The sequence below is a fragment of the Struthio camelus genome, chromosome 6 (assembly GCF_040807025.1).
Source record: "Struthio camelus isolate bStrCam1 chromosome 6, bStrCam1.hap1, whole genome shotgun sequence".
Lineage (NCBI taxonomy): Eukaryota > Metazoa > Chordata > Aves > Struthioniformes > Struthionidae > Struthio > Struthio camelus.
In genome coordinates, this window is record NC_090947.1 from 1,753,542 (window position 1) to 2,324,998 (window position 571,457).

Genomic DNA, 571,457 nt, shown 5'->3' on the forward strand with positions numbered 1-571,457 from the left:
CTCTTAAGGTGGTTGATATTCTTCTTTGGATGGAGCTGACCAAACAAACTGGGCTGTTGGGTTTGGTAGCAAGGGACTGGTTTCAAAGCTCCTTGCTTCCTGGATCCTTTCTGCCTCAGAGAATTTGCAGTCCTTGAGAGGCACAGTTCACTGGACTGCAGAGACAGGAGGGAGAGCTGGCTCTTGCTGTGTGACACAGAATGTATCTGCGGGACCTCGTGGGCCAGAAGGATACGTGCTCTGCAACAGCCAGGCTGGTTTACGTGAATGGGAGGACACAGTGCAGGGATAAGCAGTACTTTTGTTGCCTTGCAGCCAAGTGTTCTTGTATTTTCTTAAAATGAGTAAGAAAGTAATCGGAGATAGAAGCTTTGACAGGAAGTGCTGAGGAGAGTGGTTTACCTGGAATGAGAATCGGGTCTGTTTGCTGTGACTTAGGAAGGACTATCACAAATACTGCCGTGCTAGCTTGTTAGTTTGACCACTCTGGAATATTTTAACTGGAGGGGAAATAAAAAAAAAAATGCTTTGATACTTAAAAAGGGTAAGACTTTAGGAGACAAACTGTATTGACTTCAAAATATTTGTGTATAAACTGAAGAAATGGCTGTGGTTTGTTATGATTACATACACTCAAAAGAGGTCATGTCTGTTATTTAAAGAGGAAATATGTCTCAAAAGTTCTCTTCATTAACTCACAAACTGATAGAAGCAAGGTGCCCACTCATTCAGTAAAGTGAAAAGTCAGTAGCAGTGCCCGCTCCAGGAGAAAGCTGCAGGAGCAGAATGCTGTGCTCACAGCTGTTTCTTTGTCAGCTTGTCAGGATAACCACGAAGAGAGGGATAAATGAACTCCTGTCTTGCAGGTTACCTGTTGTAAGAAGAGGCTGTGTGGACACTGAGCTTCTGCTTTTTGGGAGGTGAGGTACCTTTAGGTGTATTTTCTCTGTGCTTTGGGGCTGCTGGTGCAGAGGGCTGCATTGCATTCGGATGAGTCAGAGAGAGTTTAACCACTGCTATGTCCCCTGTGAAGGGCGATTTATGCCCTTATGGGACACGAGAGGGGGCTGTGCTAACCATTCACTGAACATAGTGATCTACCAGCTCTGTTCTATCTGCTCTTCCCCCAGAAAGCCTCTAAATATGTAGTAAGCTATTTCCTTCCCCTCTCTCACACTGATGCTCTCTAACCCGCTAAGAAGTTTTTCTATGTAGATGTTTTTTCTATATGCATGCTGGGATTGCAAAAATGACCACCTCAAACTGAAACTAAATCATAGCAGGTGCTTGAAAACATTGCTGCCTGCAGCAGACAGGAGGTTGATTGAAGACAGATGAGATCAGCAGAAAAAGAAACATGCAGCCTTCTTTGCAGATATGGCTAGATGATAGGTTTGCACTGGCAATTACAGCCACAGGATACAATTACTAAATTTCCTGATAGCTGCTTTCCTTTGTGCTCAGTCAATATCTCAAGCAAGCCTTCAGGGAGCAGAGAGCTATAGCTACAAAGAGCTATTTAGCACTGAGGCAGTGATTCTGAGCACCCCTGTGCCCACGCACAAAATAGACAGTTCCCATCCTGAAGTCTCCATCTGGGGCCCCTTCGGGCAGCTCATTTGTGTTCCTTAGTCTGTTTTCTGAATTTTGCTACCCCCTTCTTCTCCTCAATGTCTTGACCGGGCCAGACTGTCTCACCTGTTTGACTACAGTCTTTTGCTTGATTCATGAATCACTGCAAGGAGCAGTGGACGACAGGTCATCTGATGAACACACCTCTGATCTGGTAGTGCCTGTGTCCACAGGGATTTGGGACAGAGCTTCCTTCCTCAAGTGTGTACCAAGCTGGACCTCATCTGACTCCCTGCTAAGATAGACTCTCGCTGTAGCGTACTGGGCTTTGCTTGAAGGTGGAATCACGTCTTCAGCTATGTTGTTTCCTTACCATCTATTGTGAGGAATCAAGGAGGGACTTAGCAAGCAGAGCCTTTCAAAGGTCAGGCTGTGTGTTGACAGTCAGGGAAGGAAGGACACTGTTCAGTCACTTTCTTATTTCTTTGCAAGATGCTTGCTTGTTACATGCAGCTGTTACATCAATGTTCTCCTCTCTTTGATTCTGGATAACAAAACTTCCCCCACAGCCTATGCATGGTATGAGTATAAACCAGAGCTAGCTGTGAGAAAAGCTGGCTCTGAGTGGCCAGAGCTTCCCTTCTTTGCTTGAGGACATCTTGTCTGCATTGTAATCCTGAGTTTCTGTACTGAAGTACTTGGAAATAGCCTAGTTGGTGGTAGTCATGACGTTTCTTACAACATCTTGAGAATGCTGCAGTGCATCTAACATTCAGCCTCTTTATGCATTTGTTCTCTTTTCTTCTGCAACATTGCACCCAGAAAGCCGAATGTTTACTGTGTTATGCTTCAAAAAATGTAGTTTCAACTGAAGCCGAAAGCAGATGAGAGTTAAGACATGGGCTCTGGGATGCAGGAGGTGGCTTTGTCACAGACAGCCTGTGGCCTAGCCAGGATGTGAACAGAAGGCACTGGGGTGATACCTTCCCATCAGGACCTTCTGGAGGATAAACACAGGTGCTCCGCAGTGGAAGTGAGGATGTAGGAGTCCAAAACTTTGCTAAGGACTACTCAGTTGTCCCTTTATCTGGCTTGTGAAGTATAACTTGGCTTACAAAAGCCTACTGAAGACGTAGATATGAGCATCCATTATGTTAGGTTTAATCTCTGTGCGCCTCAGATCCTCTATGGGAGCAGAATATGTTGGTTATAGTTTGACACCTATTAGCCTGGCTTCATTACTGTGATACAGTATACAAGAAATACTGTATTCAGCTTCTGGCTCAAGCATGTCATGCATGTTTAGAAAATGAATTGTGATTTACGTTGAGGCCTGCACAGCCCAGCATGTTTGCACCTTTTGGCTGGCTGTGTTCGTACTTATCTCCTATGGTTTCTTTAACTTCTCAATGTTTTATTTCACACTTCACATTTCCCTGCTGAGTCTATCAACCTGGAAATTAGACTTGGAGGGGACTAAGCCAACTGGAGTCGATTGATGCCATACACCACCCATTTCAAACAGTCCTTTGGGTTACCACAGGCTTTCACTACAGCCCTCAAAGTATGTCAGGACTTGCAGCAGCCTTCAAGGAAGGGATACCTTGACTGTTATATGGAGGACACTTAACTCTGAGCCTGAGGAAGGGGAATGAGCTCATCTCTGCACATCTGTCCAGGCTGTGACAGCAAAGCCTATAAGGCTCCACTGCCACTCACAGCTCTATTTTGCCAGCACAGGGCAGTTCAGAGCCCAGCTCTCTGGCAGCTCCTTCAGGCTCTTATACCTCTGCCTCCCTCTGTGATGGGTTATGGTTCTGGCGGGCTTGCTGTCTTATGAGCATTTCAGGCAGGATAAGCCAACTTTTTCTCTCTAAAGGGAAACCAAAATCTGGGTCACTTCTTATTGGCTGAAGTAGCACTTGTTAACTTTATTAAGGTTGCTCTCTATAATGATAAAACGTCTTGGTGTGATGTAGAAAGTGCCTTTGAAGCCTCAGGAGATTCTGGAGGCGGGGGAAATCTAATCCTAAACTTAATTGGCATTAAGAACTTGCCTTTTGAGTATTAAAATTCTGTGCCAGCTTGGTAGCTGCGCTGATTATTGCAGGAATGAGCAAGAATTCCTGTGTGTTCTGTTTGCCATCAGCCAAGGATGCTTGTGTCAGTTCTCTCTAATTATACAGATCAGTAGTTTTCCATAGGGATTGATCTTTTTTTCAACACAGATGTGCACTAAGTGCATTTATGACAATTTGTCCATACTCTGAGATGGCTTCCTTTTGCAGTGAAATTACCCTCGATTGAACTAAATTTCTGCATATCTTTGGGTCTAAGTAGCCCCTCCCAGGAGACAGCCACAGTTCCCTGAGGGCATGGATGCAGTTTTGTTCCAAGGAAAAGCTGACTATTACCTTTCATGGGAAGAGAGGTGGGAGGTTTTCTGAAAATGCAGCTGGTGTCAGGTGCTTTGGAGGTCTTGGTCCTGGATGGATCAGGGCCTTGCTTCCGCACCTCCATGCAGATCAGTGCATAGCGGCTTTTTTAGGACGCAGCGCTGTGCATGGCATCTGCACTTGAGAAATGAGCTAAGAGCTTACTTCATCACTGATAGCTAGTCTTCCAGCCCAACTGGATGCTCCATTTCTAGATTCGTACCCTGGACAAATGTGCTTTTGTGTAGGACCTAAATCCTTTCAGTCTGTAAAATATTTTCTGTATGCAGACTCTTACATGTAGCCTCTTGTTTCCAGCTGCCAGTCCGTCCCTACATTAAATCCTGCAGGATATCCTAGTAATGTCAGCACCCCTCTTACAGATCTGTAGTTCTGTTGGCCCCTGTTTTACAGATCTCTTCAGAGTGTTGTGACAACAACTGTAAGTTGATGGATGCTTACAGCCTGTCACAGCTGCCTTCAGACAGCAAAAGCTAACACAGAGCTATTCAGATATGGAGTGGCATAGATGAGCCTTAAGTTTCCTCAAGTTGCATAGACTTTTGTCAGTTCTGTAGAATGTCCAGCATTATTTCAATTCTCTTTCATGATGCATTCAACTACCTTCCAGAGCACAGTCTATTTACTTTGACTACTAGAGTACTACAGTGAATATCCTGAAGCTGCTGACTAAGCTAAGAAGTCTTCCCATCCTCTAGAAAGCTGTCCCATTTTTGATTCTGTGCAAGTCCTTGCAAGTCTAGCGTGCTAAATGTACCTCTTCGGGAATTTCAGGCAATGCTTTATAGTGAATTATGAGTTAGCAGTGTATCCATATGACTTCCACTGGAGTTCATAAAATGTTTGCAATTCCCTAACAGTCACTGGAATCAATACTAACGCAAAATCCTAAACTAAAGGCCAGGTTTTAAAAGCTTGCCTGTGCAAGAAATTGTACTCATCTTTGATCATCATATCCACCATCTGACAGCTGAATTGTTTCTCCAGCGGGGGGGAAAAAGCTATCATTTTTATAGCCAGCTATAGCAAATATGAACTCTGGCTATAGAGAGGGCAGTCTTAAGGCACCACTAGTTTTATTTCTGTGTTGTAAGTCAAGGTGAATTATGGAGATGAATGGGTTTTAGGACTCTGCAGTGTGGAAGCAGAATGCATGGAGGCAGAAGAAAAACTACAGCTCTCATTGATCTAGCATTCCCAGATGAAGCTATCACTTCCTTTACTTGTTCACTAGGATTTTCTTGCACGTTGCAAGACCTACTACTGCAAGATCTACTATTGCCACTATTTTCTTGGCACTCACTGTGACGTTCCCTGCTCCTGGAAAGCTTCAGAAATAAATTCACTATGGTTTGTTTTTCTTACTTTCAGGAGGGTGCAGGGAGTCAGGATGTCCTATCTAATGTGATTGTAATAAAAAAAAAACACAGTACAGTATCTTTTCTGGAATATCATTTTTGAATTGTGATCTTCATCTTTCTACAAGCCTAGTTATTTGTACACATTCACTGTAGGTTTGGATTCTACGTATGCCTTAATATTTTCTTAAGGTCAAAGAAACATATCACAATAGGGAGAATTGAGTTAGGCTTAGATTTGAATCCTGACATCTGAAAGATGAGGCAGTATGTCTGGGTTTCTTCCTTAGAGAAAAGGTAGATGGATTCTCGGAGAATAGCTCATGTGGAAGATTGTGAGGAAGAAGCAAAGTGCTGTGTGAGCAACTCCTACCACTGCCGGTGGAAGAGAGAGCTGGGCACAGAATCTGCTGCCCAGGGAGGACCTACCCCAGCATCCCTTGCTGCCACCCTGACTTGGTCAAGCAAGGACTTAGGGTTGCAGCTCTTGTGTATGTTTTGGCTTACCCTCATTTCTTCCCAAGCCTCACCTGGCCACAAAACTGCATATGTTAGGCTCAAAGGAGAGGTTAGGGACAGTCAGTTTGCTAGATCTTTCTCTGCCCTGTTTCCAGGAGCTTCCGTCTCCTTGTGCAGCACAGCATGTCTTTGAGGACTAAAGTGGTGTTTTGAGACCATGTTAAGACTTTTGGCTTCACAGCCCACTGAGATCTGAAAACATCACTGTCTTCTCCTGTGCATGTAGATAGTGATGATTCTGGCAAGAGGCCCTTGTGCTGCTCTGTCACGTGGCAGCACCTTTTCAACTTTACCAGCCTTTCCTGAGTAGGGCACTCTACAAATACTTATGTATGAAGCTCTGCAGCTTAGGGCTTCAGGGGGTTTTCCCATGCCATATACAACAGCCATGTATCGAAGTAATGAAGGCACCCCTCAACTGTCTTGAGCTCTGTTCTAAACCTGGTGCTGTATTTTCTGCATGTTCCTGTGCTGCAGGACAATATGCTTTGGAGCTGTGCAAGTCTACTTAATCAGCTATTTTTGCCTTCCCTCTGCTATAGAGTCCAGCTTTCAACACCCTCAGCTCACTTTCTGTGCATAAGGAGTACAGCTTCAGTGACTGGGCTTTCTCCAAGTCTTGTTCATTTAGGTACGCCTCTAGTGAGGGATACTATTGGTTTTACAGTATATTTTATCATGAAACACTGCAGGGTACGTGCATTAAGCAGCACTCTAAAATGAAGTCTCTGACAGTACAGAAAGATGTACACATTGTAATTGAACATCTGTCCTAGAAGGAGCTGAAAAAGCAGCTGTTTGTCAGTAGCTCTCCTATGCTGTCAGTAAGCACAGCATTGGATTCGCATGTTGGACCTTGCGCTATTTATGTGACCTAGCTGCATCGTGTCCTATGAATGCAGAGGGCCGTTAGCATTACCTGTGCACTGCACCCAATATAACAGACCATAGTGCTTTGTGCCAGCTTTAAGTCTGCTGGACCCAAATCTTAGAGCTTGTTGCAATGCTCTGGGGTCCCACAGATACCACTGCTCTGCATTTCTTCCTATCCCTCACTGTAAAGTGCCCCCTTCATGCACCTCCCTGGGCCTGTCTCCATCACAGCTGACTAACTGCCCACAGGAGTAAAACAGGCTGATTGTGCCTCCTGGGTATCCCTTGGCCAAGCATAAATCCCTCTTCAGTTCTGCTCTCAAAGCACACAACAGCAAGGGCCTCTCTATCATCTTGCTGCTGTCTACTCCAGTATTACTGCCTAGCGTGAAACACTGGGGGACTTCTATGGCTCCTGCTCCAGTGGGCTCAAACAAAAAGAGCTCTGTGTTTGCATCTTGTGTCTTAATTTTAATGAAGGCATGTTTTTGCCTGTTTTGCAGTCAGGAGACTAGCAAGGAGCAAGCACAATAAGAGCTAGTGGGCCAGGTCCTCCACCCCAGATAGTATTTAAGTGCAATAAATAAATAGAGGCTGTTAAATGCTTAACACACCAGAGAGTGTCTTGCCAGCTTGGCTCTAGAGGAGGCCTTCCCTCCTGCAGGTCTTGGGAGTCAGCTGAGGGAGTGGGAAAGTTTCACAGCAGTTTTAGCATTCAAGGCTTGCAAACAGCGGTGTCACTGCTGTGCTTAAATGTGGCTCTTGCTAATGAGATGGTGCCTCTATCCTCCAGACAGGTCTTTTTTTTTTAATGTGCCACATTATAATCCATTATGCTCTTTCAGATTAATGGCAAGGTCTGATCCTGGGGACTCATATTCCCACTGATAGACAATTCATGGTCTAATCAAGCCTATTCCTACTGAGAGTGATGTTGGTCAGCAAATTCCTACTAGAACATCTGCAAGTGCTTCTAAGAAGTTGGAGCAAAACCTGAACAGACTCCAGCTTTTCATGACTTCCGAGTCACTTGAAGCATACTGAGGCAGCAAAATCCCCAGACAAAAAAGTAGCAGGGTCATATTTTTCACTAAAAGACATGTTTGCTTTTGCAACAATCTTCTAACGAGCTTAAAATCCATTCATTAGGCTGATTTTAAAAACTGGCAGAGTTTAGTACAGACTGCTTTTTGGAATGCTTTCTGGAAGGCCAGCCTTTTTTGCATAGAACTGCTTTCATAACACCTGAAAATAGCCTAGGTCAGAACAAGGAAAAGGCTAAAACATGCGTTCACATAACTTGGTACTAGAGGTCAAAGTTTTGATCTCCTATTGGTGCTTCAATAGGATTAGCTGGTGTCCTACCAGGTATTTGCCGGTTAAGATTTCTCAATTTAGATGAAATTTAAGATGTGACTTGCCCTGATGGTGCAGCAGATCACTTAAAATTCCCATCAAGGACTGAGCTGTGAAGAAGCACTGCTTTCTGGTATTCATATATTCATGAGCTCCTTCATGAATGAGAGGGGTTGTAAATTTGGGCCAACAGAGGGGAAAAAGATCAGAAGAGGGGGAGAATGTAAATAGACTAAAATTAGAAAATGGCTGTCAGCCTCATGTAGTGCCCACAGAAAGAGGGGAAAGATTTCTGTGGGCTTCAGCAGGATCAGCAATGGGCAAGTAACCTTGAAAAAAGTTCTGCATGTGAAATACTTTGACTTGGAGATTTGAGTTTTACTGGAGACATGGCCTGGCTGGAAGCTTTCTATCAACACCCGCAGAACTGAGGGTTTTGACTGAACTAAACTTCCTCTGAGAGGAACAGAGTAATACTTGGGGGGGGGGGGGTGCCTCAAAGCACTGTTTCTCGCCCAGAGGGGATGATGTGCTTGAGAAGAACACTGGTCCAGCCCAAAACGGGTGCTGTGGAGGGGCTGGTGGGCACAAAGAGCAGTTTCCAGGTTTGTTTCCAGCCAAAACAGGCAGCTTTGAAAAAGTGTCATTGCGAGGGAACAGTAAAACTGTATAAACACTCTTCCTTAATAAGATTGTTGTTCTGACTAGCCTGAGTGGCCACCACTTCTTCAAGCAGGAGAAAATAAAGGGTAGCTAAATGCTTAGCTAGCCCTGCCGTCCTGCTGAAAGGTGAAGAGTGCTTTATAATGAACATTAAAGCCCCGCAGTCCTGTACTTTGACTTGGCATCTGTCAGTGCCGCCTTTGTGCTGCCAATGGCTTAATTAATGTCTCTTTCTTTTTCCTGTGCCATACAACACAGCCTGTTGAGTAATTGCATAGCTGTTGTGTTCCTTTCAGATGGATGGACACCTGCCAGTGATGGTGTTGAGGAAGGATTAAACACCAAGCAGATTGTCCTAGGAGGCCTCCCCCCTTAGCACTAGGGAGTTGCTGACTGAAGAGGAGGAACGTGGCTCCTGCTTAGAAAAGTGGAAATTGCATTTGCATCCTGAAGGTATTACTGGAGCCTGAAAGGGCTGTCTAGAGATGTGGTAGGGCTACCTGACCTGCTGGAGATCTGTTCCATCTTGGGGACACAGCCTGAAATCCTGCTGGCTCTGTGAAATGGCATCTGAACACCTCCTCTTCCACATGCTCCTGCTTGGGAATCCAGGGACTCATGTCTGGGAATCCAGGGACTGAGGGAACAAAAGCACTTGTTGACACGGGACCCCCTCTGCTCTGGCACTTTCTAGTACCCCCCCAGGAACCAGTCTTGCATTATGGATAGGATGTACTGATGAAAACTGGAAGAAGTGACTGGAAGTCACTTCTCATCCTTTGGAAAACAAGGATGCCCTAAGAGCTGCTTCTGCATTGAGCTGGGTATTTGTATTGGTGGCTCATGTTCAACAGCATCTGGGAACCTGCCTATAGTTTTGGGTTGTGGAGAAGAATGACAGAGATTTTCTGCATTTGTTTTTTGTAAAGCTTTCTGGGCAGCTCTCTTTTCCTCAGGCACCTGCAGCTGTAAGGTGGGTGCTCCTACACGTGTGGTTAATTACATTAGGTATGCATTTTAGCTGGTCCAAGAAGAGCTCAGACCTAGGCATTTCTTCTTGAAAGAGCAAGGGAGCCACTAGTCTCAAAGGCTGGAACAGTAGCTTGGAAACAACATCTCAGGGATGCACTAAAGTCAAAAAAATCGATATCAGATAAAAGACTGGGCCATGTTAGGTGCAGGCTTTTTAAATAAAACCACTTCAAATGTACTCATATTTTTTTTTGGTATTAAAAAAGGAAAGGCAGATTAGCACCTCCTTACCAGTTTGAAATTACGGACTTCAGGCTGGGGACCAGACTGCCAGACCAGCACGTTCTATTTATCGCCAGTAGCAATTTCCTTGGCTTTTCAGAAGCAAGAAGTGTAGACTAAATGTTGTGATTACTCTAGAGGTTACTGAGGCACTTCCTGCACCCCACTGCAAACTGTTAACGATGTGTGTGCAGTAACCAAAGCTTCTTGTAAAACCCAGGTCAAATAATGCTTTTTAGGAGCAACAGCATGTCCTCTATGCTTCTGCTTGAAGGTCAATGGTGAATTTTGCACGTCAAAGAGACCCAGACCACAGTTAAAATCACAGGCAGCTCCGTATCTTTTTTTCTGCCTGCCTTCCAGTCATTTATTCCTGAAGGCTGTTAGGCAGCTACTGTTCCTGTGTGTGATACAAGTATGGCAGAATACTCATGCCACAGACATGTAAAGAGCAATTAGAGCTATAATTTGTTCCTCACTCAACTATGCTATCCTGCATTTACCATTCACACCAGGCTGGATAAGGGAGCGTTTCTCTCTCTACTTGTCATTGAAGAATCTGCCCCCGTCTCATGCAGCATTGTAGGAGTTTTTCCTTGCTATCATTACTGATTTTCTTGCCTGTTGAAGGCTACAGACTCGATGGAAGATCAAGGCAGGAGTGGAGGAAAAGGGCCACAAAGAAAGTCTGCCAGCTCCCACATTCTCTGTAAGCACTTGAGACAGCAGGCAAAGCATGGTGGATGCATGTTCCGCTACTCACCGCAAGCCTTGGAGGTAAGGTTATATGTCCTTGTTTGCACCACTTGCCAGCCTTGCCCAAGTCCTTCATCTAAGCTGCTTGGCTGTGTGGAGACAAACCTCGCTTTCACGCAAGCAGGATAATCCTCCTTGCCGATTGATGTCTGTTATCACCTATGTGCTGAGCCCATCGTGCTGGGTAATGCACGAGCATAGACCATCCGTCCTCCGGATACAGGAGACACAGCTTGGTGGTGTGACTGTGCTTTGAAGAATCCCAGTGTGTGTATGGCCTTGACTGCATGGACTAATCTAATTTGTTTAGCTGGCACTAATCAAATAAGAGGCAGCAAGATCTTCCCCTATTAATTTTCCAGTAATCCTTCGTATTCCTCCTCGTATTCAGCTCCTCCACAGTCCTCCAGAAATCTGGAGATGTACATTCAGCGGATGTTTACTGTACTTGTTGGCCACTGTGCTTGATGCCTTCTGAACTTTAAAATGGTGGGGTTTTTGCCCAGTTTTCCGTGGGAGTTGGAAAGTGCCCACAATAATTCCTTCAGAGCTAGAAATCTGTGGGGCTGACTATCTTAGTACATGAAAAATCACAGAAGCTGTCCTGTAAATAAGAAGCCAGCAGGGCCTGGGATTAAGCCCAGGTAGGTTAACTGGCTGGAGCTGTTAGCATGGTCAGCAGCAGATACCAGCTGTATCCCCAGATAACCAAGGTCAGAGACTGAGTTGCAAACGGTATAGCATATATTACAGAGCACTCGTCTGACCTCTCCTAATAAATAGGAGATAATAACTTGGTGAAACTGAATCCCTTATCAAGAGTGGGAGCATTGCACTGGTTCTGAAATACAGCCACAAACTCATCTCAGCATTAGCAGCCTGCTCCAAGTTCCAGGCAAATGTGCTGAACATGTTTTCTCAGTAAAAAGAAGTTTTTCCAGAGCTATGCAGTGAGGACTAGGGAGCTGGGTCATCCTAAGGCAGCCCCAAGATACCTGAAGTCTTTCTTTCATAGACACTCTGCTCCATTCCTTCTCCTCCCATCCCCTCATCCCACATACCTCCCTAGGAGTTCATTCTCTTCATCTATTTTCCCAGCCCCCTTGAAGACAATGGGTGCAACTCCTCAAGAGAACTGCCAGCTCTGAGCTGCCAGTGTTGCTGGCTTTGCAGGAGCTGCCGTAGGGGAGCATGTTAATCTGAACTTTGGGAACTCATTGCTGTTTTTACTTTTGTAGTATAATGTTCCTGCTGACTTGCAGCATCCTTTCAGGGCTCCCTGTCAGCAGCAAGAACCTGCAGCCTGTATCAGGGTAAGGGAGCAGGTGTTGATGGAGCACAGCACTTCCTCAGGTCCACAGGGCTCCTTGGCAGAAGGAGAGGCAGAGTTGAAATTAGAGGAATCTCAGGGCTATCTGGGGCTCAGCAGGTGCCTGAGTGTCAAAGTACAGAGAAGACAAAGGTGGCTGGCTGCCAGCTTTACTTCAGCACCCTTTTGGTGTTGACTATATGCATGAAACAGCAGACACCTTCGTTCCCTGACGGGAAAGTCACTGTTCCATCTGTGCGCATGTGGTGCCCAGCTGTCCACGTGCAAGCTGCAGACAGAGAATGGAGCCTCTTCCTTCTCTGTGCTTTTGCTGAGGTAGGAACGTGTGCTCTTCCCTTCTGAGATCCCACATGGTCAAAATCAGATGCGGTCTGGGCCTTGAGTTTGCATTTGCTCTGATGCCTGAATCTCGAGACTCTTTCTGCTCTAACAACAGCTTCTGCCCCCTGAATGTCTCTTCTTGCCTCCGCTTGGTGCTGCAAAAAGCTTTGCCCCCTTTTTTTTAAATGGCAAGAATATATTCCACTCTAGTTTTTGTGGTTTAAACCCCAGGCAGAGGGGAAAAGGTTGGTTCAGTAGAGGTCCCTGAGTCGTCATGGGTTGTATTTCTCTTCAGCTGAACTGCGTGCAGTATGGGAACACAGGGGAAGGGTGACATTTGGTATAACAACCTTTGCTACTGTCTCTGCTTTTCTTATACTCTGTCCTAGTGACAGCCATTCTCTTGGGGTTGCTTTACTGACCGCAGATTTTTCCACTCCAGCTCAAAGACCAGCACTGAAGTTCAGTGAGGCCAGCCACCAGGAGAGCTGCAACAGCATTGTGGTCAGAGTGGTGCACATCTGCGTGCTGAGGTGGAGATGTCCAGGCTGGAGGTGACCACAGTTGGATTTGGTGCCAGAGGTCAAATCTGCTACTAGGTAGGCTGGCAGCAGATTTGGCAGTCTAAGTGTTACAGGAGAATGGTGTACCACAACCCACTGATGTGCAAACCAGAGTGGATCAGTTATGAGAAATAGTTCTGTACAACCAAGTTCTGCTTCTTCTGAATTGAGCCTCCAGGCGTATGCTCTAACAGCTAGGCTGAGTAGCTGGGAGACAGGGTAACAGGCCGCACTCAAGTGGTGTTACGGGTAATAGGATCATGATGTAGTTCTTCACGAGAAGAGGTTAAGAAAACAGCCTCATGCATGTTCAGTTCAGTTTGTTCACTTCTGCTCATTCATGCCTACAGGCTTCTATATCTGAAGTCCAGGCAGATTAACACTACGAGAAAATTAGCTGAATCTTCTCCCTGTAGAAAAAGCCTTTTTTGAGCAAAGTTGACACTTTGAACAGTTGTGGTTTTTTTTGTTTTTTTTTTTTTTTCATTGACTTATACCCCCTTACAGATACTGGAATGGTGTGTTGGTCGTGAGGAGAGAGGAATATCCCTTCTTGCAAAATGTACATAGTCCTCTCCCTTTTCCCTCCCCTGTTTCCAGCATCAGAGTTGGAGATTGGTTTTCCACACCAAAATGGTTATTTTCAAAGAAAATTCATTCTAGATTTATTTTTTTCTCTGGGGTTTTAAGGAATTTTAGGAATTGTTTTCTTCCATGTGATGTGACTCCTTGCAAAGACCCTTTGAGCTCCAGCACCCTGTCCCGCCATCCATGGCAGAAGAAAAGAACAGCTTGACATGAAACACAGTGTAGCTCCTGTAATGGTCTCCACTATGGCCTGCCATGTGGTCGGTGCTTTCCTCTCTTTCCAGTAGTTCATGAGGAGGAACAGACTTTGGCTTAGCGTGGAAGCAAGCAGTAAAAGCATTTCAGCCTCCAGCAGGGGTTTAGAGAAGCAATAGTGGGGATGCTATGCTGATTGACCAGGATTACACATTCTGTTCTCTCTAGGCAATTTTGTGTGCATAGACATCTGTAGCAAGCAATGCACTTGGGAAAATACTGAATGCTCTGGCTAGTAGCTCTGAGCCTGAGAAGGAACTGAGTAGCAGAGGTGGAGATTTGGGAGTGTGGCTGTGTATGCACTGCCCTCAAAACCCAAATTTACATCCCCAGGCCACTGGGGAACCTTGAAGGACAGGCCCGCAGTGAAGGCGGAGGTGGAGCGGTGGCTGCTTAAATACAGCTCCAGCTCTGCTTGTATATCGATGGGAGAAGCCTGAAAGACACAGAGTGTTTAAGGGGATGTGTGCTGGGTCCAGCTCTCATCATCCATGGTGATAAGGTGCCTTCATCCCCAAACAAAAGCAGCTCACTTCCCTTCCTGTTATCAATAACTTCCTGATGCTAGCTGCAGAACATGCAGGGCACATTTGCTCCGCTTCCTGGGGCGGGTGCATCAAAGGGCCTCTGCACTGGGTGTGCATGTGAGATGAATGAGTGGTGAGAGGGTGAGAATGTGTATGTAATTAAACGCTTGGCAGTTCCTATAGTGAAGTGTTCAGCTTTCTCCCTGCTGCGTAGGGACAACTCTCTCTGCCTTGGTGTTGCTCTGCGTGGAGCTGCCATGGATGGGGTGAGGAAAGCTTCTCATTCGTGGAGGGTTACCCTGCCCTCACTACCACAGAGAAGCAGCTTCTGAGACCTGTTTTATGTAGGCATTCAACCCGTTAGGAAAAGAACAAAGCTAATCTACAGGGGAATGCTGTGGGGGGAGACCATATCTCATTAAAAGTCATCTGGAGAAAATTACCCAGATTTAGACACAGATTTTGCAGATCAGCTAATGGTGTCATTAAGCCTGATGCAAGCCAAAGGGCAGGCAAATATATCTCTCAGCCATGGAGTGGGTGGGAGTGATGCTATAAAATACTCAGAGCTGGGGACCAGACATCTGTGAACACCTCCAGCAGCGGGCAGCGCTGCTTGGAGGCAATATCAGCTCTGCCTTGCCTGGCACTTGATTCTCACTAGAAAGCTATTTGTCCTGTAATGTGCAGTGATGATGGCAGTGAGGGCAGGAGTCAGCATGAAGCCTGATTTAATAGCTTCTCTGAGAAAGCTGGAGCAGAGAAGACTCATACTCCTCACACGTGGCACGCAGTATCACATTACAGCAGAGCGATGGCGTGAGTCAGCGTGCCAAAGCTTCAGACAGCAGCTTTAACGCAAAGGCAGCAGATGAGGCAGCAGAGGCTTCAAACAGAGAAGGGATTTATTTCGTTTCAAAACCCTCTCTCCTGCCTCCCCACTGGGGATGTAAGCACGTAGCAGCATGGGAGATCTAATAGGGCTCTTCAGTGACACTTGCTGCCAGGAAATCTTGAGCACTGCTTCCCTCTGCCTTTCCTGAGATCACTTTAGTTCATAGACCCTCAGCTTTCATCACAGGCCACAGCTGTGCCCGGGCTCCAGCAATAGGGGTTCAGAGCAGAGGTTACACCTTGCAAATGGCTCGTACTGTGCTGCCTGTCACAAATGTGAGATGGGCCTCCCAGCCTCAGGTACTCTGCTGACACGTTACCAAGCACTGCATCACTTTGTCTGTGTCTGGGAGAGGTTAGCTATCAGTAGGGGAAATCAGGTTTACTGCAACAATTTATTTTTCAACTATATATATGTATATATATATATATTTTTTTTTTTTTAAGAATAGAGCAAGCCAGAAGGAGGGGAGAAAGACACAAACCCCAAGTCACATTTCTAAAGCACAGAGGGACATCACAGCTCTGAACTGAATGTGAGTAACTTGCTCATAGTCTCATAGGAGGTTGGTGTGAGACATGCCTCTGGTGCTTACTACTCTGATGGTTTCTGTGCTAGCCAGTGACCTCTAGGTGTGGTGTTCCCATACCCAGGGAGATAGCAGCTTTCTTGTCCACTCAAGCCCTTGAGCGTGTAAGGTTAGAAAAAGCATCCTCCGTCACTGGGTTGGAAGAAAAATGAGTTTGATGTCTAGATGAGACATCTCCTAGCTAAGCCTTGGGCTACCATGCCAAAAATCAGCAAGCCGAAGCAGATTAGAATTGTTAGGGTATTAAACCATTGCCTCTGAAAAATGATAAATAATTGCCGGGACATTTCCTTCCTCCTGTCTTTACGTATCCCATGACCCTCTCAGAGGCTTTAGATGAAAGCTGCCCCAGCCTAAGCACAGAAGTTTTAAGAGCAGCCAATCCTGGGAAGAAGAACGCAGGTGGTTTTCATGTCCTTACACAGGACTTGGGATGGGGGGTCTGCTATCAGGCTCCTTGCTCTTGTTATGCTGCTGCTGTGCCACACTTTTCTGTCTGGTTTCTCTTCTAGGGCACTTTGAGATTTTTGGGGGCAAAAAGTATGTTTCTGTTTTTCATTTCTTGAAAACGTGAAGCCGTGGGCAGGGGCTAAACCTGTGTTTATACACAGCACTTTCATTCAGAGCCAGAGGAAGAGTCATCTGCTCTGCAGACCAGATTCAAAGGGTTCTCCTGCATTCCATCCATTCTTGGCTGAGCCAACTAAAGTAGTGCAGGAGACCCCCACCACCACCTGCAAAACACCCCTCAGCTGCCAGCCTCAGACACAGGAGAAAGGTGCCGTAATAAGCCCTTGACTAGGGGACTGACAACTCCTTCTCCGTGATTAAAAAAACCTGTCTTTTAACAATACCTGCCACTTGATCTTCCAGCTATGCAAAGAAAGAGAAACTACATTAAAAAGTAAAGTCAGTAAAGCATGACATTTACAGTAAGATAGATAAAGAAAGTGACTCACACATGGGAGCCTAAGGGCAAATTGAGTAGCTCCTGCCTCTTAGCCATCTCTGCTGATTCAATCTGAAAGATTCTTCTTAAACTCCCATTTGCTTTTTCAGTGTAGTATTTCTCCTATGCTGATTGACTCTTTCCCAGAAAATCTCTGAGCAAATACAGCCTTCCTGGTGCTGTGTATCCAGGACAACCATTGTGATGAAAATATTTTTTCCTTACATTTGGTGGGATGTTGGTCAGGTGGGATGGATTCTTCTTCATCATCAGCCTTGACCATAGCTAAAATGATTAGTAAAGGTGCTGACCCTCAAATCTGTCTGTGTAGTTCCAAGGAGAAATAGGTTTTATTTGTGGTTCTCATTTCAGGTTTTGATTTTGCTTTGTTATTAATGGTCTCTCTAAAAATCTGAGGTTTGCTCCAGAAAGTGGGATAGATATGGGATTCCCTCAGGCCTCTGGCCTTGTTCTTGATCCCCAGAATGAGTTGTGTTGATGCCTCAGGGACAGAATGGCTTTGGGTGAAGAGCAAGAATGATTCCCACCATTTTGAAAGGCTACTGACACTTCAGTATTTGGTAGGTCGAGACCTTCTAGGTAGTATTCTTCCTAATGGGATTGGATGGCCTAGTTTTACCCTAGATGCAAGGAAGCACATTTAGTTCCATGCGAAGAAGGGACTAGGGGCAAGCTCATACTCTCTTAAGATAACTTGAGCCCATATAGCCATGAAACTCTTGTTTTATTTATCCATTCAAGTCTTATATTTGGAGCTCGTTTGCTTGATGGCCAGGCCTGCAGGAAATATGCTAATAGCAGGTGTCTACAGAGGGGTAGAAAAAAACCAAGATTCTTATATTGGAAGGTCTCAGCTGCATCTGCATTTGGTGGTAGACTCACACTTGGGGGAAAAGAAAGGCTGCTTAGGATCTTTTCCATCGTGCATAGTAGATGAGAGCTGCTTGACCTCGTGGGAAAGGGAGCCCTGTGGAAACTCAAGAAGGAGCAATCTGAAAAACAAATGTGTGGGGGCTGTTTGTTTGTTTGTTTTTTTAATGTTGAAAAATGCACTCCTAGGAGGAGTAATTCTGTTTAACAATGTATGTGGGATTATGTAGACAAACAGGCAGGGCTGAACTGGGAGTTCGGACTAATATATCACATCTGGCTGCTGCCCCCATTGATGGTTACTTCCTTGCAGAACACAGCGATTTTCTTTCTTGTACCTTCCTGGTTATAGACTCACAAGAAGCAAAACAGAGCTTCATCATAGTATATGAAGGCTCATAGCAAAAAGCAATTGGTTTCTGATGCAGAGAATAATGCAATATGTTTGGGTTTGAGATACAGATGATCCACTGTGGTACAAAATTGCATTTTTAGCTGTCACAGTAGCCACATGGTGATGAAATACCTCTAGTTCAGAGATGCCCTTATCTCAGCTGGTGTAAATCAGCGTCAATTCCTCAGAGGCTGCACTGACTGATATCAGCTTAAGACCTAGCTCACAGTTTGTGTGCTCCTTGCATGCGTACCGCAAAAAATGAGTAGCATCTTGGAAAACAGGTTTGGCTACAGCTGAGCAGGTGCCGAGATGTCTTAGTCGTCTGTGTACTCAAGAGCCATCTAAATCCTGTTATCTATGACAAGACCAGGACAGTGTTTTGAGCTCAACAGAGAATCCATCTGAACCCCTTGAAAAAGCATGCATGCGTTAACAAACTGTGAGCGTAGCTAATGAGATATGAAGCCTTCCAGATCTAAGCTGTTCAAATCTACAGCAGGAAGATGGAAGCAGTTTTCAGGAGTGTGCCCCACACTCCTTGGTAGTCTCTTTGAGAGTGGTTGCCTTGCATACCATACAAATGTGCAGAAACCCCTCTGCCATGGCTGAGTAGGCCAGTGAAGGTGTACGACTGGCACCAGTGTTGAATTGTTACAGACAGCTTTGGGATGATACCAGGAGCAAGAGCTTAGATGTCTTCTAGCACAATGCAGGAGTTTGCATCAGCCAGCTGCAGGTAACACAGATGAAGTGATCCTGGGTGCAAAGCTCACTTCATACCATGGGGTACGTGTTGTTGAGCTGTAGCAGAGCAGCACAAGAAGCTGTTTCTGCTTCATTACCACCTTCTAGTGGGTAACAGTATGGCTTGGCTTTCAAACAAAAGGATTTCTTCCCCCCTCGCCCAATATGTTCATCTTTTTCATCACTACTAAACTCTTTGTTGTCACTGTTGTTGAAGGAATCCATTATTAATGGAAATCAAATGGGCCTGAACAGTGCCTGTTCAGAGCTAGCATGACTTAGAGGAGCAAAGCTCAGGAGGTCTAGCCAGAGACTGCCAAGGTAATGCTCTTGCACTGCTGAACAAAACCAGGCGAAGTGTATTTCTTGGGCTCATATTGGTTTGATGTAGTCTCCGTACAAACTCCTTGACCAGATGTCTTTTGGCTGTAGGAAAGGGCCTGGGTAGGAGATGTCACAGTGGCTTAATACCATTAGGATAACAGTGATCTAATGTTACCAGCTGCAAAAATGTAATTTAGAGTGGTGGAAGTAACAGAGGTGTTTGAATCCTGCTGTGGGATGGTCGTTGCTGAGGAGCATGCTGAGGCAGAAATGTCCCTTTGGGGATGTACAAAGGCCTCGTGACATCTGGTGAGGTGGGAGCCTGTGCTCCCTCTGGGAGCCCTACAGGCACTAACCTGGGAAGTGCATTTCCCATGTGAGCTTTCTCCTTTAGAGAGTGAGGGATGGATTTGCACCCCACACCGCCCTTCTCACATGCTCTGCTCCCACGCTGTCAGCCCCTACCCAGAGGGCTGACTGCCTCTCTACGGTTCAGCTTGGTGTCTGCTAGCATTAAATTTTGGGCATTCACCCTCCTCTGAGCTGGAGGCTAGAGAAGTCCAGTCAAGCTGGGTAATTTTTGGGGCAGTGCTGAGCAAATGTGAACTGAAGGCCAGGAGGAAGTGGCACATCTCTACACCAAAAGCCTTTATTCTGGTGTCTACTTCTAGAAAATCTAAACCTCCCAGGCCGTGCTCTGCTGTCAGGCCTTTCCTTCTCCCCATCCCTGCCCTCTTCTCCCTCCCTCTGCTGAGGTGAAGTGACTACACAGTAAATCTATTAAAATATTAATGCAGAAGACTGCAGCCCTCCACTAAAAAGCGTGGCCCGGAGAGAGGTCATTCGTCTGCAGATAGTTAAATCAATATGTTGCTGAATCACTCTGCAAATTGAATTGGTTGCTGGGGAGAGGGAGACCTGTGCAACGTTAGCTGTTAGGCTCTCTCAAGCTTTGCTGATGCTAATGGCTCAGAGCAGGCAGAGCTGATCTACAGCTGGCCACTGCTCTGGGGTGTATCATGTAAGCAGAAGAGGCTGGGAGACCCAGGAGCCTGTGGGCCCACATGTATCTGTCCCAGAGCTTACCAGTTGTCAAGTAGATGCCCTGTTCCTTTCCAGTGACTGCCAAATGCCAGCTCCTAGCTGTCCCATGGGAAAAGCATGGCTGTGACTGTTCCCTAGACTGTCCCTATCTTGGCCATATTGCTTTGCACCTTTGATCATGCACTTTCCTTTGAGCGCTGCTGCAGTATGTCATGTGTTCAGTCCTCAAAGGCGCTGAGCCTGGTACAGGCGCTGCCAGGTACAGGGCATATTTCATTATCTCCAGGCTCTTAGGTGTGACAGACCCCAGTTTAACCTTTGGGCAGTCCCACAATGATAGGTCATCAGATTTTTAGCCCACAGGTATTTCCAGGCTCTTATCTTCTTTAATCATAAGTTGGCTGAGCAAGCCTTATTGAACTCTGTGAATCCCTGCACATAAATCAATTCCTCCAGATCCCAGTTGTTTGCTGTTAATCATCTCTGAGCTTGCTCTGGCTTGTCAGACTTTCTGGGAATGGCCTGCCACAAGCTCAATGCAATCCAGATGAAATTACCAGAGTCCTACAGAGACAAAGGATTACTTCCCCACTCCATGGGCTGGGGTCTGTCCCTGCACAACTGCATTGGCCTTTGTTTTTCTGCCATATTGCCTTGCTGTGCGACAGATCCAGGCTAATCCATCAATGAGTCATACTTCATATGGAGCAGAAGTAATGTTAAGAGACGGTTCAAAGGGAAGGAACTCTCTGCCTGGTACAGCTGAGCAGCAGAAAGCAGGCATCAGGGTCAGCCCTAGTTAACATTGCTGCTTGCAGGTTCCTGTGTGCAACATTTGGGGCTGAATTTCCTCAGGTGGTTTGTGGGGCTGCTGGGTAGAGATCATATGAAGGCTAAACTTACTTTTAGAGAAGTGCATTGGATATATATGCTTTTGGGTGAGCTGCAAGATCTTGGACCAGTGACTTCTGTGATATACATGATCTTGCGAGCCAATGGCTGACATGTCAGAATTGGACTCGGGCCTTAGCCTGTCTGTAGGGACCAGCCATGAATGCTGTTAGACAAACACAACCTCCTTATCAAGGGATAGGTATAGGAATATACTTATATATTGCATGCATTTCTTTGTCTAATTATATTCACCTTCCAAAGATGCTCTACACCCAACAATGGCATGAACAGGGCGTGTTGCTGATCCTTCCGATGGCACGTAAGCACTGCTGTGCATGCCCAGGAGAGCCACCCTGGAGAATATGTTCTCAGCTCCGTCCATTCTCTCGTGGCTCCCCCATGCACTGAAGCAGAGCCGTTTCTGCATGCGGGACTGACTGCCTGATCCATGGCTGCCTGCTCCAGGGGGACCTCCTGGCAGAGCTTGCTCGAGGTTCAATCTGGGGAGCCACTGGAGGAGTGAGTGATCCTCTCTTTCTAGGTGGGACTAGGGGGAAAGAAACACAGAGCATGCTGCCTGCTGAGACTCTCTCCAGGCAAACGGACCCCTTCATCCCACAGCGTTCGCGACAGTTGGGACCATACACGATGAGTACCTCGGGAGAGGAATGGACAATGACGAAGTCTCTCTCTCCTTGGACAGAATATCTAGGTAAATAAATACCTTCGAGGGAGACCAAAGTGATCTGATAAATGAGGGACCTTGTTGAGAGAAGGATGATACATGCCTGGTGTCAGCCAACAAGGACAGATGAATGAAAGCGGTGGATTGAGAACTGGCTGGACGGTAGAGCTCAGGGTTGTGGTCAGTGGTGCAGAGCCTCGTCGGAGGCCTGTGGCTAGCGGTGTCCCCCAGGTATCAGTACTGGATCCAGTCTTGTTCAACACGTTCATCAATGATCTGGATGAAGGGACAGAGTGCACTCTCAGCCAATGTGCTGATGATGCAAAACTGGGAGGAGTGGCTGGTACACCAGAAGGCTGTGCTGCCATTCAGAGGGACCTGGACAGGCTCGAGAGATGGGCAGACAGGAACCTCCTGAAGTTCAACAAAGGCAAGTGCAGGGTCCTGCCCCTAGGGAGCAATGATCCCATGCACCAACACAGGCTGGAGGCTGACCTGCTGGAAAGCAGCTCTGCAGAGAAGGACCTGGGAGTCCTGGTGAACAGCCAGTTAAGCATGAGGCAGCAATGTGCCCCTGTGGCCAGGAGGGCCAATGGGATCCTGGGGTGCATTAGGCAGAGTGTTGCCAGCAGGTGGAGGGAGGTGATCCTGCCCCTCTCCTCAGCCCTGGGGAGGCCACCTCTGGAGTACTGTGTCCACATCAGGGCTCCCCAGGACAAGAGAGACATGGAGCTTCTGTGAGTCCAGCGGAGGGCTCCTAAGATGACGAGGGGACTGGAACATCTCTGCTGTGAAGAAAGGTTGAGGGAGCTGGGCCTGTTCAGCCTGGAGTAGAGAAGACTGAGGAGGGGATCTCATCAATGTGTGTAAGTATCTGAAGGGAGGGTGTCAAGAAGGTGGGGCCAGAGTGTTTTCATTGGTGCCTAGTGTCAAGACAAGAGGCAACGGGCACAAACGGAACCACAGGAAGTTCCATCTGAACAGGAGGAAAAACTTGTTTCCTGTGAAACTGGAACAGGTTGCCCAGAGAGGTGGTGGAGTCTCCTTCGCTGGAGATAGTCAAAAGCCGCCTGGACGTGATCTTGGCCAACGTGCTCTAGATGGCCCTGCTGGAGGAGGGGGATTGGACTGGATGATCTCCAGAGGTCCCTTCCAGCCTTGGCCGTTCTGTGATTCTGTGAAAGGAGAGAGTTTAACGGAAACAAAGGTTGGTTAGGTGGCTTCTGAGGCAGAAATGGGGAAATGGCTGAGTCACTTCCAGAGTTACGGACTGGAGTTGTCTGTCCACAAGCAGTGTGATCTGTTCTTGAAAACCAGCAGGCACGCTGGGTCCTTAGTAAGCTTTGATTTTTTTTTTTGTTTTGTTTTTTGTTTTAACCAAAGACAATGCTTCTACTATGTCCTGTGTATAGCCAAGCCCAACAACCTCCTCGCATGTGGTCTGCTGAGGGTACCCACCCAGGAGAAGAGCAAGTCTGCTGGAAACACAGCAGGCAGTCTAGAACCTCCACATCAGCAGAAATTGCTCATAACAAAGAAAGAAAAAATCAGGTCCCGCAGCTATCGTGATTATGAAGGAATGAGGTTAACAACAAAATAAAACAGACGAGGTCAAAAGTCCTAAGAAATAACTACTTTGAGTGGTTGGTAAAGCTTGTTGATCATCATGGGCTCTGTGACTTTGTTACTGCTTACCCATGGAGACAGCGCTGATTGAGCTTTAGTAGAGTACTATGCATGTTAACTAAGGATGAAAGGGTTAGCATGTAGAATGTGATTCTCCGGATGGATTTAACACATGCTATGTGGGATGGAGAATGCTTGAAAAGGGAAGCAGAGCTCTAGGGTTTGTCAACATGTGTGGGCAGATGTAACGTGTGCCTTCAGCTCAGCTAAACTGGACTGTGGTAACAAAGCCACTGGAGTCCCCAGATGGGGTCCCAACAGGGAGCCACATTGTCCATCTCCAGTTTCTAACAGTGACTAGGACCATGCGCTTTGAGGGATGGTCAAAGAAGTCATCAGGCAGGTTGAAGGATCTTTGTCTCACACCCCTTCTGTAATCTCCTCCTGTACTGTTGACTCCAGACACTTTCATGAGTGATTGTGTCCCCTAATCCTCCCTCCCTTGCAAGCTTACCCAGTACCTCCATTGCCCAAGGTGGCTTTTCAGCATAACACCTTTAAAGAGTGAAGTGCTCAGGCCGTGAGGAAATTAGGTCTCCTCTTTAGCCAAAGTGTCTCTTTGCTGTCCTCCTGGTCGTTTAGATCAAGATAGCTGTTTCCTATCTGAACTGACATGGCTGCCTGTTGTTTTACATCTTCCACCTGTACTGCACCTTCTTTAGTCTAACTGCCTTGCTAGAAGAAGTGTTTTTTGCTGCAGACTGGTGGGCAGCTTTTCCATTTGACTGGCTTTCACAGCTGGCATGGGGATAAAATCTTAGCCAGGCAACGGGGAGAAGGAGGAAGGGGAGGCATGCTGGAGCAGGTTTTTCACATACTAGTGAGTGAGCAGGCAAAACTGGCATTTTTTTTTCTTCAAGTGAGGGGTTAAGCTTTGCAGAGCATGGGGAGCTTTTGTTCCGTGTGTTATGTCTGTCTTTAAACTCGTCACGCTGCTTGACAAGGTAGGATCTGCAGAGATGCACAGGCAGATGCTTTTCCTCTCCCTCTCTTGGAGGAAAGCAATGTAACTAAAGCTTCCTAGTGTATAATTAATTTTCATTGACTTCTCATGAACAATTATCAGTGGTGCAGAGGACCGTTAACTTAATCTCTGATCCAAGACTTGTCAAAGTGAATACGAGCCTTTTCATTCACTTCAGCAGGCTTTGGCTCTGTCTATCAAGAACTGAGCATGTTTTTAGCATCCAGGCCCACGGATGTTCTCATCACATTTTTGTAAATATTACCATTCACGTCTCCCTGCCATGTCTCACCCAACTAGTTATACTCCAGCTGTCTAAACTCCATTCCTCTTTCCTGAGGTGTTTTAAAAGGGGTAGAGCACCTCTATTGTTCTGTTGCATCAGGAGTTTAATTTCTCTCACCGGTGAGTCTGCTTTCATCTGCGTCTTGTAACCAGACCCGCTGCGGATCTAAAATCCCTCTCTCCTTTCCCTGCACTAAAACCTTCCCTGCAGCCAGACTGCATTTACTTGACAGCTTAGTTCAGGCAGCAAGCCAAAAACCTCAGTGAATTGTTTTTCAGAGAAAGTTCAGCAGTTTCACTGTCCGGCTCTTGGAAATTCAAGTAAATCCTGTTTCTGATGAAGGTGGGCTTGCACACAGTACCAGGGAATTGTCTTGCACGCTCCTGCTCATGTGCATGCACCAGAGGTGAGTGAAGGACAGGGATTGAGGGACAGTTTGCAGTGCAGAGCTGGTCCAGGGTGAGGAACCTGCAGCAATATGCCAGTTCCCTCCCACGCCATGGCTTCTTGACTATATACTCTGTATTAGGATTTCTTCTCCTCTCTCTACAAAACTGAATTGGAAATTTTGGAGAAAAGCCTTTTGCCAGACTGTTAATCGTTCCTGACAGGCTAAGAGTTCTGAACCTCCTTGCACATCCTGGTTCCAGGTCTATCAAGAGCCTAGAAGACCAAAGCCAGGTGAACTTCTTTGAAGGCTAATTTGTGCATGGATTAAAGACCTGGAGCTCTGTGAATTCCTGAGCTGCCCTTCCCATCTCTAATCAGGGCTGCTGGGGTGGGAGACACAGGGGATCTGAGGCCCCGCTGATAACCATAATCTGTGCACTTTATACAGTCTGTTTATCTGGACACAAAAGCACGCGTGTGTGGACATGATGTGAGGGGGGAATATTGTTTTTTTTAAAAAGAGTAACTTACATCACTGTGTATTTCTAATGACAAGATAAACCTTTTCCAGCTATGCTGATCTTAAGAAGTACCTAGCCTTACTTCTGTGCTTTCAAATGAACTTGAGACCTTTCCTAACAGCTTTTTATTTCTCTTTCTTGCCGTATGTAGTAATTCTGTTTAAATCCAGTCGTATAGGACATCACAGTTTGGACCTTTAGTGGGTTTGGGATGTCCTCATCCTAACCCAGGTTTAGCTCTTTCTCCGGGGAAAGGATTTATCCTGGTGGGATAATGGGCAGGAGAGCGATGCGGGTGAGACTAGTGTCAGAGCTGCTAGTGGTGTCAGGACAGCCTCAGGAAGCGGAGCTGAGCATGCAGTGTTTTAAAGAGCCAGGAAGGCTTTGGAGGCAACAGGCCAAGGTGCAGGAGCTGACTCTCGGAGCCCAAGGAATAGCAGTGCAAGGCAAGATTTTTACAATGGGTGACAAGGCCAGGGAAGGAATCACCAGTGTCAACAGGCTGGGACTAGGGCAGAACCAGGCACTTTTAGGACAGGCTGTGAGCACTTGGGTAAAAGGAGGTCAATACTCACGCGTGGTGTGCCATAGGGTATGGTTGCAGCTTCTGTCGTGACACAGAGTGAACTTAGGAACAGCTCTTGAGGGCTGCAGCACATCCGATGCTGTAGATAAGCTGAGTTCAGGCTGTGCTGACTAGATGAGATTAGCTCAGCGAGGAAGTAATGTGCCTGCTGCAATGCTGCTGCCCTCCTTGCCACATGGGGCCACATCTGGGAAAGCGGTATGGGCCAAGCACAAGCCAGCTGCCTCAGCTGCCTTTTCACCTTTCTCCGTAACAAATGCCTTTCTGGAGCTCAGAAATGTTCTGCCACTGGATTGCCCCACTGCCCTGCTTGCAGCACGTGAGTGAGTGAAAGAGACAGGAGCTACAGCTGTGAGCGAGGAGACACTTCCCTTCCAGGCACAGTCAAGCTCTCAGGAGGATGCTTGTCAGCGTGAGTCTCCTTGCTGTCTTCACTGATTACACTGTAAAGACAGGACTGGATGAGGAGAAAGAAGCTGGCCTGAGGGAGCAGCAGATAATGTGGCGCGCACAGGAGAGATTATCTGAGCTTTTATCTGCAGCTTGTGCAGAGCCCGGAATGCACAGTGCTACCTGCTTTCAGGGCTGGAGTGGCACCAATCCTCAACCACCGCAACAAAAGCCATGGTGTTATTAAGAGTCCTCAAGGGCATTTAAAACTCCCAGCTACCTGGCTCACGTATTCTGTTAGTGCAATACAAGGCACTGAGGAACTGATATTGTATCCCACGGTCTGCCAGGGCAATGCAGTGGGAAACACAACCAGTTATCTTGCCAGGAGCTTCTGGATGGCTAGGCGTGGTGTGGAGAGGAAGCAATGCCTACTGGATAGGCCACAGCACTCAGCTGGTCTCCCTCTTTCATCCCCAGAAGGAGCTGCTTTGCTCTCTGACTCACGCTCTGCTGCAGAGCAAGGAACGGAGCCTGTGTCCTCTCACTGCCGCAGGCTCCAACTCCCTGGAGAGCAGGAGCTGGGCGACGAGGGCTCTGGCAACCTTCAGGTGCGTTTCACGCTACCTGTGCTGCCAAGGGAGATCCGCTGTGAGGTTGCCCCTGCGGGCATCAAGGCCAGACTTTCCACTCTGCTTTCTCCCTCCCCTCTGTAAATATGTTTCCTCTTCTTTGATCTCTGAGCCATTAGTTTGAGAGCCACGTGGAGCAGGGTCTCTCCTGAGCTCTGTGTATTTTGCAACCCTATCTGATCCAGATCTCGCTAACCTAAGCCCTCACCTAAGCTTCTGTGAACAAGCAAAGCCATCCCTACCATGGGGTGCCAAGGCAGTGTGTGGGGTTATAGTTCTCTCGCATGGACTTGCTGCCTGGTCAACTTTGTGGAGTTTAAGGGAAGAGGCAGCTGGTATAAACAGGGGGAAAAGTCCTTTGCCAGGAACTCAGGCCTAACCTGTTACCCTAATAGAGCCTATGTTCAGGAAACCATAAGCCCACCCTTTCCTCTGGTAGTGATGGTCAGTGCAGTCGCTTTCCTGAATTCATTTTTTGTTTTTCCCTTCCTGAGCTGTAAGACATGCAAGAAGGGACCCCATACCAAGATCCCTGGAGATAGGCAAACTATTGTCCTGAAAACAAAGGAACTTTTCCTTAAATGTATCAGTAATTATTTGAAGTGCCCAAGAGCCTTTAATTCATACTGGACTAAGCTTCTTTTCCAGAGTATTCGTCTAGTCTGACAGCTCCGCAATGTAACGCTCCTAACCTGCTGATTCCATCCCCCCGCCCCAACATGGATCCAAGTGGATAACTGAGGAAACCCTAAGGACTAGAAAACATTTAGCCAGAAATGGCAAGGTATACATCCCCCTGTCCCTAGTCCTCAAAAAAAGCAGTGCTGCTGTGCTCCTGAGACCTCAGGACCAGGGTGGAGAAGGCAACCAGAGCTGGTGCAGTGTATTTGCTCCTTTCAACAAACAAAAAACAGTAACATCCAGGGCACACAATGAACAGCACATATCCAGCTGGAAATGAGGTATCTGCTCACATACTCCATGATATAGGAACAGAAACAACAGATAGATTATGGAGAAATATTCCAGGACATCCCCATACTTTCATCAGCATCTTCAGAGGGGCATGTATTTAAATTTTCATTTTGTTTGGAGAAGGGGAGAAGGAAAGGAATGCCTGAAGTCAGCAAGCAGGTTACAACCCCTACAGAACAGTTTTCATACACTGCCACCTACTAATTTCCAGCACAGATACAAACTATCAGTCCCCCCCGGTACCTCAGACTAGCCCATGGGAAAATGGAGATGCTCAGACACAACATGCAGTTAAGAATGTGATTCCATGTGTTGTATCCAAGTTTCACTGTCACGGATACCTCCTTCACAGGGAAGTACAAAGAGCTGAACCTGAGAGTTGTTCAAAACCTCCTGGGATTGTCCAAAGTTGGAACTGGAAATGTGGATGCCTGCTTACCTTTTCCCAACAATCCCACACTGAAGAGAGCTTTTATTCTAGGAAGTACTGGCCCTTCTCCAAGCACAGGAGGACCAGATGGAGCAGTAACACAGCTAGAATTTGAGGGGGGAGAGTCTGTTAAGAAGCTGGCTTGCGAATAGGATCATGTAAAGCAGCTGTTGCTTCAAGAAACATTTGCATTGCTAATTCCAGAAATGAACAGTATGGGGGCTAATGTAGAAATCAGGCCTGAAGACCAGATGTGTTTAGACTGCATTTTGAAAGGTTAACAGGTCAAACCTGGAGACACCAAGAGCAAATGGGAGGGAGGGTCTGCCTGTTAAACAGCAAAATGTTTGCTGCCTGGCTTCCTTATGGACGCTGCTTTGGGCCGGTTTGTGGCAGCTCAGAGAGGCAGCATGTGTGCCTCTTCAGTCTTCAGAATTGAGTATTCAGGATTTTTCTTGACGCATCTTCCTCAACGTGTTACCAGAGCTGACTCTTCTTTATATGAGTTCCTTGTGATGCAGATATGGGAAGACACATCAGTAAGTAACCATTTATGTAAGTGACCTGACATGGGTTCACCTTTCGTTGAGTTTTCACGGCTGTGAAAGCCCTCACGGACCTGTGGCCATTGACCCAGATATCTACTACATTGCCCCAGCCTAGCTGAGCAGCCAGCAGTACATGCTGGCTTGTACAGACCATATCACTGCCCCACTGAAATGAGTCGAAGCTCTGCATCTGATTTCTCAGTATTTGCATCTGTGGATTGCTATGGCGATGGCGAAGCCAGTGCGATAGGCATCGTACAAACAAAGTGAGACAGTCTGTGTCCTGAGGGACTCAGTATAAACACCGGGTGAAGGCTTTGACAGAGGTTCCAAGCACAGATTTCCCATTAACACCATCAAATGGTGCTGCTGTTTAGTGCTTTGAAAACTGGTCTCACTCTTAGGAGTAGTGTTGAGAGGGAGGAGAAAACTCTAGCAGGAGAGCAGGATCAGTGTGTGAAGAGAGCCATTGCCATTCATCAAGGACGAGAACTCAAGTCCTCTCTATGGCCTGGTTATAGCGGTACTTTATGATTGTTGTGGCTCAGCTACCAAAAACCCTGTTGCAGAAGTATACTAACATTTATTTTCCTTTGATAGTGTGTTGATGTGTTTTAAGCAGGACTAAGTGCTTTTTAACCAATTATGCAAAACATGCTGCAGGAAACTTAGGATTCAAGGCAAGTCCAAAGCACAATACTAGGAGGAACTTGGTCTTTTAGACTATTAGTTAGTGCAAACATGAAGGAGACTGTTTACCCTTTTTGTTGACTTAACAGCCTGGCAGCCTCACACATACAGTGAGCAAAACTGTAACTCACAGCACAATATATAGTTTACGTAATTATGCTGTGACAGCCATTGGCAGAGAGGCATGGATTTATGTTCCGGCAAACGTCTAAAAAAGTGACTGTAGGAATTCAGTCTCCTTGGTAACAAAAGCAACAAACGGAAAACGTACAAAAAAAGAAGCTGAAACCTTCTATGGACCTTGATTTTATTTTCAGGGTTGAGGACAGTAAATTAGCTTGTCTCTTGGAAGTCCTGCTTTCCTATCCACAGAAATGGCTGGATAGCAGAAGATACCTGATTGATTCTTTGGTTGTTCACAGTGGACAGGTATCCTTAAGAAAAGGGACTCCAGCTCTCCCAAGATATATATGAGCAAGAAATCTAGGCCTGAAGGACTAGTGACAAGATAATCCTTCACCTCTTGGTCACCTGGTTTGTATCTGACAGATGCGCAGAAGGACAATCATTATTCGTGGGAAGCTGCTTGATGCCCTAAGTGAAATGAGTTGCCTTTTTTTCTTTCAAACAGATCGGTTTCTTTGGAGACTGTGCTATTAGTTGACGTTAGGAAACCCTTGGGGGTTGTTACAATAGGGGGAAGTGAATGGCAGACTGAGTGGAAGGATTGCCTCCTGTTCCATGGCAACGACCCCTTCCAGTTGGAGATTAGAAACATAGGATTGTCTGGAACAGCTCCTTGCAATTCCCCAAAGTTTCACCACTATTACGAGGGCAGGATATGAGGAGGCCCAGTGCAGCTCCTTCCTTCTCTTGTTTTTGTGTCTTCTGTGTATAAGCAACCCAGGTCATTCTGAAACACATCACAGGAACATCCCTAGAGAGGGGAATTAAAGTGGGATTAGATCACTAGATAGCTGTAAGTAATGGTAAACCTTCCCATGGGGGAAAAAGATGCCAACACAGCCACCATGTGAGCAACAAAAACAAACTGAAAAATGTTCTGCAGACTCAGCTCCTCTTCACAGCTTTGTGAAGCTCGCTGAGTGACCTTGGGCGCCTTCCATACCTTATAGTCTCCATCTCTAAACTGAGGATAAAGACACAGAGATTTGCTCTAAAGTGTCTTTTAGCCCTGTGTGCAGAATAAAACTTTGGCATTAATCTGAGAATTTATCGATGTGACAAGAATATAAACTGCCCACGGTGGTGCACCAGGCAGAGGAAAACAGCTACCGCTTTTGTAGGAGTGTTCCTCATCAGAGCTAAGTGAGCCATTGCAGCCCATGCTGACCAGCAGAGAAGAGTGAGCTGCCCCCCTATAAAGACTTGTAGGCCTTTCAGAGAAGAGACAAGTCTTAAGATAGCAAAAGTCTCCACAGCTGTTTATTGCATTAGCCCTCTGTCAAGCTGATCTCTGGGGGAATTTCATGCTCCTTTCATATACCTAGTGCAGGCCTTTCCGTTTTCTGTTAAAGTGCTCAGTAGTGCCAGGCAGTAGAAGACTGTGGAGCAGAGGAGTTCGGGGCAAGGTGAGAGCCTTCCCAGCATGGTGCAGCTATCTAGGGTAAACCCAGACTTGGCTTTAGACCATTGCAGTAGAGGATGGATGGCAAAGCTGGGCAGGCGAAGCTCAACAAAACTGCAGCCTTATGCAAGAAAGAAAGCAAGTGCCCAGGTGTTTGAGCAGCAGTTGTTCTGAGGCCTGACCCATCTCGGTCCCAGCAGCTCTGCTGGCCTGGCTCCACTGTTGCCCAGAGGAGAAGCCATGCTGCCTCAGTTGTCCACATGTGAACGGAGTAGGGAGATGTCTGGAGGCTAGCTTCATGCACCACCCCCCCCCACCACCACTTCCCTGCTATGTTCTCTTTGCAGGACCAGGCAAAAAAGCTCCAGCTAGAACAGGGTATGGCTGTCGTTAATGCATCTCTGTCACTAGAGGTATCCAAGGAAAGGTGAGATATTGGCCAGGGATAGCATAAGGAAATTTGATCTACCTTGGGCACGGGTGATGGACTACACAGAATTCTTGATCCCATCCAGCCCTGTATCCTCTAGGACACTCTGGCTCTATACCTGGTGCTGGGGCGGTGGGAAGACAGCATTTTGCTGAATGATGGTGGCCTCCCTAACCTGCATAGACTTCCATGAATGACAGTGAGAGGGCTCTGACATCTGCACACTGGTTGGGAACATCTCGTGATGGGTGTTTATCTAATGGCACTGCTCATTGGAGGTATAGGGTTTGACAGCAAGGGAAAGCTCTTACTACCTGTCAGGAGCAAAGCACTTCAACAATGGGTTAGCACTTCAGACATGGGTTTTGCTTGGATTCACTGCTCTTGGTTTATAGACCACGAGGGCAGTTCTAACCTCTGTTTGATGCTTGCTGGAGGTGGCTGTATTTTTGGGTCACAGCTGGGCTGAGAGCCACCTGCATACACAGAATGCAGCACAGCCTCCTTAGTGAGCTCTCCTGTGAAACAAATGCCCTGACAACCCCAAATCAAAACATTTTTGCTTCAGCTCAACAGGCTGGAAAAAAAGATTAGGTTTCCCAGGTGGAAAATTTCCCACAGAAAATATTGGAACCCTGTTTTCTTTCCGATAATGAATGTTGTGACCCTCTCTCCCCAAGTTATTCTAGTAATGCCCCAGGATCCTAATTAAGACTGAGCCCAGCGGCTCTCAGCATTGTGCAAACACATGGGAAGACTCCAGCCTTCTCCAGAAAGCTTCTCATCTAGTTTAGTTTAGGCAAATGCATCCATTGAAACTTTTTTTACTTTCTCAACAATAGTACAATGGAGGCTTTCATCTCTACCTCTTGTATGTATTCCAGTGTCATGCCCTCTGCTTTCAAAGGCTTAGGTTTGCCTTTAATTGTGCTGAGAGCCTTTGTCTCTAAGCCTTTAATAATGGATTTTTCTTCGCTGTTAAAGGAAGAATTTTGTTTCTTTGCTGGCTTTTCTTCTAAAGCTAAAGTGACAGTTCCTTCTTCTCAGTGAGATTTACAAAGCTTATCTTTTAATTTTCAAGAGCCAAACAGCAAAGGGAGGGAGGGGGAGTGAAACATCAAGAAGGCCTTTTAAACACGGTCGCTAGGAGAAGGCTTAATGATCTAGAAATACATAAACTGCAAACTCTCAGGGTTGCTTGAAATTAGTTACACTAAACTGCTGCTCTGGGTGGAGATGTGCCAAAGGCTGGGGTGGAGGGGGGGGCGGTTAAAGTCACCACTTTGTTGCAAGCCTAACCATGCTGAAGCCCCTGTTTTGCCTTTTGAAGGGGCACATGGATGCCTGAGCAGGCAGTTCCTGCCCACTACCCCACGGTGGAGCCTTGGCCCTGCGTACCGGGGCATAGCCCTGGCTGCTATGCCGTGCTGACACGGTCTCTCCTGTCCACGCTCTGGATGGGGCCTGGCAGAGCACAAAGTAGTGTATTGTCATTTTTGGAAGGAGGGGATCTGGAAGAGCTTGGTGCCAACTGTACATCTCAGTTCAGTGCTGTCTGCAATCCCATTAGACACAGTGCGATTTCATAGTGGAGACTTTTATCTCAGGTGTCTGGACCTGCACTGGAGGTCCTATTTGTGGAGGTTAACAGAATAAAAACCTTCGAGAGGTCAGGGCTTCTGTGCTTGAGGAGCTGCTCCATGCATTTTGTAGAAGGGATAGCTAGTGGCAGAAAACTGAGGCAAGGAATTATCAGGTCCTTTGCTTTCACTGTAGAAAATAACCTCTGGTCAGTGTGAGGGACAATTGTGCCACGTGACTTGAGGCTATCTACAAGTATTAGAAAGCAGAAAGCAAAGATAGACCCCCTGTTTCTTCTGCTTTAAACTCAACATTGTTGCGACAGATCTTGTGGGGGGTGTGGGGAGTCCTGAGAGTCTATTGAACAGTGCAGACTTACCTGGCTCAGGAGCAAGTCCTGGAGTAGGTCTTCCTCTTGTGCTGGCCAATAGTAGAATTTGCTTGATGAGTTTCTTTCAAAGAGTGAAAATGCAAAGTAGAAGGAGTTGCTCTGCATCTAGTTCTCAGCTATTGCAATGGGACAGGTTATCTTGCAATGTTGGACACTAGAGAATACGAAGTACAGCCGAGAGAGCTGAAAAAGGATGTTTTTCAGGTTATAGGAAACAATGTTGTTCTGAAACTTGGATTTGGTCCTGTCTTGGACATAAGAAAAATTTGTGATGATCAGGAAGTTCCTCAGCTGTAGACTGAAATGGATGTTCATAGCATAGGGCTCCTAAAGACCTGGCATGATGTTTTTCCCTGCCTCAGCAAAAGTCTATCAGACCTGAGTCACCATGAATGAAATGCTTCAGGCTTAACCATCCAGCATTTCCTAATGAAACTGTTTAATCTGAAATGGCGACTGTCTCTGGGGCATGCTGTGGGACTATGCAAGCGCTGTGCACATCTTCATGTAGAGCACAGCAAGTGCCATGTTTAACAAGAATCCACCCGGTGCTGCCAATACGACGTGCAGGGAAATGACAAGGGAGGCCAAATATTCAACATTGCAGTGTTTCTGGTCCCCTTCTCTGATTCTAATTTGAAAGAGGCACATGGGACTCTTTTTTCTTAAGCTTTCCTCTGCAGCAATGATGACAGCAGTCAGACGTTTCACTGCAGGAGGCATGGGTCGTGCTTTATTCCTCCAGATGGCTGGTCCTTAGCTGAGACTGTGAAAGAGCAGGTGGAGTGGAGAGCCCAAACTAGCTTTTGGGGGTACTAACTGAGGAAGGGAGCCCTGGGCTGAATGCAGGATCCACGGAAGCTTCATGCCATGCCCTGCTGAGAGTAGCAGAAGGGAAATGGCTGCCATCGGTGCATCTTACGTTAACATCATGTGTAGATGGCAAATGTATGGCTCATTGCCTTCAGCAAGACCTTCCATCGACTCCAGACTCCATCCATGCTGTAATACTGCAGTGAACAGCATGGCATAAATCTCTAGGAAAATGGCTGAGTATTGTAACCTTATTTGGTAAATGAGAAAAACAGGCTTCCCAGAAGATGCCTTTCACTTTAATTATTAAATGAAGAGGAAAACAGCCTTCTGTCTATCTGCTGCCAGCTTATGAAGAGATCCAAACTAAGCCAACCTGATCAGCTAGCTGCCAAAGCTGTCAGGTTTCCAACCTGTCTGTTGGCTCCTTCTTTGGAGCACCCTCGTGTATGTCTGGGAGCTGTGCTCTGTGTGGGGCCAGGGGTGCGCAGAGCAGTGACTTAGTAACGGGAGAGATAGGCCCTCCGACTCAACACTGCCATTGTAGGCCCTACCTGTCATTGCTCTGTGAACTTCTAGCAGGCAGCTAGAGGAGCTATCTGCTCTGACAGAGTGATTGAGAATCAACTCCTGCTTTGGACAGGAAAAATATGGACCTGATTCCCCCTGTGGGGACAGTTGCCATCAGTCAGGAGTTTGGGCTTCTCGTTCTTCGGGAGACCACTGCAGGCACAAGTCACTTCAACTTAAACAGAGATCATAAGAAACGCACAAAAGACTCACCTCTGCATTCTCCAGCAAGAGGCACTTCATGTCAGGAGCAGACACAAGGAGACCTATCTGCAGGGCAGAGGAGGCCAGGGCTGGGAAGTTGTTCTACGCACAAGCTGTTGCCTTGGCAGGAGCTAGCATGACCCCGAGACTTAGCTTTGGTCGGAAGGGGAGACAATGATTACATACCAGATGAGGGTGCTAGCAAGCCACAGGATGTCTGATACTCCTGCCAAATCCTTAATAGCTTTATTTGGGTGAGTTCAACTCATTTTCCCATTTCTTCCCTTTCAGGGTTGGAAGTGTGGAAGAACTAACTACCAAATCCTGTATGGTCTCTCTAGCTCTGTGCACTCTGTAGTTGCAAGGATGTTCTTGCTAAGGTTGGTGTGTACATTGCTATTGCGATACCAAACTGTGCTGTGCTTCCAGGGGAGTACAAGCGAGAAACAGGGTCCCTTACCTCCCAGCCAGTGCCATGCACAGTACAAAGTCTCCTTTCTTCCTGCCCTGAAGAGGTTTCAGCTTTTAATCCAAAAACAGACACTTCAGCAAAATTCCATTTTTGAAAACATCTGAAAGATACTACTTTCATTTCAGAGGGATGAAACTCATTTTGAAATCTCAAGAGCTGCCGTGAAATTCAATAGTTGTCTGCCAAGCAGCTCTGATGCCTACATGCCTTACAGTAATCATGACGAATTCTCATCCCAGCCTGGCATTTCAGTTACAAAGTGTCATTTGTGAATATTGGGATGTTAGTTGAAATCCTCATTTAGAGGTGCAGGCTGGATTTGCAACTCTAAGATCACTCCATTGCAGTCTTAGTGCTGAGGCTTGTTACTCTAAAATCATACAGTAATGTTTAGGAAATAACGCAAACTCCCATCAACTTGTATTTGAGGCTTGGGTTATTTTTCTTATCTTGCTACACACAAGCACTTTTTCTTCCTGTCTTCACTTTTCTTTTCCCCGCACCCTGTCTCATTTTGCATTTTACTTCCCTTCCTATGCACAAAAACACCAGTATGAGACTGGCCAAACCTTCGGTCTCCTCCAGCATTGCTAGGGTGATTCTAGACCCAGTCATTAAAGCTATCTAAGCTAATCAGTAAAGATTGTTCCTCTCCGCAATCATTTCTTCATAGTTGTGGTGGGCTCCAGTAAGCCTGAAGCAGCCCCTTTCCACTTGCCTGCTCTCCAGACCCCTTTCTAGGTCAATGAGAAGAACAGCTGCTTGAACCCAGCTCTTTTTTCAGCAGGTCAGGGAGGAGGACATTTGGTGTGGTGCTGGGATGGACAAGCAGTACAGTGGCTCGCACTGCAGTCTTCTCAAAGGCAGCACCATATTTCCTCATGCCAAGCAGCTAACCGGACAAAATGTTGCATCTGAGCCAAGCAGCTTGTACTAGTCCAGACTTCCAGCTTTTGAAACTACAAATATCTTGCAGAGAATGAAAGGATCGGAAACCTACAGCTGCTGTAATTCATATGCTCTTTGATACACTCGATTTCCCAATGTCCTTGCTCTCTGGACTCCCAGAGGAGCCTGCAGAGACCAAAGCAGCCTGAGTTGCTCTGAAAGCAGGTCGGTTCCCAGGTAGGGAACTAGATTATTTCAGGGTTCTGAGGTGACTGAAGGCCATTGAGCTTTTCCCTTTTGCCCTTTTCTGATTGCTTGTGGTAAGCAGGAGAAGAGAGCTTAGAGGAAGATCATAGCTGTGATGCTGCCGCTGTAACCCACAAAAAAAAGGTCTGATATCATTGCAGAACAGACAGCAGGTGTCCACAGCTAGATGGGTAGTTTCTGGCAAAGGAATCAGGGAGAGGGAGAGGCACTGTGCACTCTTCAAACAGTTTGGAGGCAAAAATCAGCTTTAAACACTCCCAGTGTGGATAACGGCATGGTTGGGCTCTCTCCCTCCTCACAGCCGGTGGCAGAAGAAGGCAACAGCCAGGACACAGCGTCCCAGAGCTTCATGCTCCCGGGGGCACAGGGGTGTCTTCCAGCTCATGCTGTTGATGAGAAATACGGGTTTGTGCAACCAGGCAGAGAAACCCCTCCATCCTCCCCCAGTGAAGCAGCTGGAGGTGATGCCATGCGGATTTGAGCTTTTGGCCTTCTCTTCAGAGTCTCCGTTTTAGGGTATCTTGTTCTGGTCTCCCATCATACAGCAGTGGGGATGGATCTCACCCTCTGGTTTTGGTAACAGTCCTGGTGGATGTTTTCTTCCTCACTGCTTGGAGAATATCCCATGGGTTATGCGTGAAGAGCTAATGCGATTCAGTCTCCAGATACAGAGTGTGCTTATTTTTACAGGAGGGCACAGACTGGAATCGTAGCACAAGGAGTTAGATAACACTTTTTGGAGTTGGCATCCTGAAATGCCAGTCTTGCAGGAGGTGAAGGTGCTGCTGCTAACCTGTTCAGCATCCCCTCTCTCAGGGAGCAGCACAGACTGTTTAGAGAGGGAGGCATGCGACTGCTAGAAAATGCTTGTCATGCTGGGAATTGACATAAAGCCACAGATTTAATGAAGCAGCATCAGTTAGTAAAAGGCAAAAGCAAATGGAAGGCAATTAAGGAGGATTTGTTTGCTTTTTTTTGGAGGAGGAGGAGAAGAATTATTTTGGTGTTTTAATAGCTATTGGCAGTCAGCTTAGGTAGAAAGGCAACATCTTAGCAATGGGCTATAAGTTATTCTGCCAAGTTGGACTCTCTTCTGCTCTCGCCCTGCAAACTGCATTTACTCCTAGCCCTGATGTGTTGTCACCAGAGGTGCTGCGGATGTGGGCAAGGACACAGCAACATAATCAACTGGCTGAATCCTGCACAGAGCATCAGCTAGCCATCGTTCGGTGATGAACAGTGTGGTGTTCCCTGTTTCTTGAGCGTCAAGGCAGACCCTCCTCTACCAGTGTCCCTGTAGGCTTTTCAATATCACAGTGCAAGGCAGGTAACAACTTCCTCAGAAGGGACTGAGAAATCTGAAGCTGGGATCCGCAATCTTGTTTGAATGTCAGTCTGTATCACACCAAGACAGATCAGACAGCATCAGGCTGGCTTACGAGGCCAGCACTCCCCTTCGGCATAATCCATACCCCTAGCTCTGCATACGAATTAGAAGAGGAAATGTTATTTCTATGGTGACACATCCTTGAGAGTGCCTAATCTGGATTTATTGAGGTCGTAAAACTGACTTAGCACTGCGGTACCTAGACTGTAGGATAAATAGAAGCCTTCTATTTATAATGCTGCCAATCTAGCACCACTCACAAGCACTAAAAATAAAACTTTTTGCAAAGTTGAATTGATGGGTGCTTTTTTTTGCATTATCTGCTAGCTGCTGATCTTGTGGCGTGCTGCGCACTATCAGCATTTGGCAGAAATTCTGCACAACATTGCTGAAGTGTCTGCTATTTTGAGAGCTGTGTGGTAAAGGTCCTTGCTCCCCTGGTACTCCGCTTGCCAGCTGAAAGGCCTGATCTGCCATTCTGGCTCAGGTGAGGAGTCCTGTCAGCTTCAGCAGTGACACTGATGATCCCTTTTGGGGTCAACCATCTCTTAACCATCTCTGAACCATCTCTGTTACTGCAATCAACAGTAGTAGCTCCTGCTTGCTCCTTCAGGTGGTCCAACCCTGTGCCCACTTGTGACACCTCTGCAACTCTGGGGCAGAAATTATTAGCCCTGATCACTTAGGTAAGCAAGCGAAGCCCAGCAAAAGGGGAGCTTGCTGCACTGGGGCTGCCTAAACACATGCTTCTGGTTTGCCTGCATGGAGCTAGATCATTTCAAGTCAGCGCAAGTCACTTCCTCCTCTCTTGGCTAACCAAGCTTGAGCTTGCAGCTGGAGATTTTGCTGGATGCTTGCTGCTGGAGGCAACATATTAGCAGCTGAGCTGGAATTCAGGCAGCTGTTTCCCCAGTGCCTTGCTAGTACTGCTTTCTTCTCCCCTCCTTCCTTCGCTTAAAACAGCGGTGAAGTCCAGCTGGAGTCTACACTAACATGGCTGCACATCACAGCAAAACAACCCCAGTCTCTTCAGGCTCTCACAGTCCACCATGTGTTAATCAAGGGCTTGTCTACATGGACTCACCTAGGAGACTTGATCTGGATTAACTTTTAAGTAAGTAAGTGATCTGTGTAACCTGTAGATAAACCCAACATGGATCTTCTTTCCCAGAACTGAAGTGAGCTGTATCTTCCGTTTATACTCAGTTTAATACCAAACACAACATTCTATATGAAACCTTAGGACTATTTAACTAACCCATGTAAAAACTGTATTTCTACGGATATAGTCTAGCTTTTGCATGCCAGCCCACCCAGCACAGTAGAGGGCTCCCAGACCTTGTTTCCCACCCCGGGTTATAATGTTGAACAGCATCCAAGGTTTCTTTTCTTTGGTAGGAAAGCAGAGACCTTCTTGGTTTTATCATTAACATTGACATGGACAAGTCATAAGGCAGACACTTGTTGCATTTTTAGCACCATTCTACCTTACCCTGCAATGTTTTCCGGTACTGTTTGTGTTTATTTTCAGAATAGATGAGGCTCCTCCTTCCTGCGGTGTCCAGCTATCAAAGAATGATAGAATCACAAAATGGTTGAAGTTGGAATAGATCTCTGGAGATCACCTAGTTCAAGCCTCATGCTCCAGCAGATTCACTTAGAACAGGCTGCCTAGAACCATCTCTGCATGCCTTGGGAATCTGTCCAAGGATGGAGACTCCACAACTTCTCTGGGTAGCCTGTTCCAGTGCTCTGTCACCCTCACAGGAAAGAAGTTTTTCCTCAGGTTCAGACGGACCTTCCTGTGTTTCAGTTTCTGCCCGTTGCCTCTCGTCCCATCTCTGGGCACCTCTGAAAAGAGGCTAGCCCCATCCTCTTCACACCCTCCCTTCAAATACTTATACACAGTGTTCAGATCCCCTCCTCAGTCTTCTCTACTCCAGGCTGAACAGGCCCAGCTCCCTCAGCCTTTCTTCACAGCAGAGATGTTCCAGTCCCTTCGTCATCTTAGGAGCCCTCCGCTGGACTCACTCCAGTAGTGCCATGTCTCTCTTGTCCTGGGGAGCCCTGATGTGGACACAGTACTCCAGAGGTGGCCTCCCCAGGGCTGAGGAGAGGGGCAGGATCACCTCCCTCCACCTGCTGGCAACACTCTGCCTAATGCACCCCAGGATCCCATTGGCCCTCCTGGCCACAGGGGCACATTGCTGCCTCATGCTTAACTGGCTGTTCACCAGGACTCCCAGGTCCTTCTCTGCAGAGCTGCTTTCCAGCAGGTCAGCCTCCAGCCTGTGTTGGTGCATGGGATCATTGCTCCCTAGGGGCAGGACCCTGCACTTGGCCTTTGCTGAACTTCAGGAGGTTCCTGTCTGCCCATCTCTCGAGCCTGTCCAGGTCCCTCTGAATGGCAGCACAGCCTTCTGGTGTACCAGCCACTCCTCCCAGTTTTGCATTATCAGCAAACTTGCTGAGGGTGTGCTCTGTCCCTTCATCCAAAGACTCGCCTTATTTGATCTAGCCAGACTTCAGATAGCTCAATGGGGGAAGCCTAAAGGGGGAATGTATGCTGGATCTACTTCTCCAACAGCTCTCCATTCGACATATGTGGTTTTAAGAAGTGACCTAAAACAGCAGCAGTTTCTCACTGACCAGCTGCTAACCAGGGCTGGCTGCCCACTGACTGCTGGAAAACCTGTGGTCACTTTGATGTCCTCCCAGTGCAGATGAGAGAGCTGAATTCAGCCCACACCAAAGCACTGTGCTGCTAATCGGGTTGGCAAGGTTGTGTGGGAATCTTCCTATCGTGCTGGGAAAGGAAGGGGAGCACTCGGTGGGGTTCTCTGTCTGAACCACAGCACACAGGACAAGCCCCAAGCACTAATGCCTCACATTTAGTGCTTGCTTGTGTTTAAAGGACAGGCTGAGTGTCTTGGGTTGAAAGAGCAGGTGTGCACGCTCTACGTGGCGGAAGGGGCTTGGAAGCAGGCAGGACTCTGCTGTGGTTCACTGCTTGCAGCCTGCACTGCTCCCCAGGAGATATCTGACCCATGGCAATTCCTGAACGGAGTGGGGACAGGAAGAGGTGTCAGTCCCAGCACTTGTTTGTGTAAGTCTGCCACTAGAGGTGTGGTTTGTACATAATAAACAGATAGTTTCAGTGGCAATAACAAACCACAGCTCCCAAAGTCCTTTATTCCTGTGAATTTCCATTGTTTTGGGAGTCCCACAGGTGAAGCTATTTCATAGAGGCCTACTTAGCACTAGGACTAGATCTCATATGTTTCAAATCCCATAGTCTTTTCTCACTGGGTCACAGCCGTGTTACCCTTGTACTGCCACCCTCCAAATTTTCAGAAGTTGCCCACCTTCAGAATGGCTCTAAGAAGGGGCATTTTCTGAAGTCATGATTTCTACCCCACAGGAAACGTTGATGGTAGAGCTGGCACAATTTGAACTAGGGTGTGGACATCAGGCCTGATACAACAAGATGTGGAAGTAACAGATGTCAGCGGTCTCCCATTCCCCTAAACTCACTATCAGGTTTGTCAGCTTTTCATTTTGTCTTTTCTACACATAACTTCACTTAGTTTGCAGAGAGCATTTGCCAGTTAGGCATAGGGGAAAAGATCTTTACTTAGCATGCACTGATCCTGTCCTGAATGTTGCAGGCACGGGTTCTCATGCAAGCCAGGCTATCATCACTCACAGGCCCTCCCAGTGAAATACCTAACCTGAAATGATTACCTCTGACTCATCCTTGCTCATAGCTAAAAGCCCGGGGGCCTGCATGCAACAGGGCTCATCCAGGATTCAGGATCAGGCCCAGCAATGTGGATCCCAGCCAGCATCAGGAGAGCACAGTGGCAATGCTGGCGTCCAGATAGGAGGTTAGTCCTCCTGTGTCTTTTGGCCCTGTGATTTAGGTATCTCAGCAGGGTCTTGTGACGCTGACGGAAAGAACCTTTTGGGGCAGAGTTCAGATATCTCCTTTCTGACTTTTTTTTTTCCCCAAGTACTCTTCCAGTTGAAATTGAAGGGTGCTCTAACTGAAGGGTAGGAGCCACCCTCTCACTAGTCTCTGCTTGTTTCAGTATTTCAGTGGTTTTTGTTTCAGGTATGACTCCCATGAACTCCCTGTGAAGGGTCTTTGAGACCCTTCACCCCTTCCTACACACATATACCCAGGTGCTTGAGCAAGCAGCTACATATTTGCTTCGTTGCTTGTCTGAAACCTAGCCTGTGCTTGGAAGCCCTGCTGTGCAAAGCAGGGGGACGTAGGGGAGGGAAGGCAGCTGGACATGGTGTGAGGTGGGAAGTGGCTGTAAAGCCTCAAAGCTGAGCTGTGCGTGGGGGATATGGTGTGAGGGAGCATCCCAGGCTGCTGAATGCCCTAACACCACAACAGCCTCCTTAAACACGATAGGCCTGAGAAGGACCAGAAGCAGCTGGCCCAAAATGCTACTTTATGGAATAGCTTACTGGGGAAACTGGGGGCTTGGAGGGTGCCCGCAGCAACGCACCCAGCTGCCTGATAACCCTGTAAATGGTCATGTAAAGCCAGGCCATCCTAAATCCCAGACATAGTAGGCCGAAGTGGAACTGTATCCCTATAAAAAGCTCCTAAGCTTTCCAGTGATCGTCACTACCTGCCTGTAGCACCACACAGGTTCTGCCCTGGGAGCTTCCCTTGCCTGGATCCCTCAGTCTGGCCACTAGCTACTGAGCCCTCACTCACCCCGAGCAGGCCTTCGCTGCACACATGTGGGAAGTGCCACCGGCAGAGCTGCCCTAATTGCCTTCCCCAGAGTATGTGCCTTCAGATTTTAATAAAGCAATCAGAAAACATGTGTCGTTGAACTTCCAAGGTACACAGCAGGCACAGCGTGCCCCAGCCTCATCCAGCAAGTATACGCTGCAGTCCTCGGCATGCAGGAGAAGGGGATTTTGAGAGTTTTCTCAGTGTGCCATGGCCGAATTTCTGTTTAAATTTGATTCTAGGACACCAGATGAGTCTAAGCGTTGATGGGGTTCAGTGCAAACACTGGTCAAATCAGCAGCAGGTTGAATTTGAAGCAAGTTAAAGACAGTATTCTCATGCTGCAGTTAAACGGAAATGGAGCTGCTTGCAAAGGCTTGAAGCATAGCTAATGGAGCAGTGCTTATCAGGCAGGCAGGTGGCTGCTTTGCGGTAATTGCACAGTTGGGCAGTCTTGGAGAAGAAAGCCGGAAGGCCAAGTAATTCCAGCACTCAGTAAGTGCAGTTAAGCACTGCCATATGGCTTCTTTTACACAGGAAGACGTACATAGGGACTGAGCCATCTCCAGAGCTCTTCCTTTAAACTGAACTTTCTAACTTTTCTCCCGAGAGTACTGGAAAGACTCAATGAACGTGCCACTGGATTTGACAAGGTAAGCGCAGACAGCCTTGGGAAAAGGAGCCACAGGGAATGTGAGAATTCCTCACAGCTATTATCTCCATGGTCTTTTATTCTGTCTCAATTATATCTGGGAGGAGGCAGGTGGAAAGAGGGCAAGGCATTTCTGAAATCAGCTGTAACAGTGCAGAACCTGGGACAGATAAAAGAAGAAGGAGATAAAACTTTATCAAGGATGGGTGATAAAACCCTGCAATGTCAGATGTGGAGATGGCAAGAAATGACATCTGCTGGCCAGGTAGTGTTTTGACCTTTTAGAAAGTATTGTCATCAAATGAAATAATTTGAAAATTTTTATTTCCTACAAGGCTTTTGAAGTTGAGAGGGAAGAGGCAGTTATCCTCGAAATTTTTTTCCCCAAAAAACCTCAAGCTATTTCCATTACATGTCACTCCGTCTACTATAACTTCCTTAAATTGCAAGTCTTCCATCAGCTCTCTAGAGAAGGCCTCTTTGCAGATTCCAGGCTAAAAGATTTGCTCAACTTCTGACCAAGTCTTGGTCTAAGGCTTGTCCATACTTCCTGAAATGAAAACCATCCACCTCATAGGGAGCTCTTAACCACAGATCTCGGACAATATTGCAAATATACATTCTCCTCAACTTAAACATGAGGCAAAGGTACATAAAGTGTCTGCATATCGTCACCCAGAAGGACAGTGGCAGCACCAGGACAGGAAATACTAGGATTCTCTGCTTCATTTAACAGAGCCATTGCTTTTGTCCCCAGCGTTCCCATTAGCTAGCCAGACTTAGCCCTTGCGTCTCCATTAACGTACCTGACATGGTGGCCCCAGTACAGGCAGAAATCTAACTTGCTGATAAAGTTTTGCTTGGGTCTATCTTTTGCTGCACGTGGAGAATGAAAGGGAACCTGCTCAGGGACTAAGATACAGGACAAGATATCATTCAAGAGCCTGGAGAACAAGAAGTCAGGGAAACAGCAGGGTTTGTAAGTGATCTCGGCAATCATTTCTCAGCAGAGAGGAGGAGAATGTGTTAGGGAGGCTTTTTTGCATGACGTGCAAAAGTGGGCTCTCAGGAAAGGATGGGAGATGTACCAGAGAGACAGCCGGCAGGTGGGAGGAGGAAAGATACAGAGATGCACCGCAGAGCAGGGCAACCAAGTAACTGGTATGTTTGCAGGCTGAGAATTTTCAGGGCTGAATGATGGAATTTGCTTATTTTTAGCAACTGGGATTTCACTGGCAGAGGAAGATTTCTTCTCCCCCGTACCAGGCCTCTTCCAGAGCTGAAAGGCAGCATTGCTAACGGTTCACTGCAATAGTTCATTGTTTGTTTGTTTTTTCCTAAAACCTCAGCTCTGAAACCATGTAATTGTATCTGAATATCTGCTTTAGGCTTTTCAAAAAAGTCTCTTTCAAAAAAGTTTGTGACCAACCCCACTGGTAGACAGCACAGCTTCAAAGCCATGGAGGCCCAGAAGACAGTAGGAAAAAACAACTGTGACCAATTAAAAACCCCTCCAACAACCCTTCATCTTTTGGGGATATTCATGATACTTGAATGCATGTGGCTGGCAGGATTGCAAATCCAAACCACAGCTGTTAGTGTGGTTGAAATAAATGTTGCCGTCTCCATCACTGCACACAAACTGTGATAGTTAAAAGTTTGCCTTGGGTACGCTTCCCTCTTCTCGCTCTGAAATCGTCCTTTTGTGGTGAAACTACTTTCCTGCCTATAAAAAGTGTCTTGTTTTATGTGATCATCGGAAGATGGCAATAGGCGCAGCCTACCTTGACAGCGTGTGTGCTGAGGGACAGCTCTGCTGCCAACAGCGTGGTGAAGGCCACCAGCAGCTCCTACGCAGGCTGGACAAGCCAGTCTCTGTGCAGTCTCTGTGCTTCTTCCTCTAGCTTGATTCAATTGGAGCTGGAGCTCTCATTTCTCCTTCCCTCCTCTTGTAGAGGGATACATTAATTACCCACCTTATAAAAGCCCTGCTGATGTCCTTTTCTCCCTCAGGGCTTTGCTCTTTTCCTGGCCAAATGTAGCACCTGTGGCAGGGTTTCACTGCAGCACGTTGCTACTTGGTTGGTTGTGCCTGCCCTGCTCCATGGCTCTTCACCCATGCTGTGTACAGGAGTTATACAAATGCCCATCTATTTGGCTTCCTATCCCCAGACTGCAGTCTCATCAATGCATTTCAATGCTCTCAGCCTTCAGGCCCCCTGGGTATGTACCTTTTCCTCTGCTCTGAAGCCGTGAGGGAAGACGACCTGCCGGACTCTGAATCCAAATTCCTGGATGACAGCATGATGACAGGAGTCATCGGGGGGGAGGAAAAGGGGAAAGCCTGTCCTGAGATTGACAGTGGCATCACCATAATATCATCACATTACTGCCAGTAACTGAGAGCAGTCTAATGGGGCTCGCCAGTGAAAAACAACCTATCCTATGGGCACATGCAGCAAACTTCGAAGTGAGTTTCTAAACCTATTTCTTGACCCCTCACATGATCTTTCACTAGTACCAAATCTCTAGTAAAAAGTCAGTAAATGTCCCTTGTTGTTCTAGCTTCTCTTGGTCCTTCCAAAGCCGTATCTACAGTGTCAGATGCTTTTCCCATCAGTAGTTTCAGCTCTCCCACATGCTTTTCCCAGACTGGCCAGGGCCTCATGCCTCAACATTAACACTTCCCAGCATCTCTGCTGTATGCACTGTGCTCCCAGCGCTGTTCTCATAAACTCAGGCTGGCGGTACACCCCTGCCAATTGCATTTTGAATGCTGTGGCTCTCAAGGCAGGATTGGCACCTGCACAGATTTTCTCGTGTAGCCATCTCCATGTCAAGCTATTCCATGGCAATGCTTGGTATTACGCTTGCGTGCAGTTTTAAGAACATCGAACAAGCAAATCAATCCTCTGCCACTGAGTCTATTTGCTCCTTCGATGGCTTTGCACCTATAATATAGATATTTCTGAACACTTTTAAGATAGGGCAGTCTCTCTTGCAGCATGGGCAGGCAAACAGGAGTGCACTTTGTGAATGAGCTGAGGCACATGAACAGGGGAAAGCACAGCCTCTCACCACTGGTTATGAGCAAAAAGGCAAAGATTGCAGCCAGGCAGATAATGGGGGGCCCAAGCTGAGAATGACAAGAAGGATGATTAATATGTGGGCAAAGGCTGCCTGATATCTCTGCTCCAGGCGCAGAAGAAAGAATTGTAAGAAAGAGGCAACTTACCAGATACTGTGATGGATGGCAAAAAAATCTAGCAGGTTTCAAAACAATATTTGTTCTGCTAATTGCTTTAAAATCCCACAGCATAATGAACATGTGCATTTCCCTCACCCAGCACCACGCTGAGGATCACTTAGACAAACACGTGCACGCACTGGTTGAATACAAACAGCGTCACTGGCCTGTGTAGCGATCCGTGCAAAATCCTGCGTGGTGCTGCCTGCAGGACCACCGTTTGACGTGACTGCGTGGTCTGCCTTGCAGTCCACATGTGATTCCCAGCCTGTCTCTCTCAGGTGCTCAGCAACGCCTCCTGGCATTGGCAGCTGTTTTTTGTTATCTACTGAACACATTTGCCCCAGCACGGGAATGCGCGACTGTCACTGGGGTTTCTGCTGTGCTTGGCTGCAGCTGAGTTCAGCCATGCCTTGGCCTTCCTGCTCAAGCTATAGATATGGCATTGCTCAGCCCTGTCTGAGCGAGCGTTTTATTGTAGGCTATTTCCATTAGAAATACATGCTCTGCTCCTTAAAACCTAGTGTCTGGCCTCCACAGCCGCTGTTGTAGTTCAGTAGTGCCTTAGGCTTTCTGAGAATAGTTCTTAAATGTTGCTGACTACTTGAACCAATTTCTCCTTTCATGAGCAGCCCCAGCCTCTTCATGCCCCAGGCTTTCCTTGGCCTGTTGTCTGGGTCTCCTGTCTCCTAAGTGTATTCTTTTAGTGCACCCACCATATTCCTTCAACATAAGTGAACCCTTCCGTTCTAAGCACTCTGGCTCATAAATCAAGCTGAACTGGTGCAGAGACTTTCTGAAACTGTATCCTGGGAACATGGACTCTTAAGGTCCTGCCAAACTACTTAATGGCTTTCTGTGCTGCTGACTTAGCCATTAGCGGCTATAATAATTAGCGGGGAGCACAAAGTCTGCTTCTGAACTTCAGGGGAGTCCTGAATCTAAATGGGAGTAACTGAATCTAAACCTGAGGGACCGAGCAAGTTTCTTTCCCTTTTAAATCTGCCTAATGGGGTTTGGTAAAAGCAGAGGGAGAGCTGCAAGGAACGGTTTGGTAGCTAGAACAAGAGAAGAGATATCACAATGGCTCTGTGTTTGTACCCCTCTCTGCTATGGACTAACTGCCTTTCATAGGACTCTTCCAGTGCAAAGGGCAGACCCCAGTAACTGTAAATTGTATTGTGGTGGGGCAGTGCAGATCTTCTGCTGGTGTAAATCAGGCCTTACCGACTCCTAAGGCTGCAAAGAGACATTGCAGAGCGAGAAGGGTGGTCCCACACTGCAATCCCTTCTCTCTATGTAGCCTGTTTCCAAAGGCCCTGGTGGGTATAACTGTGGCAGGGGGCAAACCTGGGGAAGAAGAGCTGACTCAGAACGAAAGTACCGCTGCAAAACACTCAATGGGCCTTCTGTGGTAATGCTTTTCTTTTCCCATAGAAGTTACTGAAAAGTAAACATATCTTTATCTAAGAACAGTAGCACCCTTTTATCTGCCCTTTACACTTTCATTGGGCTCCTTCATTAATAGGGTCCTGCAAATACCTGCAACTTGATTAAAATGTGTTAAATATGTGAAATGTTAAACATCATCTATTTGAGCCAAGGACTTTCAGCAGCTGAGGCACCTTGCAGATTAGGGAGGTGCAAGCAGCCCTTGTCTCTGAAGTGTGAAAAGCCACAGCCCCAAGTCTTTCAGACACCTCTTTTCCTTGTGCTTCTCACTTTGGGTGGCTTTCACATTTGTTGCCAACTCTGTCCTCTCTTGTTATATATATGGAAGAGCCTTTATGGATTCCTGACTGAATTTGCAGCCCAGCATTGCTGCAGTGTAATCTATCCTCAGCTAGATATTTGCCCTCAGATCACTAAGTGAGACCACAAACATTCTTCATGAACAGAGCTAGGTGTCTGGCACTTCTAATGGTCAAAGACGAAGTATCACAGTCCGTGTCCCAGTTTGGGAAGAGATTCAGTCATCCCAAATGCTTAAAACCGGGAGGAGTTCCTCTCCTCCTCCTTTTCTCCCTGTAGTTAGACCAAGCCTTCCAGGGTTTCCTCTGCAGCTGTGAGTGGCTAGAAGTCCTCACTTCTTAACCTGAAAGCAAAGACCTTCAATGATACTGTGCACTCAATAACTGAAGTTTTCGGGAGCACCATCCCGTATGTCACTGTCTACCCTGACTGCCATGTTGTGCCTATTTAGTGCCAGTCTGTGTGTTGCAGATGCAAAGAAGCCCAAAGCAAGGTGAAGAGGAGATGGGGAGTGAAGGAATACTGTGCCGGCAGGTGCATTTTAGCCTCTGTGACAAGGAGAGGAACTTGCTTCCGAGGGACCACTCTTTCTGCATCTCCAGGGAAGCCAGTGGCCCCTGTGCCTGCCTTGCACTCTGACCATCCTTCTCAAAATCCAAGGTAGAACATGTTGGGTTTCTCCTTGTTTTTCAGCTCAGGACCAGACTATGGATAAACCTGGTAGCTGAGACCTAGAAGGGAAGAGCATCCCTCCCCATACAACTGCAGAAGAGAGTGAGAACCTTCTTTTGTTGGCAAATAATGGAAAAAGGAGCAGATGATAGAAGGGAAACATGGGTATCCTGGAAACATGTCTAACTTGCATTTTGTTGGCCTGTTCATTTCTGCTTGGACTGCAGCACAGCGCTGTTAAGCTAAGCCAGAGAGTAGCCGGGTGGCTAACGGCATCAGAGCAGGAGTGGCTTGTGGGGTGCGTGAGTGGTAGCACGCTCACCTGAAGTGTGGGAGAGATGTTGCAACCCTGCAGGCCTGGTGCTGGAGCACTGGGTCCTGGCAGTCCCAAACTGGGACATTGGGGTGATTGCTGTTGAAGGGGGTGGCCAGCTGGCCTAGAAGTTGCCTCAACAGGAGATCAGCTGGAAGGGGTAGAAATAGTTCTGGCTGGACTTTGAGAAGGGGGAATTCAGTCCCGTGTGTTGTCCTGTTTATTTCTTTTCCCCTGTCAGTAACGAACTGTTTGTTGAGTCCTTTGGCTCCTTTGCAAGAAGGGGAAGTTCATTCATTGAGCATGAAGCAGCTCAGTTTAACTTTCCCAGGTTTTTATTGATTTTAAGGTTTTTATTGGTGACCTTTCAAAGCAACCCAGCCCTCAATGCTGCCAGTGAAGGCAGAAAGGTTATGTTTGGCTTTGACACAGTAATTTGATGGGTGTCAGGGGCTGTTTCTTTTGCCTCACCCCTGGCTCCACACGATTTTAATGCATAGCAACTATGTCATCTGCTGAACAAACAGAAGGGAGAAGGAAGGAGTCTCAAACCAGTCCGGCGTATAGCGAGGTAGGGCTTAGCAGTACTAGTGCCAAGCAGCCGGGGCAAAGACTTGTTCTGCCCAGAAGTCAAGTCTTGGGGACAGGAAGAACAGGGATGTTCTCAGCTTAGTCCTATCCCTGTTCAGATCCTTGTGAAATATGCATGCAAATGCAGGTTCTGGGATCACAGTCCAAGAGGGTCATCAAAGACTCTCCCAAGTAACATCTGAGGCAATATTTTCCTCGCAAAGGAAGAGTCTCATAAATGCAGTATTTCTCTGAACTACAAGTAGGGCCCCAGCCCTTGAATACACAGCACTGGGGGTACAGTACCTTTCTTAACTCCCTGCCTTCATATGCAGTACGCATTACATAGAGCTGAGTCCTTCAGTAACTTGTTTTTCCTAGCAGTTTCTGTGCTTTACCCGGGGGAAGAAGGGAGAGCTTTGCTGTCGTCTCCGTCTTGCAAAGACAATGGAGTGAATTTTGTTTTTCAGGAGACAAGATCAGGTTGCAATCAGTGCAAATAAAACCCCTTGTGCTAAGTCACTGGAGGGAACTAGGGCTCTTCCAAAGCTTGCTGGGATACTGTAGTTGGCAAGCTCCTTATTAGAGCTGTGAGTCCAAAGTAGGGAGGGGGCCCACCCTGAGAGTGCTCCCTCCTGCCCCTTGCACTTGCCATTACCATCTGTCATTAAGAACCTGTAATGCCATTCCTACACAGCTCCTTTGGATAGAAACAGATGATGCAAAGCCAAAGGCTGTGCAGCCAATTTCACTCCAGTTTGTAATAAGGGCATGCTGATGCCTGTGCTTTGCAGGCATGTTATTAATATTAGTAACCTTCAAAAAATTGCTACTCTGTTCCAGCTGCTCTTTGCTGGTAAGAGTTGTCTGAAATCCACATTACCTTTCTTTTCAGCCTCTAGCCACACGTCTTCTGTGAATTGAAACCTCCCCTTCTTAAGGCAAAAAGCTAGCAAAACCTCCTTGAAAACACGCACTGCAACCCCACTGCAATGGTTTTGGTTTCTGTAGTGCTGGGTAAGGCGTTGTAGGGACTTTTCCTAAAATCTCCCTCCTAGACCAGGTCAAGTTGGCTGGGGGTTGACCTGTTGGAAAGTAGCTCTGCCGAGAAGGACCTGGGAGTGCTGGTGGACAACAAGTTAAACATGAGCCAGCAGTGTGCCCTTGTGGCCAAGAAGGCCAGTGGTATCCTGGGCTGCCTTAGGCAGAGTGTTGCCAGCAGGTGGAGGGAGGTGATCCTGGCCCTCTCCTCAGCCCTGGGGAGGCCTCACCTGGAGTACTGTGTCCAGTTCTGGGCTCCCCAGTCCAAGAGAGACATGGCACTCCTGGAGAGAGTCCAGCGGAGGGCTACCAAGATGATTAGAGGGCTGGAGCATCTATCCTAGGAAGAAAGACTGCAAGAGCTGGGCCTGTTCAGCCTGGAGAAGAGAAGATTGAGAGGGGATCTCATCAACGTGTACAAGTATCTGAAGGGGGAGTGTCAAGAGGATGAGGCCAGCCTCTTCTCCGTGGTGCCCAGCAACAGGACAAGAGGCAACGGGCAGAAACTGAACCACAGGAAGTTCCATCTGAACCTGAGAAAAAACTTCTTCACTGTGAGGGTGACAGAGCATTGGAACAGGCTACCCAGAGAGGTGGTGGAGTCTCCTTGGCTGGAGATATTCAAAACCCGTCTGGATGTGATCCTGGGCAATATGCTCTAGGTGACCCTGCTTGAACAGGGAGGTTGGACTAGATGATCTCCAGAGGTCCCTTCCAACCTAAACGATTCTGTGATTCTGTGATTCTGTGATTCTGTGATTCTGTGAAGTTAGCCAAAACAATGTTCTTCCCCTTTTACTAGGACATTTCAAAGTGCATGTTCCATGCGTGCTGCTTTCATTTTGCAGATGAGAAGGTGGAAACTGAGGCCGAGGTAGGGACAGGGAGCAGGTGACTTCTACAGGTCACAGGCCAAGCAATAGCGGAGTCTCAGTTCGTAAGGCTCCATCTCTCGGCAGACAGCACGCCAGACTTGGGAGTGCTCCCTTCTCTGAGAATGACCAGGCATCCAAACACATGCTTGACTGGTTTCCTTTGAGTAACTGTGTAATGAAATGTGCAATCATAAGAATAGATCTCACAGATAATCTTCCATGGTGGAAATATACTACTTATTTTTATCCTTATTTCCTGTCTGTTAGCCAGCTAATTATCCCTCCGAGGACTTTCTCTAAGACTCTTTTGGGAAAGCAACTTGGCGAATGCTGTCTGAACGTCCTTATCCATTTAAATTGAGAACAGAGGATTCAATTTTAGTATTTTCTGGAAAAAGTCTTTTTTGTGAGATTGTTGGGTTGTTTTTTTCCCTTAACTGTGAAAAGCTGCCAGTAACAGAGCTTTCCTCTCTGGATCTTCCCTGAGCCGTGATACATGTGCAAATAGCCGTCTCTGCAGAAAGACCATTAAAAAGGAGGTACTTATATTCCAGCAAGTCCTTGCATAAAATGCCTGGAAACCTGAGCTTGCTGCAGAGCTGCTCGTCCCTTGCTGAAGCCATTGTCCCTGCCCTATGTCAGCAGCATGCTGTGTAGCATCCCTCTGTTCTCCCAGATCATCAGCCTCTTTAATGAATGTCCTTGAGGAAGCATTTAGAAATGCAAACCATTTTCGTTGCCATAGCAATGACTCTTCTGGAAATGGGAATAACCTGCGCAGCCTCAGCAGGTCAGAGCCACATTGTGTGTTGCTATGGATTTACAATGGGTGCCGGTAACAGGAGCGCAAGTCTCGGCTGGATTCCTCACATTCCTAGCTGTGCTGTTGCTGTCGAGCTGTGCAGGGATTCCCACAGGGTCTCCAGTGCCTCCTGAGGGGAGGCAGCTCTGGCTTAATTCACAGATATTTCCGAGGGAGTTATGGCTGCTGCATGCAGGGAGTGCGACTGTAGTTGCTGAACTCTTGGAGCAGTAAAACAGGAAATGAGGGAGAAACAATTCCAGTGGTGCCTGTGCAGACACAGCTGGTACTTGCCCGGGTGAGCCTGCATCAGGCTGCATGTCTCAGGGTCTCAGGGAACGTGTCTTCATGGGGTTTGCACTTCCCTGCATGCCTTGCCAGGATTTGTGGTGGTGGGGCATAGCCCTTGGTTTCCTGCAAGCCCGAGCTATGGTTTCACGTAAGCTGAAGCTTCTGCCAAAGGAGATAGTCCTGTGCTCCCCTGCCTTTTCCTGCTACACATCGCCTTGACATTGTGGCCCTCACCCCATTGCAATGGTGTGGTAAATCAGGCTATCCTGCTGGTCTGATCACATATTTTTAATCTGAAATATTGTGTATCTGTGTATATCGTCTTCAGATGGAGGAGCAAACTGACCTGACTCCTCCTGAAGGCTTATGCTCACTAGTGTTCACACAGGGGAAGGAAGAGAGCTGCCTGACCCTGGAAGATGAGGCTGCCCTTTTAATCACAGTGAAATTTTATTCATGGGCCTGCTCCTTGAGCTACTCCAACACTAAAACGGGAATATTTGTATCCTACCAGTCCAATGCCAAATGTGGGGTGTAAGGACCAGCTGTCTGCACAGGATGGGAGAAGAACTAGATGTAACTTCATCATCTTTGCATCTGACTGGACTAAGCTAACAAGGAGGCTCATCTGCTGGCATGGGGAAATCTCCAGAGCAGCCCTAGGTGGCAGAGTTGATGCAGGTGGGTCTCATGCTCTAGGAGTCACTACAGCCTTACACAGGACTATTTCTCTGGCTGCTGCAGTTAGTTTAGAAGTAGACATCATGAATAGGACCTCCTGCCTATCTCTTCCTGGTGCTCCTTGTAGGTCTGTCCTTACAAAGTCTCTGTGTGTCCTACCCATATGCCAGGCTTGGCAGATCTTATTCCCCAGCAAGACGCTAATAATGTCAGGAACAGCAGCTGAAGGGGACAGTAGTTTCCTACACACATAACCAAGCTGCTCTGTAGGAAAAGCTGCTATAAAAGCTTGTAGTCCAGGGCAAGAATGGGGCACAGGGATTGCCCCCACCCAGAATGTTTTGAATAGGAGTCCACAGATCTCCAGATCTGAGGAAACAAAGGAAGCCTTCTTGCTCCTTCTCCTCCTCTTCCTCTATACCCTTCTTCCACTCCTCTGCTACTCTGAGCTCTCCAAAGGAGCAAATAAGACTTTGGAGTCTCCTGACAGGCTCACTGCGAGCCCAGGGTCGCCATGTGAAAATGCTGAGTGCTGTGGCTGCATCCTCACCACAGAACTGGGTGTGCACCACCCTCCCTGCTGGCCCGTTCCTTGCCTTCACTTTGCCATAGACTTCCAGGGACCTGGCTCCACTGTCTCCAATTCTCCACTTGCAAATTGACCCCGTTAAGTAAGACAAGGTGATGCATGTGCTACTTCCCACACTGTGCTTGGGATCTGACATACCAAATTGCTTGTTTAGCATTCAGGTCATGGTAGGGAAACCTGTCTAACCTCTTGAGGCTGAAGTTTCAAGTGGGAACAGAGGAAAACGCTGGCAACAGAGTCACTGCAACCCTCACCTGCTTCCAAAACCACAGCTGGCAGATGGTAGAGATCAGCTGGATTAATCTCAACCAGCTTGCGGATACTGGCTTTGTGCAAATACATAGAAAAAGTTGGGTTATCCTTTTAGGTTGCTGGCACCACAATAGGAAGCTGTGCTGCTGGAGTTGAAGAAGAGGGCACTTCCAGACCATGGTCACTCACTGGTCCCCAAAAGGCATGGTCTGGAGCTGCCAGACTTGCTGCCATGCTTTGCATGAGTTCATATATGTGCTGCAAGAGTGCACTCACTCACAGCTCCCTCAATGGGACCAGGACTTTGGCAGCCAAAAACAGAGAGCCTGTAGATTTCCTTCCATGCTGGAATTGCATGTGAGAAGGGGATGGGGAAGGAGCGCACGTTTTGACAGTTATGAAGGTCTATGCCAGAAAAGATGGCTGCGTTTATAAGGCACAACCTCCTCAGTCTCCATATCGTGAACTCAAATGGCCTCTTCAGGTGAGGGCCTAGGGGAAAGCTGCCGAGGCTAGCAGTATGTTACTGGAATTGCCCTCCTGTATCGTATTACTCCACTTATAAAGTACGCTGAGGAGCAGAGAAAAAAATCTCCTACTTTGGGCATTGCTTAAGTGTTTGGGTGGTCTCTGTTCAGCTTCAAAACTCTTGTACAAAGCAGAGGAAGTTGCTCTATCTCTGGTGCAGCTTAAATAGTGACTTTTGGGGTTCTGGCCTCCCTCCCGACTCTTCTGTATTCCTTCCTGAAAAGAGATGGTCTTTTTCTAGTGAGTTTATAGTCTGTGCGCCTAGCCCAGGGGAACTGCTGGACTGCAGTCTGAGCACAGGGTTGTAGGCAAGCAGCAGCTCTTCAGCTGGACCCCAGGCTATGATTTTGCATGCACTAGGGACTTAGGGTGCGTGTGCTTTCTGGGCCTGTGGTACATCAGCACCCACTGTGCAGCTTGGTCGAACTTTGCGAAAAGCTAAGAAGGGCATCAACCCTTGTCTTATTCCAATTGCTTTAGCTTCTGACTCTCATGTGACTTCACCAGGCATTTAATGCACCGAAATTTGGCTTGGGTAACTCCTTCCTTATACCTCCAGCATTATTTCTGGTGTTGCCTAACACCTAGCCACAGTTAAGCAGATCCTAGAAGACAGACTGGTTATTGCAGCTTCACAGGTTACTGAGTGTTAGCTGAATTACAGCAGCAGGATGCATGTGTGTGCTGTTAGGCTATGGGATGTGGGAGGCAGAAAGGGCTCATTTGACCCACTTTCATAAAACTCATTTTACCCTATATTTCAAAGGGGTATGGACAAAAGCATAGCTAGCTCTTTCAGAAGACCTGATATTTTATCGCCACTTGATCCTTTACCTGTGCTGTCAGGTCAGCCTTGGGTGGAGCACACCAGTCATATATGTCCTAGAGAACTCATGCAAAACGGTGTGGGAAAGAAAAGTAGGCGTCGCTAAAAAAATCATCATACGTCTTTAACCTTTGATATGTTGGATCAGCACCTCTCTATCTGGTAAAAGTCCTTTCTGAGAGCGATGTGTCATCACTAAAGACGAGTAAATAATGCCTGCGGAAGATCCAACAGTGACCCTTTTGGGGTATATAAGCACTGTTGAGGTGACAGTGGTGTGACAGAATCCTTTTCCCGTGGTATATTCTGGGGAGCTGATCCCTTAACAAGCGTGCAGAAGGTCTTATGTTTGCCTATTCTTGTGTGAAACCTCTAGTCCTGCAACATTCAGTTATGCTTTTCTCCCTCCCCCCTGTCCACGGGATGTCTATGATATCCGCATATGCTTATATGATCAGTGGGGAGGACTGCCTTGTTGTATTGCACCGTTCTAGAAAGCAAACAATTCTAGCAGCTCTACACTACAGATGAGAGGCTGGCCTGGACTCTCAACCTGAACAACTTAGCAGTGTTCTCCATTATGTAGTTGCTTGTGGTTTCTACTCTTATGTGATTAAATATGCTTCTAATAATAGATATTACTATTTCAGTCTTGGTGGGGAAAGGGTGAGGGGGCTTTACAATCACATTTCCAAGTGTTCTTTTTGCAGTTTGGTTACAACAAAGCTATCAAACCAAACACTGTGCTCTGGATGCAGATGTCTGAACTGAGCCTTTCACAAGCACTGAGAACTTGGTGTTCACATAGGAGCCGTCTGGAAACTTTTTACTCCTTGGAGGGAGAAATTCTCATTCTGTTGAAATTCATGGTGCTGCTGACTTTCAGACAGTCGAGATGCTGCTTCTTTGCTCCCTGACCCACACGACTCTCTTGTCCTTGCAAGACAGGGTTAATTTTCTTGAAAACAGTAATCCGCATTATTGGTCCTTACTGGAATCCCTAGCCTGAGCCAGATTCAGTTTAGTTTTCACTTCAGATTTTAAGCTGCGTTTTGGACCTGTTCTAATTTGGACTAAGTCACATTGTCTATGCCTCATGCAGAGATGTTCTTCGCACAAAAATGCGTCACTGGGCATTTGTGCCAAAGGAATGGGACCCATTAATTTCCTTTCCATTTATAGATCCAGCTGCATGTTCATCTATTAAAAGCAAAGAGCTTATTAGTATAGAATTTTCTTCCCGAAATTCAAAGTATCACTGACTGCTATACACAGTGTACACAGAAGTGCTTTCACTCGCTTCCACAATCTAAGCCTATAGACAGTTGCCCCATTCTAGACCTAATCTCTTGTTTCTAACTTCTCTGACCAACTGACAAGGTTGCTTATGTGGAAGGACCTATTCCAGTCAAAACAAGCTGAGATAATGTTTTGAGTGAGCACTCACATGAACAGCTGAGCTGAACATCTAAGCAAGCAATACTGCTATTGAAGAATGCTGATGGACAGATGTGGCAGAGACAGGATAGGTTCATCGCCCCAGCTACTTGCAAGGTGTGTTACTGCCCTCTTTGGATCCATTATTACCCTCCTCTAAGCACCCAGTGAGTTCAGCACCTTTCCTATAACTTCTTTCTGAAGCTATCTGTTATTGAGGGATTTCTGAAATCTACGGGAGGACTCCCAAATCTCCTGTAAAAACAAAGAGACTAAAGAGAGAAGTGAATGGCGTTGTGAGGAGGAGAGGATGAAGGTCTCCAAGACAGAGGAAGGATCTACCTAAGTGAGGACTCCAAGACCAAGAAATATTTTCCCTTTGTTTTCAGTAAAGATGATTTTCATGGCTGCAGCCAGTTGACTAGCCCCTTACTTGATATGAAGCTCCCAGAACTGGACGCAGAAAATTAGTGAATGTGACATGAGAAAGTGGAGGATCGAACAAGTAGCAAAGTGAGAACCTAACAGAAGTTACAGATAGTGCTGTGAGGAATGGCTGGATTTCGCAGGTGGTGAAGGGGGGTAATGGGACAAACAGCCAAATAATGCTAAAAAAATGCACAGACAATTAAGGGACGCACTGGGGACCTTTTGAGGAGTAGAGCCTTGCACAGCCAGCAGTGCCTAGGGAACCATACCCATGAAGCCATATGGAAGCTCTTGTGGGAACTGAGTGTGACCTGGTATGGGCATTGTGGGAGCCTGATTATACCACTCAAAAATACTGCAAGACTTGCCACATAAAATCACATTTTTGGTAAGAAGGGCCAGCACAATGCATTCATTTGATCCTGTGTGAATGGAGCAATATAGCACCCAGCCAGGAAAAGGTTTCATGGAAAGGAGACTGGGACAGCTATTGTTTCTGAGTCTGATCCTTCTGATAGAGCTTAAGTAGATGAAGCCAAAATAACCTTTTATTGATAAGTGATTTTTCTTGAAGAACTTTGTACTTTGTTCAATGGGAAATATGTTAGCTAACCTGAGTATTACTAGAAACAGTTCAAATGGGTAGGAAATAGGAAAAAATGAGGACAACAGGTTATGTTCAGAAGTGAACAGCACTGGTCAGGGATTCATTTTGGAGCCTGTCTTCATTAATATCTTCCTTAATGAGCTGGGCAAACAATGGAAAAATGCGTGGATCACTTTTGAAGATGAGATAGCTGAGAGCATTGTCAATATGGTAGAGGATCTGAATGTCAAACAGGAAGGATGGAACAACCTTGGGGACAGTTATAGAAATGATATCAGATACAGTACTATGTATTTGGGTCTAATAATGTGGAAAAGGGGACAGACCACTTGGGAGGAATATAGGGACATTGTCAGAGTGTGCAGGGATGTGACGAGGAAGGCTAAGGCCCATTTGGAATTAAATCTGGCAAGAGATGTCAAGGACAACCAGAAGGGCTTCTTCAAATACATCAGTAGCAAAAGGAAGACTAGAAAAAATGTGGGCCTGCTGCTGAATGGGGTGGGTGCCCTGATGACAAAGGGTAAAGAGAAGGCAGAGATATCGAATGCCTTCTTTGCTTCAGTCTTTACTGCTAAGGCCAATCCTCAGGAATTCCTGACCCTGGAGATAAGAGAGGAAGTCTGGAGAAAGGAAGACTCTCCCTTGGTTGAGGAGGATCAGGTTAGAGATCATTTGTGCAAACGTGACACCCGTAAATCCATGGGCCCTGACGGGATGCATCTGCGAGTGCTGAGAGAGCTGGCGGATGTCATTGCTAGGCCACTCTGCATCATCTTTGAAAGGTCCTGGAGATTGGGAGAGGTGCCTGAGGACTGGAAGAAAGCCAATGTTGCTGTAGTCTTCAAAAAGGGCAAGAAGGAGGACCCAGGAAACTGGGTCCATCACTGAGGAAAGGTGATGGAACAGCTCATCCCCCAAGGTCCTCACTAAGCATGTGGAGGACAAGGAGGTGATCAGGAGTAGTCAGCATGGATTCACCAAAGGGAAATCATGCTTGACCAATCTGCTAGCCTTCTCTGATGGAACGACTGGCTGGGTAGATGAGGGGAGAGCAGTGGATGTTGTGTCCCTGGACTTCAGCAAGGCTTTTGGCACTCTCTCCCATCATATCCTCATAGGTAAACTCAGGAAGTGTGGGTTGGATGAGTCGAGAGTGAGGTGCATTGAGACCTGGCTGAATGGCAGAGCTCAGAGGGTTGTGGTCAGTGGCACAGTGTAGTTGGGGGCCTGTAGCTAGCAGTGTCACCCAGGGGTCAGTCCTGGGTCCAATATTGTTCAACATGTTCATCGATGACCTGGATGAAGGCATAGAATGCACTCTCAGTGAGTGTGCTGATGATACAAAACTGGGGGGAGTGGCTGGTACACCAGAAGGCTGTGCTGCCATTCAGAGGGACCTGGACAGGCTCGAGAGATGGGCAGACAGGAACCTCCTGAAGTTCAACAAAGGCAAGTGCAGGGTCCTGCCCCTAGGGAGCAATGATCCCATGCACCAACACAGGCTGGAGGCTGACCTGCTGGAAAGCAGCTCTGCAGAGAAGGACCTGGGAGTCCTGGTGAACAGCCAGTTAAGCATGAGGCAGCAATGTGCCCCTGTGGCCAGGAGGGCCAATGGGATCCTGGGGTGCATTAGGCAGAGTGTTGCCAGCAGGTGGAGGGAGGTGATCCTGCCCCTCTCCTCAGCCCTGGGGAGGCCACCTCTGGAGTACTGTGTCCAATTCTGGGCTCCCCAGGACAAGAGAGACATGGCACTACTGGAGTGAGTCCAGCGGAGGGCTCCTAAGATGACGAAGGGACTGGAACATCTCTGCTGTGAAGAAAGGCTGAGGGAGCTGGGCCTGTTCAGCCTGGAGTAGAGAAGACTGAGGAGGGGATCTCATCAATGTGTGTAAGTATCTGAAGGGAGGGTGTCAAGAAGGTGGGGCCAGAGTGTTTTCATTGGTGCCTAGTGTCAAGACAAGAGGCAACGGGCACAAACGGAACCACAGGAAGTTCCATCTGAACAGGAGGAACTTCACAGGTTTCCTGTGAAACTGGAACAGGTTGCCCAGAGAGGTGGTGGAGTCTCCTTCGCTGGAGATAGTCAAAAGCCGCCTGGACGTGATCTTGGCCAACGTGCTCTAGATGGCCCTGCTGGAGGAGGGGGATTGGACTAGATGATCTCCAGAGGTCCCTTCCAACCTTGGCCGTTCTGTGGTTCTATGATTAATAAAAACTTGTGCCATTAGCTAGAAGCTCATCTTTGTGTACTTCCAGAGGAAGAGGAAGTGGGGTAGTAACTAACTGCAGGATGACTGCCAATGAAAATGGTGTGGAGGAGCAGGAAGTGAACAGCCTGTCCTACAAGAGGATGCGAAACAGTGGGCTAGTAAAACTATCAACTTTGATGTGAGGTACAGTTCTGCCCCTCATCTGCCCCCTACGTGGGAGATTGGATTCCTGTGGGTACATCAAGGAGGAGGAAAGCTGCTTATGCTAAAGGATACTGTGCCACAAGCCAGATAAAGATGGGCAGGATATGGAGCAGGCATGGGCTGGTAAATTCCGAGCCGGTTCTGAGCCATAAAGAGGGTTCCTGGACCACCATCCAGATTGCAGGAGTCACATCCCAAGATAGAATGCGGGAAGTTTATGAAAAGGGAACGACATGATAGCAGGTTAGCATGCTATCACTCCATGATAGCAAGCGCCCGGATAACCCTGATGTCTCTTTCACCCAGATGTTGTCAAGGGACCAGCAACAAGAGCAACCTTTAGCAAATTGCTTTGATGTTCAGTCACTGACCACAGAGCTCTACCTGGAACTGAAATGGAAGAGCAAGTGGCAAGCTCCCTTCCCATTTCAAGGGCTACAATAGAGCCCCCTGTAATATTGTGTCTTCCTCCTCCACAGGTGCCTATTGTTTAATCACTGCTGAAGATGGGAGCTGTAGCATCTGCTGTACATTATGTCTACATCCAGAAAAGAGGAAAGAAAGCAACGTCACAGGTTTGTCTCCTTTGGCAGTGTTTTGTTGGCAGTCTGTCTGGAGGAGGTAGACCTATAAAGAGAGTGACAGACACATACTGCCCACCATACCTTGTCTTATTTATCATGCGTCCCACTATTTATGGGACTATTTATACTTAGAGTGGATATAGTCCCTTTTCTGCCCTCCTGGGGAGGACATTCATGTTGCCATGAAAGTGTTATACTGTGTACAGCTATTCTCCCCCAGAAAAGCTACTGTTCTAGTGTAAATGCATGCACTAGGGCCTGAGGCAAACTAAAAATTGTCAAGAAAGAGAAAATTCCATCCTGATGGTTTCATTTTACCAGCACATCCGTGCTTGCAAGTTTGTGCTTGTACGTGTGCATGTGCGTATGCATCTCCTCTAACAATCCTGGCTGGCTCCATTTCTACCCTTTCTAAGCCTGTAAACTCTCTGTTAGCTGCCTTCCCAGCTTGCCACACAGGAACATCATTAAGGCTATCTAGGTAAGGAAATGATCCCACGTGGCTTTTGTGGAATAATTTAATATTGGAGTAACTAACATACGTAACCTTTCATGTGAGCGCTCTCAGTGTCAGAAGCAAGTGCATTAGTGGTCTAATGTTCCACTGTTGCTGCACCAGTCAAATTGCTTTCCATAGGAGGTTTAGTCTTGGGGCTGCTCAGCTATAGTACTCCTTATCTTTGAGAGAAGGTGAAAAGAAATGGGGCGAGAGTGCGCTCTCAGCAGGCTGCCTGCTTGGGAACTGTGTACTTCCAGCTTTGCGAGTCCCTCTGCCCTGTGGGACTTCCTGAACCCAGCCCAGAACGTGCCCAGGCATAGGACTCTTTCCGGAAGCCAAATTCTGAGTACAGATGACTTTCTGTAGCAAAGCAATGAGCTCTTCTGGCCTAGCAGAATATACAAGAGAAATCTTGGCTTTCCAGGGAGTCTGATCTACCCTGGAACAAGACATCCTAACTGGCATTACTCTTTGGCACATCTTCAGAGTTCTTTGTGTTCAGCCTCCATACCCTCACCTGCAGCAACCAGGGTGATAAAGGCAAGCAGAGACACCCTTGCTGTTTTTGTGAAACCCCAATGGGTAAGCATTAGCTAATGAGTCTATAAAGGAAGACTTTTCTCAGTAAAACTAAAGAAATCCCTACTAAAGACCCACAAAGAGCAATTGTGGCTCCTGTTGTTTTTGAGCGATTGGAAGGAGGATCTAGTTTTTGCAACATGCAGGCACCAGATACTGTATTCAGTACAAAAGCTGTAACGTAAATCTCTTTTTCCACTGGGACTGTTAACATAATCAAATATTCATTTACAGCACACATTGGCAAATAAAGGCTTAACATAAAGTAATTCAGCCCTGGTGTGTTCCGTTTAATGTGATTATTCTTCCGAATAATCAAGCCTCCTTTACCCAAATTGAACTTCCGATGTGAGCCCACGTTCACCTACAGTAGTTATTGATTTACCAGGGAACTGCATCTCTGAGGGAACACACAAAGTGGGGAACACGGCTGGCTAAGCCCTGCTGTAAATCTTCATCGCATGACTCTGCCAGCCCTGCTCACTGACTTGCACCCACTGAGCATCCAGCTCAGAAAATCTACATCTCTACTGTGTTTGTCCTAGGGGCAGAGCAGATTTTAAAGATGCTGGAACCAGGGCAGGTTTTAGGAACAGGCTAGGTAGACAGCTGTCTTGGGTGGCTGAGAGATGGTGGGAACATAATAGCTTCAAGAGGAAAACTGAGGTATCTGGCTGGCTGTGTGGGCCATATGCCTGAGCAGTATGGGGGGCAGCTCCCCCCAGCCCCACCTGGTCTGCACCTCTCAACCCTAACTCACAAGCAGTGTTAGCAAACTGGTGCAGTTGGGTCTGTGCGGCCAAGAAGCACATCCAAGTAGGGTAGATAATTTAGTGGTGAACTCCTGGTGGCCTCCAGGCACTAGGAGCGCTAACACAACTGGATGCTATTTCACAAAAAGCCCGTGGGATTCAGCTGGCACTGACAACAAATATTCTGCACGAGCCTGAATGAGAAGTGATTCCTGCACAGGTAATAGCAGCAGGCAGAGCTGGGAGCTTTTCACTCTTACTGCTCTAGGACATTTAGCAAAAGGAGAAACTTTGTAGGTTAGACTCTGGCTCCTGTTCTGATGCAAATTTTGGAAACAAGTTTATTAGCACCTTATTTTCAAAGCGAGTGAGTGATCTCTGTCCTACAGGACATGTGGCTAAATGAAACACTGACCTAAGCCTTATATTGATTGCTTTGCTCCTTCGTCAAGGAGCTATGCTTCCAAAACACAAAGAGAAAACAGGGTTGTAGTATGCCCTGGATGGATAGAGGGGTAGTACAGTGAGCGGATCATGAGTTTTGAGAAATCTGGCGTTTATTCTTTAAGGTCTCAGCATTCAGAGATGTGGGACTGGAAAGAAAGCCTCTGGCAATGAAGCGTCTGGATTTGATGCCTAGGAGGAAACAGCTATACAGATGTGGTCGGATTTTACCTAAAGGCTCAGGCATTAGGTGAAAGCTGAGTTTTGCTGAGGTGTTCTTTGAGTGTTCTTGTTTTTAATGCCACCTCCCAGCTGTGGGTGCCTCTCTCCTTGCTGCACTGTGTCTTCTCCTCCGCACAACTGTGTCCTTGAGTCCAGGCTCACAAACCAGCTTTGATAGCTTTTGTAGGCAATTTCAGATTGAGTGTGTGGACCCTGGTTCTGTTCCAGCTGCATCTGCAGAATAAAAGTGTTGTTTTCCTTCAACAGCTCTGCTCTGGATGACTGTAACTCAGAAATAAAATGAGTTTTGTTGTAAAGTGACATCCCTTGCAGGGATACTTCCCATGCATAGAAGCTGACTGGTGTCTGTACAGCCCTGCCTGAGCTGAGCAGGTCTTTTTCTGTGCTCTGTCCCTAAAGGGTACACCTTTTCCTAGTTTCTGCCTGTGTTGTGATCCGAGAGAGGCTGCAGCCTATACAGGACTGTCCGTTCTAGCTCTGTTGTTGCTAGTTTTAGCAGCAAAGCCAGGCATGCATAGAATGCCCTCCGGCTTTATGGGCCTTTCAGTCAGTTAGTCAGCGCTGAGGCCTGTGCTGCTGAGATCTGGGGAAAGTTCCTACCCACGGGCACTACCTTAGGGTTTTTTGGACACATCTGGCTGATCTGCACTCAAACCTTCTGCTGCAAGGTTAATGTATCATCAGGGGAAGGGTAGGCCATCATGCCAATCTGCCCTGTCAGCAAGGCTTGCTCAGGCATGCTTGCCAGCTAGGGAGAAAGCAGAGTGGTCAGAGGTAAGACACCTAAGCAGGAGCACTCCATGGGCCTGTCTCTGACTGTTGGGCAGGAAGAAGTGCTGCCAGAGCATCCAGAAAACAAGGCTAGTAATCAGGGGGACTGTCCGAGCCCGGGGTGCATCCGTGCACCCTTGTGTTTAATAGCCAACAGGTCACGACTTCCAGGGAATGAACCTGACCCTCTTTGTCCCACGGGTATTTCCTGTCTCCGCGAATTTCTGTGGCTGCAACATCCACAGCTTTGTGTTCTGCCAAAAAGTGGCTCCCTGAGTTTTCAGATCCGCTGCCTGCCTGATCCTTTCACGGGAGGACTCCTCGTCCTGGCAACATGAGCAAGAGCAAGCAAGTATTCCCTTTTTCTGTGTACTGAGTTCCCTAACCCCCGATAAAGCAGGAAAGTGACTGCTATGCCCTCTGTTAGTAAGACCCATGGGCCCAGGATGTAGCAGAGCTGTTGACAGGACCAAGCCCTGTCTGCATTGTCATTAAGGATGAGCTTGCAAGGTCATGGGGAAATAAAGTTGCTGTTTCCAGACAGGCATCTCTCTCCCCATCTGTGACCAGGGTTTACTTCGCCCTTTGTTTTGTGCTGCATTACCACCACTTCTCTTCTCTCCATCATTTCCTCACTGTACAAGATGTGCCTCAGTGCAAGGGTGGCAGCTGAAAAAAAGCAAGCTTGTGACTGTGAAACATCTCTTAGTCAGCCATAATCATCTCAGTTTCAAAATGGCCAGAGCAATCAGATCATGCATCTAAATATTTATTGGGGAGGCAGGAAATGAGTAGGGATCTAGCTAAATGGAAAAGCTGAAGCTGACTATGCTACTAGGCAGGGGTTTATAAGTTTGTGGGGAGATTTTAGACACGGGGCTGGGGTGCTGAGGGGTGTTGAGAGCCAGACAGCGTCTGTGGGAAGGCAGGGATTAGGACACAAAGGCCTCATGCCACGCTGAGCATGGGCTGCTCACCGCATTTCCTCTGCACAGTGGTGACTAATGTGTTACAAAGGACCCAATTACACTCCTGGCCCCTGCTCACACTCCTCCGTGGCCTTCCAGGTCTGTGGACACAGCAAAGCACGGAGGGGTGAGCAACACCCTTGAAGTCTCAGGGACTTGGAAATTAGATTTGGAGTCTTGGTTTCTTGGTCTCCTTAGTGAACACGCTGGAGAATATCACTACCAGACATACACCAGCAGCTGCAGGATCAATCTGATACGCATTTCTGTGGCCTGGTATTTTATAGCTTGCTTCTGGCTTCCTGCAGTGCAGAAATCCTCTGGCAGGCAGCACTCTTCAGTGACACAGTCCCAAGTCAAATGGCCGTGGCAGATGTTGGAGCTGTTTAGCAAAGCTGCAAGGGGAATATCAACAGAGCAAAGCAGGGTACCTGATTTAACTAGCAGTATTTCTGCCTTATCTTGGAAGGACAAATCTCACTGGCCGTATAATGAGCATGGATGAAGCACTGTATTTAGTGTTGTTTCTTACCAGGATGAGAGATATGTTCTCCATCCCTTTGGTGCTCTTATCCTCATTGACAATCTGAGCTGTCTGCAATTCAGAGATTCTGGCCAACACTGAGATATTGTTGAAATTGTGCACGCACTTAGGAGACAGGGCTGTTGACTATCACCCCAGGGTGCTGATCTTCTGCTGTCAGAGCATGGAGCCTGGGCCTTTGTTGATTTGCAGAGTTAGGAAGCCTGCCTCTCTGCACCAGCTCTGCAAGCAGTCAAGCTGCTAAATTAGCTGCTCTGAGTTCACCAATGTGAATATCCCCCTCTGGTGAGAGAAGGCCCCTTCTCCAGAGTGCTTATGAATCCAATAGGCAAATCAAAGGATTTAAAAGAAAAATGAACCACAGGAGTTATCCAGAGCTAACTAGCAGCAGAGGCACCCCATCAGCTCTTGTCTCTTGATCTCCTAGCCCACGGTTACAACCTCTGGATCATATTTCTTTCTTCAATGCAGCAATCTTAGCCTTTAAAAATCTCCCATAGGCAAGCATGGTGCTTTGCAATCTCTAACATTTTGTTTCCCTTCTGCCTTGGCACAGAGGTGCCCTGCTGATCACAGCGCTCCAGCCTTTCCGAATGTGGCACTGGGCTCTGCTGTCTCTCTGCACACTGTTCTTTCCTCCTCCTAACCCTCTTCTCCGTTTCCACTGCAATAATGGACTGAGCTGTCTTCGCCAAGGCCTTCCTGTCTTTCTGTGTTGATTTTGAACTTGTTGGCCTATCAAACCAATATAAGCTGTTCCTTCTCCAATTCGTTATTTGGGCCTTCCCCATATTCCTTTTCAATTGCCTTCCAGACGAAGGCCAATTGTTGAGATTGTTTCCCCATTAACTAACAGTGACCTAGAACAGCTCTTCTTTGGGAAACTTCCAGGAGAAGATCAAATTCCATGATTTCTTTCCTCTAACCTTTCCCTAGTCATCAGAAACAGTAGTCTAGTTATTTCTCCTCAAAAGCACTGTGAAGCACAGTGAAGAACTGCTCAGATACTGGCCAAAACCAGAGGAACCATGTCAGGAACTGAGAGGCCAGCAAAGTACCATGGGAAAAATCCAACTGCTCAGCTCACCCAAGTACACTTCCCTATTGTTCCTGGCTATCTGATTTCACACAAGCCTTCTCCTTGAACTGTTTACTGACCTCAGAGGATGGTGATCAGCCATGTAAAGTCCAGCTGGAAGCCTATAGCTAGTTGTGTCTCCCAGGGGTCAGTAGTGGGACTAGTCTTGTTGAATAGCTTCATCAATGACCTGGATGTAGGGACAGCGTGCACCCTCAGCAAGTTTGCTGATGATACTAAACTGGGAGGAGTGGCTGGTACATCAGAAGGCTGTGCTGCCATTCAGAGGGACCTGGACAGGCTCGAGAGATGGGCAGACAGGAACCTCCTGAAGTTCAGCAAAGGCCAAGTGCAGGGTCCTGCCCCTAGGGAGCAATGATCCCATGCACCAACACAGGCTGGAGGCTGACCTGCTGGAAAGCAGCTCTGCAGAGAAGGACCTGGGAGTCCTGGTGAACAGCCAGTTAAGCATGAGGCAGCAATGTGCCCCTGTGGCCAGGAGGGCCAATGGGATCCTGGGGTGCATTAGGCAGAGTGTTGCCAGCAGGTGGAGGGAGGTGATCCTGCCCCTCTCCTCAGCCCTGGTGAGGCCACCTCTGGAGTACTGTGTCCACATCAGGGCTCCCCAGGACAAGAGAGACATGGCACTACTGGAGTGAGTCCAGCGGAGGGCTCCTAAGATGACGAAGGGACTGGAACATCTCTGCTGTGAAGAAAGGCTGAGGGAGCTGGGCCTGTTCAGCCTGGAGTAGAGAAGACTGAGGAGGAGATCTGAACACTGTGTATAAGTATTTGAAGGGAGGGTGTGAAGAGGATGGGGCTAGCCTCTTTTCAGAGGTGCCCAGAGATGGGACGAGAGGCAACGGGCAGAAACTGAAACACAGGAAGGTCCGTCTGAACCTGAGGAAAAACTTCTTTCCTGTGAGGGTGACAGAGCACTGGAACAGGCTACCCAGAGAAGTTGTGGAGTCTCCATCCTTGGAGATATTCAAAACCCGCCTGGACGCGATCCTGGGCAGCCTGTTCTAGGTGGCCCTGCTGGAGCAGGGGGGTTGGACTAGATGCTCTCCAAGGTCTAGTCCAACCTCAACCATTCTGTGATTCTGTGATTCTGTGAAATGTGCCAAAAATCCTGTCAGTTTACATGTATGATTTGTCCTGTGCTAGTGGCTTTGCAGGGTAGCAATACTTCCACCCGAGACTTAGCCTGGCTATCCATGTGAGCATGTTTCCCGTTCTTATTTTACAAGACATGCAGTGGGCAAGTCACTATCTGATGTGAGGAGGGAATGATCTCTGTGCTTGCACGCTGTGGATCCCGTCTGCTATCCTAAACAACTTATCTTTAACCTTACTGAAATATGGGAAGCAATTCAGGTATCCTTTTTTAAATACTCCAGAAGAGCAAGCAGTGAAGCCAAACTGTTCCACTGAATTTTTAAAACATGTAAATCAGATGTACTACTCTTCCAGCTTCTGTTTAAGGGCTTGCCTGTATGAGAACATTGACCTGCATAAATATGGAGAAATAGTACCTGCAAATCGACCCCTATTTCTAAGGACTTTCAATTGAAAACTCCTCCTCCTTTCTTCAAAGACAGCCCAAGGACCAAAGGAGCGGTGTGATGGTTCCTTGGAAATGGCTTGACAGAGAACGTGGGAATGCAGCTGGGAAGACCCACATATTCTCACCTGAAACGCTGAATGGAAATTATAGAGAAGCAAACTTTTACTGACGCAAGCAGGGAACTATCCATTGCTTTGGGCAGGCCTGTTACTCTCATTCTGTGTGTGATTCACTCTGGTAAAGGCAGTTCATTTGCACCTTTTTAGAGAATGGTAACAGATCCACTCTGAGCTGCTACAGAAATTCAGCAGAAGAGCAACTAGACTGAATATTCATGATCTTAGCAGGAGGGTGGGGGTTGCATGAGTCAGCTGTGCTTTTCCTCTTTTTACTCCACTTCTCTCCTAGGGCTTGCAGCACTGACCACTCAATTCTCTCTCATAATTATTTTCTTCTAGAGGGATCTCAGGCTGTTTGAAGCTGCCTCAGCCTTATCTTGATCTTTTGAGAGTAAGGAGTGAGAAGAGGCAGTAGCTGATTTCAAGCCAATCCATCAGCTTGCACTGTCCCAGGTCTCTGACATGCTTGTATCTCCTGCCCAAGAGAATGCACAGAAGGCTTGTAGGAAACTGAGCCTCGGAAGAGGAGCATGCAAGGTCCTCTTGAGTTTGTGCATTGTAGCATGGGAGAGGTTGGTGTATCCCTTGTAGAAATATGAGATCACAGGACTGTAACGGAGAGGACTCAACCGACCTCTGTGAACAAGGTTGACTGCAACCTCAGATAACATTGAAAACCATCTTTGACTTCTAAAGGAGGGCCACAAGCCTTGCAATATGCCCCAGTACATGCATTTAAACAAGTGCAACAGCCTTGCTGGATGGGAACATCTTTCTCCCCCTCTCATTACCCATGACATTCTTTCCTGCTATGCATAGCAACCAGGAGCTACCTGGTTCTGCCTTGGAGGGTGGATGTTGCCTGGGGTGAGGAAGTAAAGATCACCCATGTCCCAGCAAGGGTGAATTTTTCAGTCCCTCACCTTCTAGTGCCCACATACCTCCAGCTCCCCTGCAGCTGCTGTACGGCTCCTGGGGAGAATTGCTCTGAAACACAAGAACATGGCCAACACCACGTCAGTGCCTTGCTTATTGGAAGATGTTCATCCTTCAATCCCAGCCTAGCTGATAAGTAGGAAAAGTCTGTGCCAGGCACTTATAGCTCTCCTTCGCTCTAGCCCTTGGACTTGCTGTCTACTGGGTTTTCATTTCCAGTGCAGCTTGGATTTTCTCCTGAGCAGACCTTATGTCTCTGCCTTGAGTTTATCCAGCTGTTATCAACATATGCGCTTCCCTGGTGATTCATGTCCTGTTCCCTAACCACATTCCCTTCTCTCTTATGCCCCCACCTACCACTACTGAGTCATGTGGCCTCCTGTTATAAGCCAGAAGCCTCCTTCCGTCATGCCTGTAGGCACTTTTAGCTGAGTCCTACGTAAGCTCCTCCTGACTTCCTCTTTTGAAGCATGGTATACACTGTGATCTTGCTGGCTGATAACAGGCTGGTCCTGACCTGCCTACATTCAGTGTACACTACCTGAGCTAGATCTACCCTGGCTCTTTTGCTCCCTGTGCTGGCAAGGAGAATGCTTTAAGGCAGTGTTGTCCTCTCTGCTTCTCTCTGCTTCCCCAGAGGTACCAATCCAGGCTTAGCAGAAGTGGTAAGCAGGTGTCACTCAAAAGCCATGGGCAGCTCTCTCCAGCCTTTGCTGGCTTATCGGAAGTAAAAAGTGGTTCAGTGCAGGTAGAAGTTGAAAAAAGCCAGTGCTCTCAGGTCAGTGGCCTGTAATGTCTCTCTGCATTTTAGATCCAAAAGCTCTCACCATTTTCTGACTCTCCAGTAACTCACGGAAAGTGATTTTATGATGGTAGCCAAGGTCTTGATAGCTGAAGAGCAGCTCAGACTAATTGCTGCTGAAACCAATCTTTTACAAGCTTCACTTCCCAAGTGTGTTTATGCACAGTGTAAAATGCAGCCATTGCTAACTTGCTTTGAAGGTTTGTCACACAGCCAGAAGGGTTCGGGTCTGCGGTAAACAAATCAGACCAAGCTGGTATTCAAGATGGGTGTATATTGGTAGCTATTTTCCTTAATGCTTCCTGGTTTTGGTCAGTGGTTCCATCAATCATACTGGCCTTTTACTAGATGTTTTTTTCATTTAGGGACAGTATTTTATTTACCATCTTCCCGTGTGCCAAGTTTGTTCCTTTCTAACTTGAAGTAACTCACTGGGGACAGTGATTTTTTTATGAAGTGCAAATTGAGTGGGGGAGGAGCGGAATTCTCTCAATTCTCTTTGAAGATCTGAAATGTTACCTGGCCTCTTTCCCAGTGTCAGCATCATTGATTAAAGAGCATTTTCAGCTGCTCGTGGAGGACACTTTATCACAAGGAGAACATTGAAAATCAGGAAGCCTATTTCCTTGTGTCTGTTGATGAGAGAGCTGCTGTTGGGTACCTTAATTTAGGGCTGCCTCTATCCCTCTCTACCATGTTAGATAAGGTAAGATCTTCATGTAGTGTTTCATTTTCACGGTATCTTTGTGAAGCAACACAGTGTAACTTCCCTGCTGGTGTGAGGGATATAGTGAAACCAAAACCATAATCATAGGAACCATAAGAAGGTTGTAATGGTGTAAAATAGGGTGAATTTCTACATGGGTATCACTACAGTGACAGTATTCCTAGGTCACTGCTCCTGGTTTGTGGTAAGAAGTACTGGCAAAACCCAAAGCCCAGATCCTTTCTTTTGAGAAGGAATGTAGTATGGGTGCATTTCTGGGCTGGGGAAAGGCATATCAAACCCTGGGCCATGTGGTTTAGTCGTCTTGAGTGAGCAACTGCCTATTCTGAGGTCATAAGTGGTGGAAGGGGAAGGTGGACATCTGGTTGGCTGTGCTACTGAAGAATAAAGTGTAATAATATCCTCTCGATGCCAGCCAAAGTTTTTCACACAAGTCTTCAAACCTTTGGATGTTTCTTGTAAAAACAGGATTGTTCTGCTTGGCACCAGACAAGGTGGGCTGGCTCATTGTGTTTGTCTCCTTCCTTAAGCAGTTTAAGGTTTTCGGACAAGCCGTTTCTCTTGCAGCAGAAGAAAAGCCATGCAGAGTGTCCGCTTGTACAGTTGGACCTCGGGTGGCCTCCCCTGACATACACCCTGCATTGGCAGCGGCTTGGGTGCAGGTGTGCACCCCAAAGAACTAAAGCTAGGAGCTGGCACACCAAAAATGTGCCAGGCTTGTGCTAGGCTAAGGTGGGGCTTAGCCAAGGTCCTGTGGGATATCTGTGGCAGGTGGATTCGAGTTGTCCACATGCTCTCCTGAGTAGCCCATCTTTGTCCCTGTGTGCTGGAAAGCCAGGCTAGCAGCACTGCCCCTAGACACAGGGCCTATATGAACACTTTGTCCTGTCCCTGATTTATGCTAGAAGAAAATCCTCCTGATGTAAACATCTTTCCACATGGAGAGCTAGGCTAATAACCATGTCACTACCTGATTTACTTGTCTTCTGACACATTCCCTTTGCTGACTCCTTTTTTCTCCTGCAGCATTCATGTTTTGCGAGGCCATCCATAGCGCACTTATTCCTCTCCCTTCCCATTGCACTCCTCCTTTGATCTCTCATTTTCTCTCTTTTACATTCCTCTGGTGCATACCATAGGTCTGTGATTTCCCTTCCTGGCAGTCATCTCTGCCAACCTGCATGTCTGGCTTCTCCCTCGGATTGGGAGTACTTTCCAGATCTGTGCACAAGTTGATGTAAATACCTCCTTATCACTATCAGAAACTGCTAGAGTGTCCCTCTAGCAGTTCCCTCTGTGCAGAAAAGGAAGGAAGAAATCCTATGTTTCAGTTTCCTGCTGGAGGAAGATAGCATTGTATACCTCCCAAAAGCAGTTGTTTAGCTCCAGAAGCAGAAGATGACAACGGAGTGGGACGTTCCTAAATTTTTGGACACTAGCTAGAAATATGGTTGCGGGAAACCAATTATTGCTTAGAAATGTCTTTTGTTTTTCTGGTGATTTTCTTTCCTCTTTCTCCTCAGCTTCCCTTATAATTATATGATGCAGCCTCAAAATGCATGGCTTGATTACAATGATAGTTTTCCCCAGGCACGGGTGCTGAACGATTGCGAGTTCACGCCTGTATCTTGCTAGCCACGGGCTATTGGAGTGATTGCTGACCTTCAGGAACGAACCTAACTGCCCACCCTGGCAAGTGGGGAGAGCTGCTAAATCCCTGTCACTACCAGAGGACAATACTCAGAGGTGAACCTCAAGATCTACAGGCGAATGTAGGTGCCCAACTCACCTTAGCCTCTTATGCTGTTTAGAAACCCACCGCCCCTCGGTCTCACAAGGATTGAGTCACTCATGATTCACTCAAAGCCTGACGTAGAGCAGAGGAATAAACATCAGTTTCTTGAGTTCCCAGCTGGTGCCATAACCTCTTCTGCAGTCCTCCTGCCTCACTTTGTAGCATATCGTGTCTGTGGAAAGCAGAAGAAGATATGGGGAGGAATGTGTCAGGCGAAGATGAGTCACTATGACAAGCATCACACTTGGTCCTTCTTCCCTCTTCTCAAAAAGGGAGCTGTTCAGTGTCCCTTTTGCCCACTCCCCAGAAGAGGACCCATGCAGTGGAAAACCTGACCCACATCACTTTTGGTACTGGCAGGACGTGGCACAAAAAATGTACTGGCAAAAGGTACTGGCAGGACATGGTACAAACAGTCCAGCTGCAGCCTCTAGGACAGCCACAAATCTAACACCTTTAGCACTGATAACTCAAAGCGTCTCAGCACAGCAGGCACACTGAGAGTATGTGAAGATGGGACCTTGAATGTAAGGCATTTGGCTTGGTGATAGCTAGAAATCCTGAGCCACTTGCTTCTGCTGCTTGCTTTGTGACAGGAAAAAGGATGCGGAGAGTTTCCCCTGGCTTTCCGTCAGTTAGTTAGAATTGACACCACCTCCCATCATGTCATCTCCACTTCTACTGTTGTCTCACTTTCACTATGGAGCCAAGGTCAATCTTGAGGCTGGCTAGGATGTGCTGAGAACTCTTGGGTACAAAGGAAGGAGAAAGGAAGTCCATTTGTGTCAGGTGGGAGCTGGGAGTAGTCAAGTTTACAGCTCAAGGCAGCCAGTAATTAACAACGCCTGGAATATATAGCAGTGGTAGAGGGATTCATAGATGGGTTTGGGGAAAGCGGGTCTGCTAGGAAAGACAGAAATGCTGCAGTGACTGCAACCATAGGAGGAAGCAGAGAGAAATTGTTATTTGTAGGAACAAAACTTGCTTTCAGGGCAAATGTGGGGATTTCCTGTCATTCTTCTGTTTCTGCTGGGTTTAACCACAACCTATGCAAGTTCTCTGTAAATAAGAAAACTGGTGGGAAGAATCCTGCCTGATACTTTACAGACGCAACTCAGCAAAGCCTGGGTTTGGCATTAGCAACTGACTATTGTTAGGTTCTCTTCTTACCCTTGGGTACTGGTGGTGGGAGCGTTCAGCCTTTGCCTAAATATTTTGAAAGGAGAAAAAGTGGCCCTTTGGTGATAGCAGGTGTGCTATAAACGATAGTGGTACTTCAGAAGGGGCCAGCAAAGTAGGGAGATGGCAGGACAGTATCTCACAAGTTAGCACTCCCAGCTGGGCTGTGAGTTGCAGGGAGATGCAGCGTGCTTATGGCTGGATAGTCCCGGCCCTGACTTGCACACTGCCTGGATCCTGGCCTGGAGGCCCTGCCTTTGGGGCCAGCGACTGTCGCAGCTCTGCAGCAATAAAACGCCATGAGGTCTAGGCTGAGGATTTGAAGGAGAGTGTTTTGGCCTGTGAGCCTCGTCTGAGTGCAGCTTTGTCCTGGCGTAGAAAAGGCTGGCCACGCCTGGTGCTGATTTTCTCCTGTCTTGGCCTGTGGGGACAGTGAGCATACGAAGGCAGGCTGTGGCAAGGCTGGACTGCCCGTGAGGCGAGTGGGAGGGAGGATGGTGCAGGTGCAACCAAAGAGCGTCACCACAATTGAGACAAATGAGTGCTGTTTCTGCAGCCAGGAGAGTGGCAATGGGTAAAGCTCGCTCAGGCTTTGTGAACCTTTATTCTTGTTCCTGTTTGCAAATCAAAAGCTGCTCTTAAAGTTTTCTCAGCCCCTCAGACCTTCAGCATCTGTTCATCCCCGTTGCCTCCCTCCTCGGAAGACAACAAATACTGGAGCCGCTTTGATCCCTCCCCCAGTTGCAGGTCTGTTTGTGAGCAAAACTGTGGGCTCCCTAGCAGGGAATTCCCCAGCTGGTGGGCTGTTTAACCACAGGCAAGCAGTGCTCAGGCCTGGTGAACATGCATGTGGGATCCCCCAGGGAGGCGCAAAGAAATGCTGCCCCCAGGCTGGGCCCCAGCTGCTCCTATCAGGCAACTTGTTAATGGGGTCAAACATACAGGCTCAGCAAAAAGTTTAGAGATCAGTGAGAAAATACAAGGTTTTTGGTCTTGCTGGAGCTTTCCAGCAGCCCTAAACCCACCTAAAGAGGCAGGAAATGCTCCAGCACTGGGAGATTTCCTTCAGCTGAAGGTGCTATAGGAAACTGCCTGCAGAGGACCTTCTTCAGAGCCAGAGTGATGACCAGTTGGAGGCAGCACAGGGACCACCAGCCGCAGGGCTATGGAGCCATGGTTTGGGACAATGTTCTATCACTGAGCATTCAAGGAGGCTCTTTCTTTGTTAGGGTAGCAAGATGATTCGTTGCATCTATATTTTTTGCAGCTAGGAGTCCCTTTTCCCAGTTTGACATATATCCCTCAGTGACATTCTCATGGGATGTGTGCTGCGTAAATACCCAACAGCGGGAGCTCTCCAGGGCCAGGCCACAAAGTGGGATGCCAGAATTGCTTTATGCCCCTTCTGCCTTGGGGCTGTGAGTTCTCACCGAGGTCGTGAGTGGAGCAGGACAGGATCCCCCCAGCCCTGCCTTTCTCCCCACGTCAGGACTATGTGCAGAAGCAAATGCTTGTCAGCTTGCTTGCTGCATCCCAGGCTTGCCCGGACTCCTGTACAAAGCTTTCTTTCACCTTGGAGCATCCAGAAAACATAATAGGGCAGCAATTACTGGGATGGGTGCAAGCTTGGGCCTGGGAGATATGTGGCGGGGAGCCAATCACTGTTAATTAAGCATGTTGCTGTTGGCTAGCCTGGGCTCTTGCTTCTGTGCAGGAGTTTGCGTGCACCAGGGGAGCTTTGTGGCTGCCTGAGACCTGGCGGCTACTCAGAGCCATAGGCGCAGGCGTGCTTGGATCGGGGTCAAGCCAGAAAGGCTCAGACCGAACCCTCGTGCTGGGCCAATCCCACTCAGATTTCAGGCCAGGCTTGGCTTTCCCCAAAACGGAGCTGAGGTGTTACGCCAGGCTTCCCTCTTCTTCAGAGGGATGGGGTTGTGCCCCCCTTCCCTTCCAGGTGGTCCCATGATGTTTGCACAGGACCTCAGGCCAGCCGTTTGTGTTATCTGTCCCTCGTCCCCGGTTTTCTTTGCTCTATTGCAGACATGCACAAGCCACAAACAGGACACTGATCTCCACTGTGGCTCCTCAGCATGTCAGTGAGCAAAGTGGCTGGCAGCAGAGAGTCCTGCAGCCCTGCAAAGGTAGAAAAGCTGCTCGAAGCCACCATCTACCACAGCTGCAGGTCGCGTCTCCCATTTGTGGACATGTGCCGAGACCCTCCTGAAAACTACCTTTTGCAACTGTTTTGTACTGTGTTTGGATTGAACTGGATTGAACTGTGCCCCTGAAATACATGCAGTAAAGGGATAGGTGCTTTTATCGAAAAAGCACCATTTGGCCTTTTCTGGGCCTCAGATAGAGGCTTTGCAAAGGGAGTGGAGACCTGCTCCTGCCCTGGCCAAAGGAAGCTGGAAAGAGGTGCACAGAGACCGTCTCTTTGTTCTCCCCAGCAGTGCCAAGGAGCCTTGTGGCACTTCTGGCCACCAACAGCCTCTAGCAACAACATTGTGGCCAGCTAGGAGAAGGAATGGCTATGCTTGGACACGATGTCCATGCCATGCTGTCTCGGCTTGTCTGACACCCTGCAATGTCAATGGGAGTGTATATGGAGAGGGGAGGCTCCATTTCATAATTTGGAGGGCTGTTTAATGCTCCACCAATCCCCACATAGCTGGGGATATCCTGAAGACCTACGGCAAGATCCCTGCTCTTAGTATGATGTGAGAATAAGGTGCCAGGATCCCTTTGTCGGTGCAGGATTGGACCTGAATGCCCACAGTGCCCTCCTCCTGCAGATCTCCATCTTAGTTAAAATTTTTGCTCAATTTCAGTTCCCCCATGTGGAAGAAAACCTGGAGCTTGGGTTTTTACTGGCACCTCCTGGGCAGGATAAAACCACAGCTCTTGCCCATCCCCTCCTCACTAGAGTTTGCTGGCTAGGCCTTTGCTCCTAGGAGGAGACTTAGCCCTTGCTAGTTTAGCTAATTGTGATGTTGGGGTTGATAGTAAAATCCAAGTGGAGGAAATTTTTCCTCCAAAGAAGATGACAAAGCAGGGCGGGGGTAAAAACACCATATTGCCTTTCTGTGGCAGACAAGGAGCGAGAGGCTCCAGGATGCCTGCCTGGAGAGAGCAGCCAAACAGCCAGCAGTGCAGCCTGCTCAGGAAATGGCCTTTGCGTTAGGCAGTTCTACGCAGCTCTAATTAAATTATGGGATTAGAGCCATCTCATTCCTCACTCATCTGGTGCCAAGCGCTTGTTCCAAGGGAGTGCCCTCCATTAAAGGGAAAACTGCCCGCATAGCGCTCTGTACCATCTCATCAAGAGTTCAGGCTGCCACAAAGTCACTTTTTTATTGTACTGCATTGCAGATAGGCTGCTTGGAGCAGTGTGACCATGTTTCACAGACTGGCAGTCACTTAGGCCCTGAAGTTCTCTGCTTCATTGGTTCAGGGTCCCCCCAGTACTTCTTGCTGGATTTTCTGAGCAGAGCTCTCTTCAGTTCTTGCAGTAAGGCAGTGCCTGGTGAGAACAAGAGGGCTCACTGATCTCCTAAAGCGAATTTGTATGTGGCCTCCGTCTTCCTCTCCACAACCAGGTCCTCATCCATGCACTTTCGGAGAGCTTTTGGGGTGGATAATCCTTTGTTGCCGCTCGTAGCTATGTGCTAGTCTGCTCAAGGTCCTGAGCACTGCACAGGTGTCTAATTTGTGCATAGCAGCAAAACTCCTGCATGCTTTGCAGTGTGGTTTCCTCAAGGGTCTGAGTAGGACCAGGGCCTTGCTGGGCAAGATTATGTATAACTATAGTAAAGTCAGCAACTGTTAGGAAGGGAGGAGAAGAGTGCACAGGTATGGGAAGTATCTGGCCTACCAGTGGAGCTGGAAGCAAGACTTTACCCTTTAGGAAGCACAGTCAATCTTAAAAAAGAGATCACAGCAGCCAGCAAAAGAAGAAGCCGCAAGATGCAAAACAGAGTTCTCTTGCTTTTGCTTTTGTTTTGTGTAGTTCTTGTTTGATAGATTATATAAATTTCCTGTCCCACGGCAGAGCTCTTGCTGGGCTCTGCCTCGTGATTAGAGACTTGAGTAGTTTCTCAACTTACAGGTTTGTTTTTCTTCTGTTGCTTCACAGGGACGTTGCCAAGGAGATAAGGGCGCTGGAGGGAAAGGCTCTTCTCCTTCCACAACACTGCTTGCGGAAAGGCCCCAAGAAGCACAAATTACCACCATGCTCTGGGGAGCCATTTGAATTGTAGCTGGTTGAAGCAAGTTCCTTTTGAAGTGGCCCACGTACAGAAAACCAGGGACTCTCCTACACATTGGTGTCCCCGTGCTCTCCTAGTTATTAAGCATAAATACAGCAATAATTAAAGCTTATTCCTTTTGCCAGGAGGAGCTCTGTAGGTGATCAAATCGTAAAAGCCTGTCTACTGTGATGATAGAAGCAGACAGTGAACATCGCATGGATAGGATGAATGGCTGGAGTTTGCAGGGAGTATAAGTGGTAGAATTACTCATGTTGCTTCAGTGGAAACAGTGATTTCTACAGAATTTGCTGGAAAATTGTGAGTTTTACGTATATGTATAGAATGTATCAATTTTGTTTTGGAGGGGAAGGGTTCGTTTATGGCCAGGTTAATCCCAAATGAGCTCTTTTGTGGTTTTCCTTCCCAAGTTCTCCTGCACTTGCCAGGTTCACTGGCTGGATACTGCCTCCTGTAATGCCCTGCACGCTCACCTCAGCTTGAACCCAGTGCACGAGCCACAGGCACAGAGAGGAACAAGGGAGCCGGAGTTTTTGCTGGGATGCAAAAGGGGCACAGGGCACCCGAATGACAAGCTCCAGAGGCAGCAGAGCAGCTCAGGTGCCACAGACAAACACCAGACACCATCCAAAACCCACAGAAATTGGCAAGCTGAGAAATTCCTCTCCAGTTACGATTTAGAGGCAAGTAAAAACAGGACAGGGAATCTGTCTGGTATTCTAGGCAAACTGCATAGTGCCCCAACACAAGCAGGGTACTGTTATCTTTGCCTACACCACCAAAAGAAAACAGGCTACTTTTGGCATGACAGAAAGGGGCCTAGATCAGCCTTCTGTGCTGTAAAGCATCTTCCTGGTGAGGACTAATCGGAGGAATACATCTCTTTGAAAGATTCCTGCTATGTTATTTGCTAATTCCTGCTTCCCACTGGGCTGCTTGTGGCAGGCTGCAATTGGAAGGCCCGTTTCTGCTGCATTGCGCCACACTACCCAGCTGGGGGGAAGCAAGAGGCAAGGACTGCAGGCTTTTTCCAGCTTCATTAACTGTCTGTTTATCTGCAAGGCAGGTGCCCAATTTCTCTTGCCGTTCGCAATGTGGCATTTTCCCCAACTCCTGACCGAATAGCAGTATGAGGTCATTTTGGCTGGGTTTTTGGAATAGATGAAACCCAAGTTTCCCTTTCTCAGTGTTCAGTGTGAACCCCACAAAAGGTCTTCTGGATGGTGCTGTTGCCAGAGGACCCATGGAGTGCGATTAACCCGGACCTCAGCTCTCTCCCTCATTCAGTCATTGAGCTGCCTAATTACTTTTGGAGGTTCTTTCCCATCTTCTGCCCTTTCTTGGCTGGAGGAGTAACATGTCTTAGCTTTAATATACTGGCTTTTCTCCTAGATACGCTCTCAGTGTCTTCTGTTTTTGTAGAGTTAAGTAGAACCGAAAGAATCCTTCCTGAAATGAAGCATCTTCCCACAAACTGGGTTCATCTGAATCAGTTTTCCACAGGTTTAAACTGGTCCAGCTCACCACAGAGATGAGTTGTATCTTCCCAAAGAAGAGGGCTTCTGGAAGTCAGGAGTCAGGAGATACCTCAAATCTCTGCCTTTCAGCCATTGCCGTCTCTCATCCCCTTGGGGAGAGGGGGTGGGAAGGAGGTGGCGAGGGTGAGCATATGAGGCCCGGGCCCAGGGCAGGCCTCTGAAGCACCTCACAGTCTGGCTGGTCGGTCTGGTTCCCCTCCAACCTCCTGCTCCCCTGCTTGGTCTTCAACACCTGAATTGGGGGATAGGACAGATGGAGCCAGACCCTTCTCAAGGGTATAGAGGGTTAGAATGAGAGGTAAAAGACTAGTTGCAACATCAAAAATTCCTGTTATATACTACGAAAAAGTTTTAACACTGAGGGAGGTCAAACACTGGACCAGGTGCTCAGAGAGCTTATGGGGTATCCATCCCTGGAGATACTGAGACCTCAGCTGGATACAGGCCTCAGCCACCTGATTTGGCCTAGGGACTGCCAGAAGTCCTTTCAAACTCAATTATTCTGCAATTCTGTGATTCTTCTCTCCTGCAGAGCCATGGTGCTCCCCTTTCCCCTTCCTTCCTCCCTCTTCTGTTGGTCCTCAGCAACGGCCCTGTTTATGGGAGAACCCACTCATGCCAGCCACCCCATCTGTGGGCGACTGCACCCCCCTGATGCTGCCACGATCCTGACCATGGCTGCCAGCGCTGGATCGGCTCACATAGAACAGAAGGGGAGCCTTCAAAGGTTCAGAGCCCGGACCACATATTTACCCGGTGCACAGTATGTCACGGGCAATTAAGGTAGCTGAGCCGAAGGCAGAGTGGTGAGAGAAGCTGTTTGCGTTTCAAACTGGACTGGCAAGTGCATATTAAATTACCTGCATGCCAGGTAATATTTAGCCATAAATCTTATTAACAGTGCTCAGTGGTAATGCAGATGGGAAGGGAGATAAATAAAAGGAAATAAAATGAGGAGGGGATGAGTTTAGAATGATAAAGAAGAAATGAGGTGAACACTGGCTGCTGATAGCTCAGGAAGTGGTTTGCAGCCGAAGGTTTTTTAGGAAGGACTTCAGCGCTGCGAGGAACTCAACTGGAACAGCTCTTGCAGGATAGCTCTCCAAGTGAGAGCTCTTGTTACAGAATACCAGTGATTTGAATCCAAAATAAAGTGGCTAGAAGTAGCTATTTCAGGAGCTTTCCCCGCACTAGGGCAGGAGTGGGGAGGTGGAGGGACCGGAATATAAAATAACACTTGCCTTCTAGAAGAGGAGTGATCTCAAAGATTTGAAGCCAGATATTCATGCTAGATTGCCTCCGTGTCAGAATAGCTGGGATTTGGTTTTCATTTGTTGCTTTATTTTCTTTTTTGCCCTTCCTCTGATGTGAGCATAGATTGCTGTAAGTGTAAAATAACCTTAGAGTCAGGGGGATGGGTATTTTGCTACCTCGCGAAGCTGTGAGAATGAGTCCAGACTGACTGACCCATTTGGAAAGTTCACGCAGGAAGGCTCCAGGAAGGGCTGAGGGCAATGAGAAAGAGAAAGCCTCTGTTTGCAGAGACTGCCTGTTTTGCAAGCTGTCCGTGCCTGAGCTGGGGCTCTCCCAGGAGTGGCCTTGTGCCGATGCTTTATGCTATTACTGCTGGTAGCCAGAAGCAATTAACTAGTAAATGGAGTGAGGACAAAAGGCTAGCACGAAAATAGCTTCGCAGGAGGATGCCCTCAGCCCTTCCGTTCCCCAGCCTGAAGGATCTGGCTCTGGATTTATCTGGTACCTGGGCCAGACATCAGCTCCCACTGCTGCGCTTTAGCATTTCGATCTGATACGTTCGTGAGTTGCGCAGCACCAGCACCCGGTCCTGTGGGCAGGAGACGATATGAGACAATACTAGAACAGCCGGCCGGCAGCCACCAGACATGCCCTGGGTTGCTATAGCCCCATTTGCCAGCAGGCTCCAGCCTTTCTTGCTAAACTTGGCCATAAATTCACCTGACTCACTTGGGAGGAGCCACACTGGAAGGTTTTGCTGCACAGAGATGGGCACTGTTCCATGCACCAACCGTCTTGCTGCCAGGAGCAGCAGGTCCTGGCAGGGCCTGGGACAGGGCCGCTTGCTGAACGAGTCGCTTCCCAGCAGCCAGACACCATGGCAGCCTCCAGTAATCTCTATTCCAAAAAGTCAGCTTCCTTATGTGCCTCTTTCCTCCCCAGGAGCAGGCTGACAATGTGAGAAATCATGCCTCGGGCAGGCTGTTTTCCTAGGTGTGTGGGAGCAGATCCTGCAGAAAGCAAGGCAGCGCCCTGAGACATGTTTCCAGCTCCCCATGAATTGCTTCCCAGTGATGCAGATCCCTCAGGCTTGAGCAGAGCCATTGCCCACAGCAGCCCAAAAGTTTCCCTTCCCGTGCCTCTCTCCACTCCCCAGCTTGGTTGGGACCAAGTGCATTCACTGCTAAGGGGCCACAAATTCAAGCCATGACGTCACCTTTCCTCTCTGCTCACCTAAACGTGGAAATAAGGGCCACACAAATCTGCTGTCTCATATGACTGTTTAGCTGGATGTAAGCGTGATGAAGAGGTTATCATCACGTTATCACCACCTTTCTCCTCATCCCACCTTCTAGCAGCCATGTTTTGAAAGCTTGTTAGAAGAGTGTAGGCCCTGTGCTGTTTGCACTCAGCCAGTATTTCCTGTTTCAAATGGTTCCAGGTAGAGAGATTGGGTCTTTCCCATCCATGCAACGCAAAGATTTCAACAGCTTGTTCCGAGCTTCAGCGCAGACTTTGCAGGAGAACTGTCAGGATGCATCCGTTCATGCCAGAAGCGTGCTTGGGTATAGCAGCCAGGAGTGCTTTAAACAAACCTACATGGTGTCCAAATCCACGCTGGCCATCTGTTTCCTGCAGAACAGAGTATCAGTCCAGGACGCTGGAAAATAGTGCTATATCAGTCCCTTTGATTCTGCTTATCAGCCAGTGACAAGGTTTTGGGCAGGAGGAAAGCCTGAATTTAAAAGCTATGATCAGAACGCTGCTCTGCTGTTTGGGTCTGGGTCGTGTATGAGGCCAGACGGAGCTTATTTTCAGATTCTGGCTTAGGAGTGGCTGAAATTTGATTAATTTATACCTAGTAGAGCTGCAGGTTATGGCAGTCACAGCTCCTCTTTTGGAAGAATTAGGGGGAGGCAGGAGAAGAGAGAAGAGAGTCAATTTTGCTCTTGACTTTTATTTCCAGATGGACTGAAATTTCACTGAAAGATCAGCCTTTCTTTATTAGGGAGTGCTACAAAATATTTCAAAAGCCCTTCCTTATCAGTGTGCTGTTCCTTTCCAAATGCTGGATCTGTGTCAGCTAGGTGTGCATGTTGCCCGTAATGAAACAAATCCACAATGAGGTCTCCAAAACCTCCCAAAATAAACTGCAATGGCCACAGTCAGTGACTGTTCTGTGCGCAGAAGCTGCCACAGTGGCTGCCGTGGAAGTAAATGTGCTAAATGCGAGCAGCCAGCCGCCAGCCAGGCTGTATTGCTGTTCCCGACTAACAAACAGCCTTTGGGACCGGCAGTGTCCGACGTCATTTCTGTCCTCTGCCATGCAACTCCATAAGCAGGCTGGAGAAAGACATTGGCTTAGAAAAATGAGTGCGGCAACACACAAAAACTGCTCCTTGCTTGTGCAGAGGGCGAACATGATCCCCTTTCTTTGACTGATGCTGGCCCACTGATGCTGGCCTGTTGACTGGCTCATCCCTGCTAACCTGGTGAGATGATTCCTGCGCTGCTCGTACCTGCTACATATCTGCCTTGTGACGGCTTTCTGTACAGCTTGCATATTGCTGGGGGAAGCGGGTGGCCCAAGTGGATGGAGAGAGATGTCTCTTTGCAGCACGCTGTGGGAGCCTGCTATTAAATCCTGCTGTAACAGCACACGCTGGTCACAGCACATTCAGTGGCAAGGTCACCTGGGCACCTCCTGCCCCGCGGGACCCTGCCGGAGCACAGCCATCATGCTGGTGTACGCCTAGCAGCTCTTTATTAGCTCAGCATCAGCACACAGATAAATCTCCATTGCGTCTCTCCTCTCTGAGCTCTGGGATGGAAGCAGCTGCGGGTGACGGGACTGAGGGCCTTGCTCCACTGCCTGTTCGGCAAGGACCATGCTGCCTCACTCCCCAGTGAGAAGCCACAGGGGACCCTTGGCTGGGAACGTGCCATCGGCACACATAGGGATGCCCTTCCCTCCTCTTCGTGCAGCTCGTTTCTCCCTCTCTCCTCTCCGGCTACCAGGCATTTCTTCCCTGGTTAAGATTTTCCAGCCTTGAGGGCTTGGAAGTTGTACTGCACTGAAAGCCAGTGGGCTAGGGTAGAGAGCAAGTTAGGAAAAAATCCTTTAAAGTGTTTTGTTGACATGTTTACCCTACTTTTGTCAAGCCTCAGGGCTGATATGCAAATGAAAACAGTTTCAGTCGCTTTTAAGCTCCAAGGGCTGCTCTAGGAAGGCGTCTTCAGGAAAGCTGATCTGACCTGACTTCCAAATTAGAGTAATTAAACCAAATGAGGTCTTTGCAGGGAAGCGCCCGGGATGGATGGTGCACTCAGCTCAGGGTAATTGTCCAAGATGAGATCATTTGCCACTGTCCCCCCAAACTTCTCCCTCCTTTCCATTTGCCTCGAGGTAATAGCATGCCTCTGGGAATTCCTGTGTCATAGTGACACGTTTTAAGTTTACACTCTTGTTTGTGATTTGTTCCTGTGCTTATGTGGTCTCGTTTGGAATTACTGGTGCCGATTTGGTCTAGCTCACCTCATTTTGAATCACAGCAAGTGTTAATCCTTCATAAGCGTATCTGCACTGAGGTTTAATGCAGCTTACCTAGGAAGCTGCGCATTCAACATAGGCTAATGTTTCTGAGGCTCCCTGAGTGGGATGCCTCTCTCTCTGGTGGACACATCCAGCAACCCCATTTATACAGCACATATCTGTATGGGTTGAAATTCTGGTCTGGAGCTGAAGCTTGCCTAACTCTTGCTGCCGTATCCCTTGTGGTCCTCAAAAAAGATGGTGGGACACACTGTATACCAGAACAGTCCTCTCTGAGGGACTCTGCCATTGTTCATGGAGCATGCTTCAGGAGCATTTGTGGGCTCACATCCCAGGGAACTGGAAAAGACAATGATGAAATAGTTAAGCTGAAATCCTATAGCCAGGTCGCTTCAGAAGTGGTGTACGTCTCCTGCACAAAACTTCTTATGGCTCCAAAGTCAGAAAAAAAGCGGGCTTCCAGGGATGAAGTGTTTAACAAGGCATTTTCAGGCACTACCTGGCTTTATGCCTGCTGCAACCAGCCTTTTGTCCCTCCCAGTGTCTGCAATATGTGAGGAAGCTCTTGCATCCTCGAGATCAGAGCTTGCAAGGTGTTCAGCAGATTGCTTTGCTGTCAGAAATAGGATTGCTCAACATTTAAATGGGAAGCTTCTGAAATCACACCAGACAGGTATTGATGTCCGTTAATTTTAGTTTGACCTCTGTAGCTACAGTCAGTGCTGGTCTTTTTGACTGAATGCATGGGCATGTGTTGCACTGCATTTTTGCTTGCAAGGTATTGGGGAGATTCATCATTCCTCTGCATCCCACAGGCGAGGGATGTGTGGATTGGGAGCGAGGTGGGATTTGGAGTCTTTCTGACACTGGAAATTTTAAGGCGTTGGTTTCTTTACTTGTCAAAGACAAAAGCCAGTTTTGCAGTCTCAGGGTTTTATGCAGGAGAGAGCTGCAAGATGAGCCAGGAAAGGGCAAGGAGAAGAAAATAGTGAATGGGACAAGAATTGCCAATTTCACAATGATTAGGGAGAAATGCTGAAATGAAATATTCCCTAGGAACAGGAAAAAGAACAAACCAGAGGAGTTGTCCCCACTTTGTGATCTGAAACTCAGCAGTTTCATCTGTCCTTGTGGCTTCTTCTGTTCCTCTGAACAGTTTCTGACCTTTCTTGAAGAGCTCTCCAACCTCAGATGAGAGTGAATGTGGCCCTCTCATGCTTCATCCCTTCCTCTTACCTTTGCCACTGTTACTTTCCCGCGCAAATTGCCACTGTCATCATATATTGCAGAGGCCTTTACTTTTGCTTCAGTGCCATATATTGGCATCTCATCCCAGCAGGAGCTATGATGCACTGAGCCTTATCTGTCCTCTGCACACTTCATGTTCTGGCCAAATTGGCCAGAGCAATGCCTTTGGGAGGGACCATACGTAGCAGCTGAAAGCTCGCTGCCTGCTGGGAGTTGGCCATCAAAGTGGGCTCCTGCTCCTAGATAAGCCCTTGCGGTCTTGTAAGGCTTGGAACTGATATCGTTTAACAAAAGCAACTGTTGCAGAGAGGGGCTGTTGGCAGCAGCAGGCCAGATCCCAAACTGTTGCGTTGCTTTCCAGCTGCTGCAACCTGGATTCTCAGGCCTCATGAGGGCATATTAGCAAATGGCCCCAAACCCTGTGATTCTGCTGCAAATAATCCATCTTGAGAAGTCAGGAGCAAGGCTGGTGGGCAGCCCAGCTGTAATGACGGAGTTCAAGGAGGGTGTTTCTCCCCAGTGCACAAAGACCAAGCCAAGTTCAAAAGTCCTGGGGCTCTTGAAGAGCCTTCAAGCATCTGAGAGGGAACAACTCTGAGTGGAGGGTGAGGGGCAATGAAAGCAATGCCTCATTCCTGCATGGGAGTCATGTGTATCCTGGCATCTCAAGATCCTTTTAGAGCCGCCATTGCTCTAAAGGAGGGCTTTCAACATGCTTACAGGGGAGGGCATAGAGGAGCAGGAGGAATAGTCTGGCCCTTGGCTGCATTGGCTTTGAAGCCCCTGGGTGTGCTGGAGGACTCTCAGTAGACCTCGTGGGGAGGCATTGCAGAACAGAGAATGGATGCGGGTTAGAGAGTCTTCACAAAGCTTTCTTCTTTCTTCCCCAGCTCTCTATTTTTAAACAGTCTCTGAGGCCCTTTTCTGAGTACTCAATTTTCCATTTTCTTGGTTTTTGCTGTGATACTTTCACTGCTGCTATTTTGGGGAGGAAACTTGATAAAGGAAAGAGGAAGGAAAGGTTTCATTTTCTTTTCCTTCTTATAGCCAGAAAAAAAAGAGAATGAAAAATGTAAAAGAACAGGAACATGTCCCAGTTCTTTCACAATTACTTCTGGGAAAGACATACCAGTTTCCACTCTCAAACACAGATGTTGTGCTTCAGCTAAAAGGTAAACTATATAGCTCCTTTAGAAATGCAAGGGCATTTTGGTTTGTCCACTGTGGCTTGGGTACTGACCTAGAGACGTAGGGAGACTTTCCCTTGACTTCACTGGGCTTTGAAAAAGACCCATTGTCCCTAAACACTGTTCCTTTATGCTGACATTCACATTTTGTGTGCATCTGTCAACAGGGGAGGGGGAAGTTATTGAAATGGATAATAAAGGAGATGAAAACAATCCCTGCTAGTCTCTGGATAATAACCTGCTGACATTAAGTCTAGGCCCAGCTGATAACAGTTAATAATAAATGGACACTAATTAAAGCTAAATTACAGGCGAAGGCGAAGGCTTGGTCCTCAATCCAATTAGAGCTCTGTAATTCATAATGGAGAGAATCTGTCCAGCCTATGAATAAATGATCAAAGGGTAGCAAAGTCAATAGCAGGGCTGTGTAATAGTTTAGATGATGCTTTGATAGGAAAGAGGCCAGAGAAGGATTATCCAGCAACCACAGCCAGACATTTCATTTGGTTTACGATGCAGCGTGCCAGCAAGATACATGGAGGCTTGCATGTGCGTACGTATGCATGCCCAGCTCCGAACCACAGTTTGGTTGCAGCAGGCTTTGGGACAGGCCCAAAGGGAGGATATGGACCTGATGGAAGGAAGATAACTCACTGTGACTCTTTCACAGTGCTAGCTTGAGGGGAAAGGCCCCAGGCAGCTCAACAGGTCTCTGGAAGGTGAGCAGGAGGGGCTTTAGATAACCATGGATGACATGCCGTTAAAAGACAACAAAGAGCAAAAAAGCTACTGATAGCTGTGGTCAAAAGCCTCCACCTGCATCTCTGGAGTAGCGTCATGCTCATGTGTGCCTAGGCCTGAGTGACATTTGCTTTGGCGTCTAGGAAAAGATTCGGTTGTCCCTGGGGCTGTCTTCCACCCAGACTTGCCATTCATTTCCCAAGCCATGAGCAGTTCTAGCTGAAGCAGCTCCACAAAGGGAATCCAGCACAAAGCCAGGAGGAGCAGCCAAGCCTGCAAGTTTCCAGGGCCTGGTAACTGTGGTTGTAGAAATGTGGCTTTACCAGGGCAGAAGGAAAGAGGTTACAGTCTTCCCCTCTTCCCCCATCGTACCTGGGGCCCAGCTGGTTCCCGGCTTTTCTTGCAGCACAAGCCCCCATAGGGAGATTTGCACCGTGGTTTTGTGAAGGACCCCGTGTTGTGCATGAAGTGGAGGGCGATGATAGCTGCTTGCTTTGCTGCCAAAATTGAAGCCATACAAGTTCAAACCTGATTCTGATGCGCCCTGTGTGTGAGGCGAGAGAGTCAGAGGGAGGCACTGATGCTTTCAGAGTTGATGAGACTGTTGATGAGGGAGCAGTTACTCACCAGGAGCTCAGAACATGATGCAAGGAGAGGCTGCAGGCAGAGCAGCGCATGCCACCATTTCCGGCAACTGGCACCACTGGCAAACCAAGGAGAACAGGCCATATCGTGGCTGCTGGTCCTCTGGACAATGAACACTGGAAGTACTAGGGAGAAGAAGATGACATGCAGAGGCACCCAGTTAGCTGCAGAGGATGTGAAGCCAGATAGATAACTTTCATTATATTTCTGCCCTCTGCTAGGAGTTTGGGAACCAAAATCCCTGCTCTGACCTGGTGTTATAGGTGGTAGCCCTCTCTGCTCCCACAAGTGGGAACTGGGGAACCTTATCTACCTGCAGTTTGCTCTCAGATAGCACTGGAAGTGTTCCCACCTCGTATCACTGTGATGGAGTCAGAGAGTAGCAGACGCTCCATCTAAACCATCAGCCCCGGGATGTTTGACTTCAGCACAGTACCAGTTAGATTTGGATTTTTGAGACAAAAGACTCATTATTAAAACCTCATGGTGGTATAGAGAAACTTTAGAACATGCCACCTTCCAAAGGCTCCAGCATTACCAACTATAAGAAAGAATGCAACATTTCCAAAGCCTAGGGTGTTTCAGGCACACCCAGACCTTCAGATGTGTCCCACGAAATACCTTCCAATAACAGGTAGTATCGGTAGTGCTCTGGAAACACTGTATCCTTGTGCAAAGAAACTACACCTATGTTTTCTGCACAGCGACTGATCCAGATGCAACACTCTGGATTAAAGTAGATGCTCTCATTCAAGAATAAATGCTTTTTTTTTTCCTTAATGTTATGAGGGGAATACCTTTTTTTCATTTTGGCTCAATCCAGTTTCATACTACAAGTATCCACAGATCAGAAGCAATTCAGAAGGATGCTCCAGTTTAGACTTGCACCCTGTGTAATTAACCACCAGGTGCAGGCTGATCCCTTTGGCACCCATGTGAAATATAATCTGCAGGACGGCTAACAAGCTGAGGCGTCAAGGCTTGGTGAACGACCAGATGAGTGCCAGCTTGTGCCAGTGCTGGGTGTAGGGTGGTAGGAGCCAGGGAAAAGTTGCTGGCAAAGATTAGTCTCCTTTGCACAGCTTTGTCAGAAGCAGGCAGTTACTGACTTGGAGTACTATTTCCTAAACTGCATGGCCCATGCTTTTCAGGCCAGTATCTGCAAGTGCCTGCATGCAGAACAGGCATGGAGAAATGAAGCTCCAGGCCTGCAATGCCTACCATCCTAGTGGGCAAGACTGGATTTGATACAGCACGGATGTGTTGTCTTTGAGACTAAGCAGGAGGGGACCTGATTCCCCAACCAGCCAGAGACTAATGCAGTCGTGAAGAATGAGCTGAGTCTGGAAATATTTTGATTGTCTTTTTCCAAACAAATCCAGATTTGCAGTCTTGATCTTCCCACAATTCTAGCCCCCAGACCTGGGCATATTGACAGCAAAAGCAGTTCTTTTGGGTCTTCACTTGAGACACAGTAGTGCTGGGAAACAGAAACCTGCCCATCCAACAGTAGTGTGATGGGAAGATCTTCCCCACAAGTCCCACAATGGACTGGCACCTTTGGCACCCAGACCTGATGTGCAAGTCTGATGTGAGCACTGTCTAAAGAGTATGTCTCTGATTCCCAATATTAAAGACCCCAGCACCATAATAGGGTGCTGTTGTGTAGGAGATTGCCTTCAGTCCACCTAGCTGTATCTGAGATGATTACTTTGCCTCCCTTAGCTCCAGCGGTTGTTCTAGAAAGCCAGTTCTCATGGGGTTACGGCAGGAGGAATAAAACTAGCCAAACATATCTAGCAGGTCTATCTGGCAGTGCAAATCCTTCCAAGTGCTTAAAGTGCAAAGAAAATGAAGCCTGTAGCAGGAAAGAGAGGGAATCCCTATACAAAAGAAGGAAAAATGGGAAGAGTGACTAATTTAGCAGAGGCAACTAGGAGTTGTGGCCCGTTGTTAGTGAAGCAAGTGTCTCTTAACTGGTGCCTTTGAGAGCAGCAAGTACAATGGGCATGTTGTGCAGAGCGCCAGGGCACAACCCCCGGTTACAACAGATCCTTCCTGGTAGAGCAGGGATGCTAAAATCTCCCAAGGCCTCTCGAGAAAGAGGCTCTGAGGACTGTACCATCTGAGTACTCTGTCTTCCGAAGGATGATAAGGGATGAAATTTGAAAATGCCTCTCAAGTGCCTGCCTGGGACCTCCTAACGACTGAACGTCATCAGGGTGATTGAGAAAGTAAGTTCACTTTAAGCTTCCAGAGCTGGAAGCTATTGCTTTTGAGCAGAATGATGACTGAGTCAGAGCTAGCTGGCCTAGGCCCCTGAACCCTTCTGTGGGTCTCTGATGTGTGATGCGATCCCCTTGTTGACAGAAATGCCACTCAAAGACAACAGAGAACACACACAAAGAAAATATGCTTCTGAGCCACTGCTCTCTTCCATCCATCTCCCCTTTGCTCTATTGTGTTAGCTGAGCTGCCCTCCTTCCCCAGAGCTCCCTTCCCTCAGGGGAGATGCGGGGCTCCTGCTTTGGCTTTCACTGTTAGCCTCTAAGATTATGCTGGGGTGCAACTTGGCCTGTTGATAAATGAGGGCTCATACTTTAGAGATGATGTGGCTATAGCAGTCACGGGGCTTTGGAGAAGTGAGAGCACAGATAAGAAAATGAGGAGAAGCTGAAAATCAGATATGACTCAGGAAAACCCTCTATTGCTTCTATCTAGTGCAAAAGACCTGGCATTCCTGCTTGAGGCACGTACAGGGAGAGATTTGAAAACAAGTCTCTAAGCTTCCTCTGACCTTCATGCTTGTCTTGCAAAGAAGTGAGCTCTTCACGTGGAACAAATTCGTCAAGACCCTGCTTCACAGCCCATGCCTGACCTCACAGCTTTCAGAGCGTTGAGTCCCACAGGCTCCATGTGCGTCCAGCTCTTGGTTCCAGACACTGGAGGAGCTGCCGTGGCATAGGCACTTCCCTGTTGCCTCACACAGCACTGGTGATCCACTGCTGCTGTTGTCAGTTTTTTCAGTGCCAGTGATTCCTGCAGTACCCTTGCCCATGTACTACACTGATCTGAATCCATTTCACTCCCCCCGACCCCCCCCGCCCCAACAAGCTTGCAGTCACTGCCTTCAGGTTGAACTTGGTTGCTTCAGCAAAGCCCTCCAGCACAAGCCACAGCCAAGAGTCTCGACCCCAGCCCCTCCCATACGCTGTCCTATGGCAAACTGAAAGACCTCAACTGTGCATTGAGCAGCCCTGGAGCATGGAAATCTGAAATAAATATTGTCAAAGCCAGGTATGTGAAGGACTTGAGGCAGAGCCTAGCAGGCTCCATAGCTCAAGTTCAGTGATGGATAGATATGCCATAGCCCAGACTAGGGGTTATTTAGGTTATTCTAGGTAGCTAGGTTATGTAGGCATTTTTGTCCTCCATGATCCCAGATAGCGGAGAATTGGCAGATAGTTTCCTCTGTACGGCCTTGGAACTTTAACTTTTAACCTCCCCCTTTCTCCTGTCTATCACATACAAATTTGTCACCTGCACACTTCCCTTGCTTTCACTGTATTCGCTGAAAAGTGGTGTAACAGGTTAGTTTGGCCTGCTGAGTAATTGCTCATACATAGCGCAGTGTATCAGGTCTTTCATTTAACTGCCTAAAAAATGTGGAGGCAGCCTAGTCCATGGGAGTGGGGCTTGAACTGGGAGCCCAGAGCACTGCGCTCCGTCTCCAGCCCTGCAGCAGAGTTGCAGTTGTCCTTGCAGCCACTGGCTGGGCTGGGACTTTAATTTATTATCCTTACCCACATGTCTCAGCCCTTGGCTTGCTAGAATCCATCCAGGAGTAAAAAGAAGAGACAGAGCAGGAGCTGCTGGAGGGAGAGAAAAGGCTGCCAAGTCTCTGCATACTTGGGATGCTGATTCCTATCTCTCTCTTCTGTTCTATGCTCCCTAAAACCAGCCTGTTGTCTGTGGATGACAGACAGGTCCATTCAGTTGCTAGTCTTGAACCTTTCAGAAGTCAAAGTCCTTCTTAAGGCCCTATGTAAGGTCAGCATCTTCAAAGGGAGCTAGTTTCTTTTTCAAAGACGTGGCCCTCAGCTCCCAAGAGGTATTTCCTAAAGGGAGAGCTTGCCCGTAGCACAGTCACAGAGCAGGCAGTGACCAGTGGTCCTGTGACCAGAAGAATGAAGGTTGTCTGGGTCCTTATTGATTTCGCCTCTGTGGTTGGATTCTTGGATAGCTCATAGGGAGTGAATCACACTTGGGCCTTTCTTTGTGACTGGGGTTTTTATAGCATTTTTCTCTGGTATATAATAAGAGCTGAGCGAGTGATGAATTCTTCCCTCACTCAGGATATTTATAGAGTATTTCTTTCTTCTCAAACTAGTCCCCTACTTCTGCAAAACTTGTAGGCGCTTCATGTCAGTGGGACTTCAACTCCTCTGTCAAATCAGGGGGAGATTGGTCAACGGGTTTAAAAATTTCCCAGGACTGGGATGGTGGACTGGCTGGCTGGGGACCACTCCCACACAAAATTACACAAAGCCCTATCACACAAGCCTTGCATCTTAAGAAACCAAGCTAGAAGTTGTGAGACTACACATTTCACCCTCTGTTTTTGGAGGCACATAGGGTTACATTTCCCATCTGTTTCTCCACAGCCGGGAAGGCTGGCATTTTATTTCTCACTTTGCACTGGAGCTGGGCTCTCATCATTTTGCTCTGGGAGCTGGGATCATACCAGTATCAGCTCTGCTGGGGTGCATCAGCTCTGACCGTACCAAGTGGGATGAGATCCACAGCACATGGTGTGGGTTTGTTACAGTTCTGCCTGCTTACATAGCATAGATGTGGGCCAACATGCATTCCTTGTAACCAGGGCCCTATTCTGCACTCAAAGTGCGCAATAGCTGCCTGACTACAGTGCTGTCCCAAATGCATGTGCCTGAATACATGCTTTCACCCAGAGAGTTTAAGGACAGGTAGCAGGTCCTTCTGACCAGCAAAGCTCACCCAAGTCTCTCTCTCCCATAAGGCACTATTTTGTAGTCTCACTTACAGAGCTGGAGCCACAGGAATGAATTATTGCACGACAGAGTTTCAAGCTTGGGGGGGGGGGTTCCTGTCTAAACAGAATGAATTACATTTTTCATAACATTTAATATCCATTTGTAACTTTCTCCAAGTTACATGACTGGAACAGAATAAAACAGAGAGCAAAACAATATTTTTTCCCATGACTGGAACAGAATAAAACAGAGAGCAAAACAATATTCTGAAGGCTTTTTCCAACTCTCGCTTGTCCGCTGCTTGCTTAGGCTCCCCCCTCCCTTTTTTTTTTTTTTTAATTCCACCAGTGGAAAAGAAGACTTCCCCATCTGGGGGCTCTTTGCTCCCATTACCCTGGCCAGCCTCTGAGGACTCCCCAGCAAGCAGAGGCAGCATCTCTCTCGCCTACTCTCTCTTTCAGCTGCTGCCCCTCTGATCCCTTGGCCACTGCACTGTGCCCCTTTCCCAGCTCCAGGCAGGTCTGTCACCCAGGTTAAAGCTCACACCCCACCCTCCCTCTGCTGGGGGATGGGGGGCTACTTTGTACTATCCACCAGCAGCTCTGTGCACTTGTGCCCTCCTCCTCTTGCCACAGTCTGATTTATTGGGTTTATCTTTCCCTTTTACAGTCACTCTTCGCTGTGCCTGATTGCGGTGACCTCTGGTCCCTGCATAGCTCACATTCCTCTGGGGGGGCTGCGGGCCATGGGCGAAGGCCTTCCCCTTCCCTAAGCCAGCCAGATGAGATCAGTGAGTCCTCCTGCTATATCCATCCATGCAGGCACCCAGACAGACGCTTCTCCTGCCCCAAGAGCTTGCCCTGGACAAAGGCTGGGTGGCTGGGGAGTGATGTGGGTCTCTGGGGAGGATGGGCTGTCTTTGAGCTAGTGCTCCACAGGGTTGAGAAAGCAAAGTGCCGTCTCCCCCTGCCCTGGGAAAGTGTGGGTCACCTTATCTCAATGCCTGGCCTGCATTCAGGCTAAATGGGGCATTGCACTGTCAGTCAGTGGCTGATGTATTGCTCAGAGGTATGAGGCACAGGAGAATTTGCCTGAGCCTCATGACCCGCTTAGGAGCCACACACAGGGCCCCACACTGCTCCTCCATCCAGCTCTCCCCAGCCTACCTCGAAAAGCTATCTCTCTGCCCTCCTGAGCTCGGGCCTTGCTAGGACAGATGTGGTGCTGGACCTCCCTGGGGCTGGTGTGTGTGTGATGGGGTTAGGGAGAGGCCATACCCCAGCAACCAGGAGTATAATCTTTGTTTTATTTGTCTTGTCAGGTCACTCCAGAGATGAGGCCTTCCCTCTTCCAGCCCTGAGATAGGAACTAAAGAGGTACTGGGCTGGGGGGGGAACCAAACATGGAGATCACACCAGGTCAAGTGTCATTTCTGGCAAAGTCCAGGCTACTCAAGCACAGCCCTATGTTTTCCCATCAGAGTTATGATCCCTGGGTCTAAATAGTTCTCAGGCAGCAGATAATGGGGGACTAGAATACATCCCAAAGCACTGAGAGTTGTCATGATTATTAACTTGCATTGGCAGCTTTAGTCTGGACAGGATCTTCCTTCTGTGTACCGCGTGCTTTGCTAAAATGAGGTGCTTTGGAAACAGTCAGCCTTTTAAATCTGTGTTCACTGGGTTCTGAAGAGCATTACTCCCAGGTGGTGATTCCTGAGAGGGAAGGAAGAAAAGGCACTTGCTTATCTGATCCCAGGTTGCATTTGTATGCCTGGGAACTGGACGGAAATACCATTTTCACCTGACAACAGTATCGGCCCACTGCTCAGCCTGAAATGACTGGACCCCTGAGGAGGCTAAACTTAGAGAGGTCTTGAGAATAGCCTGCTGCTTGAGGAATACATGTTTCCTTCCAATGTATGTGTGGAGGAAGAGAATTGCACGAATTCTTTTGTTGCATTGTACGAATTTCCTGTTGGCCGACTCTACCACACAGGTTTTCAATGCGTTCCGCAGGGCTGTCGCCGTCCGAGTGAAGGTCTACGTGGGAGGGCTGGAAGGACCGCAAGCAACAGACGGTGATGGCCTGTCCTTTCCTTGGGCTGGGTGCATGGCTGGTGGGTATTTTTCTGGGGTTCGAGACTCTGCCCAACAGGGAAATGGTTCAGATGAACGAGGCAGATTTCTGATATATGTCCTTCAGCCACAGCTTGCCCCCACGTATTAGTTTTTCACAGCCTGCTGTATAAACATACTGCAAATATCCACAGAATTGACTGAGAGCCTGAGGGGAAAGAGGCTTTGAATCGATCTTGGGCACAGAATTAGCCTTGGCGACTCACTGCTGAAGCAGCTGGCAGAGGCCAGATCCAGAAGGACCCTAAAAACAACGGGAGGCCTTTCTGAGGAGCAAGGACCGGCTGACAGGGAATGGAAGTGCTGTCCTGGAAGTGGCCTGAACCCAGCTCCTTTGGGGCCATGGCCATACATTCCCCTGCAAGGAGCTAATGCCCACACGTCTTCCAGCCAGGCATCTTCTCCCTTCCTCTGGGCACACTGGGGATGCACTGACCACCCACACGTGGGAGCTGCCAGGCAAATCCCCGTGCAGTTAATTCCTTGCAGTCCTACCACAACCAAAGTCAGGCTGCTGAGTCAGTGGGGATTATCCTTCCCCTGAGTCTAACTGTCCATCTCTGTGAGCTGAAACACATTCCCCAGGCAGGATCAACAAGGGCTCTGACTGAAGCTGGGCCAGGGATGAATCAGCTCCCCTTCCCTTTCCTCCCCTTCCCTCAAATGATCCTGGCCCACGCTGGCAACAGGAGAAGTCACATCAGAGGTCAGAGGCAGTGACTGATGGGCCGAAGGTAAACAAATAGGGCAGCTAATCTGTTTTCCATTGTTTCTGGGAATTGCACTTTACTGGGAGTTAAATATTCCCAGGAAAAGAAGCAGATGGGAGAGTAAAATGGCCACTGAAAGTTTAATTAAGGTAGGCTGAGGCCCAGCAGGATGAAAGAGCACCCAACATTTTCCAAAACCACACTGCAACTCTTGCAATGAGTGAGATAAATTAAACTGATAGGCTGCTACTACACAGAGACCCAGGGCTTTTATTCTATTTTATTTTGGCTTTGTCATTTCATGGTTTCATCAGGGCTAAAGGAGCTGAAATACAAGCAGATTAATGCAATTACAGGACTCCTGCACCATCATAGCCTGCCACAGAGTGTCATACTTTGCTGGGCTGTGGCTTAGAGAGGGAGACACCACATGCGTTAACTGTGGGGTCTCGTTCTCCATCCCACAGGAAATCAAGAGTGTCAGGGACAGGTCTCCCAGCTACCAGCTGCTCACATGAAGTGGCTGCAGTGGTGGGTTCATCATGGTCAAGGTCCTTGGGCCCTTATGTGTTAACTCCATGAGCAGGGCTCTAAGAGCAGGCTGGCTACTTCATTGCTCAAAGTGACTGAGCTGTGCCTGCTTTGGGGGGCTGCTGTCTGCTTTTCAGACACTGTAAGCAAAGAGCCATGACCATGTATTAAAACACATTAGCTGAGTAATCCTCCAAACATTGCTGCTGGCCAGAGTCTGAGCTCTGTCTGGCAGAAGATAGCCTCTGCAGTGCCTTAGAGAGGCTGATGCATAGGGAACTTACTCAGCCTCAGACACTAGACAGTGTCCTCAGCAGCTGGGACACTTCAAACCTCGTATTGAATTATTCTCCTTTTACCCAAGAGGAAGCTTTAGGGGCAAACCTGTCTCTGAGGCCTTCAACAGAGATGTCTAGAGGATGGTGTCTTTCGTACCATAAAAAGAGCAGCCCATGTTTGTAGGTTGGCTAGGATGGGTATGAGCAAAAACCCTCTTCTGACGTGGGCCTTGTATGCCCAGTTTTGTTTATCAGCATCTGAGGCCTTGGGCTCCCTTCTTCCTATGAAAAGAAGGAAAGCATGTGACCTCCAGTTGTGATGTTTGGCTCTGCATGACTAATTTGGAGTTTCATGGCTCTCTGTCCCATCCTCATGACTGTGATTATGGTTACCCATCATAGAGTCACTTTCAGGGCTATGTCTTTTCACATTTGAAAGCAGTGTGATTCATGAGATAGATGGGGACAACACCAGACTTTTAGGAAGAGGCTTTCCCAGCTACGCTGGTGCTTGTTGTTTGACCCTAGGTGGAAAACCTCAGGCCTCTGGGGTCTAGTCACTACAGTCATCCTGTCTTCTCTAGATAACTTCCCTTGCCTTATTCATGTTTGAAGAGGTTGCCTGACATAGGGAAGAGTTTGCGCGCATGTTCTGCTTAGATGACTGTTAAAATGGGGGGGAAAAAATACTTCCAGCAGGCAGAGTTAAAAGAGTTAAGTCTCCCAGAGAGAGTTAAAATCTCCCATGTCATCCAGCCAGATGACCGAATCCACACTGACCGCAGGGATGAATTGTGCCAGGGACCAGAAGCGGACTTGCCACGTCTGCCGAGAGAGAACGCCTTGCTGTTCAGCTGGACACTTTCAGACTGCTGAGGCTCCACGTCTCTGCTCAGCGTGTGGGCCCAGACTGAGGGCAGTGCTGTGGCTTTCATTAAAACTAGGAAGTACACTTTTTTGAAAGATGAGGCTGTGACCGCGCAGCACGGGTACAATGTGCAGAAGGAGCTCCTTTAAATCTTCAGGGTTTAAAAAAAAAAAATCTTTGTGAGTCAGACGGTTGCAAAATTCTGAAACCGGCAGAAAGCTCATGGGTTATTTTTTAAGGTTTGTGTTCAATGCTGAGCGCTGGCTTTTCTTCATCCGCCTTCTCACCCTGGAAACTGTAAGTTCCCCTCTTCTTCTGACATCAGGGAAGGTGGAGCTCTTCAATAAGAAGTACCCCCAGGATATGGAGCTTTTGTTAAACCACTACATATGACAAAGCTCCTGAAGAAATTACCGGTAGTGGCAATAATGTGGATGAGTTGGTTTCTCTAGTAAGGCAAGGTAAGGGGTAAGGCTCCTGTAAAAGCTGCACAGTGCATGCAAAGCCAGTCCAGATTCCTGCAGAACCGTGTAAACTCCTCATGGCCAAGGATATATGTGCTAGAAAATGTCTTATATTGCATACTGCACAGAGAGGAAAAACATTATCCTGAATCTGGCCATAAAAATTCTGTGTTTTAACAAGTGTGATTCGGGAATTCTTTTGCTCAGTGAATCTTCTGTACAGCTATCCAGGTTGTTGCAAAGGACACTTTTACTGAGAGTATTTAGAACAAGACTGTGTAATGAAACACTTCAAACAGTAGAAGTTAACTCTGAGGATTTATAATTTTATCTTAAACATTAGCATTCCACATAACTGGCAAGCACATTGTGAGATGCATCTGACCCATTATATATTTAACCGATGTGCAGCGATGATCGATAGCAAACTGGCTTGTCAGACCTTTCTCTGCACATAATTATGTATCAGCAAGTACCCTGAAGTGATTAATTAATACTTAGCATGCCTTTCAAGTTGAGGTAGGCTCAAGGAAAGCCCCCAGTCATTTTTCTTTTCTCGGAAGGAGCCTTTTACTTACTTCGTTTATAATTGGAGAAGTTTGAGTCAATATTATGAGAACACCATCTATCCAGAGTTGTAACTGCATACTGGTTGTGGAATAGGTGTGATACATAGACACGTGCGCATAGACACACTCCCGCACACCCCCTCTGCCAGATTTACACATCTCTGCCCGCACCATGTGCTGTGCTGCTGCGTCAGAGATGAGAACTGATGACAGGAGAGAGGATCTCGTGAGAAGGACTGTTTCTAAAATTGTCAGGTTTCCCAGACTCCTATTTCTGCATTTTTTTTCCTTTAAATAGAGTCAATTTATTGGAATATAAGAATCATCAGACTGGTTCAAACATGTCTCTATTTTGCCTGCTGATGTAGTAACCCCTGTGATGGGAATTAAACACCTCACAGGTCATTTTAGCTGTCCTACTGTCCCTTCACAACTAGGGAAGATGGGAAGGGGAACAATGCTGGAAGATGGATGAGCTAAAGACTTCTCATTAATAGAAAGCATTTTTAATTCCAGTCTTGTGGCATAGTTAAACCAACAACCTCCACCAACAGGAAAATCAGCTGAGGTGCTATAAATATGCCTACATTGGGGTAGCGCAGACAGATCAGCAGAGCTAAAAAAGCTGTGTTGCAACAAAATCCCAAAGAAACTGGATCAAGAAGCTGCCTGGGTTAAAGCCATTAAAGCCCTGATGCTCTCTCTATATCTTCATCCTTTCTCAACTTAGGAGTGGTTGCCATGTGGCTTTTCATATCTTCTGGCTGATGCGATTCTTGCTGTTGTAACCTTGAATCATCTTGGTTTCCTCCATATGCATTTAAGATAATATTTTTCTCCCGCTCCCATACCAAACTAAGATTGTGTCTCACAACCCACAGAGCCTAGAAAATGTGATTGTGATTGATTTTGTTGCCTGGAGCCCCTGTTAATTTGAGATTCTGGGAGTGTTTTGTTTGTGAATTGCTTTTTTTTTTTCTTTTTTTTTTAAATTCATTCACGGTTAGAATTCGCTACTGTTCTTAAAAAATGTTAGGCCTGGCCTGAGTTTGGCTGAAATCCATATGGAGGCCTTCAACACTCCCAGCATTGGACCTGCTGCTGATCTGTGGACAGCCCATTTGCAGCAGAGCACCCTGGGACAGCCTGCACAAGAGCTGGGCTGCCTCTCCCTGAACCCCTGTAATAACATGACTTTTTCCACATGTGGCCTTTTTCCATAAGGATCAGTTTGGTTTCTTTTCAAGGCAAAAAGAGAGGTGTGCTCTAAGCTTAAAACTGAATTCTTCATTCCCTCCCCATATTGCTCTTTTCTTGTGGAATGCCTTGCTGCAGGATCCTGTGTATGCCAAAAACACTTAGACATGTCTGTAGAAAAAAAAAAAAAAGAAAACAGGAAAAAAGAAGCCTTCAGGGACTGATTAGGCAGAGCTTTACTCTCGCTACATACATGAATAAGGGAGCCAAAGGACCAGAGCCAGCCTGGCCCCTGGACTTCACTGCAGCCAGACCAGGGCTCTACAAGACTCCTGATTTTATTCTCTGCTCTTGCTTCAGTTTTCACTGATGGCGGTGGGAGCTGTGTCTCAGTTGAGGCAAAAGAGAAGCACTGGGGCAGGGAAGGAGCCTTTCAAATAGAGATAGAGAGGAAGAGAGCCCCTCTGGGTCATTGACATCTGAGCGTGGGGTTCCCCTTGCATGGGGGAAGGCGTGAAGAGCTGCTTCACATCCACATTGGCAGTCCTCTGTCTGGGACTCGCTGTGTGAAGGGATGTTCTTGACTGCCTGAGGAGAATAATAAATCTCTCTGCCCTGGCTTCCTACCTGCTGCTTGCTGAGCACAGTTGCGAGAAAAAGCCATTTGCCCCCATGGGAGCCACTAGCGAGTCTCTCCCTTGTTCCCCATCCCCCCTCCACAACCATCTCCCATACCCTGCCTTCACTGGGGTCCTACCAGCTCCAGGAACAAGGTCTTGTCGTACCCCCAGGGATCTTGTGGTGGGGAAAACATTGAGCTCATCTCTGATAGACAGCACTACTGGGATCTGAGGTTCAGTACCAGTACCAGTGTAGGCACATACACCAGCTGGGCAAGTCCTCCCGTGGTCAGGGAAGTGAGGCTTGGTAAATCAACAAGAGCACCCCTAAACAAGAGCTGGGACCACCAGAGCGACCTGAAAATTGTCCAGAAAACTAATAGAGATCCTGAAGCAGTTCACTGGAAACTGTATCTTCTGTGGCAAGTCAAAAGGTGGCTGGTCAAAAGGTGGACGACCAGTGAGAACTTTGGAGCCAACCTGCAAGGGATGTGATCGAAATGACCTACTGACTCCGTTACAGCTTGTACATGTCCAGAGCTTGTTTGTGAGCAATTAATGCGGTTGTCTTGAGTAGAGCCGTGGAAAGTACAGTTAATTAATTAATAGTAATTAAAGGCACATTATCCATAAGTGTGTTGTCCGTGCTCATCCTGCGCAGCCCTGTGTTAGTGATTAACCCACACCAGCTTGCCCAAGCAAGGGCAGAAGTCAAAGAGTCTGGGTGACAAGAGCAGTGTGATGTAGGAGTGAAGAGGTCTAGTTTAGGCTTAAAGTGCACCTCTTTTTTCACTTTGCAAAGAAATAGGTCAGTCCCTTTTTGAAATGGAGAGGAAAAAAAGGTCTGAGCTTTTTAGAAATTTTCCAGTATTTATTCAGCCAATATTATCTGCTGAATTTGACCTGAAGCTGTGAATATTCCAGTCTCCAAAAAGGATATCTTTATAAACGGATTAACCTTTTCAGCTCTAACCACCTCTAGTCCCCCTTCCCCGCAGCTATATTTTACCAGCAGGACTAGGCATATCACAAGCTTTTCAAGAACTGCCCTTAGAGATGTTCTGGGAGCTGACATCAAGAGAAGAGATGTGCTGGATTTCTAACCACCCCCCCTTCCTTTCCAGCGTTTCCTCCTGCTGTAAAGAGTAGCTGAGCTGCAGATCTTCAATTATTTTTGTATCTTTGCCCTGTTTAAGCATTGCAGGACATTATACAGAACTGAGAACTGAATCTGTCTATCAAAGTCACACCATACAGCGCAAGGCTCCCAGGCATTTTCCTGTAGTCAAAAGTCTCCCGCCATTTCTTATATTAAATCTGTTTACTGAAGCCGTTCTTCTGTCATGACACTTTTCCGCATGCTATAGATTTGCCCTTGCAAGGGCTCCTCAAAAAATGTGTCAGGGCTTCTGACGTATGCCAGCACAACAAGGTTTCTTGTGAGTGAGTCATGGAGTTTGTAAGGCTGGGCCTGGAAGCTGGGTTTCTGCACTGTTCCCAGAGGCTTGCCTACAGAGAAGAACTACCATGGGATATACCAGAGTGGAAGGGAATCTGGCCAAGGGCAGCTTTTGGAAGAAGAGTCTTTTTTTTTTTTTCCCAGCTTAGCAATTGCATCCATACTAGGTTGTATCAAACCAAAAGGAGGGCTCTGATTACAGAGCTGGAGAAGGGTCCCTACATCAATTAGTCCACTCAGGATAATCAGGAAGAGTTATTCTGGGTAGGGCAAAGCCTTGGGAGCAGCACCGAAGGGAACGAAAGACAAACTCCTTTTAGCTCACTTGCTCTCGTTATTATCTGCACATAAATTATTCACATTCTTTGCAAGCTGATTCTTGTCTTGATTGAATGAGTTAAGATCATTAGGACCCAACAATTTTCTGCATATTTCAGGATAAAAGAGGCTCCAATGGGGCAGGAGGTTGGGAGCAGGGGGGAAAGGAATACATTTCTTCTGGCGTGATTTCTAGACCTGATAGTTTCCTGAGACTTCCGGACTAGTGATGCCAGAGACTCCTAGATACCCAGACAGAAAAAGGCCACAGTGTAGAGAAGAAGGGAAGGATCGTCCCGCTAGGCAGCTCAGGGCAGTGTGAACACAGGAGTGGGAGAAGCAAGATAGTCCTGCTCACCTCTCTCAGAGGCCTGGGTCTCGGTGCATGGCCCTGTCTTCCCTCCCTGTGTGATCAGAGAAAAGACTAGCTGTGTCTTCATCTGTCCTGCCATTGGGGAGAGCTATAAGGCTCCCAGAGCACGTCCCAGTGAGGCCCTGGGACCCATGTGTGTCAGGGTGGGCTGCTCTTGGGGGATATCACCTATCTGGGAGGAGGCCTGAGCTGCCATGCAGGATGATAGCAGTGCTGTGGAGCATATATTCCCCTTGCACCCTGCTCACATTACAAGGGAGATTTCATTATATACATTTAATTACAGAACATGCCTTTAAAAATTCAAAATAAAGAGCCATCTCAAAGCAAACATGCTCCATTTGAAAAGCATTGTTTCAGCATTATCAAAATGCTTGCAGTCAGTGCTGCTTGGGGGTTTTTTCCCCCCTTAGTAGAATTTTTCCATGAGCATTTCCATGAAATGGCTTGCTTTTTGTGAATTCTCATTTTCTGATGGGAAGGGAGGAGGAGTACTGGCTGGTTTCCAAGCAGCTCCATTACCAGTGCCAGTGTTTTAGGACAGGGAATCTCTCCCCTTCGTTTGCTGATCACCATGCACATTGGGACCCTGAACACAACAAGGTTGTCCAGATCCCATTATTTCAGTGTAAGGAATGTCAAAGCTGTTCTCTTAGGGTTTACAGAATTAACAGAAATAGCTATTTCTGTCTGAGGAGCAATGCTGGGATTTACAGGTCCATTTCCCCATCATTTGAGAGGATGTCCTAACCCCAACACACATGCGTATGCTCACACAAGTGACCTTAAATGCACCTTGGGTGTCCTACTTCTCTTTACTACTCCATTACTACTGCCCAAACTGTGTGTCTAGTCAACTTAGAGAGGTGACATCTCTTTTTAAATGTCCTCCTCGGGAAGAGGCTGAATTGCACAGGCATCTGCCTGAATAGCCCATTTTTTCCCCACGGACCACTGAAACTGGATGACCATCAGTTGTCTGTCCTGTGGGTCTTCTGCCACACTATTTGCCCTCGTTCTCCCTTCTGCTTGCCCCTGATGTTCACCAGGCAGGAACCAGGCACAGGCTTGGCCCAAGCCAAGGAGAAGATGCAGCAGAAATTCATGGGTACATGTCAGACGGTGGGGGCCACCATCATTTCAGGCCACAGAATGGCAGTGCCCAGCCCATGGTGCCCCACGGCGCAGAGCAGCTCTGGAAGACAGCTTGCTGCCTGATTTGTTGGCAAGCCCCGAGTCTCTGCCTGGGCATGGCCTCAGCAGGGCTGGGCCTGCCCAGGAGCAGGTGATGGAGGGATGAAGCGCTCTGGAAGGCCATCCCAGAGCCGCGTCTGCGGGCAGCTCCACTGCAGCACTCCCAGTCTGGGGCTTAGTGGAAATCTGGGTCTGTCTGTACACACCTATGCAAATAGGCCCAAAGGGCACATCACCCTGCCCAATCCCTCCAAAGCATCCTTGCCCTCCCTTGCTTTTTGATTTACCCTCTGTCTGAGTCTGGACAATATTCTGGGTTTCTTATCTCATTGAATTTTCCCCTTCTGCTCTCCCCCCTTTCAGGGTAGTCCAATGGCACAAGTAGAAATAGGGCCCCATTTCTTGTAGGGGAAATGGGGAGTTTTACTCCCATCCGTCCAGGCTCTGGACCACAAAGCAGGCTGAAGAGCTGGTGGATCAAATAGGAGAGCGAGAAAGGCCTCTTGCAGCTGGGAAACCTCAGCCACAAAAACCTAGGCAGGACACGTGGGGAGGAGAGTGACGTGTTGGATCCAGGGAAAGGATTGCTTTGGAAGGGGAGCCAAAAAGATACCACGTGCCTTAGCTAACAGGATGGTGGCTGGGAAAAGTTGTGATTGCCTCTATAAATACCTCAGCGCCCAGCGGGGATGAGAGCTATTTAAGCTAACGGATAACTTTGGCACGAGGCAAATGGGCACAAAGTGGTTGTGAATACATGTGGGCCAGAAATTAGAAGGTTCCCAACCACCAGAAGAAACACCCTCCTTAAGAGGGGCAGGCAGAGAAAGACACAGCACTGTCAACTAAGGGCTTGGCCAGTTGGCAACACGTTGATGAAAGGTTTGGACTTGTTGAGCCCCATGCCAGACCTCAGTCTCTGGGAGCAGGCAGAGAACGAGCCAGTTTGGTGCTGCAATGAGGCAGCACCGACAGTGGGGCAAACATACGCTTTCTAGGCCTGCTCCAACCTCATCACAGCACCCTGTGCCAGAGGTGAAAGCCAAGCTGCACGTGGTAGAAAGCAGCTTTTCCAAGCCAAGACGCCTGCCCTGCAGCTTGCACGTCTGTGACTCACAGCCTGTGATCACATTAAAGCTCAGCCACCTCTCCCAACTTTCCAGATGTGCCCTGATGTTTTTCAGTCTGGGCCAAGCAAATCCCCATGGAAATCACAGCAAAGTCAAGGCTCTCTAGCCCATGTCTGAAGACAGTAGGGAGTTTCTCTGTCCTAACGTATATTAGGACTGCCATGCCACCCCCCCCTAGGACATTGAAACCATGTTAGCTGCCAGGATTGAAATGCATCCACTTTCCTAAGGAAAAAGAGGTCCTGATGACACAAAAGCTTCTGAAATAAGCCATAAGGGAGAGGCTCTGCTCTGCTCATTCAAAGCATCCTCAGAGGTTGTAAGCACTCAGACCGCAGTGATCAAACCCCAGCAGGGCTTGCATTTCACAAGCCAGCCCCTCCAGTAACTTTACAGCCCCCCCATGCTCCCCCACTTCCTTCAGACACGTCGTCACATTAAGACTCCCTTGCCTGCAATCAAGCTAAGGTTTTCACCCATTATACCCCAGCAGTTACAACAGACGCAAAGCATCCAGGCTGAAAACAAAAGTTGATGTTAAGGATTAATAAACAGTTTTCCTTCCCTGACCACTTTTCTCTAATTAAGTTTTACAGGGAGTGAGCGGGGGGAGGGAGGAGGGTGCCCCAGATGGATGATTTGTCCTAGTAGAGGTTCTGCAGCTGATGAGAGATGAATCACCATGGAACCGTTTTATCCTTTTCCAGCCTGCACATACTCTTTCCATCACACCCTTGTAATTAAAAGATGAAGAAAAAAGAGATGAAGAAAAGATGATGCACCATAGGAGAGGCTGGGCTGATCTTCAGCTGCTGTAAATTGCTGTGACTTCAATGGGTAAGGTGGATTCACCCCTGTGGGAGACCTAAAAGCTGAAAGGTGGCAAGACTGCTGGCTTTGGGACCAAAAGCTTCAGCTGCAGGTAAAATGGGCAAGGGATAGTTTAAACCTTCCTTGCTCCATTCCTGCTCTGAGCTGCTGGAAGTACCAGAAGAAATCCAGCAGGTCCTGGGGCCAGGATGAGCCATTCCCTCCTCTCATCCTCTTCCTAGCGCTAACATTTGAGCGGAAGGATCTCCCCAGCTCTTTTGTGACCCCCAAAGTCTCCTGGATGCTAGTCCCTTGGCCAGAGACCCGCATGGTTGCACAGGGAGGGCTAAAAGTCATTTCTTTCAGCAATGTGGCTCTTGCTAGCTCTCAGGGTTTGTTGGGGAAAACCAAGTGCACGCTCCAAGAATGGTGGAGGGGATTATTACTATTTTTGCAAGTTTTTCCCCCAATCTATTGATGTCTTGGGCACCAACCACCACTAATAGTTTCCTCCTTCTAAGTAATCAGGCTGTTTCTAAGGCTAGCTGGGAAAGAACATGGTCCATCCTGGGAGGATGCAGTGGGCGAGAAAACACTGTGAAACCCCAGAATTGCCATTCCCCCTCCTGTCTTTGGAAATTTTAAACAGCCAACAGAAGCCAAAGGATGGGGAAGGTGCCAAAAAGTTGAAAGGGCCCCCTTGTTAGAAGGGGTGGAGAGTGCAAGCAGCAAGGGAGGGGGGCTTTCCAAGAGCTATTTAAACATTAACCAGCACAACAATTGCCCTGTGTTCGCACTTCCCATTGCCACGCTGGTCTTTCACCTCCGTGCTTGAAACGACATGTGGGTAGAGCGAGCCGAGACTCCCTCGCCCCCGTGCCCCGGACATTGGTGCAGCCAGCCCACGTCAGGGCAAAGGTCCCTCCAGCCTTGCATCCTGCCCCGGACTCTGCTCCTAAGCAGATGCTGAGGAAATGCTATACAGAGTGTCTCCCCCTCACTATGCCCCTTTCCCAGCATTTATTCGCCAAAAATGAATCAAGAACATCCCATTAGCCATGACAGGTTTTAGACGCACAAGGGGACAGGGACCGGACACCGGTGCCAACGGGGTTCACCTTATTTCCCTGCTGGATGCTGCTGCGGAGAGATGGCCAATGCTGCCCCGCAGGGCAGGCAAGGGGGCTCAGCCTGGCCGTGGTGGCATGGCATCACTGTGCAGGTGATTTGGGGCACGCTCCCCCTGTGCCGGTGACTGGCTCTGCTTTCCCTGAGCCTGTGGCCCACGGCACTGAGTTAGCAATCCTAGGGTGTCCAGCTGGGTCAGAGGTCCTGCAGTGGTTGGGAGCATATTCCGGCTAATAGGGAGGTCGCAGCGGGTATTCCAGAGTCCTGAGCTCCCTCTGGCCCCAGGGATATAGCCCGCACGCTGCCAGCATGGCGCTGCAGAGGTGACAGGGGCACGCGCCTAGGCAGGCACCCGCCATGCCGTCCCCGCCATCCCCCAGGACTTTATTTGCGACCTAGAATTGAACCGTTTGTATAGCTGCAGGGGAGCCAACAGGGATGGGGTTTGGGTTGTTTTAAAAAGAGTTATTGATTAACTTTCCTATTGCAGTCGTAACTCAGAGAATACGGCTGGAGGGTTTCAGACAGTCACAGGCCGTAAAAATAAAGTCAGCATGGCATGCAGCTACTAGTTGCCCTGGGCTTGGCATTGCATATTTGGGCATCAGTCAAAGCTGGGCTCAGCAGGATGCTGAGCCAAGGTCCTCAGCCCCTGGCACAGCTTATCTTCACGCAGTGGAAGCAGGAATACCTGGACCTGCAGCAGTCTCACAGGGGCCCATGCGCCACTTCTCTCCCCACCATGTGAGGGGCAATCCTATGCATTTAGCACCTTTAGCGCTAGGATCTGAGGATCACAACTCCACCAATTTCATTTTTTAAGCCTTGGGAATGGGAAAAAACACTAGCATCCCCTTTTAACATCTAGAAAATAGAAGTCTTGGAGGATGAAGTGATGCGACCGGGGTTAGGCAGGGAGCCAGTGGTGGAGAATGAAGACCTGCACTGAGACCCAGCGGTGTGTTCTGTCCTCTTTGTGGGAGTGAAATACAGAACCGAAAGCAATGCTGGATGGTATCAGGGACTTCAGGCTGTACGCATGTCACCCTGGACATTAACTTTTGGGAATCCTCCAGCCCTAGCTCATGAGAAATTTTGCCAGCTGACAGTAGCCCATTAGGCTGCAAAACTTTGGAATCACTGGGATGGACATATGCAAAGCCGTGGTAACAATAATCATATAATAATAATTTGCAGCCAACAAAGAGCTGGGTGAAATGAGCTCTGCTTCTCATTCCCCAGTGTCTGCAAACAGCCTGTGGTCCTTCTTTGTCCACCAGCCCTCCACAGTCACTGCTAGTTTGAAGCGGTTCAGTAACACTTCCCACAAACAATTCTCATTCTGCAGGTCATAGCAAGCGGCTTACAGGAACATCCAATTAGTCAAAACTGGTGGGGAGGTGAGGGGAGGGTCTTAGTGCTGCTTCAATGCCTAGGGCGTATGGGATTATTCCTGGTCCCCCACCAGCTAGGTATGACTCCAGAGCAAACAAGCAAACAGCTGGGGGGGGAGGGTGTTAATGGGCTCATAACTCACCTTCTTAGCACAGTTGCTGGAGTGTTGCTCTTTATTGTAAGTTTTCCTCCCTCGAACCTCACTTGAATATTTGAGGGAAGCAAACACGAACTAAGCCGAAAGAAACAGAATGGCTTATTAGAGCAAATATTCCCAAGCTAGGCTAGGCTCTTGATACTCCCTGGTGAGTACATAGTACCTCAAAGCACAATATACTTGGGCTGAAATGTCTCAGTTTTGCTCTAATGGGCAAGCTATGTGCCTAGAGTGCCTAGTGTCACGCAGACCTGACTCACTGTGGTGCTCTTTTGCTGTTCAGGCAAAAAAAATGCATGTGATTTTTGGGTAGTTTACAATGAGGAAGAGCTAGGTTGGAGCCAACTGAATGAAAACAAAGCATACAGGGCCCAAGTTTGAATCAGCATGTGAGGTTTTGTTTTGTTTCTTTTTTTTTTTTTGGTAACAATTCACAGCCCTTTTTAAAGAGATTCCTCCTCACCCCACCCAAATGTTGAGCAAAAGGACCCTGCAAAGAAACAGCTCTCCTTGCAACACACCTTCAGCTCTCTAGGAAATGCATTAACCCACATGATCCATTTAAAGAAGGTACTTTCCTGAGAGCAAATCTCATTTGAAGTAAAGCAGAGGGATTTCGCTTACCAAGAAAAACTGGGGGGAGGCTCTGTTTACTGAAGAAATGTCAAGTCCCCTCGGCAAGGCAGAGGGAGAAACTGTGGGAAAAGGGTTGTGGGGCTCTTGGGATGAAGAAAACAGTGCCTCTGTCATGAAACTATGCGCATGATCATGTGGGACATGCCTTAACTGCCCAGAGCAGCCTCACCTGGGACACCCACTCACACACCCATGGGCTCAGGGGTCCTGTTAAAGCTTGGCCCGGGGCACCCAGTCCTGTCCTGAGGTATGGTGAAGGTGGGCTGGTCTCTAGCCCTGTCCGCTGCTGCTCCTGGCTGGATCCTGACCCTGGTCTATCCTTTTGCTGCTTCTGGGGCTGGGGGTGGACCTCATTATCTGCATCCAGCTCTGCCCTCCAGGTTCAGACCTCCTTGGCTCCCGGCTCATCCTGCGGCATAGGGCAGCCCCACTCCCGCTGCTCCCTGACACCGCTGGGTTGTCCCACCAAGCAGCTCCCATGTCAGCCGCTCTCTTTGCTGTGCAATACCATACAACCTGTGTGACTGCAGCGCAGGAAGGTATGCTCTGCCCTATTTCCCTTATCTCAAAACCCGGTTAGCCTATCATAGGAAGTCACTGATGCTGTCTGGCACCATTAGCTTCGGCACAGCCCAGAGAGATCGGATATTCTTTGCAGTTTCTTGCCAGTCCTGCCCTTTGGAGCTGAAAGGTTGCAAGTCCCCTTCTCGCCTGCTCCTAGCTGATGCCTGTGGAGATGTGTAAAGCCCCACTGCTTTACTGCTGCTTTTTCTTCCAGGCTGGTCCTATATTGGGGCAGCTTCCTTGCAGTAGTACTTGCCTGCACAGTGCAAGGTGCCCTGGGCTCTGCATGCCACGGGGGTCCCCGAACGTCCCGTTTCACTGGACTCCCCACTCCGCAGCATAAATCACAGTCAGCGCACCAGCTTCAGGGTGCCTCAAGGTCAGTGAGCTCCTTGTGTAACGTTTTCATGACAACTGGGCCTAAACCCACAAAACCCCCTGCTGACAAAAGCACTCTCCAGCTGGGAGGAACGGCTATGTGGCTCCAAGGAGGATTTCCATCCTCACAGCTCGAGGCACGCGGAGCTTTGCTCACAAGAAGACACAGATGGCCCCCACCCTCCCTTCTGCTCCCAAGCCTTCTGCTTTGGCAGCTGTTAACTTGGAGATGTCCCCGCTCAGCCCACCCTGCTCACAAGCCCGGGGTGGCAACTCTAGTGACATGGTGTCACACAAGCCAAGTCACACCCTGTGAAAATCCTCACTCCAAACCTTGCCTGCCTGCCGTGGTGCTGTTGCCTCAGAGCCCAGAGCTGTGTCCTGTCCCATTAAACCCGGAGGTGGCAAAGCCTCCCTCCACTCCGCGCGGGCTCAGCAGATTCCCCCCCAGAGAGGCCAGCCGGCCAGGATGCAAGTCAGGGCTCCTTCGGGCACAGACAAGCCCGTGCACAGGCACAGTGCTCACATGCATGACCTCATGCCATGCAGGGGAAAGAAACCCACCCTAAATAGGCTTCCAGGAGGTGGGATTTGTGAGTTTGAGTCCCTTCAGGCTAAGGAGGGCCCGGGCTGCACTGCAACTGTACCTGCTGCAGTAAACATGCATCTCTGCCGCGAAAGGCTGGCTCTTCTGCAATTTGGGTTTTGACCAAGCCTGAGCCTTGCTCGACTCTTTGGAAGAGCAGATGGAGACACTTGCCCCAAGGAAGAGGTTCTGGGCACCAGGTGGCCCCCAGCTCCCTGGTGGGGCAGCGGGTCAGAGCAGCTCCACGTTTTGTGACTCCTGGCAGGCAACGTGTGGGACATTCACAACCCTGCCCATGTACTGGGCATGGCCTGCCCAGGCCATGTTAGAGGTTAACTCAAATACCTACCCCCCAGGCTGGGTGAAAGGGCCTATACCAGTAAGCCGGGGCAAAAAGCAGCCCTTTGGTACGGCAGACGCCAGGGACTGGCTTGCACCAACAGGGGAAACCTGCTGACCATTTGGGAGGGCTCCCAACCATGGATGCGAGCACTCACACACATGGCAAGGACTACACGGTGGTGTCTGGAAGGGCCTAACGTGTACAGCCCTCACTTAGCCATCCTGCGTGACTCAGCACCGCTGCTTTCCCGTCCAGCTGGCAGATCTCACAGCTGGACTGGTGCTGTTGGCCTGTCTGGCATGGTCCCCACTGGCACGGCCCTCTGCTCGGTGGCCCTGAAGCAGTCTGGGCTGTGGGGTTGGATACCTCCTTGTTGTCCTCCACTACATAGACAAAGAGGTAAAAATAGTCTAAGATAACTGAGGATGGTGGTATTAGTCACCAGAGACTTTCAGATGAGTAAAACACAGGCCGGTCAAAATGCATGACGTTCCTCCTGCTGCACAGAAAACGGAGAGGGAGGCACAAAGGGAAGTGATGGTCAGAAACAGCTTCACCAGCGTCAGAGCCTGCTGTCCACAGGGCAACAGGCGTTGCAAAGAAACAGGCAACTAGCAGTGCCGAGTCTGTGTGAGGAAGGGGACCGTGAGGAACCGCACCTTTCCGAGGCTCTCTAGATCCTGTTATGGAGCCCTGCTGTGTATGAGCCAGTGCTGAGAACTGACCAGCTCGCACCTTGAATGCTGCATACCTCTGTCAAACTCAGCTCCAAGTGATTTCTGAACATGCAAAATAACCCTAACAGGACATGGGGGCTCTGTAACGGCATATCTGGATAAGCCTTTAGGTTCATTTTGAGGTCCTGCACAGAGCCGCAAGGCCCTGCTCCTGCAGAGACCGAGAGCATGACCTCACGCTCAGGCACAGCGCAGACAACTCGCTTGAAACCACTCAGCCCGTATGGGAAGCAGAAAGACAAGCCCAGCGCAAAGCTCTAGCACAGTAAGTACTCAAAGGCCCTGTCAAATCGCGCTTTCAGGAATTCGTCTCATCATTTCCTCTCCGATTGCAATGTCATCATTTAAAAGAAAACCACTCACTCCAGCTCTCCTCACCAAAATGCCACACGTGTTTCCTGTGTCTGCAGCCACCCAAGAGTGGAGGCAGCCTTACACACTCGCAGCAGCATCCTGTTCTTAACTGCCCGGCCCAGTGCTTTAACCCCTGAAGATCTGGCTTTCTGCCACCAGCAACATCTTGCATTAGGCCACGCATTTAAATAAGCCACAGCCAGATTCACTGAACAAAACCAAGAACTCCTCCCTCACTCCACTGAGTGCTGTACACAGGGCAGCATCTTCCCCCAGAAAGATTTAAAATAGGCTTGGGGGGGAAGAAAAAAAAAAAGAAAAAAAAATAGTATTGTCCCCTTTCATATATATGTTCCAGATGCCGTGGTCCTAAAGGGATACAGAGCAGAGGGCTGCCACATGACAGACCGGTCCTGGTCTTGCTGCTGTGGTGCAAAATGATCCTGGATAAGTCATTTCTCTGCCTCCATGCCCAAGTTACCCCTCCCAGGGGGAGGCAGGAATAAGCTCCTACATAAAAAGCAGCGGAAATCAACGGTAAAATACAGTCTTGAGAAAGAGAAATAATCAAAAGAACACGTTTTTATCAGGCCCTTTCATTGTATAAATAATTTATTTCAGTTCACAGCATTATGTCTGCATCTTTTAAAAAAAGAGGAAAGACGGGAGGAACAGAGAATGACGGACAATAGAAGGAGTAAGACAAGGGCAGCAGGATTTCCAACACTGATGGGAACACTGTGAAGGCACCGTGGGAAATGAGACTGGTACCTCATGACATCTGCTAAAAAAAGGTCACTCAAACATATTTAGAGAAGACACACAACCTGGCAAAAAAAAAAAAAACAGTTTGTTTTCAGATCAACCACCTAGGCAGTTTCTTTTAACTGTTGCTTTGCTGAGGCACCTCTTCTGGTAACCCACCACAGGCAATGCACGTCCTTGTACAGGAAAAGAAGCAAAAGGTTCTGAAACATTACAGAAAAACCACGGAAGCCATTAGCTACTAATTGGAAAAGTATTTTTAATTATTGCAGAAAGCAGAGTTAGCGGGAATGGCACCGTTAAAGCATTCCACCTTGCTCAGCAGAATATTTAAGAACGCACTCTGAGTTAAGTGCATGCTTAAATGCCTTGCTGAAAAATATCTATTTCTCAAATGAGATGCTCAGTTGAGATCAATGTAATTAACTTCCCAGAAAGGACCAAACTCTGCAAAAGCATACCACCAAAACTTGCGGAAATTACTTGCAGATGCCAGTGTCTGCAGAATCAAGACCTAAGTCTTGACAGTGAGGAGAAAAAAAAACATAACTAATACCTGCATTTGTTACTTTTAAAACCTGCTTGCTTTTGATCTGGTGGGAAAATGCAGATTTATATTTTGCCTCTAAAATTCTGTCGCTACCCATAAAAGGTTAAAGCATTTGGCTTCTGTGGTGTCAAAAATAAATATTTTCTCTCTGTCTCTCAATAGCAAGTACCAAAGTGTTCCACGTGGAAGAAAAAGCAAAGAAAACCCAAAGAAGAGTGAACAGAGCCGCCTGAACTGATGGGACCAGCCCACTCACTCAGTGTACAAGTCAGGACTCGCGTAGAAACTCAAATTTTGCAGAAAGAGAAATACCACTTGGTTGCAATATTTGCTTTCTAACAAAATGCTATTTGGATGGTGCCGAGCTCATTGCTGCAAGGGGAGAATCAACTCCCTGAAACCCCAGCGTATTTTTCTTTGTATGCTCGGCAGCTTCTGGAGCTGTTTTAGGAAGGGTATTTAAGCAGGAAGGCTGGTTTTTAGCTCACCAGGACCTCCTGCATGATGGTGTGAAATCCTTGTGGCCCAAAACTCAGGATATTTGGCCCCTGCTCTCCCACCTCTCTTGGGCAAGGAGGAAAGCTGGGACCCAGGCTTTCTCTTCCAGAGAGCTGGGTCCCAGGCCAAAATGCTGAGACCAAATGGCTTATGGCCTCGAGGGCCCCAGTCCTGCCCTGCTCCCAGCTCAGTACCAAAGCGCTCACCTGCAAAAGGGTCTTGCTGAGCTGCTCAGGGGGCCTGACCTTGCGCCCAGGCGCTCCGCCAGTGGGAGACAGCCCACGAGGAAGCCAAGAAAAGTCTTGCTGGCAGCAAGGGGTGCTCTGCTTTGAATGGGGTTTAAATCCCTCCCCGTGCCTCCCTCCCTGTCTCCCTGCTCGCATTCTCCTGGTGCTACCGAGTCCCTTTCCAGGAGAGATTTTGCAAGCTATTGCCATTTTGCTGGGCAGTGATGGCAGCTGTTTGTCCCGGCCGGCGATGCACCGCCTCGCTCCACGGCCCCTCTAAAACCAAGCACTGCCCTAACCTTTCACACGGATTTCAGAGAGCAGCAAGGCGACTAGTCAATGCGTTGCTGTATGAAGCCTTTTTTTTTTTTTTTAAATAATACTTAGTTTGGATCACTCTGATGGGAGCAAAATAGCACCTTGGAGCGTGCCCAGGCCCAAGAAAGACCTACTCATGGTTTTGCTTCAGAAGATATTAGAAAATAAACCTTTGAGAATTAAAAGACTCCTGGAAACCCCCGTTCCAGCAAAGTTCACCCAGAACCCTTTCCTTCTTCCCTTTTTTTTTAAGCAAACAGCTTAAAACCCAGCACCAGTCAGCAGCTGGTGAGTTCCCCCCAGGTGGCTGCAGCATTGCGACCCCCCTAAGCCCATGGATGTTGGTCCTTGCTCAGCACACTTCTGCTTCCTAAATCATCATCTGCACCTTGCCCGGCAGCAAGGCAGGGTCTCATTCCTTCGGTGATCAACCCCCGCCCATATTGCGCTGGCCCAATCACCCCGCTTTCACGCTCTCTCTGGGGCCTATGACCTACAAATGAAGGCGAGCAACGCGGGGAGGCGTCTGGCGCGCGGCTGAGAGCCAGCCTCACCGCGAGTTGACCTTGTGCAGCCACTGTTCAGCAATATGTGTCTGGGCATCAGCTTCGCCCCCTGCTCGCCGCAGGTTCCCACCCCAGGGCATCCAGCACTCCCTGAAGCAAAACTCCTTCAGCCCAATGTCCCCTTTACATCCCTCCACCCCAGTCCTCCCCACGCACGCACACATTAAAGATCCAGAAGCACATTTAGCCTCTCTCGAATGCACTTTTTACAGGGTCCTGCCCTGTTTATCCCTTAGCCCACCATGGCACCAAAAAGCAATCAGTGCCTCCGAAGGATGGAGGGGCACCGGCAGAAGCTGCCCCCCGGGTCCAAGGGCTCTCAGCTGCCAGGCACTCAATGGCATCCCGGCCGCCTGCTGGCATCCCCACCACCTGCGATGTCTAGCCCTGCTAGAACATCTCCATCCACGGCTTCCAGGCCCTGGCTCAACCCAGGGGCTCGCAGGGTCAGGGGCTGGCCCCTGGACACGCAGTGGTCCACGCTCCCCTCCTCCAGCCAGGAACAGATTGTGGGCAAGGAAGAGCGGGAGAGGGAGATCCCAGCTCTTGCCTGCAGTCAGGATCTGGGTTTGGCTAGCAGGAGCTGTATTGTTATCACCACTACTGCCGTCTTTTCATTTGGAAAGGAAAAAAAAAAAAGAGAAAAAAAAAAAAGGATCGCTTTGGTTCTCTCTCCCCCTCGGTTCCTTTGTCTGTTTTCCCATCTGTTCATGCACCCGTGGGCTTTACCGCTTCTTTTTTTGCTTGAGGGACTTCCTCCGCTTTAGGATCATTTCGTAGAGCTTGTCCATGCCCTCCGTGAGCCCCTCGCCGATGATGGCGCAGGCGGGCTGGACGTGGTAGGTGGTGGAGGGGGTCAACTCATGCAAGGCCAGCTGCTTCTCGATCTCAGCCACGGGCAGGGACTTGGGCAGGTCCTGCTTGTTGGCGATGACCAGCAATGGGGTGCCCTGGTTCTCCGCGAACTTGGTCACCTTGTGCAGCTCCGTCTTGGCCTCCTCCAGCCGGTCTACGTCCACTGAGTCCACCACATAGATGATGCCATCGGTGCAGCGGCTGTAGGACTTCCACAGCGGGCGCAGCTTCTCCTGCCCACCCACGTCCCAGAAGTGGCAGCTGATGCCCTTGGCCGTGCCGTTGCTCAGCCGAATCTTCTCCGTGTTGAAGCCGATGGTGGGCACCGTGTTGACGAACTCGTTGAACTTGAGCCGGTAGAGCACGGTGGTCTTCCCCGCCGAGTCCAGGCCCAGCATGACGATGTGCAGGGACTGGAAGGCGGAGATGTTGGAGGAGATGTTCCCCATGGTCCCGCTGCTGCGGCCGCCGGCGCCCCGCACCTCCGCCGCCCTCACAGCCCCGCGCCCATCCCCGCGCTGCCGCCGCCCCCTGCTCCGCTCCGCTCCACCCGGCGCGGCTCGGTTCGGCTCGGTTCGCCGCGGCGCGGCACGGTTCGGCTCGGCGCGGCTCGGCGCGGCTCGGCGCGGCTCGGCTCGGCGCGGCGCGGCTCGGTCGGCGCGGCGCGGTTCGGCTCGGCTCAGCTCAGCTCAGCTCGGCGCGGCGCGGCGCGGTTCGGCTCGGCTCGGCGCAGTTCGACTGGCGCGGTTCGGCTCGGCGCGGCGCGGCGCGGTGCGGTTCGGCGCGGTTCGGTTCGGCGCGGTTCAGCTCGGCTCCCCTCGGCGCAGTTCGACTGGTGCAGTTCGACTGGAGCGGCTCGGCTCAGCGCGGTGCGGCGCAGCGCGGTTCGGCTCGGCGCGGTTCGGTTGGCGCGGTTCGGTTGGCGCGGTTCGGCGCGGCTCGGCGCGGTTCGGCTCGGCTCGGCGCGGTTCGGCTCGGCTCGGCTCAGTTGGCGCGGTTCGGCTCGGCTCGGCGCGGTTCGGTTGGCGCGGTTCGGTTGGCGCGGTTCGGCGCGGCTCGGCTCGGCTCAGCTGGGCTCGGCTCGGCTCGGCGCGGTTCGGCTCGGCTCGGCTCAGTTGGCGCGGTTCGGCTCGGCTCGGTTCGGTTGGCGCGGTTCGGCGCGGCTCGGCTCGGCTCGGCTCAGCTGGGCTCGGTTCGGCTCGGCTCGGCGCGGTTCGGCTCGGCTCGGCTCGGCTCGGCTCGGCTCGGCGCGGAGCGGAGCGGAGCGGCCGGCGGAGAGCGCGGCTCCACGCCGCGGCGGCGCTGGGGGACTGCCGGGCGCCGCCGGCCGCCGGCCCGCCCCGCTCCGCCCCGGGAGGAGGAGCCGGGCTGCGCCGGGGCTGCCGCCGCCGCCGCCGCTTCGAGGCCGGCCCCGCCGCGGGGGGACGCGTCAGCGCGCGGCCCCTCCTCTGCCGAGCACCCTGGCTTCTCCGCAGCCCTGGCCCGAGCGGGTCTGGCCCAGACGCTTCGCTCTGCCCGGGCTGCCCAGGACCGCCGGCTCGGCCCGCGCCCCGCTTCCGAGCGCCGCTGGCACAGAGCGGGGCGAAGGCACCGCCGCTCGCTGGCGTCGCGGAGAAACGTGCCGGCGAAGCAGCTGCGGGCGCCCCGCGGGGATGCGGCGCGCCAAGCCCTGGGCAGGCCTTTCGGGGATGCTGCCGCCAGCCCCGTGCGCCGCAATTTAAGGGCACCGCTAATTACAGGGACGAGGCTTACTGAGGGGTTGGGCAGACCTTTGGTGGAGCTGCCGCGAGGCCTGAGGGCCAGCTCGCCGCGCGGAAGGCTCATGACCCGTATCCTGGCTCTGCTGCCGCCGCCAGCCATCCTTGTCCCCCGCCACCCTCCGTGCTGGGGGCTTGTGTCCCCCGCCTCCAGCGAGGAAGGCTGGGCCGCTCGCTCCAACGCTGGCCCGCTGCACGTCTGTGCTACTGGCAAATCCTGCAAGGCCCAGAGTCAGCGGAGCAGGACCTGCACCCACTGGCTCTGGCTGTTTCCGAAACTGCCATTTCCCTGCCTCCCTCGCAGCCCGGCATCCTTGGGCCGGAGCGCCCTCTCCTGCCTTCATGGCGTGGCGGGCCGGGGGAGGCCAGGCGCCAGCTCCTAAATCACTGCGGTTCATTTCTCAGTGCCATCCCGAAGGCTGGGAGCATGCAGCCGCCGGGGAACTGTGGCAACACCTTTAGGAGCAAGTTCCCTCTGTGCCTGGGTGAGCGTGTGTGCGTAAGGAGGGGAAGTTATTTATGATGTTCCTTACGCTTTTCCTAGTCAACATCTGCAGACGTAAGGGAAAAAAAAGGGTAGAAACTAAAAATAGAACCAAACCAAGGTACTATTCAGTGCACATGAGATATAAAGAGAGACCTTCTGCTACATCATATATAATCCCTCGCTGAGGAAATCAGCAGGTTAAAAAGTGGTTCAGGCGTTAATAGAAGGCCTGCTACTTGCATGGCTCTGTAGGGCTGATTTATACCAGCCCAGAGTCCAGCCTGGAAAGCAGGTTAATGGTGCTCATCTAAGTCTGCAGGGCTGAGTGATTTCACAGTCCTGCTGCCTGCGCAGTCTGGCTTGGTAGACGACGCTTTTGATTAGTTTGCTAGGTTGAAGTGGCTGTAAAATTAATTTTGGTTGAAATTTTCTGCCTTAAAACTCCCACTGACAAAAAGCAACTTACAGGAGGACACAGGGTTTACAAACGTTTGAGTCTGTGATTGAAGCTGGCTCTCTAAAATTCAGAATTTTGACTTTTATTTCTTTTGTTGGGAAACTGAAAAACATCAAACATTGCCATCCACATTTTCCTGCAGAAACCTTTTTTCATTTCTTTGCTTTTTGTTTTTTTCTTCTTTTTTTCTTAGTCCTTTTTTTTTAAAGCCCTACCTGGTGTCGGAGCAAGCACAAAGAGCAGCACTGGAAAGTCAGACCTTGTGCTGGCACTGGGGGCTCAGAAATTCTCATCACAGGCTGAAGGGTGGGAATCCGGCATGCTATTTTTTTGGCAGGCGCTGGGACAAGAAGCCATCTGTCTCCCATAGGGGCTGTCAGAGACTCCCAGGAGATGACAAATGCCAGAAGGGGAAAACCTCACCTGAGCTGCGCAGAAGTTAGAGGTGGAGGCAGTTTTGTTAATGCTGCTACTTTTTTTACGTTTTATGTTTTTTTAATGCTGTTGACTTTTGCTGACGCTTTGTTAATGCCCCTGAGACCTGGCCCAGCTCGGTGAAGGGCTTGTGGTGCCCCAGATGACCCAGATGTTGGCCCAGATGTTTCTCCTTGAGGCATCTTCCAGGCCAGCATGGAGAGAGCCACCTCCTCTGTGTGCTCTGGAGAAGGCTCGCTCTGCTCTTTGATGTTGTGTTTATTTCTGGAATTATTCCTAAGCCGAAGAGTAGCAGAAGGGTTGTTCCTTCAGTATTACCTGTCCCCTCTTTTAGATCATTTGTAAAATAAATATCAACTCTATCTGACAGCTTAACTAGAAAGCCCTGGAGAAATAAGCGTACTGCAGAAGCCAGATACTGCTTTTAAATTAAGATACTTCACAACACAGTGTGCAGTGAGAATTGCCAGACTGGAGTGGGTCCATTTCTCATATTCATATTTCGTACTGAGGTTGTGTGTTGCTGCTTTGCATGGAGATAAGGCCACCTGCTAATACATGCCATCATTAAAAATGCATGCAGCTCACCGATGGTCTCCGGAGGTGACACCGGGTGCGGCTTTGATGGAAACCACCATGTGCTGATGGTGTGAAAAGTGCAAGGAGCTCTGTTCTCCCCACGCGCGCAGAGTTGGAGCTGGGAGAAGTGCTCCTGGGCACGTGTGACGCAGCGTTGCCTCTGCGCTCAGCACAGCCACTCAAAAAGCAAAGCATAGGCTTCCACAAGCGCAGGGCTGGCTGAAAAATTGAGAGATCTTGTGCGCCAAGGTGGTTTTTAGCCACTGGTCTTTGAGCCATCCTGAGTTCAAGTTTTTCTCTGTGACAATGCAAAGGTGAAGTTTTTCTGGTAGCAAGGGGAGAAAGCTGCGTGTGACCACGTGGCTTCATTGAAGAAAAATGTCAGAAACTAGAAGAGAAGTGTGCTAAATTGTGAGGGCTGTCACCAGCAGACCCACCACCTGCGTACAGTCCTGTCCACCCGAATTTCTCCAGCAGAAGCTCATTTAAATGCTGCTGTGAAGGATAATCCCAAGGGAAGTACAACCCAAGCTGCCCCGAGAATTAGCCGCTAATCTGCGCAAAAGAGGTTTTGGAGGCAACCCAGGCCCCTGGGCCCACCGAGGGGAAGCCCTCTCCTCTCCCTCGCCTCTGACGCAGGCACCGTGGCCTCCCGTCCCTCGCTCACCCCTTCTTTCGGCCCACTGCTGCGGACGACTTTGTTCTCCTCTGCCACTCAAGTCGAAAGACTTCCTTTCCTAAATAGGCCATCAAAATGATCCCTCTCCCAGCAGCCAAAGCCCAAGGGAGAGGCTCCCCTTCTGCCCTCGCTCCTCTTGTTCCCCTGCCACTGAGGGTGAGTGAGAGATGCAGGCGAGGTTACGGAGACAGCCTGATCCAACCTAGGGGATGCTCTGAAAAAATGGCCTTGCATCCGATGATCCCAAGGGGTTGGAGACGAGCAGGAGCGTCACAGTGCTGAATTACACGGCGGCTAATGCCAGCTATCCATAAATAAGCCGTTAAGACACCCCCCCCACACACACACACGGAATATTAAGTGCAAAAATAGCGGCGTAATCTCAGCTGAAAGGAGTGTGCCAAGTCCATTCAGCGGCAAATTTAGGGAGAGGAAACCCAGCTTTCTCTAATCGCCCCCCCACCCACCCTCCTCTGCTTGTTCTCCCTTCTCCAGCCCCCCCCCCCCCGGCCCCACTTCAAGGTTACGCAGCCAAGGTTAAAGCCAACATTAGCATCTCAATGCGCGTCTGCCACGCTGGCCCCCAACGTTTTGTGCCGGCAGCAAGAAGGCTGTTGCTGCCATAGTAACTGTTTTCAGACACGGCAATTATTTCTTCCCAGCGCCCCCCCCCCGCCATCCCACCCCCCCTTCCCCCAGCCAATCTTGTGCTTCGAAATATTTTCTTTTCCCTTTTTTCCCCCGCTCCGCCGTGAAACACAAAGGGCCGGAGGACGCACGCGGCCCCCGTCGCCGCGCCGAGCTGCTTGAAAACATCGGTTGTCTTAGCCGGCTCCCCTTTGTTTCTGCCTTTGCCAGCGGAGACGCCAGCCCAAACAAAGTTAACAGGCAAGGGCTGTAATCAGCACTGCCCCCAGTTCTTGCCGATTGCTGCTCTGAGGCTAATTAATAGCCACCCTCGCCCAAAAGTCGCAGCGGGAGAAGGCAGGGGCCGGGTGTCTCCTTCGGGGGAGCAGGTCCCCCAACACGCGCGGCGCCTGGCCAGTGCCCCCGCCGCAGCGAGAAGGTTTGGGGGCGAGCTCTGCCGCGCGGGCCAGCAGCTTTCCCGGCCCCGCGGGCGCGCGAGGAGAGGCGGCGTTAGCTAAGGCGCTGCGGGTGGCTCTCGTCCCCGTCAGCGAGCCCTCCCAGCTGCCCTCCAGGAGGCATTTTGGGGGTCGCATGCAGCACCCTTTCTTGTGTCCCGCTCCTGCCCGCTTTCATCCGCTCTCTCTTCCTTTCCAAGGACCTTCCCAAGCTCGGCAGCAGCCTGCTCACCGAATAATGATGCCAGGTAATGCAGTGTCATTCAGGGCTGCATAGTCTGTGAGTCCTCTAGGAGTCTTCTGGATATCCCCTCCGAGGGAAAAGAGTATTGCAGATTTAACGGGACTCCTTCCTCTTGGGAAGGGCAGCGTTTTGTCCTGTGGGGCTGCCAAAGCGGCGGGATGCAGCTAGATACACGACAGCTCCCGTCGCCCCAGCACTCGTTAGAAACCCAGTTCTCCCCACTGAGAGGGTTAATGGGAGAGAGCAAAGGGGCACAGGAAAACATGACATATACATATATATAAAAAAAACATATACACATATATACGCACACACACACATAGCCTGAAAGGGCAGCTGAATATTTCACGCACGAGGTTCTCTCTCTAAGTACTCAATTTTCACAGCTTTCTTATGGTTTCAGGTTGCGCTAGCATGTTTCTCTATGCTTTATCTCGGCCCCCGCATGCTCAGTCCTGCTCTGGAAGGCTCCATGGCTGCAGGAGCAGGGCCATTCGTGCCTGCCGACTCTTTAGCTGCCTGCCCGTTTGGGAGTGCAGGCTCTCAGGGGCAAGGAGGTCCCGTGACTCAGAAGAGAACCATCCTGAGATGTCTCAAGGAGTTAGTGAATAGATATATGGACAGATGGATGGATAAAAGGAGCCTCATAATGGAGAAATGACTGGATTCATAGTGCCCCTAACGCAGGAGTGAGAAGTAATCTCTCTTCTCTGGCAGTTCGGTTGTACTTAGTGGTCACCGATGCCTCATGCCTCTGATGCAAGCAAAGTCCTTCGAGGACCAGCTGAAAGCCCACTTCACAGCTTGATCTCCAGGAGATGCTGAAACAGCCACAACTGAGGAAGAACAAAATGTTCCTCAAGTGGCCCACAAAAGGAAGAGCTTATATAAAAAGGCCTTACCAAGGCAGCACAAGAGTCCATCTAGCCTAGCATCCAGCCTCTAAAAGTAGCCAGGAGTGGAAGCCTTTGGAGGAGTTCAAGAGCAAGGCAGGTGGGAGTAGCGCTTCTCCTAAATACTCTCCCAGCGCTGTGGTATTTGTAAATCCTGAAGTCAGTGCGTCTGTGTTTTATAATCTTTGATTTTTTTTTTTCTTCCGTGCCTTTGTACCATCCCCTTCTGAACCTTCATAAGCTTCTAGTCTTCACAACATCTTGGGGCAAGGAGCGCCACATCTTACCCATTTGCTGGATGAAGTGGAGTCTCCTTTTGCTCGGTGTGAGCCTGCCCAGAAATTTCCTCTGCAAATGCAAACATACCAAGTAGAGGCTTGCAAATTAAAGAAAAGGCAGGAGAGCACAAGGACTTTTTGACGGGTTAGGCTGTGATTTTCACAAAAGAATAATTTTTTGGTGCTATGTTTGCATTGTGGCCCTAACTGTGTCTGTCACTTTTTTCCCCAATCCTCAAATTTTGCAGGAGGAGCAAAACGTTTTCCTGACTTGAGCAGGCAAAGACAAAAGAGAGCGCTCTCTGCCTTTGTTCCTGCAATTTACTGAGATGACAGATGTCATTTTCTTACAGAGGCTGCTGCGTCCCACCGCCACAGCTGAGCGCACAGGGAAGGGAAGCTAGGCTTGTGCACTCCCAGGGCTCTGCAAGGTACCACTCAATGCTGGATCAAGCAAAACAGCACCTGCCCTTCCTGGTCACGTCTGAGGTCTGCTTTCCTATTTTGCTGTCCTAACTGACTGCTTGGATGCCTGAGCTGGACAAAATGAAATCTGGTGTGCAGAGGGTGAGGAAAGTAGGGTGTTCTCCCTTGAGAATAGGGGCATTTTAGGAGTTGCAATTTCAGAATCTTGTTGGTTTTAGGTGCTGCATCAGGCAGTCCATGCACATATATTGCCCTCTGCCCTCAGAGAGTGGGCAGGAACATTTCTAGCAGGGTTACTTAGCTGGTCCTTCATCTCTGAGCATCTCTTCCTCTAGCTGGATGGACCTAAAGGACTACACTGCCTGAAGGTTGGCCAGGAGGCAGTGAAAGCCCATGATGCTGCCAGCATCCTGCACCATGGGAAAAGGGCCAGCAGCTACAGCTCCAGTGCCAAGAGCTGCTGCTCACCTTCACACCCACCCTCAGCCCAGTGCTGACCTGACCTGAAGGTGGCAAATACCCTGGTCACTAAGGTCAGGTGATCTGGGAGGGAGGGATGTCCTTTCCTTCCCAGCTAGGAAGAAAGGAGGAACTATCTGGAAATAGTTCTCCATCCCCTCATCTCTGCTTCGTTAAGGGCACATCCAAGGCTGGGCGAGACATCTCCCAGGCATACGGCGAGAGCGAGGAGCAACCTTTGGCTCCTGCCCGGAGGAGCCGTGCCTGTGTCTTGATCACCGTGCAGCTGCCAGGCCACAGAAATCTGGCTGCATTTTAGAGGCAAGTCACTTGCCTGCCGGCAAAAAGGGGCTAAGGAAACCCTTCTTCCCTGCTGCAGACCGCTGGGAGCCCCGCAGCCAGCGCCCTTTGCACAAGCTCTGCCTGGAGGGAAATTCCCTCTCGCCCTTCCCTGGCTTCCAGCTGGGTAAATAACTGGTCTGACAACCCCTTTGGTGTGGACAAACATCCTGAGGCCAGAGAATGAAAGAAGGAAACTGAAACCCTGCTGGGTTTCACTTAACCCTCCCCCGTTCCCACCCGCCAAGACGCCAGGATGATTTTGAGCACAAAGCATCGCTCTCTCCAGTGCAGCCAAGAGAAAACTGCGGGGGGGGGGGGGAAGCACCCCCGTCTCCAGCTGCATCCTAATGCCCTTAAACAGCATTGACAGCTCAATGTTTATCACAGCCTCCTGTCACTTGGGCTTCCCCTGGACAGCCTCAGGTGCCTGGAGCGTCCTGCTCCTTGAATGAGCTGCTTTCTCCCGAGGCTCTCCCTGGCCGTGGAAGGGCAGGAAGATGTGAACGGGCACGGAGATTTATGAGGCGCTGTGATTTATGTGAGGCATCCGGGAGGCGCTTGGTGACAGGGGGTGAGGGACGGCTGAGCAGAGTCCGGTTGCACCAGACTGGCCCCACGCATGACAGGGTTGTCCAGTCGAGGTGGGGGGGGGGGGGGGGGCAAACCCGCTGGATGTGCCAACTGCAGGACGGGTCCGATGGGGGTGAGGGATGGGGTGGGTGGGAATTTGGCCTCAAAATCCTTCTGGAGCTCTGTGACCAGATATAATAGCCTGGAAACTCAAAGGTAGACTAAACATTTCTGCATAGGAAAAAGGACACTGCATCTGGGATAGCGAAGCATGTGCGGGCATGATGAACAGCATGGTTCAGGCTTGGCTGCAGACACAGGTCATGCCTACACGGTCGATACATCCCTCCCCTCATTCCTGCAACAAGGAATGCAGAGTCTCAGTTGGTCCCTATCCTGGCGTGGTTACTGTTGAAGGCTGTACACGTTTTTGATGGAGGAAAGAGTCAAAGCTGCAGATTTTGTCCTGCAATTTTTCTGCAACTCTTTCTCTCTCTCTCTCTCTCTCTCGCAAAAAAAAAAAGTGAATTAGCCTTGCTGCTGGTGATAAGCAGGAGGCCTAGAAATACTATCAATTTCCCAGCACCCATTCCCAAGGCAGTAAATCTTGGAGCCTGCCCATGCGCAAGCGAGGCAAAGAGAGTGAAAGCCCAGCAGTGGCAGAGAGATTTAGGGCTCATGAATTATCCAATGCTTTCCAGCTATATGCCAGCATTACAAATCACCTCCTTGGGCACTCTTGATCAACGTCCACCACAGATTTCTGCTTAGCCTTCCCCAAATGTCCGAACACTTTATTTCCTGCCTGTCCTTGCTTTCTTTAAAGGAGCTGCTCACCAGTTAGAGGGGAAAATATTGCCCTGAGCTGTTTTCCGTATGTTTCATTGGTTTACAGCTGGTTTAGTCAGCTGTAGCCTGGTTCAGAGAAATGTACACCATGTTCCCATATAGGCAAGCCCTGAAAATCATCCTATAGCAACAGCTTAAGTAAAACAAAGACGCAAGTCTGGAAGGCTGAGGGTAGTCCAGGGCCGGGTGGCAGGAGGCGGAGAGCAGGGGCCACCATCCCCATCCAGCACTGTGGGGCAGTGATAGGAGAACAGGCCACCCCGGTTTCAAGGTTGCTCCCTGTGCAATCATCTTTGTTTGCTGGGCAAATGCACCCTTCCCCGCCACTAGCTTTCTTCCTTGAAGAAACAGAGACGTAACTGCAGAATCTGTTAGCACTTCTGTCATGTCTAGATGTGCCGAACCCTCTGGGACCTGGAGCATTGCTACTCGGCTTAGCGTCTTCCCGGCATGGTGGTAAATGGACACCGATACCTCCACTGATGGGATTTTACATCATGCTGAACATTGCCTACTCGCTAATATGCAAGGCAGCCTGATGGAGTGAAGCTGTAATTCAATCAAGTGGGGTCCGGACTGTTTAATGAAGTGTAGAAATGGGGCTGGAGCTGCGTGTTTGCATTACCAGGCTGGAATTACAGCCTGAGTGATGCTTATCGGCTGGCAGGCGATTTCTCATAGGGGCACGTTACCCCCAGGGAAGGAAGACAGCCAGTCCTGATGCCGTGTGTCCGGAAACAGGCCCAAGGGATCAAGCCTATGGAAAGGCCCAGTATGGGGAGCTGCAGCCCGGGAAGGACTCTAATTTCAGGCTTTTTGGACAAGCTGTGGCCCACACTGATACTTGCATGATTCATTAGCCAGAGGCTGGGGAGCAATGGGAGAAATGCTATGGCTGCAAGCTCTGGGGTCCCTGCAGGCTGCCCAGGAGGCACTGGGGTAGAAGGAGGGTATTTGTACAGAAGCAGTATTGCTGACACCCTGCCTGGGGTTCATGGCAGGGGAAGCTCAGGAAGAGGCAGAATGGGAAGCACCGGTGGCCCAGTGTGTTTGGTGGTCAGGCTCAGGGCTTCAGGTCCTGGCTGCACATTCATGCCCCTTTCAGCCAGGCCAGTGCAGAGGGTTGTGCTGTTAGCTGGGCTGGGGAAGAAATCAAGGTACAAACTGCCCTCTTTTGCCCTTTCTTATTAACTCAGCTAAGTTTCTTTGTGTGGTGTGGAGATATGGGAAAACAGCTAGGGCAAGGATTTCTTAAGGCAGCCCAGACAGCCAGCACTATGTTATCCTGCTACCAGGGCCTTGCAAATGCTTCTGGGGCCCATTCACACCCCTCTTTTGCTTCTAGGAAAGCCCTCCAGTTGTTCAGGGAAAGACCGAAAACTGTAGCGGAGGTACCCTGTTCTCAACAGAGTTTTCATGAGGAACTCAAGCTGCAGAGAAGTAGCTTCTGCAGCAAGGCAACAGCTAAGGAGAAGAGAGAGTCAAAGGACCTGCCATCTGCAGACACAAGGAAGCATCCTCAGCCCCCACCCCTCTCCACACTTCACAGATGGAGCCTGGTGAATAAAAGATTTAGTGACTCGCTGAGGCTTACACAGTGAGGTCTTTGTGGCACAGCTGAATCCAAATCACCTCCAAACCAGGGAGGTACCTTCACTGCAAAACCATCCTGCCTCTTGGTTCAGGGCTTGAACTGCGCAAGGTTCAGTGCACAGGCTGTTTGCAGAACTGCAGATATGTGGCATTGGTTGCCTGCTTTTTGCTTTGTGAAGGTTCATCTAAGTCGTATGGTCTTCTACCTGCTCCTCTGACCGGATGATCTACCCCTGGCAAACTCTTTTTATTGCACAGGAATTAAGCATCCAGTTTAGGATTGCTTTTCCCATTATGTTATTTTATTTCCTTAGGAGGATGACCACCCCTGGGGCATGCACTTGGACCAAGACCTTGTATGGTTTCTGGCAGGTGAAGGGCTTGCAAATCCAAAGCACTTTCAGTGCTTCCCTTGCATGAATTCTCTTTCCAGATGCTCACGGCTCTCTGGTTTGTCATGCAAACACTAACAGTTGGCACCTGTGTGACTCTTAGTGCTGGCACCTTGCTCCCCGTTTAACAGATGTAGCAGCTAAGTCAAAGAGTGCCTCTGTTAAGTGCCACAGAGTTGAAAAGGAACCCATAAACTGGATACCAGCCTGGTAGCCTTTAATTAACACATAATAAATACCCTGTGGCAGAAAAACATCCCTGTCTTCCTCGGCAGTGGAGTTCTTAAAAAATCAGAGCAGTAAGTTTTAAGTGGCTCACAAGGTGCTGCCACAAAATGAATATAGTCAGTATATCCAGCTGATACACTTCCTGATGGAGCAGTGGAGCAGGCGATCTGAAAACAGCTAACTGGCATCAAAATCTAGCCAGGAGCTGCTGCCAGAGAGGCACGGGCTTTTGCTTTTCTGCAAAGAGCATGTTAACCTTTCCTCTGGGAGCTCACCTGTGGTCCTGAGGCAGGGGCAGAGCTCCAGACAGGGTGGAGGGCCCTAGCAGAAGGGAAATGCTCCTGTGGAGCCCTCCCTGCCTCTGGAGGGTCCTGCCAAGCTGAACTGCAAGGAGATCTGGGGAATTGTCCCACAGCTCGTTCCCGGGGTGATGCGCCTAGGGTGATGCTGGAGCCTTGCCCTCAGACACCCACCCTTACTTTTACCTGTCATGGCTCTTCTGGCCTTGTGCCGGCCAATTTCTCCTCCCCAAGGACATAGGCCGTCAGAGGTTGACCGCATCTATGGGGCTTCCCAGGGCTTCACCTGAAGAAGAGGTTCCTCCTTCCCCCGCTCTTGTTATTATGCTCCTGGAGAGTTCAAGGGCCCCACTGCTGGAGGAAGAGGTCTCTTCCCTTTACTCCTGTGGTAACTTCACAGAGATGTGAAAGGCTGATGAGCCCAGGTTTGCACCGTTGCATAGTCTGGGGCTTTATGGCTTTTGCAAAACCCACCAGTAGCTGCCCCCAGGGAATGGAAAATCGAGATGTCAGGAGAAACCTCCAGCCTCTGCCCTATCTCCCTCCCCCTTGCTGTAAGCGCTCATCGCCAGATTGGCCGCAGCCCAGGAGATGCTGGGACACTTTTCTGCCCCCAGGAGACATATTGACTGTCACAAGGAGAGATTCACCCCAAAGGTCACCCACAAAGGGATATCCAATGTGCTGGGCTTGTGCCCTTTTCTTTTTGCCTGGCTTGGATGGAGATTGAGTTTTATCAGGAGGGAGATAGTGTCGGGATCATTGTGGGGTGCCACAGGGAAGGACCTCTTGCCCACCCCGGCAACTACCTTTGTTCGTCCTTGGAGCAGCCTGTGACAAAACTTCCCTGCTTGTCTCAGTAAAGCCAGGCTGCTTTTTAGCAAGCCAAAGCAAAAGGCCGCCTTGAAAATAAAAGCAACCCAGTTTAATCAATGAGCGAGGATTCAGCAAGGCTCTGTGCTTGGCAAAGCTGGTTTTCTAGGGCCACCTAGTGACGGCTTGGAGACAGGCCTCGAACTTGAGTGTGAGGGATTTAGGAGGCCTAAAGGACCCTCTAATACCACTCTGGGAACAGACCACCCCCTGCCTCACTCTGCCGTGGCCTGGCAAAGCATTGCGCTTTAGAGGGCAGGTGGGCTCTTTGCACACAGCAGGGACAGGCAAGAAGCACATCCTCGCCCATGCCTCGTCCCACGCAAACGTGTGCCAAGACAGGAGGACGGCTGCCAGGCAGAGGTGGCTGGCTAACTGGCCGGGGGCTGGTATTTGAAGGAACAAACTTCAAATGCATCTCTGAGATGGATCGTGCTGTTTGGGAGCTTCGTTGCTCCTGCCTCTCCTGCATGCAGAGAAGGAAGAAGCTGCAAAATCAGTCTGGTTTTGTTTCTTGGACCTTTTCCCTCCTGATACGATGTAGTTTCTTTTAACAGTTGAATTGGCAGCTTCTGTGATCATGGTTACATTTTGAGTCTAATCCAAGTTTACACAATTGCCTCAAAAATCATGCATTTCCATGCTCCATCCATTTAATGTGCAGTTTGGCTCCTTGACATTTTTATTCAGGCATTCGATCCATAAAAACAAAATCTAGAGAGTAGATTAAAAAAGTAAAACAATGAAATTGGAGGCCAGCTGCCCATCTAAACTCTTTGAAGCTGAGAAAGACAGCAGCTTTTTCCCCTGAAGAGCAACTGGCTTGCAGGGCTCCTTGGTGCAGAAGAGCACCAGTCACAGCTACAAAGTAGGATTCAGTAAGGGCTTGGGTAGTGAAGAGCAGAGAAGGACACATGCATGCTATGGAGGGGAAGGGACGTAAACTTCCGAGTCTCCAGGCAGCAAGCAAATATTTTGGCAGCACCCAGAGCACCAAAAAGCACTATGTTAAGCTTTCTCGATTCTTCCTTTAATGCAGCTGATAGCCTTTCCCTGCCAACAATTAATTCCACCTTTCACCCAAGTCCGGATTGCATTTTCCCCTGGCCGGGGAGTGCTTAGTCATAGCTGTCACATTCCCATCAGTCCCCACCTGCCCCCATCCCACTCCCCTTTGCCCCTCTGCATTAACAGCCTTTAGAGACTGATGGGCTCTGTGCCACGTGTTTGCGCACTGTGTCCCTCTTTGCTCTCAATCAGCTATTCTTGTTGGTTTGCAGTGCCTCTGGAGACGCGAGCGACCTTTCAGCTTCCCGGCTCCTTGCACTGCTGCTGCACAGAGCTGCCACCCTTTTCTTTTGTGGCAGAGCTGTTACTCTTCTGCTTAACTCCCTCTACTACCCTGCTTGCAGATCCAACAGGGTTTAGTTGACAGCCAGGGCAAAGATAAGGACCCCATGTCCTTACCCGTCCTTTTTCTGCCTCCACATGTCACTCGCAGTTTCTTTACCTTTCTGCATCCCAGGCTCCAGCACCAAATACTGTTTTTCCTGTGGTCTGTGAAGGCAGAGGGTGGTCCTTCTTGTCCCTGCTGGAGACAGCATGTACCTGGCTCTTGCTGTCACCTCCTCTCAGCCCTCCCTGCAAAGCTGGGATCTTGGGATGCCAAGGATGGTGCAGCTGTGCTTTCAGCTGAACCATATCAGTCTCCAAGGGTGTCACTGCTCAGTTTTGCTTGGTTTTTTTCTTTCTTGCACACTCTCCTTAGCCGTCCAGCAACTCTGCACTGGTCCAGTAAACCGTGAGCAGTAAAGAGATGTCTGGGAAACGACCTGCCTTGCTGCTTTGTGTAGGCAAGGAAAAGGAATGAGATTTAATTTTTTCATCTTCCTTTTTTTCAGTACACACATAAAGAGGTTGTTGTTTGTGTCCAACTGCATTTCAGCCAGCAGAGTTCATCCAGGCCAGGCTTTTGAAAAAGGGGATAAATGAACCACCCAAACGTATCCTCCTTGATAACAGACCCTTCTGTAATGCTTCCACAAGTGCCTGCCGATACTCAAAGCAGCTGCACAATATCACACAATTAGGCTGGAGAAGGGTTATTGGAATTCACATAGGTACCTTGTGCCTAACTTATAAAGATTCAGGGCCTGGATTCGTGCACACACACGTACACACGCACACACACAAAAGTGCTAAATGACAGTATAAAACATGCCTACGATTGCTGTAATTCCACTTTAATGGGACTCTTGTTCTTTTTTTGTGTCGCTAGAGGGAAACATTTGACTACTGCATGGAAATAGTCCTTGAGTTGTGCCCCTAGCCATCAAAGCAACAAAAACAGGACCTTCTTCTTGCAGATGTGAGCTGCTCCTAGCGCTGGACTTGCCCTGCTAGGCAGGTTGCACATTAGTGGGTCCACAAGCAGTAGCTGGGGGCAGAAAGCCAAAGGTCATAGGCCTTCCTAGCATGCCTGGCCCCAAAAGTCCTGGTTACTGTTCATTTCCCTGGATCAGACTGCAGTTTCATGTCTGGCTTTCATGGTTTCATGTGGGGAACGTTGCCCCACAACGTTCATCTCAAGTTCAGCAAAGAGACATTTGCCCGTCTGCCTGGGGGCTGTATCTCTGCTGCTTTTGCTACAGTCTCAGTGCTTTAAATCAGTTCCCAGCATCCATCCTCATCCCCAGCTGGGTATTTAAAACTAGTTAACCTTGAGGGTCAAAGTCTTCCTGCCTCCTTGGAGACCAAATCCAATCTGGGAATGCCACCAACTCCCTTTTCCCTGCCTTCTGGTGTCACAGCCTGGGCCTTGGTCCCCTGGTCATGGAAAAGCATCGTCAGACCAAGGACTGCTAGACCCACCCAGAGATCTCCCGTGAGTGCAGGGAGCAAAGGGGCCAGCACATCTCTTGGAAGCTGGCTCTGCTGTTGTGAGGAGGACTCGGAGGAGGGTTGCTGAGAGAGCAGCAAACAGCTCATTCTTGTGTTGTTGAAGGTCCCCCAAGCACATTCAGTGGCACGGTCTGGAATCCATCAGATGCTATGTGATTTGAAAACCTGCGCGTACCCTGGATGACAAGCCATAAAAAGTATGCTTTTAAATCCAATTTAACTAAAGCTTTGCTGTTAGGTCACAAGGCACTGCCTGGGAATAATGAGGGGAAACCGGGGGCCACCTCCTGTCTACGTATCATGCACTGTTTTACAGAGACCTAATTCATTCCTGTCATTTTCATAGACAAAACAAGGGGAGTGCATATGTGGGAGTTTCACCTCCAACTACCCTCTGGGTCAGGCCAAAAATCCAGCAAGACCCAAGCCCAGCTATGCCAAAGGCTGGTGGTTTCACCAATCCCTGACTTCTTTAGGTTTCACCAAAAATATAAAATAAAATACAAGGTTTACTGTAAGAAAGTGACTCAAGATTTTAAAACACTCCAGGCAAATTTTACAACTCCCAGACTAGAGCCACAAAGCACACACTTTTATGTTTGCAAAGTCAAGACAGAAGATTGCTGTTACAAAAATGGTACTTTAAATAAACTCAGCTTCTCCTCTTATGCATTCAGGTCTTGTTTAAGTTTTCCTCTAGATTGGAGATGCAGAAGAAGTAATTTAGATGGAGGAGATTAATTAATTAGTGTCAGACTCATGGAGCCCATTCGCCCAAATGAAATGCTCCAGAGAATTTAGAGTCATTTCAGTTTTTTCTTTTTTTTTCCCTGCTTTTCAAAGATGAATACTTCTAAGAGGTTTTGTTGTCAACCAGCAATCTGTGGCAATAAAGCAAAAAGCCGGGTCTTCTGAAACATTGATAGTGCCACCAGCTCTTTCAATGCTATAGTGTCTCTTGCAGTATTTTATATTCTTCTGTAGAGTCTAAACTTTGGGAGAAAAGATTATTTGTGACTCTTGGCTTTCTCTGGGGAAAATAAGTCCTATTTTTCTAAGTTTTATGCTTATACAGATATTTACAGACTGGAGATGTAAGAAATGTGACTACTGAATGAAACCTCCTTGAATTTTAAGGGGCTGACCCTTTGAAGTGTTTGATGTTGTCAGTATTGTCATTTCTGTAGGAAGGTGTAGGAAAGCATTTGCAAGGCAGTTTGGTCAGGGATTTACACCAAACATGAATATAAATCAGGTCACACAGCTTTATTTTCCTAGGCTGGAACCAAACCACCACTGGATCCTGCAAACCACCTGTTAAATAAGGCATCTCCTGTTAAATAAGGCAAATAACTAGTGGCAAGTCCCTGCTGTAACCAGTTGAGGGGCTGAGAACCAGGTACAGGCCCCAGGAGCTCACTTGGCCTCATTCCCACCAGCAAGAGATTTGTTAATCGCTAGAGGAAAAATTTCGGTAACGTGGAGCGGAGGCTACAGAGCCCGACCGAGGCAGCTCAGCAGCATGCAGCTGTCATTTTCCTGGCTGTCCTTCTCCCCTCACCCGATACACATAACAGGATGTGGCAACAATAAATAGAAGTGACTGCCATTTTCTAATTAAGCTTTATCCGGGTGCCAAAAACCATTTTCCATGGCCTGCCTTGCATTACTTTCCCTGATTTAGTGAAAAGTCCCGGCCTGTATTGCTGCAGCAAGCACATCCAGAGACAGGCACTGAGCCACCTAAACGGCTCCGTTAATAGTCCATTGTCCTGATATGCCTTTCCTGAAAACGTTACTTGGCATGTTTTCGCAACTGTGCTGCATGGCGTGCTGTGTATTTTTAATCTCTCCTCTGTAAACACTTACCTGGGGACATCTAATGCAGCAGGCACCTGAGTGGCTCCACTTGTTACATTTGTCTCTGACTGAGTACCCTGCAATTCAGGACACCACTGAGTTCGCCAGCTTATTTTTTAGTATAGAGATTTTGAAGGACTTTAACTCTTTTGGTGGGTATCGCAGTATCTGGTGACTGAAACACACCATGATGTGCAAGGAAGACCATGGCAATGATTTATGATACGTCCCCTGAGCACTCTCCCATCCTCCAGCCATTCTCAGCCCCACAGGGAATGTTTCAGCATCCACCACATCCTTCCATGAGGAGTTGCACCAACATTGTGGAGGAACCACCTCTTCTTCCTCTTCTGCCCCTCCAAGCTTCATTTTCATTCCCCCCAGAAATCTGTGCAGAGAAAGTAGAATCCCCTCCTTGAGAAAGGGAAGTGGAGCAGACACAAAAGCCCGGTACTACAAAAGCACACATCTAAATTGCCCATAGAAGAGGAACTGGGAGCCCAGGTTTCTACTGTGAAGATGGGAGCCCCCGAGCTGCTTCCATCTTCCACAAAAGGAAGGAAAGCCAGCAATCTTCTGAGAACATTCTGAACATTCATTCTGAGAACAATCTTCCCCATGGACTGCGTTTCAAACTGCAGGGACTCAGCTGCACAGGGAAATGTATTTTGAGGTTTATCTGGCATGCGAAGATGTCTCCAGCCATGAGCAGTGACTCCCTCATGGGGAAACCTTCCTCTGCCAGGTCGTGTCCCAGGTGGGGGGATGAGGCTTGTGGTTTCCCAGGCGCTCTGTCTCACACTTCTATGGGACAGATGGGGTCCAGAAGAGTGTTGGGCATGCAGCAGGATGGTTCAGAGGAGGCTGTCTTGGTACCATAGGGCTCAGAGAGGGAGATACTTTGCCGTGAGCCTTCTGTTCTGAGAGGTCAGAGGAGGATCTGGCCTTTTACGTTATGATGCCTCCTGGTATTGAGAACATCGTAGTTTCCTTCTGTGCCTTGAATCGTTCAGAGCCCATATGTAAGGAAAGAGGAGACCTGGATCCAACTAGCTTCACTGTGCCTCACAACTGCTCTTCTGGGTATGGAACCAATTCCTACTTGGAGGGGGAGGTTGGGATACAAGGTGCACAGGACCAGGGCTGCAAAGATACTCCAGGCTTGCTGGATGTTGCTCCAATTTGTCCCCTCTGATGTGCCATTTGCCAAGACATTAGCCCCTGCACCAAGGTCCCGCCAGCGTCCCCTCTTTGCCCTAGTGCAGCCCTAGTCCTGGCTATGGGCAGCAAGCTCATTCAATAGCATGAGCTGAGTGCTTGGCAAAGCTGAGCTGCTGCAGTACAGGATGTCCCCAGCACAGCGTGATACAACCTTGAAGGCAGAGCATCTTATGCATCTTGGACACAGGAGCCAACAGCAGCATTGTTCAAGCTGACCGCCGCTGGCAGCAAGGGCAATGAGGAAAAAAGTGCTAGCACGTCCACTGGGATTTAACTGCCCATCATCATTAAGGAAGAGGGAATGCTGCTGACAGCTACTGTCATGGACACATGCAGCAATACGAAGCCACCAGGCACATCGTCAGCTGGTGAAAACTTGCTGCGTTCCGCTGGTCATGCCAGAGCTCCAGCCACTCTTGCCAGCTGAGAACATGTTTGCAGCAGCATTCGTTTCCAAGGCCAGATGCAGAGCCTGGACTGCGGAAAAGCTCTTTGGACCTTAAGGAGGGCATTTCTTCTTTGGATAGCTTCTGTGTTAGTTTAGTTCCCTGTAGCTTCAGAGGCTAAAGCTTTTAGGGACTACAGGAGTGGGAAGATAAGAAGAAAACATGACTCGTTATGTGTTTGAACCTCCTGGGGAGCTGGGGATGGACAGAAAATCAGCAGGAGTCATGGAGATAGGCTCAGCCTCAGGATGAGGAGGAAAAGAGAAGTCTAGGTCATCCTCACATAAATGGTGGTGCTCAGCATCAGAAACTGGGCTCCCAAAGCTGTGCAGGTGCCAGCTCTTGTGATTTTGTTGTGAATCTCACAGTATTCAAAGCTCCAGCTCCTGGAGTCTTGGGGTTTGCAGACTTTTGTCAAGTCTACTTTTGTTCTAGGTTACATTGGCTCTAGTCTACATCTTGCTATCTTCTGGAGCACAAGAATCCACGGCAGTGCCAGTCCCAGTTTCTGGAAATATTTTTTTGCCCAAAAAGGTACCAGCTTGGCTGTACAACCTTAAAAATGAAAGTCTGCTTCAGAAGTTCTCTTGACAAAAGAAATAAACGTCCCAGCTTGTGCAACAGGGACAAATGGACGCCAATTGACTTCTCTCATTAGCATCATTTATACTAGGGGGAAAGAAGCTTTTAAAAGCAGCCTGGTGATTTGTTCTCCTTTAAAAATGTCCCTGTCATCACGCTCCATTATTTATACCAACAGCACTATTGGCACCGAGCCTAGTCTGTGAGGGAAATTAATCAGGAGAACTCCCCTCCTCTTTCTGCTGGGTTCCCTCCTTTCTCTCTAATACGGAAGTCAGTCTGCGGCCATCCATATGTCTCCAGCGCCATGCTGTTCTTAAGCTGCATCCAACAACCTCAGCTCTTCCAAGACCCCAGGCTGGTCATGATGTTTTCGGGTTGTTTTTAAGACTTACTTTTCTGAATTTGTCTTTTGCTTCTGCTCCATTCCTGGACGTTCAGGTAATGGTGTCAGTCATTTCTGTTTAACTTGAAGGGTTGTAAACTTGATAAACCTGAACTTCACACTTATTAAGGGCTCAACTCCAGGGCCTGGACCTTCAAGCAAATACTACATAATGTGGGATGTGCAGCTACAGCAACAAAGCTATGAGTTGGCAATACTGTATTTAGGGGGCATTATGACTCTATTCCCCTAAACTGAAAGGATCTTCCTTTGAATGTAAATACTGGTAGAGTGTGTTAACCCAACTAGGGTTCAAAAGAGACCTAAGTCTATGTAGATGCTGAACACAGTCATCTCTTTGCCTGCTCCTGTCCACATGTCATGTCACTGCTCCTTATACCAGCTGCAATATTGTGGCTTAGTGAGCCAGATGGGGGTACTGATCCAGCTGAAAACTCAGCAAAAGACATCAACATCTTCCTAAAACCTGTCCTCAGAGACAGTGACAGTGACAGTGACAGTATCTTTGAATCCTTGCTGCTTCTCACCCTGCTGGAGGAAGCTCCTGTGCATCTCCAGCTGAAAGGTTAACTAGACCAGAAAGACAAGTTATCAATGATGCTCGGACCAAGAAATAATGTTTTTTCACTCCCAACTTCTGGGAGAAAAAAATGTTTCTGGCAAGGTTCCTTAGTCTCCATCAAAACCCAAAGAATCTAACACTCAATCCATCCATTCCCCAAAATGTCACCCACCAAATATATTCACAAACTGGAGGAAATCAAGCACAGGTGCTTCACATTTTTGTGGAGAGAGAATACATAAATTCCCATTTTTATACACCTTTTTAGACAAGAGGGAAACATATCTCCCTCTCCCGGGGCCCTGCTCACTTCCCACCCTGCTCTGAGAACTTTGTCTTCGCTATTAATTCCCACTGATGTTGGCCCAAATTTCGGATCTTTGTCAAATTCTGTCTGTTCATCCCAAGTGGAAAACGCCAGCTCTGATTTTCAATAGCAGTCACCAAAAAAAAGGCTTAACAGTTGTGAACTTTCTAAGCCCTCTGGAGCCAGCTGCGACTCAGCTGCTGAAATCACAGGAACACTACAGAAATAAAAGAGAATGACAGGAACACCTGCAGGGAAATACCCAAAGAACCACATTCCTTTGTAAAAATGCTTTTACTGTGACCTGTTTGCTAGCATCGCACAAGGTCTGTCACCTAGCCAAGCCCTGAACTGCACTCTCTCGTTTTAAAAGCTTTAAAAAATATTACCTTGTCATCAGTTCTGCCTGTGCTTTGGGGAGCCACAGGGTTTCCAAAAGCTCCAGTTTCACTTGCTTCTTTGCCTGGGCTTGGGGCATCTTTGCCTGTGCCTGAAAGAGCTCATACCTCTAGTCTGATGGCAAAGAGGGTGTTCAGAATAGCCAGGATCTGTCCAACCTGCAGAGCAGGGAGCTCGGTCATAACTGAATGTGATGGTGGCAGAAAATGAGGTGCGTTTAACTCCATCGTGGCACAAAAGCTCCCTGACATGAGGACCGATTTTGATCCTAGCAGAAACACCCCTGAGCATCTCCATGTTCCTCTAAACTCCCTGTTTGCAGAAAAGGGGGCAACCAGGGGTCTGATGCAAATGCTGGATCCAATCATGTTAGCCTGGCACAGACAGATGACTGCTGATGAAAGACCATGCCGGTGCCTGGCTCTCCCTGCACCCCAGGTGCTCACGGAGACACTGCTGCCCTCCTCTGCCATTCGCATCCTGTCTGAATATGGACAGAAGGGATGCGCCTTTTCAAAGAGGTGCCATGACCTCGACACAAATAATGCTTTAATTTGCTAGCCCATGGCTCAGAAGCCCACCTGCCCCATTTAGCCCGTGCCTCAGCTCCAATCAGGCAATCTATCATGATGATCTCTCCTTTTGTCTAGTAACTGGCAAGCTTTAGTGACCTGTAAAATATGCGGATGTAAGAATACATTTTCAGGAGGGAATGCATTCAGCCAGGCATTTCGGACGCTGCATTCCTAGCTGGATGGCTGGGTACGTGTCACTGCATACTGCATACTGCTGGCCTTGAGTGCCAACTCACAATGCCAGACCAACTCATTGTACTGGAAAATCAGCTCTCCCAGAGTGAAATGACGGCTCAGGATAAGCGGTCAGTGGAAGGGGTGGGTTGCATTCGCGTGTATGCTGGAGTGCACACAGCATTGCACACCACCTCAGGGCTGATGCTGGCCCTAATTGCCTCAAGTAGCTTAATGGGTTATATATTTTGTCGGGACAAGCAGCATGAGGTAAGCTGGCTACCGTATCTGCACGCCTACCAGCTGCACACACACAAAATGGCAGCGTCCTGGCCATTTGGGAGTAGCAGATTATAGGGCGATTTTGTCTAGGTATCTCCAATAGTTGCCCACTAATATCTAGAGCAAGCTACAGAGGAACACATGACCATTACACATGTAAGTCCAGTATTTGATTGGGATATGAGATGATATCTGGCAGGAGGCAACTCTCCCATTATTTAAAGCACTGTAACTGCCTTGTGGCCCCTTTCCTTAGAGCAAAGGTATAAATCTTTCTGCCTGTGGCAATTTGCAGCATGGATGGCTGGGAAGACTGATCACAGCCAGCACCAGAAAGGTGGCTAGCCTTTCTCCTCTGAGCTTCCTCACTGCTCTCACCTCTTCTAGGACCTGCAAGGGGAAATGTCTCTTTTTCTCAGGAGCAGATCCGATGGCAAAGGCCCGAGAAAACAGCAGAAGAAGCAACCACCCCTATTTCTCAATAGCTGCTGTAGACGAGGTGTTAACAATACCTGTGCATAGGACTAGGGCGCTTCAGGATGGCAGAAACCAGGGCTCATCTCCCTAACAGACTTTGCATGGCACCAGCAGTAGCTCCAGTACCTCAAGGCCTTGCTCTGAGCAAACACTGGCTTGCCTAGAAAGCATTAGGAGCTCTCAGTAGGGTGCAGGGAAAATGGACCCCAAGAAATCCTGGCCAAGAGGCAGTGGATGTTGTTGACTTCTCTTAAGGCCAGAATTTCACTTTTAACTTTGCCTTCACCAGTTGCAAGGTCTGCAGTTCTCTGGTTTCAAATAGCTCACAAATAGCTTCTTGCGAGTGGCTGCTGTTTTCTCGCTAAAAATCACAACAGGCAAAAAAGTGTCAAAGGATGACTAATACCTAGGTCTGAAATGGTGCCTCCCGTCCTGTGCTCTCAGCCTCCAGGACTGTCTGCCTGCCTTTGCAGCCAAGTGCACTTGTTCACTCTCCCTTCCTCCCACCCTTCCCTTTGAATCTCACTGCCCCAAAAGAGGAGTCAGGGGATCTGTCTCTGAGGATATCACAAAGGCCTGGCAGAAAAGCCCATTAGCATCACATGACGCTTTGGACCCACTGCTTTGCCTCCCAGCTATTCCTGTGAGATTCCCTTGGGAAAGCATGAGATGATGCCTCCCCTTCTTTCCAGGGGAACAGAATCACAGAATCACAGAATGGTTGGGGTTGGAAGGGACGTCTGGAGATCATGTAGATGAACCCCTTGCTCCAGCAGGGTCATCTAGAGTATATTTCCCAGGATCGCATCCAGGCGGGTTTTGAATATCTCCAGGGAAGGAGACTCCACAACCTCTCTGGGCAACCTATTCCAGTGCGCAGTCACCCTCACAGTAAAACCGGGGTGCCACAGTCCAACTCATGGCTTAGGGCCCCACTGGGGAAGGGATGAGATCAGGATAGTCCCTCCAGGGATTGAAAGCAAACGTGGGCTTGTGTGTTGGCCGTGGGAGATCCTGTCCTGCCTCTAGCAGGTCTTCAGTCTGCTGCTGGGCAGGGACATCTGAGCTGTGGGTGGGAGACTTGAGCCATCGGTATCTGCAAAACTTGGGAGGGAGAAGTCTCCAGAAAGCCATGGGGGATGAAAAGACACTTGAAAACCTACTTCCCATGCTCATAGCAAAAGAAAAATAACTATCTGACCTCCTTGATAGGAAAACTTGAGTAGGAAAGCCCTCGTTTCCAGAAAAGGTGGGTACCCATACTGAAACATTTATTCAGTCCCTAAGCATGCAAGAAAAGGAGCCCAACCCTCCTTGTAAATGGAAATCTCAGGGCAAGCGGAATACTGAGACTCTAATTATTTGTACAAGGGTGTAAGCTGACTCATTTCTCCTCTCGTTGGCTTTTTTTGCCTCATAAAACCCAACCTGCTGAAGGTCAAAAAAGCTAAGTGAAAAGAAGTATGCTAAATTGTGACATATTGCCCACTGGGGTCCCACCCTGTCCTGGACAAGGACCCCACTCTGTCCATAAACTTCTTGGCCAGGCTTCATCAGGACTGAAACACCTGTGCTGCTGGAGGAGCAGACGTGCTGCTCCCCTACGGAAGCCCAGGAGAAAGCAGTTTCCTCTTTTAGTTTGAGACTTTGCACATTTAATGGTGAATAAAGCAGGGGCTGCACCCTGCAGAATCACACACAGACATTCTTCCTTCACATACACACAACAAAACATTGAAATAGATCATCACATAAAGTAGATATATGAAATCAGACCAAAGTTTACAATAACTGTTTTGCAGAGACACAGAAGCTGAAATTGCAAGGTAACTTTTGGAGTGGAGAAAGTGCAATAGGTTTTTTGGTATTTAAGGCATACATGACTCTTTGGTAGTAGTGGAAGTCCACTATGAAGATGTATTGAATCTTTCATGCTTTATTGTCAGGGTAGGTTGTTTAAATTACAGTTTGCCACTCAGTGATTTACATCACAATTTAAGTCGATGATTTAAATCTATTCATTTTATTCTTGCTTTTATTCTTATTCTTCTGGTTTCCAAATATATAAATGAATCACTGGTTTCCATTTGAAAATTTTGTGATTCCTATTGCTAGTGAGGTGGAAAAGTCTTATCTATACCCATGTAATTACCCTAATATATAGCTATATGGTGCATCCATGCAAGCCTTTATTTCTTGTTGTATTAAGCAAAGGGATATAGGGCTGGAGCCAGAAGTTCGAAGTCTATAATTCTGCCCCTCCTCTATGGCTTAAGGGGGCCTCAGCAGGGCATCACTAAGTGTGTACCCAGCCCTCATCACCAAAATCAGGTCACCCACTGTCAGCTTATATATATATTTTTTATATATATATGCATATGTGTTTGTGTGGTACAATGCCTTCGTTTCTGACTTGTTTCTCATGATATTTGGAAGGAAACTGAAATGTAGCACTCATTTGTTGCACTGGAACATTTAAAGTTGTTGATATAGTTGGGTTTCCCAGGTAACTACGGTTTTGCATCTCCTTGCTAATTACTTTTAACCTGCTGGGCAGTTTCTGACGTGTGTGGCTGATGGAGAACTGGAGGTCTCGGAGGTCCTTGATTCCTTCATGCTTGTAAAAGCTGGTGGCTTTTACAGGTGGCTCCCATACAGACTCTGGGAAAGCCTTTTAGCATTACTTCCACAGATCGGATGTAGGCAACTTTGCAATGGAAAAGCATAGCATAATTACATGGAAAAGCATAGCATAATTAAATAGAAAGTAAGAGGAACTGTTTGTCAGCATCTGAACTTTTCCCAGGGAAACAAGCACAGCCTACTTACAGCCATCACATTTCTTTCACAAGGGTGAGAAGTGACACCTTCATTTGCTGCTATCTATGTTAATTTAAAATCTTCCAAGCCTGAATTTGCTTCTATAATTAAAGAAAAAAGATCCCCATTTTATTGATGGAGTGAATTCCCTGTCAATATAAATCATTCCAGAGATAAAGATGCACAATTGGATGAGATTGTATGAAATTAGTTTCCAGAGGCTCATTTTTTAGCTCTTTTTCCATGCTCTGCAGGGCAGAAATTTGAAAAACAATGGATATACTCAGCTCACATTTTTATGAGCCTGCTGGACAAAGTGACTAGAACAAAGTGACCTGGTGATATCATGAGATAGAGGAGGATGCAAAAATAAGGTTAAAGTCCAAGTCTTTTAAGAGTAACTGGTGCTTGCTTTGGATGAAGTTCCTCAGAGGGCAGTAACAGCAGAACTAAATACAACCACGGGAATCATAAAGATATCCATGATGAGGAGAAATTTTCCAGAGTCTTACTGCCTCATTCCCAAAATCTTGCCTGCCCCCAGCACGGACTTTTCCCACACTCACTCTCTGACAGCTGTGGGGTGTGCCCAGTGTGCGAGCAGGAGCAGGAGCAGGAGCAGGAGCAGGAGCAGGAGCAGGAGCAGGAGCAGGAGGACTTGTCCTGTGCTCTCACAAGCCCATGTTAGGAGGCCAGAAAGCTCCTTGGCCAGCCTTTTTGGGACTCCCAGGGGTTTTATCAAGGCCAAATGAGGCTCACACCTGTTGGATGTTATATACCATCTTATGGAATGAAAAGATATTTTCTTATCCAAATATATTGCGAATTTAGGTCTTTTCTATCTCATTATTGACAACTTTATCGCCACCATTAAATAAAGGGCTATGTTCCTTCTAGGATTGTTTGTTTGTTTGTTTGTAATATGCTCTTAGAAACCCAGCAGTGATTGCTATTTCTGCCTTCTTCCCTTTTGTTATGTGCTTGGTTTTTATTTCCAATTTCCACCTTTTTTCTGCCACAAATCCCAAAAATCTGCTGGTGACTATAACTGTCTGTCCAGACTATTGGGTTGTAGCACCCCTATCCTCTAAAATGCTTCTTTGAGACTGCCCACCTTAGTTATGTTTTTCAGTTCACATTTCCCCCCGTAACAGATACCACTTATGAGAGTTTCCAGCTTCGAGTATACAGATCACTCACTGCCTTTTGGCCCCTGCTTCATTCAGTCCATGAACTGTTAAGCCTTATGCCCAAGGGATGCTCTGACCTCCAGGGCCTTGGCATAACATCTTGCAGACACCATGAGGTGACCGGGGCAAAGGGCCAGGGTGTTTTGGGAAGGAGCAGGGTTAATGCTGCCTTGGGAGAGATGGATGCTACATTGAGTGCTGCCCCTGCATTCCTGCCTCTGCCCCAGAGCTCCTGCGCTGTGCTGAAAAGCCACTTAAAGGTTCCCAGAATATGGTTATTTGAAGTAAGCTTTATCCCAGGAAGATTTAATATCTAAACACTTGATGGTGCAATCTTATAATGTTCTTTTTACTGTCTTTTTTTCCATGAGTGAGATTATACATAAGCCTGATGGCAACTGTACCTGCTACAGGAAATTGGGCTGTAAAATAAATTGTTATATAATGACAACGGAACAGTGATTTAGCTGCCTTTTTTCTTATTTATAATCATAGCAGTATGCAGTGTTTTGTAGCAATGAAAGCTATCCTTTAGAGAACAAGCACGTCCCAACAGCTCTCTTTGTTTGCTGGAAACATGGGAGACATATTACAACTGAGCACAGTGTTCTTTGGGGAAAACACCAACAGTGCCCCATCATAGCTCGTCAGCAGCCTCTCAGAGGGTTTCTACTGTGTGTGCCTTATGCCCTCACTTCAAGTACCAACTCAGAGGTCAGTCCTCATCTCCGGGATGTTACTCTCCACCACTGTGAGCTGCTATCAACAGCAAGTAACATCTGGAAGACCAGCCATGCAGGGTTAGACCGAAGGCTAGTGTAGGCTAGGGCCCATTTCCCACTGCAGCGTGATCGTGGTCCTTTTCCTTCCCTATGACGAACCTTTTAAGGACTCAAGAGACAAGTAGGATCCAGAGCCTTGTGCTTCTGGGCCTGCTCTTCGTGAATTCGGCTAGTTTGTCACTGAGCCATGTAAACTCTTTGGCATCTATAGTTCTATGTGGGAATTCATCCTGCAGTCTGGGATTACCCTACCTGCTCACCTTCCCCTCTTGGGGAAGTGAGCCCATGTCTGATCCTCCATTGTCTTCTCCTTGCTGTCTTCCCTCTCCTCACTCTTTCTCTTTGGCCTTTTCCAGGGTCTTGCAAAAAACTTCCTTCCCACTTGTTCCATCTGTGCGCCTTGCAGTGAGTGTCAGGATACAGGTATCCCTGCCCTTCACCCTTTTATTGCACTACTCTCAAACATTAAGCACAGATGTGGGCTGCACTTCTCTGAATGCCATTTTTCAGGGTGCTTCCTGCTCTTCACATGTAGGACTGTGAGGGAAAGCTGTCATCAGCAAGCATGGACACTGGTGGAGGAACTGGGTGTCGTGGGGAAAATCCCAAGAGGAGCAAAAAAGCACAGCTCAGTTTGACGTTACAGCTTTCCTTGGCTGAGGGAGTCTTTCTTTTACACTGTTTGGGGCACTTCTCTCTGGTAACTTTGCATCAAAGGCATATCTCCTTACACTTCTTCCAGCCTTCCCCTGATACTGTTCCTACTTCAACTCCTGCGAGGCTGGGACACCCCCAAGATAGTCTGTCCCTATCCTAGGGTCTGTTCTTTCTTATTTCTGTCCCACTGTCTTGTGTGCACTGTAGCACCCATATTCTGGGACTTTTCTGATCAGGGCATGAAAAGGTGTCCTGAGCTCCTTTGCATTGTACGAAGCCATTTTAGGAGCTGGTGCAGGACTATCTGTCCACAGGCTGTTGTAGTCAGCCATGGGGGGGACTGTTGCCAGAGGTCTCTGCAAAAGCCTGGGCTTGAGGATAGTTTATGACTAATCCTTACTGTTAGGATGGATATTGCTCTTTCTCGCTTTTTTCCTGAAATTAAAGCTGGTGCATTTACCTTGAGATGACTAGTTCCTAGGCAGTCAGGCTTTTTTGTTCATCCTACCGATGAACAAAACAAGTATTTTCCCCTAGAATATCATGTGTTTTCCCATTTTCCTGAATCTCAGCCACTGAGATAACATTAAAGCAGGACAATTTAATGAACCTCCACTGTTACAGTGTACAGCATGATTTATCGGCTGCTACACAGAAGAAACACTGCTATTGAGAGTTTTCAGTATATTCATATGATTTTATTAAGTTAAAACTTACTGTAACCTTTTTGACTCATGGAAAGAATGTGAGAGATGAAAGATAAAACAGTGATTCATCCCACACGAGGAGGTTTGCAAAAAAAAAAACAACAAAAACCTGAGTTTTGAATTGCATCTAGAAATTGCAAAGAGGAATAAAAATCATTTTGTTTTAAAAGATTCCTTATGTGCCAGAAACCAAGATTGCATGGGCTCAAGTATAGCTCGTTACAAAGAAGCAGAGATACCTACAGATGACTGTAGATCATTCCATCTGGTTGTATATCGTATCCCAGCCCTCTCTTCACCAGGGGTCACTGACTATAAGTAAATCTCTGCATCACTTTATAAAGCGTAGTTCTGAAAATTAGGCAGGAGAGTCAGCCATCTCTCACCCATGGCTATTTCCCAGACAGTGTAGGTGATTAACTCCCACAGCAGCTAATCAAAAACCCTGATGGCTTGACATAGACCTGCCAAAAGTGTGCTGTGCACCAGGACACCCATACTCTGGGTCGGCTGAGCAGCAAAAGCAAGAGCACGCCATCCCTCAGAGCTGTGGGATGCTGTGGAGGGGCTGGGGAGGTGAAGTTCACATATCCTCCTCTACCTGGGGGCTACGCTTTCTGCTGTGGTCTTCTCTGCACTAGCACCACTGCGTCTCTTTGGGATACTTCTAGTGTAAAGGGTGTTTCACTGTTTTGCAGGCAATCAAAGCATTTCACTGCATAATACCTTTGCAGGAGGCCAAGAAATCTCTGCTGGGTTTGAGCTGTGCTGCTGGCCTCAGTGCTGACAGCACACAATTTACTTGCATCAGCATGGATGTGGTGTGGGGTTATAAGGCCTTGCTCTGCCTGTCCTGATTAGGCTCTTAAACATTCATTGAACTCTAAACAGGCAGGGTTTTCTTTTGGCTTAGCACTGTCCTGAGAGGCCATGAGTAGTTGTCCTTGTCATTGCTCTGTAGGAGACAAAGACCAAAGGAGGGCTCAGGACAGCTATGGCTGCTAATTAGCAATGAATGAAAAGTGTTGTTTGAAGATAGTAAAAAACTAGTAATGCCGCATCTTTGCTGAGACACGGGCACACTGCTGAGACAGCCTGATTTCAAAAGGAAATTGTGACGGCTTGCTTTATAACAATAATAATAATGGAAAAGCCCCAAAAGATGCAGCCCATCTCCTACGCAACCAGAGCATTTGAGAACAGAGAGGGAGGCTTTAATTATGCAGCAGTTTCCATGACAACCTCATATATCAACTGGCCAGACACAAGGACTCTCCTTTCTCCTGCTTGGTCTTGTTTGCCTCTGGGATGATTAGGCTAGGATAAGAGTCCAGCTGCATTTTCTGTGTTATTTTAAGAGGGATCATGGTTTGCACGCTTCTGTGCCAGGGGAGGGGACAGCCCTACACCATCCCACCAAGCTGAGCCCCAGAATACAAAGCAACCAGCTTTTTATTTCTCTTGCAATCGCTAATCACTTACCTTGCTAATAAATCCTTTCGGGTACTCTTGGCACATCCAGAAGAGGCTCTTTTCTCCGCAAGCATCTATCCAGAGCTCAACCTTAGCAAATGCTGTCGCTACAATGATGCCTGTAGAAGTCTCCCCCCAACACACGGCTTCAGCCCTCACTAGAGACTGAAGCTCACCCTTCTTGGGACTGTCCCCTTGAGTTCTCATGAAGGTCTGGCCTCTCTGACCAGGAGAGTACCTTGGTCCTGCCAGCTCACTGGTGTAACATCTCAGGAGGGGAAGGCATGCTACCAACTCCCTTCTGGTGGTGGAGGGTATCTGTTCCAAACAAAGCCCCTTCTCTTATTCAGCACTGGAGTGAGTATGTTAGCAGAGACTGAGGAAGCTCCTGAGGATGCCAGGGTCTTGTGGCAGAACTGGTTGCCTCTGGTCTTGAATATTGGCGTGCTGAAGGGAAGTGAACTGAACAGCAGCACGTCTGTTAAAGCCAGGCTGGATTAGCAACATGCTGATGGAGAAGTAAAGCAAAGAACAGGCCAAGTTCTTGTCTTTGCCTCTCCCTGAGCATGTTACCAGTTTGTTGAGTCTCTTGGTGTTTTGCTCTCACTTTTCCCCAGGTTTAAGAGGAGTGGATGCCTGTGAGTCTTTGTCCAAACTCTGCTCTCATCTCAGCTGATGAGAGTTTGTTGCCATAGTCAAGATCAAGGGGATCCTCATTTGCTTCCAATTTTTGCTTCACATGCAGGGGCACAACTTGGGTGAGGGGAATAAATATATAACTACTTTCTCCTCCACTGTGGCATGAGAAAGCAGGCACCAGGGCTCCTCTGTGCAGTGCAAAGTCCTAGACAACTGCTTGCTTCACCCAAAGAAATCATGGGTCCTAACATGACATTTTAGAGTAAGAGAGGAAAGGGAGGCAAGACTTCAAGATGTTCTCTTGATGAAGGCATTGTTCTGCTTTCTCCAGTGCTTTTTGTATGGCAGAACATTAATATTTGCTCTTCCACTTCCGTCTGGGCCTCATTGTTTGAGGGCTCAGTGCAGAGACAGCTTTCCAGCTCACCTCTGTTTACTCCGAGTGTTGGCATGGTAGGCCATTTGCTAAGACTTTCCCTTCCTTATATTGGCTGAGAGGGAAGGAAAGGCTTACTAATTCTTCCCAACATTAGAAGACTTATTGTCTCTCCTGACTGCCTTTCAAGAACAGCTGGATTTGTTGTACTGTGGAGCTGTGTATTTTCTTTTTAATGGCTTAGCACTACTTGAAAGGCAGGTCTGGCCCTAGCACATTTGCCAAATCAAATGGTTGGCCTGCTGGGAAACTCGGCCTAAGACTTTAAATGGGAAGTGGTCCAACAACAAAGCAGGTCAAAATCCTACTTGGCTCAAATGTTTGTTTCTCAGATCAAGATTTCTAACAGTAAAAACACCATTTTTAGCAGTGACTATATGAACTCTTAGTGCATGGCCTGTTTGGCGATTCTGCTTGCATTGAAATGAGCTAATCTCAACTTGAAACAGATTTTTTTTCTAAAAGAAGGCTTGTGGGGGCCTTTTCTGGTGCATTAAGAATATCAGCAAAAGGTTTTTATTCCTCCTTGTTCCTTTAAACTCTGCCAACTTTAAACTCTGTCTTTGCAGGTGGCGCTTGAAGAAAGATATGCAGTGGTGTCTCTCCCCTTAAAAGATAGGTAGTTTTTCTCTCTTATACACCAACAAGCTGATGGATTTTACAGGTTTATTACAAAGCGATTCTGATCTAACTGACTTGAATTTTACTCTTTGTGTTGCTAATTTTTAAGAGCAGGCTCTTGGCAAAGGCATGAAGAGAGATGCTAAAAAGCAGACGGAGAAGACCTGTATCCTGCTGAGATTCCTGTGCATCACTACTGCCTCATGTCCTGAAAAGCAAGAAATTCCCCTCTGTTGGAGGCATGAGGAGCAGGAAACTGTGTATTTAGAGATGCTGAGTGTTTTGCAAGAGCAGCTGGAAACCTGAGCTCTGCCAGCAGGCAGAGGAGGCCTGTCGTTTCTGTGATGGACCTGCCTGATTGTTTTCTGGCATGGTGAGGCAGGACTGTTTCTCAGTCAGCACCACAGCTCAAAACGTGCCAAAGTACTCATTGCTTAATAAACACCATGTCAGCTAGTGGATTAACTGCTACATAAACATGAGGCTCTGAGGAAAACGTGAATCTCAGGGCCCTGGAGTGGGGAGCTTGTCTCTGCTTGGGAAAGACTGGGCAGCCATCCAGATAGGGCTGTAGTGGACCTCAGCCCTGCCCTGGCGGCTCACATCTTCTCCTCACCTTTACCCATCTCTGCAGACCAGGAGCATCAGCCTCTGGGTGCTTAGGGAGTCTGGGGCTCTGATTTCAGCTGCCACTTGAAAGCCCTGCTACAGCATAGACATCAGCAGCAGCACAACTGAACAGAAAGGGCTGTACTGAATAAAAGCTTCCATCTCAGGGTTCCTATCTTTCCTTTTGCATGCACATCCCACCAGCCAGCAGCTCTGGAGAGATGAGTTTTCTTCACCTTGCCCCATTGCTCCCTGACTTGCCAGGGCAGTGTTGGAAAGGCACCAGTATGAATACTTTTGTTCCTGGGGTTACACAAAGGGCCAAAAGTGTTGCCTGCCATGAAACACAGGGCAGCAGTGTCTGGGCTCTGCTTAGACCTTTTGAGGACCTTGTTGGAAGCTGTGGAGGCTTTTTGGAGACCTCCAAGGAACTAGACAGTGCTTGCTGCTAGCAGGAAAGGGAAGCTAGGCAAGGACAACCACAGGAGGCCTTAACGTCTCCTGGGAAACTCTAGCTAGCTGTAGCTGCTGCTAAGGAGCTCTCTTGGTTGCCCCTGATCAGAGGGAGTTGGGGCTTTTGATGCAGGTGGCCCTTGATTAGGGTGGGTCAAGCACCCTGTGAGTCACTGCTAGGCAGAAGCGTATATAAGAGTGAGGCCTAGAGCACAACTCCCAGAGGCTGTGAGCAGATGTAGCAGTTTGCACAGCATGGTGCAAAGCGGGGTGCAAGAAGACACCTTCATTTCTTGTAGTAGTGTGTGCTTCCTCAGGTATGGTCATGACATGCTGCAGAGCACATTCCCCAGTGGCTGTTGGAGTTGCTGCATCAGCTGTGTCTGAAGCTTCAACCCAGACAGACCCTCAGACAGCAGATCTTCAGGTGTCAGGCTGCAGGGAGTGCTTGGGGCCTCTCTTTGAGGCCTGGGCTGATAGTCAGCTCTCCTGCAGAAGGTGTGCTGGGGTTGATCAGCTGTATCGCCAGGTAAAGGAGTTACAGGAGGAAGTCAGTAGGCTGCGTAGCATCTGAGAAGATGAGCAAGAGATTGACAGGGTGTTCTCAGAGACCGTGCAGCTCCAGGAGTCCCCCACCCCACCACTGCAGTGGATTTGACAGAGGGCTCTGTGCCCTGTGAAATGGTACATCATAACACTGTGGAAAAAGGCTGGAAACTGGTCCTTCTCATAGAAGAAGAAAGGCTCTTGCTCCTCCTCAAAATTGGCCTTGGAGGAACAAGATTAGCACCCTCCAAGCTGAGGAGGAGCTGGGCATGGCTCTAAGGGAAGCAACTGGCCTGACAGACACCGTGGCATGCGGGAACACCTGGAAGAAGCGGCGAGCAATTGTTGTGGGTGACTCCCTGCTGCAGGGGACAGAGGCACCTATCTGCTGACCTGACCTCTTGTCTAGAGAGGTTTGCTGCCTGCCAGCAGCAGCTCGAATAAGAGATGTCATGGAAAGACTGCCAAGGCTTGTCCATGCATCAGACTGCTACCCTCTGCTGCTCTTCCATGTGGGCGCTAACGACACAAAGGGCAAACTGGATACCATCAAACAGGATTTCAGAGCTCTGGGGATGGTGGTCAAGAGTCTGGGAGCCCAGGTCATTTTCTCCTCAATCCTGCCTGTGAGGGGAAAGGACGGGAGGAGGAGTAGACGAGTTTTCCAAGTTAACAACTAGCTGCGCCACTAGTGTTGGCAGCAGGGCTTTGGTTTCTGTGACCATGGGACCCTATTTGAAGATCAACAGCTGATGGGGAGAGATGGGATCCACCTTAATAAGCGGGGCACACGTGTCTTTGCCAACAGACTGGCCAGCCTGATAAGGAGGGCTGTAAACTAGGAAAGATGGGGGAAGGGGACAGTTATAGAGACAGGGTAGTCAGCAAAACACCACTCAAGTTGGGATGCCTTCAGCAGGTGCATGCAGTCGGGGAAGTGCATGTAGGACATGACTATGGAGGATCCTCTTGCACCCCTCCTGAGAAACCTGCATGCTCAATTGCATCTCTGAAATGCCTGTACACCAATGCACACAGCATGGGGAATAAACAGGAAGAATTAGAGATCTGGGTGCGGTCGCAGGGCCATGATCTCATTGCAGTTAGAGACATGGTGGGTTAGCTCACATGACTGGAATGCTGCCATGGATGGCTATGTGCTTTTTAGGAAAGACAGGCCAGGAAGGCGAGGTGGTGGAGTTGCCCTTTATGTGAGGGAGCAACTAGAATGTGTGGAGCTCTGCCTCGGGGTGGATGAAGAGCAAATTGAGAGCTTATGGGCAAGGATTAAAGGGCAGGGTAACATGGGTGACACGGTTGTGGGGGTTTACTACAGGCCACCTGATCAGAAAGAGGAAGTTGATGAGGCCTTCTACAGACAGCTGGAAGTAGCCTCATGATCACAGGCCCTGGTTCTCATGGGAGAGTTAACCACCCTGACATCTGCTGGGAAGAGAGCACAGCTAGGCACAAACAGTCGAGGAGGTTCCTGCAGAGCACTGATGATAACTTTTTGATATAAGTGGGGGAGACGCCAACGAGGACCTCTTCAGGGACCGACCTAGAGGAATCTCATGGGATAGGGCCCTGGAAGGAAGGGGGGTCCAGGAGAGCTGGTTAATATTCAAGCATCACTTCCTCTAGGCTCAAGACAGAGACATCCCTCTGAGTGAGAAGTCAAGCAAAGCGGGCAGGAGACCTGCATGGATGAGCAAGGAACTCCTGGCAAAACTCCAACAGAAGAAGGAATTACACAGAATGTGGAAAAGGGGACAGACCATTTGGGAGGAATATAGGGACATTGTCAGAGTGTGCAGGGATGTGACGAGGAAGGCTAAGGCCCATTTGGAATTAAATCTGGCAAGAGATGTCAAGGACAACCAGAAGGGCTTCTTCAAATACATCAGTAGCAAAAGGAAGACTAGAAAAAATGTGGGCCTGCTGCTGAATGGGGTGGGTGCCCTGATGACAAAGGATAAAGAGAAGGCAGAGATATCGAATGCCTTCTTTGCTTCAGTCTTTACTGCTAAGGCCAATCCTCAGGAATTCCTGACCCTGGAGATAAGAGAGGAAGTCTGGAGAAAGGAAGACTCTCCCTTGGTTGAGGAGGATCAGGTTAGAGATCATTTGTGCAAACCTGACAGCCTCAAATCCATGGGCCCCGATGGGCTGCACCCACGAGTGTTGAGGGAGGTGGTGGATGTCATTGCTAGGCCACTCTCCATCATCTTTGAAAGGTCCTGGAGATTGGGAGAGGTGCCTGAGGACTGGAAGAAAGCCAATGTCGCTGTAGTCTTCAAAAAGGGCAAGAAGAAGGACCCAGGAAGAAACTACAGGCCTGTCAGCCTCACCTCCATCCCTAGACAGGTGGTGGAACAGCTCATCCCCCAAGGTCCTCACGAAGCATGTGGAGGACATGGAGGTGATCAGGAGTAGTCAGCATGGATTCACCAAAGGGAAATCATGCTTGAGCAATCTGCTAGCCTTCTCTGATGGAACGACTGGCTGGCTAGATGAGGGGAGAGCAGGGGATGATGTCTACCTGGACTTCAGCCAGGCTTTCAACACTATCTCCCATCACATGCTCAGAGGCAACCTCAAGAAGTGTGGGCTAGATGGGTGGAGAGTGAGGTGCATCGAGACCTGGCTGAATGGCAGAGCTCAGAGGGTTGGGATCAACAGAGCAGAGCCTAGTTGGAGGCCTGTAGCTAGCGGTGTCCCCCAGGGGTCAGTCCTGGGTCCAGTCTTGTGCAACTTATTCCTCAGTGACCTAGGTGAAGGGACAGAGTGCGCTCTCAGCGAGTTTGCTGATGATACAAAACTGGGAGGAGTGGCTGATGCAGCAGAAGGCTGTGCTGCCATTCAGAGAGCCCTGGACAGGCTGGAAAGTTGGGCAGAGAGGAACCTCCTGAAGTTCAGCAAAGTTCCTCCCCTGCACTTGGGGAGTAATGACGCCACGCACCGGTACAGGTTGGGGGTGGACCTGCTGGAAAGCAGCTCTGCAGAGAAGGACCTGGGAGTCCTGGTGGACAACAAGTTAACCATGAGGCAGCAATGTGCCCTTTGTGGCCAGGAGGGCCAATGGTATCCTGGGGTGCATTAGGCAGAGTGTTGCCAGCAGGTGGAGGGAGGTGATCCTCCGCCTCTCCTCAGCCCTGGTGAGGCCACCTCTGGAGTACTGTGTTCACTTCTGGGCTCCCCAGGACAAGGAGAGACACGGCACTACTAGAGCAAGTCCAGCAGAGGGCTACAAAGAGGATTAGGGGATTGGAACATCTCTCATGTGAGGAAAGGCTGAGGGAGCTGGGCCTGTTCAGCCTGGAGAAGAGAAGACTGAGGAGGGGATCTGATCAATGTGTACAAGTATCTGAAGCTCCCTTCAGATGTCAAGAGGATGAGGCCATTCTCTTCTCTGTGGTGCCCAGCGACAGGACAAGGCAACGGGCACAAACTGAAATACAGGGAAGTTCCGTCTGAACATGAGGAAAAGCTTCTTTCCTGTGAGGGTGACAGAGCACTGGAAGAGGTTGCCCAGAGAGGTGGTGGAGTCCCCTTCTCTGGAGATAGTCAAAGCCCACCTGGACGCGATCCTGGGCAATGTGCTGTAGATGAGCCTGCTGGAGCGGGGGGTTTGGTCTAGATGATCTCCAGAGGTCCCTTTCAACCTTGGCCATTCTGTGATTCTGTAATCCCCCAGATTACAGAATCAGAATGGCACGTATTTCCCATTAGATTGAAGCAGGACTGGGAAATCGAAGAAGCATCTCCTGCCCGAACTAAACACCACATGCTAGATTGCATGAATTATGGACTATAATTACACAGTCAGATTGGCCTGACCCTGCTTCCAGGAGAGGTCCTCACTGGAATTTCTCACTGACTGGAGTGGAGAAATGTCTCCCTCCTTCCCTTCACCCAGGCCTTTGCATCTGTCAGTCTTTTTGAAGCAATAAAATACCTGTTTGCTTTCTGAGATTGTCCTCATTGCTATGTGTTGCTCCCTGACTGCATGTCTTTCGTGACTTCTTGAGAGCCCCAGGAGCCCCATTTTTTCCATCAGTGACAGATCCAAACCCACCTCAGAGGTGCTAAAACTATGAATGGTAGACTCAGGTTTGTAAGTGATTTTCTGGCTGTCAGGTCCATGAAGGCACTAACGGGCCTTAATTGCCCTGAACAGCCTTACCTGGGACCCCCATAGGTCCTGGCACCCCATTTAGTCTCATCCCAGGTCACCTAATCCTGCCCTAAGCTATGATGAAAAAGATGGGCCTGCTCCCCAGCTCTGCCTCCTGCATGGAACCCCTTGCACCCACGCTGTAGCCTTGTCTCCATCCCCAGCTTCATTCCTTGTCTCAGAGCTGGGCATGATGCCACACCTGCAATATTGGCAGGAACTGGTTGGTGCTGTGTTAGCTGACAGCATGTTAGTGCTTTGCATCCAGCAGCATGCTGGTGTTCTGCCCTCAGGTTGCAAAACCTTGCGTGTGGCTGCCTTAAGCCTCTGTTTCTCCCCAGGCCCAGATTTTGTGCCTGATGCTCCCATGTTGCATGGGAGAGGAAGACCTTCCTAAGGCTAGCTGTATGGAGTGAGCCAGCTGCAGAGAGGATTTGGGCAGGATTTTATCCTGCAAGCTGCCTTTGGGAAGAAGGCGGAAGAAAGCAAGAGTGAGTGAGTGATGGGGAGTGAGTGCAAGACTGTGATATCATTCAGTTCACTAGCACCATGTGTGCTCTGTCCAGCTTGGCTTGAGGATCCAGAAATAATCTAGTCCTGGTGGCAAGAGCAGCAGCTCAGAAGCTTTCTATCCTGGGGCCAGAGAGAGCTGGAGGGTGAGTTTAGAGGCATGGACCAAAAGGCAGTTGGTGTCTGTGGTAGCTTATCTACTGCTCCAGCTGCAGGTACTCAAACTGCAAATTGTGCTTCGAAAGAAAGATATGAACACAGCAGAAAGCCTTAACAGATAAGGGGACTGGGGTGGGGAAGAGGGAGACTGCTCTCTCCATCTCATCCCAAATTTGTTCTACCCCAAGACCAAATGCATCTTAGGCACTGTGCCTGTGGAGGGGTCTTTTAGATGTAATCCTGTTACCAAGGGTATGACAGTATCTAACCCATTCATAGTGTTTTTGTTAACTAAGACTAGCTTTAAGCCCCCTTGAATAGGATGCCTAATATTGAGGCAAAGGAACCAGGGCACTGGCTTATTTTTGAAGTGACAGTATATCCAGGGTTTACAGGAAAGCAGTATCATCAGCAATTCAGGGTAGGTGTTCCTGCATTGTACAGCCAGGTGTACTGTGTGCTAGCACTGTACAGAGGAAGGCTGGCAGGACCGGAGGCATCTGCTTAAAACTCTTGGTGAAATCAGGTAGGTGAGGATTTTTGTGTGTGTGACCTGGATACATATAGCCTGTCTTCACCTGTGCTAACCTCATGGAGTAGAAAGCAGGTGACTGACAGGCTGGAGTATAAACAGGCTGGGTTGGAATTAAAGGTCACTAAAGTGAAGGAGAGTCAAAGGCTGCTATCCTAAAGCTGGTGAGGTTTTTACAGTATATCTCATATCTCTCATTTACTTCAGGTATACATGCGTGCTATTTTTTTGGTTAAAAGCTATCTCCTAGGGCTAAGTAAATAGCTGGGAATCTCAGCTTTTGTTAAAGGAGATGTGATTCTCACGTGGGAGGGAGAAGAAAGCTTAGAAGTCTTAGACTTGGAACAGAAAGCAAATAAAACCCTAACGCTGACTTTTTAATGAGTATAATTATATTTAAGCTTCTTGCATAATTTTGCAGCTGTCTGAGTGCTGAAAGTTCAAAGTTTACAATAGCTAGTAGTACTGACATGCTGCATGTAGAAATTGGCCTTTTGACTGTATGAGGATATTGAAGATGCTCTGGTAAATATTTACATTTTCTATCTCCAGTGCTAATCAGAACTGAGATTATTTAACTTGCAAGAGTTCATTAAAATAAACTCTGCATTGACTGCTTGCTTTCTGCATTTGCTATTTTTTCCCCAGTGTCCAGACCTTGGGGAAGCTGGGCTTCTATGTTAGTTATGCTGGAGTGCTAGAATTGCTGCTATCATCATAGGAGTTTTAAAGGTCTAGCCCTCAGGGGCTGATGTTATTCCAAAATGAGATGTTACCCTAATCTTTCTTGATGCTGAAACCAGTTAACAATGTTAATCTCCGAAGAAAAATTATTCGGGGGGGGGGGGGGGTGTCCTTTGGAGGAGTTATGACTCTTTATGTTGGTAATAGCCTACCAAATTTACGTTAGCCCATCTGGATCCCAGCTTGCCTCTGCTGTTCCTTCTGGATTTAGTCCTGGAGGGATTTCAAACAGTGCTGATAGGCCACTGCTCCATCTCAGTTATTACAAGCTCACTTGGTAGCAATGTAAGTGTGCCATGATGCCCTTACAGGGACTGACTTGGTAATTGAGCTCCAACAGGATCCTGGTCTATGCCCTAGCTAAAGCGAAGGGCTCAGTGATTCTTTCTGCTTCTTAGCTTTGACAGTTGAAAATTAAGCGCAATTCTGAGTTTGAGTACCAGCTCGAGGCTCTCTGAGAACATGTGCACGTGTTTTGTGGGGTGTGTTGGCCAACAAGGAGCTCAGAAAGATCAGGGAAGGTGCTATATTTTAAAAGCAATTGGAGCTCTGCAAATACTTCCTAAAGGCTTGGATTCCTGAGCAGTGCCAGCAGCTGTTGTAATGACAGTTGCTGGTGCCAGAGCCCTTGCATGCCAAGATGTGTGAGAGAGTGAAGTGAAGGCTGCGTGCCCTGAGTTGGGGAAACTGAGGACAAATATCTGCAGAGAGTCCAGGGCTGAGGACAGAATAAATGAGCTATTTGAAAACCAAAGTGGGAGGTGACCACTGCACCTCAGACAGTGCTGCCTGCATCAGGGAGCTGTAGCCTCTGTGGCACCCTGGGATACCTCCGTCTTTGCTTTTCAATACTTGCCTTGCAGAGTTTGTGGCTTATCTTTGCACATTCTTTCAGCGCTGCTGTGGTTGGCCTCTCTGAACAGAGGTGAGAAGCCTTTAATTCATCCTTAAAGAAAAGCATCACACTTTGCTGTTTAACATGACTCTTTGCTAAGAGTGATCCCATAAGAAATAAGGACAAGGCAATTGAATAAACTTGTCTCTAGTTACCACTGCTTAACCCTCCATTCTCCTGAGCAAACCAGCTGGGAGAGGGGAAGATGTCACCAATGCTACCCTCAATTAGGAATACCTAGGAGAAAGCTATGGTTTGGTCCCGTATGTGGAAAAAATCAGATTGCTGCTGTCATCTGTCCCCACCAGCTTTGGGCTGTCTTACCGCAAATGTTAGCCCATCATGTCATGTCTGTCAGCCAGTTTTGATCTTGTTATGAACCATACTGGGTCTTGGTCTGTCACGAGATAGGGAGAGAAGTGAATGAAGAAGAGGAGTGAAGGAAAGCCAGTCAGTTAAGTGCATTGGGAAAGAAGGCAGTGTGAAAAATGGAGAGAGAAAAACACACAGTGCTGAGGAGAAAGCAGATGGAGGGCTGTCTGTTGTGGTGAAATGGTCTTGTGAGACTCCTGGGCCCTGCTGCATTAATGATGTTAATAAACAGTGAGGAAATGCAGAGCTTGATACAGTATTCCCTCTGCTGCTCAGGTGGATATTTGAGAGGTGTTGAACAGGTGAAAGAGCTGGGTACCTTCTTAAGGAGCTTTCCGCAGGTGGTAGATGAAAGGAGAGAGATCCAAACAGATCACCTCTTGCCTGTACATGTGTGCAAGAAAGTGGGGATGCAACATATTTTTGGAAACTGGCTCCTCTGCCTTTCAAAGGCTGAGCAAGCCGGAGGGAAAAGATATCAGGCTTTGCTTATGTCAAATGGAGCTAGAAAGTGGTATGTTCTGCGTGATGAATGAATTATACCTAACTGTTTAGAGCAAACTGGAGATACCTGAACAAAATGGTGTCCCAGGCTTCCCAGCAATGCCTGGGGACAGGTTTGACTGTCAGCTCATAACTTGCAGCTCCATTCAGCAGTAACTTGAACTGATTAAGGCTATACATAAACTTGCACTAATCTAGGGAGTTTTTTTCTTCATAGCAGTGATTGCCTGACAACACGCTTTGCTCCTTTAACTTCTGTGACTGTCTGATATGGAGCTTGCTGATTCATTTTTAGGGAAAAGCAGCTTGGGGACCACTTTACAGTTATGAAATGAGTTTTGGGGAAATCGAGCCCTTCCCACCAGCAGACTGTGGTCTGGATGAGTGAACTGCAGGGAACTCTTTCTCAGGCTCGGGGTAAACCTCATGCCTGGCTGAAGCGGCTATTAGCCTACCCTGCGCTGTGTAAAACAGCACTGTGAGATGAAAACCTCAGCAGGGGCTGGCCCCAGGACCTCTGGAACTGTGATGCTCTCCTGAGTTTTCTCAGCTGCAGAAGACTTTAGAGCAGGCTTTGAGCAATGTGCACAGGCTTGCTGGGGTTGGTCAGCAGAGGGGAGGACTCTGTTTCCTAGCAGATGGGATATCCCTGCTGTCAGGCATCCCACGTGTGTGCTCCTCAGTGGTGGCCCATGTGAACGTGGAGGATGGGGCAGAGCCACCAGCCAGGCTGCGCTGGCTCTGAAGAGAAATGGGCACTGCTGGGGCATGGTCCATCCTCTCCTAATGGGGGATCAATGGAGGTCGGGTGAACAGTGCTTTTGACATGCCTGTTTCTCATCCTGTCACCACTGGGAGCTGAGGGTAATGAGCTCAGATGAGAGAGAGTATCTTTAACGAGTTCCCACAGCTTGGTGGTAAGGTTTTAATTGCCAGCCCCAGGTCACTACCAGCAACGTGCTCCTACATTGCTTCAGGGCTCCTCTATTCAGAGTGCTGCAGAGGACACGCATGAGAGCCAAACTAAAACCAAGATTGGTAACATCGCTGTTCCCTCTGTCCAGCTCTCCTTTTTTAACCTTACAGTGGAGGATTGATTTCCTTAATGAACCCAAACAGTTCTTACATTTGTCTGATATGATGCAGATCACTCACCATTCCTGCCGTCTAGCTGTTCTTGTCTGCTGAAGTCAGCTTTCTGCTCCTGACACCAGGCTTGGGGAGAGCTGTGGTGCTTAGTCATCACTTAATTAAGCTCTGTTGCAGCCTGCAGAGCCCTCATGAGACGCACAGGTAAGGCTGCGTGGCTCTACGATTTATTTCGGGCCTCTAGGTTCTGCAAATGAGGTAGTAACTCTCTGGATTATGTCAGTTTTTCCAGAGAATCTCCCCTTATATGGAGATGTGAAAATGATTTAATGGAAGCGGCAGTTCCCAGAGGCAAATCAAAAAGGAAAAGGCAGAAATAGAAAACAGAGGAATTCTTCCATTATCCCAAGTCAATGAAGAGGAGCTTCCAGATCTAATTTAAAGCCTTGTTAACTTCATTATTGATAGGGCTATTAGCCAGTGATGGAGGAATGGGACTGGCAGCAATAAAATGGAGCCCTACGCATCATGAGTGGGTCTCCAAGGGTCAGATCCTCTTGCTGCCTGCTCCAAGTGGCTCATGGTGCAACTGGGCTTACACTCAGCAAGAAAGTGGCGTCATTGAAAATGAGATGACTGGGTTAAAGATCCAGGCAAAGGCTGTGGGGAGCAGGATGGGGATGCTGACACAGGACCTTTGGGACTGTGTGATATTTCTACTCTTGCGTCTTGGGCAGTGGCTGGGCACTGGCAGCCAAACTGCTCCTGAAGTATTTAGGAGTTCAGACCCATCTGTCGTCCTTTTCCCAGATTCCTGAGATTTTTCTGAGAGTCCTGAGCTATTCAATGAAACACCGACTTCCTACTGCGTCTTGAATTTACTAAGTGGCTTCAGCCTGAAGAAAAGAGAGACAGAACAACACCAGAACTGTCAACACACGTTTGTGTCTTGGTCCTTTTTTTTTAAAGGAAAGTTTCAGTCTGATATTTCCAAAATGTAAGGATTGGTAAGTTGGCTTGTTTTATGTAAAAATGGCACAGAAAATAAACCCCTATGATAACGCTAAGCCAGAGAATTAGATAACCTGAAGGCAAAAAGTTCACATTTTTCGTGTGTTAGCAGTTCATGTTCCATCCTTTCCAGAAGTAACTCTCCACTTCTACTATGATCCAAATCACATTTTCTTCCCCACTTTCTACCTGGCTTCAGCATTGGCCACGGAACAGGGAAGGGAAAAAAAAAAAAGTGCTCGGAGCATCAGGCCAATCGGGCTTACTGGGAGGAGGAAAAGCCACATCCCCTTTCCTGTAACTTCCTCTTTCATTGCTACCTTTGGCACATCCCCAAGAGATCTATCAGAGGTGTGAGCTGTCCCCTTCTTCACGTATTTTTGTGATCTGACACAGCCATAAAATAAAGCATTTATCCAGGTAGGAAGGAATCTTACAATTCACACTCGGTTGTGTTAACGCACCACTCCTGTGAATGCTCTTTGCATTGGCGGTTCCAAAAAGGTGCACTGAGAAGCTCGGTGATCTTTCTGGGTCTGTCTTCCGTCTTTGGTAGCTTTAAAGCAGAACACAGTTGAGAGAGCTTTAACTTCACACCCGCAGAACAGAGGTTTTTCTTTTTCCTGCTCCTGCTGCATAGTTGGCAGAGCAGGCTATTCCTTTGGATGTAACTATAGAGGCCTTCGCAGCATGCACCTCTGGTCTGGAGCAGAAACTTGAGGTAACAGTTCCCCTCTGGGATCATGGTATTCGCAGGTGGGTTTGTGAGCCTGATAGAAACTCACCTCTTCATACTTGTGCTTTTGGCTATATACACGCTAAGCACAAAAGCATGACCCGTGTGAAATGCTGGTTTGGAGGCAAATGTGCATTGGGGAGGGGGGGGGAAGCCTATTGGCTCTAATTATGGTAGTTTTTAATTATGATTCCATTGGATTTTTTTCTCCTTTGCCCCTGGGAGGTTTGTGCCTTGCTTCTGTACCACGTGTCATTTTATTCTCGTTCAGCCTGCTTGTGCCCTGTTTTCATGGCATCCCAAGTCAAACCTCAATTTGCTCTGACTGACCTTCGTTCCCACCTATGCCTGACCAGTGATGATACTGGTTGGGCCCAGGGTTTTCCTCAGTGGGCTCTCAAAGGATTGGGTTTGGAGACTTGCCTAAGATAGTGATGCCAAGGGAGAATGCGGGTCAGCCTGCAATGCAAGCCGAGGTGCTGCCTCTCCTAAGCGAGAGTCTGTGCTTTGCCTCCTGGCTGCCTTCAGTTTTCATTGTGCATCTTTCAACTCTGGTAACAAGAGAGTCTTCCTCCTGTCAACCTGGAGCTAATAAGGCAGGAGCCTGTTTAATTGAAAGGGGAAAGATTTGGCATGCCACACTATCAGGGCTGTGTGAACAACAGAGAGTTACTGAAAAAGAAGCGACTGACTTGCGCTGTGCTGCTATATCTGGTTACACACACCTGCACTGGGATGCAAAGAGACAAGGCTGTTTATCTGCAAGAATAAAGCAGGTGTGTTTCAGGCTGTGGGCTAACAATTACCTCCAACACACTGCTAGCTGAGTTACATTCCTAATGTCATCTCAAAGCACAGCTAGGCCAGTATCCAATGTCTTCCCCCGCACTTGCAAAGAGTTCTGTGCTCTTGTAGCATTCCTTAGGGGTTTGGGGGAAGTAGAGGCCTGGATTAAGGAGGAATGAGCAGAGCTTTATTGCAGTGATAGTTAAAAGCTGATGGCCAGAGCACTCCCCTGATTGCTGTGCCCGCAAGGAAAGGCAGGCCTGCTAGAGGGCTCAGCAGAACTACCGAAGAGGTGAACTGCGACTCCCAGCAGTCAAGCGTGATCTTTGAAGTGAAGTACATCACAGCTACACTTAGACTGTTCTTTCCTTCTGGCAGGTGGAGCTCATTTCCGTCTGGGGCTGATCCCTGCTGCTCCATAGTGCAGGAAAGGGGACCATGGAGGTGAAAAAGGCTCTCTTGGGTACCTTGCGGTGACCTGTGCTAAAAGTAGTTTTGGGGGGATAGTGAACTGCAGTAGTTCAGATTTTGGCTGAGTGCTTGCAGGTTTTGGTAGGGCCAGCAAGAGGCATCTCATTGGCTCATGGGCTGTCAAGTTTTTAAGATCTTACCTCAAACCACAGGAGAGCTGGATTTCCTAATAGCGAAATAGTCAGCATGAATTTCATAATGGATGTGTTGGGGTGTTTTAGTTTTGGGGGCACGCCAGGGCTGAAATGCTGAGAGCAAATCAGATGCAAGAATCCTAGCTTCAGCCATTCGAGAGGAAGGATGGCACAGCGGTTAGCCTGCTGATCCAGGTCTTCAAAGACCCAGATCCTGTTCCCTGCACTGCCATTGACCATGGTGGGTCACTCATTTGGCATCTGTCCTGCGTCTCCTTTAGGAGACATTGGTCAGAGATCCTGTTAGGGACTTCTACCGTCCCCTCCTGTGTATCTGCTTCCATATTATAGCTGTGAGGACAGTGGTAGTACAGTTGCCACTGTTGGGCAGGAAGACAGCTAATATGCTTGTCAGATATTAGCCACTGGGTGCTCGTGCAAGGCGCTGGGGCATGCATAGTGGAGGACTTGCACTTGCAGGCCTGGACCCGAACAAAGGAGTGTACTAGAGTTTTCTGCCTTCCTGTGTGCTCACCTAAAGTCTTCAAGCTGCACCCAGATAGATTTGAGGTGAGCATAGGGTTAGGCCTGCTCTCCAGCAGCACTGTGGACCTAGCTTTTGTCTCTGAGGCGATAGGGTCTTTGTAGGATGGGGAGCTTGTGCTATGACCTAGAACTTTTGTGAAACAACCTCATACTTACAAAGCTATTGAGGGAAGTTCTTTCAGAAATGCTGTGAACAAAGTTTGTGAGTTACCCCTAGATATGGACATGACTCCTCACTGCATCTCTCAACTCTTCCATCTGGGAGCTTCCCTTTCCTTTCCAGAGTTTCTGGCAGGTACCTATCCAGACATCACTCTATCCCACCTTCCTGCACTGAACTCAGTGCCCTGCAGATCCTAATGTGTACAGCGAGGCACTGCAAGTGCACTTATTGATTGGCAAGATCCATTTATGCTTAACATCTCAGGCCAACATTGAGTAAACGAACGTGGGCAGATATGCAAACTTCTGGGCAATGGGAAGAGGATGTGGGGCTGTTTTTCTTGTGTGTGGCTCATTAAATCAGGGAGGCTATGCATTACATTCAGGGAAAGTTGTGCCTTTTAATCTTCTGATCTCTGTCCCTGCCTTTAGCAGCTTCGCCATCTGTTCAGATGCAATGTAATGTGACAATGCATGTTTCAGCTAAGGCTTGCATTTCTGCAAAGCTATTGTCCTCTCTCTAGAGCTACTGAGCAGCTCAGCAGCACTTGCCGTGACATAAAGTTATTTGCCAATTGCAAAAGTATATACTGGCCTCGGAGTTGACCTTCTTAGGTAATCATATCTGGAAAATGACTTTTTGTCCTGATTAACGAAAAACTTGGCACTCATTGTTTTTATCCTTCACTGTTGGTGACTTAGTGTCAGGTTTTGCTGTCAGCTTGCAGTGGAAGTTCTTTAGTTTTATTTGGATATTTCCTGAGGTGTTTTGCTTGCTTGAAAGCATTGCTGACCTGACAGACAGAAAACTGCAACTTCAGCTCACCAGTGGAAATGCACCTTCAAGGACTCTAGATAGTTAGAGGAACAGACCCTTAACTTTACAGGACAAGCTGCTCTAAACACCACTAACTGTAGAAGGTTTCTTGAATTTGGATCATCAAGCGCCTGCCTCTTACGTTGCTTCTGCTCTCTGCAGATCCGAAAGCATGTTGCAGAGGAAATCGGTGAGTTCTCTGTTTACTAATGCAGGAGAGAACATCTGCTTAAAAAAACAATGAAGAGGTGGGACTTGATCCCATAACTGCTGTGTCCCTAGGTCAGGGCTCGCTGCTAGGTATCAGTGTGATCTCCCGTTCAGCTTTGTGGCTTCCATGGGTTTGTGTGTGTGGTCGTATTTGTGTGTGCGCAGCTGCCTGCTTGAGCCCACAAAGGCAGGACACCTGTGTTTTGTCAATGGAAATATTTGTGGAAATACACCCATCAGCAGCGCAGGCAGAGGTGCGGTCCAGCTGAAATCCAGCTGAAGTATGGCCTTGTTTGTCTCAGGAATGAATCTTCTGGAGTTCAATAGTTTCAGCTGACATGCTGTTTGTTTCAGACTCCTTATTGAGAAGGAATTGCTGATAACTGTGCAAAGCCAGGTGATGTTTGAAATAGGATCTGTGCTGTCACTGTAACTGAATCCTGGCTCTTTGGGGACCCTGGCTGGTCACACAGTCCGTGTTGAATGGATCTTGCAATACTAATATTTGCCTGTGGATGGATGCCTTATTATTAATTTAGAGCCTGACATAAATCACGAGCTAAGAAATGCAGACTTAGGCTTGGTGGACAAAAATAGATGTGGCCTCTTGCATGGGCAGACATTCTGATTACGCTTCCATAATTGGATCATGCTGAAATGGATACCTTAAATTTAGTTACAAAAGGCTAACAAGAAAAAAATGTAAACAATTTATCACAGTCATGGCGCTATATTTAAAGCTGTCAGCGTTTCCAGGATATAAAGTGAGTATAACTCCTAGAGATTTGTAACCGGCTGTAAGAATCTGTCTTCATGCTGATATTTAGCACGCGAGTTCTCCACAGTGAGGCCCCTGATTCAGCAATGTAATTAAGCCTTCACTTTCTTTTAAGTTTAGGAACAGCCTTGATGAAGTTATAGGTTTAAACGCAGGTATATTTTTAAATGTGCTATTGAATCAAGGTCTGAATGCCTCATTTCTTTTTCTAAGTAGCCAAGGCCTTACTGTTGACTTGAAGTTAGAGGTACAAAAATACTGCTCTCTGGTTTTCTTTACCTGAGATAAGCAATGCATACCTAACCCTATTCTGAGTTTGAGTTTTTGGCAGCTGATTAACTAACAGATGAGAAGAGCAGCAGTCAAACGACGTTAGATGCAGCCCTTTGTGGACCTTTCCTTAGAAGAGCTTGCACAGAAGCCACTAGAAAAAGAAACAAAATAATCCATAGTTTAACATCTCCTTAAATACACCGAGTCTACTAGATCAAGATGTTGGCACCTCCAGCTCAGTATAGTGCCTTCAGAGAAGGTGTAAGAAACTTGGAAGTATATGGGCGTGGAATAACGTTCCCAAAGAGTGTTTCTTCCAGGTCTTCGCTAGCTCATGCCCTGAAGCAAGAGAGTTTATCTTATTTTAAAAACTCACTTAGAGCTTTGTCTTGCAACTTCTAGTAACGCAGTGGCTCTCTTTTCACCAGTTAGGCTAAGTACTTTTCCAAGGATAAAAATGGCAGAATACCTCTTATTTATGGCACAAGCTCAGAGATGGGCAAGAGTTGGAATATTTCATTTGACTACGCCTGACCTTGAAGGTGTTGGATGTTAAGATTTCAAAACAGATCCAGCCTCGATATGCACAAGCGTTCCCTTTTCTTGGATTATAGAGCACCCCCGAGCTGCTGGAACTAAAAGCCAATGCCAGCTTGCCTGTCCCTCCTTATCAAAGACAGAAATGGAGCATTTATGTCCTAAGAGATTCCATTTTCTTGTTATTAAATAATATTTTTTACCTTCACTTCTTCTGGCCTTGGATGAATGAGATATTTTAGCTGCTCAAGATCTGCACAAAGGAAAGTTGTTTTCTTGAATTACGATACAAATAATCCAGAAAGAGCCTGGCATTTGGAAAACTGGCCAAGAAAAAAGCCAATGTGCAATGCTTCTGCCTGTAGCTCTGCTTTCCTTTCTGTTTTCATATCCTGCCTTCGTTTTTCTTTTCTCTCATAAGTGATGTCAAGCCTGTGGAATGTATTTATTTATTAGCAGAGTAAAGAGCAATAAGCAAAAAAATGCAATAAAAAAGAAATTGCTTCTAAACTTCCCTTGCCAAGCATGTGAATCTTTCAGGAAACCAATACATGACCCAGCTCAGCAAATCACTGAGGAATGTGAGTTGTCCTATTGGATGAAACATCACTCATGCCTGCAGAACTGCGCTTTGGGGAAGCGGGGCCTCAAGTCCAGCATCTGTTCAGAAGGTGTTCCTGTGGTCATTCAGGGTTCCTAAGCCGCCCTGCGTGAGACGTAACCTGTGCTTGGAGGGCTGCCTTTCTGTCAGTCGTAATACACCACATGGCCCCCAGGCCAGGTCTGTGTTTGTCTTGCAGGCTTGATGGTTGAGCTGATGGAAACATGCTTTTTTGTGGCTGAGGTTCAGGAGGTCAATCCCCAGGTTTTAGCAGCTTCTAGATTGTGCATAACTGCGGTGCTGCAGATGTCTTGTGTCAGTTGTCCCCATCGCATCATGCACCTAGTCCTGTGGCGTCTAGCTTTCCATGTCTTACAAGAAAAGGTATATCTACAAAAGTTTTCTGTAGCCCAAGAGCTCTTCGTGTATTAGAAACACCCATTCTTCACACATGGAACAACCATGGTGCCAGGGAAAGCTAAATCTATCTCTGGAGGTCCCATCATGCTGCAAACTATGCATAACAATTACTAGTATGAAGAAGGGGCTTTCTGCAATGGGCTGGGTGTCTCAATGCTATTGCATTGCACTGGGACATGTAGAAAACTGGGTTGTCCATAGGGCCTCCAGTCCAGGTGCAGGTGAGATTAACTTGATCTCAGTGGACGGAAAGATTCCCCTGATGTTGGGAGACCAGTTCTATCCGCCCCAGGACCTTGGGAAATGCTGCAGCTACCAGAAACTATGCGCCCTGGTGCTTATATTCCTTCTCCAGTGGGGCTGCAGCCAGACAGTGTTTTATTCCAGCGACTGCAATTGCACACAGAGCTTGAGTGAGGTTTGGGGGCCGGGGAGGGGGGGGATAACTGAAAAGACAGGAGAGAAAAAGCAGTCATCTTAAATGACTACCATCTGTCTCTTTCTCTCGCCCACTGCACGGATCAGATTTATGAAACCTTCGTGTTAGCAGAGGCTCGTTATTATGCCAGGTACCAGCCCTGCCACCAGCAAGTCACTAGGGACTGCCTTGAGTGAATGCAATTACCTCCCCTTCCCAATCCTATTGTCGATGAAGTTTTGGGTGCATGCCCAGGATGCTCTCAGTTACTTACAGTGTTTCTCCACTCACTGCCAGGCTTTCTGTGCAATAAAATTTACACCTCCCAAGAGAAGTTTTCTAGGAAAGGCTGTATGTCTGCATTCATGCCAAGGCAAAAAAATCACTTTCAGTGATTACTGAGCAGCTGGAAAGAAAGCGGTCAAAAACAGCCCAAGCTTAGCTCTGCTCTTATGAACGCTGAAGAGAATATCACCTTTCCCATCCAATTGCCTGAGGTAGTTCAAGTGTGCTGCCATCAGGCATCTTAAAGAGGTCTTGGAAGAGGGCCTTGATTTTGATTAAGAAGGGAGGAATCTGAGCTCACAGGGTTTATGGATATACAGAAAGAGAGACAGACTGACTCCCTCAGCTGATAATTCAGATAATTCACCCTCTCCAGATAATTAGCTCTTGTGAACCCTAGTCCCACTTCAAGAGCCGTTTCATGCTGCATTTGTCCAGTTGACAGCTGTACCCTCCTCTTGCCCCTGGTCCAGCTAGCCAGCGCTGGCTGTGATGGCATCCTGTCTGCAGCTTGCCACTGGAGCAGGGTTCAAGTAAGGCCCCCAGAAATACAACCTCTTGCACGTGGCCCAGCTCTGCCCAGCATTGCCAGCCTCGGTGTGGGTGATGGGTGCTCTGCCCATCTCTGGCTGCTCTTGGTGGGAGGACACAGAGGGCTTGGCAGCCCCCTTGGAAGAGCTGCAAAGGGTACCACGTGGTCTTTCATTTGACTTAATTGGTAGCCCATCTTTGTGAGACGAATCTTACGCTCAGAGCAACTCTGAGGGAATTAATTTCTGAGGGAATTAATTTCCAAGGGAGAGATTCAGCAACTAGTATTTCCCCGGGCTTAACAAGGTAACAGAGGAGAGGAAAACACATTTGCAAATGTGTGACTTCTACATTGGCAGGACATAATGTCAAAGAGATGAGGATTGTTTAGGATGGAGCATGTGGCATATCTGTGTGTGAGGCATGAAAATCAGGCTGCAGAAGTGCAGAGATAATGGAAGAGGGGGAAGATATCCTTGGTGTGGAGGCTTGCTCACCTATGGAAAAATTCCCCAGAAGTAGAGGTGCTATGCATGCACTGTGTTGCTTTTAATTGCTGTTAGTTTTTACACACCAAACACAAACAAGTTCTCACAACAAATTATCATTTCAAACCTTTATTTTTAATGGAAAACTGAGGTCTTCGTGAAACTAAGCTGAAATCAAAGGTATCTGTGATATTTTTGTTTGGCTAGCAACCACTACAAGTATGCATGGAGGGGAAAGGGAGCCACATCAGCAAACACCAAGTGCTCTTAAGTAAAAAATGTTCTCACATTCTTCAGCCCAGAGATAAAATATATCAGCAGAAAAATAACTATAATATTTTACGGGAGCTGTAGCTTTACCCTTCTACTTTTCTTACAGACCTAAAGCCACAGCAGACCACAATTCCCATATCGTGTCCCAAGCATGATGCCGAGCTTCTCCTTCCAGGCAGTAAGGTCATCTCCTGCTGTTATATAAGTACAGGTGAGACGTCTGCTCTCTGGAGGAGAATGGGACCGTGATGCATTGCAGTGGGATGTAAAAACTGAACTATTTCCCCTCTCAGGCTTTCATAGTTCCTGCAGTGAAGGAAGTGGACGTGTTGCTGTAGCATCAGCCCTGCTTTCCTTGGCAGCTCTGGACTGAAACACTCCCTCTATCAACTCCTAGGTTCTGCTGCCAGCATGGAGGGCCATCCTATGGACAACCTAAAAGTCACAGGGAGTGAGAGAACCCAGGAAGCATCAAAGACAAATCAAAAGAATTGATGCCGGAAGGAGGCTGAAAAGAAGATACAAAGCCCTCCACATCAGTAATGTCCTTGGTAACGCCCCACTTAGCTCAGAGACAGTGCTCTTGTGGCATCCTGTATTTCACTGTTCTCACCTCTGAGTTGCTCCTTTTCCAGTTTAGGAAGTCAGCGGTAGTGTCAGATGCAAAAATTTCCCTTTCAAGGTCTGGGAATGGAAAAGCTGGTGATGACAGGCCACTTGGGTTGGTAGGTGTGACACCCAGCTGTGGGACTCTACTCCTCAGACACCACTGAAGTGCTGGCAAAGTGGCATCCCTCTTTGTGTTTTAGGGTGATCCAAGGCCAGACTCATAAACCCCCAAAACTGAGGAGGTAAAGGAGCAAAAAGAATATCCTGGTCCTTACTGCCAGACCCATTATTTTAGGGCTTTAACTTAGGTCAGCATCCAAAATGGGAAGGGTTTTGCTTTTATGGTCTGGATATCACAGGCAGAAAAATGCCAGACCAGTTTTTAGAGAGTTGGGAGGGGTAAAGCAGTGTTGCCACTCATGATAGAGGCAGACTGTATAAAATTTCCAGCTTTGGGGCTACTCAAATTAGTGGGCAGCTCACTGTGCATCCTCCCTTTGCTCTGTTCAGCACCCCAGGGAGGGTCCAGCACGGGAGAGAGGCACCTGGGCAGCCATCCAGTCCCAAATACAACAGTGCTAGGGTGGGTTGGTCTCTGAACCCCACAGGAAGGTACTGAGATGGGCTTCTCAGGCCCAAATAGCAAAGATGACAAAAAGGGGCAATTCACAGCCTTTCCTTTCTGTGGCCATCCGTCAAAGACAAAGCAACCCCTGGCTGTCTAGTTTGCTCTGGAGCTGAGGGAGGAGCAGGGACTGACAGACAGAAATATTCTCATCTCTTTATATGTCACTGGTGGCAGCAGAAAAATGTCTATTTTCCACCCAGAGTTGTGTTTTGCTGTGGGGATATGGGAACATGGGCTATCTGTTGTGCTAGGTGCTGTATATCTTGTCCCAGCCCCATGGTGCTTATCAGGAGCCTGCTGGTGATCACGGGGCTCAGTGCTGTCAGATCTCCAGGAGTTTAGCTCCATGCAGTCTCCTCGTGTTGAAACAGCCCCTTCCTATCAGCTGTCTTGCAACTTTGTGCAAAGAACAGTCCTTGCAAACTGGGTGCTTGTTTATTAGTAGCTATTACATGTCTGCCTCAAATATTAACAATTTGCAATTGATTGATAGATACTCCACACTGAAATTAATATTCTTTGACATCTCTCTTGCAAAAAAAGCAAGAGCAACAGAGTCCTTTCCCCGCACGCTCCCAGCTCAATAGTTTCTTTGGAAAGCTGAGATCACCAGCATGACTCATGGAAGGTGCCAATTGCAAATGGAGGAAGGAATTGCTTTTAACGTTTCAATCAGTTTTATGTTCCTAATAATTATTTCTTGGACAGAGTATAGATTTAGTCAAGCAGACATCCCAACTGCAGGATTAATATCAATATTAACAGTTGCAAGGAGTGTTTTCCTCACTCTGTGCTAAAACATCATGTTCTTAATTACAAACATTAATAATATCATTATGTAGCAATAGCACAGTCCCACTCATGGTTTTGAACCAGCAGAATGGGTTGTTATTTGTTACAGGAAACAGTTTATTGACTATAATATTCAGCCGTGTCATTTCTGGCTGTGTGGACACGTCGCAGCCCTGTACATATGCATGCACACATAAAACTCAGCCATGTGTTTAGCTCTTGTCTTAGCCCAGCCAGGGAAGCACACATTTGACTGAGTCATGTTCAGTCTGCAGAGCACTCGTTCCTCGTCTGCAAAGCCGGTGCAGACAGTTTCACACAAGCCACAGGGCTCTCAGCAACAGGGTGTTCATACCTTGTAGTAACGGAACTGTAAAATGGAAACATACACTGCTATCTTATTTTTATGCCTTGAACCGCCTGGATAATGCACAATAGCTCTGCAGATGCCTGGGATGAGGAGACCTGAGTAGAGATGAGCTTATACTAGAGAAGCAGCAAGCCAAGTGGCTGATCCCCAATGGGGAACTCATGAAACCACCTTCTTCCAGGGCTTTGCCACCATAAAAATAACACTCAGGATGCTGTTTCAAAGAGATTGGTTGGTGCTGCTTTGGCTATGTCCACACAGCTCCATGGACTCATGCCCAAAGAGACTTCAGAGCTGAGCTTTGAAGTGTCCACCCTCCTCCCGCATGCCTTCTCTCACTTTGAACTTCCTTAACCAAAAATAGCTCCTTTCAGTCATAGAAAATTTCAAAGGTATCAGACAATAGCTAGGTCTCTGTTCTCACTGTAGTCAGTGGGAACTTTGCCATGCTCTCAAGGGGAACGTGATTAGACCGGCAGGGCTCTATGACAGACCTCTGCGGCTCAGAAGATTAGTAGTAGGATTGGGGGGCCTTTCCTCTCAGGGCATGTGGGCAAATCCATCCACCATTTGGAGGCCTGTAGGAAGGACATAAGCCATTTCCTAGCACATGGAGGCCACAGTGGGACACAGCATCTCCAAAATAGGTGTTAACAAGCTGGCTCTGCAGAGAAGCCAGAGCTGTAGCAACGAGGTTGTCCAAGGCCAAAGATTCTACACCAACCAATGCCCAGGTCCTACATCGTCCAATCTGCATGTCCTACACCATATGAACCATAGGTCATACACCTTCCCAAACTACAGTTCCTATACCATCTAGGCCATAGGTCCTGCACCCTTCCAACTTACAGGTCCTACACCCTCCCAAACTATAGCTCCTACACCATCCAACCCACAGGTTCTACACCATCCAACCTACAGGTCCTACACAGTCTCAACCCACAAGTCTTTACACTCACCACTGGAGACATACAGGTGTTGTGAGCCTGCATGAATTTGCTGAGGGCCTAACCCTATGTGTTGTTTATTTAAAGCCCTAGATTTCAGAATTGTGTAAACAGGAAACACTCTCCACTCCCATTTTAAAAATCTTAAAGTATTCACATATTGGGAACCCTTAACCTTCTCATAGTTGGACAGATACTGTGAAGGCCCTGCATATATAAAATCTTGACTGGACTTTTTTGGGTTTTTGGGTTTTTTTTGATTTTCTAACTTTAAAAAAAGGTATCTGTTCTCCCCACAGACCTTACCTTACCTGTGTCCTTGGATTATCATAGCTACAACAACTCTGCCACTAGAAAAAGATCATTTTTCAAGGCTCTGGCTGGAAATACCACTCCTAACATAACTGCCAATTTCTCTCCTTGAGCTCAGGCTCCATCAGAAGCAACTTGTGTTGGTGTTTCATTTCACAGCCCTCTTTGCAGGCAGAACAAGTCAACATTAGAGACAGTAAGACGAAAATAAATGGAGGAAGCCAGACATGGGAACAAAATCAAAGGCACTAGGCCTTTTAAGATAGCATTTATCCTAATATTTACAGAGTCCTTCCAAAGCCAAGACATTTCTTCTGGACTTCAGAGACTCAGCACTGTTGTGTTCTTGTGTATGTCCTCCGTGCCAAAGTAAATTGAAAGGCTGATAAACACCACGCACCCTGCCATGCTTTGTCAATGGACATCTTCCTTGGAATTAAGCACCTAAACAATATGAAAGTATTTTCATTCTGTTTAATGTTCTCGCCTGTCTCCTAAACAATTGTTTTCAGATTTACACAGGACGCATGAATTTAGCGGGGCTTGGGTTTTTTTCCCACTTTTCTGTCAAGCTGATAAACTACCCCGTCAGCCCACGTGCAGAAAATGTCTTGCCCTGGCATGGCATTATTCTAAAGTGTTTGGCTTGTAAGTGTCCCTCACTTGGAAATTCATTTGAATTCAGAGCAAGCTTCAGCTGACCGAGGAATGGCTCTGCTTGAAAAAGTGGAGTTATTTCAAAGGAGCTTTCACTGTAGCTGTTTGATGTTCAGCCTCATTGGGTGTCTGGACCCTAATTACAGAAGGAAACTGTGGGCCAGGAGCAGTAAGCTGGCAGGACTGTAGAATGTATGGGCATCCCAGGGTTGCAATCTTCCAAGTTGCTGCTGTATCAGCATAGTGATTAGTGGTTCTTATCCCATTGATTTATTATAATGGAATAGAAGCCCTGTAATTGTCTGTTAATTAGAGCTAATTGCTCACCAGGAAGGAGCTCGGGCCTTCCTAGCTATCAGCTAGGTTTAAAACTGTTAGGAATAGCTGGAGCACTGCTAACTGAAGCCTAGTAGCCCTGAGGCAGGGCTTGTGCAAAAGGTGCCGCTTTCTGCAGGACGCAGGGACGGGACTGCCGGTTCTGGATCACCCTCCTCCTCCAGCACTTGCGTCTTATCTAATCTTGCACTGACCCTGGGTCACCCAGCTCTGTGCTTCACTCTCAGGCTGCACTTCGGCTCAGCCAGACACAGGCGAATGTCTGGGCAGTCCCTTGCCAGTGTCCCTCCTAGTGGCCTGCAAGCCTGCCCTGAGTTGTTTTCTCAGCTCTGCTCCTGTCATATAGAATAGCTGCTTGGCACCCAGGCAGAGCCCTTGCAGACCTCTGAGTGTATATATCTCCTACCAACAATCAAAGGCATTGAAAACCAGCCCTTTGCCTCCTGTGGTAGCATGGAGAGCATGGACAGATGCAGATGACACTGTTGCAAGTGTTTTCCAAGGGCAGCATCAGAGAAACAGCACTGCAGGACATCTCTGCTCAGACCTGGCAGGTGTTCATCTTGGAAGCTCTCTCTCTGGGAAAAGCTGGGCAAGGAGCCTGAGGCCTGGCACCACCTCTCAACTGCCCGTTGAGACAAGAGCTGGGCGTGTGCCAATCCTCTCCTGTCCCCCCCCAACTCCAGGAGGCACACTAGGCAGATGGCAGGAAGGGAGGCATTGTGGGGACCACGCTGCTCCCCATCGAGGTGGTGAAGAGTCAAGGTATGCAGCTATGGACTGCAGCCTCCAAGGCAGGGGGCAGTCACAGCCTGTCTTTAACAGCAGTGCATCTGCTCTTAAATCACTGACAATCACAACCCGTGCTGCTCCATATCTGCAGGAGCTATGTTGCTTAACCTAACCATCACGGGAGATGTGCAACAGCAGGGCCCAGACCTCCTCCTGTTTTGGACCTGCACACTGCAGATACCAGTGATTGCCAAGAAATGCTCCCAAACCCTTATTCCTTGAAAGAATTACAGGGCAATATAAGCCTGAGGCTTTTCAAACAATGCAGAGGGAAAGAGAGGCTGGAGGGGAGGCAGCAGAAGCTGGGGAGGACGTGGTGGGAGGAAAGGACCAAGATGCACCCAGCAGCTGCCTGGCATTGAGATGCACAAAGCAATTGCAAGCAGGGGTTGAGCTAGGTTGCTCTGCCATGACTTACTCTGGAAATGAAAGATAACCTGTCAGGCAGAATCGATGACATGAAAACGAGTATCGAGCCATCCCCCAGCTGAGGCAAAAGCATGGGGTCAGAGGGTTTGGCTTCTGTGGATTTGTTGTTCCAGGGTGGAATGCAAGCAATTTCGTGGCACTATTTTTCCACAGGATATTAGCATTATAAAGAGAGTCACTGAGAAGCAATAGTTAAGATATGCTGATGTTGGCTCCACTCACCATCCTGGGGGTCTTGGGTCTGCTCTGTCCTTTTCCAGTCAGTATAGTATAAGAATCACTTGATTGCTCCAGCACTTTTTGCATACAAAATACTGAAATAACATCTGAAGGAGACGGCTGGCAGGAGCAGACACGATATGATACCATCTTAGTTCAGCAACTCAAAAATTCCTTTTCGCTCTTCCTCCCACCCTCCTGACTGTGATTTCTCTGAGCCTTAGGCTGTATGAGGCAACTTTTTCTATGGCATTGCTCTCTCTGCAGGAGGCTTGCAACCTGAAACCTGCAAGAAAGGATCTCTTAGGAAAGACAAAACAACAGATTAATGGCTTCTTTCCCTTCTTGACACCTATGAAGGGCTCCCAAACAGGGCTTTGTGTCTGTTCTGGCTCTAGTTCACCTTAGGTATTTAAGGTCTCCACAGCCTAATGAGCCTATGATATCTAGGGAAATCATGATTAGTCGGAGAATCCATGAAGGGATGTTCCAGGAGCGGAGTCAGATTTTAAATGTGTCTGTCCTTGCAGTATGCTCTTAAAAGCAGGGAACTGATCAGTTTTTGTGAACTGATCAGAGCTTTTACAATCAAATATTTCATTTGCCGTAAAACGCACGTTCGGACTCCCAAATCTAGATTAGGAAATTCTCCTGGCCACAGAAATCTTCTCCCTAGAAGCCATTTTCCTCAATGGCTTCACAGCTCACCGTACATGGTCCTCCAGCCTTCTCTGTAGCTTTATATGGAACCTCCTTGTCTCCCCCATCCTCTCGGACTGTGCTGCCTGTGATTTGGGGGGAAAAAAATCTCTTTTCTTGTAGCTCATTGTTTTTGACAATTCAGTTAATATTGATGCCAAAGACCTTCTTGAGCAGAGGGCCCTGGCTCCCATCTCAATTCCATTACCCTGATAAGGTTCTGCTACACAATTTGCAGTAAAGATGGTTAATGAAAGAGCCAGGCAAAGTGACAGAGGAGCAGGTTCCCAGTGTTTGAATGCTTCTTCTACCTCTCAGACTAGTGTTTCCTTCTACAGAAAGGAAACTTTGACCAACTTTGCTGTTTGTCAAGAAACCATAGTACCTCTCCTTCCTGTGAAGGAGCTTTATAGTAATTACAACGGATTCATACAAGCACTTCAGAGCTCTAGTGATGCTGGGCAGAAATTTGTGCCCTCAATTTTCTAGCATCACCTTGGAAAACACTTCTCATCTCTCCCATCGCAGTCATACAAATGATGGCTGGTCTGGGAAATCAAACTGTAATCAAAACAGCACTGGAAAAGTGGTTGTTCATGGGCTTCTCCTCCTTCGGGACATCAGTTCCAATCCAGATTAGATTAAATAGAACAAAAAAGCATCCAGATTGCATACTTGTAAAGTGGCCAAGAATTAATGAATTTTCTTGATCCTAGGTCCCCACTGTAATTTATTTTGCATTCCTCTGCCCACCCATATGCTGCAAACAATGAATGCGTCCAGCTTCAGAGACCATCAGGAGAGGAGTGAATGTTTATAGACTGAAAATTGCCCTTCAGGCAGTTGGAAAGGATTTTCCTACTCACTAGAAAAGACAGCATCATAGCAGGAATGGAAGCCGACAGCTCCTGTCGCACTGCTTGGGCTGTAACAGGGACAAAGATGGAGTAGCTACATCCCTCTTCAGGTGTTAGCCAGTAGGGGAAGTATTTTTAAGCATTAAACTATTTGCTTAAAAGCCAAACTGACACTAACACATTGAGTTTTGTGTTTACTGTTAATTCAGGAGCATGGAGAGCCTAGATCGTAAAGACCTGCCCAGGAGGTTGTGTTTTAACAAGGTTAAACCCTGCAGACAGGGTTTAAAAGCTAAGAGCTCAAAAGCAAGGCAAGTGCAGAGATTTTTTGAAGGGTGGCGGGGCTGCTCTGCAACTCATTCAGGAATAGGAAAAGAGCAGGATGATGGACAAATGGGCAGATGTTACCTCCTTAACTGCAGTTCTAACCTGCACAGCCTCATTGGCTGAGCAGAGGCTGAAAGAACAGAGAAATGGAAACCTCCATTGGCATCGCCACATTAGCTTTGCAAGGCATCTGATTTGGCTTCTCACCCAGTGCTGCAGATGGGGAAGCAGTCTTTCATTTGTCTCATCTGCCTTAGCAATCTCAGTCTGCAGCTTGTTCAGGTCCTGGGGATGGAACAAATTCTTCATATGCAAAATTCTTTGTTTGGGGGTTTTCTGGAAGTTTGTGTCTCAGACAGATGAGCATGATGGGTTTTGCTAGAGATAGCTGGCAGAACTTAAATTTCACAGATGTGTGCGCTTTTGAGGAATGAGCATCACTGTATTTTATTGTATTTCAGGGTAAGTTGAAATTGGCTGGGAGCAATGACTGCTTCAGCTATGGAGCCATCAAACCTGCACCCAGGCTAGCAGAGGTGGACCTTGGTTTAGGGAAATCTCCCACTCTTTGTTGCAGCCACTCCAACTGATGACCTCAAACCTTGCTGTAAGAAGCTGCATTTGCTTGGTCCTCAGTAAACCACATCTGCACATCAACCCAGGGGCCAACCACCATCTCTGTGCCACATCGTCCACCCTACACAGCTCCCAGACCAGTGAGGCGGGTACTACTCCATGGTGTGCACCCTCTGGGGTAGCTGCCAGGGCAACCACAGCTTCTTCCTTTTGGGATATGAGGTGATGAACCATGTTGCCCTCGTGGGCAGGGAAGAGCCCTTGATTTCTCATTAGCTTCCTTCTTGATTGCTTCATCTGAAGGTGGTGCTTCATTTGCCTCCCAGTTAAAACAGTGGAAGAAGAGCACCTAGCTGTATCTTTTGTGCCAAAAAGCTTTTATTCCCAGGGAGTTGCTGTTCCTGTTCCTCCTTTGTTTCAGAAATTTGGCTGGAGCCCCACTTCCCTTCGGCACACTCTCCGGGTCTGTTTCCAGCCTTATCTCCAGCGCATGTGGGAAAGGAGCTGCAGAGCTATTACATGGGTCATCCAGGCCCACGGGCAGTGGCCCTGAAGGTATCTTTGCAAGGGGTAGGTGAGAGACTGCACTTGAACCTGAGAGAGCTGGAAGGTGGGGAGGAACCCACGGGGTGGAGGGACCTGGATGGAGAAAGAGGCAGCTCTGAACTTCTTGCCACAGCCTTTATAAAGGAAGGGAAATAAAAGAAAGAGAAAATGCCTGCCCTTCTCTTCCCCATAAGCAGCCAGGTTTGAACCCACAGAGATATGATCCTTTAGTATGTTTGCGCTCCTGAGGTGCAAACTCTAACTACCGGATGGGGGAGGAGGAGGGATGTCCCTCGAGCCCCTGAGAAGTGCAAAGTCACCTCCAAAAAGCCCCACCACCTTTGTCATGTTTCTTTTCTCAGGATCCTGCTACCTGGCTCACCTCACACCCAAGCTGCTAACACAGCTTCCCTGGGAGAAGCCCAGCAAATCTAGAGGCAGCTGGGCTGCAACTGCAAAATGTTACCACAGTTTGCATGACAGATGCCTCTGCAGCTCTTTGTACTAAATCCTTACCTGCTTTCTGCCAATCTGCAGCTTTGTACCCACTCACCATGGATGGAAAGCAAGGCTAAAATGACCAGGAGTAAAATGAAGCGGTCAATGAGAAGACAGGCCCTAGCCACAAGCATAGTTAAGCTCCGAGCCATCCTCCTGCCTCAGCAGCAGAAACAATAATCCTAGCCGGAATCAAAAGGGAGCTCACTGGTGTTCAGTGCAGGGTTACACTGTGTGATGCCGCCCTTGGGAGGGAGCTGGGAAGCCTTTTGAATGATGGGTGAGCCTACAGGATGCAGCCCTCAGTAAATAGATTTCAATGAAGATGTACAAGGTGTCAGGGCTTTTCCCGCAGCATCACGTAGTAAAAATCTTTATCTTTCTCCCAGGCACTACCCTGTCTTCTAGGGGCAGGAGAAAGCAGTGGCAGCAGGATAGCTGATGCTGAGAGTTCACCTCTCCCTCGTTTGTGTGTTGAGGTGTCTCGGCCCTCTGTTAGGAGGCAGGAGAAGGAGCAGAGCAGCGCCCAAGGGTGCTGCTGCAAGTCACCCGCAGAGCGCTGGCAGGATCAAGCCAGGGCCGGATCAGAGCAGCAGGGTACCTGAGGGGACACACTCAGATTGGACTCCTGTGGGTGCTGTGACCCTACTTTCAAACTGGGGTGGGAAGGGAGCTGCACAAAACCATGAAGCAGAGCACAGGCAGCAGCAAGATCCCTTCCTCTCCTTTCCCCCTCCACGGGAAGCTTGAGAGCTGTCAGGAAGCTCCTCTGAGCCTGATGGGTGAGAAACATATTTCAGGTTACTACTTGGTCCAGATCAGCCTCAAAAATGGGGCCGGCACTCGAGCAAGTATTTGCCCAGCACTGAGACAGCTTAGCTATGGGATCCAGGGTTTGGTGGACTTTCATCTCATCCAAGGAAGGTTGAGCTACATTCCCATCACCCAGCTAATGCGAGAGGAGCAGCAGAGCCCTGCCCTCTGTCTCCTTGACACCAGAAATTAGCATTTCTCTGGCTACATTGGATATCAGGTACATGCCATGGCCTTGCTACCTCTCTGGTGGCTGTGATTGCTAGCCTTTTGCCGTTGATGTAGAGAGATTTAGGGCTGTCCCATTGCTTCCCTGCTGTATTGACCTGCAGGGAAACAAGAAGGACCAGAAGGCTGGTGAGTTTAGATAGCTCCCTGTCCTTGTGAAAGGATACTGCTGATGGAGAGATGAAGAAAAAGTAGTCCCCAAGGGGGGAAATTAGTGAAATCATACTCCCACAGCTGACTTTAAAAACAAATAGACATTTACAGTAAACACCTAGAGTAATGGACTCTCACTAGGGAGCACATGAGATCATTTTCTTGCACTTCCAGTCGGTCTTAATGGAGTTAATTTCATGAGAATTATATATCTTTGTGGTGACTGAAAACTCTGCATGACAGACCGGCCTTCTGGTTGGGGAAAGGCAAGCACAAACAAAAGGCTTCATTCATTTATTCCCAATTGAACGGCCCTGTTACTGGGTTTCTTCACCCCTCCTTTCAGCGGCACTTGAAACCCCCCAATTTGTGAACAGGCAGGATAATAAAAATCCAGATGAAAATCTGAAATGCAGACAAAACTGTCCCCCTGCCCAAGATGCACACAGCTCTCCAGAGATGGTTGGCTGAGTTAATCTTGCACAGCAAAGACTCTCCAGCCACCTCTGGCATGTTCCTTTTGAGTTCCCACAGATACCCATATGACAGCTAAAAATAGTGATAGCCACCAAGACTGGAAGAGGGGAAAAAAAACTCAAATAACTCCTCCCCCCAAAACCAGATATGCAGTGGCTGGGATGTACTTTTCAGTGAGTGCTGGATTTCAAAGGATGCAGCTGTCGTCTGTATGTAGCTTGGCTTGGCTCATGGCTCGGAGGTGTCACATGAAAAAAATTAGATTTAGGTGTAAAACATCTGAAGATACCACAGAGCTGTTGATTATTTCACACTCTTTGTTATTTTTGGGCCCTGCCTGGGAGTGGGGAAAGGAAAACAGCACTTGGTGGAGTCGTTGGAGGCCCATATTCAAGTCCCTGCTCCATCACAGAGTTCCCATGAGACTGTGGACACTCGTGCTCTGCGCTGCAATTCCCTGTCTGTATGGTGACACCACACTATGCTGGAGGTATAAGGCTTCTGCTGGAGCAAGAAATGCTTAGCTGCTACGTGATGTGGACCAGGCTGGATCAAATGGATCCCTCCACTGGTAAATACTGTGCATGGGGGAAAGAGGGTGTGAATGGATTTGTGCTTCTAAGAGGCTTAGAGCGGCTTTGAAAAAGCCTTTCCTGTACGTGAGCACTTACTCCATCATAGTGGGACACGCAGGCTGCTCTGTGACACGGGAGAACTATGCTCAGATTCACTTGGCCACTGAATCAGAGCGCCTCAGAGAGAGACTCTGCCTGTCCTTGGGGGCCACGTTGTGCATGCTGGACCCTTTCTCCCAGCTCAGCTGCTGCCTAAGGGATGAGTTTGAGGTGGCTGGCACAATGACCCAGTGGGAACAGGGCAGGATCATGCTGCTGGAACCCTGGAATTAAAGAAAATGCCACTCAAGCAAAATGCTGTATTTTGGGATGTAAAATATGAAGCACAACTGCTGTGCTGAAGACCTGTCCCATCATTTGTTGGATCTGGAAGGAACATCTCATTCTGTCCTAACCAAGGAAAAGTCACAGCTCCTTTCTGGTGCAAATCCACCAGGAAAACATGAGCTGGAGTTGGTGGAAAGCCTAAGCTTCCCAGAGGGCAAAAAAACCTCCCCCCAAAAAATGGGAATTGAAGGAACTGAACTGATCCATACCCATACTACAAAGGCAAGGTCCAAAGAAAGCATCCAGGGGCTAATGAGAAGCATTATACCAGGGCTACCATTGCACTAATTCCTGGGGCATAACAAGCAGTTTTCAGCTGCTTTCTGGGCTCACCACAAGCACTACATGTTTTCACTGTGCCCGTACAGATCTGTTGTCCCAGAGGTACAGCCGGTCCCAGATGCACTGGGCTCTCTGTTTCAGATCCAGGAGAGTAACCGGTGACCCCAAGGAGCAACAGTCAGCCACCAAAAGTTTATATATGTTTAATGAGAGCATTCTGAAAGCCCACGAGCTCTGATTGTATTAATTGCAAAACAGTTCAGTCCTAAACTTTCCTTTGCTATCATCCATTTTCCTCTTGTTGATTTTGAGTAAGTCAGACCTGACTTTTCATACAATCTACAGTAAACAAATAAAATCACAGAATCACAGAATCACAGAATCACAGAATGGCCAAGGTTGAAAGGGACCTCTGGAGATCATCTAGACCAAACCCCCCGCTCCAGCAGGCTCATCTACGGCACATTGCCCAGGATCGCGTCCAATCCAGGTGGTCTTTGACTATCTCCAGAGAAGGAGACTCCACCACCTCTCTAGGTAATCTGTTCCAGTGCTCTGTCACCCTCACAGGAAAGAAGCTTTTCCTCATGTTCAGACGGAACTTCCCTGTATTTCAGTTTGTGCCCGTTGCCTCTTGTCCTGTCGCTGGGCACCACAGAGAAGAGAATGGCCTCATCCTCTTGACATCTGAAGGGAGCTTCAGATACTTGTACACATTGATCAGATCCCATCTCAGTCTTCTCTTCTCCAGGCTGAACAGGCCCAGCTCCCTCAGCCTTTCCTCATAGGAGAGATGCTCCAATCATCTTTGTAGCCCTCCGCTGGACTGTCTCCAGTAGTGCCATGTCTCTCTTGTACTGGGGAGCCCAGAAGTGAACACAGTACTCCAGAGGTGGCCTCACCAGGGCTGAGGAGAGGCGGAGGATCACCTCCCTCCACCTGCTGGCAACACTCTGCCTAATGCACCCCAGGATACCATTGGCCCTCCTGGCCACAAAGGGCACATTGCTGCCTCATGGTTAACTTGTTGTCCACCAGGACTCCCAGGTCCTTCTCTGCAGAGCTGCTTTCCAGCAGGTCCACCCCCAACCTGTACCGGTGCGTGGCGTCATTACTCCCCAAGTGCAGGGGAGGAACTTTGCTGAACTTCAGGAGGTTCCTCTCTGCCCAACTTTCCAGCCTGTCCAGGGCTCTCTGAATGGCAGCACAGCCTTCTGCTGCATCAGCCACTCCTCCCAGTTTTGTATCATCAGCAAACTCGCTGAGAGCGCACTCTGTCCCTTCACCTAGGTCACTGAGGAATAAGTTGCACAAGACTGGACCCAGGACTGACCCCTGGGGGACACCGCTAGCTACAGGCCTCCAACTAGGCTCTGCTCTGTTGATCCCAACCCTCTGAGCTCTGCCATTCAGCCAGGTCTCGATGCACCTCACTCTCCACCCATCTAGCCCACACTTCTTGAGGTTGCCTCTGAGCATGTGATGGGAGATAGTGTTGAAAGCCTGGCTGAAGTCCAGGTAGACATCATCCCCTGCTCTCCCCTCATCTAGCCAGCCAGTTGTTCCATCAGAGAAGGCTAGCAGATTGCTCAAGCATGATTTCCCTTTGGTGAATCCATGCTGACTACTCCTGATCACCTTCTTGAGCACCACCTTGTCTTGTTCACAAAATAGTGAAGTGAAACATGCCATTTCTCTGTATGCAAATTGGCAAGCTTCTGACTTTACAATTGATCTACTGGAATCTTTAATCAAGGCTGTATGGGTAAATTGTGGGCAACAAAACAGGGAACAACATTTAGCCTTGAAAATGAGAAAAGGATCTAGTATTTTTGCAACAGTTTTCCTGTCAGATTTATGTTTTCCTAAGGTTTTAATACCTAGGATGTGACTGCTGATATACTTTTAAAACATATCTTCATTTCAAATTTATATAATATTGGAAAAATTGCTGTGATAGCCTCTCTTGTCACAGCTGCAACAAAAGCTACATTAGTTTTTCCAATATCCCAGCACAAAGTTATCCATTGATGGAGGGGGAGGGGGAGAATACATGTTTTTCACATCACTGATTCAGTCCTACCTAAAGTCTTTCATTTTCTGAAAAGCTGATATGCACAAAAAGAGCCACCTGCCTCCGTTCAGGCAGGAGAGCTGTCTGCAGGGGAAACTAGAAGAGTTAGTTTACATTTTTAATTCTTTTAAGCATTTTCTGCTAAATAATGAATATTCTTCACAAACATGATGCCTCCTTCCTGCTCAGCTGTGGCTTTCACTAGGCATGAGGATGAAGCTACCAAACCAAACCGAACAGTGTGTTGCATAAATGTTTGTTTACCACCTTCTTCCCTCCCAAGCCCCAAAAGGTGAAAAAAAAAAAAAATTTGAGATCAAACCAAAAGAGGCAGTGGAGTTTTGATATGGGTCCAAACTGGCCTGGCACATCAACCAGGCTGTGGCCAGCTAAAGTGGGCTCCTGGGGAAGGTTCTTAAGGTTGGATTGAGATTTTTTGCAGTGTGATATAGTGCATGGTTAGCTGTGTCTGCGGCCCTAGAAAAAGGACCAGGCCAAGGGATGCAGGCACAGGCTCTCATCCCTCCTGCCAGCAGAGTCATAGCTGAATAGCTGCTCAAAAAATTGGTCTGCCTGTGCAGTCTTTTAAAACTGGGGGTTTGGATGAAACAGTTGAATGATTTTTGTGGAAATTCCCTGCTTTCCAGAGAAAAGTTTGATTTTCTCCCTTCCACCAAAACTCTGTGCCCAGCTCCTGAAATATTTGGAAGTGGCACCGGATTCAGCGAGCTGAATTTCAGTGATATCCCCAAGCACTTTGGTTAAGGTCTCCAGTGACACGATGGAACCAGATGCTGCTGTGATGCATGAAGAAGAGCCACACACATACATGCACATCTGCTAAGACAGTGCCCAGTGCCTGCTCTCTCTTTCGGCTGCCTGCAGTCCGTGTCGTTGGTTCAGCAGTGTGGGGAGCAGAAGCTCAAGCCATGTGTTGAGCCCTGGATCGGTGTGACTCTCAGCAATTGTGCCAGCAGCCCCAGGAATAGGGAAGGCTCTCCTCAATTAATGTTCCCTGCAGCAGAATAAATCATGGGTGCTTGGAGTTTGCATCTCAACGAGATACAGGGAATTAGCATAGCAAATTATTTACTTGTCTCTTTGGAAAAAATCTGAATGGGACACCTGCCTGAACAGATCCATTGGGTTTCTGTAGTGTACAGGCTCCTTCACTTTTCATTTTTGGTCTCTGTCATTGACTTCTTTACATTGCAAACCCATAAATTCATCTTGTTCTGTACCTTTGAAGCATTTACCCAGTCCAGGAGCCACAGGAGCACAAGAAGCATGAAGGCTTATGGTTTGGGGAAGGTGATTCTGCTCTGGCAAAATAACCTTAAAAAGAGGCTAATTCCACCTAATTCCAATTTAAAAGTGCTTCACCCAGCTTTTCTCAGAATGGACCTGTTTGCAGACAAAGTTTTGGGCTCAAGCAATGCCAGGCTGCTGTTGGTGCCTTAAAGCTCCGTGGCATGTTGAATTTCTGATAGTATTGAAACAGTTTCAGGGCAGGGGGGGATTCTTAACAGTTGCTTACATCAGGAAAAAAAGCCAACTGGCAGGGTTTAGCCCAGACTCTTGGCTTATGGACCTACGTCCAGACAGAAAAGGGACCTTGCTGCCCTGCCAAAGCTCTCCTTTGGAACATGGTAGAAATCACTGCAGGCATGACCTCTGAAAATCACCCTTGTTCCAGCCTCGACTTTCTCGCAGCACCATCCTGGCTGGCAGAAGCACCTATGAAGGGGAGAGGGGAGATTTGTTTCAGAGTGCAGAGGGGAGATTTGTTTCAGAGGGCTTCACCTGCATGAACCACAGCAGGACCGTGATGCCAGCAGCAGCTCAGCTGCACAGGACACATCTCTGGCAGGCTCTCCCTAGGAGCTCTCTCCGTGCTACAGATGACTACTGGCCTCCCCAAGGCTTTCTAAGGCTCCAGCTAATGGGATGTGAACGCACTAAAAGGAACCCGAGTGAACGCTAGAGAGATACGGGTTGTTTTCTCTTTTGCAGTTTCCATGTTTTTGGAGGTTGAGCTGGAGAGCCAGAAACGATTTTTCAGAGGTGCTAAGCAACCAATGATCCTTCTCCCTGGCTTTGGGGTTAGAGGTCTTCCTCTGAATAGCCCAATACCCTCAGGCTGGGACATCCCAAACTGACATCCCATCCCCAAGGAGCAGCCCTGAACACCAGGATTTTGAGAAGGGAGGCTGAAAGACTGGCAATGCGTGATGTTGCACCAGGCAGGAGAGTGAAGTCCAAGGTCTGAAATGAGGGGAGAGGGCTGCAAGCTCCATTTGACTCTGTTTTGAAGAGCTTTCATTATCCTGATATGGCACTTGGTGGTTCTCTCCACGCTGGATGTATGCCGTGGTGTTGCCATACCCCTGCTCTCAAGGTTTGTCCGTGCTGCAGGGAGCTTCTGCACTTTGCTGACAACCCAACAGACTTGGCCTGTGAGTCCTCCTTTCCTTTCGCTGGGTAAGAAATCACAAGAAACAGCCTTGAGGCCTCCCAGGGACCCAGCAACAAAATCAGAGAAACCTACTGTGAGTTTCCTGACACACCAGAGACAGGAATGATCACATGGCCAGGGAGGAACCCTTTCTAATGGCTGCGCACTGTGCAAACAAACAAACAAACAAAGAAGCATGAGGACACATTCTGCCCAAATCCATCAGCTCATTCAAAGTAATATTGCACCTAGCTGATGCAGGAAAGTCTGCCTCACCTTGGCTGCTACATGTTTTCCTCCAGTTGCTTCAATGCAGCAGTCGTTCACCTCTCGCCCTTATGATGCAGGCTTCGCTGGGCACCCAAGCTTAAAGCGCAGCCCTGGATCAGTAAAGACGACAATCAAAGTGATTCAGTAAGTTAATACTTTCCTGTTTGTCCCAGCTCCTGAAAAATAAGCAAGCAGTTTTGACTAGATAAGACTGGGGAATGTGCTTTTAGAGACGTGAAAACCTTTTGAAATGAGCATTGAAGCACATCTTTGCTTCTCTGGTCCTCCCACCCTCTGCAATTTCTTCAGGGTAGAAAACCTCATTTGATCTAAAAGTTTTGCCCTAAGAAAAGAGTTGAAGAGCAACAATCTGATGCTCAGAGCTCCATATTAGCACAGTGTTGGTTATTCTAAAAGCCAGGAAGAAATAACTCCTATAAATGCATTAGTGCTGGTTCTGTTAGTCTAGGCTGCTTTACACAAGAGCGTTTGGGATATGGCTGTCCTGGGTTAGCTTATGATTTTTAAGGCTGTGTTCCTGTGCCAGCCAAAGCCCTAGAGGATATATACCAGCAAAATCGTTTGCCAACATAGCTTGATTCAGTTACAGCCAGTCTCTCTGTCCTTCTGTCTTTCCCTGCATTGCCCTCTAAGCTCATCTTCCTGAGGGTGTTATGGACAAAACCATCCCCTTCCACCTAGGGGAACACAGCTTGCATCCAAGTTATTCTGGTCCCAGACCTTTTGTTTCTGGTTTGCATTTGCCCATCCAGACAGAGCAAAATTCAGCCCCAGGGCAGCTATGCTGACCCCAGTGAGCTTCAATCGGGGATGAGTTCGGCCCAAGATGTTTCTGTCACATAGCTATCAAAACCAATTTCCTCTAATCTGACTGACTTGAAATCCCAGTGGAGGCAATTCATCTACTGCTTGATGCTAGATATAATGGCAAATAAACACCAGAGGCAAGAAAGCCTTGCTACATGCAGCAAATCTTGTCCTGTGATGAGAGGTTATGAACCGTTCTTATCTCATCTGTTTCAGTCTTCTAATAAGAAATCCTGATCTGGCAGTGACAGCTCACTCTGAGCAGCCCATCCCTCAAGACCCTGCTGTGGGAACAGGCACTGAGGTATCCTGGGGGCAGAAGAAGGGACAATCCGCTGGGGCAGCTTTCCCTTGTGGCACGAGATTGCTGAAGGATGAAAGTCAAGAGGTCCTGGAGTTTGTAGCGCTGGGCTGAGGCTAGGGCAGCCCCACCACGGAGCGGCTGCGGGATGCTGTGTAACAGGACTTGTGTCTCTTCCAGGATCAAAGACGTGAACTCAGTATGTGTCCCCGGGTCTGGCTGCCAGCAGCTCCTTTGCCATGGCAATTTGTTTTTGCATGTCCTGGATGGAGGAGGCTGAAGGATGAGGGCGGGGGGGTGGGGGGGGGGGGATGTGCAAACGTTAAAGCCATTGTGGTTTAAACAGCAGGTATCTTATCTGCTGCTGACATGCTAGGAAGTGCCTATGTGAACATACCAGACATGGCCAGGGTCCTTCCTTCAGATGTATAACCTGCACGTCCATGCTGACTGCAGTTTGGGGCTTGGGGTGCAGCCATGGGAAACATTGGTGCATGAGCTGGTGGGGGAAAGTCCCCGTTCCCTTCATCTTCTGGTTACATTCTCTTTAACTGCTATAATTCCACTCATCAGAGCACCACAGTCCCTTGGAAACGCCTGTGTGACCATTGCACTGGACATACGGCTTCATCTCCGTGACTTGTGAGACTCCAGCCACCTCAGGCCTGTTCTGTAAACTGGGTATTTTTTTTCTATTCGCCTACAGCAGCTGCTTATCTGCTGTGTCTGCTGAGTGGAATGATTTTTCTGCTGGCTCCTAAAGAACTAACTCTTGGAAATTCAACGTTTCACTATTGGAGCCAAATCCAGGTTTCGAAATATAGAGCTAGCAACTCAGGAGCATGGTCAGGAGCAGAGGTCTCATGGGCTGAGACCTGCTGGCCTTTGGGTAGCACGACACTATTTATTTACTTATTTCATACCAGAAAGCTCTTCTCTCAAACCACTCAGCCAAAACTTCTCTGTCCGAAAGGGAACACCTTCACTCCCCATGCCGCACTGTCGAAACACAGCACACAGATCCCTCCCCCTCAGCCCAGACAGACAAGGCTATCACAGAAAATCACTCATGGAGATGAATAGATGTATCAAGTTCACATGGGACATCAGTGGCAGAAGTGGCATTTGGCCCTCGGTTCCCTGGCTGCCATCCCCGTACCGTGCCACCCTGCTGATGGTTGTCATTACGGTGGCAAGGAGAAAAAGTTGGGGGTGTAAGTGATTTCTCTTTGGGAGCACAGCAGTGAAAGTGAGATCTACTTATATCAGCCAATTGATAATAAATCACTTGGCCCTCAAGTAGAAACGGTACAAAAGCACCCTAACTTTGGAGGAGGAACAGGAGAAAAGTGCAGCTGAGCTCAGGGGTGTTTTTTCTGTGGCTGTTGTTGATTTTCCTTCAGAGGTGCTCTTGCCAATTAACTTTTCATGATATAAATTTGTTTCCCTTAACATAGCCAGTTAGAAGCGTTTTCAGATGCATTATTTAAGGCCTGAAAATAAATATTGGATGCTCAGACTGTGCTTTGTGAAAGCTCAGAGCGGTTTGCCTTCTCACTCAATTATTGATTGTGCTTTCCACCGCATTTGAGATGCTTCCACGTGCACCGGGGAAAATCCTTGGCTGTTTACTTGCTTCTTCTATTACTCATAGTCTATAAAAATTCATCCAGCAACGGATTTGGGGTTTTTATCACAGCTCTGTACATCGCCCTTGCAACAGCAGAGAATTTATTTCAGATGCCAAGGCCCCATCAATGAGCTGCCAGCCCCAGGAATTTCTAATGAAAGGCAATAAAGATGGGATGATGTAGTGAGATTTAGTTACTACAACTTTTTAATAAAAAGGGGAATGCCAGTGACGGCACAACACATTTCTAGCATGAATGGAAAAGGCGAGCATTCCACGCTTGCTAGCTGGATGAGCACGAGAAAGCTACCGAGCCCAGGTTTCTTATGCGTTCGAGATTGACTGTGTGGTCTGATTGATGCTTTTGTCATGTTAGGGACTGTTATGTTTCTCTTGGCATGGATCTTCTGATGTTTAGTAAGGTATGAGCTTTTCATGCAGTTTCTCCCTCACTGAGACACTTACAGGATCTTTCTTCTCCGCGTAGATGTCCTTTTCCATTAAATGCTGTCAGGACATACTTGTCATTGGAATCACCATGCTTGTGGCAGACTTCACTGAAATTATCCCACAGGGAGGAGAGCTGCCCCCCAGCCAGCGTGGCTTCTTGAGCCTTAATGTCAGCACACATCAGGCTAACAGCATGGAGGAGTAGTGAAAGCTAGCAGCAGTCAAATAACCAGAATTTCTGAGAGCCAGATAAGCGAGACTTGTAACAGGAGAGACGTTTCCAAGAGCTTCAGCTTTGGAAGAATGGAAATAGATTTCCAAGGGTTATTTTGGGGATGTGAACCCAGGACTGGCAGGCTCTCAGCTCCTCCAAGAGGCCAGCGCCCAAGAAATCTCTGCTCCCAGGCTCCTTGTCAGAGGATCAGCCAAAAATCTGCTGAAAGACCTAACTGGAAAGCCAGTGGAAAAGCAGTTAGCCTGGCTGTCTTGCTTGCAGCTGGATTTTCAACAGAAAAGGCACATCCGCAGGGAAGGTTTCGGTTCCCTGTGAAACACTTCTTCCCACAGAAAGCTGCTTTGACAGACACTTTTTGAGCAACAGGAGCCACAGCACCCTTGAAGACAGGTCAGAGTAAAGGATGAGTATTTTCAGAGGCAAAAATAACACAGGACCCTCCCCTCGAAAGGCAGCTGGCAACAGCTGGCCGCTGCATCCTTTGGATGAGGACAAACTCCAGGATCCTCTGTTCTCTGTTGATAAACTCTTGCTGCCCGAATGGGGATATAATTTCAGCCACAGGCTTCAACCATCAAAGCTCCCACCGGAGGCAGTTTGGATATTGGCTGTAATCCTGCAGATAGCGCTGTGTTGGTGCCCAGAGCACAAAAGTCTGGTTCTCCACGGGTTGGCCAAATATACAAAGCTGTCTGCCCTCTCGGGTCATTTTGGTGGCTGGGCTTTGGAAGAGGGAAACTATGGACAACTCGTTTCAAGAGCATTGTGCCAGGGTATTAATTTTATACCCATGCTACTTCCTGCATGGATAATTGGAGCCACAGAGCTTTCAAGTGCTATGGGTTCAAAAACCCTCATTAATAGTTCAAATGAGCTGGGAAAGGGATGCCATCAGACAGGCCCCAGATACGGCCTGACCTTTGCTGTCAGCAGGTTTGCAAAGTCCTCTTAATGCTACGGCTGACAGTCTGACCACATTGAAGTCAACAGGAGTTTTGCCATTGACTTCAAAGGGACCAACATTTTGCCCTGAGGCCTAATTCGCCAATCTGCTTTTCCCATATGACGCCAGCCAGACTCTGTGGGAGCCACAGGAAGAACCCAGTATAAAATATATCGTGCGCTAGTTCAGCTGTAAATGGCTTTCCTTTTCTTCTCCTGCTACGACTTTGGGAAAACAGTAGCCATAATCAGTGCTGGTTTTGTGCGCTTCTGCTGCGGTGGTCTGCTTTAACAACCTGAGGGGTCAGTCTTTCCTCTTCTAAGTTGAAAATAACCATGTTCTCCTGATACTTGCTAAAAGGCAAGCTCTGCTTTTGGCCTGGTGCTGTCCGACTGCTACTGGTATGCAGAAAGGCTACAGTTTCTAAAACCTATGCAAATAATCTCATTCCACTGGAAACTAAACGAGAGCCTGACACTTGCCAGCTAGAAAAGGGAAGAATCAGCCATTTCATCATCACAGAAAAGGAGCCCGAATAATGAAAAGAGAGAGGAAAAAAATGTAAACCCTGTTGTTTTCCGTTCTCCTTTACATGCTTGTAAGAAAGTAATTCAGGCTTGGCTTATACATTTATTAAACAAAAAATTCTTGTAACTTAGTTTCTCTCCAGAGCAGTCAACCAAACTGCTTGATATGCCGTGACCTTGAAACATAATGAGGCATTGAAAAGCAAGTCTAGCGGCACAGAAAGGAAGTGTGTTTCAACATGCAATAGGAGGTATTGAGGTTCAAGTAAGAAACAACCAAGTGGTTATCTCTAACAGCTCAAATCTCATCCAGGCAGAGCTTTTACAACACAGCCTTTGTTAAGAGTGCCATAAATAGTACAATATGTGGAGGGCTATGTAGAAGAGTACCTGGTATTGTGGCAGTGGAGCTGGATGCACGTCTGACATTTAACATCATTTTATAATGATATAACTTAATCATGTTGCTCTTTACCCTTGTTAGTGTGTAATAATCCCTAGGACAGGCCCTTTGGGCAGTATCTGATAGCAGTAAACATTGCAAAATGCTGTCTGTCCTGGCCATAGCAATAACCTCCTCGGGGTACTGTTACGGGGAGGGGGACAGAGGATGTATTGCCCAGGGAATAGAGGGTGTGCACCCATTTCAGGATTTAAAATACAGCCAGGGACCTGAGGGGTAGGGGAAGAGCTTCAAGCTGGCCCTGCTGGGGCAATCCCACACTGCCTGCGCCTCTGTGACCCGAGCCCTGCTCATGTGAGAAACCCGAAGGGGTTGTCGCTCGCAGCAGTGTGAGTTCAGCGTGGTGGGGAGGGTTTGGATTCAGAGGCCGGTGGCTGTGAGAGATGTCCTTGAGCTGCAGCCCCTCTGCTCAGGTTTCAGCCTCTTTAGCCTTCAGCACTGTGGAGGGATGCTTAAAGCAAGCTAAATATTAGCAATGAGGCCAAGTCTTCCCGAGGCTGCAGGCAGAACGCAGAGATCTCACTTCTTGCAGGCAGGTTGGCCACCCCCAGCCTTTAGCTTACAAAACTTAGAGAAAGGGTCCTGGCACGGATGTGAAGGAGGAAGGACAGCCCTGGAGCTTTTCAGAGGGCGTGCTGGTCTGAAGGTCTGTGTGCTCAGGTTTCCCCCATGCCACCTCCCAGTTGGATGCTCTCCCTTTTTGTTATTGTCAGTTCTGTTCCAGGTGGAAGTTCTCCAACCCTTTGAGTAGGCCCCGCGCAAACAGAAAAAAAGTAGGTATTTCCCAACAAGAGTCATGCACAGGCTAAAGAGAGAAAGGCAGCACAAGTCAAGGGAGGGAAAACGACAGGCTATCTGAATATGGCAGCAACAAATGTCACCACTTTTATCTTGGAGGCAATTTTAGGTAGCTGGGGCTAGAGCCCTTTAAAGGTTGCAGAGAGGCCAGGGAAGATAGGGGGAAAAGAGCTACATGGGGTGCTATACAGGAGCCCACAGAGAGAGATGGTTTGGGTGAAGGTTTTAGCAAGGATATTTCTTCTATGCAGCCTGATGTAGAGTAGCCAGAATTAAAAAAAGAAAAAGGATTGCGATTCTACAACATCCAATATTGCAGGGCCCTGAGCGCTCTCCAGGTCCTGGGCAGACTGTGCTTGGCAGCTTCCCAAACGGAACCTCACAGAGCCACTTCTGGGTCATACAGAAGGCTTTCAGATGTCAGAGGAAGAGTGAAATCAAGGTTCTGCTCCCACCTGGGCATTAACATCCCGCAATGCTTTTCTGAACAAGATGGGTAAGAAACCCTATGTCCTGTTTGAAACTCTCCTAACTTTTTCAAACTTTAGCAAGGGAAGGCTTTGCAGTTCTTTGGTCCTGACACGAGTGCTTGGGTCATCCTGACCACAGAGCCACCCCTTTGGAGACAGCTTCGAGCACTGCTTTGCTTAGGAAGCTTATGATCTTCACTGCCTCAACCGGCAAACTACAGCCAACATGACCAGTAGATAGATTGTATTAGCGTATCATTAGATTAGGAGCAGAAATGCAGATCTTCAGATGATGTAGACTGTAAGCTATATCTGACTCAAATTATAAAACACTTAGGATGAATGCAAGTTTTCAGAGCAGTCTACTGGGAAGATTTCCTCCTAGAGAGATTTTCAGCAGGAAGTCCTTGGGATCAGAGCTTTGGTTCTTCTGCTGCAGAAAGCCTCTAGCCTTGCCTGAAGTATCATCTGGCATGACGCTTTGGAGGAAAGCCAAGGGAACAGCATTTTCTTCCTAGCTAAGAAGTGTTTTCTGTTCAGCAGACAGTGTGACCTGAACTGAGTCATGCAGGGACTAGAGTACATCACTGGAAAGGAATTTTGCATTGTGGGCTCAAAAAGGATGCTAAGAGGAGTTTGGGAAATAACATCTCTTCTTGATGGGGCAGCTGCCTTCACGTTAATAGAGTTACTATCTGCACAGTCCTTAGCATTCATGAGATGCTATACAATGCGAAATCAGATGATCAGCATCTCAAGCTGAGCGAGCAACCGCTGGCTGAAAAATATCCTGAATTATGGACAGGCTGGCAAATTTTAGCACTGTGGCCTGGCTCATGTGCAAAATGGGAATAATGCCTTCCCATCTGATACAGTTGCTTTGGAAATGTGGTCACTCAGATTTCAGCCCTAGCAAAAATGCCCAGTAGAAAATGATAATTGCCAGGGTTTGGAAGGTATTCAGTAAACAACACCCAATGACTACAGATGGAAAAAGGAGGAGGAGAAGAACAGATGCCCCTTCATGTGAGGACAATCCCTCTTGCATACAGAGTGGGGGCAGCAGAAAAATATAGTGTACAGGAGCGGATTTGAAGAGTGCTAACAGATCATATATGCAAAGGCAGGGGAATTAAATTTGCTGTGGTGCTCCTGGCTGTTCCTAGCTTCGTGTGCTCAGCTTCACTCTCTAGTCAGGGCACTTTTAATTTGGTTTCAGCGGTACCATCTCTCACAAGCCGCACAACGGGAAGTGCAGGAGCACCCAGAGCACTGCAGGGGTGTTCGGCAGCACAGGGCTCTGTTAAGTGCTGTGTTGTTTGCGCCGTTCAGTCCTCAGCGCTCTGTGTTTGCTTTGGAAAGACACTATTGCTATAAATCATCGTCATACATCTTCCGACTGCCACTGTGACATGGCTGATCCAGCATGTGCTCAGGCAGGTCTTGTTCCAGCCCTTGCTACTGCATGTCTTGCGGCTCTAATTTCTTCAAGATTTCTGGGCTAATTCTTCACTCTCATTTTTATGCGCCTATAAAGCCCTCGGAATTCTTATTTTTCCTTTATCTTTTGACACCCAAACACTCTGTGATGGGGATAGCAGATAATCAAAGGTGTTAATACTTTTATCCTCTCTTTATCTCAGCAGGCTCGCAACCAGTTCCCTGGCATAAATTCGGAGAAAACACTGCTTCCATTGGGTTCACCCTGTACTTATATAGAGTGCATTTAGCCCTTGAGTTTGAATCTGGCGGTTCAAACTGCTAGTTTGCACTAGAAATGAGCCTGATGGTTGTAACACAGCATCTTCTGAATGCATGCCCCTGTCCCAAAACCCACTGCATGATTTCTGCTGCCATACAGGGTGAGAAGACCTGGGAAGGGCTTGGCAGAGTGCTGAGGACTAGCCCAGCAGGGCCTGGCTGCGGAAGGATGCTCAGGACAGGCGGCAGTGCCGAGTCACGAGGGAGTGAGTTATCCACAGATGCTCGGTTCGAACATTCAGAGGTTTACTTCTGCTCCCTCTTGGCCTTTGGTGACAGCCCGACAGCTGCAGCTGTCATGCTTTGAGGACACTCCAGAAGCCTCTTCGTGGAAAGGGAGCTGCTGCGTCATTTGGGACTGGCTGCAGACTGCAATTGAGGTGGATCAGAAGGGGCTTTTCAGCAGGAGATGCCCCAGCCCACTAGTTTTGCTCCTGCGGCTCCATGCAGCACACACCCCTTGGTGAGGCTGCAGAGGGCATGCAGCCTTTCTCACTGCAAGGACAATCCGCAACATCACAATGACCTCCTGCAACGTAAGTCACCACTTACGTTCTGCTGCTGCTTCGCAGAGAGACGAAGCAGATGTCCAAAGTGAGTGAGGTAGACGAGTGACCTTGATGATTAGCTTTTGGGCCAGAAGGAAATCAGCCTGTTTATTCTGAACCCCAGAGGGAGGTTGAGATGCCCTAGAAAGGAAACCATGTCTTTGCTATTAGTTATTAGTACAAGGTGTTTAAAAGGATATATGCTGCTGGCCAGAGAGTGGCAGGGGGCTATGCTGGCTGTCTCGCCGTTCCTACCCCTCTCGGTGGCTCAGGCAGCACTGCCTTTCACCAGGAGACAATTTCAAAGCCCTGCTGCTCTTCTGGGAAGGCCCCTTGGCCACAGTGGCAGTTCTCCAGCCACGGGTGGCTAGCTACGGTCTCCATCCCAGCAAGCGTCCCACTCCCAACGTGGGACGGAGGTGACAGCCGACGGATAGAGGCGAGCTTGCTGCGGAGCCAGACGGGCGTGATCCAGCGATGCTCGCTAGCTGGCACACAGTCTGCTGCCAGCCACAGCAAAGTGGTCCTATCTGCCTGGGACTTCACCCTGCTTGCATCAGGGTGGAAAAAACTGTGGGCAGCCTTTCTGACAGATCATCACATTAAGTGGCACTAATGATGTGAAACAGCTGCTCCCAACACAAGCAAGTACAATCATCAATTCAATTAACTACATTGATTAATACAGGAGCTCAGCAAACTTCATAAATGAGGCTGCCTGTCTCGTAACATGTGAAATTACTGTGCCTTACACTGGTAAGACGAGGCTGAAACAGGTACCCATTTTATCTTGCTGCTGCCTGAAAGGCGGAGGGGATCGGACAGTGACTCGACAGAAGGAAATAAATTATTGACGTGTCACTCCACTGCACAGTTAAAATAGCTCTTGCTCCCCATTGCTTTTCCCTAGAGAAGATCCAGCGCTCTTCAGACATATCAGGGGGAAATTCAAGGGTCGGTGGACAAAACCGGTGGAGAAAGGGCTGCTTTGAACCTCTGAAGGACACTCTGAAGGACAGTGCAGGAGAACGTTGTGCTGAAGACCAAAGCCCTCTTTAGCAGCAAGACAGGACTTCCTGCCCCTCTGACTCCTTTCTGCAAGCACTGGCCCTGATCCAGACCCACAGAAATCCTCCAGGGCCTTTTCACTCACTGCAGCAGGCCTCAGCTGCAAATCCCATAATCCAGCTGAATTTGTAATTTATCTGGGGGCACACAGGATGTAGGTTTGAGACCACTTCCAGCCTCACAAGCTCATTTTCAGGTTCACAATACATTGACATGATGCATTTTTAATTGTGCCCTTCTGTATGCCTTGTGTGCTATGCAAGGATATGCTTCCACTCAGAGAGCCATCGTAGACAGCAGCGATTGCACCTTTCCCATTAGCTCGGCTCTTTCTTCCTTAACTACGATAAAATGGACTAATCTTGGTGGTTAGTTTTAGATCTGTCATTGAGCCCTGGCGTTTTTTGCAGTTTCCGTCATTCTGTTGCCAGGAGAATATCCATCATGAACAAAAGCTATTTTATTTTGTGCAATTGGACTCAGGGAAGAAAAAAAACTTGGTATGGGAAACCGCAGCATTAACTCATAGATAGCGGTTGCTCCATTGCAATCAGCCCTTCAGTTCAGCCAGCCAGTGGGAATTGTGAACAGCAATTACGAGGGGATTGCTTCCTTTGGAGTGGAAGGGAGACAAAGAAAACTCAAAAGTGCTGTTTACTGGAAACAGTTGGTTTAAAAAAGTAATTCGCCACACCTAATATCCTTCCACAAGGAGGGAGGCTGTGGAGATACGTGTGTATTCACTGGGTTACGATGGCAAACAGTTTCCAAAAAGCAGACTGCGCTGCCTGTCCTTCTCCGCTGGAAAGAGGGAGCCAGCAGGGACGGGACAGGTCGAAGCCACGCCATTTAATGCACGTCAGGGAGGCTGGCGCGTGGGACGGTGGCAAGAGCAGCGCGAGGCCACTGTAAAACCGAGGGCAGCGGCTGGAGGGGAGGGACGCTGCGGATTTTGCCCTAGGTGCCAGAGAAGCTGCAGGGCCCTCCTCAGGTCCGGGGCTTCGTTCACGTAGCGGCCGGCCGGGGTGGGGGACTGAGTGTTTGCTGGGCTTGGCAATGCGACAGGGAAAAATTTCTCTCTGAGCTGCAGACGTGCCCTGTGTTATCGGTGACTGAGGTGCCGGCTTGGAAACTGCTCAGCTGGGCTTCCTGTGGCATGCAGACCCCAGCCACGAGCCTCGGCAGCAGTCCCACTTCGCTCTCGCCTCCGGAGCCTTGTTTTCTTTTGTGCGTTCACTCACGCAGTCGACGTCACGCAGCCAAAGAAATTGAAGCTGTTCAGGAAGCCCTGTCATTTGCTTTGCATGCTTCCTCGTGAGGCTTTAAAAAAATTACCTGCGTTATTCGTAGGAAATGATCGTTCCCGGCTCGGTGTTTTAACTGCAACTTGCAGAGGCCACGGCGGGGGCCCGCACGGCTTGGGCGAGCGCGGACCGAGGCAAGGAGCTTCACATGAAGGGAGGGAGGCAGCGCTTGGCGAGTCGCTGGGCTGGCCCGCAAGCCCACTGCGCGCAGCCACGAAACCGGGCTTCTCTAGCTCACGCTCCCCCTGCAAGGCTCTTCCCCCCACTCTGGCAGCTCAAGGAGCATCATCCCAAGTGTATTAAGGGAGGGGATACGCGTTTGCTCCCCTGCTCCAGTGCAATGATCACCCAGGCTAACATTTCCACAGGCTTTGGGGACATTGTGCCAGGAGTATCAAGGAAGAGCAAAACAAGAAAACAGGTTTACCAAGGTAGCGTAGGCAATTATTGCTTTCCCCTTCAGCCATCATAATGGATGGAGAGCTTGCTTAATATTGCAGTGCATGGCTCAGGAAGGAACGGGAAAACTCCTCCAAACTCCAGCTACAAAAACAAACAGTATAAATGCACGTTCGCCGCAGAAACTTCTGTCACAGGAGCACATTTGTTCTGCTTTCATTACAGCTCAGCATAATCTAATTCAGAAAATGAAGCAGAAAAACCCATTTGGGGGAGTTTGACAGAAGGAAGATGATGCTTTGTGTGCCCATTTGAAATACACTGAGAATTATTTATTAGGAACTTTTGTGGGCAATTGCTTTTTAAATGAGATCAAGCCTGCAGGAAAGTTATACACACACAATAAATCTTCTCGGAATCATTCATTTAGTTTACACCAGTCATAAAACCAAGCGCCCTAAGCAAAGAGCGTTTGGACAAATCCCTGTTAAGCGCAGACTGTGTCAGCGATGCTCCAGAGCTCCTCTGCTCGCCGGCTTTGCTCCCTGCCATCAGGACGCTGCAGGAAAGTGCCCCCGCTCCCATCAGAGCCAGCAATAGCTTTGCCCACCATTTCCATGGGAGCGTTATCTGTCTTGGTAAGGCACGAACCGAAGAGGGACAGCTTAAACACCCAGCTGCCAAGGGGCTCATCTCACTTACCTGGGCAATCGTCAGTCATCGCGGCAGTAATTCATTTGCGCAAAAGGGGGGGAATCAGCCTGGAAGAACTTGCACCAGAGAGTTTGTAGGGTTTTCTGTACTAACGAAGCACTATGAAACATATGTTGGCAGCAAGGCGCTTTCTACAGCACCAGAAAACATATGTATCACGATGCAGGCAAAGGGATGTGTTGGGCTCCTCCCAAAATCCAAGAATAAGGGGAAATGTGCTCCCTCGATACCCTCCAGCGCATAGCAACAGGCTACAACAAATCTAGGCCTTAGTGGGAATTTTGACACTCCCACTGAAGGCCAGGATTTTATGGGAGGCTTAGATCCACCAATACTTGGCAAACACTCCCGTCTGTAAGGTCTGAAGAGCCGACCGTTAGCAATACTCGCTCAACAAGCCACTGCTTCGACTGGAAGAGCCTCCTTCTGCGCCTTCAGCCCAAATCTCTGAATTCGGCTCTCGCTGACGCCAAGGGGAGTCCTGCTTTTGCTAAGTTCAGTGGTCCACTTGCCCTTTGGACTTTGTTGCAGTGTAACATGTTTCAGGCAAGTAGATGCTGAGTTTCTAGCTGCGATGTCAAAGCTAGCATCGCAACCCAAAGCAAAGATGAGTCCTTCTTTTTCCAAAAGAGCCAGATACACTCTTGTAGCTGAGTCACAGGTACGTCCTGGACCAGCCCTTTTCCTAAGTAATAATTAGGCAAACTAAGACAATTCAGTTCATAAGGTGCTTTTGCAAAGTGCCTGAGAAACACCATAGGGAAATAGACAGAGAAAGTCCTAAATGAACTTTAACATGGAGTTCCTCCAAGATTATTTCCAGTGTTGTATAAAAGCCTGAGCTCGTTCGGGCATCCTGTTCAGATCTAATTGCTCACCAGTATCACTTCCTGAGCAGTTCCTGAGAGGGGAAGCATGAGTGACATATTTCCAAAGGTGAAATAGCCTCCCCGCAGCGGAGAACAGCGCTGGTTGCAGAGCAGGGGACAGAGGCAGGAGGCCAGCGCAACCCATACTGGTGCCTGCTCAAAGGGTGCTGGGGTGGGAGCCTCTTCTTCCATACCCGTGAACTTTGGAGCCTGAGACAGCCCAGATCTTGGTTTCTTTCTTTTGTGGCTATTTTTCCAGCAACACTGCTCTCGCTGAACAACTCCCTTAGCTCTCAGCGTTGCCTTTCAAACAAACTCTACCCGCGGCCCATGCGAAGGCATTTGAGCAAGTTCAGCAGCACAGGACGTAGCCGCATCTCAGCGCATTAGCAGTTCCCCTCCAGCAATGAGACCAGAAGCAGAGGCAACCCACAGCTCGGTGAGCGACGGCCCAGCGGCCTGCAGGGCTGAAGGACCAAGCCCCATGGCCTGCCATTGCTCTGAGCTTCATTTGGGTGCTGAGAAACACTTTCTGAGGGGTCTCCAGAGACTGTGATGAGCACACCTACTCTAGGATTTTTAATAAGGAGGCTTTTCGTAATCGCGCAGCTGGTGGGTGGCATAGCCTGGAGTTGAACTCACCCTCCCGATTCCCAAGCTCTGCCGGGACCTTCCCAACGAGCAACGTGTTTAAGCTAGATCCTGGGCTCTCACCAATTTTGCCATATTTTTATAAGAAAGGGCAGGGCAGGAAGGTTAGAGGAAGCTGGAAAAGGAGGGCAAAGCAGGTCTTGCGGCTAACGTAAAAGGGATCAGCTCAGTTCTCCACAGAGGTATTTGAGTTGCTAAGGAGGACACCCTGGCTACAGTGGGATATTGGGAGAGCAACCACAGGCAACAAGAGAGTCTCGGAGCAGCACCACCTGGATAGACAAACCGTACCAAGCGTCAGAAACCTGTACGGACGAGAAAGCATGCCAAGGTGCACGCCAATTCTCCATTTTTCTGATCCATGTGGAATGAAAGCAGATCACTTAAAATAGCTCTGCTCAGCCGGGCTGGGCAGCGGTCTTTGTGCATGAACTGCTGATTTTAAATGAAGTGGACAGCTTCAAGTTAATTCAAGTTTTACATTTGACCTCTTGGAGATTTGCGTTTACCACAGAAAGATCACATGGCTGATGAGCTGAAACTCATCATACACCTCCTCGTTCCCAGAAGCCAGCTTGTCTGGAAAAGCACTTTTGCCCTCAAACCCACTCAATGCACCTTTTATCTCCAGCCTGAGTAGGTCTGGAGATCTCCACAGTCTCCTCTCAGTGACTTCTCAGGAGCATTGTCAGCCTTCAGCTATTTAGTAAATTATGGATCGAACTGGGGTTTGGAAGGCCGAGAAAATCAGTAAATTAAAGCTTTGCTGGGGAATATAGAGGAAGGAGTGATTTGCCCTTGACATGGTCTAATTGATATAAAGAATGACTTAAGAGGAAAGCAGGGCAATCAACTTTGTTATACATCAGCTGGTTGGGATCAGGATTGTTTCGGTAAGTAGATTTGATACTTGTGCAATTCCAAAGGAAAAAATAAAATTATGAGGCAAGCACTTTTGGACTTTAAAGTATCAGACAGATACTAAGTCAGATTAATTAAGAGAGTACAACGCTTCGGTATCACCAATGTGTAAATGCAAATAAAGTTACGTTACTCTACAGAATATGGGTCTGGTGCATGATGGTGTTGGGTATACCATATGCAGCTAATTAATACCTATGTAAACCAGCTAGCACACTGAGAGAAAGTGGGCTAAATAATGATGTTTTGGAGCAGTTCCCCACGACGATGTTGTGACGGCTGTCCTCCATCGCTTGTGCAATGCCCTGGTGGCACGAGGTGGCAGCAGTAAAAGCAGCTAGGCGTGCTTGGGCCGTCTTTCTCTGCAGATACAGCTCCGGACGATAGCTTTGTACGTGCGAGACTGGCAGAAGAGGCCAACGAGGTTAATAAACCAGCAGCTTAAAGAAGGCTGTTAATGGGAATGTCACAAAGCAGGGGCAGAAGCAGAGGTAAGGAAACTGGCATCGGCGGGACAGAAACATCTGGGTCTGGCTCTCCGAAACTTTGCGCAAAGGTGGAAATCAGAGCAGCCCCCACCCCGGGAGCGTGTGGGTATGCCCCAAGCACCCGCCGCGAGCCCAGAGAGCAGCAGCCGGTCCCAGGCAGCTCCCTCAGCAGAGCTCAGCCTTGCCCTCTGCAGCAACCCACCAGCTGCAAGCGCTGCCGCAAACATTGCCGCCGACAAGCTAGATCAAAATGCCCCATTTCAATTAGAGAACCGGGCTATCCAGCTCCGGGGAGCTCGCCTTTGATAAACCCAAACCTACCAAAACAATGCAACATAAATTAGCTCTTAAGGTAGCTTTGAAGTGGCTGTACAGCTCGTTTAATTTGCAGCCGACGCGTCAGAAACGACTGGTCAAGGCAGAGAAGTGAGGCTGCAAAGCTGCTCCGGGTGGCTTCTCAGGGGCGCTTTGGGAGCGGGCTGGGCGACCGGAGGAGCGCGCCCGCCGCAGGTCCGGCCGCGGCCTGGCTTTCACCTCGCCCCAGCGAACGCACGGTGCGCTCTTGCAGCGCCCTAAGTTTGGGCGCCGCAGGAGCCAGTGCCGGGAAGAGGAAATTTAATCACCGCACTGAGCAGGAACGCAATTAAACCCAGGGAGAAACAAGGGGGAGGTAGGAAGAGCGGCGGTGCTCCGGCTGGAGTCCGCCTGCCTTCCTCCGCGCGGCCCCGGGTGCAACGCTCCCCACCTGCTTCGGGGCTCCTCGTTGCGCTGCCGCTTCCCTTCCGTAAACCCCGCAGCATCCTCCTGCCCTTTTTGGACGTTAGGACTTAATTTGCTTTTCTATTCGTTAGGCTTCGGGAGCCAAACGAATACGAGCGTGAGCTGGACTCGGCCTTTTCCCCGCCGCGGCAGGCCTGTGCAGAAAGGGGGATGCCCGCACCCGCCCGCCGCGGCGCTGCCCCCGGCCCACGCAGGAACGCTTGGTGCAAGGGCTGCGCCGCGCATGGGGGGGGGGCAACGTCCCCCCCCGCCCGCCCCCCACCGCGCATGCTGTTCTCCGTGAAGACACCCCTCGGCACAAGGATGTTCCTGCCTGCTTCCTTTGCGCCAGGACTCCCCTTTGCGCCCCTGCCCGCTGCGCGCTGCTTCTTTGGTGCAAAGATGCTCCTCTACCTCCCTCCCTCCCAGGGCAGTGCTTCGTGCGACGACCCCCCCTCGGCCCAGCGGCACCACTCCCTCCCCTCTTGCCCTAGGATTTCTTGGCACGAGGGCGCTGAATTTTTTGCTCTTTTTCTTTTTTTTTTTTTTTTGCTCTTTTTTTGGCTCTTTTTTGCTTTTTTTTGCTCTTTTTTGCCTTTTTTGCTCTTTTTTTGCTCTTTTTATTGCTCTTTTTTGCTCCTTTTTTGCTTTTTTTGCTCTTTTTTTGCTTTTTTTTTGCTTTTTTTTTTTTTGCTCTTTTTTTTTTTTCCGGCTCTTTTTTCGCACGAGGCGGGCGCGCCCGGCGCCAGCACCCGTGCCGCGCTCCCCCCGCCTCCCCTGCCTCCCTCCCCCCTCCCAGCGCGGGGCTCAGCCCCGTGACGTCAGCGGCGGGGCGGGGCGGCGCGCGGCTCCGTGCCCGGCCGGCCGGGGAAGCGCGAGCCGCGACCTGCCGCCGAGCCGCCGCCGCCGCCGCGCAGCGCAGCAGCAGCAGCAGCAGCAGCAGCAGCAGCAGCAGCAGCAGCAGCAGCGCAGGTAAAAGCGCCGCCGGGCTCCGGCGGGATGTTCAGCGCGGCGAGGGCGGATCCGGCCCCGGGGCGGCGCCGCCGCCGCCGCGAAGGAAAAGTTTGCGGCGGGGCAGAAACCCCGCTCGGCCCCGCGGGGTGGGGTGGGTGGAGGGGGGGGACGGACGGACCCCCTTGCCCCGCACGGGGGGGTCACGGGCTCTCCGCAGAAGCGGCGCGCTCCGCCTCTCGCCGTAGGGGCTGCAGCTGACCCCTGGGGCCTGTGGGACCGTGCCGCTCGCCGGGCTCCCGGGGGTCGGGCTACCGGCCGTGCTTTTGAAGCGGTCCCCGGCGATCCCGAGCCCTCTGCGGGAACGTCTTCGTTAACGTTTTCTCCCCTTTGTTCGCTCCGAGCTTGGTGCCCCGGGGAGATACCGCAAGCGGGAGACACCGCTTGGCGCAAGCGGTGCAAGCGCTGGCGGAGGCGCGGCGGCATGTCGCGTCCGTCGGCCCCGGGGGTTACTGACCTTAGCGGGTGCGGCGAAGAGCCCTTCGCTCTTGCCGGGCTTCGGGTAGGGGCGAGACGGAGAGGAGGTGGCGTGCCGCCGCACGGGCTGTGCTGCCGGCGACGCGCAGCCAGCGTGGGCTTTGCTGGTGAGCCCGGCGCATGGGGGATGTGAGGGATTTTCCCCCGAGAGAGGGAGGGCGATGCCTCCGGCAGGGAGTCGTTTGTGGCCGTCGCTGTGCAGATCAGGCTGCTGTTAGCGTTTGTCAGAGGAAGAAGTTTTTCGCGAGGAAACACCGATTTGCACCTTCCCATCCGGGGCCTCTCGCGTATCGCCCTGCCGAGCCAAACTTCCCTCGTGAGGGGTTAACGTGCTCACCGCCAGCTTAGCTACAGCCATCGGAAAGAGGGTAGGTGTGACTTTGAAAATCAAGTGTTGGAAGAGCCCAAGGTGAAAAACACGGGCTGAGCTGGCAGTGGAGCAGCACTTTCTCCCGAAGGACCCCGCTACAGCCCTAGGCCCTCTCGGCGAGCCGGGGAGGCAGCAGGCTGAGCGGATAGCCGTACCCACATCCCGTGGGCAGGTTAGTGCCGGCGCTTGCTGCAGGTGGCTTTTGTCAGTAGGGTTGAGGAAGGGGTGCTCCATGCACTTCTCCGAAGCTTTGGACTGCAAAGGCAGGACTTGACCGTGTTTATCTGCAGCTACCAGCTGCCAGTGCTTCGACTGTGGCGAATGCGCGAGAGACTTTATCTCCTTTGCATGCCGATCCGATGTTTGCCTTGTGACGGTGAGCGTGGGTGAGCGGGTCTTCAAACGCATGCGATGGGAAAGCGGGCATGTGTGACAGCCCAGGAGCGCAGGTCTCCAGTGCTGTGGGGCTCCTGCAAACACCTAACCCTCTCTGCAAAACGCCTCCAGGACCAGGGGTGTGACGGTGGCATCACGAGGCGCCGCCTTCGCAGCGGGATAGCTTGTAGCCTGGCGATGCAGCAGGAGAGGACGACTCGCGCAGAAGACGTTTTGTGCAGAGAGATGTGAACGGGTGATGCGGGCAATGTGTCGCGGCCTTAGCCTTTGATACCGGCGTACCCCTTCTGGGCAGCAGATGCTGTCGGTAATTACTTTGGGCTTCCTGGTGCCTCGCTCTTGGGAGCTGCCCCGCTGTGTTACGCTGCTACCAGTCCGAGGTGTACTGGCTCCATGAGATGGAGCCTTGCTCTATGCCCGGTTCTGGTGAAAAAGCGGAATAAAGCTGTTGAAGAGTACGTGCCTTGGCCCTGAGCTGTTTGGAAACAGCAAGGCTGCCCTGGCTTTGTTGAGCTAGTCTGAAGCAGGTCAAGATCTAGCCGTGAACTGACTGTGGATGCTCTTCCTCCCTTGTGCTCGGCATACCCATGATGCCAGATGTGGTGTCCTTTTAGTCGTCCGGGGAGCATGGGCAGCTCAGCATTATTTACAGCTGGAGCAAGGGCTCCTTCGGTATGAGCAGGACAGCGGAGACTGCGACGGACGCTCGGGTGCTGTTTTGTGTATTCGGTTAACCCCTGGGTCTGTTGCAGGGAGGCTGCTATCGTGTGTGTGTATTTTGTCAGTTTCAATTGCGGAGCCTGTCTTATCTGTAAAGGTATGCGGATATAGCGGTGTGCAAATGGCTAGTGTAGCATCCGTGCTCTGACAGTCGCCAGAAAGGGATGCTTAGGAGGAGTATAAGAATAGACTAAGCGTATATGATTCCCGTGGTGCCCCCCTCCCCTTCCTCCCCGCAGCCTCTGAACACATGCAGCTCAGGGAAAACTTCTTGTCCTGCCTCAAGGACTTCCCCAGCTCAGTGCAATGTTAAGTCAGGACCCTCATCCTTTTCGTTTAGAGACCCTGGCCTCCTTCGCAGCAATGGTGAAGCGAGGTGGTTGCCTTGTTTCCGTGAGCTCCCTTGAGCTGTGATTGAGCTGATCACTTTATGCTGATGGGGCTGGCCCAGATTTTGCACTGTGGAAGTGCAAATAGTTGCTTTTTGAATCTGCCTTTCCTATCTCCAAGTTGTTTCTGGCTAATGCTACCTGAGATTTGCAGTAATCAAGTTATGGCAGACGATAATTTGAGCAGTACCGGTCTGTATTTTCAGTAGAAGTCAAAGGGAGGTGTGTGTCCTGTAGACAGCTTCCGTGTCTAGATGGAAAAACATCCTTATCCACTCTGGAAGAAGGGCTTGTCCTCTGTTTCCTAGTGCCTACCTGCTAATGCAGCAGCATGGTGCTAACGTTTACCAAAAAAAAACCCCTGGTACTGAGAATAATACGCTTCTGCAATGTCTTGTAAATTCTGAGTCTGGCCGTGATCTGATTTTGTGTACAGCTCTTAACCTCCTTGCCTCCCCAAGTCTGATGAAGGACGGAAAGCAAAAGGCGGGATCGCAGACACGGCTGAGTCAGCATGCTGGGCAAGGAGAGCAGAAGGGTGGTGATGTTGCCTGGGAGCTGTTGGGTCAGCGTGAGGAGAGCGACACAGTGCCGTTTCTTCGCAGGTCAGTCCCCTGCTAGCGAGTGAAACTGCAAGCCATTAGCTCTGAAACGGCTGTGAGATGCCGCTCTTGACAGGGGCGCTGATCAACAGCACGCTGAGCGTGGTTGAACAGGTTGGTAGTGCGGGAGTAACTTCAGGAGCTGTAAACAGAAGAGTTGATGACCCTCAGCTCTCGGCGTGGTGAGTTTAACCTCTGCCTGGGCTGGGCCCTTGCAGCAGGTCAGCAGCGCGGGTACGTTGGTACCGAAGCCTTGCACAGGTGCCCTCATGCACAGTTTTAGATGGGGCTCTGCTTGCTTTTGGCCTTTGCATCAGTTAGGTCCCTGGCACTTTGCGCAGGCTTGCTGCGGAGGGCTGTGTCCCTGTGCGACTGCTGCTGGCTGGCGGCTCCCCATCTCCCCAGCGGCACGGGGAAGGCGGGTAGCTTGCCCTGCCTGGTGGCACCGGCAGCGCTTCGACCGCCGTGCTGTGCTGTCTGGCCCCCGCTGGGCGCGAGAGTGAGGGGGTTTGGTCGTCTGTGGTCTCAGCCTTGCTGCTTGCAGCTGGTGACATGGGAAAGGGGCTGCTGGCTTTTGAGCGATGAAGCAGCTCTGCTGAATGCAGACTGCTGCCTGGAGGAGCTGGTGACTGAGTGCCCAGTGGGAAGTTTGCCACCGGCGATGTTGGCTTTCCAGAAAAACTCTTGAGTGGGCCATAAAAGAAACCGTATTCTTTAAAAATAGAAGCATCATTACTTTTAATCAAATAACCATCAGTGTGGTGCCTCACAGAGCAATTGCAACCGTTCCTTGACTGTGCTTGACATTGTAATTACATTTTCGTTTTAATGAGGAGACGACTATTTGTGAAACAAAATATTTATTTTAACCTGCTGGGGTTGTGCAGGAGAGCTGGTATCTATGTCAAGGAGGTGGTTTAGAAACTGTTGTTGTTTTTTTTTAATAAGAAAAACATTTAAATACAGCAAGAAGCTTTTCATCACGGAAGCCTGTCTGCGCAGAGGAAACTAGCAGCTGCGGAGGTCAGGGTATAAAGTGAGATTTGCATGCTGCTTATTATTTTAAAGAGGTCTGAAAGTTGCATTGCATTCTGGTTTGGTGGGTAGATTTGTGAAGGCGACTGCCCTTGAAATAAAGAGAGCAACAAATGCAGGCGCGATCTCGCCTCTGAGTCTCTCGCCTTAGGGTTGGCACCTGTATTTCCCTAACCTTTTCCAAATTTATTCTGAAAAAAAACTGAGCTTTGCAAACTGCTCCGCATGTTCCCCGAGGGATATTTAGGATACTGGGGTGGGTTTCCGGCCGGTCAAGTTTCGCTGTCCCCGCCAAGAGCGTGCTTTGGGTTATGTGTGTGAGCAAGCTCGCAGTGCTTACTGAAACATTACTCAGCACAGGGCAGCCCTTGCTCTGCGTTGCTGTCCTGCGTTGCCCTCCCGGGAGGGCATTTGATCCCCTGGCAGCGTGACCGGGTGGAGGGGCGCAGCAAGGGTCCCTTGCCGAGCCGAGCGCTGGCGGTCTCGTGTGTTGGCTCTAGGTGGTGATTCTTGAAGTAGTTTTGTGCCTGAATATTGGCTTCCCCAGCGATCAGCAAAGAGTAGAATTGGTCGGCAGGGGAAAGGTACTCAGGTTTATTAAGCACGAGAAACATTCCCAGGCTTCGTTGGCGGCTTCAGCAATCTGTCGGGCATGTTTCGCTGCCTCCCAAATGGGGAGCTCGCTCCTTATGTCGCTGCTGTACCCGATGCCCTTTGCCAGGCTGAGGGGTTAACTGTAGCGGGCCCTTGTGTGCACTTACAAGGGAGAGCCTGATCTGGAAGATGGATGATTGCAGAAAGCAAGTCGCAGGAAGGCTTTTATCCGGAGACTTGTGAGGCTGAAGAGCTGGGAGTACCGGCCAGGGCCGCTGGCTGTTCCCTGCCCTCGGCAGGGTGCTGCGTCCCCTCTTTGCTTCCCGAGAGGTCTCTGCCGCCAGGGCCAGCTGCTGGACCTACTGTAGGCTGCTTCCTACAACTTATAAAATGAGACTTCAGCTTAAAAAGGGCTAAAGAAATCTCCTTCGTGTCATGTGCGTTCTGGCGTGTTCCTGACCGCCACGTGAGCGGGGATGCTTTGTTTTATCTGCCGGCGCTGCGGTTTGCCAGCCACCGTTCGCTTATCCGTTGCGCGCAAGGGCAGAGTGAACAATCGCTGCATTAACCCTCCTACCGGGCCAGCGTTTGGGCACAGGACCCTCGTTGTTAGAGGGCATCAAAGGCGCTGTGCCAGCCTGGGCTAGGACAGAGAGCGCCCGGACAGCGCTCCCGGCACCGCGGACGCGGCTTAGAAGAAGACGGCGGAGCGGTGACAGAAAACCTGAGGCACGTCAAGGGGCAGTGGGAGGGCTGTTTCTCCCCCGGCGCTCCTCGCGGAGGCGATGGCTCTGATCTGTGTCCCGGAAAGACCTGAAGGGTTGGTACAGGGATGCAAGGACAACCTTGCTTCTAATTAGTAAGCTGCAGGGTTTATTAATTTCAGAAGTGTAAATTGCAGCCTGAGTGCGCTCAGTGGCCATAAATAATGCATTAAAAAATAAAATAAAATAAAAAGGCACTTGCAGGACCTGTAACTTTCTTTGGCTAAGAACTTCAGTGGGCATATGCCTGTCCTGACAAGCCCCTTTCCTTCCAGCGCAGAGACTTGGCTTTCTACACAAGGCCAAGAGAATTGCTTCCAGCAGATCAGATGGTAGGATGTGGTTTTTAATTAATGCTCAGGTGACGTCCCAGTTCCAGTAACACCGCGGCCGTCCGCAGAGCCGTGCTCGCTGCAGGATAACTCCTGAGGCAGCAAGGGTTATCCGTGGTGTTTCTCCACTCCCGTGGTTCTTCTCGTTCTGGTGAATGAAATGTTTCTGGTTTTAACCAGCTGAGTTAATTTGGATTTGTGCACAGGTTTATTTCTGTCGCTGAGAGGTGGTCATTTCCAGCAGGCAGGCCGGTGAACTTTTGGGGAATGTAATGCTGTCGTTACTGATATAAGAAAATGAATTGAAAGTCCTAGGGCTAAATGTTTCTGTGTTCTCCTACGTGAATAGATAGATGCCCTAGCTTTACCTGGCTCCTGGCAGAGATGTTGTTTTAGGCCCATTAGCAAAAAGACCTTGTGAGTTGTGGGTTATCCTCTGCCGCTTTCCATGATAATAGATTGGTTTGACGCATTCCTCTCTGTATGTGCAGACACTGATGAGGGACGTGAAAGTAACTTTGTAGCCTCAAACCTGTATATGTTAAAATACAAATGTGTAAGGAGGCTGAGTCATTTTTTCGTCTTCTGTGCTTCATCATCATCCAGGCACTTTGGTGCGGATTAAGAGGGACAGTAAGAGATGTCTGTTCTGGAGCCCTATTAAACTGCAAGGGGAAACACGCATTAGTAAGAAAAAAAAAAAGCCTTTTCTTTTGATGGTTCTCTGCAGACTTGGCAGGTTACCTCCTTTCTGTCCTCTTTCTGGTTTCAGACCGCCCTTGCCCTCTGGAAGGTTACTCTGGATAGCCGCTTGGCAGCCTTTTGGCGTGTTCTGGAGCAGAGATCTCTGCCACAAAGTAAAACCAGATGTTTTCTAGCTGACTCCAGAAAACATCCTCTCAACAGAGCAGAGGAGCGCTGCTACGGTATGTAGTCATTACGGTGGGTTGTTCTCGTGCCGTCAACCACACGCTCCAAATTAACCCCTTAGGAAGCTATTGCCTCCCTCTGCCCGTGTTACACAGCCTGCAAAGTAGGTGTATAATTCTCCGGAGGTGAATCTAGCAGCTGCCTCTTTCCCTTCTTGCCTCCTCAGCCTGACTTTGTTGCAAGTACAAGGTGCAAGAGGTCATGGATTAGGGGAAAACCGCTTGAATGGTGGGGGGTGTGTGTGTGTGTGGCCTTGTTTTAACAGCCATGGGGTGTTTCCTTAGGAACAAAAAAGGCTTTTTGGAGTTGAACAATGGCATGCCCCTTGGCTCGCTCGGTGAAGAAGTAGTGCTGGAGATGTTTTACAGGCAAGTGATTGTTATAGTAGGTTTGCCAGGGAGCTGAGCAAAGGCTTCAGGCACTGGCCTGCTTACAGTTAGCTTTTGCACGGCTCTTTGCTAGTTGTGACAGTCCTCTGTGGTGCTGGCCTGCAGCATGTCCTGCTCTAGGTATCAGGCTATGCTGTCAGTGCGATAACAGCATATGTGCACCAGCAAAGTGCGTTTAGGGGACTAGTTTTGGGGATAAAGGGCCTTTTTTTTTTTTTTTTTTTAACTCTTCTCTCTAGTGGCCACCTAATGCCGGCCAAGCTCTCTCTCTGGCACCTTGTTTGCCCTCACCACGCATGGAAGGACGCGGCCACAGCTAGCACGCTGCAGCGGTTGGACTGAAGGATGATGTCAGTGTACAGAGCTGGGGACGGAGAGCCGTGGCGGGGAGAGGTGCGCAGCCCTGACAGTCTGGAGAGCTGGGCTATTGGGTGCGAAATTATGCAGGTGGGGAATTTAAAAGCAGGGGAAAAACCTGTCTTAGAAAATGCAGCCTTAACCTTGTTTAGAGCTGCCGTTCTGGAACTGTAAATACTGGCAGAGACTGAGCTCCCGTCAGCCTGAATGAGTTGTTGTGTTAAGCAGAGCCGTTTGTTACGGGGTAGCTGTGTCTATCCAAGGGTCCGGCACTGCTTTCCTGAAGGTGCAGGCTTGGTGCAGGCTCCAGCTGAGTTAGGCTTTGGCTGCCCTGGGGTGCTTGATATGCATTTCTGAAGGGCATGCCTTCAAGGTGGGCTAGTGAGACCACATTAAAGCCCCTTGCGGTCACACGTGCCCGGATTTCAGGTGCATGGTTCCCAACACAAGTTGCACTAAATTGGTTTAGGGGGCGTTCGAATTTGGAAAAAAAACTTCTTGGGGTTTGGTTGGACTGTCTGGATGCAGATCAGCTGTCCCTGGCGTGTTAGCGTAGACGGGGCTTTGGCAGGCGCACTGGCCAGATGGGGCATTGGGGTTTGTTTGACACGGTGGTGCCAAGTCTGCGTGTTGCAAACTGAGAAAAGGTGCTTGCGTTTCCAGGCTAGGAAAACTCTTAGACTAGAAAAAGGACGGAGGAAGGGAACAAAACAGGCAGAAAATTGAAAACCAAAGCAGAAGGGCCTGTAGTCACGCTGGACTGAAACCAATTCTCCCGGGTCACACAGGTCTCCATAAACCCGTGTGCTGCGCTTCTCCACTCTTGCTCAGTCTGAGGGTTAAAATGTGAAGCAAAATGGCCCTCAAACGGTTAAGTTTCACATTCCTCGCTTTAGGTTAGTCTTAATCTTCTGTAGGAGACGTTCGTGGTAATTCAAAATGAATAGTGAAGGCTCTGCTATCGTCTTGAGTTTTGGCTGTCGGGAGGGAGCAAGGTTTGCCAAATTGGCTCAGGGAATAAAAATAGTCCGTTTCAGTGATGAGATCAAGTCATGTGTTTGTGGGAGACGTTAAACTTTAACTCTCGCACTATTCCCTATTGCTGTGCTGTTTTCTTTGTTCGCCTCCATTCCCACAGCAGCCGGAGGACGCTGCGTATGTGAACTAGGTCCCTCAGATGCAGGGTTACAAGAGCTATAATTAAACAAAAAGAAACTGTATTTTTGCAATTGATCGGCTTCCGGAAAATGGCAACTAACTTAAGGGAGGAAAAGAAAACAAAACTTTGCCTTGCCAGAAAAGCGTCCTCACGTCTATGGCATTTCCTTTCTTTCTTCCCCTCTCACCAGCCTCATTCCCCAGTCTATTGCATCCTGACTGCAGCATTGAAAAACCGAGATCAGATTAGTTGTACCAGGGTGGGGTTGCTTTCAGGCTGAATGCACAGCATTTCCTAGCTGGAAGTGTGCATGCACTCTGAGCTGCAGAAATTGGTGTTCTCTTTCCCCAAACAACAGGCACCACGCCCCCAGCCCCAAAACCCTTCTGCCTTTTTTTTTTTTCTCTCAAGAACTGTGATTGAGGTTTTTTTCCCTGTGTGTGTGGCTGCACCTTTGGTGCAGTTTGACCTAGTAAAGCCTATAATAAGACACAGGGGATGGTTCCCAATGAACTTGGTCTGTGAACAATTGATTCTTCACAGTCCATCGTTTGTAAAGTTACCAAAAAAAAAAAGAGAAAATATGTGGGTGTCATGACATCCAACAGCTTGTCATCTTGAGTGGGGGGCTTCTCCTCACCCATGGAGACTGCAGTTTGTAAGTTTACTGGAGTGGCCGTCAGAACAAGCAGCACCTCCTGTAGGATTCCCTGTCCTATTAATCTGATGTTTGCTCAGTCTAAGGAGAGGAAGTACATTTCTGGAACGGTTGCTAACGGTTGGACTTGCCACTTTTTGCACACACTTTTGTTGCATTACGCATACCTTTTTATCCCAACTTAGACAAGCCTATTGCTAAGGTTTTTCGAAGGCAGGCAGAAGTTCACAGCAGTCGCTGTGTGAAAGGAGTAGCAAGAGCTGTGGGAAGGAGAAAGCAAGCATGAGGTTCCCCACCAACAAAATGGGACATGGCAGGCTGTTGTGTGCTCTGAAGATGCGGGAGCTCCCGCAGCTCATGCTGGCCAGCAACCTATCTCTTGGCCCACTCAAAGGGCCCAGCCTGTTGTTTCCTGAAGTCTTTCCTTGAATTTCACCAGGCTTGAGCCAGGCCTAAATACACTTGTGTATTATCTTCCCATTCAGCTCTAATGGCTTTGCTGGGCATTCACAGTGCTGTCTGGAGCACTTCTCTAGAGCGATTTTACTGAAGTTCCTGTGGGCTTGGAAGAGATTTGATGCCAAAGCTGAGATGGCAGGTGGATGGCTTGCCTCAACCTACTAGTTTTATGCCTATGCGTGTGATGGTCTCATGTGGACAATGCTGAACTGAATGAATCCTGTTACGAGACTCTTCAGCACTACTTCTCACTGCAGTTGTCACTTGTTTTTAGTAGTATTTCACCTGCTCTGCTGCTTTGTGGTCGCTTCCTGCAGTGGCCCTGGTCTGCTCAGCTTCCCTGGAATGATGGTAGGTTTTTGTTTTTGGTTTTTTTTTTCCCCAATACAAACTTTCCAGGATGTGGCTCCTTTTCAGTTCTTTAGCAGCTGTTCGCCTAGTCTAGGAGGAAAAACAGCAGCCACAAAGCAAGCCTTTCTTTTGGCCATTGTGAATGTTGCTTGGTTATCTCTAGGCAATTGCTGTGGAGAGATGAAGTATTTACTGTCCCTGGGAGTTGGTGATTACCTCGTCAGCAAAATGTCTCGTTGTAGACGAGCCTGCTTGTGTGCTGCTGGCTCCGGCCTTGGCCAGCTTATCGTCTTAGAGTTGCGGGCAGCTTTGCTTATTTCCCGGAGCTTATCACGTCTGCTGGATGCTAGGATGAGGGAAAGATGCTCTGAGATTGGGACATGGGTGATGGGTCTCTTCCCACATCCGCTACAGGCTTCCTGCGTCTCTTTTAGATCTTTTTTTCAGCCCAGAGAAAGACTTGCCAGACAGACCTTGTGAAGCCCACATGTTCACATGCGGCCATTGCATGCAGAATCTTTCCCTTCTCGGCATCCTGTTTGGTCTGTTGATGAAATACATCCTTTGTTAAAAAAATTTATTAAAAAAAAAAAAGAAGAGGTTTGGGGTATTTTTTTTCAGCTGCTTGGAGTCAGAAAGCACTGCTGAGAAGCAGTTCTGTGAAATCAGTAAGCGTTTCCAAGTAATTGTTCTCATATTTCATGCTGCTCCTGAGGTGTGGCCCGTGCTCCCAAGAGAACGCCTTAGCTGCTCATAAGGAGCCTTTCCAAAAGGCATAATACAGAGTCCTGTTCCTGAAAGTTAATCACTGCAGAAAACATTTTAATTAACTCAATTAGTCAGATAGTCCATCTGGGCTCTTGCAGTGCTTCCTTAAATCCCATGAAACAAGGTCGTAGCTCCATCCTGTAAAAGGGGCACAAACTTGTTCAAGTCTCCTCTCCCTCGGGAACGCGCTGTAGTCTCTGACTCAGTGCTGATGGGCCGGGTACCAGGTTTTTGGCGTTACTGTTTTCCCGGAGCATCCTGTTCTTGTACCTGCAGGAAAGAGGAAATGTTTTCTAGAAAACATGCACTGAGTTGCTCAGAGAAGGTAGAGGCCTTGCTAGTGCAGGGTGTCTCTACATTTGGAGTAGGATCGTTTTTCTGTCTCCCACCTGCTCTGGCAGCACGCACGGCCATAGAGGCTCCATTTCCTTTAACACCGTAGAAGAACATGTTGAGTGACAGCAGCGACAACAAGCATACGCTCCTTTTCTCCCTGCTCGCCAGGACCAAACCTGTTGTGCAGGAGGCGCATGCCTTACATCTCTCGGTGTGAAATACCTGATGGAGAACAACAGGCAAGCTGGTGCACAGGCAGTGTCCAAAGTGAAGTCCGGTCTGGTGCAAATTAGGAGACTGTTGTGTAAAGATTAAGTGCCAACACCGAAAGTCACAGGCCCAAACTGCTCCTCGTGAGATGTCCCTCTGACAGCCCGCTGACTATCTGAATGCTGGCCTTGCTTGGCAGCCCTAGGGTACAGAAGGACTGGGGCTGCACCGGACGCATTCACTGCGTGGAGTGGCGTTCAAATTCACTGCATTTAGTTTCTATCCGCACCACGGTGCTAACTGTTTGCAGGGCTGTATGAGAGCCTCCTCTCACCAAAGCCCGAAACTATCTGGTTGTGAGTTTGGCAAACCTGTGGTTAAAATCCCTTGAAATCGAGGGGTTTGAAGGTCACAGTGTTAGTCCCTGCTTCAGCTGGGGGGGCGAACAGAGCCTTTTTTTTTTGCTCCTGTGCTGGTGATTTTAACACCTTGCCCTCCAAAGAGATGAGGGAGAAATGAAATTTTTGCCCCCCAGCTTTGCCCTGCCCAGCACAGCAGGACAGCCCTGCAGCCCCTCGAAGGTGCAAGTGGCTGGAGCAGCTGTCACCTCTTCAGCTTCTGCTCTAGCTATTAATAGGAGCTTTTAAAACACTCACCGAGTCCAGGACTTAGGACATGACCAGGCATGGAAACAGCAAGCAAAAAGCTTTAGCCCAGCACGCGTTTTGAGCAGAGGAATGCAGGGCTGTGCACCAGGGATTTGGGAAGGTGAGCATTTAACTCCATCTGCGCGTTTCCCCTGCGGTGGGAATGACCTTTCCATCCCTGCTTTACCTTTGCGTGTTGACCTCTGTTTTCAGTGCGAATGGGTTGGTGACCAAGCTGAATTGCCTTATGTTACAAATGTCCCTGGGGAGACCGGCTTTGCATCCTATTACTGTTTTTCTTGCTACCTGACCGTAGTGAGAAGTCCCAAAGGAGAAAAACGCTTATGCATCCTTTAGGAAACGTGGGCTCTGGAAGTGGTGGTTTCCCTTGGAGGACTGGCTGTTTCTGTGTGGCTGCATACCTCCAGGAGTTTAGGCAGCGGGTGCATACCACTGAGCTTACTGTACTGAGGAGGAAACTGAGGCACAGAGCCCCAGGATCGCTGGAGTTCGTGCAGCAGGTCAGTATGATCCGAGGGTAGAACCCAGGTCTCTGGCGTTGTGCTCCCTATGTCTTTAGAAATTGGGCTCTAAAATGATCTCGGGCACTTGAGGCGGAGGGGGAGCTGTGTCCAGATTGCCCTGCGGATGGGCAGGCAAGATAAAGGCAATAAAGAAGAATATTCAGAGTTTGGCCTAATTTTTAGCAGATTATAAATGGAAAGCTCTGATGACAGCACCGTGTCAGATGGTTTGTGTGCTTGGAGGGGGAAGGGGAAATGTTTTGCTTTCGAAAAGGGCAGGTGGTCCCTGAGTTAATGCGGCTTTAGGCAACTTTAGCTTGTGAAAGCAGCACAGAAGGTAATTCTTTGTTTGGACACTGCCTGGGAGCCCAAAATGGGCTTCTCTGTCAGGTACCAGTGCTGCTTACAGCTCCTCGGCATATTGGTTTGGGGAGTGGGGGGACTGGGGTTTTGAATCGTCCTGTTCCTTCATTTTAACTCTATCTGCTGTAGGAGAGATTAAAACATTCAGGAAGAAATACCGGTGGAGCTAGCTGGTCGTTACTCCGCTGCCCTCTCTTACCAATATATTTGTATGTAAACACAAGTGTTGTAGTGTGTAATTACAGGCATGCTCCTGCCAGTTCCTGTGTGGGTGTCGGGCAGAGGATCCCTCTTCTTTCACCCGATCCTCCCTGTCCTTGTGGGAGAAATCCTCTACGGCTTCGCATGGCGGTGCGGTGGGAAGCAGGAGCTGGCAGCGTACCGTGTGAGCCTTGGGGAGGGAGCAAGAGGAGTGCAAACGTCCTTAGGGAGAATGAGAGGGAGGTAGGATGTTTCTTGGCTGCAGGGATGGAAGCTCCCAGGGAGGCAGTGCAAATGTTGAAGGTGAGCTGTAGGTGAATGTCTTGCTTTTTCGTAGGTTGTGTTGCTTGTACAAAACTCTCCTGGCAGCTTGCGGGTCCGGGCTCTGCTTCTCCCAGCCAGAAGCAGATCCTTCCTCAGATGGGGTCTGTAAAAGTCCTCCTCCTGTGATTCCTGGGCTCCATGCATGCTCCATGCATGCTGCCTTCTGATTCCCACAGCCGAGGTGAGTGAGGAAGCCGGGGGTACAGTGAGGCTGTTAACATCTCTGCAGCTGGTTCCATCTAACCTAGCCAGTGAGTTGGGAGCTGCCCTGAACTGGAACTGGAAAACCTGGAAGCAAAATGTTGTGATGCTTGAACCATGACTGGAGCCTCTTCCCATTGCTGGGTTGCCCTGCAGGTAAGATGTACCTTAAAAGTGCCGTTTGGATGTCGCCATGCAGTTTTGAATGCCGCTTGAGTGGTGACAGATGTGAAGATTAGGAATGGCTAGGAAATGCCAAACAGGCTGCTGAGGAAAATTGTGAGGGGGGTTGCAACCCTCACCCCCTCTGTTTTCTTACATCTTTAGGAAGAAAGTAGGGGGATTTAAACAGCCCCCTTTTTCTTCTGCACCTTGGGAAGTGCTGGTGGGGAAGCACGGAGACTTCTTTCCTCCGCAGCATGGCAGAAGGTGAAGAGAAGTGCCCTGGGGATGTTCCCAGGGCCTGCACCATGTACAGGAGCTGCGTTTCCAGGTAGATGCTCCAAGGTAGCAGCTCCCCAACTGCTGGCTGAAAAAGCCTGTGGCCACACAGGTAATTACCTTGTGTTACAGGCTTTGCTGCTGCTGTGGTCATCATTGCTTAGCAGTTCCCCTCCTTGCGCTGGGTTTTCCAGACTTTCGTTGCTTGCCAAAGGAGTTCTGCCTCCTTTCTTCGTCCCCCTTGCTTGTCTTCGAAGCACTCTCTGTGCAAGACTGGAGGGAGGCTGGCTGGGAGAGAGAGGGGGGAGATATTTCTCCCATTTCAGAAGCCCCTGGGATAGCTGCCCTCGAAGAATGAGGGTCCAGCCCCAGACTGGGTTGATGGGGAGTCTGGGGTGGGGGGTTGCTGGATGCAGGGTTTCTGCCTCCTGGATCTTCTTGCAGGATCATGGTGTGATGTCTTTAAAGCTCTCAAATAGCAGCACATTTGGCGAGGGAGGAGGGTCTAGCGGGTATGGGCTCTTCTGGGCTGTTTCCCAGGTCTGCTCTCTTAAGACAGTAGCTTTTGTTTGTCTAGCTTGTGTCCCTATGGGGCTGCTGTCCTCACGGGGGCTTGCAAGCACAAGAAAAACAAACAGCACTGTTTGAGCTCTTTGATTTGATTTGAAGGGAAGGGAGATAAACACGGAGCTCCTTGTGGCCTGGAGTCGGGAGGGCTGTGCTTGGGCACGTGCGTGTGGGGCTGCGGAACGCAGATGCTCTTCTGCAGCAGATGAAAAGCCCACAGCTGCGCTTTGTAGTTGGCTAGAGAGGAAAAAACTGCAAAGCCTCCTACTGCCAAACCTGAGCGGAAACCATGAAAGGGCCCTGTTTGTGCCTGGGCGCCGGGAGCAGCCCCGTGGCTGCGAGCGCGAGGCTGTCCTTGCGGACGTGGGCCCCGTGATGGGATTTGAGCAAACTCAACCCAGCCCTTGTTGGAGCAGCCTCTGCTCCACGTTTGCCTTGTATCTGGTTGATGGGCTCAGCGGTACAAAGGAAACGTGCTTTCTGGCAGCAGCCCAGGCTATTCTCTTATGTTCGTGTTCTTTGCCGGTTGGGAGCTATTCTTAGTTGTGCTGTTAGATAATGCTGTTCCCTGAGCCGTGCTGCTCCGCTGGGAGGTGAAAGGAAAGATTGCATATATACACAACCATCCTGGAGAAAGACAAACTTCTGTCCTGGATATTAAACACAAACTTTTTGGTTTCAGTGAGCTTACTAGTTTTGAGAGTAACTTGGAGAGCTTCTGGAAGCAAGGAGCAAACATAAGGAAGGCTGTACCAGGTTAGAGCAAAGATCTGCTTAGCCCCGTGTTTGACACTGCTGGCAGTTGATGCTTGGGGAGCGCATATAGAAAAACCCTTCCCAGCTTCTGTAGCGTTAGGGACACGGAGCTGAAGATGGCATCCCCAGTGCTGGGTGTTTATGGTAAGTGAAGAAAGTCTTGAAAAAGGAGGGCTTGCAGAGCAGCCTTCCAGAAGTTGACTGTGCACACCCTCCTCCAAAAACTCCTTTGTTTCTGAAGGTGCAACCCAAGGTAGGTGGTGTGAACAGAGCAGGCAGGAGCATCTAGCCTGTTGTCTGTACAAATTAGATGGAACCATCTAAAAACATGTCCAGTAATGTGCATTTCCTCCCATACGAGACTGTCCTGAGCCTCACAGGTGTGTGAAATCCTCTGGGGATTTCTTTTCTGTGAACTCGTGTGGTCTGCTCTTTGACCCATCTGAAGTTTGTGTGCCTACCCCTCTGATTTTTAAGCTGTGTAGGAGATACGATGTAAGAGATACCCAACCCTCCATGAATTTTATGCTAAGACGCTGGAATTCACATCCTTTAGGCTGAAGTTTTCCAAGCAAATGTAAATGATGTATTTTTAAAACAGTGCTTTAAGAAACGACCAAACCCTGCAGCTCACCTTGCTTTGTCTGGGAGGGAGGAACTGTTTTGGATATATGTAGCACAGCAGTGCCTATAAGGCATCCCTTGTATAGATGCATCCCGAAGAGCCCAGCAGTGTCTGTTTAACCCTTATAGGTGTCTATCTAAATCCTGGCAAGGTTTTTTCTTTGCCCACTGAAGTAAGAACTCCCCTTTACATGCTCTGGTCTATAAACCTGGAAGTGTGTCTTTACCTCTTGTTTAGCTCCAGCTCCAGAAACGTCATCAGGAGTAGTCACATGCAGTGTGTTCCCTGTGGGGTGGGCTCCATGGTGAACTGGGCTAGCTGCATGCCGTGCATCCCTTCCATACGGCCGTTGTCGCGACTGGCTGCCTTGCCGGGGTGATAGGCAGAAGTGATGCTGGCTTATTGAGATGCTTGTATGCAAAGCATCTTCCTTCTGCCCTAGGGGTTCCCCCTGCTACCTGCTGCCTGGATCCTATTGCCCTGGAGCGAGCCTGGATGATGTGGGGAGCAAGAGGAAGGTCTCAGCTCATCCTGTGGTCCCAAGTGGAGCAGGTTCAGCATCTTTATTGAAGTCCCCTCCAGTGCCTTGCTGTGGTGAAACCTGAAGACAGAGCAATAAAGCTCTGTCTATCCCAGTACCAGATATTTGGCTTGGTCACTTTGAACTGTCGTGCCTCAGTACAGAAATAATCAGCATGCTGCTGGCCTGTGGTTTCCATGAGTGGTGGAAGATGTTTGTTGCTGGGTTTTTTTTTCTTTTTATCCCATCCTCACCCTTTTTGGGGCACTCACTTTGGATCTTGCTTTTGGTTAGGTCCAGGAAACAGGTTGAAGTAGGAAAATTGCTCTTATTTGCTAAGCTACGTAGAATTTGTAGTGCTTGTGAAATGCAGCATGTGTAAAGTATTGCAGAAGCTCTTGCGAGGCTGTTTTTGCTCCTCTAGTGCCTTGGGTAGTGCATGGGAAGGGTGAAGTTTGTGTTGGACAATGCCTGTGCTTCAGGGAAGGGCTGAGGTCCCTGATTCTGATGTCTGGCCTTGCTGCCACTTTTATTTTTCTTTCTATTAATACGTTTGTGAATGGGATGTGTGGGAATCATTTGGATCCCAAGGTTTAAGCTCAACCAGTACAATTCCTACATAGTACTGTGAACACTTCTTCGTCCCTTTTGCTTTTAAGTATCATAAAAGAGAAGTCAATTTTTACCCCCACTTCCCACACAAAAATGATAGTAATATTAGAGAAGTTTAGGATGAGGCACAGCTAATGATGAGTTATATGACTGAGAAAGTCTTCGATGTCTGTACTAAAGATCCTTAAATGAATAATGCACCAGAAAAAGTTGAAGATTTCTGAAGGAGTGCATTTTATATTTGTGTGCTGTGTTATCTCTTTTGACGTGGTAAAACTCCAGTCAGTAAAACTTGCAAACGGCCTTTTCGATCACCTCAGTATATTTGTTTTGTACTGAAGTACTAAAACAGTGTTGGTTGTCCTATTGAAAGTGAATCTGACAGCAGCGATAAAAGAAAAATCTCAACTCTCTTGTGACTATATCCAATGTGTTTGTGTTTCTGTTATTCTTCATGTGGATTCTGTGAGCCACGAATGTTGTTCACTGGAACTGCGCATGCAGAAACCCTCCTGAATTTTGTGTAAAAGCAGGAGGGGCTGAAATGTCAATGGAAGTTACCTAGTGGTAACTGGGTGTTGGAGACTGTGTTTCTTTGGTTTTCTTTTTTCCTTCTGGACAGTGTAAACACATTTTCCATTTCTTTTCTCTAGATCAAGTACTCATGTCATTCTTCTAATTATAATGCTGTCCCAGTGCATCAATTATTCTTTGGATTTCACTTCTTTTCTTTGTCATGCAGTGTAAGTTTTTATTTTAAAAAAAAATCCATCTGCATCAGTTTGATATTTAGGCTGTTTTCCCACCGAGACAGTGTCTAATTCTGCCTACCCATGCAAGGGCTCGGGGTGTTTGAGCACTCTAGTATGTTGTTTTGTGTTGCACATGCTTCAGTGCAACTACCGCATTGGTGTAGCTCTGAAGGGCCCGCACAGCTTGTTGGTCTACAGGGAGGGGAATAATTAGTAGCCGTGTTAGCGTTCCAGACCCTGAGGTAGCTCCATCAACCCGTGGTATTGTCCCAGCACATCTGCTGGGACTTTCGGTGCTCAGTGTCATTTTTGTCACACACTGTGTGTGACCTGCAGGAGAGAGCCTCTTACCTTTGCTATTTAAGTGCAAGGTCCTGCAAGATGCACGTAGGCACTGGTATTGCAGGAGTGCCTCCCTTAGCTCCTGAAAAGTGTGTGTTGCCCATATGCTTGTTCTTGCACAGCTGCAAAGGCAAGCTTCCATGGCAGGTAGTTAGATCTGAGCTTTGAGACCCTCTTTGCCTGCTTCTGGAATGAAGCATTGCTGGGATACGGAAGAATGTGATCCTGCAGTGCAGAAGATCTCTTGTGTTACTGAAAGATGCTGAGAAAAGCAGGTGCTGTCTAGGCCGGTTTGTGAAGATGGTCCTGGATGGTCTCCTGGTGTGTTGGTTGTCCCTGCATATTGTTTTTTTAGCCAGAAGGTCTGTTGCCAGAATTCAGGTTGCGTGCCGTAAATAGGGAATTGCAATTAAAACACATATATCAACATAGATATCAAACAAGCTTGAAGCAGAGCTGCTGGTGTGCTGGTCAAATTGAAGTTCCTTTCCATTTAAAAAAATAAAAAAAAAACCAGTAATAATAAATTGGGAAGGTTCGTTGCTGCTACAAATTGCTGTTCAGCTGACACCAGAGATGTGTTCCAGAGTACCTGGCTTTTTTTTTTTTTTTTTAAATACCTATTTTTAGTTGTTACTTTCCAGGATAAGGCATTCTTCTAGCGACAATTGAAAATTGGAAAACTTTGGGCTTTTTGCTATCCCTCTGGATGACTATCAGCAGCAGCTTTTTCTCTCCACAAGTTCTGTGTGGGTATAAGACTCTTACCCCATACTGGAGCTGATTCTTTTAACTCCACTTCGTCCCTAAGACGAGTTGCGATAATCCAACATTGGGCAGCCTAGTCTGTTGCCATAGAGATCTCCGTGAGATAAATTTAGCACTCTGCTTTCAGCCTCAAATAGGTAAAACTGTGAGCAGCTTGCCTAGGTTGCTCAGGGCCTCTGTCTTGGATGGCTTTTACCTGTGCTGATGGGGAAGCATTAAATGAGAAGTGAGGGCTGGGCGGGCGTCCTTACGGCCTTGCCTGGGGCTGGCTTTTCTGAGAAAGCAAAGGGTGGCAAATAGCAGCATGTTCGAGCCTTGGCACATGCGTGAATGTCCCGAGACCAAGCTCAACATCAAAACGAAACAAAAAAATTAAAAGCAAGACAAGTAGATCAAGCGTGCGTACAATTTATTTGAATTAAACCCCTGTAGCCACCTTGTCGATGCTAGTGGACAGGCCCAGGCCCATCATCACCTGCGCGCTTGTTTGCTTTGCTGACATGATACTTGAACACAGGAGAAAACGTAAACCTTGGGGCTCTTTTGGTGCATAAAAATTGGACTGAGGAAGAATAACTTGTCTCTCAGAAATTTGTCCCTCCGTTTTCTGCAGTGACGTTAGAATGAACCATTTTTTAAGGGCTGTTCCCGTGAAGAGGAGGAGATGACAGGGGTTAGTCACCTTGATTTAGTGCACAAATAGGAATGTAGTTGGTTACCTCAGAATGACAGCTTGGAAGAGCAAGTTGAATGCAGAGGGTTGCAGAAACCTACTCCAGTGAAACAAAGAAGTTCAGCTTTAAGCAGGGAAAGTCTTTCATTGCGAACATCATTGCGAACATAACTTTAATTTTGCCCATTGGCTGACTCTGCGAAGACCCTGTCTGAGATAGAGCCCCGCTTTGGCAAGGAACGAGAGTGATTTCAAGGAGAGTCAGGATTTTGCCAGAGTATTGGAACTGGCTGTTTCTGTTCCCTGGCACCTTGCTAAAGTGAAACTCCTTCCCCACAAATGAATCGTCCTGAAGAAGGAGGCTGCTGAAGAGCCAGGTTACATCCCTGTTAAGAGAAGCAGCGCGTCTTTGATATTGCATGCCGGGGAAAATTGCATAGGATTGCCTTGTGGTGTCATTTCATACCACGTTAATTTTGAGCTCTTTGAAAGCATCCAGACGAGGACCTAATACATTTTAACTAATACAAAATTAAACAATTCAAAGTGCACAACTTTCTTTGCAGAGAAACCCTTTGAATTACACTCATGCCTTAAAATAATGAAATTAGTTTCCCGTCAGCCATGTAACCCATGATGATGAGGTGGAACAGCTTTTACCTGACAAGACTGAAACAGTGAACTCAGAAGAACAGACAGATGGGGAGTTTTGTATGGTTTTATTTTTCTCTCGTGACACTGCTGATGTTGTGGGAAGTGTTTTGATCTATTGATTAGATGGAGCTTTACTCATTGGATATATCTGGCACCCTGACCCACAGGTTGTGTTCTCCCCTAGTTAAGTTGTAGATTACCTGAAGCCTCCAGGCAGTTTTATGGGTTTTGATTTAAGGGGTGACTTTAAACCAGTGCAGAAGGAATGATATTTGCTCTTGTATTGCATATAGAGCAGCCTGTTTTGGTTTAGCTTAGACCCCTTCCTGGCAAACCGAGGCTGTGCCTGCGCTTGGAAAGCTAATTCTGTTAAATTCCCATGTGTGGACAAGTTCTAAACTAAAGTAAGGACTTTGCTGCCGAAGAGCATCTAAAATTAACTGCGTGGTCTTTTGTACCAATTTAATGAGTCTGGTTTAGTGTACTCGAAATTGAACCAGTAACACTGTCTTGCATGGATATGCAGGTCATTGGGTTTGCAGATGAGACTGGATCAAAAGGACGGGGCAAAGGATGAAACCGGGACTGAGGGGCAGTTTACAACAAACAGTGGGGAGAAGAGAGCCTCTGTGATGCAAGTTTACGGTACAGTTTCTCAGAGGAGAAAGCATTTTCTGGACAGTAAGCCAGGCTAGGGAGCCCAACCAAATTAGTGGAAGCACTGGTTGCTTGTGGCTTTTTACAGTGAATCCTAATGCACACCCTGGATCAAAAGAGATGTCAGTCTTCACATCTACTTCTTTAAACTTTGGCTGCACCCCCTCACTCTGAGGAATGGCAGTGAATTGGGATTTTGTTCTCCAGATGTCAGTCCCTACTGCTCCAAATGAGCTGCTGCATTTTTGACATGGGTTCTTGGACCAGCATTCAGTCAAATCAGAAGCATCCCATGGAGCAAGTAACCCACAGTCCAACTTTGCACGGCATGTTCCTTCCTCACTTTCATATAAGACGACTGCCAGCTCTGGCAAATGGTTTAGATACTTAAAACGAGGTATCATGGGGAATCTGCCTTGGAAACAGTCACTGAGGCAGAGAGCTTAAAAACACTGTTTTGAGGAAATTCTTTGCAATGTGCTGATTGCATTCATTTCTGCATAACTCAGGCTTATGATAGCTTTCTGGCTCTTGTCAGCATTTTCAGCATAGCTGAAAGTGTCATGTAATCCACCAGCAGGTCAGCATCTGGACTAATCAAGAAGGTGTGTAAGAACATTAAATCAAAGTTAAGCTTTTGCAGGAGCTCATCACTGAAATGAGTTTGTCTGTCTGTGAATCCAAAGAAGTTTTATTCATTAGTGAGAATCCAGCTGCTAGATACTGACTGTTTAATGTCCATGGAGTATGTTCAGGCAATGAGCTGAGGCCACAACCCCCAGCTTTTCCCTGAAAGACTGGGGGAGAACAGAAAACAGTTAAGGTATGGTGGAGCTCATTTGACCCTTTAAGCTCCTGCCTGCAAGTCTGGGAAACGATTCAGGGCTGGGGAGGAAACCGTCCCCACTAGCATGCAGGTGCCAAGGGCTTCAGCAGAAGCTTTTCTCAACATTGGCAGTGCTCACTGGTTCCCCTGTGCATATGGCTTGATGGAGGAGAAACTTGCTTTCCGCAGCCCATGCTGGCTCCCCGCCTTCAGCGGGCCTGTGCTGTGCGGCTTGTCTGGCTGTGAAGATCTGACCTCGGTGGTAAGAATGGGAGTGCCAGGAGGGGAAGGTCACCAGGCACCAACCTGGTGCATAAGATGCTCTGAGCTGTGCTCTCGTCTTGCACAAAATACTTTCTTCATGGGATTTTGCATGACTATCCTCATTGCCTTCTCTCTGGTCCCCCTTGAATCTGGGGCAGGGATAGGATCCTGTACACACTGTAGAAAGGCCTTACTGAGTGGGCTGTTGGTTCAGAGGCTCTTTATCCTTAGCGCAGAGTCCAGAAAAAATACTAACTAGCAGCAAGTTTCAAGGGCCAAGTTTTCGGTGTATGGCAAGGTCTTTGCTACTAGGCAGTGCTCATATATTGGCCTTTGATGTTCTTTGAACGTGTGAGCAAGTGGTCAGTGGCGGGAAGATACGATGCGCATTGGTTGAGTGTGTGGGCGAGGAGAACTGTATGGAGTTGGCTCTTTGTTGTCCTATGAACAAGCTGGAGTGAAACAGGAGAGCTAGCTCATCTCTGAACCTTATTGTCCTCTATATGTGTCACTGCATCAGTTATGGTGCCAGCCTCCCCAGCTGGTAGTGTGAGTGACTCTCCTGTGCCTGCCCTTCTCTGATCACAGGAGCAAGGCTGGTTTCCCAGCATTGCAGCCAGGAACAAGGAAAGCAAACGACTCTTGTGTATTGCACCCACAGGTCCTTACAACTGAGAACAGCTACTTCTTTCCATCAGACAATTAGCGAAGGGTGAACAAGACAGGACTCTGAAGTGCTGATGCTGTGAAAGCTATGCAGCCATCTTCATTTGGGGGAAGCACGACTTTTCAAGGACTTGATCTCTTCAGCTTTGGACAGTGTATGAAGAACAAATCTGCATCCAAACAGTCCTCCTAGGGAGTCACTGGTGGGACTGTGGCTCCAGGATTAGCAGTGGTAGGGAGTCACTTTTACCCCTCAAGAACAGCCTTTTACTGTGGTTTAAGTTTTCAGAGTTTAGTTTACCAGCTTACTGCCCTGGTTAATTTGGTGTCTGAGATGAGGGGAATGACCCAAACTCCTTCCTCCCCAAGTGCAGCGTGCATTAATGAGACTGTTCTTGCAGCATCCATGGAGGTAGGAGGTTGTTCCTGCTTGCCTTTTTTCCCAGGGCTCGTCTGGAAGGCTCTGCCCCTGCCCCACCATCACAAGGGGAGCTCCAAACTGGGAGCCTTCAAGCTGAGTGGGTGCCTCGGGTATAGGGCTGGGAGGTCAGACTCCTTGGCTTGGCCACAGCACCAAGATAATGTGACTTTGTGGCTGCACTTGCCCATCTTAGCATGTCTTAGTTACTGCATGGACACTGGAAGCCACATTTCAGACTGTTCTTAGCCTGCTGTTTGTGGATGTTGCCCTGAGATCTTGTAAAGGAGAGTAAAGCAGCACCTCATGAAGTTCAACAAAGGCAAGTGCAAGGTCCTGCACCTAGGCAGGAATAATCCCATGCACCAGTACAGGCTGGGGGTTGACCTGTTGGAAAGTAGCTCTGCCGAGAAGGACCTGGGAGTGCTGGTGGACAACAAGTTAAACATGAGGCAGCAGTGTGCCCTTGTGGCCAAGAAGGCCAAGGTGATCCTGGGGTGCATTAGGCAGAGTGTTGCCAGCAGGACGAGGGAGGTGATCCTGCCCCTCTCCTCAGCCCTGGGGAGGCCTCACCTGGAGTACTGTGTCCAGTTCTGGGCTCCCCAGTACAAGAGAGACATGGCACTCCTGGAGAGAGTCCAGCGGAGGGCTACCAAGATGATTAGAGGGCTGGAGCATCTCTCCTAGGAAGAAAGATTGCAAGAGCTGGGCCTGTTCAGCCTGGAGAAGAGAAGATTGAGAGGGGATCTCATCAACGTGTACAAGTATCTGAAGGGGGAGTGTCAAGAGGATGAGGCCAGCCTCTTCTCCGTGGTGCCCAGCAACAGGACAAGAGGCAATGGGCAGAAACTGAACCACAGGAAGTTCCATCTGAACCTGAGAAAAAACTTCTTCCTTGTGAGGGTGACAGAGCATTGGAACAGGTTGCCCAGAGAGGTGGTGGAGTCTCCTTCGCTGGAGATATTCAAAACCCGCCTGGATGTGATCCTGGGCAATATGCTCTAGGTGACCCTGCTTGAACAGGGAGGTTGGACGAGATGATCTCCAGAGGTCCCTTCCAACCTAAACGATTCTGTGATTCTGTGATTCTGTGATCTCTTCTACCACAGCTTTGCATCGGGAGTAGCACATGTGACTTTTTCTGGTGACAGCCCCAGGTCAGGCCACAGATCCCTGGTATCAGCTGCCTGGCATGTCTCTAACCAAGGGCTTGTCCCTGCCATACAACAGAGTGGGTACACCCACGCAGGCAGAAGCAGAAGAGCCATGCCCGGCATCCGTGCTCCTCAGCAGCTCGTGCAGATGTCTGTGCCAGGCTGCAGACGTGCCCTTAACTTGACTGCCTGATTAGTCTGTTGTGCTGAAAAAAGAAAAGGAGAGATGTTCTTCCTCTTTCTAGGCAAGGCATAATGCATATGAGCCACAGATGGGATTTCTGTTGACAGATAAGGCTGTTTGTTCTTTAAAAATGTCTCCCTGTGGTTAAGGGCTGGTTTGTGGCTCTAGTAATCTGGGCTTAATTTCTGCTTTGTCACTGGTTCTCTGTGTGAACTTGTGCTGTTGTCTAATCTGGCCCATGCGTTAATTCCCCTATTTTAAAAGGTAGTTGCTCCTTGCTTTCAGCTCTGAACAGGACTCGGAAGCGGCCTCGCTTCGGCCGTTGGCAGAGCTCTTGTACTTGGGAAGGACTTTGAGAGGGGCTGTAGGGGCTAGAAGGAAAGGTTAGCACTGTTACTGATCCCGGCCAAAGCTGCTGTGTGCTGAGAGCATTAAGCAAAATCTCATTTATTTTTTTCAAAATCAAGAAGACACTTTGTCTTACATGATTGTGCTTTTGAGGCGATCACAAGTTAATGAAGTTCACCCAGGGAAAGTTGTCCTGGTTGAACTCCTGGGGCCAGGGTGCTTATGAAGGCAAGGAGATGAACAGCAATGCCTGGTGTGCTCCTGAAGCACCATCTCCTCTCCTCCACCCTAGCAAACATCCTCCAGGCTCAAATTGGCATCAGGAGCCTGGGTGGGAAGATGACTCGTGCAGAAGTTGCTAATTTGTGCCTTGCAGCAGCAATTCCTGGAGCCGCCTCTGCTTCTTGCTACCTTGCTGCTGAGCTAATCTTTGCACGTTTGCCAGCGCCCATCCCAGTCCATGCCCTAGGAGAGCTGGCTCACCACAGAGTCTTTGCACATTGCAGCAAAGCAAGCAACTGCTCTCCTGGGCTCCGTTTCCCTTCGAGGGTTTTAAACTCGTAGTGTGTGGCTTTTACCCTTGGGCGCTCTGCGCTGGATGCGATCCTAGATTTTCATGCTTTTTGTTGGCCCCCATAGGGATTTGACGGGAACAAACTCCCTGCTCTGGCAGGGTGAGGGGGGGAGTCCTATTGCAGCTGCCGCACCTGAATTAAGAATTGTTTTTGTCTTGAAAGAAATCTGATCGGACAGTAGGGAGAAGGTGAACGGAGGTTGAACACTGTCTCCTCTGATATGAGGACTAGCGAGCATCAGGTGAAGCTGGTGAGAGCCTGTTTCTGAAGTAGGTGGTTCTTCCACCATGCGGGCAGCAGAAGTGCGGAACTCCTTGCCAAGGGACATCATAGAGGCAAAAAGTTTACCTGGGCTCAAGACTGGACAAGTCCTCTCCTGGAAGAGAGATCCACTGAGGACTGCAAAATGGGCAAACCACATCAGGCAGAGCACCTCTATTGAAATATTCTGTCTTAGTTGCATTCTTTCAGCATGAGATGTTTGGGCAGACGGAACGGAGAAGTATGTTCTTAAGGTGCGTCAGGAGGCACTCAGCTCTCTATACTGGAGTTCGATCAGCGCTGGCTGCACAGACTGGGTTGTCTGTGTTGTCTGAAGACATCTGTTGAACTTGTGTTGTTGGGCGGGGCAAAGAGGATGACGGTGATCTCACAGCCCATGGTAACTTTGAAAGAAAGGAAACGAGTATAACCTTATTTGCTTCTCTGCTGTATTATCTGTTGCTGCTTGTGACAGGGCTCACATGCACGTAATGGTTTTATTACTGGCTGTGTTGCTGTCAAATAATAGGGTATGTGCTGTTAGCCCCAGAGACTCATCTTTTTTTATGGCACTATAAACTTCAAGAGCGTCCTTGCTGTGTACAGCAGTGTCATTACCTTCTTAGCAGTGTCATTACCTTCTTATGTTTTCAGGTGTTTTAAACCGTTGTCACGCTGGCACAACTTCTAGCAATTTTTTTTGGCTTTGAAACTGCTATGGATGCCTGAGGATGATAACTGCATCTTGAGGAATCTCTTCTGCCCTTGCAGAGCCAGCACATCGAGGCTGCTTTTCACTTGATGCCAAGGCAAGGCACTTTTCCTTACAGTAACAGCAACTCCTCGCTTTTTAGCTCCATCAGTGCCAGGCAATGAGCATGCCAGCCCAGTGCACCCCTCAAGCTGAACGCCAGCTGCTCAAAGCACCCCTGCTTTAGCCATAATGGGCTGGATGGCTTGAAGCCACGAGAGCACCATTCTTCTCGCTTGGATAGGTAGGCGGCCAGCTCTAACAAGGAGCAGTGTTGTGACCCTGGGAGAGGATGCATGGCCCCAGTCTAAGAGGAAAGTAAAAGTCTTGAGAAAGGGAGTGTGTGTGTAATTTCCTCAAGCTAAATCTGTGGCAGGAGAGCCCATCAGAGACCAGTCTGTGATTGCTGTGCTGATGGCTCTGCAGCCATCAGTGGGTCTTTCCCAACCGTTTTGGTGTTGCCCCATCCTCTTGGGACGGAACACACACATTCAAGTCAAAGTACTGGGAGAAAGATGGGTTGGGGACAGAGCCCAGGAGGAGGAGTTGGGAAATGTGGCCAAGATGGATAGGCATCTCATGTGGCTTTATACAAGTGTTTTAAGCCTGGGTTTCTGAGGCATGTGGGAGTTCAGCTCATACTCAGGTAGGAGAGAGCCGAGTTCCTAGGTATCTTTTGGGGATGTGGCCATTAGCTGAACAAATCTGGGTCTGGAGGGCCAGAGTTTCTGCCTGAGAATCTTTATGTCAGGCTTTTTCCTGGATGAGAAGCTCCTTGAAATTGTAATCTCTTCCCTTATGGGGAAAATGGATTTCCACGTAGTAAAGTTGTTCTTGTGCCAGCGTCTGGGTGAGCTTGTGAAAGCCAGAGGTCTTCCAGTGTTTGAGGAGTTGGATTTGCCCGTTGGAGTCTGCGTTGGCCAGCTTCATCTTGTGCACCTCTGTACGCAGTAAGGTGCCTGGAGACTTTCCTTATTCAGTTCATGCCAATAATGCCCCTTAGAAATGTCAGCTTCCACCCATTCTTCTTGAGTGCTGGGTGTCCTTCGCCATCTGTGTGGCTGTAAGTCACAGTTGTGGCTCTGTGGGGCGGCTGACCAGCACTAAGGTGAGGGACCGCTCCATATGTGCAGTTGTACTGGTTTGCACATACGGATTGAATTGCACTAGCTCTTTCTTCACTGGGACTTTTGCAAACCACTTGCCACTGATTTCTGCTCTCCGCAAGCCCCAAACTGAGGTCTCTGATTTGGAAGTGAGAAGAGCTTTCGTAGGATACTCCTTTTCTGAGATGTTTCCACTCATGCTTGTGCGATTAAGATGGTTTGGACATTTGCGAGGTGGCTGCTGAATCGCCTCTGCTGTTGGTGGAGTAAATAGATTAATATACCTACCTGCCTGTAACTCTTGCAGTTGGGTGCCTGGCAGCAGGGGAGTCTTGGGAGGGTGAAGTGAATGGCAATGGAGGGAGAGCTGAAACAGTCATCCCAAGGTAAACTCCCCTCACGTGAGTGTCAGCCTGAGAGCTCTGATCCAGCCAAGCACGCGCTGAATTGAACTTTGTGCTTCATGTTTGCTTTTGGGTTTTGCTGGGTCAGGGCTTAAATCAAGGAACATTTGGTGACGTGATGTGTTTTGCAAGCTCTTTCGATAGGTTTTGATGTGATAGCTCTCTGACCATACCTGACCCAGTCTCAGTGTTGTTACAGGCCCAGTGCCAGGCAGGTTCTTGCTGACTTGAAATGGCAATGAGCAAAGCTGGGACAGTGGTTTCTCCTGACTCGGTGGCTGATCATTTGTGATCTGAATAACTAAAATCAGTTGCAAACTGCTGGGTTGCAGTACTTGCAGTACTGGAATGTGTATTTGCAGTTGCAGGAGCTTCTTCAGGGAAAGCTGTCTTCCCCCTCAGAGACACCTAATCTGTATTTAGTCACTGGAATATCCATCTCCAGCCATGACTTTCAATGTGACTTGTGCTCCAAAGTTGTTACTGTAAAAGGAAACCTTCCCATACCTCCTGTTTTACTTGCAAAGGGTAACATACCCTCTAGGGAGGTTGTATCGGATCTCCTTTCTGTAGGTGCCAGGAGACACCAGTAACACATACTCTGCAATGGTAGCATTTTTTTCACAGCATCTCCTCCCACTTGCCCCCAAGACCTGTGAGTTGAATCACTTGTATGTGCCAGATTCCCAACCTTCCCTTGCCTGGCTGCGTGCTGAAGCTGGCAAAGAGCACCATGGTCATAAAGAGCCCTAAATGGAAGCAGCTTTCAGCTCTCCATTTGCCAGTGCTCGTAGGAGAGGAGAAACATGAGAACGTGCAACGTTATTCCCCTGTTCTTCTGGCTCTCTGCTGCTGGCCAAGTACGGGAACAGGCGCTGGGTTAGGAGCCTCGCCGGAAGAGCCACGGTCAAAAGCATTAATCCCCAGCTATGGCATGGGGCACGTGGTCCTTGGCCCACTGTTAGCTCGTGGAACAGCACCTGGCGCGGCGCGAGCCCGAAGCCAATGATATCTCGGCAGTGCTGCAGTGACAAGGAGAGAGCCTTCAGCTGGTTTATCTTACGCTGCTGCAGCAGAGCTGAGCTAGTTTAAATTTACCCTGCCATCCCATGCCTGTGCCTGCTCTATGGCCTTACCGTGGTTCCTGTCCTTGGCATGTGTGACTAACTGCAATTAGTAAGTTAGCTAGACTTCAGTCCTATTCAACAGTGGGGACCTAAAATTGGATGTGTCCCTCTAAACCACGTAGCCCCCCGCGGTGCTGCAGTTCCCTCTTGCTTTGACTCTTCCTCCTTTTTACCTCTCCCCCATCAAACCTGCTGTGTTTAGCTTGGTCTGGCTTGGCAGTAGGCTGAGCTGGCGAGAGCAGAGCCAAGTTCAAGCTTGCAGGCCTTTTTTTTCCAAAACATTTGGCACAGGCTGAGGGGGGTGGATGTAGCATAAGGCTGTGCTCTATAGCTGGCTTTGCTGTCTGTTTAAATGTCTGAACAGGGGTGCTGGGTGTGAATATCTGGCCTCTGCCACTTGTCGCACAAGATGAGGACAGATTTAAGCACAATTGTCAAGATGAGGATAGATACCTGCTCCCCCACTCGCACGTTTTATGCTTGCAGAGATGCAGCGCTTGTTAAGTTCGCTGCTGTGGTAAGCCACTGTTACTTCTCCAAGGGAAAACATGTTTTAAAAGTCTGAGTTTCTCCAGGCATCCCCACATCCATCACTCCTTGCTCAGTGCAACTTTCATAATGTTTTTGAAAGTTAATTTGCTGCTCTGCGGCTCTTGCTGAGATATATATATATGTGTGTGTGTGTGTGCGTGTCTGTTTTTTTTCTTCTTCTTCTTTTCCTTCTGAGTGTTTCAACTCCTTATCTCTGGACTTCAGCTTTTTGGAGGCAATTCCCAGCCTCCTTGCTGGCGAGAAAGACTTGGCAGGGTTTGTGCCATGTTGCATGTAGACCCTCATAGAGGGTAGGGAGACATTCAAGATAAACTCCCAGGAGAGGAGTGCTGGGGGCGGGGGGGAGATCCCAATATTCCCACAGTGCCTTCTCGTTTGCTAGAAACGAGACTAAAATATCACACGTCTTTTTGTTTTCTCACATCAGCAGCTCCAAAGACTTGTTCCGGGGTGTACACGAGTTCAGGCTAACATGTTCTTTCTGGTACAAAGAGCTTGTGTTTTGTGTTGACTTAAGGGTTAGTTTACTGTTGTTTTTTTTGAAAGGTGAAAGCATTGGCTTTTGCAAACACAAGTGGTAAAGGACTAGGAGGAGACTGCATATAGGGTGGCACCTTCAGGAATCACTAGAGTGTGCGGCATTGCCAGCATCAAACATGTAAAATGCATGGGCCAGGCTCCTACAGAATCAGCAACAGCAGCTAGCTCTTCCTGACCTTGTCTTTGCTGATAAGGCTCCAAGAGCTCTATGGAAGACATCAGGATCACGTGAAGCAAGTTGCTTTGTCTCCAGAGCTCTGCTTTCCCAAAGCCTCTAGCAAAGAAGGAGCAAAACTAGGGTTAAAATCCAGCCCCTGTAGTCCCTGTGTCCCTGTGTCTTGGCTGCTAGACCGTGCTGTTTTAAAGCAAATGAAATTTTGAAGTGTTAGCGATTTTCTTGGAAACTGTCCTGTCTTTAAACCTTTATGGTGTCGTTGGTGCAAAATTGGGATTTATTTCTCAACAGCTGTGGCAGCTCTTCACACCTGATGTTGGTATAGAAATTGAGTGCCCCCCCCATAAAACACCTGCCTTCAGGAGCTCTGCCCGGGAGCTCAGGTACCCTGGCCCCTTGTGGCCCAAGGCTGCAGTCCAACCAACACTTTGGTAGAGGAATGCAACCATCTCCAAGGGCTGCTGTTTTTCTGGCCCTCAGCTGTACCACCAAAAAAAGTTCCTTTTTAACCTGGACTGGTCCCCAGAGCCAATCTTTCCATACAGCCAGGCAGTCACCCTTTGATGGCTTGAAGTACTGGGGGCAGTGCCAAGGAATGGTCAGTGGGGGAGGAAAAAGCGTTTTGCATTATCCCTCCTAACCAAAACCTTATTCTCCCTCTTTTGCACAAAGCTACAATCAGATGTTTGGAGACCCTCAGAGTAATTCCGTGGCCAAATAAGCATTTCCCTTTGCTGGAGGAACTCTCCATGGTGTCCTGCAGTGGAATGGCTGATTGACAAGGCTGATGCCAGGCTTGAAGTCCCTTGTTGGGGATAAGCATGGGGTTGCATGTGCCAAACAGGTCTTTCCCAGAACGTGCACTTTGGCAAGGCCTTATGCTGTGCCACCTTCGTGATTCCTTGCAGCAGCTGATGGACACACAAGCTTTACGCTGCCAGTCGTGGAAGTTGAGAGTCAGCCACAATCCCATCCATCTGGGGTTGACCTCAGAGATAAGCTGCTAGAGCTTTTTTTTTTGTGTTCTGCCTTGCTGGGGTGGGTGGGAGGAGGCCACTGGTGGTTTGAAAAACTGTTGTTTTGTCAGAGGCTGCAGTGGGGCATCCAGTGATCTGGTCTGGGTCCACGCTGACTTACCCTGTGTAGAGGATGTTGTGTTATTCATCTCCTGCTATATGCTAGAAGATCTGTTAATGTGGGCATGGAAAAAGTAGGCAGATCTCTAGATGGTTGGATCATTTTCTGCTGGGTGTAAGCATGCTGAGTGCTTGGGTATAAGACCAATGACAGCTGTCGAAGGTTGTGTTGTAGAACAAAGTCATGAGGAAGATATTGAAGGTGAAGACCTGGAATATGCAGGCTGAAGCTGAGTCCCTAAATTAGATAGTAACATAGTCTAGTCTGTTTGCTAAAATTGGTCTTTTGGAGGCTGTTGCAACACAGAATTTGTTTTCTGTGGGTGCTCCCTGAGTGTATCCTTTCCTGTGCAGAGGCACATCACCAAAGCAAACCTCAATCACATTTGTTAGTGCTAGCACAAGTGCAGTAAGCCATTACGAAGGAGTCTTGTTTAAGCAGTGCGTAATCATGTATTTAATGTTTTTTCTCTGCTTTAAAGAGTCAGGTGGGCTCAGCAGAAAGGGAGATCTAGCTCTGCCGAGCAGCCTGGCCTCAGACAGCTCCTGAGCCTAATGCTGACCTACTTTCCCAGACATGTCTGCTGGTGCTTTCTGAGCAGATGGTGGTCAGCTCTTTCAAGAATGGGGTGTCCCTTGTGTATGCGACACCCTGAATTTCTGGAAGGAGACTCTTGTGACAGCTGGTACGGCCTTGAGTTACTAATGGTTTTGTAGCTGAAATAAAAGCAGGTTTTCAGTAAATTTGTTGTGTAGAATGAATGTGGTCTATGGGTAACACTGCTGCTTTGCAAAATGAATTTCTAACTGTGAACAGTTAAATACACTTAAGCTGAGTGTGAGTGTGTGTTTAAAAAAAAAAAAAAGGAAAACACTTCTTCATTTGTATCAGAGCTGGGGGAATTTGACTTTGGAAAAGGAAGGGATGAATTAAAAGTGATTACGAGCAAGTGCCTGGAGTTGATCTTGGCTTTAGTGTAGAAAGTCAAAAGAGGATGACGAGTGATTTGGTTAGAAGTTCTTTCTTCCTTTTCCATCTTTCAGTTTCTAGCAGGATCCAGCCCTGATTTGACTGATAGCTCAAGGTTGTTAAGCGAGGAGTGTACCCAGCTTTTGAAGGCTTCTGCCTGGCTGTAGTTAAAGGGTACGTGCCGTCAAAGATGGAAGATTTCTGTTGAACTTGCTTGCAAACATCCAGGTGTGATTAGGAGGTAACATTTGTGTTATGTCATGTTATGAGCGGGGCTCGTGAAGCAGCAACACGCTTTTTCCACTTTGCATAGTCTACTTGTCCTGTAGGGCTAAGAGCATGTGGGGCTTTATTGAATGAGTTCTGACAAATCTGGTAGCAGTAAAAAGACATCTGCATCCTCTTCTTCCCCTGCCAGAGATGCCTGTCTCACAGCTGAGTTACAGGGACAAGCCCTGCTCTGACACTAACACCCCTTCCTGTTTGCAGCCTGGCCCTTGCTTGAATCTCGATCCAAAGGTGGGGGGGGGGGGGGGGGGGGGGCTGCTCCAGGCTGGGGAGGGGGTAGCAACGTCCTCAGTCATGGCAGTTTTGAGGGGCTAGATGACTCGAAGCCTTCACGGTAGCGCCTTAATTCTGACTGCTGTATTTCCACAGCTCTTGTCTGCTCCGCCTCAAAAAGCTTTGGGACTTGAGAGAAGTCAGAGTCCCGGAGGAGGGGAGATGCTGCAGCAGAGGTTCTGGCATAACCTTGCTTGGGCAGGCACCCAGTCTGCGTTCTTTCAAGAGCTCGGGGTTTGATGTGCTTTTTGTGCATTACCCATGGAGACCGAGTGTGCAAACATGGTATTTAAAACAGGGTTAACTCACCTTGTGTCATTCTGGCTCCTTTCCCTGATGTTGCATGTGGGCACAAGCATGTGCCTTGATGGGACAGAGGGCCTTGTGAATAAGAACGTGGGCTTGGTTGGTCTCGACCTCAAGAGATGGTGAGTGGTGTGGGGGGGTGGGGAAGGGAAGTGAGTCAGTCCCTCTCCCTCCACACCTTCATTCCCAATTGGTGAATATGCACACACTGGCTTTTTTCCCTCACCCTTTGCCCTGCCCATTTGGCCGTGTTGTGGAAGGATCTGTCAGTGTCTCCAGCCTGTATGGTACTTGGTACCAGGCAGCCCTATTGGCCCTCCCCGATCTTATCAGAACAAATTCTCTGCAGTCTGGCATTTTTCAACGATTTAGGCTTTTGGATGAGCATGGATTCTCTGCTGCCATGTGATCCTTTCCCTTTGAACCCTGTGAAGCAGGGCCAGGAGGGGAAGAGCAGGTCCCAAATACCTTTGATTTGCAGTCAATGCTTTAAGGAGAGGAGGCCAGACCGTGCCGGGCACCTATCTCGGCAGTGTGTTTTCCTCGCTCTCAGTCAAGCCAAATTCTCTTCTCCTTGGAAATGCTGGCAGGTGGGATCTATCACCTGGGATGGATAAAGCATTCCCAGCAGGCTGGGTTATCAGCAAAGCATGTGAGAACAGCCGTCCCTGCTGGGGTGGTTGGTGCTGTGCATGCTGTGGAATTTGTGGCCCTGGAGACCAAGGCCTTTGGAAAGGAGGAGGCAGGAAAGAGGGCAGGGTGGTGAATGAGGTTATTTTCATGCAGCTGATTTGGGAAATCCAAGAGGGCCCTCTCACAGCCCGTTTGGTCTCCTGTGACATGGCAAAGAGTTGATTAGGACAGAAGTTGGCTTTCAGCTTCCTTGATTTGCAGCATGTGATGGAATTGAGCACATAGATGTCATGCTCTGTAACAAGTCTTGGGTGAGATCTTGTTACAGGACTCGGAGGTGTACTGCTCTGCCCAGTGAGACTTGGGTTTTCCCTTTGTGTAGCTGGGAACACTTGCAGTGGTTGCCAGCTCTGATGGGTCAGTTCTTTGAGACTGTCCATCTTGTCCTGTGCTTGGGGATGCTCCCATGAAGCACCTGCTGCAGCACTTCACTGACTTGGGCCGAAGCTCCTGAAGTATTGGCATCCTCAGCTGAGGGAGGCTAGTTCAGATAGTAGCTAGAAAACAGTTATTTAATTGAAAAATGGTATTTGAACCTCCTTGGGGGGGAGCAAATCCTGGTCGTTGCCCTCAGGCTGTGAATTCGTCTGTGCAGTGCGTGACTGAAGAATAAAAGTAAATGCACAGCACTGTGACTCACTTAAGGTTGGACCTGCTCAACCGGAGAACCATTTTTGCTGGTGCTCGCACACGGAGGTGGGGAGGCTGCCTCTTTGCCTGGCCCCGTGTTGAATCCCTCTGTTTGTCCTCTGCTTTTTCTTTTCAGCCTGGAAGGCAGAGGGGTTATAAGTGAAACTCTTCCCAAGCAAAGCACTGGGGATACACAGAATTAAAACAGTAGCTCCATCAGGCAAAGGTACAATGCAGTATTGGTAGAGACATAGCTGGGAAGTAAGCCGTTAGGCAGGAATGGCTTCTCCAGGCTTGATGAGCCACCTTAGCCACAGGCTCTTATTTGAAATTGCCACCATCATGCACCGGCAACAAGGCAGCAGCACACAAGCAGCCGGGAGTGGCCTGGAGCTCATAGCATCCTGCCGTGGGACTGGGGCATGCGCTTCCACCTCCAGTGTAAAAGGTTTAGACTGAGCAAGGCAGCCAGCAAGTGATGGCCTTGCAAGCTCAGTTGAGCTGCTCAAGAAGTCGCAGCAAACCTTGCATCAAATTATAGATTTGTAATTGCAGATCCTGTGCTCTTGTTGATGCCATCTGGAACTAGATCACCGCTGCGTCTTTGCACAGCCGCTGAAATCAAAGAGGACGTGGGCTGATCCTTTTCGAAGTAATGGGAGTTGAATAAGGAGATTATGCCTTGCATGGGGCTTGAAGGGTGGCTTACTGGATGTGTCAGAGAGGAAGTAGGACAGGATTGGGACGAGGTCATCTGTCCATGATGCACAAGAGCGTGCAAAGAATGAAGTTGCTCACTCTAAGTAGGAAATCACTTTGGATGGCAGGAGTAAATAAGAGCCTAAGCCCTTTGCTGACAGCTAGCTGCACATGATGCTGTCCATAATGTGCATGGAGTGGGTGTAGAGGTGAGCAGTGTGTTGGGCTCTTCCCTTTATTTTTTCTTCGTCTAAACTCAACAAGGGATGCACCGGGAGGAGCAGTACCAGTACCAGACTGTGCACACATGGAGATTTCATTCACCACAGTTTAACTTCAGGTTTGGTTCTTGTTTTCTTGTGGATTTGGGATTGTACTCCAGCAGCTGAAGAGGTCTTACAAAGTGAATGCCAATGTCTGCATTTCAGGTGAGAAGGAGAATTGCATATCCATTTTCTTGGCAGTGCAGCGTTTGACCATTGCCCTTTATTAGGTTGCAAGTTTCAATTGGTCACAACTTTTCTGGGGAACTGCACTTGAATTAATGTTTGCAGGATTTTCTTTGATAATAAGTATTTGAAGAGTTGTCTGTGAATGTCACTACAAAAATGCAGAGAGTTATGAACATCATGATTGTTGCAATCAGTCTCCACGCTTTGCTAGCATCCCTTCCCTTTCATGCTCTGAGTTGCCTTGGTTAAGGCTGCATTTGCTGCAGCCCCTACGCAAGGGGAGGGATGCATTTCCACATGGAAACGTTCACAAAATATCTTGCTTGGGTTTTTTATTGCTATTAAGCCATTTCTGTGTGCCTTTCCGTGACTTTCATGGTGACAGTGATGCAACAGCTGGAGTACCTCTTGCACTCAGCTTTCTCTTCCTCAACAAAAAATCTTGGCTCCTATCATTATGGTTGCTGTGCTGGCCAACCTGTAGTCTTCTATATGGGTTTTCTGGTGCTGTTGGCCTTGCTTGTTTAATTGCTAAACATAGAGTGACCCTGTGACCCGCTTTTGTCTCCGTAACAAAAGTTATATTGCTACTTCATTCCTGCAGTACATGCCCAGAGAAAGCGGGAGAGCGAGTGGGGATTTGAACTGTTTAGGGGCCTGTCCTGGGTATGGCTTGTGAGGAGGCTCTAGCCACAGGGCTTGGTGGTTTTGTGACAGCAAGAGATACTCTGCAGCAGTTCTGCTCTCCGTCTTGCCAGCTGTTGGGCAATCTGGGCTCTCCCCTTTTCAGTCTTCGTGGCAACATGCACATACACAAAGCAGCCTGCAAGGAGATGCACTGCTTTGTGATTTTTCTGCTTCTTCAAGGGAGACCATTTGATGAGGAAGTGCTCTGCTTGGAACAAGAGCGCAAGGAAAATAGTACTGGGGTGATTGCTATGAGCCATCCCTGCCATTCCTCCTAGGTGTCATCAGAACCTCAGACCTTCCCCGTGCGAAGGCTGCTCTGAGCTGTCCGAACTAGGGGGTAGTGCAATTTCAAATTTGATGTTTATGCTAAACTCTGGCCCAAACAGAAAGTTAAGGCTGCTTTTTCTCCCATTACATATCCCTGATGCTTTTTGCTTTTAGATATTCCCATAATTTTATTGTATTTCTTTATTCATGGACGTGGAACTTACACTGCCTATGAGTAGCTTGCCTGAAATTGCATTTCTGTGCTGATCTGGTTTAGTGTGGCTGAAATGCCTATGCTATGTCTTTGATTTATAATTTAGTGGTGCCTAAATTCCCTAGATAAGATATGGACCCTGCTTATCAGCCTAACATCAGAATAAGGAGATTTATAGAGGTGCATACCCAGGGAGGCGAGGTTGATGTTAGAAATGACCATTGTACGTGGACAGATTGATGTATGCTTTAATCCCGTCCAGCATTAGTAGAGTCCTGGCATGCTTGATCGGGCTCTGACTGTAGGTGGGACCGCTCCGGAGGATGGAGTTTGCTGTTGGCCCAGATAAGTTGTCCTAAGCCCGTGTCAGGGAGGATGGCAGGCATTCATGAGGAACTTTGCTGGGTCTGCGGAGTTGAGTGAACAGGAGAAACGAGGAGGATACTGCTAACTGCATGCAGCTGCCCCTTGGGGAAGGAGCAGCCCAGAATGGGACTTTGTTTCCTGGCTAAGTGAGCCCAGAGGTTTTTCTGAAGTTATTTTTAACCCTTTCTCTGTCCTTTTTCTCAAGAAAAGAAGCGGTCCCCCACCACCCTGATGTCCTACCGAGACACAGACAGAGCTGGCAGGAGTCCCATGGGCAATAAAGGAGAGGACACTGCCAAAGCATGGGGAGGGGGAGCCTCTGTCACATCATGCTGGGTGGTGGTGGGACCTGGTGGGTCACTGGAAGGGAACTGTCATTTTGGTATCTGATTTAAACTGCTGGCCAAGGAGGTCCTCCTCCCACGCCTGAGCAAGCTGCACTTCCTCTGAGCCCCTCGAGAGGCTGCTCTGCACCTCCTGCCAAGACACAGCAACAGCCAGAGGCTAACTGGGGAGGAAGCGGTTAATCCATTGGCCCAGAATGGCTGACTTGGGCATGCAGAGCTGCTGGCCCACCACGAGGGACTCAGGTCCTCCTCCATCTGGGCCACCAGAGCATTGCAAAACTGTCCCAAGTTTGCTGCTACGCTCGCTGCTGCAGTGCATCCCTCTCAGTATATCAGCAGGGCTCGCCGTGGCAGGGCTGCAGCTGATGCTTGCTGGGGTGTGCTGGGAAAGCTCCTGATGTAAAGATGATCCAAGAGCAGGTATGGCTTTTATTCACAAAATGCTGATTCAAGACCCTGGAAATCCTGCCAGCCTTTCCTCAAATCGCCGGTGCTTGTAACAGCAATTTTACATGGAGATAATTAGCCTTGAGAAGTGCCAGGCTTTAATTTGCTGAGAGGAGCACTGCTAGGATTTGGGGTATTCTTTAGGTTGACATTTGTCCTGTGCATCCCATCTGCCAGTGTGTCGTCCCCCTCCCCCCCCCAAATTCTTTTTAGTAGCACCAGTTAATGCAAAGTTGAATCTTTTCTGCAGGTCCCTGTTGAAAATAGCTGTGTTGATCCCCTTATGAGTGAACCACAGGATATGAATCCTGTGACTTGTGTTGTCAGCCCAGGAACAGAAGTCTAGCAAACAGGGTGAGGAGGAGAGAACAACTTGTGTGTCACCCCATATGATGCCAGGGTCGAGGGTCCTAGCTTGCTCCAAGCATCCAATTTCTGCTGGTGGTTGGAAGTTTGGGGGGCTGTTTCCTGGTTGCAGAAGCCAGTCATGCTGATGTTACTGTGAAACGAGCACTGTGTCAAGTAACACTGAACTGATTAAGTGCTAATGTGGCTGCCTGTACGTAGAGCCAATACCCACGCGGACCCTGAGACCCTGTGCTGTGCTGTGGGGAGAGAGTCGCAGTCTGGGTCCTGGTGGGGTGACGCGATGAGTGAGTCCCAAGGAGGATTTGGGAGGACGAGTCTACTGGGAGAGGACATCCAATTCCTCCTTCGTTGGTTTCCCCCTGCAGCTTTGCCTTTCCCTCACGGGAGGAAAAAGCTAGCGTTAAAAGAGGATGCGGGTATTTTTGAGCTACTCGCATGGAGTTGATTTACATGTTGAGACACTGTCTCCTTGCTCGCCCAGGGTGAGCTCTGGTTGCTCTGGGCTCCCCACTTCATCTTCACACGTGCTGCCAGAGGAGGACGTGCTTGCTCAGGGGGTGATGCTGTCTTCACTAACACGTTGCCTGTTTGCTTTCCCTCATCCATTTAGGATGCCGTTCATCACTTTGGGTAAACAGATGTTGTTGAGTTTTTTTCTGTTCTATATTTAAAGTGTTTTCAGAGGAGTTTGCAAACCCTTCTCTCAGCCTTGGCTGCAGAAATAATTTCTAAACAAATACTGCCCCGTGCATCTCTGTCCTGTTCCCCGCCATGCTACTCCTTACTCTCCCCTTCTCTTCTCGCATGGTGTGCCCTGGAAGCAGCAGACTTATTCTTGCTGGTTATCTGTCCCAGCTCTGCATTTGGAAAGGGCTTGGGTCCAGCCCCTGGGACTGTCAGCTCCAAAATGCTGCTCCCCTCCCAACTCCCCACAGTCCAGGCTTAAAATTGTAGTGGGGTGCATGAACCGGCATCCTTGTATATGCATGATAGCGTTGCTATATCCAGAACTGAGACACGACTGAGATGCTGCTTTAAGGAGAGGAAATGTCTTTTCATAACAACTGATTTTTGTGTGCTCTTGCTATCTTTTGAGGCTTTAGGATGCATGTGGGACATATTTTTCCAGATGTTTCTCTGCACAATCACATCTGTCACAGACTTTTAACATAAAGCTTCCCATGTAGTTACACAAATACTGGAAGAGGGAATGTGACTGCAAACAGTAAGCACTGAGGCTTGTGGGTATGTCTGAGAGAGCTGTTAGCATACAAATATAATTATTGATATCAAATACATTAGACACTGGATTACCAAGCAGCTGTTTAAAAATATATTCATGGCTTGCACCCTGATTCACAGGAAGGTCACCAATCTGTTACTGGTTTCCTTCTTGATCAGTAAAACGTCATGCAATACTCACCAAAAAAGATGAATTTTGGGCTGTTAGCGTGTTGGGTTTTTTTTAAATAGGATTGCAAGCAAGAATTGCCAAAATTGGAACAATGTTACCACTTGAGCTTTTTCTGTGATGACTCACACCTCGTGCATGGTTATCTCGGGCTTTAACCCTCCTGCAACCGCCAGGCTGTGACTTTGGGAGGCACAAGTGTTTCTTCACAGCAAGCAAGAAAACCCCCTACAAAATCCTACCAAGTTTCTGAAAGGTCAATTCGGGGGGTAGCAGGAGACAGCAAGAATTAGGGTCTTTGCATGCCACCTGGATGATATGTAATCCCAAACGGTGGGCGCCTGTGGATAGTCATTTATATTGATAAGAAATAACATCTTGTCTCCTGTGTCTGTGCTTTGCAAAGGGGCATGCTGGGCAGGTAGGGGACTGAAACCTTTAAACCGCTCTGGGAGGATGCAGCACAGTTCCTCAGCCAGGGCCCTGGGTTGGCAGGAGGACATCTGTCTTTGGCAGCTTTTGAATACTTGTCTATCATTTTCTTTGAGCGGTTTGTGAATACTGTGGTGAGCTTTACGCTTGTTACGCTTGTTACGTAAAGAGGTTTCATCCTGGTTAGGAGAGGTGTACAAGGAGGACTGCTTATAGGAACCTCTTTGTCAAACAGCCTCCTGATGGACTATAGGAAGACAGTTAGGCCTTTTGTTTGCCTAACTTCCAGCAAACATGGGTACGTTTGGCTTTTCTCCAAATCTCCTATCTTACCTGGCCCGTATTGTTCGATAAGCACAGTCTTGACTCACAGCCTGGTTCTTTGTGCTTGTCAAAACCTCCCCGTCCAGAATGCCCTCAGCAGGACCTGAAACGACGTTTTCACAAAGGGCACAGTGTTTGCACAGAAGCTCTCCTTTGCCTTCTTCTGTCAAAAACCTCATGTATCCTTAGTTAACTGCATTCCAGACATACCAGCTGCGGATGGCTTGTAAAAGTGCTCAAATAGGCTGAAGTATCTCATGCTCGAACTATCCTTCCTGCAATGCAAATTTTCTTTTACTGCTTTCCAGAAAAGGGCACTCCAGTACTTCAGGGCTTGCTCCTGCTCACGTTGCCCACAGAGATGCCCATTGGTTTAATAACAGTGAACTGCAGCCAGGGTAACTGGCAGCCAAGCACTGTGCTTGTCTTCGCATTTCCGTTATCGTCATATTCCTAGCAAAGCTCTGCCATCTAAGGAATTTGGTTTGGGGGTTTATTTTCTGCTTGTTATTTATTTCAATCAGGAGAAGAAAATTGTACTGAGTGGTGGGGGAAGGGGAAAACAATGTTAGAAGCAGATTAAAAGCTCTTTGGGTTGCTTAATTCATGCAGTATGGCAAGGAATTTGTATTTAGATATGACTTTTGATTGCATGGGGCTTTATTTTTAAGGGCTCTTAGTAGTTTATAGGCAGGCTAGAGATTGGCACACCTGTAGGGAGTCTGACCTGGATGGGCTTTTAGATATGATAGCCAGGGTGGTGCCAGGTCCATTACCTGCAACGGAGTTGGACTTCATACCTGCTCACTGGTGCAAAAGCTGAAGGAGCAAAATGTGGCTCAGACTGCAGCGGCTCTGTGCTGCAGCCTTGCCTTGCGCCAGCAGAGAGGCGCTGGACCTGCCGCTCACCCGTGGGCCCCTGGCCTTTCTGGTCACCCCCAAAGCTCCAAAGGACACGTGGGTGACACAAGAGGAGGTCATAGTCTCATTTGTATGAGCCCCAAGCCGCTATGTTGCTGGTCAAACTCCTGGCATGTTCACCAAGCAAGTGGAGAATGGGTTAATTTTTCTCTTGGCTCTGGTGCACTGCTGCAGCTGTTCTTCGACAGTGTTTAACCCTGTGGAGCATTTTTGCAAGTGTTTCTGGAAAAAAAAAAAATCAAACCACCCCCCCCACCCAAAAACCCAAATCTATTTTGCTGTATTTTTTCTCCTTCCAAAACAATCCTGTTAGAAACTTGCCTTCCCCCTGTTACCATCCCTCCTCCTCGTAGCAGTACTGGATCCACACAGCAGCTCAAGTGAAGCAAGATAGGCCTTAACAGAGGGGAAGTTTTAGCCCTCTCCACCTGTTCTTGATTTTTAATGATATTCTTGTGCCCTTTAGGAAGGGCATCTGCAATGAGCTGGAGTGGTGGGTGGATGTGCCTGCGCAGCGTGGCAGGAAGGGAGGGTATCAGCGCGGAGACGATGTGCTCCTGCCCACCAAAGGGGTAGCTCCGAGAGACTTTGCCGAAGGGGCAAGAAGTGCAAGCGCCAAACTGAAAACATACCGGGGGGAGGGGCAACTCTTTCTTTGGATGGCTTTTGTTAATCCCAAACTCCGATGCAAATAGACATCTGTGACAGGCAGAAACTTATTATGAGCCTGGAAACTTTGTAGGAAGACGCTGGAGAGGCAGGTGTAACCTTACTGTCTCTTGCCAGGAGCTGATGAGTGTTAGCATGAGCTGGACCAGTCTACTTGGCAAGTAGCAAGCAGAGGGGCTGTTTGGGCTTAGGATCCTGTATCTACACGGTACCAGAGCTAGCGTACGGAGTTGCAGCTGGGAGGTGATTTGGGAGAGCCTCAAGGGGAAATGTGTGTGCATGCGGTGGGGGCCATGGGTCAAGTACAGGCAGGGGGGAGCTGACTCTTCTCGTGAGCCGTCAGCACTTCTTGTGAGCTGCCGGCTCTGGGCTCCTCGAACCTCGAGCCTACTAGCCATGTGATGTGACGGGTACGGCTAAAAATACCACTGCAGTGCTTCCTCCAAATGGCTAGCTGAGATGATGACGGCATTGTGGTTTTGGAGGGGCCACGGGTTGTGTTTGGAGCATGGTCGGAGAGCCGCGCTTAGCATGTGATCGCTCTGTGGCCGGTGTTTCCTGCTCTGTGCTGTCTGGTGTCCCGCTGGAGCAAGCAGTTTGCAAAGGAACTTCCTGAACCCCGACCCGCAGCCGCAGCGTTGCTTTGTATTTGCTGTCGTTGTCTTGTTACTTGGATCTCGTGACAGCTTTACAGGGGAGGAAGATCGGGGCCCCTTCAGCAGCGTCGTGCAGATTTCTGAGTTATGACCTGGGCAGGTCCGTGCCCAGGTACTTTCTGGCTTCATTCCAAGTGCCTCAAAAATCCATTGATGTTTTGAGTTGGATGGATGTAATCAAACTGGGAAAAGAGCAAGCTGTCTTCAAAGGCAGCGTGAAGCTAGAAAACAGAGAGGAAAATCCACTTCACTGCAGAGACAAGAGGTTTGCCTCAGTGCGGGATGTGCAAGGCTGGTTGCATCTCCGGCTGCTCTCGCTGGTGAGGCCCGGGGTGGAGGGGAGGCCAGTGCGGGCGTATGCGTGCTCTGCGTTAGCAGCTTCTGCTCCTCAGCCTGCTGGACCCGCTATCATCTCTTGTTCGTTATGGGTTAGTTATGGGTCACTGGGGAAAGGGCTGCTTTGTTAGCCCGCCTTCTGCTGGCTTGCAGTCCAGCACACGCCAACTATTTATACGTTGCCTCTGAGATCAGTCACTCCACTGACACCTTGCGAGCAGTTTCTATGCGATGTTGGGCTTGGCAGGTTTGGGTTTTTTTGTTTGTTTGTTTGTTTTTGCCTGCGAGGCACAGGAGGTTAAAGAGAGGCAGAGGAGGCAGGTGTCAGAGGGCTTGTGAAGCTCTCGCCTGACTTGGGATCACTGGAAGGAGCAAGCGAGAAGAACCACTTCTCCTTCCAGAAGATCCTGATGCTGTGGCAGGAGGCAACCAGGACCCGGTTTGCCTTGCAAAACCCAGTCACGTGAACCCTCTACAAGCTGACTTGGTATTCCCTGTCCTGGGATCCCACAGCCTCAGGCCCCATCTGGGAACACTTTATCATTTTATAAATATGTATTACAGGAGCGTAAAAATAACCTAAAGTTCACAGTTCTTACTAAATAGGAAGAAGGACCAGTTTATGAGGGAGGGAACAAGATACCCTGAAGTAACTCTTAGGGGAAAGAGGGCTAGTTTTGTACAAGGGGGATAGCGAACAGAAGCATAATGCAAGACCAGGCTGTCTACGATATCCAAAGCCTTTGGTGCCTTGCTTACTAGGAGTAGCACAGATGATCTTTCTTGATGCCTTAAGGAGAATATGAGAAAGTTTTCTGGAATCAGCACTGTGGGCTTGGCATGCACATGGGAAGATACGCCTTTTTACCAGCAATGCTTTTTCGATAAGCGAATAAAGAGAGAAAGGAAGCGCACAGCTGGGGAAGTAAGCAAAAAGATAAGCAAATTGCCCCCGGGTTGACATGAGGTCGAAGCTGTGGAAAGCATTTAATTCGCATCGTTCAAGATACGTTGCAGTGCCTTGCTTGCGAGTCTACGTTCTCTCCTCCCGCTCGAGGAGGCCACGGTTCGCCCACGCAAGGTGTAGAGTATTGTGCTGGGGCCTTCACTAATGTTTTGGCTTTTGTTTTCGTTTGCAGGCTGGCTCATCAGGCTGTAAGGGTGCCGTGGTGACACCAGGATCTCCGTAGCCAGCTTTGCCTGCGCTTGCCAGCCTAGCAGCTTGCTGCCATCACCACGGAGAGGCCATGACCGCCTAGCGCTCCTTAGCTGCAAGGCCGGTTTGAGATGGCAGCTCAGAGGATCCGGGCAGCCAACTCCAGCGGCCTGCCGCGGTGCAAGTCGGAGGGGACGCTCATTGACCTCAGCGAAGGGCTCTCGGAAAACAGCTTGAGCGATGTCAAAGGTGAGGGGGGCCGGGGCTGCTTCTGGCACTTCTTACCTCTTCCTTCTGGGTGTTGAGGAAGCACGAGACAATATTTAAGCTGTCTGATTTAAGGCCAAGCTTCCTCTCGCTTGTGGGGTTGGATGGTCCTTTACCCGTTTGCTCTAAAGTAACAGGAAGACCGAAAACGCTCCATCGCTGCACTTTGTGCTGCGGTGGAGGAAGGAAACTGCATCCCCAAGAGCTCTGCAGAGTTTGCTCGATACTTCAGGGAGGTGACAGACCTTGGAAACGCCTTGATTGAACCAGCTCCTGCCTTAAAGCCTGTGGGAATTTGGTAGGGGTAGTGTGTTCGCCAAGCCTGGTGCAGCCCCTTTTATCTCCCGGCTTGGTGGAAACTCAGCCACTGAGCGCTCATCTGCGCTGCCGGGTTTCTACATCGCCCTGCTCATCGCCAGCACAGGCCGCGCTTTCCCCTGGTGCGGCATAACCCCGAGTGGGGCGTGGGATGCAGGAGAGCACGAGAACGTACGTGCGGGTGGCGTGTGCCTGGGCACGTATGTGGACAAGGGTGCTCAAAAGCTGGATGCAGCATTGCTGATTCAGTTCAAGTCACCTTTAATAGCTGCACGCTGTATGAACCTGGGTATGTTTAGAGGCACGTGTGATATCTGGATGGAAAAAGAGAGAGGGAAAACAAGAGGATTATTTTACAAGGGAGACGAATAAAAGGCAACTTGATTCAGAGAGATGGAGCGATGAATAATACGCCTTCCTGTTTACTGTCTTTTTTTTTTTTTCCCCAAGATCAGAACAATGGGATATTCAGTGAAACTGAAAGGCAGCAGATTTTACAGTTTATCTATCTCTTCAGGTAGCGCATGGCTGTTACCGCTGTGGGATAAAGCTAAACGAAGGAGAATACTTTAATTCATAAGGCTGAGTGAGGGTCTGTGTTTATTGCAAACAGAAAATAAGGCCTAAGGGCAGAGCACTTTCACCCCCCCCTCCCCCAGGAAACGGCTGTCAGCTGTTAAGGAAGATAAAACCAGAAGTGAAATCCTATCTCCTTGGTTTTACAGACCTTCAGCAGCCAGATCTTTGTTCTAAGCAGGCCTGCAGCTGAAACCGAGCGCTTCTCCTGGTTGGAGACCTGTCAGCTCTTCGCTGTAGATGTTTCAAAGTTGGGTTATAAATTATTTTTGAGGGGGGGCAGGTGGAGTTCTGTCTTTTTCCAGATGGAAGAAAAACTTCAGATAGAGCCAATTTTAGGAAAAAAAAAAAAAGTTATTAAAAGGAGAAAGACTGTGAAATTCTGCCCTTGCCACTCGCTGCCGGTTTTGATGAAAAATATGTTGCTGTCTTTTTGTCTCCATTAAAATAACAGAGGGAGGGGAACAGAACGTATTGAGGATTTCAGACCGGTTCTCACTTCAGGAGGCCAAGTAAAGCCATGAGAAATGGCTGGAGTAGTGCAGGCGCAGCATCGTGCCCCAGCTTTTTAGAAGCAGGGACTGGACGCCTTTGGTAGCATTGCCATGGAGGGATGTGTCCTGTCCTTCCTCCCTCAGGAGGACTCTGGCAGCAGCTCCTTTGCAAGACTTGGGCCTGTGCGTGCCCACCCAGCCCCTCTTGTGGGGCCAGGGAAGTTAGCCTGCATCGCTGCCGACCGCCGTGGAGGGCATCGCGCTGGCTGGCAGCGACTTAACGTCCTCAGGAGCTGGGGCTTTACCTTGACTTTACATCAACGCTACACGTTATGGGACCTTGGCAAGGCCAAAAGGCCTCGGCTAAGGAGCCTCTTCGAAATACCAAGGGCAGATGCTGCTTTTTTGTGGGGTTTTGCTTTCTTGAGTAGTGGCATCATGCAGACTGGTCATGGCAGCCGAGAGCATCCCTGGGAGATCAGGTATCAGATAAAAGTTTACTGGTAACCCTGAGCTGTGATTCTCCCAAGCAAAGGGCTTGAGATATGTACCTAGTTTCGTAGTGACTTCCTACCAGGGTGACAAGAAGGTTTCAATAGAGATTTTTTTTTAATGTGATTTTACATTGAGTAAATGTCTTCATGACTTTCGTTGCCTTCTGCGAGAGGGAGGGATCGGGAAGTGTACGTATACAAACTCTTCTTTTTCAGTCTTGGAGCCCTAAAGTCCTTATATTTGAATACTTTTCTTTGCTCTTGTTTCTTCAGTTACTTTTTAAGACCGTAATGGCATCACGAGCTGTTCTACAGCTGTTAAAGGTCTACTTTTTTGTCAAATTTTCCCAGGTTTTGTAAGGCCATCAGGCATCCTTATCTTCCAAGTGTCGTCCTTTTTCGTGTAATTTTACGTGTTTGAAAAGTGCATGCTGCAATCAACGACTATGGATGCAGTCTCTCTTCTGTCATCTGTTTGTCTCCAGGATTTCAGGGGCTTCCGATGTGAATTTTTATATTCCCCTTTTCCCTCCAGAGAGCTAACAAGCGTATTGAAACAGGTGTTGTCCTTTTGTTCTTGCTGCCCTGAATTGGGGAGAATATAGCTCTTTTTACCTCTTTCCTCTAGGTCTTGTTTTCTTAGATTTGTCTAGTAAGATAACAAATATTTGGATGCTGATATAACATTATCTGCAGCTTGCTTCTAGTGCTTTTTAAAAGAAATAGGTCCTTAATGTGAGACCAAAATCAATAAACATGGTGACAGCTTGAGCATCTGTAGTCTTTATGGAGCTGCTTCGTTTGTAATTGGGAAAATGACTTTCAGCCAGACTTGCTGCTGAACACCATGCTGAAAGGGAAACTGGAGAAGCTGCTTAGTCTTTGACAGTCCTGGGGTAGAGGGGTGCTATGCCTATTTCTGATGGCTCAAACTACATGACTTTCTTTGCAAATGGTGTTAATACTTGTTGAGGAGCTTGGAAATTAGTGTGTTGGGTAAGGGGAGCGAGATGCTGAGCCTTTGACTAGTGTGACATGAAAAAGTGGGGACACGAAGTATCCTTAGTGGGTGCCTTTGTTTCTTACGGTGAACTTTAAGACGTTTCACGCATACAGGAGAGGGATTATGGCAGGATGAAAACGTTTTTAGCCTGCAACCGTTGCCTTGGGTTATTGTGCAATCTGCTTGAAAAGCAGGTGTTCACCTTCAACAGCAGGGTTAACTATTCACAAACATCAAAACAGCGGTGATTTAAAAAAAAAAATATTGGCAGCCAAAGACATTGAGATACCACTGACCAAATTTGTAGGATAAAGGCTATGAAGAAACACCTGGGCCACATAACCTCTTCCCCAGGTAGCACATCCTAAAGTAATTTCCATCGTTTTAAATGTGAAAATTTAAGGGGCTGCCTGTGATTTTAGCACTTGCTTTTAGGAGCTTAAATCCAGGCATGCCAGGTGGAAAGGGGTCGTAGTAAGAATTGACTCCAGCTCCCTCAAAACTCTCACCAACCCACCTCTTTGTGCAAAACCTCTCAGTGAATTTAGAGGCTGTCCGACACTGTCTTCTCCTGCAGAAGCAGCTGCGTGAGACCCTAAATCAAAGGGTAGGCTGTGTGATCTTGTTGCTAAGACACTTGACTGCATCGGGAGGAGAGCTTCTTTTTCTGCACCTGCGTTGCTATTATGGGGCTGTAACAAATTGCTTCCTCTCCTGTCTAGGCTCCTGCGGCTCTGCCCAGCTGCTTTGATGCCCGTCCTGTAGGATTATGAACTCTTTGAAGAAGATATTCTCTCTGGCACCGTACGGATGCATCAAAAACAGTGGAGGGAGAAATTTTGTTTAAAAGTTTTAGAGGGGAAAAAAATATATATATATCTGTAGGCTTGAGAGGCTATAAAACTAACTTGGCCTTACTGGTTAAAGTAGCATGGGTCGCTTACCTGAAATAAATGCTTGTAAATAACTTGTTACTCTTTTGTGGATTGCTTACCCTGCTGTTTTTCTTCTTCACTTTGCAGTGCCTTCCCCTAGTGCCTTGTTGATTGACAATCCCACATCCTTTGGAAATGCGAAAGAAGTAATAGCAATCAAAGATTACTGTCCAACAAATTTCACCACTTTGAAGTTCTCCAAGGGGGACCATCTCTACGTCTTAGACACATCAGGAGGCGAGTGGTGGTATGCTCACAACACTACAGAGATGGGTTACATCCCTTCCTCCTACGTCCAGCCCGTAAACTACCGCAACTCTTCCTTAACGGACAGTGGGATGATAGACAATCTACTGGAGAGCCCTGACGAGGGGGTCAAGGAGTTGGACCTGCTTGGAGAATGGACTGACATGAAAAGAAGCTCTGCCAAAACCTACAATAATAACCCTTTCTTGAATGGCGTCCAGACAAACCCATTTCTGAATGGGAATTTGCAAACAGTGCCCAGCTCTGATAATGAGTCCAACTCCAAAGCTACTGTTGACTTGCTGCTCTTTGACACAGGAGCTCCTACTTCAGCAGGTTCCAGTTCAGCCGCTAATAGCAGCATGGGTAACATTTTCGATGAGTTTCCGTCCACAAACAGGCTGGAGCTGGAACAGACCGTGAAACGGGACAATCCCTTCTTCAGGAGCAAACGCTCCTACAGTTTGTCTGAGCTGTCCGTTCTTCAAGCGAAGTCGGACACTCCGATGTCATCGGGTTTCTTCAGCGGTTTGAAGTCTCCCACCCCTGAGCAATTCCAGAGCCGGGAGGATTTTAGGACAGCATGGCTGAACCATAGGAAGCTGGCCCGGTCTTGCCATGACTTGGATTTGCTTGGTCAAAGTCCTGGCTGGGGTCAGACACAACCCGTGGAGACCAACATCGTCTGCAAGTTGGATAGCTCCGGTGGAGCTGTTCAGCTTCCAGACACCAACATCAGCATCCACGTGCCAGAGGGTCATGTGTGCCCTGGGGAAACGCAGCAGATCTCCATGAAAGCGATGCTGGATCCGCCGCTGGAGCTGAACAGTGACAAATGTAGCACCATCAGCCCAGTCCTGCAGATCAAACTCAGCAATATGGAGGTGAAAACCTTCATCATTCTGGAGATGAAGGTGTCAGCAGAGGTCAAGAACGACATCATGAGCAAGAGTTTGGTGGGATTGCAGTGTCTGCGGAGCGACATGAAGGAGGGGCCATACACACCGATGCAGCTGAGCTATTCATATGGGGACACAATACAAGTGCAGCTGGAGAATCTGGAGCCTTGCATGTACATCGCAGCCGTAGCCCAAGGGCAGAACATCCTCTACCCTTATACTGTTTGGGATTACATCAGCAAGAAGATCACTGTTGGCGTCTACGGCCCAAAACACATTCACCCTTCCTTTAAAACTGTCGTGGCTGTGTTTGGGCATGAATGTGCGCCCAAGACTCTCCTGGTGAATGAGGTCACACGGCAGGCTCACAATCCTGCTCCCGTCGCTCTGCAGCTTTGGGGTAAACATCAGTTCACTTTGTCCCGGCCTCAGGACCTCAAAATCTGCATGTTCTCCAACATGACCAACTACGAGGTAAAAGCTAGTGAGCAAGCCAAAATTGTGCGAGGCTTCCAGATGAAGCTGGGCAAGGTCAGCCGCCTTATCTTTCCCATCGCGTCTCACGACCCCAACGAGCTCTCGGACTTCACGCTGAGAATACAGGTCAAAGATGACAAGGATGCCATTTTGACCCAGTTCTGTGTCCAGACGCCACAGCCGCCTCCTAAAAGTGCCATCAAACCCACAGGGCAGAGGCGGTTCCTCAAGAAGAACGAGGTTGGAAAGATCATCCTTTCACCTCTGGCTGCCACTGCTAAGTATCCAGTTTTTCAGGACCGGCCGGTGTTGAGCTTGAAGTATGGCAAACTGCTGAAAACTGTTGTGCGGCAAAACAAGAACCACTATTTGCTGGAGTACAAGAAAGGAGATGTCATAGCCCTCCTCAGTGAAGAGAAGATCAGGTTAAAAGGGCAGCTGTGGACAAAGGAGTGGTATATTGGCTACTACCAGGGGAAAATAGGCCTTGTGCACACCAAAAACGTGCTTGTGGTTGGGAAGGTCAAGCCCAGCTACTTCTCTGGGCCTGATCTCACTACCAGCCTGTTGCTTGAGCAAATTCTGAGACCTTGCAAATTTCTAACCTATATTTATGCCTCAGTGAGGACTCTGCTCATGGAGAACCTCAGCAGCTGGCGGTCATTCGCCGATGCACTGGGGTATTTGAACTTGCCACTCACGTTTTTCTGTCGAGCGGAGCTGGACAGTGAGCCGGAGCGAGTGGCCTCCGTTTTGGAGAAGCTGAAGGAAGACTGCAACAACACTGAGAACAAGGACAGGAAATCTTTCCAGAAAGAGCTGATGACGGTGAGTTCAAGGTCTGCTGGGGCATCTTAATTTGCTGCGATGCATTCAGAGTGATCAGTAGGAACGGGAGTTGGAGGTTTCCTTACTTGATATACAAAAATGAAGTGCATTTTTAAGGTCTTCTGCAGGCTGCTCAGCGCAGCTAGGTGATAAATTCTGCCCTGCGGTTATGTATTGGCAAGTTTAATGTTTAGCTGTGGATCGTGTTTGCAAATTGTCTAAAATGCCTGCCTGCCTTATGTCCTAAAAGGCTTCTGCAGGCCTCTGGGGTAAAATCCTGTCTGTGAGTATCCCTAGGATGCCATTGGGAAGTCTCTTAAGAGAAATCATCCTCACGAGGACAATTTCCAACATTTCCTAGGAAATAAGCCAAGGAAACAACGAGACTTACTGTCTCAAAGGGATTTGCAGCTCTTGTCTTTTAACAGTCTCTCCTGCAGAAGCAGATAACTGGGTTGTAGCAAATTATGTGTTTTTAAAATGCCAATTTAATTATGAAATAGCAAAAGCTTCTCTTGGCAGTGATGTGCACAGGCAGCAGTGCAAGAACATGCAGCATGCAAAATGAAATTATGAGTAAGTAACCTGGATAAAGAGGACTGGAGTTAAATGAAGTGCTTCATATCACTGCTTCCGTTTAATAAGAATGGTGAATTTTGAGGATCGAAGGTGTAAGACATTATGAAGAGTCTGGAGCCGTTCATTACTCATGGAAATCCTGTCTAGTATGTTCAACGGGTTACTTGTGAATGTATTTCCTTAGCCTAATAGTGCAGTAGAATTAATAAGACTTTATGAGAAGCCCTGACTGGCTTTTGGCGTCGATGTGGAAAATGGGAAGATAGTTTCTGAAAGGTGTGACTCGCACTTGTTACAATGCAATTAAGGTGATCACTGGAGCTGTCTTCGTGCACGTTCATTTAGGGTAAGTACATTAAAATATGGGGTTGAACTGCTCAAGGGAGCCCAGGGGAACTTGAGACGCTTAGGCTGTAATTACTGGAGGATATTGCTGGTTCCCCTGTGCTCCGCTGGCAGGCTCAGACTGGCTTTCTTCCAAAGTCAGCTGGGTTCTTGCCCCTTTTTAAAGGGAACAGCCTGCATGCTAATCTGATAGAGAAGGCAAAAAGCACAGAGGGTGATGTTAAGGTGAGTGTTAAGAGGTGAGGCTCGCACCTCTTCTGACAGGCTGCTGTTCTTTGCGGATGTTGATTGGTGTGATTAGCCATTTTAGTGGTCCAAAACCATGATTGCTCTAAACTATAGGCCAGGCACTGTGTCAAGAGGCTGAGGATCTGCTGGGTTGCAAAACATTTAACTGGCCAGACAGAGATTAGAGGAGAGCGCGGGTAACCTTACCCTGCGAGTACCAATTTGTGGCTGATAGGGCTGCCTTGGCTTTCAGTAATCTGCAGACTCCAGGCAATGCCACCAGTGCCGCTGCTTTTTAGGGTTTCTTGCCATCAAATGGCAAGTTGTCTCGGTCTTCAGGGAGGGAAAAACACCACTCTGCAATGTGGATTTTTTTTCTCCCATCGCTGAAGGCAGCAGCAGGCTGGCTGGACACTGGGCTCAGCACTGCATATGGAGGAGCGTGTTCCCGTGCGTTTGTTCTGAAGGGCATCTATAAAGACCGAATAAAAAAGGCAGTGACCAAAATGCCAAAGTGTCTCAAGGAGCTATTTAAAATCCTCAGTGGCCAGATGCTGTGTTTGAGAGAGAGATGGAAGCAGCCCGTAAGTGAAAGCCTTCCTGAGATGGGATCTGCTTAAAAGGGATCAACTGATAAAGGCATGTTGTACCCCCAGACCCAAACGGTCCTGTAGCAGAGTGTGGGCACTACTTACACCTGAAGCAACAGGCAGGTAGGAAGAGGATTCAGGAGGGCTTAGGGGGAGCACGGGGTAAGGCCTGACTCTGTAGCCCACATCTCCCCCTAGCAGCATGCTAGGAAGGACTTTGTGCTGCTGCCATCTGCACTTGCCAGCTGCACCTCCAGGTGAAACTTGGGGTGATGGTTTGCATCCCCAATGCATGTGCAGTGTGGACTCAGTACAGCTTGGGCACAGCTGTGTCCCGTGACATGTTTTGCCACAGCTCATCTCTTCTGACTGGAGCGATCTCCTCCTTGCCCTCCATCTCCCCTTGTCCTCAAGGCTGGCTTCTGGTCTTGTAAACAGCCCTGTGGTTCCTCCAAAGGAAGGTTTGCTCCTTGAAACAGTAGCCTCAGTGAACGACAGGCTGAAGTACGTACTTCTGTCTCGCTAAATACTTCAAGGGCTTTGAGCTGTTTGCCTTACTGCTCTCAAAACCTGTTATAAGCATTATAATGTCTTGTCTCCAAGGATCAAAGACAAGTCTGTAAAGTGCACCAGACCTAAATGGGCAGATGAACAGGAAGATAAGACTCTCTAGATACTCACAAACCAGTTAAGTCAAGGGGAGAGCCATCAGTTGCCTGAAAAACATATCGCTCCCAAAGGGATACATCTAGTGCAAAATCCTCAAGCAGGTTTTATTTTCCTTATTCAAACGGAGATTAACCCTGGACATTGACTATTTCCTATTCTGTGTGACATCTTTGTGAGTCTGAGCCTATTGATAAAGGATGAGCTCTGTTCCTGGCGGAAGACAACACTTCTAAACCCCTCACTGCTATCTAATCCTCCTTACCTTCCAGAGAAATTAAATTGAGCATGATCTTAAAAAAAGAAAAAGAAAAAGAAATAGGTGTTTCAGGGGATGGCAGCTGAGCGGTAATATTTTTTATTGTGTTTAAATCTGATTGCATTTATGGCAAGCGAACTTGCTGTCCGGCAGCAAGAAGAATCAGTTAGATTAAACTCTGATTTGGCCATTTCATGTTAAATTTGGATGTCTCATTTCAAAGGAGGGGAAAAGGAGTAAGCAGGCTTATCTAACTTCAGTGTGGAGTGCACAAAATCATACTGGCAGTAGCTAAGCATGGAAGAGCCTCTGGGAGCCTCTAAGTGAATGGCATACCCTGTTGTGATGACTAGTTAATAAATAATCTGCATTTAACTTTTTTCTTCTTCTTTTTTTTTTTTTTTTTTAAACCTAGCATCAGCAGCAGTGTGTGAAGGTAACTGAGGAGAACATTCTTCAGAAGTTAGTCATCACATCAGAAGGAGAACTATAGCCCGCCCTTCCTCTCTGCCTGTCAAAAGCAGATAACACACAGATTGCCTTACTAAAAAAGCCTGTAATAATTCAAGTCCCAAATTTGCAAGGTGCTCTGAGCTGTGCTGATGCCTATCACTTGCTCAGGAAGGCTATACTTTGTGGTGCGCTCAGCGGGACCTACACGCGCTATGCCTTTTGACGGTGTTACGGACAGTGTTACCTGCTCAGATTGGTAGAGATGCTTGCACTGTGCTCAGCTTTTGGCTGTCCACTGTGCTCATAGATAAGCCTTGTTTCTAAGCTGTGCTCCCATGGGAGAAGAGGTACTTTCTCCAAAAATATCTTGGACAAACCTCATTCCAGCTGAGCCACCAGGAACTGGCTGTGTGCTCTCTTCGGCTGTTACAGGTGGGGAAACGTCTCCATGGAAGAGCTTTAAGATAATGTTTCTGCCGCGTGTACAGAAAGCACCCCTGTGGTCCACTACTGCAGCCTAGCTGCCCGGTGGTAGCTCCATTAGAGTTTAGAAGCTTTCAGCGTGCAAAAACCGCATATGTTTCAGGCTTGTAGGAAAAAGTCTTTGGGTGCTTTTGCAAATGTTACTCACCTACCGCAGCCTAATCAAATACACTCAAGTTGCCACAGGGAAACATGCCAGGTTTCATTTGAGAAACGTGACCTGACCTGCCGTACAGTGACTATATCACCTGGTCCTTTGGAGCTGGAGTTAAACATGTGATGAGACACAGCATTCCTCTCTCTAGGGATTTTTGATACAGTGTTTTTATAGAGCCTTGCATCCTCTCCAAAAACTGCTGCTGATGGAAAAAATATTGGTCTTCTGGGAATGCCGCTAGGTATGTTAGCAGAGATTGCAGAAATTATTTAGCTTTTTCTCCTCCAGTCTACTTCTAAAGTTCGTACAGAAAAAGATGATTTTTTCCCCCATTCTGTTTTCCGTCCTTTGCTGTGACCACAGCTATCTGTGTGTTGCCCTTTTCTGCCAAAAGACACTGCTCAGAAGCAGCAGAGGGATAAAGATGCTTTCTTGTCCTTAGTTTGTACAGACCCCAGACAGCTGCTGATGGGCCCGAACAGCTCTGGGTCTCCTTCTATCTCCTGCATTGCAGGAGATTATTTCTTGGACTTTGCACTAGCGTGTGTGAAACAGGCCAGCTGAAAGTTGCTTATGGTGGTCTTCCATTGCTCCTGAATCCAGAAGCAATTGGCTGGCTTTTTGTAGTGCCTGTGCAGCGCTGACTTTGGGTCCAAGGTGCAAGCCATCTTCTGCCTTTTCTCTGCGTGCAGGGGAGCAAATCCCCACCTGCACACGTAGATAGTGGACCTTGCTCCCCTAAGGAGCTTAGGTAAGTGCCACACTGAAGTTGATGGGAATTTTTCTGTAGGACGTGGCTTGTCCTTGCGTAGGCAGGTTGCTTCCAGCAGGGCCTTTTCACGTGCATATCTTGAATAACTTTTTTTGCCCTGCATGCCTATTAAATAAGAGAAAGCTGCAGAAATGTGATGTTCTGCTCCTTGTTCCTCCATCGGCCTGGCCCAGGTGGTATGCTAGGAACAAAAGGAAAGTATTCCCTCAAACACAGCTGGCAAGCTGCCGCTACTGGCACGGGAAAACTCTGCCACCAAGCTCCTGACGATCAGGCTGTCCAGAACAATGCTACACAAAAGAAATTTGCAGTGCCCTTTGACAGTGCAATTGGTTTCTTCAGGCTTCTTGCCCTGCAGACAGCATAGCGCAACCTGCTTTTATTTTCTAGGATCGGTAGGCAATCTTCCCGTGTTTCTCATTACAGGAGTTAAGACTCCTGTGCCTTATCACAGTTGTTTCTGCTCTTACTTCCATGTAGATATGCTCTTGCAAAAAAAAGTCTCATGCAGTTGCATTTGGTACCTTTTCCAAGCCCACTGAGAGTGCAGCTAATACCGCTCAGTGTCATTTCGAAAGAAATGATCCCTTCAGCCCCTGAGGACCTTAGCTGGGCACCGTATTCAAGTAGACTGCCCCCCCAGAGCCTATGCCTCACTGTGTTAGGCAGAAATAATTTTATTTAAGATTGTGAACGTGTAGCACAGCGGTTTGAGGTGTGTGTGTGACTGGTGCTAACTGAAAGTCAAATGAAATGAATAAAAGGGCTATTTAATGTCAAAAACAAGAGTTAATTTGAGGAGCACTCATACAGAGTTAACCTGTTCAGGCCAAAAGTGTGACCTGTGCTCAGAGGCCGTGTCCTGAAGAAGATGGAGATGGGAGCCTCTGTGCGAGCAGGCCCTCACCCTGTCTCTGCTGCCAGGAGGCTGGGAGCAGGAGTGGGTGTTACCTAAACCCTTTTTCCCCTGCGTTTTCTAACGTATCCTGCTTTTCTGCCCTTGTGGCACAGCCCTGCATGTTCCTTCTGGTAAAAACACTGGAAAGCTGCAGCAAAACAACAACAGAGAGGGGAGAGGAGCAGGGACGGCGTTGCAGGTCCTGGGGTGAAGTGAGGTTGTCATCTGCTGCGAGGGTGTGTGTGAGCCGGCCAGGAGCTGCTGGATGGGGCCAGAGCCTCCTCCAGCAAAATGCCGCTGCGGAGATGCTTCCCTCACGCGCACCTCCCCAGGCCTGTTCCCTGAAAACTCTCCTCCTCCAGCTTTTAACTCAAAGCCCAGTCCCTGCCCTCCTACATATTCCTCTGGTAGTTAATAGGACACTAAACATTGCTGCTTACTGTAACCACATCTCCTCCTCCTCCTCCCCCCCACCCAGCTGAACCAAAAGCGTCAGACGTTGATGAACGTGTGATAACACTCGGGCTCTCCAGGGTGCTTTCCAAGTTAAACGCTGTTTAAGAAATCATTGACTAATTAAAGTCCATTTCCATAATGACTTCCTTCTGAGTCTTGTGCTTCACCTGGTGGGGTGCGAACGAATTTTGCATTATTTTACCCCACTGGGGCAAAGAAGAAAGATTTCTACTCCTCAGTGATGCAGAAAGGCAGGGGAAAACAAAGTGCCAGAAGTTCAAATGGCTTCGGCAAACCCCAAAGAGAAGCATGTGTCAAGACCAGAGATAGGCCATGGGAGACTGTATGCGTGCATGTGTGAGAGAGCATAGGACTTGGTGCCCTTTGGGTTGGGAGAGGACAACTGCGCCTGCAAAAGCTGAGTGTTAAGCGTGCCATTACTGGCATTTTGCAGCTGTGCGTGCGTGGAAGTGGCTACATGTGCAGTCAGTCTCTGTAGCTGCTTACTCCCTTTGTTTTTTCCTTTCTTTTTTCATAAGCTATAAGCAAAACAGGGAGGGGGGCCAAAGAGGCGTGCAGGAAATACAGGCAGAATTGTCAACCCCAAACCGCACAGAAGAGCTGTCGTTCGTTAGCTTTTTCCACAGCTTTGTGCTGAAACCCCCTTGGGGCTCGCTGCACCGTGTTCGCTTAGATGCTGTTTTCCATGATTAGAGGATTGGAAATGAGAGTCTGCGTTTCAGAGCTGAAATGCAAATTCTGCCTCCCCGGATGCATTTTAAGTATAGGTTCTTCTGCGCCCGCTTTGAAATGGGATTTGAATATCAAACCATCTTCTTTGCTACGTTGCCCACTCATCTGGTGGAGCAGGCTCAGAGGCTCTCTGGGGCTAATGAGCGTTTCAGAGAGCGTTGACAATGCACAGCTTTAAAGCTATGGCAATAATAGCACAGCGCTGGTTAAGCCTTAGGAGTAAACATAGTTGGATACCGAGGGAAACTGGAAGAGAGTGCTTGTACAAGCCAGGTGTGTGTATCCAGCTATCCTGGGAGGTTTGTGTAGGGTGAGGGAGGAGGATGGAAAAAAAATGTAGTGTAATCCCGAAAGCGCCTGCTGGAGGATTAAATCCATTGTGAAACCTGCTAATCCCGGCTGGGCTAGTCATGGCTTTCAGAAGAGACCCGAGCCTGCTTGTAATTTATGTATTTCTGTGGCAAAAGGAATGAATTGTGCACGGGGCAGGGATCAGGTGGCACGTTTGCATTCAATGACTGAAGCTGCTCCTTGCTGTCCCTAAAAGACCCTGCTGCACTGTGGGCTTTTGTGGAGGATCCTTTGTGTAGGGATGGAAAATATTTCACCGTTACCACTAGTACCCCACTTTGGCTTGGACGTCCACGCAGAGGCCCCATCCCCCTGTGGCCATGGGCCCAGGCTCTCCTGAAGGGCTTCCAGTCCCGTTCGGCTGTCTTCGCCCTGTCCCTGCACAGAGTGCTGTGCCGCGTCTCCCGTCGCTCCTCTCCGCTATCCGCTCTCCCTCGTTTTCCCTGGCTCTTTCAGTGCTCACAACGCGCCCAGTCCCCCAGTTCCTGGGGTTCGGAAAAGCTTCCCGCAGTGGGGCCAGCAAAGCGAGGGAGCTCCCGGCACCTCTGCTGCAGGGTGAGCACGGGCCTGATCCTGTGCGGCTTGTCTGTGAGCTCCGTACTGAGCAGAGTGGGGGCGAAATTGCCGAAAATCAGGAGCATCGGGGTCTTGCGTCGCTATGGGCCGTGATGGAGGTGAGAGCAGAGTCCAGAAACGCAGCAGGGAGGCCCACGTGCCGGACCGGCGAGCTCCACTGTATCTCTGCCGCCCCGCTCTCTGCAAACGCCGTGGCTCTTCCTTCCTTCTCTTTGCAGCCCCCTCATCGCACCGTTCTGGCAGTGTTTTACCCCCGGCACAGACACTGGCAGATAATTTGCATGTTGCGCCTTCCCAGGTGAGGTAACCAGAGGTGAGGTGAACAAAGAAGGTGTTTCTATTGCTGCCTGTAGGTTTCAGAGTTAACCTGCTGAGCTGAAGGGAACAGTTTGTCCCTCTGAAACCTGTTGCTTTGGGTCACTCTACAGCGCTCAGTGACATGGCTCACAGTTGCTTTACTTGGCGGCGTTTTCTTGTGTACTGCGAGCAGCGGAAAGAGCCAGAGCACCTGCCTTCTGCAGCACCAACCCCATGGGCACCCACCCTTTTAACCCATTAGTTACAGCTTGTTCCTAGTGGTCAGCAAGAAGAAAGCCATCTTTTTAAAAGACTCTTCACACCTATCGTTCCCGCTCTCATCCAGGGAGGAAACTCCACAGCAGTTTAGGCAAACGTGTTTATTAATGCATTGGTTACCATTTTGTAATATGTGCGTCTCTCTCTCTCTCTCTCTCTCTCTCTCTCTCTCTCTCTCTCTCTCTCTCTCTCCCCCCCTCCCTCTCTCTCTGCTTCCCTGCATTTCAAAAAACTGTATTATTTTGACTGTCCGCCGCCAAGTGATGTACCAAGGAGCCTTTCCGGGCAGCTGCAAGCGGGGCTTTATCGAGAACTTGTGTGAACTTGTTGCCGGGTGCTTTTCCACATCATCATGTTGCACTCCTCTGCTCAGTGTCTGCCTGTTGTTTGGCACCGTATTTGATTAGCGGTCTGTTCAAATGACTGCAGGGAGCAATCAGTTGCTGCCTCCTACCTACTTTGACTCCGGGAAGAGATAAGAGCGGCTTGCTTGCAGCGTTTGCTTACCCTACTGTTTGCTAAATAGCAGATTGTTTCGATGCTTGTGTGCCGGTGATTAACCTGTCTGCAAAACATGGCCAAACGCTTGTGTGTGGGTACGGGTAGTGAGTCAGCCGCGATGGGGCAGAGCTGCCGTTTGCCGTAAACCAGCTGAGTTTCGCCGTGCTGCGGGTCACCTTTCTCACCCCTTGTATCAGTTCCTCGGTGCTTCTTCTGCCACCGTCTCCACCAAAGAGGTAACAAGCTCCCTCACTGAGACCTCTTAAGAGGGGGGATTTTGTCACGATGGCGTGCAAAGGGAGACGTCTCGTCCCCTATCTATCTCAGCCGGTTCCTGAACGTGCATCAGGCTGAGCAAGCCTCTCTCCACCACGCCAGGGCCCAAGTTGCTTGGACGCCGTGATTTAGCCTACGTTTCCCAGGAAGACGGGTTTTCTCTTCTCCCTCCTCTTTCTCCCCACCATTACGCCTTTTTGCCTCTTTTCCTAGCGAAGGGACGTATGTTCCTCCCAACTGTTTTCAACCCTGAGAAGCAAATTGTGTCCTTCTCAGACCAGGACTACCTGATGGCCCACAAAACTGCAGCTGAGCAGCTGGAGCAAACACCAGCAGGTGTGCACCAGAGGAGCATGTGGAGGACATGGTACCACTGCGTCGTTTATATGATTTACGGTGGTTTGTACTGACGGGCAGTTTCAGAGCGAGGACCCCAGAGTGTAATTCTAACTCCCTGCCTCTTTAGGGCCATCTGAGCCCCCTGCTCAAGATTAGAGGGCAGTGACTCTGTTGGCTGCTCGATAAGGTAGTATTGCTGGAGAGCTGTACGTGGAGTACTCAGCAGAGGCGGGTATGAGTATGACACAGATGTGAGATCTAAATGCTTTTTTAATGCCCATAAAAAAAATTATGCTCTTCAAATGTATTTTCCTTGCTTGCTTAACAAGAGGGTTTATTACTTCTCTTGCTAATACAGGAAGCCCGTGTAAGCACTTTGCTTGAAAAGCTAACGCTAGTCCACAGCTGTAATTAGATTCGAGCCCTGCTTTGCTTTGTGTAAGCTGGAAACAGCTAAGGGAACTGACATATATTTGCTTTGCAAATTGCTGGAGTGGTTTCAGATGTTAATGTTACCATCTTCATGGGAGGGTTTAACCCCTGCTCTGCTTTGGAGTGAAATCAGCTGGGTTTGCCTAGAGCTGGTGAATCAGGAGAGGTTCGCAGGACTGTGCACTGGTGTGGGGACAGCCTCGTGCCTCTGCCTTTGCTGTGGGGACAGCAGCAAAGGGGCAAGGCCAAGCATTGCAGAGTAATGGCGCGTTAACCCTGTCTCAGCCCCTTGGTGGCTGTGCATCCCTGTGCCTAAATGCCAGCGCCTGACGCAGTCTTACTGAAGCGCGTGTGAAATGAGAGAGAGAGGAATGAGCAGGAGAAGGGAGGTGGATTCTTGCCATGTTCAGACTGCAGAGAATTTCTGTCTGCAGTTGTAGTGACTGAAATAATACTATTGTGTTGGTAGTGTCTCCCTAGTGAGAGTCAGAGTCATTCGGGGTTTTGCCCTCTTTGTGCCTGAGCTGTAGTTTGCATTTGTTAAAATGCGATCCCCTGTTAAAATGCTGTGTAGCGCCCTTGGTGTTCTGGCGTCCTGGAACCGCAGTCCTACTTCTGCTCTCTCAGTGGTTCCAGCGCTTAGCAAGACAAAAACCAGAGGGTACTTGATGAAACAGAAAGGCAGCAAATAGAAAATACGTTGAAGAACTTCTTTTTATAGCACACGATTAACCTGTGGAAGTCACCGCCTCAAGCTGTCCCAGGGCTGGCAGTGTAGAGGGAGATGAAGAATGATTAAACCTTTCTGGGTGGTAAACTCTGCCCCAAGGGATAGTCTTTGGTTTATCCGCTTTGTTTTGATGTTTTTTTTAAAAAAAGGATGCCTGTTTCATAATTTAAAACACATTTCAAGAGCCACTTGAGGTTCAAGAGGTGACTTCATCCATGGATAGGGTTTGCTCCTTATGTTGTTGCATTACAAACATTTGGCTCTCGCAAACATTGGAGAGCCCTCAGTGAGCTAGATGTTGATTCTGTTGGTCAGGTCTTGTGGCCTGGCAGTTGCCTTTAAACCTTTCATTTCCTGGGCCATATCGTGGGTTGCTGCTATCGCAACCGAGCAGACATTAACGTGATTTTATTACCCAAAGACAGCAATCCTCAGCAGATTTCCACTCTGTCCTTTTTTTCTGGCTAAAGTCACTGCAGTATGGAAAACAGTTCCTTGCTGTGGGTCTCCCTAGTGGCAGCATTTTCTCCTCCCCGGCTCTTCAGAGCCATTTGCACTTAAATCAATAAATGATTTAAGGAGATGGTTTCTGAACTGACTAGGGAAGGGGCAGTGGCAGTGAAAGGAATAAGAGCATCTCAAGCAAAGTGACCACTGTGGTCAGGTCCTATAATGGTCTGAAGTAGCCATTCATCTGGATCTCACCCCAGCTCATCTTCTCCCAGGACAGCTGTCCACCCCTTGTCCCAAAATGTTATGTTTAACTCAGAGCTGCTCGGGGGAAATCCTTGGGCACTCTTGCCGTCTGTACTGAAGGGACGGTTCTCCAGGCTTGAGGATGCGAGCTGCATTGACCACGTTGGATTAATTATCTTGATTAAAGGCATCTGTTTTTCTCAGCTCTGAGATGCTTTAAACTGCTTATGTGGGGACTGAACATCTTGAGTAACTGCCTGGAAAATAAGGTTATGCTGACCAGCCCTGGCTACAAACCACATTGAACTGGGGTAGGGTACTTCATTCAATTAATGGGATTACAGCTCTGTTGAGCCTATTGGCCTAATTTCACCAGCTGTTGCCAGAAAGGAGGTGGGAGGATTTGGGAATAACGTCTTGAGAGACTTCCTTGAGTAATCCCTGGGTTACCTGCCTTTTGCCACCCTCCCTGACTCTCTCTATTTGGTTTTTCATGATGGTCCTGCAGGCTTTGCTGAAAATGGACTGTCAGGGGCTGGTCGTGCGGCTCATTCAGGACTTCGTGCTGCTGACCACAGCCGTGGAGGTGGCCCAGCGCTGGAGGGAGCTTGCTGAGAAGCTAGTCAAAGTCTCCAAGCAGCAGATGGATGCCTACGAGGCCCCACACCGGGATAAAACGGGGGTGGTGGACAGCGAGGTGAGAGTGGATGGTTCTCAGTGTTGGAGGGCTTCATGCATTTCCTGAGGTTGTTTTTGCTTGTGGCTAGTGCTCCAGATGTCTACAGCATGTTCTTCTGATGTGCCTTTATGGAATAAATGGGATTTTAATATGCTGAGGACATTAGATAGTGTTTTCACCTAGAATATGTTTGTTCGGAGATCACTGCATGTTGGGGATAGCATTACTCACTTGCTGGCTGTTCTGTCCCACACATGGTTAAAAGCAGCCACCAAGGCAAACTGTTGAGAGCCGGAGCTCTGCATTCAGCTCTGCTTTTCTCCTTCCCTCTCTCCTGTGTGATGCAGGCCATGTGGAAACCAGCGTATGACTTCCTACTCACCTGGAGCAGCCAGATCGGGGACAGCTACCGTGACGTAATTCAGGAGTTGCACACAGGGCTGGACAAAATGAAGAACCCCATTACCAAGCGCTGGAAGCATCTCACTGGCACGCTGATCCTCGTCAACTCCTTGGACATGCTTCGGGCAGCTGCCTTCAGCCCACAAGAACATGAAGATTTTGCCATCTAAGTGGGGTTTCCTGGAGCGATCCATTCTTCTGAATTTCATTTGTTGATGGTGTCTTTATTTTCTGCGTTTTTTCCCCTTTTTTGCAGTTGATTTTAAAAATAAGTGGAGAATGCTCTCACCAGGTTTTAAGAGGCCAAAGTTTGCAAGTTCTCACCAGGACTGGAAATCAGCAGGAGACATCTCTCTTCCTGGTGGGAAGGCATCCAGAGCAGATGTTTTTTCTATGCTATAGGGAATTGATACTAGTTAAACTATTTCTATTAAAAAGTTTAAAGCTGGCAAGCAGTGAAGGGGAGTGGGAGGGAGGGATCACAAAGAGAGAACACATTTTTTAGGCAATTACAAATAAACATCTAATTTTGTAATGAGCAGTAAAGGTTGTAACCACTTTAGGGGGAAGTTGTTGCTGTTTTTTATGTTGTAGAAACTGCTTTTAAATTATCACTTTTGAGATGAACATCAATCATGTAAATATATATTCAAGACGAAGCACAGTGAATGCCCTCTCCCCACCTCTGCTGTCGGGCTTTGGCTAACCGCCAGGCATGACTCTCTGTAAAACACCATATCAGCTTGGGATGTCTTCAAGCCAGCAAGCCTCTTACACCGAAAAGAATCTCTTTTTCTTGGTCACAGGCCCCATGACCCTTTTGGTTGTTTTTTTGTATGTACTTGCGAACATGCATTTTCTCTTTTGTGGATGGAGAGATGCTCATTGCCTATTTTCAAGTGCACAGGTACCATTTTTAACTGGGAGAACTGGCACTGCCCCTCACACTTGGCTGAGGGGATGCTTCATCCCAGCCGGTTGCTGCAGGGGACGTCTGGAAGAAGCTGGAGAGAGTTTTGGTTCAACAGAGACCTGCTCCTTGTGATAGAGGCTGGAAAGATGCTGGGAATGGTTAATCCTGCTATTGCGGTTACCTGTGCTTGGACACTTCTCCCCTGGAGTTCATGTTCTGGGGAAGTGGCCAGGAAAGCGGAGGGTGTTGTTGCAGTCTACATAACCGTTTAAAAAAAAAAAAAAGGAAAAAGAGAAAACGTCTCACCTAACTTGAAATCCAATCCAAAGCTCACTGGAGACTTGTTGCTCACTGGAGATTTGTTACGCGACATAATGCTCATTGCCATTGATTTCAGCGGGCTTCGAATTGGGCTTTCAATTGGCTGAATTGCAATTTAACTTGTAAATATTCTTTGCTATAAAACTGGTGCCATTGAGCTAAATAGTACTATGTGGCACTAAGTGCCCATACTTTTCCTCTTCTTTTTATAGCTAACTCTTTTGAATGACCTCCTTCTTCCTCCTGCTCCCTAGCTTTGAAATATTTTACATGGGAGGAAAATATTTTTGCACAGAAAGATGACTTTATTTTAAGTGCAAAGTTCCTTTATAGCAAAGCGCTGCTACCGCAGAAAGGTTAGTTGTTAAGGATGCTTTTCTTTCATGTTGATCCAAAAGAAAACAACCTCAAATTGGGAAAGATGCATCTTTTAAGTCCCAGAACTTTATACTGATAGGAGCACACAAGAAACAGGTTACTGTGGCCTTGCTGCCGGACAGGATGGGCATTTATCAGCCCATTGCAGGAGATGGAAACGCTAGTCTTTTGTGTCTCCACTGCAAAGCTCCAAGTAGGTTTAGGAAGTTGCAGGTGACATCAGCTCCCCAGCCAGAGCTGTGCTTGGGACAGTTTGGCTGGCTTTGTTCTATGCCTCTTCTCTCTGTGACCTAAGATATAGGCAGCTTGATGCAGCCTGCCTGGTCCAGGCAGTATGTGGGCATTTGATGGGCTCTTGGTACACCGGCAGATCATGCTACCAGAGCAGTCTCTGAAGGGAATGGTCCTCTTGTAAAGAACAGCCTGTCTGCTCTCATATCCTCTTCCAAAAAACATATTTGTTGCTCTCACTGGACCCGACAAAGACTGAATAGCACCTTAATTTCTCCTCAGGGGCTTTAAGGAGTTTCCTATGCAACTTACCATAGCACAGAAATAGGGTCTGTCAGGCACCTGAGCCCACCATGTATCTGCTTTTTATTAACAAAATACAGGCCACCGTAAGAGCATATTTTCCATGCACCAAGCAAAAATCCCCATTGCATTCCCTCATTGCAAACCAGAGAGGTTGAGCGCAAGCTGACAGGCAGATCTGCTAATGGACCAGCTCGTGGACATGCCGTGCAGTTTTTCCTCATGTGCTTTACCCAAATACTGGCTTTTGCTCTTTGAACGGCATGTACTGCACGAGGCTTTGGTCCTGCAAACAGAGCTGTGCTGGTCCAGAGCTCTGCAGAACAGCCCCCTGAGGCTTGGCAAGGGCTCTTCAAGGGCTTAAGCCAAGCCAGGTTGCTCGAGGCAAACGAGGAAAGAGGTATGGGCAAGGGCCTTGCTTGTCTCCTAAGCAGCCGTTAGCCTTCAAGGCAGAAATTTCAGCCTCCTGCGGTTCTGACAAGATAGGGACATCCCTGAAAAATTTCAGCATTTTGTTTTCCCCTGTTTTTTCTAACTACCTCAGGTACTCTGTACACCCAGCTTAACATTTCAGTGGCAGCCTAAAATACACCATGCTCAGCTCTTCTACTGTATGCATCCTCCCTCATCCTTCCTGAGCGCCACAGGAGCACAGCCGTCACATTTTGGGACCCGTGGAATAGCCGCTGCATTAATTTCTCCCCATCCTCAGTCAGAAATCCAGTCTCTCCTCATGTAGTGGGACTGGATGTACATCCTTCAAACACCTTTTACCCATTAAATGTCAAGCCCTTTCCAAAACTTCTGTCTGGGCTTTGCATTATTACTACAGTTTGTGCAGTAACTGGTTATTGTACTTAATCTTTTTTTTTTTTTTTAAGAAAAAAGGTTTTGGAAAAAAATATTGTGATTAAAGCTGTTATTATTCCAGTGCTACTGAGTAGACCTCATCTACTGTTGTTTCATGGTCACAAGGCAGCTTTGATGCGTGGGATTAATTTAATAGGTTTTCACCATATGAACAACTGTTTCTCGGAGCAGCTTTCTGCACATAGAGCCAGCAGTTCTTTGAGTCTTGAGCCTGGTTTTTAATCTCAATCAAATCCCAATTCAGGCTGTATTTCCATCTTGACCTTTCCAGAGGAAATTCACTGAAAGCAATCTCACTGCAACTTCTCTCTTAGGAGAGAAAAGCAAAGTGCAGACTTACTCCTTCTAGCAGTGTTATCTATTCTAGCCTCCCAAGCTGCTGTTTATGTCTCAACATTAGGTGAGACTTAAGAAATTTTTAAAAATGGGAAAAGATTGGGTTGCCCTTTTGCAAGATTTGTTTTGGTGCAATATCTTCCAAAGATTTTTTGGGGGCTGTTTTCTGAATGGAGAAAACGTTCATTTTATCCTCAGCCAAAGGCTATTAAGACAGTTGCACAAGGTGAGTGGATGTGTAAAAATGGACTTGGCCATGTCTCAAGTTAGAGAGTTGTCTTGAAGACATCGAGGAAGAGACTTTCCAATTGCATAATGTTCATATTCCAAAATCTCTGCTGCCAGGTTGCTTTTAACAGTCCCAGCGGGTTGATGCCCTAACCGCATGGACTTGGACTCCCACCTCAGGCTGGCAGTCGCAGTGCCATTGGTGCAAGCTCAATTCAGATTTCAGGACATGAAACTGAGATATTTAGCTATCTGGCTCTGGTGGTGGCTTCAGTTTGCCAAGGATGAAGGACAGACGTGATGGTTTGATTTAATCTTTGGCAAATGCATCTTGCGGTCTGGCACAGGGATACGCGTCCGGCTTGCTGAGCCAGGACTGCTGCTTGTTGTACATGAGAAGGAAGATGTATCATGCAGAGGGATGTGGTTAGGCCTTGCTTAGCACCCATCCATCTGTCCACACCTGCATGGGCGTTCTACAGTGTTCCCCTGAAAGCCCCAGCTCATGGTTGTGAGGAGATGAGAGATGGTTCCAGCTGCCTTAACTCCCTTGAATGTTTTTCACTTAAAGAATCTGTGCTTGTGAATGAGGTTTGAAAATGCTAATTCCTGGAGGTCTGGAAGATCCTGGACTTGTCAGCAGTCCCATCTCCCGGCCGTCTTTTCTGGGTTTGAGAGCATGTGGGATTTGCAGGTGCTGGTGAGGCTTGTCTAACACGCCTCCTAAGAAAAGCCTGGTGCAGACCGTGGCTTGCAGGAGGATGCACAGCAGCAGCTAACAAGAGCACGAGTCCAGGTTTCCAGAAGTGATTGCGTGCTTCCCTTAGCGCTTACCAATGAGGTATATTTGAGTTCACAGGAGTGCTGCCTAGCAGTCTAGTGCACAACTGGCTGAGGGCAGATGCAAGACATAATCTGCTGCAGAGTGAAGAGTTGGCTGCCAAAAATCTGATTGCTGCCACCTCCGTTGTGCTGGTTGAACTGCTTGTGCAGTGCCTCCTGATCCTATGCTACGTGGGACCAGGTGGGCAAAGGAAAGCCTACTATTTAACCCACACATTATGGTGCAGCATCTGCCCAGTCCATGTCCATGTTGATACAAGGCCACATGGCTCATGAAAGAGGTTGGAAATTTCCTTCTCAGCAACAATGTGACTCAATTTCCAAAGTAAAACCAAGGTCTAGCCTAGGGAAACATGAATAGAGCAGGCGAAAAAGCAAATAACCTTTTTGTGGCACTCATGAGCTAAGCAAGGTACCAGGCATCCCTTTGTATTGTCAAAGGGCATAAGCAGAAGTGTTTTTCTTCTCAGACTCTTCCAGGGATGATGCACCAGAAACCAGCTTTTAGCTGTCTCCTCCCCCATCTGTTCAACTCCTCAGCGATCGTTTGTTTCCCAAATGGATTTTTTTCCATCTAGCTAAACAGTTTTTTTTCCATCTAGCTAAACAGTTTTTTTTCCAGCCCTACCTTCAGAAGGATGTTGGCCTCCAAAGCAGGACAGAAGTATTACCAGTGCATTGCTCCAGCTGAGCCTTGCTCAGCCCATGCCACATCTCTCCTGCTCAGTTCGGTGTGCAAACCTATGGCACTCGCATGAATTGAGTGCGCTCCAGTTCAGACACCGCATCTGTGCTCTTGGGTCTTCAGTCAATTCAACAATCCCAGTTGTTGGGGATTATCTGCAGTCAAGACATGTTGCAATATGGTGAGCTCGTCATGAGTGCTTAGCAGACAGAAATTGGTTAGAGGACGCCTCCTACGTATTCCTCTTAGTGGCTGGTTTCTTTTGCCACCAGAAAACGATCATTCCCACTTGAATCTGGAGCCAGCTCCCCTCAGACTGGAGGCAGTGTCCTTTAATGGTAAATCTTTCCATTGGGTTAATCTGGAACCAAGAAAACTACCACCTTTGATCCATGGATGGCTTTTCTCATGTTCAGATGGCGCTTGACCTGGTAGCTCACAGGCAGACTCTTAGGTACTGGATAATAGGATGGGAAATCCCTTTGGGGCAGATATAAAAGGAGGTGGTTTTCAGCAGTCAGCCCAGCAATGGCCATCGCTTGCTGGTGAGGTCTCCCAGGGCAGCTCTTTTCTTCACTCAGGGCTCTATTGTCCAGCTGACGTAGGCTGGACTTTGTACCATATGGCTACGGCCATCCACTCTGCTTCTTTTAACAGATTGCTTCTTTCTGTGGTTTGAAGGACTTTTTTTACAAAGCTCTTCCCACCAGTCAGTAGTTTGTGCTCCTCTATCTCTGCACAGAGGCCCTCATTGTGCGAGGGTAATATACGTAATATACTGAAGACCAACACCCTGATTTTCTCGGCTGATGCATTAATGCTGGCTCTTGGTCCTCACGCAGTCCCGGATTCATGGCTGCATCTGTGGGCTCCTGGTTCTGTATGGAGGAACTTTTGGAATGGAATGGAATTCCATGCACCAGTACAGGCTGGGGACTGACCTGTTGGAAAGTAGCTCTGCCGAGAAGGACCTGGGAGTGCTGGTGGACAACAAGTTAAACATGAGCCAGCAGTGTGCCCTTGTGGCCAAGAAGGCCAATGGGATCCTAGGGTGCATTAGGCAGAGTGTTGCCAGCAGGACGAGGGAGGTGATCCTGCCCCTCTACTCAGCCCTGGTGAGGCCTCACCTGGAGTACTGTGTCCAGTTCTGGGCTCCCCAGTACAAGAGAGACATGGCACTCCTGGAGAGAGTCCAGCGGAGGGCTACCAAGATGATTAGAGGGCTGGAGCATCTCTCCAAGGAAGAAAGACTGCAAGAGCTGGGCCTGTTCAGCCTGGAGAAGAGAAGATTGAGAGGGGATCTCATCAACGTGTACAAGTATCTGAAGGGGGAGTGTCAAGAGGATGAGGCCAGCCTCTTCTCCGTGGTGCCCAGCAACAGGACAAGAGGCAACGGGCACAAACTGAACCACAGGAAGTTCCATCTGAACCTGAGAAAAAACTTCTTCACTGTGAGGGTGACAGAGCATTGGAACAGGTTGCCCAGAGGGGTGGTGGAGTCTCCTTCGCTGGAGATATTCAAAAGCCGTCTGGATGTGATCCTGGGCAATATGCTCTAGGTGACCCTGCTTGAGCAGGGAGTTTGGACTAGATGATCTCCAGAGGTCCCTTCCAACCTAAACGATTCTGTGATTCTGTGATTCTGTGAACTGCTTGCTGTGGATGCTGTTAAGAATATGCCCAGGTAAACGAAAATGCTTGATAAAGCAGCAGTCTTTAGGAGAGAGGATCGTTGGCAACTCTAAAGTGTGCGTACTGCCATAGCCCTAAGGCTCAGCCTCAGGTATTTGAGAGAGACTTTGTCTTGGCCAGCAGCTGGGCTTTAAAATTGTGCGTTCTGGACAATTGCATATTTGTTTTATTCAGGAGATTTTTGCAGTTATCTACTGTTTTACTGGCTGCTTTATTCTCAACCATCTGATGGTTTTTTTCCAGCCACTTTCCCAGAACTGCTTGTTACTTGCTTTGTGCAGATAAACATGCTTTGAGATGTACATAAACCCAGAAGAAAAACAACGGCATAATGATCCAGAATTAGATTACGCTAAGGGATCTGCCATTCCAATAATGATAACACCAGCCTGCTTCCTTAGAAGCTTCTGATAGCTGTGTATCCTATTGCTTTTCTTTCTTTTCCCTCACTTTTAATTGCTAGCAAATCTATTCTGATAACAAGGTATCTAAATTCAGCTGCTCTTCCTTATTCCTTTCCTTTCCTCTGTGAAATAAGTCAGTGCCAGTAATCTGTGGCTGGGGCAGTGACTGATATTGGGGGCTTCACAGTGTAGGATGGCATGAAAACGCATTCTCCAGCCCAGCTAGCGCTGGGCTCCTTCTAGATCCTGTGATGCAGCTATTTCCCCACCACAGGTCCCCTGTAAATATTTTCCATGTGGAGACAAGTAACCCCCAGGTTTTCCCAATGCCCTCCCTGTTTCCAGTCCATAGACTTATTTCCCCCAGGCTCTCTATGCCAAGCACTCACATAATGGGCTGGTCTCTGCTGGGTTTATTGTTCCCCTTCCAACTGCACCAGCACGAGCCCATTACGATGGGGAGATGCCTGTGCTGTACTGGACCCCCCCCCCCACCCCCGGGGAAGGGGGACCACCATGGAAATCAAAGCAGCCCTGATTTGTGCTCAGCTGCAGAGGTGATGCAGGTTCACCCCAGGGATGAATGTGCATGCACTGCCATACGCCCTCTGGGCTGGGAGGTAGGCTGCTCGAAGGCCAGTTCATCCTGGATTCAGTGCTTTCCTCTGTTGTTTGGCTTCTCATTGCAAATGACTACATTTCTGCAGCCTGTATTTTTCTATGTCTCTTGAAATTGCTTTCTGGTTACATATTTCAGCCCTTATCCAAGGATCGCTCTTACATTGCCTAGGCAGAAAGGGCACTAGCCATCTAATTTGAGCAGTTCTCCATTAGCTGTTTCTCTGATGACTGACTCCCTCTACTATTTCAACTTCAAGGAAATGATTGGATTCTTTTTTCCTGAGGCAAATCAAAGGATAGGCCTGCTTCAGCACGGGTCACCTTGGAAGTGCATTCGCACCCTCTTCTCCTCTGCTTAAGCTGTCAATACTGAACGATCATCTTGCACCAGCTCAGCTTGTCTCAATAAATGACTGAAACAAACATATCAAAAGGGGGAAAAAATGGTCCCCTCTAGGTTATCAGTGTCTATACAGAAAAGCTGTTATATCTATGATTTTTTTGCTTTATCTTCCCCAGCTCTCAGTGTCTGGATGCCCAGTACAGTTCATTAAAGACCCTGGAGGTCTCTGGGCATCTGTTTCCATCCCTAGACATCCCTGCTGAAAATGAATTGTTTTGCTTCCTTCCTAGCTCTTGATTCAGCGCTTGTTGTGGATTATCTGCAGTCAAGACACCCATGTCTTGCAATATGGTGAGCTCGTCATGAGTGCTTAGCAGACAGAAATTGGTTAGAGGACGCCTCCTACGTATTCCTCTTAGTGGCTGGTTTCTTTTGCCACCAGAAAACGATCATTCCCACTTGCTGTCCCATGCATTCTGACAGGACCACCTTCCCTCTCATGAACTGGAATTGAAAGTTTGCTTTGTCAATACTGTGGCAGAAAGGCTAGTAAAACCTGCAACGAGGACCATGTTGTGCAGCACTTGGATTTCTGCCTTCAGTGCTTGGGGTGGAAATGCCTGGGGGAAGCTGGGACTGACTCAAGGCAACTAGGAGGCACTGGAGAAGGGACTTGGCTTTCGGTATCAGGGAGGCTGCAGCCATAAGACAATGGGTGAGAGTGGGTTCTTCCTCATTCCACCACCTTGTGGGTGCTGGGCAGAGCGTTGGCGTGTCTCAGAAAGGATGGCAAAAGCAAAAGTGCCTACTGTTGTGCAGAGGGCTTTGCCAAGTGCCTAAATGGTTAGGAGCACAGCCACCACCTTGGGCTTTTTGAGCTGAAGCCACTCAACTTGCTAAAGCAACCCTCCTCCCTATAGTATTTCTGTTAAGGTCATTTGTAATTGTGCTCAGGGAGACCATCTGACCTTTGGCTTTGCCAACATCCCAGCCATATCTGGCTCTGGAGTCCTACTTCAGGTTTGGTTTTGTTTTCCCTGTCTTCTGGACCCGCATAACCTTTTCACTCTCGTAACCGAACAACTTAATCATAAGACATGGGCTGCAAGTTAACCAAAACAGTCACTGTGCCTTGAAACATAATTCCCGCTGCATAGCAGCAGCATGACCCATTCATATCGCCCATCATGAAAGTCCTTTATTTGATAACAGGCTTAACATAAAGATTTCCTTGGGGCTTGTCTCTTCACAACTCGGCCAGACTTAATCCATCTGTGAAATTTAACCACAGGATCAGGGAGTTCCAAGCAATAAATGGCACATTGGGGCTCTTCTGAATAATTTTTAAAAAGGAAAATACAAAGGGATGTTTTCCCAAAGGCTATTTGCGAGTGAAATTGGCCAAAATAGGGGCAAGCTTCAGTTGTAGGGTTGTCAGTTCTGTGGGAAGCGACTGACTGATTGCTGTGAGCTGGTGGGATCCTTACATGTGAAGAGGAATAAGCCTCTGGCTGGAGAGGGGAACAAGTTATTTTTATCGTTTAACAGATTTGCTTGATCTCAGCCGTACTGCTAGTTGTGTTTTTCCTTTCCTTCCCCTGCCCCTCACCTAATCCATCCTGTCCTAGTTTATCCACAGCATCCCTCTTCTTACAATGAGATTGTCTCAGACTGATCTCTTTGGGGAGTTAAGACCAACCATTTGTGGCCAAAACTCAAAGAACAGCCCCACCATCTCTCCAGCAGCCTCCAGAGGATAATTAACCTTGGGTTTGTGCCCTGCTTTGATTACCCCCCACTGAACATTAATTAAAGCTTCCAGCAATTGCTTTGTGAAGTCTCGTCTGGTGCAAACCAAGTCACTGGGACGCGATCTGGTCCCTCGCTGGGAGAAATAAATGAACCGGAGAAGGTTGCTTAGGAACAGATGCAGCTTTCTTTAATCTGTGCCCGTCACTGGGCCCTTGTTTTTTCGTTGTGTCGGCTCTCGGTGTCTGCATCTGATAATTCAAGTGTCTTTGCTGAAGGGCTGCTAGTAGGCTCTGTTTTGCCTTGTTCCTCTTGGAAATAATAAGAGAGGCTCATGCCGTAGGGCTGGGGAGATGCTCTTTCTCTCAGTGGCTGCTAGTGCCATCCAGCCCCACTGCCTCACCTCTGCCAGGATGAGATTCTGGCTACCAGAGTGGGGAAATGATGCTCTGCCTCCCCTTGGCTTTGCGAAGAGATGAAGTTCACTGATAGGCCAGAAAAGGCAGGCAGGAAGATCCTGCACTCCGCAAAGCTGTGCCCCCAAATTATCTAGGTTGGTAGTCTTTCGGGGATGAAATCTGCCGGCTCCATTCATTTCAGCTGGATTTTGTAGGGGGGTTAAGCAAAAGATAAGCCAGCCAATATCTGGCTGGAGGGCTTTAGGATTTGAGGGTGGCTGAATAGGCCAGACTGATGACTTGCTTTTATCAGCCTGAACAATCAGATCCTACATATGAGACTTTTTTCCTATCCTTAATAGAAAGGGAATTGATATTGGGAGCACCTGCTAATACCTATCAAAGGAGAATAATGCGACAGCAACTTTCTTCGTCTGGTTAGCATAAGCCGTGTTTGATCTCTGCGCACCTGCCTTAGGCCTGGTGGCAGGAATCCAATTTGTGAAAGATGAGCCCAGAGTCGGTATCTCCTCTCTCAGAAATACCGATGTCCTAAGCTGGCTCAGACAATGATGAAAAAAAAATCTCTAGACGGAGATGTTATCTTCTCTTCCCTTTGTAAGCCTGGTTCAGTCCCTGCAGCCCGTGCTGGCACAGCCGAACAGTGCCGGTCAGACGGTGGTAACTCCTGATTCATGAATGGCTCCTTTACTTTACTGCCCTTGCAGTTGTCAGATGGGGAAACCAAGGCACAAAGATCAGGCGTGAACTTCCTTGAACTAAGTCCAATCCAGCCCAGCTCTTGCGAGGTTTGAGGCCAGGTGTTCACTCCTCAGCCCAAAAGCCCAAAGCCTTACCTTGGCCCTGAACTCAGTGACAGCATGTACAGTGAAAGGTTTCCTTATCCATCCAGGTCTCTGGTGCCTCAGAGGCTGCTGAGTGTCAGCGCGAGCATTTCTGAGGAGGCCTCAACGGGCTCATCCATGCTTGTGAATGCTCTGCCCTTCCCTGCAGTGCCAGCAGCAGGGCTACAAGCTACGGACCAAGCTACAGACCGAGCCTGGCTGCTTTTGTTGTCGGGTTATAAAAATTCTGCCTTATAAGAAAGGCACTTATAATGCAGTGGCAAAGGGCTCCTGAGTCTCACCTCCACCATTTCTTAAAGCAGGCATTTTCAGAGCTGGCATGGTTGGAGATCTCCCTGACCCAAGTGTGGCCACATGGGCTATCCCTGACCGAGCTTAAATGCGAGCCCTATGGCAGATAGCTACTTCTCTGGATCCCACTGGGCAAATTCCTCCCCTGGGAGGAAGAGGTTGTCCTTGATTTTGTGGCTGGTTCACTTTGTGCGATGGCTTTCTCCGGATTTCATCACTCACCTAGAAATAACTCCTCAAAATGTCTCTGCAGGTGATAATTAATTAGAGATTTGCACCGCCGCTCCAGCTGGAAGTACCTGACTTGTGAGTGTCAGCTCCCCGTCCTCCTCCAGGCACTGAGTCACGTCTGGGAATGGGAACAAGGCCACCACGTGGCCCATCATGGCAATGGGAAAACTCTGGTCCCCTGGCCTGGCTGGCGGATTTTGCACCCATGGAGTGTCTTAAGCCATATCCTGAGGTGCAGAGAGGCAGCAAGCGCTGTCCAGACCAGAGCCCAGGCATGACAGATAAGAAGTCCGGGTTCAAGGCTGTGCCATTTTACTTATCAGCATGCTCCCCCCGCTGCTGTGCTTGCAAGCTTTCAGCAGGGAGGAGGACAGGGCTGTGGACCATTACAGTCCCTTTGCCCAGAGGGAAGCATGTGCCAGCCACCCCAAATCAACTTCGTTCATGGATGCACATAGGATTTTCCTTTAGAAGAGGCTGGTGGGCTCACATCCTCGTCTGTACTCCTCAGGAACATGCACGCGCATGCCTCACTGGGTAATTTTGAGCTTTTTAGTGCTTTCCCGCAGCTTAAAACAAGACTAACAGAGGATTCAGGAGCTCACACAAAGCTCCTGGTCCTGGAGTCATAGGCTCACAGCCCTGATTGCTGGCAGCCGTGGATATTTGTTTTTTTAAAAAAGCCACCCAAAACCATAGTTTTTAAATAATTAAAAAATTGCAAGGCTTAAGCGTCAGCATCCAAGAAAGAGCCCACAGGATGAAGCAGTTCATGGACTGCAGGCCTGTTTGCAGGTCTCCAGCCCTAGGAGTCCTGTTCAGGGCAAAAGGGGGGGATTTCTTATTTGTAGGAAGCTGCTTGTTCTTGCTCTGCCCTCGGATAACACGGGCTCTTAAATTTTGAGTAGGCCTCAGCAGTATGTCTCTGTATCAGGTGCAGGTGTCAGCGTGACTCGCGCCTTTCAGCAACTGAGTTAGAAGACAGCCCGGACGCCTGAGTAGCCCCTCAGCAAACCAGTGCATTGATGCCATTGGGAAGGAGAGGTCATTAAGACAATGATGCAGGCGAGTGGAGGATGCAGCCTTCATTTCTATCGATGAGCATTTTGAAGCAGAAACGGGGTTTTCAGCCTGAGGTTTCTCTCTCCTTGAGCGCCCAAAGCAAGGTTCCCAAATCCACGTTTCAGGAGCAAATGGAATATTTTTCGGTCACAAACATCTGTGAGGCATCAGAGCGGATTTGGTTCCAGTGGGTGATGGGATCTGGGCCGGGGGCTGCCCCTGAGCCGGTAGTTCAATGCAGTCGTGGGAAACAGGGACTCACAAGGGGGTAAATTCCCCACTGAGCTCTGCTCCATGTGGGCCGTTAGGGCACGGATGGAGCCAGAGCCAGGAGGGAGCAAAAGAGCCTGAGAGCCGTCCTTGGTGGTGGTGGAAGATGCCTTGCTCTTGCCCTTGGGGACTGGAGCCTGGAGGCGAGCAGGAAGAAGAACCGGCCCCATCACCAACGCTGTTGCCGCGGAAAAATGTCAGCAATTCCTGCCATTTCCTGCGGTCTGGCTGAGGGGAAGCAGCGAGAGAAAGGCAGCTAGTGCATCATCCCTCCAAGGCTGCAGGCGCAGGCCATGTCTCACGCATTTGCAGACGGGCAATCTCATGGCCACCAGCAGAGCCACGAGGCTGCACCGCTGTGTTTCAACCTTACTGTTGCAAGCCTACGTGGTAAAAAACAGGCAAATAAAATAAAAAATTAAAGAAGTCCTGGTAACGGAGCAGGAAGCAACAGCTCTCGTCTCCTTTAACAGCCTCGAAGGGTTGCTGAATGAGCACTTTGAGGTGGAGAGAGCTTTGTGAGGCTTGTGGCTGGGGCAGGACACATTTGTACCTGTCCTCTCTCTAAGGGCAGTAAAGGGATTTTTAAATGCATGAGAATGCATTTAAAGTGTGCACGTGGCTAAACGTCCCTAGGTTTAAAAGCAGAGGCCCAGAGGATTTGCTGGGGAAGCTCAGCCTGCAGCTCCAAGCTGCTTCAGGGTTTATATTGCTGGAAAGCTCCTCGCCTTCCCGGCAGAAACGGAGAGTTGCTTTTGATTAGAGGAAAAGGAGGAGGCAGGAAAGTGAGCAATGACTCACCCTAAGTGGGGAAATCCACCTGCCTGCGCTCACCTGGGAGACAAGGACTGCCTTTTCCTCCTTTCCCTGCAGGATGATGTGAATTAGTAATATCATAGTGTCCTCTGCTGGGCGCAGCCGAAATGGGACACGGACACGACATTTCTCTAGTTCCTTGCCCGGTCCAGCCTCACTAGCACCACTGAGGCACACATGGAGCCCCATGTAGAGATTTGCACACGTTTTTATTTCTGCTTTTCTTTGGCCTTTCTGAAGGCTGGAGACGATCTGGGTTACTTCCGTGACTAACTGCAGAAGCAGAGCCGAGCTCCTTAGGCTTGGGCTTGTGTGAGGTGTTTTTAGCAAGTCATCGAGCAGATAAAAAAAGAGTGGACATCATCTAAAATTGAATGGAGTTTTTGGTTTTGTTCTTTTTTTTTTAATTGCAAGCCCACTCCCCTCCTGTCCTTTTCTCTCCTGCTTGAAGGGAGTGAAAAGGAACCGGAGAGGAGGAGGACACATCATTTTTGATGGTGTTTTGCTTTGTTGGAGAGCTTTCCAAAGTGTAATGTAATCCGTGGGCATTTTGCATCATCCTCACTTCTCCTCAGCAATTTTCTTCCACCTACAGAAAAAGTTTTGAGTTAAAAAAAAAAAGGCCACAAACAGCTACAATCATATTTAAAAAAAAAAAAAATCTGTACATCTGATCTGAAATTAAGGTGATTGCCACTTGTCCACTCAGAGAAAGTCATTAGACCAATCTGCAGCCTGTTTATAGTAGAGTACTCCCAAAAAAAAAAAAAAAAACTTTGCCATAATGATGTTTTAAAGCGTTTTTATAAGTTTTCAAAAGGCTGCCACCCTGTGCCTCGAGTTAACTGAAGTTGCTGCAGCTTGGTCTCCCTCTGCCCTGTTAGCTGGCAGCGACGAGCCCTCTGCGGAGCGTGCCAGCAGACACGTCTGTAAAAACGCCCTGAGCTGCTTTGCTTCTTCCTTCAGCGTTCCCGTCTCTTGCTGTCCTCCGTGCCCATTTCTTGGTCTTTCTGTTTGTATTTAATGGTGTCTTTGGCAGTACAAGGCCTCGTTGGGGCTCATTTCCAGCAGCACTAAGTAGCATTGCGCAGAAACAGTACTGTGACCCCCCCCCAGGCTGGTTCTTGCCCCTGATCCAGCCAGGGACAGCATCTCCTCGGGGACCACCAGAGCTGTCTCTTCAGGACCGCGGGGAGCTGTGAAAGCTGTGCTTTCAAAATAAGTCAGCTCTCATGCACTGCAGGGACTCCTTCCCCATATGCAAGGCAAGAGGTTTCCTTACATTTACCAGAGGTGGAAGGAGGGGAGGGGAAGGCAGAGGATGAAAAGCAACAGTCAGCGTTGGTCCGTGGCACATTGCTCATGGCATGAGTGCCCAAGAGAACCAGGCCCTGCTGCAGGGAAGAGCTGAGGTAGGTTCCACCTACCTCCTTTGCCTTCTCCTTGATTCTGCAAAGCCATTAAACTTGCCTGGAACTCCCTAACAGAGTGAGAGGTCTCACCGTGAGCATGGAGGAGGACAGGAGGAGAGGGACCGTGTTCTTCAGCTTAACTCAGTGGCTTGCACTAAGGAACCCACATTTTCAAATGCAGATAGAAAATAATAGCACCAGGTACCTAAGAGGACACCTGTTTGGAAGGAGGGCTGCCATGACATACTGCGATGCTCCAGCCCGTTTTGAGCCCTGAATGTTAACTTACTTTTAAGGTCTTTTGTGAAGTGTAGCTCAGACCTGGATGTATTTTTTCCATAAGTACCACACATAGGAGGAATGGGATAGCCTCAGGAGCTAAACTCTTAGCAAGTGCTAAAATGATGGTATGTGGGAAAGCTGGGGGGGGGGGGTCTGGTGTTCTCTAGCAGGTGTGTGAGACCTGGTAAGTGAGAGGCTGAATTGATAAGGCTGTAGTCCAGAGAGAGGAGACTGGCACCTGAGGCCAACAGAAGTGCATGCTTACCTTTCAGTCCATTTAATGCCAGTCATTTGCAGGCTAAGGAGTTTATCTGGTTGGTATTCTCAGGAGACACATGGAGTCTCTGTGTCTTTTGCTCAAGTAGAGGCTAAGACGGCTGAAGCAGCAAGATGTCAGTTTTGTGATCCTTACAATACCCAAATATGTGTTTGCATTCAGAGGACTCTGCATTTTCCTGCTTTCTTGCTTTCAGGGTACATACAACGCTGTGTTCTTTAGTGTCAAGAGTTGGCTTTTATGCATTAAGATGGCTTTCACTGAGGATGTCACACACTGTTGCACTGAATCTTCCCCTTCCCCAGCTCTGTCTTCATCATAGACAAATGTCCAGCCCCCATACCTCTCAAGTCAAAAAACATAAAAGCCATAATTGTTAGTATTGGGGATTTATTTATAGGACTGGCGCTTGGGTCTTTAACAGAACATCACTTACAAAGATTAAATCAGGTGGATTTTTAAAACATTGCTTGCAAAGGTTGCCATCACCTAACAGGCCAGCTCCAGATACAGGACTCTGCTGGGTGGGGAACCTGGCTGAAACAGCAGGGGCTTTACAACCACTTCTGTACTAAAAAACTTGACTGAGTTCAGAGTACTGTAAACACATGCAAAATTCATTTAAGATGTGCGTCTGGCTTGGCTTATGCGACAGGCGGTCAATTTATAACATTTGCCTCTTCTATAATAGCTGCTATACAAAGTTTTCAAAGTGCTTGGTAAACCTGACATTCTTACGCTAGAGCAAATGTTTCTACTAAAGCCACTGGAGCAAAGTCGTATAAAATCCCTGTATATCTCCATTGCATGTAGGAGGTTTTATAAAAAAAAAAAGACATCATGAGTCCTCAGTACACCAAGAAGTGGAAGGAGCCCTGGAAGACCAGGAGCCCTGGTCTTCCTACCAATACCTTCCCACGTGACTGAAGCACTACTATACAAATTATTTTTAAAAACTGATTCTTGATTAAAGATAAAAATTATAAAAAGTTAAACTAGTGCCACGGGGAGGCTGTTTCAAGGAAATGCTATTATTTCTTGACTGAAAGCTAGCAAATTATTTTAGTGAGATTCAGGATGTTCTGTGATCTTTGTGTATTGGAGCAGAGGCCTTACCACCCCACCACTGGTTTCGTCTGCTAGTGGGACTTTGATTTGGTTGGTTTGCTTGTCCTTCCCTTCTTACGGAAGCACCTCCGGCAGCAGAACAGGCAGCACTTCAGAGAAATGAACATGGAGAGAAGCACCACAGCCAGGAGGAAGGCGATGACATCCAGGGAATGGTACTGGATCCAGTTGAGTTCATGAGCAGCAGGTCGCAAGTGTGGGGCCCCTTTGTGCCTCATCACAAACTCCACCCAGTGCACAGCCAGGTCCAGAGGGGGGATGGGTCTGTCAAGGTGAAGGTCCGAGAGACGTTGGATGTTCTCTTTGTACCTGCCAAGAAAAGAAGTCAGGTGTTTCCAATGATTCTGTGTTTAGAAAGTTTGAGAAGGCTGTGTATCTCTAGAAAAAAAAAGGATGTAGTGTCAGTTGTCTGCTGGACCACAGGGAGCTTCCTCGTGTGTTCCACCCCCCCCCCCCACCAAGAGAAGGGTAATGTCAAGGTTAGGGGCCTGCAAAAATGCTGTTTCCAATAGCAAATAAGTGAGAAAAGATATCAAAAAAGACGTAGTAAAGCTTAGTTTGAGCTGTCAGCAAAATCTCTGGGATGAAGGATGAAGGCAGCTGGCTGAAATGTGAGACTGGATGTAGAAAAGCTATCCATCTGAAGAGCAGAATGTATAAATTATTGTCATAGGAACAGTGGTTAGGAAACAATAGTAGAAACGTCCCATTACTCAAAAACATGACAGGGAAGAGGATGCCAATGACTAAGAGGCCCTAATGACAACAGAGAATGGGAGAGGGTATGTTTTAAAGCTCCCCTTTGCTGTGATGCCTTAAAACCCCCTGAGAACGCCGATTGCAATACTATGGTGTCTACTGTGGTTCCTTGCACCACCTCAGCATATCCTTGCGTATTGCTTCTGCTTTGTGCCAGATTTGTCCAGCGTTGCTGAGCCAGGTAGCATCTCACCACGAACACTGCTCCTTATGAATACTAGAGAAAAAGAAGTGACTGAGAAAACTGCTCTGTAGAACAAATTCATGAAAATAGCTATGTTTAGTAAATCTTGCCAGCTGGAAGGCAATGCCTCTGGATGCAGTACCAGCCTCTGGACAATTCTGGGGCACTGCCACTTGTCTCATTCCCCCTGCTGCTATGCAGACAGCTTCTCTAGCTATGCTTATCAGTACGTTACCCAGTCAGGAGGACTGAGAGAGCAGGTGAGGCAATCCGGGGCCTTAGGCTGACCTGTAAGGTAGACCCTCAGGGCAGCCAGAAGAGAGGCAGCTGGGGTGGGGAAGTGATTAGAGGGAGCCCCAGGAAGCAGACTGCCCCGGCTGGGGAACTGAGGTGGAGTTAGTTGCTTCATGCAAAGCAAATGAGTGAGGCAACTGACCCTTTCAGCCTTTTCAGGTTCCCCACTGACTCATTTCACCACAGATTTGGGGAACAAAAGCACAGTTTGCCACATCTCCCTTCACTGCTTGCCTTTCCCACTGCATTGTGTCAAAGCCCTCTGCGTCACTGGCTGGAAAATTTGGCTTTAATCATACAATGTATCTCTTGTCAACCTGATTTCTTCCACTGCATTTATACCCTATTTGCTCTGATACCTGCATCCTCTCAGATCAGCCAGTTTTCATCCCCTAATGCTTATGATACCAGGCAGTGAGGATGAGGCTAACCCAGGGCGTGCACTGGCTTCTCAGTGATGAAACACCTTTGATATAAGAAGGAGAATGATTAGTGTTCTGTTAAATGGGAAGCAAGAGTGCTGGTGTAGTCAACAGTAGAAGGAAAAGGCTGTATTTCTATTACTGACTTTTTATCATTAATAACTGCATGCAGGGCATCGGATATGTCCTTCGAAGTCATTTCAAGTATATTCAGTATCAGTCCCGCTCCCCGTGACTCGATACGCTTGGCGTTGTCCATCTGGTCTCCAAATAAAGGCATTAGTACCATTGGCATGGCGTTGCATATGCCCTCGTAAACACCATGCGAGCCTCCATGGGTAATAAAGGCACGAGTCTTAGGGTGAGCTGTGGAGGGAAGAAAGACTTGCTTAGCCATTTGATTTGTTAAGTCACAATAACATATCCCTGAGGAGAAAGTTGCACAGAAATAGCATTGGTAGGTATTAACCAAGAACTCTGGACTTGCATATGGGTCATTACTTATTGACAGACTTAGGGCTGCAAAGAACGGGGCATTACAGGGTATTGAATGAACCATCGATTGTAGAGTTCCTTTTTGGTTTTAGTTGTCGCTGGAAAGCCTTGGATAATCCTCTAAAGCTTCTCACAGCGTAGGATGAAATCACAGCCCAAGTGAAGTCAAAGGGGATGTTACCACTGGTTGTGTTTTTATCACGTCTTTCCATTCACTGGTTTTGCAGCTCTCCCACAGCCGAGTCCTGTCACTTTCTCCCCGTTCTCTAACCAACAGAGGCGCTCCTGGCAATATCATCTGCAACATCACCACTTTAAAAACACAAGGATCTGCCTGGCAACACTAACTCGAGGAACTTAAATTCCCTCTTCAGTTCAGTAGAGAACAGCATGGCAACAACCCATGGTTGGGTGTTGAGGCTAGATAGTTAGAAATAAAGACCCAGCTTTTTGACAGTGAGCATAATCAAGTGTTGGAACACTTTTCCAGTATTGTTCTATAATTGAGCAATTTTGAAATTGCAACCAGATGAGTTTCTAAAAGACAGGCTCTGGTTCAAACAGTAGTGGCTATATGGAAGTCCTGTGACCCACTGTTGATGCAAGGAGTCAGTGCAGATAATGGTAATGGTGCCTTACAACTACCTTATCAGATTAAAAGAAGCATGCTGAATTATGTACAGATCACCTAAGGTGTCTTAGACCCACCTAGAAGATCATTCTGCGGCAGCCATTTGACTAGCTTTACGTTCTTTGGCAGGTTGGGGGGCGCCTGTCCCGTATAACGCCAGAGAACCTTTCAGGAGAAAAAAACACAAGGTTAATTCTCAGCAACCGACCTCTTGCTGCTGCTCCATGGGTTTTGTAAAACACAACTGAAATGTCAGCGATGCACAAAGCCTGTGTCTTTAACAATTGTGCAGAGTAGCAGGGATGACATTTCACTCTGCCAGGGGGAGCAGGAGAAAGAAGGGAAGACTGGGCACGCTGGGAGCCAAAGACACCATTATTTGAATACAGTGCTGATATTGCTGTGCTGGAAGGAGGAGAGGAAAACTGTACCGTCTGAGGGATTGTTCCCAAGGCTTCTGTGATTTCTATGGCTTTCTTCATTGGAATCTCAGAGACCATGGAGCCCAGAGAGAAGACCACAATGCCATGTTCTCCAGAGGCATTCACAATGGCTTCGAATTCCTGCAAACACAAAGAACATCCTCAGTCAAAATCCTTCCCATGTCATAAGCCGTAATTTTGGTTGTGCTTCCACCTAACTATCTGGAAAGGTAATAAAATGAACAGGCAACATAACTAAAATTTTGATCAAGATAGTTATTTATCTATATGAGTCCCAGAGAAACAATTAGGACAAGCGAATGAGTGAAGTTAAGCTGGTGAATGTCTGCAGAATTGGGGCTGTAAGCAAAAATCAGTATGGACATGAGAAAAAGTTTGCTAAAAACACTCATGTAGCAAACCTTGCCTGTTCAAAGTCTTTAATTTCTGTGCAAATTAAAAGAGGAATTAAAAAAGATGAATTGAAAAAGACCAATTAAACAGAGCTATTCATCATCACACTTTGCCTAGCAACCAGCCTCTAGGTAAATACATTGTGTTTTATTTTGACATTTATTGCATGTCAGATGAGCTGGATTTAGAGCTGACATTCTTCTTTTCAGACCTGAAGTTGCAAGAGAGAATTAAAACAAACAAACCAACAACAAAATGTGTTCTGAGAGTAGTTCTTTACCTTTTAATATCTGCATTTATGGGGTCTGCCTTGAGTATGATAATATTGAACTGCTGCCAGTTTTATGAACTGTTTTGTTTGTTAGATTTAAATAAAAGATGGACTGGAAGATCTGTCACTAGAATCCAAGAACACAGGGATTCTGATGAAGCATAAAAACAGCTGAACACTGGAACAAAAATCCTGTGCCACAGAAAAATATTTGGTGAAGCCAGGTAAGGAAAGACAAAACTGGAGGGAATTGCTGTGTGTATCAGACATAAAATGAATATTTTCATCTCAATAGAATGAAATAAATGTTCATGCAAGTCTGGAAATTGAAATGCAATGTCTAGGGTCTGAGGGATAACCAAAACCTGAGGGATAACTCTCTTAATTTATGCTCTGTTATATGTTTGCATGGCTGACCAGGCTACTATGGCCGGTTTTTTGAGACTGGATCCCAAACAGAAGGACCCTTTGAAGGTTTACTGATAGCAGCTCCCTGAACAGTGGAACAGATGCTCTCACAGGTGAGCAAACCAGATTAGCAAACCAGGTGAGCTCTAACTCTAACTTCAGGGCTTAATTCTGTTTTGCAACATTTATCTAAAGACAAGTTCTCTGTAAGTCTTTAGATACCTGCTTAGGAACTCAGGACTCAATTCAGTATAAATCCACTGACATTTGAAACTGCCCCAGACTCCTAGATGAATTACAAATGTGCTTTTGGTACAAAATTCTTTGGTCAGTGGCTGACTTGCTTTTTTAAGTTCCAATGGATCAGATACACCATGGATGCTGTTTCAAGGTGTATTTAGCCCCCTTTATTTTCTGTGGGACCACTCACATTAGTTTTACTCTATTCTTCAAAGGTTTTTGTGTACCAAGGTCTGCCTTCCTGCTCGGAAATGCCTCCCACCGCCATTATGAAACTTTCTGCAGTTATGCTTTGTAGAAATGTGGATTGTTTTGCTAAAATCTTTCATATATATATATATATATATATATATATATATATATATATATTTTAACCAGTATCTGCTCAGCAGGAAGAAATGCTCAACATTCAGACCTATCCAACCAGGTGGGTGCAGCACATCACCTTCACAAATAGGATCTGCAGTAGACACTCACTGAAAAATGAGAGAAAGCATCAGGAAATAGGCAGATTTCATGCTGGAAAGGAGCAGACATCCCATATTTGGGATGTCTGGCATAGTTCAGGCAAAATAAACTTGTAGTCCACATCTGGAACAGAGTTTTTTACATAAAAGAAGCAAATAACTTGCTACTTCACTGTGGGGTAAGGATTTCATTCATGTCTGCCACAGTCTCTGAAATGCCTTCATACATTGTCCTCTGCTCAAGGGAAGAGGATTAACATTATTTAGTTTGCTGCGTTACCCTGGCTAGCAGCAAGTCACAGAATCACAGAATGGTTGAGGTTGGAAAGGACCTCTGGAAATCATCTAGTCCAACCCCGAGGTTGGAAAGGACCTCTGGAAATCATCTAGTCCAACCCCTTTGCTCAAGCAAGATTACCTAAAGCTGGTTACCCAATACCCTGTCCAGACGGCTTTTGAATACCTCCAGGGATGGAGACTCCACCACCTCTCTGGGCAACCTGTTCCAGTGCTCCGTTACCCTCACAGTGAAACAGTTTTTCCTTAGATTCAGCTAGATTCAGATTCCTGTGTTTCAGCCTGTGCCCACTGCCTCCCTTCCTCCTGCTGGGCACCACTGAGAAGAGTCTGGCCCCATCCTCTTTATACCCTCCCTGCAGATATTTATCTACATTGATAGGATGTCCCCGAGCCTTCTCTTTCCAGGCTAAACTATCCCAGTAAGTCTTGTAAACAGATATACAAAATGAAATTACTGAAAAGAGAAAACGAACAGCTTTTCATGGGTGCTTGTCTGGAAAGCTAAAGATCTTTCATAGAGTAACTTTCTCCTCATTGCACAGGGGATGAAGAGGTGCAAAATGCTTCCTTAACCCTTTTCACTTTGCCCTTTCGCCTATCACTTGTTACTGATCTGAGCTCCATCTAATGGTGGAAGCAAACAGTGCAGTCATTTCTGAATAGAACAAAAAGTAACTAACCTGTGATAATGATTTTTCCCGAGTGCAGCTTATGCCTCCAACTAAAACCATATTGGGCATTACAGGTCTGGAGTACTCAAACACAAAATCATATTTCATGAGCCAAATGGATGCATGACTTAACAGTTCCGGCAATGTTGCCTCTTGCTGGAGGAATTCTTTGATCAAATGATCATACGGTGAGTAAAGAAAAAAGCAAACCAGAGAATTGCTCAAGCTAACTATGAGATTGTGCACACGCTGGAGAAATGTCATGCGATCTGTATAGCGTGTGAAGAACCTGGGAATGTAAGAAGGAGGACTTGGACAGAGGGTAGCATGGAAGTCTAAGCTGCATGGAAGGCCACGTAAGAGATACACAGAAGGTATGGATAGATGTTCAGCCACTATCTGTCCACATGGGAAAAAAGGATCCATAAAGACAGCATCAAATGCGCTTGCTTCAAGGTATTTGATCAGCTGTTTGTCAGCCAGAAGCCGTCTGCAAGAATCAAAAAACATTGTTGTAATATTTGCCATTTTTGCCAATTTTTCCAAGAAGGGTTGAGGTGTGAAAATCTCATAGCCCAGCTTTTTAAATTCTGCCTCAACATACTCCTTGCTGTAGGACACAGAGTATGTTTTTGTGGTGTAATGTGCCGATGAATCTATCCGCAAATTTATCTCTGGTGCAAGAACCACTATTTCATGTCCTCTCTGTCTGAGCTGTTCCACAACTGAGCGCATGCTGAGCCAATGACTGCCATCGATAGGTACAACCAAAAGCTTTCCCCCTTCAGAAAAGGTCCACGAAAGCAGGAAAAATACAGCCCAGGCGACAATGGAATTAAATTCTGGAACCAAAGAAACCATTTTCCTCATGCTGCAGAATATAGCAGCAAGGTTTTAAAGGACTGCAAAACTATTACAGGGACAAAGAATGTGTTACTTTGCACTCTGATCGTAACTAAGGTAAATGTTTAACTTTGAATGGACTGGATGTTTGTGAGAAGAAATAAGGGTAATTTTTAACTTTTATTTGGGTAAAAGTTGAATTACTCATCTGTGCACACCCAGTGATGGCTCTAAGCAACTGGGCACTGCAGAGTAAAGCTGAATTAACACTAGGGCATTCAAATGCTCAAGGGAGAGGTGTGGCGGAGTAGGGAACGTGTTGCACTGTAAAACTGAACAGAGCCATGAATGAAAGGTAGCATCTTACTAAGAAATCACTAGCTTATTAATATCCAGTTAATTATGAACTTCCTGACTTGAGTCTGTTCAGTTGATTGGACAGAAAGCATGTAACAGAAGTCTGACCTTTGGATTATATTAGTTAGTTTAAACAAGAAGTAACAACTGGCAGAGATTTGATATGCTATGGGTTGATATGGTTTATCTTCAGCTTTCTTTCTATATTATAGCAGATATCAGAGCACAAGCCCTAAGATCAGCAGTTAATGCAATGCAATCTTAACAATAACTTCTGCTGTTGCAACAGTTCTTTGGCCTGAAAAGCAGTATCAATGACTGACATCTGCACTATTTAAACAGCCAGATCTAAACAAGTCAAACAGTGAGACCAGATGAAGGCTTCTTTTTCCAGTCATGTATGCTATCTTCCACTACTACTTACACAAACTCAGAGGAAAACCAGCTCCCTTTACTGTGTTTTATTACGTACCTTGCTAAGTTTTGGGGTATTCATCTGCATCATCAGTCTCTATGGCATGCTATAAATGCCTGGGTATATATACAGAGTTTGTCCTAAATTTCCATTTTTTGTCCAATTAAGTTTCCTGAAATTATCCAATATTCCACAACTGTTTGGGATATTAAATCTAATGACTTCAATTTTTTTGCCATTTATCTAGATATAGCACATATGGCATGAATGTCTAATATGTTCTCGCCTAGCTAGGCTGTACCTAGGCATGGGCGATGACACAACTTAACCCAAGCTCTTCTTGGCAGAAACCTTTCAGCTGCTTACAATGCAACACATTCAATCACATATTGCCTCAAACACAAATACTACCATAGGCAGGACTTAAAAAAGCAACGCTATTAAATAAGCTCTAAAAATGCTGTAATACTCTCTACCAAAACAATGACTAACCTTTGGTAATGGTTTCTTCTGCTTTACAGTTGATGCCTCCAACATAGACCATACTCAGCATTATTGGGCGTGGATACTCAAAAACAAAGTCATACCTCATCAGCCAAATGGATGCTGTGCTAAACAGTTCCAGTATTGTTACATCTCTGTGAAGAAACTCAGATGCCAAGTTCTCATATTTTGAAGAGAACTGTACAGTACTATACTATACTTTGCTATACTATACTATACTTTGCTGTACAGATAGCAAAGTAAATGCTCTGAAAAACCAACCAGGAGGTTCTTCACACACTCTGTAAACGTCATGTAATCTGAGCTGGACGTGAAAAGTCTTGACCCATAAGAAAAAGGATTAGGACACTGGGCAGCTCTGTAGTTTAAGCCACATGGAAGACCGCGCATGAAGTACACTGAAGGGAAAGAGAGAAATTCAGCAATAATTGGTCCACAGGGCCACACAGCATCCATCATAATGGCATCAAAGTTGCTATCCTGCAGGTATTTCATTAGCTCTTCATCATATAAAAGATGTCGACAGGTAGAAGAGAACATGGTGGTCATTTCTGATACATTTTTGAGAGTAATTGTAATTTTTTCTAGAAGGGGAGGGCTAAAAAAACAATCTTTACCAATGGAATGGTAATATCTATCCAAAGATTCCTGTGTGTAAGGCACAGTGTATGTTTTGATGATGAAATTTTCTGAGCTTTTCATGAGCAAAGAAGCTTCCGGAATTACTGCAACAATATTATGTCCCCTTTCCCAGAGTTTATCCACAACCACACGCGTGCTCAGCCAGTGACTTCCATCTTGAGGCACAACCAAGAGCTTTCCAGCTTCTGCCAAACTCCAGAAAAACAGAAGAAGAACAAGGCCAGTATTTATTTGATACCCCCACATAGCTGTCATGAAGCTGTTGACAAGAAAAGAAAGAAGGGAAAAAAGAATTGCTCCTTCGTACTTTTTCCAAGCAGTATATGAAAGCAAAAACTGGTAGTACCTCATTTTTAACTTCATAATCTTTAACCTTTACCTCTACAAGTAATGTTTGCTAAGACAGGATGTTGGAGTTCAAAGATCACATTTTAAATGCTATCGAGAGGGTTGAAGCAATAAGTATTTAAGTTATCTTTGGTGATTCAGCACAATTAGCAAGGTACATTAGGAGAGGTAGCAGCTATGTATAAAGGGATTTTTCTGTGTTAGGGTTGTTTGAAGTGAGTCACTGTGCACTTGACTGTACTGTGCCAGATTCAAGTCAGGAGTGCCACTTCACAACTTTCACCACTACTAAGGTGCTCCAGAGAGTTTATTATAAAGAAGAATAACGCTCAGAAGAACTGCCATTGTGCTGTTGACATGAAAGACCCAAATCCCCAATTTTCTCTCTTAGATCTTTGCTAAGAAAGGTTCCTGGAGGTCACATAGCATGTTCCAAAATATGAGGAGGAGCCAGCATTCAAAACAGTGCGGTCACTGGAGTTTGGATAACGCACTATCCAAATACCTTTCTGTGTAGCTGATGATGCGGCAGAATTTGCAGTTCTTGCTCAAGAGGGGCTATACGAGATCATAGCTGAGTGGCTGTGGGCCAAACTTCTTTTTTAAAGTTCTTAAAAAATAGCTACTTTTTAAAAGAAGCCAAAAGTGCTTGCCTGTGGTATCAGCCAACAGGAAGTCCACACTTCTGCCCTGTGATTACCAGACAAAGGGGAAGACGGAGCTTCCAAGCTGCTTTTGCGTGTGCTGTACTAAGAGTCTGAAGGCACCGCACAGAAAAATATCCACATTGAAAGTCTTGTTCTCTACAATACTCTCCAGCAGCCAACAACTACCTGAAGGGGAGTAACAAAGATGATGGAGCCAAGCTCTTCTGGGTAGCAGCAACTGATATATCAAGGGGCCATGGCCACAAATTGCAGCATGGGAGATTCAGTTGGAACATTTGGAAGCTTTTCATCTCTGACATTTTCAAGACTTGCTGACCTGATCTAGTTTTGAAAAAAGTCCCACTCCAAGGACTCATTTATATATCCAAATCATGTTGACTTGAATGGGATTTACGTGCCTAATTATTCTTGAGAATCTGGGCTGAAGTTGCACCAAATGAGTTCCAGGGGAAAGATGGGTGAATGAAATAGCTGCCTATAGACAAAAAGCGTTCTTAGATTGGGAGAACATGCATAGACAGGAAAACTTTTAAGATAAACCTAGAAAAACAGATCTCCGCAGTTTGTGCTTAAAAGAAGTGCCTGACCAAGCAGACTGCATCTGCCATTAAGTCATATTTCATGGAATGGGAAAAGGTGGGGTAGTCTGGATGTCAAAAGTTTGCAAGCTTACAAACGCAATTAGATAAACTGGAATAAAAGTAAAAAGTCTATCAAGGGTTAAGTGTAACAATACCACTTATGTGCCACAGCATCGGAAACCGGGAGAACATTTTGGGGAACCATCACTATGTCCTTGCCCTGTTTTAGAACACCTTTCTGTGTATCTCCTGCTGACAATTGCCTAAGACAAGACACTGGGCTAGCTGCTCCTTTGGTCTGACAAGCTATGACGGCTCTTGCAGAAGATGACCCAGTAAACAATCTTTAATTCCTACTACGAGAAAAAATAATGAGCAGGCTAGCCAGAATTCAGTTTCCTTGACCATCAGGTTGGAAAGAAATTAGGAAGCTGGTGACCTCTTGACTCACAGACAGGAAGTTGGACCTTTCCAAAACAAACTATAGGAATGGTAGCTGAACAAGCAGCAACTGCGGAATAGAGAAGAGAAACTTTTTATATCCTTAGCCAAGTACGCCTGATCCAAGTGACCTCTGAACAAAGAACAGAGCTCAGCTCTTTATGCTGAGCTGCACCGTGAAGAGATTTGCTTGGACAGGTAGAAGTGATGGAAAACCTCATTCATGCAATGTCTAGCTTAGCCAAAAGTACCGTGGCTTGATAAGCATATCACAAGGTTAATACTAAGTGTATCCAAAAAAACTTATTTGATAGGAAGCTCTCTGTGTCGTGTATTAAGAAAAACAATTCTCAGAGGCCATTCTCTAGACAGCAAGAAGGACTGTACCACCTAAGGAATCTGCAGTAAAGGGGAAAGAGTTTCAAACTTCACACTTACCTGGATTCTCTCATTCGTCCGAAAAAAAGGTAAAGCAACGTCATTCCACTCTGAGGCCCGATTAAGCAAAATTATATCTCTAGTTGATACAATGAGGTGATATTAAAAGATCAAAAACTGAAGGAGATGTACAGAAGACATTCTCATGTGCCTTACAGTGAGTTAGTTGCGGTAACTTTGTGCATTTTTTCGTTCCAGTGATAAACGGGAAAATATCTCACTGTAATGGGGAATCACAGAATCACAGAACAGTTGAATCTGGAAAGGACCTTTAGATAGACAGAAAGATAAATAGATAGTTATATGAATACACTGATGCCGTCACTGAAATGAGAACTGGAACTTCTTGGCAAAGGACAAGAAAATCAGTTTGAAATCCTTTACTATCACTCAGTTAAAAATGCCTCTCTAAGAAAATCTGTGATATAAAGTGCCCTAGTGAACATAGACGCTTACAAAAACCAGAAAAAACAGAACATGACCCACCTGAGGAAGCCTCTTGTGAGCGCAATTTACTCCTCCAATTATAATCATGTTAGGCATCAACGGTCTCGGATATTCAAGCACAAAATCTAATTTCATGAGCCAAATGGATGCCTGGCTTAAGAGCTGTGACACAGTCACGCCCCGCTGAAGGAACTCGGAAGCCAGAGTCGCATACGGTTGATAAACAAAATCACAGATAAAAAAACGTGGTAAGTCAAAAATGAGATTTTTCATGCGCTGAAGAAAGGTCATACGGTCTGTATTGCCTGTAGCTAGCGCAGGGACATAAGAAGGTGGATTAGGACACTGAGTGGCTTCAAGTTCTAAACCACATGGTATTCTCCTTAAGAAAAACACAGAAGGGAGTGAAAGATGCTCTGCCAGTATCTGCCCACAGGGTAGAAAGGGATCTGTAAAGACAGCATCGAATTTGCTCTCCTCAAGATATCTGATAAGCTCTTTGTTGTATAGTAAGTGTGTACAGGCAGACAGGTACAGGGCAGAGAGTCCTCTGGTTCTTTGGAATGTTTTAACAAATCTTTCCAGAAAAGATCCTTCTTCAAATGTTCCCTGTGAGAAAGAATGGAAACGTTCACGCAGCTCTTCCTGTGTGAAAGGTACGGGGTACATTTTGGTAATAAAATTCTCTGAAGGCTTTATATGTAAGCTTATTTGAGGTGCAACGACGGTTATTTCATGTCCTTTCTGCTTGAGACCATCCAACACTTCCAGCATGCTGAGCCAATGACTTCCATCTACCGGCACCACCAGCAGTTTTCCACCAGCAGCCAAACTGAGCATGGACAGGAACAGAACTAGCGCCACTGTGATGTGTGCATGAGAGTTAAGCATCAGAGCCATTCCTGCAGAAATCTTGTGACAGCGGCACAGAAAGAATATAAGCTCCACGCTTTTAAGCTATCTGTGCTACCCTTTTAACTACTGATCTTTGGACTAATTTGCTGCAGTAAATGTATAACCACTGATGTGGCAAAAGACAGAGTAAGAGATATTAAAGTTCAGCATACAGCATGGCTGTAATTAGAACAGCAGCTATACTAGATAACTCCCAACTCTTTCTATTGGATGAATGCTACAGTTTAAGGAAATTAGAAGATCCTTCATCAAGTGGCTCCCCTAAAATGTGCTGATTAACAAATCACTCTTTTTCCAACTAAGGGTATTTAGTAAATAAATCAGTTCCTCCCTTCCTGCCCTTGTAAATCATTTTGTTTATAAAACAATAGAAAAATATTAACTCTTGCTATGGGAAATGGGCTGGGTTTTTTTTTTTTTTTTACATTTTGACTGTCTAATGAAAAAATGGAAAACAGCTAAAGTTCATTTCACTGAAAGGCCTTTTTTTGGGAGGAAGAGATAGAGGCTGGAAGAGGGGAGGCTAAGAGCATGATTTTTGCCAGATCTATTCAAAATAGGATTAACAACTCATAAAAACCTTTCTGGATCAGCCTGGGAAGAAAATGCTCCCAAGGCATGAAAGCCAACGACACTAATGCATAGGCCAGGATTTGCAGACAACCTGCAAATATTATAAAAAATTATAAAAATTGATGATAAAAACGATTGCCCATAAGTATTGTGGACAATACAAGAAGTTACCACGGAGATTGCTAGTATACATCAGATTTTTTTTAATGGACCTTTACTGGTCTACTCCAGCTCTAGATAGAGTCTATTTTAGGCAACCTTTTCAGAAGACAATGTAAGCTGTTGCATCTGGCTTGGTGCTGGCTAGCAGCTGCAGAAATCTTCCAATAGTCTTACAGAAAATTGCAACAGGAATCAATGCTGGGAAGGCATTGAGCCTGAGCTGACAGAACAATGAGAACACTACCTGTCAGTTTGAAACATTATGATACTTTATGTCTAAATTACGAAAAGATGCTCTGTGAACTGAAAAAATTGGGTTTTTTTCTAAAAACCAGTTTGACAGTAAAATATAAATAGTTTGAGGTAATGATAGCCGTGGCCCCTGCTACTAACCCACAGACCACCCTCACTGGTGGCTTTGTGCCTTGTTAGTCAGAGTGCTGTGATAAACAACAACTACTCCTACATCGTCTAAGCAAAAACAATTAGATCCTGCTAATACTGCAGAAGAGTCCCTGCAATAATGGGAGAGAACTGAAATCAAGTTAGTGTCTCACCTATTTTCTTCATCATTAAACTACACCTTGCTGCACATGTAAATCCCACGAACCAATGAATATAATTATACACATACAGAGCATATAGCAAGGTGATTGCAAGCGGCATTTTTCCTTCAAACTTTCATATATTTTATTAAGGAAATTACTGACCTGAGATAATGGCTTTCTCTGTCCACAGTTTATACCTCCAATAAAAACTATGTTGGGCATCACTGGCATGGGATACTCGAAAACAAAATCCATTCTTTTAAGCCAAATGGATCCGTGACTCAAAAGCTCCTTCATTGTTATTGGTCTGTGAAGAAAATCTGAGGCCAGATGTTCAAACGGCAAATAAGCAAAGTTGCAAAGAAAGGATTCTGATGACTTGAGAAATAAGTTTTCCACTCGCTGGATAAATGTCATGTGGTCTGAGTTGTCTGTAAATGTTCTTGGGACATAAGAAGGAGGGTCTGGACACTGAGCAGCCTGCAAATCAAAACTGCAAGGGAGTCCTCGTAAAAAGAAAATAGATGGGATAGAGAGATGCAGAGCCATTATTTGTCCACATGGTACGACAGGATCTGTGAGAACAGCATCAAACTTAATCCCTTCAAGATATTGCATCAGATCCTTATTGTGCAGTAAATTGGTACAGGAGGAGAAGTAGAGATCAGAGATGACTTGAACTTTTTCATACAGAGTAGTGATTCTCTGGAGAAAAGGTCTTCTCTCAAAAAGATCATTAGCAAATGAATGCATGCTTGCTCCCAGCTCTTCCGTAGTTAAAGGCACTGGATATGTCTTCAGAGTGTAGTATTCAGATGCCTTCACGTTCAAATTTACTTCTGGTGCAACAACGACAATTTTGTGCTGTTTCTGGCTGAGCGCCTCCAACACTGACTGCATGCTGAGCCAGTGACTCCCGTCCATTGGCACCACCAACAGCTTTCCACCATCAGTCAAGCAAAACAGAGACAGGAAAGCAAAGAACCCTACAGAAACTAGGTAACTGTGTTCACTCACAAGAGCCATGTTCCTAGACATCCAAAGTCTGGTCCTCTGCCCTGAGCTAACAGATTTTATGTAAACCCACAGTCCTTTGCCACATTCTCACATTCCCGCTTAACGATCCAGCTTTTCCCGTAAAACCAGTTACTAGTAATCATTCAAGTCACTGATGAAAATTTAAGGAACGTGATAAATGAAATTGGGTGGGGCAGAACCGAGCTTAGCATCTGGTGCTCCCTTGGAGTGGGTCCTTTCTGATTGTTTCACTCTACTGTTTTTAAAAGTATGCCAGATGTCAGTTTGAAAATAAAATTCGATTTTATTAAAACAAAAGTCCAAGTCTGGCACTTGGAAGTAACTGGGCTTGCTGAAAGCCTGTATTAAAACACCTGTTGTTCATGCTGTATTTCTTACACACTATGTTTTAACACGAGCAATAGCTAAGGCATTGTGTTAAATTCTCCAGCCAGTGAAGAGGTTATTATGATTTGCTGGAACAAGATGTGGCCATTATTTTCACAGATATTATATTTGAGGGGAGCAAGGGTTACTTCTCTTGAAAATATTAGTACTATTGATATTTTAGCATGTTAGTCACAGAGCTGAAATTAAATGATATATTAGGATTGGATTCGTCAGAAGATGATAGGAGATATAGTCCAAGAAGTTACTCTCCTAGAGAACGAGCAGGAACTTGCCATAAAGAAACAGTCTGTAGCTAATTTTGCTGAGAAGGTGTTGCAGATGCCAAGGTAGTTTGCCTTAATACTCCCAAATAGAGGAAGCTTTTGATCAGACTGAGAGTCTGGTGTTTTCTGTGAATTCCTCGCTTTTAAACTTGATATATCTGGCCTTCTGAACTGCAATACATGATACACATGAACAAGCTACATTAAAAGCATGTCTGGCTCCAAGGCTGCCAGTTTCTTAGCCAGCCGTAAAGAAGGGGAGAGGGGGGGAGGACTCGCAATATGAAATACAGCATTTCCTGACTTGTTAATGAAGGTTCAGAGTTGTTTTCTCCCTTTCTTTCCTTCTTCCTTTCTCTCTTTCTCTCTTTCTCTTTCTCTCTCTCTCCTTCCGTACTTCCTTCCTTGACTAACACCACTATCAGCAGAAATGTTTTGAGAAAAGAATTTTACAGTTACTCTGAAACGCTCATCAGGTTTATGCTGAAATCAAATGATAAAATACTGCTGCTGTACAGGACAACATCTGTGCAAATCCTAAGGAGGGGGCTCTGTGATTTACATACAGCTCAGCACTGGGGCCAGATGGAAAACCAGCTACCAATGTATTACAAGAAGCATCACTGCCACAGAGGCTTGCATGAGCAAAGGAAAACTACTGTTATTTGTGCTGTCATGCATGACAGTCGCTGCTTCATTCTCATCCTATCCTATCTCTCTGTGCTTCCCTGGAGCATTGCAGTCTTCCAGGAGCAGTAAGAAGGAAAAGCCATTCCATTCCCCTTGTACCTCACTAAGTACAAGAAAGACCGCATAGAAGTAGCCAACAACAGTCCTGTTGTTTTCCGGGCAGGAATTGATTTTAAATGGTAAGTGGCGGTGTTTTTGCTTCAGATGAAAAACTAAAAGTAAGAGTCCATGTCTCAGCATTTAACAAGTATTTGCAGAACTACATTTGGCCATTAAATGTAATTCTGTGATGCACAGGCATAGTAGGAAGAGAACAAATAAAGAAGTCGGGCCTGGAAGCACTGCTGAAGGTTGCATAAAGAATTGGTATTCCTGTAATAAATATTGCTGCTGGACTATGATCTTTAGCTCCTGAGCAAGATCAGAATGAGAGTGAGCTTTGTCCTCAGAGGAGAGTCTGATTTTAACTCACAGCTGTCACAGGGGCTCACCTGTAGGCCAAACTGGTCTCACTGCTTGCCCACAGGATTGTCCTGGGTTTGTCCCTGAAGGATGCATTCAGCAGCCCTGATGGATAGAACAGATAGGAAAAGGCACTACCCTGGTAAAAGTAGGCATGTCCGGGGCAGATTGAAAGCAATTTGAACACTAGCAAGCTCCACAGAAATAGTCAGGACTTTCAATGGGTATCATCAGACGAAGTACTGGGAGGAGTACGGCAATGCCCTCAGAGCAGTTAAGGATGACTCGAGGGAAGGTGCGACACCATTGTAAAATGCCAGTCCGTTTTGTTGTGAGGCCTCCTTCATTCATGTTCACAAAGGCCTGTGAATGCGGGAGAAGAGTAGAGCTGGTGACAGACTGTAGGACACAGAGGAATCCATTCCCTAGGACTCAGAGGAAGCTGCTAGGTGAAAAGAGAGTAGAGAAGAGCTTGCCTGATTTTAAGTAGCATTCACAAAGGATAGCACTTTATCCTTAAAATGTGATTTACTGCTCTGTTCTGAAACTGCTGGATCACGCTAACTACAGATTCAGCAGCTAATGATGACAGCTACCTCCTCTTGTCTAACCTTTTCCCGCTATCCTCAGGCTTTGCAGCACAAGGCTGTTCTACTTACATCACATGCAGCAACAAGCTCACATATCTCACATGCAGCAACAAGCTAACGTGCATCATGAGGAGCAACAAGCTAGCAGCATTGAAGATCCCACAACATTCACTGGAGAGCATGGCTGAACCGTGCAAGAGTATAAGCACAAGGAAGGAAATGCCTTTTTAGACCAGATACCCAAGCAGCCACCCATCAGTATATTTCCGTATCTGAACTGGATGTCTCCAAAAAGACTTCAGTTTGGAATTCAGCTGTCTAGTTCTTGCAATAGAAGCTGTGCTTAGCCCAAAACCATTTCACCAGTATTAGCCTTCCACTCATATACAATACTGCTGTTATAGAAGACATAAAATGACGATATTGCACATAACCCAGTGAGTTACTGTTCTGAATGGATGAGCAGCTTATGTTCTTGAAAACAATTCTCTTTTGTGGGATAAAGGTTTTTTGGAAGAGCTGTTACAAGCCACCTTTTTGCATTAAGTGAGCAAGTGATGTTTGTGTACCTGACTTCAGCAGGAACTAAGTACAGTGTAGCATGCGATCCTCTCCCAGAACAAAATCACTGTGTCAGGCAGAACCAAGACGAGGAGGTGGAGTTACATCTTGTTCTGCTGGTCAATTATACCACTCTGTGTGTCATGTAGATCCGAGCCTACCTTTTGCTAGGAGGGCTTGTTAATTTAATTTATAAGGCATGGGGTGAATGTAATGTGAAGTGGCTTCTCTCATCTAACTTTCTGTGCAGTGGTTCACAAATATACCATGAGTGCCTTATGCTAAATTAGTTTAATCCGCTGCCAAGTTAAATACTTTTTTTCTTAATAAATTGATACTTGAATAAGACCATCCACAGTAGCAATTACTAAAAAGAGATTCCCTAGGTAAATAATGCCCACATCAAATATGCCATTACATGTCACCCAGATCACGCAGGCATTTGACTGCCTGAATTTTTCCCCTGTTACAGTCTTTCCCATATAGTCACTGACCTGAGATAGTGGCTTCTTCTGTCCACAGTTTATGCCTCCAATGAAAATCATATTGGGCATCACAGGCATGGGATAGTCAAAGACAAAATCAGTTCTCTTCAGCCAAATGGATCCATGACTTAAAAGCTGCGTAACTGTCATTGGCTTTTGGAGAAAGTCTGAAGCCAGACTCTCAAATGGCGAAAAGACAATACTGCAAAGGAAAAACTCCGAAATGCTTATCAGCACGTTCTTCACTCTCTGAGGAAATGTCATATGGTCTGTATTGAGTGAGAACAATCGTGGGACATAAGATGGTGGGTCCGGACTCTGAGCAGCATGAATGTCTACAGCACAAGGGATGCCGCGCAAGAAGAAAACAGTAGGGATAGAAAAGTGCAAAGCAATTATCTGTCCACAGGGTGTCATAGGATCTGTAAAGACAGCATCAAACTTGCTTTCTTCAATATATTTTATCAGTTCTTTGTTGTACAGCAAGGATTCGCAGGTGGCTTTAAACATGGCAGAGCTCTTTTTAAAACCCTTCCAAATGTCCAAAAATCTGAACAGAAAAGACTTTTCACTAAAAGTGTCCATACCAAATGAGCGCAAAAGATCTTGAAAGTCTTCCCTTTTGAAAGGTACAGGATACGTTTTCAGTGTGTACATCGCTGAAGAATCTACGAGCATTCTGCTTTCTGGTGCAATGACAACTATTTCATGCCCCCTCTTGCTCAGCTCAGCCAGCACTGCCTTCATACTCAGCCAGTGACTACCCTCCATTGGTATCACCAGCAGTTTCCCTGCAGCAGCAGAGCTTAGACAGCACAAGAAGGGGAGCAGCACCACAGCCAACATGTCGTGAGCCTGCACACCAGAGAGGCTGGGGGTAGTTAGCAAGCTTTTGTAGCTGCGCTCCACCTACGCAAACACACCTCTTGCCAATGTTTTCTTTCAATACCTCTGCCCTTTCAACTTGTTTCACATCTTAGGTGTTCATAGGTTTGCACGCAATGGGGTTCACAGTAGAAGATTAATGATTATAAAAGGTTGAAATGGGTGTTGTACTTTGAAAGTGGGTTTGCGTAAGGAAAGAGGTGTATCTCCTATGATATACTTTACTCTCCCAAGTTGTGACTATAGCTCACTGCCTCTCAATCTTCTTTTCTTCTTGCCATACTCGGACCCCAGCCTCACGATCCTTTTTACCACTGGTAATGCAGCAACTTGGACCCCAACTCATCTTCTATTCTTTGCCCAAACCACAGCAAGCCTGATCTCGCCTCTTCACCCTTTTTGTCTCTGAGCACAGCGCACTGGGATACAAGGGGCTGCTAGCTGCTGAATGAATCAGCTCAGTTCTCTGTTGGCTAATTGCTGTAACTATATGGAGTGCAAACAACTACTATCCTGAGGTGACCTGAACCACAGGGTAGATGTTCACTGAAGGTAATTAGTGCATGCCCAGCCTTATGTTTTGGCTTAGTTACCCTTGCATGCTGCCAGGTAGTGCCAATAAACAACTATGTGAATATGAACAGGAGTCACGCAAGCGACTGGGAATAGCTGCTGCCTGTCTCCCGTTCCTTTTCCCCCCAAAAGCGGGGAAACTAAACTGCCCACAGCTGGGAATTTTTGCTCTAATGTCCACACACCTGGAATAATCTCTAAAGACCCAAGTCCTCCGTGATCTCCCACTGCACCCTTACAGCAACATTAACTCAGCACAGCACAACTGCAGGTCTGATGTGGAAGGGAGATGCAAATCGATCTTCCCTTTCCTTCTGCCCAGATCAGACTGTGATAGCTGTGCGCCCCATCTACTCTCTATCTGCTCGTTTCTCAGGGATGGTCCCATGATACAGAGCTGTGGGTGGTAGTTGTGTGGGTTGATGAATATGCCACAACATCCCTTTTCGGATGTTTCAGATGGGGAGCGTTTGTTGCCAGTGCCAAAGTAAACCGAGGCTCACAAATTTATGTCCCTCTTACCAAACACTTTCCAGGTGCACAGATGGCACTGACCTTTAGCTGACCACACAAATCTGTAGCTTTTCATACTGGCAAATCGATTATCTGTAACCATATTTAGATTTTAGTAGTAATGTAATAGTACTGAACTTACCATCTGTCTAAAATCATTACATCATTCTTATCAGCATGAAGTCTAAGAGTTTCAGACTTTCATTTGCTTCCCATCCCAGTACACTTGTGAAGTAGGGAAGGACTATTCTAACCATCTTACAATGCTGCCAACGCAAGGAAAACGAGGAGACTTGCCCAAAGAAAATCTGTCATGGGAAACTGTCTCTCAAACCCATCCGATATTCTTACTGCTATGTAAGCCTTCCTCTTACACCAAATACAAAATGCCTCCTTGAAATTCATGTACCTTAGATAAGCTTCTCCCCTTCTTGCAGTTGATGCCTCCAGTGAAGAGACTGTGGGGCATAATGGGAATGGTATCTTGTTATCCAGAGATGTTCAACAAAGTATTGGTGGATGCGCATCTTTCCACACTTTGAACCAATGTCCTCGAATGTGTAGTGAAAATCCTTAAGATAGTAAGCTCTCCAATATGCTGACAAGGAGGTTCAGCACCCGTAGGGAGACTGCCATGGGGTCTGTGTAGCTGGTAAAACACCTTGGGACATAAACAGCATTTGGCCATTTACTGACAACATGCTCTAAAGTATATGAGAATCTATGAAAGAAATACACAGAATGGACAAACAGAAACTCTGCTAGGATCACCACACATGGCATTACTGGGTTTATAAAGAGTGCACCAAAGTTACTCTTTTCTAGACAGTGTAGGAGTTCTCTGTTGGACAGAAGGCTGCCACAGTTGTCACAGACTGTAGGAATTTGGTTACTTTTTTATGATCATTTTCTTTTCTGTTGAAATTGAGGTCAACTGTACAGGGAAACATAACTTATAGTAAAGATATATATGAAAAACTAATGTTGAAGTACCTGTTTTTTAACCTTTCTAATAACCGAAACCGGTTGGTACAATTGAGAAAAATGACTTTCTTTTTTCATTGATTCAAACCTATGTTTTTGAAGGTAAGTAGCCAACTGAAAAATATTCCTCCTTCCTACATGCATCTTCCATCTACCCCCTCATCCTTTTAGGTATAAAGCTAAATGGGAAAATAAAATTTCACCATTGGACTTCAGATAACACAAATCAATAAAACGTTTCTAGTTCCTGAACTCATGAGTTCACAACTCATGTCAGTTCAGCTCATGACTGAAACGGTTCATGAACTCTGTGGAGCCAAATCCTTCTCAGTTGTAAATTGCTAGCTTTTTAAAAGCAGTTGTTTCATGGGAATAACTGCTCACAGTAAAAGTTTATAAGTAAGTGGCTGGACAGGGGTCCAGTTTTCTTTCCCTAACCAAGAAAAACGTGCTTGTGTTCGGGGTATGATTTTCTCCTCCAGGGCTTTCAAGGCTCTAGATCTCTGGTGGGGCTTTCTCCCACATGCAGTTTCTGCATACTTATTTCCAAGCCTTGTGGGGAAGCTTCAACCATATTGCGAACCTACCTTCAAAAAGAGCTGCTAGCTCCATTGCTGGCATTATCCCACCATCAGCAGCTTATGACTCAGGAGTAACTTAATGACAATTTTCAAACAGCTCAGGAGAAGGCGATGCACAGAATAGACTTATTGCTCATAAGCACTGAAAAGGCTGTCCAATGAGCACTAGAGGAAGATGCTTTCAAGCTAGGCTCTAGCAGATGAAGAAAGACAGTCAAGCACTTCTTGTGTGGTGCACTTACAGATTGTATCTGCTGGGCTCTTTAATATCAGATCCACAATCTTTCCGATTCATGAGTCCATGTTCTTTTGCAAGATGCCTTGTTAGCAACAGCTACCCTTTTTCCTTCCATTCAAACATACGCAACCAGTTAGGACTAAATGGCTTGCCCCGTTTCTGAGACTGTCCTGGTAACAGAATTGGCCCTCCCATTGCCAATACGAGGACTAAACATATATATCTGGAGAAAAGGGAAGGTAGTAGGGATTTGTTCTACACTATTCTGTTTCACTCACAATATGCAATGCTTGAATATCACCTCCCTGCTTTAGATTTGCTATAGAATATACTGTGCTTAGTTCAGGCACCTTGGGTTGGTACCCAAAAACATGACTGGCAATTGACAGAAGGTCCATGCCCTGAAAGGCTTAAAACCTGATTAGATAACCCATAAAGGATGTCAAGATACATTTTTAAAAGGCTTTCTTTTTGAGGTAGCTTTTAAAATTCTAGCAGTCTTGACTGCAGCTGAAACCATTTGTGTCTTTTTCCAAATGTGCACTTTAACTCTCATCTGTTTTTCTCTGTATCTGCTTTTCTCATTTGATATCGATGCCTTGACATAATAGGAAAGATGGAAATGAAGCAGTCTGGCAGATGGATGTGACAGAAAAAAAACTGACTTAGAGCTGAGATGTTAGTCCTAGAACCTTCACTGTAAGTAAAGGGAGAATGGATACATGGAAGTATCCCCAGACACATCTGTGCCTCTGCTGACAGCCCCGATGCCAAGACTGCTCTCAATGCCAGACTTGGGTGCCTTCCATCCTGCCAGCTTCTTATATAACCATCACCAGAACTGAACAGCAATACCTAGAGCATACAGCTCGCACAGCCCACAAAGCCTTGACTGCTCCTGGCAAGCCAGTATGTGCCTGAGGTGTCCGGATGGACTGTCCATGAGACAGCCAGGAAGGGAGGACAACATGGGACAGACAGAGAGCAGATTGTGCTTATGGCCATTACTCAAGCCGTTCTTTCAGAGCAATATAACATTTCTGCATCATGTAGCATTAGTCATTTGCTTTCTAACTTTGAATATCAAGCTGCTGTCAGTTTTAAGTGCAAAATTTTTACACCTTCCTGTTCTTGCCTTTTCAACAAAAATAAAATTAAATTTCATACCTGAGAAAGTCTTTTCTTCTCATGACAGTTTATCCCTCCAATAAAAACCATGTTTGGCATCACTGGCCTCGGGAACTCAAGCACAAAATCGTACCTCATTAGCCAAACAGATGCATGGCTTAGAAGCTCTGCAGCAGTCACTTTCTTTTGAAGAATCTCATATGCAAGTTCTTCAAAGGGACTGAATAGAGGTTGACAGTAGAAAAGCTCCAGTACACTGACCAGCAAGTTCTTCACACGTTGAATGAATGTCATGTGATCTAAATTATTCAGGAAGAATCTGGGGACATAGGAAGGAGGATTTGGACACTTGGTAGCTTCAAAATCCATACCACAGGGAAATCCTCTCAAGAAGTAGACAGACGGAACTGAAAGATACTCAGCAATTATCGGTCCACAGATCAGAACTGGATCTGTGAGAAGCACATCAAATTTGCTCTCTCTCAACTCTTGCATTATGTCTTTGTTGTGCAAAAGGCTCTTACAACTGGTAAAAAAGAGCCTGGAAATTTTTAATATGCTTTGATACATTGTAATAATAATATTCAAAACAGATTGTTCGGTAAAATGATCGTTAATAAATGACTTGAATGTGACAGTTAAGTTTTCATCTGCATAAGGTATTGGATATACTTTCACTGTATAATTCTGATGATCCTTTGGCTTCATATGCAAACTTGTTGATGGTAGTACCACAACAGTTTCATGTCCTTTTTGCTGAAGCTTCCTCACTAACAGGCGCATGCTGAGCCAATGACTTCCATCCTGAGGTATCACCAGGATCCTTCCACCTTCAGCAAAGATTGAAGACAATGCCAAAAGAAGAAATATCACAGCACGTTGGTAAAATCGTAGAAATGGAAGAGCCATTTTGGTGGAAGAAAACCGGAACGTTCTGCCCTAGAGGTATCCAGCGCAGACTTTTATATGAAGGTCCATGCAAGCCTTAACTTTCTGCAGGAAACTCACTGACTGCACAAATAACTAGTTAACTTTTGCAATATTTTTCTGGTTATCCTTCAATATTTAACTGCAGTTTAACTGAAATTGCTTATATAACAGGGAAGAGGAAGATATGTCCCCCTTTGCACTTTTAGTTAATTTTTAAACTTAGAAGTATGTCAGCATGCTCCTTCTTTCATGATACTAAAAAGAGCAGAGCTGTCATCTCTTAATATACTTGAGGTTAATACCATTGAATTGATAATTACCCAGTCAGAAAACAGACCCGTTTACTTTCCAAAGGCAACCTTTAAACGAAGCCCAGCAGAGTAAATGGAAATGGCAATACCATTTCTTTTACAGGCCAGTCTAATAATTGGAACACAACCCCAATGGACAAGGCTGATGTTAAATTCCCACCTCCTGGAAGTAATCATATATGCATCTCTTACACAGGTATCACAGCTGCCAGGCTGTGGGCAATCCCAAATCTCAGGAGGAGAGAGGAAAAGGAGAACAACAACAACCTGCTCTGGCTTTTCACCCCACGGTACTAGACAAAAAATCAGCTACATGATGAGTTCAGGACAGATGAAGGCAAAGGAGGCCACAGTAGACCTTATGGGGTTAGGGTTGCTTAGTGCAGAAAGGAAGAGTCTGGGTCTTTGGTTACTGTGCTGAGAACTCTGTTTATATATTGCAAGCAAGACAAAATTTGGGAAGAGATATGATATCTTTTACTAAAACCATTGATACCACAAATGCGCACACACATGCACACAGAAGACCCAATGAGCAAGTAAAGCCCTTGAGCTCTCCTCCTCTCACAGATACAGAGGGTAAAGTGGGCACCCATAACCAGCTGTCTTGACCTCTTCCTAGCTCTGAGCCATAACTGAGCTGCAAACTCATCTCTCCTCTTCCACATTCCCTTTTGCACAGTGGTCTGGCTTTAATGGGAGGAGAGATCCTCTCTTGATTAAATTAGCCTGCAACATGGTACCTGGAGCTGTGGGTTTGAATCCACTCATTGGGTATCCATAGAGTTCATGTTGCCTAAGGAGGATCTGATTATTTTATGACCATAATAAAAGAATCTGGTGGTAACATCCCTGTCTGGGTTTCCAAACAGAGCTCTGACTGGGGTCGTGCAGACCTCTAGTTTGCTGGCATTCACTGCTTTGCTCTGGGAAAATGCAGTGAACTGAGGCCCTCGGGGCTTTGCTGGAGGAATGTTTTGTCTTTATGTAAGTAAGAGCAATGCCAAATCAAAGTCTTTTGGCTGGCGCTAAGGAAGAGATCCTCATGAACAAAAGACCTGATTGTAAACTATCAGCAGCATGAAGAAGGTTTTTTTCTACACCTTTCCCATTATAAGCAGTGGTAGAATTCTCAGCATCTTTAGTATACAGCATCAGATCCTAGCTGTAGGCAATGGGGCTTGTCTCTACTTACACCCAAAGGGTGCTAGCACTTGCCAGAAAATCAAGCCTAGGTGGAAGAAATAGCTTTAGTCCGACAGTGTGGAGCTATATAGAGCCTATTTCTAGAGAGGGCTTAATATGGGGAAGTGAGAGGCAGGAGTCAACTTTGTGAGGTGCAGGCTCAAAGCATGAGATTTCACAGGTTTATGAATAATTCTGATTAAATATCTGAGATTTGGAGTTAAAGAGTTTATTGTTAAGGGTTGTGGCAGGAACTGATCAAATTTGTGTGGAACTTGCTACTGGGTGATGTTTTTCTCTGCACTTGGATATGATTTTCAACAGCAAAATTAGTTGGCAGTGAACAGCCAATATAAAGTCCATCTTCTAGTTTCCAGACAAGCACAGGTCTCTTGCTAGCATGGCTGTACCTTCTAATGGGCTTGGCAGACTCCCTGTTTTTTGTACCAAACCATCAGAGCAAAAACTGTGGAAAAGGTCAGGCAGCAACTGGGAGGTCTCTTGCTAGCATGGCTGTACTCTCTTACGGGCTTGGCAGACTCCCTGTTTTTTGTACCAGACCATCAGGCAGTAACAGGAAGGAGAGCAAAAAGGAGAGACATTATGGATGAACCATTTCAATAGGACACAGAGAACAGCAGACAAATGGACAAAGAAGCTCTTAGATTAGCATAGAATAAGCTATAAGGTCAGATCTAAGCCGGATAGTTATTATTAAGAAAATTAACAGACAGGTTTCATTTCATTAAAAAAAATATGGTAGGTTTACATGTATTTGTTTTTCATTATCCAGTAGCAAAGGGCACCTGGCCCCTTGCAGGTGTGCTCGTTACTGCGGGAAGCGGGTGGTGCTCGTTACTGACTCCTGTTGTTGTATTTGGAGAAGAGCATCTCAGAGTAGGTCTTGGCAGCTGTGAGGAAAGGATGGTATGGGCCATCCATCATTTGCATTTCCCTTGTGTGACAGGGGTAGGTAGCCCTGTTGAAATGCCATTTCATTCTGAAATAAGGTTTAAGCTACCTTCCCTGTTGGCTTTCGAAGGACAGGAAATATACTTTAAGCAAGGCTTAAGGTTGGGTCGCCCCAACTACAACTTCAGATTTGTGCCCTCCAGGAATACCTCTTGCAATACGGCTCATGTGCACCGCCGGCAAAAAGCTGGGTTACTCCAGGGTGTCTCTTTGAACAGGCAAGGAGTGCTACAGCAATGCAAATTGTGCTATATTGGCATGGTAGCAGCTTTGTGGAGTTGAGCCTGCTTGGACTGATGCTGCCACCATCCCTAATCATGTTGAGGAATCTGGGTGCAGGTGCCCTCACCCTAAGATTGCTTCAGCTGGTAGTGATACCCTCTCAAACGACTTGTATCAGAGATAGGTTGGCTGTGAAATGTGGATTCCTTCTAACCTGAGCAGCAAACAGGGAGTGCCACTAAGGGAAGAGGACAGCAAACAGATATCTCAACAGCTGCTTTTTATGTGAGCAGCACTGGACTCAGGGCTATTTCTTGAGCTTAAGGCTACCCCAGAAGTGTTGGTTTCACCTGCCGGTTTTGTTTTCCCATGTTTTAGATGATATTGCTCACATCCTTATGCTCTAGGACTGATGGCTCGCAAGCAGGAAAATGCTGCTCACATGCACGAGTATGCAGACTATGTAATTTAATTTCCCAAATTTCTCTATGATGGATCAGACCCATACATTTTGTCAGCAGGAGTCTTTGTGTAACTGAACTCAGTCCATTTTGATGCTAAACAGTGCCAGGCAAAAGGATTACAGTAAAATGCACTGTGGTAACTGTTAACAGGAACCTGCCTGATTCCACTCTTATGTTTTACATAGCTATAATTCCCACGGAGCTATACTGGTATTCGCCTGCACAGAAAGAGGTAGTATATAGTTTGGCTATCGTGACTTCAGAGGAAAAATAACCCATAAACGGGATGATATGTTGACTGCAAGTTAGAAAGTAACCTTACTGTAAGTCTCTGTATTAGCGAGAAACAGCAGCTGCACAAATCACAAAGCACAGATCATTTCTAGGACAGTCCTTTCCTAAGCAACAAATAGAAATCATGTGAAAATGGTATCATGTGATCCTGAAATTAATGGCTATATCCTAACACGAAGACATATGACATTTAAGACTGCCCAGGTAACTGTAGTTGGAATATTTCCTGACTTTTGTAAGCCAGTGTGCTTGATATTTGCAAACTTAAAACTCATAACCTCTCCAGGTGCATAGACCTTTCGCAAATACTGTACTTAAAACACCAATTCTCATATGATGCTATAATTTAACCAGAAAACAAACTTCCCTTGGAAAGAGAAACTAAGGCAGTAGATCCATTACAGTGATGTAAAGGAAATTCTGGAGAAATAACTGTTTTATAGTCTCCCTTAATATCTGTTCTTCAATGTATTGCAGGCACAGTGATGCGGCGGACAAGGACAGACTAAAGAGGACACTGAGATGAACTGTTTGGTTAGAAGAGCCATTTCAGGTTCATGAACACTGCATTGAAGATGTTCAATGTACAACCGTTAAACTTGTTTTTTTGAGGAGTAGTGCATCTCTTACTTGCCTGATGATGTGTATTTTTCCATTGCAATATAAGGCAGATAAACAGTATTTTTGGTTTTAAAGGTGTTCAACACTCTTTAGAAAGCATAATAAACAGACACCGATATGTTATCAGGTTGCCCTGAACTGTCAGTAGGTTTAGTAACACCTTGAATATTGCACCCAAAACTGACTCTAGTACTTGGTTCACGAATAGATCAATGACCATTATTTCAGTGCTGAAAATGAACAATTACCGTATAGACCTACTCATATTAGCTACCTTTTTAACCAATTAATAGTACCTGTAGACATGACAGAATCCCTTCTGAGGCCACACAAAGTGATATTTGGGTTGTGCAGGCTTTTGAAAGGTGTTTCTCAGGGTACCAGGTACGTGTGTGTTGGTATGCTTAATGCACTCTTTGACTTCTAGCCAAAGTTTCTGCATTCCTCTTTAACTACATAATTCAAAGGACCAGCTAGAAATGTCTCCTTATCAGAGCTTCTCAGATGCTTCTGTCTCTGGTAAGGGGGCTTCAGAACAGGGCCTGTTTTCTTAATCCTTGTGCTGGAGGGACAGACCACCAGGCTTTTATTGAGTTATACTTCTTTACTTAAGGAAGCACCTACTTAAATCACTGATGTTTCAGGGTTCATTTTAATGTTCTCTGTTAAGTTAACCAATTGTTTAAATGAGAAAGTGGTGTTTTGCGATTAAAAAAACCCCAGGAACTTCTTTGAAAGGTTGCCATAGCTCACGTTTCTGAACTTTGCTTTGCTCCTCAGCACCATGATGCCTTCACGCCAACATGTACTCCATGGGGAAATGTCAGCTATGGCAGAAAGGAGTCCTGTCCTGGAATTAGATGACAAAATTTGCTTTTTCTGCCCGTGGAAAACCAGGTAAAGTGTTGTAACAGCATGGTCTGTGGCTTAAACTACTCTTCTGAGAGAAAATAAAACCCATTTTGAATCTCTGCTCTGTTGATTTAGAGAAGGAACTTAAAGCTGCACTCCAGGTGTGCCTTAATCATCCAGGTTTTTCAGCATCACACTGTCCTTTCTTGTTGTGAATTTTGCTTATTTATAGAAATACTTCTAAATTTGTTATAAAAATTTTAAATTTTTTTTTGACCTAGAGAGAGAGAAAAATGATACTCCTCAATGGTCATAAAATTTGCCAGGGACATAAGAGGTCCATGTCCCCTTCACAGTAAACAAATGGTTATTTACAGAAGGTAGAGAAGCATAAGACCTGGCAGAGAGACAGCGCATGGAGATGAGGGAGCTGTGAGTGTTACTGCCCTCGCTCTGGATTCTTGGATTACCTTCCATAGCACGTGGCCATTCACAAAGAGCCTGACTGCAGATGCAATAAACTTGGGAGTGTTGTAATCCTGAACATACCTGTTTGCTCACCTCCAGGATCACTGCAAGATATGGAACCTCTTAGCTGAGGGAGTGCTTGCTGGGCCACTTACAGGCAGGCTTGTGACACCAACTATCACTAGGCTGCTCTCCTGTGACTGCAAGACTGCTCACAAATGCCTGGATTTGCTAAAGAAATGGCTAGCCAAGCACCAACACCCTTCCTTTGGTTCCACTGACCTATGTATCTAACGATTCTCCTGCATTAAAAAAAAAAAAACCTGGAGAATTACAGTTGCAGCCCATCAGAACTGACAGAACAATTCCTAGAGTGGTTTCCCGGTGTAAATCACTTCGAGAACCTCTCCCAAAGAGTCTGGATGAGGGTGAAGCATAATTAGCAGCTGTTGCTCCACACAGGAGCATCAAAGGAGAGCATCAAAACTACTGCGAACAAGATGCTGCATCAGTTCCTTGTTACTGAACAGACTCTCGTAATGAGAAAATATCACACTGGCAGTGTTGTACTGAGCTGTTTTGTATTGCTAGAGCATTAAGTGGGAAAGGTTGTGACCACAGGGCCTTATAGGTGTACATTAACGTTCCCCTGTCCAGCTCTTCTCTTGTAAAAACAATGGGTATGTTTCCGCAGTATGTCATCTACATACTTAGTGCTGGTATGTCAACTGGTATGTCAGCAGTCACTTTGTGACCATTCTGCCTGAGCTTTTCTGTTACTTGCCACATGATAAGCCAGGGGCTTTTATCCTTAGACGGTACTAGAAGTTTCCCACCGTCTTAAATGTCAAGGAACATCATGAAAAGCATCTGCGTAGCAAGCTAATGAAGAAGTAAGGTAACCATTGTCTTCTAGGGCTGGGGGAACCACCAAAGAAAATCCTAAAGAAAACTCTTCAAGGAAGGAAGCTTAGGAGCAGGCCTTCTCAGTGCAAACCAGGTAATCATTCACAACATTGGTTTATTTATAATTAGCAGTTATTATAAAAGGTTTGGACACAGTGCCAAGCTTATTGCTTAATCAGGTAAATGAATTCCAAAGCATATATTGGATCTCAGTTTGGTACCCAAAATAAATTTCCCGCTTCTGAGTTCAGTTCAATAAATGATGAATTAGGTAGGCAGCATTCGCTACGGTCACCTCTATGACGGAACAAAGCACTGAGGGAGATATATGTTGTCCGCATCGTCCTGATATGTTTGCCTTGGATTCCAATACCGCAGTTGCTTCTCTTCCGTACTATGCAAGCCCTGGATCAGCTGAGGGCTCTTGCCTCCTCACCAGTTTTAATACTGAACCAGATATTGAACACCTGTCTTACCTAGTATCCTCACCCTAACACTGGACATTAGGGGAATGCTGAGTAACAGTATGAGAAAGCAGTGGCAGTTATATGCATCCAGAATAGCCTCCCATCCTCCAGCAATAAGCAGCTCAGGGAGCTCATGAACCAAATCCTATGTCTTTGTATTTAATAGCCTTTGATGCATTCTTCTTCATTAATTTGTCCACTCACTTTTTGAACTCCTGTAATTTCTTTGCATCTATAATAGCCACTTGCAAGGCGTTCCAGAATTCACCTACACGCTGGAGGAAGAATCGCCTTCCTCTCTTTACTGTGAAATCACTAAACCATTACTTGGCAGTTTTTTCCCAGCATCTCCTAGTTCTTGCCCTAGAAGGGACATTGAACAATCATTCTTTATTCATCTTCCCCATGTCATTTACGGTTTCAGGTACTTTTGTTCTATATATCTATTTTGTTGTTCCCTGTTGTTGTTCATCTGTTGTTACAGATGTTTTCCATACCTTTCATCAATCTTTTCACCTTCCTCTCTACTTTTTAGTTCTACCATATTATTTCTGAGATAAGGGATCAGACAACAGTCAGTATGAAGGTATACCATGGACTCATTTAGTGGCTTAAAGACCGTTTCTGTTTTGCCCTCTTCCCCTTTCCTAGCCATCCCAACCTTTTGTTTTCTTTTGTCTGTTGAGCAATGGGCTACTGAGTTTCAAAGAACTATCTATTCTTATCAGAAGACCATATTCCTGAATGGTAATGATCAACCCCAAGTTTATGGCTGAGTATTGGCAGGTAGATCTTTTCCCCCCATGTGACTCACTTTGCATTTGTTTACACTGAAATACATGTACTAACTTATTGTCTTGTTGCTGGGCATGGCTCGCAGTGAAACAAGAGAAATTCTCTTTGCAGAAAATATAGTCGTGAGAAAGAACTAAACAGGAAAAGCCAGACTGAAGATGGAATACACTAGGTTTTTCAAGATTTAGAATATGTGATTTCCACCAAATGACAGTGTGAAGACAGGAGAAATCAGGCATAAAATGAGTGCAGAATGCTTCTGCCCCTTTGGTAAGTAATAAGGTAGAAGATGTATACCGCTCTGATACCTTCAGGATATAAAAGCAAAGACTTCTGTCATGCAACCAGCACGAATGTGCTATGGTAACTCTTAAATCTCAAACTAAAAAGTCTCTAATCTACCATGAGGGATGGTCTGCAGTCAACTAACTCTTTATTCACCTGGGAGAAGTTCAGTGGACTCTGCGTAAGTCCCTCAAAGAGTATAAAAGAAAAATGAAAGAAGGAAGGAGAAAACTTCAGCTCGAAAGACATGGTAGTGCAAGTAGATGGGTGATCACAATTCAAAAGTGAGGGAGTAATTTCACAGAAAAGAAACGTGTGTCCTGCTTTGTGCCTGGAAAGAATTGTTCACTGCTATTAATTGTTCTATGCACTTTATGATAGCTATCAAAATCAATTTAAACCTCTAGATTAGCTTTACAGATCCATGAGAACAACTGTGCTAAGAGTAGCTGTCAAGAACTAAAAATGAAATCATATCTGAATTATGCTTATATGTGTCTTTCTCAAATATATTATTTCATATTAATTCTTTCCATTTCAACTTGAAATTTAGGTTTCACCATAACCTACAAACAGAAATAAATTCATATAGAAAGCCAGTTAGGAAACCATATGTCAGGAAAATACAACCAAAGCAAATTGACTGACTTTGTTGAGCCTAGAGTTAAAAAAAATTATCAGAGCATGGTCTTTCAATTTTTAGTCAAGAAAAAGAAAAGAAATGTATGCCAGAATCCATGAAAATGAAACCAAAACTGCATCTGGTCAGTGAATAATACACATTCATTGAGGTGAGTAATTTGTAGTTAGCAGATAAAACAACATTTTTTGTTGGACTTGTCAGCAAATCCTCATTAATTCAAGTAACAGTCATCTGCCTCCTCTATCAAGATAATTCTGTGTCAGCGTGTGGAAACTATCTGTCAAAAACCAGTTGCATTAAATCATTAAAAAAAAATTCCAACAGCACTAAATCGTCACAAAACATATAATCACATTTCACTGAAAAATTTATAATCTGGAGGAAAAGAACATACCTTTGACAGCGGTTTCTTCTCAACACAGTTTATACCTCCAACAAAAATCATATTGGGCATCACCGGTCTGACATACTCAAACACATAGTCAAATCTCAGTAGCCAAATGGAAGCAGAGTTCAGAAGGTCTAGCAGGGAGACATCTCTTTGAAGAACTTCAGAGGAAAACTTTATCGCCTTTGCATAGAAACCGTTACAGTACCCAAGCTCCAGGAGCGCAACCAGTGCATTTTCCACTCTCTGGAAAAAAGTCATGTGGTCTGAGTTGAATGTAAATAGTCTCGGGACATATGAGAGAGGGTTTGGGCACTGAGCTGCCGTATAGTGTAAACCACAAGGAAATCCTCTCATGAAGAATATGAAGGGGAGTGAAAAATAATTAGCAACTGTTGCTCCACATAGAGAAATAGGATCTGTTAGGAGAGCATCAAAGTCACTTTGATTCAAGTACTGCATCATTTCCCTGCTGCTGAACAGGCCCTCACAGTGAGAAAAAAATATATTGAATACGGCTCTTGAGCTGTTATATATTGCAAGAACATTAAGTGGGAAAGGCAGATCCTTCAGGTGAGTAAGAACATATTCATGAAAGGAACGATCCAGTTCTTCTAGTGTGAAAGACACTGGGTATGTTTTCACAGTGTATGTCTGTGTCATTCCCATCTGCCAGCTTACTTTCGGCATAATTACCACCACTTCATGTCCTCTTTCTGTGAGCTTTTCCACTACTTGACGCATGCTAAGCCAGTGGCTCCCATCCATGGGCACCACCAGGAGTTTCCCTCCATCTGAAAGGCCAGGAATGAGAAGGAGAAAAATCCAGGCAGCAAGCTGAGAGCAAAGCCAAAAAGTCATTTTCCTGTGGTCAGAATACTGAATGTGAAAAAGTCTTCTCCTTCAGCCCGAAGCTAGAAGATGCTTTTGAAGGAAGCCTAGCGATTTATCTACTGAGCTGTCCTGCTTTGTCCTGTTTGTCTTCTAGGTAATGATTTACTGTTTTGATCTGTGCTCAGCTATGGCAGGGATTGTTTTTCTTAATTACCTGAAAGCCCACAATGTAATGACCTTTTCCTTTGCTGAGTCATTGGACTTGTTCAGGGCTTGACTGAGACAGACCTGTAGATGCGAAGCCTGTGCTGTCTGTTGCGAGTGGTCCTGGGGAGTGCAGGAACATGCAGACTCCTCCGACTGGCCCGGGTTCCGGCCTCGACCCCCGAGTACCTTGGGAAAGCTGTAAGAGTGAGGGAAGCGTGAAGTCACGCCTCCCTGGCACTTCTGTTTCAGTCCCAGGGATGCGTGGCCCAGCGCTGTTGCTAAAGCCGCCAGGCTTGATTCACGCTTCAGACGCTTGTTGACATGGGGATCCTCCGGGAGAGTTGTGCCCATGACCTTGAGCTGCTTTTTTAAATGGTGGCCTGGTTGGTACCTGTGGTTACAGACAGCCTGTCTGCTGGTGCAGCCGACGTTATGCTTGTGCTGCCTGCTTGTCCCGGTCTGTTGATTTGCAGTGGTTTGGAGCGGTTTCCCCAACACGTTAATCAGATTTGTTAAGGCTTTGCTTGCGATATGTCTGGTTATCCGTCTCCTTGGCTAGGGCCAAGGAAACGCGGTCTGGTAAAAGCTGCACCACAGTTGTAGGTAAAAATAGCTTTGAATTCCATTTTTCCAGAGTGATACAGAATACTGTTTGGCTTTCTTCTGTGCTAATTCTTGATATTAAAAATTGTTGATGCAAAGGTTTTTTTTTTTTCCTCCTTCATACTCCAACCCTTTTCTGTTAAGGGGGGGGAGAGACAGGCAGCCGTTAACATACGGTGCCAGTGAAATGTTCTGCCAACTCCACAACAGCGTTCTCTTGCGTACTGAATGGCCACAGGGCCATTCCCAATGAGGCCAAATTCAAGCGCACGCTCTCGACTCCTGCTGAACGGCGGGCACTACGGGAGGAGAGCAACCCAGCTCCGTGAGTGACGCAAATCACTCGGGGACAGCACTGGGGATAGAGGCCTCACTGAAGCAATCCGGGGGAGAAAAAAAAAAAAAAAAGAGTAGCTATAAATGAAGCTCAGCCTCCAACCGTTGTAGACCAAGTGCTTGTTTCTACTTGAAGGAGACGTCATGGAGGCTGGAGCTGTTTATCTCCTCTAAGCGGAGGCCAGATCTGTAGCTGACACCATTCTGCATTGCCCCTTCAAAATCAGGATGAGCGTAGTCCAAGTCTGGCCGTGTGGAAGGGAGACGGTGAAAAGGCAAGCTCAGGGCACATCGGGTTTATCAGTACCTTGGAAGAGGTCACGAGCGCTTGCCAGTGTCTCAGTTGGCTTGGTTGTCTGGCAAGAGTTTGTTTATGAGTTAAACTTTGCTGGGTTCAAGGGAGCGCAAAATAAGAGAGAGGTTTGCTTACCTCTCAAACTTGGTCATCCACGCAGTACGGCAGTGGGAACCTTGAACTTGAGTGAGAAGTCACATAACTGGAGAAGGCCAGGGAGAGGACAACCTCAAGTGAGAGGGGCTGCAGCAGGAAGGAGGGAATTTATGACAGCGTGACTGCTACCTTTGGCTCAGTGATCCCACATGCGCGATGTGCGTGATCACAGCACAGCATGATTGCCGTAACCGTCAATTCCAACAGCAAGCTGGTTTGCTCCAGCTCTAAGAATGAAGTTGTGCAACAGTTCAAACATCTATGCACTTGATCTACTTGGCTTCTTTCAAAGAGAAAACTGGTCTTCTCTGATTAGTGGTCATCTGGTATTCAAATTTGTAATGCTAGTACAGCCCTGGCATATGCCTGATGGGGCCACCCAACCCTAGAGAAGGAGCTAGAAGGCTCCTAAGTGGTCATGGAACAAACCTCAATTGGAGTACAGTGCTGTGCCTGGAGGGGATGACCAGGAGGGGCCGGTGGATAAACAGCTCCAGCCTCCATGACGTCTCCTTCAAGTAGAAGCAAGCACTTGGTCTACAACGGTTGGAGGCTGAGCTTCATTTATAGCTACTCTTTTTTTTTGATTGCTGCAGTGAGGCCGATCCCCAGTGCTGTCCTGAGTGATTTGGGTCACCACGGAGCTGGGTTGCTCTCCTCCCGTAGTGCCCGCCGTTCAGCAGGAGTCGAGAGCGTGCGCTTGAATTTGGCCTCATTGGGAATGGCCTTGTGGCCTCTAAGCGGAGGCCGCATCCCTAGCTGGCAGCACCCTGCATCGCCCCGTTAAAACGCCCTCGGGCACGCCTGAGTTTTCTCAGGCAGCAGGGCCCGGGTGAGCTGCAGCAGGCTGGGCAGCCACGGCTGACGTGTCACGCGGAGGATGTCCCCCAGGGCCTCCGCCTGCTTGCGGCGGGGTTCATGCTGGCCAGCCAGGGCTGGGGCGCTGCGGGCCGCCCCACAGGCCGGGACACCCAGGCCGCCGTGGGGCTGTAAGCAATGAGGGGGGCGAGGTGCCAGCAGGGTCTCCACGGCAACACTCGGCCCGCCCAGGTGACGAGGAGGCTTCACCCCCGCCATTTGAAGGACCACCGTGCGCGGCGGGCAGGAAACTACAGCCCCCAGAAGGCCTTGGGGGGAGGTGTCCGCTCCCAGCAGGCAATGCGCGTCGAAAAGCCCCTCCCCGGGGCTTGGCGCGGTGCATTGTGGGGGGAGTAGTCCCAGGGTAGCACGCTGCCTCCGCTTCCCAGCGTGCTTTGCGCGACGTCAAAACAAACATGGCGGAGGGGGTGGTGGGGCTGCGAGGCGGTGGCGGCGGGCGGCGGCCCGGCTCCGTGTCCCGGCGCTGAGTGGTGAGTCGGGGGGGGGGGGGGCCACGGGGACCGTCCTCCGCCGGTCCCGCCAGGCCCTGCGCTGCGGCGAGGGCCAGCCGCAGGCGGGGCTGTGCTTGCTGGGGTGCCAGCAGGAGGTCGAGGACAGTGACTGCTGTCTTTGGTGCTGGTGAGACCGCGTCTTGGCACAAGAGCCCCGTCCGGGGCTCACCAGGGCACGAGGGATCCGGGCATACTGGAGAGAGCCCCGTGGAGGCCACCGAGATGGTCGGGGCTGGAGCACATGGCAGATGGGAAAAGACTGAGGGAACCGAGTTTGTTCGGCCTGCAGAAGGGAAGGTGAAGGTGGGACCCTGCTGCTCTCCACAGCTCCCAAGTGGTGGGGTAAAACGGAGCCTGATTCTTTTTGCTAGTGCACAGGGATAGGATGAGCGGTGCCAGATGCAAGTTGCAACATGGACGATCCCATTAGAGATACGTACGATGTTTTCACTTGGAGTGTGGTCAGACAGTGGGGCAGAAGTTTAGAGGGGTTTAGGGAACTCCTTTCTTGGAGCTATTTCAGCTTTGGCTGAACAAAGCCCTAAGCAATGTGATCTAAGCTGACCCTGGTTTGAGAGAGTGCTGGACTGGAAACCTCTAGAGATTCTTTCTAACTTACACTTTTTTTTTTTTTTTTTTTTTTGCTTTAATGGAAGGCAGCTACTAGCAGCAGTGCTTTGAGGATCCTGAAATAAGCAGTGAGGGAAGATTTAGGACTAACCTGCTCAAGTACTTCTTCAGAGTGATGGATGGTACTGTGGGCTGTCAATAAGACAGTCATTGCCTTTTAAGTAAACATCTTTTCATGGTAAGGGAGCTTATTAGGAGCAAGAGGGAGCATCCTGATGTTGTGCGTTCAGATGAGAAACAAAGAATGGGTCATAATCCTTGCATAGTTAAATGTGAAGGACAACAGGCCTAACTGAAAAATAAATGAAGTTCGAGGCACAGATTGGAAAGGGTGCTAAAACTACCAATCATATCTTGAATTATGTGAGATGTTACCCTAGCAGATTTTGTAGGTGATCGAGGTATACGAGCTGCATTCAGAGAAGAAAAGCCTAATGCAAAAAGACCAAAATTATCTTTTTCCCGTCTGTCTTCATTAAGAAGGAACTCCAGTTGCATAATTTTAGTTGCTGGGGGTATATACAAGAATATGCCTCATACGGAGTGGTGAAGAAGAGTTAGAGATCAAATAGATTGAACCTTGCTGCATTGCTCAGAGTAGCTAAGTATATAGCACAGCTTTTTGCTTAAGAACTGTCCTGCTATGGGAAGGACTAAAATGTATTTTTGCTATTTCATAAATAGCAGATGTGGCAATGCTATTTTTAAAAAAAGAGTTTTAGGAGATATGTGGAGAACGATCAATGGGTTCAGTGGGAGCTATCAACTGTACTTTAATTTTCAAAAGGTGTTCAACAGGGTTTGTCACTGTAGACTCTTAAAGAAATTAAGCTAACACAGGAGAAGGAGAAAGTCTTTCCTTAATTAAATAAATAGATAAAAGATAGAAAACAGGAGGTCAGCTTTCATAATGGGGAGCGTGTGGGAGTTTCTTTGCATCTTTGATAGGGCCTGTGTTTTCAGCATATCATAAACTATCAGGAAAAAGCAGTGAATGCTAAAGTGGTTAATTTTGCTTGTAAAATCAGCTGATTTATTGCAGTAAAGGCAAGTGCCGGCACTGAAGTTTTAAAGCTTCATGCTAGTGAATGGCTGAATGGTACAATAGCAAAGGATATTCACTGTAGGTGAGTATAAAGGAACACAGCATAGGGCAGGGACGATCAGAGCGTTACATACACACACACACACACGTGTATATGTAAACTCTATATATAGTTTATATTGGGATGGATTTGGGAAAGTAAGAAATTTTTTGTTAAAAAAGGCAATTTTGTGCTCAGCAGTTGTGCAAAAAGTGAATAAAACAGAACATTATTTAGTGGTATTAGTCTGTGGTTTGTGTACATCTTGAACATTTTATGCAGATGTGGCCCTCATCTCAGAAAAGGGGGGGAGAAATTTAAGGGGGTTCGGAGAAGGTAAAGTTGATTAAGGATAATCAGACAATGCAGTTGCAGTTGTAGGAATGGATACATCAATGGTGAGTCTTTTGTCTTGGAAAAAAAATGACTGGAATGTGATTAAGATCTATAAAATTGCATTTGGAAAATAGGTGATTACTCACTGTTTCAGTGTAATTTATTGATTATTCATTTCTAATACACAAACTATGGAATAGCAAATGAAATTATCAGGTAGTAAGCCCTGAAAAACAAAAGGGAACTAACTGGTAAAAGATCACATGGCTTCCAAAAAGGACTGAAAAAAAAATCATGGAAGAAGGATCACTTTGTAGCCATTAGGTTTCTGCCTCTCGAACATCTGGAAGCAAAGAGAATACTTTGATAAAATAGCACTGTAGTTTTGCCCGTTTCTTAAGCTGTACCTGTCTGAATTGGCCAATACTAGAGACAGGTTATTGGAGCACATGAATTTGTTCAGACACAGCATGGGCATCCTGATCAGTTTTTGGGGCCTTCTTAAATAACTTTCCTGCAGGGAAGTGGGCAACCTGAGCTTTAGTTAATTGCAAATTTTTAGAAGGACCTGTTTATTTTGGTATATATGTGTTTGCTGATGCACACAAAATTGAAATGTGATGTACGTGGTTCTAGTTAAAGGTTTTTATTCTGACCTGCACTAAGACAACATCAGTTTTAACTCAGCTTTTTTGTTACATTGGTGCATCCTTCTGTACGTTCATTATTTGAAGGAACAGAGTAGAATTAGACAAGATATAAGAAAACCTTGTTGCGATGAATGAAGAATTATCTTTCAAGTTTTTCTTGAAGGCAGATCCAATTGCATTTTTTGTAGTAATGGATTATTTTGTATTTTTAAAGGACTTTGTCTTCACAATGTTTGGGGACTTATTTGAAGAGGATTTTTCCTTTATTTCAAATAATCAATGTGGAAAAGGGACGAAGTCAAAGCACAAAGATACCGAGCCTCCAGCTCCCAGGGAGTTCACCAACCTAAGTGGCATCAAAAATCAGGGTGGGACCTGCTACCTCAATTCCCTTTTACAGACTCTGCTTTTCACACCTGAATTTAGAGGTACTGTATTCAAAAACTTCTTAAAGTAATATTGGAACTGATATTGTCCAGTGACTTGCATTGCTAGTTATTTATTAAAAAACACTGCAAATACACACCCTTTTCCTGGGCAGTTTACCTCAATTCACTTGAAATAAGTATAGAATATACAAAAGTATTGGTCTGTAAAATTACTTTTGTCGCTTCTGCACAAAGTGTAAGTATTGTAAACATTTTAATTTTCTTACAGGTATACAGGCTAATGCTTGTGTAAATAGGAGAGGTTATTACTGTCCATAATGTGGCATTCATTTTTAAATGCAATCGTTAAAATTCCTGAAAAAGTAAATATTTGCTATATAAAAGCCTTGATGCATATTTATACTTCATTGTTTAGCCTGAACCAGTTATATGGCACAATGTTTCTTAACATCATTTATTTAATAACTTAGTTTGTAAAAAAAAAATAAAAAAAAAAATAAGGCATGTGTGACTGCTACAGTAAAATAAATCATTAAAGAGAAGACCTTAAAAGATTTTTTTTTTTTTTAAAAAGGCATTTTTCATTTTAATTACAGAGGCGCTGTTCTCTCTAGGACCTGAGGAACTTGGGACTCTGGATGATACTGGTAAACCAGATGCAAAGGTGTTTAAATTTTTTTTTTAATTGATCACTGCTGTGTGTTGATTCAGAAGACTGTTGTTTTACTTCACATGAAATTTCTCATGAGATTGAAAATCTGACATTTATATTGAGAGAAAGTTTGTTTAGCGGATGCTCCATTTTGCACACAGATATAAGCTTTCAGTGCCATAGCTTTTGCTGTAAAAGTCAGATGTTGAGCCTATTTCTGCTGAATTTGATAGCCGAAGTCCTTTTGACTTCACATGGAGTAGGAACAAACCCAAAGTCTGTACGGTGCTTTTCTAGATTTTCTCTGCTGTAATCAAAGCTATAGCACTATGGCTTATTTGTTATCGGTAAAAACACTAAATATGTGTGCAGCCCGGTTTCCTGCACTGAGGCTCTTTGAAGGTTTAGCAGCCCACTCACGCTCAAGGTATCACGGGATTGGAATTTAATCTTTGTTTAAAAAGTGCTTACTCATGTTGACCACAGAATTTCATTCTTTAGCTTTTGGACTGAAGTGACACAATTGGCTGCTTGGGAAATAGTTTTTCTGTGAAAATCAAAGATAAAAATAGGCAGCTCATTGAGCTCATTGACATTAACCCTTCTTCTTCCCATCTTCTCCCACCCCACCACCTAATCCTTTCCTGAACAGGGAGCAAGTCTGTAAGTTTTAATGTCTTGTGGGTGAGTTCTTAGAGTTTAGCATTGTTAAAAAATATAAAAAAAAATTGTCCTTTTACACTATGGTGGTGGTTTAATTTTAGTCCATACAGTTTTACTTTATCACAAAACTTACATTCTTTGACTATATTTAGCTAACCAGCTGAGACATGGATTTTGGGAACCAAGTTTGAATGCTGTTTTATACAGCTGGCAGTTGATTAAACTATATTATGGGAGCCATAGACAGTGGTCATTTATTATAATTTCTGTACTAAATTGCATTTCATTTTATTTAAATGATTGGTTTAATGCATCTTTCTGATCTGATGGGTGTATTTTGGTTTTGTTTTTTTTGTTTTTTTTTCTTTTTTACACTTAGGTTCGAATAATTCCATTACAGCTTCAACGGTTATTTGCTCAGCTTCTGCTCTTAGACCAGCAGGCAGCATCTACAACAGACCTTACTGAGAGCTTTGGATGGAATAGTAATGAGGTACAAATCCCCATCTCCGACCCCATCATTGATAAAAATATTTTCTCCTTTCAGGAAAGTTTAAAGTCTGTCACTTTAAAAAAGTCTTACTATAGTTTGAGTTGTGGAGGTAGTTTTTAATTGGGCCAACCAGTACTGCTTGGTTTACATCTTCACATGAAGTACATGCCAACTGTTTCCAGTGAGCACAGAGAAAAGGTGTTCTTCTAGATATGGTTTCAGTAGCTTTTCCTTTATTTTTTTGCAGGAACACCTTTCCAACAGTTTTTAGGGCTCTCATCCTTTAAATAATTAGATTATTACTTAAAGTGACCTGTGTAACTCATGTTAGGGCTTAATGGGAGTACATTTTGTGTACTTGTAGCAGAAGAAGCATAACTAAATTAAGAATGACAAATAATAGTAAAGGGTGTCTCCAAATAGAAAATACTTGGGAACAAACAATAGTAAATATCTCTAAAGATAGTAATTACTTGGTAACCATTGAGGCAGCTCTCTTTGCCACGCTTACCGTATATCTTTAAGTGGTTAGGCAGAACAATAAGCAAAGCAGATGTCACTTCTTTTTCTTCAAGTTTGCTTTTTATCATGCAGGAAATGAGGCAGCATGATGTGCAGGAATTGAATCGGATTCTGTTCAGTGCTCTGGAAACTTCCCTTGTTGGGACTTCAGGTCATGACATTATTAATCGATTGTACCATGGGATTGTTGTCAACCAGATTGTTTGTAAAGAATGCAAGAATGTCAGTGAGAGACAGGTAAAGCCACTTCTATTTTTTTTCCCCTACCAGAACCTGTTCAGCTTGTTGAAGATATTTTCTACTACTTTAAAAGTAGAGGGTATTTTTTGTTTATTTGTTCTTTAAGTCCTATGAAAAAACTACATCTCTTTGCATGTCACTGAGGATCTGTTGAAGGTAAGTAGCATATATTGGTAGAGCAGTGCAGGCTTATAAAAATGTGGAAATTATGCATGATTTTGTTGGCAAATCTTGGCTGGCATTTTCTAAACCACCTACATTTGGATGTGTGATGTGACTCATGGGTGGAGCAGAAAGCATTATTGCATCTTCTGAGTTGCCAAGCGCTGCCTTTAGTAGATGTATTTCTCAGAGATGAGCAATGAGGCAACAACAGTAAAACATATCTTTTCGCCTTTTTTTTCCCCTGCTCTTTCTAATTAAAAAGAAAAATTGAAATGATTTAATTCCTATTCTGTGGATATATGTTTTGGCATGTCAGCAGCGAAAGCAAAATGAATGCTCGCATCTGCAGTTAATGGGATCAGTGTCTTTCTAATGTACTATAAACTTACACCTCACATTACTTATGTGTTGTTGTACTTCTGCATAGGAAGATTTCTTAGACTTAACAGTGGCTGTAAAAGGTGTAGCTGGCTTGGAAGAGGCCCTGTGGAACATGTATGTGGAAGAAGAATACTTTGAAAATGATAACTTGTATCGATGTGGAGCCTGTGATAAACTCGTTGAAGCCTCAAAGGTAATGCGTTCGGTGATTCCCAGTATTCAGTTCGGTAACAGTTAGGAACTCAGCTTATGTTTATATGTCCGCTCTCTACCTCCAAAATGAGAAAATCTGTATCTGTAATCACATGACATATAATAAAAGGGTGCCAAAAACTGCCCATCTGCCAGCTTACTTCTGGTATAAACACCGCCGCCGCTTGATGTCCTCTCTGGGTGAGCGTCTCCGCTGCTTGCCACGTGCTAAGCCGGTGGCTCCCATCCATGGGCACCACCAGGAGTTTCCCTCCATCTGAAAGGCCAGGAATGAGAAGGAGAAAAATCCAGGCAGCAAGCTGAGAGCAAAGCCAAAAAGTCATTTTCCTGTGGTCAGAATACTGAATGTGAAAAAGTCTTCTCCTTCAGCCCGAAGCTAGAAGATGCTTTTGAAGGAAGCCTAGCGATTTATCTACTGAGCTGTCCTGCTTTGTCCTGTTTGTCTTCTAGGTAATGATTTACTGTTTTGATCTGTGCTCAGCTATGGCAGGGATTGTTTTTCTTAATTACCTGAAAGCCCACAATGTAATGACCTTTTCCTTTGCTGAGTCATTGGACTTGTTCAGGGCTTGACTGAGACAGACCTGTAGATGCGAAGCCTGTGCTGTCTGTTGCGAGTGGTCCTGGGGAGTGCAGGAACATGCAGACTCCTCCGACTGGCCCGGGTTCCGGCCTCGACCCCCGAGTACCTTGGGAAAGCTGTAAGAGTGAGGGAAGCGTGAAGTCACGCCTCCCTGGCACTTCTGTTTCAGTCCCAGGGATGCGTGGCCCAGCGCTGTTGCTAAAGCCGCCAGGCTTGATTCACGCTTCAGACGCTTGTTGACATGGGGATCCTCCGGGAGAGTTGTGCCCATGACCTTGAGCTGCTTTTTTAAATGGTGGCCTGGTTGGTACCTGTGGTTACAGACAGCCTGTCTGCTGGTGCAGCCGACGTTATGCTTGTGCTGCCTGCTTGTCCCGGTCTGTTGATTTGCAGTGGTTTGGAGCGGTTTCCCCAACACGTTAATCAGATTTGTTAAGGCTTTGCTTGCGATATGTCTGGTTATCCGTCTCCTTGGCTAGGGCCAAGGAAACGCGGTCTGGTAAAAGCTGCACCACAGTTGTAGGTAAAAATAGCTTTGAATTCCATTTTTCCAGAGTGATACAGAATACTGTTTGGCTTTCTTCTGTGCTAATTCTTGATATTAAAAATTGTTGATGCAAAGGTTTTTTTTTTTTCCTCCTTCTTACTCCAACCCTTTTCTGTTAAGGGGGGGAGAGACAGGCAGCCGTTAACATACGGTGCCAGTGAAATGTTCTGCCAACTCCACAACAGCGTTCTCTTGCGTACTGAATGGCCACAGGGCCATTCCCAATGAGGCCAAATTCAAGCGCACGCTCTCGACTCCTGCTGAACGGCGGGCACTACGGGAGGAGAGCAACCCAGCTCCGTGAGTGACGCAAATCACTCGGGGACAGCACTGGGGATAGAGGCCTCACTGAAGCAATCCGGGGGAGAAAAAAAAAAAAAAAAGAGTAGCTATAAATGAAGCTCAGCCTCCAACCGTTGTAGACCAAGTGCTTGTTTCTACTTGAAGGAGACGTCATGGAGGCTGGAGCTGTTTATCTCCTCTAAGCGGAGGCCAGATCTGTAGCTGACACCATTCTGCATTGCCCCTTCAAAATCAGGATGAGCGTAGTCCAAGTCTGGCCGTGTGGAAGGGAGACGGTGAAAAGGCAAGCTCAGGGCACATCGGGTTTATCAGTACCTTGGAAGAGGTCACGAGCGCTTGCCAGTGTCTCAGTTGGCTTGGTTGTCTGGCAAGAGTTTGTTTATGAGTTAAACTTTGCTGGGTTCAAGGGAGCGCAAAATAAGAGAGAGGTTTGCTTACCTCTCAAACTTGGTCATCCACGCAGTACGGCAGTGGGAACCTTGAACTTGAGTGAGAAGTCACATAACTGGAGAAGGCCAGGGAGAGGACAACCTCAAGTGAGAGGGGCTGTGCTTTAGGGCTGCAGCAGGAAGGAGGGAATTTATGACAGCGTGACTGCTACCTTTGGCTCAGTGATCCCACATGCGCGATGTGCGTGATCACAGCACAGCATGATTGCCGTAACCGTCAATTCCAACAGCAAGTGAGGCGCAAGCTGGTTCGCTCCAGGGTTGGTTGCAGCTTTAGGAAGAAAGTTGTGCAACAGTGCATACATCTATGCACACCTGGCTTCTTTCAAAGAGAAAGGTCATCTGTTATCAAGCTGGCCCGTATCTGTACATGCGATTCCCTCCCTCTAGCATTCTATGGAACTTTGAATGTGATTTTTTTTTTTTTCTGCCTTCATTTGTCCTGGCTTTTGAAGAAACTAGTATTTGAAAAAAATCTCATGTTCAATAACTTTATCAAATTAAAATCACACTGATTATCTCTCTGAAGTTTGAAGAACATGCAAAATCCGCTGTGCTACTAAGCTCTGCAGAGTAGTCTTCACAATGGATACAAATGTACTACCTCTTTCTAGGAGTTTTTTGAACCATAAATGCATTCATGGTAGGCTTTGTTCTGGCTCTGCAAATGAACAGTTGGATGAAGACATTGGAAAGGCCTGAGAGCACAGGCACTGAATCTACTCTGACGTTGAGAGAATAGCTGCTTTCACTGTGCAATAACGTTCGTGTTGTGTGCACACACCAAGTTGTTACATCTCAATGTGTAGCCTACCTTAATGAATTATTAGATTATGTTGGCTTTCTTCCCTTGAAGGTCATCCCTCCCATAAATGAGAGGGACTTCAACCCTTGCTTAGATATTCTCTGGCTGTCTGCAGTTCTTCCGGGATATGCCAACTCTTCCCAGTCAGGCATGACATCTCGCTCATTTATCATCACTCACAAACCTTAGTCAAGACCCTTTTCTTCAAGCCACCTGGAAGGTGTTAAGATGCCACTGCGATGTAGTCTGATGACATTCTTCAGAGCATTTCTGTTATATTCTGAAGCAGCCCAATAGCCTATTGTTGAACAGCCTGCTGCAAAATAAATGTGGGAGTGATCTCTTTTCTGGGCAGTATACAGCTGTCAGACCTAGTTATATCACAGATAAGATCATTTCAGACCTCTGCATTTGAAACCACAATCCCTATATGAGTCCTGACCTGCACTTGATGGTGTCACACAACCCCAAGGAACTGTAAGGCTCCTAAAGGGCCCTGGAACAAACGTCTGGTAGAATACAGTGCTGTGCCTGGAAGGGAGGGCCAGGAGGGGCGGTAGAGGAAATGGCCTCCGTGAGGTCTCCTGCTCGCAGCAGGAGCAAGCGCTTTGGCTGTAAAGTTGGTAGGTTGAGCTTCATTCATAGCTATTCTTCTCTGGTTGCTTCAGGGTGGCCAATCCCAGCTGCTGATTTGAGTGCCCCACTGTTTATCTAGGAATGGTGAAGCCACCGTGAAGCTGGGTTGCTGTCCTCCTGTAGCATGTGCCATTCGGCAGGGGTTGAGTTTATGTACTGTATAGTGGGGTTCCCAGGATCTGTGCAGGACTGATGATGGCAGATGCTGTGCAAGGGGCCAAGAGCAAAGTTGCTGTGAAAATGCTGCATAGCCTGACTGTGGGTAAATGTAGCCCCAGAGATATGAAGGCAGTGGCTTCATAGTATAAAATTCAAGAAAATGCTCTCACAAAGAATATGCGGGGCAAAGAAACGTAATTGCTGACTGGAGTTGTGGCGATGTCTATCTTCCTTTCCTGTAGAAGGATAAAGTATGAGACTAGTGATCACCATTCGAGGAAGGAGCTTGATTGCTTTTAGGAAGGCTAGTCGATAGGGGAATTGAGATTTAAAAAAGGCGTTTTCAGTTGTGACTGCCTGGTTATAACAAAGCTTTTGTAGAAAATACCTTATGAGATTTGACCATAGAGTGGTGGGAAACGCTATTCTTTATAAGTATGTGCTTATAACTTTTTTTTTTTTATAATTTTACAGTCTGCTAAGCTACGTAAGTTGCCTCCCTTTCTCACCATTTCTCTCCTGAGATTTAATTTTGACTTTGAGAAGCGTGAACGATACAAGGAAACTAGTTGCTACACGTTCCCTATCCAGATAAATCTGAGGCCTTTTTGTGAGCAGGTTTGTACTGCTATGTTTTTTAAAGTACCTATATACTTGGCAAAGAACAGCTACCTCAAGGACAGGCTATCTTTCATTTTGCGTTTTGTCCAAGCAAGGTATGGGACAAAGATCTGGGGTTCTTTTCTGTTCCCAATTCCTGTGTTTTTTCCAGAATGTTTCCAAAAGATTGCTTTTTAACAGAGTTGCAAATGCCTCCTTGCTGTACAAGGCGGGAGAGGACAATAATGACGTAAAACTTAATCTGGCGTTTGCTTGAAAGAAAGATCTGCCCTCTGAAAGTTGAAATTAAATTTGTCATACCATACGTAAATTTAGCTGTGTATATTATATATGCCTGCAGCTATTTCACTTTTTTTAGGACTCTGTCTTTGCGTTCCTGTACGTATATTTTTATTATTAACTGAGCTAGACCATTGCCTGATGCCGATTGTGGTCCTTAAAGTACATAAAAGAATATACTTAATAGACCCTGTTATTGAAAAGGGAATTTTTCTTATCGAAATGTTCCAATGCAAGCTTGTAAATCTCTCAGTGTTTGCATGTGTGGAAGCCTTTTTTCAGGTGATTTGTGTAAATATGTTGTTGTTTTCTCTACTCTTTTAAGCAAAATAAGATGGTTATGAACACAGGTCGGGCTATTCTATTAGTTGAGTAAAATTTTGTTATTTTGAAATATATGAATTTCCAGCGTTGATCAAAATCATACTTAAAAAGCTGCTTAATAAGCATATGGCTTTATCCACACTTTGCTTTTGGTCCATGCTAGTGTTCCCTCTTTAGTCTCCCCACATGCAGACGCACACAGAGAAGTATCAGAAGCTATGCTGTTGGCGTGAAATTGTGTGGAAGACTTACTGATTTATACTAATCTCCTTTTTTTGTTGTTTTTTAAAGACCGAATTGGATGATTCAGAGTATATGTATGAGCTCTTCTCTGTTATTATACACAAAGGTGGCTGCTATGGAGGACACTATCATGTTTATATCAGAGATGTGGATGAATTAGGGAACTGGCAATTGCAAGTAAGTCCTATAAGCTTATTCTTCTTGCATGATGTATCTCATTTTTTCAAAAAAATATTAAGAACTTGTGGAGAGCATTAAGATTTTGTGGGCAATTTTAGCTTGCCAGTCTGGTCAACTAGCTCGCGTTATTGGGCTCTCTTTTTTTTCCCATACGATATGATATCTTTGCTCGAGACTAACGTAGTCATTGTCATGGATGACGCAAATTAGCTGTTTGTAAATAAAATAAATGCCTTTTCTGCTAGAGGAAATTGATATAGATATTCTTTATGACGATATTCCGCCTGTAGTGGGCAGTAGAGGCAGCTTATCAGTCAAACTTGTCTGTTCGGCAGCCAGCTTTCTGCCGCACACATCCTCGCAGTGGTCAGGCAGCTCTTCTCTGTCATGTAACCGTACTGGAGGGGTATTCTCCACTAACGTATGACAGATGTACAAAGAGTCAGACAGTGGGAGTGCAGGCACTCCGGTCATCTGGCCGCAAGCTGCTTGAACTCTTTCATGGAAAAAGGTGAGAGAATCTTGGTCACGTGTTGTGTGTCGTATGATGAACCAGGTGCTTATAGCTCACCTCCAAATACTCACTTGAAGAGGCTGCAGGGAGCACCTGCATGAAATGTTATGCACAGCTTGCTGTACAAATTTGTTTTGAGGATTTTCTTCACGTTTCTTAATTGCACGTGCTAATGTTAGAGCAGACTGTAACAGAATACCGCTAGTTGTATTTGAAACAACAGTATTTGAGAATACTACTATTTTTCTTATACAGGAAGAAGAGGGTAATATAATCGAAGATAAAGTTTTAAGAGATACAGAAAATACTAAAGAAATAGAAAATCCACTGGCAGTGTTGAAAGGGATTTTATCAGAGGTATGGTATGTAAAGAGTTTATTGCTTTGATTTTGATGTTAGTGAACCTAGAAGAAGGGGTTGAAGTATGAAGGAGTGGGCAGCCTAAGAGTACAGAATTCTTCTGGACTTCTTTGAAGCAAATAAAAGTCGTAACTTAAGTGTACTTTAATACTTAAAATGTCTCGTTCATACCACTAATGGCCATTTTTTGAGTATTTCTGAAGTTGCTCAGCTAAGCTGTTGCAAAAGGTGATGTTAAATTGGCGTATTAACAAACCGGAGTATTTTATACACTTCAGAGTTGGGTTCTTTGCAGTTGATCTCTTGACATATGTAGCCTTCCTCTTTATTATCCTAGTTTTTAATTTCTCTGTCTCTATAGGAAGAATCTAAACAAATGCCTGTGGATCAATTAGGGCAGAAGTTGTTGGAGAAAACAGGGATGTCTTGGAACAAGAAATACCGAAAACAATACGGGGCGTTACGAAAGGTAATCTACCTGTACGTTAGTTTTTCTTCTATCACAAGGAGATTAGTTTGTTTTTATTACTAAGATAACTTTGTATTTGTATCCCTAGAAAATAGTTGGTAGGATGGTAACTGAAAACACTGACAGTTTGACTAGCAAGATACTACATATATAAGAGGGGCAAGGTTTGTAACATAAATTAGTATTTTTCATTAGGCCGAAAGGTACAGATTGGGAAACAGGGAAAAGATTCTCAAGGGGTTATATGCCTGAAAGCTAGTATCTTTTTTTTCCGGCCACAATGTTTGGCCTAAGAAAGAATTAACTTTACTGACCAAACTTTGTTTTATTTTTGTCCGTGGATGAAACTGCAAAGGCACTACTACACTTGAACATAAAAGCACTGATGAGAATTAAAGATATAATGCAATACCTCTTCACAGTCATGACAGAAATGAGGGTTTGAATCCAAATGCCAGTTTTTGGTAGTTTAGGATATGTCCAAAATGAACACTTCAGGTAAAATCTTGTGTTTGTCCAATTGGTTATTGTATTTTCTGGTGCTTTCAGGAAAATACCCTGGCGTTTGAGTTACGGATATGTGGAACATTGACGTATGACTATTTTTTGAGTAGGATTAGCAGTGTGATTTTCACACTGTAATTACTTAAAAGTAGCTGTAAAATCTAAACATGAGTCTTCTGCAGAGGTAGTTGCTTTTCTGACTTTGAGAGGGAAGTGATTTAGAAATAAGTTGTGAGCAATCCTGTATTAACAATTTAAAAGATGGAGTGCTAATGCAAACATAACAAAACTGACTTTTTTTAATTGCCAGATCTACACCAAAAGCACATTGATCAATGCAAGGTTTTGCTTATTGGAATAAGACTGCATGTTATTTTGTTTTTTAAGTATCAAATGAGGTTTTTGATTATGATTAAAAGTGAAATTCCGTGGGTTTTTGTGTTTTTGTTTTTTTGCAAGAGGCACAATTTTATGTTTTGTGTAATGTGGGCACCAATCCTGTTTGAAGTGTCTACATGCTGCTGAAATGAAAGTAGAAGTCAGAGTGGGTAAGCTGGGAGAAACTGGAAGAGTAGGTTTTAAGTTCTTTAAATGCCGTAATGGGTAGTTTTAATTTAGCTGTCTTCAGATCTGTTTGAGGTGCAACTCAGCAGACCAGATCTTAGCCTAAGATCCCTCTTTGATAAATGTGGATTGTAGGGAGCAGAGGGTTAGAGGGCTAAGCTGGTTGGGATTGGAACTCTCCTGTGTCTAATAAAATAGAAGCTTTTTGGTTGCCTATAGAGCATCTCTTTCATATATTTCCTTTCAGAGAGCAGAAAGTGTGCACTTCTAAGAAGGGTTTTAAAAGGAATCTAGTACTAGTCTTAAGTGAGCCAACATCCTTGAAATACAGAACATAGTCTGATTTAATTCTCAGTGATGCATGTAGGTCAAAACCAATACTTTCACTGTGGCCTGCATGTTAGTTTGCAGTTAGACAGGAAGAAAAACCTGAAACTGCATATGAGAAAAATCCGGCAGAAAAGTTGGTTGGTGGGGAGTGATGACATTTTTCTGTGTAAAATTGAGGAAATACTTGAGGAAGCATCATAGAAGCAAGTTTTCCAAAGACACAGAAGTTGTAAGGGCTGGGTTTGTGTATAAATTTGGGCTGGGTTTGTGTATAAGTTTGAGGACAAGTCAGATGAGATAGCTGATGCAGTCTACTATGTTTAATGCTGGATATTTTCCAGTTCTAGAAAGCTGTTTTTTCATCTTGTCCTTACTTTCCTTTTAGTATTTGCAGAATCATCCTCAGATATTTCAGTTCTGTCCTGATGAAAGCAAGGTTGGTCTTAAGGAGAAATATCATAAGGTCCCATGTAAGTCAGATTCTCAAGGACAAGATCTGCAAAGCCCTCCTCAGAAGAATGGTTTCCAGTGGAATTCAGAAAAAACATCTACAATACGAAGGGACAGCTCTGCTGGTTGCCATTGGTTTGATCTGAATGATTCAAAAGTCCAGCCAATTAAGGAGGAGGATATTGAGAAACAATTTCAGGGTAAAGAGAGTGCCTACATGCTGTTTTATCGAAAATCTCAGTTGAAAAGACCTCCGGAAGGTACAAAAAGCTCATCTTGATATCTGTCTTTACCCACACTTTTTTTGGAGGATGAAAGCAGCTGGGCATTTCTGTCCTTTCCAAGTACTAAAGATACAGTTGTCTGTCTTGTGCTCAGTGAAAAAGAGGTTAGCTAGAGATGAAGAGGTTACCTCTACAAAGCCAGTGCACAGTTAACTGGCTATGGATGACAGACTTTTTTCCCAATATTCTTCTCAAATACTAGGAAAACATCTCATACTGTAACAAATAAAAGTTGTTACTGATAGTGTTCGTGTCTTCTTTTCCCTTAAGGAAAAGTTGATGGGAATGTGAAAAGAAATTAAAGAACTTGTTTGTTTTGTATCATCTTGCAATTTATCCTCTGTATTGCAAAAGGATGTAATGCTATTACTCAGAATTTTCAAAATTACCATACTGTAATGTCTCATCTTGATCACTTCTCTTCTTCCTAAAACATGTTTTATTCAGCCGAGACTAAGTTAACCTATATTACTTGTTCCAGCTCGAGGAAATCCAAGGTACCGAATTCCTGGACACCTTTTGAATGAAATGAATGCTGCTAACACCGAGCTGCAAAAAAAGAGGTATATTAATGTAACTGTGCTGATCTCGTAAACAGCACTGTTAATCTACAGCTCTCTAAAGTGATTTCAAGTGGAAGGAAGTCATTTAGTAGATGCAGAGTTCAGACACTAAAATGACTCAGTGTCATAGAGAATAATCAAGGGATACAACTTGTATGTCCAGATGCTATCTTCTGCTGGACCCCTGCCTCACAGCTAATGGCCTGCTTAGGCATTTTCCAGAACTTAAGAACAAACCTCCTTACAGCCTCAAATTGTACCAGATTTGCATGAAAATCAGTGCAGATCTGGATGGAGAATGTTATCTTATTAATCTTTATAAAGGGAGTTTTCATTGAGGGGATGATTTGCCCTACTGTGAAACAACAGGTAAGTGGTGTCTTTTATCAGAAACGTGGAGGAAAGAGCTAGTGGTATTCAGGTTGGGTGAAACGATTCCTTGTGATGAGAACCACACAGACCTGATGATATGAGAGAATCCCAGCTAAGGTGTAAAAATGTAGACACGTGAAAGTCACAGATGTCTTCTGTGCTACCTGTGTACTGTGCAAATTTCACATTTTTAAATGACATCTTTGCTACTGCGTTTAGCATCTTGCTGATAGGACCAGATCCAGGTATAAAGGAAGAAGGCATGGCTGTTTCTTTCCTGACTCATTTTCTATGTAGTTTCTCCTGTGTGTGTGTGTGTGTGTGTGTGTGTGTATACACGTGTGTGCACATTCTACAGAATGCTGATCTGGAACACAACCTGAAAAAATCCTAAAACCTCCCTTATCTCTAAAGATGAAGTTTATCATCCCATTTAGAAAGGTACTGTAGAAGCAAGCACTATAACAAGTGTGTTCTCTGTGTGTGTGGAGGATGTCTTAGCTAGTGCTGTATGGTGCAATCTATAAATCACTGGCATCTCTGAGCACCTCTTTGCGTACCCGATGAGGGAGGGAGGGAGGATATGACGGTGAATTTTTCCAAGAGATTAATAACCCAGGATATCAGTTCCAGGGTGGCTGCACAGAAGCTTCTCTGAAAAAAGTTAACTGTTTGTCACTGTTAAATACAACAGCTTATTACTGTGTTGTTCTTTCAAAGGGTTGAATGTGACTCAGCAAAAAATGGCATTGATTTACATCTCCATTTGAGCTCATGTTATAAATTTCACAATGGGGCTTTGCACCCTTCGCTTACTTGGAAAGAGAGTGTTGTGGATCTGACTATTGATAGAAGAAAAACTCTAGGAGACCTTCGACAATCAGTATTCCAGGTATTTACTATATTAAATGAATCCAAACGCTTCATTTTTACTTGAGCCACAAGAGCATTTATAAATATACGTATGCCACAGTTTTTTATCTCAATGAAAAATTTTCATCAGTAAATGAAATTTTAGGAGGCTGACAACCATGGATTTACCCAAAAGGAAACTTTGGCTTGAGGTTGGCTCTTGAAAGACTGAAGAAGCCACAAAGCTGATGAAGCTTTAATTTTGTAGGCTTTAAAGCTGATGTAAGCAAATAAATTATTTTATATCTGGGCAGCTCTAGACTTATTAATAATATTTGAGCATGTGACAGATTCATCTTTGTGCTTTCAAGGAGCTAGCTGACCTCAACAGGAAATGCTTAGAGTAGTTTAAAAATCAAAAAAACTAAATAAACAAATCCTGTAGTTTAACTGTTGAATGCGGTATCTTTCCTTTAGCTTACTGAAGAATAAATGCAAAGTGGCAAAAAGGAGGGAGTGATAGCATTTGGTTTGAGTACAGATGCAGAATTTGTGAAATGCTTTTTTCGTACATATCTAAACCAAAGCCAACGTGATTTTTGGAAACGTTGTTTGCTTTTCCTATATTTTACAACCTTTGGCTAATGTCTCCTGGAAAGGTTATTTTTTAGCCAGTAGCTAGTATGAAAGAGTGAGTCCTAGATACTTAAATGCTCCCTATGTTGCTAGCCTTATTGAATAGAGAGCAGGGACGTGTTAATATTTTAACTGTAACAGCTTTCAGTGGAGTTGAATTTTGAGTGGTATGAGTTATTGCTTACTGGTGATTTATATCATTTTTTTCTATTCTTGTTAATTAGATGTTGGAATCTTGGGAAGGAGACATGATTTTCAGTATTGCTAAACCTTTACCAGCAGGACTACATATTTACCACTCTCTCGATGGTAAGACTATGTTATTTATATGCTGTATACATTACAGAACATAGAGGATGTTTGTATGTAAGCATACAAGCTCAATAAGCTTACTTGCAAATGCACTTAACCATTGAGCTCTTTGTGGTACTATTATTAGGAACTTTAAACTTTTTAATGTAATCTTTGTTCTCAAGTGCAGTAAGAGTGCAGGAAACTAAACATATTTGCTGACAAAAAATGTCTTTTTCTTTATATTTTGAACCTGATATGCTTGCAGAAGTTTGCTGTCGTAGTAAATACTGAATTAGTAGAGGAGAGATAGAGGAGAGCAGCCAGCGTAATGTTAAAGAAAAGCATAGCTTAAGCCTGAGCAGAAGTAGGAATTTGCATAAAGACGACGTTAGTTTTAACATGAAAATTAATGTCTTAAAATCATGAGTTCTGGCATTTAGGTTGTGCAATGCTATGTAATTCTAGGTGTTGACAGTCTTAAAAATTATATTTAGCCACTTTTAAGTTTTATAGTCTATGTACTCTGTTTTAGCAAATTAGGATTCTACCTTTCCATAGGTAGAATTTATGGAAGCTGATCCAGCTTTCCATAATAGTACATCAGAAGACAGATGCAGTCATAGCTGCTGTAAATATTCCTCCAGATCTTAGTATATTTCTTTATATGACACTGACTTTTTTTTTTAAAATCTAAATCTGACTTACACTAAGAAGGTGAAAAAAATACAGTGTAGGCATTAATGTTTCAAAAAATAGGCTTAGAAAGTACGATATGTAGCTCATTTGTTAAATCTAACCTTTTTATTTTAAATCTATTGATATGCTGTTAAGCCTCTAGACAATCCTGACCAAACAGATTTTTCAAGTGGTATCTTTGGCCTCAGTTTGCTAGGGAAATTGAGTAGGTGGGCCTGTGTGCTGGGCCTCTTTACCCAGTGCGACAGCTAAAGGGATGTGTGTCTTTTTGTTGGTCATGCTACATGAGTGAACCTTAACTTTAACCCCTGAAAATGCTGATGACATGGCAATGTTTGCAAAGGTAGACTTGGAGTCCAAGTAGAATGTGCCAGTGTATTTTAATTCACCAGCTGACCCTGCTTATCCATTTTGGAGGGGTCTGAACTTGATGATTTGCTCTTTTTAGGAGATGAGCTGACACTGGATAGCATTGGGCTGGCTGATGGAGCAGACATCTTTGTGTGGAATGGGAAAGAGGTAACAGAAATCCCCTCTCTCCTTGTCAATTCTAAGGAGAAAAGATGCAATCACCAGACACATTTTTGGGAAAATTTAATCTGTTCTGGAGATGTGCTACTGACATACTAACATTGGCCGCTTCAGCCTCATCTAGGGTACTTTGTGCATGTTGTTGCTGTATCTTGTGTGTGCTGTGCAATGTGCTTCTTGAATTGCAAATAGAGTTGCACCATGCAGAACGTGGTATGGTCAGATTGGTAAATATCCAGTGCCAGTTAGATTGGAAAACATCTGATGCCTCTTAGGAGGAGACCAGGTGATAGCAATGCAATAACAAAAACTTATATTCTGTGGCAAATCATTCCACAAATAAAAGAAGTCCCTGACAGGTGTAGTGTTGTATATGGTTTCCCTGAAATACCATGCTCCCTTTTTACTGTTGCATCTTCCTTCTAATATCAAGGCTTCTGTTTAACCTTCAGATGCTTGTCTCAGTGGTTATGTAACAGCAGCAGAAGATTGCCCTCTCTCTCTGTAATGGGGTAAAATATTACTTTAAAAATATTCTTACTATACAAGTATACATTTTTTCCTGTGATATATCAGAAATAAAGATGCGTCCAGTAACAGAATTGTTTCTTATCTTCATTTTACTTTTGGTATGGTCTTAACTACTCCAGCTTGCTTCATGGCCAAATTGCCTTAGACAAGGAACTATGTTCTTGGCTCAGGTTAAATTTCAGAGAGAGCAGGTTCAGCCTTTTTGTCTCAGTAATCTTAATCTTGTCATTTATTTCTCTGTAGTCTTTTCTTCTTACAAAGGTGTGCATTACTGATCACCACTGCATAAATCTTAACATTCTTTGCTACAGGTTGGTGGTACAAAGATGTTGACCGGCCCTGATCATGAACCTGTTATTGTAAATGTTCTTCGTTTGGCAGAGTATAATGAAGGAGGTAAAGGTCAACACTTCACAGAATCCCAACACATCATTCCGTGTAACACAGAACTGGGTGCTTTGCGCAGCGCCTTAGTACCGTCAGGAGGAATCATTTTAAAGAATGGTTCAGGACTTGGTAAAGATTCCAAGAACTGGGAAGTTCTTCCTGAAGAAGATATGAAGAAGACAGTCAAAAGTGTGGGTCTGATGGATGGATGCTCAATACTAATTTTAGACAGTCATGACCAGAGGTAACCATTTTGATTATGAATATAATTAAGCAAAAAGCAGTTAGGGCAAAATCTGTTCCATTAAAATTATGCTAGCCGTATGTTTTTCTAAACTAATTGTCATTTTATGAACATTTTGATGAAGGTAATGTAACCTTAAGTTTTGGAGATCAGGTCCTTATCAACTGTTAGATGTTGGTTTGCTCTTAAAGTGCAGATGAAGTCCCATCTTTTGACTTACATTGTAATGGGAAAAATCTAGAGAGAAGAACTTGGGCCCAGTGTGCTTGCACATTTTTGGAGTAACTTGAATTTCTGAGATTTCTGAGTTGGGAGGTTCTCCAGGAGACTGGGCAGGAGGAGGGAACTGAGCAGTATCGTAACAGCACGCAGCTCTGCCGAATCTCTCGGTCAAATCTTTTAAGTTGCCGGGGACACGAAGCAAGCGTTTGGTCTCATTTCGCTTCCCAGTGTGTAGCATTGAAGTTAGATTCCCATCTGTAGAGACCTGGAGATATGTGGTTGTTATATAAATGCTGACTTCCTAGTTGAAACAGTTGTGAAAAAAATAAATGAAGCAGTGAATTGTTCACCAAGGACTGTTTCTGTGTTTATATATATCGTTGCAGACAAACAAAAAGTCTCAAATTCTAGTCATGCCTTACTGTACTTTTTAAATATTTTTTCCAAAAGCCTTAAATCCCACCTCAGAAAGTGACTTAAACTCTGAAGTGCCTTCAGAAGCTCAGATCCCATTGAAAACCAGTTACCAATGCATAATTGTTACTGGCTTACTCAGTTACCAGCCCAGAGGTGCCTGGCTGTGGCATGCGTGACTATTAATGACCTAGACATTATTGATTTATATAACAGCTTTGGTAATTAGCATTATAGCCCACGTAACATGTAGAGTTTTCTTGTCTTCATTAAATTTAATGATGCCCATTTTTGCGCTGCTCTTCTTTATAGCTTGGTGAATGTATCAAGTGGCAATTTGACTGCTTTTACGTATGACATCAGCTGGCTCCAAGTTAAAAACTTCTGCAGAACAGATGCTGAAGAGAAACAAGTTAAAATTACTGCCACTATCGAAACAGTAAGAAATCTAATTGATTGTTCAGAGATAGAACACAGGCTTTTGGTTTCTCTGAACAGTTTGGCTAGTGCAATTGGCCAATTAATAAGAGTATAATTTTGTACAGGAGCAAAATGGCAATTTTGTTTTTGACTTTTCCAAGGGCTGGATTTAGCCTCAGAGTGTAAGTTTTCCTTACACAGTGCCAACTCAGTTACAGTTTCTACAGGCAGTGATCAGAATAAATTACAGGGATTTTTATGACTGAAGTTAAACAGGAGACACTTTGACTGCTCAGTAAAAAGAATCTAATGCTGATTTCTTGGAACACTGCAGTCTACCGTGACAGTACCAGTCTCTCTGGTACCGTTTCTGACTTTTTAAATAATTTCATGTTATATGAAGTACTACTTAGTGCTTTGAGTGCTAAATTACAGGATCAATTGAGCAGTTCTTAAATATTAGTCTTCTGCTAAATACTAAAATTAAATATCACCTTCTTTTCCTTGGAACACGGTTTAAAAAATTCCAGAAATATATTATAAATTGTGTGGCTATCGTATTAAATATGATTATATTAAAGAAATGCTTAGATCCGTATAGTGTTAACGGGAATAGGAACATAACTAGTAGGCATTTCAAGTGAAGGCTGCCTTTTGTTGGTATTTAAACACCAGATGTGTTCTTGGCATTTTGCATTAGAGACTTTAATATTGCTTTCTTTTAGGTGATGTCAGATATCAAAATGAAAGCAATACGGGAACTTCAGCTAGAAGAGGAGCTAGGTAAGTGTTCAACTGCTTTATTTTTAGATGCGATATTGTTAGAATTTGCTGTCTGACTTCCTGCTTGGCATGAGAGAGTATTCAAAACAGCAGAATTCAGTGCTGTGAAGTTGCTGGGTGAGGAAGAGAGAGTGCGACCCATTTAACATTTATTTAATTCTGAATAAAATGTTTTTTCTTAACTTAAAAACAAGTTAGTGATAGTCTTGATTAAAATATGATTTTATGGAGCTTTTGTGTTCATCTACTAGTTTTTCAGAATCTATTTTAGTTGCTGGAATAATCATCATCGTCTTACTAAAATATTACACTGAAAACTGAAGCAAATTTTTTGCTTCATTTCCTTTCTTTAAGACACACCCATTTTCTTTCTTTAAAGAAATGCCTTACTGATACCTTTACATATGGGGACATTTGGGCAGTTTTATGGTATTTTACTGATTGTGACTAGGAGCTGACTTGAAAGAAAAAGTATCCTTTCACGGAAAGGATAAAAAAAAAAACACTAAGACTGTTCATGAGGTCTTTAGGAAACTCTCTCCGACTATACTTTTGATGTAATACCTTCAAAGTGAAGCCTTTAAAATAAACCTGTTGTCATTAGTCTTAAATATGTTATCTGTCTAAACTTCTAAGCCAAATTTCTTGTGATTTGATATAGTTAATACATCTAACTCTCTTCCCCACCCCTCTTTTTTTCAGCAAACGACAGCTGTCTTAGGCCTGTTAGTGGAAATGGGAAACTTCTCTCTCCAGGTAAAATTTATTATTATTTTTTGTATCAGTCCATAAGAAGTTGAATTGGGAGACTTCAACCTTCTCGTCGTCATTTCGTGGGAGACACGCACGTGTACTCTAATAATTTCCTTGCTTAACTGAGCAGTTTTGTGGGTTTTTTTTCCAGTTTCACTACTGTTTACTAACAGTACCAATGCAAAGCCAGTAGATGAATGTAATATTCAGCTCATTTTTTTTTCACTTGCCTCTCTAACGAGTAATAGTGAGTAGCATACTTGCAGTTGTTTATTGACCGTTGGCCATGTGCTTCAAGAACGTGGGAATTAACAGAAAGTTCTGTTCGCCACGCTTGTTTCATAAACTAAAAGTCTGTAAATGATCTATTTTGAATCGCTTTTATATCATTAGCAGGGCAACTTTCTGTTCCAGGAAAGAGAGTCCTTTTTTCATGTCTTTCTAATTTCTTTTTCTTTAAACAAAAAGGACTAAAGGTATTTGTTGAAGAGTATTGATGCACAAGGTTGGATGTTAGTACTGCTTGAGCAGTAGCCTTGAATAATGTGGTGACAGATTAAACATTAAAGCTCTGGATTGTGACGTTCTTGTTTACTGTGAGAAGGGAGCTTGCCTCTGATATATGAAGCACAGTGAATAATGTGTGGATTTCTGCTTTGTGAGTGTGGGTTTCTGCTGTCATGAGAGTGAAGGAACGTGCTAACGCCATAGCCTGGTCTTTGATTTAGATGAACATGGGATACCACCCATCACTGTATAATAATGCTCCTGATGGCCAGTGTTCACCAGAAAAGAATCCCCACCTTTACTTTTGGCACTGTTGTGCCTGTGGTGAGAAACTGAGTGTATCAGCTTTGTGCTTGCTGCAAAATGTTTTCTGTGTTTTCACTGGTTTACTAATATACTACGTTAGTAAGAACACAGTCAGGAGGCCAAGGACAGATATTGATCCCCTTAAATCTAATGGCTGCCTTCAACTCCCTGACAGGGAGCTGTAGAGAAGACAGAGCTAGATTCTTCTCAGAGGTGCACACTGAAAGGGTCAGAGGCAACAGATACGAGTTGCAGCAAGGGAAGCCCCAACTGCGTATGGGGGGAATTCACAGAGAGAGTGGTGAAACGGTAGAACGTGGGCCCACGGAGGGACTCACATAGGACCACCCTCCTTGGAAGTGTTCAGAGCTTGACTGGGAAAAGCCTGGAACGACCTCATTTGACTTGAGCTGGTCTGGCTTTGAGCAGGGGTTTGAACTAGCTAACCTACAGATGTCTCTTCTAACTGAAATTATTTTGTGACTCCGTTGGCAAAAGGTGAGGGATGGGGCTTTGTACAAATGTCTCTTTGCTCTATTTGTGGAAGACTTACTGATTTAATGTAGAAACTGTGGAAGTGCAATTTCTGAATGTTGCTGGATACTTTGCTGCTCTAAAGAGAAGCCTGATAGAATGGATATTTTCAGGAAGCAGCTTTTTCATGATGTTTTCTGTATTTTCTCCTGCCTTAAGTGCCAGAGGATTATACTGTCAAAGAAGCAGAACTGAAAATGGGAAGCTTGTTAGGGCTGTGCCATGGAAAATCTCCAACTTCCACTCAGGTAAAATAGTGCTGTGACTGAAAAGAGCCTAGTGCTGCTTTTATGCTCTGCTTACGTTTCCTAATATTTCATGTAGTCCTTTTTTTTCCTTTTATAATGATTGTAGTAATAAACTGGAATGAGGAAAAAACCTTGCGCGCTGGCGTTGGGAATTATAAGCATTAAGGCTCACGCCATTTATCTCTGTTGCGGAAGGCCAACAGCATATATGTGACCAGTTAATATAGCTTATTTGGCCAATGGTGAATCATTAAGTTGCAGCAATTCATCTGTTTGCAGTTGTCAGTCTTCTGTGTTCTGGTGTGCATATACTTTAGTAAAGAACCTAAAGTAAGAAAAGGGAAGGTATTGTGTTTGACACCTGCAAGTTGTAAATTTGCAAAAAAAAAAAAAAAAAAAAAAAAAGGGTGCTAACTTGTATGTTTCTGAAGATCAGAGTGCTTTTTTTTTTTTTCTCCCACTGTTAACCTGATGATGTAGAACTATGACAAAATATGGCTTAAGGTAGCAGGTTTTAGTTCTCATTTGTGCAGGCCAAGGACATGGACACTTGGTTAATGAAGCTCAACTGATAGCCATAACTCAACTGCGTGAACTCCTCTGTCTTTACTGCTTAGATCATTTGATTTAGCTAAAAGCAGTTTCAGTGGTTTTTGACTGATAGCAGACATGCAGTAGCTGGTATATGCATGCATCAGGGAATATTATTTCACAGTATTTCCATCCTTAAATATACATTCTGATAACTTATGCTTACATTTTTAGCTCTTCTTATATTTTATTGTTGAGAGTGACCAACATACAAGCCCTGAGATGGAGATAGTTGTGGAAGAGACTGCCTCTGTCAGAGAGGTAAGTCCAGATGCTCTTAAAAGGGTTTGTGGTGCCTAGGCCAATTCTGCTCCTGGAGTACTTTGCCTCGTATCATGTATTGCTCAGATCACCAGGTAACACTGAAACAAAGGAAGTATTTCACCTCTAAAAGCCAACGGGGAAGAATGCCTTGATCTTTCAGCAAGCAGCAAGTAGACATCCTTCCTTGTTTCCTTGAGGGAACCTAGTCCAGCTGTTGCATGTATGGCTAGCCGCTCCTTTTATAAATAGCAATCCTCGAAACAACGTACAATCGTGGCAGAGCCTGCCACAATTGAATTTTGTTATATGGGAGTGAATATGTATGCTTGTCAGTCTTACTGTGCAATTAATCTGCAAGCTGGGGTTGGTCTGACAGCATTGCTTGAAGAGGACTAGACAGCTTTCAGCTATGGCTAGGTTGAGACAGAAAGCAATATTTTAGAATAGTGAGGTGTCTTTAAGGGTGTATATTCAAAAAGTGCGTTTTTTGTTTTGTTTTGGGTTTTTTTTTTTTTTTGGTAGGCTCCTGGCATTTTCAAACTCTTTCAGTAGAATTTGCTTCAGTAAAGGAACACATTGACAGCACAGGTCTTTTTTGTTCATTTTTAACAGTTTATGAAAGCTCACTTGATTCACCTGTAGTAGTAAATTTCCTACCTGAAAACAATTTCACGCTTCAAGGAGGTAGTGTGTAATTCAAGTATACTCTGTCTACGCAATTATATTGTTTCTAGGAATTCACCAGGAATCAGCAACTCAGTTCATATACGCTAGAAAAATCTAGTGAGATTTGCTGAAAACTTTATTTCCTAACCTGTGCATTGAGATAAGCCTCATCATATATTTCTCTTTCAGTGTCTAAAGTTAATGCTGGAAAAATCTGGATTATCAGGTTAGTTGTGTTACGTTGTTATTGAAAGAGTTCTCTTTAAGGGATTTCCAGTTTTCTGAGAGCCCTCTTGCTAACCCAAAACTTAAAAATCCTTACTTTATTACAGTGATTTATGTGTCATTGTAATCTGAGAGGGGCAGAAGAAAGAAATTTAAACTTGCAGTTTTGCTCTGATAAAGGCTGGCTGTGCGGTAGCTCTTGAAACATCAGTTTCAGGCTTTATATTTAATCTAAATTTGGCCAAGTTCACAGTTCCTGGGCTGTTTGCTTGAGTGCAGGTGCAGGTGGAGGTATCCGGCTGTTTGGACAACATTTGTGTGTTGCAGTGGGGTGCATTGCATGAGGTTAATTGAAAAAAATCAAAATGTTCTTACGTTGCTTGGTGAAAGCAAGTTAATCAGTGAGAGATTCCAGTTTGGCCATTATTTAGGAGTCTGGGTGGTAGTAGTTCTAAATATTAAACTTTTAAATGAGGGTTAAGGAAGAGATGTAGATAGCACTGACATGACGTGAATTTCCTGGCTCAGCATCACTTTCTGTTGATGCCGCTGCGAAGGAAGAGAGAAAAACCTGGAGTGTCACTGTGTTTTCCAGCTTTAGGTCTAACTTAACCTTTATTGAATATTCAATTCTCTGTTACTGTGGGGTGAAGGCTGCAAACTTGGCCACGCTCTTTGAAACGTAAAAGTTCACCTGAAAAATATTATTATGATAATACAGATTGAGCAGCTCAAGTGAAAATTAAATATTGTGCTCTTGTGTACATATGAGCAGAGTAGTCAATAATGTCTTGAAAATAGAAACTTAACCTTTTTCATTTCCTTGTGGTATAGGTTCACTGCCAAGAAACAATGGTTCTGTTTTTATTACTTGTTTTATGTTACCATTTTTGAAAAGTTGAATTTGGCCTTGCACAGAGATTCGTGATCTGACTGCTCGCATTCGAAGAAATGTCAGAGTTCAGTGGATTTTGAAGTTGTAGTTTAAAAAGGCTGCCAGGTACTCTTTTTCCGCATCAGAATTCATTGATGAGATGCCATTTGGGCTTAGGGCTTTTAGTTATGAAAGTCAAATTTTGGACCCTAGAGAGAATTTTTGAAGTGTATTTTCATCTCTTACTTTTGATCAAACAAAAAATATGTAATTAAGTTCATTCCTCCTGTACATAATGCTTCATATAGATGCTAATTTTAAAGTATTTTAGTTTCTGAACTGTGTCATTTTTTTTCCTCTAATGTGAAGTCGACCGGAAATGTAGAAAGTAGACAGAAGGTGGGGGGCGGGAAATGAGTTTCTTCCTTACAGTATATTTTTTAATTGTTATATATCCTTATTATTAATAATATTATATTTTTATTATCCTTACAGTATCATTTTGAGGCACTTTTCATCAATTTGAATTGTATATTGACAAGGGAAATTCATCAGCAATTCACACCCAGCATTTCCACAACTCCCCAACTTTTTCCCTCTCAACTTTTTAATTTTCTTTCTTCTGCAGTTATGTTTTTAGCTACATGTTGTCATTTCACTTCCTTTGGTTTCCTCCTGAACCAGGGAAATTAGGTAGCTGAGGAAGAGAGTTCATAAAAACAGAGAGACATTTACAAAAATGAGAAGGCCATTCCCAGGAGGCAAAATGTGTTTCTAGGGCCCGGGGAAGGAACCTGAAGCTACCTGTTCATTCTTTAAAACTCAGTTTCTTTTCAGTCTCTAATTGTGTCACAGTTGCAAAAATGGGTAGGCTGTTAACCCTTACTAAGAATTTTTTTTGTTTGGTTGGTTTTTTTTTTTGTAGCAACCTTGTTGGCTAATAGTTTTCCCTCTGTTTAGGTTTGTGTGTTTATGTACTTACTTGTTTTTGATAGGTGACAACTGGCATTTGAGAAGGCTTGACTGGTGCTACGAAGCAGGGGAAGCATTAAGTCAGGAAGTAAGAGGACTCTCTTTTTGACCTGAATTACACAATATGTAGTTTGTTCTTTTTTTTTTTTTTTTTTAAGAGACTTTCCCTGAAAAGAACTCCCATAAAGCAAATCTGTGATGGTTTTTGTGGGTGATACGTTACTAGGCACACTGTGCTATTTCCGCAAGGCCTTATGAAGACAGTGTTAGTGTACCTGTGGTTAAAAAATAACTCTTAAGCACCTGCCTCTTATTTTCAGGGACTATTAATAAGCCATGTCCACGTAGTTTTTCCTAAAGTTTAAGCTTAGCATACATTAAAGACGTTCAGATCTACCAGTGCTAAGCACAAGGTATTAATCGGTAAAATATGGAGGTGCAAAGGAAATAGATGACTCATTGGGATGTTGCAGAAGGATGCATGCAGTGCAGACTTCTGTGGATGGAATATTTGTGCACTGTTGCAAAGCTATCTCCAAGTGGTGGGGGCTGGATGGATGTTTTTGTTCTCTTCTGTGGAAAAGCAAAACACCTTGGACTTTCGATATGCATGGCATAAGAAAACCCTTCATGGTTCAGGAAACAAAACACAAACTGTGCTTTCTCTTTCTCTAGAATGCCACTCTGAAGGAGCTTAATGTTTGCAGAGGAGATACTTTGGTTGTAACCGAAGGAAAGCTTCCACCAAAGGTAAAATTATGGGGGTTGCTTATGTTCTTCAATCAATTGACTTTTCTGGAGACTTGAATACGATAGTGTTTTTTTTTTTTTTTTTCTTCTCTTGCTTATTTCAGAATTTTTCAACTGAAATATTTTTAATCAGAAATAATGAATAAAGCTTTGTAGTTTTATAATTTCGTGGTTTAACATTTATGATATAAGAATATTATAAATAATCTCTCTATATTTATTATTCTTTTGACTTCTGTAGCAGAAGTCTTGCCTGTTGCAGCTTTGTAGCCTAAATGCGTCTTAGAACGTGTTACGGTTACAAATATGGAGGAAATCAGTATTTCTGGCAAGCAAGATGAGCAATAACCTGTGCACAAAAGTAGGAGTCCTCCTGAAGATACAGCCCTTATACTTTTATGTCCTCACAAAATAGTAAAAATAGAGGAACTTAGCTGTTTGCCTTTTAGGTTTTTTACTGAGGATCATATTTGAAAATGAAGGGCCCTTCTTGGAGGCTGTCTTGACAGCAATGACCATACAACTAGAAGGGCTCTGTGCTAGCAAACCTCAAGTGATATAGGGCATTGTAAGTCAAAACAAAAGGTTAAAACACTTTGCAAGAACCAGCAGGCAGTGCAGCTCTCTGCAAATTTATGGTGAATAAAGCTTCGTACAGGACAAGCTAGGATACTTTTGATAGCCTTGTTCTCAAAAAATTGTAGGATAAGAGCTTACTGCAACAGTGGAATGAGTGATAATAGACCTGCGTGTGAAAGAAATACAGTCTGTTCTACTCAGAAGAGGGAAGAGACATCAACTTAAGTGTCCTTTCCTGGCCGTGCAGAGCAGGTGAGGAAAAACTCTGCAGAGCTGCTGAAGTGGCAAAATACCCTTGTAATTGGTGAACTTAGATGAATACAGCCTCTTCTGTCAGGTTCGTGTTTATGTCCGCATCTCCAGAATATAAAATCACTCCATTGCATCTGTCACGGCAGATGCTGTGACAGCAAAACAGGATGGTAATCTTGGGCGACACAAGGCTGAATTTCTTTCATTCAGTGGTCCATATAAAAAAAAGTAGGAAGTCAAAAGAGCTAACGTGGAACACAGGTGCCTTTACAAAAGCTCAGACTTGAACAAATCTCTTCCATCTTCCTGAGATGGCAGCTGAACCTTGTTTATCTGCGTCAGAACACATAGGCTAGCAGGTACTTTTTGTTTGCTTTTCAGGGTTTCCTGAAAATACCCATCTGGTGGTACAAGCCTTTAAATCATGTGAAACATTACGAGAGTGCACAAGACCAAGTGAACGGCGTGACCTGCAAGATGGAGGCTTTGCAGGTGTCTCCAGCAGGAGGTGAGCTTGATCAGTTTATGAAAGGAATCATATGGGCTGGTTGCCTGTGATAGCACTGAGATCTTGAGTCAAAAGCAAAGCCCTTTGGTTTTGACCTAAAGCCGTAAAATCCTCCTGAAACCTGGGAGTAGTTGTACAACTCTCAGCAAGCTTATTGTGCAAGAAGTCCCTTAAGAGATGGTTTTAAGTATATTACTTAGGCCAGGAACACTGGAAGGGACTGTTCTTATGCTCCTTAGCTATATTTGGTCAAGGGTAAAGATCTTCACTGAATTTTGAAGCAGAAGCAGTTACCTTTCGGCAAGTAAAATAGCTACTCCATACTCCGAGTGGCAGTATTGTGGGACATCATCTTAAAGAGCTTATGAATGATTGGCTTCAAAAGCCAGACTCCTAATACTGCATTTAACTCACTTGAGGCTAAATTGTTTTTTGAGAAGCTATAAAATGAGTGATGAGTAAATGTGGTGTGACTCTCCAGGACACTATATACAGGTATTTTAATTTGAATTCATTGTTCTAAAAGTCAAACCTACATCAAAAACAAGTGAGGGTAGGCAAATGAAGAGAGGGTTGAGAAAGAGGAAGAAAATGAAGTGAGGACAACTGCAAATAGAAAAAAGGGGAACAAACCAACACTCCTTTATACAAGAAAATAAAGTTCTTCCTTTGCTGTTGAGCTGTGTTGCACAGCAGAACCTCCCTCCTTTTAGAAGGTTTTTTTTTTTTTGCATTATTCTCCTTTTCTCTCAAGCTTTCTCCAAGTTTTGCTTTCTTCCTTGATGCTTTCTGTAGCGCAGGTAAGAGCAGTTTAACTTTCCTTGCAACGTACTCTACGTTTCAGAGTCATAACCAGTAATTAATACCCTTTATGAATTCCAGTAACTGGTTGTATTTTTATAATTTCCCATATAGAATCAGTTTAAACTCTTCTTTGGCAACTAACAGAAGGTATTTTATTGCCTGTAAATGATGTTTCTTTAACTATCCTCAAAATAAATCTACATCAGGCCCCTTCTAAATTAAATGAACTCTCTCCTCAAAGTCACTGCCATCTCTTAGGACAATGAACGCAGTTATACTGACTCTCTCTCCCCCCTCTCTCTCCCCCCTCTCTCTCCCCCCTCTCTCTCCCCCCTCTCTCTCCCCCCTCTCTCTCCCCCCTCTCTCTCCCCCCTCTCTCTCCCCCCTCTCTCTCCCCCCTCTCTCTCCCCCCTCTCTCTCCCCCCTCTCTCTCCCCCCTCTCTCTCCCCCCTCTCTCTCCCCCCTCTCTCTCCCCCCTCTCTCTCCCCCCTCTCTCTCCCCCCTCTCTCTCCCCCCTCTCTCTCCCCCCTCTCTCTCCCCCCTCTCTCTCCCCCCTCTCTCTCCCCCCTCTCTCTCCCCCCTCTCTCTCCCCCCTCTCTCTCCCCCCTCTCTCTCCCCCCGGTCACTCTCTGTCTCCCTCCCTGTCAATCTCCCCCCATTTCTTGCCCTCACTCTCCCCGGTGCTCGTGCTCTCCATCTCTTTCTGTATGTGTGTGCGTCTGTCTCTGTTTCTTTGTCTCCCCGCCAGAATACGTCCAAACAGACCTGGATCTATGTTATGCTGGCAGTATAGAAATAGCAGGAGAAGCTTCTTTGGAAGATTTGAAGATTCAGGTTAGATGTTCTCCTGTGTTCTGAATGTACAGCAACATTGTGATTAATTGAGCTATATTAATACATATTTTTTATTTCCTTTTCCCTTGTCTCCAGTATGTTCTGATATGGCATTTGCTTATATGCCATGTTCAGTGGTAAGTACCAAGAGGCAATTTGAGCATGTAGCTCAGATGTTTCCTTAGTATGTTCCCTGCAGTTGCCATTCTACCTATCACGTGATCCCAACTGCGAAAGCATTGTTGCACTTCATCTGAGACTTTGACTTACAGCCTTATTTTTATTTCATGATGTAAATCTGATTAATGAGGGGAACACACGTATACAAGCACTTCCTAAAGAGCCACTTTCCATTTTCACATTGTTCTTGTATTAGTTTTTTTGCGTGTTTTCATGTGTTGAAGTTAAAGAATAAAGAATTTCTTTAGATGCAGAGGTCATATTTGTCATTTGCGAAGGTGTGGCTTAGTTTCCTTGGCCAGAAACTAAGGTGCCTTTTTATACTTTTTTTAATGAGAAAGGTATGATTTAGTACCCTTACAAAAAACCAAAAGCACACAAAAACAACCAACCACCAAACAACTCTATAGTAAAGCTCTTTCAATGTTTAGCCGGTTGGTTGCTCTAGTTAAACTGCGTTATTATCGCTTCCAATTCTGATCAATACCAACACTTTATGTTTTGGGTGAGACTTCTGCTTCTCAGTCTCAGCCAGACTGCTGCTGTGAAATACTGTGGCCATATACATCTCATGACCATGGAAAGCTGACTTAGTGTGGAAATAATATTGTTTAATTGGTTAAAGGAGTAAAGGAGCTTGCTCAGCACTTGGCTAGAGATTGTGGTAACGATTTTGTTAGCCTCATTCTTCCAGTTATAAAAATTTTAGTTAAAAAAAGAAATTCACGACTTGAGACCTGCATTAAATTGAGAAATGCTGGGAGGGAGTGAAGTCCAACTTGCTTTGAGATTGAAAAAAGAATCTGTCTGTCATAGCCACCATCTCTAAGTTGCAAGCAACCTTTGACGCGGGATAAGTGTAAATACCTTGCCCTATTTCTAATTGTTTCAACGTTGCGGTGAGAAGCAGTCAAGTAATTTTTCATCTTTCCAAGCAGACTGGCTGCTGAAATTACTGACAAGATATTTGATTTTGCAGGCCATGACCTTGCCGTGTTGCCAGGAGCAGATCCTTCCACTGCCTGCATTTCTCAGAGCCTGGACAGTGGAAAGTAAGCGCCCAGGCAAGCTTTTACGAAACAACAAGCAGCAGCTCAAGTAGGTTTCTTATTGAACGCTCAAGTAACATAGCAACAGACTGATGGTTTACTGGACTGAGAGACGGATTGGCAGAGAACAAATCGGTTCAGTCAAATAACAGAAAACTCTTTTCCGCTTGTTTCACTTCTTGTGAGTTGAGCACCTGTTGTAACTCAAGTGCTGTGAAAGGGGGAGGTGGGAACATAAACAGATCATATCATGCTTATTCTACTAAGCTTTATTTTCAGTGGTTTTGAATGCAATTTTTGTACCTTCCTGGGTTTCAGTTTTGGTTCCAATAACATCTTGCTTTCGTTTTCCAGATAAGCATGAGATTACTTGACCAGAACTGTAATTTTCTTTTTGTTAATTTAGAATATATGACTGAAGATGTGTGTGTAATCTTTGTTTTGTTATCAGTGAATATAAGCTGGGAGCCAGAGTGGAAATCTGCATAGAACCTTTGCAAAAAGAAGAGAATTTGGGGTAAATCCTCAAGATACTTATTTCTTATTGGTGTATGTTTGAGATGAGACTTAAGCTAGCAGCTTTTAATTTAAATACTTTCTTTTGGGATTACAGATATGGCTATTTCGTGCAAGAATACTTTGGAGCTCGATTTTCATTTTCTGCTGGTAGAGCCTTGTTAAAAATGGAGTGGAGGGAGGGGAGGAGTAGCAGTTTTGGATTCTGAAAGGATGATTCACAAAAACTGTCTATCTTCTCTTCCTCATGACAGCTCCCATGAACTGTTGCTTCGAGTGCAGATGGGCATACCAGGGCAGAGGGACTACTACCACTCCACGGATTTGGTCTGGGATATCTCCAAAGAATGCACAACCTGGGCACTGAGGCAAAGAGTTGCTTCTCACTATTGTCTCCCTGTAGATAAAATTGAAATAGCCAAATACTTCCCTGAAAAATTTGAGTGGCTGCCGATATCTAGCTGGGTAAGATCTGGAATGACTGAGTCCAACAGCTGTTTTGAGAAAAGTGTGTGCTGGTTTGTGCTGCAGTTTTTGAGTATATATATTTGAGTGCACAGCCTTATATTCTTGCAGCATAAACTGTGAGGTGAATTTGGAAAGTGGTGGAGGTAGTTTATTTCTTCAGGGAACCACTTAGGTCTTTTTGAAATCATAGTGAAGACAATAGGTTTTTAATCAGAAGTTAGCAGAACTTGCAGTTCTGCCCGGTTAACCAGGTAGAAATCTTCTGGAGAAGAGAGCAGTTTCGGTTAGCAGAGAATAAACCACTCCTCCATCCTGTCTCTTCTTGTACTACTAAAATTGCTTATACAGGTTGAAAAGTTAGTTGCAGGTCATGAGTATAGAATCATTTGTTATGCAAATGTATATATTTAATTAAATTTTTCAGTCTATAGCTACAGAAGTTGCATGTAACAGAAATAGTGGAGATCAGCAGAGGTAACACAGAACGAAAACATTTCTCCTCTTCACTGTACAGGGTATCCTACGGTCAAGGGTCCCTGTAAATGACACTTCATGACCAGCTAACTATGGTTAATATAGGAAGCTGGAAGGGATTATGAGGAAGAGGAAAGACTGTTATAAATAAGAGTTGTTTGTTTTGTTTTGCCGAAGTGAGCTGCAGGACAAGAAAAGCTGCTGACAAAAATGGATCTTTAATTTTCTTTACAATAAGCCTCTCTGATTATGGAAGAATAGCTAATGGCGACCGTACTCATTTTATAAGGAATTGTCATCAAAAATCCTTTTAAGCAGCTTTCTGAAATCTGCTATGTATGGGTCTTCTGCTTTGATTTTATTCAGACTCAGCAAATTTCAAAGAGGAAACGGAAGAAAAAACAGGAGAGTTTGCAGTCAGCACCTTATCACCTGAAAGATGGAGACATCATTGGGGTGAAGGTAAATGAACTTTGCTTTTAATTATTGTGCATGGATTAGGTTTGAGGCACTCTCCCCGTCCCGCAGTGTCTTAATTTCTTCCTTGTTTTTCTGCATCCTGTTACATCTGTATGAAAATGCCGATATACGGATCTGGACAACACATTGTATGGAGAGGGGAAATCTGTTGCTACTGATGCTTTTTGTCTCCTTTTTCTCCTGTTCTTAACCAGCCTGATGGAAATTTCATGCTATCGCCCTTATATCCTGCTGCAGGCACTAGAGGGCAATACTTAAGAGTCTCTTGTGCAACTCTCCCTCAGCCAGTGCAAATTCAGTTTTTGGGTCTATGCTCAAATGCTATCCAGAGGAAACTGGATTTTTCTTGCCCTTGTTTTATGAACTGTTTTTTCCAAGTGAGAATAAAATCCAAGAATAGTGTCCATTAAAAATAATATTCTAAATTTAAATCCACAACATTGTCCAAAGATTTACTACAGATCTATTTAAATATTAAAAAAAAAAAAAAGAAAGAAAGAAGGAAAGAATGACCCAGCAGCATATTGAGCTCTGAATTGTCAGTCAGGCTGATTTATGAGACTTCTGAAAGAACATACTCACTGGGTTTTAAAGCAATACAGGAAATGTCCAATGTCCTCTTCTGATGCATTAAGCTATCGAGTGATATCTCTGATGCCAGTTCGTTGTTAAATACAGAAACTAAACAGAAGAGTCGGAAGGTTATTATTTTTACTTTTTTTTTCTAATGTTTTGCACTTAGTTACTTGAATTTAACTGCTGTAAAACTAGTTAGAAAAAGTGCTCTGACAATGAATTGTTTAAACTGAGCTCTGTGTGAGATGCATTCTTGGCAGATAAAAAGAATAAGCTAATACACTCGATCCCTTTTGACAACAGAATCTTCTCCTTGATGACACAAAGGATTTCAGCACTGTGAGAGATGATGTTGGAAAAGAGAAGCAAAGGCAGCTTGCATTAGAAAAGAATAAAAGGTATTATTGAGTATTTACATTTATTTTTTTATTTTGAAAAGGAAAAAAACACTTTTTCTGGATTTTGCTGCTTTTCAGAGTAACTTGTTACCTGGATAGCGCAGTGATAGCAAGATGTTCTTAGAGCACACAATTCCGGTAGTGCCAGTTGATAAAAGCAATTCAAAAACTTCCTGCTTTAAGTAAGTGCCGTGTTCCTACACTGAGCCTCCTTTTTTTCTCCTTGCAACACACTTAAGTTTGGCCCTGTCTCTGGAAATGAAAAATGAACTCTTTGTCTGTGCAGGCCCTGTATAGGATGTAAGTGGGATGCAAAGTAGTTGTTACAACTAGAGTGGAAATCAGGATCCAGTCCAGCCGGCGTATGCCATTGTTGATGCTTAGGCTCAACACCAATACTAGGCATCTTTGATTTTTTTCTTTTCTTTTTTTAATAGCCGACAAGCTGAACGTTTACAAAACCACATTTTTTCTGAGGAAAAGGTGAATATTAAGCACCGTAAACCAGAAGTGGCTCTTTCAATCAACGTTGGAGTTTTCAGATAGCACCAGGCAGATGATTTCTTGACCAGACCGTACTGCCGATGTACTGAATTGGAATGGAGTACCTCAACTGGACCAGCAAGAGGGATGGTCTTCCCTAAAGTGTCTTCATGAATCACCGAGACAGACTGGATATAGGATTCAGGATGACTCTGGTTTTCTTTTAATCTCTCTTGGTGAAGTGCTTTAGTATCCCTTTATCCATGTAGTACTTATTCTCAGGCTAGGTAAATGCACTTTATCCATGAGAAAACAGATTAATATATCATGTAACCTTCGGTGACTGTTTTGTAATCACTCTAAGTGTTTTTGTTTTGTTTTAAATCAGAAAAACTGGCGTCTTGCACCATCACTACAGAGTTTGCTAGGACTTTTTGGTGCAGTCATAAACCCCTCTTTTTAGAAATTACTGTTTCATCTCTCATCACTGAAATTACTAGTGATACCAGAATTTGATTTTCTATCTAATATATAAATCCAAGTCAGTAGTAGCTTGAATCAGATTTCAAACATGAAAGAAATGTGGAAATCTCTGGACAAAGTGTGTTAAATTGATTCCAGAAAGGAGCAAGTTCAAAATCTATCACGCTCTAAAACCTGAAGACCTATAATTTGTGATATGGAACAACAGTGCAGTAGCCTTGGATTTCAAAGTTGCTAGTGCTTTTTTGTTGTTCACAAGCTTTATTAACAAACGAAAAGGGTAGAAAAATTTGGCAGATGTGGTGGTTAGCGGTTAGTCTTAGGTGGGTTTTATTTTACTCAGGAAAAAAGCTTGTATTTATTTTCAGTATTCTTATTCAGAGGAATTTCCTTCACTTCTCATTTGTTTGACTGTTTTAATGTCCATTGAAACATTTGAGAAAGAGCAAGAAAATGCTTATCTTGGTGTTGATTTACAGCCTCCATAATTGAAGGGATGTATGTAGTTGAATACCGGCTGAACTGAGTATGAAAGGGTCTTGTGTATTGAGTAAAACGTTTACCAAATGGTTGTAAGATTGGATCTCAAGATTGAGAACACATGTAAGTATCTGATGAGAGGTCATATTTTGTTAATGAGGCTGGGAGGCAGGATTTACTAAATGTTGATGTTTCTATCACCTTTATTTAAACACTGCAAATATTTACAACACTTAAACGGTATTCCCCTTTGGTGCATGATTATCTATAACTTAAATTCCCATCAGGTTCCTAATTTTCTTTGAGCACAAACAATACTGACAAACTAACCAAAACTCTTAATGGAATTATTTGCTCATAGTCGTACTTTAAACATACTTTCAACGATAAGGTGAAAAAGGAAAGGTAGAAGATAACACGTAAGCCGTTCTGTGCAGCAGTAAAGTGCTGATGGCATGTAACGTGCTTGCCTTTTCCTGCTGGGAAGCTGCAGAAATTGATTACCGTGTCAAATGAAGTCTGTTATCAAATACGCTACAAAGCCTTGTTGAACTGCACGAATGGCTGGCAAACCTCTTTGGAAATGAGTAAGGCAATGTTCAAATACGACGATTGAAACATAGGCTGAAGTACCTTTAATTAAAACTGTAATAACGAGTGAACAAAATACATGTAACTCTTGAGGACTATAGTAAATGGTTTCATATATGTGTAGAAGTTTTTGTTGTAGAAAATGCCAATACAGGAGACTACGAAAATTTTCGTGATGTGGGAAGATCTTCTGATTTAACTTCTGCAGTTTAACAGTGTTCTGCTGTTCTGGACAACAAGTTGCTTCTGTGCTTTCCTAGGCCAATTCAGTCAAGCAAGGGGATATTATCGTTTCCTAACTCTTTTGGTCTTAGGTTTTACTTGAATAATGTAATCCTAGTTTTATGGATGGCTTTTTTTGTTTTTGATGTTTGAGGTGAGGACAGCCATTTTCTTTCCCTCCCTGACTTATTTTGCATAACCTTCTTCCATGTTAACAGGAGTTCTTGAAAGCCACAGGCTTACAGAAATTATCGCACATGCTGATTACCAAGGTAAACAAGGAATCTTTGCGTTTGCAAATTATTCCATTGCACTGCACTTACTTTGCTGTCGCTTTAACTCCTCAAATCCCATTCTGGACAGCTGTACTGAGCTTGGTTCCCCCCCCCCCCCTTCGTTTTAATAACTCTGGTCTGTTCCTGAAAACATGAAGTTTGGACAAATTTAAATACAGATTACAAGTACTAAAGTGGGGATTTTAGTATGTGCCTTTGCTGAAGTGCGATGTAGCAGTGCCTGCACTGAACCAATATTGAATTATTTCTAATGTTGGCTCAAAATGCGTATTTTTTTTCTTAGAATTATTGTGGACCATTCCACAATGAAGGAGATTGCTAAAAATTGGGGGGAGAGGGAACACCTTTTTAAAATGGAGTCTTTGTGATTCCACAGTTTATCCTGGTTATATTCCAAGGTCTGGAAAAGCTTTCATTTTTATTTTTCAAGTGTACTTCACAAAATAAAGAGTCATTTATATATGTCTATTTGATTTGTCTATATATGTCTGACTGACATACGTTGATTGAGAATGGGGTAGATTATTTTCTAACACTGGACGGGGCACAACCTCGACTGTACTTTGATTTTTCATACCTGTTCCTAGCACTGCACCCTGATCTATGTGAGAAGTTCCCCAGATCTGGCTGGAAGACTGAAGTTCAGTAGGAGGATTGGGGTTTGGATGTGAGTGGAAGTGATTTTTTTTATCTTACGTGTTCCCCTTTTTCAGAAAGCATAATCTAGAATTTACGGCCCATATTCCGACTCCTAGTTATCGTATATGCACGCACAAATACATGAATCTGGTCTATTTTTCAAGAGAAATAGCATCACTCTTCTAGATGACTGTGGATCTGTGTAGAGCAAGAAACAAGTTTTCCTGAAGAATAAGCTGTTAGCTTGTTATCTGTGTCTGATCTTGGTACGGTTCTTGTAAAAGAGCATTTGGTGCATTGTGTTCAACTCTGGGAACCTCATTACGAGAAAGACCTGGGGTTTTTTTGGTTTTTTGTTTTTTTTGGTTTTTTGTCTCAGAACTCATTCCAGTTTGCTTAAGTGGAAGAAGCGGCTGGTTTGAAGAACTAAGCCATTCTCTGCTGAATCCTCCTCAGAGGACGCTATATGGGTAGCTTGCGTTTTGAAGCGTTTTGCAAGTATAAACCTCAAGCAGAAAGAGGGCCTAAGGTGGTGCGGGGTGATGTACCTGGGACAGGTGAATGATGGCAGAAGGAGAAAGGAGGCTATATTCCAGAGAAGCATCTTGATTCTGGGACTCGCTAGTTGCTCATGCTGCTTCCCCAAAGCCATGGTTAACCACGGCACTATGGAGGCTGTGAGAGCAAAGCCTTTGATAAGGCAGCTGCAAGAGCAGGGCTTGCCAGCGGTGCCCTGCAGCGTGGTTCGCTGCAGTCTTTGGAGCTTACCAACGTTTCTGCTTAGCTTTTCAGTTACGAGCAAGTTCGTCTTCAGCTTTTGCCGTAGCCAGGGACCCTGCAACTCCAGAATAAACAAGGCCAAGTTGAGTTTGCAGGCAAGCTTAGAGAAGTCAAGGTGTGAGCTCCCAGCCCTCAAGTCAATGGCTAGAAAGCCTAACTACTAAAGCGTAATGTATTGTTGTCTGGCTGACCTCCTTTGCCCGCCTTGGTGAATTAGACCACGTGGCTCCATGTGCCGGCACGTGCAAAGGATATGATGATGATGATGATGAAGATCCATGCAAAGAGCCATACAGTGGGGCCTGACCAGCTGTCTGTAGTGAAGGGCGTTTGCAAGTACTAACTCTGCTTCTGCTCCTGTTGTGATCCATGTAGTAGAGTGCTTAATAACCGTATCAGCTTCTTGGTTAGCAAATCTTCTGCATTTTAAAAACTTTGCATCTTTAAAGCTTTCCTAAGAAAGCTTTAATTTTCCAGAATTTGATTTAAGTGGTTACATTCAGACTGTGATCAGGCTGACCTCCTGTGACCAGGAAGGGTTAAACACCTGCTTCTGCTAAAAATTTCCTTTCTAATCTTTGGGGAGAATTACATTAAAGAAGAAGAGGGGGGAGAAGAGGGGAGAAACTGGCCTTAGGCCACCATACGTGCTTCCTTGCTGACAAATTTTACTGGTAAATTTGTAAGTAACTGTTAACTTGTTCCCCGGTTAACCAGTTTTCATTTCCTGTGTGCCTCTATTCAGCTATAGCATGTAAACCTTGGCCAGTCGTTCCTGGCTGGGCTCTGAGGTTCTTCCTCCTGTCCCCGCTGGGCGACATCATCCTACCCTGGTACTGCGGAGATCCTCACCTCCAGGCCACCACAAATACCGTGTCGGTGCTCGATGTATCAGGGTCCTTTCTGACTTCCTCCTGCCTCTGCTTTGAACTAATTTAACTGCTCCTAGTACTAGCTCTGCTGCATAAACCTGTGGTTGCTCTTCACCCAACTACTGAGCCCTTTATTTGCCCCCCTTTTTTTTTTTTTGCTTTGTCTGCAAATCCCCACGTTCGCCTTCTTCCAGGGGCTACCACTTTTATGGCTCAATCAGCCACAGGTCTTTTTGTCAAATGCCTCAGTAATTCCCATTTTCCTGGTGGTCACCGGATATCATTGCTGGTTTCTGGATGCACGTAACCCTTTGTGTGGCTGCGATGCAGGAGCCGATGAGATTACTGTGCGATTCTGCTGCTGTATTTGTCCCCCCTTACTGTTGGCCACCACCACTGGTCAGTTCTGCACTTTGACTGTAAGGTTTCTATGGCTTATGCACTATTGCTGCCCTTAAAATAAAAATAAAAAAAGGAGGAGAGAGAATTCAGGAAGCGGACACATTTATATATAGCAGCCTGCAGTTATAAAACAGCTCCTGGGGGACTTCTATGAATTATACCTGTGTTTTTAATGCCTAGTGGAGTTTAACCCTCCTTCTGCCCCCAATCCCTTTGCTTTTAAGAAGGGTTACCGTGTTTCGTCTCTGCTGGATGCTTAGCGCAGGGACAGGTTTTGATTTTTTTTTTAAAACTGTGACTCAGTATGGCCAAAATAGTGTTTCTGTTCAGTTGACACCTGTTTGGGTTCCTTAATAAGTTTGCTAGTGTCAGGCATCTGTTGCCATAGGAACAGTACAGCTGTAGCCACAGACTACAGCCACAGAGTACATCTTTCCTTTGGGCTGGTGAGCAGAGCTGTTAAAAGATTGCCGAGTCAGAGTTTATTGGTACTGATTTATGAATCCTTAATTTTTCAGATCCCACGGCTGGCAGTGGGATGAAATCTGTTAAAAGTCGATGGCGAGAAGAGGGAGTTGCTCATTCCTGCAGATCGTCAGCTTTCTGATTATGGCTATGCACGCAAAATAACGGGAAAACAAAGTTAGCTGGATTTGGAAAGGAAATAGGCTGGTGTTTTATTTTTGTTGTTTGGATCGCACAGCAAAACCTTTAACAAAAATAAGTTTCTGAAATACAGATTAGTGAGCAGGGTAATTCACAAAGCAATAAAAGTACAAACCCTGGGACACAAAACCTGTGTATCTTAATTTATATTATAGTTGCATGGTTTTGTTTCTTACTATACAAATTATATTTAAAACCAGTGAAGGTATATTTAATACAGATTTCTGTGTATTTTAAAAAAAAAGGGGGGGGGTGCAAAACAAAAATATAAACTAGATAACAGAAAAGGTAAAGTAAGGACATGATAACCATGCTCAATTAGAGAAATACTAGACTGTGGTTCTTCATGAACTGTCACAAAGTGAACCAAATAATCCATTCTTAAGCCTCCTGGTTTCTTCACAGATGTGATTTGAAAGCAATCAAGAGCAACACACAGTTGCTGGGTTGTTAGCTGCTTCTGCTGGCTTGTGGGAAGGAGAAAACAGTCCAGAATTAAAAGATCTATGGCTTGGAGAAAAAAACCTGTGATGCAGAGAATTGATTGCAACAAGTGCGATCTAGCTGAGGCACACCCAGGACAAAACTCACTTACATTATAAATACCTTTTTAAAGTATTGAGCCCTATAATGAAGCTGCTTTTCAAAAACTGTGCTAATCGGGGTAAAGAAGAGTTTGTAAACACCAGCACGGAAAGTTCTTGTACATCGATGACAATCATGAAGTCATCGCGAGAAACTTCTTAAAAAAGGGGCGGGTAGTGCATCATTCCACACATCTACTGCACAGGAACTGCACGGCGTTCTCGCAAATGTGGCTTTTCTGAAAGGGTATTTGAGCGAACATACAAGACAGCACACACATGCACACACGGGCTTGTGTTTCGCTGTGTTTTTCAGCACTTCGGTCTCTGTGTGCGCAGCTCAGAGGCACCCGCTGTTCAGAGCTCTGTGTGGAGAAGTGACTTGGCTTGTCTCATGTTTTCAATCACTGCAGAGAAAGCACTGGCGTTACAAAAAAACGACGGGAAAGTTGTGGTTGTGTGCTGGCTAACGTGCAGGATAGATGCTATAGGCACATAGCTTGAGGTCACAAATCTAAGCTGCTCTTTATAGCTTGACTTTTTAAAAGTGTTTCAAATCATCATCTTTCAATTTTAATAGGTAGTTTCAACATTTTTTTTTTTTTTTCATCTCAGCAACAGGGTTAGATTGGAATTAGCATCTAGAAAATATCAAGCCACTGGCTTAGGGAAAAAAGGTGTGTATGTATGTTTTTTTTTTTTTTTTTTTCTGTTAGACCATTTTGTTATCTCCTGTTAGTAGCAGAAGTACATATAATGCTATTTTAATCCGTACTCCAGTGACAGCATTTATGCCATTGGAATACGCTGGTTCATGAGATGGAGTTTAGGGATGGCAGTGTTAGTGGGTGTGCAACAGAGGCTGTTTTCTGTTGTCTTTGCAGGTGTCTGCAAGGGTCAAAGCTTTGTTCAAGTGCCAGACAAAAGTCTGAAAGTGCCCTCTGTGTGCTGCTGAAGCGCAAGAACTCGAGGAGAAAGACTGTGAACCTAAATTGCAGTATTGTTCTATGCTTGTCTATGGAAATGGGTTTGCTCTCTCCTCTCTCTCTTGCCCTGCAGCTTTTGAATCTGGCTCATTCCAGTTTACTGTGATCTGGGGTTCAAGGCCTCAGAAAATTACAATTCTTGAAATGTTATTGAAGTGGGCAGCCCAGAGAGGGGAGAGCAAAGGCACTAACCCTTAGGAACCCTTAATTATAGTATTCAGGGACTATTTATTTTTAAACTTTATATTTACCCCTAGGCCCAGAAGTATTACAACTGGAAACCACTTCAGTGCTTCAGTTGTTTCAGGTTATGAAGTAGAACAGCAATACCCTAAAGTCTGCAGATGCCTTGAACAGAAGCAATTTGAGGTTTGGGGGCCAAACTTGTACTGCATCTGGAAACACCACCAGCTTCCTGACAATCCTCAGGGGTTCAGACAGTGAGGACAACTCTTCCCATAGTTCACTGCCCTATTTTTCAGAAATATTTGGCAGTGTTTTTTTTTTTTCCAGAGAGAGACTTGCACTAAATTAACTTCATTCATATTAGTAAAATAAGTGCTATGAGCAGACTTTACTACAGAAACAGAGCGTTTCTAAAGATTCTCATATGCCCTATTCCTTTACCCATATTTGTTTTGTATAAACTGGAGATGGCTTACAAAAGGATCAATTCAGTACTCATTTCACTCACAGGCTGAAATATCTTGTGGCTCATAGGTGTACATCCTGTTCCCATATTTGCCAGTTATATCAGCTCGAACTGTCATAGAAGGATCTTGAGGAAAAAAAGTCCAAGATATTAGTGATACAGGGTTTGTGGGGTGGGGAAGATGTGATAAATCTTTTTTTTTTTTTCTTTTTTCTTCTAACAAAATTATAAAAAGACTAGTGAACACCATTTTCTGACTGGAAAGATGCCTTTTGAAGCACAAGAATCTCAGCAGCTGTATTTTAATTAAGGAAGTCTACTTCTGAAACCCACCATGAGAAGATTCTCCACATAACTAACTTGATGTGGCTCAAGAGAATTGGCCTTTGTCCTGTTCATACCCAACAGTTTGATGGTAGATTTGCCTTTTGAATAGCTATCAGTTGTGGTTTGTGATGGGCTCTTTCTCTGTCCTTGGGTGGAGTGTTTGTTAGTCATTTGAGCATGTGCTCAGAGTACAAGGCCCCATTTGGGTATCTCCAGTTAAGGTTTCCATTTGGAAAGTCTTGGTTCGTCCTGCAGTGTTAGTGCTCAAAAGAATATGAGCTGTTACTTGGAGCAACAGGGATTCAATGGAGGCCCTACAGGAAAAAATGTTGCCAGTTGGCTGTTTTGTTCCGATTATTGTCCCAACCCCAGAGACTTACCGACAAAGAGGATCCGAGGGACATAATGGCCATCAGGCGCCATGTTGTCATCACTGCTGGAATGCTGTTGGAGAGTTAGATAGGCTCTTAGTGATGGATATATGTCAAAGCACTCCTCAGAGTGCCAGAAATTGACTGAATCAGCTGAGCTTGCCTCAGTAAGCAAGCCAAGCTTACCTTGCCTCACATAACCTTCTACGTTGCCTCGCATAACCGTCTACCAACAACTAACAATTCCGATCTGATCAAATATGCCAGCTCCCCTCTTCTGTCCAAGGTAACCCATGCAAGAAGCTTGGGAGAGGGGACAGAAACCCCAGACATATGACTCATAAAGCCTGGTGACTCTTCCTATTTTTTTTCCTTGTATCAGAATATTGCCTGTGGTTGGAGAGTGCAAAACTGTATTCCCATACCAATATGTATGTGTATATGTGTGTGTATATGGAGGTGTCTCCCTGCCCTCCCTCCAAGGAATAACTGTGCTGATGTTTTGCAAATGCTGTTATATGTCCCCAGGGAGGTTTAAAAACAACAAAAAATTTGTATACAACTTTAAATCTGTCCAAAGTGAATTCCTTTCTGATTTTAAGATGGTTTATTCTATTCCCCAGTAAACACTTTCATTAGTATTTTAAATTCAAACTTACTACCAGATTAAGCATGATAAAGTCCTCCTGAGCCATCCGCTGAATCTCTGTGCTGGAAGCAAAAGCCTTCCTTAAAGCTAAAAGAAAGAGAAATTTGTTTTTTGGTGGGTATGTGTGGGGAAATCTGCATCACTGCTTTTCACGGTTTTGCAGCATCTTTTATTCATCCTAAACGCACCACTATGCAACCAACAAAACTTTTTGACAAGCACGTGTCACACACAGGTTGGAAGATTTAGCTATAGTAAAGAAAAATACAAAAGGCATTTAGTCTTAGAGAAACTGAAATGTTGGTGTACTGAGATATTTCCTTCCCACTAGGAGAATGCACGTGGCATGGCTTGGCTTTATTCAGCAGTTTATGGCCCTGCGCTACAGAGCATAGGAGTCATCTGCACAATTTATGCTGTATGCAGTTGCGGGAAAAAGTACTTACAGAAGTTGAATAAGAAATGCTGGAGCCAAACTTCCCTGACAACCTTATCTTTTTTGCTTGATAACCCCCTAGGTTATCAAGTGATAGTGGGTGGCCTGACATGCCCTCTGGCAGGAAGCCTCACAATTGTAAGTGGAAAGGTCGTCCACCATACAAAACAGATGGTCACAGATGCTCTTGCAGGCCAGAAGATGAATTGATCTTTCCAGTGCAGTAAACTATAGCACTTCTACAACTTTTTTTGTGTAGATGAAAATACACAGCTGAGGCAATGTTGCAGCCCCTGAGAACATGAGACTATAATGATAATTTTCAGTGTCTAACTCTCCGTGCTTTCAGAATACCTGTATCTTGAAAGCCATAATATGAAAGAATTAGCCTGTGGTTCTTAGCCACGTTGTCTCTGCCAGGGAAGTTTGGCCCTGAGCATGTTACCAATGTCCAGAAAAGTTTTGCAACTTTTATTCCTCAACTTTTCTCAAGAGTCTCCAGTGGAGTTACTGTCCCTCCACCTTTCCCTGCCCTTTCCCTGCCTTTTCCCTGCATGTTCTGAGAAGGTTTCACACCAAGCACTCTGCAGGTAATAAGTGCTGACAGGGTTAGTTTGATCACCCAGATCATTTGGAAAAGTTTTCCTTGCTCACCTTGGCTGTAAGGACAGTCTTCCAGATGGTGAATGACCATCAGCGGCTTTTTGCTGAAAAAACATTGCAGGAAAGGAGAGGGAAAGCAAGTCAGACGTTTTACAGACAGCACCTGCAAAGAGTTAAGCCACTGTGATGCTCCAGAGATATATTTATATTGCAAGGAGCAATAGCAACCTGGCTAGTAGGGAGGTGGGGACACACTCGTATAGGATGGAGTGGATCATTGAGAAGGTAACGCCTTCTGGAGGCGCTACAAGGGCATTTGAAACGACATTGCGCTCCAAGCTCCAACCTCAGGCCTTCTCAGGAGTGGAGCTGTACCCAGTTGACTGGGTGCATCTGAGGGGATGAAGGTGAGCTGGGGTACTGCTTCCACTGGATCTCTGGAAGCCTTTGCCTGCACACCTTTTCCTCCGTATTTGTTATGGCTGTGGAAACCAACATGGAAGGAAATAAGTTCCTATAATTACCAGGTATTCTTCAAGGCTTTTGAGTACTAAAGGCTCTTAAAACCACTGCTAAAAATATCAACCAGGGCAGCAAATAAGAAAGGATTTGGAGAAGTATGTGAGACTCAATCCAAGAAGATGCAGGTGAGCATCTTTGAGGATGTGAGCTCCCACCGAAATCTTGTTTAGTCTCGTTTGTTCAACCTCTGTGCAATACAGATAAGCACTGCTTATAAAATATTGTCCACAGTCCAAGCATTGGGTTAGAGCCTTCTGTATTTTAAGTGATCATCTCATAGCTTTGTTAGTTCTGTGCATGAACACAGCTATGCACACACTTAAACATATGAGCTAGCATAACAAGAACTGAGGATTACCTTTGTTTTGATCTTGCTAAACCTTCTTCATACGTCTGCACCCATTCAATGTCATCTCCCCAGCCTGTTGAGAGCAGCCTTAGTTAATTTTCTCCTCAGTATGGATGAAGATACTCTGCTGAGTAGCACTTGGGTAGCACAAACTAGTCAGCTTCCCTCAGGGGGTCCAGGCCTTCCTGATGGTTTCTGGGTACCAGGAGACCCATGAGCAGAAATATGCCAGGAGACAGATGAAAGGGAAGGGGGATGAAATCCCACCCTTCCTGCAGCTCAGGTGGTTGATAAGGATTATGGATAGGTATTTCCAACCACTCAAAGGTTGGAGCCTGGAGTTCTTCCCTGAACTCATCCATCCTTCCCAAGAGCCGAACCAGGCTTGCTGTTTGCACTGATATGGCTTCTTGCAGTAACAGATTACTCTACAGGCTGAGGGCTAGGTAGGGTAGGGATGCAAGCATATTTTTGGTAGGAGGTGCCTGGATCTTATTTGATGCTAGGAAAACAGAACAATTCCTGTCCGGAGCGAAGCTTGGACATGGGTCTTGAGCCCCATCCAATGGATAGAACACCCAGCCCGTGCCCTGTGGCAGTCACAGAAATCTCCAGGGAGGAAGAGGACATACCTGCAGCCTGTGCCTGATCCACAATGCTGGCAGGAAGGAGAGCAGCAGAAAAGTTGAGCTGGCTCTATGACTACAGACGCCTGCCCACTCACCATGCCTTAGTAGGGGAAGGGGCTGCTGGTGTGGCTGCCTATTGACCGGCACCTGAAGAGCTAATCAGCAGCCACTGGGATAGTCTGGCTCTTGGCTGCGTCCCCAGCCCAGGTTTGGAGCAAAGCATCTGTACCTGTTCCCAAGTACAGGGTGTGAGGAGTTCTCCTCTGCTGAATGCACCAGTGCTCTTGGCCACAGTGCAAATGGCAGTTACTTAAGGTATGTTTGGGCTTCTGCATGGGAATGAAGGGAAATCTCCCAGCTGCTGCACTCAGACATTCGCCTGCCTGGTTATATGGGTGGAGGTACACACTAAATGCTGTGATGGATGATTTACTTCATCAGGAAATATTGGTGCTTCGGGACTGCCTCATGCACCCCAGTCACTCACCTCGAGAGAGAGTCTGCGGGGTCCGTATCCGGGCAGGGCTTTCCTCTTCCTCGTCTTCATCAGGGAGCTCCTGGACCTTTCTCTGTGCAGCCACCATTAGGCCATTGCAGAGAACGAGGGAGCACAGTAGCGGAAAGGAGTGCATGTTTTTGGCTGGCAACAACTGCGAGAGGAAAGGATCAACTCAAGCAGGCAGAGCTTGACAAATACGCAAAAGCTCTGGGAGAAGAAAGGCCCAGGAAATATTCACTTCCCTATTAAAATTGGCTGATTTCAAGGGGTCACAGCAAAAACTTAGGGAGGCTCTGAGGCAATCCTGAGCGTTCTTCTGGCTGCTTGATCTCATCAAGAAAACCAGATGCGTTTATCTACAGTAAAAAACACTTATCTCTGCAGCTTTCTTTGTGGCCGAATTCCAGTATTCGATTGCATTTTTCCTACTGCTCACCTGGGCACATGCAGATAAACTGCTCAGTCCGCTACAAAGTGGCCTGTATTTTCAGTCAAGCACTGAGCAGCCAGAGCTCCGATTAATTTTGATGGGGGATATGGTCACAGAGAAGCAATGCAAATCAGGTAATTTCTAGCTAGAGGCCTGAATACACATTGAGTATGGCAGGCCACTTGGAAAGCGTAGGCTATCGGGCAGCAGGCACCAGCTGTCCCATCCGTAGCCTCTTTTCATCACGTGAAATCTCTATGTTTGTGAGTTGTTTTGGCCAAGCAGTCTTCCTTGCTTGGCTACTATTCAGGGGTGTAATAACCAGCAGCGACACCTGGCAAAAACCCAGCCACAAAGAAAAGTCACAGCGGTAGAAAAGAAATGCCCTGTCCTCCTCAGAGAGGAGACAGTTGCATAAAGAGCCATTTACCTGGAACCGATCTCTCACCTGGCAGCTCCTGCTGATGTCTCGACGTGAAAGTCCTTGTTGCAGTGTCTCCACTGTGGCCCAAGTAAGGTAAGGTCTCTTTATACCTGTGTATTTGCACAATAGCTGAAGATGGACGTCAGCTAAAATTCCAGGATATCCTGCTCCTGCTGAGGTGCAGAACAACCTTTTTACAAAAGCTTTGTTAAAAAAAAAAAAAAAAAAAGCAATCAGCCTAGCAATATGCCTGTTTTTAATCAAGGTATATTGATTTATGAAAGCGTTCATACAGTCTTTAGATGGTGCTTAGACACACCTAACCCCTTGGAGGTGGACTGTGGGTCTCCCAGTGCCTCGTTTCAGCTTAAATGGGTTTGAAATGTTTATGCTGTGTCTCACTTTCTCAGACAGACAAGGTTAGCAGCTTTTCTGCCACTTCTAACAGGTAGCAGATGTTATTCAAAACTTCTCAGAGGTGCCTTAAAAGAGAAAAAGGAGTAATGGAATTTTTTTTTTCCTTTTTTTCATTTTCCCATCTTAATATATCTTTGGATGTGTGGGATTCAGTCGTGGCAGAACCTTTAACTATCTGAATCATCTGGCTTGCTTGGTACAGTGAAGTCCCCCGAAACCGAACTGTAGGAGGTACACAGAAGATGCATACACCTCTTTCAACACCACTTCACACCAAGAAGGTGCAGAATGCACTGCTCTTAGAAGAGGTTGAACACAGTATTTCTGTAAGGGAAAAAAAAATACTAGATAAGTAATCAAATGTAAATAGCAACATCCTGGTATGAACTGAACCATGTCACAATAACAGGGAACAGCAGCATAGTAAAAGAGCCATGCAAGTATATCACTACCTAAAGAGATGGTCTTCCTCTGTCATAAATTTTAAGGAAGTGAAACACCGTCCCTTCCCACTTTTGCTCTTCGCAAAGTTTTTTATTGTCGCACATGAAAAAGATAATCATTCCTGTTGTGAAATCAACCACTGGAGAGTTAGGAAATGCTAGCTCTGCTGGTCTTCCTTTGTATCTGCTCTGTTGTGCTGAATAAGAGAAGGGGTCTTTGTGAGCACTCCCTCTGTGGCATCCCATAATAAGGGGTCTGGTGTAGCACATGGGTCCAAGAGGTCAAGTTAGGGTTTTAGAAGGGCTTGGCAGTCTTGTCTCCTGGCTTTCCCATGCTTGGTTACTTAACCAGAGGAATGCTTGTTTTAATGCTGTTCTGTGTGAATGCTTTCCTTGGCTTTTTTTTTTTTTATAAATAACATGTATGAGTGTATGAGTGTGAGCAGAGCTTGGACCTTAAACTTCAGCACTTGCTTCTGACACCTGAACAGCAAAGAGCAACAGCTGTGGATTGTTCCCCAGCTGGACGCTGGGGCTGGTGGTGGCAGGGCTCACAAGAGGGGGGCACTCTAGGGAAAATGGGTATAAATGTGCCATTGAGGAAAATAGGGCCTGGATCCTGTTTTGCCAGCACTTGGAAGAGCTGCTCCAGGATCTCCTCAGCGCAAAAGGACATATAGGATGCACTACAGGTTGTAGGAAGGTTTATGGCTGCTAAAAGTAACCTGAGCAAAGGGAGAGGAGACCGTCTCATGTCTCTGCTGTAGCACAGTGAGATTTCATGGGACAGAGAAAGGACACTGCTGTGGCACCGTGTACGTCACCCCTCACAACCAGCCATGTTCCATGCAAGCCAGAGAAAGGGCTTGAGGCAGCCTGTGGGATTCTGAGTCTAATCAGTCACAACGGTATGAAGAAAGGTCAAAGAGCCAGAATTCTGAGACCTCTTTTTTCCTTTGACTTGCCCCCTGTTCCCACCTCCTGCTCTCTCCCACTTAAGTTTCTGAGAGGGTTCCTGAAGACAGCAATGCTGATTTCTCAGTTTAGTTGCTTTTGATAGAGAATAGGAGTCTCTGTTCAGAGCCAAAGTCTAGCCTAGATGCTTTGAACCACTCTGCATGGTTATATCTCCTCACGGAGCCAGCGAACCTGGTCCCAGGCACGGAGGGTTGTGTATACACTCTCATACGTCACCAGTGGTTTTCTGCTATCTCTAGTTCACTCTCAGGGTAAAGGAGCAGTACCCAGGCACAGAGTGTCACAAAAGCAAGCTCAGAAGCACGGCCTGGACTTCATGTGGCGTTTCACCACTCATGGCTTGGAGCACATTGCTAGCGCTAGGTTGAAGATTGCAATGGATAGAAAGCTGCTGAAACAAGCAAACATCACATGTTTCTTGAACCAGAAGAGTACTGCATGAAATCTAGCTGGATGTAAACCACTTGGGAAAGTTGAGTTGTTCAGAGGAAGACGGACGTTCACTTCAGTAAAATTCAAAAGCTCTGCTTATCAGTAGAACTAGATTATAAAATGCATGGATGCTGCTGTGCTCTGAATTATGGGTTTTTCTGATGAAGGGGAAATAGAAGGCGGCATGGATAGCTTCAGCAGAGGCTGGCAAGAGGAAACTAGCACGCAGGCAAAATTAATAAAATGAAAAAATCCAGGGAATGAAATGACACTCAGTTGAGACTCGGCTGTTATGAAAGTTGCTGTTTTCAATTTCAGGTATGGCAGGGCAGATAAAATGGATCCAGAGCTGAAGGCATGATTTAACATGTTGCTTCGATAGACCTATTGGGAACTGTTCCTCCTGATAAAGCAAAACTGTTTGTGCAATGTATGCCCATTAATTGCAAAAATGATTTTATTTGATTTAACAGGATAAAACAAACAAGCCTTTCCATTAACACTCCATGGAGTAAACATGCTGCAACTTGAAGGCTGTTTATTGTGGTCTGGGTCTTATCCAATAAACCGAACACAACTTGCCAAACTAAATTTGCAGTAGAGTCCTGAACAGTCCCTCTGTTACATATCTTAAATGTTTTTAAATGTTCTGTATTGAACCTGTACTTAAACGATAAAAAGCAGGAAGTATCTATCTAGGAAACCATGCAGCTCTGCGTTTTCAGTTGCCTCTGCACGTGATGTATTTTAAGGTGTTTGATCAACTGATTTCATAGCTGCAAAATTACCAAGAAAGGCTATTTTCCTTATTTCCCCCTTGCTTTCCACGTGCATCAGTCCTGAGACAAAGCATCTTTTTGTCACCATGAGGGACGGCAAGGCCACAGCAAGTCTGCTTTACCCTGTGGGCAGGATCAGCCAGCGAGCTGCTTCTATAGCTCTAGGACACTCCTCACTAGCTGATTGTTGCTGGATGACAGAGGCAGGGCGGGAGAGCTGCTGCAGAGCTGAAAATCCTACAGAAATGTCTCATGGCAAGTAGCCAGGAAATGAAACAGCGCAGTGACTAGGCAGTAAAACAAATTTGAGAGGCCAAGCAAAGTCCCAAAAGAGATACGGAAGAGGCCAGGTTCTCAGATGGCAGAAAAATATTAGGTGAGATTTGTCCTTTATTCAGAAAAATTTTGTCAATTAGGCAGTTCTACCCATGGTTCAGATTTTGAAGTGCGCTTGGCGTGAAGTCACTTCCACAGTTTCACAGGAGCTGCTGAGCGCTTTAAGAAGTCTGCCCCCTTCGCTGAGGTACCGCATGGGTGCCAAGCAGTCGCTAGCATCTGTTAGCTCCTTGCACTGGTGAGCTGGAGGTCAGTTGCCTTTGAACAAAGGGGATGTACACTGGGATCGCTATCCAGCACACACAGGAAAGGAGAGGCGTAGGTCCAGCTGATCGGTGATGATGGCTGAACTTGAACATTGCAATTTGCAAATCTGATGTTTCACAGAATAAAATGACTTTTCTTATTGCAAAAGCTGGCTTAGCAATGCAGAGCCGGCAATGGGGAACGTGCTTAGTGTCGGATGCCAGCTCCATTCTCCTTTCTAAACATTACAGGTTCCCCATCACTGCCCTTTCTTGCAAGTGGAATTAAATGCATGAATGAAAATGAGCAGTTATCAGCCCCAGAGTTGTAGTCACCAATTTATTGAGGGGCTACTGGTGGGAAGACTAATATGACACTAAACACATACAAAGTCCCACTGATTTCTGTTCTGTATAAGCAGAACTGATTCTGCAGGTGTTGGGCTTGTGTGACTACCATTTAGGACAAGGGAATTGTGCGTATAGCGGGATTGCATATGTGTCCTCAGGTGGGAGTTCTGCTCCCTGTGGAGCCCCATCCTTGGAGCCGGCTTTCTAAAACACTCTAAACACTAAGAGATGCCGTGCTGAAGTGTCTCTGGTATGAGCATACCAAGTGGAAGCGGTTAGTTTTCCCTTGCAATAGAGTTGTGCTATTTAAACAACAGGGAAAAGAGGGGCTGCTAGCAGAGTCTTTAATTTTCCTTGTTAAGGTTAAAAAATTGCCAGTGTAGCACAGAATGTGTGAATCCATCCGACCTCACTTATTTGTCAGATGAGCCTGGGCTGCTCGTGGAGTTCTGACCAAAACGAGTGTCTAGATGAGGCCCCAGAGCTTGTCCTAGAAGGGAAGCTCTTGCCATTGTCAGGAGGAAAACCTAGCTGCTGATGACTTTAGGCTGGATACCAATTTCTGAATAATTTTAAAAGCCCGAGAACACATTTACTGTGTGAATATATGTAAACAGACCTTCTTGTAAAAGAACATTAGATGGTCTCAGGGAGTGCAGCACGCTTTCCTTGTAGTGTTGTAACTTCAACCACTGCACTTCCCATGGGGAGATGCAGCATGGCAGAACTGGTATCTATTCTGGCAGTAGTATAGGGGAGAGATCCTCCACAGGATAAAGCATATCCGGAGATATCAGAAGGCAAAACATGACTTTCAAGGGGTGGTAGTAACTTAAAAAAGCAAACAAAAAGCACAACCGTTTAACAGAGGCGAGGGAATTAGAGCACGTTCAAAGGACGCCTGTTTCCCAAGCAAATGCAATCATTTCTTTGTCTCAGGCTCATTCTGTGGACTTGATCTGGTTGCTGTTTGTGATGTTAGGATAAGGGGGACTGTATGATTATTTATTTCTGCTTCAGGAATGGATTTCAACGTAAACTTCCCAAATCTCATACGGTGATGATCTTTGTAGAAATCCCCACTTGTTTTAGAATTCTGCACAACTACAGACTGCTTGGGTTTTTTATCTTTCAAAAAACCTTAAAATTTAGAAACCCAGTGAAGCATGGAAAAACCTCAGAATTTATCGTGCAGTTGGCAATAAAAGTTGGGTGAATTCTCTCACGTTTCATTCTTGTTTCAGAAAAAGAGTATTTTATGGGGCAGGTGAATCAACCAGGTGCTTCACTTATTCTAGCAGCTTTGGCTCAGGGCATATAGCCAGAGAGTCTGTATCTGTTTAACTCTCCAGCTAAAGCAAAGTTTAATTGTTAAGAAACAGAAACAACACCTTCCTATGTCTCAAGAAGCTATTGCAGCCTGTCAATCTGTTATGCCTCTTCCAGCTCTTTGCAAGGTTACAGCCAAAAAGTAGGATCCCAAAAGTAATACAAAACCAGAATTACGTAGGAAGAACATTTTTTATGCTCCAAGAAAATTCCTCTTTTTTTGTTCAACAGACTACCCATGGATTTGGACAGGATCCCCTGCTCAGCTGTTTACCATCACTAAAAATGTTGCAGGAGCTGTTCAAAGCTGTTCATGTAGTCTGCATGTCCCTCCATGTTACTCATGCCCTGATACCACTGTCCTCTGGTCTGGTCCATACTAGAAATGTCTGTGTCTGAGACAGGAAGTGGGTGCTTTCCATTGTCAGGCTGCATCTATAATTTTCAGGAGCATTTGGTAGTTTGGCTGACCTAGGTTGGGAACTGCATGTATAAATACAAATACAAATACAAATACAAATACAAATACATATACATATACATATACATATACATATACATATGCACATGTATGCTACTGAGATCATAAGGTCATTTGGGAATGGAGATAATACCCTACTGTTTGTGGTATATAAAGAAAAATAGAGCTAGGAAGCTTTCCATTCCAGCTGCTGAGCAGTTAGGCCTTAAATATTTGGCTAGCAATACGCATTGTAGTGCCACCTTGTTGCTTTGCAGCCTACTTCAGCAAAGGAATTCTGTGGTATCAAGTCAAATTAGTGGCTGGAAAGGTCGGGTCTCCTGCTGTGGAAGGAGGTAAAACTTGGAGGAAAAGGCAATATGCATTATGTCTTTTGCTGCTTGCAGTAGTGGTGGTCTGTTTGAAACAGCAAGTTTCTCTGTGACCCTCTTGATGCTGGGACGACTTTTGCAACGTGTGCGAGATCTGTGAATCTTGGCATGAGTCAATCTGTAAGCTGCTTCATCTCCTATTGACGCTATGTGGTCAACAGCACTTCCTACTGGCATCTTCAGGAGGATTGTGTGAGATTCTCAATGGAATGTTAAAGATGTGTAAGCACTTCTGCTGCTCACACAGTTCACTAACCGTAGTTGCTTTTTTGCCGTGTTTACCAAGTCTTAGATATTCTCTCTGTATTTTCACCCCATGTGAGAAGGTCTCAACATGCCCAACCTCTACTAGCAATTCTAGTCCAAGGTCCTCAAAAGTACTAGGTCTCCAAACTAAGCCTCATGCACTAGTCTCCAGACTAAACCTCAGGCTATCTGTTTTGTGGTTTTAGGATAATTCTTTCAGTTCCAGTGCCTCCCTTTAGATCCACAGGGATTCATGGAGTTTTTGTAAGTTGCCAGCTTTTGATTCTTCAGCTACATTGAGCCGTGCTTCCTCAGGGTACTACCTCTTCAGTGAAACAAGCATGCTAAAGGTCAAATTTAACAAAGCCCCAGAGACTCCTTCTCAGGCTTTACAAACACTCCATAGAGAGCTAGTGGCAGAAGTCCAGATAAACCACATGATTCCAAAATAAACAAACCTTCTTCCCCAGAGCAGCTTCTTCCCAGTCTTCTTGCTTCCTTTGAGACTCCTTCTGATGCCCTTGGATGTAGAAGCTGTCAACACGTCGTCTTCTTCCCAGGCTCACCAGATCCTGTAGTCATAATCTGTCTGGGAACCGCATCAATTTATGATTGTGTCAGACTGAGAGAAGAGACAAATTGCTTCCCTACAACTTCCTCCTGCTGAACTACCTGCTCTCAGGGGCCCAGGTGTAATTACTCTGTCAGCATGCAAGCTGTCCACTTGTCTTCCCCTGCAGAAAAATAACCTCTTTCCATGCTTGAACTAATACCAGATAAATCTGTTTTGTAAAGTCTTCCTTTTTGTTCCTAAATCTGAGTCTGATTCATTCTCACTCAGGCTCTACTCTGTCTTATCCGAAGACTTGGTTCTGGCATGGGAGAACTTGTAACAATTCCTTTTAGGAGGAGTGTGACAACTGCAAAGTGCTATTTAGCAAGGCAGAGGAGCTGCAAATTTGGGCTGTTAAATGGGCAGGCAGTCACAGTGCACAGCAGTACAGACTGCATGTAGCCCTATTGAAGTTTAGATTTCAAAAATTAATGGTCACAACGGGCTGAGCAGAAAAGCAGAACTTTCCTTCCTAGGGCCCCAAACATGATCAGGAAGATAGGAAGCAACATGAACAAGCACTTGGAAACAAAGTTTTTGCTTTTTGATAAAGGTTGTAAGGTGGGAACCACAAAGCAGGTTGCACAGAGTGTGTAGTACTCTATCTGGTAGGAATGTCCCTGTAGGAGACAATGATGGTGCTGGTGGTCCTGTGTTGTTATTTCCCTTCAATTGGCTTGTCCTGACTTTAGGGGGAGTGTGATATAGGATCAGAGAATTTGGAATGTCGTTCCTTCTTCTCAATCTCACTCTTTCTACTTCTTTATGTCAAGAACAATTTAAAAAATACCATAAGATATAATTTAACTTTATAAACACTTAATGCTTCACTATTTATCTGATAATTATTCAAATGAGGGATTGGGTTTTGACTAGCTGTATCAGACAAAATGCTTTTAGGGTTCATTCTAGGGACTCTTTCCCAGATGCTCCAGCTGTTCTGACATTGCTGGACACCCGCAGATCTTAAATTTTATTCATGTAATAAGCTGCCACACCTTATACTTGCTTCACTGTGCTTATATTTGGTAAATAGTGTCTGAATATAGAGCTGAATTTTGGCCAGCCTGGGCAGCAAAACTTTTTCCCTTTTCTTTCGGGTGGCTTGTACTTACAACTATCCGGCAGTTCTGAAGCAGCTGGAATCACTCTCTCCTCAGGTCCAAACTTTGGTCCTCAGTAAACATTCTGGCTTGCTATCTTTTGTTCCCGTGTTGTAGGTAATGCTTGAGTAAGGAACTCAACTTTGACTAGCTCAGTACCTTAGGAAGCTGAAGCCAATTGTTTGCTCTTGGATCTTTGTTACTAAATAACTTCATTGGCTTTAAAACAAAATCCAAAGGTTTCTGCAGTCAAAAGAGCTACGTCTTGCATCCACTTTCAATTTGAGTGCCCTAGAGTAAGACTTAGATACGTTTAAAATTATGCTGTATCTTGACAGATACATCTTACTTCTATTTTGTAAAGTACTCTGTGAACAGCATTTGGAGAGGGGACTAAGCTTTGACAGATACATGACAAAATTCTTTCCATGCTACCTGTGAAGTCACATGGACCTGTGACCATCAGGCCACTCTGAACTAGCTGGCTCTGGCTACTCCCCATGCAAGGCTTTAGGACTATTTAGTCAAGAGTCGGACTAGACAGAAATACATATTCGCATGCTGGTAGCACATATATTACCCTGAGGGACTGTGCAGGCAAAGTGACTTGGGCACTTGGGAGACAGGTCTTCACACACAAGTGTGCCCCACAGCACCTGCGGTACCTCCACAGCTGCCAGGAAGAGCTGGAGTTAGCGTGTGCGTGCTGCCGGCTTGTCTTTGGGGCAGTTCCTGGAGGCACAGGGCTGCTGAACAGCAGTCAGGCAAAACCAGTCCAGCACCTCCTCAAAGCTTTGGTCCTGCTGCGCTCATGCCCTAGGCCTGACCTGCATATCCATGGTGGAAATGTCATGGTTTTCTAGATTTGACTTATTACCAGGACAGCAAGATAAGGCGTTATCTTATCCCATCGTATAAGTAGCGTTGCAACAGAAAACACAGTTTTGGCCTGCGGGGCAAAGGAAAACGCTTTCTGCAACACACAGGGTAGGCGCCCGTGGGCGCTTCCGGGCAGGACCACGGGGCAAGGGCATCCATCCTCCCGTTCATCCCTGGCGCACAGTGGGCATCACTGGGTGGGGTGCAGAGGTTAACACGCAAACAGATCCCAAATTTAAGCAACACCCTCCTCTCCTGCAGGTACTTGACAACCAAAAAGCGCCCCGCTCCCACTCCCGGCAGTAGCAAGAGGCAGCCCAGCCCAGGGCTTTAGCCCCCCTGAAGACACTCCCTTGGCAGCTGGGTCCCTCAGAGCTAGCAGGGCCTTAGGCCCCACTGGAGGAGGCAGTGACCTCAAGGTAGGAGGGCGTATGTGGGGGGGGGGGGGGTTGCTGGGCTGGGGGCAAGGCGGGGCGCCCTGAGGCAGCCACTACCTTGCCCAGGCCTAGCACGGGCGAGGCGAGGGCGGGGCCTAACATGGCCGCGGGGGCCCGTTGCTAGGGCCGCGCCGCTGCGCCTAGCAACAGCGTCGTGGGAGCTGCGCTTGTGCAGTGAGGCTCCGTGCGCCGCGGGGCAGCTTGGGAAGGCTCGAAGTCGGCGGCGGCGGCGGCGGCGGCGCGCTCCCGCCGCCGCTATGAACGAGGCGGTGGTGCGGCGGACGCAGGAGTCGCTGGGCCAAGTGATCCGCAAGCCGCCCCTTACGGAGCGGCTGCTGAGCAAGCCGCCCTTCCGCTACCTGCACGACGTGATCACCGAGGTGGGCCCGGAGCCTGGCCGCCGGCCCGGCTCCGCTCCGCTGGTTGCTAGGCAACAGGGCCGGCCGGCCGGCCTGGCCCGCTTCCTTGACGGGGGCGGAGGGGCCTGCGGGGGGCAGCGGGGCCGCTGTGCGCGCCGTGGGGCGGGAGAGCCCCTGGCCTTTGGAGGAGGTGAGGCCTGAGGAGGCCGGAGCTCTGCCCGCAAGCCCCCGGGGGCGCACGGGGCTGGGTGGCCCCAGGGGGTGGCGGCTGCGGAAGCTCAGCTCGCGGTGGGGAAGACGTAAACCGGCTTCTTAGCGTGGCTTTCGGGGGGTTAAGACCAGGCAAGGGGTCTGACTTCTTCCTCCGGTCCAGTGTGGAGCTGGTCTTTTGTGAAATCTGCTGTTGGAAGGTTGTAAATGCTAATGAAGTGTGCGTTGAAGCAGCTTGATTTTCCACCTCCCGCTTAGAATGAATCTTAATTTTTGTACTTACTGAGCTTCTGCTTTTGTATGTAGTTGCATGTAAAGAAATCAATAAGGGAATAACCGAGAGCTGCGTTGAAATCCTGTACCCTGGTGCTAAGTTAACATTGCCATTTGAAAAGCATGTGTCTCAGCCTTCAAGGTTCCCAAACATCAAGGTTAAGTATGGGTTTAAGTGGGAAGGGACAGTAAGGAAGGAGTAAGTTTCACTGAAACATGTTCGAGAGCATATTCAGCGATACAGCACACCTCTGAACCTGCTCTAGAACTAATTCTAAATGACGTATCCTCTCTGAAAGTAAGACTGATACGTTTGCTCTTGTCAGGAAGTTCACAGAGACCGTTCCTGTCCATAAATGTTTTCTTAAAAAAAAAAAAATCAAGAAGTTTTCTTAACCTGTTACTTTTCCTCTGTTTTGAAGGTAATCAGAGTAACAGGTTTTATGAAAGGACTTTACACGGATTTTGAATTGAAATCAGATAACGTTAAGGTGGGTATTAAACTTCCTTATTTATTGGGTTTTAATATTAAGATTCTTTCAAACCTGCCACAAGGTATTTTTCATCATTTCTGTGTTCAATTTCAAGTGATTGTCTTTAATTTAACATTGTGAAGAAATAGTAGGAGGTATTGCATATTGGTTATCTTATGTAGTGCCTAAGGAGAATACCTACAGATTCCATTCATGGAATGTCTGTGTAAAAGAACTGTTTCTATACAGATCTTGAAACAGTGAGATCTAATCTATGACGAGATCTAGATTTTCAAAGTATTATTGTATTACAGATAATAATAATCATGTAATAAGATTGCGTTGAGGTAAATAGCCACTGATAATAAAATCACAGATGCTAAAAATCCATGCACAGCTCTTCTAAGAGACTGGTGGTCTCTCTACAGAATGTGTGTTTTCAGATTTATTACTTAAAATATATATATATTTATATACATGCACATATATATATGCATACACAATAAATATTCTTGCTTAATATTGCAGGACTTTCTGAAGTGCTCATGTGGTGTATACAATCTATAATAATTTTATTGCTATCTACCAATACCTAATTAATGAAAGAGGAGGTTAATGTTATTAATGAAAAATATTTTTGTTCCTTACAAGAGTGATTCTTGTCTGTGTTTGCTCTTCCTCTGCTGTCTGCCTCTCTGCTCCGCCAGGGATGCTGACTTCTCCAACTACAGGCTTGATTCAAAGCTAGATTGTCATTTGAGTTTCTAATTCATGGCAAATAATGTAGTTCCTAGTTAGAAAGCTATGTCCACTGCAAATTGTTTAGTGTAGCAACTACAAATACAAGGTCTATGAGCCTGGCTTATCTGGTATAGAGATCTGTATACAACCAGTGGCGTAGATGGTTTGTGCAATTCGTGCAGATAATTACTAGTCTGATGTGTACATTTATTTCTGTGGATGTTCATACTGTTATTTGAATTGCTAACATCTAAATTAGTTATACCAGAGACTTATACATGTGTATGTATTTGGTACTTTCCCTGCTGAAGCTTGTTAGTAGTTCTGTGATGAAGAGCAGCAAAGTACTCTTGTTTGGAGAGCCCTGTGCATTTTTTTGTTTTGTGAACTGAAAAAAACAGATTTCCTAGCAACTCTAAAGTAGATCTTTGCTTCTGTATTTGCATTCTGTCACATCTGTGAAGTTGCATGAACCTCTTGAGCACTTCTCTGAGAATTTCTTCCGCGGTCCATGCTATCATAGTTTTCATGAGTTCAGGTAGAGGAGATCAAAATGCTGCAATGCTGGGAAAACAGCTATAGTTTGTGTTCCCCTTTTCGAAACACAGGTCAGGGGGAAGACTCTGTGCTCACAAGATGCTTTGTTAGCATAATCTCTGTTGGAGTTTTAGAAAATCAGGAGAGTGATCTTTTTATGGCAGGAAAAGGGGGAGGAATCTTTTTGTGGAGACCAGAGCTACCTGCAGAGAGTTAGAGACAACAGCGGAGAGTTAGAGTCCATGTTGTGAATAGCTGTATATATTTCCATGCAAAGGTGATCTGCTTTAGGTAACACCAAGGGATGGTACTCATCTGGTGTGAGGATCTCGGCGATGGGTACATAGACTTGGAATGGGCAGGATGCTCTCAGAAAAAGGAGAGGTCTGTACCCAGTCCTGATGCTGTAGTCCAGAGTTCTTGCCGTGGGAGGAGAAAATTGGCAGTTGTTCTTTGGAAGCTGGTTGTGTGGTGCAGTTGCAGATCACTAGAAGCATAGTCTGCAGCTAAGAAAGTCCAAAGCCATCGTGGTGCTCCTGGTCTGACCTCTGTGGCTGTTGAGACAGCCTCCTGTTTTGCAAATTCCCTTATGATCTACAGATGGTGTCATGCATCTGTATGTGCTGCAAGAGGCTTGTTTCTGGTTTCAGCTTACCTCTCCTGCATGGACATAGTAGTGGGTTTTTAAACTCCCAAGAATCCAGCGTTTCTTCTGGGCTACCTTTTGTGGCTCCACTGTTAGGATAATGCATAGTGCTTGGATGCTAGGTCAGGCTTTGTCATGACCTCACCTCCTAGGTAAGAAAGAGTTGAGAGGCAGGCTGCAAGCATGCCATGAGCCAGATCTAGCCTGCAGAGCGTTCCGGTGGTCCTCATGGAGTTGCAGTTAGTTTCAGGGTTGTATAGGCAAAGCAAATAGTGTGTCAGTCATGAGGAGAATTTAAAGTGTGAGGATTTCTGAATTGTTGGGACTCCTGGAACAAATGCACCTTTTACTACTGACTGCGCAGTTAATAGTTACAGTACAATACTGTGCAGTAACTCTACAGTATTGCTGTCTTTGTGTTTAGCAGAATAGTTTGTTGTTAGGTCTAGTAAAAATTTGTCCTCCTATAAATGGGAAGATTGGATGTCAGGCTTGCTAATTTTGTCTTTCATGTCACCTTTATTTAAGGGGAAAAAAAACAAACAAAAAAAAGACCGACCACAAAGAATAGCGTGGATACCTTTGTTTAATAGAAAAGAGCCGTTACTTTGGATCACCTTTATTTGAAAATGTGCTTAATTTGGAAGGGTGTCCTGTCTCCTTCCCTAAATTAATAGATTGCATATGTCCATGAAAGGATAGACAATTATTATAATAGGAGGAGGTTGCAGTATTTCCTTCCTTTTACTATTTTGCTTTCGTATGCAGGGAGCACTGGTGAGGGTGAAGTGCACTTGATGTTAATGGAGACAATCTCAAAATCCTAGCTCTGTAGCAGTTGTTTATTTGAATCTGTTCAGAAGAGTGAAAGATGTATGTAAAGATGGAAGTACCCTGACTCTGGAGATTATCTTCCCACGTGTTTAATTATCATTCGCATGTTTGCAGCAGAACCCAACTTTTGTTTATGGATTGGCCTTGGGACTTGAGGTATCACATAGACTGTTCTGTTAACCTCCAATGCTGTAGGAATAGATAATGCTACCAGATGGCCTTTAAAGATTATTGACCTTGTTCAGCTAAAGTCATATTCTCTTCTTTTACTTCCCTTTGTATTGGTACCTCTGCCAAAGTAGATCCAGAGTGATCTGGGTACCTGAGATACCCAGACAGTAAGTGCAGTACAAAATCAGGTGTGTTATTGGATAATTATGACTACTCACTTTTCTAAAGTAACTGAAGTGCCAGTGTTCTGGTTTTCAGTTATCAGTTTGAATGCTGTAATTTATATTCTTTTGAAAAGACTTCTATGAAAATACACATACGAAATTTTTCTCACATAGGTTTACTTTTTAAAGGTAAAATACCTTCTTTTCCTTCACTGCTTGTAGTAAAGGATGAGTAAGTAGACTCCTGTGCTGGGACTGGTTAAAATTCCATGAGTGTTACGATGTTTCATTAATTAAAAAACCTTTTTTTTTTCTGCAAGTATTCTACAGCTGCAGAGACTTTGCATCATGATTTCATTCTCTGTGCAGGGAATCCCTCAGTAATATTTCACTTAGGTGGTAAAATCAACCTGGGGGTTGTGAGATGTTGTTGCTGTTTTTGTTTTATTTTGTTTTTAATGATTTTACATAATCACCAAAAGCCATCTTCTTTCTTGGAGGGTAATTGGGGCAAGTTGTTGGCAAAGTGTAATTTTAAAACTAAAGCATATCTGGTAATATGTGCCTGTCCCTATTTCTCACCATCCTTTGTATGTTTTCTTTACTCACTGTTAAGTCTGGTTTACAAAGTGCAAATATAAGCATGCAAGTACCACGGTTTAGAATCATATAAGTCCTGTAGCGCTGGGATATCTGCGTTGAAAAATACTCTGCGCAAGAACTGTTTCTTTGAGCAATATCTGCAATAACAATCCTGCTGGAACTTTTAGAGATTCTTTTGGAGATATTTGAATGAATCTTTAAACAAAACTTAAGGTACTTTGATATGTGATCCTTGAAAGCAGAATGCTGGAAGTCTTATAGTGATCTTAATGTACTGGAAAGAAATAATAAACATATTAAACAAGATATGAAGTTATACTTTTAATTTGGCCATTCCAGCTCAATATACATCTATTATCAAAGCTGTAATTTCTTAATCAGAAATAAGTAGCTAACTATAAAGCAGAGGTAGTAGCCAGCTTTCCTGACCCTACACATCACATGCCAAAATCTTCACCTGGCTGACAACCTCTGAATGTGTGGCACAGCTTGGAGGGTCAAAAAGAGGTGCAGAGATTTCAGGAACAGAACTTGTCCTTCATTCCTGGCTCAGTCCTTTACTCCAGTCTCAGAAGTTGGTCTCAGAAGAGATCCTTCCTTCCACTCTGAGGCAGTGCTAGGCTGGGCTTGCAGCAACCCAGGGAGGCTGACAAAGCAGCTCCTGATGGTTTACCCTCCAGCTTGCACAAGTGACAAAGCCTGCTCATGAGCCACAGTTTGGCTACTGCTGTTATAAACGCTTTCTGCAAACAGTCCTCACAGCAGAAGATTCCTAGCTTGTAGGTGAGCTATTTTAAAGTATTAGTATTCTTTCTTAATTACTTTTTTACCAGGATAAAGACGCCAAAATCAGCTTTCTTCAGAAGGCAATTGATGCTGTTGTACTGGTAACAGGAGAGCCACTGTCAGTAAAACCAGCACGTGTTGTAGCTGGACATGAACCTGAAAAAACCAACGAATTACTTCAAGCGATTGGGAAGTGTTGCTTAAATAAGGTATGAGGTCACTATTAAGATGTCTCTACTTACAGTCATGTCCTTATTGAGCTGTCTTATGTATTACCAGAGCTCAGTGTGTGACAGACTATGTTGACACTCATCCACTCTTTTTTATTAACACAAGGTAGGTTATGTTGGGTCAGCAGTTACAATAATAACAGATATATAGTACCTGATCCTTAGCAGAGTTTAAGCTGAGTCCTCGCACAAATACGTTTGGAAAAGATGATTGCTTTTAATTTCTACTATTTTCTAATTTTTACCTTATTCACTGGTCATGTAATACAACTTACTAAGTTTGAGGCAAATACGACGTTTCAGAATTTTCAACTTTTAAATACAAAAACATTAATTATGCATCCTCATGTGAAGAGATGCTGCTACCTTTGATTGATTTTTCTCAAATCTTTAATTCTTTAACGGAAGTATTTTTTTCAGTGATGTGCCTTTTTTATGAATACAAAAATGCAGCAAAGGAGAAATTTGATAACCTGTTCTGTGTAACCTCAGAGGCTTATCGTTCTTAAAATAATTGTTGAATTAAAGATCACAGAATCGTTTAGGTTGGAAGGGACCTCTGGAGATCATCTAGTCCAACCTCCCTGCTCAAGCAGGGTCACCTAGAGCATATTGCCCAGGATCACATCCAGGCGGGTTTTGAATATCTCCAGGGAAGGAGACTCCACCACCTCTCTGGGCAACCTGTTCCAATGCTCTGTCACCCTCACAGGGAAGAAGTTTTTTCTCAGGTTTAGGTGGAACTTCCTGTGGTTAAGTTTGTGCCCGTTGCCTCTTGTCCTGTTGCTGGGCACCACGGAGAAGAGGCTGGCCCCATCCTCTTGACACTCCCCCTTCAGACACTTGTACACATTGATGAGATCCCCTCTCAGTCTTCTCTTCTCCAGGCTGAACAGGCCCAGCTCTTGCAGTCTTTCTTCATAGGAGAGGTGCTCCAGCCCTCTAATCCTCTTGGTAGCCCTCCGCTGGACTCTCTCCAGGAGTGCCATGTCTCTCTTGTACTGGGGAGCCCAGAACTGGACACAGTACTCCAGGTGAGGCCTCCCCAGGGCTGAGGAGAGGGCCAGGATCGCCTCCCTCCACCTGCTGGCAACACTCTGCCTAAGGCAGCCCAGGATCCCATCGGCCTTCTTGGCCACAAGGGCACACTGCTGGCTCATGTTTAACTTGTCCACCAGCACTCCCAGGTCTTTCTCTGCAGAGCTACTTTCCAGCAGGTCAACCCCCAGCCTGTACTGGTGCATGGGATTATTCCTGCCTAGGTGCAGGACCTTGCACTTGCCTTTGTTGAACTTCAGGAGGTTCCCCTCTGCCCATTTCTCCAGCCTGTCCAAGTCCCTCTGAGTGGCAGCACAGTCTTCTGGTGTGTTAGCCTCTCCCCCCAGTTTAGTATCATCAGCAAACTTGCTGAGGGTGCACTCTGTCCCTTCCTCCAGGTCATTGATGAATATATTGAACAAGACTGGGCCCAGGACTGACCCCTGGGGGACACCACTAGCCACAGGCCTCCAACTTGACTCTGCGCCATTCACCACAACCCTCTGAGCTCGGCCATCCAGCCAGTTCTCAAGCCACCTCACTGTCCACTCGTCTAGCCCACACTTCCTGAGCTTACCTAGGAGGATGTGATGGGAGACAGTGTCAAAAGCCTTGCTGAAGTCCAGGGAGACAACATCCACTGCTCTGCCCTCATCTACCCAGCCAGTCATTCCGTCATAGAAGGCTATCAGATTGGTCAAGCATGATTTCCCTTTGGTGAATCCATGCTGACTACTCCTGATCACCTTCTTGTCCTCCAGATGCTTAGTGATGACCTTCAGGAGGAGCTGTTCCATCACCTTTCCAGGGATGGAGGTGAGGCTGACTGGCCTGTAGTTTCCTGGCTCCTCCTCCTTGCCCTTTTTGAAGACTGGCGTGACATTGGCTTTCTTCCAGTCCTCAGGCACCTCTCCTGATCTCCAGGACCTTTCCAAGATGATGGAGAGTGGCCTAGCGATAACGTCCGCCAGCTCCCTCAGCACTCGAGGGTGCATCCCATCGGGGCCCATGGATTTATGGATGTCAAGTTTGGACAAAAGATCTCTAACCTGATCCTCCTCAACCAAGGGAGAGTCTTCCTTTCTCCAGCCTTCCTCTCTTGTCTCCAAGGTCTGGAATTCCTCAGGACTGGCCTTAGCAGTGAAGACGGAAGCAAAGGCAGCATTCAATAACTCTGCCTTCTCTGTATCCTTCGTCACCAGGGCACCCGCCCCATTCAGCAGTGGGCCCACGTTTTCCCTAGTCTTCCTTTTGCTATTGATGTATTTGAAGAAGGCCTTCTTGTTGTCCTTGACATCTCTTGCCAGATTTAATTCCAACTGGGCTTTAGCCTTCCTTGTCGCATCCCTGCATACTCTGACAACGTCCCTGTGTTCCTCTCAAGTGGCCTGTCCCCTTGTCCACATTCTGTAGACTTCCTTCTTCTGCTGGAGTTTTGCCAGGAGTTCCTTGCTCATCCAGGCAGGTCTCCTGCCTGCTTTGCTGGATTTCTTACTCAGCGGAATGCACTGCTCCTGAGCCTAGAGGAGGTGATGCTTGAATATTAACCAGCTCTCCTGTACCAACCCTCCCTTCTAGGGCCCTACCCCATGAGATTCCTCCAAGTAGGGCCCTGAGGAGGCCAGAGTTAGCTCTCCTGAAGTCCAGGGCTGTGATCCTACTTATTGCCCTGCTTCCTTCTCGCAGGATCCTGAACTCCACCATCTCATGGTCACTGCAGCCAAGGCTGCCCCCAACCTTCACATCTCCAACTAAACCTTCTTTGTTCGTTAGTACAAGGTCTAGCATTGCGCCTCTCCTCGTTGGCGTCTCCACCACCTGGGTCAAGAAGTTATCATCAATCCTCTTCAGGAACCTCCTGGACTGTTTGTGCCTAGCTGTGCTGTCTTGCCAACAGATGTCAGGGTGGTTGAAGTCCCCCATGAGAACCAGGGCCTGTGATCGTGAGGCTACTTCCAGCTGTCTGTAGAAGGCCTCATCGACGACTTCTTCCTGGTCAGGTGGCCTGTAGTAAACCCCCACAACCGTGTCACCCATGCTAGCCTGCCCTTTAATCCTTACCCATAGGCTCTCAACTTGCTCTTCATCCACCCCGAGGCAGAGCTCCACACATTCTAGTTGCTCCCTCACATAAAGGGCAACTCCACCACCTCGCCTTCCTGGCCTGTCTTTCCTAAAAAGCACATAGCCATCCATGGCAGCATCCCAGCCATGTGAGCTATCCCACCATGTCTCTGTCACTGCAATGAGATCATGGCCCTGCGACCGCACCCAGATCTCTAATTCTTCCTGTTTATTCCCCATGCTGTGTGCATTGGTATACAGGCATTTCAGAGAGCCAGTCAAGCATGCAAGCTTCCCAGGAGAGGTGCAAGAGGAGCCTCCATAGCCATGTTGCATGCTGTCTCCCCTGGCTGTATGCACCTGCTGGAGGCATCCTGACTTGAGCGGTGTTTTACTGACTCTCCTGCCACTCTACCACTCCCCTTCCCCCATCTTGCTTAGTTTAAAGCCCTCCTTACCAGGCTGGCCAACCTGTTGGCAAAGACGTGCGTGCCCTGCTTGGTAAGGTGGATCCCATCGCTCCCCATCAGCTGTTGATCTTCAAACAGGGTCCCACGGTCATAGAAACCAAAGCCCTGCTGCCAACACCAGCGGCGCAGCCAGCTGTTAACTTGGAAAACTCGTCTACTCCTCCTCCCGTCCTTTCCCCTCACAGGCAAGATTGAGGAGAAAACAACCTGGGCTCCCAGACACTTCACCACCATTCCCAGAGATAATAGGGAATCTTTGCTTATACAGAGCTATAGAGATTTTTGAAATACAAAGGTATTTGAAATTCTTGGAGTAATGAATGTGAAGAAATTGTATATATTTAGCTGTGAAATGCAACAGTATTTACAGGTTGTCTGCAGGTTTAGTTTGAATTAGCTTTGTCTGATAATCTACTAATTTAAATTTATGTTATTTTATTTTAATAAGCTGAGTGATATGACCTTCTTTCTTATGAATTACTTGTGATCAGGAAGGAGGAAGCTGATAAACAGATTGGATGACTTTGAAAATACACTTGATGGAATAGCTTTGTGGAATGTTGTGATGACATGTAGTATCCAGAAGATATAGTCTGCCCGTTTGAGCTGAGATAACTAGCCCCTTGGCTTTTATTGTGAAATATAAACTTCTGCATTGTGGAAAAGATTTTCTTCAGTCTCTGTTCGATATTCTAGTGCTGAGCTGAACATACTACTCATAGTTCAGGGAAATGTTGTTAATGTACAGATACTAGTGTCCACATGCAAAAACCCACAAAAATGCATACTTTTGCATTTACACACCAGGAGAGAATCGGGAGTGAAGCCCGAGGGCAATATCAGTTTCAATAGCTTAAAAGATATTACTGTTTCAGAAAGGAGAATTCTAAAGAGAATGTGTGTTTTTTTTTTTTTTTTAAACCTGCTCAAACTCCTTGCCATTTGGACATTGAAGCATGTCTTTAACTTACTGTCCAAACGATCTGATAAAAATGTTTGTTTAAAAATTCCAGAACTGAATTAGATGCAAATGCTTTTTAAACTTTGTAAGTGAAACTGAATGTGGTTCTTAATGCAGGTTTTTCTGCCTTCTTTTCTTAGCAACTGTTTCTGATTGAGTAAGTATTAGGTAAAAGCGCAGCGTTGAAAATACAACATCCTAATGTTATTTTCAAAAATGTTTAACCAACCTAGCAGTCGTGATTTGAGACTTGACAATAATTTCCATTAACATTTTGAAAAAAATGTAAGCCGTTGCAATGAGAACTGCTATTGTGCTATGATTTTAAAAAAAAAAAAAAGCACGATATGTTTATATAGTTCTGGTGCATCCAGTCAAATTATTGCAAGACTTGCAAGGAAGTGTTTGTTTTAAAGGAGCATTAGTATTCAAGTGAAAGAATATTTCCAAAAGAGCAGAAATAATATTTTAAAAACATCGTATTGGTTGCAGATGTAAGAAGAAAGATGATATTTAGTAAAATAACTTACACTCATTTCAGTGAGGTTTTTCTATTCCTTGCAGCTGTCCAGTGATGATGCTGTAAAAAGAATCTTAGCTGGGGAAAGAGCTGATGCTAAAGGAAAACCTCCCTTGTCTAAATCTCGAGATAAAGAAAACAGAGAATCCAGAGGAGAGCAAAAAAGCCGTAGTGATAAAGAGGTAAGGATTTGCAGCCTTCCTGAGGTAAAGGGACTACTTTTTTTTTTTTTTTTAAACTCACATTTTTTTTCTTTGTGAAGTATTGCCATGTATTGAAGCTAAACTTTAACTTTACTTTATTTTTAGGGTAGAGGGGACTCTGAAATTAGAGACAAAAGCTCAAGCAGAGACAGAAAACCCAAAGAAGATTTGAAAGAAGAAAGCAAAGGAAGCGAAAAGGAAAGCGATAAATATAAGGAGAATGAAGACAAGCACAAAGACTCTGAAAGGGGCAACTTTAAGGAAGGGCACAAACAAGAAAGGGAAAGAAACAAAAGCAGAACAGCCAAGGAGGGAAGGGAAACAGAAAAAAACAAAGGAAAAGGAGACATAGAACAAGAAAAAGATCTTGAACGTGATAAAGGAAGGGAAAGGGAGAAAAAAAAAGAAGTAGGAAGAGAAAGAGACAGACTGAAAGAAAGGGACAAAGATAAGGCTAGGGAAAAAGACAGAGACAGAGAAAGAGGAAAAGACCGGGAAAGGGAGAGAAGAAGGGACAGAGGAAAAGATGGAGAACCCTCAAGAGAACATGGAAAGGATAAAGCAGAGAAGAAGGTAATGGAAATCTTTCTTTGGGGAAAAAAAATAGCTTTTGGCATGCTGTGGTTGGGTTTGAATGTCTTTTTGAATGACCTTGCATATTTGTATTCTCTATTCATTTAACAACTAAAGTACTTTTTCTTAACAGCAGTTGCTCTTAAGTGAAAATTTCAGTGCAGGCTTGATCTGGGATGAGTATGACTGAGGCCGTGTGTATAGCTTCCTGCCTCTGTCATATTATATCTTTATTTGAGCTATTGGGCTCCCCTGACTCTGCTTTCTGATCATCTAATATTAGCAGTTCCTTTTCTGAACTCTGCATGTCTGGATTCTCATGATGACATTAGATTATATTTGGCAATGACAGTTCGCAGCGACTGTTGAAGCCATGTACTTACGTTGTCTTCTGTCTCCCCAGTAATGCATGCTGTGATGGCAGCCATAGTCAGCTTTTTGGAAAGAGGCTCAAAAGAGTTCTTTTGGGCCGTAATTGGTCATTAGTATCTTTCATGCTTACTTCTTCCACAGAAGGACACATAGGATGTACATATATCTGTACTTCACATATATGCATCATAATCTGTATTTTTCTTCTGGTTTTCCAGCTGAAGCTGCTCATTTCCAACTTGATTTTTTTTCTTGAAAGAACTGAAGGGAAGCCCATCTAGATCAAATTATTTCCCTCTTGCAAGGATGCTCTATTTGTGGAAGGATCTGCAATTATTGTTGTCTGTTTGAGGGGGAACATGTTTCCACCATTACCCCGTACTTCAGGCCTTCTCTGTGTAAAGTGCTGAACTGCCTTAAGAGCCTTCTCCTCGTTGCCTTTGATTCTGTTGCCAGTTTTAATATTTTGTCCTTCTCCTCTAAATTTTTCCTATTTATTTTCTGTTGCATGCTGTTTCATAGTAGAGATTCAGGGATTAGTGGACACCAAGGACACTTGTGTTAGGGAGTAGCTTCATTTAGTTAGATGTGAGAAAGCACTTCTGTCAGTACCTGTCTGCTGGCCTTCAGGATTCTTCCTTTCGTGATTTTACTCATAAATATTTAACTGTGAATGTTATTTGCTTAGGCTGTTGGTATATAGTTAGTGTCTGATGCCATCTCGTTTTAATACAGGCAGTGCATTTTAGCACTGTCTGAGACTTCCCTGGGTTTCAGGAACAGGCAAGGGAGGCAAGTTTAAGAGGGCAGGTTGATGAACAAGGCTGCTATTATAACATGCTCAGTTCTACTGTATGCTCGTTTTCCCTTTCAGATTTTTCAGGTAAGTGGCTTGCTCCTCACACATACATGGCTTCATGGTTGAGCACTTGAGTCTAAAGCGATTATTTCTTTTAGTCCACAGAGTCTGAGGAACCTGTACTTAGAAAAATGGAGAGGCCAGCTAAAGACAGCAAGTACCAGCCAGATAATGAGGTTAGTAGTACAGAAGATCTGGGAAGGTGAAACACTGAAAGTATTGCATTTTAGAATGGTTTGGGAGTCTGCATGTAAGGTAGGTAGGATTGAAAAATAAGTAGATGCCAAGTTTAGAGTTCTTAAATGGCTCTGTCAACTTGAATCAAGGGTTTTTGTTAATGGATTTATTACACTGCAGATAATACTAGTTTACTTCCTCATCTGTTGTGTGTTTGTTTTTGAATTCTTCTTAGCTTAAACAAAAAAAGTCTACTCAATTAATTTAATTTTACAGACTTTTAGTTCTGTGTGCAGATGCTTTGGGTACTTCAGGAAAATACTTGTTTGTTCAAAACCTTCTGCTTTTTCCTGTGAATCTTTCCTTGAAATCTGTTTGATTTTTATGTACTTTAATAGAAGTTAACCGTTTTGGAAAGAAAATGAATCCAGTGTTATGTCTGAGACCTGTGTTGTGGAGCTGCATGACAGTAGGACAGGCTGGGGGCTGGTGTGCTGGAAAGCAGCTCTGCCGAGGAGGACCTGGGAGTCCTGGTGGACACCAAGCTGACCATGAGGCGGCAATGTGCCCTTGTGGCCAAGAAGGCTGGTGGGATCCTGGGTTGCCTTAGGCAGGGTGTTGCCAGCAGGTGGAGGGAGGTGATCCTGCCCCTCTCCTCAGCCCTGGTGAGGCCCCACCTCTGGAGTACTGTGTCCACTTCTGGGCTCCCCAGTACAAGAGAGACATGGCACTGCTGGAGGGAGTGCAGCGGAGGGCTACAGAGATGATGAAGGGACTGGAGCATCTCTCCTGTGAGGAAAGGCTGAGAGCGCTGGGCCTGTTGAGCCTGGAGAAGAGAAGACTGAGAGGCGATCTGATCAATGTGTGTAAGTGTTTGAAGGGAGTATGTAAAGAAGACAGAACCAGACTCTTCTCCATGGTGCCCAGCGACAGGACAAGAGGCAACAGCAAGAGGCACAGACTGAAACCCAGGAAGTTCCATCTGAACAGGAGGACAAACTTGTTTCCTGTGAGGGTGACTGAGCCCTGGAAGAGGTTGCCCAGAGAGGTTATGGAGTCTCTAAGGAGAGATATTCAAAACCCGCCTGGACGTGATCCTGTGCAATGTGTTGTAGATGACCCTGCTGGAGCAGTGGGTTTGGACTAGATGATCTCCAGAGGTCCCTTCCAACCTTGGCCATTCTGTGGTACAGGCTCACTGGTTGTCTCTGAACAGTAGCTGTTTCTTGTGATACCATTGCGTCTGCATCTGTTGCTTCTTGAGACCTGAGGCAGTTTGGGGAATTACTGAGCCATATGGCTAAGTGTTTAAAGAGGGATGCTTCTTAATCTAAAGCAGTTCAGTCTAGGAAAAAATAGGCAGGATCCCAAGTCTCAAGCAGAAGTCTCTTGGGAGTCAGTGGGCTACTGACATCATTGTGTCTTCTACATTAGATGACAAATTTTTATAGCCGTTGTTTGACTGAAATCCATCCAAACTTTTTCAGGTATTGGCACTTGGAGTGAGAGCTTATAAAATAGTTTTAAGCCTGAAGCAAATGTTTACAGCCAAGATAAACTTCCTGCAAATTGGGTCTCTAATGGCAATTCTGAGCCTCATCCCAAACTATTGTAGTGCTCTTGGGCACCGCAATAATACACTAGTGCAGTAAAGTTCCATTTCCTGTCTTAAGTGCTTTTGGGAATGATTCCAAGGCATGTTGGTTATTACCTTAAATCTACATGACATGCTTTTCCTTTACTTGCTTGCCTAACAGTAGATGCTGCTTAGCCTTTAGGTGATGAAAACATACACTTCAGACCAGCGTGTGACAAATGGTCACCTTGTTAAGACTGTGGAAGAAGAGTGAAATGGAAATGTTAGCAATGAGTCTTTAAAGCTGGAGAACTAAGATAGGTGCACAAAGTGGTTTAGAGGAAACTCCAACATGAAATAATTGGGAAGTGCATCTTAATGGACTGGAGTTGATCATCTTGTCATCACAGTCATTTCATAGCAGGGTAATGCCTTTATTTCCAGGGATTTGACCTGATTTAAACTACTCTAACTCCATTTAAGTCACATGGCAGTGAAACAAGTGTATTAAAAAGAAGGGAAATCATTTCTGTGTTCATGCAAAGGCAGAGTGTTTATTTGCATTATTTTGTAGTCTCTGCTGCATAATTAATAAATCTTCAGCATCCATCTGTAGTTTTTTGTAATTACAGTGCTCAGTAGCTGAAACAACTTGAAACAACCCCTTTTAAGCGGTGGCTAATACACCAGTGTCTACATGTCACACTTCTTTTGCCTTAAAGATTGACCCCTTCACTTCTCATTTGCTCCTGTTCCATTCACTTACCCATCCCAGGCTCATAATCCTGCTCTCTTTGCCCTCACGCTCCAAGCCACAGGTTCTCTCTCTCTTTCCAAGTCTCACCCAGCTTCATTTCAGAATGAACTGCTTTCCTTCCACTTGATTTGGGTCTTGCTTCTTCCATGTTTGAATTAGATCCTTTCTTCGGACATGCTGCCTGTTTAGCAGCAAAAAGATATGGAAACAGTGGGGGAAATGGGAACTTTCCTTTCATGTGAGATGTCCTTGGAATTCCAGGCTGAATGGTCTGTATGCTACTTTTATTTTAGAGAACAAATTTATTTAGAAACTCTTAATATTTTAAATATACAGTAAAGCTATCACTTAAACTTTAGTATCTGGCCATACTTCTATGAGATTAGGAATCTAGCTAAGATTCCATCTGTATTCATGGTAGTGTCTGCATTTTTCTTGCTACTAATTGTCAGAGATTGGCCTTAAAATAACATTTAAATTTTGACAGATTGACCCTCTCTCTCCTCCCCTTTTAAGATTAATGTATTTATGTGGTACCAAAGAAACCCTGTATGTTACCCATCAGGTAATAGTCATCACATGAGTATCCATAATTTCCTGAAATTGAAGAAAAGCAAGTTTAAGTAGGAATCAAAAAGAAACATTTGACTACCACATGACTAACAACAGGGCAAGCAGTCTAAATCTAAAGGTTTCTAAGTCTTTTTTAAAAAAAAAAAAAAAAGAGAGAGAGCATACTTTTTGATTCAAGAACTAGTTGTTCTGTATCATGCTGTTTGTGATCAGAAGAAGCAAGATTGTATTTTGTTAGCTCTCGGTCCAGCTGTCTTGTGTGTCTTGTGTAAAATGAACACTTCATAGCATGACTGATTCACCTTCTAAGTAATAAAGGTAACTTTTTGCCATTTGACAAAAAAGGTTTCAGGTTGTAGACAGACCTTCTGAGCATATGGTGCTGTTTATTTGAAAGTGGCTGCAGAATAGGTATGTTGGTTACCCCTAAGGCAAAACACCTTGGAAAAGTCTCTTCCATTTTACAGATGGCTGCAGAAACTTTTGGCTAAAGTTTTTTGTAATATCCTGTCACTTTTGGCCACATCTACAGTAGCTTTCATTTTTGTGACACAAACTGTGTTTCTCTGGAGCTGGTCATCTGAGTTATCCTCTTAAGTCATGTCTAATGCCCTTCTGTTTCTTTTGGAACTGATGTAGCATGTGTAATGAAACAACTGCTGAACCCAAAAAAGACATTACCCTAGAAGGAACAGAGATAATCATTCCATGGAAATCTCCTGGACGTGGCTCTTAAATATTTCTATTCCAGTATTACAAATGACCTTCTCTCTTTATGGTATCAGTTACTCATAACTGGTTCATGCAACAGAAGGCAAACATTAAAAATTATATTTAACAGGAAGGATTTTTCTGAGAGTTCTCTGTTTGACAGGTTTTAATTAGTAGAAGCTAACACCAATAGGACATCATCCTGCAGGCCTCTGTTTCAGGAAAAGATAGTTAATCAGTGTTTTTCTAATGAGCTCTATTACCACAGCAGTCATATTGACCTTAGCAAATACAGGTCTTTCCTTGTTGCTGTTGCGCACTAGTAAATTATGTGTCTTAATAATAGTAATAGCCATTTTAGAAGTAAAAAAAATGACATCAGCAAGATCTTCTCTGAGTTATAACAGTAGATTTCTTCACAAAATCAGACCAAGTGGAGCCTGAGGATCAGTGCATAAACATCGCTGATAGAAGCTGTTCATGACATTCATGAATGCAGACTATGAATATTGCCTGTGCGGAAAGAGGGAGGAACTAACAATTTGGCAGAATGCCTTTTCAAAGTATATTGCTCTCCTCGAACTGCTCAGTTATTAGAAGTCATTCTTTTTGTTTCTTAACATGAAAATCAATCCATTTAAAGGTTAATAATGAAAACAAAGCAGCAGACTGGATGATTTACAGCACAATGCTGTAAGCTCTCCAAATAGAACTGTAACTACACAAACCTGGGAAGTGTGTCTATGTACATCTAGGATTCCACTTTAATATGTCTTTTTCCCGGATGGTGTGAGATGAAGTGTAATACTGGCTCCATTGACTGTTCTTTACAGTTTCTGGAGCCAGAAGAGTTACCTGTTTTATCTCCTTTCAAAAAGACTCAAGTGCTAAATATTGTGGGGTAAACCCCACAATATTGTTTTTGTATGCTACCTTACTGATTAAATATTAGCTTTTACTTTGCATCTGTTGCCAGCATGCACATGTGGCTATACAAAATGTTAAAGTGTGTTTGCAGTCACTACCTGACATAAATGACTAAATCAACTCCTCCAGAAACCTTGGTGCCTATTCTCAGCTCTTTCTGCATTAATTATTATGTTAATAATTAAATTGTCCAAAGAGCAGCAAATGTTTGAGTATACCAGATGTGGCCTGCAGGCTCTCAAAGCCAGTCTCTGATAATATGTGAACTTTACTTTTACTCCTTGCATAGTGTTGTGATTGTGAAAGATGGTAGTAATTAAAGTGAACCACTTCAATGTTACCTATTCTTTTTGAACTTTTATCTGCTTTCTTTATAAAATGTCAGCGTTTCCTAAAGAAAGTGAAATGAAAAATATTGACTGCTTTGGTTATAGTTCAAATATAAATTGCAATAATCCAGTGAATATAGTTTATGTCTAAACTAGTTATGTTGTTCAGTACTACATACTGTTCATTTGGCTAGATTTTGCAAGGCATAGGATGTAGGCTTCTCTTTTGGCTTATTGAATACCAGCTTCCTGAAATTCTGAACAAGCAGGTTATAGTGCAGTAGCTGGGGTCAAGGAAATGGATCGTCTTAATTAAACTGATCGTTGATGCTGACTCTTGCTTAGAGTGCTCCCTTTCCTATAAAACACCTACAAATACTTGATCTAGTCAACTTATCTCAGTTTATATACTGTGATTTTTTTTTTTTTTCCCCCAATGGTCAGTTCCCATTTGTTTATCAAGAACTTCCATTGAGCTGGTGGTGCACTATAGCATATAAAGAAGTAACATTTGCCTTGAAAGTAAATTTATAAGTATATTCCTGGCATGTAAACTTCACCTTCTTCATGTAACTGTATCTCCAATGCCAGTGAATACACTGTTGTAAGCTTGTAGAGGTGAGATGTTGCTCTGTGCCATGGTCATTTAAAGTAGTTTGACTGAATATGTTTACCAGTATCCTATATTTCTGAACATCTTTTTGCAGTGTTATTTTCCCTTATAGCATTTATGTTCCATTACCATATACATAAGATATGATGGGAAATGGGGAAATGAATGTCTTAATGTGTAATTTGGCCATTTTCTCTTACAGGTTATTGGAGATATTTAACATTCGCATAGAAATGGAACAATATGTAATTCACATTTATGTCATAAAAATGGACATTATCAGCAGGGTTGGCAGTAATTCTTGGATGCAAAACTGCATGAACTGTTAATTCACAGAAACATTAAAAAAGCAGATAAAGAGGAAATCCTGAGAGGTGCTAAGCATATTTCGGGATTTTGAACAAGGTACAGAGATGTATTATAGGGATGGAGAGTAGAGGAAGCATAAAAAAGCATTCTATAAATCATCGTTCTGTAAATCTCGTGTCATCTGCTTTGTTCAGTTGTGGTCACTTCATCTTTAGCAAAAAATGTTGCTAATAAAATCAGGAAGTTAGGTAGAAGGACAGCAAAATTATTAGAAGCATGAATGACTTTTTGAAAGTTACTGGTTTATTATTCTGTACAGAATAATATAAGAAGAAGGGAGCTGTGATTTCATAGTGGGTCAGATTCCATCCCTGGCTCCATTCTTCAGTTTACAAGTAGGCAGAAGTCTTCTCTGCAAATGTCAAGATTCGTCAGCAGGAGGAATGGCAGAGTAGTGCCTACCCTCCGACCCTTCTTTTGTCTAAGCTTGGCATAAATAATGGCCTCCTTCCTATCCCGATTCCATATCGCCAGGTATTTCATCAGGCTGACAGGAGTCCTCCTTTACACCTTGCACCTCCTTTGGAGGCATTTGGACCCCAGCTGTCCCTCAGGGAGAATGAGTAGTAAATCCATGCTACATTCCACCTGTAGCAGTGACACCTCTCCCAGACCTGTTCCTTTGCTTGCTCTCACCAGGGTGCGGTTTTGAGTCCTGTTTGCTGAGCCTTTTTATAGTGCAAGTGCTGTAGCTGTCTTAGGCCTCCCTAGCACTACCTGAACATAGGCTCAATTATCCCTTCACACGCAGTCCAGATGGCCTCATCTGGGACCAGTGTTGATGTCCTCTCTTGAGATGCTGTTGCTTACGCCCATCTTTTCCTCAACCTCCAGCCAAATGGACCTGCTGGTTTAAGTTGCTCCTTTCTAAGGACATGTGACCACTGAAGTATGTAATGTGGAGCCTTTGTAGAGAGTACTGCCACTCAGTTATTCTTTACTTCAGGCAGTGCAAGCTGTATCCAGATAAAACAAAATAATGCTTGCTTGTTTTCATTTCCTGGCCTCTCTGAGTTGCTTTGTGACTTAGGTCACAGTCCTCATAAGTGTCTTTTATTTTCCTCAAGTTCAATCTTTTCCATGTTTGCACTGTTCTTATTCTTTCTGTACTAGTTGCTGACAAAGCCCTCCTTCTATGCATTCACAGTCCCTTTTTGTGGAAAAATAGCTACTCCTTCTCATCAGGTTATAAAGTCCTGCTTCAGGTGATCCATTGCTTGTTTGCTGGTCTTTCTGGCAGAACCCATTTCCTTAGTTTGGCCAGGGCCTTTGTCCAGGGAAGTTATCGTTTGAGTAGAAGACCAGACAAGTCTAGTGGCACTATTTTTCAGTCATCACCTCTTTACTTCTATTTTGGAATGAAGTTTAAAAAGACTTCTCAGAAGATCAAAGAGGATCTGTGTATCTCTTACAAATAGACAATTTTGCCAAAACGTTAAGGTAATTCTGGACATCTTATTCCTTTGAGTGACTCACTGCTTCTGGTTAAAAATCTGCTGACTTTTTTGAAAAAATAGACCTTATGTTTTTTTATTCCTATGCATATGGATCAATTCTGTAAGTGAATTTGTGTGTGTATATGTGCACACCCACCCACACCCACACATATGGATGTATGTAAATATATATATATAAAAATTTAAAATCGGGGGGTGTTTGTTTTTGCTTTTTGTTTTTAAGAGTGAAAACCCTACAGGAATATCAAGGCAGCCTTCAACCAAAGGATCAAGGCAGCGCACAAAACCTGGAGGAGAAGGTAAAGAGAAGGAGGATATTTTTTCTGTTAAATATGCTGGAGGGTTATTGAATAGGAATAGCATAAATACTTAAATATACTTGTTTGTTATTTCTGTAAATAAATCTTTTATGCATTTTCTGAAGAGAGCATATTTCAATCCTTTCTCGAGTATCTGAAATCGTTGTGTTTGGTCTTCAGAAATTTTGGATTTATAAATAAAAAATATCATATTCTTCCCTCCCCCTCCCCCCCAACCCTCCCTCCCCCCCCCCCCAAAAAAAAAGGCATATTACCTGAGCTTTGATGGATGTTGATTTGATAGACAGAACGTTAAACCATTTACGTTTAGAGCGCTCCACATGCAAGCTTCAGAACAGATCAAAATAAGGTGTTAACCAGCACTGCTGGCTTTCAGACCTTCTGATGTTTAGTGAAGATTCCTCTGAGTATTGGAATGGTGACATGTGTTTATAGAGCTTTGATTTTTTTCTCCAGCGTCTGGCATCACAACTGTGGTCAACCGTGTTTTACCTGGGTTGATGTCTGGCTAAGATCTTGTGATTTGTGTTAGACAAGGGAAAGTGATCTGAGTGTCATCGGTACTGAATTCTTGATATCATCTTCCACAGTAGCTTAACCAGGTGTTAAGGGAACCAAGCCTTTTGGCATTCCTGCTGAGCATCCTGGGGAAGAAAGGCCAGACGTTTGTTATCTAGGAAGTATGAGAAGGAAATGATAAGGTGTGAAAGGTCATTTTCTCTGTGCTATCCAAGAGTCGCTCCTGGTAGCGATGTGGTGATCACTCTCCTGGTCAGTGTGTGCAGTGCTAGGTCTCTGGACTGAAACCTGTTTGCGTGAATCATGTCGATGGACTGGAGGTAACTCTACGATCACTTTATCCTCGCTTCTGTGCAAAGTCTGTCAAGACTGTCAATTGTGATAAGAGATCTGTGATGTCTGTACTTGCCCACTAGGTAGTGAATTGATATAAATGTAATTGTAGTGGTTACAGGCCATTTACTAGCCTTCTGATTCTTTGTTGACCGACGCTATTTAACATATGGTGCAATCATCAATAACGTCCCTTCTCACCTGCTGCGTAGCTTTACTAGTCAGTTGTGTTCATCTTTTTGGACAAAGAAAAGTGAAGAAAATCATCATGAGATAGTTTTAACTGATTCCATTAAACAGTTGTGCTGTGCTTTGCAAATACATAAATTATTTTATCTTTGAAGGTGCTTCATTGCAGTTGGTTAGGTAACTGTCTGCTGTCCTAAGTGTACTAAATATTGTATTTACATACTGATTGGAAACAAGGCTGTCTTCAGAATATCCCTAATAATTGTCTTGCAACTTTCACATCAGGAAGAAAGGAATCTAAGCTTAGTACAGTTAGCCATTCACCCGAAGAGAAGTCTAGCCCTTTGTATAAGACTGGCAAGAAGGAGAGCCTAGATGAACACCTAGGTAAGGAATAAAACCAGCTGCTAACCAGAGCTCATATAATGATAGTGCAACTGCAGTTTCTGTATTTGAGTAAGTGCCTTTTTTCCTCTACTCCTATTTCCACCACCTGATTATTTACTATGATTCAAATTTTCCCTCAGTGGTTTTGTGCCTTGAGAGCTGATATTTTACTTCTAAACCAAAAGGAAGAAGTTACTCTACATAGATCAGTTCACATCTCAGTTCAGAAGATACAGTAACACCTGTGAATTGATGCTGCTTGAAACTGCTAATTCTGGCTAAAGACTGATACTGCGCTTAGACTGATGAAGCGCGAGGACCTTCATACACTTAATATGCCGTCACCACTACTATTTTAATTTGTGTGTTGCCATGCGTCTTTCCAAATGTCTTCTTGTTGTGTGTTTTATTTGATTTCCATGTGTCTGAGGTGAAATACTGAAGTTACGTCAGAGCTTGGGAAACGTTTTCATAACAATCAACAGCTCCGTTTTCAAAAGAGTTTGGGAAAAATTTTAAAAGATGTTCAGGCACTTCAAATACTGTAAAAAATAATCCGGCACTTGGGATATGAAGGCCTGTTGACTTAAGAGCCTAATTCAAGTTGGTGCTTATTGAAAACTTTACATCACATCTCATGTACTTATGTGCTGTGAGGTTTTAATAATTTTGTAGCTGAAAAAAACCATCTGGATTCCATTAAATTTCTTTCTTTTTTTTTTTTTTTTTTAAACTACATGGAGAGCCTTAACTGATCCTGTAATTTTTTTGCAAGAATTGCGTATTTATTTTATGGGCTGAAGTGGCACTAAAATGACCAGACACACCACATTTTATAGGATCATCTCTTCTTTAAGATCAGTGTCCAGTTGTTCTGATTAGTGAAATATGGTTTGCCATTTATCTGTGTTTTGACTTTAAGGTAAATGTTTTGAAATACTCCTCTTTTCACGATGCAGCAGGCCAATGCACTCAAATTTCCGTTTACGTAAATGATAAATACTTTGGGGCACTCGCCCTCTTTTTGCTCTAACATAGAGGAGCTGTGATAGATGAGTAACGGGCATATGTGCTGCAGTAAATAGTCCAAACTAAAAACCTTTTGGAGCTATGCTGATGCCTGTTGTATATTGTTCTCTATAATTACTATTGATGATGAGCAGAGCTTTTTATACTTTCTAAATATTAAATTGAGATAAATAAATGCGTAACAGGAGAACGGAAAGAGGTTATTGTCATGACTAAGCCTGTGAATGCCAACTCACCTATTGTATATGCAAAACTGAAGTGGAGAATGGAGGATTAGTAAAGCAAAAATAATTACCATGGTAGCAAATATATTTAAAACAGGTTAAACCAGCATTTGCTCATCACTTTGTGTTAAGAGCAAATTTCTAGTGATATTGGAACAGATACATACATACACACATACATACACATCTCTGTGTGTGTGTGTGTATATATATATATATATATATATTTATAGTTAAAACTATTCCTACTCAAGTAGGCAATGCTTTCATAGTTGCAACATGCCTTACAACAAAATTAATCATGCAGTAGAGACTACTATGATAGTTGAAAACTTGATTTATAGATTGAATGTGTGTTTTTATTATCTCTTTAACATAATTACCTTAATTGAGATCTGAACAGCTTTCCTTTAAGACACAGAACATTGTGCCTCTTAAAATAGTGAGCCACTCTTCTGTAGAGGTAACGCTTGCTCTGTGTGTGGTGTGTGTGTGTGTGTGTGCGTGTGTGTGTGTTAATGAAATTGCCCACAGACACACAGGCCCGCCTATGAATATCAAAAGCCAGTTCTGTAAAGTAATAAGGAGATAACGTCACAGAGTAGGATGAGGTGAAAAACAGCAAAATTCGTAATAAACCCATTTTTTGAATGCAGAGGGAAAACCCTTGTTTTGCACTCCGCAACGTATGTGCAGGTTTATTAATGATATTATCTTGTTTACCTAGCAGAGAGGCAAACTGAACCTTTGCTATGAAATGCTACCTAAAAGAACTGATGTGTTATGGCACAGTGAGCAGCCTATAAGCATATTGGAGTGCAGTGGCTAATTCTGAGATGTTTTATTGTACACCTCTACTGTCTATAGTGCATACCTCACTTATAAATTATTTTATGTTAGGAAGCACGGATACTAGCAAAAGTGCATGTAGTGCTCTTAAGCAAGCAGTTAGCCTACAGAAAGAGAGATCTGAGTCAACCTCTACAGTACAGGAGCCAGGTAAGGAAAGCAGTGCTCACCATGTCGGGTCTGAGTCCAATCTAGTTGTCTGGATACTTGAATGTTGTCAGAAGATAATGTATGGATTGCTATTTGAAATCATATTGGTTATCTTTTTAGCCAATACCCTATCTCTGATAGCCAATACCCTTATTGCCAGTAGCTGTTGTCCAATGGTGCAGTAGTATCTTGACCAATGAAGGCCTCAGTAATTTCTTGTGTTATTTAATTAATTTCTGAATGAAAACCTTCTGTTCTGATGGAGTAAAGTGTTATACTTTCCATTGTTGATTTGGCTTTTCGGCTAAGCTCCAGGCCTTATGGGTAGTTTGAAGCACAGTTGTGTAAGTTGGAGATGAATCTTTAAATGCTTGTTTTGGTTTTACTAATTGCCCCCCTCATTTGGTCCTTTGTCAGCAAAGTTTAAAAGTGCTGATTGACCTTCTGCTGTGTGTGTTAATCTACTAAACTAGTAGAACTCAGCATTTCTGCTGCAGTGGACCATCTAGTTTTATGGATGCTTGCCATGGCATGGTGGGTGAATAGATCCACTGCTATTGATCTTCTGTACATCCCCAAAGCCTCAGTTTTACACTGTATACCATAGTCTCATCACTGTTTTCAGAAGTTCTGGATGTCTTACTCCATACATTAGGCAGGCTTCTGTCTAGTAAATCTTTTTCTGCACTCTCAAAACAGTATTTCCTTTTTTTTTTTTTTTTTTTTCCTTCTTTTTCTCCTGATGATGGTGATGTCATCTGAGCTACTCTGGCTGTGGCTAGGGGCCCTTTGAATTTTTTTTTTTTTTTTTAAAAAACTTTTGTATTACATGATTACCTGCCTGCAGATAAGCTGACTTGGAAGTGCTGGGGTCAGTTCTTGGGCCAGTGCATTGGGCACCTCTGTTTTAAACAGATGTGCTCTTTCTGTATCTGTAATCTTTTTTTCTTATTGGCTCTTTCTACATTTATTCTGCTTGTATATTTTGAAGAGTGTGAGAACTGAACATATTACTCCAAGTGAAGGCATACTTTTGATTTTTATAATGATAAGACCAAAAATAAATATTCTACCCTTTCTTTATATATTGACAAATTATGTGAATATAGTCTGGAGTTTCTAACCAGGTGTTTTTTTTTCCTCCCTCTTTCCCCTTTCATCTAGTATGTATTTTTTTAGAAGCCAGCAGTGTACTTGAAAGCTTAAGTTTTCGCCTTCCAGTGCGTGTTACCTTTCTTCTGTCACTATTGTCCTGTTGTATCATGGGCAGTTAAAGATAATTAATAGATGAAATGGTCTCAAATAGTTGATCTTCTATTTTTGCTTAGAAAAAAAAACTATTTTAGATAACATCAAAAGTGAACAACAGTTGTGGACTAGGCACTTCTATGACGTTATTATGAAGTTGTGAAGTTCAGATACTGGAAATAAGCTTTACTTGCTTGAAAGTTCCTTGCATTTCATATTAAAGCCATTAGGAAAGGGAAAGCTTTTAAAACACAGTGATATGCATTCTAAATAGTGTTCAAATGAAATTACAGAATTTCATTAGACTTTATTAGCTAAATGCTGCATTGTTTCACCAGCTTATCAGGCTGATCAGTGATATCTGTAAACTGCTTCTGAACTGAAGAAGTTTGCTTGAGCTTTCAGCAACATCAGAAGTTCAATCAATGGTGATGTAAAAAGTCTTTGTAAACTTTGAAAGTTATTTATTTGCACTCCAGGTTGTTTAATAAACTAGGATAGTCCCTCAATAGTAAGAATAACATGTATTTAGGAAGTCTTTTATTCCAATTTTTTACTGTATCTTTGGTTTCATTTGACTATAAACTGTTTTGTTATAGGAATAGTGGAAAATAATAGCTTGCCAGATAAGATTTCAGAGGACAGTACTGGTAAACTGCAGGAAAAAGCAGAACCAGCACTTGCAGCAAAACAGAAAGGTAAGAAGGAAAATTTGAGCATCTCAGAATCTAACTTGAATCCATGCAGCTGAATGGTTTAAGGAGGATAATTTACATTTAATCCAATTACTCTCCCTGTATTTTAAACATAACTTGCAGTTAATGTCCTGTTTTGAAAAATATATGTTCCCTGATAAAATGGATATCTTACGTTCTTCTCTTCTTATCCTGATCAAAAGAGGCCAGTGGTTACACTGCCCCAGGGAAAATGCAAGCCTGCTGCAAATGAATCTCTTGATGACTTGTTCTGTGTAAGAATTGCATCATTGCAGGTTGCCTTTTTGTTCAAGTATTTGGGAGTCCCACTTAGTGTTTGCATTGTGCAAGATTCTGCAGGCAAATTCCATCCGTCTGTTCTTAGTTCTCCATTTTTTTTAAAGTTGTTTATGAAGCGAAATATTTGCATCCTGCTACATTATACGTGGAGTAATAGAAGCAAGTAAAGGAAGAAGAACAGAGGTTTATGCAGAAAGCTGCATTTTTGTTTTCTCCAGATCCAGATGCTTGACCTAGTTAGAACTGATACCAGGTGTGTGGGAGGTCAAAGGCTTCCCAGTCCACCTGAGGTCTTTAGGGCCTGATAGCTGTATCAGTCTAATGTTATGTAGACAGTTGACCAAGGCATTTGTATGACTCTCTATAGCTAGGAGAACTTCAAGGCCAATTCTTTTTAACCTTTTGGAGCTATCTTGTCTATTGGAATGTATCTGTAATGGAATACAATTTTACATTCCTTTGTTTCTAATCTGAATGTACATAAGAGGAACACCCCGAGGTTCGCTATTGATTTGGGACTGGATTCTCAGGTGGTATTGAAAACCCAATGCATTAATGCTTCAGTAAACCTTAGTTTTCTGTAAGCTCTTACATAAATGCGGTTGTCGTTCACACCTTTGATTTTAAATTCCAACTCTTTGAAAGCAATTGATCTAGAGAGTTGGTGACTGTCGTTGCATATAGCTAAGTCAAATGCATATTTAGGAGTAATTATCATAATTCAGTGGACCTCTCTCTTTTCTTGCAGCTTTCTTCATGCGTCTTTGAAAGATTCTGAAAGAAAAATCATTTATAATATTTAAAACAGTATTTGATGATAGAATATCTGAGTAGATACTGCTGAAGGGATTGAATGAGATATGTAAAAAGGTACAACAGATGTTTTGAGAGGCAAAGCCGTGCTGTTCTACTTTGAACTACTAAAGCACAGTAAAAAAACGTATTTAAAACAAACTTATTTGCCGGGATCTTATGTAATACTATTTCTGCAATGCATTTCAGTCATATCCTCTGTTTCTGAGCAGGGAAAGCGAGGCTTTGATCCTTTTCATTGTGCCTTTTTTTTTTTTTCTTTTGATATAACTAAGTTGAGGATTTGACCCAATATCACTTATTCTGTCTTAGTATTCTGTATAAGGAATTCTCACTGGCTAGTTCATGGTGATGCCTCCTAAGAAATATATGCTTAAAGCTTTCCAATAAGAGAATGTTGTAGCCTGAGGTCTTTGCTTATAAGAGTGAGCTAATAGATCCTTGAAATTACTTAGGTTCCCCTTTCTTTGTATGCGTGCAATGCGGTGTGTCGCTGCATTTGACCACTGTGCCAAGGAGGGAAGAACACTTCTATTTCACAGTCACTGTGCAAAGTGTAGCTCTTCATGAGACTTTTTCAGAAGCTGATAACTGTTGAATTTTCTAAAAATTGTTAAATTCTAAAAAGAGGTATTGTGTGGGATTTTGCTGGTGCTGTTTTTTTCTTTCCATTTAGGTAATTATGTCGAGGTATGCCTCCCTGGAGGAGTACTGCCTGCTTTCTTTCTTAGTTTACCTTAAAATAACCTTTGGATGTTGTCGCTCGTTCAGTTAAGACATTGCATCCGCTTACCACCCATCTGTAGGGAATCAGCCTATTTAGAAAGTATGGGCATCTTTTCTATCAGCTTGGCACTGAGGCTTGCAGAAGAGTGTCTTAAAAGAAGTCTTCCCAGTCAAGTTCTTTAAGCAGTGTGTGAATGCACGTGCTACCATGAGGGAAGGGAAAGCAAGAAGGCAGGACTACTTTTTTGCTGGTAGCGCCAGTTTATGCTAGCTGAAGTGTTTAAGAAAGTACTGAGACTTTTTAGTTTGTCATTTCCCAGGATCCTAGACTTGCAATCATCGCAAATGCTTAGGCGTTGTGTTGTTTGCCTTAAGTAGGGGTAGGTGTTACCACTTGGACTCGTGCTTACAGTCCATTTGACGTTAGATTTATACTCCAGCTAACTCCAGCGGAATTAAATGAAAACTGGGTGCTGAAGTTGCTTCGCGAACCTCCTGCAAATCACAAATCGGTGTCTTTCCACAGCAGCTGTGCTTTTGGAGTAAGCTAGTAAGACAGGAATTGGAGCTGGTTCTTTTACAGTGTTTTCAAGGGATTATGGGGTACTTGTGACTATGCAAAAAAAAAAAAGTGTATGGGGGGGAAATGAAAAAGAAAATTACATTCTGTGATCTGCTTCTGAATTTCCTTTGGACTTTTCATTTATTTACTGGTGGACTATGTAAATTCTCTTTGAGGAGAGAGCAGACCCTGTGCTTCAGTAGTTCCAAGTAGAACAGCATGGCTTTGTCTCTCAAAACATCTGTTGTACCTTTTTGCACATCTCATTCAATCCCTTCAGATATTCTGTCATCAAGAAAACCATTTTGATTACCTGCTGTCTTTTCTCTTTTTTAAAATGCTTCATTTATGATTAGTGTGTTTTGCTTAATTACTAGAACTTTAATATCTTGAGCACTGAAGTGCGAGTTTGTTGAAAAGGCTCTCTAATGTGTTTATCCCTGTTCTCCCAGTCCCAGTAGTAGTTGCCAGGTAACAAGCTGGCTGTAATTCTTGTTATGCTTAATGTCTAATTTGGTCAAATTTTTTATAAAAAATGTATGTAATTCTTCTCTGAAAAAGCAATGTATTTGTTATTTCCAGGTGACTCTGCCAGTGATTCAGGTATTGTAAAATTTATATTGATAAAGACCAGCACAGTGCATATCAGTGATAGTTGAAAACTATCTATTAGAAAAGGTAGTGCTTTTTAGTAAATAAGGCACTTCTGCAGTTTAGTGCTTTTTTTTTTCTTTATGCTATATAGTAAAGAACTTCTAAACTGTAACAAAATGTAATTTGTTGGGTAGACTTTATTCAAACAGTTTTTAGTTAAAAGAATACCAAAAAGCCACCTATGAAAATGCTTTGTACTTTGGGTTAAGTGCTTTTCAAAAAAAAAAAAAAAAGTAATAGTTCACAAGCGTTTTATGGGTTTTAACTTGAAAATGAGCAGATCCCGCGGAGAACTTCCTGCAAAATATTACAGGTAGTTAATGCAACAGCCAGTTTAATAAAACTTCCTTTTTCCGTGTTCTTAATGTCAGTACAAGATATTATTTCTCTCCTTCTGTTACTTGTTGCGTTAGTGGCTTCTGTTCATATTAAAACTGATCCATGAAACCTTTCCCCACATAGTATGAGCTAGGTAATTAGGCCATTTACAGAGAGTGAATCTGGAAATCTGCTGGGAATCTGAAATACATTAGGTTCATGAAGCTGCTCATACTTTGCTCTGTGCAAGTGTCATGGCATTGTGCTGTGATATCATCGCTTCTTTCAGTGAGGTTTTAGCGTGATTTTTTTTTTTTTTTAACGCAGAGTGATTTAATGTTTGAAGGACTCTGACGCTTGAAGGACTCTCTGCAGTTGCTGACTTTGCCTCTTGTGAGCAGTTGTTATGTGAAAGTGTGATGCATGTTGAGACATTGTGAGAGCAAGAAGTCAGCTGAGACCTTGAGTATGCCTCATACTGTCTCAGGAGCTGAATTTCTTCAGCAGTCTGCTCTCCTTGCTTATGGGTAGCTATTTTTTTTGAAAGCAAAAATAGTGATTCTTGAATTGAGTGTGTGTAGAGACAAGAGAAGACGATGCTTTCCACAAAGCTGCAGAAACCTGGCGTGTTTAAGATTAATGACAACTTTGCAGTATGAGAAGTAAAGCTGTACCATGAATAGACTGAATGTAACACACGCATCTGCCAACAAGCTGGCCAACCTAGTAAGGAGGGCTTTAAACTAGGAAAGATGGGGGAAGGAGAGAGATATACAGACCATGCAGTCAGCAAAACAGGGTTCATGTGGGGATACCTCCAGCAATTGCATGCAGCTAAGGAAGTACCTACAAGACAAGACCATGGGGAAACCTCTTGCACCCCTTCTGGGAAATCAGCATTCTCGGATACCTCCCTGAAGTACCGGTACACAAATGCATGCAGCATGGAGAATAAACAGGAGGAATTGGAGATCTGTGTGCAGTCACAGGGCTATGATCTCATTGCGATTATGGAGACATGGTGGGATTGCTCGCATGACTGGAATGCTGCAGTGGATGGCTACGAGCCCTTTGGGAAGGAAAGGCCAAGAAGGTGAGGAGGGGGAGTCACCCTTTATGTGAGAGAGCAACTGGAATGTATTGAGCTATTGGCTAGGGGTGGACGATGAGTGGGTTGAGAGCTTATGGATAAGGTTTAAGAGGGCAGGCTAACATGGGTGACTGTGTTGTAGGTGTTTGCTACACGCCACCTGATCAGGAAGAGGAAGTAGATGAGACCTTCTACAGACAGCTGGAAGTAGCCTCACAATCACAGGCCCTGGTTCTCATGGGGGACCTTAACCACCCTGATATCTGCTGGAGGAACAGCACAGCAAAGCACAAACAATCCAGGAGGTTCCTGGAGAGCACTGATGATAACTTTCTGACACAGGTGATGGAGGAGCCAATGAGGAGAGATGTGCTGCTGGACCTTGTACTAACAAACAAGGAAGGACTAGTTGGAGATGTGAAGGTTGGGAGCAGCCTTGGCTGCAGTGACCGTAAGATGGTGGAGATCAGGATCCTGTGAAGAGGAAGGAGGGCAATAAGTAGGATCACAGCCCTGGACTTCAGAGAGCTAGCTTTGGCTTTGTCAGGGACCTTCTTGGAAGAATCCCATGGGATCAGGCCCTAGAAAGAAGAGGAGTCCAAGAGAGCAAGTTAATATTTAAGGATCACCTCCTCCAAGAACGGTGCATCCCAGTGAGCAAGAAGTTGAGCAAAGGGGGCAGGAGACCTGCACGGATGAACAAGGAGCTCCTGGCAAAATGCAAATATAAGAGGGAAGCGTACAGAAGGTGGAAGCAGGGACAGGCCACTTGGGAGGAATATTAGGGATGTTGTCTGAGTATGCGGGGGACAGGACTGGGAAGGCCAAGGCCCATTTGGAGTTTAATCTGGCAAGGGATGTCAAGGACAACAAGAAGGGCTTCTTTAAATACATCAATAGCAAAAGGAAGACTAGGGAAAATGTGGGCTTGCTGCTGAATGGGGCAGAGGCCCTGGTGATAAAATATATAGAGAAAGCAGGGATACTGAATGGCTTCTTTGCTTCACTCTTTACTGCTAAGACCAGACCTTGGAGACCAGGGAGAAAGTCAAGGGAAGGTTGTCTTTTCTGGTTGCAGGCTGAGGAGGATCGGGTTAGAAATCATTTAAGCAAACTGGGCATATGCAGGTCCATGGGCCCTGATGGCATGCACCCACAAGTGCTGAGGGAGCTGGCTGATGTCATTGCTAGCCTACTCTCAATCATCTGTGAAAGGTTATGGAGATTAGGAGAGGTGCCTGAGGACTGGAAGAAAGCAAATGTCGCTCCAGTCTTCCACAAGGGCAAGAAGAAGGATCCAGGGAACTACAGACCAGTCAGCCTCACCTCCATCCCTGGAAAGGTGATGGAGCAGCTCGTTCTGGACGCCATCTCCAAGCATGTGAAGGATTAGAAGGTGATCAAGTGTAGTCAGCATGGGTTCACAAAGGGGAAATGAATGCTCAACCAACCTGATAGCCTTCTATGATGGAATGACTGGCTGGATAGATGAGGGGAGAGCAGTGGATGTTGTCTCCCTGGACTTGAGCAAGGCTTTTGACACTCTCTCCCATCACATCCTCCTAGGTAAACTCAGGAAGTGTGGGTTGGATGAGTGGACAGTGAGGTGGAATGAGAATTGGCTGGATGGCCGAGCTCAGAGGGTTGTGATCAGAGGCACAAAGTCTAGTGTGAGGCCTGTAGCTAGCGGTGTCCCCCAGGGGTCATTTCTGGGTCCAGTCTTGTTCAACTTATTCATCAAGCACCTGGATGAAGGGATAGAGCGCACCCTCAGCAAGTTTGCTGATGATACTAAACTGGGAGGAGTGGCTGACGCACCAGAAGACTGTGCTGCCATTCCGAGGGACCTGGAGAGGCTGGAGAGGTGGGCGGAGAAGAACCTCCTGAAGTTCAACAAAGGCAAGTGCAGGGTCCTGCACCTGGGGAGGAATAATCCCATGCACCAGTACAGGCTGGGGGCTGATGTGCTGGAAAGTAGCTCTGCCGAGAAGGACCTGGGAGTGCTGGTGGACACCAAGCTGACCATGAGGCGGCAACGTGCCCTTGTGGCCAAGAAGGCCGGTGGGATCCTGGGTTGCCTTAGGCAGGGTGTTGCCAGCAGGTGGAGGGAGGTGATCCTGGCCCTCTCCTCAGCCCTGGTGAGGCCCCACCTCTGGAGTACTGTGTCCAGTTCTGGGCTCCCCAGAACAAGAGAGACATGGCACTGCTGGAGGGAGTGCAGCGGAGGGCTACAGAGATGATGAAGGGACTGGAGCATCTCTCCTGTGAGGAAAGGCTGAGAGCGCTGGGCCTGTTGAGCCTGGAGAAGAGAAGACTGAGAGGCGATCTGATCAATGTGTGTAAGTGTTTGAAGGGAGTATGTAAAGAAGACAGAACCAGACTCTTCTCCATGGTGCCCAGCGACAGGACAAGAGGCAACAGCAAGAGGCACAGACTGAAACCCAGGAAGTTCCATCTGAACAGGAGGACAAACTTGTTTCCTGTGAGGGTGACTGAGCCCTGGAAGAGGTTGCCCAGAGAGGCTGTGGAGTCTCCATCCTTGGAGATACTCAAGCGCCAGCTGGATAGGGTCCTGGGCAATGTGCTCTAGATGACCCTGCTTGAGTAGACTAGTTGGACTAGATGATCTCCAGAGGGCCCTTCCAACCTCAACCATTCTGTAATTCTGTGAAACGTATTTATGTATTTTCCATTATTCTATGGTAGACTGTATGCAGATTTAGTAGACTGTATAAACATCAGTTCCTTTAAACTTAATATAGTATTCTGTAGTTTAAAATGGGAAGGACCTACCAATGCAATGACTGTTCAGACAATACACCGAAACCCATTAGGAAAGTGAAATACATTAGACTATGATGAAATGGATATTTATTTCTTTGACTAAATTTAGGCGTGTCAGAGGCCAGCTGGGTCAGCCTTTTTCTTTTAATGGTGCCATTTTTTTGAGATTTCGGAGTGTAGGGACACTGGAATGGAAGAAACATGTTAGAAGAAAAGTCTTTTCTTTGTGTGGCATTGCATGGAAGAAATACTTACTAGGAGACTATTCATCTAGGCAAGTTCTGTAAATGGGATCCAAAAATGCTGAATGCTTTTTACCTTCCAGAATGTGGAAATGCAAAAGCAGAAATTGGGAAATGATATCTTGTAATCCTGTGTATTTAGACTGTCAAGGCAAGGATGTCATCTGTTCTTTCTCTCTGCCATTACAGAGAATAATCTAAACTGAACTTAGAAGGTATGGGTTCATTTGAGGGACCAGTCAGAGTAACTTTGTGAGAAAATTGTTATCTGAGAAGAGGATAAACTGGTTCCATCTGATTTAAATAGCAAGTGGGGTCAACTCTACTGAGATTGTAACTATGAAGAGATTACAAAACAAACAATAATCCTAGAATCATAGATTGAAAAAAATTAGGAAAAAAACAATTTTAAAAGATGCAGTGTAGAGAGTATAGTCTTTAATTAGCATTGGTTTTTTTTTCCTGATTCTGTGTAATGAACAGCTTCAAACATTTTCGAAGTTACAAGGGGACATTTGCAGAACTGAGTGAGCTGGTGAAGTCATTTTTACAGTTTAGAGAATTTCACGATATTAAAAAAAATAATAATTAAGAAGGTTTAAATGCTTTTGCAGTGACCCTTTTGCATTGTGAATACTCTAGGATTTTTGAAAACTGAAAGTTGACAAGGTACTAAAATTTTATATAAGCTTATAGAAATTTATTTCTAATGAAAAAGTTTGTCATGTGATGCGTTTTGTTAGCCCATATTCAACTATAGCGCTGGTAACATTTCAAATACTGCTGAAGGCAAATGTAACTTTTCTTACTAAGTTGACAGTTAAGCCAAAATTACATGTTTGTTTCATTTAATAGACGGAGAAGCAGAGAACATAGCTCCTGAAAAGCCTGCAGCATCTGAAAATGGCAAAGTACCTAATGATCTTCCACCTCAGGTTATCCAAAGGTTTGTCCTATCCTTTGTTCTATCTGAATCAAATTATGACACATCTGGGGGAAGAAAACCATCCATTTGAAAATAACAAGGAAAGCTGGAGCAGTATGTTTCTGCTCATTATACCAAATAATAAATATTATCCCATATATGGTTCACTTTGTTCACTTTATTCACTTTCATTTCCTTTTATAAAGAAAACTTTTAAAATTGTTAAAATCTTTCTGACTTACTTTTCTTGATCCACAAAGTGCTTCGATACAATATTATTAAAATAAGAAGTACACGTGGAGACTGAAATTATGAGAGGAACATTGCATCATATACATGCATTTTGTAAGTGTGGTGTTACGGATAAGATGAACTTGCCTTTCAAGTCCAGATTTACTTTTTCTTTATCCAACAAGGCTTGTGTAATTGAATCAGGAACATCACTGATGAAAGACAAATTTTTTTGTTTACATTGCAGTGTGCATTGTTAATGTTAAACTTATTGTTAGTGCTAAATAATTGTACTGAATCCATTTTTTTTTTTCCAGTGAGACAAGTGAAAAGGTTCTTTCACAATAAAATCATAATCTTTTGACTTATGACCCAATTTCTAGATTTTGTTCTACTATGAAAGCAAGTATTGTTGTTATACTGGATTATACACTGGGCTGTTTTTAGTGTTGTTTTTATGCATTGGCTGAGTTGCTCGGTTTGTTCATAAGTATGTATCTGTTCCTTGGGGGACATGTGAGGCTTCGTATTATAGTATATGTGAAAAGACCTCTTCATTTATTGCAGACAAATTCCTCGTCCTGGCAGCGCAAGACCAGCACCACCACGAATAAAACATCAAGAAAGCCCAGAGGCCTTACTTCCAAAAAGGTAAGGACAGGTGTGAGAGATGCAGAGCAGATAATTCTAGCTCTCATGCCATGGTATTTTCAGATCTTCTGTGTGTTACCTGCTGCTGAACAGTACTAGGATAGATTGACCCACTGCTCATTGATTCAGACTGGAAAATTCAATCCTGCTTTACTGGTTTTATTGTTTCCGCAAATACAGTGCGTTATCTACAAGTTACAGTTTGTCATGACTTTTGGGAATTCAAAAATAAAATTTAACTTTCCTGCCATTGTGAGCTCTGAAACAGAAAAGCATATAGAATGATAATCAAAACTACTTCTAGAAGAGATTTGTAAAACATGCAAATGCATGTTATATGCTCCAAAAAGGCTGAAACGCTTTCAGAGCTGGGCTGTGACTGAAAATGACAGAATTTGGTGTGCTTTTTGGGAGGGAGAGGGAACTGCTGTCTTTTCTGTTTTGGGTATGTGGACCCCTCTTAAATCCCTTAAATAGGGTTTCATGTTCACTGTATGTCTTTCAGGAATAGCAGTGGTAAAACAGTCTCAAATTTGATCACAGACGACCAAAATTCTGATGATAACGATGACCAGTTTGTGGTGGAGGCAGCACTGCCGTTGCCAGAAATGCCAGAGATGGAAACGGTCTGTTAATGTTGCAAGTTGTAGCACCTTTTTTAGACAGCATTCGTTGTCTATTACTTATTTGTTTAGCTGTTTTCTAGCTGAATGTTTTTTGAGAACTTATATATTAAAGCAATGCCAACTTTTTGCAACTAAAGCTCTCTTCATGTGTGTGTAGGAGCCAGAAGTGGAGCTGATTGAACATGAAAAGCATGGTATGTTTTCTTTTTCGTTTATGTTTTGTTTTTATATTAAAAAAACTCCCACAACTTTAAACCAAGTGTTGAGCATTGAAAAAGTGCTGAATAAAGTAGCAAAATACAGCCTCAAAAAAAATAGAAATTATTCAGGAAAAATAGTCCTACTTGGCTGAGCTGCAGGATTTGAAATTGATGTTGAATATACATTTCCTAATGTCTGTAGGGTTTAAAATGCTGCATGAAACCGCTAAATTGATTTTTCTTACTGTCAGGTACCCCTAGTCAGCTCTTAGATATGAGATGAGATTGGCTGTTCAAGGCAAGTTGTACAAGAGCTTCCAGAAAAACTTATGGACCAGTTCTTAACAATATTTATGCTTGCTTATGACCTCAAATCTCTGATGCAGAGGCTTCAAGCTGTTATGGTCACACTGGATGTGATTCGAACAGACGTGTTTCTCAGATACGCCTCCACAGCCAAAAATTTTTGGTAAAGGAAGACCGCACTGAGTTCAGATGATTCTAACGTATATCATGGGCAGTTCTGAATCCTTTCAAAAGAGGAGTGCAAAGGAAAAGCCTTTGCTATAGCTCCTGAGTCTGTTTTATACCAAAAGACATTCTATAGACTATACTGTTTGGTACAGTTTGATTTAAAGGGGAAAATAGATCATATAATAAGTACCTTGTAACTGAATAATATAGGTGCATAATAGAATGCAGTTAATGTTGCTCTAAAAATTAAAAAAAGGAGTTGGGTTTTGATTTTATTGTCTGAATGTTTAGAACAGTATTTCATTGCCAGCCAAAGCTGAAAAATATACTGATTTTCACCAGGTGGGCTTGTGAAAAGAATCCTAGAAACAAAGAAAGATTATGAGGCATGTCAAAAATCATCAAAGACTGCAGAGAAGGTAAGACACTAATGGCCTTGCAAGAATTGTGAAATTAAATATTTTAATAATGACCTTTTTTCCTCCACCTTAACTGTTTTTTTCCATTTTTTTGTCAAACTTTCCTCTTTGATCTGTTACGCTTTTTTTTTCTTTGCATTTGTCTCTCAGATAGTGTTAAGTTTTCTGTGTTCTGTCTTTTATTGTTTGTACTATGGTTTTTTTTTATTGGTGCTGTGGGTGTGGTTTTTTTTTTTTTTTTTAATATATATATTTCAGAGCATTTTTTTGAGAAGTCTTCTTTAGCCTACCCTTTTTTCTGGAATGAAGTCTGATTTCTAAAGGGTCTATGGATGGTAAGAAAAGCAGATCTGTGGTCGATAGCATTACATCTATCCCTCCAGGACAAATGTCCAGTGATCACAAACCGAAAACAATCTCAATGTTCTGCTGTCACAACTGGAGAGCCTTTGCTCTTTCAACTTTGCAAACTTTTGTTACAAGTAGCAGCGAAGGCCAGAACATTTTAGATTGATTTTTTTTTTTTTTCAGATCCATTGGCTGTTTGAAAGGTTTCTAAATCATTCACTAGTTTGATGTGTTGATGAAGAGGCAATGAGGAAAGTAGTGCAGAGCGCTCTTTTAAAGATGTAGACAAGTACATAAAGTTTTGGGAAGGCAAGTGTTTTTCACAAACTTTTGAATCTTTATACCCAATCTCATGACTGTTTATCTGTCTCTCGTGTGTGTGTGTGTGTGTGTGTGTTAGGTCAGTGTTGTATGTTTTTACGGCTACGTTTTTTTGGTAGTGATCTATAATTTTACATACAACACATTTTTTTTTTTTAAGTTGCTGAAACTCAGATCTCAAGAGTCAAGCTTCTCACAAAGTGCTGGGCATTGAGCTTTATCAGATAGTTGTCTGACATCACTGGCAGATTTTGAAACCTTGACCGCTTGACTGCCTCTTTTTGCATTACCAGATACAATTATTTGGCAATGAGTAATGATATTATGAGATTATTAGCAAAGCTCAGAGAGGAAAAAAATGTCCCTGAGGGACTAAAACCATGGTAGACAGTCTTAGTAGACAGTTTTTTAAAAACTGATTTTTATCTAAAGCTTGCATGACTTTAATGGCCTATAGCATTCTGCAGCAAAAGTGACACGATGTTAACTTTTAGGATTGGAATTTTGGGAGGGTAAAATCAACAGTCTCTTGCCTTCAACAGAGACGCTCCCGTATGCTTTCCCGTTTAGTGGTAAAAGGGTTATGCTGTCACAGAGACCAGCCTTTTCATTCCTTCCCTAACAAGCTGAGAAAGGAAGGCAGATCAGGCCCTTGAGGGAGTATCTTCCTATCTGCAGTTCGGAACTGTCTGAGATCCAGGCTCGCTCAGCTTGAAAATAATTCCTTTCACATATTGCAAGAGCTGATGTGAAGAAAATGAATGTCTCCTAAAATAGGAAAATACCGTCAGTTTTCCTGCTGATAGTATGTTCTGAATAGACACAGTTTTATCCAACTCGCTGAATTACACAGTTTGTTACAAATGCGCAACTTGAACGATCTGTTTACTGATTATGGAAAAATTATTGGCTCTTCCTCACGAATAAGTCTGATGTGAAAATTTGCCTGCTTGAGTAAGTTCTGTCTTTGTATAACTGTTTGGAGAAATGAAGGGTTAAAAGGTGATATTACTCTGTTTATGCAGTAGTGCTAGAGCTCACTACTGGAGTGTATGTTGAGCTGGCACTTGAGAGAACAAGAGATACAGCTGTTCCTGTTTTTATAACTAGGTGGTGCTGTTTAATCGTCAATCTTCAGATTAAATTTTGGGACGTCATTTTTAGTTCATTTACTAATTTCTTCTGCTAGTACATAATTGTACTTTAGGCTATGCTGCTCCGTAAGTTGACAGGATACAATAAGCATCGGACATAGAAAGGGACAACGGGCAAGTTTTAACAAAATCTCATGGATTTCGTGCTCGAGAAACTTCCTTTGGTGGTTGTTCTAAATTTTTTGTTTTTTTCCCTGCATAAATGTAAACCAACTAAAACTATTCCCTTTTTCAAATGCCCGTGGACAATTGTGTCCCTTTACAATCAGCCTTTAGTCCCAGTGCACATTTTCAGTCTCTAAAACGTCCATTCAGTCCTCATTTGTCTTTTGTTGCATCTTTTGAAACACTGATCTATGTTAGCAGCACTGATAATAGACAACTCATTCTGGAAAAAAAACATGCTGACTTCCTACTCTATCACATGAGAACTTGCATGCAACTCTAAGCTGCTGGAATATCATCTGATCGCAAATCCAAGCAGCTGGCTGCTACTGTACTAGGTTTCTTTTCTGCTACTGTTTTTCAAATTATGTTGAAGAAATCGTTGTGATCCAGGGAGGAGAATCATAGTTTTCTTGAGAGCTGAAGGAAAAAACAGTGGAAAAGGTGATTTTTAAAATGCTTGGAGTTGGTGACAGGAACTTGACAGATGTAGGTCAGAAAACACAAGCTGGAGAGGTTATTGAAATCTGGGAATTTATTTTAGAGGATAAAGACACTTGTGATGCAGAAGGAAGTAAAAGCAGAAAATACATTTCCAGTGTGGTGTTGTCTCTGGAAATATTTCAGTGACTGGATATGTTGAGGCTAGCAGGTGGGTGTCTGGCATACTCACGTGGCCCTAGAGTCATGAGCATGCCTCATCTATGAGAGATGTTACAGAGATAATGAGTAAGAGAATGGCAGGATTCATTCTTGGGAGACTGCAGACCCAAAGTTTTGGGAAGAATAATTATAATTTAATATGACATAATTATGTTACTGGTCTGTGGAATGTCATTGGAAAGAGGCAGCAAAAGCAATTAAAAAGAAAGAAAAGTTTCAAGTGGTTTATTCCTGCCAAGTGCTCTTGGCAGAAAAATGGCACCATGTCCTCTTAGGTTGATGGGACTGTGAGAATTGGTCAGTGAACTCTGGCCAGTGTGCTGTGTCTAGCTCTGCAGTCTGTTGGGAAGCAGTATCAGACTGAGTTTTGGTCATTTCTCAGTTAGTTTTTTTTTTTTTATTTGATTTGTTTTCCATCAAACTCTCCAGAAGAAATATCTTCTTCATCAGTGTGCAGCAGTGTTCAAAACTGTATTATGCACTAGAGAATAAAATGTAATGGTACTTCTGTATTTTGGAATGAGATAATTTAGGAAATCATCATCTGATGAAATAAAGTTTATCCTGGTGTCTATGGGTACGTATGCATATCTTCCCTGTTTTTGTTAAACTATTCCATAGTTATAAAAGAAATGAAATATTTTCCTAACTTATATTCATTAGCCATTAAAGCCTTATTCTTCTGGCAGTTAGGATATGACTTGGAAAAATGAAAAGGGAAAAAGATATCTTTGTAGTCTGAGTGCTGGATCTTCTGGCTTTATCAAGGTGAATATTCAATAATAAACTGATGAACGAATTTACTTGATTTATTGTCGATTAGGAAACTAAAAGTTAGGTAAATTGATAAATGAGTATTTAATCAAAGCATAACACTGCTGAAATCTTGGGGATGTTTCACACCTTTGCTTCTAACTGCTGATTGCAGAGAAGCATTTGTTTGTGTTACAAATGCACATCTGAAGCCTTTTCTGTGCTGAGTTTCCCAAACACGCGTTTGCTTTTTTAAAATAAAAGTTTTTTTGTAAAGAAAAGAAAGAGAAAAGGAAAGGAAAGACCGGGACTTTCATCATGTAGATTTTGCATGTGCAGAAACTTAAAATAATATACACAATTTTCAGGTCAAACAAAGAGGTCACTCTGGAAATACACAAGATTTTTGCTGTCTTGATTAGCTGAATTCAGCCTAACAAATTCCTAAAAAGACTTCCTAAATGTATTTGTTTAGAATCTGACCCCCTTATGTTAAACAGTGGAGGAAACAGATGTTACATTTTGTATTCCACTTCATTTATTGATATGTGGAAAATGTAGGCAGGTTATTAAATAGTTTAAGCAAGTGGGATCACAGAATTCCCATCTTTGCACTACCAAATACAGTTCACAGGCTTTAAAAAAGAAGCAGCTTTGAGGTTTTGTGCTAGGAACAAGTGATGTTAAATAGCTTAGCACCTGGATAATATTAACTTTAATTACAAATATTCTAAATAAAGTTGGTACTTCTCAGTCCAGAACAAATATACTCGTTGCTGATTCTGTTTATTTAAAGTTCTTAAGGTCATGGAATTTTATATTAATCCATCAAATGAACAACAGTGGGTGTCCCCTGCCCATCGGCGCAATTAGTAATATGTAAGGCTACCCATGTGCATTCATACGTCCCACCACTCGAGTATTTTGGTGAGGCTCACTGTTCAAGCCCACAGCTTCTCTGCACCCTGCCAATTTGTGTCATAAGAAATGCTTAACGTGAGCTTTAATAGGAATTGCCTGCAGAAGGGCTTTCTTCCATGTGTGGCAGTGCTGTTTATGAAGATGTGATGTTAACACAGCGCTGTGAATAAAGTTGCAGTGGCAAATTTTTGGGGCAAGCATGGTGAACGCACAGCTCCTCTAATATATGAACAGTACCCTACCCAGCAGTCTGGTTATAGCCAGTAACCTTTTGTTCAGGCATCATGGGAGCTTCAAGTGGATGAACATGTACTTGAATATCCTTGCTGCATGCTCATCGCTGCCACCAACTTCCGCCAACACCCTGTCGTCACCACGTAGTTGTGTTGAAAGCTGTGCATGTAGGAGTTGTGTCGCTCTTGTGATGTTCCGGGTGTCATGGCTCCCGTTGCTGTTGCACGCAAAGCCACAAAGCGTTCTCTCCTGTGGGTATAGTAGAGATACAATATGAGACAGATGGGTATGTTAAACAGAAAGCTGTCTTACTGCACTTCTATATATTCTGTTATTTGCATAGCTAAGGAGGGCTGCGATGTGTCAGCTGTGTGGCAATAACGTGTGTTGTAGAAGACACAGCACAGATGATTCTTCAAGTACCTGAAGAAGCTTCTGAGTGAATTTGCCCAGGGTGTTGTTGTTCGGGGGCCCAGGCTGGTGAGAAAACAATTCCTGAGCACCAGGGACGTGCTTACAGCCGCTTCATTTTGAACGGCAAAGAGGCTGCTGTGTCGAGGAAAGGAGGGCACGACGGGCCCAAAGCTTCGGCAGCGTGAGCAGAAAAGGAAAGCTCCACCACAGAGCTGTATTACTGCAAAGGGTGGTGCGGGACTGGCACCCAGTGCGCCACGGTGGCCAAGGGAATGCTCTGCGTTGTGTTTCGTCCAGCTGCTTGGGTACCGCTAGCGCTGTCTCCCGCTGTGCCTGCGGGCAGGCTCGCCGCGCTTTGCTTAGCCTGCTGAACGTCGCGCCGAACGCGTCAGGTTTTACACGCTGACTTCTGCTCAGCGCAGAGCACCTGTGACATAAGACAGACTGGCTCACGGGGGCTGATGGGTTTTACTTCTGTAAATGCCACTTCTTTGTATAGGTATGAAATTTGAAATGAACGTTTAAAACTCCTCCCTTCCCCCAGCAATACTTTTTTTGCCTTTTGGCATCTTTCAACTCTTAAGCAGGTCAGATTGACTTTGGTAAATCTAATGGTAAAGAACAACATATCTCTTGATTCCTTGGCCTGCTGCTGAACTCAGTACCTGGCATAAGCAGAAAAAGCATCCTGTTCATTTGAAATGATTTAACATTTACTGTTTTCCTTGTGTTTCTGTGAAAGAGTTTCTTTTGATAATCCCTAGTGTATAGTTACAATCTACTTAAAATGCAGGCTCTGGAAAAACCAGGAAAAGAAAACACCATTTATGATCAAAAAATATTTGCTACAAGAAAAAAAAAAAACCCTACATTGTTGGTTTTGCTTTGAATGGCTAAAAATTATTTGTCCAAAATGAGGTTTCTGTCCTGCCCTTGCTATAGAAAGGGGTAGGAGGGAAATGGTATAGCTCAATAAAACTGTGATTACTTGGGTCTGTTTTCATAATGGTACATAATACATTAGTTAAAAGGGGCTGTAGAAACTGTTAACTCTTTGATGTATGTTTGTTCTCATTTGATTCGTATTTAAAAACTGTTAATTTAAAAAAAAAGTACCATTGATGGAAATGAAGGAGAAGCTATATAAAAGTAGTCAAATATTGATTCTAGAAATAAACCTTTCAAACAGTTTAAAAATCATATCACCTCTTTAACTTTGCAGACGTCAGGCGTTTCAAATGCGTTCAACAGCGTGGCTGTCAGAAGTGGATGTCTTGTGAATGATGCATTGCATAGAGCTGGGTGCGCTCTAATATTTATACTAATTGCTTGAGCAAGGGGAAGTTAAACATAAGTAAATTCTGGTGGTTTGGGGGGCCTCGATGATAATTTCCCCTTTATTAATTAAAAAGCAAGCTTTTGCTTTTTGATTTCTCAAATCCTTGCATCCAAGTGCATATTGTGTTCACTTTGGACTGAGGTAATGGGAAAGGCAGACTTTTTCGCAGGAATCCAAAATAAACATTTATCTTGGTGCCTTACAAAAAACACGAAGGAAAGGAAGCATGTTGGGCCTACAGAAGTGATATTGTCTTTTATACAGGGATAACTGATTGGGTTTTGTGAAAGGAGAGGTCATTGAGGTGTATGATCTAATTAAATAGACTGGAATATTCCAAATTCTGGCATTTTTCTTAAAACTGGATATATCCTGTTACATGTTTGTGCAGAATGAGCAAAGGTGGCATGCAGGACTCTTACCACCCACGTTGCTTGTTTTAATAAACCATCTGCCATAATTCATGCATGTTAAAGTGTCCCATGCAAATTTTAACCCATAACTGTAACGACGAAATAGAGAACAGCAATGTGACTTTTTTTTCTTATTTACTAACACGCTTTAAATACATCCCACTGATTCATGGGAAATATTTCGCCACATTTTATTTCCGCTTGAACTTTCCGAGCAGCTGTGTGTTTTAGTGTGGGATATTTCAAGTTGTTAACTGGCTCTGTAGTTTTAAAATAGCCCATTGCCCTTTACTCGTTTACTGAACTGTGGATTTTTTGTTTCTGTTTTATTTGCATGCTGCATTTGCTAGTGTTGAGAAGCGTGGCTGCTAGGCCTGCCGAGGTATCAGGGAGGTCACTTCAGGATTGCAAGACTGTAAAACCGTGAGCTCAGCATTTGTAAAATAAACGTGAAGTATTCTTCATGTTTTCGCACACATAGCTAGACCCTCAGATAACTGACTGGCTGGATTTTCTTGCTTCGGAGATGGTTGTATTTGCAACAAATTCCGTCGCTCTTGGCCCCGAGTTCTTATAATGGTTGGGGTGAGGAAAGCGGTAAGGAGATGGTGCGTTTAAGAGGAGAGGAAAAACAAGGCAGTGGGACTTTTTTTCTGGGAAGCTCTTGAATATTGTATAACCCTGCTCTGCTGCTGAACTGAAGATAATGTTCTTTAGAGATAACCTCTCAGTTACATGTGGAACATATGGTATCATGGATTAAAACTTTCCTAAGGCCTTGGTGGAGCATATAACAAAGCAAGAACTTTACTAGGAAAACCTAATTAGACTAGAGAAAGTGAGCAAAAAAGATTTGACTCTGGAACAGTGTAGTTCTGTTACTATGTCTTTACTAGGTGTAACAAGGCAGGCACTAGGGCAAAAAAAATTCCCGGGAGGGAAACTGTCAACCCTAGGAGATATGCCGAGCCCCAGTCGATGCGTGGGGTGCAGAACTCTGCTCTGCAATCTGGGCCTTCGGGGACACCTGTGCCAAAGATCCAAGCGGGTTGCAAGACCGAGAGGGAAAGGGTGCCGACAAAGTTGTTGGGAACGCTGTTGGGTTATTTTGCCCGCCGCTTTGCCAAAGAAGCGATTCAGGAGAGAATATGTTCCCAACCCTCAGTGGCTGTGTTGCCAAGTGGGGTCCTCCCGGCTCGCGGAGGATGCAAAGAGTCGGAAAGCAGTGCTTTCGTCTTTGCCTTGTAAAGGAGAGCAAACACACGGATGGCTCCAGAAAGTGTCTGAATACCGTGCTGTGTGTAACGTGGTTTAATGAAACACCTGCTCCTGTGAGAGAGGTATGGGTCGAGCGAGAAGGAATTAAGATGAGTGTTATTTTTAACAGTTTAGCCAGCACTTGTGAATTGACTTAGGAAGCAAGGTCACAAGTTCAGCAGCATTTGTCACTTCAGCCCGGTTCCTAATTAAACAAATTTAAACTTACAAAATCACATTGCGCTCAGAAGTCCCACGGTTTTCCTGCACTCTGTGTGTTTGTGTGTGTGTGTGTGTGTGTGGTAAAACACAAGCTTCAGACGTAAGTAAATCTCAGCCTTCAAATCTTTAGAAGTTTTTTTCTAAAATCTATATCTGAGTTCATCGGTAAGCCAAGGGCTGCTGAAATGTGTTTGGCAGTAGTCCCTGCTGCCTCCAAACACAGCTGAACAAACAGCCCACAGCTTGCACAGGAAGACAGGCCAATTGGGTAGGAGGGCAGTAGGGGACAGCGTGGTCGATTTTTGTGTCCCAGGGAGAGAGGAGCACACTGCCACCTCTGTGTTTATGTAGCCGATAGGAACCGTGTTTAGTAATTGGTTGATCCTGTGGCTGAGGTGGTAAAGAAAGACCTTTCTAGTTTTCCGGCATACATTAAATAACTGAGATGACTTTAAATAAACTTTACTGAAAAGCTTGTGCGTCTTAAAGAAAAACTCCTTTTGAGGATTAGATCCGTACGGATCTTGGAAGGAAAGAAAGAAAAGGTTATTTTTGTTAATGGGGGAGAAAAAGCAGTTGGCTTTTCTGTTACGGTGATTGTTGTTTACTGGGAAGGCTTTGCTGGAATAAAATTATTACAGAATATTAGAGATAAGGCGTCATTTTGCTCTTAGTGATTTAGCCATTTGAGCAAATACAGTGAAAGTATTTGACATGAAGTAAGCTAGGAGTCTTCAAGCGATTGACCGCAGAGACTCTGCTGGCTGCACATGAGGGAAGTGTGCACAAGAGCAAATTATTTTTGCGTAGTGCCGTTTATTGAGGCCACATCTGCAGCCTGCATGATTTTTACAACCACTGTCAACAGACCTACAAGGAATGGAATAACCGCCATCTATTTTTGTTATGCAACTTTAAGTGCTATTATTAGAGCCAGCATTAGGAGATGGAATTCCATATATAGATAGTGGAGAGATGAACGGAGCGATTCAGGCAACTTCAGTGATATGCTGAAAGGAGGTTATACCCTTGAGCATCCACTGTCACTCTAGAGTAGCAGGAGAACACTGTCTCAACCAGGTCCAATGAATGCTTATGGTGCCTAACATGGTAGCCTGACATCATGAGCTGTGATGCCTCTGCTTCTCCAAAAATAGTGCCTTCCAGAAATCATAATCCTCTTCCTCTAGAGTTTAGCGTGACCTTTTTTAGGGTTGTTATGCAATGTGAATTGCAACACTACTGACTTAAATGCCAAATCCACTGACAGAAGAGGTTCTTGTGCAGAGCTCTGAACAGGCTCAGCCAGTCTTGTCTTGTCCCAGTCTTGCCTCTAGTCTTGTCCCGTTAGAGTATCCAGCCCAAATGCACAGTGGGAGGATGGGTGGATGTGCGTATTTGATGAACACAATGAACCTGCCGACAGGCAGTAGCAGTTCACAGAGGTGCTGGGGTGGGGAGGCAGGTGAATTGGCCAAGTGTGGAGCTGCACCTGCTCAGCCCCAGACAGAGACCATCCGACCTCAGCTAGGTGTTTCTCTGGCCACGTGTTCTGTAGCTGGTCTGGTTCTGTAGCTGGTCCTCCTCCTTAGAGCAAGTCTGTCTCCTTTCTGTGGCTTACCTCTCAAGCCATGTGGTAGGAACAGGGAATGTGGCACTTGATTCTTGTTACTCTGGTTGTTTCTGTGCTGTCGATAATTTCAGCAGTGATTACACTTGACATTAGAGACTGACATAAGGTGTTTTACTGGGTGCTTACTTTGTACTTGCTCTGTAACTGTTGTCTTCAAGTGCCATGTGGCCCCTGAGGAACTCAACCATGAATAAGGATCGCATATAGATGGGTTTGCTTCAGAGCAGCAGCTTGATAACAAAGGTATTGTTGAGTATTGCATAGGTGTCGAGGGTTTCTGTTTAATGCTGGCACATTATGCCACAAAAATTTGCCTTTCCGGGTGTAGAAATGCATTGAAGTAATTTACGAACAAAGAGGAGGTTTTCTTCCCACCGCCCATTGGTTTGGGAAAGATCATGCTGAAAACATCAGAGTAGTGAGGTCACTTACAGGATCAAATTAATTGTACTTTTATGCACTCCTGATCTGAAAAGCAGTTTAATACTGCTACTGCTCTTACACAGCTATGTGCTAAGCAGACACTAACAGATGCTTTTCCTAATTTTGATGCTTTCCTTATTCATCCTTTCTATTAGGAGAAACCCTCTGTGTCAGAAGCAGCTAGGAAGAAAGAGAGAGACTTAGTAGCCAAAGAAATTGAGAAACTGCAGGTCTCTATTCAGACACTGTGCCGGAGTTCCCTTCCACTTGGCAAGATCATGGATTACATTCAGGAGGACATGGATGCCATGAAGAACGAATTGCAGATGTGGCGACACGAGAACAGACAGCTTGCAGAAGCTCTGCAGAAAGAACAGAGGTGAGTGTGTTCAGGGAAAGTTTGATTTTTTTTTTTTTTCTTTTTTTTCTTTCCTCTTCAGGCAAGTTTCTGTTTTGGGGAGAAGGGAGAGGTTTACTCACTTTTAAAAATGAATTTGTCATCTGTCATGTTTGCTTTGTCTTTTTTTTTTTTTCCTGAAGTGTTCAATTCCTAAAGGAATTTCACATAATGTATGTGACAGCAGAGATACAAATGTTTGTGTGAGATGAGAGGACTTCATGTTTTGTTTTGTCCTTTTCATGAATGTATAAGGAGTAATGAGGGGGAATACCTCAGTAGAAAAGCTAGGTTTGGAATGGGGACTAGCGGTGGATTCCTAAATCACAACCTACTCTCTTGCAGCCACAGAGATTACGTGCCATAGAATTCTATGCATTCTGTAGCGATATTAATAGCATGTATTGCAGTGAGCTTATGATTAAAACACAACATTGGAAAGCCAGGAGACTGAAGGTGACAAATATAGTTTAAGAAACAAGGAGGTCAAACCTAGGAAGGGCTTCCTTAAGCCTTGCTTACCTCACTAGCGTGTCTTTTTATTCTCCTTGGACATGGAAATTCCCTCCAATTGTATGTCCTTCGATCTTAAATAAGAGCTAGATGTCTATCTTCTTGTATTAATAATCAATCTGGATAGTTTTGCTGCTCTCTGAAATGACGTGCTTGATTTATACAGATGAAAGTATGCCACTGAGTGGAATTCTTAACCAAGTGCTGTCTTGGTAGGCAGTAACGTGCTAAAAGTTAGAAATTTGGTGGCTTAGTCCACAGGCTGGGGTGGGAAGCAGGACTTTGGTTCACATAGAAGTTATAGTAATGCTAATTCCTTGTAGCACCTTCCCTATATAGCATCTTCTGCCCAAAAACCTTGGGAAATTTTTAAATTCTGGTTGACCCCAGAACACAACACCCCTGCAAAGAGAAAGGAAATGGTGCTTGACTTTATTTTATGGTTGGAGAAACTGAGGCATTGACTCACTTACCTTTGCACAGAAAGTCCTAACCACCTGGCAAAAGAAAATGAGGCTCAGGACTTCCCCCAGTCTTGTGCTTACTCGGTGGGTCTACTTTGGCCTTGCTAAACAAGTCATTTGCCCTTCAGCTGGTTTCTCTGCACTGTGACTGTACGTGCTTAGCTGGCTTCTTGTGTCTCCTAATTTCCCAGACAGATTGTGCTCTGGACAAGACTGTAGCCTTGATGTTGGTGCAGAAGGAGAGAGAGGGTGGGAGAAAGGAACTGGCCAGCTGATGTTGTCTGGGGATTTATGTCAAACCAAGCTTTGGACAGCTGTTTCATGAGAGACTGCAGACAGACTAACATCTCTTCATCAGAGTCTTTCAGTTCCCTTCAACAAGCTAAGACTGCAGCACTTCACAAGATTTAGTATGAAATCCTAATCAGATCATTGTAATGCTATGGCATGTCAAATCCTTCAGGAAAGAATTACACAGTATCAAACATGAAGAAGACAATGTTTCCCATATGTAGTAGAATTTGGACGCATGTCTCTGTTTTCTTTGCTTCTGTGAAAGACAATTGAAGGATCCCATTGGGAAAATGTTAGTGCAATTTCCAGTGGTACTTTTCTGTGATTTATTCTAATGTGGTAGAAAGGAAGGGAAAGCTAAATGGTTCTGAGATGTAGACCTTAGCTAATGAGTCCTCAAAGTAACTGAGTTAATTCAGAATGACAGTACGGGTAGTTCAGTCCATCACTTCCCTCGCTGTTAGGCGTTGCTGTAGATCAGTAAAGCACTAGGGAAAGGGGCACGTTTGTTTTAAAGCCAAACAGCCCTGTATGTTTAAAATGCATCAGTGCACTTGTGGTTTATTAGCATAGGATTCCCTTATTAAATTTTCTATTAGCGTGGGATTGCCTGCTCTTGTTAGCTAGTGATGGGTCAGTTTTGCATCTACCTCTGCCCTCGCTCAGATTTCTGCCTGTAGTAGCTTGGTGCTGCTGGCCTTAGTGTCTTGTAGGAAATAGCTAGTCTTGAGCACTTTCCTTTCCCAGTTTTATAAGCCACATTGCTGCCTATCATCTTTTCCAAGTTCTTTTTGAGTGCTTTTATTTTTCTCCACCCTCTCTTTCTGTTTCTCTGCCATTCTGCAGTCAGATAGTTTGCTTTCCCAGCGCAGTAAAACGGAGTGAGAGTTGTCAAGATAGGCGGCTGGGAGTGGGTGGTCAGGCGTTAGCCTTAGGGTCAACATAAATAAGCAAAAGTGGCTCCATGACTCATTTATCTTTTGATTGGCAACAGCTTTGCTAGTGTTTTCCGTCCCCAAAATAGTCAGTTTAGAGAGCTGGCATCTCAGGAAAAGCAGTGTTAACCCCCTGCTTTACAGAAATGCCTAAATGGGAGACAGGATCAACTCTGCTTATGGGTGAACTTTCTGAAGCTCACTTTCTGTTCTGCCTTCTTTTCCTTATGCCTAGAACATCTTTACTTCATATATCTTCATCTCTGCAACGTGCTTCTCTCCTTAAAACTCTTCTGATGAGGCCTAAAGGGAGGGCTGTTGCCGTATGTGTTATGGTAGGACCTGAGGCCCCAGTAAAAGGTGGATGTCCTGTTGTGCTGTGTCCCACACAGTCAAACACCAGCTAGTCTGTACACCAGGCAATTGCAGCTCTTGGCTGGGTAAAATAAAAGAAGTGCTTGACGGATACACAGTGCAGGGTGAAATAACTGCAAAGCAAAGAGATTTTACTGGAAAAGCAAGGTTAGCCAAGAACTTAATGTTTACTGTTGAATTGTGGGTGATCTCTCCTGAACAATATTCTTCTCTGTCCGTGTTGTTAGCTTTGCCTTTGTGCTTATTCTCAACTTTCTCTCTTTCAGGAAGGGTGGGCACAGCTTAAATTCTTTGCAAGCTTCCACGTATTGAATATACTTTCTTCAAGGCATAAGTAACCTAAAGCAGCATAATGTTTCCAGTAACATTATGCTCTTTGTGTCTCTTTCAGTATCACAGACAGTGCTGTAGAGCCCTTAAAAGCTGAACTGACTGAACTGGAACAGTTGATTAAAGACCAACAAGACAAGATCTGTGCTGTAAAAGCTAATATTTTAAAGAACGAAGAAAAAGTTCAGAAGATGATTCTTAACATAAACCTGTCTTCAAAAAGGTGAAGAAGAGAACAAAAAAGCATTGGGACTGACTGGCATTCCTACCAAATAAAAGCAAAATAGCAGAGAAAAATTAAGATATGCCTAGTTCGAGTATGAAATCGTTAAGGACCAGAAGCCTAAACAGAATCTGAAATCCCATTATTACATTCATCTTTAGAGGCTGCTGTTGCCCAGGATAAAGTTATATTTATTTGAGTATACAAGTTACAGAGCTATTAAAATAAGTTGTTTCTTTAGATGTGAACTGTTGTTACTTCCTTACCAGGACTTTGCAGCCCCCTTTTCATTCCTGGCCTATTCAGGGCAGTTTCTGAGCTGGCCCACTCTGCATCCCTTTCCTCTACTCATGCCCACTGAGGTTAATTTTGAACATGTTGTCAAGGAAAAGGAGTTTTAGATGGGTTTTTTTGCCCCCTTAAAACCTATTTGAGATCCCTGCAGGTTAGAAAGTTCCATAGTCCTGTTCATTATTTAGAGGTCTTGTAAAGAAATCTATAAAAGAATACCTTGAGATCAAGAAGTGAAGCCTTGTGTAGCGGGCAGTTCTTTACATCATTACAGAGATGATGTCATGTTTTCAGAGCTATCAGGAATCTTATTAGGAACCTTTGAAAAAGCAATACGAGCATCACCATGTAAGGGAGCAAAAGTGTTTTATCTGTGCAGGTGTTAATTCTATTTTTATTGCATATGTTCCTTTGGAAAGGATTAATTTAAGTACCCGTTTCCTCCCCAATGCATGTTCCTGCAACTTTTTGTATGTGAATAATTTCACTGATTTTTTTTTTTTTTTTAGTTGACTACAGATGTCTGTACTATTTTTCCTGCTGACCGCTTGAGTGTACTGCATGTTAAAGTCCAGCCATACTTATTCCTAAATCTACAAAGTACATTAGAATAGACACAACTACCTGGTGCTGCACTGAGCACAGAAGGCTTTACTCCCCTCCAAGGCTATTCTCTGAAGATTTTTACAATGTACAAATACATGTTCTATTCCCATGTTGTTTGGATTGTGTAGGAACCGGTGGTGTCGTCTTTTTTTCCTTCTTTAACTGGGAAATCTTTTTTTTTTTTTTTTGTGTGTGTGTGTGGCATTTGGACCCTTTTTGATACAATTTTAGTCAGGGCTCTCAAGCATGACTTAGTAGACATAATGAGAGAGATTTGTTTGAATAAATCTCACCTTTTGGTCTTGTCATATTGCAACTTATGGAGACTTTTAAGGACTTACTGAAAACTTTAGAGTAGTTCAAAACAGTGTTTCACTTATCTAAGCCCAATGAAAGTAGCTGCAATCTAAATTGTCTATAAAAAAATTGTGTGGGTACGCACTTGGTAGCTTTAAGTTATTGGTTCGCTCTTTTCTGGATTCATGTATTCCTCACTATGATGAGTTTTGGCGTGATATTTTAACACAGTTGAATTGTTTGAACAGAATACTCATTTATCAATAACTGTTACAAATACCACTTTGTTTTGCTTTTTAGCATGTAACATAAGCAAAATCATTCATTTGAATGCTTTCCCTGAAAACCAATGTGAAAACTGCCAAGAAAATTTAAGGCAACAATAGGCAGAGGAATCCTAGGTAAAATATTCTGTAACTATACCCTGTATAGTGCTTGGCAGTTGGGTATCAAAGATTCATTCCCTTGCAATACGTTTCATGTCATAAGTCCCCTGCAGTTCTTCACATTTGCTTAGACTTCTTGCTTCATATGTAAATATGGCTAGGACTGTTTTTGTAGAAAAGTATAACAAGTACACTGTAATGTGGGTGTAACTGTACAGAGCATCAAATTGTATCATAAAATTATTTTTCTTTTATATAAAATCATTAAAAATGATTGCCTATTTTTCTAGGAAGTGATGTGTTTGCATTGTAAAATTCATGGTTTAAAGTGAAGGGGATATGGAACAGTAGCAGTATCTTTTGAAAGGATAGATGGGATACTTGGGGGAAGACTTGTTTTTGAAAACTTTGTTTGGAAAACCTTTGCTGACTTTGTTAGAAAGCTTTGTTCTGGGAAGCACTGTGGGAATTCAGCTGACCTCTCTCTGATGAGCCATTTCAAGAGAGACTAGCATGTGTCAAAAAATCTACCAAATAGATAATCACAAAGTAGCTTGAGTGTTTAGTATGCTAAGTACAGATGTTTAAAGGGTTTTTTGTGTGTGTGTGTGTGTTTTAATGAATGAGGAAGTGCAGGAAGATTCCTTTTCATTTTGCTTGCTATGTAGTGATCTGGGGTCAGGCCTGAAGGTACTTCGCTCCAGGACTTGGGACTGTGACAGAAATTCAGTGCTTAGTGTAAAGTCACTCAGTTTCTGAACCCAAAGCAATCAGCAGTTTATTGCTTCTAGAAGGAGCTACATCCTAGCTTCTGACGCTGTAAGGGCAAGGTGCTTTGCTGCATGAGATTTTGTTGTGGGTGGAGAGGAAGTTGGGGACTTGTGAAGGAATAAGATAAGTATTCTAAGCTGTATTCTTAACTGTACATGACATTGTGCTCTTTGCTTTTGAATTGTTGCCTCTATTTTTTTTATCTCAATGTTTGGACTTAAAAGCATGAAGCAAAAAAGTCAGCATCACGGTCTGAGTAGATTCCAGAAAGGCATGACTCTTGCTAGTGTGAAACTGCAACGCAGCCCTGTGTTACCACCCTCCCCTGCTCACGCAGGGTTGGAGCCTGTCCACTGTGTTGCAGATCTCGTCACACATGTGGAGGAAAAGGGCTTCAGGATGTCCAGCAGAAACCCGAGGCACAGAACTGATGGGGAAAGAAGGGACGGCCAGTACATAACTTCTGAGCAGTTTGAATGCTTCTCCCATGCAGGGCTATATTATTTCACCAACTGTGGAGGTATAAATGATGCGATTTCCACATAATCTCTACTTTCAGTTTTGGAAGAAGCAGGTGAGTAGGAGTCACTGGAGCTGTCACTGCTTAGCATGCCTTGGGACTTGGATGGGTGTCTACACCCACTCCATCCTGGAGCGGTGAAACTCTTGACCATTGATGCCTACCAGCTCTGAGGTCTGTGCTTTGAGACTTGCAAAGATTTTTGGGGGTGTGACTGGTCACTGCTGATCTGTACAACGTGGTATTTTTGGCAGGTTGATATACTCTTCTGATGCTCTCCTGCTGTTGCGCAGAGCCAGTTGAGATAGTAATGCCTTTGGCACACGTAACATGGCTATGCTTGATTTGATGCAGCAGCTGCAGGAGCCTAACTTGGAAACACGGAGCCTATCATCCTCTGTACTGACGGAAAATGTGTTATAGTGCCAGCCTGAAATGCAGAGAGAGACGAGACTGGAGTCACAGGAGAGCCCGAGTGCCCATGCCTGCCTGCCCTCCCTGGCCCTTTTAAATGCCTACATCCAAAACTACAGGTTTTGTTTGGATTGTTCAAACCCCTGCTTCGCTGGTGTGTGATCCTGTGGGCCCCTAGTCCCTAGGTGCTTCGGTTGCCACTGCCAGAAGCCCCCCTTTAAAAGTGCCTGGAGACTTGTTCCAAGTCCCCTATGCTTGGTGCCTCTCTCAAGCCTCTTTCACATCCACAGACAAGATCTTCCTCCGATGTGGTTTCTTTGGACCACTTGTGCTGGACTGAGTTTGTCAGGAAAGCGGTAGGAGGAAACCTGTTTTTATGTAGTAGCTCAGTGTTTAAGTGTTCTTTTGGGATGTGAAGTGGTAACAGTTCTGCCCTGGGTCAGAGAAGATTTAAAACCTGGCTTTTCCTTTCCTTTAGCTACTCTATTTCATGATATTCCCTTCACCAGTCCCCTTCTTTTCATCTCCCCCTTGCTGATGAAGGCTGTGTGCTCCTCACATGGCAACAAGACCCATGCATTAATCTGTCCTTGCATTAGAAGTGACTGTCCCTTGAAAAGGGGCAGAAAGTATAGTGCTGATCATTAACCTGGGACTTGGAGGCACTAGTTGAGTTCCCTGCTTGCCACAGGCTTTCTGGGAGACCTCAGGGACGTCACCTAGCATCTTCAGGCACCCATTTTCTGGTACTGAAATGAGGTGGAAGCCCTGCCTGCCTCACCATGAGCCCAGATATATTCCAGATGGGGCTATAAATGTACCATTCAGTAGGCAGAAGAAGGGGAGGGAGGAACAAGCTGTCTGGGACAGAGACACCTTTCTCTTCTCTGCTTATGCGGCTGCTGTTAGGAAGGATCCCAGGCCGTGGCTGCTTGCAGTGATAATAGTAACGCACTGGCTGTGCTCCCCAGATAACTGTTTGCTTTCTGCATCATATATCACTTTAAAACAAGAATCAGTTAGTGCTAGGGTTTAATGACATCTAATATCTCCTGCAGTCTTAGCTCGCTCTTTGTCTAGATTTTTTGCTTTGCAGTGTGATGGAATGAAAATAGTGTTAATTGGACTGTGTTAAAGGACTGTGTTAATTTTAAAGGCAGGTTGAGGATGCAGCACCTAAAAAAGCAAGCAAACATCTGGGCCTCAAGAAGGGGAAAGGAGCCTCTGTGAAAACGGACAGGGAAGAGCGTCTGCCTGCCTGTGTGTCTGCCTGTGTTTCTCTTACACATGATGCTTTGCCTGTGCACTGAGCTTGCGTTTTACCTTGTGGGTGGTTCATTAACAAGGGAAACTTTCTAGCAGGGTGGTTTGGGGTTTAAAACCCTTACATTGTCAGGCCCCTTCGGAGCTAATGAAGGCTGACAGTTCAGGGAGGCAGAACTTGTATTTCACGACGTGCCTGACATTCCTTTCTCTCTTGTGCGGGTCGGGAGGTGCCTGCCAGCCCCTCTGGCTTAGGGCTGGGGAGTATTTCTCAACCAAAAAGGTACAGCTGTTGTCAGGATCCTGAAACACAGGGCTGCGCAGCCAGCGAGTGACGCAGGTTGGGCAGCAGGGATGGGACCTCCCCAGATGAAAAAGACTCAGGTCCGAGCATCAGGAGCAGAGGAGCCTGGGAGAGGGCAGACAGTGCGATGAGCTCAGATGGGGGCTGCCTTCTGTTCTTTGCACCCTGCCTCGGGTGAGCTGTCCCCTCACAGTTGATCTAGGCACGAGATGGACTTCATCTGAGGACATCAATGAGTTCTCCAGCTGTTTAGTCTGTTCCCTAGGGTGGGAATGGAAGAGGCTTAGTTCTTTCTCTGTTTGACAGTGCAGGCTGAAGGGTTGAGCTGTGTAAAGTGCAACTTGGCTGGAATTTAGATTTCAGAGGGTCAAACTGTGGTCCAGAAGGCCCCCTGCTCACCTGGGACCTCACCCCTCAACTCGAGGGGTACCTGGACCGGGTGCCCCATGTCCAAATGCACTGGCCATGCAGGCTTATTCTGTATTCATCACATTACTTGGACGTTCTTCATTCACCTCATTCTCAGGTTGAAGTCAAAAACAGGGCAGATGAATTGCTCCCTAGAAATGTGCATTCCTCTGTGTTGTCTGTAACAGTGGCCTTGGGCAGAAAGCTCAAATAAGGCTGTTTACTTCACTGGTATCTAAAACTGAGAGATGCATCTCAGCCATCTACGAGCTACGAGTCCTTCACTCCCAAATAGCTACGAGATCAGGAAGACTCTCTGACAGGGGTGTTCTGACCGTGAAGATAGGTGCTGCGGGTAGCAGGCCCAGCACACCCCTTCAGCCCTGAATTCTCACTCCCCACTGGTATCCTCCAAATGGAGACAGCTTCTCTAATTCAAACAGGTCACCTAGGGGCAGAATTCACTCTAGTTTTGGTCCTGAAGTGACATTGTCCTGCTTGGAGGCAGGTTTATCACTTTGCCTTGGTGCATTTTGCAAATTAGCAGTTCTTGCCAGAGCTGGCCCTTGAGTCCTTATGTTCCAGCTTTGGAAGTGAATGCCATGTGGTTTGTCTCTTTCTGGAATGCCTTGCTGACTCGGAAGGTCAGTGCTACCATGGTTCACATTTCATTATCCTCACCAGCCTTGGAGCAGGGAACACGAGCATCATTACTTTTGCAATGAAATCTCAAATTTCTGATCATGTGTATGCAACCCAGGATATACCATCTCCAACACAACTGCAGAGCACAGGTCCCTGGATCAGGTCTGTCTTGTGTGTTTCTTTATTCCTCTGACCTGGTGCCTGACCTTGCTATAGTTAACCCTGATTTGGCTCGGTGATACTGAGTTACTGTGCTGTTCTTGGGGATCAGAAGACCAGATGGAAACTTCTTCTGGCACAGAGTCCTGGTGGTGCTTGCTAAGCCAGGAGGGCTGAGAGAGGGACACGCTGTTGCTTCCTGCTTAGCCTGCTGTTGCTTTCAGCTGACTCCTCAGTGCAATTTGCTGTATTGGATTTCTTCTTTTATGAAGTCAGAATAGTTTAGAGACCTCAAGGACAGTCTCTTGCCTATTGGGTTACTTCCCTTGAGCACATCTTGGAACGTAAGGGGGGAAATGCCAATTACTTTTAAATGCTTTATAATTGCAAAACCATAGCAATATTTCTTCGTCTGTTAAGAAAAGCCTGGCATTTGTAAGCCAGCCAGGGCCTGCATGATTTAGGGGATGCAGCTCATTGAAAGCTAATCGAAACTGGGCTCGCAAACAGCTTTGCTTTAATAATTAAAAAGGCCCCATCATTCACCAAAGCACCCTGTGTCCATCCACTGTGGAGGCAACCAGCACCTCTGACGTTGCTGCCAGGGCTGCAGAAGAAGCAGAGCAAAACTGTGGCTATGTAGAGCTCAGCGGCCGTAGGACTATGCTACCTCATACGGTACAGGGCGGCATGGATGTTTTTAGCGCTTTTAGAAATTCATCCTTCTCCACTAGTAGACTATGAGGGGTTGGGCCAACACTGGTACATCTTAGGTCAATACTGCAAGATTAATCTGGACCCTATCTCAGCTGAATTAGTGCTCCCTCTCTTTCCAGAGGCTGAACACACATGCAGAGGTGAGTCAGTCTAGTAAGGGGGATGGATGAAGGAGCTGCCAGCCCTGCAATGTTTTTCAGCTACCAGGGAGTGACAGACCCATTCTGCAGCACCCTGAGATAGCTGCCTGGACGGCTGAGGCGTGCCTGTTCCAAAATGCTTTCTGCTATGTTTTGCAAGAAAATATTAAGGAATAATACTTCCTTTTTCCAGTGAGAAATGTAATTAGAAAGAATTAAAAGATATGGTTTATGGTTTAATTTAACGTGATGAAAAAAGGATCAGCTCCCTCGCCCCATACCCAAATCCCAACCTGAGATGATGGCAGCCTGGCCTGGAATTACACCTGACAACCACAGAAGGGAAATGCTTACCAAGAAGAAAAGAGAGCAAATCCACTTTAGATTTATGACTTACTAAGCAGAGGTTGAATGGGTTAACGTTATTTTATGCTGGGCTGGTCCCACAGACTCAACTTTGTTGTGTGCCTGAGAATGGGCTGAAGACTGATTTTTGTTAGCTGTTTTCACAGGTCACTTGTGTGCTCAGGTGCTATTTTGGGGCACTAAGGCTCTTGGTGGTGTATAAATAGTGAAGCATGTGTTCAGATATGCATGGAGCGTGCATTTGTCCCTGCAAGGTGGGGTTTTTCCCTCCCAGGCTGTTTCTCTCTTTTGGCATTTATTTGGCTTGTGACAGTAACTGAGGAGCATCAGTTGGAAATGAATTTGAGGAGACGGCTGGCCCCTGGGCTGTTGATCTCATGGGGTTTTCCCTCTGCCATGCTCAAGCCAGCTCAGTGGCAAGTTTTAATGCTGGGTCCTGTGAGGGAAATACTCCATGTCTTTAGTGTCCCCCAGTCCAACCCTTCTTCTGCCAGGCATAGATTTTTAAGGCAAATGTGTGTTCTTCAGGGGAAGAACCAGATGTTACTTCTTCCTTCAGGATCTTTGAGACTCCTGGCATAGGTCAATGCAAGGGAGCTTTCCACCCCCTTTGAGCCCTCCCAATTCTGGTGTTTTTGCACAGAGGTCGCTTCTAGGGAAACCTCGCACATCTCAGGCATTCTTCCCCAGTTGTCAGTCCAAAGGCATCACAGGACGCATCATGGGCGTCACAGGACAAATGGGAAGAGGTTGCCCAGCCGCTTCCTGACCTGAAACTTCATCCAAAGTGCAGTGCTGGGGATAGGACTGTGGGGGACACAGCAGATTACAAATGCTGCCTTTGAAAGTGCATGCAGTCCTCAAAGACAGGGACTGCGTTCTTTTAGTCCTGTTTTGCTCTGCACTGGATGCTGTAGAAATGCCATCTTTGACTTTACAGCAGAAAGCAATGCCTGAACATAGATAGCAAGAGCCTTCTCCTTGAAGCCAGGGGAGAACAGCCATGCCCTGCAAATGGGTATCCTTCTACGAGGAAAACCGATGTTCTCACACAGTGGAAAGTCTCAAGACAAAGAAAAACCTGCTTCCTGCTGGGTTTTCAGTCTTTTATTTTATTTTATTTTTTCAGTTGAAATACTAAGACTTTTAAAGAAGTGGAAAACCCTTTTAAAGAAAAAGTGTTGGTGGAAAGGCATTTTGGGGAGGTTTCTCTTTTTATGTTTTTTTCTCCATGTGTGACAAGACCAGGTGATTTCCCAGGAAGTGCTTAGTGTGTGCTGGCCCTGCGTAGGGCCAGGACAGGGCAGAACTGAGCTGTGTTAACTGCAGCTGGTCCTTCACCAAAGGGTGAAGTAACAGGCATCCAGTGGTGGCAGAACAAGGGATGGGGATGTTGTCTCCCTGTGTGCATGGGGCAATGTTTAGATAACTCCTTTCTGAGAACTAGGGACAGATGCAACCGTGCAGGCTTGCAGGGCAAGCACTGAAGCATGGTACTTTTCTGAGGGATGTGACACATGGAGGCATACACAGGCGGGCACTTGGCTGCAGGAGTGGGATGAGCTTGCAGACCTGTAAAGACCTTGCTGTGTTTTGCCCTCCTGCAGGACATGCAGTTGGGTAGCTCTCTGCTCTCCCCTTGTTCTGAACAGGATGTCATGTAGGTGATAACTGAAACAAGAAACAAATCTACCTTGGGGGGGGGGTCCATAAGCCTGTCTTTACTGCAGGGTCTGTTAAAGGTTAATAACAGTTGTAACAAAGAGAAGGGAATCTACACAGCAGAAACTACATTAAAAAATCTGAAACAACTGATACAACCCAAAATTTGAGAGAAGCACAAGGCAATTCATTTTCCTGTGAAAAATAGTCCACATGCAGAGGGGTGTACCAGGACCTGCCTTCTCTATGTCTCCTGCTGATCCACCTTTAGAGCTCCATTGCTCTGGAAGGGCAAGGTCCTTGGTTTCCATCCGGTGTAACTGCTCCTGTCTGCAGGGCCAATTATGGACGTAAATTCCTCCCTCCCCAAAAATGCAGAAGAGCCAGTCGCAGTTCCATGTGACCGTAATATAAACTGAAAAGACTTCTACTGGGTTAATGGAAAAGGTGTATTTTAACAAAGCTGTTTTTGTTTCAGAAGACTGACTTGGTCTAGAAGGAAATGGATGGGAAATGGTACAGGCAAGCAGAGCGAAGGCGCTGCACAGTATCTCTCAATTCTTGGGCTCATGGCCTAGCCACAGAGAGTGTTTTCTGGCTAACAACTTTACGTTGGATTAAACTGGTGACAAGACTGCTTCCTTTCTTCTGTACTTTCAGATTTCTCTGCTTTTTGGAACAGTGTCTGCTGATGCAGGAGACCAATTGTCGGCTGTGTTTGGGAGGAGCTGGGGATACATGTTGTATTGCAGAGCTGTCTGGGAAAGAGAAGTTGTTTGGATAAGAAGTAGTTGCTCTGAGCAGGAGGTTCCAAGCTGGTCTGGCTTTAACCTAAGGAGAGAGAGGAAGTCTTTCTGTCCAATTCAAATAATCTTAGAGGTACTTCCAGTGCACGTTACAAAACTGGAAAATGGAATCAACCTAAGGTAGGCGCTGGGTCAGTATCAGTGTGTGGTGCATAGGAACAGACAGGTATGAACCAGAATTGACAGTGACAGACTGTGAACAAGTAGCTTGAACAAAGAAATGCTGGACGTTGTCTCACCTCATCCTCCGAAAGAAATACAAGCTCAGTCTGTAACCATTTGCACCATGTTTTTTTCCTGGAGAGGAGGCAGTGGGAAGAGAAAGGACCCAAGATGGTCCCTTTTACACTGCCTGAGTGATTTCATTGACCATCATAGATATCACGATGCAGTTGTCACTGTAAGGACAGATGAGAGAGACATGAGAGATGTTTCAGTGGTATCCAGCCGCTATAATGCCTGAGGATGCAGAGAGCGAAGTATGATTACTTCGGCATCTTGAAGTATCTTGAGAGTCTGATGACCAGACATCAGATAAACGACACTAGAGACAAGTATACTTGATGAAACAATAGACAGTGTTAACAAAGCACTCAAACATGTGGCCATGTGCATATGTAAACATGTACCTAAATTGTGTCATGGCAGGAGGAAAGGAAAAGTGAACTGACTGACAGGAGTGAATATAAAAAGACCACGCTGGACTCCTTTCTTCTGGCCTTCGTTCACATGGATAATAAAGACTGTAAGTTTGGGCAACTGGAACAAAATGCTTGTAAAAATAAGTGGTGGTAAATGTATATGTGGACTTGAGAATACAATGCTGTAATGGAGCAGCTTTGACTTTGCCTCAACACTGACAGAAATCGCTAAAGGCCTAGTCACCCCACTGGTGCTTATATTCCAGGAGGTAGTTGGAATTGATGGCTCTGACTTTAGAAAAATGTGAAGCTATGCAAGACTGAGCTTGATAAGCTCTCATATAGCATATCTGACTCCAGCCTCTACTGGAACAAGCTGAGAGTTCATTTCCTGCTTGCGCTGGTTTTAAAGCTGTGTTGGTTTGCAGTCACCCATGGCCTCGTTCAGACGGATTCACTGCCTAGTGAACACACACACACACACACACACACACGCACACGCACACACACACACACACACACACACACACAACTGCAGTACCAAATCCTTGTGGCTCTTGTCATAACTGCAAACCTGCACCTGGCTCTTTGTCCGTTGTCTCTCCAGAGATTTGGCAGGAGGAAAGAAAGGATAGGAGAGGAAAAAATTGCTGCCTTCTAAATATCAGTAAGATCTGGAATTCTTTTGCACCTGATGCAGAGCTTGTCTTTCTTTCAAGATGACTCTCACCATGTTGTCTTCTGCAACTACAAGCCAACTGTGTTTGGATTTTCCTCTGCCAAAGGGCAGAGGAAATTACCAGAGGGATTTTCTTCCTGTCCTCCATTTAACATCCTCTGCAGATTTCACTGTGTTATGCTCCCCTCTTGCAGGCCAGTCTCTTCAGTGAAAAGTTACGCCTGGAGGGGGAGGAGGAGAAGACTGCAAGAAGGGATAGATATTATTTAGGTTGGCTAAAGATGCATAGCCCTTCCCTGGGGCGTGCAGCTTGATGTAGCAGGAAGGTTTATTTGTTCTAGTCACACTAAGAGTTTTATTCATGCTTCTTGTTGCTCCTGGCAGGGCAGGAGCTGAATAAAAGTACCCCTCTGTCTCAGCACTTTGGGCCTTCAGCAAACAGTGTACCATGGGTCCAAAGTCCCAACAGGAGAACAAAGCAGGATGCATCAAGACACCTAACTTGTCAAAAGTAGCACCCAACACTGTCTGATTCTGAGTGGCCTTGGTGAGGGGAAGTTGCTGAAAGGGGAAAAGGGAGGAGTGGGAAAAGTGGGAGGAGGGAGATTTTCTGATAGTAACAGGTTTTCAATGTTATGGACCTGTGGCTTTCACGATGCTCGAGCAGAGTGGAACAAGGCAGAGGGGAGCAAGAAATGCTCCCTCAATGGCCTCAGCATCATCCCATGGGATCCTAGTGGCTCTAGAGGTATTTCAGCTGAGGGTGGCTTGCCTCGGGCCAACTGTTGAGCTGGGAGCAATTTATGGCCTGCACAATGGCTAGTTAGTACTTTGCATGGCAGCCCAGGACCCATCAGGTAATTTGGGGGGAAGGAGAGGTGCTCTCCTGCAGTTTTAGTGCTCCCTGGGTCTCAGCTTTCCATTCCTATTCCACAAAAGTGTCAAGAAAGGGCTGGTTTTATGTTCAACTCTGTTAGGCTGAGGGCTGTAAACTCAGAGCCTGTGTTAATAGGATACTTGTCTTTAGGAGCCAAAATGGAGGGTGAGAGACCAAGGGTCTCACACAGTTAAATACTGTTCTATTGTGTTGGGTTTTATATCTGCTGGTAGGAGTGATCAGAAGCTGTGTGGGAACGTGCATTAAATGTGTTATTATGTTAAAATGTCACTTTCTCAAGTATCATGTGCTATATTTGCACGGGGCTTGTGGGCTCTCAGCATGCGACTGTGGAGAGCAACTGGAACGCAGGACCACCCGAAGACATCCAGCTGGTTCCAATGTAGTGCTGTGGAGGGGAGACGGCCTGCGCTGTGCTGGGGCGGCCTACAATAAAAGGCGTGCACGAGCTTCCACTGCTAGCCTTGGCGTTTGCATCTGCTGCTGTCTGGGCTGGCTCTGCTGGGCTTAATGGGAACAGCTACTGCATGATGCAGGGGAGAGGATATGCTTGGAGCACTGCCTATGAGGGAAGGAGCCCTTCTGGAAGGGGTTAAGTCCTGCTTGGGCTCATGCAAACAGCGTGGTTTTATGGTCACACAGGACAGAGTCCCAGGCACCTGCTGGCACTTCTGTGCAGAAAAAGGACTGTGGGAGCGGGAGGCTTTGTTGCGCTGTTAAAGGCCCCAACGTTTTTGGAAAGCTTTGGGTTAAGTGCAGATTTCAGTGCCCAGTTAAGGCTGAAATTCATTGAAAAAGGAGGGGAGGTTTCGTGTGAGGTATCTAATGCCCACTTTAGTTCCCTTCCGGCTCACTCCCAGAGCCTGCTCAGAAAAAACGTCCTAAATTATTTTGTGCAAGTGCAAAGGCCCCTTTCTCATGTCAAATACTTAAGCGACGTTCCTGCTATCTCTTTGCCGCTCTTACTTCGGACCTCTACACCTCAGTATATTTGCAATAGTTGCTCTGACGGTTTCCTGCAGCTTGGCTCTCTTCTACGCTCTTGGACTTGTTGGAAAGGCTGCAGACATACTTCTTGATTGGGAAGGCCAGGAAGTCAAACAGTTTTTGGTGGAGGAAATGCTCAACCAGCGGTGCATCCAGTTCATGATAGTTCTCTTGCTTGCTCTGACATCCGTGTGTGGTAAATGTTGTGGTAAATGCTGGGTATAGTATTAGGCTTTATCTGGCCAGGAAGGCTGACATCTCTGCAGACATCAAAGGCGGGAAGCCAAAATCTCAGGATTTGGAAGAACAGCTTACTACTGGAGTCATGAGGCAGAAATCCTGGAGTGGGCCTGAGCCGTTCTTAGAGAAGTGCAGAAGAAGCTGTTCAATGAACGTACCGTTAATTCACTGTCTTTTCTGGCAGAAAAGGCATCCAAAAAGGCAGTGTTGCTTGGTTGCACAGCTGCTGTCAAGTTGAAGGACTGTGCCAGCCCATCTTCTAGGAGGCAGCTTAACTGAAGGCAGCTTTAGCGGGACCATGTGCATTGCATTAAGTACATTGCAGGAAGGCTGGCTGCCTTGGCGAGCCTTGCTCTGCGCAGTTGTGTCTTTAGGTTTGGAGGAAGGATGGTCTGGTGGGACAGGCTGGGACATAAGAGCTTTGCAAGCAGTTCTTTGCTGTGCCCCAGCCTTAGTGTGTGGTCCGTGAATGCTCCTGTCTCTCAGCGTTTCTTCAGTTCCAGTATCAATAACAAGGCTCCCTTTCTCCCATACTCTTTTCTTCTGGTAGCTGCAAGCTGGACACCTGGCTTTCCAAGCCAGGTCTTTGAATGAGAGAATGATTTGTGCCACCAGAAGTTCATTTGTGGGCCTGACGAGTAGGACAGCTCTTCAGGACAGCCTATGCAGGGCAGGAGTAGCAAAGGTAAAGTTTTTGGAGCCAGCCAGACCCCTACTTTGGGGTTAGGACTGTTCGGTTTGCCGTGTCTGGGGCCCTGGAGGTGGCTTGGGACCAGTGCACTGTGGTAATAGGAATGAGGACAAATTCAGATAAGACAAGTGATATGTTACCCTTAACACTGAAGAAAACAGAAATGGTTTGGTGAAGCTGAGACAACATTTCTGGAGCAATGTAACTGTTGTGTGTGTGTGTGTGTGTGTGTTTTTTTTTTTTTTTAACAATTTCCTGATTACTTTGACTGCTTGATCTTACAGCCTGAGTATTGCCCTGGTGTTATTTCTTTGCATTTCATTTCCTAAGACATCCTGAAGCGCAGGGAGTGAAAAATAAAATAAAACCTGGCATGTATTTTACAAGCTGTGCTGGCTTCTCCCACAGACCCCGTCAACCCTTTGAACCGCAGCTGTGCAGATAGCTGAGGTCACTGGAAAGGCTCCTACTGACTTCAGGGGGCTTTGAATCCATCCCATAAGTAACAGCGCTGTGGCGAGCCTGACCAAAAGGCCATTTTGGTGGAAAAGCTCCCACTAGCTCCAGGAGGCATCGGACCAGGCCTGGAGAGGCTTGGTCGCAGCTTGGCTGTTTGCTCTCCTGCCAGAGGAGCTGCCTTTGTAATGCCAACCCTGAGAGTCAGAAAAACCAGGAGGCAGCCCCTCCTGGGAGGGGACCCCTGGGGCAGCAGTGCCAGGGAAGGGGTCTGTGGTTGTCTCCTCACACCAGGTGGGACTGCAAGGCCTCATCGGTGTTGCTAGCAGAGAGGGGACTGCAGGACTCCACCGCCCCAAAGTGCATTGCTGGGCACACAGTGGCCCTGTGTCCCAGGCTGCCCTGACGTTGCTGCTGGCTACAGCGCAAGCTAGCAGAGCTACATCAGGCTGCCTCTGGGCACATACCATGGCCTGTAAGTGAAGGAATGAGCAGAATCGTATTTTTGAGACTTTCAGGTGGATCATGGTTTTCAGCCCAAGGCCAGACTTCGGTCTTCTTCCTCCAGTGCTTGTGGCAGCTCCCAGGCATGAGCCTTTTTTCCTTTGAGCTCTCCTCAACAACAAGAAGTGTGGTTAGAATTTTTTTGAATGGGGAAAGTTTCTTGCCCCAGGCCAAGCTGAGAAACGTGGAATGGATTTGAATCAAACCTTTTTTTTTATTTTGGAATTTTATTTAAAGAAAAAAAAAAGTGCCTTAGGCAAGAGCTGAAGCATGGAAAATTTTATCCCAAAAGGTGAATGCTTTATGAAATTATGAGCGTGTGAAAACAGGTGGTTAAACTGAAACGATTTCACAGATTTAAGTACAGAGGGTGCTACCAAAAACTTGTTATAAATCCTGGAGTGAACTCTTCTTGAAAGGCAGAGGTACAAGAACAAGCCATCAGCAAGTAACCTGAACCACTACCAAACCCACAGGCGGCTCCAGAACCAGTAAAGAAGCCAAGCAAAATGAGAAAAGGTTTTCTGAAAGGTCAGCAGGGGAGCCGAATCCAGGCCTGGGCTTCAGTGTTTGAACTCAGTCTCAAAAACTACACCCCAGCGATTGGTATCTGGCTTGGACAAATCTTAACATGCAGCACCTGATCCAAAACCTGCTCCAGTCAATAGCAAGCGTTCCGCAGACTTCTCCCAGCGTTGGATCAGAGCCTTAAACGTGCAGCCAGGAGGAAAAGCATATCGGCATACTGTGCTGCAGTATGTTGCGAGGAGGGGGAAGGGCTGGCACTCCGTGAGAGCCAGGGTTATGCTGGCCTTTACTCTGAAAACTAGTGGATGTACTGCTGAAGGAGGAAATAAGGTCCGGGGGGAACAAGGTCATGCTGAATCTGGAGGTCTGTAGATATGAAAGGGAGGATGTCTTAGATCAGGAGGGACAGCTTTACAGCCATAGTTGGAGTCATTATAACTACAGAGGCTAATTGCATCAAGGCTTTGTTGTGCAAGGCACTGTCCAAACAGATGGCAGGAGGGGGACCCTGTCGCACAGCAATTTTAGTCTGCACAGAAAAGGGCTAGCAGTGCTTTTTCATTGACTGGATGGTTTGAGCACAGAGTACAGCTGTCATGTTGTCCTCTTTGCTACAGACTTTGCCTAGAGAGATTATGGAGTCTCCATCCTTGGAGATATTCAAAAGCCATCTAGACAAGGTCCTGGGCAGCCTGCTCTAGGTGACCCTGCTTAAGCAGGGAGGGTTGGACTAGATGATCTCTAAAGGTCCCTTCAAACCTCAACTGTTCTGTTGTTCTGTGACTGCTGGAGTCGGGGGCCTCTGAAATCGAGAAACACCTCTTCTGAGAGGATTCAGGAAAAATAAATAAGAAAATACATTTGCTTGTTCAATTAGTGAAATGTCTGGTAAGTAAAAGTCCCTTTTCTCTGGATGAGTGTGCCTCCATGTGTGCGTATATGCCGTAAAGGTGGCCAGGATACTTGACACCATTTTCTGTACTGGGAGACTATCTGTCATTTCGTCCTTTCTTCACGAGTCCTTGACAGAAATGCAGGACCCCACCACCTTGCCTAGGGGAACCTAGTTCATCCCATGCTTAGCCACCCACCGACAAAACTCACAACTGAAAAGTGTCCGGCTTTGCATAGAGCTGATGTAGCTCAGCAAGGACCTGCCAGGGAATGAATGAGATGTCCCATGCCTGTTCCAATGAGTTGTCCGACTCCATTCTATTTGGCCTCAGCCCACCGGGGTCCTCCCAGAGGGCTGCTGAGGTTAGCTGCGGGGGGCACTGTTGCTCCAGCTTGACACCTTGCTCCCAGCTTTGTTATTAATGAGTGCTCAGGTACTGCTTTTAGGATCTTGGTCACTAAGAATGAGCTGATTTCTGTTGTGTTACTAAAATGTAAGTGTGATTATGAAGTGTTATGATATATGGTCTGTAGAGTTTTACAGCTGCGTCTTAAAAGGCTCATAGCAAGAAAAAAAATGGCTTAAACTGGAAGCCAGAAATACAGTTAAATTAAGGAGTACAATGGCAATGCTAATTAAAATCCCTTGGAGGGAAGGGGGGAAGGAAATGACCTAACTCCCAGCACTGTCACAAGATGGTCATTGCCTAGGGACAGGAACACAGAAAAGAGGCAAGCTAGAAGCTGGAGAGACCAGCATGGGTTATGGGAGGTCAAACTCTTAACTTCTCCTCTCTTCCATGTGGCAGAGGAGATGAGTATCCTTGTCTTGTCAGAAGAGCCAGGAGTGGCATAGCAGCCCTGGAGAACTTGCCTGTTGCCTGAATGATTTGGTGCCTGGAAACAGAATCACAGAATCACAGAATCGTTTAGGTTGGAAGGGACCTCTGGAGATCATCTAGTCCAACCTCCCTGTTCAAGCAGGGTCACCTAGAGCATATTGCCCAGGATCACATCCAGGCGGGTTTTGAATATCTCCAGCGAAGGAGACTCCACCACCTCTCTGGGCCACCTGTTCCAATGCTCTGTCACCCTCACAGTGAAGAAGTTTTTTCTCAGGTTCAGATGGAACTTCCTGTGGTTCAGTTTCTGCCCGTTGCCTCTTGTCCTGTTGCTGGGCACCACGGAGAAGAGGCTGGCCTCATCCTCTTGACACTCCCCCTTCAGATACTTGTACACGTTGATGAGATCCCCTCTCAATCTTCTCTTCTCCAGGCTGAACAGGCCCAGCTCTTGCAGTCTTTCTTCCTAGGAGAGATGCTCCAGCCCTCTAATCCTCTTGGTAGCCCTCCGCTGGACTCTCTCCAGGAGTGCCATGTCTCTCTTGTACTGGGGAGCCCAGAACTGGACACAGTACTCCAGGTGAGGCCTCCCCAGGGCTGAGGAGAGGGGCAGGATCACCTCCCTCCACCTGCTGCAACACTCTGCCTAAGGCAGCCCAGGATCCCACTGGCCTTCTTGGCCACAAGGGCACACTGCTGGCTCATGCTTAACTTGTTGTCCACCAGCACTCCCAGGTCCTTCTCGGCAGAGCTACTTTCCAACAGGTCAACCCCCAGCCTGTGCTGGTGCATGGGATTATTCCTGCCTAGGTGCAGGACCTTGCACTTGCCTTTGTTGAACTTCAGGAGGTTCCTCTCCGCCCACCTCTCCAGCCTCTCCAGGTCCCTCTGAATGGCAGCACAGCCTTCTGGTGTGTTAGCCTCTCCCCCCAGTTTAGTATCGTCAGCAAACTTGCTGAGGGTGCACTCTGTCCCTTCCTCCAGGTCATTGATGAATATATTGAACAAGACTGGGCCCAGGACTGACCCCTGGGGGACACCACTAGCCACAGGCCTCCAACTTGACTCCGCGCCATTCACCACAACCCTCTGAGCTCGGCCATCCAGCCAGCTCTCAAGCCACCTCACCGTCCACTCGTCTAGCCCACACTTCCTGAGCTTACCTAGGAGGATGTGATGGGAGACAGTGTCAAAAGCCTTGCTGAAGTCCAGGGAGACAACATCCACTGCTCTGCCCTCATCTACCCAGCCAGTCATTCCGTCATAGAAGGCTATCAGATTGGTCAAGCATGATTTCCCTTTGGTGAATCCATGCTGACTACTCCTGATCACCTTCTTGTCCTCCAGATGCTTAGTGATGACCTTCAGGAGGAGCTGTTCCATCACCTTGCCAGGGATGGAGGTGAAACCACTAAACCACTAAAGGTGACCTCAACCAAGATGTAGAGTTGCAACCTGCAGCACTTTGTCTTAAGCATTTTGGTTATTTCTTTTCATGTCAAGCAGTAAATCTTTTAACAAGCTGCAGAAGAAGTTGGTTAAAGGTGTTACTCTCTGTAAATCTTCCTGCAGGGGCACGGGTGCAGCCTACGTTCCCTGCTCCAGTAAAGAGGAGTGCACTAGCATCTTCCTGGAAAGTCCAGCAACCAAGACTATTGGTCCTGGAGACCATAGGCTCTGTAGGAGCCTGCAGGGGGTTCCTCCACTGAACAGCAAAGTCCTGGCTGTAGGCAGGTAAGTAAGTGTCTGGGTTGTAGACCACAGTTTGCTTTGGCGAGGGGCAGTGGAAAGAGAACTTGAGATTTAGGGATTCTTTTGGATCCCCAGTAGACAAGGCAGGAACAAATTCATAAATGAGCACAGCATGCACAAGAGCAAAAGCTGGAACGTTGTCTTCACCAGCAAAAAAAAAAAGAAATGCAAGGTTGCCTTCTTGCTGAAGAAGCAGATTATTTTCCTATGTGCTAATGAGAAAGGAATCTATTTTTTACCTGGGAATTCCCAGAGACCCCTTTCAACTTTGTCTTCAGTTCCCGCGAGGCAGGATGGGTCACTGAGGTTTCCTTGCCAGCCTTCCCAAGCAGGGCCTTGTTCTGCCATCTCATTTCTACCCGGAGTGGCTGTTCTCATTCCAGGCCCAGGCAGAGGTAGCACAGCATCCATTGGACAAGTAACTGTCCCACCAGTGGAATTTCTCTTTGTGCCCTCAAGCCTGGCAGAAAAGCTTTCCCAGAAAGCACAAGTCTGTAGCATCCCTGTGAGGTCAGTGTGAAACCCGCTGCAGGCGGATGGGACGTTCCCTTCCCCGTCTTTCCATTTCAGCCTTGGCCCTCACATCCCTTGGGGCTCTGGAGAGCTCCAGGTCATTTATTCATGCCTTGGCTCCAAGCTCAGCTTTTTCCTTCAAACCAGTCCAACTGGAAAGCATTTAGGAACTGCTAGCCTTGCTGTTCTCCATTTCATCTGCTTGACACAGTATCTTCCATTCTCTTGGACTGTTAGGAGTTAATTAGGTAAGTTGATACTTTCTGGTCTTAGCCATAACTTCAGTACCTCCTATGGTGAAGGTGCAGTCTTACAAGACGACTTCAGGTCTACCATCCAGTTTTTCTTAGACCTAAGTCAGAGGGGATGAGGCTTTTTTATGTGACACCACCCATTTTGACTGCCGATTCGCACAGCTCCATCCTGCTTAGTCCAAAATCCAGATAAATTTAGATCAGACATAAAGTCCTGTCAAAGACTTGCATATCAAAGCAATAAGGGTAATGCCATGGGAACACAGTTACATTCACTGCACTGGGATATTGGGTTCTTCTCCAGTTCTGCAAGAGACTTCTATCTTCTGTGGCAAGTCATCTCTCTTCCATCACTTCAATTCAAAGCAGTTTACAGCACCATATTTGTACATGCTGTAACACAACAGAGCTAGGTCTGGCAATAGTGCAAATAGAGAGCAGTAAAAATAATAGAACGGAATTAATAGTGGCTAGTAATGACTAATCTCTCCACATGTTGGAGACTTGCTTTCTAACACGACAAGGTATGATTGTCTTTCTCCTCCTGTGTTCTTAGCCTATAGGGTTTTCTGCAGATTTCATAAGTGTATTTGACAGTGTAAAATGCCACTCCACGTTTCATGGTATTGATAGATGCACTTCAATGGGCTTAAAGAATGGTCCTTACAGACTAATTTGTGGTACTACTAATGCAGTATCTCAGCTGAATGTTGAAAATAACCCATCACCTCAATGAGCAAGCAACCAGGATGGATTTTCACAGCTGGTAAAGCTGATCCACCATACCCTGCATATGGAGAAAGCTAATTTCTCTATATTTTTTTTCCCTGTATCTGATAACCCAATCCTTTTCCTCTGTGTTCTGGAAAGATGTAATTTACACGGTGAACAAACTCATAGCAGGAGGAGCTGAATGAATTCACTGTGAGCAGATCAAACCTATATGAAAGAACCCTTGCTCCATGTACTTCTCTCAGTTTAATGGAGGAGAGGAAAAGGGAGACGGGGGACATTTCTGACAAAGGATCTCGCAGGTAAGCATGTAAGGTTAACAATTAACAATTGTTAACAACAACTTAAGTCCCCAAGATCAGGACCTAATGGTAGAAGATGAAACGATCTATGCAGGCCCCAGAAATGAGGAGTTTAAGGGTGAAAAAGATGCTGTGGGCTGGAGTTTCCAGCTCTCCATGTCACTTCCTGGGGGAAAAAATAAACTCTCAGATCTGATCAAAACCCTCTCCGGAGGAGATACTTCCTGGGAACTAGTGCTTTGATGGCTGTGAAATGCATAAAAATTTTGTTTGTGTACCTGGGAAACTAAAGTCAAGCCTCCGCATGCAACACCAATGTGTGTACATAAATCAGCAAGTGGAGTGCCCATTAATGTAAAGTGCCTCCTTTCTGGGGGCTGTGAAGGAGTCATCCTGCAGACAAGATCAGTCAAGAGGGAGGAGGTGAAGTCCTGTCAAGATACGACTCGCAAAGCCCATTAGCAATTTCATTTCAGAAGAGATACTAGGATTTAATACAGCTGTCAGCATCATTCTTCAGGTCACACTGCTGCATAAGAGAGAGTGTTAGAAGCTGGGGCTTAAACTAAACAGATTTCCTATAGGAAACACACACAAAATTACATTGCTTCTAAAGTTACTTTTATAGACATTTTCCCTGGGAAATATTTCTCCCTGGAAAAATAAATTCACAGGATGTAATTAAAACAGTTATATGTGTACACTGGAATGGCCCCCTTTAAGTGCTTCACCAAATGCACCACTAAATAAAGGAATGAAAGCCAGCTTTGTTTAAATCTGTTAATAACAATATGCATTAATTATAAAATGAGACATTGCTCTGTTAGTTTATGGTTATGAAAATAGCCTTTAATAAGGTTGAGACTGGAGTATTCAGCTTTGCAGTTGCCTGCAGTGTTAAAAGGGCTTTGAAAATCCACCATAATCTACTACTTTTACTTGTCGAACCCTGACTTGATAAAGGCAGCAGGTATCAGATTCCATACCCCATGGATTGTGTTAATAACCAGGTGCTGCTGACTCTATTTTTTTCTGCTTTTCTTGCCCTTTTCTTTGTTTTTAACTTTGTTTAAAGAAAGAAACAATGGCATTGTGTTAGATTTTAACGTCCATGCTTTGAGGAGCAAAGCGTAAGAGGTTTCTCCTGATTCATCTCTGCACCGAGCAGGGTGCACTGGCACTGCCAGATCTACTCGGATACGTAGGCGTGATAGCTGCCCCTCACACACCCCTGGCCCCACCACCCCAGCCCCACCACCAATGCACGGCAAATCCACTCACCCGGCTTTGCAAAGTGCCTAGACTGCAACAAGCCTTTTCTGCCTGCAAAAGGGTCCTCAAGGGTGCAGGGGGCATCACAGCCTGACACCGAGCAGAGGCAGGCAGTTTCCACGTGTGGCTTCCTGCTTTTGGAGAAGCTTTGTGAAATATCAGGATGGGAAGGCAGCCTGCTTCATCAGTATTTATAGCCCAGCAAAAATACTCTTAAGAGGCTATTCTGTCTTCCTTCCCACTTCTCACACCGCAAGGATTAGGTAATGTCGTACTCCTGACCTGTGGAAGGGATGCTGGGTGATATTAAAAGCAGGCTGAGATAGTCATACTTGTTAGAGATGCTTTTTGTGCTGTGGCTTCTTGTGACATTACCCATCAGCTCCTGCAGCCTGTGCGGGTTTGGGGCAGCCAGGCAGGGGGTAATTGCTCTGCCATTTGGAGGAGTGACTTGGAGGAACTCAGGAAAGCATTTACTGGGCTCTTCCAGGAGGGAATCAGCACTGTGTCGTAGGCAGATCCCTACCCACGCCTTTTTTCTTCTGTGTGCTCCTTACATAGTCCTTTGGTCATTTTATACTGAATTATACCTGATTAGGTATCTTTTATTTTTCCTTCCATTAGTTTATTTTGCCTTTTATTGTTTCTTCCTAGGGATACAAGCTAAAAGCCAAAATTGCACCTTTATTCCAGAATATCAGTACCTACAAACTGTTTTTTTTTTTTTTTATTGCTATCGCTATATTGCTGTCCTGATCACCCATAAAGCTTTTCCATGTCCTTCAGTCACGACTGGGCATGTTTTCTCTATCTCTCTCAAGTAGATCATGGTGAGGTTTCTAATGCATGTCTAGTAGAGGACTTCCTTTGGAGCGAAGAGGTAAGAATTTAGGGTCATCTGTTAAAAGACATGTTGCACCACTATAAGCACTTGCGGGAGGACAGATAGCATAAGAAGCATTGCTAGAAGAGTCAAAGTTATTTTTTCACTGCAAGCTGCTTTTTGGTAACCAAAACATTTTACATAGCCGCTCTGGAGCTACTTCCAGTAAAAGAAAAAAGACAAAAGAAGCACAAAAGCGTGAACATGGCATTGATCTGAAATACCTTAAAATAGAAACCCCTTCACTGGGGGGGATTGGAGCAGGGGGAGGTGGTTAAACTTGTGGAGTAGAGAGTCCGTTTTCATTTCTTAATTGGCTCTAAACCCCGTCACCCTGCCACTGTGAGCAAAAGCCAGGCCAGGCAATGCTGCCCGTGAATCGCTTCACAGCTGTTTAGCGTCGCTGCATCTGAGCGGGGAAAACAGTCGGGGAAATGCTTTATGTTCACACTCCACCTCGGAGGTAGGCCAGCATCCAGAGCGTATCATAAAATACACAGGAATATTGCTGGTTGGCAACACGCTAATAGTTCGTATACCTCCTCTTTCCAAAACATACCTTTCTTCATTTAATTGTTTTAAAACCGCAGCATGTTCGCATTACCCTCTACGGAAATCACATTTAAAAATGACTTTGTAGTTTCTTTTTTTAGTGTTAGGATTTGAGCAGGGGGGAGTTCTTGCTTTGTTTTGTTTCCTTAAATCCCCCTCACCATAACCGCCGGAGGCTTCTTGTTCCCTTTTATTCTCTTTGGGCTCAATTCAATAAATATACATCCGGCTCCTTCACAGCCATAGTCTGGCTTAATGAAATTGTGTTAGGCACTTCCAAGAGAAGGATGTTTATTTTTCTCCACTGATTTCGTTAGACTGGCCCAGGCCTCGCGTGCCCGGCGAATCGATCTATAAAGAGACCCTTGTGATTGCAGCAGGGACACCGTGTCAGCTTGTAAGTGCCTGCACTCACTCACCACTGGGATTCTCTTACTCCAGAGCTGGGGCGCGTGTGGGTGGCTGTCTTTTCTATATACAACGCACAGAAAAAAAGTTTACTCAGGGCACACTGTGAAGGTGGAAAAAGTCAAGCGCTTGCAAGGCAGATCTAGCTAGAACTGTCTGGAGAGGCTTAATTTGTCTGTCTGTGTGAACGCCCTGTGGAGGGGTCTACTATTTTTGCATAGTCCTGGGCTACAGCCTTCTGCTTGTTTTTCAGTTGTGGCGTTTTCTAACTGTTGCCAGAACGCATCACCTTTACACTGTGCTTTCTCCACAGAGGTCCAACACCATGGCGATCCTGATGCCTGTTCTCAGCTGGACACAGTGGCAAACTCGGACTCCTTTGAAAGCACAGCCACTAAAGGAAGACGGAGGCCTAGATGGTGCTGGAGGGGGACTTAATGAGCTTTTTGTCACTAATAAAGGTTTTTGATTTTGTTGTTCAGTGCTGGTAAGACTGAATTCACCTCCTTGTCTGACACAGCAATTCTCCTTTGAGTCACTGGGAGCTGCACCCTCAGGCCTGGATTTGGATGGCCCAAAACATCTTGCTGTTCCTACGTGACCACTTGGCCTGCTCAGAGCAAGGGATGTTTTGCTTTTCTCCTATGATATCTTCTCCCCAGTGCAGGCCAGGCTATGCCATGGGCTCCATCTCACAAGGACGTTTGAGCTCCAGGTGTTATGCCAGCCTCACACTGAAGTGTCATTTTTGTCCAGGTCTATGTCACAAAACTGTTCCTCTCCTTTTGATGTCCAGCCTTGCAGAGTGTCTGCAGCAGAGGCAGGACTCCCTTCTCATGAGATTTTTTTAGGAGTAGCCTGGAGGCTGCCAGAGGGACACACTGGAAGAGCCACCCCACATCAGCAAGAAAAGCCAGCAAACGTGCTAGACCTCTGTCGTGTCCAGCTCCTCAGACCCCACAAAAAAGCCTGTGGAGGGCTGAGTTTGGCTCGGCTGCTGAGCGACGCTGGTGTTAGTAACCCTCTGCAGCGCCCATAAAACGCCCACAGTCAGACGTTTCCTGAATCAGTAGCACATCTGCCTGAGGTCTCCTTGGCAAAACTGTTGACAGCTGCCTCTGGAAAAGTTCGGCCGTTGCAGGATGCAAGTCAGAGACTCAGCCAGCAAATGTTCCCTGCTTGACATCTCTGTGTGTCAGGAGACAAATGCTGAGTTGGGGCCTTTTACATCCTTCCAGTGAAGTACAGTGTGCATGAACTGATACGAAAAAGCCAGGTACATTCAAATGCCAGTGGTTCAAGGTGATTCCTGTTCTTTTTGGGACTGGTGCTGAATGTTCATAGAATAAAACATGTTCCTTGCCTGAGAGACCCTCAACCAAAGCCACAAGGAAGACAAAGTGTCATGCCAGCATAGCCAGCAATAAGCATTAGGAAATAATGAGACAGCTCCCTCCTGACCCTTTGCTCCGGACCTGAAATTGATTTTACAAAGTATGAGATTAAAAATATATATTTACTACTTTCATTTTTGCCTTTCCGTTCACAATTTCAAAGTTTTCTCTCCAGCGATGAGAGGCGATCTGATCAACGTCTACAAGTATCTGAAGGGAGAGTGTCGAGAGGATGGGGCCAGAGTCTTCTCCGTGGTGCCCAGCGACAGGACAAGGGGCAACGGGCACAAACTGAAACACAGGAAGTTCCATCTGAACAGGAGGACAAACTTGTTTCCTGTGAGGGTAACAGAGGTAACAGGGTATGTTGGAACAGGTTGCCCAGAGAGGTGGTGGAGTCTCCTTCCCTGGAGATATTCAAAACCCGCCTGGACACGATCCTGGGAAATATGCTCTAGATTATTATTACAGAATCGCAGAATCGTTTAGGTTGGAAGGGACCTCTGGAGATCATCTAGTCCAACCTCCCTGTTCAAGCAGGGTCACCTAGAGCATATTGCCCAGGATCACATCCAGACGGCTTTTGAATATCTCCAGCGAAGGAGACTCCACCACCTCTCTGGGCAACCTGTTCCAATGCTCTGTCACCCTCACAGTGAAGAAGTTTTTTCTCAGGTTCAGATGGAACTTCCTGTGGTTCAGTTTGTGCCCGTTGCCTCTTGTCCTGTTGCTGGGCACCACGGAGAAGAGGCTGGCCTCATCCTCTTGACACTCCCCCTTCAGATACTTGTACACGTTGATGAGATCCCCTCTCAATCTTCTCTTCTCCAGGCTGAACAGGCCCAGCTCTTGCAGTCTTTCTTCCTAGGAGAGGTGCTCCAGCCCTCTAATCATCTTGGTAGCCCTCCACTGGACTCTCTCCAGGAGTGCCATGTCTCTCTTGTACTGGGGAGCCCAGAATTGGACACAGTACTCCAGGTGAGGCCTCACCAGGGCTGAGGAGAGGGCCAGGATCGCCTCCCTCCACCTGCTGGCAACACTCTGCCTAAGGCAGCCCAGGATCCCATCGGCCTTCTTGGCCACAAGGGCACACTGCTGGCTCATGTTTAACTTGTCCACCAGCACTCCCAGGTCCTTCTCGGCAGAGCTACTTTCCAGCAGGTCAACCCCCAGCCTGTACTGGTGCATGGGATTATTCCTGCCTAGGTGCAGGACCTTGCACTTGCCTTTGTTGAACTTCAGGAGGTTCCCCTCTGCCCATTTCTCCAGCCTGTCCAAGTCCCTCTGAGTGGCAGCACAGTCTTCTGGGGTGTTAGCCTCTCCCCCCAGTTTAGTATCGTCAGCAAACTTGCTGAGGGTGCACTCTGTCCCTTCCTCAAGGTCATTGATGAATATAGATGTACCTGCATAGATGACCCTGCTGGAGCAGGGGGGTTGGTCTAGATGATCGCCAGAGGTCCCTTCCAACCTCAAGCGGTCTGTGATTCTGTGATGAAGGTCACAGTATTTTTCTGAATGAAACCTGAGTGCCTTTTACAACATCTCTGGGTCTGCTTTCTGTGACATGGGGGTTAGCAGTTCTCCATCTTCCCATTCAGAGGGGGTATAGTGGCTCAGAGAGCACCAGGAACCTACCAGAGATGGCAGGGCGAGAGGCTGGGGTGTGAACCCAGATCCTGTGAGTGATAGTCCACTTTGGTGCCCACAGCTTCTTAAACTGCAGCCCTGCTTTGACATCATCTGGTCTTACTGCTTTGAGTTAGATTTGCTTTCTGCTTTGCTTCTGGTGGAAACATTTGATGATCATAATTAAGTGGAAATTATTCCTTTCAGATTAGATTATCTTCCTTTTTGGTCTGCAAAACCCAATTGAGTATTTCTATTACAGCTGCCTCTTTATCATTCAGCTGATGACGGAGACATAATGCTAAAGGATGGAAAGGATGTCCATCAATCAACAAATAGCTATTGCCCGTGGGTAACCTGTTGTTAGCTCTCTGGTGGGTACATCTCAGTCTACAGGAGATTCTGGCCCAGAAAAAGAGAGGATGAAATCAAATGACTAACTGAAACTTGGAACAAAGTTTCTAGTCCAGCCTATCATTGTTTTACATTTTAAAAACAGGAAAGGTTTTCAAGTGAGATTTTTTTTCCCCTCTGCATTAACATTCCCTTTGTGATACAGAAATCCTCTGTGTACCCAAGGGTGTAACTGACCTTTCCTTTACTAGAGAGAGATCCTACAGCCTTAATTTCTGCTTAGACAGAGCCGGTCTTGGAGGTGACGTGGTGTGCTGTGACAAGGTGCACTTCTACTGTTGCTGGAAGGTGAGTACAGTTCTTCTGCCCCTTATGAGGATGGGGTAGAGCAACATTTGAATGAGTTTCCACATGCAGCCAGTTTGCTGCATTCACTGATTTTGCTCGCTGTCCAGACATACCAAGCAAGTACTGGCCCCTGACTTGTAGCAGTTGTGCTTGAGGATTGTTTTCCCAGCAAAATAGCTCTCCCTTTGGTTGTGTCACATGCTGTAGACATGGCCAAACGACCCCAGGAGAGAAAGCTCATTTGAAAGCACTGGAGATGTCTTTCATGTGACCTTTTTTCTCTGATGGTGCCTGTAGCTGTTGCTGATAATAGCCCAGTCACAGTAACATGCTCTGGAGAGCAAATACTTGCAAGCACACTTGCTCTGTGAGCAGGGGCCAGTCTCTCTGAGTGGCCCGTGGCTGATGTATAGGCTGCATCCTCTCTCATGCACTGAACATGGTCAGCCCCTCTCCTGTAGCTCTCTGCTCACTGTGCGATAGCAGGTCTGCCCAGCATCTCAGAAGGTACAAAGCAGGCCCTGGTAATACAGTGAATGCAAAAGAGATGAATGAAAAGACTGAAGTGCCTGAACAGGGACTGCTTCTCATCTGAAGCCCACTCCTTCCAAAATGGGGAAAGGAGAATGTCTTTTGCATTGAAGCAGAGAGCTGGGGAGAGACAGCTACTGTGAATGTTGGTGAAGGATGGACTGGTTCAGTCCTTTGCCTGTGTCCTTTATGCTTTGAGCTAGGCTCCCCCGAAGAGGACGGTACTGGGGTGCCAAAGAAGAATTTCCAGAGCAAGAGCCTTTCATGCTCTCAACAAAAGTAAGCACTGGGAAAGGCATGCTAAGAAAAATGCATGAAACCTTGCTTTGTCTAGACTGTTCCCATAATTTTACTGGGATAAATGAAAGGGCCATGTAGGAAAATGATTGTCCTATTTCCTCGTAGACAGATACCCTCTGGTCAAGACAAAAAATACTGAACTGCAAGCATCCAGAGATCATCAGGTTCATTTGATGCACAACTCCCAAGGGCAAAACCAATATGAAATTTCTCCCTTTTTTGGCCATTTTGCCTTAAAGGTGTAGCTCTATAGTGAAGCCAGTGGAAACAGTCCTTCAGGACCGTGTTGGGACTGGGATCCTCTATGCAGGTAGGATGTTTATGAACTGCCAACATGCATGTCTGAGCTGCTAATTTTGTCTGTGTTTATCTTGGTGATTTTTCTTCTGATTTTAGCCCTGTTTCTTCACTTGTAGGATTGACTTCCGGGAGCCGCACTATACAGCAGAGTTACCATTCTTCTCTTTCTATGTCTCATTTTGTGCTGTGCTGAAGATGACAGATGGGTGGGATTTTCTAGTCTCCTCTGCCTTTCTGTGATATTACACTGTAACCGCCACTCAGTGTTCTCCACTTTCTCATTTTCAGGATGGAAGGAGCAAAATCCTGGACTCCTGATGGAAGGGCCTACATCAAAATACGGGTGATGCATCAGTCCTGCCTCTTTTCCCTGAAGACAGTCATATTAAGGCATGTCAAGACTTATTTGCAGCATTATTAACTTTCTGCACTCCCATAAATTCATTCTAAGAGCTTACTGGACTCAAAGTAACGTATTTGTTGCCGCCTTTGTGATTATAGCCCAAATCCCAATGATAATCCTAAAGGCTCAGATTAAGTTATCCTCCCATCCTGTATTCTGTTGTAGCTTCTTGTTAATGTACATCTTCATGTCTACTTTAGAAAGTATATGCATTCTGCAGAAAACTGTTGAACCAGGCTAAAAATGGAGGGGCGGGAGAGTATTTTTTTTTCCACTTTCCCCAAAGATGCATTTATCACCGGGGCAACTTAACTTTAGCGTTCACTAAAAATTCAGGCTGTTGGCATGGATCCAGGAAGAGAGAAGCTTTATAGACTGAGCTAAGCATGAATTACAGTTATGGCTATGGCATTTCTTTCTCTTTCTTTCTTTCTTTCTTTCTCTTTCTTTCTTTCTCTTTCTTTCTTTCTCTTTCTTTCTTTCTTTCTTTAAAGAACAGCTTGAGTGTTAATCTGGCACTGAAGCAGATAGAATTGCAAAGTATTTCATAAAGCAGCTTTCTTCTGCTGCTTGGCAGGTCTGGGAGGAACCTTTGGGGATTTAAAAGGTGGTGCCTCTGAAAGGGTGTTGGAGGTGGTGGTGGTGGGGCTAACCGCTCATTTTAGAGCCAGGTATAAATAATTGTCCTTTTAAGTCATAGAATAGAGTGCCCAGTTTGGCTGCAAGACTCTCAAGAGGTTCTTGTTAATCCAGAAATAAGAGTGAGGAAGTGCATTTCTCTTCTCATCCTTGCAGGATGCAGTCTGGCAGTAAATCCAACCATTGGCTTAATTCCAGGAAGTAAAAGAGGTGAGATAATAGGAGTTCACTCCCACCCCCTCTCTTCTCCTCTAACCTAGGCATGCTCAGGGCAGTCAGACCTTTTGGGTCCACGGAGGGATATTTCACAGCCCTGAAACTAGATACTCTTGTTTGTAATCACCGCAGTAACAAAGTGCAGAAAGAAGGGTTAAACCATAGCTTTTTTAGCATGTCCACACTCCACTGGGAGGCATGTGTCCAGGTCCTGTAGAGGCAAGGACACTCTAGCTCTGCCCAAATTGATGGGCTAATCTCCTCTGATCAGAGTGTTGTGTTACTGGAGTCTAGCACCCTGTTTTCAGGAGTGGGATGGGGCCACGGTGGGTGAACACCCTATTTCACATGGAGAATGAGGGACATGCCTGGGAAAGGACAGCAAGTTGGAGAAAATATCTGCTCAGAGGTGGCAGTTGCAAATGCCAGTGAAGGTGGTGGGGTGGTCAAGCTGGCTGCCCATGGCTGAGGGCTGCGCTAGAGAATCAGAGGGAGTTTTCTTTGCATATTTTTCTTTTATTTTTCATTGCTTCAGTGTTAGGAGCTGGAGAAAAGGTCTAATAAGTGAGTCAGTGTGTGTTGGCTGTCTTGGATTACCGGATATTTTTAGATATTGGACGCTCTCCTTGAGATTCACAGGCCCCAGTTGCTGGGTGGATCCGTTTTCAAGTGGGGTGGGATCAGTCCAGCGGGGCAAAAGGTCACCCACAGATGACAAACTGCTGGTCACTGAGGGAAGAGAGGGCAAGTGAGCTCCCCTGCCCTGGCTGCATGTGTCTTCTGGTGATGGGCCTGGCCAGGGCAGGTTTCTAGAAGTAATGCGCCCTATGCTCCAAGAAAGTGAATCAGCAGAGCCTGATTTCAGTGGAACTCTGCTGCCTTACCCCAGTATATCACAGACAAGCAGCGCGTGCTTACTTTTCCTCCTTACCTTACCTTTTGCAGTCTTTAGAAATAGTTCATGGACCTCAGAGGGCACAGCTTGAAAACTGATCCTGCAGTATGCTCTGATGTTGACTTGCATAATAGTAGGAAGTCCTATGCTCTGCTCCAGCCTCTGCCACTGTGATCTTCCCCTTCAAGCCTCTGACTGCCCTGGTAACTCCTGGCTATGCTCTGGGGGCAGGAGCTCGCTGCATTCATGCTGACCCCTGGAGCTGGGCAGAAGTCTTGGGTTCCACTGTCATGGGAATGTCACTCATATGTGGGGGCTCTTTTTGGGGGGAGATTTTTTTCTAGACATCTGCGCTATCTAAGCCAATCATGCAAGAGGATCCTTTTCATGTGTAACTAAACTGAAGCTGTTCTGTCCGCAGGAGTGGCTTCCACAGAGCAGGAGACATTGGCTACCCATGCTATAGAGTTGGGTTAATCATGTTGCTTTACTTCAGCACTGTTACAGGAAGTACTGGCTGATTGCTTGTAGGATCTCAGGATAATTCAGGCTGCAAGGGATCTCAGGAGGTCATCTTGTCCCACCTCCTGGTGAGGTAGGCTGGAACAGGGCTGCCCACAGACTTTGCGCTTGGCTTGTAACAGATAGATATGATATGGACTGTGCATTACACTGGACCTAAAAGTATTTCTGAAAACTTAGAAAAGGCATTTCCTAGGCCCAGGCCAGATGCTAACCTGTTTGGAAACTCACGTTTTTCCATTGCATTCATTTAGAGTGATATGGACTGATATAGCGTCATATTTCTCCCAGGGATTTCTCATGGACACCTATAGATTCCCAATGCTGACCATCTCCAAGGCTGAGACAGCAATCACAGTTGTTCCCTTTCTCCCACACCTGTATGAGAACTGGTTATGTCAGTTTGGGATCGGTTGGTTTTCATGTGCGTTTAAGAAAAGGAAAAAAAAAAAAGCCTAGTCCAAAGATAAAGGTTTACTATATAGTGTAATGGGATTTGGTACATTACAAACTTTGTGCCATTCATTGAAGCATGTCTGTAATTGTATAAAAATATATAAATATATATGTTTGTGTGTGTGCGTATGAGGAGAGAGCAGTTAAACAGGAGGCCTTTACTGCAAGAACAAATGAACCTAGCATCACAAGCGATCCAGGCACTTGAGTTCCAGCTTCATCTGTCTTGCTTACCAGCCACTTTGTTGCTCTCTGGGGCTCTACTTTCTCCACAGGGACAACCAACATCTTGCAAGTAAACCCTGCTGCGTCCTCTGCTCCCCTCTCTTTCCTGTCCATACGTTACCCATGGGAGGAGAGCAAAGAGTCAGCTCTGAATGAAACACAATGAGCAAACAGATCCATTTTAACGCAAAGTTGCGCTGAGCAGGAGTGGCCCGTTGCTAAGAGCTTTGAAAACTGGTATTGTGTTCTTGCAGGGAAGGCACCACAGCGCAGAGGTTTCTGTCCCTTGCAGTAACTATCCCCTTGTGTCCACAGGCATTACAGCTTTTGGTCCAGGGCCGTGTGTATGAGATCCCATGCGCTAAGGCAGCTTTTAACTGGGCTGCTCTTCTCCTCTGGATGAGACCTCATAGCCAATCAGCAGTCCAACATGATGCTTTGCAGTTGGGGGAGATAATTAAATCTAGTCCTATTAAATCTGCAGTGGCGGCAGACAATGTAATAGCTAGAAAGCTGTTCTGGTCAGCGTTATGCTGTTATCAGGCGAGGCAGCCGGGAACCTAGATGTAGATCCTAGATGGATTTAGCCCCTGCCTGTTTTGCTTGAACCGCAGCTTCAAAATGGGCCAAGTGGAGCCTATGTCCATTGCTAGCCCCAGTCAGAGCTGCGGCAGCAGGTTGCCTTCCGGTCATAAAGCCCAGCGCAGAGCTGCTTTCCCTGCTTTCCCCCAAGGGAGCAGGTACGGACTGCATCACACAGAGCCTCTGTAGCTGGATGAAGGCATAGACTGGGATTAGAAATGCAGAGAGGAGCATGCTGCTCATGCAGGAGCCTGTTGGAGGACTGTGGGTCTGCTCCATCATCCCAGAGAATGAGGACCGCTTGCCAATGCAGCAAAGGCATCTCTCAAAGAGCGGATGGCCCTGGAGCAGACCCACCTCAAAAAGCCCTGCCTGACCCCATCCTGATCCTATGGAGTCTTTCACAAATGTGAGGGAGCACAGGCGGTCAAAGCTGAGGGCTCCACCTAGCCATGTTGTCTGGTTTCCAGATCTGGTCCCTTTGATTCAAGGAGGGCCAAACAGACGCTGAGTCAGCTTTCCAGACCGGCAGCCAGTTCATTCCAGGGGATGTTCCTTGGCCCCAGGTCTACATTGTTGAACGGCATAAGGATTGCAGCAGGGGAAGGTGGGCAGCATTAGCCAGCACTGATGGCTTCTGAAAATCCTATTGGTTCCTTTCCTCTTTTGATCTTTGATTGGACAAGGCAAAAGGGTTTGATTTGCAAGTTGCACCTCTCTCCTCCGAATCGCTCAAGCCCAAATAATAACAGTTACAGGAAACCGTATCTGCAGCCAGCGTCTGGCGTCTGTGGACTGATATCCTGCCACGGGAACAGCAGGAGTGGAGCTACAGGAAAGCTGGATGGATTACCACCATTCCCCCTTGGCACTGGGGATTCAAACGTGCACGCAGAAGAGCGGGTGTGTTTCAAATGCTTGGAGAGTGGCTCTGTGCCAGGACGCCAACACAATGAACCGATACGACAGCTCGCCTGCTAGAACTGCCCTGGGAAGAGGTTGTATTCGATGTGATACAATTTCCCTTGCTCAGGCCCAAGGACCTATTGCGCATGCATGCCTCTTTCTGCACGCTTATTCCTCCATTTGTGTTTTTCACTTCCAAAGCGTTTTGCCTGCACGGTCACCTAGCAAGTTTTCTGCTCATTTTTGAAGGTGCTGCTTAGGGTGCTGTGTTTGAAATAGCCTGATGATGAGGTTTAAGCAATGCGGTGGATTTTTGCTCAGTCTTGTTTGGGCAGGCCCTCTCTATTTCTATTTCTGGCTTGCCTTTCCCCCTCACTTCCACTCCATTGCAGCTTCATCCATCCTGAGCACAATTGCTTTCTTTCTCATGTTAGTCAAAGCATCAACCTGAATGGATAACCAGGGGTGCTTATACCTGCCAGACCTTGTGAGCTATGCTACAGGAAAAAAGTTGGAAAAAGCAATCACACAAAACTTTCGTGTCAATTTTTAGCTATGGAAAAGCTTCTCTAGCCTATTTAACTAAAAAAAAAACCTGAATAAAATAAAAAATAAATAATAAAATAAAAAATCTACCAGGTATAATAAGACAACTTTCAGATGTGTGACCTAACTCCCCAGAGGTGCAGCTGGTGGCTGCAAGGTTGTTTCAAAGAGTGAGGACAGCATTGCATATTTTTAGCATCTCTTTTGATACCTTTTTCTCTGCTGCTTGCTGGAAAAAAGAGCCCCCAGATCTGTTTACCAACGGCTGAGCTCTGCATTTTTTACTGCTCCCATTTCTAGGACGAAAACTGTTCGAGCCACCAGAGCTTGAATCCACAACTTCCTGGGGAAGAGACCCAGGTAAATCTTGCTTCTGCCGAGGTTTTCTCTTCTGATGAGCTTGCAGAAACTATATCTTGCCTTCTCCCTGCCTCATAAGGATTGTCTTCTTGAGGACTATTCCAGCTGCTTCTTCTGGAGCACCAATTATTCAGCCCGAGGACTACTTCTTACTCTGATTATTACTAATTTATTGCTTTACATGATCAGAGCTCCACAGGGTCCCCTTTAGAGACCAGGCTTTGTTGCATCAGGCTGCTGGGTCCTGCGCACCAGAGTGAAGGTTTGCTGTGTCATGCTGCCTTTCCAGGGGCAGGAGGACATCCAGATGCATTTGGACCATGACCTAGCAAACCCATGGGAGATGCTCCTGTTCGGTGAGCAGGGTGAATAAGCCCCTGGCAAACGTATTGTGTCACAAGGCTTTGCAATGGTTCAGGATTTTGCTTTGGGTGCGGTAGGCTGTGCTCAGCTCAAGGCATGACAGGTCTGTGTGGATGCCCTGTCTACCCCTGCGCTGGGAGCACAGTCACCTCTGTCCTTTGCAAAAGGGAACAAGATGCCTCAAGATACTGCGCGGGTCACGAGTGGGCTGGGAGGAAGGTAGTAGTACCAAACCGGGGCGGAGGGTTAGGAAAGTCATGCTCTCTCCTTGAGTCAGGGAGTTTCAGCGAGAGCCAAAGACTTTTTCCAGCATGTCTAAATCTCAGCGGTGCGTGGAGCTCACGGGCGGTTTCTCTTTTAAACGCAGACGTGTGTGTGTGTGTGTGTCTGTGTGTGTGTGTGTGTGTGTGTGTGTGTGTGTGAGAGAGAGAGAGAGAGAGAGAGAGAGAGAAGCGAGGCTGTTTGTTTCTCCCCTTCACCCTCCTTCCTGCTAAAAGGAAGGAAAAAAAAACAACCCAAACCCACCCTCCATATTGCGGAGGAGGAGGGGGGCGGGTTTGAAGGAGGAATTGCACTGGCGGTGCTGCTGTTCTCAGGGCTGTCAAAACAGAAGAAAAAGCCATCTCATTAGGCTTGGGGGGGGGGGCGGGGGGAGGAAAAAAACAAAAAAAAAAATAAAAAAAATAAAACCACCTTAACATAGAAACAGGAAGCCCGGGGCCCTGGCAGGCACCAATCAGACCCGGGTTGGGAAGGGAGGGCTGCGTCTGGCAGCCCGGGATGGTGCGTGCAGGCTGGGAGAGGGGAGATGACGGGCCAGGCTGGTGCCTACTAGCCGTCCGGGCGTCAGCGGGGCAGGGGGGCCGCAGCCCACCCGGCGATGTGAGGGACGGCGGTGGGGTGGGGTGGGTGGGGGGTCCCCTCGGCGACTCTTCCAGATGGCCGAGGGCAGCCGCGCTGACTGCCAGGCCGGCGGTGCCCGTGCCCGCCCGCCCGAGCCCAGGGACGGCCAGGACGCCCCGAGCATCGGAAATCTGGGTGCCAACCTCCGTGCCTCAAACGGACATGCAGGTAACGTGAGGACAGCAAGCAGCCACGAAAAGCCCACCACCACCAGCGAGCCTTCCCCCTGCCCCCCCCCCAAACCCACCCCTCGCCCCGACACCCCCTTCAAGCCAACGAAACGGCCCGCAGGGGTCGAGCAGTCTTCTTCTCCAGCCGTCTGGCAGGGGTGCGCACCGCCTCGCCCGTGCCCGTCACTGCCCGTGCGCCCAGGCACCCGCCTGCCCCACCTCCATCCTTGCGACAAGTCCCCGGGTGGGGGAAGCATGAGGGAGCTGCTGCCAGCTTGGGCTCAGGGTAGCGGGGGGGATTGGGGGGGGGTCGGCGACACCGGCTGGCTGTGCCAAAGGAAGGGACGCGCAGCCCGGCTGGTGACCCAGGATTTGCCCAGTGGGCTTGGGCACTTGCCCCAGCGTGGGCTTAGTTGGTCTCCTCCCAGTCCTCCGTGTACTCCTACTGAGAGGTCTTAGTTTGCATCGTGTTTTAACGTTGCGTGTGGGGCAGCGCAGATTGTGCCCCCCCCCCCCCCCAGCAATTTTACAACCTGCCGCCTGTTGTCTCCAGCGAGCAGGATTGACAAGTGGCAGGATGGCACAGGGTAGCTTTTCGGAAAGCATCTGGGCACCTAATTCCCCTTGGTCTGGATGGGAGGGGAAATTAGCCCTGGTTTGTGCTGGTGCACTGCCCATGGGGGCAGTTGTCTTCATCCTTGAAGAAGCCTGTCTCCTTCAAGAGCTTTGTTATCCCGAAGCACTTTGGCAGCTATTGTTAGCGTGGGGATGTTGGAATAAGCACAGAGGGGAGAACCAGAGAGGAAAGCAGCTTGCTCCAGTCTGCAGAGCGGGGAAGGACCAAAGGCCCAGCTCTTTCCAGTGCGCTCAAAACCTCGTGCAGGGCAGTTGCAAGGACTAGCGCCACTGTCCCCAGGCTTCCAGCTTTTTCTCTAGTAAATCTAGACGATACAGATGAAAAATGCAATGTGGGCTGGATTTGTGGGGGCTCGGGATGGCCGGACAGGGCAGGGACTCTGTCTCTGCAGTTCCCACACAGGGATCAGGCAGATGGGCTGAGCAGAGCATGAGCCAACTCACTGCTCCCAGAGTGCTGGGGTAAACCTGACCACTTTTGCTGTCTGAAGAGGGACAGGGCTCTTTTACAGAGTCTGGTCAAAGCACTGGTGCAGCCACAGAAACCTATGCAGAGGATTGACTCACAGGATTATACCAATGCCGGGGACTTCAGACTGCAACTACGTTTCTCCTTTGCTTTTTTTTCTGGACGTAGCTAGCACTGAATACATCTTGGAAATTTCAGAAAGGTCCCCTGAGATGCGTTAAGCTTCTCCAGAGCATCTGGTATGTTCCTAAGGAAAGATTTAGACCTGTGGGAGCATGCTGTGCTTCCCAAGTGCACCGAGGAAGTGCAGAGTTGTTGTGGAGTTCAGGAGCAGTTTTTGCTTTTGCAAAGCTTCAGTCCATGATCTATTCAAGTGATGGGGTGGGGGGACATGCCGGTTGCTGTTGTCTTTGCCTGTGCTTAGCAGTGGGCATCACGCATCCATGTTATCAGCAACTGCATACTGGAGAGGAGGCCACTCCTTGCTCTGTTTCTTTTCCCTTCTGTCAGCGTCTGTTGGATTCAGACGTGGAGGAATATAAGCTGTAGCTAGGCTGGTGTCTTCTCACAGGAAGACAGACTCTCCCCCATGCCATTTTTAGCTCTGTCTGGTGATCTTGGGAGCTTTGCCAAGGCTCTTCAGCGCCTGCCTCCTCCAGCAGCCTCTTGCTAGGACTTAACCCAGCTCCCCGTCTCACCTCTTGCTAGGACTCAACCCAGCTCCCCGTCTCACCTCTTGCTAGGACTCAACCCAGCTCCCCGTCTCTTCAGCGCAGGTCGGAATCTCAAGGAGTGGCTGAGGGAGCAGTTTTGTGACCACCCCATCGAGCACTGCGAGGACACCCGGCTGCATGACGCAGCCTACGTGGGGGATTTACCCACGCTCAAGAGCTTGCTGCAAGAGGAGAGCTTCCAAAGGTGAGGGGCACTTCTCCCAGGCGGTGCCAGCCCCTCCTTCAGTCGTTAACACGTTAGCACCGGCTCTGGAGGTCCTTTGAGGAACAAGGGAGCAATCGGATGCGAGGTCCGATTGAACTCTGTTCTGAAAATTTTGGCTAATGACTCTTACATCCCCTGGGCTGCCCCTGCCCCAAACCAACCCACCTCTTTTCCCTGCGGCCTGCACCTTCTCCAAGCCCCTCCTGTTGGCAGAAATGCCTTGCCCCGTTTTTACAGGAAATATTTTTGGTGGGAGATTGCTCTGCTCACCCCTGAAATGATGCCTGTTAGTCCTCCAGGAGGCAAATCTCAAGCTAGTCCTGCGAGGTTCGTTAATGAGCAGCATCCACGTGTAAACTCTCCTCAGATCACACTGGAAATACAATACTGTGAAAATAGGAGTCTACATATGATGGGAAAAACATATAAAGGGGATTACAATCAAATATAAACCTGAAACGCCCTATGTTACAAAATCTGGCCACAGCTAAGTCTGTGACCATGGGGATAGTTAATTAATTTTCCTGCACCATGGAGAAAACTGCTTAGAGTGCAAATGTCTCTCAGCCTTAAAAAGAAGTCCTTTCCGCAAGAATGAGAATGAGTCAGCCCCTCCTTCCGTCACCTAGGTGGCTCTTTTGGGCCTCTTCAATCCCTTGGTCTGAGGTTTTGCCTTGTTTCTGTCCCGTGCTGTGGGGGAACTCCACCACAGCAGTGCCAGAAGGCCCTCTGAGGGCGTGACCTGAAAGAGGCATCCTTCCCTTAAGGGAAAAGGCAAAGTTAGGCAGTGGGAGAAAGTCTGGACCCATGGACCCATCATCAGAGTGAGCAGAGAAGTGACTTCTTTGACTTTGGGGGCAGATATGGGGTGAAGATCCTCAAGCCTCCTAGGATAAAAGGGAACACATTTATTGTAAGACTGCACAACCGAGGACTCGGTGTAGGGTTCATATTGGTTCTTCTAAAGCTTGGTTGAAAAAAAATTTGGGGCGTTGTTTTCCTGGCAAATGGCCTTAAACACAGCATATAAAAATTGCTTTGTCCTATTCAGATTACATGGGCCTGGATGCAGCCAGCTAGAAGAGGAAATCAACTGCTGCACTGGCTAAAGGGCACTTTTTCCTGCCTATATTGGCCTTAAAGAGATCTCTACCTCCCTGCGTGTTGCTGCTGAAATGGCACTTGCCGTGATCTGGAGAATCCGGGATTGAGGGCTGGATGTTTATGAGATTTTTAGGGCTAACCTGAGATTTGGATGAGCATGAGGACTAGTACCGGTGATTTCAGGGGGGATCTAAGCAGCCACAAGCCAGAGCCATCTCCTCTGTAAGTTGAGCAAGGCTCTTCTGCTGGTACTGTTACCTACCAAGGCTGCTGATGGCCTGTTTATGCTGATTAGTGCAACACGTGTGCCCTCCCAGAGCTGGCTCCTTCCTGGCAGGGCTGTGCCTATCCAGAACTAACGCTCCCTGGATTTGTATTCATGTCTCCCTACAGTGCCAGGCCACACCTGCACATTGCCAGTGGTGTGATGTGGATGCACATGTGCACTTCCAGGTGTCTCTCCGGTCCTCTCGCTCTTTCTGTTTCCCTACTGCTTTGACATCGTCATGTCCCTGTCAGAGCAGCTTGGAGTAAACCACTGTTTTAGTCCCCAGCTTCGTCACTTCTGATTTGGGACATTGCCTAGGTAATGGGAAAGAGAACAGAGGGAGTCATTTTTTGCTCATTTTGACTGAGTTTTGAGGCAGCGTTTGTCTCCTGCTGTGTATGTGCGCAGCTCCTGACACAGCAGAGCTGTGCTGAAGCCCATGTTGAGGGCACTACTTCAGTACCTGCTATAGTCTCTGACTGTCTGTGTGCAGCACCTAGCGCAACAGTGCCAGGTTACTTGCTGGAGCTTTTAGAGGCTGCTGTAAATTGCCTAAAATGGGGACGAAACGCTTCAAGGGGGATGTTCGGCCTTCCCCAGCATCTTTCTCCAGGGCTGAGGAAGGCAGGGGAGGCACAAGGTGGTGGGAGGCCCTCTCTGACCCATTGCTTCTCTCCTGACCTGCCAGCCGGATCAACGAGAAGTCGGTGTGGTGCTGCGGCTGGCTGCCCTGCACACCACTGCGCATCGCCGCCACTGCTGGCCACGGCCCCTGCGTTGACTTCCTCCTCCAGAAAGGGGCTGAGATTGACCTGGTGGACGTGAAAGGGCAGACTGCCCTCTACGTGGCTGTGGTCAACGGGCACCTTGAGTGTGCGAAGATCCTCCTGGAAGCCGGAGCCGACCCCAATGGCAGCCGGCACCACCGCAGCACCCCCGTCTACCATGCAGCACGCGTGGGCCGGGCGGACATCCTCCGGGAGCTGATCAGGTGAGAATTGGGGCGCCACGTGGAGATGGCCCTGGCTGGAAGGGTTATGGCTCTGCCTCTGTCTCTTTGCCTCCCTCAGACTCTTTCTCCCATGGAGCCTATGGGACACAGAGCAGCCATTTCCTCCTTTTACCTCCTCCTTCTCTCTGTGGCATGTCCAGTGTCTCCACAGGCCTGATGAAGCTGGCCAAGAAGACTACTCATGTGTGACCCCCCCCCCCAATGCCTCCTCTCCTAAGAAAAAGCCTAAGCAAGGAGTCGTTGTTTCCAACTCTGTCATCTGCAGAGTTGGTCAGAACCAAGCATTGCAAAGCATGCCCTCCCTTGCCTCCATGGCCTGGTCCATCTCAGCAGCCCACTACTAGCTCTCTCCTGCATCTGGCTCTGTGCCCCTCTGCTTAGTCCCACCTGGCTAAGGTTATGAGCAAGGTAGATCCCTCAGCCGGTCAAAAAACATTCAGAAACACATCTTTACTGTGCTGAGCTCTGCTTCCCTGATCATTTTCTGCCCTTGGGAGGAGAGATGCCTGTCGCCAGGATCACCTGCTCTTGGCTGCCTGGTATTTGCCCATCACTAGAACACCATCTGGGGCATCTGATTCATTGTGCCCCTTGCCAGAGACCAGACCCACAGCTCCACTGAAGGGGATGGCATCTCTGGGGTGAAAAGCGATAGAGATCACCATGGGAAGATGAAGGGCAGCCTTGGCTAGGTGGCAGGGGCCAATACTGTGTCTGCTCTGGTTGCCTGTATGCAACGCTAGCTTTTGGGCATTCAGTCAGTCCTCCTTTCTGCAACCTGCTGAGCCAGAGAGTGGTTTGTCCTTGGGATCCTGGGGCCATTCCCTAGAGGACCACTAGCATGGATGTCTTACCCACCCAGTGGGACCAACAACCTAGGTTGCCCAACAATGAGAGCCTGGGTTAGTTCTGCAGTAGTGTCCAAAAATCATTTTCCTAGTTCAGAAGGCTGACAGACATGCAAGTATTGCAGAGCATCTGATCCGTTATCTGGGCTCTAGCTGTGGCAGGGTCTAGCAGTGTCAGGGGAATACAAAGATCCATGGGATCTTTGCTATTCGGAGATCTTCAGGGAATTTTTTCTGCAGAACCAACAGCTCGGGGGCTAGAAGTAGGCTGTGTGAACCTGCGGAGCAACTATATGGGCCATTGATGCCAAATAATAAGGGATTATAGGGGGAAAATATAGGTTGTAGAAAGAAATAGTAAAAGAAAATAAAGTTTATTTGGATTCCCACAGAAATACCCTCCAAGGAATCCCCTCAGTGACTTTAAATGCTAGAAAAATAACAACAAAAAGGATTTGGATACAAAAATTCCACAGTACTTGGGGATTTTCTCCTTTCCTTTTTGCTTGTGGGGAAATTATTTTTCATAGAAATGCAGCTTTAAGGAAGCTGGCAAGTAGAAAGAAGGGGAGACGGTGCCCTCCTCCTTGCTCCTTCCTCTGGAAGCTGAGACAAGGATGTCCCCATCACCATGTGCTTGTTGGCACAGGTTTCAGGCTCACAAGCTGCATTCCTGAGAATCTCCCCTGATGTATCTGCTAACACAGGATGAAATGTAGCAAATGGTATTTCAGCACACAGAGAGCTGATGTATTGATTTATGTGTCTACTCCTTGGGATACTTTGCCAGCAATATTAAAAGCAAGATTTTGGAGAACTTTCAGGATTAAAAATTAACTGGAGTTTGTCCAATATTTTTTTATTAGACAATGTCTCTCCCAAGGCTGCTAAGCTAATACCGAATTGTCAGATTGCCCAAAATTTCAAATATCTTGGAGTACAGATTTCATAGATCTATTCACAGTTTTCTACTTTAAAATGCAGCCGTATGTTACAAAGCTCACTCAAAGATTTAGAAAATGTTGATCTAAGAGATTTGGCAGGGGGAATGCAATGAATAAGACCCCTTTTACTGAAATATAAAGAAATATTTCAGAATATTCAGCTTGAGATAGCCCCAGAGTCCTGAAAAGAAAGCCCAGCCCTGTCAGGCTTTCTTTCTTAACACATATATTTCCCTGGTACTTTGCTGCAGGTGTCTAAACATCACCTGGTTCATTTTTTTAATCATATGGTAGCACAATCAGGATTCACAATTGCTGAACCAGCTAACCAAGCAATAAGTGAAATTGTATCCGTTCCTAGTAAGTACACACATAGTCATGGAGTGGTGATCCATTTTATGGGCAGACTGACGGAAATATTTACAATTATATTGCCAAGGTGTAGATTACTTTCCTAACAGCTTGTTATGTGATCATGCTGCGATGAGATGGACTGCTGTATTGTACTTGCAATCTAACTGAGGGCTGACCCAGCAAATTAAAGATGAGAGTCCTTTTGCCTCACTAAAAGCACTGCAAAAGAGAGCCGGCAAATTACACCAATGCCTCAGATGTGTAACTAACTCTGTGAAAAAAGGAGAATTTCATATTTTGCTGCAAAATGGAGAATCCAACAGAGAATTTTGACAATAGTGGGGGAAAAAAAAAGGAGAGGGAAGGACAGAAATGTGAGGGTATGTGGCTGCCTGGTGAGAATTATGGCCAAAGGAGGCAATAGCCCTACAAAAGCCCTATAGCAACACAGATGACTCTATCCAAAATGCTTGGATGGTCTGATTTTAAGAGTGTTTTTTTTTTATTTGCTTGTTTGTTTGTTTTTTTAAATCTGCAGGGAACATGTGTGATTTCTGTTGGAGAACAGATATCCTTTCTTATTCAGCCCTCTGTGCTCCAACATAGACGAAGTCAAACAGATATAGAAAAAGCCTTCTGAAGGTTGCTAGAAGGTGGGAATGCCCCTTAGCGTGCAGTGTTTGCCACTGGGCTGGCTGCCTGGACCGGGAAGTGAAGGTTGGCCACGTGGGCTAGGGTGGAGACCAGCTTTCACTCTGCCGTGTCTTTACTGCCTAACTCCATCCTCGCCCTGCTGCTCTCCACCCCACAGGTCACCTGAGAGCCTAACTGAGATGTTCGTGCTTGGGAGATCCTGTATGTTGGAGTAAAAATACACAGCGTGCTGTTTGCAGTTCTTAGACAAGTTTTCTTGACCCTTGTTCTGTGTATGCTTAACTTAAATGAGAATATTTCTTTTCTCAGAGTTAAAGCATGTGGTTAAGTGTTTGCTGGATCGGGACCAACCCCTACTGGGTTCAGAAAGAGCTATGCATGCCTTGAGGCAGAATTTGTCCCCAGGTGGTTTCCTTATATGTTTTATTAACTGCAAAGAAGAATATTATGGTATCTAGGAAGACAGAAAACCTGGTCCTCTGAATGCATGGTTTGCAGTTTTGAGAGAGGGACTGGCAGGTGAAGGAACATTTTATTACTGTGCAGGGAAAGGACAAGACTTTTGCTTAATCTGGAACTCTGCTATTAAAAACAGCTACTCATTAGGGGATTGCGTTGTCTCCTTCCTTGTTCCACTCCAGGCTGCATGTGAAATAGATGCAGCTGCAGTGTCACCGTTGCTTGGGTGTTCCCCAGCCTCTGGCCAAGCACAGAAAATAAATGCTTATTTCTGTTGTCACTTCTTTCTGCAGCATTGCCATTTTTCAAATTCCGTGCTTTTCTGGAGAGTGACACTGTCTTTTTGTTCCTGTTTATTTTGCTGCCTTCTTCTCTTTCTCCAACAGTTTAAAAAAAAAAAAAAGAGCTCCAAAGCAAATAAGCCCTATTTTCTGCTCATTCTTTACCTGGCCACATCTGTACTTCCCCAAAACATCCTACAGGGCCTAAATGGTGTGGTTGCTGCTTCTGTTGTATGACCACGCTGATTTCCATTGAGCAGGGGTCTACCCTGCTCTCTCCTCTATTCTGTGCCACAACAAGTCAGAGAATGCTTTGCTCTGGCTGCAAGGGATTATGGAATAGCTGAGACACCCTGCGGTGAAGATGTGAGATACCGGCCTCCCCATGGAGTAGCATGAGGCAAGAGCTGGTTGTGACAGGCTTGACAGGTTTGCTGTAACATCTTGTGGAGGTCTCTGCTTCAGTGACTGGAGTGTTGGCCAGTGAAGTGGCTATGCATCATCTAATATAATATACATAATACAATATATCTCCTGTGAACTGAGCTATGCAGAATGGACGGGTAGAGTGGAAGTTCAACACAATTACTTAGTATTTTTCCAGTTTCCTACATGGTCAGAGTTGGCGGGTACATCCATTTCACTAAGCTGAATACTAGGGAAAAGGCCTGTGTTTGACTCTCTGATGGGATTTCAACCATCCAAGTTCCTTCAGGAACAGGCTTTTGTCATATATCTGTCACTTTTGAGCACAGATTTCTATTCCATTTCCCAACTGTTTGTGACACTTGGATCAATTGCTTTCCTAGCCTCTCGGCCTTTTTTATGCTGGTGGGAGAATTATTTCTGCTTCCAGTACGTTTCTTCAACTGAGTCACTTGGTAACATCTGCCACTCCTCAGCCAGCCAGTTAGTGGCCAACATTATGTGCCACTGGCTCAGGCAGAGCTGTCCCTCATGCCAAGGCCATGCTCAGTGCATCCTTCGGGAGGGCAAGGAAGGATGTCCCTCAGCTGCTCTTCCTCACTTCTGATCCTGGGCTGTTGCAGGCATAGGATCTGCTTTGCTTCCTAAAAATCAGACTGTGCTGTATATACCGTATCTCCACTCCAGCCTCTCTCTGCTGCTTTAAGCCTGTCTTTCAGGAGATCAGTTCCCCAGAGTTAACTCTGAATGTGAAGCTGCATTAAATCCCCTTGTAGGTACCCTTCTTCAGAACCAGTGTGGCCTTAATTCAGTTTTGTTTTGTTTAGTTTGCTGGTGAATGACAGGACCCTTGCAGAGCCTTTCTAAGGGTAGATATGGGTGGTTCTTGGGTGGAGGGACACGTAGGTACCAAAGGCGGACAACTCTTAGGGTTCTTACCCTCTGGGTTAGTGGGTGGTCAGCATCCCTCAGTCTCATCTCTGCCATTTTGTGCCCCTGGGCTGCAGTCATGGTGATGTTGCTCGTTTCCAAACGGCCTCTCCTCTCTCCCATCCAGATATGGCGCAGATGTGGATGTGAATCACCACTTGGCTTCCCGGCTCCCCAGCCTCTCCTTGCGGCCCCTCACCACGCTGGTGGTTTGCCCGCTCTACATCAGTGCTGCCTACCACAACCTCCAGTGCTTCAGGTTGCTGCTCCAGGCAGGAGCCAACCCAGATTTTAACTGCTGTGGGCCCATCAATATCCAAGGCTTTTCCCGGGGCTCACCAGTGTGCGTGATGGACGCTGTCCTGCGGCATGGTTGCGAAGCAGCATTTGTCCACCTCTTGATTGACTTTGGAGCCAATTTGAACCTGGTGAAGGTGGAGGCCTTGGGAGTTGAATCAGCAGGAAGGGTCAAAGTCAACCCTGAGGCTCTGCAGGTGTTCAAAGAAGCAAGAGGTACATGGTTTTGACTTACCACAGCAGCTCTGGTTTTATCTAGGTCTGCATTTAAGAGAACTCTTTGGAAGATTTATTTGGTAGTTAGGGGTTGCTAGTCTGGTAGGGCATGCTGGGTGCCGTGGGTTTATTTGTATCAGTGTGTTTTGTTCTTGGTGGCCATTTCTCCCTAAAGATCAGCACAGGTGCCTTCTTCACTGTTGGCACCATTGTTGTCTTGCACAAATGGGATATTGCCCTAAATGCAGAAAGCAGCAGTAGCTAGTGCGGGTGGACGTTACCATCCTATCCTCTTTTGGATCTGTTTGTTGAGGCCCCTTTAGCCAGGTGCAAAAAGATCCTGCAAACAGGATATACCCAACTTAAAAGAATAAAGCAATTCTAACACACACAAAAGATAGCTAGGATTTAAAAAGCCGCTCAGCTAGGCGGTACTGAGCTCACCAGCCCTCATAAAGCACCCAAAGAGCCATTGCTGGCCAGGCAGGTGTCAGGCAGGAGGGGACCATGGGGCTGGCCTCTGTGGCTCCCTGGCACAGATCATCAGTGTTGCCATGTTGCTATCTGCCACCAGCTCTGTCACTGCTGGTAAGAATGGTGACTTGGCCCAGTGAGAGTTGCCAGTGAGCCTTCAGCTAGACTCCCTGTTTTTCTCCTGTTGGATTTCATACCTTACCATGGTGTTTTCCTTCTTGAATCCTTGAGCTACCAGTGATCCCCATCTCAGCAGTCCTACGTCTGTAATTTTTGCTTTTTTGTCTTCCTGTGGTCTTTCTCCCAGCTCTTTCCCATTGTTTAGCAGTGTCCTCAGCAGTCTAAGGAATGGTTAGGCAGTGGGGGTCATATCAGAGCTGGGCTCTGGGTCCATGGACCACTGCTAGCTGACAGGCAAGTTATGGCAAGTTGTTTCAAAGGGAGGATACAGCGTGGCTCCACACCTCTGGCACCTATGTCTCCGTGCTACTGCTCATTCACCATTTGCGGTGCATCCAGCCCTCACTGTTTTTAAGTGCCCCCATGGCCAGGGGGTCCCAGGGATTCCTTGGGACTGAAGCAATAGTGGTATCTTGGCAGGCTGGTTGGGTGGCAAAGTCACAGTGGTGGTAGGAAGCAGGAGACAGGAGTCAGTTGGCGGTGGTGTAAAATGGTGGGAAAAAGTTGAATTTTTGATTTCAGCATCCTCTGGGCAGTAAATGAGTTACCGAAGATGTAAGCCAGAGCCTCAAGCTCAAACATGCCTGCTTTACCTGCTATTTCTTTCCTTTTTTAGCAAAAGCAACATCAGTTCAGTGTGCACCCCTGTTCCGGCAAGGACGGCACCTCATAAAACCACCAGGCTCAGCCAGTGAAGGCTAGGGCTTTGCGCCAGAGTCAAAAGTAGAGTCTCCCTCTGGGACTCCCCACCAGAGAGATTTAAAAGGGACTCAGGATGTGGGATGCAATGCCTAGCCACCACCTCCAAGTGCATTCAGCTTTGCACGTGCCTGGTTTTCAAACCCTCCTGGACTTTTGCAGAGCAGAGCTGGGAATAAACCAGGGCAGGTGGTTTCCATTAAGCCTGGGTTTAGGAGGCACATGGGACAGCCCTGCCTGCTCTCCTTAGGTATGGCAATCAGGAGAATGCAGTGATGCCTTGGAGGTCCAACTCCTGAATCAAGATGAATACCACCACACTGTTCTCCTTGCGCTGGCAGAGCTTGCCATGAATTCAACAGAAGCCCTTGAAGGAAAGTTGGGAGTTGAAGGCCTGAGCTGGCTGTGAATGCTGGCTGGCTGTGAATGCTGGGATTTCTCCCCACAGCTGTTGCTTCCCAGAGGATGGCTTAGTACAAAAGGAAAGTCCACATTCACTTTAAAATGATCTGATTAGTATAAAGCCTCTCATAGCCTCCACCGGTGTGGATTTGGCACTGATCTCTTGGACCCATTCTGGCAGGGATCGGGTCCATAGTAATGACCGTATGCAGTCTCCACCTTGACCTTCCAAGCTGCCCATGTGGCATTTGCAGAGACATGGTGGGATAGTTCACATGACTGGGATGCGGTCATGGATGGCTATGTGCTTTTTAGGAAAGACAGGCCAGGAAGGCGAGGTGGTGGAGTTGCCCTTTATGTGAGGGAGCAACTAGAATGTATGGAGCTCTGCCTCGGGGTGGATGAAGAGCAAGTTGAGAGCCTATGGGTAAGGATTAAAGGGCAGGGTAACATGGGTGACACTGTTGTGGGGGTCTACTACAGGCCACCTGATCAGGAGGAAGCCATAGATGAGGTCTTCTACAGACAGCTGGAAGAAGCCTCACGATCACAGGCCCTGGTTCTCATGGGAGACTTCAACCACCCTGATATCTGTTGGGAAGAGAGCACAGCTAGGCACAAACAGTCAAAGAGGTTCCTGCAAAGCATTGATGATAATTTCTTGACTCAGGTGGTGGAGACGCCAACGAGGAGAGGTGCAATGCTAGACCTTGTACTAACGAACAAAGAAGGTCTAGTTGGAGATGTGAAGGTTGGAGGCAGCCTTGGCTGCAGTGACCATGAGATGGTGGAGTTCAGGATCCTACGAGGAGGGAGCAGGGCAATGAGTAGGATTGCACCGCTGGACTTCAGGAGAGCTGACTTTGGCCTCTTCAGGGACCTACTTAGGGGAATCTCCTGGGGTAGGGCCCTAGAAGGAAGAGGGGTCCAAGAAAGCTGGTTAATATTCAAGCGTCACTTCCTCCAGGCTCAGGATCAGTGCATCCCTCTGAGGAAGAAGTCCAGCAAAGCGGGCAGGAGACCTGCCTGGATGAGCAAGGAACTCCTGACAAAACTCCAACAGAAGAAGGAAGTCTACAGAATGTGGAAAAGGGGACAGGCCACTTGGGAGGAATACAGGGACATTGTCAGAGCGTGCAGGGATGCGACAAGGAAGGCTAAGGCCCAGTTGGAATTAAATCTGGCAAGGGATGTCAAGGACAACCAGAAGGCCTTCTTCAAATACATCAATAGCAAAAGGAAGACTAGGGAAAACGTGGGCCCGCTGCTGAATGGGGCAGGTGCCCTGGTGACAAAAGATACAGAGAAGGCAGAGTTATTGAATGCTGCCTTTGCTTCCGTCTTCACTGCTAAGGCCAGTCCTGAGGAATTCCAGACCTTGGAGACAAGAGAGGAAGGCTGGAGAAAGGAAGACTCTCCCTTGGTTGAGGAGGATCAGGTTAGAGATCTTTTGTCCAAACTTGACATCCATAAATCCATGGGCCCCGATGGGATGCACCCACGAGTGCTGAGGGAGCTGGCGGACGTTATCGCTAGGCCACTCTCCATCATCTTGGAAAGGTCCTGGAGATCAGGAGAGGTGCCTGAGGACTGGAAGAAAGCCAATGTCACGCCAGTCTTCAAAAAGGGCAAGGAGGAGGAGCCAGGAAACTACAGGCCAGTCAGCCTCACCTCCATCCCTGGCAAGGTGATGGAACAGCTCCTCCTGAAGGTCATCACTAAGCATCTGGAGGACAAGAAGGTGATCAGGAGTAGTCAGCATGGATTCACCAAAGGGAAATCATGCTTGACCAATCTGATAGCCTTCTATGACGGAATGACTGGCTGGGTAGATGAGGGCAGAGCAGTGGATGTTGTCTCCCTGGACTTCAGCAAGGTTTTTGACACTGTCTCCTATCACATCCTCCTAGGTAAGCTCAGGAAGTGTGGGCTAGACGAGTGGACGGTGAGGTGGCTTGAGAACTGGCTGGATGGCCGAGCTCAGAGGGTTGTGGTGAATGGCGCAGAGTCAAGTTGGAGGCCTGTGGCTAGTGGTGTCCCCCAGGGGTCAGTCCTGGGTCCAGTCTTGTTCAATATATTCATCAATGACCTGGAGGAAGGGACAGAGTGCACCCTCAGCAAGTTTGCTGATGATACTAAACTGGGGGGAGAGGCTAACACACCAGAAGACTGTGCTGCCATTCAGAGGGACCTGGAGAGGCTGGAGAGGTGGGCGGAGAGGAACCTCCTGAAGTTCAACAAAGGCAAGTGCAAGGTCCTGCACCTAGGCAGGAATAATCCCATGCACCAGTACAGGCTGGGGGTTGACCTGTTGGAAAGTAGCTCTGCCGAGAAGGACCTGGGAGTGCTGGTGGACAACAAGTTAAACATGAGCCAGCAGTGTGCCCTTGTGGCCAAGAAGGCCAGTGGTATCCTGGGCTGCCTTAGGCAGAGTGTTGCCAGCAGGTGGAGGGAGGCGATCCTGGCCCTCTCCTCAGCCCTGGTGAGGCCTCACCTGGAGTACTGTGTCCAGTTCTGGGCTCCCCAGTACAAGAGAGACATGGCACTCCTGGAGAGAGTCCAGCGGAGGGCTACCAAGAGGATTAGAGGGCTGGAGCACCTCTCCTATGAAGAAAGACTGCAAGAGCTGGGCCTGTTCAGCCTGGAGAAGAGAAGATTGAGAGGGGATCTCATCAACGTGTACAAGTATCTGAAGGGGGAGTGTCAAGAGGATGAGGCCAGCCTCTTCTCCGTGGTGCCCAGCAACAGGACAAGAGGCAACGGGCAGAAACTGAACCACAGGAAGTTCCATCTGAACCTGAGAAAAAACTTCTTCACTGTGAGGGTGACAGAGCATTGGAACAGGTGGCCCACAGAGGTGGTGGAGTCTCCTTCGCTGGAGATATTCAAAACCCGCCTGGATGTGATCTTGGGCAATATGCTCTAGGTGACCCTGCTTGAGCAGGGAGGTTGGACTAGATGATCTCCAGAGGTCCCTTCCAACCTAAACGATTCTGTGATTCTGTGATGCTGTGATTTGCTTTTGCCCAAAAGTGCAGCCTCCTCAGAGGGAGGCTTTGTGCAAGATCAGCTCCCCTGCACTGCCTTTCGGTTGCTGTGCAGAACATCACCTTAGCTTTTGGAGGGAGTAAGCGGCTCCTCTGCTGTCAGCGGAGGCTTTATGCCGTCCGGAGCTCAGCACAATTTACATGCTGCTATGCCTCTCTCTTCCTCCCTCTGTCCGTCAATATTTCCTCTCTGCTTTCTTTATTGCAGGCCGCACCCGGAGCCTGTTGTCTCTCTGCCGCATAGCTGTACGAAGAATACTTGGCAAATGTCGTCTGGATCTGATCCATATCCTTCCAATCCCAGACCCCATTAAGCAATTTCTACTTCATGAACACAGTTAAAGGGCAATCGGCTGCTTTCCGGGACAGTTTCATTTGGTAAATGACTGAGCTGACAAAACCAGGTGCCAATCCTGACCCCACAGCTAAATATTGTATTTGCTCATGGAGTGCACATAATTCCGTGCCCCTGTGGTTTCCCCCCTTCAGATTTAGGGTGCAGTGATTCTGTGTGTCTGTACTTAAGCTGCCAGTTATTTAACTGGTGATCTGTTGTTTGCAATTGGTTGGGCAATGAGGCCAATACCTGTGTGTGGCTGTTACATGAACAAATACAAAATACCCTATAGCTATTAGCGTATATCTGTTTGTTATGACTCTACCTCTGTTATTGCTCCACGTGAAACATATCTTGGGCCTCAGTGGCAATTCTGTGTGGGAAATGCATCCATACTTAAGCCGTGGGCTTTCATTTTCCTCTGGTGTACTAGGGAGTCTCTCCTCTCCTTGGTAAGAGGTTTACAACAATACCGTTCTCTTTCTAGCATCAATATCTGGCCTTTCCCTTCCCCATGGAGTCTGTGATCGCAGCTGTAAAAGTGGTTGTATTTTCTTCTGTGCTCTTCTGGTGTGAAATGCATCAAGTTTCCTGTCCAGTGCTGTGTGTTACCTGGAGAGTTGTTTCTGTGTCTCTGCGTGCTCCAAGGTAGCTGCTGTCCTGACTTTCTTCGTGTAGAGAACCCCGTCATGCAGATGGGAGAGTAGCAGAGTATGTAATCCTATCCTGTCTGAGTCACTGTCTACAGAGCACCGGATGTGCCATGGCATCTTGGCTTTCCCTCCAGCACTATGACGTATGAGGCAAGGGGTGGCCAGTTCTGCCCATGACCAGACCAAGTCTCATAACCACTGCCTTCGCATGAATGAGAAAACATGTGGAGAGAAGAAGAAAAGGTAGTTTCACATGGGAAAACTGATAGTTACCCAGCCTATACAGCCCATTGTGATGATCCCTGTGGTTTAGTCATTGCTACTGTGTGAGTATTGGGTGATAGGATAAGGACTGTGATATTCAAATGAGACCATGAAGTGAACCTGAAAGATTTCTGAGATATCTTTGGGGAAAACAATAGCCAAACTCATCTCCTGTTCACTGTAAAATATCCTGTTCTCTGTTGAATATCTGGGAGTAACCAGCAACAACAGCGGAGGGGTTGCTAAATTGAACTCTTTGTGCTGCTGTGCTGGATGGTAGTTGATCCAATATCTGTAAATGTATCTATGTGATTATGAAGAAAAAAAAAATCAAAAAATCTCTCTAGACTGCCTGTTTTGCTTAGAAGTTACCCTGTATCCATAGTCACCAATATTGGAGTGGTCATGATGTTACTGAAGGCCCAGTAAAATAGTGGACAGCACGTAGGAATAGAAATGCCTACCTACCTGCTACTCCGTATAGAGCTCTGGTCTTTCTTAGACCTTCCCCTCTGGTAACAAGGAAGTAGGGTTGTTTAAGCTGCCTTGCATTTCAGGAAGTTTCAGGTGCCTTTGGATATGTCTCCAGCATAACTGACAGCCCTGGCTATCCTGTCTGTATGGGAGCAGAATCTCAAGGCTACCCCATGGGATGAGCACTGAGCCCCACATGACCAGTGCCCACATTCCCCTCCTGTCTGTGTTGGGCCTCCCACATATGGGTCCAGGAAGGCAGCCTTAGAAAGAAGTCCTTTGTAGAGCTTGTGCCCGAAGTCTCTTCCCCTGGATGAATGCCCTGCTTTTAGATGCTCTTTGAGTTGCTGCAGGCTTCAGACCAGCTGCTGAAAGGGATTGACCTGGGGTGAGGTGCATACCTTTTACTTGGAAGTACCTGTTTTCAAATGCCTTTAGAGAACTGGAGAAAGAGCAGGAAAGTCAAAGGTGAATAGGTCTTGACACTAGCTTGAGAAATACTCTTTCTCCAGAGGCACCAACAAATTCAAAATCACAGCTCCCATTCTGATCCAAGTTTGACAAGCAAAAATGGACTTTTCTGTATGTTGTATTAACTGCTGAAGAGCACCTGCCTTTTAGAGATGCTTTCAGAGAAGGAGGAAGGGCAGGAAAAATTGAGTTCCTGATTGTTTCTTATTATTTCGATTCCATGGCCAGGCTGGAACATGGTGCTGACATGGCAGCCAGTGTCCAGCTAGCCTTTTATGTACCTGGCCTCTGCGCACTGATTTTAAGTAAGGTGGCAAGATTTGCACTGCTGAGAACTGCGCTGTTGAGAACAGGCTAAACTGTGGTGGTTACAGTCAGCGCTCAGCTACCAAAGCACAAGATGCTTTCAAAACTCTCCACAGATGAGATACAACGGCAAGGATACATAGCTATGGGCATGCTTTTATGCACTGTTTTCCTTTTCAGGCTTGTGGATGGTTTAGGATTTCACCATGCTGGAGGCCAAGGCAGCCCATGAGCTTGTTGCCTGAGACTTGTGTGCTTGCTTTATAGAAGTGTTAACATGCCAAAAAAGATGCAAGCAGGTTATAAAGCCTCTTGTCACCTTGCTGGAGGTACCATAATGTTTTGCAGGAGCATGAACCGAACGTGTTCTCTAGCTCCTGTGTACAGAGGCAGAAAATGAGGGAGATGATTGCCTTGAGAAGATGCCGTGGCAACAGCTTCTTTGGGTCAACTTTTTTTCCTCTGATTTTGCACTTGATTAGATAATTTTGCAGACCAAAAATGTGTTAGTGCCTTTTGGGAGGAGGTGGTAGCACAGACATGGAGGACATATGTTGCTCTGGGGAGAGCTGGCTCAGTGATGCTCCCCCTAGAACGAGCTGCAGCGAAAAGCCAGGGTAAGTGGTGTGAATGATGGAGCGTTGCTCAAAGAAACTCTCAGAATTTAGTTGTTACAGGCATGATTCACTCAGAGTCCAATGTAACTTGAGTGTGTAATTAAAGCTAAACTTCTGCAGATGACCTGTTACCAGTTTTCATTATAGCTGCTTTCAGAGGTCAGTATTTGTTGACTATTGCAACCTTGACTGACGCAGTCTTGCAACATGCTTATGGATAGCCAGCCAGTGACTCCCTACCCAGACCAGCAACTGTAGCCATACATTTGTGTTCCCTCCCAGAACCATGACTCCCATATGAGTGAAGCTAAGAAGAGCTCCCTCTTATCCATGCACAGACTCAATACCTGGTACAGAAATGACTTCTGTGTATGTCTCACTGGTAAACTCAAGCCAGCAGTGAAGACTTTGGCCCCAGTTAGCTTACCAAATTCATTCTTTATGTATAATTTGAGATACGACGATCGTGATACTCTAACCACATGCTGAGCTTTGTGCATGTGGGTAGTTCTTTTGCCGTTGAATACGAAGGACTGTATAGGTCTTCAAATCCAACTACACATGTTTAACCTATGTGGAGTCCAAAGGATTCCCCTGGTCATGAATATTTCCAGCCCCAAAGCCACAGGCCAAAGGATGCTTCTCCCAACCCTACAGCAAACATGCTTGAAGTTCAACAAGCACTTGGATCAGGATCAAAGCTGTAAGGTGCAGGAGGCATTTTTCCTGGACTACCTAACAAAGTTCCAACTTAACTGAGGACTGTGCCTCCTGTGAAGGTTCCAACCATAAGCCTGGCCGGTCTTTCTTTTTTGCCTGAGCGACTGAGGAGAGTACAGCTCAGTGAGACAACTCATTTGCACAATATTAAGCCACAAGTGCAAAGACTGATGTTGAAGCAGGTCCCTGGGACACGTGGCTGAGGATGCATAGAGCCAGCTTTGCCCAAGAGAAATGGTTTAATCTACAGACAAATATACCGATTAACACTGTTAATATACAGGTTAACAAATCTGGAATCTTCACTGCAGACAGATAAATATTCAATCTAGAAATAAATTCATGACATTCATAGGCCTTGGTGTCCTGTCCTGTAGGTACAAGAACTGTATCCTCTGGCTGCCCCTCTCCCTTTCAGTTGGAGGAAGAATAGTCTTCCAGTATGATATCTGAGTAATAATATGTGCATATTGTATAGCTTCACACTATATAAACAGCAAGAGAGACATGGCACTACTGGAGAGAGTCCAGCGAAGGACTGGCTTCATCATACAAAGATGATGAAGGGACTGGAGTATGTCTCCTGTGAGGAGAGGCTGAGAGCGCTGGGCCTGTTCAGCCTGGAGAAGAGAAGACTGAGAGGTGATCTGATCAACGTCTACAAGTATCTGAAGGGAGGGTGTCAAGAGGATGGGGCCAGACTCTTCTCCGTGGTGCCCAGTGACAGGACAAGGGGCAACGGGCACAAACAGAAACCCAGGAAGTTCCATCTGAACAGGAGGCAAAACTTGTTTCCTGTGAGGGTGACGGAGCACGGGAACAGGTTGCCCAGAGAGGTGGTGGAGTCTCCTTCCCTGGAGATATTCAAAACCTGCCTGGACGCGATCCTGTGCAATGTGTTGTAGATGACCCTGCTGGAGCAGGGGGTTTGGTCTAGATGATCTCCAGAGGTCCCTTCCAACCTTGGCCATTCTGTGATTCCGTGATTTATTTTTGCCTTAACTCAGATTTAACCAATTTAAATTGCTTCCTAGGGAGCAATTTTTTTTTTTCCATGTTGTCCATGAGTTATGCTCAAATGACATGAAAAACACGTGAGTATTGTGAAGTCATGGGTGGAAAACTAAACTGTTCTACAGTATACATCACATATAAGGAAGAACCCCTATTATAAGTGTGCATAATATAGAAAGTGTGTTGTATGGCCTTGCTGTAAATGTGGATGGGAGAGGATGCTGGATAACAAGATTTGGAAAGTGCCTAGAGTACCTAGACAGATTTGGAATAAGCAAAGCAAGTCCAACGCAGTCCTTTTCACATGTGCTTTCTTGTCTTTATTGCTATAGGGGATTTCCAGAGTACAAACTGCTGGTAGCTGAAGTTGTACCCTACTGTCATTTCCTGCCATTTGGGAGTTTTGCAAAAGGCAAAAGAACAGCATTTGTTGGGTTGAAGTGTTTTCTGCTATCCTTAAATTCCAGTAAAGTATTTTTTTGCATTCAAAAGCAGCCTTTGAGTTGCAGTACCTCTTTAGCCCTTCCTGTTTCAGTGAAGAAACCAGTCTAAGAACCCACCCAGGACAGGGTAGAGATGACATGCAGGAGAGACCCGTTTTAAGAGGTGGTGTTCAGTGGTTTGTTGGTTTGGATCTGAGTAGAATGAATTTGCACAGCAACGAAATTAAATCTGAGAGCAGACTGGAGATATCCGTGAGTCTGTTTATAGCTAAATAAAGACATTCTAGTGCAAGAGCCTGCCTGTCCATCTAATCAATTTACGTCAACATGGGAAGAGGAAATACTGTTCTGTGCAGCAGAGTGGAGTGGGGACTTCTGGATTTGCAAAAGCCTGAATCCTACTGGCTTTGACTTGGAGGCTGTAGCTGACTCCTCAGCCTGTTTTTTTCGCCACTGGAGGGGGCCGGAGAACCACGCTGCCTGCGAGTGTGTTGCGGTGTTACAGGCAAGGAGGCAGAGGCTGGGCCCTGGTTTCCTGCACTACCGCCAACTTCTGCATCACCACCCCTGTAGTTTCAGGAGGGACGTGGCAGCAAAATGTAAACCAACTTTAACGTGCAGAGAAAGACACAGAGGTCCCCTCTCTGAAGCCTCTTCCCCAGAAATCTTTCAGCTGGTCTTTCATGGGCTCATATGTCCTTCCAGCAGTGCTGGCCTGTCCTTTCCTGGGGGTGCTGTGGCATCTCATGGCAGCAAAAGGTGGCTGCTCTTATCTACTACTGGTTGAAGCAGTCTGGCAGTCTTAGCTTTCTACTTGGTCCTTCAAAATAAGCTGAAGAAGGCTCTTTAGACCTCTAATTTCTGTCCCCCCTTCCTTTGCACCAAGCTTGTTTTCCTTGATCTACTGAAGGTCCCCCTTTCTCCAGCAAAGCTGATGCTGCGGGCACCACCTGGAGCCTGGTCTGCCCAACAGATTTACTTTACCCGTAATCTGAATGTGGGTCTTCATCCACTGTCCATGGCCTCTGACAGACAGTCGCTAAGGTCCCCAACAGTGCCAAGTCCACAGAAGTTACCTACAAGCGAAGGCTTGCCAACAAGTAGCAGCCCTGAAAATCCTTTACTAATCCATTCCTGTGGCAGTTCCTAGAGGTGGAAATGCACGGTTTAACACGGCATGAAAGCAGCTCTGAATGTAGTTAACATGATTCCTCAAAATATTTTGAGTCTTATAACTTAGCCTTTTCCAGCATTTTCTCTGCAAAACTCCCAACAAGCTTGAGCTGCAACCATCTCTGATTTTTACTTTGTTCTTCCTAGGAATTAGCAGATGTAGTGCAGACTCTTGTCTGTCACATCCAGACAATTTGTTGTGGGGATTACCTTCTTTAGCTCATGTAGTAGGAAGAGAATATTTCAGACACCCGAGGATTTAGTCCCTGTAGCTATCTCCAATCAGAGGCACCAGTCCGTTTTAGGATCCCTGCTGTTCTAGCTTGGGAAATCAGCCTGGCCTAGCCGATGCCAGGATTTCCTCTCAAGGCAAAAAGAGAGTTTCTCCTACACTGGAAGAAAATGGTTTGAAATTATGGTGATTAAAATCAAAGATGGTGAAGCCCTAATTTGAAAATCTAACATATATCCAAACTCAATATTCTTCTAGCTCAGAAATGGCTCCCTCCTGCCTCCCAGTGCTAAAATCACTGTGATTAATGCAGTAGCCGCAGCTGAAGGAAGAAGAATCGGAATGGAGCAATGCAGAGAGCCTATTCCTGCTGGGCTACATTCCCACTGATGAGCCATGAACCTGGTGCCCAAAACCCTGGCTGCGGGGATTGGTCAGCTATAGGATCTCCATTCCACAGCTTAGAAAGAGCAAGAGATTTTTTGTCAATCGGGAGAGATCTTCTGTGTATTTCAGCCATGAAAGCTGGGCCAATAAACATTGAATTGTTTAAAGAGCCGCTAGACTCCAGCCATTATTGTGCATGTTATTAGCCTGTCCCCTCTCTTGATCATCTCCTTTCTGGAATCAACAGGCTGAGATTTCTGGTCACCTGTCATTGAACTTCTTGTATGTTTGAGGAGAAGAGATCATCTGTGAGTTTGCCCTTGGTTAATACAGTGACATTACAACATTTTTCCGTATTACTCACACTTATCAGTCTTATCTTAAAATCTAACAGAGAGTTCCCTCTCCTGCAGCAGTAAGGAAGAGAAGAGATTTTGCATTGCACTGTATGATGCTCAGGTCTTTAGCCTGAACTGGGAAAACCAGCAAGACAACAGTAAATCTCACGCAGTCTCAAAGCTTTTTCTCTAGCATGCGTTATTTCTATTTTCCCAGCCACTGCTGGGGAAGCACCTACTTATTTAACTTTTTTTTCCCCCCTCTGAGCTCCTTTAGGGTTGGCTTCTCTCTCAAATGATCTCTCTCACCCCTGCAAGATGTAATCTGCAAGAAAAAGAAGCAGTGTTCAAAAGGCACGAGGCGCACCAACATTTTGACCTGAGAGCCCTCTTATTTGAAAATCCTGCATGTTGAGACTCACTGCTCATCTGCAGTGTGTCTGAGAGATGGGGCAGCACGTTCGGGGAACGTGGCTCCTTTTCAACTCCGATGCTCCGGGCCCTCAGCAGACGAAAAGGCAGCTCCAACCCCTTGAGATTATCACTGCATTGCAGAGCTCATTAACCCATGTCAAGGTACGCTGCTTTCTCACTTCTTCCAGCACGTTCGCCCCCCAACACACATGCCTGATTTGTACCTTTCTATTCTGCACTTTTTGCACTTTTTTTGTTTATGCTTCAGAGACAAATGAAATCTGCTTTTGTTTACTGGAAAGTATGCTTTATTGTCCCATCATTGAGCATCTGGTGTTTGTAAAATTCACAACAAACCTTTCCAATAGAAAATCAGGCCAGCCTGAATTTACATGGCCAGGAGTTTACGTGTGCCTTGATCTTTGTGCTAAAAAGATATCATAATGTCTAAGCCCCGGAACGCAGCAGTCAAACAGATTTCTCATTGGCAAAAAGCTACAGTAAAATGCTGAAAATTCATGGTACCCTCCAAGGTGTGTTTGGTGAAGGCTGTGAATTACTGCAAAGGCCAAGTAAGCTTGTGCTTAAAAGCTCCCCGCACAAAGGAAGCTGGCAGGTGGACAGTCCTTGCGAGCCCTAGGAGTACCTGCAAACATTTGTGCCACCAAAATGAAAACTAACAGCAGGGACAAGACGTTTAGAAAACATCTTGGGAACTCTCAGGCCATTTCGGTAAAGCAGACCCCAGGCCCGGTTTAATCAAAGCAGCCTTCTGTCCCTCACATGGAAGCAACTCATTGTGGTGAGATGACAAATGAATATTATTTTGAGTGCCACCATACAGCGATAGCTGGAGGAAGTTTTCTCAAGAGTGTGTCTAACGGACCACAGAAACATTCTGGAAATGGCCATTTTTGAAAGTCTGGATGAGATTCTGTCACTTGGAGGTCAGAGGGAAAAATAAGGCCATGATGGATAAGATACCCTAGGACAGCCTTTGTCATTGATTAATGGCTTCAGCCACCTATCAGAAGGTATCAGGAGGATGTATGATTTGTACACATTCTGTTCTTCTGCTCCCCACAGCATAGGCTTTCTATAAGCCTTCCAAACATACCAGGGTGAAGTGACACTTGTAGACACGGCATTTTCTCTGATGGCATCTTTCCACAATCATCTGAAAGCTCCTAAGAGAATTTGGGAGCTGGTTTCCAGCCATGATTCTCTTGGCCAACTCTGCACTCGCCTTTAATTTTAATAATTTGGCGACATCCATTTATTTAACGTTTTGTAAAGCAGGGTCTGCGTTTGCTCAGAGAAAATGAGAGTTGAAGGATGGTAAAATGCCTTTGTAAATTGGAAGTTAAATTAAGAAATCACTGTCATTTATGATACTGCAAGTTGTGGTACCATTTGGAGGCACGGAAGATTAAGGAGGTACAGGGAGGGGGATGGATTGTTTCTGACATTTCTGAGACTGTTTTCATTTGCAGCTGGAATGTAATAATTGTCATAGTTTTTTCATTCCCACAAAACATTTTTCACCAACAAGTCTTAATTTTGGAAAAATTCAAAATTTCAACATTTCATATCAGTGTGAAGGCAGCTTCTCACCACTTTCTGTTCTATTTGATCATATCAATATTACTCCATTACATTGTCTATAGTTAAAATTTTGTCACATGTGGTCCAACAGTTGAAATATTTTATTTTATTTTATTTTACTTTCCTTTACTTTATTTTACTTTATTTTAAAATTGCTGATGGTAGCTGCAATTTGATCTTGATTGGGACATACTGTATTTTCATAGAATCTTCTGTTTATGTTCGAAGGAAATTGTGATGATTTGACATGTAGTACGTTATTCCAGCCATATGATGAAACACAGCAGAAAAGATAGAATAAAACAAAATATATTCAACCCCAACAACTCTCCATGATAAGCTATATTTTTATGTAAAGTTTTTTCTTTCAAACTACTTTCTTCTGTACATTTTTATTGAAATAAATATAATATGGCACCAAATAAATATGTATAAGTTATTTTTTCCTTACTGAGAGCTGGTTTGCTCTGCTCCTCAGAGTCCCAGTAAGAAGGATAAGGTTCAAGACTGAAGAAGTCATACAGAGCACCGTAATAGATGCTAAATATTTTCTGGAGTTGCTCAAGCATGCTAAGATAGATGCTGTGAAGAGCAGTCCATAGCATATCAGTGCAGTTCCTTCCGGCACAGATGAGCAATGAAGCCTAGGTCATGTACTCGTGCCCCATGGCATCTCTGAGCAGTACCTCATTGCAGAGCAGACCATGCAGTGCTGGGCAGAACAGCACTGTTGCGCTGTTAAAAGCCTGCTCTGTCCGTGTGATGCTGCAGACTACAGTGATCTGCATGTTTGTGCAATTCTGAAGTCTTTTGCAACACCAGCTCCAGAAACTTCTTCCCCTTGCTGACCTGGAAAGGAATTTTGCTTTATAATTAATAAGTTGCAAGGCTTTCTGTTGTTTCAAGGTATTCAAGTCATTACCTTCATCAAAGCAACCAAACAGAGCTTCTTATAAATACTAGCTAGCAAAGCAGTTGTTTTCAATTATCCTAGCTCCATGCCTAATATCAGCTGCCATAATCACCAACCTCCGTTCAGTGCACCTTTCTTAAAGCCAGACCATCTGCATGTTTACGCATGCCAACTACTCTTTCCCTGCCTTCTCCAGCAATGCCCTGGCTTTCATGGTACCATGCTGCAGCACGCTGTCCGAAGTATGTATCGTTCAGATCAGAACTGTAGCCTAAAAACCATTTATGAAACCTATGAATTGAGAATTATTTTTAAGTTGGTAGCCTGAAACAGAGTCCGATCCATCTTACTAGGAGCTGTTTTTTCTGGGAATTTAGTGAGCTTTAGTGAGCCTTCTGTTTAATGATGGCCCCAAATATTTCATGCGTTGTAGACTATGAACATTGCAAGGACGTTAGCAAAACCAGTTGTTGCAATACAAACAATTCCAGGAAGTCTTACTGTTCCCATTGCTGGCACATCAGTCCCATTTCGCTTTGCTTCATGTATGTGTACACGTACTAGGAAAGACCAAAAGAAATGAGGTACAACAAGTGTATTTCAATCCTAGAATATCACTCTTGTAACATCAGCTATCCGAAGATAAAAAATAGCATAGTCAGAGAATATTTGTGCATTGAGACATCCATAACACTGAAAGGAGTTATGTACCAGTCTGGAGTCCTAGAAGATTTGTCTTTACTCCCTAGCAGAGATTATTTAAAATGCCAGGGAAACACTGTGAGTATGCATCATTCCACTCTGAACCGGTGCAAAACTAGCTGCACGGCATTGGCTAGAAGTATTTTCATGTGGGACTCCATAGACCCTCTTCCCAGGGTCTAACAGGAATATGTGAACAACACCACTCTGCCATTTGGAAAAAATGACTTAATTGGCGATGCATTCGTTTCTAAGGTCTGTGAAAATGGCAGACTTGCTGGCAAATGGAACATCAATGGGTGTCCGCTGTGAATTTGGCTCTTCTGATGTTCCTTTTCTTTGGTATGAAGGATGATTCACATGGCTTTGAAGTACCCAGTCTTGTTAGCATGGGTCAGATGTTTGAACATAACGAAGCATATTATATGGGGTAATTGAATCAAGGCATCTGGCATTCATATCATTCTGCAGATAGGTTTCCATGGAAAAGTTTATATGCCACAAATGTCATTAGGAGATTAGGTTACAAATCAAGTGGATCACCAGAGACCATCTCGCTTTAAAATGAGGTTTAGGCTACTAAATGGAATTGGGTAAATAGCCCTGGCTGCCTGACTGCCTGTTTCTCCACTGAACAGTTGGCATTTCAAGACTAAGCTGCCCCACTCTTTGCTGCAACCTCTTCCTAGAGCATCTGCTGCTCTCAAGGAGGTATTTTTGCTGTTTCTGTCTAGACAACTCTAGGTATGTATTGGTACAACAGTGTTTTGTCTTCAGCTGCATATTAAAGGTCCATTTGCCTTTTCTATACACAGCAACAGGAAAAGGGAGAGAACAATGAACTCTCTGACTTAACATGACTCAGATGCGTGCGTACAGTGTTTAGCTGCATGCTGGTCCTGTAGGTAAGTATTAGCCTAGAAACCTCCAGAAACAGGGTAGACTCCTCATTTTCTCAGTGTCCTCAGCTCCTAACTGGGATGATGTGGGCAAGTGTTGTGTGTGCTCCTTGTGATTCATTGCTAGCAGGAATGTGAATGACAGTGGCATGATGCTGGGATGAAGGAAGTCGGGGACGGGCAATTCATTTCCCTGCAACCACCAAGCACTGACGTTGCTTTATCCCCACCGGGGGTAAGGAGAAAGGATTTGTTACGAAACTACCCCAACTGTCTCAGTTCCCATGTGTTTCAGCCATTACTCATGCTCTTTTAAAACAGAAGTAGCCACTGAAAGCATGGGTCAGAGCCTCCTTTTATGCAAGCCGGCATGGTCCATCGGAGAAGCAAAGCCAATTTGTACCAGAAGATTTCAATTAGTTTAGGAATTTAAAAGTCCAGCGGAAAACTGGGCTCAGACAAGCTCCATTTTGTTTTGATTTCTGAGACATTTGTCTTTTGCTTCTATTTTTGAACCCCTCCCCGCCTGCCCCTTCACCCTGAAATTCAGCAAGGTACTGTGAATCATGGGCCTTACAGGTCTACAGTAACCTGGATGATTTTTTTCTATAGTGAGAACACAGCAGGCCCCCAAACAAAGCTGAAAGCCCCCCACTGTGCAACATAGTGCTACAGGTCAGAAATTGCCCAGGCAACTTGCAAATTAGGATTTAGACAATATACAGCAGGTGACTAAACCAAGAGCTCAGTATCAGCGGACAAACCCAGGATATTTGGGTCTTTGGACTAGCGCGAGGCACGCAACATTTGCTACTTGAGTGTCTTTTGGCTCATGGGCCTTTTGTCAGCCTGAAATTCAGCAGGAGCTGGTCTCTTCCCAGTATTGCCAAGATCCAGGAGTTAATTGCTGTTCCATGAGAAGGCCAGAGCTTGCATTCAGCCAGTTCCCTGGGGTATAAAGAAAAAAACTCTCTGAGAAATAAACACAGACACAAACAAACAGCAGACTTGGCATGTGGCTTCGCAGGCAATGGGAATATCTTTCAGAGTCCTGCCAAGGTGATTGAACCGCAAGGAAGCTTCACTGCTCTGCCCTAGGGCTCACTGTAAGGTCCCACTTGTAAAAACTTTTTGTGGTCCCTTCACCAGTCCCTGCACTTTTGCCAGTTAATCCCACTCCACTGATCCTCACTGCATTCCTATGGCTTTGTCTTTTCTTCTGCACCACCCTCCCCTCCTAAATGCTTTTCCTAACCCCAGGTTTACCCACTGGTCATGTTGTACATGTTGTAATGCTACGCTTTCTTCTCATCCAACGTGAAAGTGACTTTTGCAGGTCCAGCTGTGGAGCGTCTCCCATTAATTGTGCCAGAAAGCATCCACAGAAAAAAGAATTTGAAGAAAATCCTAACACTTTGCTCCAAGATACGGCTAACTCTACCTAAACTGTTCCTGAGGTTGTGGACTGAAACTACCCTCCAGCAAATTCACCCCCTCCTCCACATTTTATTCCTGTGCTTGATGTTTTTCAGCAGAAAGTTTCCCCATGTCTCCCTTGCAGCTTACACCTATGGCAACTTATACTTTCCACAGTGGATGGAAACAGTTACTCTCTTCTGCTTTGCAATTTTTTCCCCATAGCTGGGGCTGGGAGTCAGCCCCAGCTTGCAGACAGTGTTGTGTGTGAAGATCAGCATCTCCCTGTGAGCTGGATGTCTCCTGCTCTCACAACAGTCAGTGGAGTTTGGAGAGCTGAGTTCAGCCCACTAAGCACAAGTGTCTTTACAGCTCTCCAGATGCTATTGAGTATATTAACTGCATCTCAGCAATTTAGACGTCTACAATAAGGAGCTGAATTTCACTTTTGATGACAATTATCAGCCTTCCCTGAGCTAAAAAACTCAGTGCTTTCAGTCTCTCCCCCTTGGTCCTATTTTTTGCTGAGCCCTCTATTTCCCCCTTCCGGTTGCTCTACATTTTTCTTGAAATGTGAGACCCAAACCAAGGCCCAGCTGAGGCCTTGCTAGGGCAGAATAAGTAGAAGGGCAGTCCTTATACAACAGATCCTGAACACATTGCCCGCAACAACTTTGCTCTGAAAGTCAGTGGCAGCCAGCAATTATTCAGACTTTCAGAAATCATGGGCATAATAATAAAAAAAACCCAAACAAACACAAAACCCTATAAACCTGATGTTTCTGATTTGCTGTATTCCCCTCCCCCCCCAATTTCTTTTTGGTTTCTGCAGCTTTGCAAGTATTTTGCACATTTTCAGATATTTTCAAAATTTTCTCCTCAACCAGGAGGTAGAGGAACTTCTCTCCTTACTTCCAGCCCTGGACTGCAGCACTTCAGCAGGTGAAACTCAGAGATGCTTGGTCATTTGATGTAGTGCTCAAAGTTTCCATATACCACAGACAACACTGTGGACTCCTTTGCTTGTGGTAAACTAGAAGATCTGATAGCACCCCCTTAGAGAAAACAGAAATGGTAGGCCATGCAGTATTAACCCATTTGTCCAAAAGTGTGCCTGTATGTAGAGTTAAATAGCTGCAAACTTCAATGTGGACAGCCCAATTTCAGTAGAACAGTGAATTTGCTCTGATTTTATTTTATGTCTTATAGAAAATGATATAGTGCAAGATTTTGCTGTGATTCTGTGAGTTCCTTTTAGTTTGGCCTAAAACATGTTTCAGAAACCGATTTCAAGTATAAATGGAAGTCATATAAGCGTGGAGTCAGTAAAAAAAATGGATATAAGGTGGGAATAAAAAGGGTTTAGCTGTACAGAGTGTAGTAAATACTCACTTCAGGAAACAAACAGCTATTTTGCAGCTTAGGCTGGAGAGGATTTTAAAGTATATGTATCATCCACCAAAAGCAAAATGTAGCTTATTTCTCCTTGATTGTTTGGGTAAGAACAGCATTCCTCAGGACTCTCTCTGGTCTTGTATCCTAGAAGCCCGACTATGTGTCATGCCAAGTAAGGAAAGTTACACCCTATGTTTTTTGAATTATTAATGGGAAATCCATACTGTTTTGGAATAAACAGCACTGGCTATTAGTCTATTTGGTTACTATTTGGTTACAACTGCATGAGGAACAGGTCTAGCGGAAAAATAGAAGCAGCAGTAACAGTCAATCATTGCTTTTTTTTTTCTTTTGCCTGGAAAACTTGTATTTTTATGATATATGAACCACAAATTAGAATCCCAGGCAAAAGATAAAGCTTCAGTTTAAACTCAGTTAACATCGACGCCTGTTGGCAGTTGCAGGGAGGCAGTTGTTGAAATGCTGTTGCCTAGTCGAGATCTTTCTGATCACATCATTCAGCTCCACCAAGTGGGTCTGAACACCTCTGGACAGACAGACCTCCTTGGTGCAGCAGCAATAGATGGCCTGAGACTATTTCTGAGTGCAAACAACACTCCCTTGGGTAGAGAGGACTGTACGTTCCTGGCTGTTGGCTTAACTGCACTGGAGTTGTGGTAAACTGAGCAAGCTGCTGCTGCTGCTGCCAATGTCAGTATTTGCCCTCACTGTAAGGCAGCAGCAAGAATGGCTCCTTCAGCATGTCCCCCAACTACCATCTTTTCTAAGGTATCCCATACCTGTTCTGACCCTTCCTTCCTAGGAGAAGGTAGAAGGGACGCTTGAGCCAGCTTGTCCCTAGAAAATGAATCCCTGTGCTTGTCTGGCACACTTAGAAAGTTTCTCTGATTTCTGACCCAAATCTGCTTGGCTGTAGTTTAAGCCAGGGCTTTGTCCTTTGCAATGCCATGCTTCAGTGAAAGGACACAATCCTCTCTAAGTGTCTCAGGCACAGTGGCCAGGATAAGGTTGCTGGATGGAAAAATATTTCAGTCATCCTGGACGGGATTCAATTGCTCAAACATGTTGCCACTTTAGGGCCAGTGGGATATTCTGTCAAGCCTCCTGCTGTTGCTGCAGAAGGATACAATTCCTTTCTCTTTTCTGACAGTGCTGATGCCATGGGTAACCTGGAACATCTGAACAACATGAGGTTCCCACATTCAGGAATGAACCTAAATGGTCTCAGGTTGCTGTGGATGTTTCAGTGTCTACTCACAATGTTTCTTCACAGCTTGAGTGGTTTTCGGCACTTTATGAAATGCTCGCTGACCTGTGCTAAGCAAGCATTTGAGACAGTATCCTCCCAGCATTCCCCAACCTTTCACGCAACGTGTGATAGGTACCCCACTGTGAGCACACGTTCTGTAGGGGCAAGGGACAGCACGACTTTCAGAGAGGAAGCAGCTCAGCCTTTTGCTTTTGAGAAATATTGGAAATGGAAGTCCTGAGTCTACTCTGCAGGCCCAAGTTGGTGAAACCTGCTGTGCCAGGTCAATAGCTTTTTTAATAACTAATCTCTTGTATCTAAGGTATATAAATTTTGGGGGTGGAGGGAGACGAGGAGGAGCAAGTGGGGAAGTACACCCTAGATCTTATTTTAAGGCATTTGTGATGTTCTGACATGGTCTCATACCCTGAACTAAGATTCTCACTTCTGGCTTTCTGGGTAAGTTTTTCAAGAGTCACTCAGCCAGATCAGGAACTCTCTTTACTGCCAGCAACAGCTTCAGACTGCAGATGCTCTTCCAGGGACCAAGAGAATGGTAAGAAGTGCAGCATCACCATTAGGCAAGCCTGAGATATCATGTCTGGAACCTTGTGAGGTCTTGGTCTGCTCTCAGTCTGAAGTCACTATCTGAGGAGCCCAGGCCACAGTTTTGACTTTTAGCTCTGTGCATTCCTGCTTAGAGCAAGACTGGACCCAGTGTTGACCCCTGGGGGACACCACTAGCTACAGGCCTCCAACTAGACTTTGTGCCACTGATCACAACCCTCTGAGCTCTACCACCCAGCCAATTCTCAATCCACCTCACCGTCCACTCATCCAACCCACACTTCCTGAGCTTGCCTATGAGGATGTAAGGGGAGACAGTGTCAAAAGCCTTGCTGAAGTCAAGGTAGACAACATCCACTGCTAAGCACCTTAAATATAGCCTCATGCATGCCTTGTGTCATAAATGCTTTATTTACAATTGCCACTGTCAGAAGCGTATGGCTGACCAGGGTGTCTGGCATGGCCTTGGGTCTTGGGCTGCTGGCACAGACTTCCTGGTGAGCAGAAGGAAACCATGGGAAATGCCAGCACTTGGCCCTTCCGTTGTCCTGGTGTCACATTTTTCCACATCACAAGAGAAGCTCGATGGAGCTGCATATGCTGATCTGAGGAAGACTTCAGAGAGCTCAAAACAACCTCTTGGGCTCATGCTATCTCTCCCCTTTCCACAAACCAGCAGGTGTCCCATACCTTTTTTCTGCGAGGAGGACACAAGGAGAGCCCCAAAACCTCAGATTGCCTAAAATATATTTTCTTCTCCCCTGCAAGGTTGGGATTTGGGAGTCTGCTGTGGTGGGGCATCACCCTTAGAGTACAATGGAAATATATAGTTGTCCTGATCTGCACAGTTCTCTCCTGATTTGGACAAGTCAAGGATCCATCTCTGGAGCCCCAGGAATCAAGAGAAGTCCTGAGGTCCTAGTCAGGTAGGAAGATAAGGGGATATACCTGGAGGTAAAAGCTGGAAGAAGAAATAGGTTTTCCTGAACTCGACAAATATTCCAGATTCCTTTCTTTCCTCCCTTGGTATTGAACAGTGTTCAGTCTTCCACCGCATGAAACTGGAAAAAGGCAGTGTCTTCTACTGCTCACAAATAAATAAGGTCCTCAGGCCCTACCTTATCAGTTTAGGAAAGCGACCAAATCTCATCATGCACTCTCAGGACAGTGACAGCTCAGTCTCTCTGCTGCATGAGAAAATGCATGCACACTGACTTCAGTGTAGCTCTGCCAGAATATAGCTTGGGTCAGAAACCGATACAGATGGAGCCGGGAGGACACTGCTGTTGGCCCATGTATTGACAACATGTAGGGCAGCAGAGAGAGAGAAAAGAAAGCTGTGCATCCCAGCTGAATAAACATTAGACTGCAAATGGCCAAAAAACTGACACTGAGGCAGAAAGGATCTGCACAAAGGAAGGAGGGGAAAAAAGAGAGAAAGAGATTTCTAAAGGCAAATGCAATATTCATTTCAAATAGGCTACAAACAAATCTCTGGATATGCTCTACCAAGACTGATCTCAGCAAGGAAATCCACAGGTGGGGAGGGTGAGAGTAAATCGCATGCATTGACAACCAAAACCATATCCCAATAAGTTGAAACATAAGCAGACTGGAGATATGGGAGACTACCGCAGATAAAAAGACAGGGTCAGATGCCTATAGCCAGTGCTGTAGCAGTCTTGAAACTGTTGGTGTCTCAAAGGAAACACCTTGCAGAATCCAAACCTATCATTCCCTGTCAAGAATCCTAAAAAAAAAAAGACAAAGTAGATGTATACAAACAGCCACACTGTAGAGGAATCTAGCTGCCAAGGTGCATATATCATACTGCATCAGCTAAAGGAAAGGATTATCTTGTAAATCAGACCTGTGTCTGATTCCTCTCTGTCTAGATCTGGTCACTCATAGCTATCAGAGATCTTTCACTGCCCTTGGCTAGCTGCCTGGCTCGAGGCCTTTGCAGACTCAGAGGGAACAGTAGGCTTAGGTGAAATTAAGGCCATCTAATAATGGCCTTTGATATCCCTGTGCTTTATGACGTGATGATGAAGTTCATCTTATCCCCAGGCATTGCCCTTACTTCATGGAACGCCATTCTCAATACTCAGTAAGCAACATTATTGTGTTGCCATGCTGCATCAAGACTAAGTGCCAAGCACTTTTCCTTGCCCCCAGGGAGAGGGGACTGATCAGAAGACCTGTGGCTGAAAATACATTCCCAGAGACATCTCTGGATCCAGCCCTGTAGAGATGGCTGCGCAGGATCCTTTCTAGGGCTGCTGGATGAGAAACAAGGACCTCGCCTCATCTTGCAAGCACGCAAAGGACCTAGCTTGAGTCCTGGGGCATCGGTTGAGTGTCGTGCCCATATGGCAGGGAGCAGGGCAGATTTTGCATCATAAGAAGCTTCCACAGAAGGGAGCCAGGCCCAGCCTAGCCTGAGGCAAGGAAGGCAAGGGGGATAAGCAGGTCTTCATAGTGTGGAAGAGTCCAGAGCTCAGGAGCACAGGACGGGATAACTGAAGAGCTGCAGCTGCTCATCCATTGCTATAATCTGCCATTCCCTCAACTGTGTGACTCCCCAGCTCCAATGAGGTGATGTCCTGACCTCTCACTGCACTGCAGCTGTGATATGCCATAAGCATAAAGCAGGCATGTTCAAGCAGCATCATTTTTTTGTCTCCTTCTCATCGCACAGCTTCCAGGAAGCCACAGTTCTCAAGGCCAAGTTTCAGATCAGCTGCTTGCCTGAAAAAAACAGTTTAAATGTAGCTAGCTCCCAGACAGCCTCCAAGCTTCCATGTATTAACACAGTCCAACAAGCAAACAATTCACAACCTTACCTAGAGCTGGAATAAAAGGGTTGTTCTTGTAAGATGCTATCGCTCTGTCTGCTCTTTTCAAAATTCCTCTATCTCCTCTCCTTAGTCCTCAGGGAGATCACTCTCATGGTGGCTGTGCAAAAATCAACACTGCACATCTGTCTCATCAATCAAGGAAGCGTTCACCACCTTCCCTTCCTTCCACTGTACCTTGAGCCACTCTTCCCCTGCAGTGACTCAAACGGTGGCTTATTGCTGTCCAACATGCCATGATTCATAGAGGCTCCAGCAATAAAAAGAAAGAACTTCCACAAGTATTAATAATATCATAGTACTTTAACCACACACAAAATGTATGTGATGTATTTCTTATATATAATGCATCCCCGTTATTTCCTGCCTGTATATATCCTTACTCCAAAAAAATCTTTTTAAAAACCCTAAAAACATTAAAAAAGGAAAAATGGGAAAATAACATACTTGCCAAATGGAAGAGAACCAAACCAGCAAAGTGATAAGTGTTGTTCCAAACAGGCTTCCCTGGGGAGAGAAGAGGACTTAAGGGGAGAGGGAAATGAAGGATACTATTATAAAAGGTAGCTGATGCAGGTCCTTATAAAACCTTCCCAAGGAATCTGCCTTAGCAGCTTTTCCCATAGCATTACACAACACAGTACAATAAAAGTGTCAGCAGTGAAATAACACAGCTTGTCTTTGCACCCCACCTTTTCTGAATCGAGCAACACGATGATATGTTAAGGCATCAGTGAGTTTTCCAATAGTAAAACAAGGGAAACCTTCATTCTGGACACCTGGAGTCCAACAAAACTTAGGTTGTGAGTGAAAGGAAAGCTCCTGCCTCCATAGAAAGGCAGCTCTGTACAATCAGGTGAAAATTCATCCTTTTTGTGGCTGCATTATGAACTTGATATTCATACCTACTCTACCAAAAGGTTCCCCAGCCTTCCATAAATGTGCCCTATGCAGCAAGTGAGCCCAAGCTGATTTACTGCGTTGGGGGAAAATCAACTGAAATTCAGTTGTTTCCCATTTGAGCTTGAAACTAAGCAAACTTCGGCTGAGTTCTGGTTGGGATTTGCTTTTGAGTGCAACTGAAGCACAAAGCAAAACTTGGGGGATAAGATAGGGCCAGAGAGGGAAATCTCTCCACATCAGTAGTAGAACATAAACACCAAACTTGGAAGTGAAATTCAACATGGTTTAAACCATATGCAGTTAACCCAGCTAAAGGTTTGGTTTTGGGACCTGGTTAGGTCCTGCCTGTGTTTTAACTTTCAACTGGTAGAAAACCTGTGCTTTGAGTAGATGTTGCCATTTTTGCAGCAGGATATAGTTGGGGGCCACATGCTCAGGAAAGCTGCATGATTGGACTATTAGCAAAGGTAGGAAAAAGGGTTGTTGTAAAGATGAAATGCATTCAGGAAGCTCACATGTTTTCTGATCATGCTGTGCCAGGCATCAGTAAATGTGACCAGCTGAAATTGCCTCCAAAAAATAAAAGCAGGAGGGAACTGCTGGAACCAGAAGTATTTCAGAAGAAAACAACACTTGGAAACATTTGTGGAGTGAAATCAGACTTTGGTGATTAACTTGCTTCATCATACAAAGATGATGAAGGGACTGGAGTATCTCTTCTGTGAGGAAAGGCTGAGAGCGCTGGGCCTGTTCAGCCTGGAGAAGAGAAGACTGAGAGGCGATCTGATCAACGTCTACAAGTATCTGAAGGGAGGGTGTCAAGAGGATGGGGCCAGACTCTTCTCCGTGGTGTCCAGTGACAGGACAAGAGGCAACAGCAAGAGGCACAAACAGAAACCCAGGAAGTTCCATCTGAACAGGAGGCAAAACTTGTTTCCTGTGAGGGTGACGGAGCACGGGAACAGGTTGCCCAGAGAGGTGGTGGAGTCTCCTTCCCTGGAGATATTCAAAACCCGCCTGGACGCGATCCTGTGCAATGTGTTGTAGAGGACCCTGCTGGAGCAGTGGGTTTGGTCTAGATGATCTCCAGAGGTCCCTTCCAACCTTGGCCATTCTGAGATTTTGTAATTCTATGTGCTTCACAATCAGTAAGTCAGAACCCCTGGGTCTTCCAAGCTTTTATTTTCCATAGTTCTGTACCAGCACTATGGCAGTGTTATGAGAAGACGCTCCTGAAAGAGAGGAAGATTGAATTAAAAAGTGTGCAATGTTCAAGCCTTGCAGCCAACGTGGGAATGAGTCTAGTGACTGGAAAGAAAAATATTAATAACTGTAAAAAGAAGGTGAAGATGACCAAAATCAGAAACATGTTCTAGCATCCTCCAAACACAGTACAAAAGAGATGCCAAACTTAACAAGTGGAATAAAGTTTTTAGGGCAGGGTAATACTCTGATGGAAATTAAAAACAGGGAGAAGAGTTTCAAAAGGGACCTTGTTCGGGATCACTGAACAGTGTCACATTGTGGCCCTAAGAGTGCAGCTATTTCTCAAACTCTAGTGTCAGAGAATAACTCTGGCCTCCAAGCATACGTGATAATGTTTGGAGTCCTCCAGCACTGCCTGCTTGCTGCATCAGTTTCTGTTAATAGAAAATAAGCAACAGCGAATGAATAGCAGACATTGAGATTTGGATCTACAAGCTGCAAAGTGGAGACTGGGATTGGGTTTTTTGAGCTCAGATGAGTGTGCTGTCTTTGGAAAGGAGCCAGCTGGGTGCTTTTGAATTTGTTACCTCAAGTTTGTGATAAGGAACCAGTCAGAAAAGCCAGCTGGATGCAGCAGTTGCATGCATTAATCAAGCCATTGCTGTGACAGGAGACATGGCATCAGCTGCTTTTGATAGCTTGGTTAAGTAATGTAAAATGCCTGTAACATTGAATGAGCCATAATCCTGCCCACTTCTAATGTCAGCAGCAGCTCACATGGCAATTTCACTAATGACTAAAAGCCTCCATGTAGCTAAGCCTCCAGCTTGTCCCGGAGGAGGGATGGACAGCTGAGGTGAGGGCACCAGGATTCAAACACAAGTCCAGCAGGGAGATAGGACTTTTCCTGGAAAAGCCTCAACAGGATGCTGCACTTGCACTTCATTTGCTTTTTGTTTATTCATAGGAAAGTTTGCTTCTGTTGAATTTCCCGTCCAATTAACCTTCTACTTTACATTGCACTTTACAGTCCAGCTTTCTTCCGTCTTTGCACCTTTCTGGCTTCTTTGTGGGACAAAGGGGAAGAAGTCCTGTGGTCCATTTTTGGCAGCCTCTTTATTCCCCATATATATGAGGAACAACAACAGCTACAAAGAAAAGTTCAAAAAGACTGGGCAGATGTAAGCTAACAGGGGAGAGAGGTGGGAAGAGAGTCACTCACGTCCCGCAGCAGCTGGGTGACTGGGTGAAGATGAGCATCCAGTTCCCCAAGTCCTGTGCTCCACAGCCACCCTGCTCCCTGTCAGCTGTTTATCCTTAGATGCTAGCTCTGACTCCCATAAACAATAGATGATAGATGGGGTGACAAGTCCTTCATTCCTTTGTCTCATCTCTGTCCTGCTTTTGATAGCCTGGGATGGGCTGGGGTGATTTGGTTGCCTTTTTCAGCTGTGAAAAGTATATTTGGACAAGAAGAGATCAGAGTTTTTTAAGAGTTCTGGGACATGCATTAAGCCCAGATGCATCACTATTGGCTGCTTAAAGAAAATAATAGAAATGACCCTCTTGATTTATGCGGGTGTCCCAGGCAGTTGCAATGCTGAATTCCCCTGCTCCCATTTTGCTTCTTTATGATGCATTTGGAGTTCCTCAGCTGAGCTCTTTGTAATCCCCTGCTCTGGGAGGGAATGTGGCGCCCTGACCACACACTTTGGGCTGCCCTTGAGAGCCCCCAGGAGCAGCCCAGACAGTGAGCAACCAGCGCTGCCGAGCCCACCAACCACTCCGATCACCCAGGGTCAGTGACAGTCAGCTGTCTAAACAGAAGCACATGTGTTGAGGGTGTGTATAGAGACCAGTGAAGGAAACCCAACAGAATCAGAGTGCTCTTCAGCTTTGTAGGCAGTATCATGGCTCACTGAACCTGCCCTTTTCTTTTGATCTTAGCCCTACCTTTCTTTCCTGCTCCACTTCACCCCTGTTTGTTTTCTTCCTCTTGTTTCCTCCTGAGCCTAGGTGGCTCTGGTCTCTTTTTTTCAAGTGCTGATCTTCACCTTAGAAATACAGCCTTGGGCTTTCAAAGGAATCTGAGAGTACATCTTTCCTCCAGAGTTAGCTCAGCTTTCACTGAGATGGTGTCCTGTTTCCCATCCCAACACTCCTCCCCTGCATTGGGTGGCTTCAGACCACCCCAGGAGACCTAGATAGGGGGTAGAGGCAGCAAGCAAACACCACTTTAATTTTTCATGTTTTTCTGCTGTATTGTCTCACCTATGTTTTGCTCTGCTCTGTGGTAGCACAACAGAAGTCACGTTTTACTCTGAGGATCACCTCCTTTGCTGGGGTACTTCCATTACCCCATCTGAAAAGTAGCTCCCTCCAAAAATAAAATGGGAACCAGCTACTCTTTCTGCGTAAGTCAGTTATGCTGCAACAGGATACAAGCCCGCATTCATTAATCCGGTCTAATACATTTGTTTCTAGTTTAGATCCATTCAGAAGGAGACCCAGCAAGGACATCTGTCTTATTTTCCAACAGTAGGTTAAAGAAAACAAATCCTGCTGGCTCTGTGGGAGGGAAGTAGATAAATGGGAGCTGGATGCAAGTAGTGGACTTCCAGAAGTTTTCATCCATGACCAGCTAATGTGACTCAGTGCTGAGAAAACATACAACAGTCCACTGCATGTTCTGCCAGGATAATCAAGGAGTTGGACACCACCTTCTCCAGGAGGTAGCTGCCACCAAGATTCACATCATATTTGCATTCAGGCACATTCTGTGGGATCCAAAGGTGAACTGCTATATTAAGGAGAGAAGGCTTTGCCCATAATCCAAGGGAAGTGAAACTCAGGAGTGTTTCTGTGTCAAGGCCTGGAGGGTGCCAATGGGCCTTAATTGCTCCTTAATGGAGCAGCCTCACCTGGGACCCTTACATACTCACCCTTTGCCCATGGGCCCAGGGCCTCCATCTAGGTTCAGGCCAGGGCACCCAGTCTTGCCCTGGGCTACACTGTAGGTGTACTTTTCTCCACTCTTGTCTCTGGCCCTATTTCCTGGATGGATCCTCTGACTTGCAGAAAGTCTTGCAGATTACAGACTTATCTCAAGCCCTGTCCCTAGCCCCATCACCTTTTACTCCTGACTGAAGTCTCTGGTTGGACCCTGGGCCTGGTCCATCCCATCACCTTGTCTGGGCCTTTGGATGGACTCTGTTACCAACACCCTGGTCTGCACCACTGTGCGCAGATGCTGTGGGACTGTGTCCTGTCAGTGCAGGCCCTGCCTGCACCAGAGTCCTTCTCAGCTCCAAGCTTGTCCCTCTACATGGAACAGCCCTGCTCTTGCTGCTCCCTGACAGTCTGCAATGTTGAGCAGGGGCTGGAACCTTACTTTAACACATTTTATTTGGCTAAAACATGGCTTAATTCCAGTGTTGATGCCTTTAATGTAATTTTTAAAATAGAAAATAAGAGGGGAAAGGTCCAGCAGACTTTTTAAAAACATCAGCACTGGAGGACATCAACATTATTTCTTTATTTCTTTTCTCCTAAGTGCAATCAGCTTACAACTGACATGCTCCTGGAAACCTCCCTCCCTGGGATTTGACAGAATCGTCTTGTCTGTTTGGGAGAGTGATTAGGTTCCTTGGGACAACCAAGACCAACGACTTCTCCAAAGCTTTCCAGGCATTGGCTGGAAACAAGCTTTCCCACATGGCTTTCAGTAGATATTATCTTATTACAGCATCAGCAAAATTACTTGGGTAAGGTGAAGGTGGCTGAGCTCAGGCAGTATGGCAGAATGTGAACGCTGCAAAAATAGCCTTCCTGGGTGCAGGACTCATTGCAGGTCACAAAGTAGGTTTGTGGTGGCTCATAGAGAAAATTCTCCTCTCCAAGGGTGATCAGTGAAACTTCCCACACCAGCTGCATCCCTCTCTCGTGTTCTGACCGCTGGTTTATGTGGCAAGAAGCTAGCAGCTCTTGACGCTCTGCAATATCTTCATCCTAGATAGAAGTTGGAGGTGGAGAATCATATGAAAACAATCTATTGAGAGGAGAAAAATAAACTTTCCTCACAAGAGCAATTCAGTCAGATTTGTTCCTCTTCATTTTCTTAACTGAATGCATGAGCTCAGCTTCATAGCAGAGGGCCTTCAGGCTTTGGTACAAATTTTCAGCCTGTTCTCTTTGTCTTTAATACTGCAAGGGAGGCTGCAGGAGAGTGACAGTGTGCACATGTGATGGGGATGGAGGGAAGAGAGAAGGACAGCACAGTGTAGGATATAATCTGAGTTTTGATGCATTGCTGAAGTTGAGTGGTTTCTTCTATTTTTCTCCTCTTTCATCTGGCATTTATATCTGCTTCATCCATCCCCTTTTAATAAAAGAAGCTGGGAGATACCATGCCAGAATTATGACATTAGGAAAGGGCAGGGAAGGGGTGGAGGAGAGCAAAAATCTAAGTGAAATTTCTGTTCTGCAGAGAAAACAGGACTTTATCAAAATATTAGCAGAGTGCCAGCTGGTGCAAATTAGCGTTATTCGATCTCAGTGAGGGTTTTTCACTTACCTTATGCTTTTTGCCTTTCTCTAGGCTGCACATGGCCTTTCCCAAAGCGCGAAGATTTTGGTCACCAAGATTAATCTGCTCTTTTCCTTCAGTTTGAGATGAGACTAGTTCCACCATCATTCCTGAAGCCCTGCAATGTCTTCGTCTTTTCAAAAGCCCAATTGTTCTGGGTTGAGGCAGGAACCAGGTATGAGTAAGTGGCCCATCTATATAGGCTCATTAAAATTTGATGGATAATGAGAGATTAAGGGTCACGAGAACTAAAAATGTGTTGTGCAGATGCTCATTCAACCAGACAGTGTAGCTAGAGTGCCTGCATCCCAGTTGTGAGTTCGCAAATGCAGCAGTGCTAGACTGGGTCAGACTCTTAAAATGCTTGAGAAGTGCAGTCACAAATCCTCTGCACATTACAAGAGATGCTTCTGCATCCTAGACTCCAGCCTGGTGCCAGCCCTTTGAGGAGTGATTGCTCATTCGTAGATTGGTGTTTTTAGGGATATTGTACCTGAATATATAAAGTAGAAACATCTCCCAAAAGCAGAGGATAAGGATCTGGCTGGGAAACTCTGCGCCTCAGGACCGATAAAATGGGAATTGCTCTGAAGTGTTTGGTCTATCTCAGGTCAGCAAAGGCTGAAACAGCACCTGTCTTAGGTGGAAGTTATTTCCTGCATCCACCAGAGTCCCATCAAATCATTTCCTCTGGGAGCTACAGGGATAGCCAGGGCAGCTTTTTTTTTCAACAGTATCAGTATGTGAGAGCTAAAGGATGGAGGATGTGCTGTATAACAGATCTAGAGTTAGACTTGAGGCTCTAACACCTCTCTTCCCGCAGCCTTGAGAAAGCAAGGCTTTGACATTACCCCCTGTTCATCTGGAAAGAAGTTCGATCTTGTGCTCAAATGCAGACCTGGTACTCAGGAAGCCTAGTTCCTACACCTACTTCTGCTGCAAGCTCCTTGTGTGAGCGTGAGGAAATCTGCAAGATGGATGAAATGACTGCCTTCGTGGGCTCCTGGGAGAGTAAATTTAGAGTGCCTGTGTGCATGGGGAATATTTTCAATCAACAGAATCCAAACTCTGCAGGGCAGGATTGCTTCTGATGTGTATTTATACAATGCCTGGCACAGAGGAACTTGGGTCTCAAACTCCCAGCTGGAGTCTCAGTGCCAAAAGACCTGCCTCAAGCCGGGCTTGGAGGCTCCTTCGTGAAGGTACCTCTCTGGAAACACCATGCAAACCTCTGCCAGAAGCCTCCAGTGGCTTTCTATTCCAGGCCTTCCTATAAAGTCCCGTCATCTCTGAAGCTACATTTCTCCCTGTTTTAATCAGCCCATTTCCTGCTGTTGTGTGTCTGGGGGAACTGACCTCACACTGATAGTGCAGACCCAGCTTCCTTCAAACATTTCTGTAATTGTCTTGAATTTTCAGACCCGAGTTCCCAGAGCATCCTCCCTCTTCATGCTGTCCCTCCCTCCCCCCCCCCGCCATGCTTACTTCTTAGAAGCCTTTGTGTGGTTTTTGAAGCATAACTGTATGTACCCAGCACTCTTTGGTCCTTCTGGGGATCCCAGACCTATTTTTAGGCATATCTGTCCCTGAAAGATGCAAACATTAAGGCTATGCACAAAAAGTGCTACTATCTGCTGCAATAACCCTGCAGGGTGCCAGCTGCATGGGCAGGGCATGTATTTCCTTCAAGCAGGGGGTGCCTTGACAATGAGAAACAAAAGAACCTCTGGGAAAGGTAAAATTTCAAGAAGATTTCTGCCTGCTGCGTGATCCCTTTTTGCTCTTGCATTTGTCTTAGTCAATTATTTTGTTTGTTTGCCCTAGAAGTCCATCTGCAAAAGGTGAAGGAAAGAAAAACAGTCCCCACCACCACCCCAATAAAACAGACCTAAGTGATAAAGCAGAACCTGCAAGGTAAAACACTGGGGTGTGTAAGTGGGAGAAGGCCTGGCAGGAGATTTTGTTCTCTGGTTCTGCCTGGAGGCTTTTCCCTTTAGAGCCTGTTGAAGGCCAATGGGGAAATGATTCCAATTCCAGGCTTTCTAGCTTCCACGCTAATTTAACCTGAACCATTTCCTCCTCTCTGAGAGGGAGGCAGGGATGAGGTTTGCAGATTCAAAGGTGGCGGGGGGGACTGAAAATGATATCAGCAGTTTTATGGCCATTTCTTTTCTTGGCAGGACATGAGGGAGAACGTCTCCTGGCCTCTAGGACAGAAGGTGGAAGAATGCAAAAGCTGAAACATTTTTCAGTTTGTCCTGATTATCTTTCCTCCCCCACCACTTTTATTAGGGTTCATAAATTCATTCTCAGAGCACATATTCCCCAGTGCATTTTAGCCCTTGACAGCACAGGGGGTTACTAGTTCTGAGAGGCTGCTGGCTGTCCAAGAAAACGCACCCTTCCCCATCAATGCTGATTCCAAAGGCTACGTCAGGCAAGCGGGTGGTGTTGTCTCTAGCCAGATAAAATGGAAACCACTAGGAAAAAGTGGATCTGAGGAAAATGCTTACATTGCCCCTCTTTTTTGTCACCTCTGCCTCACAGCTCTGTGTGTGTGTGTGTGTGTCTGTATGTGTGTGATCTCCTCATGTTCGTTTGTGCATACACTTTGCTTAGCTATGCCCATTGGGTAGGGGTGGCTGGTAGGGAGCCCAGAGGCAACATTGTGTAACTGTAGTCGACAAACCCTTCCCACTGGAGACCGCTGGCCCATGCTCCCATAATAGCGTTTATGCATTTCAGGCTCAGGTCTTCCCTACATAAAGCCTGGCTTCCCTTCCCATACTTCTAGGCATGTAGAAAAGGCACCTGCAAGACCCTCCCCTCTTAATGGGACTTGCAGTATTTCTCCCTTGCAGTTGGTGGGAGCATCCCTGTGTGACAGAGGCACAACAAAGAATAAGACCCATGTTTTCCACCTCCCCTGAACCTGCCGGCCAGTGCTACATCCTTGGCTTTAAAACCTCTGTGTGTCATTGCAGGCCCTGTTCTCAGCACTGCCACCAACTCCCCATGCAGCCTTCCGTATCTCACTTAACTGGATTCAGTTTTCCACGCAAAGAAAGGGGAAAAAACGAGTAATAAAGGTGCCTTGCTGCTGCTATTGTTCTGATGTATCCGTTTTTACACCCACAGCCTTTGGAGACAGGGATATCTCTGTGTTTCTCCAGTTCTGAGTGTAATGAGGCTGAGGGCTCAGTGCACAAGTGTAATATAAATAACAACCCTACTAACAGAGTGAAATCGATAAGCAAAGAGATCACTGAGGAATATGATACTGTCTCAGAGGAATCTCAGTGCGGTACTTTCGGCGCTGTGCTCTCTCAGTATGGCAGGAGATGAGCGGAAAATTCCACAGTCCCAGCACAGAGCTGCACAATGGTGCCCTCTTGTAATGAATAGCTGCTGAGGTACTAGCAACCCTTTTGGCAAGAGCATTTTCTCTTCAGCAGGCCAAAATATATCCAATAATACAAGGGAGTCCCATAAAGCACAGCGTAGTAGGAACCTGCTAAACTGATAGCCTGCTGGATGATCATGCTGGTTCACTAAAAGAGAGCAGTGATGTTTGATGAAATATTTTACAGCCGATGTTCATTAGGCAAACTTAGTCTGGTGTCAAGGTCTTCATTTTCCATGGAAGTTCGTGTGTGCATGGGAAGTTTGATCTCTTAATAAATTTATCCCTTTCCTTAAGCTGCTCCTATAAACTGTTTTTTTTTTTTTTTGAGCTCTAGTCCTAATTTACTTTGTTGCTATGATGCTCAAAGAGGGATTTCTGCTGTGGGGAGCTCTCTTGATTTTGTTTCTCCTCTGGTTTCTGGAACAGCATGCCAAACCATAGATAGTACTGCTCTGAAGTGCGTGTCTCAGGTAAGCACTCAATAGAATTGTTAAAAAAAATTGCACTGAAATAATAGATTTCTTTCATTTTCTCACTGATCCAGAGCTCTATTACCTGGGTGTATCTCTTGGGTTGGGGACCATCAGCTTCACCCTGAAGACAGCGGCCCACAGCATACTATCAATGAACTTCTGCAAGCCATCCCCACCTCACAAACCAGTTGCATCCCTAGGCTGGCCTCTCTCTGCACCCACTGAGCTGTTCTCAGTGTAGGGCTGCCCTCCCTGCTGTTCATCTGGGTCCCCTCTGTGGTCCTTGAGTGGGCAGCTCTGACAGGCGGCAGCCCTAAACTGGCAGTTTCTGCATTGGGCATCACCTCCTCCTTCCTGGTTAGGGCTTAGATCAGCCTGGAAATGGCGTGGTTTGAGTCCAGATTTTCAAATGCAGCCCTTTCCCTGGCAATTGACTCTGTTAGTTTTTTCCAATAGGGCAGCAGGCATTAGCAATTGCTGATTTTCATGGTGTTAAAAAACATACCTGGAAAAAGCCTGCTCCCAGTTATACTGGTTCAAAGGGATGGAATTAGTCTGTATGCAGAAGCTTTTGGTACATTATTTACTTGGCATACACTGCAAAAGAAGAGAAAGTCAGAAAAGTACAGCGGTAAGCTATGTTGCTTTGGAACAAAATATTTACATTTTTCCTCATTTCCCGTAAGGCTTTAGCACTTTTCCAAATGTGACATAGGAGAAGCAAATGCTCAGTGGTCTGTGGATCTAACATTTGCTTAAGTACCACGACATATATGCATATGTGTATACACAAACACACCAGATATTTTAATTCTACTATTTAAATTAAGGGTGGGATACCCTTCAGCACTGTATTTGTCAGCATGTGTCTTCTTATATTCAGCTATTCTCTGTTTCTGCCAATGCCTAAATTGGGAATACTAAACAGCCACAAATATGTAGCTGGTGGAGACACAGGAATTCATTTGGAGGGAGAGAATTTTGATCTCAATTTGATATGTTTACAAGGGAAAGAGTCATTACAGCTGGAAGAGAGGAGATTTCCGTGGTGGTATCTGTCTGTTATATGTATTACGGCCCCATTTTCACAAGTGCCTCAGGGCAAAACTAAAGATTTTGAATGGAAAATAGAAAGTAGTTTCAGTGCCACATCAGGGATATATGTATGTGTGTATATATGTACACACACACACACACACACACACACATATATAAGAAACACCTGTTTGCAGGATTTTGACACAGTTCTTAGTTTTTGTGCTTCAGCGGCTGCAACAAAATGCCCAGGAGAAGGTAAGCAGGAGCCTCCAGAAAACCTGGCATGCCCATGGCATGGTCCCTACACACCGGGCAGGGTGAGCCTGGCTCTTGGCCAGCGTTGTAGCTAAGCACACAATGGAAGCACTGTGCACGGGGAGCCCTACTGTACTTAAAAGAATAATAGTTGCTAGAGCGAGTTTCCACATTGCGGTGAACCTGGTGACTGGATCAAGTATGAACCAAAGGGGATCAAGGTTAACTCCTCCGGGGTCAGGAAGGTGGCCGAGGAGGGCTCTAACCTGCTGAACGCTCATTGTGCAACTGTCGACAAGAGCTACGCAAAGTCTGCCTGTCGTCACCCAGCGGGTGCCACAATGAGCAACGAGGTAACAGTGGCGGGGAGCAGGGTGAGAGTAGCAAGGGGGGGGGGGGGGCTGGAGAATAACAGGCAGCTGATTTGGTCCTGGGGAGCAGAGGAGAGAGAAATTCGACACAAATGCAAGTGTTTTACCTTTTAAATCACCTTAGCTCTCTGCAGCTAAAATGCTGCTCTGGCTTGGGAGCCTGGCGGCCTGATGCTTTTGGGGAGACTGTGTGCTTCTCTGCTTCCAGTGTCACAACTCATAACTCTTCTCATGGTGCTCTGGCTCTGAAGGCATCTGGGTTTCTGAACAGGTGTGTTATATCTCCTTGATACCCTTATCACCCACTTTTTGAGCCTGGTTACAGGCCACTCCAGAAGGTATCAGCATTAACAACATCGGACTTGCTCCAGCAATGCGTTCCTCAGGAGAGCCTCAGGGATCAGGCTCTCCTAGCTATGTGCTCCCACCTCCAACAAGGACGAGGCTTATGGGGAATGCCACACTCGTGCTCAGGCATAACTCCCAAACTCATCCTGTTTTGGCGGCAGACTGTTACTTTTCACAGTTTTCTACCCTTATCTCTTTCCCTTATCGGAAAGCTGTGCCATGCCATGACAGGACCTTTGTTGGCCAAGCTGGATACAGGGACTTAAACAGAGCCAATGGAGCTAGGTTTTGGGGAGGCATTTGGCTGGTTGTTGTCACTGAGAGTCTTTTGCAGCCAAGGAGAACAGCAGCATAATATCCATCAAGGTAACAAGCTTGGTAAAGGGGGAAAATTATTCCAGCGTACCCCACTTCAGAAAAGAAATAAAGCTCAAGGAGAACAGACAGAGAGCTAGGAAGCATGTCTGTGGAGGAACGAGGGACAGAAGTGGAGCAGTTTCACCTGCATGGGACCTGTACCAGCATCTGTACTACCAGGCACCGAGACTACATGTACAGCCGTCATAGCCGGTTTGTGGTTAGCTAGTTTTCAAGGAGAGCTGCATGAAACATGTAACCAAGCTGTGTCCTGCATTTATTTCCATTGACTTAGAGCTTTGAAGCTGCCTCTTCAAATTCAGGTCAAGTAGACCACATAGGGATGATACAGCCAGGCCTCATATTTACTGCTCTTCAGGAAAATGTACATGGATTCAACTCAAGGTTTTGTTCACTGGTCAAAAAGGTGAAAAGCCCATGCAAAAATAGTTTGTCCTGAAGCACACTGAAGTGGAGCATTTGCTGTTAAAAAGCAGTGATCACTTTGGAAATTAAAGGGCAAGGATGTCCTTGAGAAAAACTTGCCTTTCTATGGCCTATCTGTGTTCATACCAAATGAATTCTATGTTCTTATTCCCATTTTAAAGCTGGAGCTGTAAAGCATCAAGAGTTGCGGTCCTCGGTATTTTGTCTGTATCTCAGTTACTGTAAGGGTATGAGGAACCAGTTTCTCAGCATAGATTACACTGTCTTTGCCCATTGCTATTTATGTAAAACGCCTAAATATTTCCTTACCTCCAGTCCACGGCAGAAAACGTGTAGGCCAGGAGAAAACCATGATTCAGAGATTGAGCAAATGTTCAGTGTGACTTATTTCAGTGACACATGTGTCCCCAGCTCTGTATGAGAAGCAAGCAGAGCCCAGCCTTTGCTTCTTGAGAAATGCTCTCCTAGAAAAGGATCCTACTGAGAAATCAGGGTAGGCGATAAAGGTGCTGCTGAATGGTGAGCACAATAATCCAGTCAAAGAACAGTCAGCATGTCTGTGTGAGCCTGAACATGCACTCTCACACTCATGTGATGACCCTGGGAAGCTGACAGCGATAAAGATACAGAGTGGGAACAGTCTGAGAACCTCATTTGATCTTTTTTCCTGTACATTTTTTAAAACATCAAGTTTTCTTTTGTCTTTTTCAGCAATGAAAGCATCAAGACACACAGTCTTCTCAGCATTATGGCCAACCTAAAGTTGTTGAGTGAGTCTCTCAAGGCAAGCTGAGAAATGATGCAAAAGCTTTCATATATTTTCCACCAAAATAATAAAACATTGGCAGTGAAGGAAAAAGAAGATATTCATGACTCTCAAACTGGACATTGACTCTCCAGCCATTATTGTTTTCTTTGTTCTAGGAACAAGTCCCATTGATACTATAATTTTATTTTCCTAGTCTGTTATCACATTGCAAAAACCTTTTTTTTTTTTTTTTGAGAGAGAGTGGGTTTCAAGGTGTTAGCCAATATAAGGCATTGTGGGATGATACAGTTCATTGGTCATGCAGTGAAATATGATGGACACACTGCTCTGGGCATGACTCAGCTTTCTTTGAAAGGGAATGCCATCTCTCCTGGGGATGCTTGAAAGTCAGACACCCTGCTGGTAGTGAGTGATTCATACGTCACAGCTATGCCTAAAGCTATGATGTGTAGCACATCCCCCCACGTTTAATGCTGTGGCCTTCAACCCTCAATACAAAGGAAAGAGGAATACTTGGGCTGATGAACCGTCCCCAAAGCAGGTGAGATTTACCTAGCTTAGGTGCTACAGGTCTCCCCAGCAGCTGCTGGCCCATGCAATCAGCTCAGGGCACCAGCTCAAGACTCAGGCCCCTTGGGCTTTCTCCAAGCCCAGGGCTGCAGGTTCAAGCCTGGCTCTCACTCGCCAGCACAGGCAGGCACCCTCCCGGCACCATGTCCCTTCCACTCAGTCAGCTCTTCCCAGCACCTTCCTTTTTGCCCACCACTAATCCCTCTTCCCTTTTCCGTCCACTCAGCCCCTCTGTGGGTCTCTTCCCACTACCTTTCCCCCATCCTGCACTCAAGCAGCCAATGGCACAGCACCCACCATTTGATCCCATGCCTCCCCCCTGCTTCCCCGGGCAGCACTTGCAAAAGATCAAAGCGTACGGCAAAAATAGCAACAGGGGAAGAACTTGTGGGTTTGACATCTGGAGGCCAGAAGCAACTCTGCTTTTGAGTAGGCAAGAGGTGAAGGAGGAAGGGTAAAAATGGGTTTACAGTCTCTTATTTTTTACTAGGATTAAAAACTTCTTATAAAGTTATATGATTTGCTGTTACTCGAGATAACATTGCCTTAGGCCTCTGCAAGACCTCAAGTTCAGAGTTAAGGATGCTAGTAATGCTTTAAAAATAGAAACAGGTATTTTCTGACAGTCAAAATACTGATTTATCTGCAATGCATCATCTGACAACCCTATTTTTATTCCATGGGGTTTTAGGAGGCACCTGGGAAACGTCTGTATTGTTTGTCTGAATAAAATGTGTGCTATTTCCTTTTGAGGCTGGAGGTTTTCAGGTATAAGTCTCAGAACCCACACCAAACCGAAAGGGATGTCAATGTCAGAGCCCAGCGTTTCAATGCCTTTCAAATCTCAGCTGGCTCTCCCAAATGCCTCTGCAAAGTCCAGTCTCTGGACAATACTGCCAATACATGTGATTAAAAATCACACCTGGGTTCCGCCAAATCAGGGTGAGGCTTAAAAATCAAGAGTTTTTTTATAAAGTTACCGATGAATTTAACTGTGTGGCAGTGTTAAAGTACATTGCAATACAGGGCTTACTCTATATGGGGAGTGAAGTGGGAAAAGTATTTTACCAAAATACATATATCTGAGTAGAATGAGAATCACTAGAGGCAACATACCATGACATTTTCTGGTGAAACTATTTACCACAAAAAAATGCAATTTACAGTAGATGGTTTGCATCCGGTGGGATGAATAATTTTAGCTACAGAAAAAGAAGCTGAAAGCATGCAGGAGGGAAGGTGGTAATGAAAAAAGACAGTTTTGATTGGTTTTCTTCTAAAAACAAGGCCCGAGAAGTAAGCAAAACACTTCATTTTGGGTCAAACTGATCCAAAGCAGGCTGGAGTTCTTGGTTGGGTTTTTATTTTTTTTTTCTTTTCCTTAGCTGTTCATTCTGTTGAGCCCCAAACGTTTTGTGGCCCACAGCATGGGGAGCTTTCAGACTCTCTGTGGTTCCTTCTAAACTTCACTACTATAATTGCTTGCCCCCAGCTGCCTGGATGCAGGATCACTGAACTTCTTCCCACCCCTTGAGCCAGTGTTGAAATAACTTTTCTGCTCTTCCAGTTTTGCCTTCCAGTCACTAAAACAGAAAACAGCCCTCATTTGCATCGGCTTGACCTATGTGGCTTTTCCCACCCGGAAGTGGGGTTTTTGCTCCCAGCCTCAGTGCAGAGTACCAGACACATGGCTCACGACAGTGCAAAACCCTACCAGGTTACTTACTAAGTAGTTGCATTCAGAATAGGGCAATACTCACCAGAATCCTTTAGAAAGGATCAGACAAAAAATTCAGGTGAAGAGAAACGAGCGTGCAAGTGATGGAGACTGAACTGGGCAGGAACAAGAGAAGGAAGAAAGGCAAGGACTGCTGTTAGCAGTGGTGAGGGCAGACAGGATGATAGCTGCTTTCATGTGAAACTGGAGCTACATCCAGCAATTGTATTATATGCACGGATATAGCTTTCAATCGGGATGATGTAAACACTGCTGCAGATTTTTTTGACCAGCCTGTTTGGGAAACGTGATGGATTAAATATGACAAACAAGATTCCTGGATGTTTATTTATCCGTCTTTCCATTTGTGCCAGTTTCATGTTAGGCAAGGCTCTGGCTACCAGACCAATGCTAAGCCTTGGGGGCAGGCAAGGCTGGGGGAAGGGAGCTGCAAAAAGAGTGTTTTCCAAACCTCATCTAATTTAAAGCATCTTTTGCTGAGTGGTGCAGCGAAGAGGATGTGGCTAACACAAATAAAAAATCATAAAAGGATCAAAGTGTGTGTGCAAATTCATTCCTTGTGGCAGGAGCTCTGCCAGTTTGCTTGCTTGCTTGCTTGCTTGCTAGCTACGTTTTTTAAATCCCCCTCTACTCCCCCCAAAAGGGGTGAGCACTTGCATGTCAGAATCTCCTCTGGATTTCATAATGGTTTGAGCATTGATGGATGGCTGGGATGACACCAGAGGCTGTACGCTGTGCATGAGATCTCAGCCACTTCCCCTCAGTTCCATGGTTACACATGAAACAGTTGCATGAACCCAATCTATTTATAAGCGGTTCAAAGGCACCACAAATGTGGGTGGATGCTGGACTGAAGCGCCAGGCCACCAAGAAGTTCTCTAACACTTGCAAGAACCTGACATTACTCCAGAGCCAGAGTGATCCCTGGAGGGGTGGAAGGTGAGGAAAGCTTGTCTTAAAAAGAAAAAAGAAAAAACAAACAAACAAATTCGACTCTTTGAAACAAAAAATTTGAGTGATTTGGAATGCTTATAAAGGTACCCAGGTCAAAAGGCATTAAAATAACCGAGTAGGTGAAACTAATACTGTATAGTAAATCTCATTGCAAAGGTAGATCTCTTTGCAAAGGAAAGGTATCTGTGGTGCTGGAAGCACGAGGCAGACAAGAAAGATATTTAAATCAAGTATGAGAATACAGCCTGAGAAAATCTACAGAGGTCACTTTGCTACTGAAATTAATGTTGCTATTCATGTGCAAGCTGTGGTGGGGGATTCCCACCTGTATGTTCTACCGATAAACGGCAGAAGAGAGAGAGTTAATGCTAATCCCTACTTTAACATCTCTGTGATTTGTCGTTCAGGAGTCGGAGTCAGAGCTAACCCCTATGGCACGGACTAATTTTACAGGGCAGTCATAGATCTGCTGGAGCACCTCAATGGCCTGCCACAGGGGCAGTCCCAAGCTCTGGCTTCTCCATCAGTTTGCACACACTGCCTCCTGATCAGATGATGCTCTAGTCCGCATAAGGTTTGGAAGATCTCTGCTATGGGAGGGGACCTGGGACCCCAAACAGCTCCACTACAGGTGCCTTCCCCATCTCTTGGCTTGAACTAGCTATCCTGCTGTCTCCTGACCCAGCTGTGCAGATATACACATCAGGAGAGAAGGTGCTTCCCTTTAAGACGGTCATTGCTGCCACTGAGTCTCTGGCTACTGCCTGGTCCCAAGTCAGTTTAGCAAACCCAGTACTGCCCTGGGAAGCACACAGCACAGCAAGACCATAGCTGTTTTTCCTATGGGAGCGCTGGCCCAGTAGAATAACATCTGCAGAGAACAAAGAGTAAAAGCCTGGTCAAATCTAATGCCGGAAAAGAGTCATTCTGAAAACTGAAGGGAACATGCCTTTAAAAATCCTGTGGCATTTATAATGAAAAATAAACATCCATTTGCATCTGTATAGAAAGAAAAAGAAAATGGAGTCAAAGCACAAGGTCTTGTTCTTATATTCTAGGAATTTTCTCCATTGAAGATTGTCAAATACTGCATGCCAACACTTGGGAGAATGACAACAGAGTCTTTAAGCGCAATGAATCAAAGTGCAAGAGCAAATTTTTATGGAATCCATACTGCTATTCTTAGAAATCATCCAGAATCAAAAAATAAACAATTCATCAGGAAAAGAAATGTCCAGACTTGCAGGGGAGATTAGCTCTCATCTGAGTGGAAACAAAACCTAAAATGGGCTACATCCCTGTTCCCACACTTAGTTAATTGCAGCGTTGTTCAAGGGCAGAATCAAGTGGTTGGAAATATGCAGCGTTGGATGGGGTAGATGATGTCTTAAGAGACATTAAATCTGAGATGTTTTCCCCTCATGGCTGGTTCCTGAGATTTTGTTTTGTCCAGGTCTAGGGTGGGAGCATAACAGATGGACTGGGTGGCTCTGGGAAGAGGAAGAATTCAGAGAGTGTGCAGAAAGAGATATGGGCACAACCTGAGATCAGGATTCAGACTGCATATTTGGAGATGCTTAAGAGATCAACCTGAAACCTATGATGCCAGGAGCGTTTCTGTTGGCAGACAGCTCTTTAATCGAGCAGACAGAGGCATAAAGAGATCCAGTCTTTGTTGCATAACGAGATTAGCCTGCAAGTGAGATACCCAGATTTAGGAAAGCCCTTGGCCAGACCAGCTAGAGATTTGATGAATTGTTCAACACAGGACATCTGCAAGTGAAGATTCATTTCTCCCTCTGCCTCCTAAAATTAGTAAAACACAAGATAAAATTTTAATGCAAAAAATACCAAGTGAAAACACACTACCTGCATCTCACAAAAAATAGATGCTTTTAGTGAATAGCATATGCCTATGCACTTCCACTGCATGGGAAAACATGAGGCAGATTGCCCCCAACCTTGTGGGATTCTGGTTCTCCATTCCCAATCCAGTGCTGAAACTCTCTTGGTGTCAACACTCATGAGTCCAAGCATCCTGGAGAGCAGTAGCTGGTAGCTGGCTGTCTTAGCTGTGCAGGAGTCACATTGACGTGTAATCCTTCCTTGGTTTGCTCTTCTGTATGGGAATGAAGACATCTTGGGACCATTCGTGGGAAGGTCTTGCCACCAATGGGTGACTTAGGAGTCCTGTGTGGCTGAAAAGGCCTTCTGTTGATCTCTGCCACAAAGGTTTTGGGGGAGAAAAAAGATATCTGCAGGCTCAAAGGTGAAAATGCTCATTGGCAAGAGTCGTCACGTGTTACCTTTCTGGAGCTGCTTCAAAATGTGAACATCTACAGAATAACTTCTTCTGCAAACAGACTTTCAGGAAAAAAATCTTCATTTCGCACAGGGTAATTCCGCCCCAGAGAAAAATAAAAATATAAACAAATTTGCATTAAAAAATAAAAACAACCAAAACAAATTGGAAAATCGCATATAAAATTATAAAAATAATAATAATAAAAAAGGAAAAACAATTCACACAAAACAAGCACTAAGAGGCCAGACTAATCACCTCTGTTACTTGCAGGTACATTCACAATGATTTCTTTTTGTTATATAAACATCAACAAAATCATTAAACATCAGTTCTTTACTTTTTATTAACAATAGCCATGACTTGATGGTTCAAACCACAGTCAGTTCTCAGAAGGGAGATTTTGATCAAAGCATTTTTAAAAGCAGATGAAGGATGTCTTATAAAAAAAATGTTCATATAATATGAGCCAGGAAGTGGAATTGGCTCTCCAGGAAAAGAGCCGGGAATATACAAAATTATAAAAAAACGAAACTAATAGTGCAGATAACCACATAAACAATGTCACAAGTCAAAGAAGGATTTACAGAGGCTATGTTTCTTAACTCCTAGGATGAAGAATTCAAGTATGCTCTAAAATATGGGTGGCTCACTCAAGTTGTATCATCATTCAGTGAGTGGGTATTATTATATTTATCTTGAATCTTTTCAGGAAGGTGACAGTATCCCAAATGTGACAAGATCGAGCAAGCATGACTCGACCAGATTCTCCAGGATGGAACCTTTCCTTCTTAAAAAAATACTTTTTTAGCCTGTGCAGATACAGCTCCCAAGGGCAAACAGAATACAAACTCTGTCCTTAGTGTTTCTCATTTTCCTGAGCTGGTGAGACCTTCAAGTGATGGTTGAAAGAGGGAAGCAGATGTCCTCTTGCCTCTCATCTAATGTAGGAAGTAAGTTGACAGGGAAGCCTTTCTGATACAAGGAGGTCCTGGGAGCTAGTGTGGAAAGGAGATGGTGGGGGTGTGTAAAGTTGGAGGAGAAACAGTGAAAAGGAGATTAGGAGTATGGAAGGGCTGTGCAAAATTGACAGTAAAGAAGTGCACATTTTCCTGCCAAGGGACTCCAGAGGAGATCCCAGCAGGCTGATATGAAGTTCAGCTTTGCTAGCAGGGCTCTGTTTATGCTTGTCTGGTGGGTGGCTGTTTTGAAGATCATTTCCCTTCAGTATCCAAGGAATGCAATTAAACACAGAAACCTTCATTCCCACATATTCTAATGACCTTTTACCCCTTCTTTGGCGATGGGGTTGATACAGAGCATGTTGAATATCCCAACACTAAATGGGCCTCACATTCCCTTCACCAAACGGCACTGTCACAGGGTTTCTATGCACTCCAGTGTAGACGTATTTGTTCTAGCTTTAAATGTACTCGCTCAAGTCCCAGAAGAAGTCTAGCCATGGAGCTCAACATTGCCTAATTTACTCTGTCAAAAAAACTTCAGAGATTGCCAAGAACCAGCTGAAATTAATCTGCACTGAGGTCTGGGCTTCGCTTGAGTCCCTGAGCTGCCTTGTTTATAGAGAGCTTGTGTAGCCCTGTGCTTGGTTGCGCTCTCCTGTGTTGGTGGTGAAATCCAAGGGTGGGGGCAGCCATTTCCCATGGGAACATCAGTCTGGTTATCCTCAGCATCATCCTTCTCCATCTTCTTCCTTCAGGGAGGTGTGAGAGAGCTCCTGCTGGAATAGCGTTGACCCAGAAACTATTACAATATCAGGAAGATGAGGGTTTTTTTTCATGTTGTCCCAGTAGCAGCTGCTGCAGCTTTACCTTTCTCTACAAATAATGAACGTGCTTGAGCGAACAAAAGTATTCACATACCGCAGTTCCATATACATGCATTTAGACCTGCCTTTTGGGGGGGAAGGCCCATATAAATTACGACTGGCTATTCCCTCGGACAGTAATTTCCCACTTCTACATTTTTTCACTGTGAATGCAGGACAGCACCAGACAGAACAACCACCACTGTTCCCCGTGTCCAAGGCCAGCCTGAATTTTTGCACAAATGTGGCATTGCTCTGCAAGCGCTTCTGAGTCTATGTGCCAGAAGTAATGACTGTAATAAATTAACATTGATTTAAATCTCATCTCAATCACATTCTGTGTGTACCTACTTTAAACATCTACTTATCGCAGCCTAATTAAATTCAAATACATTCAGAACACCTAGGATGAGGGAAAGCTGTTTGTTTTCTAAATGAGTGCTTTCTCTTGCAACTTTGAGGCTACCAGCACTGCCAAAGATACGAATGACAGATCTGAGTGGGAGGTTTTGACTTGCACAGAAGTTTAATGCATAATCACATTTTCTTTTTGAATTTTTGGGGATTTTAATCAATAAAACAATAATATTCAAAAGAAAACTACAACCTGAATAGCTGCAACCTCAATAGCTTCAAGTTGAAAACTGACCTGAAAAAATTAAGTTTTCAGTTACTGAAAATGAAAAAAGTGTATTTTTTTAATAAGATATTTGAATTTTTATGCAAATGGACATCTTAGCGTGCGTATGAGGGAGGGGGATGTATTTTTCACTGAAAAGGTATTTCATTACTGTGAAACCCATTTTAACATGTTTCTGAATATAAGTTTTTTGGTGAGGCTCGGATTTCGGTGAGCTTAAGACAAACCAACCCCTCTTTTCAACATCTCTAAGCGTCATCCAGGCAGTAGCTTTTTCAGCTCTGAGATGCTCCATTTTTCTTGGTGCAATAACATTGCTCAGGGGACCTTTTTTTCTACACTCCTATGCTGGCCATGACCCCTGTACTGCAAGTTGCTAAGAGTGAATCATCAGAAGACAACTGTCCAAATAAATGGTTTTTGACTCATTAGCAATCAAAAAGCAAACTAATCTAAGTCTTAACATTTTTTTTTTGTTTGTACCTCATCAAACCAAAACAAAATGATAGCAGTTCCAGGTAGAATGAACTACTTTGGTAAAACTTAAAAGAGAAGCACTGCCTTGCAGTTTTGAACAAGTGGAAATTACATTCAAAATCCAAAGCAAAACAAGATAAGGACATTCAAAGAGCAAAGATAGTTTAGAATGGAAAAGCAAAATCCAAAAAAAAGTATCAGAAGGAGTCTTCATCCTCAGTATTTCTAAGAAACATTTCTCAGCTGAGCTGTGCAGTGAAACAAGCAAACCTGCAAAATATTCTGAAGTTTCCAGAGCTGGGCATTTTCACTGAAAAAACACTCTTTAAAACAAAATGCTTGGCAAAACTTCTGTTGCATAGATCTAAGGCAAAGGGAGGTGGACTGTGCTGGAGACTGTGTCTTCTAACTCTGCAGCCCAAGTGACATGCTTTCATCACCACTCTCAGGAGGCTGACATAGTTTTAGGACAAGAGCCAACAGCTTTATTTTACAGATGAATAAAATCTGTCCATATTGTACTTGTTTTTGAAATAGATGCACCACTGGACAATGCCTTCACTGGCAACGCTCTTCATTTGCTCTTGATATCCCTGAGCAGTTCATACTGTGCTGACCACCACGCTTTAACTTAAAAGTCCTGTGTCTATTTAATAGCAGCTGTAGGTACCATTTATACTGCAGAAATGCAGCTCAGCCAGGAGCCCAAGGAGATGCTACATAAACGCACAGTGGGTCTGTGTCTTGAGCTGCTGATCAGCTAAACATACGACATGCAGAAGGAAGATTTATTATTAAACAGAGATCCCTCAAGTTCCAGAGGACAAGTGAGCCTGTGTCAGAACAGAATGTGATGTCCAAATATCTGCAGGTAAAAGCATCTTTTTTTTTTCTAACCTGGAAACAAACGAACAACTTGCCAAATGCTATGTTGTAAAAAAAAAAAAAAGATTACCTTTTTTTTTACTTTTTCCATCCTCCCCTTCCCTATTTCCACTTTCCTGCCACCTCTTTGCAGAGTGAGCCTCAAAAGAGCAGGGCCCAGCCCTGCTCCCACAGCAGCCCCAGCACTCAGGTAAACGTGGTACTGGTGCTCGGGAGATAGGAGGAAGAAAGGGTCGACATGCTTTCCTTCATTTCTTTTTCATTTCTGCAATCCTTTCTTCTCGCGTTTGACTTGTTGCTTGCTGGCTGGTTGGTTTTCTACAGCCAGAGGGGTCTGGCATCTCTGACAGGAATACATTTTTGATTCAAAATTTCCCTTTTTTCAGATAAGTGGTTTTCCATTGAATGTTTTCTTTCTGAAGCACATTTTCAATCTGTGACATCCCACAGGGCAAACGGCAAGAACAAGCTTCTCCAGATATTGTCAGAGCTTTTTGCAGAGATGAACAGAATAGAAAGCTGATAAGGAAGTAGGTGTGTATGAGAGAGAGGAGGAAAGCATACCCAGGATCTGCAGAGGGACAGGAAGATTTTTTTGATCTGGTTAAGCCATGGCAGGAGGATCAGGGCAGTTTCTTATTTCATTTGAGCTCCTTATGCATTCCTGATTTACGCTGCAGATACAGGGTCTGTTTTCTTTTAAGCGCTAGCAGCAGAGTAGCTCTGCATTTCTCCATCCATCATGGCCTGGCATGACACACACATGGTGGGGCAGCTGTGGGGAGAACCAAAGTCAACCAATAGAGAGCCTCCTGTGAATGCATTGCTGCCATTAACATTTTATTTGAAGAAATGATTAGAGTTTATTTTACTGCCAGGAAAGGCTGCCAGCCTTTATGACGACAAAATTGCTGAGTTTACTAGGAGGTTTATTTATGCAGGCCTTGAGAGACAGATCCTGCAATGACAGACACCAACGAAGATCTGGGCGTCCCTGGATGTCCCCTTTCCCCAAAACTGTTCTGCTGACATATTAACCCTTTACTCTGATACATTCTTACTAGAAAAGGGATTAAGAGCAAACATAGGTATGAAACTCTCTTTCCCCCTGGGGAAATCAGGTACTCAGAAGGGTTTGAGTGAGAGATCCAGACCTGAAGGAACAAGTGTGTCAGCAGATGCTGGATGCTTGATGTTGTGAGCCAACTGCTGGCAGGAATAACTCATAAATGAGAATAGTAGACATGTCTTCCCAGGAGAAGATGTCCTTGGAGTGGCCATGGCCTACCTTGGGTCACATCCCCGGGACAATCAATGCTACAAGTCCTCTTCTCTTCCACAGCTGCCCCCACTACACAACCAAAATCCACTGGATGGCTACTGTTACCAAAAAACACTGCTTCAGGGAAGGCAGAATCATTTACTGAATAAAGGTTCAAAGTGACAATGAATTTTAAGGAGAAAAAAATATTTTAAATTTTTTTTAGGTGTCAAAATGCTAGACTTCCACTTATTAAAAATGAAAAGGTTCCACTTGGGAAATTCTGAAACAACTTGTTTTACCATTAGTATTCATTCATCAGTTTTATTTTTCATTTTAAAATTGACTTGACCTGTGGAAGACCCCAAGGTAGACTGGAATGAATTAAAACAGAAGAGCTTTGTTTCGCCTCAACTCAGTGTAATTTGTGTCTCAGACAAACTCAAGAATACCCTGATTTCTGCGTCAGTACAGACCGAACTTTCTTCCAATTGGCCGTATGGCTATCAAACAATAGGAATCCACCCTCTTTCCTCATTACTGTCTTCATCATCACCCTAATTCTACCACTTGACCGTGAGAAAACCTTTTCTTGCACAGTGGTGCTGGCAGGCAGTTTTCCTCCATGGATGAATGAAAGAAGAGGACCCAAAACATAATTTACAACAGTTTTGCTCCACAGAAGAGAGCTCTTTCTGTCTTTCCATTAACTCTTGTTTCAATACCACATATGTGGTCGTGATATCCATGCCTTCATTTCTGTTAACAGAAGGTTTGAGATTCTAATATCAGCTTCTAACATTTTGAAGTTGTAGGCAGCTTTCAAATAGCTGCCATTTTTTAAAGAGAACCAGATCCAAACCTCCTTTCTTTTCTTTTTTCCTTAAAATGTGGAATTTCCCCTCCATAAAATTATACTGACATGTGCTCAAAAGGGTTCATGTGCTCATGTGTTCAGCTCTCAACCAGAGACTCATTTGATGCTTCACAAACCATCAGAGCTCAAAAACCCACAAGAAGACAAGCTTTCTGAGCTGGCTTTTAGACTGGGCCATTTAGAGCATGCTCTTGTGCTGCGATGGTCATAAAACCTTAAGAGCATTTTGTGAAGTGCTCTCTGCATCTGTCTTTTTCCTTCTACACTCTTGCAAAGTTGCACCCTTTATTAAACAAGTGGCCAAGATTTCTAGGAAGATGAATACACACACACACATATATATGCATATATGTGTGTACTTGGATACGCACATATACATTAGTTCCTTTTGTAAACACATTTTCAATCAATTTTCTGCAACATATGCACATATTCTGACTTTATAACAGAGTTGTAAAAGGACTAGGTGGAAAAACTGGGAATTTTGAAGTCTTGACCAGCTTTTTAGAATAAAGTTTAGCTACTTTAAACTTACACAGATAGCTGGTAATATTTCACAAAGAGCAAAATATTAGCAAGAGAAAGAAATAATGGTGAAAAACAATGAGGAAACCTTTCTTCACCTTTTACCAGCTGTAGCTGGCATTTGTCCATATTACTCACTCACAGCGTCACAGGTTAAGACTTTATACCACATTACACCTGAAACTTAAGCAAGTACTTAAAGTTAACGGCTTTGTTGAATCAGGGCATCTTTCTTTGAGGAGCTGAGTCTTCTAAAGGTGCTGAGCACTCTGGCGTCCATCCAGCAGAGCACTCAAACACCAGCTTACATTTCATTGTTCTCAAGAACAAATTTAAAATTAAGCATGTGCTTAAGTGCTTTGCCAAAGAGGAACGGGATTACTCACATACCAAAAGTTAAGCACGTGCTTAAGGTGCTTTCCTGGATTCAAGCTGGAACAATCGGGAAATAATGATGCTGCCTATGAGCAGATTTAAAAAAAATAATTGGAAAAAAGAGTCATCTGCTTGTTCTGACAGCAGCAGAGTCTTCCACCTGAAAGCAGTTTTATCTAACCCTGTCCAGATCCTGAGCAATAAACAGAAAGGGAAGCCAAATCTCTCTTGTACTAATAACTCCTGTCACTGTAACTTAATTGACAGTCCTGCTGGGCTGAAGGGTAATATTAGCATCCCCATGTCCCTGGGGCTGTAAGTAAACTGGTAGGTGACTGTCCATCAGGAGAGCATCCTTCACCTGGCAGGAGCACCACTCTCAGTGCTTGATCCAGAGGAAGAGGAAGCAGGAGGGAAGAAGGATTCTCCGCCCCTGCCTGACTGTTCTATCAGACCCTGTGGGACAACAGGGTTTCAATACAGCCACCCCAGCTACTTCTTGGTCACAGGACTGATGAGACTGTCTTCTCTTCCCCAGGCAAGGCCTGAGGAAGTACAGACAGCAAGACCATCACGGCCAGTCACACCTCCTCCTCTGCAGTACTTCTCTGCTAAATTTCTGTCTATGTGTTGAGGTTGTTTATCAAAGACCCTTACAAGCCGTTCGGAAGCAGGACAGAAGATCCAAACCCAACTTTGGGAGGAGCTTGAGCCATACCTCAGGCATAACTTCCATCTATGGGTTCCTTTGGGGGAAAACCAACACAGCCTCATAACCTTGCCTCCTGCACACCATTAGGCTTATAGGAGAAATAAAAACATAGGCCTTTGCATGTTACTAGAGAAGCCCAGACTATGCGGTTGTGACACACAATCAGGAAACACAAATAAAATGTCCTTTCTTCTGAATGAAATGGTCAATGAATGTCAAGCCTAGCCCAAGCTACCCAATGGTCAGAGAAAGGTGGAGACACAAGGCCCAGCTGCAGAAAGGTAGGCATGCTAACCCTCCTGACTTCTGGGGGCTGACCATGGCTAAATCTTCCCTCTCCCTCTCTCCTGCATCCCCAAACAGATCACAGCTAGTGACACGTCCCACCATGTTTGTCACTGCAACTAACAAGTACAGTCTTAAATGGTAGGGGTTTTTTTTTTTTTTTCAGGTTCTCTAACTGTTCCACCTGCTGAAAAATCCTGAAGGAGGAAGGTGGTGGTATTTGCTTGCTATGTGGGAAAAGCTCTCGGCCCCATAGGGTTAAAATGGCCAGGGGGACACTACAAGCTCATGTTTTCATTGTGCCATCTTTGGGGAATCTGGCTCAATAGCTGTTCCTTCACTCTAGTGCTTACAGAGCTTTGCAATAGGCAAAACTGAGCCCAATTTCCTCCATCCTCTATTAATGTTACTGAAAAAATACCGCTAAATTAGGTCCCAAATTCCTGTGATCCTCGTAGTGCTGAGCAGGGATGAATTGCTTTTGATAACAGCCCTGGATTTGGTGGTGTGGGAAGATTTATTTCCTGATCTTTTGCCCATCAAATCTCTTTCTGATCTTAATTGTCAATCACATCATATGATTTCTCCAGAGAAATGAAAATAGCAGCTATTTGTCTTGAAAATCCACCCTTTGATGTCAAAATTCCAGGAAATAAAACACCTTTATAGTTATGGGATCCAGACCTGTCTGACTTGTGTGGGTTTGTTGACTCGGGTTTTAAGATGTTCTGCATCTTTTATGGGGATTCACAATGTGGCATTCATGGCACGATCGTTTTTGTAAGAAATGAAATAGCCAGGGTCATTTGTTTCAAGGATCACTCCCCCGAAGCACGCCAGCCCTCCCTAGTCCGGAATGAGCAGTGCTCTACAGCTGAATGGGTCCCGAGCTCACCGCAGCTCTGAAATAAGGGCCTGGACTTTCAGGCCTGTTCACATCTTGGCTGTTTCTGTTAGTGCACTTGAGGTATATTTTTCTAACAGATTCCACGTCCCCAGCACCTCTGACACATGCAGCTTCTCTGCAAAAACAGCTGCTGGGTGCAGAGATTTCAGACTTCTGGCTGGAAGGGCAAGCTTCTCAGTAGCTGTGTCTCTGCTGTTGGGCTGGCACAATGGGCACGCCGCTGTCACTGTCCCCACTGTCTCACACCACCCTCGGGTCAGGGTTTAGCCGCGGGGTTCATTTGCCTTCTCTTAAAAACAGCACTTGCTCTGACACTCACACTCTCACACCTGCTGAGTTTACCACTTTCTGGTCAGACATCCCCCTTCCCCTCCTTCTACCTTAAACCTTCAGCTTTCATTTGGTTCCCCTCCGTAGCTCCAGCCCTGATTCTCCTCCCTCATTGTGGATGACTTGTCCATGGATGTAATTTTCACCTGTTCTTCTTTCAGTATCTTACAACTCCAGCATCCTTCATTAAAAAGCAATCAGTCGTAAGGCAGATTCCCCATCTTGGCCTTGCAACATGGATTACTTTCCTCCCTTCCCTCCCTGAACTCTTTGGTTCTCAAATTTTTGACTATTCCTTCTTCTTTTTTCCCTTTTTACCACCAACTAATTAACCAATCTGGCAACCTGGGACCAATCTAAAAATAAAAAAGGAAGTAACTGAACAAGAAATTTGCTGGTTAGCCCTCTTGCTCCCATTATGCTTCTGCCTGGTACTCAGACCTCTCCAAAAGGACTCTGGGACATACTTTTTTATGACTTTTAAAAATTGTCCTCTGGTGTTCAGCACCTGGCAGTTAGCTGGACGAGGTGATGGCAATATTTTCAAAGTCAGTATTCCCAAGGTGGTGGCTTTAATGAAAAGCAAGTTGATTTATCGCTAAGGCAACATTGTTCCCTCAGGTAAAACCAACAAGGTCATTAGCACTTCCTATGTTTATGTGAGCGCTGTTTATTCTGACACGATAACTCTGTAGGCTTCTGGGGGTTGTAGTGCAGCCTCAAACACAGCTAGCTGTGAGGTAAAAAGCCTGGGGAATGAACAGACATCAGTGGGGTAGGTCCTGGATCAGTGCATGAAGGTGCATGCTGCTCTCCTTGATGTGTATTTGATTTCTGTCATGCTTACAAGTGGAGTCTACCAAGTCCGGTCCTGGTACCATTTGGGACATGGCTGCTGGATGCACAGAACCAAGCCCTGTGAGTAGGAGCTGGCTGTTGCGCTCTCTCTGCCTCAGTCAGCTATTACACCAGTCAAACTGTAAGCTGCTGAGGCATGTAAGATAATCAGCTCAAACTTGTCTAAATTCATCTTCTCAACCTCCCACCCTGCTCACCTCATCTCCCTGCTCACCTCCTCTGACGCCTCTTCTCCCATGCCTTACAGATGGTCTTGCAGCCTCAGCAGCTCTGCCCCTACTTCATGATACTGCTTGCACCCAGAAAAGTGTATTCATGCTCAGCTCACTTCATCACAGCACATGTTTTATCTCAAGGCAGCCAGGAAAATGATGGGTAAGAGAATCAGATTCTTCTTCTCTTCAAAGTCATAGGCTTCAAGGCCAGAAGGGACTGATCACCTAGTCTGACCCTCCTGCAACTCACATGCAGGAGACAACCATCCATCCCCTGGCTCTGCATTGTCTGGAGCCCTTTGCCCAGGCGGGCATTTAACGGGGGTATAAAGACCACAGCAATATGACAGGGCTCCCCCAAAGTTAACACTGAAAAGCAAACTCCAGAACCAGATGTGCCTCGGTCAAAATCATACAGCTCTGGACCCATACCATATACTTCTGCTGGAGCGATGCAGCTTCCAGGACATGCTCTTTTCTATCCATCAGCCTCTGTACTGAGCTATCTAGACATCTTGGCTTGTCTGAAGCTGGCTGGCAGATCCCTAGCACACTGCTGCATTGCACAGGGGAGAAGGAGTTCGAAAAAACAGACGATTTACCAGCTTCTTCCATGATCTGGCCCTGATGATTAACTGCTCTCCCTTAAAATCAGCGCTTTATTTCCAAGCAGAGTTTTGCTGATTTTCACCTCCTGCCAACAAGATCTCATTTTGCTTCTGACTGCCAAACTGGAGATTTGAATCCTGAAGAGGGCGATTATTTATTAGCTGAAAAAAAAAAAGAAAAAAAAAAACCCAAAACATAGTTCCCCATGGCACAAGTGTCTCAGGCTGGGAACCCGCATTAGAGTTGCCCGTGTACCAGCAAATGAGGAAGGAGTATACAAAACATTTCCCCCTTAAATCAGCACAAGAAATGCACCCGGCACCTCATTTTGATAAGAAATACATTGTTATTTTCTCCTTCTCCCTATTCTTTCAGAAAAGTGTTAGCTGAAAAACCATTTCCTAGAACAGATGGAGAAACAGATATTTAAAAATAAACAATTCAGCTAGTAGAGGCTGTCAGGAATTTTTCTATTAAGGGAGGTTTTCATGGAAAATATTTCCTTATCAAAACCAAGAAGCAAAACCATCTCAGTGAAACTTTGTTAGGAAAAGGTTTTTCAACTCTACCATTGAAATTCAAGCCAGCACCGAAAGCGCTTACCCAGGAGAGCCCTTGGCTGTTTGGGTACGCACAAGATTGGGTAGAGCATGGCTCAAATCCTTCCTAGTCGCTGGCAGAGTATGCAGGTCTGTCAGGTCCCTGCTGGGCATCTTGATTGCTGAGCTTTTTGGATTGCCTATTTTTATTTTGTGGCCATCAAGAAAATGTGAAATTTTAATCTTCAGACGGAGCAACAGTGCTTTGTCAGTCTCAGATAGCATTTTTCACTCTTTTTTTCACTTTGAGGGGCTAGAAATGGGCATTTCCCATTTTATTCTGCCAGCTTGAAATAAAAGGAAATAAATATATAAAAATTGAAACGTTTTGGTTCAGTTCTGAACTTTTCTGAAGTTTTCTGAAGTCCTCAGTGTATTCTAACAAATAGATGAGCCAAACACAGACTAGAGTGAGAGGCTCTCGGAGAGGAGAGCACCTCGGCTCCAGATCTTGGGCACACAGCTGAAGATCAAAACACAACACAAACAACACACATCCCCTCGCTGCATAATTTTACGCTGAAATTCTGAAGAGGTTAAATTCTATGCTTGCAGATGTACAAGGAGTGGTGCCAGCATTTGAAACCTGGGAATAATTGATTTGTGTTTCCAGAATCCTGTTATTGAAGGGGAGAGGTGGGGGGAGAGAGAGATACAAAAGTTGTTATTAAAAAATTAAACCACCAAGCTCTGAGCATCTGGAGGGCGGCTGCTGTCAGCCTGCCATGTGAGCTGTCCTGCTCTGCCATCAGGCTGCTGGACACAGGTTCCATGAGCCAGTTGTGGCCAACCAGGGAGACAGTAGAGGGACAAGGGCTGCATCTGATAAGGCTCTAAAGAAGCCAAAGCACCACTAGTGAAAATGGTTTAAAAAAGCCAGGCCACCTGCTAGTGAGTTCTGAGAAGCATTGGTAAGAAATGCACCTAAATTAGGTAAACAGCAAAAAAAGAAACTGTGATGAGAAACACAGGAGCAAGAAGTTTATGGTGGGCAACCAGTCTAGAAAAGGGAATAAATCATCCCAGTCTGTTTTTTTTCCAACAGAAGTCAACACTGGCAATGAGAGGCAGAGCCCAAACTGCAGGGCAGCTAACAGGTGATTTTCCAAATCCACCGCACTGCTGTGGACAAAATCCAGAGAGCCTTGCAGATCTGGAACGGGGTGTCAAAATTCTTGGACATTTTAAAATTAAGCTTATAGCATGGCATGTTATCTGTAGGAATGGATCTGAGCACTGCAAGGCAGGAAAGCCTCCCAAACACCTGAAAGATCACTGTCCACTGGAAGCTGACAAACAGCTGATGGAGCAGGGGTTTCACACAGAATTAGCTGGAAAATGGGTTACATATTGACAGTCAGGGAGGTGTGGAGTTTTTTAGGGGGCGGGGGGGAAGCATTACTTGCTTGTTTTGAACTGATTTGTTGAAATTGAAATTGCTTTCCATAAAAGATTTTTAAAATGAGGTTCTAGATGCCTATCTTTTAATGTTTCCAAATTGCTGAGGTGTTGCATTTTATTTTTTAAATGAATTATTCCAGATTCTGGGTTAGAAACAGGTTTTTCTTTAAAATGTGAGATAATTATATTTTTATTGGGGAAGAAGACTTCTCAATTAAATGGAGCATCATAATTCATCCCAACAGATTTTTTTTTTCCCTTTTCAGATTTCAGTTGCTGTTTTTTGTTGCATTGGTCAAATTTTCACTTTGCTTCCACTTCAAAATAGGATTGCTTTGTTTGTTTGCTTCCTTGTTCTCAAAAATGTCAGCATTTCTCACAGAACAGGTAGGAAAACTGTTTTCTGGTCAGTCTCCTCTGACACCTAGTTGTCATTTCTATCACTGCCTTCCATAAATCCATGAATATGAAATTAATCTTTAAACCTTTCCACAGATAAGCATTTATGAACTCTCAACAAAAGAGCCACACTGAATGTCTGGGAATACAGCATGCAGCTGTACATTGTTTGCTTTTATCATACTATAAGTCGAACATCCTGTTGAGTTGCATCTTGTGGTACCTTTTCCATCACGGTTGGGTTTTGGAGAACATCTCAATTTAATTTAGCTTGCATACTCTGTACACCCAGAAGTTCTCAAAGGGACATCTGGTTTGCTGCATGTCAAGTTGCTCAGTAGTTCTGCAAGAAATCTATGGCAAATGAAACCCAGAGCTTTCCTTCTTTGGAATCTGAGAGTAGATTTTCAAAATTGAACTTAATCTGGTGCAGAGAAATCTGGTTCAAACTTATCCATGGGTCTTCAGCTCCAAAAGTTTCGAAAATCCATTTTCTTTCACTTAGATGGCCTCGAACTAATTCTTCTCCCCAGGAGTGATCCTTTTCCTATGCAGATTCCAGAAGGAACTTCCATTCAATATGATCATGCATTTTGTCAGTGCATTTGGCGAGTAACACAGAATTTTATAGCCCTCAACCTGGGAGTCCACATTTGGCCACCAGGAGAGCTTTCTGAGCTTTTTATTTAATTCTGATGATTCTTTGATGAAATTCATGAGCAAGAAGGATAGACTGGGCTTGGAGTTCTGGAAGGGTAATAAGACCATGAGAGGAGCATCTCATCTCCGCTATCGGACAGGAGCTCCCTGGAAGTGTAAGAGGACTGAACCAAGATGTTTTACTTATATGTTATTTCTCTCTCATTAGTTGCAATATGCCTCTCTGTCCTGGGTGGTAGAACTGCTGTGGCTGGTTCTGGGAACTGGGCTACCACTTTAGCACAGCTGTAGCTCATAATTGAGATAATATAGTACAGGATGGACTATCATTTAACATGAGCTGCATTACCTGTGTCCCTGAGCAGACCATATTGCCCAGGGTCATGCTGCAAGCAGTAGTTTGCACTTCCAGAGAAAGACATTCAATGGCCAAAAGCTACCTCCATCCCTCCGCTGCTGGGTGTTGACAACCAGATCTCAAAAACCAGTGCGGAGAGTCAACCAAAACAACAAACTCCTTCATCAAGGTCCAAGCAAACTCCCTGTCAGCTGGATCCCAATGTATTTAAAATTTATCATTGATAGTCACCACCGTGAATGGCAGTTGGAAATGAGAACAGCCAAGGCACAGCGTGGAGCAGCAATGCTGTGTGTTCATAGCAGCAACATACGCTGCTATAATACTCTCCGTCTTCACAGCACCAGAGATATCGTCTGGCCACTACAAGGCAACCTCATGGCAAGACAGGACCATAATATCAGCTCCAATTTATAAGCAGGAAAAGCAAAGTAAGGAAAAAGAACTGATGTATCTTCTTGCTACCAGTCAGCTTTTAGGCTTGAAAAAGAAACAAAGGCTTTTAAAACTCATACATGCAAGCATGCTGCTTGGAAGAGGAAATGGATTTAGCACATGCTGGTTTGCACTACCAAGGCAAGCATGTCAGCAAAGTTCACTCCTAACATTCATGAGGTCATCCACCTTCATATTGCAGCCCTATTTCAGTACAAATGACACCAGGAGATACAAGCCAACACAGGCTGAGCAGATATTAGAAAAGTAGAAGGAGGGAGGGAGGAGGGGGATATGAGGTCATTTGCACTGACAAAATGTTAGGTACTCACGTTAGAGCAGAGAACAGAGCCATCTACTTTATTGAACAAGCTTCCAACTGGTAATGAGGCTTGTTCTTCTAGTTATTACATTAAAAGAGCAACATCTGGCCTTGTCCCTTCCAGGGGCCAGGTCCTTCCCCGCTGTAACCCTGTTGCTGCCAGTAGAGTAACGCTAGGGATGAATCTGATCATGAGGAACTAAATCAATGAGAGGGGCAAACAGTTTTGATTCCTGCTAAAAACTCATCTTTTCTGCAGAGCAGACCACTTATCTCAGGAATAAAGAACGTCACAACTTTAATAGCTTTCTCACACATCAGCACTGTGCATAATAAATAAGGGAGTTTTTTTTCTTTTTCAATAATTAGCAGAGGAAAAAAACAACACTTTTGTTTCCTTTCCCTTTTCTGATTTATTTCATTGGCAAATAAGCCATGAGATCAGAGCAGAGACACTCATTAGGCAGGCAAAGTTGGGAGAACATTTAACCTGTTTCTCATCTCCTCACTTAAAGTTTGATAAAAAAATAAGGGAAAGGGAAGGGAAAAATAATACATTTTTAAAGGCACTTGGTGAGCTCCAGAAGCCACAGTTTATGGAGCTTTCCATACTTCATTTCCAATTCTTGTAAGGTGTCCAGAAGCTATGGCAAATCTTTCAGTGCCTATGAAAGCTGCCCTCAGCTAAGAAGCAATGTAGCGCTCGGTACAAAGACACTACAACGGAGCAGAGAAACCCTGGACCAAACTACTGGCTGGTGGCTCAAGTGACTCAAGTAGCATCCAGTCCTGCTTCTGCTTGCCTGGATGATACAGCTCAAGTAGACAGTTCTGATTTATGCTGCTGATGGAGCATTTAACTCCTCAGTGCTGCGAGCCTGCAAATGGGCAGCATTTTCCCAGAGCAGTAAGGATTGCTCCCAACACCCAGTTGCAAAGGTCCCCTTAGTGCAGGCTGCCAGACTGACCGCTCTGGGTCAGCTACTGTGTTCACTTGTTCCATGCAGAGATGCTGCCTGAATGCTGACATTTTAACAGCACGGTCCCTTCCCTGCACATGATATGGCGTGAGGGAATAACAGGATGTATTAATGTCATTTTAGATAATAATATTCTTCTCAGAGTGGGCTTTCTGGCACCGTATGTCCCACTGCGAGAGAACTCTATCCGTATGACTCCAGCATTAGTTCTGAGCTTGAAAGCAATCCATTTGGGCCATTAAAATGACTTGTGAAATGTGGGATAGTTATCAAGCAATTAGGACCACATTTCCTTTCTCTCCCTGCCTAGAGCTCTGCACTATGATCTCAGTTTACCTTCCGCCTCTCTTCACCCTCATCACTCACCCCAATGTGAGTGCCAGCTTTTTGCATGGGGGTTGTTCTCCTTCCCCGTGCCTATGCACTCTTTCTTTCTCTTTCAGCTGACATTTTTAACCTGTAGCATTTATTTCATGGGGAAAAAGAGGAAATGAGTTTAGAGGGATGCCAGGAAAAACTTACAAGAAGTATATGCCTCAGTTTCCATATTCTGTAAAATGGGTGCTTCTCTACCTCCAGCTGAAGGGATAGCTACAGACTGTCCAAGACTTGTCTCCCTCAGCCAAGAGGCTGAAAATCTTGGAAAGGTTTGCTGATATAAAACCGAAGGAGGCTTTTAAAGGCATATGTCCCTCTGTGAGTTGGGGATTACCACAGGGCTTGGAAAACACGCCTGAGTACCTGGCTTTGCAATGCTGCTGGAGTCCGATGCGGGGCTGAGTTCCCTGATGGGCTGCATTTCAAAGCCTTCTGCTCCGGGCTGTGTTGGAAAGTGCTGCTCACTTGAAAACTGGAGGGGCTGGGATCCCATCACAGCGTGCAGAGCACTTGGACGGGAAGAAGAATACCCCTTCCCACCCCGACAGCTTCCCAAGGGCGTACGGTCTTTGGCTGGAGCCACAAATCAAAATTGCTCGCACCCCTCGTACATGACCCTTTCCCCCAACACCCTTCCCCTCCTTCATGCTCACAGATCCTCTCTTCCAAGCCCAGATGACCACAGCTCTGCAGAAGCCAGCACTAGCAACATCTCTGTGCTGGAGGAGAGCCCACAGACATTAATGCTGCCTCTGGCAGGAGGAATATGGGTGTGCAGTGACCTTGAGACAGGTCCTCAGTCCCAGCCACATCTCATACTGTTAGAGCTTATTCCTAGGGCTTTAGCCACTCTCTCCCCACCATTTGTCTGCACAGGACACAACATTGAGCAGTCCGTGCTGCCGGGGGTCTACTCTCAGAAAGACAACCTTTCCAGCTTCGTTCCCCCAAGGGCCTGGCCACCTTCCAGCTCTAATTTTTGACCAAGGAAGTGTTTTGCATAAACAGGCTCAACCTCCCTATGCTATTGCCCTTCCACAATACCAAAGGCACAAAGGCTGCTCGTGCCCAAATATTTATTGCTATGTCATTTTCCCATGCTGCTTGAGGAAGGAAGTGGATCTGAGACCCAGCTATGGCTCCCAGTTGTCTCCTGTGACTTAGCTACAGACAACGTCATCATCTAGGCCCTGCTACAATATGTCTCTTCTTCACTTCATCCTTCTTCTGGCCCTTGCAGAGATGGGACCACAGGAAATCTTCCAAAGTTTTTTTTGGACCCCACTTTTCCCTTAGCCCCACAGCAGCACAATTTAGAGCCTTTCATCCCCCTCTTTCCCCCCATTCTCCTCCAGAATATTCTCTTAAGCCCTCAAATAGGCTTTCTCTGCAGAGCAGCACCCGTCTGGGTGTGCTCACCACCCTTTCCTTTCTGCCTTCTGGACTCAAAGCATCAAGTCAGTATGAAAAGCAGCAGGGCTGAAGACACTGAGTCCCAGAAGCACCTGGCTGAAGCCACTAAATGATCAGCTGGGAATGGGTCATGTTAACAGCCCTAGCCTGAGAAACCCAGCCAGATCCCTCTGTACAGGACTGAAATAGATTATAGCTGACTGAATAAAGGTCCTGGCCAAGCCCTGGTGAATTAGAGTGGCTTACAGGGGGATGCAAGGATAAGGGCTATTATTAGCATCGCTATTTATTATTTGGGTAGTGTTCCTATTGTCTAAAGTACTTTCCGAATCATCGGCAAGACAGTTCCTACTCTAGAGCACAGAGCCATTTGGATCCAAGGGTGTGAGTGGAGATGAGACATTAGCTTTGGGCTGGCTATGTTAAATTTCATTTGGCATGGTGGGATGAATTGGACCATTGCATCATCCTGAATGGAGACAGTCTGAGGCAAAGACTTGTCACACTATTTCTCTCGTCACACAGTGGCTGCTACCAGGTAACGCAAGGTGGGATCAGGCATAGAACTAAGTGGCACATCCCTGGGGTAAGGTGCCAAAGCCACACTGCAACGGCTAGAGGTTTAGAGTTTGTGCACCTGAGCAATTATCCAGGCCTGAAGTTCTGGGGGCAGAGGAAGAGGAAGGGGAATGTCCCTCAAGTTAAGGAGGATAGCTTTCTACTTCTTATCTGGAAGGAAAATCTCGTGGAGCGACCTGACACAGGTTTTGCCCAGCAATTGCTTTTGCCTATGTCAGGAAAATACAGCACGTAGAATGAAATATCCCACACGGTAGAAGTGTTTTGAAAAAAGTTAGAACATTAGGCCAGGGACATGCACCTGGAACCTCCCTGGAAAATAGGAAATATTATCTCAAACCTGTCTTGGGCTTGCAAGCTGGAGGGAAAGTGAACAGCTAGGTAGGAGGTATGAGCCAGTTTGCTCTGCCAACTTCTGCTAGGCAGTAGCCAGGCTTGGACTTTTTGGTGCTGCTGTTAAAAGTCCTGCTCAAAAAGACCTATTATTCTGTGGGAATCTCAGCTTTCCACTGCTGAAAGAGGTGGGAGGGGCAGAAAATATGACCCCCAGCATAACCTAAAAATTCACAGCACAGAACGCAAATAAAAGCTTATTTTTAGGAATCTCATTGCTCATAATCCAAAAGCCTAATTTTCACCTAAGTCCCAGACTCTGGAGGGAGAGAAGGAACTAAGAGATAGATAACTGGCCTTTACAGCTCCTCAGATGAGCCCCAGTATCTCTCAGCAACTCAGCAGTGGTGGTGACATGTCTAGACACTCTGGGAAACATGCAGTCAGGAGAATGAAGAATGGGTCCCACTGCTAGGAATAATGCAAGAAGAACAAAACAGTCCATTTTTATTCTGTGCAGCTGTCTTTTAAAAGGACTATTAGGTCACTGAAAGTTTTAGTAACAGCAAAAAATAACTCAAAAAAAACAAAAACTGGAAATGAAACTGTATATATTTTGGGGAATCTGCTTTTTTAAATTTTAGTAGGTTTCCATTTCAACTCTTTTCCAGCTGACTTCTTTTTTTTTTTTTTTTTGAATTCAATGATTATTAATGGCTGTAGCGCTAATGTATTTGGAAAAAGCTCATTTGAGAACCATGGTTTTTGGATTATAAAATATCTGAAAGATATTTTTCTTTTCTTCATCCAATAATTGTCTGTTTTTCCCAAACAGACCTAATTCCATGCCATGGCATTGGATACTTCAGACCAAAACTTGACTTTGAAGATAAGCAGGAGAAGCCTGTTGCAATGTGGTCATCCCTTCTACTACACAGCTCACTTCAAGTCTATGTTCTAGATGACATTTGGGGAGAGGGGAGCTCGGGAACTATGCTGGTCCTGGAGGACTCACTTCAACTTGCTGATACATTTAGGGTTTTCTGGTGTTACTTAAGAACTAAACTGTTCTTTTTTCAAAAGCAGAATGTAGAAGTTGTGGAAAAAGCTGTGGATAGCCACAGATGTGGTTTGTCTATCTGGAACGTGTGTTGTGGGTGCAGAGATTTCCATTGACCAACTTACTTTGTATTAGGCCTGCAGGGTTCCCAGTGAAGGGCAAAGTGGGATTTGTCGGCCAAACCACCTTCAAGACATGTTTATATCACGGCTGGAGGGACGCAGAGGTGGTTCCACACATTATAACTTTTCAACAGGAAAACCCACAACATAGTGTCAGGTCACTGAGGAAATGATATAGCTATATCTGTGCACCCCACCTAGGCATCTCTCCGCTATCCTGGGTTATGCTCCAGCCCAGCATTGCCTGCCTGGCTTGCCCAGCTCAGGATGTGCAAATCATGGTCAACTGTTCAGTTAAGACATGCCCTGATATCTCCCTACTAGGAAGTTCAGCCTAATAATGCTACATGTCAATGTTACCCAATGGCATCAGCTTCATTTTCAGTGAAGGACGCTCAAAACTGCCCAGTTCCCACCTGTGCTGAGATATGGTCAGTGCAGAAGAAATACATAAGTGTGGCCCAAAGGCAGATTCCCATCACTACAATTGCCAAGGGGAGATGCCCAGGAAAACATAAGAAACAGAGAGAGGATGGAGTCAGCTATTCCCTGGAAGACCTTGCAGTTTTTAGCAAGCTTTCAGCTCAGAGCCAAAGCCTGGGGCAATGTGGATGTGCCTCTAACATCTGCTGACTGTCTGCAGTCCTACCTTAGCTGTCCTTCCCATTGGAGCAGATGTGAAGCGATATGGCGTAGGTCCTGCCAACTTTATGCCAAGGGTGAGGGAGAAACGGATTTCTCAATTTCAGCAGTTGTAGCCAGACTGCAGCCTTCTTGCACCTCTCAGGTGACCTCCTGGCTCATTATGGTATAACAATGATTGCTTGCACATGCCCCGGAGTCTATTGTTGGGAGCTGACAGAGCAGCAGCGTGCTCCAGGAACAGCTTTCAAGGCCCTCCCTACGTGAACGGAACAAGGTGTTTCCCTGTTTGATCTCCAACCCATTCTCTGCCATTTGAAATTTATCATCTCCCTTTACCTCAACAGAGCAAGAACTCAATATGCAGTTTAATGCAAAACAGTGAAATCAGAGCTTTCATTTTAAGGAAAAAGCAGAAATTGCAGCAGTAATAGGACTACTTCTGTTTAAAATGCTATACAAAACATGATGGATGAGCAGAAATAGCTATAACAGAGAATACTCGGCGTGAACTTTTCTTCCATAAATCTACTTAACGTCTATGAACTGAGTGTGGTGTCTCTCGGAAGCAGATTGGAGTAATCTAGGAGTCCTTTCCAGACAGGGAAAGGGAGCAGAAGAGGAGGGGGAGACTAGTGATTCTTCCACCTTCTTCAACTTTCCCTGCTTATAGTGGGAAAGTTCATGGACAACGTAATCCCTACCAGCTCTGCATGCAAGCACGGTAGATCCATCACAGTTAAAGCTAAGGAGACTCCGGTTGTATGCAGATCTACGAAATAAGAGCAAGTAGGGTTCATCCTCAAGTGGTGTCTCGTATTTAGTAACAGACAACAATTTATAGCAGTTGCAATGCGACTAAGACTTGTCATCTCTCTCCCTTTTCTCGTGAGCCTGGCAAGATTCAGTGCTCTGTTAAAGACAACCACTATCTTTTATCACTGGGCAAGAATCCCAGCTTTCATGGAAACAGAGACTTTCTAGTTTTCACAGAGGCAGACGCTAGGGTGTTTGTGTACCCTTGGAAGCTCAGAAACCGGCAGGCAAAATAATATAAGCTTCTCAGTTATTGTTAAAAAAAAAACTGCTAAAAATGTGTAGTAGTAGCAAATCCAGGGGCCCTTCAGAAATAGAAACCAATGAGATTTCTAGCAGGCACGCCCAGAATCAACGGGCACAGTGTTATCCCTGCTCTTTGTAGTCTGGGAGGGGATGCTCTGGTTGCTCCTTGATGACACAGCACCCTTTTTCTTTGCTGGTTCAGGAGCTGAATGTCTGCATTTTATGTGCTTGCACTAAGCCCTCATGTTCACCTGTGTAGCTTTGAAAGCTGGGACAGAGTTTTGAGAGCACTCTGCTCTCAACAGCGATTACATTACACCAGCAACACTTCTGCCTGTTGCTCTGTGTGTTTGCCTTCAGAAAAAAAAAAAAAGAAAGAAAGAAAGAAAGAAAATAAAAGATAGTTTCATAGAATGGAAGAACAGGAAGCATAAACATCTATCTAATCCATATATTCATAAGACAGGGAAAAAGGGAGGCCTGCCCTTTAAAACACACAAATTCAAGCTCTGTGTGTGTGTGTTTCAGCAGCGGGATGGTGCTGTGGCTTCTTCCAAAAGAGGTTTTGAAGAGCTCTGTAGCCTCCAGCCTTTATGGACAGCCTTTGCCATCATTAGGCAACTGCAATTATCAGCTCTTGAACACAGAGAGAGTTGAAGCTGTCTATGCTTTGGCAAACATATCATGACGTTTCCCTCGGGGGTCTCTGGGCCAGCAAACTCTCCGTCAAAGCACCTCGGCTGTTACATCTGAAGAGGCCCAAACCTGAAGAGACAGCCCTTTCCCAAAATGGAAATTTTTATCTACCTAAGTAAGTCTCCCGTTCCTTCAAAAACTTGTTTTGACAGAGGGAAAAAAGAAACCAACCAATTTCAGCTGCAGAGAAGGGAAACAGCATGGCAGTTTAGGGGCTGTCCTCAGTTTTGCTGAAAATTTTCAGAAGGGGAGGAAAATAACAATTTCCCAACTTACAAGACAGACTGGTGGATACTGCAGAGAACATAAGGCCAGGTGGTTTGGGGGGTCAGAGGTTTTAAAAGTGGTTCCTTGGATTTTTGTTGCTGAGCCTATTCTTCTCCTGGAATAAGACTGCACACAGGAATTTTGGGAATATTGTATTCATACATATATAGAGAGAGTATATATATGTGTGTGTGTGTGTATGTATATATGTGTATATATATATACATGTGTGTGTATATATATATGTATATATGTATATATACGTGTATATATAGTATTTTGGGAATATCCCTATGCACAGAGAAGCCCTCAGCCTTCTACTGAACATTTCAGCAGAAAATCTAGGGGAGAAAGAGTCCAGAAGGAATCAGGAGTGGAAAGAAACAAAAGGATCAGCCCAGTGCCATGTGAGGAGCCTGTGGCAAAGCCAAGGACAGAGCTGAGACTTTCCAAATCTCAGCTCAGACCTTTAACTGTAAAACCATCCTTCCACTCCTAACTCCAGCTTCTTGACTTGCCTACTGTGCTCACCATTCCATTTGGCATCCAGGCCAGAAGTCTGTTCTCTATAGCATGAATTAATTCTTTCTTCCTTTTCTCCCGATGATACTTAAAAATAAAAGCAGCACTCCTCAAGCAGGCACCATGGAGAGGTTAATAGGGAGACTCCATTTTTAGATCCCAAAGTATTGGATCATCCTTTGTTATGGCAACGAAACTTGTTATTCATTGTTTCCTCCGGTCTTTTATATGCATCATAGTCATCAAGGCTTCAATCCAGCTTACAGTAAACATTCAAAAAAACCTCAGGATTTTTAAACTTATTTGTTGAACGACTGATAACAACATTAAAAAAGACAGGAAAGAAGAAAGCTGGTCAAAGAGCCCTGTCTCAGAAGGACAGAGGGGAGCTCTAGAGTGAAAAGAACCCATGTGCCTCTAGAGAAATCATAGGCTTTGCGTCAGGAGCCTGGAGCATATGATCTCCAGAGGTCCCTTCCAGCTAACATGACCCTATGGGTCTGTGACACCAAGAAACCCACAGCAGACCTAGCCCAGAGCATGGGCAGGTCAGGGGCACCAAAAATGTGAAATGCTGAGCTTTGCCTGGTCTCTGTCCAAAATAATAAATCTTTCCTCGTGGAGGTTACTCTGAACTTGGACCAAGTTTGCAGAAAGGTTTGCCAAGGTTCCCCAAGGTTCTGAACAAATTCTGAAACCATGTGCGCTACGCCTTTCAAGGGCTTTACTGCAAGAAGGCCCATAGACATCTACTAGATATCTCTTACCTGCTGTGGCAGAGCTCTGCCAGTTCAGAGATTGGGCAGAAGGCAGATCAGGAGCCTGCAGTTTTGTTTATTCTTATGCATTCATTGAGTAAATCATTTAGGGAAGCTCAGTCTCTCATGCTACCTCTGTGACACCTTCCCTGACAATACAGAAGCTCTGTAAAATAAACATAGGAAGTTATAAATTCTGGGGTAGAGAAACCATCTTTTGTATTGTGTAATTGTAGTGCACCTTGCACTAGCTGCTTAAGTGACCAGAGATCCTAGACAAAATTGGGCAACGTTCCCCAGTCTGCCCTGTTCACTCCTAGTGAAATCCCATGACTACCTCTTGTTATTTTATTTTGCTGGAACATACTTATTTGGCTTCAGCCAGCCCCATTTGCAGAATCCCTTCACTTGTTTGGACTGCAAAAACAGGAGGACCTTTGAAAATAAGTCTGGTTTCAGCATTTTCAGGATAAGACATTTCCATTTCAAAATAAGCTATTTCATTTTTAAAGGAATGCAAACAGAAGGAAGACAACCTGCTTCATTTGACCTATGTTTTTAATCTTGCAGAAAAGAAAAGAAAACAAAAAATAACAACAGAACCACTGTTGGTTTCAGTATACCTCCAAGAAATAACTAAAAAGTTTGGAGGACCTGACCAACAAAAGGAAAAAAAAAAATCAGTTACTCAGAGTAATGATCACCGAGTGCTTCAGCCCTAAAACATCAGTAACTATTTGCTCCTTTCAGCTTTTCTTTGTCTTCCCTTTCTAAGCCATAGTGTCATGTAGATGTTAACTAGAGTGAAAGAATATTCTGAATTCCTATCACAGAGGAAATTCTGACATTTCAGCATTTGCTCTGTGCCCTGAAACAGCAAAAAAAGTCAAAAATCCAAATATGGCTCTAGGACTATTGTTTAAAAAAATACATATATATCTATTATTTAGAAAGGTGAGAATTAAAGCAACATTTAGATGGTCTGACATGCTGAAGATCAAAACAGGAGTTGAAATTACTGCAAAATGCTTACTCCATGCCATTATAATATTAAACTGAATTTCAATGTACGCCTTGTCTCATGGAGAGAGTTCATAATCTCTACCCTGCTGCTGGCTGGAAACACAAAGATACTCAGGAGAAGGGTCTCAAAATAGTTGCTCTGTTTCTTGTGTAGCATCCCTAACTAGTCATTGCTTGAGATAAAATACTGGGGTAGGATATCCTAGAGTTGTTGGGGGCTATTCTTTGGACCATGCAAGCGTGCCCTTAAATTAACACTATTCCCATGGAGTACTGCAAGGTCAGCCAGCACAAAAGGCACTCTTTGCCTCATGAGGCACGGAGGTCCTCTGGAGAGCACAGCCATAGTAAAGAAAAAGAGCCAAAACTGTACTTCCCCTGAGGGAAGTTGAAGCATATTCTGAATTGATTTGAAACCAATCCAATCAAATGAATGAAATATTCCCCAATCTGGTCAAACTGACCAAAATGAAGTGTTTCATTTCAGGTTCCTCTCCCCCCAACCCTCAAAATAAAATATAATAAAATATAAAAAGAAGAATGCGCAAGTTTTTCAGGCCAATCCCATTTTCTTCCCCATGGAAAACAGCAAATTTGTGGAAGTGGCAAGTTTTCTTGAAAAAAAATCTTTCTCACCAGCACTTCCGAGCTCTCCACACTGTGCATAGCCTTCATAAGGTTCATCGCTCTGATTCTGGGGCTTTCCAGGAACTATGGCTCGGCTGCCTCTTGTTTCTGCCCCTAAATCAAGCTCCTGGCTCAGAGGATGTCTCCCAAAATCCATTGCAGACCATGAAGCATCCTTGAACATCATGAGCCTGAAATTATGATGCACCCAAATTTTATCTCCACCAAACACTGACACCTCCCTCCCACCATCTTTTTTGTACTTGCATTTTTGCAAAAATAATACGCAAAAAAAAAAAAGAATAAAAATAATGTTTAATTTAAATAATAATGTATATGTGTGTGAATGTATAAATTCCCTTTTTTATTGTTAGAAAACACCACCATCTTTGGGGATTATCTCTGCCCAGTGGGTGAGGCAGAGGAGATCAGGCCTCACGCACCATCGAGGCGTTTTCACTGTTGTATGCATCCCTGGCTGAATGCTGAAACACAGCCGTCTGTGTTGTGTCATGTATTACAGCAACACACAAGGCTCCTGGAAAAGAAAAGGAAAAGAGAACGCATTTTCCTCTTTTTTTTCCATATCTTCACTTGTAGCATCACCTGCATATCTTTCCTATACTTGCTCTCACACTGCCTGGAAAAACAGAGAACAGCTATTAGCCCCACGTCCTTTGCAGCAAGCTGAAACGTCGAGAGATGATATATTAGATTTTCAGGGGTACCTGAGAGCAAAAACCACAAATTCCTAAATGTGTCCCCCAATGGTGATCAGGGATGCTCTAGGGAAACAGGAAACAGTGCAGTGAGAGAGGGTATTTGCCAACCATCAGCCACTGAAGCAGCTTTCCTGCTCCAAAAAGCTGGCTTTGAGAAAAGCCTTTGCAAGTGCTTTCCGTGTTAGACCAGCTAGCCAAGGAATTGTGCAATTAGATGTCAGACATGCTTGGAGAACAAAGTGTGTAAACAGATGTAATGCAACACTATGTGTTTATTTTTGAATGTGAATCCAAGCAAATCCATCCATGGCTGCTTTGTGAAATGAATAAAATCTACCAGCTTAAGACTTCTTGCAATATTTCTTCTCTCTACCCTTGCACTAAAGAACCGGGATGAAATGTTTTTAATAAAATCCTATTTTTTTTCCTACATACATATATCAAAGTTCAAATAAATCTTTACTGTAATCGGAAGAATGCAGAGAATTGTAAAAGTTTAGAAGGGGTCACTTCTGACTGGCCACTACTCCATGAAGCACAGTTTGATGTCCTGTAGTTTATAGCTGTACAAATTCCAACTCTTCTGCATTCAGATTGGCTGTTAATGTTGTAATGATGTTTAACTGCTAACAAATGAATTACAGGTGGGGATTGCATTGCCCGTTTAAGACAAAACCTGCCATTTTTATTTGGTGGCTTTTTTTTTTTTGTTTCTTTTTAATTCTTTCAAGCAAACAGATTAAGGAACATCATAGCCTCTTAAGTAATGTGTGTTTGTAAAAAACATCACATCTCTTTGATGCGCCTGTCATGTGCTGGAGAGGAGAGAGAGGGGTTTTCTTTCACTTGCAGTGTAGCTTCTTTTTATTTTTTGCCACTAATTATGGAATTTCTCATTAAAATAACAAGAAGCATGTCTGGCTGGGATTCCAGCACATGTTTTTACTTTTGGAAACCAATGGGAACCGTATGCTTTCTTCCTTCTTCCATGTCCCATGCAGCAAAGGCAGTGCACAGTCCAGCATCAGCATCCGTGCGCAGCTTTGCCATTCGCACCACCAGGCACGCCAGGAGGTAGAGAAAACTTCTCAAAGGCAGGCCTGGCTCATGCTGGGCATTGGTCTGAGGCAACAGTCGCAGGCTAATTATACACCTTTAGAAATCACACAGGTTCCTCAGGTTTTTTGATCTTCTTATTTCTTTTCCCTCTCAGGCCTTCCTCCTCTCTTCTGCCTCACCCCTCCCGCCCTGCCCCATTGCATTTTTCTCATGGCAAAACTAACACACACAGACCTGCAGTGGTTATTTATAAACTCTGCTTGAATGCCAAAGCACCATGAACAATCATTTCCCTCCAGTTTACAGGAACATTCAAAGTGCTCTGAAACATATTTTCGACATAACTCATCACTTTGAAGATGCGTCCAAGCTTTTGTTCACATTTATTGACAGGAAGTTGTTTTTCATTGCTCAAATCAGGAGTGGGACGATGCGAGGGAAAGAGGGGGAAGGGGTCTGCCAAACGGCTAGAGCAGTACCCTTCAAAACTACGCGCTGCACTCTTGGCCTACGTGTTGGATTGCCTCACCCACCTACCCACTCGTTCCCACTCTCCCTTCTCCTCGCCTCAGGGCTAGACCTAACTTTGCCCCCCCTCTTTCCAAGGGAGGAGGGGGGAAATTTGCAGCTTAAAAAGGGGTAAATTAGAGCAAGGCTTGAGGCAGGCAGGTGGGAGGGGAGGAGAAACCTCCCTCTCTTATCCAGCACAGCTATGTAAGAAGAGGGTATTTTTGGTCCACTTGTTCCTCTCCTCGGCCCCGGAGAGCAGGGGTGAGGCACAAGGCCCCATTTCATCTCGTGCTGGGGGATAGGCCAGCTCAGCATGATCATGCCTTTTCGCAACTCAGAGGCTTGGGGGAAATTGTGACTCATCTCGGGGGAGGAGAAGGAAAGAAGGGCCCCCCCGGCTGAATCACCGTGCTCCTACAGGGCAGAGGTCTCTAACCCTGGCTCTGGGTGCGAGCGATAGGGATTCACAAGAGGGCTTGCTGGAGGACCCTCCACAGGGATGGGCAAGAGGTTTGCAGGTAGGCTAGCTGAGGATGGGGTGTCCCCAAAACTGAAGGGTGGGGAAGGCACTGGGAGGAACCAGGCAGACAGTGATGGGAGAGGGACAACCCAGATGCCTACATGCTACCTACTCTGTGCCTGCAGAAGGGAATGATCACTTCACTCCTTCCTGCCTCAGGTCCAAAGCAAAGTCTCTGGGGCATATTTTCTGCTGGCTTAAACCAACCTGAAGTTCAGTGAAGAGCAGCATCCTCTCTCAAAGGGCATGGTGATCCTTCTTTCCTGCTCCACGGGCTGGTACTGGTGGAGGGAGCCAGAAGAGGAGCAGAAGAGGTCCCCAGGGCACACAGGAAGGAGGCAACAGAGCCTGAGATGAGGACCTTGGCCAGCAAAGAGGATTCCCGTCACAAGAAAGCACCACAGGAAAGATTGTGGGCCAGCTGGTCTTGACTGCATGGACACATTTGAAACTACTGAGCAGCCCTGGCACAAATCACTGCTGTGCTCTGTTTAACAGGGAAAAGGGAGATTTTAAATAAGGTTGTATCAACCTTTTTATATTGACAGTGGGACTGGTTATTATATACTGTGCGCCTGAGGTTCTTCCACTGAAAGGAGCGTAATGCAACACTGGGGGCAATTCTCGATTCCACTTACTCCCAATAATTATTACTTCTTGGCTTGTTGTTACACTATATAGTGTAATGTTATTGCTTGGAATGGTATGTTAACTTAGTTTTTACTGATACCATGTGTTCCCCCTCTTTTATCCTGGTAGTGTGTCAAGGACTGTTTTTCTAAGGATGGTCAAGGGAATATGATTCTAATATTACTGTAGAAGATATAAAAAGTTTTATAGACAGTATTCCACGTTTGAACTGGGACCCTAGAATTCAAACATAAGGGCCTTAATAAGACATTTGAATTGCATATTTTGAAGGCTCAAACTGGCCAGTGTGGTAGAAAAGGCACTTACTGGATTATGGGCAATTGCCAGTTTGAATGTCAAGATGCTACAATTGCACTAAAAAAAAAAAAACCCTCTGAAGACTGGGCTTATAATATAAATTTTCAGGCATCATTTGGCTCCAGAAGCATGATGTAAAGTACTCTGAAAAATACATGGGACCACATTTCTTACTGTGTTATTTTCATGGGTTGACCCATAAAACTGGGTCATTTAAAGCGACAGTTGCTATCTTTGCTGGCAGGGCAGGGGAGGAAGACTGAAGTCTTCCAAAAGTCAGAACAGAAGCTTCTATAGGAGCTATGGAACAAGATGCAGTGATGTTTCTGCAGTTGTTTCATACGCTGTCTGACCTGAGCACAAAACGTTGCACAAAGAAATAGACGTTTTTTATGTCACAGTGCAGAGATATGCAAGATAAGGGCTGGGCAATGACTCCTTGCTTGCCCGGTCAGGCAGAAAAATAAGGACTAGCTCTCAGTGGCCTTGCAATGTCCCTGGACAACAGTGTGGTGCAGAACACAGCCCTGTGAACATTTGGAAAGAGGAGATTCAGGAACTGCACACTTACTCATGGTATTTGGCCTCATGGCTCAGGTGGAAGAATAGAGCTGAGCTGGGCTGCTAAAACTTCCTCCCAGGATCAGCATTCAAGGATTGATTCTACCAGATTATCCTCTTGGTGTCAACATTTGCAGTGCCATTTGTTTCTCAGGTCTGCACCTGCATTTACAGTCTATCTATCTCTGCAAGCTACCTGTTCAGCTGTTTCAGTTCCTATGAGCAACTGGAGCAGACAGGAACTCTGCAAGTCACTCTACTGCATTCAAGATTTCTGCTGTTTACTAATAGCATCCTTTCCTTTTCAATCATCAAGATATTTTTTGCTATATTTTATAGCAGAACAAGCCCAACGTGCAAAAGGAGGGGATTTTGAAGGCAGATAGCAACAACAGGCAGAGTTTTCCACCACGCTGAACTTTTATGAACACTTCCATAATGGCAATTCCAACACTTAGGCCACAACTGCAGCGATAGTTGGCACCTAATACATCATAATCTGCTTTCTATTTAAAAAAAAACAAAAAACACAACACTGCTTTATTTATTGAAGGTGATTACCTTCACATGAGACTAACATGTCTGGAAATTCCAACACCTTTGTCTCAGCAGCAGGTGGGTTTCCGCTGTCTGACAGTGTGTTCATCATTGTAGTCATCACAGGGGCTGCGCTCTGCTAATTTTGCAGGTCACTTCATTGCCTTGAAACGCCACATACCCACTAGTACCATGATTACTAGAGCCTCAGTGCTTTTCTTGGGGTTTCTGGCACCCTCAGGTGTGTCTGCTTTTGGAGATTAAGGAGCAAACATTCGCTTCTAACTTGGGAGAGCTTCAATTGTGCTGCATGCTGGCAGCACATTTTCCTGACTTGGTGACTGCATTACTCAAACTCAGGCAGACGTATATCTGTTTTTTTCTCTCTGGACATTCCCTCTTTTTTTGCTTTCAAAATCTCTTTGAAGCTAACTTTTGGGACATCCTGCATTTGTCTGTGATTTTTTCATCGATTGCTTGTTGCAGTTTGCAATGAGCACAAAGGAGCTAGAGCAGTCAGTAGCTTAGGCTCACTAGGGGAGAGAGAGACAGCCTAGAATGCGGCCTGTGGTCCCCCAGGAGGGCCAGCTGGTGCGGAGCAGAACAGCACAAGTGATCCAAGGTCATGGCTAGATGAAGGCCTCCCTCATCAAGAAAAGGCAGGGGGCTTGGGGAATGGAGTGGAGCAGTAGGTGCACAGCAGTTCTCAAGGAGGGAGGGGAGAAAGGTGTGCTCTTGGTCAGCTCTGTGCTCAAGCACCTTTATGGCAAGGAGAGTTGGGTGACACAGAACCTACAAAAGACCTTAAGCCCTCTGGGGTGTTAAAGGCAGTTTCCCAGGGCATCTGAAATAACACTAGACAGCCACAATCCCACCCCTGATCTCCACTCTCCTGTAGGCAATGATGTCAGGATTTAGTGTCTTCCCTTTGGGGAGATGATGTGCTCCTCCCTAAGAGAGTGGGTTGGTGTGAGGGGCTGTGCATATCCCCCCTAAGCTAAGGTGAATGGATCTTGGATGAAATGCTAGCTTGTGTGAAGTCATTAGTCCATAAGCTTCAGTTAAGCCACCTACTCTCCAAAGCGCAGATAGGTGCAAAAGATCACCCCCCCCCCAAACCTCCCCACACACAGGAAAATACACACACCTGAACTGTCTGATCTGTACAAGGAAGGTCGCACTTATGCATCCCTATCTGGCCTTCTGACTGTGTGCCCTCCCTCTGCCCAATCTCCTCTGAGGTACTATCTACTAAACTGGGGAGATGTGCTGTCTCCTAGCACCTTTCAAAGTCCAGCAACAATTTGTGCCCCATCTCACAGACTGGCCGTGTCAACCCATTTCTGCATTGATGTAGCCTTTGCATGTTACAAACAAAAAGAAATCAGTTTGAGGGTATTTCAGCAGGCAATTCCCTTCGCCTTCTGCAGAAACAAAGCATCTTGTTTCACCCCGGTTCCATCAGACAATGGAGAGCGCACTGGAAACAAAATCTTATGTTTGGAAACCAGTGGCCTTTGGCCCTGTACATGACCTATAGAAAGCCTCACCAGAATAAACTAAAAATGCACCACTGGGACTACAGACCCAGACAAGCTCTGCTGGGCCCCCTGCCAGCTCTCCTCCCCTCCACTTGCCTTCTAGTGATTGGGAGAAGACCACTGCTGCTACTCATGGGATCCCTAGTGGGATTTAATGGGAAGTGACTCACTGAGAGCCTCATTTAGTTCCTTAAAGAGGTGATTTTGCTTCTCAATGCTTCCTGGTATCCATGCTTGGAAGATCTCAGTTCTGGTCTTGGACTGGTTTTCTTTGCACTATTTGCTCCCCTTCTCTGTATCTTGGTTTTCCCACCTGTAAAATCAAGGTAATGCTTCCAAATTCCTTTACAATTTACTCTGAGCTCTCTGAAAGAGAAGCCTGAGGTATTATTATTCTGTAAGACACACTGGTCTGAAAACATTGGCCTACAACTTTATAAACAGCTAAGAGACTTAAGACAGTGAAGCGTGAAGAATGGTCTAACTGCAAGGTTACAGCTACTGCTCCTGGCTTCCCTATCTCATGTCTTATAAACCATAAAAAGTCCAATTTGAATGGGAACCGTTTGCAAATGAATCCCTGTGCTTCTTAATGAGAGGAAAAAAAAATCTGAATGCACATCTACAGCCAGCGATTGCAGAGAGAGCTTGTTAGTGGTAGCTGAGATCTAGGATGCGCAATGCGCGCAGAACCGCATGCGGGAACAGAGGGGCCCTAGGTGATGCTGAGGAAGATTGCTTTGCTGTATTTATTTTTCACATGAAAACCTGACCTGGAAAGCATCAACATTGTTCCAGTATGAGGAGGCATTTTTTTTCTTTTTGGGCCTCACATGCAATCTTCTGAAGCTGAAACTGAAATTTCATGCTGCTGAGAGCTTGAGATGTCTTTTATGGATCAAACCAGTGCTCATCTCCAGTCGACCCAGAGATGAGCATTGAGGCCAAATGCTCTTTTGGAATTAGCACAAGGACAAAATGACACTTTGCTGCAGAGCCTGTATTTTTAAATGACAAATTGGATCTTTTTGTTATTGTTGTCGTTTAGTTCAGCTATGGGGTGGAGGGTATCCAGCAGGGGGGAGCATCCTCCTGGTGATCTGGTAAATGCATTATCTAAACACAATCTGCTCCAGCAAACAGGCGAGCCAAGGGAGATGAAGGAAACCACATTAAAAACATGATGAAAGTTGCCTGGAGGCTCCTTATGTCACACTCGAGCTTTGGGCAGTTGGGGTTTTTATTTCTTCCCTTTTTCTTCCGTTAATAAAGCACAAGCTCGCATTCTTCCCTTTGGTGTTAAAGGCTGAGAAGACCCCTCGGCTCCTCCCCTTAAACATACACACATACAGACACACGTGCCTGTGGATGCTTCTTGCTTCCTGCCCAATGTGCAAGCTGAGGGCATTTTTAAGCCTCGCAGGCAAATGGACTTCAGGTTCCCAGATCCCTGCCTTTGTAGGGCCTTTCAGCAGCTGATCTGCCTGCTTGGATGGAAAGAATGCAACTTCCACAGCAACTAGTCAGCTAAATGCCTGTCTGTGCCAGTGCGGACTACTCCCATCGACACCAGTCGATGCCAGCTTCCCATCAGCAGCTCTCCAGTGACTTCTCCAAGGGGGACAAGCAACACAGAGAGGAAAAGAGCAGTGTCAGATGCGGATTATACCCCCAGAGCTTGGTGCTGGAGAGAAGACAGAAAGAGGCGAACCCCAAAACACTGCATCATTTCTACCCCATTGCGATCTCCCTTCAGCAACAACAGAGCTAAATAAAACTTACACATGGTTTACTTTTGGATTAAGCCCCTGGTACTACCACCCCCCTACCCCCCCAAAAAAATTGATTTATGATTCTATTGTTCTGTACTCTGACCTAACACACCAAAAGCTTTGAGCTTTGCAGCTCCCTCCCTGCTCCTTCAATCACACAGGTGTAACTGTTGTAAAAGCAAGGCAGAGGGAGAGGAAGGAAAGGCAACAGGAGAGAAAACAGGGGGAAAACTTGAGGCTGCAGGCGCACACATCTGCTTTCTGACTAATTCAGGGTATGGCACACCCGTATGGGTCCCTTTTTATTGCTAACATTCCTCATAAGTTAGCAACATTTTTTACCCCCCTTTCCTCCAAACTTCAGATGTCCCAGAGGAATGTTTAAATTATTATAGAATCCCAAAGGAGTTTGCCGCTTCCCTTTTTAATTTGTTCCATGCTAGTTGCTGTTTTTTAAAGCAGTGCCCAGTTTACTCTTTCCTAAAGGCAAGCCCAGGGCTCCTTGTTCAGGCTCTGGCACAGAATTCATTATAACTTTGTTCCCCAGTCCTTATGGGTTTATAGCACAGCTATAATAATTCACTTGATGCTGAAATTTGCCATTACCTGCTCTGATTTTTGAGCTTTCATTTAAATAGAAATGCTAAAAAAAAAAAAGAACAAAACCAATCAAAAAAGGCATTATTGGTCTTTTTCACTTGGCCAGCTTTCATAGACAAGCTGCAATCCTGTAAGGCCACATAAGCCACAAAATGCTTTGGGTGTTGAGCCTTAAGCTCAGCCTGTTATCTTCACAGAATTGAGACCCAGATAGAAAAGAGTCAAAATGGGGCAAGAAGGAGAAGACTGAAACCAGATTTTTGACCTTCACATTTCAGCAACAGCAAGGACTGGGGACGCTGGAGCGCAATAGGGGAGCTTGCTATTTTTACCCCAGCAGCCCAAATTTGCAGGCAACTGTATATAAAACAGAGGCCTTTACTGGTAACACTCACATAGTGAAATCCTTACAATTATGGCTGTTTCTCCTTGCTACTTCTGTAGTCGTTTCCCTCATCTTTAATATAGGTCTTTAGGTGGAGAAATTTAGGAGCTGATAAAAGGCTTGTGCAGCTGAAGCTGTGTTCTCACACATGCGCATGTGCACACACACACACACACACACACACACACACACACGCACGCACGCACAAAACCAGGCAGTTAGTTAATTATACCGAAAGGTCACCACATGGTTAAAAATGGGGATCAGCACAGCTTCCAAACTTCCCGCTTCCCAACTCTATAAACAGGGCTGCAGGCAGAGAGCAGCTGCCAAAAGTCTTGCAAACCAACTGCATTCAGGCCTGCCCCCCACCCGGGAATAGTTATTGGAGTAAATGTTCAGAGAAAACCAGGCACTTTCAGTCTCTGCAGCTGGCCGTCATTTCTAGAGAGGGGGGCAGCCAATAGGAGTCCTTGCTATAGACCTTTCTGGGGAAAATTAGGAGCTCAAGGCACCCTTTTATTTCCCTATCCTGATCCCCCCTTCATTGAGGGCCAAGGTAAGAGCCTGCACTGCATATATAGCATGCAAAGTCACTCAGTCAGCCCTACAGAACCCTATCACGGCTCTCTTGCTGCCACTTGCACTTGAACATATTAATTCTCTTGCACATGGTTCACTCTTTGCTATGGCTGGCCTATAAGGGGGAGGAAGGAGGTGAAGTGGAGAGGGTATAGCCAGGAAGGCCCGCAACAAATACGTTGAGCAGGAGTCCGATTGCTGAGGCATAGCTAAGAACCAATATGGTTTGTTCCTAGTGCTCATCTGGGTGATCCCCAATGGCTGTCCCCAGGTCCGATCTCTCTCCTGGGCTCTGTGCCTATTTTCTGTATCCACTGCCCCAGGTCTGCAGGTTGGCTCCTCAGGAAGAGCCAGTGCTGTGCGCTTCTTCTTCAAGCAATTTATCAGCAGGAGAGAAGTGGTTAAACACAAATCAGCATCTGCCTGGGAGAAGCCCTGAAAGGCTATTTCTGGTGTCTTTGAAACCTGGAAAGAAGCTTCATGGGTTGGCATGCAGTGTTTCTTTGACAGCTGAAATCAGGGCTGGAAACAGAGCAATGGCAAGATCAGATTTTCATACCCCAGGCAGAAAGTGCCTGTCTTCCTCTCCCTGCAGTACTTACCACGATGCCTCTCGACCTTCTGACCACTGCTGCAAGCTAGGGGAGCCCTGGCAGAGGCTAAGAGATTGGCCCAAGGACATGTAGAAAGTGTGTAGCAGGCAAAGGACTTAAATTTACTCTTTCTTAAACCAGAGCTGCAGCTGCTGACCTTCCCTTTTTTCCTCTATGAGCATAGAGGCTCTGATTCCCCTGTAATCCCTTTGTCTGAAGGAAAACCATCTCATTGGCCTTATGAGCGTCCCTTAGCAACAGTTGTTTCCAAACTAATGACATCAAAAGCCTCAGACCCAGAGCAGTACATGAGATGACTGCACAGAAATGCAATCCACAGCAACTGAAAAGCATCTGAGAAGTCTTTTCTAAATACAGCATGAAGAAAGAAAAAGGAGAAGATGTTGGAAGGGTGATGCATCTTGTAATGTTCCTTGTTAGTTAAGAGAAGGTAAGAAAATACTGGCCACATATCCTTAACAGAGCCAATTAACACTTTTCATCAGAACATTTTGACAAATGAAGTGTAGCTTTTCAGGGTAAGAGATGCGTTGTTCCACGTTTATTAAGAAAACAAATTTCAGTGAAAATGCAATGCTATGCTTTTGCTGATGAAAAGTACTTTCCAGCCAACTCGAGATCCAACCACCTTGGAAAATGAGTGAAGTAATTTTCCTCATCACTGATGAAATGGAGCTTTTTTGTGAACTACAATGGTAAGTATAGTTCCAATCTTCAAAAAAATACAAAGGGCTATAAGAGATCTCCTGTTACTAGTAAAGTAGAGTGAGACTGAGCAAGAGAAAACCTGCAAACAGGTGACCAAACCAAAGCATGTTTTGGAAGGCAGCTGCATGAAATGACTTAATGGAGCTTGTCTGTGTGTGCTGTGCCTAACTGTATAAAGGAAGGGCACTCTACAGTAGGCAAGAAGGAGAACTGGTTCAAATACCTTCTCTGTCACCTACCAAGTTACTTAGGACTGCAGCCCACTTAGATGCTCAACTCCAAATTGTCAACAAACCAAGCCACCTTAAAGACTGCCTAAATCTACTGACTGCCTCATCACTCAACTGAATAGTTCTTTACACAAGCTGGTCTGGTTTTTGGCACACACAGAAATCTCCTCCCAAATGCCAAATGGGCCCCAGGAGCTCGTCTGATACTCCTCGAAAAGCTTATTCCACCTGGCATGCTCAGAGCACAACTAATACAGGCCACACTGGATCCAGCATCCCACAGAGGAAAGAGCACTTAATATCATAGGAAGACCAATGGGCATAAATGGGCCATGAAGCATTTTGAGTGAGAAACCAGAATGTGATTTAAGGACATGAGAGCTGAGAGGTGCAGCAAGAGCTATCCAAGGTGGTATGAGCTTTTATTTTAGATATATTTTATATTTATATATATATATATATATATATATATTTTATTTTATACATTGCCTTTATTTTTACTGCCTGTTACTCCTACCTCGCTCTTCCTACCTGTGACCATTTCTGGCATTTTTTTGGACTTCCCTTCCCCTACAGAAGTAGGGCTAACTTCCTGCTGTTAGGATGGGTCTTTCCAGGGAGCTCTTGGGAGGACATGAAGAAGCTCCAGCACCGCACTGACACAAGGCACCACCAAAAGGACAGCTCTCTTCTGAAGATCTGCCATCTTCTTTTGGTGCATGAAGAAAAACAGAAGTTTCCCTGGCAATACATATGACCTTGATTGCATCCTCATTCCAGAAGTCCTGGTTCCCCGGGACTTCAAATAAGTCTGGCACACTACAATGCACCCGCCGGATATACGTGCACAGAGCAGATACGGCTTGTGTCTTTCAAACACTTTTATTAAAGGAAATAACTGCTTTGGACAGGTGTATGTCTGAGAATAGAGCGGTTTGGTGCATTTCTGTTCACGTAATTAAAACTAGTCTCACTTCATAGCCTCCCAGAATTAAAAATGGAGGAAGCTAATCCTAGTATCTAATAATCCTCTTTGCCAAGAAGAGAGATTGCTGCTTTTCTACCACCCAGAGGACAGCTAGTAAATCAGTTAACTCATGTTACCGTTCTCAAAGCTCAGGGAGGAAGATCACAATGATACCTTGAGCTGGGTGAAATATTTCCCTTGCCGCTCAAAGCCGCGTGCCGCTTGCCTGCTTTCACATCTCATTACTCAGCTCCGTCCCAGGCTTAGATTTAAAAATCTTTCGATCAAATCAGTTCCTTTAGTTTGGCTTTTGGGGGCGGGGGGTTGGTGTTTTTTTATTTTATTTTATTTTATTGCAATCACATGGCTCTATCCATGTGCTGCTTTGAAATGCTCTGTTCACTGCTACCCAGAATCAAAGGTAAAACTTAGGGGAGGGCAGGAAATGAACATCCACAAACTCTCCCATGAACTGAGGCAGCTGAAACTGCGTTCCTTTATAGGGAAAATTAATTTTATGTATAATTCTCCCTTCTATTTCTATGTGTGGTAACCATGTTGTTTCAATTTCTCTGTGACAAAATGTATTATTGATAGGAACCAGACCTGTGGCTGCTTTAGTACTTAGATATCTAAATACTTGCCTGCAAGTACCGTCTATCACTAAAGTGAAAAACCATGTCACTTGCAATGTCCTTTGGGGAGGAGAAAACCACAATTCTTTCAAGATTTGCCAGTTACTTTACAAGTTAAGCCTGTCAGTTTAGCACTAAATCTTAGTCTTAAAATGGTAAAATGAAAAAGAAAAAAAAGACCCTTGTTTCAAAGCTGGAAAATTGAGTTTGTCTGAGATATTTTATGCTTGTGCTTGGGACTTGCAATCATTGATTTATGGGTTTGGGAACTGCGTGTGCTGATAGTTCCTGGTGTCCCGTCTTTACTTCTCCGGCATGGATTAGCTCTACTGTAAACAGGCTCAAAGGAAGAGATGGATGAGCAAACAAGAGTGCTTTCTGGTTTACCATCACCTCCCACCTGCGAGCTGTGGGCTCTCCAAGCAGCCAGCATTCAGCTCCACCAGATAGGTGAGGATTTACCTACTTGCAATTCAGCCTAGGCAGATGGCTTGAGCTGCTTGTGGCCACCCAGATGATCAGCATCATAATTAAGACGAGAAACTTCCATCCCCTTCTTGGATGGCACATGAAACCTTTTGTTGAAGGAGAGTTGGACCAAAGCACTTCAGGGTATAAAAACCAGAGCAACAGGGGTCAAGGAATATGTGGCCTGGCTGCCAAACACAGCCAGAGAGCCATGCCAGGCAGCTGCAGTCTCTGTCTGTCTCTGCCATAACATAGAGGATTTTAAGCGTCTTGGGTGTGCAAGAGGCACTGAGCAGTTTTTGCTTCCTCTGTGGCTCAGTTGTGCTTTCATCTAGCTGTTTTTCAATCCAAGGGTAGCTTGGGAGACATCAAGAGGCCTAATTTAATGGTACTCTTTTTCTCATCCCCCTGCCTGGCCCATGATAACTACACTGCAGATTTGCTGGACGCAGACTGATCACTTCGGCCCTTCCTGGTTGGTTTTCTCGCAGTGAGCTAACACGTGGCCTTGCTGACTGCGCTCTGTGCATGTTCAGGGCCATGAATCACGGGGCCACACTCACTCAGCTGGAACAGAGCATCACTGGTGCCACTGGAGCAGCAACCGGTCACTGCATGGAGAAGCACATCTCTGGGAGCCTTTGTCCTTTTCCTTTACAAATACATTAGTGTATGCACTTTAAAAGATCATCTCCAGACATAGACACCATCCCCGGACTGCACATCAACCGACTAGCTCGAGAAGCTGTCCAGACTTTCTGCAGATACTTAATACACAAGCTGCATCTGTTGCAGGTAGCGTTTTTCAAAACACGCCGGCCTAAACGCAGTCTTCCAGTCAAGTAAACACTGGGTCTCCTGTCCTGTGTATTCACAAGAGTGATCCTGGCATGGTGAAGAAGAAGATCAAGCTGGGGAAAGGAAGAGGCTATATTTACACTACTCCCTGAGAGGAGGTAAAGCATGAGATCTATGTTTGAAAGGGGCAGGTCAACAACTCTCATTCACAGCATTTAATGAAGAACAGCTTCCTTTCTCCCTGCCCTCCCTCAGGAAAATTTTCACAGAAATGTCAGATCTCAATTATTTTTTTGTGGGTTTACTGAAGAGTAGAGAAGTCCATCTTTTCCTTGTTAGCATCCACAATCAATAAAATAAAATCCCTTTAAGTCTTATGAAGCAAAAAGAGTAGAATAGGAGGAACAAAACAAAAGAAGTGTTTTTTTTTTTTCTCCTGCAAGTGGCTTTATTTATTTGCTCCAGGTCTAATACCATTTTAGTTACAGTTACTAGAAGGGAATAAGTCCTACTTATTTTATAACTCCTAGGGGCCTAATTGTCATTAGACCTTACTTGTATCTTGGCTTGCTTTGCAAAGCAGAGAATGAAACAGCCTGCACTGACCACTAGATTCAATCTGCTCTTTTGGTACATATGTGCATGTGTGTGCACATGCACACGTGTGTGTCTATTTCATCCTTTCATCTTTATATAAACTAGGAAGTCAAAGCTGCTGTGATCCTACTGCACCTGACAGTTTTACAGCCTGTTCAAGAGCTCAGGCTCCTGAGATTGAACTAGCAGTGCTGCACAGGGTCTATAAGGGAAGCTGTCCGACCCAGATACTGCCTTGAAAGCTGAATGCTGACTGTTTTGTTCTTTCCCCCCCACACACACCTCTTAATGCCACTTTTGTCTTGTTGGCACCCCTGGCTGCAACATTTGTCAGGCCTTGCTCTTCCTTTTGTAGCGGATCCCTTTGAAAACACAAAAAGCTTCATTAAGTCTGATAACTGAATGCCAGGCAGAAAAAAAAAGGGTATACAAAGGGATATTTGCTTAGGAGATATTCTTTTGCTAATCAGCATGTATAATCTTCCATCACTAACAACCAGAAGTAGCCACAAGGGCTATATTTTTAAAAGTTAGTTGATCTGAATAAAGTTTCACATTTGGAGCCAGATGAAACCTTCCTGTCTGTGCCTGAGTGCAAGTCTATTTCAGGGGAGCAAAGACAGGGACAGTCTAGAGCAAATGCATACATCATCCTCTCTTTCTGCCATTTAAAAATCAGAAGGCAACCACTCAACCCAGGAACAGGGAATGACTGCTTGAAGGCTGAGCGGAGAGTGAACCCCCACCACTTGCTGAAATGGGCTGGTGCCAGTCCAGCACAGGATCCAGCAGCTCCGTAGAAGGTGCTTGGCTGCCCAAGGCAGGCTGCATCAGAGATGAGGCTTTCCACTTTATTCACTGGCATCCTTTCCTTCTCCCCAAATAATCTATGCAAGCACAAGTGACAAAAAAGGGAGATTTTTCACAAGCTTCTTTTTCAATTAACTACCTTTTCTGGTCTCCTTGGGATGGATTCAGATGCTGGGGTTTTCTGGTTGCAGGGGTTCGTCAGTGCACTGGCACTCCCTGGTGCACCTCCTTAGAGTGGCTTTGTTTTCTTTCATCCCTCCCTGTGCTACAAGCACATGTTCAGAGCAGAGGGCTTGATTTCCAGGGCTGTGGTTTAGCTTTTTAATGATGCATGAACGCTGGGGGCAATTTATATTCTTATTTTTAATAAATACTTGTTCTGTTTCCTTAGGATTTCCGATGGTGTGAGGTGTAGCACGTTCATTCCTCTCAACATTTCAGGACTGAAAAAATGAAAAATAATTATCAGATTGTTCATGATTTTACTTAATAGCACCCAGGGATAGGAAAGACACTCCCCCTCCCTGCCAAAAAAAGCCAGTGTTTCAAAACATGAGGGCTGAGTGAGCAAAGTTACAGCATTTCAAGAGCATTACCAGTAGCAAAGCCTACAGTTCTTCCCCCTGTGGCTAAGGAGGCAGTGAAAGAAGGCCTGAGACCAACCATACTGTCTAATATAGATGCATTCAGGGAGATCATTGCCTTGACAGTGTTACTAGCTTCATGTTGAGATGAAATTTGTTCAACACACACATTTTCCTGCTGCTCATTTAACCCTGCAGATATTTAATGTTGTTTGTGAACCATCCATATCTGAAAAGGGCTCACCACATACACTTAAGCACGTACTTAAGTCCTCCCTAAACAGGAATTTTTTTAGGCACATATAAATGTCATTCAAAACCAAGGATGAAAAAGAAAACTGAAGTAAAGGTAACTTCTTGCTGATTTCAGTACAATCAAGAATTTGGATCTTGCAATAAGACCGCAAGAGCTCTCACAGTTTCATACCTTAGCATATAGCTAATTATCACAATATATTTGCATTTCTGCTGGTGATGTACATGGGAGGCAGGAGACAGGCTAAAGCTCTCACCATTAGGACACATTTTTTGATCATGGCTAGTATAAAGTATTTTATCAGATCAAAGGATTAATCCACAATGGGTGGCTTTTGACTGCCTTCAAATATCAGAAGTGCAAGGGATGTCTTTATTCCTCACGGGCTTGCTGTACTTTGCTTCTATTCATGTTGCACTTCTGAGAGGCTCCTTCCTATCCGAGCACTGCAGCAACACAAAGGTTGAAATTCTGCTGCACCAACATAGCTTTTCTTACATGAGGTTCAGAAATGGACTCTCAAAAGAGCCAGGAGGGACCTTACTATGCTGTGAAATCTAATTTCAGCTGAAGTGCTGAGTTGCTGCTGAGTAATCTAAGCATTTAGATTTTTCTAGGGAAAACTCTATTCCTAGAATACAGTGGCACAGCATCAGATGCACATTGGGCTCTCCTGGCATCCTGCTTCATGAATGTCATAGCCTTGCTGGGCACTTATTTCCCTTACAGGATGAGAGGAGGACACATTGTCTGTGTTCCTCACTGACTGAGGACAGTAGTTGAGACCCTGAAGTTGATCAGCTTTGCCCTATGAATTAACTGCAATTAAGGTCAAGTGGTTTTGGAAAACATGAAGACCAGCCATCTGAGAAGACAGTGAGCCTCTACCATAAGGAAACCACAAACAAAAAAAAAAAAAACACACACACCAAAGCTAACACTACACAACTCTCTGACTAGGAGGTGGGAATATTTCCCTGGAGAAATTTAGAGAGCTTTATTGAACTGAACCACGATTACCACGATGAGGTGGCTGGGAAGCAACTGGCTGGCCCCTTTTCATGGTGCCACTCTGTTCTCTCCATGATCCACAGTGCCCTGCACAGACATCTTGGCAACCTTAACTATCTCTGCTAACTTCCTATAAGCCTGATGGCATCTCAGATCTAGGCTTGCCCCAGATCAGCAGATCCATAACTGTCTCTGAAGCCCTCTACAGCTGTGGGAACCAAATTTGTCTTTTCTGTAAATAATGTGTCGCAGAGCTTGCACAAACACACAAGAACCAAGACTTTTCTGGGTTATCAAAAGCAGCTCCGGTGCTTCAGTAAGAATACATTGATATGGATCAAAACCCTGGCATTATGTAGGCACAGAGAGATTCCCAGGGACAGCAAGGGACAGGCAAGGCACAGAGGTACCCAGGCTGTGTCTGGAAGGGAAGAAGGAATGCAAAGGATGTAGAACCTTTCTCTGCTGTACAAGCCAGAGCTGTAATCTAAAATTATGAAGGTGAGTGTTGTGGCAAGAAACCATTAAAAAAAAAAAAAAAAACCCTTGAGCTGCTCATTCTTTTCCTCAGTAAAACTGTCACGACTGACCTGCTTGCCCAGCCTTGCATTCCTCCTCCTGCCTTACCACATCCAGTTTTATCCACCTACCTGGAAGCACTGCAAGATACATAGTGAGGGTCTCATGCTGGGGCAATCTGATTGCTTCAGGATTTCACCCAGCCTGTTTTGTCACTGTGACACAGGACAGGCAAGGTACACTTGGGCTGCAAGTTGGACTGCATCATTCCTCAAGACACTGAAATCTTCCTAATTGCATGACTTCACAGGGCTAAAATCTTCACAATGTATGGGATTTTGATGCATTTGGCTCTTGTACAAGATTTTTTTTCTTTTATACTTATTTCACATTTTACATGACTTTATGCATATTTTTTCAAATGAGTGCCTCCCTTTCTCGTAATACAAAGCTTTATTTTTTGTATCGTGTCCAAGTAATCATGGGCCAAACATTCCCCTCTGGAACAAAGGGAAAGAAGTTCCGAATGTGTCATGCGATGGGCAAAGTTGCTACAGCACGTCTGGGAACATTCCTTTGCCAAGGGCCAAAGAGGCTTTTCAAACACTTAGTGGGCTGCACACCATAATAGTAAGACACACACACAAACCTAACAGTGTGATGATGGGCCTGTGGAATGACTTGGGCTGAATTTCCTTCACATTTTCTCACTCCTGACCTGCCAGTTATCTGCCATCTCACTCACCATGATGGCATGTGGATTCTTGTGCCTGGCTGAGCACTGGAGGTGCCCAGGGTGTGTCTGGAGGACATGGGCAGGCTAAGCCCACCTGCACCTCCAAGCAGAGAGGTAGAGGAGATTATATCAGACTTCTAGCAAGACTCCTCTCACTCTGTCTTAAGATAAATATTGTGGCTCCAGCGTGTTCATTTCCATCAGTGCAGCCCTGGCAAGTGACCACTGCTTTAAAGCCTGTGAGGAACTATGACTGAGTGCTAGGATGGAGGAGGAAATGTCATACACTCTCATCTTGAACAGTAATTTTCCTTCAGCTTACACTTCTTTCCCCAATTGTAGCCAACAGTATCTTTAGCCTGACACTGCTCAGTTACTCTTTTCAGAAATATCCACTTTCTGAATATCTGTTGGTTAGGGGAGTAAGTCGCACTTCATAGCCTTGCCAAAACAGATGTGACTTCAGAGCCATCAATGAGGAAAACTCAGATGCTCAGAAAACTTAGAGCAGTTTCCAGCATGGTTCACGTTTGCTTGCTTGCTTACGTGGTCATTCACAACTTCCACAGCATCTCAAAGTCCCAAAGTGTTTAAGAAGAGAAAAATCTACAGAAGACAGGATTGTGGCTGTCTGTGCAATATTAAAAAACCCTTTTAGCATCCTGGAGCATATCCTGCCAAAACCTATGTCAGACTTGGAGTCTTACTTTCAATTCTGAGTCTACTAGTCCTTCCTGAGCATTGACTGCAGCACCCTAAGGGTCACACCTGATCGTTACATTGACAGCAGGAGATGTAAGGAGTCCCTGAGAACACACCTATAAAGGAAGACATTTGCTGTACACAGATATAGGGTTCTTTAGTGCTCCTATAAAAGCCAGCAATAGTGATGTATGTTTCTGAATGCCGTCTGTAGGAACTTCCTCCTTTAATTACTTAATACTCTACTGACAGGTCTTTCCTGGGCCACTGAACACTGTGCTGCAGTTAGCATTTGCAAGTGTAAGGCCTGCTATCCACAAAGAATATACTAAACAACTTAAATTGTAACAAATTTTAATTTTATTGAGCTATAAAGACACCTAATTGGTGGTTTTTCACATGGATGGGATTAGCTTGTTAACCAGGAACCTTCGCTGTTAGCTGAGTGGGAAATTTGTATGGATAGTTCTCATTAGAATTACTACAGCTCATATGTGGCAAAAGAGCACACTTCAGAAGAGCAGGGTTAAAGCTGACAGGTACAGTGAAAAAGTGGGATACTTGGGTGAAGCCCAAGACTGAGTGATCTTTAGGCTAAATAAAGCTTTTCTAACAGATGTCCCAGCATCAGCCCCTAGATTATGGGCTGGGGAATTCAACAGTAAAGCAAACGTTTAATGCGTGCCCCACATTTCCTTCTCTACCTGGGTTCTGACCACCATATGACCATTAGCTGCTAACTGCAGTGGATGACATCTGGAAGCTGAGGTCATGGTGTCAGAAGGTGCACAAAAACATCTATTGGTCCCAGCCCAAAGGAGTTTACAGTCCAAGACAGATGGGAAGATGCAAGAAAAATTTGGAGAAGAGCAGCAAATTTGATTACTACAGGGCTTCCAAAGGACCGAGAAAGTCCTGAAATGGCCTGTTTCCACACTGTCAAGTTTAGAGTGGGTAGAATTAGTGACTTTTGGCCTTTCTTTTCAGATTTCCAATCTTCCAGTGGTCCCCAGCTGCTACCAGACATCTGGAAGGCCCCCAAAAGCATCCAGGTTTGCAGTAAATGCATACAACATCTGTACACAGACACAGTTAAGTCTACAGACCTCTAAGTGTGCCTGATTCTGCAAATGTGTGCAACACACATGCGTATTTCTACCCAGACTATCTCAGAAAGAAGCAAGGCAGCCCAAAGTGAGTGGTACCCCAAAAGACCCAGTTACCCACAGTATCAGCTCCAGATGGAAGCAGGACCACAACTCACAAGAATGCAGAGCTGCACTGTCTCCTCCTCAGCACAGCTGAAGAAAACTAGGACACTCCCAGTTATACATAATAGTAAGAAAATAGCAGGGAAGCCCCAGTTCAGATGAGGGCCTAGTTATTGGGAGCTGTCCAGACACAGAGCAAGCGAATGTTCAAGCCGTAAAGAGCATCTATTGAAGATAAGACGGGAAGTAATTTTGTTCTGTGGATGGAAGGCTAAAGCAGACATACTAGGAGTGGGATTCTCAGAAGAACCCAGCTGCAGAATCCTGGCAAGGATCAGTTTGGAAAAAACGCACTCTGATTTGACTACAGTCACTCAGAAAGGCAGGAGTAAAGCAGAAACTCACCTTCATGCTTCTTCAATCCTGGGTCAGTGCTTTAACAACCAATTTAGACGCTCTTACCTCTGAGTGCGCTGCCTGTCACACCCACCCAACACCTCTTCTTGAGGAATACCTAACCCTAGCAAAGTAGCGTCTTCAGTATGTGTTTGCTGAGTGGTTCATACTTCTTTGGCTATGCTGTATCAGTCTCCTGAGGACCCTGTTTGGCTGGTGTATATGCACAGAGTCAAGCAGAGATGATGCACGTGGCCCGCCCTTTGGCACATTGGAAAGCTCAAGGTCAAAACACATACTGTTGGAGAAAAATTTGAGCAGGAGCCCTCCCACAGCTCCAGTTTAGCAAAGGGAAAGCAAGTAGTAACTTTAGTGTGCACCTCCTCCCCCAGAAGTCTTTGCAGTATGCTCTGTCCTTCAGATACGGCTAGGGGATAAGAATTGCTCCTCTGAAGATATGCATGATGTGGAGGGAGCACTAGAGATCTTTTAGACCTGAGAGGGGAGAGGAGGGGAGTTATCAGCTGGATATTTGAAATCTAATGCCTGACAGTGATTTCAAAAGCTCCAGTAGAGCCAGTCCCCTATGAAATGCTGGTTCCTTGCCTTCCTTCATAATGTCCTTCATCTGGACACTTGCCAAAATGGCCTCAGCTCCCTAGATAAGCCTTGCCCAAGTTTCAGCCACTCTGACCCACTCTCTCCATCTAACTCAAGGAAGTGGAACCCCAGTGCGCAAATGCTGCTGCCAACTCATCCATTCTGAAAGCTATAAGGCCTGTTTTCTTGGTGTTATCTAATTGCCAGTTTGTCTCTTCAAAGGCAAAAGAAGCTGAAGGCAAACTTACAGACTTCCTCTTCTGCATTTGGTTTCATCTCTGAGTCAAGCAGGGAAAAAAATCTGCCTGTGTTGGCCTCTCTCCTTCCAGAGAAACTTCATCTGGAAAGGATGGTGAAAAAATAGATCCTGTCCTTCTCATGACTCCTTGATCAATCCCATTGAAGGCTCTCCAGCATTTCTTTTCTCAGAGGTTCACACTGTTGCTTCTTCCTGTGTCTCGGGTCATTCCCGGCCATCCTATTCGAAAGGATGATCAAAGCTGAATGACCTCTATCCTGTTCTCTCCAATAGTTTTTCCAGTCACCTCCCTAAGTCCTCTCTCAAGGGAACCCAAGAGTCAGAACAAAAGGTAACCAAAATGACATTTGCTGCTGGCATATACAAGTACCCCAAACTGCAACCACTTCTAAAAAAGTTCTAGGTTGAAATCCTTGTAAACCCATTGGAAACATCTTTCCATGCCTGAAATAAGTGTGGCTTCTGAGGAAAAGGAGACCCCAGCATGCCCATCACCATAAGCATTTGCCCCTGGATGGATGTCTTTCCCCTAAGGGGGACCAGAAAACAGAAATGAAGTGGAAAATCGGCATGTGGACAATCAAATTAATCTTGCCCTAGAACAAATTCCTGGTAAATGCTGTAATAAGCCAGCTAAGCATGTTGTCTACAGAGGAAACAATAAAAGAAAAATGTTACAAAACAGATTCTCTTGCAAAATCCTTGCCCAAGAACTCCAAACCTGCAATAATCTTTGGCTCGCACCACAAAAAAGGTACCTCTGGCTTTATCTTTCACCCAACTCTTCCCTCATCGCCAAACGTTTTACAACCTCACAGCAATATTCTTCATATGTCTCCCAGACTTACTGCAGGTTGGGGGGAAGGGTACGGGAGGCAGTGAAATGAAACAACTGGGCCAGCAGTGCCTAAATACCATTTGCTCCATGTACCTCAACCACAACTGAATTTCATCCCTGAAGTAAGACTTCTCCTGAGAGCTTCTCCATCTATTTGCACCTAAGAGTTCCCCGGTGGAGAAGTCAGGTGTCCTATCCAAATAGGCACATGCAGTCAGCCACCATGCTTTCAAAAACTAAATATAACACAAAACCAACACAGCACCTGACAGACTGCAGCTTGCTATCTACCTCATCACCTGGGGAAAATTGCTTCAGTATGCGTGCCACGGATATAGAGCTGTCTGTTGCTAAGGTTTCACAGCTCAGTGTCTACACTGAGCACCTTCCCCTCAAACTCCCCTAGCGTTCTTCCTTTCAACCACCAAAAAAAGGGGATGTACCTGTTTTTATTCACTTTAACACGCCTAAGTATATGCTGACAGTTGCTTTACTTGCTTTTGCCATTGGAAGGGACTGGCAGAGCTAGGGTTGCAATATGAGAATTGAACCAGATACATAAAGAAGTTAAAATGGAAGCGTATGGATGAATTATACTATGGACAGCACAAGAGAAACACTGGATAAGTTTCAGGGCTGTTCAAGCTTGACCCTTAGCCCCTGCCTTCATTTCTCACAGTCCTGCTCTGCTCCATACCACCTTTCCAGCATCAGCTTCCTTCTCCTCACACAAGTTCACTCTTCACAATAACATCCCTTCTTGCATTTCTCTGAAGAGACTGACTGGTGCTTTCCACCTTGCTAAGGGTTGTGATCACTGGCCGACCTGGCCTTCTCTCATTTTAACTGCTGACAATCTGAAAAACTGCAAGAAAGCAAGGCAAGCTTTCCTTGATCTTTTTGCTTATGAAACCCAGAGCACAACTAGGGAGTTAGTGGAGAAGGCAGCTGCTGTAGGGCAACATGTTGAGCAACTGCAGCCTGGGCATTCATCACTGAGGGAAGGCAGGTCAGGACAGTGCAAGTTAAAGCCAATAGAGATACTAGCACTGATATTAATGAGCAGTAAATCAAGCCCAGGAATTTATTCCTACTTTACACAGACTTGAGACTATGTTCACATAAATCCAAAAGGGATTTATTGCCCCGTTGCTCTCTCCTCCTTCAGTTTTAGCTCAGCTGGCAGAACATAAGTAAAATTCCTATCTAGGAATATGTTAACAGAAATCCTTCTACATACATCACACATAGATTGTTTTCTGTAATCAGCAGCAAAAGTGTCCAAAACTTGCCCAGGCATCAGCTAGGGCAAGCCTATAAAACCCTGCTGGAGCTAGGTGTTAGTCTAAACTTAAGTGGAATAGCACTGATTTCATTGTAACAGGTGGATGGACACAACTGACAGCTGATCTGGTCAGCCAAATCTACACTAGTACCAGTGTTGGAAGAACATGAAGAAAGCAAACTTGGACCCCAGGTCCTGGCTCCCTGCACAGAGTTGGAAATAGAAGCCAGCCCCCTTTTTATATTCACACAGGAAAAGGGCAAAAGCAAATCACTCCCAGCCTCTCTCACAGGACCCTTATGGCCACCACATTCTAGGGCTTCTGGAGACATTTTAAGAGGAAGCAAAGCTGCAAGAACCAATTTAAGAGTCACAGGAGCCTGGAAACCTGGAAATTTAGTGTCCAGGCTGTGTTTTATTTTCTCTTTTCTTCTGTTCTTCTAGAAGGGAAAAGGGACCCAACAGAACAGTCTTTTCCTCAGCTGTGAGTGACCCTGTCCACCAGATGAGAGTTAGTCACCTAAACAGTGTCTTTAGATGAGTTGTCACATTTTGCATGCAAGCCTAAATTCACACTGGAAAGTCTCTCTGCAAGAGCCACAGACTGAGCAGTGACCTCCAAAATCTCAAATCAATATCACTAGAAGGTTCCCACCCCTTGGAGCTCAGGTTCATCAATGGCAGATAGAGGAAAGGAATCAAAAAAACCCCAAAACTAACAACAAAAACCCAAACAAATCTACTAGGTTTCCAGAGGAAGTCTATAGAGACCTAGTGTCCTCCACTGAAATCTTTTTCAAAGATCTGGTTAGCAAGGCACTATTTCCAACTTTAAAGCCTCCCTTTTACTGTTTATATTAGTCTCTTTCAAACCAGAAACTTGAGATTTATTATGCATTTTCCTACTCTATCAAGGACATTCACAATGACAATATTACAAGTTACAAGTATAGGATTTTAGTTTGAGAGCACTTTTAGGAATTGGTTGAAAGGTGGAGAAGAAAAAATAAAACTTTGCAGTTCCACAGATTTTGCTGTGGCCTCAAAAGATATATTAATATGCCCCAATTGTCACGATATTTCCCCTTTAAAACTCATTGAGACTTTGAGGCAGCTCCAATTGCAGCAATTCTATTATTCGGCTATTAAAAAAAAAGTGCTTTTGGCAAATAGCCATTCACTAGAAAAGCCAAGGAAGGATATGATTAGGAAAACATTAACAAACAACCCCCCCGCCCAGGGCATGAGACCACAGCCAGTGAAGCATTCATTGTGCTGGCTTATGGTTCTTTCATGGTCTGGCAACCATGGAAGTTACAGAAGTTGCATAGTGTAGTAGATGAGACAAAACATGAAGCTATGAAAAACAGGAGACTGGCCTGAGTGCAGTTAGATGCTGGAGATGACTCTGAACTGATGTTTTCCTCTTTTTCCACCAGAACTTTAGGGTCAAAGTCATCAATGGCTTTTGGAAATTAATTTGTGCCCAATGTGTTTGGAAGAGCTTGCTATTACTCATTGAGGGTCAATGAGAAGCTCTTAGACCCTCCTAGGATGTGATGTCCTTAAAGACACCATCACTAAATCATCACCTATGCACGCTGCCATGGTACAACAGGAACAGCCCATTTCAGGTGAGATCCTGACCCCACAGTCTGGCTTTTTTGAGTGTCTCTTTCCACTGAAGTGTGATAAGACCTGGAAATTTCTCCTCAGCCAGCCTT

General features: G+C 45.9%; 9 protein-coding genes and 1 long non-coding RNA gene across 49 annotated transcripts; 4 read left to right on the plus strand and 6 right to left on the minus strand.

The window, feature by feature from the left end:
- Positions 1-113,793: 113,793 nt before the first annotated feature.
- ARL4C (ARF like GTPase 4C) lies at positions 113,794-117,555 on the minus strand. The gene has a single exon (XM_009681822.2). The coding sequence runs from the start codon at positions 117,425-117,427 to the stop codon at positions 116,849-116,851; it is 579 nt and encodes a 192-aa protein (XP_009680117.2). The 5' UTR covers positions 117,428-117,555; the 3' UTR covers positions 113,794-116,848.
- A 68,899-nt stretch (positions 117,556-186,454) lies between these two features.
- On the minus strand, positions 186,455-204,762 carry LOC138067598 (uncharacterized). Its single transcript, XR_011141766.1, has 3 exons — positions 204,388-204,762; positions 186,799-186,902; positions 186,455-186,688 (listed from the first exon to the last, which is right to left on the minus strand). It is a non-coding gene; the product is annotated as an uncharacterized lncRNA (long non-coding RNA).
- SH3BP4 (SH3 domain binding protein 4) lies at positions 203,751-270,081 on the plus strand. Of its 11 annotated transcripts, none has more exons than XM_068947712.1 (6): positions 203,754-203,907; positions 210,382-210,535; positions 248,240-248,505; positions 252,431-254,793; positions 266,418-266,606; positions 266,936-270,081. In XM_068947712.1, exons 3-6 carry the CDS (start codon positions 248,388-248,390, stop codon positions 267,158-267,160), a joined length of 2,895 nt encoding a protein of 964 aa, XP_068803813.1. In that variant the 5' UTR covers positions 203,754-203,907; positions 210,382-210,535; positions 248,240-248,387; the 3' UTR covers positions 267,161-270,081. The 11 variants fall into 11 exon arrangements, with proteins under 11 accessions (XP_068803814.1, XP_068803813.1, XP_068803820.1 ...); XM_068947711.1 differs by having other exon boundaries at positions 203,777-203,891; XM_068947713.1 differs by lacking the exon at positions 210,382-210,535 and having other exon boundaries at positions 203,751-203,891.
- Positions 270,082-283,185: 13,104 nt separating this feature from the next.
- Positions 283,186-319,493, minus strand: LOC104148574 (UDP-glucuronosyltransferase 1A1). Of its 5 annotated transcripts, XM_009681811.2 has the most exons (6): positions 319,395-319,493; positions 316,991-319,320; positions 287,157-287,288; positions 286,803-286,890; positions 285,746-285,965; positions 283,186-284,249 (listed from the first exon to the last, which is right to left on the minus strand). In XM_009681811.2, exons 2-6 carry the CDS (start codon positions 317,843-317,845, stop codon positions 283,952-283,954), a joined length of 1,593 nt encoding a protein of 530 aa, XP_009680106.1. In that variant the 5' UTR covers positions 317,846-319,320; positions 319,395-319,493; the 3' UTR covers positions 283,186-283,951. The 5 variants fall into 5 exon arrangements, with proteins under 5 accessions (XP_009680106.1, XP_009680108.1, XP_068803821.1 ...); XM_009681813.2 differs by lacking the exons at positions 316,991-319,320; positions 319,395-319,493 and adding an exon at positions 302,289-303,129; XM_068947720.1 differs by lacking the exons at positions 316,991-319,320; positions 319,395-319,493 and adding an exon at positions 297,963-298,888.
- On the minus strand, positions 290,962-295,596 carry LOC104148575 (UDP-glucuronosyltransferase 1A1-like). Its single transcript, XM_009681814.2, has 2 exons — positions 295,156-295,596; positions 290,962-292,938 (listed from the first exon to the last, which is right to left on the minus strand). The coding sequence occupies exons 1-2, from the start codon at positions 295,197-295,199 to the stop codon at positions 292,251-292,253; spliced, it is 732 nt and encodes a 243-aa protein (XP_009680109.2). The 5' UTR covers positions 295,200-295,596; the 3' UTR covers positions 290,962-292,250.
- Positions 303,341-308,233, minus strand: LOC104148577 (UDP-glucuronosyltransferase 1A1). Of its 2 annotated transcripts, none has more exons than XM_009681815.2 (2): positions 307,221-308,233; positions 303,341-304,911 (listed from the first exon to the last, which is right to left on the minus strand). In XM_009681815.2, the coding sequence occupies exons 1-2, from the start codon at positions 308,088-308,090 to the stop codon at positions 304,738-304,740; spliced, it is 1,044 nt and encodes a 347-aa protein (XP_009680110.1). In that variant the 5' UTR covers positions 308,091-308,233; the 3' UTR covers positions 303,341-304,737. The 2 variants fall into 2 exon arrangements, with proteins under 2 accessions (XP_009680110.1, XP_009680111.1); XM_009681816.2 differs by having other exon boundaries at positions 303,341-304,708; positions 307,221-308,232.
- Positions 319,494-320,612: 1,119 nt separating the features above from the next.
- USP40 (ubiquitin specific peptidase 40) lies at positions 320,613-359,584 on the plus strand. Of its 9 annotated transcripts, none has more exons than XM_068947726.1 (32): positions 320,613-320,764; positions 323,701-323,914; positions 324,472-324,539; positions 325,570-325,683; positions 326,278-326,442; positions 327,038-327,184; positions 331,161-331,304; positions 332,202-332,330; positions 333,103-333,204; positions 333,569-333,676; positions 335,460-335,784; positions 336,290-336,371; positions 337,464-337,635; positions 338,456-338,540; positions 339,670-339,740; positions 340,595-340,914; positions 341,863-341,989; positions 342,696-342,753; positions 343,456-343,509; positions 345,013-345,101; positions 345,867-345,953; positions 346,812-346,848; positions 348,717-348,781; positions 349,369-349,443; positions 350,656-350,782; positions 352,335-352,420; positions 353,580-353,698; positions 354,101-354,166; positions 354,420-354,630; positions 355,474-355,569; positions 356,467-356,561; positions 356,999-359,584. In XM_068947726.1, exons 2-32 carry the CDS (start codon positions 323,716-323,718, stop codon positions 357,105-357,107), a joined length of 3,732 nt encoding a protein of 1,243 aa, XP_068803827.1. In that variant the 5' UTR covers positions 320,613-320,764; positions 323,701-323,715; the 3' UTR covers positions 357,108-359,584. The 9 variants fall into 9 exon arrangements, 7 of the variants coding, with proteins under 7 accessions (XP_068803827.1, XP_068803828.1, XP_068803824.1 ...); XM_068947723.1 differs by lacking the exon at positions 320,613-320,764 and adding an exon at positions 320,833-321,088; XM_068947725.1 differs by lacking the exon at positions 320,613-320,764 and adding an exon at positions 321,442-321,593.
- Positions 359,585-362,333: 2,749 nt separating this feature from the next.
- LOC104141666 (anterior gradient protein 3-like) lies at positions 362,334-370,103 on the minus strand. Its single transcript, XM_009671058.2, has 8 exons — positions 369,961-370,103; positions 369,071-369,233; positions 367,964-368,027; positions 367,135-367,187; positions 366,055-366,131; positions 365,405-365,468; positions 364,740-364,823; positions 362,334-363,466 (listed from the first exon to the last, which is right to left on the minus strand). The coding sequence occupies exons 2-8, from the start codon at positions 369,213-369,215 to the stop codon at positions 363,417-363,419; spliced, it is 537 nt and encodes a 178-aa protein (XP_009669353.2). The 5' UTR covers positions 369,216-369,233; positions 369,961-370,103; the 3' UTR covers positions 362,334-363,416.
- A 9,363-nt stretch (positions 370,104-379,466) lies between these two features.
- Positions 379,467-454,965, plus strand: TRAF3IP1 (TRAF3 interacting protein 1). 15 transcript variants are annotated; one of them, XM_068947730.1, is made up of 18 exons: positions 379,467-379,756; positions 380,641-380,709; positions 385,221-385,382; positions 390,501-390,638; positions 390,765-391,232; positions 392,562-392,639; positions 400,176-400,251; positions 403,854-403,952; positions 405,800-405,898; positions 408,879-408,899; positions 414,240-414,330; positions 415,108-415,191; positions 415,697-415,817; positions 415,975-416,011; positions 416,834-416,910; positions 427,326-427,549; positions 430,540-430,701; positions 454,798-454,965. In XM_068947730.1, exons 1-18 carry the CDS (start codon positions 379,634-379,636, stop codon positions 454,820-454,822), a joined length of 2,154 nt encoding a protein of 717 aa, XP_068803831.1. In that variant the 5' UTR covers positions 379,467-379,633; the 3' UTR covers positions 454,823-454,965. The 15 variants fall into 15 exon arrangements, with proteins under 15 accessions (XP_068803831.1, XP_068803832.1, XP_068803841.1 ...); XM_068947731.1 differs by lacking the exon at positions 454,798-454,965 and adding an exon at positions 431,502-432,567; XM_068947739.1 differs by having other exon boundaries at positions 379,593-379,925.
- Positions 454,966-464,212: 9,247 nt separating this feature from the next.
- On the plus strand, positions 464,213-484,405 carry ASB1 (ankyrin repeat and SOCS box containing 1). 3 transcript variants are annotated; one of them, XM_068947745.1, is made up of 6 exons: positions 464,213-464,273; positions 465,028-465,087; positions 468,372-468,546; positions 470,628-470,930; positions 475,975-476,360; positions 481,371-484,405. In XM_068947745.1, the coding sequence occupies exons 1-6, from the start codon at positions 464,228-464,230 to the stop codon at positions 481,502-481,504; spliced, it is 1,104 nt and encodes a 367-aa protein (XP_068803846.1). In that variant the 5' UTR covers positions 464,213-464,227; the 3' UTR covers positions 481,505-484,405. The 3 variants fall into 3 exon arrangements, with proteins under 3 accessions (XP_068803846.1, XP_068803848.1, XP_068803847.1); XM_068947747.1 differs by lacking the exons at positions 464,213-464,273; positions 465,028-465,087 and adding an exon at positions 466,189-466,521 and having other exon boundaries at positions 468,405-468,546; XM_068947746.1 differs by lacking the exons at positions 464,213-464,273; positions 465,028-465,087 and adding an exon at positions 466,204-466,521.
- The last annotated feature ends 87,052 nt before the right edge of the window (positions 484,406-571,457 follow it).

What these genes read in the sequence shown, in the direction of transcription:
- ARL4C (XM_009681822.2), bottom strand. Translation starts at nt 117,427, where the DNA reads ATGGGGAACATCTCCTCCAACATCTCCGCCTTCCAGTCCCTGCACATC.
- SH3BP4 (XM_068947713.1), top strand. Translation starts at nt 248,388, where the DNA reads ATGGCAGCTCAGAGGATCCGGGCAGCCAACTCCAGCGGCCTGCCGCGG. An exon ending in CAGCTTGAGCGATGTCAAAG is followed by an intron (nt 248,506 to 252,430) that starts GTGAGGGGGGCC and finishes TTCACTTTGCAG; the next exon opens with TGCCTTCCCCTAGTGCCTTG. An exon ending in TCCAGAAAGAGCTGATGACG is followed by an intron (nt 254,794 to 266,417) that starts GTGAGTTCAAGG and finishes ATGGTCCTGCAG; the next exon opens with GCTTTGCTGAAAATGGACTG.
- LOC104148575 (XM_009681814.2), bottom strand. Translation starts at nt 295,199, where the DNA reads ATGACGTTGCTTTACCTTTTTTTCGGACGAATGAGAGAATCCAG. An exon ending in GGACGAATGAGAGAATCCAG is followed by an intron (nt 292,939 to 295,155) that starts GTAAGTGTGAAG and finishes TCTTGTCAACAG; the next exon opens with CTTCATGACAGCTATGTGGG.
- LOC104148574 (XM_068947720.1), bottom strand. Translation starts at nt 298,838, where the DNA reads ATGTCTAGGAACATGGCTCTTGTGAGTGAACACAGTTACCTAGTTTCT. An exon ending in AGAGAAAGCCATTATCTCAG is followed by an intron (nt 287,289 to 297,962) that starts GTCAGTAATTTC and finishes TTGTGTTTGCAG; the next exon opens with GAATTCGAAGCCATTGTGAA. An exon ending in TGGGAACAATCCCTCAGACG is followed by an intron (nt 286,891 to 287,156) that starts GTACAGTTTTCC and finishes TTCTCCTGAAAG; the next exon opens with GTTCTCTGGCGTTATACGGG.
- LOC104148577 (XM_009681815.2), bottom strand. Translation starts at nt 308,090, where the DNA reads ATGGCTCTTCCATTTCTACGATTTTACCAACGTGCTGTGATATTTCTT. An exon ending in AGAAGAAAAGACTTTCTCAG is followed by an intron (nt 304,912 to 307,220) that starts GTATGAAATTTA and finishes TTATGTCCCAAG; the next exon opens with GTGTTTTACCAGCTACACAG.
- USP40 (XM_068947722.1), top strand. Translation starts at nt 323,614, where the DNA reads ATGAATGAAGAATTATCTTTCAAGTTTTTCTTGAAGGCAGATCCAATT. An exon ending in AACTCGTTGAAGCCTCAAAG is followed by an intron (nt 327,185 to 331,160) that starts GTAATGCGTTCG and finishes ATAATTTTACAG; the next exon opens with TCTGCTAAGCTACGTAAGTT. An exon ending in CAAAAAGAAGAGAATTTGGG is followed by an intron (nt 354,167 to 354,419) that starts GTAAATCCTCAA and finishes TCCTCATGACAG; the next exon opens with CTCCCATGAACTGTTGCTTC.
- LOC104141666 (XM_009671058.2), bottom strand. Translation starts at nt 369,215, where the DNA reads ATGCACTCCTTTCCGCTACTGTGCTCCCTCGTTCTCTGCAATGGCCTA. An exon ending in TTAGCAAGATCAAAACAAAG is followed by an intron (nt 367,188 to 367,963) that starts GTAATCCTCAGT and finishes ATGTTTTTTCAG; the next exon opens with CAAAAAGCCGCTGATGGTCA. An exon ending in GCCACAAGATATTTCAGCCT is followed by an intron (nt 363,467 to 364,739) that starts GTGAGTGAAATG and finishes CTTTCTCTGCAG; the next exon opens with TGATTGAAAACATGAGACAA.
- TRAF3IP1 (XM_068947730.1), top strand. Translation starts at nt 379,634, where the DNA reads ATGAACGAGGCGGTGGTGCGGCGGACGCAGGAGTCGCTGGGCCAAGTG. An exon ending in CACAAAACCTGGAGGAGAAG is followed by an intron (nt 400,252 to 403,853) that starts GTAAAGAGAAGG and finishes ATTTTATGTTAG; the next exon opens with GAAGCACGGATACTAGCAAA. An exon ending in ATAAACCTGTCTTCAAAAAG is followed by an intron (nt 430,702 to 454,797) that starts GTGAAGAAGAGA and finishes CTTTCTCCACAG; the next exon opens with AGGTCCAACACCATGGCGAT.
- ASB1 (XM_068947746.1), top strand. Translation starts at nt 466,389, where the DNA reads ATGGCCGAGGGCAGCCGCGCTGACTGCCAGGCCGGCGGTGCCCGTGCC. An exon ending in TGCCTCAAACGGACATGCAG is followed by an intron (nt 466,522 to 468,371) that starts GTAACGTGAGGA and finishes ACCTCTTGCTAG; the next exon opens with GACTCAACCCAGCTCCCCGT. An exon ending in GGTGTTCAAAGAAGCAAGAG is followed by an intron (nt 476,361 to 481,370) that starts GTACATGGTTTT and finishes TCTTTATTGCAG; the next exon opens with GCCGCACCCGGAGCCTGTTG.